The sequence below is a fragment of the Pinus tabuliformis genome, chromosome 6 (assembly GCF_031772625.1).
Source record: "Pinus tabuliformis cultivar Carrire ecotype Pingquan chromosome 6, CPIR1, whole genome shotgun sequence".
In the NCBI taxonomy this organism is placed as follows: domain Eukaryota; kingdom Viridiplantae; phylum Streptophyta; class Pinopsida; order Pinales; family Pinaceae; genus Pinus; species Pinus tabuliformis.
Window position 1 is genome coordinate 1,052,848,891 of NC_142292.1, and position 576,716 is coordinate 1,053,425,606.

Sequence of the window (576,716 nt, forward strand, 5' to 3'; positions counted from 1 at the left end):
ACATCAAGAATTTCTGCATTAACCAATCACCTTCTCACCAATCAAAAACTGAATCAGAATAAACACTTCTCTGACAACTGTACCCAGATCACAGTAACAGTAACCACACACCAAATCTGAACCCAGAACACTACAGCAATAAACAGAAGCAGCAAGATCACAACTCAAAATATATACGCTACTTTAATAGCCTGAAACCTGCGTGTATACGCTTCTGAATATGAAACAACCTGCGTATACGCTGTTTTCCTTCACTGAACCTGCGTATATACGCGCCTTAGCTGAACTGAACCTGCGTACAGATCTACAAAAGATAATTCACTCTTTCAAATATTCAGGCACTGATTAACCCAGATTATCAGATTTATAGATCACGCATGCGCCATATATAACAGATCAAAATCATGCAAAGATATTATCATTCAAGCCAAGAGATTATGACCCATCAATAGAACTTATCCTTCTTTGCGCTAAGGTTCCTCCTTCATTCAGATCCAGATCTGCTCCACAACGCTAATCACCAATATTTCAGATCTCACACTTTATCAGATATTCAATAATAATTCAGATGATCTTTTGCCACATGATCTCCTTCCTCTTTTATAGTTTTAGGCCTTCCACAATACCACGGTCCAAAACCATAATAAACCAATACCACGGACCCAATACCTGGGATCAACACTTCTGACGAGGTACCATGGTCCAAAACCATAGGTTCAAATACCAAGGACTAACTACCACGGACCAAAGGTAAGTTCTCCAACATATACGCGCTTTTCCTTGCATGAAAGTGCGTGTATACGCATACGCGCCTTTGAAACGTCTAACCCGCGTGTATACGCATCTTCGTCTAGATGAACCTGCGTATATGTCTTTTCCTTCATTCTGAAAGCCTGAACTGAGATCTGTTACCAAAGAGAGTTACCATCAAGGACAACACCTATGCCATAGCTCCAATCCTGTGCGATAATGCCAACATACATCCTGAGATCTTTCTTACTTCTTGAGCCATTTTCCTTTAGTCTTCTCATTACCTCTCCAATCACGCTTGAACTCAAACTTGCACTTTGATTTCTCATAACAATGCCTCATTTTTCTGATGGCTTCTTTCAATGTCTGAGGCTCATCAAACTCAATCTGATCTTTGAATACTAATGACATCCCACTGATGAACCTGTGGATCTTTGATTTCTGATCCTTCAGATATGGTACATATCTCAACATATCCAAAAACATGTTTGTGTACTCTTCTTTTGTCATGGAACCCATCCTGAGCTTATAGAAGTCCTTGGCCTTTTTGTCATAATACCTCTCAAACAAGTACTTTCTTCTAAAGATTCTTTCAAACTCATCCTAAATCAGCTCCACTTTCATGATGCCTCTGACATGCCTAACATCCTCCCACTAGATATTTTATTTTCCCTCGAGACTGAAGGTAGCTATCTTGGCTTTCATGTTCTCTGATTTATCATGCAATCAAGAGAACTTCTTCATCCCAAGCAACCATGTTTCCACATCTTTAGATTTATTCATCTCTTTGACAAAAGTACAAGGCTTAGCTTTCTTGAACTCTTCTTGAAAATACCCCCTCTTACTTCTCCTATAAGGATGTTGGCAATGATATTGATGATGTCTCTCATAACCGAAGCTACAATAAAATTTGTGAGTGATATCCCTCCTATCAAGTGTATCAAAGGATTTGCCACTCTTCACTGTATCATCTCTATCCATCATGTACCCTTTCGGAGACCTCCTTCCATCTAGACCATTAGTCTTTTCTTCTTGTCCATGACTAATCCCCAGTTGTCCCTACTTTTGCAAATCTGAAAGGCTCTGAAGAATCATTGATTAACCTCAACATGCTTTTCCTGAGCTCCGGCAAGCCTTTTTTGTGCCTCAATCAACTGCAGATTGTTTGCCTTGCAACTCACAATTTATGCCTTTAAACTTCTCAACATATCTATCAAACCAAGAGAATATCCCTCTCCCTGCTGCTCAATTGATCTATCCCATCCTACTAGTGTCTCTTTGGTTCTGCATGGAGAGTCATGTGAACTGTAATCCACCACTCTACTCTTCACCTCTTGACCTTCTATTTCTTGCAACCATACCATGTTAGATAAACCAAATAGAAGACAATCAAAATCACAACTCAAGGTATCTCAAGGGAAGCTATTGCATCTGTGCAAGCCAATCCAAATTAGCACAATACAACATCATAAGTATACCATCTTATACATGGATATCACAACCATAACAGTGAATAACCAACATGCATGCATGATAAACATAAACAACTGACATGCATGCATAAAAATTTGCATTTACCTTGAGCTCCAATGTTGCAACCTCGCTCTGATACCACCCTATGACCACCCCATCCCACATTTACCCATTTTTACAAGCTCTACAGGTAAACATGAGCTGAGAGTTACTATGGCATGACCCAACATCCAAGTTTCAGTTATGGAAATGGGGTCTACTAACCATAAACTTATTGAAACCTATCATGGACACCAAATCACCTAAGTGCCACACCACAAACCTTGGTGATCAGATCCCGAGCTGGAACTTTTTTTAATTGAGCTCACAACCCAACCACATGCATAGGCTGCCATGAGTGTGGCTGGAAATCTCTAGTCGCACGCACAGGCCTTCGTCCATGCGGTTGCAACCGAAATATCCTAGTTCCATTCCTGCAATTACGGAATCAGTGCCACATTTTAAAGGCTAGCCTATAGGCCACTGCCCAGAATAGCACAAAACTTTCCAAAATCAATTCTAAGTTGAAGACAAGTCTATATGATAAGTAATAAGACTAGATCTTGTTTAGAAGTTTCCAAACACATGAGAACATTTCGTCAAACACATGGTAAACATGATAATCTACAGGTCATGAATGCATATATGTTCGATGTCTTGATAACTTCATCAGAGAATCATCAAGAAGACTCAATGTCCTCTCAACCAGCTGTGATAACCCTTGTTAGTCCATGCATTCACATAACCATTAAATAACTTATCAAATCATGAATATGATCCATAACAATAGCAAATCTTTTAACCATGCCTATAACCAACATTTAACTAGAATGAATCCATGACAAACTAGTCATAAAATCAACACATTAACTAATACATGTGCTCAATGACCACAATAAGAAAATGACTCATATTAGCATATGCAAATACGAACCAAGTTAGGGACTTCCACGTATCACTCAGCCATAGATTGGGCTAAACCAAATCTCACTTTCATCCAATCACCCCCGTGCTATATTCCAAGCATGATTGTGGCATCATATGGGTTAAACAAAAATAGAATCAAGCAAGGCTTCCAGAGGCCAAACTACCACAACCCTCAACCATAGTGATTTCACCTAAGTCGGTCCAGAAATCACTATCACCAAACAAGCTTGGATGCCTCCAACTTTATTCACCATATCCAGAGGAATTTTCCTTTCACCACCCATCCATTAAGATTTCCAGGAGAAAGACCATCTCTAGCCTTGACCCTTGATAATTTCCTAAGACCACCTCACTAAGATCCAAAGTTTGACGGCCATCCAAAACTTAAACCAAAACAAAGAACCCACAACAACATGGATATCATAAAAATGGAAAGGCAAGGCTAAAAACCACTGCCAATCTAGGCAAATCCCATGCCAATGACAACATAGCAACCAAACAACCAAATGCATGTACCATGCATCCAAATCTCAACAATGAAATCACACATGAAACTTGTTACCTGCAATGTCCTCCTATTGTAGTTGTTATTATATAATTTCCTTGTGTTCCCTTGCTATCATTTGCTTGCTTGCTTGCTTGTCCAAGTGCTTCCTCTCTCTTCTCTTAGAGCTCTATTTTTTAAAGTGATCAAAAGCTAGAACTGACAAAATTTGTGAATTGTTTCTCTGATGCCTTTTTATCATTGATGTCTAGTCTCTTCCTTTCTTTTTTCCTTTTTCCTTTTTCTTTCATTTTCCTCAAATTTCTCTCTAACTTCCCTTACATGCATAATTGTGTCTCTTCATCTCCCTTTTCATCTATTTTCCATTATTTCTCATATTAATTGTCATTTATTACCTTTTTGCTTTTGCCAATTTCCATCGTCGTTAATTAACCACAAGTGATACCCAATATAGTTTTTTTTTCCCTCCATTCAACTTGGAATATGTGTCCCATGACTTTGGTCTTATTTTATTTACATATAAAATCAACCTGAGGATGTTACAGACGACATCCCTCTGAACAATGAACTACACCAGGCTTGAGAAATACTACAAGCGAGGTTCCCACCAAATTGGCTAGGAGCAACAAATGATCCCCCCCGACATATTTCCTAAGGTTAGCATACCTATGTTAGGAATAAGGAAGAAAGGTTGATAAAAACTAGGAGTAAAGATTCTCGATCCTATAGGCTGGCTAGGGTTCATACCCATGGCTGAAATAGATGCAGGAATGGGCACAGGGACATTAGGGAAATTTGTGGGAGTCATAGAAGAGATAGGTGGTATGCCCAAGAGGACATGAGAGGTGTAGAAGAAGGTGTAGTGTTAAATTGGAAACTAGGGCCAAACTCCATGTGGATCAGCTTATTTATGGCAGCAGATATTTTTATTGGATCCCTCTGGTCGAGAGGTGTAGGATTGATCCAAAGATCATATGATTCCGATATGTATTTATGGAGATATGAATTTATTTAGATTATGGTTTTATTATCTAGCCGACCAACTCTTATGTAGGCTCAAGAAGCCCAAACGTCATGTCCATTCAACCTTACGCTTTTAGTATAAATAAGAGAGGATTTGGAGTCATTACACACATACTCTTCATGTGATCTCTTCTCCACGTCTGGGTTTTGGAGAAAGAGAAAATGCTAAGAGTATTTGCTATGATGCCCTAGCTGCAGTAGCATTAAGATCTAGATCTAATCTCTGCTATGGTAGAAACCCTAGAAGCTGTCACTCAATACGCAGCAACAGGAAGGCTCAAGATCTCATAACACAGTTCAAGAAGAGACCTACGTTGCCTTACTGATCTGCTAGCATAGAGCAACAGGCAGTGCGTAATCTGGGCAGCCATGGCATTATGATGAAGTGCAGTTATGGTGAACGCTGTGGCATTATGGTGAAACGCAGACCTGGCAATGTCTAGATTGAAGCAGCAATCAACGTGATGAAAATGTCGCAGTTCGCATGGGCCTGTTCATGGTGAGATATGTATACAAACGTTGTTCATATATTAGACGATGTTCATATAGCAAACGTTGTTCATGTATCAAACGTTGTTCATATATTAAACGATGTTCATGAGGCTGTTCATGGTGAGATATGTATACAAACGTTGTTCATATATCAAATGTTGTTCATATATTAAACATTGTTCATGTTATATATCAAATGTTGTTAATGTCATGTGAATATGGAACCATGTTAACGCAATATGCAGTTCGTACATCGCATCATGTATATACGCTGGAAATATATACATTGAATATATATGCTGGGCATTCATATAATACACCACGCAGTCATACACAATCATGAGGATATCCACGTTGCTAATGAGGATGATCCATGCAAGTATATCCACACAGGGTTAGCAGGCACACAGGCCTTAATCTCGGAGTTAGTGAAGACTCCATCAACAAAACTCCTACAACGCTGTAAATGGACACATCTAAGCACAGCTATGAGATCTGTTCTCGCTGTCAAAAGGAGATACAAAACTTCACATTTGGGCACATGTATATGCTATATCGAGAGGAATAGAACTCAGGTTTCATCTCTGTAACCTCCTTGGTGATATTCACCTCCATGAATGGGATCAATGAAACCCTACAACAATACTAACTCCACAGCCATACTAAAGGAGTATATTACAATGAAAAAACCGGATCTATCTTTCTCAGCATACTTGTTGATTTGGGGTAGGAATGAGATGCTGTATAACAAGAGTAGCATAACAGTCATTGAGTACACATCATATAGGTGCAATGTGATGATGTTAAGAACAACTCAGTGATACTTGGATGCAGCACTACATAATGAATGGGCAGCATGATGTATGAGGTCATGGACAACATGATGTGTGGGCAGCACAATGATCATGAGCAGCATGATGATACAACATGATGGTGCTACACAGTCAGGTGCAGCAAATGGGCGAGATGCAAAACGATGATAAGTGAAGGAGTAACCTTGGAGAATCATTTGAAGAAAAATGTCTTCAACTGATCTCATCGTTATAAGAAATGATCTATGCTAGATCTAGATAAATCAAAGTGTTGACTTCTGTTGTAAACATACTATCTCTCTCTCTCTTTCTTGTAGAAATTTTGAATAATTTAACACATATTCAATGGAGATTATTCTGATCATGTACTATTGCGGAAAACATACACAATACATAAGCTCCTCTACGTTGATCATCAATATAGCAGCATCAATAACAATAAAACATCAAGAGCATTCACACATTAACACAATATGTATCCCGGGGAAAGCATATCACTAAAAACCCCAACTATCTGTATATTAATGATTGAGTCATGTAACATTACACAACATAATACTTCTCACAAGTATCTCCACCTCTATTACACACAATACAGCTCAGATCTGATCTCCAAATCTCTTCCACTGCTTGCCTGCCTCCACTGCTCAATACCTGCTCAAGAACTGATGAGAATGGCTCACCAAACTCGTTTTTCACCTGCAAAATAGTCACTCACTCTTTGTTGGACGTGAGCACAAACTATAATGTGGGCAAATACGTGAGCAAACTCATTGGCATACTCAATCCCTTGATTGTGCAAGATCTGGTGCACAACTATAGTCACAACTGATAGCAATCTGATTCTCTACCACCTGTCCCTGTTGAACTGAACATGCACTGACATGCAACTGAGTTAACTGATGTATTCATTAGTTGTATTATGAGTTAATAACTTGTGAATTAATTAATAACTAATTCACCCAACTCATCTCTACTCTATTTTCCAGTTAGACTAAATACAACCAGTTTAACAAAGCTAAACTGAACACAACTCCATCAACTCCACAATCAACTCCACCAAACTCAACTGATTGAGTTCTAACTGAAGTCATGCATGCAACAACTCAACTGACTCATAAGAAAAGCGTATTTCCTTCTGACAGCTGCATGTGCCACCTCTGTAGCTCAAACTGAAGTGCTCCAAGAGAATAAGATTAAGTTTATAGTCCAAATATTATTGTGAGATAATAATATTTGGCTTTTCTATTTTTGACAGCCAGTCTAAAAATAGACTTTGATCACTCACACTGTGATCACTCACACTTTCATCAAAAATAGAAGTCCATCTATTTTTTCCCAACTTGATCAATCATCCATAAACAACAACCTGCAATCCATAGACATGATCCATATGTCTAAAAATAGACATAGTCTAAAAATAGACTTGCGCCAAAAATAGCCTGCGGGCCCACTTAGTGAAGGCGACTCTTTTCACTAAGCTCCATCATCTTGTTGCAATCTCAACACTCCCTCTCGACAAGATATGGATTATCAGCAACCCCTATCCTGCCTCGGTGGTACTCGAATTTGCTCCTGGTGAGAGCCTTCGTCAGAATATCAGCATCCTGATCCTCCGTTGGAATGTACGAAAGTAACATGATCCTCCGCTGCACACAATCTCTGATATGATGGTACCTAATGTCAATATGTTTAGATCTATCATGAAATACAGGATTAACCGAGAGTTTAATGCAACTCTGGTTATCACAGTAAATCACAGTAGGATCCAAATGAGAACCGAACAAACCAACTAGGATCTTCCTCATCCATATAGCCTCGCATGCAGCCAAACTTGCTGCCATATACTCGACCTCCGTTGAAATGAGTGCCACGGATCTCTGTTTCCTGCTGTACCAAGAAACTGCTGTCGATCCAATACTGAAGACCCCTCCTGATGTGCTCTTTCTGTCTGTTGGGCTCCCTGCCCAATCTGCATCCGTGAAGCCACATAGCTTCACCTCATCCTCCTGTCTGTACCACAAACCATATCCCGATGTGCCTCTCAAGTAGCACAATACATGCTTGCCCGCCTTCCAGAAGAGCTTGGTAGGCTTAACCATAACTTGTGAAAGCTGGTTAACTGCATAGCATATATCAGGTCGTGTATTGACCAAATACATCAACGACCTCACCAACTGTCGATAAACAGTGGCATCCACTTCTTCTCCCGAAGTGGCATCCTCCTTCCTCCAACCTCCAGGAAGAGGAGTATCAACAGGCTTGCAGCCATGCATGTTGAACTTCTCCAGTATCTCCCGAGCATACTTGCCCTGAGAAACAAACAGTCCACCACTGCGCTGCCATATTTCCAATCCCAGGAAATAGTGAAGGAGGCCCAAATCCTTCATCTCAAACTCTGTAGCAAGATCCTTCTTGCATGACAGTATCAACAGCTCATCACTCGTTAGAATCAAATCATCAACATACAGTACAATGATAAGCAACTTACCCTCCACCACAATCTGGTATAGGTTCGGATCCGCCTCGCTCTTAGAGAATCCAAGTCCTGTGAAATAGCTGTCTATCCGTGTGTACCAAGCACGTGGTGCTTGCTTCAACCCATACAACGCTCTCTTGAGCCTGCAAACATGCGACTCGCTGCTGAAGACTTCAAAGCCTTCGGGTTGCTCAATGTACACCTCCTCCTCAATGACTCCGTTGAGGAACGCAGTCTTCACATCCATCTGATGAATGTGCCATCCCATCTGCGCTGAGAGAGCAAGAATCGTCCGTATGGAAGAATACCTTGCGACAGGTGCAAAGGTCTCCTCATAATCGATCCCCTCAATCTGTGAAAAGCCTCGGGCAACAAATCTTGCCTTGTACTTCTCCACACTCCCGTCAGCTTCCTGCTTAACTTTGTAGATCCATCTCGAACCCACCACTGATTTCCCTTCCGGTCTAGGAACAATCTCCCATGCACTATTTCTGACAATAGAATCATACTCTTCCACCATGGCGTCTACCCATGCGGGATCCTCCACAGCTTCCTCGAAAGAGGATGGCTTAGTCACAACACACTTGCTCATCAGAGCCATGTATCCAGTGTACCGATCAGGTGACTGTCTCTGCCTGCGTTGGGCTGTAGGTGGTCCTACAACTTTCTCTGCATCTTGAGCCAGTCGCTCAGCTTCTGTCAAGTGCTTTCGCCCTCTGATGGTTGGCGCTGCATGAGTGGTCTCTTCCACTCCATGAACCTCGTCCTGTGGCTGATCCACGTCCTGAAGCTCATCCTTAGGAACTAATAGCTCCTCATCTGCATGCAAGTGTAGCTCCCTCTCAAGCGAACACTTCATGGCTTTCTCCTCCTGAAATTTTATATCCCGTCGCACAACAGTTTTACCACTGTCTGGCAAATACACACGATAGTTGTGGGGCGTATCAGTGTACCCCACAAATATCCCAACCTCTGTGGTCGGCTCCAACTTCTTCCTGGCATCCTTCGTTACATGCATGTAAACGTTAGCACCAAAAATCCTCAAATGAGAAAGATCAGGCTTCTTACCAGAATAAGTCTCCTCAGGTGTACTCATGCCAAGTATCCTATGAGGACAACGGTTCTGCACATAAACTGCTGTATTGCATTCTTCCACCCACAAGTGAAGGGGTAGGCCCTGATCATGCAACATTGCCCGTGCAGCACCCACGATCGTTATGTTCTTCCGCTCAGCTACCCCATTCTGTTGTGGGTTATGGGGAGCTATGAGCTCTCTACGAATCCCTTCTGCCTTGCAGAAATCCTTGAACTCGTCCGAGATGTATTCACCACCATTATCGCTCCTAAGAGCCTTCACCTTCTTCCCCGACTCCTTCTCGACTAGTGCTTTGAATTCACAGAACTTTGAATATGTCTCACTCTTCTTCTGCATGAAGAAGATCCAGCACTTACGAGAGAAATCATCAACAAAAATCACATAATACCTGTGTTTTGCTGTCGAAGCAACTGAGAAAGGTCCACACACGTCTGTGTGAATTCTCTCAAGGATCGTCGTGGCGCGACTATCCTTCTCGTGAAAGGTGGCTTTCACAAACTTCCCCAAAGTACACCCCTTGCACTGATCTGACTGCGCACGTGTGCCTTTAGGAAGCCCTGTAGTGATCTGCTGCAGTATCTTCAAGGCTCCATGGTGAAGGTGACCCAATCTCCTGTGCCACAACTCGCCATCATCTCGGCTCACCAATCCTTCTGCCTTGCCTGCCATTGTTGCGCATCCATCTACATGCAACTGATAAAGGTTCCTCACTCGAACCCCTATCTTCCGGGTCTCACCAGTTGTCTTGCTGCGCAGGAAGGCCTTTCCCTCGCTGAAAACAACATCATACCCCTTGTCTTCTAACATCGCCACTGAGATGAGATTCTTCTCCAATCCTGGAACATGCATGACTTCCTTCAATACAAAGGGTTTACCAGACTCCCTCTCAAAGGAAATGGTACCGATACCGGTCGCACTGTATCTACCATCATCGCCCATCTCGATGTGCACTCCAAGATCTTTGTCCTCCAGATCAGAGAACAAATCTCTATCTCCCGTCATGTGAAAAGACGCACCACTGTCCAAGAACCACACTGATCCCATCACACTTGAAACCAAGCATGCGATCAATGAAAAATCAAGCTCAAACTGAGAAGCTAAGGCCTCTCCCCCTGCAGATCCAGCAGCTTGCTTGTTCTTCTTCTTCTGCGGACAATTTGTGGCATAGTGTCCGTGCTGGTGACAGTGAAAACACTTCACCTTGGACATATCCTGCTTCTTGCCTTTCGCACCAAACTGAGAAGCTTTCTTGCTCTTCCCTTTCTTTGCTTTGGCAGCCAAAGCGCAATTCTCTTCATCAGATACCTTTGATGAAGATCCATTCTCACCTTTATTGTTACTGAGTTTATCCTTGAGCGCCAGGTCGCTCTTGCTTTGGAATAACATTTGCAATCCGTTGAAAGACATTTCAACAACACTGCTACAAATTCGATTTTCCACCAGCTCCAAACTTAACTGCTTCCGATCTAAGATTCGTGAGAACACAATATTTCTCGTACAGAGATTGACTGTATGGGCATTCACCGGATATCTCACCTTCCAAAGGAAGGATGAATCCAGAGGCTACCTGGCCCGATTACAGACTCTGCCTGAAGAAATAGAATGTAAACACTTCCTGAATAGTAGATCTGATGATCAATCCTCGCTTGATATCTTGTAAAAATCTCTTCTACAAATCAAGTAGCTCTGATACCATGTAGAAATTTTGAATAATTTAACACATATTCAATGGAGATTATCCTGATCATGTACTATTGCGGAAAACATACACAATACATAAGCTCCTCTACGTTGATCATCAATATAGCAGCATCAATAACAATAAAACATCAAGAGCATTCACACATTAACACAGTATGTATCCCGGGGAAAGCATCTCGCTAAAAACCCCAACTATCTGTATATTAATGATTAAGTCATGTAACATTACACAGCATAATACTTCTCACAAGTATCTCCACCTCTATTACACACAATACAGCTCAGATCTGATCTCCAAATCTCTTCCACTGCTTGCCTGCCTCCACTGCTTAATACCTGCTCAAGAACTGATGAGAATGGCTCACCAAACTCGTTTTTCACCTGCAAAATAGTCACTCACTCTTTGTTGGACGTGAGCACAAGCTATAATGTGGGCAAATACGTGAGCAAACTCATTGGCATACTCAATCCCTTGATTGTGCAAGATCTGGTGCACAACTATAGTCACAACTGATAGCAATCTGATTCTCTACCACCTGTCCCTGTTGAACTGAACATGCACTGACATGCAACTGAGTTAACTGATGTATTCATTAGTTGTATTATGAGTTAATAACTTGTGAATTAATTAATAACTAATTCACCCAACTCATCTCTAGTCTATTTGCCAGTTAGACTAAATACAACCAGTTTAACAAAGCTAAACTGAACACAACTCCATCAACTCCACAATCAACTCCACCAAACTCAACTGATTGAGTTCTAACTGAAGTCATGCATGCAACAACTCAACTGACTCATAAGAAAAGTGTATTTCCTTCTGACAGCTGCATGTGCCACCTCTGTAGCTCAAACTGAAGTGCTCCAAGAGAATAAGATTAAGTTTATAGTCCAAATATTATTGTGAGATAATAATATTTGACTTTTCTATTTTTGACAGCCAGTCTAAAAATAGACTTTGATCACTCACACTGTGATCACTCACACTTTCATCAAAAATAGAAGTCCATCTATTTTTCCCAACTTGATCAATCATCCATAAACAACAACCTGCAATCCATAGACATGATCCATATGTCTAAAAATAGACTTGCGCCAAAAATAGCCTGCGGGCCCACTTAGTGAAGGCGACTCTTTTCACTAAGCTCCATCATCTTGTTGCAATCTCAACATTTCTGTGCTGAACTTTGAAGAACATAAAAGAATAATTGATCAAGGGTTTCCCCACACATTGTGGGGTTTTTCCCTGGCTTGCGCCACATCTTGTGTCCTCTTGTCTTCTAAGATTTATATTTATGTTCTATCTGTAGTTTAATTTATGTTGATGTGATTGCTAATATGGAAAAGAAATTAAATAAATTGCTCCAGCATAGAACATACCTAAAATTAACATGGTATCAGAGGTGAGGTGAAGACAATGCCCAGGCAAGAGTGAAAGAGCAATCACCAAAGACAGTTGGGACAAGACAAAAGGATTAATGGGTTCCTCACAATTCACTTAGGGTGAAGTCGAAGCAAAGCATATTATCAGAATGGTGTAGCAAAATGTCTGATGGCATACCTAAATATCACTTCTTTGGGAAGTTTAAGGGTGGATGGAAAGGTAGATGTCTTGGTTATGAGTTTGGCCCTTATGCGAAGGAGTGTCCAAATGATAGAGATGCAGGTCATCAAAGACACGGCCGACTCTTCAAGGAAGCAAGGAACCTCAGGTAAGAAGAATCAAATATTATTTTTGATAAAGAAGTGTTATCTTGTATTGGCCCTCTCCTTTAGATTCTTTGGGAATCTGGCATGTTCACTGTAGTGCTTCAAGGCACTTCATCGGATAGAAGGGTGCACTCTCTAATTTGATAGAGATGGAAACAATCGTGGGATTACACTTGGAGCCGATGCCACCTGTCCTGAAAAGGGAATGGAAGTCAAAGGTTTTATCGTGGCATTTCTCAATGCAAAGATACGTGTTTGAAAATTGAATTTTCAAAGATGTTTTTTTTTTTGTTCAAGGTTGTATCAAGTTGCAGGAAGTCCACTGGGGACCATGTCCATTGACACAACACCAGAGGTCTGTGAGTCAAACGATGATAGAGATGCTTGAATTCAAAAAGAGCATGAAGGTACATCTTTGAGATGTACCAAAGGAAAGTCTTACAAGGGGACCATTCCCCCTCATGTAGCAGGTCCGCAGGTTTGGAACAACCCGTGGAGTTTGAGATTGATGAATAGGAATCTCACGTATGCTGGTGGAAGAAAGCCCTCTATGGCTTGAAGCAAGACACCCCGATCATAGTATGAGAGGATCAACAGCTGTCTGATGAAGCTGAGATTCACTAGGAGTGAAATCTATCCAAACCATCCGAAGGTTGTGGATGACAAACCTCTCATACCGACACCCATGTCTCATAGGTGCAAACCCTCTCATTTGTAGAAGACAGAGGGAGTTGGATTCTAAATGTGGAAAGATAAACTGCTAGCCTGTGACTACCTCGAAGATCTTAACTTTCAAAGGTTATATGGTAGTGATGTTGGACTTGATTTAGGAATGCACCTGAGTTTCATCAACTCATTCGCATTGATGTTCTTGGTGAACCTCCGTCCGGACATATGTTTTGCAGTTAGCATGGTGAGCTCATATTTGGTTGAGCCTCACTAGATTGGTGCCAAGAATCCTATGAGATATCTTCAGGGCACAATCTCTCATGGATTGAGATACACTACCGGAAAGATGAAATTGCATTATTATTTGCTGAATGGGCAGGCAGTGTGGAGGATCACTAGAGCACTTTTCAGTGTTGGTTCTCTTTGGATTTTGCTTCGATGCAGGGAGTAGAAGTCTGTCGCTATAAGCACCGCCAAGACCGAACACATGGCTACAAGTATGATCTCGTATGAAGCTGTATGGTTGCAGAAGCTCTTAAGTGAGTTGTTTTTCTCTGTGACAACCAGAGGTGAGATTTGATTATTGAGGAATCTCGTATTCAACAATTGCTCCAGCAGACAAACATCAAATACTGCCTTATCTGGGATATGGAAAGTTAATGAGCAAGGAAGCTCCATCGCACTGAGATGATGTACAGGTCGCTAAAGCCCCGGGGGGAAAGATCAAATTTGTGATTTTCCTGAACGACTTGGAGTCGTCGAGAGACATTTGTAAAAGGGTCCTGCATGTTGCATACATTAAGCTCTGGGAGCTCTGGGGGCTTGCGGTTCTTATTGGAGCAACATATGACCACAGGGTGACTCACCCTCCCCTGGTGGTGCGCACTGTGGACAAGATGATTCACTCTCTTTTGGGACAAGATGAGTCACTCTCCTGTGTAGCAGGATGATTAATTGTCCTGTAAGGCCTGGATTAATGTGTTCTCCATGGCGACTGTGGCAGGATGGATGTGTTCTCTTGTGAGGCCTGGATTGATGTGTTCTCCATGGCGGCTTGGATTGATGTGTTCTTCATGGAAATTGTAGCAGGATTGATGTGTTCTCCTGTGAGGACAGGATTGAGTAGTTCTCCTGTCGAGGCATCCTACCCATGCAGTGTGGGACTCATGGGAAGTACCTCTCATCTGATCAATGAACAGGGAAATGAAGTTAGGGACCATAGTAGAATCGATGGACGCATCGTTGTATCTACCGTACTCCCTACGTTAGGATGACCTCCATTGATCTGGGATCAATGATACTGGTCTGGGACCAGTGGTAGGAGTTGTACCATACTATGATGCTGACTTCGGGTCGGTTGAGACTGGTTTGGGACCAGTGGTACATACTCTGACGCTAACTTCGTGTCAGTGAAGGACTCGTCTGGGACCAGTGAGAGTGGTGCATACTATGACGTTGACTTCGGGTCGATTGAGACTGGTCTGGGACCAGTGGTACATACTCTGAGACTGACTTCGTGTTAGTGCAGGACTGGTCTGGGACCAGTGAGAGTGGTACATACTATGATGCTGACTTTGGGTCGGTTGAGACTGATCTAGGACCAGTGGTATGCACTCTGAGACTGACTTCGGGTCAGTGGAGAATGTTATGAGACATTCTCGATCAATTCTTCTTCTTCCTGGTTCAACAGGGCTAAGAAGAGCAGAGCAGAGCTAGCAGAGCCAGCTATGTTGAGCAGAGCTGAGTTGAGCAGAGCAAAGCTAGCAGAGCCAACAAAGCTGAGCTGAGCAGAGCAGAGCCAGCAGAGCTGAGTTGAGCAAAGTAGAGCAGAGCCAACAGAGCTGAGCTGAGTTGAGCAGAGCAGAGCAGAGCAAGCAGAGTTGAGCAGAGCATAGCAGAGTTGAGACGAGTTGGCAGAGCAGTGTAGGGCACTGATGGCAGAGATAGTACAGTCGGAATTATGGATTACCGGATGGAGTTCTCCCTAGTTGAGAGGGACTGTTAAATTGGAAACTAGGGCCAAACTCCATGTGGGTCAGCTTATATGTGGCAGCGGATATTTTTGCTGGATCCCTCTCGTTGAGAGGTGTAGGATTGATCCAAATATCATCCGATTATGATATGTATTTATGGAGATATGAATTTATTTAGATTACGGTTTTATTATCTAGCCGACCAACTCTTACTTAGGCTCAAGAAGCCCAAACGTCATGTCCATTCAACCTTACGCTTTTAGTATAAATAAGAGAGGATTTGGAGTCATTAGACACATACTCTTCATGTGATCTCTTCTCCACATATGGGTTTTGGAGAAAGAGAAAATGCTAAGAGTATTTGCTATGATGCCCTAGCCACAATAGCATTAAGATCTAGATCTAATCTTTGCTATGGTAGAAACCCTAGAAGCTGTCACTCAATACGCAGCAACAGGAAGGCTCAAGATCTCATAATGCAGTTCAAGAAGAAACCTACATTGCCTTACTGATCTGGTAGCATAGAACAACAGGCAGCGCGTAATCTGGGCATCCATGGCATTATGATGAAGTGCAGTTATGGTGAACGTTGTGGCATTATGGTGAAACGCAGACCTAACAATGTCTAGATTGAAGCAGCAATCAACGTGATGAAAATGTCGTAGTTAGCGTGGGCCTGTTCATGGTGAGATATGTATACAAACGTTGTTCATATATTAGACAATGTTCATATAGCAAACACTTTTCATATATTAGACGTTGTTCATGTCATATGAATATGGAACCACGTTAACGCAATATGGAGTCCATACATCGCATCATGTATATACACTAGAAATATATACATCGAATATATATGCTGGGCATTCATATAATACACCATGCAGTCATACACAGTGATGAGGATATCCACGCTGCTGATGAGGATGATCCACGCAAGTATATCCACACAGGCTTAGCAGGCACGCAGGCCCTAATCTCGCAGTTAGTGAAGACTCCATCAACGAAACTTATACAGCGCTGTAAATGGAGACATCTAAGCACAACGATAAGATATGTTCTCGTTGTCAAAAGGAGATATAGAACTTCGCGTTTGGGCACATGTATACGCTACATCGAGAGGAACAGAACTCGGGTTTCATCTTTGTAACCTCCTTGGTGATATTCACCTCCATGAATGGGATCAATGAAACCCTACAACAGTACTAACTCCACAGCCATACTAAAGGAGTATATTACAATGAAAAAACTGGATCTGTCTTTCTCAACGTACTTGTTGATTTGGAGTAGCAATGTGATGCTGTATAATAAGCGCAGCATAACAGTCATTGAGTACACATCATATAGGTGCAATGTGATGATGTTAAGAACAACTCAGTGATACTTGAATGCAGCACTACATAATGAATGCGCAGCATCACGAAACAACACAACACATGGGCAGCATGATGTATGAGGTCATGGACAACATGATGTGTGGGCAGCACAATGATCATGAGCACCATGATGATACAGCATGAAGGTGCTACACAGTCAGGTGCAGCAAATGGACGAGATGCATAATGATGATAGGTGAAGGAGTCAGCTTGGAGAATTAGTTGAAGCAGAATGTCTTCAACTGATCTCATTGTTACAAGAAATGATCTATACTAGATCTAGATAAGTCAAAGTGTTGACTTCTGTTGTAAACATACTATCTCTCTCTCTCTTTCTTTGTTGAACTTTGAAGAACATAAAAGAAGAATTGATCAAGGGTTCCCCACACATTGTGGGGTTTGTCCCTGGCTTGCGCCACATCTTGTGTCCTCTTGTCTTGGCTTGTCTTCTACAATTTATATTTATGTTCCATTTGCAGTTTACTTTATGCTGATGTGATTGCTTATATGGAAAAGAAATTAAATAAATTGCTCTAGCATAGAACATACCTAAAATTAACATGTAGGTCCTGCCACGTTCTGTGGTGGTAATGATGTCATAGTAGTGAAAACTACAAATGAAAAAGGAAAGGAAGAGCTAACCTCCTCCATTGGAAATGAAAGAGAAGGAACGTACATGTAGGTAGGTGTAGAACCATTAGGGTTCAACCACAATAACTCTAGTCCTGATAGGTTGGTCAAAGGCAGATTAACATGAGAAGCAAAATCATCCACAAGTGTCTTGATAGATATCAAGTCACTACCATGAGGACCAAGAATATATTCCTCAACTTGAGGTCGGTTTGGGTCTTGAGCATTGACAAGAACTCTATGAGCAAGAGTCAATAATGCACCTCTCTTAGTAGGTAAGCCTAAGATTCAAAGTAACTGACAACGACTGGGTTCATCTAGGGTGAATAAAGGTATTTAAGCCAAATCAAGTTAGTGCAGACACTCATAAGGCTAAACTATTGACTCAGACCAAACAACAGACACTAGAAAATCCCTAGAAGGTAGTCACACACAAACCAATCCTAGTACTATGTTTTAGATGGCCTTCCAAAAGACTTCTTACTTGTGGGATCTCAACTCTGCAAATAGAGCTATCTAGGGGAAGGTAAGGTAGAGGGATGGTTGTTGCCCACAACCACCACTTACAGGGTAGTTTTCCTAGGAATGACCACTAAGGTACCTCTATCCCATAGGGGCACACAAATCTTGGGCTTCTTAGTAGTCAGCCAATGGTATGTGATTCCTTGCCACAAGTTGGGTAGCCTAGAGGAGAATCGTTCGCATCGTGACCTAATCATAATCCCCCCTCAAACGAGTTTCTGGAAGCACCATTTTTGTTATGGCAATTTTCACATAGCCACAAGGAACTATTGCTCCATAGTCTTATGTCCCTGATCAAGACTACCAGATTGAAAAACAAATGACCAAAATCAATCAAATAAATGAATCCCAAACCATGTGATCAACAACGAATTATGCATACAATCCCTAAACTAGGGTTTGAGGTTGGGAATCTTGTTTTCCTAAGGCTCCAACCTTCCAACCAATCCACCTTGAAGCAGAAGGGAGTTAAGAAGCTCAAGCCACAACTTTATGGGCTTTATAGGGTGACTAGGCGAGTTGGAGAGGTAGTGTATGAGCTGGAACTCCCACTAGGGAGTGGAGTGCACAACATGTTACATGTCTCATCCCTGAAAAAGGCCTTGGGGCAATAGGTGACAACTTCCATGGAGTTGCCAACCTTAGATGATGAGGGGCATTTGGTTTTGGTACTGGAGGTCATCCTGGAGGTGAGGGAGAGGAAGCTTCAAAACAAGACTACTTGGGAGGTTTTGTTGAAGTGGAAGGACCTACCTAAGGAGGATGCCACTTGGGAATAACATGTACTTAAACATCCATCACTTTAGTTTCTTGAGGAAAAGCAACATCTGGGTGAGGAAGACAGTAATGTTCCTACTTAGCAAGTTTTGCTAAGCAATACATTTTTGTACAATTTTGATATTTTTGGCATGTTGTTGACTAAGGGAAAGTGGTATAGGAGGACCCCACTTGACATTTTATATGAGAGAGGCTCCAAACATAGGAAGAGGAAGCAAAAATTAAAAGGTAAATGGAATGTGGGGGCCACCCAAGAGGGAATTCACACCCTTAGAAGAATTCGTAATGTGGGAAGGATGAGAGGGAAAAGAGATTGATTTGTGAAGCCCATTTGGAGATAGGAATCCAGCAAGTATAAATAGAGGTGGAGGGCTTTATTTTGGGACTTTTGCCAATTTGAGAATTGAACCCTTGTATGCTTGAGCTACTGAGCCAAATTTTCACAGTTTTGTTAAGCACAAGAGGTTTCTGGGTGGAAATATTACCTCCATCTTCAGTGGACTTCAAGTGCCATTCTGTGAAAATTCCGAAAAAACGGAATCCTATTGCAACAACTAGTATTATTTCTCCTAATTGTTAATTAATTTAACAATTTATCTGCTACGATAAATAACGAAATAAACACACTGCAACCTTCACAAATAAAATACTATGGTAAAAATAACTTGTTGGAAACTGAGAAATGTTAGCACACACATAAAATATGAGAATTATTTTTGGACAAGTATCCCCAGAAAAACCTAATGCGGGAAAATCAGTTTAGCAGCTGGGGGCTTTATTATTCTGCAACAGTGAGAAATTTTGAGTACAACTGGATGCCGAAATCTGGCAATCCTACAGAGAAAAATACTGGCATAAATCTAGTGAGCAATTTTCCTCACCCCACACGCAAACTCCCGTCATGACAGGCCTTCATAACTGTGACCCTCTAGCCCTCTACATCAGCGTTTGTGCTGCTCTGCTCAGCATGTTGGACGTCAATCCTCTGATTAGTTTTTGATGAAGTTGTTCTGCCTTCTACTGGTTGGAAAGATGCTTCTTCGTCACTCTGGGACTCCTTCCCGACCTCTAGAACTGAAGACATCTCTCCCTCTCACCAAATCGATCTTGCCTCTAGAGGCTGTTGCACTGCCCCGACGTCAATCTCTTTGTGGCTCTTCTGCCTCTCTACAAATGCGCTCGTTGGATCTGGAATGCCTCCTCCAACCTCACTGTCTTTGCCCCTCTCACTACTTCAATCTTTGGCTCTCTCTCTGACAATGGATTGTTACTACTTAGGAAATCGATCTGCCAAAGAAATCGAACTACTCAAGTGTCTTCTCCGTCGTCACATCGACCTCCTCTTATAATCCTCTGTTGAAGCACCAACGACCAAGATTAAAACATAATCGATGGCCAACATCATCTCTGGATCGATTTGTGTGAGTTTCTAGATGATTCTTGTCTTGACTTAATTAGTACTAATTAATTAACCATATTCCCTAAGTTTAGACTTAGGAAATATTTAAAAACTGGTTAATAATCTAATTAAGTCATTTCTAGGCTGAATTTCTAGAAACAATTTATGGATTTTGGAGATCTCATGTATTCTAGCCTCTCCACAAAATTTCAAGGCTAGAAAACATTTGATGCTACAAAAACTAACACTCCCTCTTAGCACGGAATGTGTTCTAACGTTGCACTCCCTGCAACAACACCCTGTCTCTTCATCATCTCCTGTCACGTTGTTGAATTCTGGCTACTGCCTCCCACCAACCACTGCGCAACTCTGATATATGTTTCATTTGTGTTGCTATTGACACTGCCATACTACTACCAAAACTGCATCTGCACTGCAACTCCCTCTCATCTGTTGATGCTGCAACTACAACATCTGACATCCAAAACACTGAATCAATTGTGATCAGTATGATGCAACTATCTCCAGAGTCTCTGACTGCTACTAGCTTTTGCACTGTCACTAAAGGATCTACGTTGTTGTTGACTCTATTCTGTGCCAACTGCACTGCTGCCAACTCTACACTACATTCCCTAGCATCTGACTTCTACTACTCTTTGCAACTGTCACTTGGCCTTTGACTGTATCAACTGCCACTGATCCATCCTACTACTGAATATTGTGGGCCCCCGTAGCAAGGTATTGATCCATGAGGTGGACTCCTCAAGGATCCTGCCCATCTATAGCGTTCTAGGGCTATCGCACCAATTCACCCCACCTCACTCCTAGAGAAATATAAGCAAACATCGCGAAGTCTTCCTCCAGCATGGAGGAAAGTCTATCAATCTTTGCAAACGTTGCATGCTGGTCCTGCTTCTCCTCCTTGTCCCTTTTCCTGAGAGGACATTGGGTACTGTAGTGACCGAGCTCACCACACCTGAATCACTTGACCTTTTACAGGTCCTTCTTCTTCTTTCTCTGCTCCCCCTGTCCCTGACTAGGACCCTTAGATGTGAGGGCCACATTCTCCTCCTCTTTCAGCTCCTTTTGTCCACTGCTACTCCCACTGATGGAGCTCTTTAAAAGAGCTCACCTCAATTCCTCCTACTGCAAGTCAACCCACATTTTGTCCCACTCTAGTAACTTGTCTCTGCCCAATATGCTTTGGATAAAGACCTGTCAGTTCTTGGAGACATTATTGAGTGCCAATCTCACTAGCTTTGTGGGTTGAGGCACTACCCCAACAGTGAACAACTGGTCCCAGACCCCTGAATCCTAGTGAGGAAGGGGTCTATGCCTTCCCCTTTCTGCATTCGGATGAGCCTCAACTTCTCCTCAAGGTACATCTTCCGCTACTCGGAAGTACCCTGATATAATGTGGCGAGAGCATCCCACATCTGTTTGGCAATATCTTTGCTAGCTATATGCGAGACTATATGATCCCGGATTTCGTCTAGGATCAACCGCTTCGCCCGCATCATCTCCTTCATGTACTCTCTCCGCTGATCTGCATCCTGAGGAACTACCACCACTGCATCAATCTAATCTTTCAAGCCATATTCATCTAAAAGGAAGGACATCCCTGTCTTCGATATGATGTAGTTGGACGCTCCATCCAACTTGCCCTGATCACGAAGCCCGACAGTGGCCATCTCAACGATCTGTCGAAAACTTCGTCTCCCTTTTGCTCAGTTGTTGCTCTGCTATTCGCACTCCCTTCTGGAGTGAGAAGATCTGTGCACAATGACTATCAATCTACAAGGAAAAATCAAACTTCTTGAGACTAGAAGTTCCCTGAGGAAAATTTTCCCTTTGTGTGTACTATTCTCTCTTCGACCCTGACACTAGCTCTACTTCGCAAATTGTTGTGAAAACCATTGTATTCAACTAGAGATCTGCGCAATGAAAACTCTGAGTTGCTCCCTATGCCTCTGGAATCACTCGATCTAGAAAGATCAAATTTTTTTGCCCCACTTAGAAAAAATCGAACCTCCATAAGTAACTCGGCCTCCTGGAAAAATGGCTGCGTTGCCCTTGGGAATTTCGGCCCTCTACCCACACTAAGTAGTGAAATTCCTTCTTTTCACCTTTTAGCTCTCTAATTGATCAACTGTGCTCTCATACCATGTGAAAATTCTGAAAAACCAAAATCCTATTGCAACAATTGGTATTATTTCTCCTAATTGTTCATTAATTTAACAATTTATCTGCTACGACAAATATCGAAATAAACACACCGCAACCTTCACAAATAAAATACCACGGAAAAAATAATGCGCTGGAAACTAAGAAATGCTAGCACATACATAAAATATGAGACAATCATTTTTGGACAAATGTCCCCAGAAAAACCCAAAGCGGGAAAACTGGTGCAGCAATTGAGGGTTTTATTATTATGCAGCAATGAGAAATTGAGTACAACTAGATACCGAAATCTAGCAATCCTACAGAGAAAAATACTGGCAAAAATCTAGTGAGGAATTTTCCTCACCCCACAGAGAAACTCCCGACACGACTAGCCTTTAGAAATTTAGACCTCTGACCCTCTGCGTTAGCCTCTGTGCAGCCTACTAGATGTCAAGCCTCTGACTGGTTTCTAATGAAGTCGTTCTGCCTTCTGCTCGCTAGAAAGATGCTTTTCCGACACTTTAGGCCTCCTTCCCTGCGCTTGGAACTAAGGACATCTCTCCCTCTCAACAAATCAATCTTGCCTCTAGAGGCTATTGCGCTGCCCCAGCATCAGTCTCTTTGTGGTTCTTCGCCTCTCTACAAATACACATTGGATCTGGAATGCCTCATCCAGCCTCACTGTCTCTGCCCCTCTCTCACTCCTTTGATCTTTGGCTCTCTCTCCGGTAACTAACTGCTACTACTCTAGAAATAGATTTGCCAAGGAAATTGAACTACTCAAGTGTCTTCTTGATCACCACATTGACCTCCTCTTATAATCCTTTGTTGGAACACCAATGACCAAGATTAAAAAATAATCGATAGCCAATACCATGTCTAGATCAATCCATGTGAGTTTTTAGATGATTTTCGCCTTGACTTAATTAATACTGATTAATTAATCAAATTCCTTAAGTTTAGACTTACGAAATATTTAAAAACTTATTAATAATCTAATTAAGTCGTTTCGAGGCCAAATGTCCAAAAAAGATTTCTGGGTTTTGGAGATCTCATGTATTCTAGCCTCTACAAAATTTCAAGGTTAGAACACATCTTATGCTACAAAAACTAACTCACTCTAGGGGAGTCTATCCACATAATTCCAATGTTGTTCCGGAGGTGATGGCTGGGAAATTCGTCCCATTTTCTGAGCAGATTGGGCATAAGAGAGAATTTCACACTCCTTTGGAGAAGGGGTTACAAAGCAGGGACTGTCTTGGAAATTTGAGGAATTTCTCATGGAATTTTGTTGGAGGTTTATGGGAATTTGCAAGCTAGAGCTGGAGAGAATTCTGAGGGCGTAATTGTGCATTTATGGGTCTGCACAACGCTGAAGACACAGTAAATTCGTGGGAGCTTTGGGGCGCTGGTAAAGCTTGCATTTTCCTTTGGGAAATTCATCTATCAACAGGGGCTACTCACTTGTAATTTCTCAGCTATTGGTTGGAGGTTTTCAGCTCAATTTTAGCAGTGGTTCTCTTGTGGGACGCAAAGCCAGTGAACCAGGGAATTCACACTTTTTAGGGCCTGCTGGGCTAGTTGGAATTGGGCAGTGAGCTTTTGGGTTTTGATGGAGTTGGCATGGGGAGATCCTAGCTAAAATTTCAAAATTTTTGGAGCCGAATAGAGGGCAGAAAGAGCAATTCACCTACAATAGCAACAGTAAGAAATTATGGGTCAGCGCAGTCTTTGGAGAGGAGCTCACACAACCAATGTTGCACGAAGTGAGGGTGTTTTTTGGAAGCAGGGACGCGGAAGCGTCATTTCCCAAAAATCTAGGAAGCGTCTACTATATATATATATATATATATATATATATATATATATATATATATATATATATATATATATATATATACTTTTTTTTTTCATTTTTTTGCATTTATATTAAAAAAAACATTCAAAATGCCAAATTAGTTGTAGAAGACATGAAAACATGCATATTTTTACATAAATCAAGATAGATATGGCATCCATTGTACATCAATGATTAATTATTCCAGCATTAACCATCTAGAATCTAGATTCCTCTTCTCTTGTCTAACGTTTGCCTCTACTTCAATTCTCTAGGGATATTAGTCAACATTGCCCAATTTTGATCAAACAATGTAATCCAAGCCTTATAATATGGTAGAGAAAGCTTAACATGCTTAATCAATGATTTTGACTTGAGCGAAGGGTACATTTTTGCTAAGGCCATGACAAAAGAGTTCAACAATCAATAACACCAACACTAGGGTACATATAGGGCTCAGTGCTCTTGATTAAATGTCAATCACATGCCCTCATACATGATATAATCCAATGAAACGCCACAATCCCATTGATCCTGAAAATTGTTAAGTCTACTAAATTTTGAATGGGATATGAAATCAACAACACCAACACTAGGGTACATATAGGGCTCAGTGCTCTTGATTAAATGTCAATCACATGCCCTCATACATGATATAATCCAATGAAACGCCACAATCCCATTGATCCTAAAAATTGTTTAAGTCTACTAAATTTTGAATGGGATATGAAATTTTATTTTCTCCATATGAACTCTGATGAGGTTGGAATCACTCTCAAAGCTAAATTTTGAATGGGATATGAAAATTTATTTTCTCCATATGAAGTCTGATGAGGTTGGAATCACTCTCAAACATCCTGAGTCATTTCATGGTAATGTTAAAAATTTAACATTAGAATCAGGGAGCATCTAGGAAGCGTCCAGGGAGCATCAAGGGGCAGCTTAGGAATATTTAAAAAGTGTAGTTCCTCACATAACAGTTTGAAATTTCCAAAAAAAAAACAAAAAAGCCTCGCAGCACTGTGTGAACTGTCCACCTTCTCTCGGATCCGCTCGTGATCCGCGGTGGATACACGTCCGAACCTCCATGGATCTGCACCCAATCCTTTCTCGATCCGCGGATCGGGCAACCGGAACCGCAGATCGGGCCCCCGTGGATCCGATTTTCCAGGAATCGCCAAAAAAAGGCAGCACGATTCTGCCTCTAGATCCTGGGGGACACTGATCCTGCAACACTGCACTCAGCACTTGGGCATCACTATTTTCCTCTAATCTACTTGTTTGTACTCCATTCTGCATCAATAATAAAATGGCTCAGCTTTTGGTGATTATTTGGGTGTAAACTGATGTTTCTGCATGTGTGCTTATTTATGGTTGCATGTTCATGATTTTGCTTTGATTATCACTTAATATTTCCACTAGGAATATTACAGACAAGTTGTTGTGAACCCTGTACAGCAACATCTACAACAAGCTTACCATATATGAATATAAAGTCAAAACTACAAACATCCTACGGTATATAAATAGTCTTCTCAGGTTTACACTGTTTTCTGTTTTTTATGCATAATATCTCAGAGACCTAAACAGTATTTATTGCACTGTCCAATCTATCCTATAAGCACTGGAATCTTGGCTGATCAACTTCCACGTAGTGATACAAATGTAACCCAAGGAACTAGTTGGATCAAAACTAAAACAGGCAACATTAATAACATAGAATTTTCATTTGACTTATTCATAATATCCACTTCCTTTATTCATAAATCCTACATAGTTATCAACTTGAATGTAGTGATATAAAAATAACCCAAGGAAATAGTTGTATCAAAACAAACACAGGCCAAATTAATATCATAGAATTTTCATTTGTCTTGTTCATAAATATGCACTTCCTTTATTCATAATTCCTACACGGTTATTTTTCTTCAAGTATGCCCCATAAGATAAAATACCATAACATGGTTTTTATTAAAAATAATATAAAAATACATTCCCTGATATGTTGTATCTTTCTTGCAAGGGATTTGAAGTTGTTCCATGCAGAAAATATAATACGGTCGTACAAGAACTACTTCAAGACAATCCTATATACTATTTAGTATTCAGTGATTTAGTTCTAGAATATAGTTACCATCCCTGCATTATGAACTGCTTGTTTCAATTTATAATTCAGCATCTCTTGAGACTATTTCGATTTGTTTGATTGCTAGTGGCGTGTAACCACAATCATATCATGGACTAGTACACCTTGTACTGCAAACTCAGAGACGGTGGCCTTTGGCTGGGCTCTAAAATTGTATATTTGGAACAATAAAAACGCTAGCTACAACAAGAAATGAGGAATTTTCATCTAAAGAATTACTTGGCCACTCGTAGATTTATTTTCTGAAATATTATATATATCTGAATCACATAAAAAGCCAGCGCTCCTCTCTTTTTCAGTTAGATGGTTCGCTGGGATGGTTTGAAGCTAATCAGCATCCCTTGTTACAATGTAGCCATTAGTTTCAAGCTATTGGTTCCATTTATTGAACCAAAATGGTACCTTAAATAATGCATGCTTTTCCCTTGAAATTCCAAGAGATTCTTTATTCAGGGAATTTGTAGCTCCCTCCAGCTGGTGGACTAAACTGTTGGGAATAACATGATCCAGGACCTATGGGTGGACCCCTACCATCCCGAAACAAAAGCGCGGCATTTTTTGCTCCCTCCAGCTGGTGGACTAAACTATTGTGAATAACATGATCCAGGACCGATAGGTGGGCCCCTACCATCCTGAAACAATGGCGCGGCAGAAACTCCTCTCTGATTGAGTAGACATCTGAAGTTTGCCAATCTGTAAACAACTTCATTTGGGTCTTTCGCAATTTTATCATAGGGAGTCCATAGGCGCTCTTCCAATTTTTCATACAAAAGATGAAATATTTGGTCAGTCCCATGCCATCCAGACAAAATGAAAATTCAAAGATCCAAATCATTATTTATTTACCATTTTCCTTTTATAGATAAATGAACAAAAAATACAAAACATAAACAATTATGTCACAAAAGAAACAAACAGATGAACTGATCACAATAAACAAATGAATCCTGTATAGAATAGTAAGATACCTGCAGCTGCAGCAGCACGAGGCCAAATAGTTTGTTCAATGTCGGAGGCATCTACTGTCTCTCCCCACATACAAACCTCTCCACCAAGCAACAACTTTTGTTGCTGGGGGTTAGTGATATTTGTTAATGGTTCATTCAAGTAGAACTGCTCCCATGTTGTTTGTAGGTGATCTAAGTACCAACTGTCTTGGTTACTTACAATGCACCTTAATCCTCTTTCAACAACCTTTGGTGCAACTCCAACACCAAGCCTAGATGCATTAAAAAACAACTAAATTCTCATTAAGACAGTTGACCTAAACATTGAATAAAAGGAAGATATGTCATCCACTAGTAATTTTGAAAAATGTGTATAATGTTCATCAATTTTATAATTTGTGATTGTCTTTAAGTTATAAAGTCATCATTTTATTTTCGATGCATAAAATAGGATAGGCCTTCATGCTCCTTGCATTCTGCACCAAGCATGTGTTTCAGAAAAGAGGAATATATGTCAAAATTCAGTGACCTAGTTGGTATCGTCACAGCAACAAGATTTGAAATTGATTTGCAGACATGGTACTCACTTTTTTATTTTTTTATCACACTTGTCTTTTTTATTTTCCATCCACTATCAGAATAACTTACCAGTAATGAACATATGAAGATAAACTGATTTCATTTGAACTTCTGTGAGATCCTATAACATTAAGTGAATCTTTCCTGTCCCAGTTTGAGTTGACTAGGAAATAGCCCAGTGTTTGTTCAATTCAAACTAGGACATTCCAACACGCACAGCATGAATGATATTATGTTCCTTGGAAAAAAGGTTTTTGGGAAATTTATGAGCAATACTACTTTCAGTGTAAGTGAGAAAATTGAGATTTACCAGTTGTGGACAACTGTCTTAGGATTCAAATCTCCCCCGAAGTCATTAAATGTCTCCTCCCTGCATTCAGCATGTTTTGGTGGGCAAATAATCTTCATGACATCTATGACTATACTTCAAGAATAATTCCAGATTTTGTGAAATTCTTACCAATTAATGGGTTCATAACCATGGGATAAGGCAATTTTCTGGGCACGAAGTACAAAGTATTTGTAAGCTTCAGATGTACTCAATCCCATTTTAGCTAACCTGCAAATTGAAAAGAGCTAATTAATATATAAACTCCAAATTGTTTCATATATAGTGTTTTACAACAATTATGATTATTCATATTTTGAATTTTTTCATATAAATTAGCAGTTTTCAATTATACTTTCCAATATTGGATGAAAGGTTTGTTGATAAATGTCAGAAAATGGAGATTCAAAATTTACTTCACTTTAAACCACGGTAATAAATCTATTGTGTAGACAGGAAACCCAATCCTAAAAGATTTTAATAAACATGGAAAATTACAACAAAGCACAAAATTTACTTCACTTTAAACCAGGGTCATAAATCTATTGTGTAGACAGGAAACCCAATTGTAAAAGATTTTAATAAACATGGAAAATTACAACAAAGCATATTACTCAGAGGCACTTGCCAAACTAGCATAGATCCATCTTAAATCCAGATCTATCAACTGAAAAAAGATAGAAAAACTGAAGGTGCAAATATTGACATTTTTTAATCCCTCCCCATGTTTAAGATCTATCTAAGTGTAATACCCCCAATTTTGCGAGCATGGGAATTTTTCCTAATTTTGGTAATACTAATTAAAAGGGGCAACTAGTATTTTGGAGAAAGGTGGCAAAATTATTTTATTACAGATTGACAGCAAATTATTATTTTATTAAAATGGTGGAAAAAGTAACAAAGTGGAAAATGGCCCCCACCAATAAAATAATACTAAAAGGAATCTAGAAGGATGGAGTGAAAATATAAGAGGGACTCATTTTGTGGATCATCTTTTGATTATTACACTTAACACTTCATCGTGTTGTTTAGCACAGGAATTCCAAGCGGGATTCCACCCCATCTTCGAAGAACTTCGAGTGCCTCCCTAGTTGGGAATTCAAAGAATCCATTGCTGGGCTTTCATAGAGCTTCATTGACAACAGTATTTCTAGCTCTGCGTATTTCCTGGGCATAGAGGCAATTCGAGTTATTCATTGTGGTCCAACATACAACGAGTCGGAATCTAAGTTATTTGCAGGAGGATTTTCATAGTTGGAGCTGGTAATTTTGTGGTGATTTTGCAGGGATAGAGAGCAACAAATTGGGGAGATGAAATTCTCTTCATTTGGAAGTGCGTAGGAGTTTTTGGCTTAGCCTGCGAAGGGAAGTGGAACGAACAAAGTTCGTTCTCCAAGCTAAATACTCCAGAAGACTTGGAATATGTAGATCCCCACTGAGATACAGGAATATATATTAAAAAGTATGAATAAGAATGATGTTATAAATGAGAGTGAGGGCCTTCTTATATACCCTAGGCAGGTACCTCTTCATGGAAGGTCATGTCCCATTTAGACATGCCTCTTCAATACTAATTACTAATTAACTAATCATTATTACAATTATCATCATTATTTATATTTATATTATTTATATATATTTTATTCATAACATTGCCTTCCTCCTCAAAAGCTTTGTCCTCAAAGCTTAGTGATGAAAAGGTTTGATCTCTTTTTCTGTTTCGAATGTCTTCTCGTCTCGGAACTGTCATCTTCGTTGAAACAAGACGATATGATCCTCTAAGTGATAAACAAAATTATCGCACTGAGAATGGATCTGACCATCCTAAATTAATCTTCTGTGGAATGTTGTGGTTACTAGATACTTCGTGTAAATTGTTATCACAAGACTGAATTGTACTGACATTAGTAGTCTTCAGAACATAATTTTCTTATTTATGTTTAGAGTGATACGGATTCGTAAATTGATTGAGATGTTTGTTCTTGCGATTCGGATGTAGATGAGGAGTTTTTTTGGTTTGTCTTTCCCCTATCATGTGTGTGGCAATATTCTGATTTAATTTAGGTGACGATGTTGTTGAGTTGGTTATAGAACCTTCACTTGGGATGTTTATCATCTAAATTGCAACATCTAAGTGTGTCTTTTCTTCAACCGGTTTTCCTTCTTCTTGAGTTATGATATTCACTGGATCAATATTTATTCCTTTCTCTTCAACTTGGACTTCTACATTCGATGCTTCCTTCTCGATAAGTTGTTGTACCTTGTTTTCCAATGACTTCTTGTCCTTTAAGCTTCTTAATTTGCGTTAGTAGTTTTTCACTATGGTCTTTAAGCCGAGAAACTTCTTCATTTTTTTCAGCGGTGATCTTGTCAACTTCTCTTTGCATATTTTGTAGTACTTTTTTACCTTCTTGAAAAATTACTTTTGAGATATCTAATATGTCTTTTGGTATTACTGAATTTGGCTTCATTGTAACATCTTGTAGCGTTATTTTTTCCTTTCTATAATAAAATGTCAAAAACTTCTTCATATTTAGGATGAAGGAACCTAGGTTTCCCATCTAGGGTGAACCTAAAACAATATCACCTTGATCACTCCATAAGGTTTGAACTGAGAATTGTGATACGAACGTATAATCTCCAATGTTTAATTGTAAATTGGTTATGTCATAGTTTTTGTTGTCATAACAATCTGATTTTTCGATTACATTTGACTCGGGAATCACTAATTGATTTGTGATTTTAGGTTTTATATAACTTTTATCTTCGGTTGGCGAGATAGCGATAGTAACATCTTTTCTCGCAATAGACCCTTTGTTAAATTTGGCAACTAGGGCCAAACTCCATGTGGGTCATCTTATTAATGGGAGTTGATATTTTTCTTGGATCCCTCTCATCGAGAGGTGTAGGATTGATCTAAAGATCATCCGATTCCGATAAGTATTCAAGGAGATATGAATTTATTTGTGTTATGGGACAATTTGTCAAGGTCAGCGAGCAACTAAACTGCCCCCACTTGTGCTCCACGTTTTGGTATAAATACAAGTGCCTTGCAAGTCATTTGTACACACACAACTATCTTGAGATTTCTTCTTCTCCACTTGTTTTGGGTTTTAGTGGAAAGAAGAATCTCTAAGGGAAAAACACAATCCTAGAAGATGATGCCCTAAACGCAGTCCTAGAGGATGATGCCCTAGCCGCAAAAGGTGGTCTAGCCGCAGTCCAAGAAGGGAGATCTAGCACGGTGAAGGAGGCCTAACAGTTGACCCTAATGTAGTCCTATCATGCCCTAGCCGCAGGTGTTATCATGCCCTAACTGAACATAGCCATGCCATAATCCTATACGTTGTTTTGAAAGGGTTTGAGACAGCCCTTGGACGAAGCAAAAAGGGATGCCCTAACTGCAGTCAAAAGAGGCTCCTAGTCGCAGCAAAAGACAGATCATTGAAGGGAGATCTATCCACGTTTAGAGGAGCTTATATACGCAGCCTAAAGAGGCTCCTATACGTTGCCCAAACCTGCCCTAATCTGTTGCCTAAAGAAAGCCCTATTCGCAGTCTAGAGAGACCTAATCCAAGGTCATCCATCCACAGTCCAAAGACCATATTTCGTTGTCCAAAAGGAAGCCCTAGCTGCAGCAAGGAAAGGACTGGACAGCGTGGACATTTGAGGGCTATTTCAGGGGTCTGTTTAGAGGACAGTATCACTGATTGGAGGAGACCGAGACAAGGAGGGTTTGCTGAGTGAGGAGACCGAGACAAGGAGGGTTTGCTGGAAGGTACAACTACTATTTCAGGGTGACAAGTCCATACATTAGGCCTGAATCTGCCCTAAAGGAACAGTGTGACAACAACAACTAGGAGTATTTAGCGTAGAGAAATAACGCTAGTTTGAAGCTATTTCAGGAAGACAGTGAGGCTATTTAGGAGGGCAGAATTAGGGGAGCTTAGGATCAAATCTGTTGAGGTATCATTAGAGGATCAAGGATCATATTTCTGCTGCCTAGAAGATACAGGAAGACTGTGTGTCAGGCAACAGGCCATGGCACCATAGTCAAGGATTTGATGACCGTTAGATAGGACTATCTTGACATAATGAAGGCTTCCCTATCTGTTGTTAATGCTGTAGGAATTTACAGGGTAAGTTCCTCAGAAAGAACACCAAAAGGACACCGCTCACAACCAGATCACAGATCAATACACCAGTATTTTTGACGTGGTTAAAACCCTCAAAGAGGGAAACAGTCCACGGCCTGCGCCAACGTGGCTACTACAGGCAATTTATTAATCAAAGAATAAAAATTTACATAAGCTTCTCTCATGCACGGATTACCCGAACAATGACCCTCCATGCGCTTTAAATAGAACTCATGGACCAATCGGGTGTCAAGCCACAGATCAAGTGTCGGTAATACCGAGGAGAGAGTGAACCGTCGGATCACTACATATCGTGACCGTCGGATTGTAAGTTACAAAATGTACAACGGTAAAGAAACACACTTTACCTAACTCTATACCTAACTCTATACTAGACCAAGTTGAACTTAACTATTTCCTATGTGTTGGAATATCCTAACAAATGCAGCAAATAGATAATGATGGGCATCATGATGAAGTGTAGTGCAACATTGATAAATAAATGCTACAATGAGATGCAGCATGATGGGCACAGTGAGATTTAGTATGAGGCAGCATTGGTGGGTGCAGTATGATGATAAGGTACAGCTTGATGATGCAGCAGTATGATGTGCGCAACATGGTAATGAGGTCCAGCATGATGATTCAGTGCAGCACAGTGAGGTGCAACACAGTGAGGAGCAGCATGGTGATCGAGTCACCTTGGATTAGTGGAAGCAGTATGCCTTCTACTCAGCTTAGATCAGCTACCTCATATGCTATCTTCGTAGAGAAGATCTCTGCTCTTATTTAGATAAGTCAATATGTTGACTTCTGATGTATATGTACTATCTCTCTCTCTGCTGAACTATTGAAGAACATATAAGAAGAATTGATCAAGGGTTTCCCCACATTGGGGTTTGTCCCTGGCTAGCGCCACATCTTGTGTCCTCTTGTCGTAGCTTGTCTTTTGCGAATTATATTTATGTTCTATCTACAGTTTACTTTAATGTTGATGTGATTGCTAATCTAGAAAAGATAATGAGCTAACTGTGAAAATTGAAATAAATTGCTCTAGCATAGAACATACCTAAATTTAACATGGTATCAGAACTAAGGTGAAGACAATGCCCAAAGCAAGAGTGAAAGAGCAATCACCGAAGACAATTGGGAGAGGACAAAAGGATCAATGGGTTCCTCATCCCTCTTCAAATTCACCGAGGGTGAAGTCAAAGCAGAGAATATTACTAGACTGGCGCAGCGAAATATGGCCTACCTACAGATCACTTCATTGGGAAGACCGGATCTCAGGGTGGAAGGAAAGGCAGATAACTAGTTCGGCCATTATGCGAAGGAGTGTCTAAATGGCAGGGACACGTCACTTGATGATGATAACAATCATTCCAGGGACATCTTCAATGGTCAGAGGAATGACAGGTAATGCAAGTCATCAAGGAAACAACCGACTCTTCAGAGAAAGCAAGGAACCCCAGGTATGAAGAATCAAATGTTGTTTCTGATAAGATAAAGAAGTGCTATCTTGTATTGGCCCTCTCCTTCAGATTCTTTGGGAATCTGGCTTATCGATTATAGTGCTTCAAGGCACTTCATCAGATAGAAGGGTGCTCTCTCTAATTTGGTAGAGATGGAAACAATCGTGGGATTATACTTGGAGCCGATGCCACCTATCCCAGAAAGGGTGTAGGGAATGTTACCCCTCAATTGAATGAGGGTAACTTGATTCATTTACAGAATCTCTTTTATGTACCTGATCACAAGAAGAACCTGGTGTCCATTTCGGCAATGGAAGTCAAAGGTTACAGGGTGGCATTCATCGATGGAAAGGTATGTGTTTGAAAATGAAATTTTCAAAGATGCTTTTACTGATGGGTTCAGGGTTGGCAATTTGTGTCAAGTTGTAGGATGGTCCATTGGGGATCATGACATATCTCATCTATAACACCTGAGATCTACTTTATGAGGCCCTAACCGATGTGAGTCAGATGGTGACTTGGATACCTGAATTCAAGAAGAGCATGAAGGTACATGTCTGAGATGTACCGAAGGAAAATCTTACAATGGGACCATTCCCCTCATGTAGCAGGTCCATAGGTTTGGAACAACGCGAGGGGTTTGAGATTCATGATTCGGAATCTCATGTATACAAGTGGAAGAAAGCCCTCTATGGCTTGAATTAAAACACCCCGGGCCTAATATGAGAGGATTGATAGCTATCTGATGAAGCTAAGATTCACTAAAAGTGAAGCCGATCCAAACCATTGTTTGAAGGTTGTGGATGATAGACCTCTCATACCGACACCTTCTGAGAAACGACCTATTTCAGACAGATGTAGACCCTCTCACTTGCAGATGTAAGAGGGAGTCGGATTCCAGATATGGAATGGTAAACTGCAAGCCCGTGACTACCTCAAGGATCTTAACTTCCAGAAGTTATATGGTGGTGATGCCGAACCAGATTTGGGAAATGCCTCTGAGTTTCATAAACTCATATGCATTGATGTTCCTGGTGAACTTCCGTCCGTATATATGATTTGCAGTTAGCATGGTGAGCTCATATGTGGTTGAGCCTCATTAGATTAGTGCCAAGAATCTTCTAAGATATCTTCTGGGCACAATCTCTCATGAATTGAGATACACTGCTGGAAATATGAAGCTGCATGATTATTTGAATGCTGACTAGGCAAGCAGTGTGGAGGATTGCTAGAGCACTTCTTAGTGTTGGTTCTCTCTGGATTATGCTTCGATATTATGGATGAGCAGGAAACAGAAGTCGGTTGATATAAGCATCACCGAGACCGAATACATAGCTACGAGTATGATCCCGTGTAAAGTTGATGATCAGGTACATAAAAGAGATTCTGTAAATGATGATAAGGTACAGCTTGATGATCCAGCAGTATGATGTGTGCAACATGGTAATGAGGTCCAGCATGATGATAAGGTACAGCACAGTGAGGAGCAGCATGGTGATGGAGTCACCTTGGATCAGTGGAAGCAGTATGCCTTCTACTTAGCTCAGATCAGCTACCTCATATGCTATCTTCGTAGAGAAGATCTCTGCTCTTATTTAGATAAGTCAATATGTTGACTTCTGATGTATATTTACTATCTCTCTCTTTGACGAAATATTGAAGAACATATAAGAAGAAAATATTGAAGAACATATAAGAAGAATTGATCAAGGGTTTCCCCACATTGGGGTTTGTCCCTGGCTAGCGCCACATCTTGTGTCCTCTTGTCTTGGCTTGTCTTCTGCGATTTATATTTATGTTATATCTGCAGCTTACTTTAATGATGATGTGATTTCTAATCTGCAAAAGATATTGAGCTAATTGTGAAAATTGAAATAAATTTCTCTAGCATAGAACATACCTAAACTTAACACCCTTTAATTCTAAATAGCACTGAGGCATAGTTAAATTTAGTTTATGGGAATCTTCCGGCCTTCATTTCAGATCTAGGCTCCATTTTTCTCGACCTTAGGGTTTTAAAGATACCCCTTCTTCTTCTTCTTCTTTTTAAATTAAGTTAATTTAATTAATTATATAATTAATTTATATAATTAATTTATATAATTTTAAATATATATATATATATATATATATATATATATATATATATATAATTGATTTATTTTTATTTAATAAAAAATTCCTATGATACTAAGGGTCGCGATTTAATAAAAGGGGGCTAGAAAAAACATGACTGGTTAGGAACAACGTGGCGTTTGACCCTATACAACAGCAGCTGCAGAAAACGTTGTTGGGAGGTTGACTCAAGTGGGTGGACATGACCACAGTTTGACAGGAGAATACAGTGCGACAGTTTTCGCAGAGGGTGTGGTGATAGAGGAAACAACACAGGCGGCTGTTGAACAAAATCGATAGTCAACAGCGGTGGCTAGAATGCCATGATGGCGGAGGATCACATCGATGGTTTTCAATTACAGTAGCACTATGGTTGGGGTTTCTCACTACCGATGGTGGAGTGCTGTCTCTTTCACGACGCAGGTTATGGTGACTCAGCCTCACGATGGTAGCAGTTCACGGCAGTGCATTGAGCGTTGGTTGCGTCAGCTAGTAGGTCCGCGTCAGCATTAGTGTTTCTCTAGTCATTGATGTTAGGACTAGAAAAAGGCCGTTGCAAGTGGGGACAGTCGATGGTTGCAGACGGGACTACTCTGATGGTCTCCTTTTTTTCGAATATATATATATTTAAATCTTTTTTTTGTTTTTTTTTAACTCTATATAATTTTTTTTTCTTTTTCCTTGTATATATATATATATCTATATATATATATATATATATCCTCCCAGAAATTGTGTGGCGAAACTCTTTGATTACAACGACAACAAAGTTGATGAATTTCAATGGTCAAAGACCTGGATTGGAGAACGAAACTCTTATGCAACGATTGAGCGGCCAGAGGATTGAACGACTCTAATACCAAATGTAACGAACAAGGTTCGTTCTTCAAGTTAAATACCCCAAAAGACTAGGAATATATAGATCTCCATTGAGATACAAGAATATACATTAAAAAGTATGAATAAGAATGATGTTATAAATGAGAGTGAGGGTCTACTTATATACCCTAGGCAGGTACCTCTTCATGGAAGGTCATGTCCCATTTAGACATGCCTCTTCAGTATTAATTACTAATTAACTAATCATTATTACAATTATCATCATTATTTATATTTATATTATTTATATATTTTTTATTCATAACAGAAAGAAGGGAGAAGAATTGTGGACAGATAAGGGCTGGAGATTGGAGGTAAACCTCAAGGGAGAATTTAGCTAGTGGTAGATTTGGGCATAATTCCGTAATATCAAACCGTGGGGCAGTTTTTGGCCAGTTTGGACGATTTTCACTTGTTGGGGGTCATTGGGGGTCGGTGGATTTAGCCCAAACCCTTTTTGGGTTTTCTTGGGTTTGGTGAAAGGAGTCTGTTGTTAATTTTGTAGAATTTTCTGGGAAGTATTTCTAGCATAAATCAGTGTTCTAGTCAGCGTCTAGCAAAAGAATTATTAGAGAAGGACGCGGTTCACTCTGGGACTATTTCCACCACTTGGGTCCGTGAGATTTTTCTAGGTTATTTTGGGTTTCCTATGAGGAGGCTCCAGTTAATTTCTTGGAATTTTCTGAGCAATTTAGAGACCCGAAACACCAATTCCATTCCAGCCAGTAGTAGTAAAATTTACTAGGCCAGTGCAGAGACTTGTGGAGAGCAGTTTCCAGCACTGGACAACTCAATTTTCACCTGAGACTTGACTAACTTGTTGTAGCAAGCCCAGGTCCCTCTTCTTCATTTATATGTACCTTGCTTTCTTAGTTAATAAAATGGCTCAGCTCTTGATACAATTTTTGGTGCAATATGTCATTATGCTAGTGTGTTAGTTGTTGATTTGGGGTAGCATCGGATGTGCTCTAGCCATGAAAATTGGTGGAGAAGCTAAGGCACATGATATCTCCAATACCTAGAAAGAGTTTGGGCAGATTCTAAACAAGTTGGGAAATATTAAAATAATTAATATTTTGAATGGAGTCCCTAAGTCTAAACTTAAGGAAAATAAAATATTAATGTGAATTAATATAAAATTGTGTTACAATGGTCCAAAAGTCATGTATCAAGTCAGATCTAATCTTAGCCGTTGATTAGGGACTTAATCTCGGCCGTTGATTTGTCAACGAGAAAAGTTTAAGAGGAGGCTTGATTGAGGGTCACTTGGAGAACACACCAAGAGATCAAGATTTCGACTTTCTGGGGCTGGGTTTGCTGAGAAAGTTGAGAGAGTGATCAGAGTTGCAGCTGAGGGGCAGTGAATACAGAAGCAGAGAGGTAGAGATAGCACCGGGAGGAGTAGCGCAGTAGTCGGAGAGAGGGACACAGAAGCAGCCAAGGGTTCACGCAGAGGCAGCCAGGTGCTGCGCAGTGCCTCAAAGGGCCAACGTGGGTGATGCAGAGGGCCAGAGGACTGATGCAGTGCCTCTAGAGGCTGACGCTGGGCTAATGCTGGGCCAGAGAGAGGCTGATGCAGTGCCTAGAGGCTGATATTGGTGTTTCGTGGGGCAAATTGGAGTTGTGAAGTTGCCAGAGTGTTTATCCGAGGTTTCAGCCAGAATATCTGCTTCCAAGTAGAGAGGTACTACTGCCGAGATTTTTCTATGTTGGATGAGCCGGATTTGGCACTCATATTGTATTCTGAAACTGCTTAATAAATCAAACCCTCATATAGCTGCACCGGTTTTCCCGCATTGGGTTTTTCTAGGGACATTAGTCCAAAAACAACAGTGTCACTTGTGTGCTTGTTTCTATTTCCTTCAGTTGATGATCTATAATGTGTTGAGCATATACTTGTATTTATTTCCAGTATTTACATAGTAAATAACTTGTTAATTAACAGAACAAGTAGGTAGGAATAAATCAGTGAAGTGCATGAAGGGTTTCTAACGTGTCAGACTTAGAAATTCCAACATTAGTTTTATGGTTACATGTTTATGCTTTATTTGTTGTTATCATTTAATATTTCCTATTAGGAATATTACACTAAGCTAGTTTAAATAAAATGTTGAGCTTTATGGTAATTAATAAAAATAAGATGTTGGCTTTGTTTGCATATTTTTAGCATGACACATACGGACACAAGAAATAACAAAATCTAGCCCAAAGAGTTAGCACGATGGGTAGATGCTCGTGTAAGATCATGGAGGTCTCCAGATCAAATTCCATTCAGTCCATTGGGATTAAAGACAAGTATTTCAACAGGCAGTTACCACCACCCTCCTTTCTGAAAACCATGAAAGTGGAGGAAATCTGTGAGTAGCTGGCATGGTACTAGCTTCCTCACTTGGAACATTTAATACATGAGAGAGTGAGGGACTATATTTATACAGGAAAAGATAAGTACATAATCACATAGTAGATAAAAACTGTCCACTTCCATTAGCTTTATTCTACATTTGACAGTACTCGTAGTAGACGTTAGAAAAGCAGAGCAGAGATTTGCGGACAAAATACATATGAAATAAACCAGAAGCCATGAGTTAACCAATAAAAGGAACCATGAATTCATATAACACATATCTGGGGAGAAAAGACAAGACATTTAGTTAAAAATAGTCCTCCCTACAATAGGTATAAAGAATAAACAGTACAGAAGGGGCATCCTATGTCAATACATCTACCATAGGACACAATCCATCTACCTTCCATATATACACTCTCCAAGTTGATCTAATGGATCAAACCTGTGCATTAACTGGCACTATGAGGTCACCCATTCCATTACATTACAAGAAAGTTTCCAATTCCATTATAACTATCCACATCCCAACATATTTAATGGTATTTATATTTTCAATTTTTTTAATTACAATATCTTGAGTGACTCTCTGACATCCTCCCTCGGCAAGATATTGTAAAAAACTCCACTATCTTGGGTGTTACAATCAACTTACTTCCCCAGCTGAGACCTCCTCTATGCTCCATCAAGTTTTTCCATCTCTTTTCTGCACGAGGAAGTGGAGTATTCCCCCTTGGAAATACCTTAAATTTCCCAATAAATTTCCAAGTTTTTATTGAAGTCTTCAGTGAGAGGTTTGTTCAAACAGCTTGTAAATACACTGCTGTAGGTGCACTTTTCACAATTTAATTCAAATAATATATACAGTGATAATTACATTGCATGAAAATACTTCAAAACAACCTTGGCTGATTTATATTGAACCCAGAAATATTATTTAATGCTGATACAAGTGAAAAAGACAATAAATCTAAGCATAGACAGCCTTATCATTAACTTTGCATAAGCATACACAGTGAATAACAAGAGTAGGAGAGCCTGGTGTGTTTTTCCCAGCAAGATAACCCTCTAAATATCAGTCCTCCTCAAGGTGGCTACAGTAATATATATCAGTCCTCTTCAGTCAGCTCCAGCAGTATCTATTCCAGTGGTTCGAACCAGCTACAAGTGGGAACTCATCCTCTTCTCAGAACCAGACTTAGTCTCAGTAGTGGGTTCAGACATTAGAAAAATTCGACCCCTCTCCCAAGCATGTGCACAGCAGACAGAATGAGGAGATAATTGGTGTATTTCAGCATACAAACTCGGCCTCTATTAGTGAAGGAAACTCGGTCTCTACAGACCCAAATGATGAGTACTCAGTCTGCAGACCAAAGAAGACTCGGCCTTTCTAGACAGTGAATCTTCGCTTCTTTTCCAGTAGTGAACTCAGCCTTTGACACAGGTATACTCGTCCTCTTACCTGATGAACTCAGCCTCTTCTTTCCTCCAGCAGAACTCGTGCCCTCTAAGATGCTGGACTTGACTATTTTTAGAAGCAGGACTCAGCACTCTTTCCACCCAGAATATTCAGCCACCAGCAAAGAAATATTTGGCCCAGAGAATGGATGAACTCAGCCTCAAGAGGTACTCTTAAACACAGCAACTTGACCCAGAATTGTTAGTTTTTTATGGATATGGTAGCATCAGACAAGTGTTCTAGTCTCTAAGGTGTTAGACAGGCTAAGGAACACGAGATCTACAAAACCCAGAAAAGGTTTCAAGAGAAAACACTCAGAAACCTCTCCATTAAATTAATTGATCAATAATTAAAAAGTTTCTAGGTCAACTTAGGAAGATTGATTAATTAATGAGTATTAATTGAGGTAATCGATTTTGTTCTAGAGACTTCTGGATAAGTGACTTGACAGAGTATAAGATGATCTGAGCCATCAATCACATGATTAGATCTTGGCCGTTGATGCTCCAACGAGAAATTATAAGAGCAGTTCGAAGGGATTGGAGAAGACACATCGAGTGAGCAAGGCAGTTCAAATTCCCCAATTCGCAATATTCAGTGAGGGTGCAGTTTGAACCAAGAAAGAGTATAAGCGAGAGGAAGCAACAGAGATTTGGGAGCAAAAATCTAGAGCTGATTTTCCTCAATTCTCCAATGCCCAGGGGGCAGGAAAAGAGGCTGAATTGTCTGCAGAGGAGGTCGATTTGTGCAGTGTGTGTTAGCCAGAAACCCCAGTGCATGTAGTTGGAAGAGGTTCGTTTCAGTTGTTGAAGGTCAAATCAGTGTCCCTAAGGCAGAGCAAGTCACTTCCAGAGGCAGAGGGAGGCAGTGTGGCTCACTTGGAAGGGTTCCAGGAGTTGTGCAAGTTCATCTAGAACCACCAGTGTGAATTCTGGGCAGAGGTGCGAATAGCCTAGAGGAGGTACCAGTGGTTGGAGAGAGGCCAGTGTGATTGCAAAGAGAGACAAAGTGTCTCCTACATGTTTTGCCAGTATATTGCTAGAGGTTTGTCAGTTGGGCAACCAATTGTAATTAATTTCTCAAATTGCTGCATAATAATAAAACTCTCATCTGCTGCACCGATTTTCCCTTTCGGCTTTTTCCAAGGACAATTGTCCAGAAATAACGCTGTCATTTTATTGTGTGTGCACATCTATTTCTCAATTCTGTAATTTTGTTTCCACTGCATAATTTTATTTTGAAGAATTGCAATGTGAATTATTTACTATTTGTCGTAATAATAATTACAAAAGACAAATAAATTGTTAAAATTAGGAGAATAATATCCAGTTCTTGCAGTTCAAGGAATTTTCACAAGAATCATTTAGAAACTGAGTATCTTCATGGGTATTCTCAGCTTGTAAAATGAGATAGAAATTCCACATTAGAAGATAAAATCAACTGATAATGTTGTCACCTCCATTATCTTCTTCAAATCTTTTTCTCCGCTAAAGCACAATGGCGAAATACGAGTGATCTCACTCTCCAAACTAGGTAGGGTGTATGGTCTCAACACCGAAACTAGCAGTTTGCAAGTAGGGTTTCCAAAATCCTAGACACTTCTCCAAGAGCTCTCCAAAATTTATTTTTCTCGAATGGAAAAAAGCTAGAATGAGGAGAGTCTCCTAATTTTCCCTCTTTTATAACTCATTCACCACTTTTGCCACCATTTTAACCTTTTATTTTTATAAAGTCACATTAGTGGGTTTTCTCACTTTATATTTTTAAAGTGACTTTTCATTAGCCTAGGACCCTTGTCCCCTCTTCACCACTTTAGCTTTTTTTTTCTACTAGGCGAATCATGTTCCCTTGATTAATTTTTATTCCCACCTTAGCCTACGGGAACTTTATTAGGCTAGCGGACCCCTTTCCATATGATTCCTAAGAGGATGGTGACATTACAAAAGGTAAAATCCACCACTTGTCCAAGGCTATTGATCTATCTAAGCAAGTTGCATTGAGGAACCCTCTTATTCTTCAATTTATGGAGGCAAACAAAAGATTGTTCTTTGATTACTTTTCAAAATCATGCTCCTTAGACCCATCTTCCATTGTTGTTTAAAACATCAATAACCACTCAAAAAACAAAACTCATTATGGATCACACATGCCTATTGTTACCTCACAAACTAGCACTATCAGGGCTTCACGTTTGAGCACCCACAAGCACCACCAGTTGGGAAAGTTGAGTCGCAAGACAAGACGAGCATTGCACGATTTGTGATGATTTGTGCAGCTTTTTGGGGTTTCTTCACTGAGCAAGTTGAGACGGTCAAGATGAGTATGCCTAAATGGAGACAAGATGAGCACACCTGAGTGGGGACAAGACGAGCACACCTGAGTGGAGACAAGACGAGCACGCCTGAGTTGAGACAGTTGAGACAAGCGTTCCTAAGTTGAGACGGGACGAGCATACCCAAGTTGAGAAGGGACGAGTATGCCAAGTTTAGACAAGACGAGTGCACCCTAGTTATAGCAGTTTAGATGAGTTGGCCCATGAGAAGAGTGCTCGCAACCAACCAAAATTTGGGGTTCGTTGCAACAAGTTGCGACGTACGAGCCTGTGAGTGAGTCGGTTAGGAGTGCTCGCCTCAACCCATGCCAAATCGGCTTGACTATAAGCGCTTGGAGACAAAGGTTGACTACGCTAGCTGAAGCATTGGCTCCATCGAAAAGATGCATCGGTTCATGTAACACGTCCCTTCATCTCACCTATGGTTATGTATATATTTTCGAGTGGGGAAACGAGTTGGAGCATGGAGCAATAAAATGGGAAACCAAGAATTCACAAAATTTTGAAGAAAATGACAAAGCCAAAAACCCAGCGAGTTCTTATTAAAAATACTGAGGAAGATTTTACATTAATTTATTTCGCCAAAACCTGGTAGATTGGTCATTGGAAAATAATTCAGCCCACTACAAAAAGATGTTTTGGCTTGAAATCTCCGCTGCAATTACACTGGCAATCTCAGCTGGCTCCAACTCAACTTTCTCATATCATTGCTTGAATTCCTAGGTGCAATTTTTGGTCTCCACCATTTATGTGCACCTTTGGCTGAGAAAAACCTGATACAACCAATTTGGCTTCTTTATTTCAACTTCCTCAAGCCCAACATAATTTGTCCCTCTTTCAATGATGTAAATCAGCCCTCGAAATGCCACCACAATTCAGCCTTTGTTTAATGTAATTCAACCCTCCAGACACTGTTGCAATTCATCCTTCCTTTAATGGTAATTCAACCCTTTAGATTAAATAGAATTACGCCTGCCTTTAGAAGTGATTTCGGCCCAACTTCAAGATGGGCTTTGGCTGTAGAATTCAACTACTTCCTAGTGATGCGGTTTGCTACAATTTTTCCTCTCCGGACTCCTATAAATTGTTGCTATTTGATCCTCCTTTCTCTGCCAAGTGCTAATAGAGAACGTCAAATGATTCTCCCTCCAGACTAACTAGGATGGATATTTCACCACTAAAACTAATTGCCACCAACTAAGGTGGATAGTTCCACCACCAAAATTGGGTTCTACATGTTAGAACTCCGTAAATTTCCCTAGGCTGGGGAGAGAAATTTCAGAGGTAACCACAAACCTCTTTTAGGCTAAGGTCCATCCCCCGTAGCCTTGGAGAGGGCTCTCTTGCTATGTTCTGCTATCAATCAACTAGATTACTGATAAGATCTAGCTTTTAGGTTGGTTACATTGATCAAAGGGCATATTTAAGTTTGATTTATTGAAGGTGGGTGCAAAGGGCAGGACTACTTAAGATCAGAGCATTATTACAGATCCAAATGAATAAGGGATATGATGGAGTTTGAACAGGAGAAAGATAGGCGTATAAAATCAAATTTTGTTGTAGTAAATGGGTGGGTGCAACATGAGAAAAGCTGACAAATAGAGCATCAAAAAAATGATGAGTTCATATTGCCATAGAGAAGAAAAGTAACGCATACAATCAGTTGAATAAAATCAGAGCACTAGATGAATTCTGAAATAACTCCTTTCAAACTGAGCATGAAGAATGTTTACACCACGAAAATATATATTAAAAACAGATCAGAAGGTAACATATAAACCAGATCACAAGGAAACCCACATACCAATAAATTCTGACACAAGAATCCTTGTCAAAGATGCATCTATTTTCTTCTATTCACTTGGGAGAAATGATACAAAAAATTGCAGAAAATGTAAACTAGCTTACTTCCACTCCAACCCAACGAACCATTTTCCATGTCTTTACATCATTATATACAATTAGGAATTCGAATTAGCACTCTAGGAGGTCAAATTCACTCCATAGAAGTCAAATGGGCTAGATACAATGCATATTTACTTGCTATGCAAAAAAGTAGGAACTGTTATACCAAGACCGATACAATTTGGAAACATCAACCAAGTTGGAATATTTGTTTAACAACTCAAACTACAGGACATTAAGCTTATCGACACTTTATCCAACAACCAAAATTACTACTAGAAATTCCAAAATTCGAAAAATTCAAAATTAAAATTAATTGATATGTTTGCGCAGCATAAGGCATAAGTCTTTAAATTGGTATGGTTGCAGGTGGTTTTTGTGTAAAACTGAGTATGTAGATGTGCCTAAGATGACCTGGTGTTGATGTAGAACCCACTGTGTGCTTCCTTCCATGCTTACAAGCCTTCAAAATGATTTTTTCAGGTTGTGTAGCCAATACGTAGCAAGTCTACTACGAAACAAGGATTGAATTTCTGGAAAAATAGGGGTTCAAAATTAGCTCATATATCCTGAATCCTGACATTTGCTAGAAAACTAAGGTAGTTTTTTGTAGATGAGAGTGTCCTTGAGAGAAACCTCTCTCAGTTTCTAAAAATTCCTCTCCATCTCCTCACAATCGGCACCCAAACAACATAACTAAAACAGGAAATGCCAAACCCTGAAACATAAACTATAAAGATGCATTTGACTCTTCCAATATATGACCACCTATGCAGAAACTGAAGGAGGTGTGCTTGACAAAAACCTGTTTTGGATTTCCAAAATTCAGCTCCATTTGGTCGGAAACATATTTTGAAAATGATGACAAAAACAGTGAATTTCGCAAGCAAATTCGTAGCAAAGTGTAGCAGACCTCCATGGGAAAAACAAAGAAAATGGGTATGTTTGGAATGTCGATTTGATGGTGTAGAACCCCTAAAGTAGTTTCTCCAATGCCTGCAGACCTTCAAGATAGCTGACTCCAACTTGCGCAATGCCCTCTTTCACCTGAGCTTTAAACACCTCCCTTCGACCTCTGCAACCTTCCTTGAAACCTCAGACTAGTTCAGAGCTCGAATTTCACATTGGGTGAAGGAGAAATGAGGGATGGCTTGAAGAATTTTTGAATTTTACGCCACCACAAGCCCCCTCATGTCATGATGATAAAATTTGAAATCATGGAGGTATGAGAAGTATTAACCACCAACAGAGCCATGACATGACCCCTTCAACTCTAATAATGACCCCTCGTGGACTATTAGACCTTTACAAATTCGAATTAGGGCTAAAAGATCCCTTTATGACATGAAGATTTACAATGATCTTAACTCATATGACTCTTTTTACATACAAAACTTTAGACTATGACACATAGTGACTCAGGCTAAAATTAATAAACAAACCTCCAAAATGAAATAGTAAGATAGACAAACACTTTGATTCCTAGACTATAGGACCCTAATATTGGCTCCAATGGGGATGCCAACCTCTCTGTGAGGTGCCAACAACACTGCAAACTAATAACCTAACCATTGGGCAATGCAGTCAAACACAAAAAGACTAAAACTCAACTAACTAACTGATTACAAAGCTGAAAATTTAAAGGAAATAAGAAATTTGACAACACATCACCAAAGTCTTAGGGCCTTCTCCTCGGGCTTCAAACATTGATGATAGTTGTCCACACCTGCTGAAGACATATATACACTCATGTGAAATGATCCCTCCAATATAGCCAATCAAGCAAATGGCTACTTGACAGAAGTTGGCATTTAGCTTCTCCATGCAGAAAGAAAAATTGGGAAAATGAGTCAAATTTCCACTTAAAATCTTTTCATGATCCATAAATTCCACAGTGTTCTTTTGTTCGGCCGACTGCAACAAATTGGTAAAAGGGTCTTCAATAATTTGAATCATTACCCTGTCTTGAAAGTCAACAAAAAGACAAACACTCCCTTCGTTTTCAGCCGCTAGTTGTTCTACATTGTCCAATGCAAGATCTTCATGAAAATGAAATAAAACAACTTGTTTATCAGGCTTATCATTTGCATCAGGGAAAAGAATAGTGTGTTCATGAAAATATTCAGTTGAGGCAACCACATTATCAACAGCAAAAATGTCCACATCCACGAGGTCTACAACAACTTGCTCTTCTTCATAATTTTCCTGCAATTTTGGGTAGTTGTCAATGTCAATGATTTCACTGCCTAAAATCTTTATGCGTGCAATTTTACAGATCTTCTTTCATGATTTTCTTCATGGACTGTAAATGGAGACAAGGAATGGCCTTAAGAATAGATCAATCTACTATCCTGATCCCTTTTTTGGTTATTTGAAAACCGTTGAATATATTCATCAAGCTCAGAAGAACAAACCTACTGTACATTATTATTAAAATTAGTGGATGAATTATGACTGTCTTCATCAAGATCTTGATATACTTTGTTTTCAGCCTTTGGAGAAACTATTTCGTCCACCTGAACATTATAGCAACTATCCTCTACCATTTCCTGCAAATTATCATCAAACACATAGGATGGAACATGACTGTCATTATCGAGATCCTGCTCAATTTCATTTTCATCTAAGAGAGAAGCCATCATTTCTTCTTGGTAATGGAAAGGATTCTCCCACAAAGCCTCCAGGGTTTCTTCATCTGTGAAATCTTCATCGCCATAGAAAATTTCTAGATTTTGAATGAAATTCTCAACATGCTCGCAGCAACTCTCAACCAATGACAAAAAAGGATGAGATTCCTTGTATTTCTCAAAAAATACTAAATGAGAATCCTTAAGTGAATACAAACTACCAGGTAGCAAACCTTCATACCAAGATCTCACTTTTCCTTCTAGAGTAGCCATGAACACCTTCATGAGACAATCTTTAGGAAATTGAACCCTCAGCTTGCATACATGTATGTGAAATTTAACCAGATACAGAGCAACATCATCTCCATTTTTATCTTTGAATATTGGGAGATAGGTTAACTAAACAACACGAGGCATAGGATTTGGAAAGCCAGGAATATGAGACCTATCCATAGGAGCATACCTGCCATTTGTTCTTGTAATTAAACCCATCCTGAAAACATTTAAATCACCAAGACTTCTTGAAACTACTGAACTTTGAATAGTGGAGTCGCCATGAAAGTTTGATCTTTTGGATCATTTCAAATTGGAGTCGCCAGGTGAAAGATGTACACTCGGGGAAAATGTGACCTTTCTCTCCCTGACAACGACACCAATATGTTAGCACTTCATAAATTTCCCTAGGCCGAGGAAAGAAATTTCAGAGGTAGCCACAAACCTCTTTTAGGCTAAGGTCCAGCCCCCTAGCCTTGGAGAGGTCTCTCTCGCTACGTTTTGCTATCAATCAACTAGATGACTAATAGGATCTAGCTTTTAGGTTGGTTATATTGATCAAAGGGTAGCTTTAGGTTTGATTTATTGAAGGTGTGTGCAGAGGGCAGGACTACTTAAGATCAAAGCACTATTACAGATCCAAATGAATAAGGGATATGATGGAGTTTGAACAAGGGCAAGATAGGCAAATTTATTGGTATCAAATCAAATTTTGTTGTAGTAAATGGGTGAGTGCGGCATGAGAAAAGATGACAAATAGAGCATCAAAACAATGATGAGTTCATATTTCCATAGAGAAGAAAAGTAACACATATGATCAGTTGAATAAAATCAGAGCACTAGATGAATTCTGAAATATCTCCTTTCAAACTGAGCATGAAGAATGTTTACACCATGAAAATATATATTAAAAATAGATCAGAAGGTAACATATAAACCAGATCACAAGGAAACCCACATACCAATAAATACTGACACAAGAATCCTTGTCAACACTGCATCTGTTTTCTTCTATTCACTTGGGAGAAATGATACAAAAAATTGCAGAAAATGTAGACTAGCTTCCTTTCACCCCAACCCAGTGAACCATTTTCCATGTCTTTACATCATTATATACAATGAAGAATTCGAATTAACACTCTAGGTGGTCGAATTCACTCAATAGAAGACAAATGGGCTAGATACAATGCATATTTACTTGCTATGCAAAAAAATAGGAACTGTTATACCAAGACCAATACAATTTGAAAGCATCAACCAAGTTGGAATATGTTTTTAACAACTCAAACTACATGACTTTAAGCTTATCGACACTTACCCAGCAACCAAAATTACTTCTATAAGTTCCAAAATTCGAAATTTTCCAAAATAAAATTGACTGATATGTTTGAAAAGCATAAGGCATAAGTCTTCAAATTGGTATGGTTGCAAGTGGTTTCTGTGCAAAACTAAGTATGTAGATATACCTGAGATGACCTGGTGTTGATGTAGAACCCACTGTGTCTTTCCTTCCATCCTTACATGCCTTCAAAATGACCTTTTTCAGTTTGTGCAGCAAATGTGTAGCAAGTCTACTATGAAATAGGGACTGAATTTCTGGAAAAATAGGGGTCCAAAACTAGCTCATATATCCTAAATCCTGACAGTTGTTACAAAACTGATGGAGGTTTTTGTAGATGGGAGCGTCGTTGAGAGAAACCTCTCCTAGTTTTCAAATATTCCTCTCCATCTGACAATCGGCACCCAAACACCATAACTAAAACAGGAAATGACAAAACCTAAAATATAGACTGTAAAGATGCATTTGACTCTTCCAATATATGACACCTGTGTAGAAAATGGAGGTGTGCTTGACAAAAAACTCTTTTGGTTTTCCAAAATTTAGCTCTAATTGGTCGGAAACATATTTTGAAAATGATGACAAAAACAGTGAATTTCACAGCAAATTCGTAAAAAAGTATAGCAGACCTCCATGGTTGATATGGTTGAAGAACTTTCCTGCCAATCACAAAGAAAATGGGTATGTTTGGAATGGCAGTTGATGGTGTATAACCCCTAAAGTAGTTTTTCCAATGCCTGCAGACCTTCATGATAGCTGACTCCAACTTGCGCAGCACCCTCTTTAACCTGAGCTTCAAACACCTCCCTTTGACCTCTGCAACCTTCTTTGAAACCTCAGACTAGTTCAGAGCTCGAATTTCACTTTGGATGAAGGAGAAATGAGGGATGGCTTGAAGAATTTTTGAATTTTATGCCACCACAAGCCCTCTCATGTCATGATGATGAAATTTGAAATCATGGAGGTATGAGAAGTATAAACCACTAACAGACCCATGACATGACCCCTTCAACTCTAATAATGACCCCCATGGACTATTAGACCTTTACAAATTTGAATTAGGGCTAAAAGACCCCTTTATGACATGAAGATTTACAATGAGCTTAACGCATATGACTCCTTTTACATACAAAACTTTAGACTATGACACATAGTGACTCATAGGCTAAAATTGACAAACAGACCTCCAAAATGAAATAATAAGATAGACAAACACTTTGATTCCTAGACTACAGGACTATAACATTGGCTCCAATGGGGATGGTAGCCTCCTCGTGAGGTGCCAAGAACACTGCAGACTAGTAGCCTAACCATTAGGCAATGGACTCAAACATAAAAACACTAAAAATCAACTGACTCGCTGATTACAAAGCTGAAAAATTTAAAGGAAATAAGAAATTTGGCAACACATTGTGAGAATTCGAGAAGCCCTGAATCACTACTGCAGCGACTGCTTATATTTCTCCTACTGAATCAAACCATTTACAGTATTATATGGTAAACGTTGAAATAAATACAACTACAGCCTTCACTACTTAAAATAATATGCAGAAACAAGAATCTGAGCAAAAAGGAAATAACACACAAGTGACACTGTTGTTTTTGGACCAATGTCCCCCGAAAAACCCAATGTGGGAAAACCGATGCAGCATCTGAGGGTTTATATTATTAAGTAGTAATTTCTTAATACAATTCTTCAGATGCCCAAATTGGCAATCCTATATAGAGATCTAACTGGACAAAAAGATAGTGAGATGATCTCACCCTGTCATTAGAAAACTCGACATTGATCTGCACTGGAGGTGAGCCTCTACGCAGTACTACGTCACACCCACGCAGTCACAGCATCACTGCTATTGGGACTGCACTGCACCTCCTCTGATCCTCTATTGGATGGAAATTTTGGCCTTTTGTCCTCTCGATCTCACACCCCAACTCCAGCACTTGATCCCGACTATTCCTCAATAGAATTTTAGACTTCCACTGAAGCTCTACGCTACCACATCGTAGCTCTGCATGGCCCTGCGTCAGCCTCTCTAGACGTCTTTCTACCCTCTCTGCCTTGTACTCTCTGGATTAGGACAACTTCCTCCGGAAACTATCCCTGCTCCTCACTGCGGGAAATCACTTTGATCACTTCTCCTACAACTACTGCACTGCTCTCTTTAGAAATCGATCTCTTGATCTTACTCGATGTGTCATCCAAATGCCCATCAAGCCTCTTCTTATGATGTTCTCGTTGAGTAACCATCAGCCCAGATTAGATTCTAATCAATGGCTCATATCATTTTGGCTTGATCCTCGTCTTCTTCTAGAAGTTTCACCCCTAGTTTAATTAATACCCTTTAATTATTTTAATTTCCTATGTTTAGACTTAGGCATCCATTAAAAATAATTAATTATTTTAATAAAACCTTCTCCTGGGGAATTTCCCAAAACGATTTCTAGGTATTCTAGAAGACATGTGTCCTAGCCTCCCTGCAAATTTTGAGGCTTAGAGCACATCCGATGCTACCAAAAATCAACACTCCCTCTTAGCGAGGAATGTGCTATAGTAATGCACGCTGTTGAAGCATCATCCTTCTTTGTAACATCTTTCTTTGCGCTGTTGATGTCTGACATCACTGCCCACAAAGCTATTGCCCAAATGTTGCATCTGTTGTTGTTGTCCTTGCCACTGCCAACATTGCATCTGCACTGCAACCCTCTCCAACTGTTGTTGTTGTTGCAACAACAGCAACAACAACGGAAAAGCATCCAAAATACTGAACCAAAGGTGTTCAGCTTGATTCATCTGCTGTTGGAGTTCTGGCTGCTGCTAGTCTCTACGCTGTCACTGAAGCCAGTACGTTGTTGTTGACCCTGCTCTGTGCCAACTGCACTGCTGCCAACACTGGCTCTGCATTGCTCAGACTCTGACGCTCCTAGCCACTGCAATTGTCACTTCGACACTCCTCTGCACCCACTGGCCCTGGTCCATCCTACTACTTCTGATATGGGCTCCCGTAGCAAGGTATTGATCCAAGATGTGGACTCCTCAAGGATCTTGCCCATCTGCAGTTCTTTCGAACTACAGTACTACATCACCCCACCTCTCCCCCGGAGGTATCTGAGTAATTATGGCGAACTCTTCCTCGATCTTTGCGGTTGCAGCCTGCGGATCATGTTTCTCATCCTTGTCATTCTTCTTGAGAGGACACTGCGTAGCGTAGTGACCAAATTCACCACATCGGAAACATTTGATCTTTGAGACATCTTTCTTCTTCTTTCGTTGCTCCTGTTGCCCCTTCGATGCAAGGGTTGCAGTCTCTTCCTCCTCCTTGGGCTTTGTCCCATTGTTCCTGCTACCACAAGTTTGCACTTGACTAAGTCTCGCCTCATCTCTTCCTGTTGAAGAGTGGCCCACATTCCTTCCCAATCCAACAATCTCTCTATACCCAAGATACTCTGGACAAATACTTGCCATTCTTCTGAGACTGAATTCAGGGCCAACCTCACCATCTCTTGTTGAAAATAGCAACAAGAAATGCTAAAAATAGAAATGCTATAAATAGCATTTCAGGTACCAGTGCTGAAAATAGCAACAAGGAATGCTAAAAATAGCATTGCTATAGATAGCATTTCAGGAAATATTCCAATTTTAATTTGTCCTTGAATTAAAATTGAGAATTAAAATTCGAATTTAGTCTCACTAGTTGTTTGAAAAATAATTAATTAATTCATCTTGAGTTAATTAGTTGGTGAAAATCAAACATGAAGTCTTTGTGAAGACATGCAACAGTTATCCCTTTGATTGAGGAAGTTATCCCTTAATTAAGGAGATAAGGAGGAGTTGTATTTGAGTTGTAATTAGTTAGCTCAATTAACTGAGTTAAGTCCAGTTAAATTAGTTCCCAACAGTTTGTGGAACTAATTGTGAGTTTAGTCAGTTAATGCATCCATGCATGCAACTAGTGTTCTCCAGATAACTAAATATTCTCTCATAAATAACTCATGCATGTCAGTTCAGACAAAGACCTAGTTGAGATTAAAGGCAGGGACAATGTACCATCAGTTGCTAAGATGTTCCTATAAGAAAATCTCTTGAATGCAGAAGGAATTCATTCCTTCAGGATTGCGTAGTTATTTCAAAGGTTAGAGCAGTTTGTGAGGGAGAATCACACAGGTGGCAGCTGGAGGACCCAGAGGGTGTTTCTAGCCCAACAGGGAGGTCAGAGGGTGTTTCTAGACCAACAGGGCGGTCAATTGGGAGATCAGGTACTCACTTCTCAGTCACTGAGTTGCAGTGCAGCATCGGGCAGCGCGATGCAACATGATGAGAGGAGGTGCAGTGCAGATGCAGTGCTGGGAGATAGGACCAACAGCAACACGAATGTAGCGGGAGAAATCATTGGGATTGATGCAGTCAGAGATCCAAGTGATAGAGGCTAGAGCAGTCAGATACTGAAGAGTATAGAGGTGCAGAGTTTTCAGTCGACAGAGGCAATAGTAGTCGGAGACTTTGATGACAGATGCATCATATTGATTCAGGTTGTATATTTTTTTTGTTTCTGGAGTTGCTGGAGCAACAACACTTGAGAGAAGTGTTGCATGCAGAACATTCCAAAGGTTTAGGATTGAGTTCAAGTTGAACGCCTTTCTTGTTGAGAGGGAGTGTTGAAAATAGCGACAAGAAATACTAAAAATAGAAATGCTACAAATAGCATTGCTATAGATAGCATTTCAAGTACCAGTGTTGAAAATAGCAACAAGGAATGCTAAAAATAGCATTGCTATAGATAGCATTTTAGGATATATTCCAATTTTAATTTGTCCTTGAATTAAAATTGAGAATCAAAATTCGAATTTAGTCTCACTAGCTGTTTGAAAAATAATTAATTAATTCATCTTAAGTTAACTAGTTGGTGAAAATCAAACATGAAGTCTTTGTGAAGACATGCAACAGTTATCCCTTTGATTGAGGAAGTTATCCCTTAATTAAGGAGATAAGGATTGTAGGAATTTACAGGATAAGTTCCTCAGACAGAACACCGAAGGACACCGCTCACAAACAGATCACAGATCAATACACCAATATTCTTGACGTGGTTAAAATCCTCAAAGAGGGAAACAGTCCATGGCCTGAGCCAATGCGGCCACTTCAGGCAATTTATTAATAAAAGAATGAAAATTTACATAAGCTTCTCTCATGAACGGTTACCCTGCAAATGACCCTCCATGCTATTTAAATAGAGATCATGGACCAATCGAGTGTTAAGCCACGGATCAAGTGTCGGTAATACCGAGGAGATAATGAACTGTCGGATCACTACATATCGTGACCGTTGGATTGTAAGTTACAAAAGTACAGTAAAAAAACACACTTTACCTAACTCTACACTAGACCAAGTTATACTTAACTATTTCCTATGTGTCAGAATATCCTAACATCCCCCCTTAAGAACAACTTGGGATAGGATTGAAGGATGTACAAATATGACACAATAGGAGAAGGAAGGAGGCATTAGAGCCTAACCCCCCTTAGTGACAACTTCCTGAACTCCAACCATAAATCGACGTTTAGTAAACTTCGTCTTTGTGAGAGCCTTTGTAAAGATGTTTGTAACTTGATCATCTGTTGAACAATATTGCACTTCAAGAACATGGTCGTGAATGAGCTTTCTGATGAAGTGCATGTGCAGTTCAATGTGTTTGCTGCACTGATGTTGGACTGGATCTTTGCATAGTTGAATGGCACTTTGATTATCACACCAAAGTGTAGTCGGATGCTGCTGCTGAAAGCCAAACTTTGACAAGATATGACGAAGCCACAGGGCTTCCCTACTAGCTTCTACGGCACCACGATATTCTACTTCTGTTGAAGAAAAAGAAATGGCACTTTGTTTCTTGCAAACCCATGTAATAGGTCCTGAACCAAGAGTGAACACATAACCTGCAGTAGACTTCCGATCATCAGGGTCACCAGCCCAATCAGAATCAGTGAAACCAACCAATAGAGGAGATGCTCCTGCACTGTAATGAATCCCAAACTGAATTGTACCTCGAACATAACGAAGTATTCTTTTAGCTGCTTTCCAATGACTTTCATGTGGGTTTTGCATAAACCAAGCAGTAAGGCCAACAGCAAAGGAAGGTCAGGACGAGTATGGGTCAGTTACAGAAGTTTTCCTACAAGTTGATGGTATAAGGTAGCATCAACTTCAGGGGAAGTACAAGTGACTGAAAGTTTGGCTCCAGACTGAAAGGGAGAAGGGGTTGGCTTACAGTCTTCCATGTGAAAATGGCATAGAAGATCACATGCATACTTGGACAAGGAAAGGGAAATACCTTCGTTGGATTGCAAGACTTGAAGACCAAGAAAATAATGCAAGTGTCCTAAGTCTGTCATTTCAAACTTATTTTTAAGGCTGGACTGCACATGGTTTATAAGGTTGGGATCACTACCAGTGAGGATAAGATCATCAACATAAAGAACAAGAATGATAAGAGACTTGCCCACTTTCTTGGTGTAGACAGTATTGTCAAAATGACACCTAGAAAATCTAGTTTCTAAAAGAAAGCTATCCATTTTGGCATACCAAGCCCGAGGGGCTTGCTTGAGACCATAAAGGGATTTCTTAAGCCGACATACAAGGCTGGAGTCTGTATGTATAAAGCTAGTAGGTTGTTCCATATAGATTTCTTCATGCAAGTCCCCATGTAAGAAGGTAGATTTAACATCCATCTGATGGACTTCCCATTTGAAAGAGGTGGCAAGGGAAAGAACAAGGCGGATAGAGTTCATTTTGGCAACAGGGGAGAAGGTTTCAATATAGTCAATGCCTTCAACTTGTGAAAAACCCTTAGCAACAAGACGAGCTTTATGTTTATCAACTTTTCCATCTGGACCATACTTGGTTCTGTAAACCCATTTGCATCTAACAAGTTTTCGTCCCTTTAGAAGGGGAACAAGATCCCATGTATCATTTGCCAATAATGAACGATATTCTTCATTCATAGCTGTGTCCCAATCTGGATGGCCTAAAGCTTCTGCAAAGGTGTCAGGATCATAATTAGTTGAAGCTTGAGCCAGTAAAGAAGAGGCTCTATCGAACTGAGAACATGTACGTCGCTTATCTGTAGGATCACCAGCAAGAGCACCTGTTGCATCCCGAGTAGCACGGACCCATTTTGGAAGCTGAGGAGCTGAAGGAGGATCCTGAGAAGGTGGGGGAGGATTGTCATCCTCGCTGTCATCATCTAAAGAAGAAATATTTTCAAAAGTAGAAGGGTAGAGAGAGGTGGCACATCCACCGAACTAGGCTCATAGGCCGATATATTTTCAGCAAACTTTACATCTCTCCTAATGATAACATTTTTGGACTTCAGTGGAATAACTCTATATCCTTTGACATCTTCAAAATATCCAACAAAAATACATTTTTCACTCTTAGGTTCTAAAGCTTTATGTTTCTCATCTAGAATATGGGCCCATGCTTCACTTCCAAAAACACAACAGTGACTTACATCTGGTTTAATTGAGCTCCATGCTTCTTCTGGAGTGATATTCTTTAAAACCTTAGTAGGAGTGCGATTTATTATGTAATTTGCACAGTTAATTGCTTCTACCCAAAAATTAAGATTAAGTCCTTTAGATTGAAGCATACAATTAGTTGTTTTCTTTAAGGTGCGACTCTTCCTTTCAGCTACACCATTTTGTTGTGGAGTATATGGAACAGTGTGTTGCATTTGAATTCCATTCTCAGTGCACAAGTTGATGAATTTGTTGTTAACATATTCTCTACCATTATCAGATCTTAGCTTAAGAATTTGATGTCCAGATTGTTTTTCAACAAAGGCCTTAAATGCCAAGAACATGTTAAATACTTCACTCTTGAGTTTTAAGCAGTATACCCAAGTGCGTCTGGAGAAATCATCAATCAAAGTTAAGATATACTTGTAGCCAGAGAATGAAACAAGTGGAAGTGGACCACATTAATCACTATGCAAAAGCTATAAAGGGGCTGAGGCGTGCCAAGAGGCATCTTTTTCAAAACTATCCCGACGATGTTTTCCGAGTACACATCCGGAACAAACACCATCTCTGCAAGATACCATTGGAAGACCTGTCACCATATTTTCTTTACATAGATTCTAAAGGGAGCGATAGTTTAAGTGACCAAATCACTCTGCCAAAGTTTGCTCACTTCATCATTATGAGCAACAAATACCGAGGGAAGATTTGACGACCCAAAGTTGTTAAACTTATACAACCTTGTAGAATCATCCACAATGCCAATAGCTAAAATCTGTCTAGGATCTCTTAGGTCCTTAATTACAACATCGTGAATTGAAAATTCAACGATTTTACCTTCACCTGAATGAGTTATCTGATATATGGATAGAAGGTTGCAGGATAAGGTTGGAACACATAATACATCATTAAATTGACCATTGTCTATATGAATAGTTCCAGTCCCTACAACACTAAGAGATCTATCATCATCAACATGTATATGTTTGGTGTTACAATCATTTAAAGAAGAAAACATGGCTTTGTTTTTGGCCATGTGATAAGAAGCTCCAGAATCAATGAGCCACTCATGAGAATTAGAAGAAGAAGATACAGTTAGTGCATATCCAGACCGAGATGTTTGACAACCACATGCAGAAAGTGTTATTCCTGAAGATGAAGTTGAAGAGTGCTCCAAATGGATGTTATGCTTCTTCATTGCTGCTTCCAAGGCTTCCATCTTCTTAAAGCATTTGGATTCTAAGTGGCCATCTCGATTACAAAAGTGGCAATGTCTATGAGTCTTCTTCCCTTTGTTTTTATTTGCCTTATCATTTTGTTGAAATGATTTTTCATTTTGAGACTAAAATTGCTTAGGACCCTTGTTTGGTTTAGGACCATTCTTTTTAGGATACAGTTTCTTAGGATACTTTGAATTTGGTTGCTGTTGGGCAGCTAAGGCTTTCTTAGAAAAGTTTTCAAGATTAAGAAGACCAAGGTGTAAGAGTTTTTCTTGTTCTCTTATTAAAGAATCACAAAAGGCATCAAAGGAAGGGGACTTGTACTCTATCCTTGAGAAATGAAGGCTTCTCTTGTAGAATGGAAGGTGGAAACAAACACAGAGTAGGTTGGTCCCAACTTAGTAAGAATGGAATAGATAAGGTTACCATTTTCTTTCTTAACCTTAACACCTTCCAAGAGAAGTCTAAGGGTCTTGAACTTGGACAAAAAAATCTTCAATGGAAGAAAATTTATTTGGGTCCAATGCAAGCAACTCATTTTCGAGTTGATGGGCTCTAAGTTCATTTTTAATTCCAAAAACTTAAGTGATCTGTTTCATTGCTTCATTAGGAGTATCAAGTTCTGCAATATGGAATCTAAGGTCTGGAGAAATAGACATCCCTCTCAATCTACGTGCTTGATCTTGCTTATTTTCCCATTTGGTTGCCTTATCTTCATCTTTCAGTTTGGTTTCTTGGCCTGAGGCTATTCTATAAAGACCTTTACTTCTAAGTAAATCCACAATGTAGGACCACCATTGGAAGTAGTTGGTACTGTCAAGAATAACTTAGCATGGACTTTCCATTTTAACAGAAACTGAAGCTATATATGCTGAAACTAAGTGTTCCAATGGAAAGATCTCGAAAAATTAGGCTGATTAAAAAAACGGCTCTGAAAACGGCTTCCGGATGAAGAAGTTATGGCTTTTTGAAGAAAAGTTGTTGAAGATGTCGACGAAGTGCGGGAATGTGCAGAAATAAATGATAATGTTATATTTAAAAAAAAACCGCCCCCTTTCCAAACTTAACCTAATTAGCTCACTTTTAAAAAGAAAAAATTATGACTCACTTTTATAAATAAGTGAAAATCACTTTTACAATAGTACTTTATGAGCTACCCACTAAATTGTAACTTAAATAAAAGATAAAGAGACTTTAGAATTATAAGTGACTCACTTTTTATAATGGGTGAGAACACTTTTACATAAAGTAATTTTAAAACATAAGTTACATGTGCTTTTTGAAAAAGTAACTCAACAAAAAGAAAGATTTGAACTCAAGACCTCTATTCTCATAAAATAACTTTGGACCAAGTGAGCTAGTTTAAAAGGTTATTAACTTTTGGAAAAGAGGAAGGGGTTTTTTTCTTTTTCTTTTTTTAGTCACCGAAGCTTTGGGGTGCGTGCTTACTTGAAAAAGCTCTTTTTTGCCTACAAAACAAAAACCACAAAACCCAAAGCAGAAACACAAAAAAAACAAACCTTATGGCTTGAAGTTAGCTTTACCCAGAAACTAACAATTTTCCTCAATGTTTCTAGTTTTCCGAGATCACACAAGGCGCGGCAGAAAAGAGCATACACATGAGAAAAAAACTTCCTTTATGTTTCTAATTTGCCCAGATCACACAGAGTCGTGAGGCAAAAAGCATATGCAGAAATGAAAGGTGTAGATCTGGTAATAAAAAACAAAGAGATAAATAAACCAAAATAAAGAGAGAGAAAATAACTAGAAATTGCAAATAAACACTGTATACTTCCAGATCTTAAAAATGACGTAGCTAGGCTACCGGAAACCTTTTCGCGTAATCAAAAGGGGTTCCTCACTGGAACAGATGCTCCTAACACAATAGAGCAGTCCTCTTGGCCCGAAAGTAGTCAGAAACAGTAGATCTAGAAAACAACAGTCGGATGCAGTTCTACCGGCTTCATATTTGGATCACCAACGGATGTGGCTCTCAACTTGGCTCTGATACCATGTAGGAATTTACAAGGTAAGTTCCTCAAACAGAACACCAAAGGACACCAATCACAAACAGATCATAGATCAATACACCAGTATCCTTGACATGGTTAAAACCATCAAAGAGGGAAACAGTCCACGGCCTAAGCCAACACAGCGACTTCAGGCAATTTATTAATGAAAGAACGAAAATTTACATAAGCTTCTCTCATAAATGGTTACCCTACAAATGACCCTCCACGCTCTTTAAATAGAGATTATGAACCAATCGGGTGTTAAGCCACAGATCAAGTGTCGGTAATACCGAGGAGAGAATGAACCGTCAAATCACTACATATCGTGACCGTCGGATTGTAAGTTACAAAAGTACATAGTAAAGAAACACATTTTACCTAACTCTACATTAGACCAAGTTATACTTAACTATTTCCTATGTTTCGGAATATCCTAACATTCCGAGTTGTAATTAGTTAGCTCAGTTAATTAAGTTAAGTCCAGTTAAATTAGTTCCAAACAGTTTGTGGAACTAATTGTGAGTTTAGTTAGTTAATGCATGCATGCATGCAACTAGTGTTCTCCAGATAACTAAATATTCTCTCATAAATAACTCATGCATGTCAGTTCAAACAAAGACCCTGTTGAGATTAAAGGCGGGGATAGTGTACTATCAGTTGCTAGGATTTTCCTCTAAGAAAATCTCTTGCATGAAGAAGGAATTCATTCCTTCAGGATTGTGCAGTTATTTCAGAGGTTAGAGCAGTGTGTGAGGGAGAATCACAGAGGTGGCAGCTGGAGGACCCAGGAGAAACTGCGCAAGGAAATAGGAGGCTTAGAGGATTGAAGGAAGGCATATGTGTTGTCTATTCTGTCTATGAGAAGCAGTGAGGGATTGTACTTAGAGCTGGATAGCTTGAGAGCTAAAGCTTTGTATAATCCTGAAATATTTTCACTTGTATGATAATACAGATAGCGGGGTTTTTAACTGAGGCTTTCCCCAGAGTATTCTTCTGTGTTTCATGTGTGATTGAATCTTCTTCTCTGTTATATGTGTTCTATTTGATCTTGCTCAAAATCGATTAAGCTTCCGCAAGTTTGATTGTCGAAGTAGATTAAGTATTTTCTTTAGTACATTGTATAATCAGTTTAATCTACAGTGAGAATTTTTACATCTCTATAGGCTGAGGTGTTGATCCTACAGCTACCAACTGATCTCGAACTTCTTGAAGCTTTGATAGGAATGGATCAATGTGTTCCCCTTTCTCCATCCTTGTTGATCTTAGCTTCTCCTCCAAGTACATCTTCCGCTACTCGAAAGATCTTTAATATAGCGTAGCCAAGGCATCCCACATCTCTTTGGTCGTCCCTTTGCCAGCAATGAGACATACAACGTGAACCCTCACTTCATCGACAATCAACCGCTTGGCCTTTGCCATCTCAGCCTTGTACTTCTTGAGTGGATCTGCATCACTGGGTACAGATACCAGACTATCGACATACATTTTGAGATCATGCTCATCTAGAAGGCATGAGATACTAGCCTTCCAGATCACATAGTTCAATGCTCCATCCAATCGATCTTGATCTCTCAGCGCGCTAGTTGCCATCTCTACCAACAAAATGTTGAATTGCCTCCTCTCTCATCTGCGCTGCTGCTAGGCTGGCCTATGCACTGCCTGTTGGAGTTAGTAGATCTGCTCCTCTCTACTGCTGCTCAACAATTGAGAAATTGAATTCCCTGGCTAGGAATTCTCTGAGGAGAAAATTCTCTCAAGTAGTGTTTCCTTCCCTCTTCTGACGTTATTTTTCTGTCCTAGCAACTGTTGCAGAAAACTGCATCTCACCAGAAAATTGCTCTGCATTGAATTTGCTGCTACGCTACTCCCTTTGCTGCTGACAAATCTCGATCTGGAAATCTTACCTCTCTGTCAACTCACTCACAGAGAGATTTTCCTTGAGAATCTTGCCCTGGCTTGGACTACACAATCCCTCTGGGGATTGGATTTGTTGCTTACACAACACTTCGATCTTCCTCCTTCTCTTCAACGTTGGGCTCTTCTGTCTGCTCTCTTCACCTACGCTTTGATACCATGTGAAAATTCGAGAAGCCCCAAATCACTACTACGATAACTGATTATATTTCCCCTACTGGATCAAGTTATTTACAGTATTATACAGTAAACATCGAAATAAATACAACTGCAGCCTTCACTACTTAAAATAATATGCGGAAACAAGAATCTGAGTAAGGAAATAACACACACAAGTGAGATTGTTGTTTTTGGACCAATGTCCCTGGAAAAACCCAAAGTGGGAAAACCGGTGCAACAGTTGAGGGTTTGTATTATTAAGTAGTAATTTCTGAGTACAATTCTTCGAATGCCCAAACTAGCAATCCTATACAGAGATCTAACTGGACAAAAGTATAGTGAGATGATCTCACCCTGTCATTGAAAACCTAGAACTGATCTGCACTGGAGGTGAGCCTCTGCACAGTACTGCATCACACCCACGCAGTCATTGCATCACTGTTGTTGGGACTGCATTGCACCTCCTCTGATTCTCTGCTAGCTGGAAACTTCGACATTTTGTCCTCCCGGTCTCACACCCTGGCTCCAACACTTGATCCCAACTGTTCCTCAGCCAAATTTCAGACTCCCTCTAAAGCTCTGCACTACCACAACATTGCTCTGTGTGGCCCTGCGTCAGCCTCTCTAAACGTCTTTCTGCCCTCTCTGCCTTGTACTCTCCGGATCAAAAAAACTTCCTCCAGAAAATATCCCTGCCCCTCACTGCAAGAAATAACCTCAATCACTTCTTCGGCCACTGTTGTGTTGCTCTCTTCAGAAATCGATCTCTTGATCTCTTGTTCGATGTGTCATCCAAATGCCCATCAAGCCTCTTCTTATAATCTTCTCGTTGAGTAACCAATAGACCAAATTAGATTCTAATCAATGGCTCAGAACATTTTGGCTTGATCCTCATCTTCTTCTAGAAGTTTCACCCCCAGTTAATTAATACCCTTTAATTATTTTAATTTCCTAAGTTTAGACTTAGGCAGCCATTATAAATAGTTAATTATTTTAATAAAACCTTCTCCAAGTGGAATTTCCCAAAACGATATCTGGGTATTCTGGAATACATGTGTCCTAGCCTCCCTGCGAATTTTGAGGCTTAGGCAATGTTGCATTAATCATTATCGGGATAATATCGGCGCGAGGAAAAAATATGAAAAAATCGTAATTATCGGGAAATAATCAGAAATAATCGGGAAATAATCGTTTGGTACAAAAATATTCATTTTCTTCAATTTTTTTAATATCTAAACCATCTACAACATAAAATAAATACATTGACACATAAATATGATAAAAGAACTAATATATAAGATGTTTAAGATCATTTCTAGTTCCTGGATAGTAAGTCCTAACTCCTGAGTCCCAACTCAGCCTCAAAGTATCAACAAAAAATATAATAATGTATCTCATCATGTCATAATGTCATATACAATAAAATGAAGAAAATAAATAAAGTCTAATCCTACTGATTTCCTCTACGCCTCTTGCGAGAAAATACCACAGCTTTCCCTTTCCCTCTAGATGTAGACGCTGGTGCCCGTGCTGGTGGAGATGGAAGTGGAGTCTGATGTGCTGTAGAAGCTAAAGAACTAGAAGTAGGAGCTATAGGAGGTAGACCACGTCCTCTACTGGTGACAGGGGTAGCCCGGGCAACTGGTGTCACCTTCTCCTCATGTTCCTCCTCCTCCTCCTCCCCCTCCACTACATCCTTCACTAACCAATCATCAGCAAACTCCATGAGAGGTCTCTCGGCCTCAACCCTCCATGCAGCAGTGGTGTCAATCCCATCCAATGAAATGGCCTCCACATCAGGTGTCCTCTCAAGTTGCCTCACCCACAATCGAAGATTGTAGTAGACGTAGACCATGTCATTAAGTCGCTAGGACTCCAACCTGTACAAAGATCATGAAATAATAATTAATAATTATAAAAAAAATATTGTTTAATGAATTCAAAAATTTATTTGGAAATGTGCAATATTTTAAATGTTTAAGTGTTAACCTATTGTGCTTCTTGTTGTGTATTTTTTCAAATACACTCCAGTTGCGCTCACATCCTGAGGAGCTACATGTTTGGCTGAGGATGCGAATGGCAAGCTTTTGCAGAAGGGGTACCCTGCCACCATACATTCTCCACCATGCATCTACAACAAAATTACAAATAAAATTTTAAATAAACATAAGAAAAAAATGGAATTTGAAGAGACAATGAAATTTGAAACAAAGTTACAAACTAAAAAATACCTGGCATTTTAATCGTCCTATCAATGACAGCCATCTCAAAGCCAAATGTGCCACCTGCCATCCTATATGTCTCAATTTCTTTAGAGATCTCTATACGTTGTTCTGGAGATCGCACCATCTTCTGGACACAGGATAAGAATCTATCCATGAGCTCAGCATCAAATACAAACCCACATGCGTAAGAAAATGCGGGGTTCAAGAAAAGCCCAGCAGCATGAATGGGACGATGGAGTGTGTTGTTCCATCACTCATCAATCACTCCCCATAGGAGGCGTTGTCTCTGAAACCCATCATCTCCCTTATCATCATAGTAGACCCGAATGGCCTCTTTGGCCCTGTCCATGGCCTCATACAAATAGCCCATTGCGGGCTTCTCACCATCAACCAACCAAAGAACCTTTACCAAAGGTTCAGTAACGGCGCACACCTCCTACACTCCCGCCCAGAAGTCTTCCTGGTATGAAACTAGTCTACATAAGGCCTCTCCCTCTGGTTTGCGGCTCATTGGCAAAGCACGCCACTCCTCTGAAAGAAACATTCTCTTCACATCTCACATAGCATTCAAGAGGGATTGAAGAGATATGAAACTGGTGGCAAACCGTGTAATGGCGGGGCGCACCAACTCTTTGTTGATGGTAAATCTTCTCATCAAGCTAAGCACAGATGTATGGGTATATATAAATTTTGTAACACTTTTGGATGAATCAACAATATCTTTGACAAAGGGAATTTTCCCTATGTCCTCCAACATCAAATCAATACAGTGTGCAGCACAAGGTGTCCAAAATAAAGTAGAATGTCTGTCCATAAGCATCCTGCCAGCAGCAACATAATTTGCAACATTGTCTGTTATGACTTGGACAACATTTTCTGCACCCACCTCCAAAATAAACACATCTAGCAAATCACATAAGTTCTTGCATCTTTGATTTGTGCAGATGCATCAACAGATTTGATAAACATAGTCCCCTTGGGACAACTAGCCAAGAAGTTTATAAGGATTCTCCCCTTTTGGTCAGTCCAAACATCTGAAATAACAGTGCACCCTGTTTGTGCCCATGATGCCCTAAAATCCTCCAATCTTTGGGTGCAGTCAAGCTTTTCATTTTGAAGAATCCGGCCTCTGAAATCATGATAAGAAGGGATTTTGTACCCTAGGCCAACACTTGCAATAGCATCAACAGCAGGTTGGAAAAATGGATTATTCCTTACAATGCTGAAAGGAATATCACTCCAGAGGAGAAATTTTGCCAGCAACTTATCAGCTTGTTCTTTCTTAGTTCTTTTTAGCATTGAACTGATAGATGGCTGTGAACTAGGTGTGGTTCGAGGAACAAAAAATGATGTGGCAGCTACCGGATTGGTTGATGTTGCCAGTGCCGCTTGCTTCAGCTGACTTTTTTAGTTGCCTTTTCATTTGTTCTTTGGCCTCTCTATTTTGGTCTAAAACTTCCAATGCTTTCATGTCTCTTTGGATGAGTTCAGGATTTGTATTTGAACAAGGCCCCACATCAAATCCAGGGATTTGTGCAAAGGTGATACTTCAATTTGTACAACCCCCCGGACATAGGGTGGCCACACAACTTGCAAGTGAAGTTTAGTCTATCATTCGGAGCTTTTGGTTCACCATATTCCCAGAAAGGATCCAATTTCCTTGGCATGTTTGTTTTTGAACTTTGAAGTTGAAAACTTGAATGGTGTTTCGGTGAAGTTGTGAACCTATGGGAAAATAAGGATTACAATTTAGTATTTACAAGTTACAAATTTACAATTTAGTATTTTAATTTTTACATTGTACAAAAACTAAAAAAAATTAAATACATTTTAAGAAACCCCATTCCAAAATCCAAACCCAAGCAAAAAAAACTAAAAAAAGTAAAACAATACATCAAAAACCCCATTCCAGAATCCAAACCCAACCAAAAAAACAAAAAAAAAATTACATTGGGCAAATTTCATAAACCCCATTCCAAACCCAAGTTACCCAACCATAAACAATGAAAAAAAAACAAAAACAATGAAGAAAAAAAAATAAAAAAAAAATTGGTGCCCATACCAAGTTACCCAACCAAAAACAATGAAAACAAAAAAAAATTGGTCCCCATACCATTTCTATGGAGATAATCGGTCTCCTCCTCTTGATTTTCTCCTCTAAGCACTTGAAAAATCTTCAAACCCTCTCCAAGCAATGTCTCCTAGCTCTCTCCAACGCTCCTCTGCCCTCTGCGTGCCTGACTGTGCAAATGAATTGACAAAAAAACCAAAAATTCATTATAAAACCTCGTTGCCCTGATTGCCCGCAATAAAATCGGAAATTATAGAGATTTTTTGGAAAAAATCGCGATTATTTCAAAAAAATCTGGTAAAAAAAATACTGGCAATAATATCGAATAAAACTCGCAATAATATCGGCGTAGGGAAATTATCGCAATAAAACGATAATATCGCGATATTAACAACACTGGCTTAGAGCACCTCCGATGCTACCAAAAATCAACACACATCACCAAAGTCTTAGGGCCTTCTCCTCGGGCTTCAAACGTTGATGATAGTTGTCCACACCTGCTAAAGGTATATACACACTCATGTGAAATGATCCCTCCAATGTAGCCAATCAAGGAAAGGGCTACTTGACGGACGCTGGCAATTGGTTTCTCCATGCAGAAAGAAAAATTGGGAAAATGGCGACTCAAAATTTCCACTTAAAATCTTTTCATGATCCATAAATTCCACAGCATTGTTCTGTTCGGTCAGCTGCAACAAGTTGGTAAAAGGGTCTTCAATAATTTGAATCATTACCCTGTCTTGAAAGTCAAGAAAAAGACAAGCACTCCCTTCACTTTCAACCGCTAACTGTTCTACATTGTCCAATGCAAGATCTTCATGAAAATGAAATAAAACAACTTGTTTATCAGGCTTATCATTTGCATCAGGAAAAAGAATAGCGTGTTCATGAAAATATTCAGTTGAGGCAGCCACATTATCAATAGCAAAAATGTCCACATCCACCAGATCTACAACATCCTGCTCTTCTTCATAATTTTCCTACAATTCTGCGTAGTTATCACTGTGAATGATTTCACTGCCTAAAATCTTTATGCATGCAATTTCATGGATCTTCTTTTCATGATTTTCTTCATGGGTTGTAAATTGAGACAAGGAATGGCATGAAGAATAAATTGATCTACTATCCTGATCCCTTTCTTGGTTATTTGAAAACCATTGAATATATTCATCAAGCTCAAAAGAACAAACGTGCTGCACATTATTATTAAAATTAGTGGATGAATTATGATTGTCTTCATCAGGATTTTGATATACTTCGTTTTCAGCCTTTGGAGAAACTATTTCCTCCACCTGAACATTATAGCAACTATCCTCTACCATTTCCTCCTGATGTTGAAAAGGATTCTCATACTCTTGATCGCGAAAAGGTGGACAAGACTACTGCAAATTATCATCAAACACAGAGGATGGAACATGACTATCATTATCGAGATCCTGCTCGATTTTGTTTTCATCCAAGAGAGAAGCCACCATTTCTTCTTGGTAATGGAAATGTTTCTCGCACAAAGCCCCCAGGATTTCTTCATCAGTGAACTCTTCATCGCCATAAAAAAAATCCAAATTTTGAATGAAATTCTCAACATGGTCGCAACAATTCTCAACCAGCGACAAAAAACGATGAGATTCTTTGTATTTCTCAAAAAATACTAAATGAAAATGCTTAAGTGAATACAAACAACCAGGTAGCAAACATTCATACCATGATCTCACTTTTCCTTCCAAAGTAGCCATGAACATCTTCATTAGACAATCTTCAGGAAATTGAACCCTCAGCTTGCGTACATGTATGTGAAATTTAACCAAATGTAGAGCAGCAGCATCTCCGTTTTTATCTTTGAATATTGGGGTTCAGTTAACCAATCAACACGAGGCATTGGATTTGGAAAGCCAAGAATATGAGAGCTATCCATAGGAGCATCCTTGGCATTTGTTCTTGCAATTGAACCCATCCTGAAAACATTTAAATCAACAGAACTTCTTGAAACTACTGACCTTTGAATAGTGGAGTCGCCATGAAAGTTTGATCTTCTGGAACCTTTGAAATTGTAGTCACCAAGTGAAAGATGTACAGCCTCTTGATGTCCAACTGTTGTTCACCATCAGCAATTATATTTGATCCTTGTCGTTCACACCCGGGGAAAATGTGACCTTTTGTTCCCCGGCAACGACGCCAATATGTTAGCACTCTGTAAATTTCCCTATGCTGAGGAAAGAAATTTCAGAGGTAGCCACAAACCTCTTTTAGGCTAAGGTCCAGCCTCCCTAGCCTTGGAGAGGGCTCTCTTGCTATGTTCTGCTATCAATCAACTAGATCACTGATAGGATCTAGGTTTTAGGCTAGATATACTTATCAAAGGGTACATTTAAGTTTGATTTATAGAAGATGGGTGCAAAGGACAGGAGTACTTAATATCAGGGCACTATTATAGCTCCAAATTAATAAGGGATATGATGGAGTTTGAACAGGGGAAAGATAGGTAGATTTATTGGTATCAAACCAAATTTTGTTGTAGTAAATGGGTGAGTGCAACATGAGAAAAGATGACAAATAGAGCATCAAAGCAATGATGAGTTCATATTGCCATAGAGAAGAAAAGTAACACATACAATCCACTGAATAAAATCAGAGCACTAGATGAATTCTGAAATAACTCCTTTCAAACTGAGCATGAAGATATGTTTACACAATGAAAATATATATTAAAAACAGATCAGAAGGTAACATATAAACCAGATCACAAGGAAACCCACATACCAAAAAATACTGACACAAGAATCCTTGTCAAAGCTGCATTTGTTTTCTTCTATTCACTTAGGACAAATGATACCAAAAATTGCAAAAAATGTAGACTAGCTTCCTTTCACTCCAACCCAGCGAACCATTTTCCATGCATTTACATCATTATATAAAATGAGGAATTCGAATTACCACTCTAGGTGGTCGAATTCACTCAATAGAAATCAAATGAGCTAGATACAACTGTCATGTCCCCATTTTTATTCTTCTTCATAGTACAACCAAGGTGGATTTCCAGGGCAGGAGATGTCCTGGTCAGTGGAGTAGGTTTATGTCATCAAGAGTCCCGATGGAGTTTTGTTGAGTTTTTATGCAATTTGATGGCACTCGCTTGGCATATTCCATCATCCGCACAGTTTTCCTTTCATTCCATTCTAACAACTTTCAGAAATCAGCGTTATTATTGGGCATAACTTAATTAATTATGCTCGAGGTGGCATTCCAGGGAGATTAATTGACGGAACACCTCAATGTAATAGCTTGTTGGAACCGACGCGAAAAGATATACAAGATGGGACGCTAAGAAGAGACTTCTAGTGGCCGAAGAGAGTATGGTGGGTGATTTGACATTTTCCTTAGTTAAAAATGACTTTGATTAGTCATTTAATTAAGGAAAAATAATTAATTGGAGAAAAAGGACCAAAAGTGACTTAAGTGAAATAAATTAAAATTAAAGGTCATTTAAGATAAAGTCAAGGGAGGGGCTTCTAGAATAATAATAAAATAATAAAATAAGATGTTTCTAGAGGCATGGAGATCTATCCATCAGATCTATAAAAGGGACGGAGGAGATCATTTGGGAACATCTTGGTTTTGATATTGTTTCTTGTATGTGAGATTGACAACATGGTTCTCTACTGCATTGGTAGCCCAGGACGAAAACCCTGAGGTGATTTAGAGAGATTGGGCAAGCACCCATCTCCCCTTTGTGGATTCATTCAGAATCCACAGGTGTAGAGATTGTTTTTATGCTTCAGTTTGGAGAGCGGAAGGTCATTCCCAACTATTGTATTGGCATCTATCTATATATAATAAAGTTTGATTTTGGTTGTTGCACTTCTCATTGTTTCTCATGTTGTGATATTTTAATGAGATTTTGTGCAATTTATAGATTTATTGTTCTGGTTTTACATGGCAATCTTCAAGAAAATGCATGATAGTTTAATATGAAGTGTCTGTTCCAAAATTAATTGATTTGGGACATTGCAGTGGTATCAGAGCCTTAGTCTTGGCTTAACTAGCGGGTTTTAGTGTTTAGTTGCAGCGATTAATGGAGGCATGTGTTGGGGAAGTTGAAAAACCTATTTTTGCAGTAGAATCAAAAATTTATTTAAAAAAGGAGCCATTGCATTATTATATTTTGTTCAAGTCCGAGGGACGAGGTTCAATTCGAATTCGTCTACTCATTTCTAGGAGTGTTTTCTGTTGTGGGGGTCATAAACTCATTCGAGGAGATGACATCGGTATCAAATGCCAAATTTCATTGGATCGTCTTGCTACCGCGAGGAATGTTGGCGTTCATGATTATTGAGGAGAGGTCGATTACTAATTAAACGGAGCTTGAATTACCACTCTAGGAGCCATCCAATTATTTATTAAAACAAAAAACAGGGCCCGATAATTTTAAAAGAGATGTTTTTTTGGCCGTGAGAGATTATTTGAAAAAGGGTCAAAATTAAGCTCAATAAAAAGGCAAAGAGCCAAACATTAAATCGGGCAAATTATTTACTTGGAACCATCAATGAAGGGATCGAGTTCATGCCAGGGCCGAGAAATCGAAGGCTGTCAAAATTCTAGGGCATTGTTCTTTGGTTCAAGCAAATAAAATTTTCAAAGACGAGTGTAACCTTTCGAAAGTGAAATCCAAAGTTTGAAGGACCCACGCGTTTGCTAAAAGGAAGACGAGCTCCAGACTTCTTTGTGGGAGGAATCACATCACTAGCACCTGGATTTTTCATCACCTATAAGCCGAGTTTTCAATCACTTTGAGGGACGAATTATATCGAGTCTGAGCAAGATTGAAGATTCGGGCCACCTATAGTTGTGTGTGTGACCGACGTCCATCGCACTAGGGATTGACAACAAAAGAATACAAGGGCCAAACTGGGTGCCAAAGAGGGAGCACGATTTGTATCTGTTCGACTCAATCAGAATGTGGAAAAATTCTAAAGCATAGAGAAATTATAGAAAGGGAACCGCCATTTCAAATCAACTAAACAAATGCCAGATTTCCTAGAGTAGGGGAACTAAAGAGAGGGGGTTAAAAATTTTCTTCTATCAACCTGATTTGATGAACGCAAAGTTTGTGGCCTAAGGGCCAAGTGCCATTTTTTTTTGTAGCTAAAGGAAGTGAAGTTTGGTTGTATTTATTTGTTAGAGGTCAACTCAAACTTTTGTAAGTCCGTGGGCTCCATCAAATTTCCATTGAGAGACGACCAAATTATATTCCGACAGCAGCTAACTACCATCCCTGCACAAGTCTGATACAAGCTTGATGGTGTTTTTAACTGGGCAAATTGTGGCATTATAATGCTCCATTGCCAGCCGCAGTCAATTCATTCAAGTCGCCATCCCAGTAGTTGAGTTGGAGACTGCGCTAAGACATTCGCTGGGTGGAATAGTCAAACTCCTTGTTCGTTGTCGCATTAAGGTTGAAGAGAAGTCAAAGTCAAGACCAGCATGCACTGATGGAATAGAACCAGATCACATACTGGACGAAATTCAATTTCGTTCTTCAGCAAAAGCCGCATTTTGAAGGCAGGATTCATTTGAAATTCTTTGTATGTTTGGGCCGAGAATTTGATCCCTGTAGCAAAACGTGGTTTTGACAATGGTGGATTGGTTAATGGTACATCATGTAGCTCTGGTTCATTACAGAGAGCATTTGCAGTCATATAGAGGTATACGTGAACAGGGCATGGAGCCATGTATTTCCATTTATTGCACCATTTCAAGGGTTAGTGTGATGAAAATATAACATGGATTGAGTTGCTTGTACGTAAGGGTCGAGACAGTGGTCAAGTTATATGACTGAGGCAGCTTTCCAACATTAACGCATGAATTTCGGGGTGCAAAGACCACAAGCCTTGTCAATTATCTGAAGCTGCCTATTCATCGTCACATTCAATGAGAATCAGATCCTAGCAAGCCAAGTCTAAGTGCTGGGGAGCAAAGGATACTACAAATTGGAGGGACAATCATGCTCAGGTGCATGCTTAATTTATTTGGTAGCATTTTAAATGTTGTGAAATCAGTGTTCAATTTGTTCCATAAAAAGGAAACAAAACTGTTGTAATCTTGCATCGAGTCAAAACTAGTATATTACCATTGGCAGAATTTATGTATACAGGGGGTTAGGTTGAGTTTGATGCTAAGGTCTAAGTCTTGATCTTATTAATGGTTGTGTACATTGCTATAGTAGTTGTAGCAGCCCTATATTGCACCATGTAGCAGCCTTATATTGCACCATATGGCCATAGAGTCTTTTGTTTTCCTTACATATGGCCTGATATAATTGTCCAACCATTTTTGAGTTGAGTGAAAGGTCTATGTATTATGTCAGCTAATCATTATTATATGCTTCTGTTATACAGTCAGTCCTAGTCATATAAAAGTAGCTTGATGTACCTGTTATTATTAAGGTAAACATGGGTCAAACCTTTATAAACTCCCTTAATAAACCAACGGCATCAAACAGGAAACCCTTCTCAAAGGGTGTTTATCCCATTCTTCAAAGAGAACACCAAAGGATGTGCATAGGGGGCAGGAAATAGGACACAAAATCTTTGCACTTGGGACAACTTTGAAGCACATGATGGTTACATGGGAAGCTCTCTTCAAACTTGATGAACTAGATGCCCTCCTTTCCAAAGGGAGTCAGTTAGAAGGAAAGAAATTAATTTGGGCTCTAAAACTAGCGATGCTTGCTCTCATACAACACAGGTTCTTGGAGGAACCTTGTGAAGGGGTTAGACTCCCATTTGCATCTTGTCTCAGTCACAGCATGAGACTAACCGCCCCTAGAGCTCCTTACAATGATGATGTTATGAGGAGAGTTTTCAAGTTGATAGTGGGTACTTTTCAAGACTTAGACAACAATGCGGGTCCTACATTTGGGAAGAAGCTCGAGATTTTAGAAGTTATGGTTGTGACTAGGACTTATGAAGTCATGTTTGATCTAGAGTGTGACGGTTTGATCTTACAGATGTTCCAATGCTACTTTACCATTAGGAAACATCATCCTGACAGAGTCATAGCACACATGCAGTCCATCTTGTCCTCATGTACGAGAGGTCGTGATGCCATCTGTCGGGAGTTGCAATCTAGATTGTTGTCTGTTTGGAGGAGAGAGCAGTTGGTCTCACCTGCTACTTATGATCTAGCTGAGAGGTTGGTTGAGCAGAACATTGGGTTGTTTACGAGACAATTGACCAAGGAGGAGCAGCTCAAGTTTGGGGGCTCATGCAGTAAGAATGAGATGAGGAGGAAGGGACTTTGCTTCATCTGCAAAGGACCTTGGGGACCTAGCCACTCATGCTTGAGTGACGCTGAGGAGATGAAAACGGTAGAGCAAGGAGATATTCTTTATGTATGTCAGGATGAGGACTCTTCCTGGGACGAGTCCATGGGCTCATTCGATGATACCTCTGCGGAGCACGAGCAATCATCTGGAGTTGATGTCAGTAGCCCAGATGTGCATCCATGTGTGGTAGAGGAGTATGACGAGTAGCTGATTGTTCCCACGAGGGAAGGAGATCCGGGCGCAGATGAGCGACTAATGATTCGACATAGGGAACACATAGAGGAGCATGAGACAGATGACACACACAGTGTGCGGGATGGGACAGTATTGGAGAGTCAGCTAGTGGCTCATGTTGAGCCCATGATGGAGGATGAGCAGACACCCTTGGGGCCAACCATTGGAGTGGAGCAGACATATGTGCAGGCAGCCTCCAGGGAGGTCGTATTCGCAGACATGTCTTTAGGAGACACTGGAGTATGATAGGACAATTTTGCAAGAGATTGGTGGACTGGAGGAGTATGGAGCTTCCTATCAGTCGAGGGAGGTGGCAGTGCATCCATCTTTGGGTTTACCCATTGATGAGGTGCAAACTGATGTAGTGGCAGTCAGACGAGCTACAACATTTTCAGGCAGCACCCTTCTCAAGCAATACATAGACGGGCTTGCAGCATAGTTTGCCCACTTCTTCCCATTAGAGGGAGAGAGGCAGGATTTGTTGGACATGTTTTGATTGTTCAGGTAGAGCATCAGGAGTTGACCATGGACCACTTTCAGCATAGCAGACGTATCCCTTGCACAGGTGTCCATGCATTTGATTGGCGAGAGATCATGAGCTGGTATCCTTTAATGGAGTATCATTTTTAGTCAGCATCATTGTATTGCATGAGCCCTCAGAGGTGAGGGATATCACATACTTCATTTGGCAATAGGATGTGAGCTGGCCAGTCATCAGTATTTCAGTGCGGCATCAGCATGATGGGATTGACCTAGGTCTATGCCAAGGGTTGAATTGGAGAGAGGTGATGAGTTGGTATGCAGTGGATGGAGCAACATGCACAGCCGGAGTCATAGCATAGCAGGATTCGTGGAGCATTGATGCTCCTTCTTGGTGGCATTGGGATCCAGGGGGATTTGTTGATGACAGGTTCCGTAGGAGATTTGTCTTGGATATGGGCACCGAGGAGTCCGTTCATGGTGGGTTGACACAAGAGCAGAGCATCACCCAGTGGTTCGTATGGGATCCTGGCATTAGGTCTCAGTTGCGTCGGGCCACCAGATTGGTCCACAGATTTGGATTGCTTGGGGGCAAGCAATCTTGGGGCAGGATGACTATCATGTTCCCATTTTTATTCTTCTTCATAGTACAGCCATAATGGATTTACAGGGCACGAGATGGCCAAGTCAGTGGAGCAGGTTTATGTCATCGGGAGTCCCGATGGAGTTTTGATGAGTTTTTATGGGATTTGATGGCATTCGCTTGGCATATTCCATCATCCACACAGTTTGCCTTTCATTTCGTCGCAGTTTGACAACTTTCATAAATCAGTGTTATTATTGGGCATAACTTAATTAATTATGCTTGAGGTGGCATTTCGGGGAGATTAATTGATGGAACACCTTAGTGTAATAGCTCGTTGGAATCGGAGCGAGAAGATCTACAAGATGGGATGTTGAGAAGAGAATTCCAGTGGCCAAAGAGAGTATGGTGGGTGATTTTCCATTTTCCTAAGTTAAAAATGACTTTAATTAGTCATTTAATTAAGGAAGAATAATTCATTGGAGAAAAAGGGCCAAAAGTGACTTAAGTGAAATAAAATAAAATCAAAGGTCACTTATGATAAAGTCAATGGAGGGGCTTCTAGACTAATAATAAAATAATAAAATAAGATATTTCTAGAGGCTTGGAGATCTATCCATGAGATATATAAAAGGGGCGAAGGAATCATTTGGGAACATCTTGGTTTTGATATTGTTTCTTGTATGTGAGGTTGACAACATGGTTCTCTACTCCATTGGTAGCCCCAGGACAAAAACCCTCGAGTGATTTAGAGAGATTGGGCGAGCACCCATCTCCCCTTGGTGGATTCATTCAGAATCCATAGGTGTAGAGATTGTTTTTCTATTTCAGTTTGGGGAGTGGAGGGTCATTCCCAGCTATTGTATTGGCATCTATCTATATATAATAAAGCTGGATTTTGGTTGCTGCACTTCTCATTGTTTCTCATGTTGTGATCTTTTAATGAGATTTTGTGCAATTTATAGATTTATGGTTCTGGTTATACATGGAAATTTTCTGGAAAATGTATGATAGTTTAATATGAAGTGTCTGTTCCAAAATTAATTGATTTGGGACATTACAGCAATGCATATTTACTTGTTATGCAGAAAAATAGGAACTGCTATACCAAGACAAATACAATTTGGAAGCATCAACCAAGTTGGAATATTTGTTTAACAACTCAAACTACATGTTAACCTTATCAACACTTATCCAATAACCAAAACTACTTCTAGAAGTTCCAAAATTTGAAATTTTCCAAAATAAAATTGACTAATATGTTTGTGCAGCATAAGGCATAAGTCTTCAAAATGGTATGGTTGCAGGTTGTTTCTGTGCAAAACTGAGTATGTAGATGTGCCTGAGATGACATGGTGTGAACCCACTGCATGCTTCCCTCCATGCTTACAGGCCTTCAAAATGACTATTTTCAATTTGTGCAGCAAATGCGTGGCAAGTCTACTACGAAACAAGGACTGAATTTCTGGAAAAATAGGGGTCCAAAACTAGCTCATATATCCTTAATCCTGACAGTTGTTACAAAACCAAGGTAGGTTTCTGTAGATGAGAGTGTCCTTGAGAGAAACCTCTCTCAGTGTCCAAAAATTCCTCTCTAGCTCCTCACAATTGGCACCCAAACATCATAACTAAAACAGAAAATGCCAAATCCTAAAACATAGACTGTAAAGATGCATTTGACTCTTCCAATATATGACACCTGTGGAGAAACTGAAGGAGTTTTTTGTTCTTTGGTTCGTTCTTAACAAAAACCCCTTTTGATTTTCCAAAATTCAGCTCCATTTGGTCAGCAGCATATTTTGAAAATGATGACAAAAACAGTCAATTTCGCAGCAAATTCTTAGCAAAGTGTAGCAAACCTCCATGGTTGATATGGTTGCAGGACTTTCCTAGCAAAACAAAGAACATGGGTAGGTTTGGAATGCCAATTTGATGGTGTAAAACCCCTAAAGTAGTTTTTCCAATTCCTATAGACCTTCAAGATAGCTAACTCCAACCCTCTTTTCCTTGAGCTTCAAACACCTACCTGCGACCTCTGCAACCTTCTTTGAAAGCTCAGACTAGTTCAAAGCTCTAAATTCACTTTGGATTAAGGAGAAATGAGGGATGGCTTGAAGAATTTTTGAATTTTATGCCACCACAAGCCCTCTCATGTCATGATGATGAAATTTGAAATCATGGAGGTATGAGAAGTGTAAACCACTAACAAACCCATGACATGACCCCTTCAACTCTAATAATGACCCCTCGTGGACTATTAGACCTTTACAAATTCAAATTAGGGCTAAAAGACCCTTTTATGACATGAAGATTTGCAATAAGCTTAACTCATATGACTCTTTTTACATACAAATTTCAAAACTTTAGACAATGACACATAGTGACTCATAGGCTAAAATTGACAAACATACCTCTGAAATGAAATAGTAAGATAGACAAACACTTTGATTCCTAGACTATAGGACCTTAACACTACACAATAGTTTTCCCTCACACAATAAGCTACTCAAGCTCCAAGTTCAATTCTCAAATCATCAACTCATGTTTTCCTTGAGCTCCCTTCTTTCTTTTTATAATCATTTCCTCCTCTCGGAATACCATGGGTGGCTGGAAATACCATGGGTCACTTTATTTTTACCATCCTCCTATTTAATTATTTAATATTATTAAAATGTTTCCTTTTAATTATAATGTCATCAATAAATTAAACCACATGATCCATTTTTTCTCCGACTATAGCCTACGAGAACCAGGATAGGCTACTAAGTCAATCCCTTCTGCTATTATGGTTTGGAAAGGGCCATTACATCACCCCTCCAAAAGTTAGCTCTTCTAAAACCATGAGCCCTCAAGAAAGCCCCTCCAAGATCCTCCAATCCTCTCAAAGACGAAAAGTACAAAGATGAACTCAAAGGGACCGCCATGTCCTAACCAAACATAAGGTTTAGGACACCTAATACAAAACATTACATGGTTGTTACACATCTTTACCTTGCGACCTCGAGTTTACAATGGACTGAAAAATACTGCAATATATATATATATATATATATATATATACACCCCCCACTGGCATAAGGGGTAATAGGTCTTTAGACTCTAGATATGAAAGCCTCCAACACAAATGAATTGAGTTGATAGGTTTGTGTACAATAACAAATAAGGAAGCCTTTTCTCCTAAATGTTACATGTATTTATACAATTTATGAGAGACACTTGGTGCCTAACCTTTTTCATTCCAGTGACGAGAATGAATAGAGAACACCAACTATCATCTTGTTAGTTGTCATCTTGAAGAAGAGACATGTATGGGTACATCAGCAGTGTTCTCCTAGGGCTTTCTTAACTATTCAAGCTGTCATCCAACATGTATATTAAATCATCATGTGTCATCTATAACATATAGGATGATCAATCATTATGACATGAAGCATAATTCCACTAAGTCGAGGTCAACTAAGGTTCGACTGGACAACTCACCATAGTCTATGAGGGAGCTAACTAATGACTATGCAAGTCGACTTGATGATAGTGGATGCATGGGATAGTATCAAGGAAAAACACATGTAATGAAAAGGGCTTCACTACCTGTGCAACCATGCCTTCACATTGCAAAAGAAAGGTCCTTCACCCACAAGCTGAAAGAAAAAGATGACTCCAAGACAAAGAAAGATTCTAACCTACATTGCAAGGGATCTGGCCACATAAATTTGCAACATGTGTACAATCCAACAAATATGAAGTTGCCACGTCACATTCATGCTAACATAAGTAAAGATAAAAGGAAGAATTGTTGTACTAAAAACATTGTTACATGGAGTGGTTATGTTGCAAGGATTTGCTGGCAGCATTTGGGGCTTCTGCAGGGAGGTAGTTGGTAATGAAATCATGGAGACTCCTGGCCTTCCACAAGGAAGACGAACCATGGGGAGAAATGTAATAAAGAGGATAAAGCAAAAGAAGAAAATGGAGAATTTCTAGTGAGTTGGAAATTGAAAGCTTGGGATGCTAATGACACAAGCAAATAGACTGAACATTGAGAACATCAAGCCTAAGAACAAAGGGTTTATCAGTATGTCCACAAGAAATGAAGATGATCTTAGAGCCAAACTGCAATCTATAAAACGTAGGAAAGGAATAAGAATACACAAAATCTGTGTCTAAGAGCATATAGATCCTATTTGTAATAATTCTTGAGCATAAAAAGAGGAAAACAAAGGCCATTTCGTGTTGGTTTTTGTAATGAACCAACACTAAAATAGAGCAATTTCTTTTCTCCAAATTTCAAATTTCCTGTAGCAAACTTCTAACAAACAATTTGTATGCTAATTCTGAAATAAACACAACATTTGCTACAACAAGAAATATTCAAAAATTTCTAAGACAGTTAGTGGGCAGACTGGAAACAATGCTACAGCCAATAAACATACTCAGAAAATACCATTCCAACAATAGAGATTTCATTCATCACAGAGAATTCCACCCAGAATACATCAGACGTTTCTATTAGCTGGAAATATAATTTCCTTTACAAGTTTGGAGTGAAGGGAACCTGGAAATTAATTTTTGAGGTTGCCACTGTCAAGTTTGCCCTCCTGGAAGTGAACATGTCCCTCTCACATGAACAATTCGGCTCAATCCAGCTTTGTATCATTCTGCCCACAAGTGGTAGGAATCAGCCCCTTTAGCACATGATGAAGTTGGCCCACTTTCAGCACTCCAGCAAGGCCCACAGCCCACAATAAAAATGAGTAGGCCCTCTTATGAAGAACTCAGACCTCCCACAAAATGTGACTCCTGGAACACCCAACTCAGCCCAATGAAAACTTGACCCCCTTGGAACTCGGCCTTGAAGGGTAAAGGCAGAATTCGGCCAGCTGATAAGAACTTGGCCCTCTCAAAAGCCAGTCAACTCGGCCCTAGAAAATCGCTGGTAAATCTGGCCCTGGGTTGGCATATTTCATTCATCAAATGGGTGGGTTGGCACAACAAATTTTATGGTGTTTCAGCCTGTTCTTACCACAATAATTCAACCCTTTAGCTGTCCACTTCAGCCTCTCCACAGAATTTTGGCCTCTTTAGTCAGACCACACAGCACACAGTGAATTTCGGCCCCTTTACCACAGAAATTCGGCCTCACTTAGAAAATTCGTCCTCTTAGGAGATGGGTCACTCTCTGCAATTGAAATTTGTCCTTGAAACTCCTGCAGAAGTAGCAAAACTCCTGGCAAGTGAGAATCCAACTAGAGTAGCAAATACTTCCACTGAAATTGGGTGTCCAGCTAGGGTATCAATTGGATTGTACCAAAACTGGTTGGAGAATTTCCCTTGAAACCCTCCAGCCTCCAGGTGAACTCTCTTGAGCTCTTGAGTAGCTGCAATAAGAAAATGATCAATTTGGTAACCTTCAAAATGAGCTCTCTCTCCCTTTTTATAATTTCCTTTGTGTGGGTCCTTTTTCTCTTTTCTAATTTAAAAGTGAGTTGACCTGTTTGCCATCTTTTGACCAGCAAATAGAATGCCAGAATTACCCTTTTGCCACCCTTTTTCAAAATGGGTCAAAATTGTCAAAAACGGATGAAATGTGCTATTGTTTAAGATGATGGGGACATTGTAGTCCTCCCCACCAAAAATTGCTTCTCCTCAAGCAATTTATCTCTGAGTCCTAGATGTTGTAAAATCTACTCCCCCTCCCAATTAGCATCCTCTAGGGTTAAATCCTTCCACCGCATAAGGTATTCCTTGATAACTTTGTTCCTCGACCTTCTCTCCCATACCTCTAGTGTCTCCTCAAGAATTAACAGTAGATGCCCCTCTTCATCCAAGGGATGCAACTCAGATGAAGTAGTAATATGTTGCTCCACTGCCTTCTTCAAGCAAGATACATGGAAGACATTGTGTAATCAATGAATGTATTGAATTGATTTACAATGAGCAGTAAAGCCCAATAAATAATACAACTGTATTTACAGAAACAACGAGTTTCTACTAAGAAAGTAAAAACAACAAGTTTCTACTAAGAATATAGAAACAGCAAGTTTCTAACAAGAAACTGCTAATTACAATCATAGATGAGCATTAAACACTAAAATAGCATTATGCTAATACCCTCCCTTAATGCTGAATCTATTTACAACACCTATAGACCCTCTGAATTTTACAAACATATCAGGACCAAGAGGCTTGGTGAAAATCTCTGCTGGCTGCTCCGTTGTGGAAACATACAGCAACTGAATGGATCCGTCTTCAACAAGTTGGCGAATGTAGTGACAATGAGTTTCCACATACTTTGTCCGTTCATGGAAGACTGGATTCTTGGCAAGTTTGAGCACTCCCTGATTATCACAGAACAAGGGAGTAGGACCTTCCTGGGAAACATGCATATCCACAAGCATACGTCGAAGCCACACTGCCTCGCAAGATGCCTTAATTGCTCCCCGATACTCTGCTTCTGTCGAGGAGAGAGCCACTGCCTGCTCCTTCTTACTAGCCCATGTGACAGCACCAGATCCCAGACTAAACACATACCCAGCTGTAGATTTACGGTCATCAACCGAACCAGCCCAGCCTGAATCTGTGTAACCACTGAGTGTAGGATCTGAACTCCGAGTGTACAGAAGTCCATAATCAGGAGTGCCTCTTACATAACGCAGCACACGCTTTTGCTGCTATCTAATGATCAGCCTTAGGCGTTGACATGATGCGTGAAATGTAGCTCACTGCAAAACTAATATCAGGTCGAGTGGTAGTAAGGTAGATGAGGCTGCCCACTAACTACCTGAATAAAGTTTCATCCACAAGTGGTAAGGATGACTGAGCTGAAATTTTGAGCCCTGGTTCCATAGGAGTCGTGGTAGGTTTGCAATCCTGCATTCTGAACCTGTCCACAAGATTTCTGGCATACTTGGACTGAGAGAGAAAGATATTGTTCTCAGTCTGCCAGACTTCCACCCCTAAACAGTGATGAAGTCCCAAATCTGTCATATCAAAAGTGTTTCACAAATCCTATTTGATCCCATGGATCAAATGTGCTAAACTGCCAGTAATGATAAGATCATCCACATAGACAACCACAAACAGAATATCATCACCAGTATGTTTGATATATAGGTTTGCATCAGATGAACTTCGCTGAAAACCATGATCTATTAGGTACTTATCAATTTTCATGTACCAAGTCCGAGGGGCTTGTTTCAAACCATAGAGTGTTTTGACTAATCTACAAACTTTCTGTTCTTGACCGGCAACCTTGAATCCTGAAGGCTGCGTCATGTAGACTTCTCCCTGTAAGTCACCATTCAGAAAAGCACTCTTTACATCCATCTAATGGACTTTCCAACTGAACTGAGCTGCTAAGGCAAGGACAAGTCGTATGGTACTCATCTTGGCTGTAGGAGAAAAGGTCTCCTCATAGTCTATGCCTTCCTTCTATGAGAATCCTCGAGCAACAAGGCGAGCCTTATACTTGTCGAGGGTCCCGTCAGCTTTGTATTTCACTTTATACACCCATTTGTAGCTAATGGGCTTCTTCATTGTAGGAAGATTAGAAAGGGTCCAAGTGTGATTCTTCTTAAGACTTTGGAATTTTGCTTCCATAGCCTGTTCCCACTCAGGTATACCCTTAGCCTCTAAATATGCCACTTCTCCTACCCTTCTGACAATCTTGTAAAGCCCATAAAACTGGGGCTTGAGTTTCTCTGCTCCCTTCTGCTTTAGGGAAGACTGTCTATATGTTGCAAGCATAAGTAAACCAAGTCTCCCACCTTGAAACTCCTCTCTACCCGGTGTCGATCTGCATAAAATTTCTGCCTGTTCTAAGCTATGCACAACTTGTCCTTGAGTGCTTTGAGGATATCCTGGCACTCCTGGACCCAATCTTTGGCCATGGGGGCCCAACTGTCACCAAATGCCACATTTGCAAAGGATAATGCATCGTAGCCATATAATGCTCTGAATGGCGACATCCCAATCGACATGTGGTACAAAGTGTTGTAACAATACTCGCCCAAGTACAACCACTTCACTAACGCTCTTTGTTGGCCTGCTACATAGTTCCTCAAGTACCCCTCAAAACACTTGTTTAAGATCTTCGTCAGTCCATCTGTCTGCGGGTGATAATTCATACTAGGGGTGAGCTTTGTCCCTACCAATGTTACCAGACTCGGAATCGGCAATAAATCGGCAAGGCAAAAGAGCGAAGAGTTTTAATCAAATCGGCAAAAAATCGTTGAATTCATTAAATAAAAATATACACATATATTGAATTAAAAAAAAAAAAAACATTTTTCATTAATATTCGGTAAAGGCATGTCCAAACAATGCATAATATCAATAGATGTCCAAAATATCATGAATGAATAAGTATCTCATATATGTTATGAGTCCAAACATGATCCAAAGTACTGAGTCTTGACTCCTGAGTCCTAACCAGTGACTACATAGAACCAGAAGCATATGCTTCTAAAAGTTTACAAAAAATTGCATACTAATCAGAAAAAAAATCAGTAACTAAGAGTCTAAGACTCTTAAGAGTGAGAACTAGAAGCGATTCCTCCCACTCCTTCGCTTGCTTGACTCTCAAAGTTCTCCAAGTCATGAAGGCTTAAAAGAGGAGCCTCCTCTAATTGGACCCAGTCTGCCGCATTTGTAGTTTGCAAATCTATCTCTTCAAGGTCGATTGGTGAATGATCCAAACCTGTCATTATCATGAGACATTGAAATGTGAATTAAAGTTTCACTTTGAACTTTGAAGTTTGAACTTTGAACTTTAAAGTACGAACTAGATTATGAAACCTTCAAATTCAAGCTCTCGAGTCTCACCTAGTATTTGTTTGTTGCGAAGTCGTAGATTGTAATGGACAAATACAAGGTCATTCAAGCGTTTTTGTGTCAATCGGTTGCGCTTCTTAGAATGTATTTTCTCAAACATGCTCCAGTTGCGTTCACAACCTGAAGCACTGCATGCTTGGTTTAAGATTCGAATGGCAAATCTCTTCAAATCTGGCATATCACTACCAAAGTTTTGCCACCAAAGACCTAGCAAGTGGCAAGGGTTTGTGAGTAGAAGCACTAAATAGTAAAAACTTAGAAAGACAAGAAAATTTAATAAAACATTTAACATACAAAATAAACTTTAAACAAATTTAATGAATTGATGAAGCCTTCAAGCTGGGTACCTGGTATAGGCAAAAAATTTAGATGGCGCCCTATAATCTTGTAGTTGGGAAAAGACACGACTTTGATATTCTAGATCAGGGAAGCACCTTTCAATGCATGTCATAAGTCCTCTGCCAACCTCCCCATCCTCATTAAATTTTCTCTTATCATAAAAATATTGTGGGTTTAAGAAGTACCCAACAGCATGTAAGGGGGAATGCAATTGCCTATCCCAACGTGCATCTATAATGTCCCAAAGAGGCATATACTTTGTCTCATCATCCCCATATCTTCTTTTGATGGCCTCCTTTGCAAGATCCATCACCTCATAAATGTAACCCATAGCGAGTTTGTCACCATCAACCATCATGAAAGTTCAAGCATTCAAATTTAAAGAAATATGAAACATTGTAAATAAAAAGCATCTTGAAATGAAATTTAAAAAATGAAAAAGTTAAAAGACTTGAAGTACCTGAGAACTCTAACAAGGGACTCCATCACAGCAATAATCTCTTCAGCATCTTTCTAGAAACCATCATTAAACACAAGTGCGACAATTTCGATGCCTTCAAGGGTCTTGGAATGTTTAGATTCCATCCACTCAGGTCCCAAGAACATCCTCTTCAGATTTATCTTTTGCTCAACCACAGATTGCAAAGATATGAAATTTGTTGCAAATCTAGTCACTTCAGGTCGAACAATTTCTTTACCTTCAGTGTATTTTCTCATCGTGTTTAGGACAATAGTGTGGTTGTATAGGTATTTGGTTATGGATTTTGCCCTCTCCACAACCTCATGTATCCAATGAAGCTTACCAATGTCCTCAAGCATTAAATCTATGCAATGGGCAGCACAAGAGGTCCAAAAAATAGTGGGGTGCCTAATCTCAAAAAGTCTACCAGCAGCCATATAATTCGCTGCATTATCGGTGACAATTTGTACAACATGTTCTTCTCCCACTTCTTGAACGACTTCCTCCATCATTTCACAGATAAGTTGGGCAGTCTTAACCTTGTCTGAAGCATCCACTGATTTGAGAAACATTGTCCTTGCGGGACAAGATACAAGGAAATTTATTAAAGTTTTATTCATCTGATCTGTCCATCCATCACTCATGATGGTGCACCCTATTTCTACTCATGATGAACGAAACTCAGCTAGCACAAGCATGACATCTTCAACACTCTCTAACAACAAATATGTCCTAAGGCTCTCTGATGTAGGGGCTTTGAACCCTGGACCTGCAACAGCAACTGTATCAATCATAGCTTGCCAATAAGGACTTCTGGCACAGTGGAAAGGTATGTTAGAATAGTACCAAAAGTTAGCAATGGCCTCCTTGCCTGACTATGGATATTTTTTTCCAACCAGTGGCATCGAAGGTAGGTTGCGAACTGGGTTTTGTGCGGGAAGCAAAAAAGGTGTTTATGTTTCCACCTCTAGTGTTGAAGGAAGGACTAATTTGGCCTTGAGCTTGACTTGGACTTGGAGGCATGTGTGGGAAACTTAGGAATGGCATTGAGGATTCAACAGAGAGAGGTGACAAGGGGGTAGCAGAAGAAAAACCGTCAACTCCAAGAGTTCCTATTTCACTATTTTGCTTTGCTTTCTTGGCATTATGCTGACGCAACATATCAATGGCCAAGGTTGCTTGGTGTTTGACATTATCGTCAACCTTGTTGCAAAGACCTATATCATGGCCAAGCATTTGTGCAAGGTGGAACTTGAATCTATAAATGCCTCCACTACATTTCGCTTTGCAAAATTTACAAAGGAGCTTGGGGTCTCTGGGAATCTTGTCACAATAAGCCCAAGCAAAGTCCTTCTCCCTCGGCATTGTTGTTGTTTTGGACTTATGTTTAATTTCTGGCTTCTATTAAGATTTGGAGTCGTGGCTTCTATTTAATTTCTGGCTCCTGTGAAAGACAATAAAAAATTAAATTTAAAAATGATCCAAAAATTTAAAATATGCTAGAAATCTAAAAAATTAAATGAAATCCCTTTTTGCTTAGCTATAAGAGGGTGCTCTGTCTATATTAAAAACCAATGAGGCATTTTAATTGTTTCCTTTGTCTACTTTACATAATACTAGAGACCCTCTCTGAGAACATTTGCAGTCTACTCTAGGTTTTATTGAGGTGTGTTCGAGGTCACAATGCCATGTTATCTGAAGGTATTTCAGGCTCTTTGTGAACACATTTAAGGACACTCGGAAGGCACTCTTTTATGATAAGTTCCCAACTTTACTTAGTAACTCGACTAGGAAGGGGTAGATCCCCCAACAGGATGAAAACAAAGAAGCTACCCACAGAACCTATAGACCTATATCCCACTTTGAAATAGAAGTTACCTAGATAGAGCTGACGAAGGATTTTCCGCGACTTCCTGGACCGCTCAGGAAATTTCCATTTTGAAGCCCACTCCTTCGCCTAGAACCTATGTGGTGCTGCGTGCATGCTTCAGATAAGTTGACTGTTGTTTGCTCACGAAGATGGAGGATTACTAGACTAGGGCTATCCCACAGTTCACAGTGGAAATTGGAAAACTCGTCTGTCAGCAAACTTGCAAAGTGAACTGCAACTTGACTCTTCTTTGCCCGTCTGTTTGGAATGCGGCTTCTCTGCAGCGTCGTGGACGATGGAATGCGGCTTCTTTGCGGTGTCGTGGACAATGGAATGTGGCTTCTCTGCGACGTCGTGGACAGTGGAATGCGGCTTCTCTGCGGCGTCTGTCTCAGCAGCGTCGTGGAATGAGGTTTCTCTGCGGCAGCGAAGTGAACAAGCAAACTGGCGGCAGCATAGTGAACAATGAAAACCAGATAAAGCGACAATCCAAAACTGGCGGGACTCGAGAAAAAAACGCCAAAATCGGCCCAATCACAGACTTGCGAGTCAAACTCGCGTTGACCACGAGTCAAACTCGATCAATGCGATTTGACTTGCAGAGTTTTGACTTTGCACGTTTCACTGGCGATCCGATTTTAACTCGTGAGTACTCGCCGATTCCTGTTACACTGGTCCCTACCAAACGAAATAGCTCTTGCCAAAATCCACCCATGAACTTGCTACCTCAATCACTGACTATTGTCTTCGGCAAACCATGCAACCTAAGAATCTCCTTAAAAACCAACTCCGCCACTTGAGACGCTAAACACCTGGAAGAAATAACAAAGAAGTGGGCATACTTAGTCAGCGAGTCTACCACTACACACACTGTCTTTGCCTAGTATTGAAGGCAACCCCATGATGAAGTCCATAGAAATACTCTCCCACTTCGGCTCAGGGATAGGGGATGGCTGCAACAGTGCCGCTGGGTCTATGTGTTCATCCTTGTTTTGTTGACAAATGCAACACTCACTTAGATACCTCATAACATCCTTCTTGAGGCCCTTCCAAGAGAACCTCTCCCTAACTAACCTGTAAGTTTTTAGATAACCTGGATGGCCTACAAGTGGGGAATCATGTACTGCCTTCATCACCTTGTTCTTCAGCTGTGATTCTGGCACCAAGTAGACCCTGCCCTTTTAATAAATAATGTCCTACACTACTCTATACCTGTTGTCTAGTATCTACCCATCCAAAATCTCACACGCCATCCTTTTCTTAGAATACTCTACCAGGAGTTGGGACTTCTAGTCCAAGGTAGTATCCATGAAAGAGTATGTCGCAAGCCTCCTAGAAAGTGCATCAACCACCACATTGTTTTTGCCTTTGACATACTCAATCTCAAAGTCATAAGCCTATACCTTGCTCACCCATTTTTGTTATCAGCCATTCAAATCCTTCTCATCTAAGAAGAATCGGTGGTTGTTGCGGTCAGTTTAAAATTTGATCCTATTAGCCACCAAATATGGTGTGATATTCCTGCTTAGTGTTTCACTAAGGGAATATTGAAATTTTGGTCAATTTTGGCACTCACATTATCTCACTTAAAGAAAAAGGGGGCATAGGGGACCCATATGTGATTTTTGGCCTAAAAGAGGCACTCCAACTATAGGCTCAGTGAAAAATTGTGGCTTTGGTGGAACGTGGGGGCCACCACAAAGGCATTTTCAGCCCACAAGAAGAACACGAATTCATTGGCTCGAAGAAGGTGGGTGGAAGTCAATGTGGGCCCACATGTGCAACCTTGGAGGAAATTCGATAAAAGAGGGAGGAGCTCTCATTTTTGGTTATCATTCATCATTTACGAATTTGTCTTTGATAAAAGCACGCTTGAGCAGTGAGCCAAGTCTGCATGTATTGCTCAGCATATCAGGGGTTTCCGAGCGGAAATCCCAACCCTTGCTTCGGTCGAATTCGAGTGCCAGCCCACGGAGGGACTTCTTCTTCAGCATAATCCACACCAACAATAGGAGTTTGATTTGCAGAAACAGAGAGAGCCACAGCAGCGCAGGGACTGCGCAGTGATTGATAGAGGCATTCTGGGAGTGTGGGGAGATAAGGGAATTTGAGGTGGAGAATTGGTGGGAAGGCTTGGGAAGCCTTCTAACAGGGTTTGTAGGTATTTTGGAGGCATTTTAACAACAGATCATGCAGGAGACTGAGTTTCCCAGCAGGAGAGCTAGTCAAGGTCACGGGGGTCGAAATTCCAAGGTCAAGCTTTGGCCAAACCCTTCGTGGGTTATTCTGGGTTTCTTGAGTAGAGGCCAAGATTAAATTCCCAGAATTTTCTAAGCAGTAGAGAGGGCTCTAGCAGCTCTTCATTTCAGGCAGCACCACTATTTTCTGGGTTTTACAGTGCAGCGGTTAGGTTGAATTAACAGGGCTTGAAGGAGGGTGATTCAAAGATCATTGAGGACTTTGCTAGCCTCCTAAAAGCAAGCCCAGGTGCACACATTCCAGCACCTTGATTGTACACCTTTCCATTTAATAAAATGAATAGACAGCACAGTCGCGGAAGCATTTTTATGGTCTGATTGTATGTTTCGATTTTTGTGATGTGTTGTCTATTTTGCTTTGATTATTTACTGTTAATTTTCCCTTATGGATATTACATATGGTCTGAACTTAGCCAATGTGTGCATAATGGCAAGCATCTCTTTGTCATAGATAGAATAGTGACACGCATAGTCACAGAGCTTCTTGCTCTCAAAAGCTATAGGTTGGTCATTTTGCAATAGTTAATAATGTGTTTTGGACCCTCAAAACCCACATTTCCTAAGTTTAGTGGAAATTGTGGCATTTAATTAGGCTAGAATTAAATAAAATAGAGAGAAATAAATTATTCCATGTGATAGAATCACTTGGAAATTATCATAAGTGAAAAAGTTGAGTCAACAGACATGTGGAAGATGACTAGGCACACTGCATCATAAATACACCATTATCTCATAAAATCGAATTTCCTAGAGATAAAGCAGCAGTTGCACATGTGGAAAATCGAATTTATTTGAGGAATTCATGCACTGAAGGAATATTCCATGGTATATTTGATTGAAGATTAGGTGGGGCCTCATCTCACAGTGATCTCAGGTTCTTCTACTCACGCTTGAGGACTATAAGTTGTTCTTGAAAGAATCACGCAGTTCTTGAAGGAATCATGCAATTCATGGAGGAATCACACAGAGCTATCTGGGAATCATCTACATATGTGGCACCACTTAGTTCGAGTTTGCATTTGTTGACTGGAGTTATCACGGTACTTGGATTCACTCATGGATGAGTTTATTATGCCATAGATGGAAATCGATTTCCCTTTATGTGCACGTATGGAATTTGATTTGGCTCTGATGTCTCTATCTTCTCCACATCGAACTTGACTTATCTTTCCTTGGGATTTGCTCCAAGTTCAGTTCTCACAAGCATTCTTCCTTGGGATTTGCTCCCAACTCTCTATATAATGAGGCTATATGCTCTCATATTGTATGATGTAATATGACTTATTGTGCTTGAGGAGACTATGCGGGATTGTATTCACTACTTGCAATATAATACAACAGTCTTTGGGGTAAAGCGTGATGGTGTTCTTCTCTTTGAATGTGTGGTAAATTTTTGACTACTTGTTATGCTTCTATTTATTTCCTCATGTCATTGTTTCTTTCATCCTTGTTTCGAGTTATGTTAGTATGCAGCTATCTCATATTAGCATAAGAATTAATTATTTGCTTTAGTAAAAGAAATCTTCTAGTGGATAATAGATGTATCTCTAGGAATTCTTTCCACTGCACTTATTTAATCTCATGTCGATTTAATGATTTGGGGTGAAGTTTTGCAGATGAATCATTATTTGGTCAAGCTTTTCAAGCGTGAGGGGAAATTCTCGAAGGAATCAACCCATTCTTGAAAAATATTCAAGGAAAACCCACATGTTTTGAATTCCAAAGTCTCATCTATATCTTATTTGTGTCTGTCAGGAATTCTTTCAAGTTTCTCAAAGCTTTTATTTCTTGCATCAAAATATCAAACTTGGAAAAAATTATTTTTTACGTATTGTACTTCATTTATCAATATCTGGCTATTTCAAAGAGCTAAGTCATGGCTAGTCAAAGAGGAGAGCTTGCTCATACTCTTTGGCCTAGCCTCTTGTAGATTATTTTTGTCACATACTTTGTAGTCATATTGAGCTAACATTTGTTGTTGTAATTTTTTTTTAACCTGTTTTCTTGTAGCTATTTGCAGGATTCATCATAGAAAAATTACTTACAAGTTCGCATGCAAGACCTTGGGGCTTAGATTTAGTGATTACTTCCCACCTTTAGGCCAAATTCATCTTGGATAAAACCGTGTTCTTCTTGAGAAAGGCCGAGTTCATTTTGGCCATCTCTTGCTCTCTCTTGGCCGTGGCCATAAAGGAGGCTTATCTTCTCTTCTTCTTCTTTGGAAAATCTGCATTTTGTTGAGCCTTTGTGGGCCTCAAATTATAGAAATCTTCAGCGAAGAAAAGCCTATGGTTTGATTCCAATTTGTTAAGACTTTCCTTGGATTTAAGAGAAAATTTCATTGCCTCTTCCTTCTTGTAACAACTAATAAATTTTCTGATTTTGGGAATGTGGGTTTTACCCATTGGTATCCCTATCTCTCCACCTTTGGGAAAGGCTTGGCGGTTTGACTTTGTTGATTTATCTCATTTTGCATGCATATCATCTAATTGAAAAATAAACACAACATGCATCACACTCATTTTGCATGCACTTTATTTTAACTTACTACATGTTTTAAATCCATAACAAGTTCAAATATTTTGCATCCAGACACTGTTTACTTGATCTTATTTGGCTTGAACATAGTTCCCAGTTTACTTATGCTTCACCATTAAACACATTTTACATGCATAAAGTATTTGGACAAATTTTCTCCATAAAGTAACATTTTATTTCATGTCAAGCAAGTACATTTCAAGTAGAAGTTAATTCTCATTGTTTGGTTAATTTATTTACATGCCCCAAGCATCACTAAAACTTACCTCTAACTTAGGTTGATTGAATAGACTTTTAGGAACCCTGTACCTCTATTGACTCCTCATTGTGAGATCCAAATATTTGGGCAAGGATGAGATCTGAGGACTAGAGTTCAATTGTAACTTTGTCTTAGCATTAAATTAATAAAATAAACCAAGAACAACTTTCCATCACATTTGCTTTGTTTGCAAAGTTCTTAAATTTCTTGCTATGCTAATGGTTTTAAGTCTCAAATTCAAATCTTATTTCAAGAAGCACTTTGGATGCAAGCATTGTAATCCCTTTAAATTTTGCAATGAGTTTTACTTTCTTGTACTTGGAAATTGGCTAATCTTTGGGTTTAATTGCATATTGTCATGAATGGTTGATTTCACTTTCAAGTAATATTATTTTGGCTTGCAAACTTAATTGCATGTTGTCATCTTGGTCTAACATTTGAGTTATTTTTATATCCTTTTGAGAAAGATAGTTTCTATGCTTTGATTTGAAGACTTATTCATCTTAAAAGCATTTATAATATCTTGTGCGAACAATTTATTGTTTCACTTTTCAGGGTTACTTTAGCTTTCCATTTGAAAGCATTTCACTTCATTTTAAGCAAATACAAATTTCATTTCTTAAAGAGCTATACTTTGAAGGCACTAGTTGTTTATGTATTTCATCTTTATCTTATGTATTTACGGTTATTGCTCATATTAGTTTTTTGCTTATAAATCTTAAAGAAATAATCTATTTAACTCTAACAATTCTCCGAGAAACTCACATCTTTTTAACTTAACTTTTCATTAGGGACCACCCCCCTTAGATAACCTAGGAGATAGCTCAAGCAGAGAGAGTCGGGATAAGTTTGACAGCCCCTTCTTTGAGTTCCCTGCCACCAACCACACCTTGTGGGGTTGAAGGCTTTTTCTCACTAACTTGTAGGTAGGTGTAGGAGGCAGGGTCAACAAGACCCATCTTTATTCTTAACCAACACCATTGATGAGGAAAATCGGCTAGAGTTGGGGCAGATGTGGGTTAGTGCGAATAGCTCCTGTATGGCCTTCTCTATCTCATCCTTGTACGCCCTTGGGGTACCTATAGGGACTAGTAATGACTACTTGAACTCCTTCCTCCAACTTGATGACGAGCTCAAAATACCTGTAAGGTGGTCTCCTTGGTGGAATGTCCCCAAACACCTTCTGGTACTTCTGTAGTAGAGCTACTATGTCTATTGGGTATTGCTACTTTTCTACCCTCTTCTCTGATACTCTGCACTAAATTTCCCACTCAATGTCCCCATGTCGGAAAATGGCCTCCATTCTGTTGGATGTGACTGTTTTGGGTGGGTAAGTGTGCATACCCCTCAACACTACCTTCTTACCATCCTGCATGAACTCCATCTCCATCTGCTGATAATCTGTGGTATATCGCCCAATAGAGATGAGCCACTGAACCCCCAACACAATGTTGTTATCATGAACGTTGGTCACAAAGAAATCATATGTGACAGAATAGTTCCCCATCATCAAATTCAACTTGGGGATCATCCTATTACACAGCATGAATCTGTTCCCCGGTATGGCAACTAGGGCCAAACTCCATGTGGGTGATCTTATTAATGGCAGCTAATATTTTTCCTGGATCCCTCTCATCGAGAAGTGTAGGGTTGATCTAAAGATCATCCGATTCCGATAAGTATTCATGGAGATATGAATTTATTTGTGTTGTGGGACAATTCATCAAGGTCGACCAGCAACCAAATAAACCCCACATATGCTCAATGTTTTAGTATAAATAGAGGTGCCTTGAAAGTCATTTGAGAACACACAACTCTCATGATCTCCCTCTCTCCACTTGTTTGGGTTTGTCTTCTCTCAAGGAAGACACAGTGGAAAGGGTCATCTAAGAGAGCCCTAGATGCATCCATCAAAGGTGCCCTAGCCGCAGTTGAAGGGAGAGCCCTAGCCACAGACTTGAAGGAGATTTGGCCACAGATCTAAGAAGCCCTAGCCGCAGTCAACATGAGTTCTAATGCGCAGTAAGAAGAGGCCCTTATCCACATCTAGAAGAGCCCTAATCCGCAGCAGAAGGAAGGCCCTAATCCGCAACTAGAGGAGGCCCTAATCCGCAGTTAAGAGAAGCCCTCATCCGCTATCAAGAGGAGCCCTAAGCCGCAGTCAAGAGGAGCCTTAGCCGCAGCAAAACAAGGATTTCATCCGCAGCAGAAGGGACCTTACCATAGCGTGAAGGAATCTAGACAACGTGGGTATTGACAGCATTGAATAAGGTTGTTCTTGTGCATGAACCAAAGTCTGGTTTAGGTGTATATGCTAGATAGGGAAGCCGCAGTCATAAGGAGTAGAAATTCAGGGTTGTATATGTATGCATTTGAGTGCAGGGAAGTGTCATCAACTTGGTCAAGTTCATGAGGAAGGCAAGGCTGCTGTTTGAGACTGTTTGGGTATCATTTGGGAAAGCCAAAAGCTACAGCTAGTTGTTGTGCTAGGCTGCAAGCCTTACCACACAGCTGAGGTTGTGTTAAGGACTATCAAGGGTGGACAACACCTTCAAAGGGTAGCGTGGCATGAGAGAAAGCTCTCCAAGGTAAACTGCAGTCCTAAAAGGACTTATCTCCTGACTGTGTGGTAGACTACAAGTCATGCTCTAACCTAAACATAGTCATAACAGCAATGCAAATTGGTGTAGCAGTTGTATATAGGAGCAGCAATACATAGCACAATGTATAGTGCAGCATAGTGCACATAATAATAGTGATGGTGAAACATGGTGACACATGGGACAACTGCAAGCATGAAGAATCATGGATAGCAGCAGCATGGTAAAGCATGGACAATAGCAGGTACAATGCTGCAAGTACATTGGGACAATCGTAAGCATGGTGCAGCAGTGGCACTATGTACAGCAGTGTTAGACACTGTGACAACAGCAGCATGAGGTCCAGCATTGTGATGATGAGTGCAGCATTGAGTGCAGATCCGTGATGAGAGCAGCTCAGTGATTGGAGCAGCACAATGATAGGAGCAGCAGCATGAAGTGCATAGCATGGTCATTAGGTCCAGCGCTGTGATGATGAGTGCAGCACGGTGAGGTGCAACATGTAGACAAGATGCAGAACTGTGATGATGAGTGCAACATGGTGCAACACGATGAGGTGCAACATGTGGACAAGATGCAGCACAATGATAGGTGAAGGAGTCACCTTGGAGAATCAGTTGAAGCAGCATGTCTTCAATTGATCTCATGTAGAGATGATCTATTCTCTTATCTAGAAAGTCGAAGTGTTGACTTCTGTTGTAAATGTACTATCTGTATCTCTCTCTCTCTCTATTGAACTATTGAAGAACATATAAGAAGAATTGACGAAGGGTTTCCCCACATTGGGGTTTGTCCTTGGCTAGCACCATATCTTGTGTCCTCTTCTCTTGGCTTGTTTTTCGTGATTTATATTTATGTTCTATCTGTAGTTTACTTTAATGTTGATGTGATTGCTAATCTGGAAAAGATATTGAGCTAACTGTGAAAATTGAAATAAATTGCTCTAGCATAGAACATACCTAAAATTAACATGGTATCAGAGTTGAGGTGAAGACAAATCCCAAGCAAGAGTGAAAGAGCAATCACTGAAGATAGTTGGGAAGGACAAAAGGATCAATGGATTCCTCATCCCTCGTCTAATTCACCAAGGTTGAAGCCGAAGCAGAGAATATTATCAGAATGGCACAGCAGAAGTTTCTGATGGCCTACCTGAATATCACTTCTATGGGAAAATCTGGTTCTAAGGGTGGAAGGAAAGGCAGATGCCTTGGTTCAAATAAGTTCGGCCATTATACGAAGGAGTGTCTGACTGGAAGGGACACATCACTTGATGATGATAACAATAATTCCAGGGACATCTTCAATGATCAAAGGAATGACAGTGTAGGTCATCAAGGAAATGGCCGTCTCTTCGAGAAAGAAAGGAACCCCGAGTATGAAGAATCAAATGTTGTTTCTGATAAGATAAAGAAGCATTATCTTGTATTCGCCCTCTCCTTAAGATTCTTTGGGAAATTGGCTTATTGATTGCAGTGCTTCAAGGCACTCCTTCGGATAGAAGGGTGCTAGAAGGGTGCTCTCTCTAATTTGGTAGAGATGGAAACAATCGTGGGATTATACTTGGAGAAGATGCCACCTATCCCGGAAAGGGTGTAGGGAATGTTACCCCTCAATTGAATGAGGGTAACTCGATTCATTTACAGAATCTCTTTCATGTACCTGATTACAAGAAGAGCCTGGTGGCAATGGAAGTGAAAGGTTACAAGGTGGCATTCATCGATGGAAAGGTACGTGTTTAAAAATAAAATTTTCTAAGATGCTTTTGAGTTAGGTTGGCAATTTGTATCAAGTTGCAAGATGGTCCACTGGGGACCATATCAGTTAACACATCTCATCTATAGCACCGGAGGTCTACTTATGGGGCCCTACCCGATGTGACTCAAATGGTGACTCAGATGTCTGAATTCAAAAGGAGCATGAAGGTACATGTCTAAGATGTACCGAAGGAAAATCATACAAGCGGACCATTCCCCTCGTGTAGCAGGTTCACAGGCTTGGAACAACCCGAGCAGTTTGAGATTCATCGGGAATCTCATGTATGCAGGTGGAAGAAAGCCCTCTATGGCTTGAAGCAAATCACCCCAGGTTTGATATGAGAGGATTGATAGCTGTCAGATGAAGCTGAGATTCACTAAGACTAAAGCCGATCCAAACCTTTGTTTGAAGGTTGTGGATGATAGACCTCTCATACCGACACCTTCTAAGAATGACCTATTTCTGATAGGTGAATACCCTCTCACTTGCAGAAGTAAGAGGGAGTTGGATTCCAGATGTGGAATGGTAAACTGCAAGCCCGTGACTACCTCGAGGATATTAACTTTCAGAAGTAATATGGTCATGATGCTGAACTAGATTTGGGAAATTCCTCCAAGTTTCATAAACTCATCTGCAATGATGTTCTTGGTGAACCTCCATCCGGATATATGTTTTGCAATTAGCATGGTGAGCTCATATTTTTTTGAGCCTCACTGGATTGGTGCCAAGAATCTTTTGAGATATCTTCGGGGCACAATCTCTCATGGATTGAGATACACTGCCGGAAATATGAAGCTGCATGATTATTCGAATGCTGACTGGGCAAGCAATGTGGAGGATCATTAGAGCACTTCTCAGTGCTGGTTCTCTTTGGATTCTGCTTCGATATGATGGATGAGCAGGAAGCAGAAGTCGGTTGCTATAAGCACCGCCGAAACCGAATACATAGCTACGAGTATGATCTCGTCTGAAGCTGCCTGGTTGTAGGAGCTCTTCAGTGAGTTGTTTGTACACATGATGAATACCACTGTGATTCTCTGTGACAACCAGGGGGGGATTCAATTGTTGAGGAATCCCGTATTCGATGATTGCTCCAGTAGATAGACATCAGATACTACCTTATCTGGGATATGGTAAATCTATGAGCGAGCAGGCTCCATCGCATTGAGACTGATGTACAGGTCGCAAACACTTTGTCAAAGCCCCGGGGAAAGGTCAAACCTGTGACTTTCCCGAACGACTTGGAGTCGTTGAGAGACCTTCTTATAAGGGTCCTGCATGTTGCATGCAATGAGCTCTGGGAGCTTTGGGGGGCTTGGGGTACTTACTGGAGCAACACACGACCATAGGGCGACTCACCCTCCCCTAATGGTGTGCTATGTATACGGTGAATGGCTCAGCGTTCCCCTGTGATACCCCGAGGTGACTTTGGGACAGGATGATTCGTTCTCCTGTGAGCCAAGATAATTGGTTCTCCCGTGGCAACTGTGAGCCAAGATGATGAGTTCTCCTATGGGACAGGATGATTAGTTCTCTTGTCGAGGCATCCTACCCATGCAGTCTAGGACTCATGGGAAGTACCTCTCATCTGATCAATGAGCAGGGAAATGGGGTTAGGAACCATAGTAGTACTATCGATGGACGCATAGTTGTATCTACTGTACTCCCTATGCTAGGATGACCTCCACCTGATCTCGGATCAGTATGAGTGGTTTGACACACTCTCTTGTGATATTGATCTGGGATCAATAAAACTGACTTTGGGTCAGTAAGAGTGATATGACACACTCTCCTCAGATAAAACTGACGTCGGGTCAATAGAGAATGGTATGAGACATTCTCGATCAATTCTTCTTCTTCATGGTTCAGCAGAGCAAAGCAGTGCAGGGCACTGGTGGTAGAGATAGTACAATCGGACATATGGATCAGCAGATGGAGTTTTCCCTAGTTGAGAGGGAGTGTTAAAATTGGCAACTATGGCCAAACTCCATGTGGGTCATCTTATTAATGGTAGCTGATATTTTTCTTGGATCCCTCTCATCGAGAGGTGTAGGATTGACCTAAAGATCATTTGATTCCGATAAGTATTCATGGAGATATGAATTTATTTGTGTTATGGGACAATTCGTCAAGGTCGACTAGCGACCAGATAAACCCCACATGTGCTCAACATTTTAGTATAAATAGAGGTGCCTTGAAAGTCATTTGAGAACACACAACTCTCATGATCTCCCTCTCTCCACTTGTTTGGGTTTGTCTTCTCTCAAGGAAGACACAGTAGAAAGGGTCATCTAAGAGAGCCCTAAATGCAGTCATAAAAGGTGCCCTAGCCGCAGTTGAAGGGAGAGCCCTAGCCGCAATCTTGAAGGAGATCTTGCCGCAGATCTAAGAAGCCCTAGCCACAGTCAACAAGAGTTCTAATGCGCAGTAAGAAGAGGCCCTTATCCGCAGCTAGAAGAGCCCTAATCCGCGGCAGAAGGAAGGCCCTAATCCGCTACTAGAGGAGGCCCTAATCCGCAGTCAAGAGAAGCCCTTATCCGCTGTCAAGAGGAGCCCTAAGCCGTAGTCAAGAGGAGCCTTAGCCGCAACAAAACAAGGACTTCATCCGCAGTATAAGGGACCTTATCATAGCATGAAGGAGTCTAGACACCGTGGGTATTGACAGCATTGAATAAGGTTGTTCTTGTGCATGAACCAAAGTTTGGTTTAGGTGTATATGCTAGACAGGGAAGCCGCAGTCACAAGGAGGAGAAATTCAGGGTTGTATATGTATGTGTTTGAGTGCAGGAAAGTGTTGTCAGCTTGGCCGAGTTGATGAGGAAGGCAACGTTGCTGTTTGAGACTGTTTGGGTATCATTTGGGAAGGTCGAAAGCTACAACTAGCTGTTGTGCTAGGCTGCAAGACATAGCACACAGTTGAGGTTGTGTTATGGACTGTCAAGGGTGGACAGCACCTTCAAAGGGTAGCATGGCATGGGAGAAAGCTCTCCAAGGTAAACTGCAGTCCTAAAAGGACTTATCTCCTGACTGTGTGGTAGACTACAAGTCATGCCCTAACCTGAACATAGTCATAACAACAATGGAAATTAGTGTAACAGTTGTACATAGGAGCAACAATACATAGCACAATGTACAGTGCAGCATAGTGCACATAATTACAGTGATGGTGAAGCATGGTGACAAATGGGACAGCTGCAAGCATGAAGAATCATGGACAGCAACAGCATGGTAAAGCATGGAGAACAAGAAGTACAGTGCTGCAAGTACATTGGGATAGTTGTAAGCATGGTGCAACAGTGGCACTATGTACAACAGTGCTAGACACTGTGACAGCAGCAGCATGAGGTCCAACACTGTGATGATGAATGCAGCATTGAGTACAGATCCATGATGAGAGCAGCATAGTGACTGGAGCAGCCCAGTGACTGGAGCAGCAGCATGAAGTGCATAGCATGGTCATTAGGTCCAGCACTATGATGATAAGTGCAGCATGGTGCAGCACGGTGAGGAGCAATATGTGGATGAGATGCAGCACAATGATAGGTGAAGGAGTCACCTTGGAGAATCAGTTGAAGCAGCATGTCTTCAACTGATCTCATGTAGAGATGATCTATTCTCTTATCTAGAAAGTCAAAGTGTTGACTTTTGTTGTAAATGTACTATCTCTATCTCTATCTCTCTCTCTCTCTCTATTGAACTATTGAAGTACATATAAGAAGAATTGACGAAGCGTTTCCCCACATTGGGGTTTGTCCCTGGCTAGCGCCATATCTTGTGTACTCTTGTCTTGGCTTGTCTTCTGCGATTTATATTTATGTTCTATCTGCAGTTTACTTTAATGCTGATGTGATTGCTAATCTGGAAAAGATATTGAACTAACTATGAAAATTGAAATAAATTGTTCTAGAATAGAAAATTACCAGCAAACAGAATACTAGAATTACCCATTTGCCACCCTTTTTCAAAATTGTCAAAAATGGATGAAATGTGTTATTGTTTAAGATGATGGGACATTACAGTTTTCCTAAAATGTGTTTGCAAGGTAAAGTTTTTGTATTATTACTATGTTTATGACTGGTTTCTTCAGCATTTTTTCTACATTCAATTACAATCTGCAAGTATTACAGAATTAGAATTAATACATAGTCCAATAGAAAACTAAGATAAAACAATTTAATTCAAAAATTAAATAAGTTCCATGCTAGGGGATCAACTCAACCACCCACTGGATGGTTATGGATCAACAATAGTGAAGTTTCCTTATCAAGTCATTGAGACTTTTAAGAAATTGCTTAAAATAGACAATCCATTTAAAGGACACTCGAATAAATGTGAAATCATTACACTATCATTTTACAATATCAATTAGAGTTTAAGAACATACCACTTTCTTATATGACCAGTGTTTGACCAACAACCTGTATCAAGCATAAATAATTAATGTACTCAAAACCTTTTCGAACATAATGCTTCTAGTAATGAATGAGTACTGTAAAAGAGTAGGAAATGTATTTGAAACAAAATTGCAAATCACATGAATCATAAGGGTAACTTCAAACATCCGCATCGATTTTTTTCCAAACAAAATGCCAAATGTAACATAGTTAAGACGGATGAGATTTCACTCAATAGAAAAAGGATTTTAATCGAATGGCAAACAGACGCAACAATAATTTGCCATCTATTTTTTATCATCCATTAGAAGAGAATAGGAATAAGAATATGAACTGACTTGTATTAACTTCATCTCCACCCAAATGGATGAACTTGAACTTAAAGACCTTCGAGAAATCTGAAATAAGGAAATGACGTTAGGAAACTCATATTCAATCTAGGTTTTACTGGTTATCTTACTTTTAATAAAATGACATGACAAGTTGAAGCACTAAAGAAAAGCATTTGAATATTTCAATTAAAAAAAATAACTGCAATAAAACATAATGCTACTAAAGCCCATAATAAATGGTATCTATTGAATTATCTATCGAGCTAACATTTTCAATGAAAGATGGAGAATAAATGTCTATCCATATACGTACTAGATTATTTTCAAACATAGGGGCAAATGTCTACCGGAAAACATACATTTCGTCGACAAATTTCACTACCCTTTGTACAAACAGTTTATCGTTGTTTCTTAAGAAAACAAACCCAATGAAACAAGCAATCAACATAAAACAAAATGAAGCTAATAATTAATATTCTACACAAATACAAGAGGCGTAGCTTAAAAGAAACCAATTTGTGATACTTTTACCTTTTTAAATTTTAAACCAGGTTTTTGTTAATCATCAAATACATGTGGACAGTTCGACAATTTCCTCATGACCTTAGTATATTTTCCTTCTAGTTTCCTTTCTTGTGTGTTAGTATAAAAGCTCAGATGAAAAATGATTCCATTATGGTGCTTTCAGAATCTACCACAGGGAAATTCTCACCTTATTTTGACCACTCATTTGAGGAACACCCCCACCTTTTTTGCCTGAGCATTTTGGTTATTTGTGAAGATCATTGATATCTGCCCATAGTGATGAGTGTCCAAGCTCTTGAGGCCACATGGTCCATGTTTTATGTAGCTACTTCAGAACAATATCCTTTTAGAAGCTTCTTGATGAGATGTCCCACCCAATGAATCACAAATACCACTTTATGAGGTTTGTTACTTGGTCCTTGCATAATTTGAGGAGAATCTTTCACCTTGGAGAGCTACACATCCACCTTGGACAAGATCTAGGAGGCTTTTATTGCCTATATTAAGGATTAGTTATGGATCTATTCACTTAGAAGCTGTGTTGCACGGGTACCCGCACCCGGGGGTGGGGTTCTCGAACCCGTCCCGGGTTCCCACACCCAAGTCCCGGATTCGGGTACGAGTTCTTCTCAGACGCACCCAGAAGAACCGGGTTCTTCTGTGAAGAACCGGGTTCTTCAAAAAAAAAAATTGGGTTCTTAGCCTTTGACGGGTTCTTGGGTTCTTGGGTTCTTCGGGTGCTTGGGTTCTTGGGTTCTTCTGGTTCTTCAAGTTGGGTTCTTCGGGGTTCTTTGGGTTCTTCATTAAAAAACTAATGGGTTCTTCAATAAAAAAAATAATTTTTTTTTATTGAAACAATGAAATTTAAAAAATAAGTTAAAACACCCTAAATCTTAAAGGCAAATATCATATATGAAATATCAAATATCTGATAGACTTAGTCAGATACCGTGATACGCTATACTCATTGTTCTTGGCGGCAGAGCACCGCGACATACCAGTTTCGCAGCAGTGGGCAGCTTCAGCGTGGACCGTGGGCAGCTTCCGGCAGCAGTGGGCAGTGGACCGTGCAGCTTCAACGGCAGTGGACGGTATTTACAAGTTCTTTGTAGAGTCTAGGCCCGTGTTCTCTGTTTTCAGTATAGGGTTTTCTAAAACATGCAAACAGACTCTTTTTCTATGGTAGAATCTTTGAAAGGCAGATGATATATTTTTTATAACGTATTTGATTTGTTTTAATCGAGAGGGGAAATAGAAGTAGAACTTCCAAATTCTGCGGTAAAACATTTTACACAACTATATAAAATTATTCAATAGATCAAATTTACAACATAAATCGCCAGATTTGCTCTGCGGCTAAGCCCATAAGGAAATTTTCAGGCTTAATATCTCGATGAAGGAAACTCTTTGAATGCACATATTCAATCCTATTAATCTGCAAATCGAAGTAGTAAAGAAGATAGTTTCAATTCATTTCATGAAATATTTCCATGGCCTCCTATATTTTACTGATACTTCTCTTGGTGAACACCTGACTCAATGGCTACTGGTTTACTGTAAAAAAACTGAACTAAGGAGAGATCCCAAATTAACCAGGAATACCAGGACTGAATAGAGATATCTAAGTGGCTGATGCACACCCTTCAAGTCACATTATTTGCAGCCTTATATGTTTCAGTTTTGGGCTGTAGATAGTTTATTAGACAACATCTACCAATGCCACAGATCACAGTATTTGCAAATGTTCCCAGGCAAACGTATTCAATAAAGTTTGATTTCATAAATGGATTTAATAATAAATACAGCAAACAAAATCACAACTTAAATTTAGGAAGAATAAGCATCATGCAAGAATATACGTGGATCTATATCTAATTTTTTAGAATGTGGGAAATCGCTACTTGAAAGTGGAGAAAGTGAAGCACCAAACAATCACTGAGTTATCAAAACAAAACTATAAAATGAATGATTTGTTCAAAGCAATAAAGCTTTAGGATTAGACGCCCATCAGTTGATCAACAAGCATCAAAACAGTCTTCAATGAGAATTCCCTACTGCAGTAATTAAATAAATCCTCGAGACTTGGTCCAAGTATATCTAGGACCATGACATTAAAATCACCTTCAACACTACACAGTAAAATCGAAATCCGTGATTACAACCCACCAGTATAATCGTAATAACAGATCTGAGATTATATTAGAATTTAGAAGGAATTGGGTTCTGGTTAGAAGTTAGAACAGCTAGTTGTATTGTATCTTCTTTGTAGAGAAAAGGGTATGCCTTCTACAGCCATCTCTCAGTTCTGTTTCTGGCATTCTGCCATATATTACCATCCCACAGTGAAGTAATTCACCCACAAGACTGTGGGAGTGATTAGTTGCCGTTGGAGTGATTACTATTTAATAATTTATTATTTAAATTAATAAGGTGATGACCATACCAGAAGTATTAACATAACTTTTACTTTCAATTTTGTTAAACAGATTCAAATTGTCTTCCAAAATTTGCAAAATAAAAAATGTCTCCAGCAAGTCCACAATATCCACTTTGGAAATATGTGGATAGGCAAAAACCTCCAAAAGGTGCTGGGGGGATAGCAACAATAAAATGCACTTTATGTCAGCTTGAATGGAAAGGGAGCTATACCAGAGTTAAATCTCATTTTATGCAGATACCAAGGAAGGGTGTTGATGCTTGCACTGGAGACCCAAATGATCCCACTAGACTCCCTAGTGCACAAAGAGAGCAACAAAAGGCTGATGGTAAGGCAAGCAAAGAGATCTCTAGGCCATCTCACAATGTGAGTGAAAATGATGATTCAAATGAAGAAGAATTACCATTTGATGATGAAGATGAAACTGGTGATGAGTATGTGTCAGTGTCATCTAGAGCATCAAAAATCACTACCAATCAAACACGCAAGAAGCCTAAACTTGGTGGCCTTTATGACATGTTTGATGTGAAAGGTAGGGATGGTGTTGATCTTGCAATAGCAAGATTTTTTCTTGCATGTGGCATTCCCTTTAATGCAGCTCGTTCCCCCTATTTTGAGCAAATGGTTCGTGCTATCAATGATGGACCTCAAGGGTATAAAGCTCCTGGTTATGAAAAGCTTCGAACTGTATTGGTGGACAAGGAGAAAGCCCGTCTTGAGAAGGCAATGGCACCCTTGAAGGCATCTTGGAGTGTAGATGGATGCTCCATTGTCATGGATGGATGGACTGATTGTAGGAATCGTCCATTAATAAACATCATTGTCTCTTCCATGTCTGGGCCTTATTTTCTCAGGGCCATTGATTGTTCTGGTCAAGAAAAGAACACTATGTTCTTAAAAGACCAATTATGTGATGCCATTGCAGAGGTGGGGCCATCCAATGTTGTTCAAGTTATTACTGATGCAGCTCCAGTGTGCAAAGCAGCAGGAGCAATGGTTCAGAAGGAGTACAAGTAAGTGACAAGTTTCAACTTTCAAGTTTGACTTATCTTATATTTAAATTACATAAATGATAAATTACATTTTTAAATTTTTTAACTTTAGTCCTTGATTTATTAATATTTTAATTTTGTCCTTGATGTACCCAGGCATATTTTTTGGACACCATGTGCTGTGCATGCTATGAATAATGCATTGAAGGACATTGGCAAAATTGAATGGATTCAAGCATTAATTGAAAATGGCCGCAAAATTCAAATGTTTATATGCAACCATCATCAGTCACAAGCCATTTACCGCAAGCATGCAAAAATGGAGCTTCTTAAACCAGCAGATACCAGATTCGCAACTTACTACATTTTACTTAGGCGGCTTGTGGAGATGAAGGAGGCTTTATCTGCCACAGTCGTTAGTGACATGTGGGAACAGTGGAGGTTATCTACCTCAGATGCAGCTTTGGAGGTGAAGAGGTTGATTTTGAATGATAATTTTTGGGTTGATGCCAAATTTGTTGTGGAAATTATAGAACCAATTTGTGATATGATCCACTATGCAGACACAGATGGTCCATGTTTAGGTGAGATTTATGAGAACATGGACTCCATGTGTGAGCGGATCCAAACCATCACAGATAGGAAGGATCCTACTTTATGGCCACAACTGAAAGAGTTTATACATGGGCGTTGGAATAAACTGAACACCCCTCTTCATATGGAAGCTTATGCAGTTAATCCAAAATGGTATGATCCCACAACAGGAAGGAGGCCTCCATCCCAAGATAGAGAGGTGTTCAAAGGATTCTTGAACGCTGTCAAGAAAATTTATGGTAATACAGAAGAAGCCTCTGACATACGATCTCAGTTTGCCCAATTTTCACGTGGCCGAGGTGTCTTTGGTTCACATGCATCTTTGGCAGATAGACGCAAGAAGAAGGATCCAATTGATTGGTGGTGGCTTCATGGTGTTGATGCTCCTGAGTTGCAGCAATTTGCCATACGGTTACTTGGACAGGTAGCTAATTTGGATTCCCTCATCTTACTCAAAATTTGAAAAATTCTCAATTAAATATAGGAAATTAATTTTAATTTTTAAATTTTAAATTTTCATTTTAGTCTTAGTTTTTATTTTTAAAATTATATTATTATAACTAATTTAATGGGCTCCCCCTAATATTTCAGGTAGCTAGTTCTTCATCTTGTGAGAGGAATTGGAGCACGTATGCCTTTATTCATTCAGTAAAGAGAAATAGGTTGGGCTCAAAGAAGGCAGAAAACTTAGTGTACATTCATAGCACACTTCGTCTCATATCTCGAAAAGACCCTGGGTACAAGGAGGGTGCTTTCAAGAGATGGGACCAACACATAGATGATGCTTCGTGTGTGGACGAGGAGATACAACTAGATGGCCTTATTGAGCTACCTCCAATTGCTATGGATGAGCGAGAGACTGTTGATGAGAGTGATTCCTACCTGGAGAACATGCTAGCTGAAGATCTAAGTGATGTTGATGACATGGATGTTGAAGACATGGCTTGAGGAAGCCATTGTTCCTTAGGCTTTAGCTATTTAGTATTTTTATTTTAGTATTTTAAAATTTCGTAGTTCATGGTTGAAGATGCTTTAAGGCAAATTTTGAATGTAGTATGACAATGGACATATATCATGATTCATGTTAATATGTAAACAATGAACAGTTTTTGGGTGATAACTGATAAATTTTGAAATTTCAATGTCAATGTTGAATGTTCAATGATGTGCAATGTTTAAATGATTATCATTAAAGTTTTCTTGTTTAAAGTTGAAAAAATATACAAATTGTCAAATTCAAATTTCACATATATTATTAATTATAAATTATAAATTTATAAAATATAATTATTAAAATTTAATATTATTATATTACCCGACGAACCCACGCACCCTGTTTCCAAAAATGTCGTCCCCGTCCCCGTCCCCGTCCCTGTCCCCGTCCCCGCACCCACGTTTCCTGGCAACATAGCTTAGAAGTCTTTGGAGACTAGATGTTGCACCTTTGACTCATCTCATGCCTTCTTTTATAAAGGTGACCCATTATCTTGGGCTTTTTGTTGAAGACTTGTCCATGTGGCCTTGACCACTTCATTATTTTATTTATTGGTGATTAATTAATTTTAAGAAATATTTTCTCTTTCCTAGGTTAGATCTAAGGCTTTCACTTGAGATATTATTATTTTACTGTAAAGGAAGTTGAGTTAGGCTAAAGTATCCCTTCCTCATTTATACTCATGGTTAGAATTTTGGAGCTTCCCTTCCTTGCAGTTTAATGGACATATCTTTCTTAGAGCATATGCAATGTATACGGGCTCTTTCTTTGTTTAACAAATCATATTTTGCTACTTAATGCTTGAAGTAGTGTAGTTTCTTCAACATAAGACTAGCAACTTGATCCATTTGAAGGGTGAAATCTACCACTTGGAAGGAAATTTGCACTTGAGGTAACTCCTACCCATTTCTCCTTTATTATGTTAGTTATTGTTAATTGATAGCTTACTTATGTATCCTCTAGGAATTCTAGCAAGTTCATTGATTTCAATCACTAGGGTAAATTTGAGTTGTGTTGTTGAAGGTAGATCCTTTGGGACTTCTTCCTTACAAAATTTCTGCATTAAATTCCAGCAAGCTTAATATGGAGATTATTGAGTCCTTGGTCATCCTTCCATTGCTAAAACATAAGAAAATAAACCCTATTAGATACCCCCTTGACTCTTGTTACCAACTAAAATGGGTAAACCCTACAGGAGAAAAAAATTCTCCCATTCTTTACATCCAGCGAACTAGCCATGCAGCCCCTGAGAGCCACCACTTGCTAACGATGTGACATTATATATCTACCACTTGCATCAGTGATAGGCGTCTCTTGGCATGTATATTTCCACAGTCAGTAACATAATGTTCTTGAAAACTTCTAGTAACCTGCGTATTTTGTTTAATGAGCATAACGTTTCGGGTGAACACGTCACCCATCTTCAAGAACATGGGGCTCATCAAACAAAATACATAGGTTACCAGAATTTTTCAGCAACATATGTGTCTCTCATCTAGCAAGAGCACATGCACAAAGTTGGGCTTCTGATCAGAAGGTACTTTACTCATTTTGCAATCGAGTGCTTATGTGTAATATCCACATTTTCAGTTTCCTCTATAGTACAACCAGGATGGATTTCCAGGGTATGTGATGCCCAGGCCACAAGAGCGAGATTACATCATTAGGCGTCCCAGACGGGTTTTGAGGAGTCTTATGGAATCCGACAACATTCGCTTGGTGTATTCCATCTTTAGGGTCAGATCCGCACAACTTGCTTTTGGTTCTGTTGCATTCTAATTATTCTTGTAAAACGGGGTTATTATTGAGTCTAACTTAATTAATTACACTTCAGGAGGTATTCCAAGAGGAATATTTGATGGAACACCTTAGTGTAATAACTCGTTGAAACAGAAATGAGAAGATCTATAGGATGGGATAATGCAAAGTGACTTAAAGCGGTCAAATAAAGTATAAAGAGCGATTTACCATTTTCCTAGAGTAAAAGTGACTTTAATTAGTCACTTAATTGAACAAAAGAAGGGAAAATTGATTAATTGAAGGAAAAAGGCCAAAAGTGACTTAAATAAAACAAAATAAAATTAAAAGTCACTTAGATAAAGTAAGGGGGAGCTTCTAGAATAATATTAACATAATCAAAATAAAATACTTCTACAAGATTAGAGATCTACCTATCAAATCTTTAAAAGCAAGAGGAGGAGATCATTTGGGACAACATGGTTTGGTTGTTCATTTGTTAGAATGAAGTTTGGAGAACGGAGTTCACAGCTTCAGCAAAGGCTGGAATGAAAACCCTTAGGTTTCAATTGTGTGTTGGACGAAACCCCAACACCCCTTGAAGTGACTTCATCCAGAAGTTTCACAAAGCTTCATCGATATTGCAGTAATGAGCATTCAGATGCTCAACTGGTACTTCATTTCTTCTTGTTCTATCTCAGCTATTTCTGTTGTGATTGCATAGAGCATATAAATTAAGCTGAGTTTCCAGTATTTGTTGTCTTTTCTCCAAATTTACACTATTTCTTATTCCGATTATTTCTGCAATTTTGTGAAAATTGTAGCTGTTGAAAGTTTTCATAATTCAAGGAACTAAAATAAACGGAACATTTTATATGCCTGTTTGGGATGTTAGATGTTACAGGTATCAGAGCTGATTTTCTTGCTCATCGAAAGGTTGTTTCTTAGTTGCAGAGCATAAAAGAATTATTTTTTTGGAAGTGCCAAAGAGAGAAATTAATTACGATGATTCTCCAAAATCACCCTGACTAAAATCTCATCAATTTTGGTGGTTACTTATAGCCACCCTAGTTGGCCCTATATTACACGCTTCTTCAGCACAATATGTCATTTGCAGGAGGCGAAATTCATTTCAATGTCAAGGGGTTGAGTTTGTCCTATGGAAGGGCCGAGTTTCTTCAAAGATCTGGAGCTAAGAAAGAGGGACGAGCTTATTCTTCTGCAGGTCGAATTACATTGTTCCCCAAGATCCAAAAGGGGCCGAATTATTTCTTGTTGCAGAGGCCGAGAATCCTCATTACTGGCTAGGGTTGAGGGTATTTCTCAAGCCAAAAGTATTCTATTTATAACCTATCTGAGTTTCCTTGGATTGGAGAGGACCAAATTTATGGATATTTTGCAGAATTATTGAGCCAAGTTCTAAACCTCCATTTGAATGAAATTCATTGAGGACAAATCACTGAAGAAGTGGTTGAGATAATCTGTGGCTTTCTTCTCCTGAAATAGAGGTCGAATTACTGGGAAAACGCCAAGGGCTGAGCTGGGTTTTTCCTGTACAAATACGCTCAGATCATTAGTGCCATTCCAAAATTTCTTTGCCAAAAGAAGAGGGACGATTTCCCTCAGTATTTTGCTAACTTCTATGGCCAAGATTTACCAATAAAAAGAGGGCCGAGTTTATATCTAGGAGGCCGAGTTACCTTCTCTATTTGTTGGAGGTTTATTTGTTAAAGTGGGCCAAGTTCCTCCATTTTGAAGTTGGTCAAGTTCCTTGTTTAAACTGGGCCGAGTTTCCCTTACCTTTCAGCTGAGCATGGCTTCCTTCTGTTGGTCGTGGAATTCCTCTTCAAGCTGGACGAGTTCAGTATTAAGTGGCAACGTATTTACTTGCAAAGATTAATTCCCTGAGGTACATGCAGAAGGGACACTTATTATCTGCTCAAGGCAGCGTTCAGTGAGCTATTACAGACATTAAAAAAAAGGGCTGAGTCATCATTAAATTCGTGGGCTATCTATTCCCTGTACGTGGAAGGAGTCTGTTTGTTGAGGTTGCTTGCTATCTGAAAGTTGAACCCTTCCCTTGTTGGCTAGACGAGTAGTTATTCTCACTGCTCATTCCTAGTCGAGTTTCTTGTTGTGGGTACCACAGTTGTGTACATGTTGGTGATTGAATAAATTACAGAGCATGAGCTGGGAATTCAAGGGCATACTGCAGAAGTTATCTCTGTCATAGAAGGTTGATCTCACTGTGAAGAAATCGATACCAGGTTCCCTAATTCCTTATCATTGTAATCTCTATTGCCTCCTGTAACAACCCATCTCAAATCACAAACAACATAGCAATATTAGCATGCATGTGAGGCATACATATGATAGCTACATATGCATGCATCATATACATTGCACTAGTATATATCATAGTTTTAAAAACCGGCCACAAAAACCGGTAACCGGTCTAACCGGCCGGTTGGAGGCCTGGCCGGTCCGAACCGGCCTATCAAACCCGGTTTATACCCTTGTGTGCCCAAAAAACGGCCCTAACCGGTAAAAACCGGCCGGTTTAGGGCGGAACCGGCCAGTTTATAGCAAACCGGCCGGTTCCGTCCTAAACCGGCCGGTTTATGGACAGCCCCTTCTCAGCCTCAATTTTCATGCCTCTAGACTATTGTATGGAGTCTGGACTGCCTTTTCTCTGTTATAGGGTCCACAATTAGTTCTCACACTGCCTTTTTTGTTAGATTACAGCAAGATTAGTTTGCTGTAATTTTGTTTTTTAGCAGAATAATTGAGAGAAATTTCAGCATTTGTTAGTCTAGAATTTCAGTGGCTTGGATGTGAAACATTTAGATAAAATTGTGCATTGTTTTCCATGCATTTGAAAAAGTTATTAGGTCATTTTCTGCTTGCTGTTTTTTCATTATTATTAGCAAAATTATCCAGGACAGCAAGATTTTATTTCTGTTTGAGTGTTAATAATCACTTTTTAATTGTTAGTTGACTCCTAAAGACACCTAGGGATTCCCCTCTGTTGTTAGCAAATCACTAACCTTAAATGCACAGAAATAGGATGTGGTGACGATGTACTGTTTTGAGTTACCTTGGAATCTTCCTGTTACAAATGCTAACCGTATCCACACACCTTTCCTTTTGCTCCCTTCAATTAGCCATCTTGTGCTAGTCTTTACAACAATTGAATAGGATCATAATAGCAATATCTGAATTTGATTGTGAATTGGCGTTTTTAAACAAATGTGTCCTGTACAATTACTAACAGAAGAGTCAAGACCTGACTCTTGCTTATCTGCAGCTAGCTTTTTCCCTTAACCAATCCAGAGAATCTTGACTAAGTAACTGATATGAAGTCTCTGCATCGAAGATTGCATGTTATTACTTTGTGTCATGGCTTTGATGCATTTTATTGGTAGATGTTTGACTTCTTTGCAGGGTTTGCAGTGGGAAATCTATGATTCTTATTAGAGCCTCATTTCTTATGTATTTTGCCAGTGTATAGGCCATTTAGAGCCTCATTTCTTATGTATTTTGCTATTTTGTCGATGATATGTATTGCACTCGGTGCCATTTTGATATATTCACCTTTGCATGGTATATAAATGAGAAAACTTTGCATATTTTGTCTCTATTGGCTTGGAATCATGGTTTTACATCTTAAAAATAGTTTTGTTTCATTAAAAATTAATTATTTAATGTATTTTTTAAAAACCGGTTCGTTTAGACCAAACCAGTCCCGATTAGACCGGTTCCGGTCGGTAAACCGGTTCATTAGGTGGACCGGTCCGGTCACCGGTTCCGGTTTTAAAAACACTGGTATATATATATAAATATAAATTATATATATAATATATATATATATATATCGACTATATATCGACTAATCATGGAGAATGTCTAAATATAAGATACTTAGATAAATGAATTAATTATCAAAGGTGTTAATTAAATACCTAATTCACGTAAAAAGAAGAAATATACACTCAGTAAGAAATATAGTTGAGTCTATTCATATGTTTACATATAACCCAAAATGTATACTAATAAAACTAAACCCATAAACCTTATGATTAAACTTGATATTTTATAAAACATAAAATAATATGTAATATTTAAAATCATCATGGTCTTATACTATTTAATAAATTAAAGTACCTACTGTCATAATTAAAGTGACACCATTCGATGTTGTGAGGATCTGATTCACTTAAAGGCAAAAATCATGACAAAGCAGTCACCGCCTAACAAAAATCTTATCCTTTCATAAAGGCGGTGAACAGATGCGTAGGGAGGGAGGGACCTCTGCTATTTAAAGGGAGGAAGGAGGATTTCAAAGGGGGGGTGTTCTTTGCCTGTGGATGGGGAAGGTTGTATTTGCTGTAAGTGGAAAAACTGAACCGGGTGTTGTTGAAGGAAGAAGGAGAGGAAATTTATCCATACTGCTTATAATTCGGAACTATTGAGCCTTACTTGTTTTGAAGTCTCTGGGCACGGGGGAACGGTATGCATCGGTTGAGAAGCATACTGGATTGAGTATCTAGGTATACTCGGTTTGGCTGGGTGGTTTTGGTCATTCGGTAACGAGAGCGCTGGAGAAGTTCTGCAGCATCCTCATCGCAACAGCCGTAGCAGACCAGGTAAGTACTTCGTCAAATCTATTAATACCATTTCAGACAGTTTCAGCAATCTTTACAGTTTCACAGTTCAATAATGGCTCTTAATTTAGTACGGCCACTACATATGGTATCAGAGCGTCGTTCAAACCCTGCGACCTCACAGGCCTTACCACCGAATTCTGCGGAATTTTCTTTTTTTCTCTTCCAATTCGGTGCCAAATAACCGTGATACCTGTTGTTGTTGTTGTTTCGGTGCCGGGAAAATTTCGAACACATCGTTGTGTGCTGAATTAATGCCGCTGCTCTTATTCCATTGCCACCGCTGAGGAAAAGCCAAAGTCGAATTTGGGGGCCGAATTCTTGGCGGAACCAGCTTCAGGCATGGGCGATGGGCGATGAGGACCGTAATGGCGGAATGTTATGAAGGTCTCGCTGAATCTCCACGGTCGTGTTGTAGATTGAGCCAGGAGAATATCTGGGAATTCGGCCGATGTTACAGGAGAAACGTAATTCGTCACCGCTTAGCAAATCTGTTCTTCTTTAGCTCCGTGGATCGGATTAAAACCTGTCGTTCATTCCCGTCTCGGTTGTTGCAGAGCGAAGCAAGCAGTCAGATCGATTTTTGTTTTCATTTTGTTCAATTCTTCGTAGATCTGCTGTATCTGCGTCTTACATCGTTGCATCTAAGGTTGTTTTAGGGCTTAGATCCGACTTTGTCGGGTATTTTTCTACATTTGGGGATTTTTGGGCTCAAATTTGGTTGTTTAGAACCTGATTTGGAAATCTCAAGTTTGTGTGGAAAGCATGTGGTCTGGCTCTCTCTGCTGAAGGTTTGAGTGTGTTTTAGGCAAGGCCGCTCAGAATTCTTGAGGAGTTTTTTTTGTTATGATAGAACCTTGGCTTCGGCGGGGTTTTCGTCGGTGTGCGGCGTTATTTATGGTTTCGGTATTTTCGAGTCACTGCAAGTCTAAAAGAACTTGAAGCCCTGGTTCTTTGGTATTGAGGCGTGGGTTTTTCGATTCCCTCAGGGTTGTCGTCTAAATCATATGCCGCTTAAATGGTTGGAGACGCAAAGCATCTTTCTTTAGCAGAATCGCTTCAATCTGGCGAAGCATAAGTCTACCATGAAGAAAAAAAAAAACTCGATACTCGATTTCCTGCGTCTCGGATTAAAAAGATAATGCAAGCTGATGAGGACATTGGCAAGATTGCACAGGCAGTGCCTCTCTTAGTATGTGAGTACGAGATATAATATGTGTTTATTTATGAGATACTTCCGACCACATTTAGTTGTTTAAGCCGATTTACTAGAGATTTATAAGATTATTTTGTGGCATTCAAAGGATTTGGTAATCTGTTTAGATTCTAGAACATGTTTATAGACAATTTTGAGAACCCAGAATTTCAACTAAAGCTGTTCAAATTTTGTAAATTCCCTTTCCAGTCAATTGTCAATTGCAACCAACCAAAGGTATGATCAGAAGGTGAAATGCATTTTCTTTCAAAATGTATTCCAAGAGTGTGTGTGTGTGTATATTGCATGAAGAATTAAGTTCAAGTTGATTTCATGTTGCAAGTTCAGTTTATAGATAATTAGAACTGATTAGCTAGAGAAGGCATCTGAGGTTATACTTAGGGAAGTTCAGTGTCTCGTAAAAGTTTTATTGCTTCGAAAATTCAACCCTAATTGAAATATATCGAAAGCATAATTGAAGTGTTTTGTATTACCTATGATGAAGTTTAGAAGGTAACCTAGACATGTTGAGACAACATAACACTTTAATAGAAAAATGGATCTAAAATCAAATGGGAGAGCAATTTTCATGGAAGTTCAACAACACCAAATTATGATATTTAAGGTCTGATGGTTCTTAGGAGTTTTGTGAAGGGTTGAGCTTGTTTCACAATGTTTTCTTTGGCTCCAAAAAGAATGATTTATCTTTAAATCTATGTTGGACTGGGCCTGGTCTCCGTCTTGGAGTGGCCTTTCTTCAGTGTAGGGGATGGGGGGAGAGTAGGGGATGTCCCCTGATTGGCCAAACATTCCCTGGAAAAAGGGATGTTTGGGGTATCCCTCCAATATCACCTGATATGGCCAGCTAGAGAGGACAGACATCTTTCCATCGCCTTAGCGATGTCTAGGCTTATCCTCTCTCTAAATCAGTGCATCTTAGGTGCCTGCCTCATTAAAAAAAATAAAAAAATACAGTCCCTTATATGCTGGAAGCCCATGCTGAGCTTGTTTAATTAAAATTTCTGCACCTATATGTAAAGTATGTTTCTATTATCAAAAGAGGTTTAACTATTTATGGAAGAATGGTCAAAAGGAACAAAAGAGAGGGATAATATAGAGATTGAAGGAGATTCATGTTTTTTTTGACTAGAACATTGATAAAGAAACTTGAATTAAAAGAACATCTTATTTTACTTGAACACATTCTTAAACCTATAAAAAGGAATCACTATATGACACATCCTTGATAAAGTAACCAAAAAGGTGAATATTTGAATGGACTGGGTCTAACTGATCATTTTTGTGTGTAGCTAATTACTAGTGTACTGATCAATCATTGTTTACTACCACTGCACAGAACTTCAGCATGCCTTATTTACTTTGTCTTTTCATCAATGCCATGGTTTTAGTTTCTCACATTTAATAACCATATAATAAGATACTGATTATTTACTATAACTGTATGGAGTTTCATGCCTCGTTTACTGTCTATCCAACATTTTCATTGTTCTATGCTTATACCTATTTACCTATGTTGCATGAGTTTCCGGTATGGCTAGAACCCTTGCCCAAATTTACAGGAAACGTCAAGTTGGGAGCGGCAATAATGAATAATATAATATATTAAAAATCAAAATTTAATATAATTAAAATTCGTAGAAAAGCTTAATACCTAGGTTCGAATTTGATAAGAGTAATTGAAGAAGGAAAGTCAGCGCCACATGCAAAAGTATTTATACATTCACTCAGCCCATAAAAATACTATATTGCAAAATGAAAAAGAAAAACTAATTTCAGTTCAGAGAATATTATTTTAACCATATATGTTTATACATTATTTTATATACAATAGTTGTAGTATTAGAATGATCCATCCTTTGTTCCCAGGTTATAAAGCGGCGCTGATTGGTATTATTGTATTGAAGACTGTTGAACCCAGGTTTGCCTACTAGAGTTGAGTTGCTTGTTGAAGACTTGAGTGGTGAATGCATAGTATAAAAGTTATTGCAAGGGTTTAGCAGAATAATGAGTTGCTGAGTATGATATTTATGTAGTCTGAGAGGACACCAAGATATGCTATAGTTTGTCTATTGTAATCGTGTTATTGTCACCATGGGCCTTGTAGTATCCTGAGCTTGATGTTGATGTATCTAAGCTGAGTTGTATGATGAGCAGAGAATGCTACTGATTGGAGTATTGACAGGTTATTGATTGGGTCTAAACTACACTTCTATTGAAGAGGCTCTCAGGGATACCGTTGAAAGCTTGAAGGAAAAGAAGTTGCTCAACTTAGATAGCAATCTGTGATTTGCTTATACCTGGAATCCTTTTGCTTTTAAATATGTGGTTATGCCACTTAGCTTTTATCTAAAATTCTGTTGAAAATTAGATTCATCTTCTATCAAACACAGAAATGTCCTTGAAAATTAGACATGTTCTTTACCTATTTTATTTTGGATCATTTTTGAAAACATTTAGGGTGAATGTAACTTCATTATTTTTTTTGCTATTAACCAAAAAAAAAAACTCAGGCCTGACTTCAGAGATCACAATGTTTTAAAATAGAGGACAACCTTTAAATCTTTGCTTAATAGAGGAAGAACCTAGGACAAGACCTAATTGCCTAGTCTGAAACCTCTATTCTGAGCTTGATCAGACCTGTGGAAGCTGAGATTTATTACTTGTCCAGTAGTCATTACTGTCAGTCCTCTGATGTGAAGACCGAGCATGGGTGAAGGACTAAGGCATGCTCATCTGAGTTTATAATACAAAGTAAGTGAAGTTTTGATGATGACAAAGGAACTAAGGTCACTTTATTTCTGTATATCATCATATGAAGAAGAAGGCATACCATTTGAGGCTTGTATTTCCAGTGTTGGCCTTGCCTCCATATCTCTGTGACATTGATGAGAAGATGGAAACTTGTTTCCATACAAGGAAACTGAGGATTGGAGCCGTTAGGAATGAGACTTACTATTCAAATTTCTCTGAAGTTCAAAAATTGCCTTCATATCTATGTTATGAAGTCAAGATATGAGCCATCTCTGAGCTATATTCTCATGATCGAGACTCAGTAAAGAACCTAATCATTCTTTGAGAACTTTGAGAGATATTATGTCATGGACTGATATATCTACTAAATCTTTTGGATGCACTACAAGGAGCTGACCAAAGGAATGAGGAAGAGGCTTATGTTTCAAGCTGTAAAGATATTTGAAGAACTATGGACGGGCAATACTAAGATTGAACCAAATATGGGAACTGAATTCTCTCAAAAGTATATCTGATGTCAAGACTCTATGGTGGAGGAAGGATTGGTCCAAAGATTTGATGAACATTGAGGTTCCACAGATTTGATAAAATTGAGGTTGTATTAACCCTTGATAATCTTAGATCTTAATGAAAGACTTCTATATGTTATTGTAGACATAAATATGAATAATCCTCAAGGTTGAGATGTAAGTAAATAATAAATGACCTATTCGGAAAGAAGAACATCACTGGCAAGAGTCTCGACTTCAATGAAGAGAAAGGCCAAGTCCCTGGGTTATTTCTATGGAAGGACAAAAGTTGCAAGATATTTAAGTCTGCCTCAGTAAGCTAGCTACAAGTCTGAGACGCATAATCTTAAAGTCTTTAAAAGACATTGAAAAGTGGTCAAAGTTGGAAGTTTGGTATATATCTTAAAATGAGAAGCCTTCACATAGGTGTGTTAAGCTAAATGTTGAAACTATCATCTGTTTTCGTGGAATTAGATGAAGTCATGCCTTCTAGCAACAGCAGAGAAAAAAAAATAAAAAAAAATAAAAAAAAATGATCCCTATAACTGTTGGATGCAAGAAATCTAAAGATAAGTATCTTGTATTTTTGAATGATGTGGACAAGGTCGATAATGATATGGACTCCTTGATGCTGTGAATTCCTTGATGATATGGACTTCCTGATGATGATAATATGGACGAGATTAACTCCTTGAAGAGTTGAACGAAAAGGAGTTGACGTATTCTCTAGAGATAAGTACTTTCTTGAATATTTTGATATTATGCTTTTAATTATTATTAGTCTCTTGTAATTGTAAATTTTGCTTGGATGGATTCGTTTTTATTATTATTTATGCTCCAATAACAAACAATTGGTAATGATGTTTATATTCTTACAAAATTCTAGATATTCATTTTTGTTTAGTCATCCTCCTTTATAATTACTAGGGGACTCACTCCTCTGTACCTGTCAACCACGTAGATATTCCTCTTTGATAATTGAGTTTGTATAAAGTTCTTCTATGAGACCTTTCTTCAAGTTTGTATGAAAACTTCTGTAGGTGTTTTCTTAATAGTTTTTACTTCACAAAATATATATATTCAGTGGACAAATAAACCTCTAAAGAGTCACATATAATATCTTCCTTACTCAAAATTACCCCAGCTGTTATACATAATTTAGCCATATTATTATCACAGTACCACAGTAAAAGATGTAGGATTCCCTCCTGTATATTCTCTTAATTCCTGATAAATTTCTGAGTTTTGTGTGAAGGTTACAGTGATCCCTTTTTGCACATCAGTTGTTATCTGTTAGCTGTAGGTAAACAGTTTTCCACTATACTTCCAGTTAAATGATAACAGAACCAGCCAATTGAGCTCAAGCGGTTATATATACCATTCACAATTATTCAACAAGGAATACACTGCTATTAAACACCATGTGATGAGGAACTAACTCAGAATTGCAAACAGCCATTAACTCATTCATATAGAGGCATAAAAATAACTGGTATAATGCATAGAACTTAAGTTCGGACCCTGGAATGTGCGCTGGCAAAAGATCTGGAAACAGTAGTTCACTTGGCATGAATATCAACTCCTTGGTAGTGAAACAGTCAATAGGAGCGGATACTACGCAACATTCAGACCTAATTTAGCAATAAGATAAGTGATGAATACAACCTGAGCAAAGGTTCCATGAGCATAAATTCAACCCATAGGGCCAAGGTATTGAAAGAGTACTACCATTTAAACATAGAGCAATGTTCGGTGTATTATTGTTAAAGGAAATGTTGAGTTCAAAATATGTTCCCCAAATGTGTTGCATACCATACTTTGAGCTAGGTATTTCAAACAATTTATATATAAAAGAACACAACAAATAACAGTATTGTTAAAAAGAAGGAATTGAGATTTGTCTTTGCTAATGACTGTCCATATGATGCATTTTGTTACCAAGTAAGACAATAACCCAGTTAGTTGTTACTGGAGCAAACACATACAGATCAATGAATGTTTGGAACATAACGATATGTGCTCGTAAGATCAAATATCAAGTGTCAGTTAGCAATCTAAAGTCATGAGTTTTATGCACAAACAATACACGAAAGAATGATTATATTGTAATATGAAAGCTAATGACATGAATAGATTATGGCAAGGTATGTTATACTTTAGATGACATGTATGAAATATACATAAGCTATGTGTTTTTGCAAATATTAATGCACATGTTATAAAGGCATGGACAAGTGTTTATGATTGCAGATAAAATCCGTTACCAAAATGACCACGTGATGATAGAAACTTCAGAACAATTAAGGCTCAAAGAGATTCCATGATAGGGTATTAACCCTGATTCTACTGGGAGGGGTGGAGGTGTTGCCCACCGTTTATCCTCTAAAACCTGGGGTCATGGGAGGATTGTGCGAGTCACGCTCCCCTAGACGTGTGATGATGATTGCCGGATGCCTACTGGGAAATCAGGTCGATATAGTCGACGCTGCCATCCTTAGAGTTTATGCATGGTTAGGTCAGTATAGCTGACGCCATGGCATACTCCAGTAGAGGACGGATAGGATGGGAGCGGAAGAGATTAGGAAGGATAGGATGATTTTAGAATAGCTTGGGAACCTGGTTTGGGCAAGGCATGACCATTAAAATTAGAAATCTATCAGCGTTCAAAATCACAAATTTTAAAGTGTCCTCACGATCATAAATGAAAATTCAATCACATAATACAATCCTTACATACCCTAAAGGAATTATCAATATACTTTATAAACCCTTAACTTCGGGACGAAGTTCTTTTGAAGGAGGGGTGTATGTAACAACCCATCTCAAATCACGAACAACATAGCAATATTAGCATGCATGTGAGGCATACATATGATAGCTACATATGCATGCATCATATACATTGCACTAGTATATATATATATATATATATATATATCGACTATATATCGACTATTCATGGAGAATGTCTAAATATAAGATAAATGAATTAATTATCAAAGGTGTTAATTAAATACCTAATTCACGTAAAAAGAAGAAATATACACTCAGTAAGAAATATAGTTGAGTTTATTCATATGTTTACATATAACCCAAAATGTATACTAATAAAACTAAACCCATAAACCTTATGATTAAACTTGATATTTTATAAAACATAAAATAATATGTAATATTTAAAATCATCATGGTCTTATACTATTTAATAAATTAAAGTACCAACTGTCATAATTAAAGTGACACCATTCGATGTTGTGAGGATCTGATTCAATTAAAGGCAAAAATCATGACAAAGCAATCACCGCCTAACAAAAATCTTATCCTTTCATAAAGGCGGTGAACAGATGCGTAGGGAGGGAGGGACCTCTGCTATTTAAAGGGAGGAAGGAGGATTTCAAAGGGGGGGGTGTTCTTTGCCTGTGGATGGGGAAGGTTGTATTTGCTGTAAGTGGAAAAACTGAACCGGGTGCTGTTGAAGGAAGAAGGAGAGGAAATTTATCCATACTGCTTATAATTCGGAACTATTGAGCCTTACTTGTTTTAAAGTCTCTGGGCACGGGGGAACGGTATGCATCGGTTGAGAAGCATACTGGATTGAGTATCTAGGTATACTCGGTTTGGCTGGGTGGTTTTGGTCATTCGGTAACGAGAGCGCTGGAGAAGTTCTGCAGCATCCTCATCGCAACAGCCGTAGCAGACCAGGTAAGTACTTCGTCAAATCTATTAATACCATTTCAGACAGTTTCAGCAATCTTTACAGTTTCACAGTTCAGTAATGGCTCTTAATTTAGTACGGCCACTACACCTCCGTATATTTCTGAGTATGCATTTCAGCGAGGAATGAAAGTTAGATGGCTGTCACTATTATTGTCCATTGAGTTCATGCTTGCTATAGTATTGTTTGGTAGTCTTTTATGGGCCTACTCTTTGGCATTATATGTGTATCAAAAATCAAAAACAAGAAAAATCACCGACAACATCTCATGCACCAACTGTTTGACAAATTGTCTCACTGAGAAAACTCCATAAATTCAGAAAAGCACGTTGGTATTCTTGGGTTATTTCTAGGCCGGAATTTTACAGTTGGTGAGTGACTGGAGACATAAGTAGCTCGAACAAGCCTCTACAGAAATGCACATATCCCACCAATTACAATGAAACGAATTACTTCAGCATCTCAGTGAGCAATCCTTGGCAAATTCAGTGATTGTATTGAAGAAGTTCTTGAGGGTTTCCAGCACATTCTTGTATTTATTGGGGACTGAGAAGCCGAGATCGAGCTCATTAGGTAGGAGGCCAAATTGTTTGGAGCAAAGCCTCAATTGGGATGAAGATTCATCAGCATTCCTGAAGGTCGAACTTAGTTTATCAGTAGGCTGATTTTCCGAGATTAGTATAGGAGATTGTTCGTCATATCAGTCATTATTGGTGGGTTGAATTCACTAGTCTCAGAGAGCAAATTCAGCATGTTGTAGCAGAGGTCGAGTATCTTCATTCTCAGGCAGATTTATTTTGCCAAATGAGGATGAAATACACCATCTATTGTAAGGAAAATCCATTTCATCATTGCAGACCAAGCTATTGAGAGGCCAAGACTATAGTCCGTGGACCAAATTAATGAGAGAAATTCTGAGGCCAATTTTGACCATTGGCAAAGTTATCTGGGGTAATTACTATCCAAGGTTTCCATCAAGCGAGCCTAAATTTCATATTCATTTTTTATCTAAATTCGTGAGGCAGAGGTTGACATAATCTGCATATCCAGTGAAGCTGGAGTGTGTTCCCAGGTATTCTCTATCATTCTCTTACTTTGCCTGACATATGCTTGTTGAAATCCCTGATTAATCATTGCTGGAGATTGGCAAGAAAAGTGTTTGAATAAATTTGTCAAGAGAATTTGGGTTGGGATTCCTCAGTGCATTGAAATGCATGAAGCCCTGCAATGTATGATTTGAACAATATCTTGAAACGAAGAGGGTCCGTATTTAAGCCAGCTAAGCAAAAGATTATTGTTGAGCTTGTATACTGCTAAGGTGTCAAGTAGTTTTGCTTGGTCACTGTATTATTGAGAGGCTGAGAGTTGTCTGATGCCATATCAGTGCATGAAGAGAGTCCAACAGAGAGATGTCAAGCTAAGCATTGTAACATTGTCATGTACTTTGTTTAGTTGAATCCTGCTATAGAACCGTGTGATGTAAAGGCTGTTTGTCTTTAAGTTCTGGATAATTTATTACTGCCAGTCACATGTTCATTGGGTTGTATGCTATTGTCCTAAGTTACCAGGATTCGGATTCGGATACGGATCCGGATCCGGATCCGCTAGTTTTTTTGAAAATCCAAGATCCGAATACGGCAAGGATACGTCACGTACAAAAAAATAAAATATAATAATATTTTAAAAATTTTTAAAAACACTTTAGAGTTCAAAACTCAAATACTCCATTGAACCATCAAACACTTTTAGAACCGAAACCATTAGATATATTATCAATATGAACACTGAAAATGATGCATCATCTGTCATACAAAGTAACAAAAAGGATCATGATATCATAAATGATAATAGTAAATACATTTACATATCTTCATCTGTCATACAAAGTAACAAAAAGGATCATGATATCATAAATGATAATAGTAAATACATTTACATATCTTCAAATGGATCTCTATCTTCTGCATATTCCAACTCTGCATCATGAATATATATAGTGCTGCAACGCTAAAATATATATGAAATTTTAATATTCATGTGAAAGCTACGTATATATATTATTATTATTATAATATATTATATTATGTATATATCAAATTGAAATATCAATACATAAAAAGTTTTCTTTTCTTTAAAATATATATGATTTGAATTTCTTTTCAATGTTCATTTGAAAGGTCCATTTATATATATATAATTTATATATATATTTCAAATTATCAATACATTAAAAAAAGGTGGAATAAACATAATGGCACAGAATGGGTAAACCGTAAACGCTGATAATAACCGGTTTTCAAAACAGGTTGCTAGTTCAAAACAGGTTTTCAAAAAAATTAACCGGTTATCGTTTCTAAATAATGCGGCTGTCATTATAAATTATAAATGCGGCTGTGGTTATCGTTTGCCGCTGTGGTTATAACTTATCGTTTCTACATTATAAATTATAAAACGCTGCTGTGGTTATCGTTTATAAATAGTGCGGTTGTAGTTATATAAAAAAATGCGGCCGTGGGAAAGATTTCAGGCTTCAGCGCTTGAAATGGCGGTAATATAAAAAAATTAAAATACCTTGCGCGGTACACTCCAACGCATACACCCATTTTAATTTTTAACTTTTTCGGGGTTCAGAATTTGGGCAATAGTTATGCGGGTTCCGGCTTTATAATAGAAATACGTTTCTGGCGAGGAGGAGCCGTTTCCAAAAAAGCACATCTGCCACCTGTCGTATTTGAGCCGTATTCTTGCATATCTGTATCCGGATCCGGATCAGATCCGAGGATACGGAGATCTTTACACCTATGCTGCCGGATCCAGTAACGTAGCTATTGTCGCTTGAATGGTGTCAGATCATTGCCATGAGTCTTGATGCCATAACGGAGATCAAATTGATTGTATGTTAAGTGAAAGGTTTGTATGTTTGTTGTTGTTAAGTATGAGCAAAGAGAGAGAGGGTCGACGGTGCCTAGCTGAGCATGACATAAAGATTGTTGCTTATTGTGTGGAGCAGAGGATTTGTCATCAAGTACACATGTCGAGTTGTATGCTGCCGAGGTTTTGACACTTCTTTATGCTAGCTAGCCTTGGAATGTTGCTGCTGTAAGGTGGAGTATGAGTTATTGGGCAAGCTTGTTGCTAGTATAATAGAGGAATTTGCAGCTCATGAAGACACCACTGAAGCAATTCATAGCCCATTGTGTTGAACCTCGCATCAAAGGAAATTTTAGGAGGAGAATTTTTGAAGGGCTCCAATCAAGGGAAGATGAGGAGCCAAAGCGAAAGCAGTCTCCAGAATTCCCAAAGAAGAGCAAAAACCAGATGAGAAGAGAGAAAATATGTTTCACAAGTCATGAAGCATGCATGCCAGATCACAGATGTAAAGGAGATGGGACTGCAAAAATTGAAAAAAAACAAGAAATGACAAGGAACTCAAGTCCGCTAATTGTGGAAAGGGTTGAAGGGTCCATCGTTGGACAAGAATCGCATGTAGAACACTCTAACTTGCATGATCACGAAGAGAGGCATGACTCAGAAATGCTTGTAGCACATCACGAGCCTACTCTTTTGGAGAGCCCATTGAAGGCACAAACAATAGCGATGGATGAGTACATTGGTTTTCATGAAGACACTCTTGGAAGGCATCAACAATCATATGGAGAGGTTGAAAATCGCCCGAATGTGCATCCGTGTTTAAGGGATGAACGTGATGAACTACCAGTGATGATCCAATAGGGAAAGCACATAAAGGAGCATGTGTCAAATGAGGACGATGATAGGCATAGTGTACATGATGAGCCATTTTTGGAGAGCCAGTTGAAGGCTCAAGTTGGAGACGTGGTAGAGGTGGTTGAGCATCCATCTTTGGGCCCACCCATCAATGAATTGTAAGTAGATGCAGAGACAACTAGCAAGGTTGCAACACTCTCAGACAGTAGCCGCCAAGAGAAATTTGAACATTTCAGGGCAGATCTTATGGCGTTGAAGTGCAGGATCCAGATAATCCGAAGCACCATCTTGCAACAGAATAGGAACATCGAGGAGCTAAGAATGAAGTTTGTCGAGTCAGCAGACACGTTGTCTAGTGTTGAGGAGTGATTGAGGGTCCTAGCGAGGAAACAAGAGTACACTTGGGAGATACAGATCATCCCTCTTCAAGAGTACATCAAAAGGGTTTGAAAGGGTTCCAGGCTCAACCCAAGGTGTGGACAAGGCGAGGGGGAGGCTAACTCCTCGTGGACCCAATGGAAAAATGTGGACCTAGATGGGAAATATGGTGAATGGGGCTATAATGAGCATAGAGGAGTGATATATATGGTGTCGGGAGCGGGACCACGCAACCAAAATCGAGGTTTCCCTTGTAGTGCCACCCCTAAAGCTAGTAGCCAATAAAGGAGATCCCACGAGACTAGGATATAATGTTAACCATCAAATTGGACAAAGGAGACAAGAATACAAACCAAGCGCACTCTTTCCGCTGAATCCCCCCACTAATCCATGTCCAAAAGTGTTCATGACAAGTAAACAAAAATACCCAACTTCACAATGGAAAGCGATACCTTCGAGGTTGGAAGGCCCACCTTCAAACATACGATCATTACAGATGAGCGAGGGAGCAGCCAAGGGAATACAGCCATTGGACAGACATCACCACGTTGGTGTCTGGCACATCGACCACAAAGAAGAAGTCCGTCATCGAGTAGTTCCCCATAACTACTATTAAGGAGGGCACATATCTGGTGCACTGGATGGTACGATCACCTGGCACTAGGAATGAGAAACCCTCAAACTTGGTTGTGGTGAGGCCCCTCCTCTAGACCAATGTTGCACGAAGCGGGAGCGAAGCGGAAGCGCGGAAAGCGGAAGCGTGGAAGCGTCATTTTCCAAAAATCTAGGAAGCGAAGCGTCCGCGGAAGCGTCTGCTATATATATATATTTTTTTATATTTTTTTGCATTTATACTCAAAACAAACATTCCAAATACCAAATTAATTGTAGAAGACATGAAAACATGCATATTTTTGCATAAATCAAGATAGATATAACATCCATTGTACATTAATGATCTAGAAACTAGATTCTTCTCCTCTTGTCTAGCCTTTGCCTCTACCTCGATTGTCTAGGGATATTAGTCAACATTGCCCAATTTTGATCAAACTACCTAATTCAAGACTTAAAATATGGTAGAAAAAGCTTAACATGTTTGATCGATGATTTTGACTTGATTGAAAGGTAATTTTTTGCTAAGGGTGTGCCGCGTGACAAAGGAGTTCAACAATTAACACCACCAACACCAGGGTACATATAGGGCTTGGTGCTCTTGATTAAATGCTAATCGCATACCTTCATACTTGATATAATCTAATGAAATGCCACAATCCCATTGATCCTGAATACCTGAAAACTGTTAAGTCTGCTGAATTTTGAATAGTATATGAAATTCTATTTTCTCCATATGAAGTCCAATGAGGCTGGAACCACTCTCAAACATTCTGAGTCATTTCATGGTAATGTTAAAAATTTAAGTAAAAGGATGAAAATGAAAAATAAAGGAGAATGTCACTTTTACTTTAAGAATTTAACATTACCATGAGGGAGCATCTGCTATATTTATATTTTTTTTTGCTTTCATTTGTCACCCTAACCCAAGGTGGACCCACCCCCAACAAGCAAACTCACCTAAATTTAAAAAAAAAAATTGAAAAAAAAACGATTTTCTAAATGCTTTTCCGGAAGCTTTTCTGGAAGCGTCCTGGAAGCGCCTGGGAAGCGTCTGGGAAGCGTCTAGGAAGCGTCGTACGAAGCGCGCTTCGGCGCTTCGGAAGCGCCAAAGCTTCCAAATTTCCAGGAAGCGTCTAAAAATTTCGGAAGCGCGCTTCCGGCCAAGCTTCCTAGGCGCTTCCGTACGGGACGCGCTTCGGGGCTTGGAACCGGGGGGGGGGGGGGCGCTTCGTGCAACACTGCTCTAGATCAACTGTGCATCTATGAAATTGTGGGTAGCCCCACTGTCTACCAGCACTGACACCCTCTATCCCTGTATAGTGCCTCTAATCCTCAGTGTCAAAAACTTATGAATCCCGCATAAAGAAGCAAAGACTCCTCCTGTTTGGGCAAGAGATGCCCCTCCCTGTGGAGGTGGTGGTGGTAGTGGCCCTCTGTCTGTTGGACTCTCTCCATTTGTCCCACCACAATCCTCCTCCACCTCATCCTCCTGGTCACTATCAGAAAATACCTCGATGTATTGTGCTCTACCTGCAATGCACCTATGGCCAGGTGCCCAAGGCTCTCTGCATGTGAAGCACAGCTTCCTCCTCCGGAGGTCCTTCCGTGTCTCCTCATCCAACTGCCCCTTCCCCTTTGTAGTCCTTGGCGGTGGGGGTCTAGTCTCATGCCCCTTCTATGGGAAAGTGGGTCCGTGCAGGAAATGGTGCTCTAGTCTTGGGGATGGCCCCTTGTAGATCCCTGGCACACAAGACTGCTTCCTGCAACGTGGAGGGTATGCGTGACTTCACCAACCCACGCAGGGGCTCAAGCGAGCCCTCAATGAAGGTATATACCCTCCTTGACTCGGATAGATCTGACACCATCACTGACACATGCAGAAAATCTGAGAAGTACTGCTCTAGGTTGCTTGTTTGGTGCAGTTGTGTCAATTCCCTGAAAGAAGCTTCTTGATCCCTCTGATCAAATTGCTCCACCACCCTTCGAGTGAAGTCCTCATAGGAAACTATCTGGGCATGCCCCAAGGTGGTCAAGCCATGAAACCACCAATCATGGGCTTGCCCCTCCAGGTGCAACGTTGCCATCTTAACGGCTTCCTGCTCTGTCATTCGGTTGAGTTGAAAGTATGTGTCCATCTTTTCGACCCAAGCCCTGGCCGTGCACTTGTCAATGCCATTAAAGGTAGGGAAATACATCCTCTCTATGGTTCTCTGCAACTTATAGTCCCTTGTCCTTCATACCCCTTGTTCTTCTCACTCTGCGTGAGCTTGTAGTAATCCCTGAAGGAGGGGTTCTTTGAAGTCTTCATCCATAGTTTGCCACTCTCTGAGGTAATCCCCCATCTGAGGAGTGTCTCTGAAAGTTTCTCCACATAAAAACTCTCTAGGTGTGGTCCTTTCTCTGTTTCGTGACTTGATCTCCTCCAGCATGTCTTCCTGTCCCTTGGCCAAGTCACTCAAGGCCCTCAGGAAGCTATCAAAAGTCGTCTCCTCCCTGCTCTTGGGTTCTGTCATTTCCTCCTCTCCAACCATTACTTTCCTTCTGTCCTCCGCGTCTGGAGTAATTTCTAACTCCCTTTCTCTGCTCCTAAACCTCTACCTACGAGAGGTGATGTTCTATTGGTCTCCTTCTCTCATAGGAAACAATCCCCACAGCCGAGCCAAGAACTAGGCTCTGATACCACTGTAATGTTCCTAAGTAGGAATGTAAGTGATATTAAGCAAATAAACTGTGCAGCAGCATATAAAAATAAAACACACATCAAACATCCATGAAAACACTGCCAATAAGGAACTGTTGAGCCATATTATTAAAAATCTGCAGGCTAGATACAATATGAAATGGAATGGTGCACCTGGACTTGTCCCAATGAACAAGCAAGACCAACCCTAGGTGGGAAAATAGCTGAGTTAAAGGCTTTCCAGCTGTTGCACTACTCTGCATTGCGCTGCCCCAGTAAACTTCAACTCAAAACCTACCCAGAAAATTGTGTGCTTTTAACCTCGACTCCTTGGACAAAACCCAGAAGGGAATTTAGTTGGTTTTGACTTTGGATTTTTGACCCCCTTGGAGCCTCTCCCTAGCCTCCACTACCAATTTCGACTTGCAGGAAACAACCTGCAAATCCCTCTGCAAACTCCTCCAAAATGTTGGTTTTCCCTGTGCTATCCAACTCCTAGCTCTTGGTCAAGATCAACTACTGCCCAAGTCCCCACGAATTGTTGTTAGATGGCCTCTGCACAGTCCCTATGTCCAGAAATTCGACTGACTGATGCGCTAGTCTAGCTGGCTGCAAACTCTAGCAAAAATGCCTTCACTATGCAGCGTCCTCAGTGCTCGGATCTCCCAACAATCAATGAATCTCCTTGCTGACCTCCAACTCCTCCTATGTGTTTTCTGGCTGCCCAGGAATATGTAGTTCCCTCTCTGCATTGATGTTGAAGTGTGTTGTTGTCCCTGACTCCCTGAAACTCCTGTAGAACAACCTCCCTAGGGCGGGCACGGATGGTCCCCCAAAGTAGAGGTTGAATCTCCCACGTGAGAGATTCGTGGCTAAACAGCCAATAGACTTGCTAAGCAGCAAAGCATACAAGTGAGTGTTTGTTTGCAAATGTAGAAGATCGTCGAAAATGAGAGTTGATCCTCCTTTTATTACCTTGGGCCTCCTTAGCCTCATGTGGGCCCCTCCATCCACCCATTCGATTTCCCTCCAAGCACATCGAATGGCCAAGTTCAAATTCCCCATGTGGGTGGCCCCCACATTCCACTAGCTGCTAAATAAAGTCAAAATTGCCCCATAGTTCCTAAGTCTAAGTGTGGGGTCCTCCTCCTAAGTCAAAATTGTGCCAAAAATGTGTAGTTGCACCCTATGACTAATGTTTTTTAGAAGGGACATGACATGTTGATTCAATTAGCAGGGCTGCTAATTTGGTAACCTCATCGGATTGGCACACGCAGGGCGAGGACCCACTGTCACCTTGGCCCTTGCCCTCACTCCTTAATCCAACACCTCCTAAATAGCCAAGGGAGGTTTCCCCGAATATTCCCCATTGCTTCAGATGTATGACCAGTGCCTTGAATGGAGTCCAATGGGTGAAGGTGTTCTTTGCTTGTTTGTTGTCCCTACTAATAAAACAATGACAATAGTGTGCAAATTTCTAACAACAAATGTTAATAGTCAAAATCATTCAAAATATAGCTTATGACCTATGGATTTTGATCTACAGGGACAATCCTAACCATTTCTATGATTACTCAATTGTTTGGTTACACGGTTGAAGATTTATGAGTGAATTTAGTTTGCTGTTCTATATGACAGACTGCTAAGTTTGCGTGAAAATGCAAGGGCAGCAAGCTATTTTATGTGTTTTGGCCCACTTATGGTGTAAATACACCTCTAAGGAGTTACCGAAGAGTACAAGGGGAGAAAAAGGGTATTTGTAGAGGTTCTAGGGAACCTCCCCTCCAGCTTGTATGACTGAAAATGTAATTTCTAGGTGGTTGAATATTACTTTTCAAAATTACTGAGTTATGTAATGAACTCAGGAATATCCAGATTAAATATTTGCCAATAAAAAGGCTACAAAATATACTAAAGCCGTTCTAAAAATGATAATATTGCAAGTGGACACTATAGAGCTATTATAACCAAATATCAATAGAAATACTTGTAAACGCCTAAGACTTGGATCAAAAGTGGTTGGAAATGCAACTCCAGTTGACCAAAGCACTCCATAGCTACAAAACCTGCAATGTTTGGCTAGATACAAGTGTTAAATGTGTACTATAAAAACTTGTATTTAAAATGGGGTTTGTGATATGATAATTATCCCCAAATGACTTGTTGTAAAGTAATAAAACAATAAAAACCATCAATCTTAACGTAGTCTAAATGCGGAAATTAAAATATATTTTGAGATTTTTAAAGATTTTGAATTGTTGGAATAATACTTGTGTCAATGGAGACTCACTTTAGAGTCAGAGTGTGAAGTCAATGTCCTTCAAGTTGCCATTCCCATTATGATGTGATCCAACTTGCAAGTTTTCAACATCCCCTTGGGGGCAACCCTCTCTCAGAGCGTCCCCAACCTTTACTCTTTATGCCCAACAAAATATAAAATCTCTGCAGCAACAAAGCTTCCTCTTGGAATGGTTTGATACCTTGAGATCAACTCTACATGCAACACAACAAACAAGTGGAAATCCTAGTTGTTTGCGACCACATAGCTAGATAGCTCTTAAATGGTAGAGAATATTTGTTTTAAAATAATATTTACTAATCATGAAAAATGGAAAATGATTTATAATGTCAAATAATAATACAATAGTAAGAGAAAAACACCAACAAAAGCCCGTCCACAATGTAGAACAAAGTTTGCGATAAGATGAGTTATTTTCATTAGATAGCACTAATCTCTTGAACAACAACAACCACCTTTCAATGAGAGAGAGTTATCCTTATATAGAAAACATTGTAATGGCTAATTAATGGCTAGTTAACGGCTAGTTGGACCCTCTCATTATTTTAATGCTAGTCTTCCACATTCCAGGACTTAGCATTTTTTAATAAAAATATTACAATAAAATTCATTTAATCCCTCAAGGGGGTTGATTTAGGCAATTTTCCCAAGGAAATTAATGGCTATCCCTTTAAAAGTGTCCTATTGTGGTCTGCGGTCAAATGATTTCCTAAACAGCATTCCCCTTGGAACATCCTCCAACAATTCGACTTGCACATTTTTTAATGCCATTTGTCCCTTGCAATTCAACTTGCATAATTTTTTGGCATTTAATTCTCTTCAACAGATATTTTTCCCACGAAATTTAGTCCATGAAACTCCAACCTTCCCCTATTGACTTGACTTTCTCTAATGGCTAGTTTGCAACAGCAAGTTTTTGTTGACTTTTTAACTTTTCCGGCAAATAGTAATGCAATTCGGTGCTGTTTTTTCTAGCCTAGGTATTGCCTCCTTTTCCCAAGCATTCTACACTATTTTGCTCGTCATGCCACATAATAACACCTCAAAATTTTTCCCACTAAAAAAAGTTTGGTTTTGTGCCACCATCCCTGTAATATTCCTAATTGGAAAATAATAGTAAATATCAAAAACATGAACTAGGAACAACAATTCAAATTAAAGTCCAAGCACCCAAATTAGAACACCATAGACAATAAGCAGAATAACTGAATCATTTTATTAATCAATGGGAATCTGAGTACATAATGAGTAAGAACAATGGAACCTGGGCTTGCTATGCAAGCTATGCAAACCCCAGGTGAAATATCACTGACACAACAACTGAGAAAGCTCCAAACTGATAATGCACACTACCCAGAAAATCTACTATAGGTTGTCAAATAGAACTGGAAGTTCTACTCAAAATAAACCCTGGAATGCTCTGAAATTGAAGCCACTAGCTCCTCTCCTCAAACCCGAAAATACCCAGAAAAGGTTTGGCCTATCTCCAAGCCAAAATCGAACCCACAAAGTGATGCAAATTCCCCAGCTAACTAGCAATTCGCCCTGCTATAAGAATGAAGATTTCAAGCCCGAATATCGCCTGACCAATTTTGTAAAATTAGCTACAGACTCCTCTCAATAAACCCACAAAAAATCAAAAAGGTTTTGGGCTAAATCCATGACCCCTGGTGACCCCCAACAAGTGCAAATTGCCCAATTTGGCCAAAAAACGCCTCACAATCTTGATATTGTTGAATTAAGCCCAAATACACCATTGGAAATCTCTCCCAACTCTAGCTAAATTCTCCCTTGAGGTATATCTCTAATCTCCAACTCTTATCTATCCTCAACCTCTATTCCTCCAGCCCCTACGCAAGCCTGCCTGGAGATCCTTGTGCACTTCCAAAAATGTAGAATTTCGGCCCCAAGAATTCCCTTAAACCCAACTCTACTAATCACCATAAAATCTCCAGATACAATAATGGAAAAAACCTGCAAATCCTCTGATGTTCTGCTCCTTCGTAACTGATCTCCCCACAAGTAATTCAAACAACTTAGGGGCCCTAGAAGTAACACACACTAGTTGTAATAACCCGCAAATATGCCTAATGGAAACTCTGAATTGAGCTCCTCAAATTTGCCTCACTAGGGAGACACTCGAAATTCTCCGAAATGAAGGTGGAATTCTGCTTGGAACTCCTGTGCTAAAGAAGACTTCCTTCTTGTGCTAAACAGCTCCAAGAGAAGATGTAATGTGAAGTGTAATAGTCAAAAAGATGATCAACAAATGAGTCCCTCCTCCTTTTATAATTTCTCCCCAAGCTTCTAGACTCCCCTTTTAATTATTATTTTATTGGTGGGAGGCCATTTTCTACTAAGTGAATTTTTCTTCATTTTAATAAATTAATAATTTGCCGCCAATCTCCAATAAAATAATACTTGTCACCTTTCTCCAAAATAATATTTGCCCCTTTTAATTAATATTACCAAAATTGGGCAAAATTCCCAAGTTCACAAAATTGGGGATATTACAAACTCAATCAAAGTTTCAAAACCCCTAAAATACGGTCAAAATTGCCAATCTCCAAAACCACACAAGATAAAAAAAAAAAATTATGAAACGTGGGTTTTGTTCCTCTTGCTGAGGAGATCACTTTGGATGTTATGCATGTCCAAAATAGTGGAACGCCCTAAAAGTTATGCCCAGAAAACCCATGCACACCCCTAATGACCTTCTTTGATCAACCATAACTTTACAACCGTTGCCTGGATCTTAAAACTGCTACATGGCATGTCTTTGACTTTTTGAGCTCTTCCATCTGAGACTACGCTGACTTTTTGACGAGTGGAACCACTTTGCATTTGGAATCATGAATTGCCTCAAGAAACGTGAAAATTGTTTAAGAGATTGTTATGATTTGAGAGTTGTATTGATAAATATTGCACCAAAGCCAAGGTTACCTATAGAATCGATATGCTAACCATGTGGAAATGACATAGCCGCACCTTGATGCAGGCTAGACTAGCCCATACAACGGTGATCACCCCTACAAATGTAGGCTATCCCAAAGAACCATGGGTTCACATGACAAGTCAACCACAGTCCTCCAACCCGTTTAGGGGCGAGATCACCTCGAGAAAACTTGCAAGGGACAAAGCATGGCTTGCCCAAATCAAAAAGATACAGACACAATGATAGGACACAAGTCTAGGACGCCTAATACAAAATCTCAAATGGTTGTTACATGGCTTTGACTTGTCACCTTGGGCTTACAATGGTGGTGGATGCTACATTGTAAAAAAAAATTTGTACCCCTCCCAACAGAAGCGTAACAGGCCACATTGACCCAAGATGGATCTCATGAATGTCTTTTCAAAAGGCAGTGATAAGTTATAACAATCTCTAAAGAAGTGGCATCCTCAAAGAGTGTGTCAAGGAATTAGATTAATGTGTACAACCATCCATAGCTCTTCCAAATAAGGAAACAAAATGGATTTCCCTCAAAGATAATTAAAAACATGTGCCACAACATGAAAGCACGTGCAAAACCGTTAAACTCCCTTAACACCATGGGCCAAAAGCGTAGAGAACTCCTCCAATAGAATCAAATACCACGTGCCAATAGCATGGGACATCATACAATATCGTAAAACAACATCAATACCATATATAGGAAGACAATGCTCTAGGGTTTTGTGCTACAACAGTGAATGTGTGTAAACCATGAAGCAATGCACCAAACCACCTTGGAATCCCTTAGTTTATTGGTATTTCAATCTAAAGGTATGTTATGGCACGTGTGAATGCATAAAAGTGTCAAATGAACTATCAATTGTCTAAGCATTCATTCAAATGCTAACATATTGTTGTCAAAAGAGGGTCATCTACTCCAATGCTTTACAAAACCAACTCGTTAACCCATATGGTGTGGCAATGTGAGATCAATTGTGGTCCAAGCATACAGGGTACTCCTCTAACTCTAAATGTTCATGATGTGGCATGCCTCACATATGTTCCTATTTAGTATTCCTAAAAAACTATGAAATGTCACCTCAAGTGAAAAACTTGCATAAAATTCTAGAGTTAAGGCTCCAACGGAGTGACAACAAGCCACTTATGCTATCATGCCTCTAATTTTATGATGATTCCTCAAAAGGTGATTCTCTATTGAAAAATTTAATCAAAGCTAGAACAAATAGCCATCAATCCACCAATCATCCAAACACAACCTATCAAACATACAAGGTGCTCCTCTAACTCTAAATCTTGATGATGTGGCATGCCTCACATATGTTCCTATTCCTAAAAAACTATGTAATGTCACCTCAAGTGACAAACATGCATAGAATTCCACAGTTAAAGGCTCCAAAGGAGTGACAGCGAGCCACTTATGCTATCATGCCTCTAATTCTATGATGATTTCTCAAAAGGTGGTGCTCTATCAAAAAATTTAATCAAAGCTAGAACAAATAGCTATCAATCCACCAATCCTCCAAACATAGCCTATCAAAACAAGGTCTTCAACACTAGATCAAGTCCTCATTCTATATGAGGGGTTTTTAATCTTGATGATGTGGCATGCCTCACATATGTTCCTATTCCTAAAAAACTATGTAATGTCTCAAGTGACAAACATGCATAAAATTCCACAGTTAAAGGCTCCAAAGGAGTGACAGCAAGCCACTCATGCTATCATGCCTCTAATTCTATGATGATTCCTCAAAAGGTGATGCTCTATCAAAAAATTTAATCAAAGCTAGAACAAATAGCTATCAATCCACCAATCCTCCAAACATAGCCTATCAAAACCAGGTCTTCAACACTAGATCAAGTCCTCATTCTATATGAGGGGTTTTTAATCTTGATGATGTGGCATGCCTCACATATGTTCCTATTCCTAAAAAACTATGTAATGTCACCTCAAGTGACAAACATGCATAAAATTCCACAGTTAAAGGCTCCAAAGGAGTGACAGCAAGCCACTTATGCTATCATGCCTCTAATTCCATGATGATTCCTCAAAAGGTGGTGCTCTACCAAAAAATTTAATCAAAGCTAGAACAAATAGCTATCAATCCACCAATCCTCCAAACATAGCCTATCAAAACAAGGTCTTCAACACTAGATCAAGTCCTCATTCTATATGAGGGGTAACAAAAACCATTAGAATATTTTCAACCATGGGACCCAAACAAACATGGAGGACCGATTCAATTCTACAATGCGTAGTAATCATGCCAAAATCAAAGACCCATGCCATCATCAAAAGAATTGAGAGATCCTTTGTTTCAATAAATAACTTTATTGTCCCATATGTAATAATCCAAGGTGTTAGCTAAACTATTTGTCACTAATTTTGCTGGGCATTTGGCTAGTTCCATGCCAACAAGTGCTCAATTCAAATCCCCTTGGGTGAGGCACACTAGTGTATACCAACGATTTACTAGGGACGAATTTGGGGAAGCATCCCTTGAATTTTCCCATGAGGATTTCCTCAAAAACAAAGTTAGTGATAGCTACATGCAAATTAGAATCCAATATATCTTAAAGGCTCCATAAGTTGTTTAATAGAAATACAACAATAGCTAATCAAGACTTTATAGCGTTCTATACATGCCAACGAAAATTCACATGCACCACAAATTAACCACAAATCCATAACCTAGCAACTATATATTTTCCTTTTGTAGAGATCTTATATATTAAAACTACTAATGCTAAAGTATAGATTAGTTCGTCATACCTAATGTTTATATATTCAATAAGATGCTTTCAATATCTGTTAATGCAGATATTGCCTACTGATGTAAAATTGTTTCAATTCAAAAATGGAAGAAAAAAATTGTAATGAAAAATCTGCAAATGGTGCTTCTACAGGCAGGAAATAACTCTATGTATAAGCAAATTCTTAGGTTGTAATAGTAATAACTTTCACCAAATTGACCACAATCTCTTGTCAAAAGATTAGAGTATGATTCTACATTGCAAAGGTATGATAATGAGACTTAATAAGCATATCAACGAAACTTGTTCCTTAGGAGCATTTGAATGCATTCCACCACTTTGACAAGAGATTTGACTACAAAGAAACAAATGATAATTAGATGCATGATACGTAAAATGAATATTGATAGAGGAAAAGAGTACCTGAGAGAATAGTATCAATCACTTTGAATGTAAACTCTTTACTCACGTCAAGTGGTTGTTGGCAATTATAAGAAGGCCACAAGCGTGGATATCCAATGCCCCTGAAGAAAAGCCAAGCCAATACTACTTTAGTATGTTACCTTAATTTCATATTTCTTTTTTCTTTAACTTTTTATAAAAATAATGGCATTTGTAGCAACAAAAATTGTAGTCAATAAAATGATACCAATAACAAATAGATTACAATCAAATTTCCACAAAGGATACGTTACAATTGAGGATGTATACCACTCAATAATTAACAAGTTGCATTAAGACCACCGTAAATGGAAGGTACAGGCAAAAAGAGATGAGCAAACAATTAGAGTTGGTTGTCAATAGTGATTTGTACTAGGGATGCATAAAATTATGTTGACAGAGTTAAATAAGTGGTTATGATTTTCAATAAATAGATATAAAAAGAAAGACTACGACAAACGAGATGTGAAACAGTGTTTTACTCATTCATAATTTTTCCTCATGTCACGACATAGACCTTTAAATACTAAAGAAGATTGATCTACATTTATTATGGTATGTGTTTGTTGTGATTATATGTTGTTGATATTATAGTTAGTTTCTTTGTCAGATAGCATGAGTGTTAAATTTGGCAACTAGGGCCAAACTTCACCTTGGACAGTTCATATGATGCAGCTGCTATTTTTATTGGATTCCTCTCTCCGAGAGGTGTAGGATTGATCTAAGGAGCATCACATTCTGACATGTAAAAATGGAATTATGAATTTATTTTGATTATGGACAAATTGTCAAGGTCAACCAGCCATCTAATTTGCACTCTCAAGCCTTCAGTGTTGCATATAAATACAAGGAGCTTCCTCCTCATTTTGTCATGTCATCTCACACTCATTCTTCTCTCTCCTTCATTGATTGGGTACGAATTTCAAAGGCAGCTCCCCACATGTGCGAAGAAGAAAAGGGTTTTTTGTCCCTGCATTGGCCAACGTTGACCGAAGTTGCAGGACGATTGTTTTGACTTGCGTTGACTAGCGTTGACTTGTTTTGACTGCGGTTTTGTGTGGGGGATCTCTATCTGGGTAGGCCGCATTTATGGGCACAGAAATCGAGCTTGTTTGACCAATGTTTGACCAGTGTTCACTGTAGAAGGGTTTTTGCAACATTGACTTTCGCTGACCAAATTTGGCTAGACTTTTTCTAACTGTTTTGGGCTGATTTGACTAGCTATTGGTGGTTGAGTTGACCGAGTTGTTTTGGAGGTCAAAATCTGCCCTATTGACCAGCGTTGACTTTCTGGTTAGGGCTTTATGTTACCGTTGTTTGACTAGTCAAATTTCACTTTGATTGGGCAAGTGAAAATTGTATATTTTACTCTCTCTCTCTGCTGAACTTTTGAAGAATTATAAGAAGAATTGATCAAAGGTTTCCCCACATTGGGGTTTGTCCCTGGCCAGTGCCATATCTTGTGTCATCTTGTCTTGGCTTGTCTTCTATTGTTATTGTTTATGTTCTATCTGCATTTTACTATCATGTTGATGTGATTGCTAAACTGGATATTGATATTGGGCTAATAAGAAAATTGAAGTAAAATTCCTCTTAAGCATAGATGTTAATTTTAGGTATGTTCTATGCTTAGAGAAATTTATTTCAATTTTCACAATTAGCTCAATATCTTTTCCAGATTAGCAATCACATCAACATTAAAGTAAACTGCAAATAGAACATAAACATAAATCGCAGAAGACAAGCCAAGACAAGAGGACACAAGATGTTGCGCTAGCCAGGGACAAACCCCAATGTGGGGAAACCTTTGATCAATTCTTCTTATATGTTCTTCAATAGTTCAGCACAGAGAAAGAGATAGTACGTTTATAACAGAAGTCAACACTTTGACTTATTTAGATAGGAGCATAGATCATCTCTAAGAAGATGATACATGAGATCAGTTGAAGACACGCTGCTTCAACTGATTCTCCAAGGTGACTCCTTCACCTATCGTTGTGCTGCATTTTGTCATCGTGCTACACCTCACCGTGCTGCACCATGTTGCACCCATCACCACTATGCTGCATCTCATTACGCTTCATTAATCATGATTGTACCCATCATTGTATTGCATTATGTGCCATTGCTGCACCATGTTTCCATACTGACCTATGTGTTGGTTGCATCTTGCTTGCTTGTTGTCCCTAGCTTGCTTGTTGTCCCTAGCAGGCTTGTTCTTGCATGCTAGTTGTCCCTTGCATGCTAGCTGTAACATTGCATGCTTGGTGTATTCGCTGCTAAGTACCATACAATTGTCCCAATGTTTGTTAGTTGTCCCTTGCATGCTTCTCTCCTTCGGAGACAGATGCTTTGGCAGTTCTGGCTGTTCTCGGCAATTCCAGCTGTTCCCGGTAATTCCAGCTATTCCGACAATTCCGGTTGTTCCCAGCAGTTCCGACTTCTGCCCTCTGCATCAGCTTTCCTGCCTGTTCCGGCAGTTCCGGCTGTTCCCGGCAGTTCCGGCAATTCCAGCGATTCCCAGCAGTTCTAGCAATTCCGGCAGTTCCAGCTTTTCCTGGCAGTTCCGGCAGTTCTGACAATTTCGACTGTTCCCGACAGTTCCAGCTCCTGCCCTCTGCGTTAGGGCAGCGTTATCCCTTAGGATCTCTCCTCCTACTAAAACCCAAAAACAAGTAGAGAGGAAGAGATCCCAAGTGTGTTGAAATGACTTGAAGGCCACCTCTATTTATACTAAAACGTTGAGCACAAGTGGGGTTTATTTGGTTGCTGGCCGACCTTGACGAATTGTCCCATAACACAAATAAATTCATATCTCCATGAATACTTATCGAAATCAAATGATCTTTAGATCAATCCCACACCTCTCGATGAGAGGGATCCAAGAAAAATTTTAGCTTCCATTAATAAGATGACCCACATGGAGTTTGGCCCTAGTTGCCAATTTTAACACTCCCTCTCAATTAGAGAGAACTCCATCCGCCGATCCATACGTCCGACTGTACTATCTCTGCCATCAATGCCCTGCACTGCTCTTCTCTACTCTACTGAACCATGAAGAAGAAGAATTGATCGAGAATGTCTCATACCATTCTCTAGTGACTCAAACCACTCATACTAATCCCAGATCAATTTCATTGATCCCATATCAATGGAGGTCATCTTAGCATAGGGAGTACGGTAAAACATCGATGCGTCCATCGATAGTACTACTATGGTCCCTAACCCCATTTCCTTTCTCATTGATCAGATGAGAGGTACTTCCCATGAGTCCCAGATTGCATGGGTAGGATGCCTCGACAGGAGAACTAATCATCATGTCCACAGGAGAACAAATCATCCTGCCCCACAGTCGCCACGGGAGAACTAATCATCTCGGCCCACAGGAGAACTAATCATCCTGTTTCACAGTTGCCACGGGAAACAAGACTAAATTTCGACAATAAACAATTTTCTTTCTTTGACAAACTGAGCCCTAAAAAGGGTCTCTTACATAATAACTTTGACTTTGACTCAACAAAAATCCTAGAGCACTCAATGGATGCTTTGACCTATTAACCATTGACCCAAGCATGAAACCCATGTTTTAATAAGTCAATTACTTTGACAATAAAAAATTACTTTTCTTTCTTTTGACAAATACATTATATCATGACTCAAGTACAATTATAAAGACCGGCACTAGTTACATTCTTCAACAAAAGGGGATTGTAAAGACCAAGCTTTGTGAGGGTTGTGTGAAGGCAAAAATGAACCTTTGCTAGGGTTGATCTCATCAAGATGAGAGGTTTGTTTTAGGGCTATAGTAATTCTTAGTTTTTGTAGCATCGGACAAGTGTTCTAGTCTTGACTTTGGTCAGAGAGGTAAGAAACATAGGATCTTCAAAACACATAAAAAGTTTAAGGAGAAAACACCTAGAGATAGCTCAATTAAGTTAATTGATCAATATTTAAATATTTCCTAAGCCTATCTTAGGAAAAATGATTAATTAAAAATAATTAATTGAGACAGGTGAGAATTCTCTAGAAACTCACACGGATCAAGTTTGAGATGATCTTAGTCGTTGATGAGGATCTAATCATGGTCGTTGGTTCACCAACGAGAGATTATAATAGTAACTCGATGGGTAGCTGAAGAACACACTTGACGGTCAAGTTCCTTGGCAAATCGAGCTATCGAGCAGTAGTTGAACAAAGAAGAAGAGTTCGAGCCAAAAAGGACACAGAGGCTGAGAGAGAGCAACAGAAGTGATTCTGGAGGAAGTTTCTAGTTCCAGGGATGGAGCAGCGAGAGGCAGAGTTATTCCATAAAGATGTTACGCAGGGACTGCGCGGGCAACTTCAATGAGTAGTTCGATTTAGATGAGGAGGATGATTCAGGTTCCAGAGGCCGGGATAATTTTCCAGAGGATCTGAGATTTACTTCCAACAGCAGCAGCAAGCAGGACAACTTAATCAAAGGTAGTTTTGAGCCACACGTGTGAGGGTCTGCGTAAGCATTACAAAGAGGGCCTGCACAAGGGTTTGGACGGCCAGTTTTTCTGAGGCAGGTTGTGCCAGAATTGCAAGTGGAGAGAGAGAAAATTTTCTCTAATCATTTTTGTCAGATTATCTTGCTAAGGATTGCCAAGTTTGGCATATAAATTGTACTCATAAATTTCACTGTTGCATAATAATAATAAAACCCTCATCTGTTACACCGGTTTTCCTGCACTGGTTTTTTTATGGGGACATTTGTTGAAAAATAACTATGTCAACTTTATTGTGTGCGCTCTATATTTCTCAGTTCCAACATTTTATTTTCTGTAGCATTTTTGTTTGTGAAGAATTTCAGTGTGATTTATTTGTTGTTTGCAGTAGCAAATAAACTGCATAATTAATCAGTTAGAACTTAGAAGAATAAATATCCAGTGGTTGCAATTTAATGAAATTTTCACAATAAGCCCATGCTTTTTCTATTGAGAAGTGTTAAGGGTAGCCACAGTGGTAGGCCAAGTAGCCTGAGCATAACATGCCACAGTTGTTGAGCCATGTTTAGGCATGTTTGGGCATATCAAGGCTTGATCTAGATTCTAACAATGTGTTGAAGGGCAATTTCAGCCATTAAATTTCACTGAGTAAGCCACATTCAAGGATTTGAATAAGACCTATTTTAAGACCTTTTCAAGCAGCTATTAAAGTGCAGATTAATGTCTGGTCAATTCTCTATCCAAAGGCTAAGTTAAAAGGAGTTTGAAGGACCTGGCTAGGCCATATTCTAAAGGCAAAATTAATGAGCAAAAGTTAGTTTTTGTGCAATTGTAAGCCTACCTATAAGACAAAGTGCTACAAAGGACATAATTACCTAGACTTGGTTTTGTGTTACTAACATTGTTATTATTGCACGGGACAATACTTTTGGAGTTGTTGTTGTAGTCTTGTATGCTATTGTAGCCTTCATGTTTTCACAGGGAAGAAGTTGGAAGTCAGTCATCTCAGAATATTCAGAAGTGTGGCATATGTCACATTCCAGACAAAAAGCGTAGTAAACTGGATCAGACTGCAGAAAAGGGGTACCTCGTAGGATATAGTGAGACCTCAAAGGCATATAGAATCTACATTCCTAGTAGCAAGAAAATTGTAGTAAGACTGGATGTGAAGTTCATGGAGGATAGAGCTTTCAGGAAATTCCGAGAGATGCCAATAGAAGATCAGTCAGTAGATATTCCTTTAGTCCAGCAGCAACAGGGGTAGCAAGGAGGACAAGCAAGAGGACAGACACCTGGAACTAGCACAGTGACCAGTACCAGTATTTCCTCAGAAGAAGGAAATCCAAGTAGTTCTCAGCAGGTGGAACGATAGGAACAGGAGGGGGATTTGATTGAGCCTCCCACCACCAGTGGCAGAACTAGTAGAGAAGTACGACAGACATTGAGGGACGCAAAGGAGTTTGTCAGAGCTCCTAGAACCGAGAAGAGACAGCGTTGATAGCCTGACAAGTACCAAGCCTTGGTAGCACAAGTTGAAGAACCTTCTAATTTTCAAGAAGTCGTACAACACCAAGTATGGTGCCATGGTAGAAGAGTATAGTTCTATCATGACGAATGATGTCTAGGAATTGGTACCTAGGCTAGAGGATAGATCAGTTGTAGGATCAAGATAGATCTACAAGATCAAGTATGTTGCAGATGGCAGTATAGAGAAGTACAAGGCTAGGTTTGCAGCGAAGGGGTACACATAAAAAAAGGAATAGACTATGAAGAGACCTTCGCCACAGTAGCTAGATATACCTCTATCAAACCTGTATATCCCTAGCAGCTCAAATGGGATGGGAAATTCACCAGATGGATGTCAAGACAGCATTCTTGAACGGGGTGATAGAAGAAGAGGTGTATATAGAACAACCCAAAGGCTTCGAAACTCATGAGAAGAGAACTCATGTATGTAGGTTAAAGAAAGCCGTGTATGGGCTCAAGCAGGCATCCAGAGCATGGTATGGTCGAATTGATAATTACTTGCAGCAGTTGGGATTCGTCAAGAGTGATGTTGATCCTAATCTCTACTATCTAATGGTGGAGAATGAGCCACTTATTCTGGTATTATATGTGGATGACTTGTTTTTAACAGGGTCATCTAAGCTCATAAAACACTGCAAGAAGAATTTTGAAGCAGAATTCGACATGAAGGATATGGGGTTGTTGCATTATTTTCTAGGGTTGGAAGTATGGCAGAAGAATGGGGAGATCTTCATTGGACAAAGAAGATATGCTACAGAGGTTTTGAAGAGATTCAGAATGCAGGATTGTCGACCCATGGCTACGCCCATGATCACCAACTAGAAGAAAATAGATGCATCATGAGACAAGGAGGTGGACTCCACCTTGTACAGACAACTCATTGGGTCGCTCATGTATCTGGTCAACACTAGGCCAGACATTTGCTTTGTTGTCAACACCCTTAGTCAGTTCATGGTGGAACCAAAAAAGGTGCATTGGGCAGCAGCTAGCCACATTCTTAGATATGTGTGTGGAACAGTCGGATATGGGTTGAAATATGCCTAAGAAGATGACGTCAGATTGAATGGATTCACAGATGCAGATTGGGCAAGTAGTTCAGTAGACTGGAAAAGTACCTTTGGGTATTGTTTCAGTGTTGGACCAGGAATGATCTCTTAGTGCAACAAGAAGCAAAAGTCGGTAGCTCTAAGCTCAACAGAAGCAGAATATATGGCAGTCAGCACAGCTACGTGTGAAGCTATATGGCTTAGAAAACTGTTTGTGAGTCTGTTCAGGAAAAAGATGGAGGCGACCGGTATTTTCTGTGATAATCAGAGTTGTATTAAACTCTCTAAAAATCCAGTATTTCATGATCGGTTGAAACACATTGATATCATATGTCACTTTATCAGAGACTGTATTCAGCGTGAGGTAGTACAGTTGCAGATGTACTCACAAAAGCTCTAGGAAGAGCTAAGTTCATCTAGTTCAAGGAGCATATGGGTATGGTAGAGAATTCGTTTCAGTCGCAGAAACAAATGGTTTCTCAGTTGCAGTAGAAGAAAGTTGCAGTACAAATGCAACGTTCGCAATGGCAGAGTCAGCAGCAGTATGGATGCACCATTTGCGTAGTAGTTGGTGGGTAGTGATGTCAGACATCAGCGGCGCAGAGGGAGATGTTATAGAACAGGGTGATGCTTTAGCAGGTTGCATTACTAGACACATTCCTCGCTAAGAGGGAGTGTTGATTTCTGGTAGCATCAAATATGCTCTAAGCCTCAAAATTTGCAGGGAGGCTTGGACACATGTATTCCACAATACCTAGAAATCGTTTTGGGGAATTCCACCCAGAGACAGTTTTATTAAAATTATTATTTCTTTTTTAATGGAGGCCTAAGTCTAAACTTAGGGAATTAAAATAATTGAAGTGTATTAATCTAAACTGTGGGTTGAACTTCTAGAAGAAGACAGAGATCGAGTCCAAATGATTTGAGTCATTGATTAGAATCTAATCTGGGCTGTTGGTTCTCAACTAGAGGATTATAAGGACTTCAATGGCCATTTGGAAAACACACCAAGCAGATACTCAATTACCCGAGTTAAATCGATTTTCTCACTGGTTGAAGTTTGGCAAGAGGAAATTGATTCAGAGGGAGAGTTGCGAGTGAGGAGAGAAAGGGTAGCAGCATCAGTGGGGAGTGCAAGAGCAGAAGACAAAGAGCAAAGAAGGGACAATGCAAAAACTGTGACACAAAGGGACAACACAGAGGCTGACGCTGGAACTGCGCAGTCCTCGGGCAGAAGCTAACACAGTGAGAAGCAGAGGTGGCAGCAGGTCCTCTCCTGGATCAGAATCTCGTCGGGAAGTGTGAGAGAACTGTCAGTAAATTTCTCAAAAAGCTTTCTCTTCTATTCTGTTGGTTATATCTTGTACATGAGATTTTTGCTGAGGATTAATAAATAAAGCCTCATTTGCTGCACCAGTTTTCCCGCATTGAGTTTTTTCGGGGACAATTGTCCAGAAATAATTGTCCCTGTGATTGTACTTGTGCTAGTATTTTTCCTTGCATTTATTTTACATAGTATTTTAATTGTGAAGGCTTCAATAGAATTTATTTCAATATTTACCATAGAAACACTGTGAATAACTTATTTCTGAATTAATATGTAGAATAAATAATACCAATCACTGCGGTTGGATTTTTATCTAGAAATTTTCACAGGTTAGCCCCAGCCCCTGGTCACATGGCCCATGTGGCCATAGTTTCCACACTTACGGGTTATTAGACGAATTAATGATCCAACAAAATGCACCTTTGGCAAGCGAATTTGTTGCCTCCGCAACAGAAAACAAGGCGAAATTGTGGCCATGTTAGCCTATTTATCCATTTTGTAGGACGGGTAATAGAGAGGGAGTAGACAGAGCTTGTTGGAGCCATAACTTGGAGAGTTTTTGGCCTTTTGGAGCTCAAGAAGAGTCTATCTAGGGGTTTTTGGACATTTTGGATCCAATGGTGACCTCTATTTGCTGATTAGAGCACATCTGAAGAGACTTTTTGCAGGTTCAAGTCCATGGATGTATGGATCAATCAGTGTTTTGGAGCAGTTCTTGAAGGTGTTTGAGCATGGAGAAGGCCTTGTAGGGGTTTTCTTACCTTCATATGTTTACTGTAGCAATTGTTACTTGCAAGGTTCAGCTCATTTATTCTTTTCTCACTATGTCTTGTTGAGGAAAGCTTTCTTTTTTATTTCAATGTGGAATTGAAGTACTTGTATGCTCATGTATGCTCATTTTCAGATGGAGTACTGGGTTTTTGTAGGAGACAACTTTTATTGCTGATGGTTTCATGACTCACTATAGGATCTCATGATGTTTATAGTGAGAGTTTTTTTTGCAGGAGAACGCTTTCTTAAAGGAGAAACTAGCCACTTGTTTTATCAACAAACTTTTATGTACTCTTTTTCATTGAATATATGGAGCAAACTAGCCATGTTGGCAGGCTCAGAGATGTAGCCCAGGAGGGGTGAACTCTGTCACCAAATTCTTTGTTGTTTCTCTTCATGAATGTCTGTATGAGTTAAATGATGAGATGTTGCTTGTTTTAAGTTTACATGAAAAAGTAACTCATAGTCCTTGAAGAGACCTTTGAAACTCTGTTTTGTCTTAAGACCCATTTTTCCTTGCAAAGCGTCAAGATAATGATCACTTTTTAGGAAGGAGAAGTTCTCCAATTTCAGATCACCACTCTTTTTATGAAAATGGGTCATAGTGAAAACGTCAGAGATAAATCGTAAATTCTTCTCTAATTCATTTGCTTAGATCTAGTCTTGCTTTTTTTAAATAACGTATGAAGAATATCATTAGGATCTTTTTTGATATTTTACCTTTTGATTTAAGCAAACTATCTTCATTTTTATTTTCCTATTACTAGCTTTAACTCTCTTTTTTTGGAATAAGTGTGTTGGTAGGTGATTTCAAGATTGCTATTCCCACTCTATCCATAAGTGAACATGGATTGCAACACTATTCTTTCAACAAATCATACAAAAAACTCCTTCTTTTTTTTTTGGAATAACTGTGTTTGTAGGTGATTTCAAGATTGCTATTCCCACTCTATCCGTAAGTGAACATGGATCGCAACACTATTCTTTCAACAAATCATACAAGAAAAAAGGATGAGTCTGGGACTTGATTTTAGAAGGGTCAACTTAGCATCTCCAATAGAAAACTATTTCCACATCATTTAACTTTTTACTTTATGATAATTTCTTGCTCTGAGGAACTTTTTTATTTAGAATTTTATTAAATTTTCATTTTTTTGCTATATAGGTAAAATTTGAGATTATAGATTTGAATTTTTTCTATTTTTATTTTTAATTTGCAATTTTTTTATTGTTTTATAATAATATTAAATAAAGTTTCTTTGTTTAGGTGAACACGGGAGATTTGGACCATTCACATTTCGTGGAGAGCAAAAATTCTTATTGCTCAATTAAATGTTAAACAGAATGGTGGAAAAGACTTTAAAAAGCTTGGGAAGAACGTGTGTGTATTTTTTGCACTTCTCGGACAGTGGAATCGAAAAAACATTCATTAGGGACACTTATGGCAATATTTTAGCGTCAATTCCTTGGAATTGTCTTTTCAGCGAGGGGATTGTTAGAAAAATGAGCCAGGACGTTAAAATATCATACATTTACAAAGAGTGTTTTTACACTGCAACCATTCACCATCAATCCAAAGCCTTATTCTTTAAATGAATTTTCTTTTTATTTTATATTTTAATTAATTATTTATAATTTAAATGTTTCATTTTTTTAAGTTAATTTAAAAATGTTTAACAAATTATATATATATTTTAATTTATAAACAAAATCCACATCATTTTTTTTTGTTACTTAAAATACATTTTTGAATGCACAAATAGATTCAACACTTTCAAAAACTTCTAAGACATTAGACTTAAACTCAAGTTTTTAAAAATCTCTTCGAGATTTTGGTTAAAAAATTAATCGGGAAATATAACGTGAAAAAATATTCTTTTGTCTATAAGTTAGAACTACGCCTCTATATAATAATAAGGGCCAGAATCTTTAAAAGGACTTGAATAATAATAATAAGGGTCGGAATCTACTCATTTTTTTCCAGGGACTTAGTTCAGAAATTTTATTAAAAATTTAAAAAATGAGTAGATTTGTATCCCAATAAAAGTGACCCGCGGCACATTCCATACGCAAACATTCTCTTAACCTACCGCATACAGTAAGCCAATCCTCGCTACGACACCATCTCTCGACAGAGACCCGCTGGTATGTCCTGTGGTCATCAAAATTGTTTTTTGGCAATTCTCGTCTCCACTCCAACCAATTGGCATTAAGAAACTCGACCCACGAATTTAAACTCCTCGACTACGAATCTCACATAGCATAATTCATTCACTCTTCTGAATGTATTTTCATCTCGCACATCTGGTTCAAGGTCGAGTGAATTCCACGTGACAGGTCCAAAACAGATGTGGTTTCTCCACCTGTTGTCCAGATCACAAACCTGGCCGATAATCACCACGAAAAATTAACCCAGCGCTAGAAAATGCAACTGGGCTCAAGATCCAAACAAATGAAGTAACTGAGGTAGAACCATCCTTTGAAAAAACGATTATTTTTATTTATGATAATGATAATACGTATATTAACTTCAATTTAGGGTGCAATCGTCATTTTACACTAATTCAAAAAGTGACAAAATATTTTGGTTTATACTTAAATACCAGAACAAAGTAATCCTATTTTCTAAGCACAACAATATAATTTCAGAATTTTGATTTAACTGTGAGGAATCATTGGTATGCCAATTCTGTAATATCAACAGTTTCCAAGTACTTTCTGAAACCAAAACTTTATGATTATTTTGGTTTATACTTTAATACCAGAACAAATTAATCCTATTTTCTAAGCACAACAATATAATTTCAGAATTTTAACTTAACTGTGAGGAATCATTGGTATGCCAATTCTATAATATCAACAATTTCCAAGTACTTTCTGAAACCAAAACTTTATGATTCTGGTTGACTTTTTTCTCGATACTTGGTGTACAGCATTACTTGTATTTCATTTAATTGATGAAGTATTTTGACTAATTAACATTTCAATTCATAATCTAAAGAATGGCATTATTGTTTATTTTTACTTGCATTTGGATGTGTGAATATTGGATATCATGGTTGAACATTACTTAATTTTAACTAAGTTTTCTCCAACTTCTTCTATCTTGCTCAATGATTCTCTGGTATAAGAGTGAGTCATGCTGGAATCAAACTGCAAATTATTTAAGCAACTATTTACACTATTCAATGAAGACTGTACAACATCTATCTGCTTTTTTACATCTTCTGTTTTTGCTACATTCATTTCCAAGCCTTTGATAGCAGTATTGGTCCAATTTAATTGTTCACTGGCTTTTTGGATTCTCCCATCAATGCCTAAGGCTTTGTCATCCTTTTGGACCAGGGGAATGGCTCTGGCTGCATTTGTGCTTTCTCCTAAAATAATTCCTTTATAAGGAGGAAATGTAGTAGGAGTTTCTACCTTTGATCCATCAAGTGCAGTCCATCCATGTTTATCAATTGAAGTGCCAGAAGTAGTTCCGGTGAAAACATTTATAGGAGCAATTTTATCCTTCCATGAATAGAAAGATATCCAGGTGTTATTTGCTTCCATATAATGTTTCCAATCAGTTGCCAACTGTCTTTTTTGTTCAGGGGTGCATGCTTGGTCAAACTCTTCTGCCTGAGGATTTGTATACAAATCCCAATTCAGCATATCTTTCATCCATTTGGCACTAATTTCTGACTTCAAGCATCCATCCATAAGCGCAAAGAACTTATGCATTTCCATAACTGCTGGCTTTTTACAATCAGAAGGAATTCGTTTAAATCTGCATTCTAGAATTAACTGTGATTGCTCAAGTTTTCCTAGTCCATATCTTGGTTTTGATGGTCTCATTAAGCAAGTCATCTCAGTGAGCCTAAGATCTTCTTCTTCAACTGTTATCATGAGGACATGGTCTGAATCTGGCTCTGGCTCATGTGGGAAGGGAATATCAGAGCATTTAGGATTCGGACATGAATTGATAGAAGTAGAAGGTGGAGCAATACCAGTTCTTGGATTATGATGCAGATGAACCTTTTGTTCAGCTAATATAAGTAGATTTATGTTTTCTTCACAGTCTGGACATTTTACTTGTAAGGAAGAAAAATTTACAAGTTGAGCTAATTCATACAACTGCTTATGTCTACAGAAAGACGAAGATGAGCAGGCGGTATCCACAGTGGAAGGATCTCTGTAGTATTTGGAAGATTTACAAGCAGCATCAATTCTTCGACGATCAATGGTTGATCTTCGGGGAAAAGAAATGATTGCACTGGAAGCATTTTCAGAAATATTTGCAGAGGTGATATTTCTTGGTACATGAGGTCTAGAATGGTTTACAACCCAATGTTCTGGAAACTGCAAGTCTTCCCATTTGATTAACAGATGTTCAACCTTTTGGTTTTTGGGATCTGTTTTGACGACAACACTGGACTTGGAGTCTCTACTGGGTGTATGACGGATAGCAGGCCACAGAGTATTTGTATGTCTAAAACAGACTTTAGTCTGTATGGCTATATTATTCCTCTTTTTCTTCATATCAAATCCCATCATTTGGATCTGCAGCTGCAGGATCTCTTTAATGGTTTCATCATAGACATACACAGAGAAGTTTGGAAAGCAGTCGAAATAGACTGGACCATCAAACAAAGGGGCCACAATACCCAATGTTCCACCAAGACTCCGGTGCGGGGAGACGCAGGTGCGGGGAGACGCACAGGGGGGACGTGTGGGAGTACCCTCAAATTTTAGGGAAATTTCGGGGGTGCGGGGAGACGCACAGGGGGGACGTGTGGGAGTACCCTCAAATTTTAGGGAAATTTCAGGGTGCGGGGAGTCGTTGAGGTATATATATATATATTTATATAATTCAAGTTCATATTCATTGTTCACTGTTCAATAATGAAAGCATAAAAATATTACATAGACAATTGAAATTTGAATCATTGATCCATCCTCATCATTCATTTTGATACATACATCATTCATATGACATACTCAAGTGACAAGTCTCATTATTGAATTAATTATTATTCATACATACCATGAGATTCAAAAAACAAAAATAAAAAGCAATAATAAAATATTCAAATACATTGATCGATATCATTCATCATTCAATGGTTCATCATTCTACAATCTACATTGATTTAAAAACTAAATACATCATTCATCATTCTAGAATCTAAATTGAAAGCAAAACATACTAGTATATTTTCAAAGTTTGAACACTAAATTTATATAACTCAAAGTTTCAAAGTTCAAACTCAAAAATAGTTAAGAGTGAAATGGAAATGACTTTGGGTTGAAATGAAATGAGCTTTTAACTTTAAGGTTTAGGCTTTTAAGTTTTAGTTATTTAGTTTTAATTTTAATTTTTTTTTAGACTTTTAAGTTTTAGTTATTTAGTTTTAATTTTAGTTTAAAAAAAAATAAATTTAATGGTTTTGATTTTTGAATTTTTAATTTTTAAGTCTTATTAGACAAATTTAAAGGGGGACGCCTAGGCGCACCCTTTTTGGGGAGTCTAGACTCCCACACTGAAGGGGGACGCCCAGAAGCACCCTTTTTGGGGAGTCTTGGGGAGTCTAGACTCCCACACTGGGGAAACGCACCCCCTTGCGTCTCCCCGAGACTCCCCAAAAAGGTGCGTGGGGAAACGCACCTCCCGGGTGCGTGGGGTGCGAGGGGTGCGCGCACCCGACCCTGGGGGACGCGTCCCCCAGGAACACTGACAATACCTCCAATAATGGAATCTGTATACTTATTGTGCGTCATGTCTCTTACAGTAGCTAGCACAAAAGTGTGTAATCCTTTATGGATTAAAGGATTGATTCCAACCCGAATACATCCTAGGTGCAAATAATTTGTTTTTAGCTTCTTTGCTTCTGCTTGCAAGGCTTTAGGATTGAGCAGAGATATAGTCTGGATACTATCGGAGTTTTCTTGAACTTGACTGACAGATTCTTTAATACTTATCCTAGAAGCAGCAATTAAATGAAAAGGAGCTAAGTCACTGTAAACTTCTGAGGGGGTTATTGCGGGCAATTCCCATCGGGCAGAGGGCTGAGTTTCTTCATAGGTAAGTTCAGCAGAGTTAAGAGTTCTACTTGAACTACTAGCAAACATATCCCTAAGGGGATTTTCCTCAGCTTGAGAATCTCTCTCTTCAAGTTCTCGGAAAGAAACAGACTTCCTGAACGATTCCATTTCTGAATAAGAGTACTTTAGTTTTTAGAGTACCAACCTCAAGAACCAGACGTTACTGGCTCTGATACCAATTTTTTGCAGGGGCTCCTGTCACGAGCTTGCAACTTGTTGTGCCTCTTCGTTAGTGTTGATAGCCAACTCCTGGTGAACCAGTGGTGAACCTACTCAGATCTTTCACACGCTTTCGGCTTACACAACGGCTTCCACGCCTTACAACAGCCTTGGTGTCCCTTCGATCCTTTGGCGAACTTCCTGCGAACTTCGGACGAAAGCTCAACAGAACTACTATCACAGCAGACTTTTAAAATCACAGAGATACTCGATTGCAGAAATATGGTGTACTCATTTTATTGCAGAAACTCAAAGTATTACAGAGAGAGAATTTCTTTACAGAGATTGACTGTCGTCGCTTTTACCGGACTTTCTACCGTTCAAAAAGAACAAGTATTACCGGAGGCTACCTGGCGATAGACAGACTCTGCCTCAGAAATCTTTAACAGACATTTACAAACTGAAAGACTCTTCTAATGGTTCAGCCACTTTAGGTTCTCACCAGTGCCGAGCACACTGATGCGCAGGCTTCCAAACCACCTAAGGACTTGAGTGAATCTTTCGTGGTGCAAGCAGATCAGACCCTTAGGTCCGCAGATGCAGAGCAGGAAATACACTCGACTCTGAAAACTCACAAAACTCACACAAGACTCTTGGACTCTCTAAACTCCGATGCCTAACAAATGAGCCTTACCCTCTATATAGGAAGCGAGGGAGGACAAACATTACTGTTGGTCGAAACAAAGAAAAGACTTAAAGCTAAAAGAATCATTGCTTTTCAGCCTTTATCAGAGCGACGTCCGCACAAATATTCGGGTCATTCGAATGTGCTGAAATTTGGTACCGGAGGACAGGTGGTTCCCTTAGGATTTGATCTTTGGCCTAGGGAAAAGTGTCCAAAAGAATTTAATTTTTCTCCTAAAGTAACTTTATGATTTTTATAAAGTTAAATCTAATTTAAAAGTGACTTTAAGTGATAAAGTTACTAAGTCTAATTTTAAAGTGACTTTTATAAAATCAATGAAAAATTAAAAAGGAAAAGTGACTTTGGAAATAAATGACTAAGTGGGTCTTTATTAAAGTGGGGTGAATTAAAAAATAAAAAGCGAGATTTAAATGAGCATTTAATCTCAGCCTTAGATCTCAATCTATTTCAGCCATTGGATTTAGGGATCACCCAAAAGTCACTTGGATCACCCAAAAGTCACTTGGGGTTAGATTAAAGGAGGAAAAGGAGGAAAAGGTCATTCATTCTTTCATGAGCAGATTGGGAGAAGGAGAGCAAGAGAGCAAGAGAGATTTCTGAGCAGGGAGGAGAAGGAGACAGCAGCTTGGCACACATTCCAAGGCAGCAGTTGAGCAGATTTGTACAGCTGGTTCAGCACACAGTGAAAGGCAGATTTTGGCACGATTTTCGAGGAGTGGTTTGCACAAAAATCAAGGAGCAATTTGCTGATTTTTCTGCACGCAAAACGAGGGCCGTACAGTGCATTTATTGCAGTTCGTACAATGCATTTAATGATGGTCGTACAGCAGCATTTAATGCTGAAAGTGGGCACGAAAATCGAGGAGGCCGTACAGCATTTATTGCTGTCCTGTTTGTTGTAATTTCTAGTTTGCTGTGAGGCATGGGAAAAAAGATAAGTTGTAAATTTGCTTGCTGATTTTTTGCTGAATATTTCTCACTGTGAAAAAGGCAATTTTCAGAAATAAAGAAGAGCTCTCAAACTGGTTTTCCCCAAGAGTTGTAGGGGGTTTTTCCAGGGTCAAGTTGACCAAAAATCTCAGTGTTTAAATGTGTTTTAATGGCTGTTTATTACTGCTGATTTTTATTTCTGCAATTTCCAGCATTCTGTAAAATTTCCAGAATTTGTGTTTTCAACAATATTTATTTTTTTCAGCTTGTTAAATGTATGGCTATGGGAAAGGGCATTTAACTATATGGGAGAAATAAGGAGAAACTGAAAACCGAGGTGGGAAAACAGAAATTTCTACATGGTATCAGAGCTTGAGTGCTGAAGGGCAGTTTGGGACAGCAAAAGGGAAAAATTACAACTGCTGATTTTTCACTCAGAAAATTCCAGCAAGCTGATTTTTTCATAAACAACAGTTTTATCTTTACTATAGCAGTGCTATTTTTCAGTTTTAGGACAGCAGGATGTCATTGGGATTGAGGGTGGAGGATAGGTTGGATTGGCATATAAATTACAGCGTTTGGAAGGAGAGAATGCAGAGTATCTTTGAGGAGGCAGAAGTCTGAGATATCATGGTGCATACCACACAGAACCCTGTTGTTGTGCCTACTGATGCTACTCAGTTGGCTACTTATAATAAAAAGAACAACAAGGGTAAGAGGTTGATTCTAGACGGAATAAAAAACCATTGCATTCTTCATGTGAGAGGAAAGAGCAATGCCCATGAGATGTGGACAGCATTGTCCAATCTCTACCAGAGTACCAATGAGAACCGGAAGATGGTCCTGAAGGAGAAGCTGAAGAACATTAAGATGGGTAATGATAGTGCCTGGATATCTCACAAAGATTACTAATGTGAGAGATGAGTTGGCAGTGATTGGAGAGGCCACTCCACCCACTGAGTTGGTGCGGATTGCAGTGAATGGCCTCCTCCGTTCATGGTTGAACTTTGCTGATGGGGTTTGTGCACGTGAGACCCTTCCCACATGGGAGAGGTTTTGGGATGATTGCATTCAGACAGAGATCAGGAAAGGTTAGCTTGGGGCAACCAAGCCAGTTGAGCAGGGTGAGGATGTAGCACTGGTGGCAGAACGCAAGAAAGGCAAAGGGAAGAAGCAGGCTTCCACAAGCAGTGGTGGGGGCCAAGGCAATGGTAAAAGTAAATAGGCTAACACACAGAAGGACTATTCCAAGGTGAAGTGTTGGAATTGTCAAAAGATGAGACACTATGCAGTTGTGTGTCCGGAGAAGAAGAAGAAAAAGGGGAAGAACCAGGACGTGGCAGCTTCAACAGAGATTGAGGACTTTGCAGGTCGTTTTGACCGGGAGTTTGCGTTCACTACGTGTGAGTCCTCTAGTGCAGGATCACCTGCCACACAGGTTCAGAGGGAGCATGCTTTTCCCTCGATTAGCGGAGCATCTTCAGGTATCTGGTATGTGGACAGTGGGGCTTCACGTCACATGACAGGAGTCCGTGAGTACTTCTCAGAGCTTTCAGATAGTGGCACTGATATAAAGGTAGTACTCGGTGATGACAGAGTTGTTAGAGCAGTCGGGGTGGGGACATTGACATTTCAGAGGGAGTCCAAACCTCCCTTGAAAGTGTCAGATGTTCTTTATGTGCTAGGGATGAGGAAGAACCTCATATCCGTCTCAGCTTTGGAGGACAGAGGATATGAGGTACTGTTCAGGGGAGGACAGGTGTTGATGTATCCCAGGGGCACTCCAGCTGATTCAGCTAGAGTGATAGGTGTACGCCATGCAAAGGTGTACAAGTTTGCATTCTAGCCCCTTTTGGCATTGAGCAGTAGTACCGACAGCAGAGCTAGCAGTTCTGAGTTGTGTGAGATTTGGCACCGCAGGATGGGACATATGTATCATGGAGCCTTGAGGACATTGCGGGAGATCACTACAAGTATGCCAGATTTCAGTACTGATCACTTTGATACTTGCAGAGGTTGTGGGATGGGCAAGTTTGCCAAATCCCCTTTTCCCAGCAGTGACAGCAGAGCGACTGGGATACTTGATTTGATTCATTCCGATGTGAGCGGTCGGATGTCTCATGTTTTCTTGAGTGGATATGAGTACTATGTTTTATTCATTGATGATAACTTCAAGAGGACCTGGATTTATTTTTTGAAGACCAAGAGTGAGGTCTTCAAGCGATTTCAGGAGTTTAGAGCTCTTGTGGAGACACAGACAGGTCGAAAGATCAAGTCCCTGAGGTCGGACAATGGAGGAGAGTACACCCTTGGAGAGTTTGTTGACTATTGTGCGGAGGCAGGCATTAGGAGGGAGTTCACTGTTCCTTACAACCCCCAGCAGAACGGGGTTGCGGAGAGGAAGAACAGATCCATCATAGCGGCTGCCAAAGCCATGTTACATGATCAGGGGTTGCCATTGTTCTTGTGGGTAGAGGCCTGCAACACAGCTGTTTACTTGCAGAACAGGAGTCTGCATCGTGCCTTGGGGCACATGACTCCGGAGGAGGCTTTCTCTGGGAAGAAGCCTGATATTGGTCATCTTCATATCTTTGGATGCATTACATACTCCTATATACCCAAGGAGAAGAGGACCAAACTAGAGCCCACCGCAGAGAAGGGTATCTTTGTGGGCTACAGTGAGACCTCAAAGGCCTTTCGGATTTACATTCCTGCATAGAGGAGAGTTGTCAGACGGGATGTGAAGTTCGAGGAGGACAGGGCCTTTAGGAGGTCACGGGAGTTAGAGTATCTGGATCAGTGAGACCCTCAGCAGCAGTTGAGTCAGTCGCAGGGATCCAGTGGGCAGGGATCAGGAGAATCAGGAAGCACATCTATGAGGATGTCAGGTCCGTCAGTGAGCAGTGGCTCACCGAGCCAGAGGGGTGGTGCTCCGGGCAGCATGCAGAGCAGTTCACTAGGGAGTCCACTGATGGACAGTTCACATGGTACCTCAGTTTCTGCAGGTTCAAATGGAGGCAGGAGGACAGCAGACAGACAGTCAGGAGTTCAGGCTCCTGATGATGATGAGGAGGAGGAGTTTCATTCTCCGGTGGGAGAAGTGCGCTCAGGGAAGAGGAAGCCCAAGTGGCTTCAGGACACCTTGAGAGATGCCACATCTGTTGCTGAGCCGAAGAGGCCGGTCAGAGAGAGTAGACCACCTGAGAGGTTTTGTAGCTATATGGCGATGGTTACCAGCATCCTTGACTCTGAGCCTTCTAGCTATGAGGAGGCAGCTAGCCAGCATGTCTGGAGAGAGGCCATGCAGGAGGAGTATTCTTCTATCATGAAGAATGATGTTTGGGAGGTGGTGCCAAGGCCTGAGGGCAAATCCGTGGTTACTTCCAGATGGCTTTACAAGGTAAAGCATGCTGCAGATAGCAGCATTGAGAAATTCAAAGCAAGGTTTGTGGCTAGAGGGTTCTCCCAGGTAGAGGGAGTTGATTATGAGGAGACCTTTGCTCCCGTGGCTCGATATACTTCGATCCGCTCCATTATATCGATAGCAGCAGAGATGGGTTGGAAGATCCACCAGATGGATGTGAAGACTGCATTTCTCAATGGCTTCATACAGGAGGAGGTGTACATTGAGCAGCCACAGGGCTTTGAGGTGCATGGGAAGGAGTCCCATGTGTGCAGACTGAAGAAGGCCCTTTATGGCCTGAAGCAAGCTCCCAGAGCTTGGTACTCCAGGATAGATGCATATTTGCAGGGGATGGGTTTCACAAAGCGTGAGGCAGATCCGAACCTTTACTTTATTGTGATTGGTGAGGAGCCTCTCATTCTGGTGCTATATGTGGATGACTTGGTCATTACAGGTGCAGAGAGACTCATAGAGCACTGCAAGAGAAATCTTGCGACGGAGTTTGAGATGAAGAACATCGGCTTGATGCATTACTTTTTGGGCTTGGAGGTGTGGCAGGAGGAGGGGCATTTCTTCCTGGGGCAGGGGAAGTATATTGTGGACATCCTTAGCAGATTCCACATGGAGGATTGTAGACCCATGTCGACACCGATGGTCACCAACTGGAAGAAGCTTCATGGTTCGGATTCCGAGTTGGTGGATCCCACATTGTACAGGCAGCTGATTGGTTCCTTGATGTATTTGGTCAACACGAGACCAGATATCTGTTTTGCAGTCAACACGATGAGTCAGTTTATGTGTGAGCCTAGGAAGGTTCACTGGGTGGCTGCAAAACACATTTTCAGTACTTGCAGGGGACAGTGGATTATGGTCTGGACTTCAGGCAGGGAGATGGAGTGAGTTTGGCAGGATACACTGATTCTGATTGGGCAGGTTGTGCTTCTGATAGGGAGAGCACTTCAGGGTGTTGTTTTGGGTTGGGTTCAGCAGTAGTGTCATGGTTCAGCCGGAAGCAGCAGTCAGTAGCACTGAGTTCAGCGGAAGCAGAGTATATGGCAGCCAGTCTAGCTAGTTGTGAGGCTATCTGGCTTCGCAAGATGTTGTTTGGTTTATTTGGTCAGCCGTTGAGACCTTCAGTGATTTACTGTAATAATCAGAGTTGCATTAAACTCACGGAGAATTCAGTATTTCGTGACAGGTCAAAGCATATCGGGATCAGATATCATTTCATCAGAGACTATGTTCAGAAGGGAGTTGTGAAGCTTGAGTATATTTCCACTGATGAGCAGGTTGCAGATATTCTTACCAAAGCCTTACCACAGGGCAAGCATGTCTACTTCAGAGACAAGATGGGTGTGGTGAGGAACACCTTCCTCGGTAAGAGGGTGTTGAAATTTGGTACCGGAGGACAAGTGGTTCCCTTAGGATTTGATCTTTGGCCTAGAGAAAAGTGTCCAAAAGAATTTAATTTTTCTCCTAAAGTAACTTTATAGTTTTTATAAAGTTAAATCTAATTTAAAAGTGACTTTAAGTGATAAAGTTACTAAGTCTAATTGTAAAGTGACTTTTATAAAGTCAATGAAAAATTAGAAAGGAAAAGTGACTTTGGAAATAAATGACTAAGTGGGGTGAATTAAAAAATAAAAAGTGAGATATAAATGAGCATTTAATCTCAGCCTTAGATCTCAATCTATTTCAGCCATTGGATTTAGGGATCACCCAAAAGTCACTTGAATCACACAAAAGTCACTTGGGGTTAAATTAAAGGAGGAAAAGGTCATTCATTCTTTCATGAGCAGATTGGGAGAAGGAGAGCAAGAGAGCAAGAGAGATTTCTGAGCAGGGAGGAGAAGGAAACAGCAGCTTGGCACACATTCCAAGGAAGCAGTTGAGCAGATTTGTACAACTGGTTCAGCACACAGTGAAAGGCAGATTTTGGCACGATTTTCGAGGAGTGGTTTGCAAAAAAATCGAGGAGCAGTTTGTTGATTTTTCTGCACACAAAGCGAGGGCCATACAGCGCATTTATTGCAGTCCATACAGCGCATTTAATGATGGTCGTACAGCAGCATTTAATGCTGAAAGTGGGCACGAAAATCGAGGAGGCCGTACAACATTTATTGCTGTCCTGTTTGCTGTAATTTCCAGTTTGCTGTGAGGCATGGGAAAAGAGATAAGTTGTAAATTTGCTTGCTGATTTTTTGCTGAATATTTCTCACTGTGAAAAAGGCAATTTTCAGAAATAAAGAAGAGCTCTCAAACTGGTTTTCCCCAAGAGTTGTAGGGGGTTTTTCCAGGGTCAAGTTGACCAAAAATCTCAGTGTTTAAATGTGTTTTAATGGCTGTTTATTACTGCTGATTTTTATTTCTGCAATTTCCAGCATTCTGTAAAATTTCCAGAATTTGTGTTTTCAGCAATATTTATTTTTTTCAGCTTGTTAAATGTATGGTTATGAGAAAAGGCATTTAACTATATGGGAGAAATAAGGAGAAACTGAAAACCGGGGTGGGAAAACAGAAATTTCTACAGAATGGACCGAATAATTGCTTTCGGGTAACGCTAAGATATTGTCTGTAAAGTAAATTCTTGTACCTAAAGCAAATTTGACAAACATCATGACTCTCTACACAGTGGATGCTTTTTGTACTAAAAGCCCACGGGAAAAGACTAATTACATAGTGAATGCTTTGGAACAACAAAGCTCACGAGAAACTAGCCACAATTAAGCCCTTGTGACTGGTACGAATCAAAATACAGTCAGATCAGGGAATCTGCCTCTTTTGTAAAGTATATCATCACATGCTTTGGTGTAGATCCGGCGAACTATCATTGGTTTCCCAAGGATAATTTGATGCTGAACTTTGGTTAGGATATACCATTCTAAATGTTCTCTCATATACTCTTGGAGTGAATAATTTATTCTATGAAATGGATCCCACTCCTTGACTGTCATTTCTTTGACCGTCTTATAGATGCTATGAAAACATTCCCCAATATTATTTTCAAAACATTTATCACAGTATTTTCTTTCGTAATTTTCATGATATATTGGGTCCATAGCGGTCCTGCTTACTCCATAATCTGTCCACCAATTCTGAAACCACTGACATTGTTGATTTCGTTGGGATGCTGCCAGCGTACTAAATTTCAGCTTTGTATAATGGGTCTCCTCTTTATCATCAACATTTAGGAAGTCCCACCATAACTTCTTGTAGTCTGCAAAATCATAAATGGTGTCAGGAAAAATTACCCTAGGATCATTTCTGGGCCACCTGGCACATGGTTGGACAGGGAATTGCCCTGGTTCATTCCACAAATCTCTTGTCCGGTAGATACAATAGTAGCTTTCATAAACTCCTGTACTGCGGCCTCCATGGTACCAAATGCCGGCAATATCATGAAAATTTTGTTCTAGGACCCGACGAGCAGTCCCGGCGTCTACTTTTGCTTTGTCATATATCATATCATGGATCCATTTTCTGCCCTTAGGGTAGACTTTTCTTTCAGGTACATAGTGCTGAAGGTCGGTGTGAGGCTGCAAATTTGCATCAAGGACTTTTGTATTCCTTAGTTGCCATGTGGGTCTCTAGTTATTTTTGTATGTTTCCCAGTCTTGATCATCTGGGATGGTTCTCAAGACTTCTTGCTTTTGCTACTGGTCCCATTCAGTAATAATCATCATAACATGTGCTTCCTTTTGATCAATGTATTCTCGGCTAAGAAAGTCAGGAAGACTGTTATCTTTACCTTTGATATGTTCCACTGAAAAATCAAAATTTGCAAAGAGTGCTTGCCATCTAGCAAACTTTGCTTCTCCAGCTTTTTTGATATCTTTGGATAAGACTTTCTGCAGTGCTGAAGCATCTGTTCTAAGAAGAAAAGGCTTGTTTATCAGATAAACTTCGAATTTGCTTATACAATTCCATGCTGCCTTTACTTCTCTTTCAATGACAGAATAGTTTTGTTCTGCTGAATTCCAAACCCCTGAAGCAAATTGCACGACTTGTTCTTCTTTGCCAATTCTTTGTTTCAGGATTCCTCCCCACCCAATATTACTAGCATCAGATTGAACTATCTTAAAAGCCTGGTCATCAGCTACATACAATATAGGTAAAGATTTTACCTTGGCTTTAATTTCTTGGACTGCCCTGGTGTGGAGGTCTGACCATTCAGGGGGATTTTTACCAAGCCTTTTGTTGAGCACCTTCCTGTCGCTGGCACAATCCTAGTAGAAATTGCTGACATAATTTAGGCATCCCAGAAACCTTTGCAACTGTGTCTTATCTTTAAGCACATCTAGGAATTTGTCTGCAAATTCAATGGCATGTTGTTGCAGAGAAATTTGCCCGTTACAAATTGTGTGTCCCAACAATTTTATAGAAGTCTGGAACACTTTTATTTTCTTCTTGCTCAGTACAAGTCCATTTCTCTGAACTAATTTCATAAAAGTATTTACATGTTTAAAATGGTCATCAATGTTTTTGGAAAAAATTAAAACATCATCAATATAAACAATCAGCCAGTCAAAATATGGCTTGAAGATATCATCCATGACTTTCTGAAACTTTGAGGGAGCATTTTTGAGACCGAATGGCATGACATTCCACTCATAATGCCCTGCTGGAATGCTAAAAGCAGTCTTAAATTTATCAGCTTCATCAATGGCAACCTGCCAAAATCCTGCTTTTAAATCAAACTTTGAAAATATCTTGGCACCTGCAATTCTCCTTATCAAATCTCCCTTGTGTGGAATTAGGTAGGTGTCATCTGCCAGAACTGAATTTAGAGGCTTATAATTTATTACAAGTCTAGGAATACCTCTAATCTGTTCAGCTCTTTTATTCACATAGAATCCATAGCAATTCCAGGGGCTATTGGATTCTCTGATTAATTTTCTATTAAGCAATTGTTGGATTTCTTCTTGGCAAAGTTCTCTATATTCTTTGCTCATTGGGATGGCTCTGCTCTTACAGGGTTTTCCAGTATACCCTTCTTTGTAAGGCAATTTGATAGTATGTTGTTTTCTGTGCCAAAAAGCATTTGGTTCTTCTGAACAGCATGTTTCTTCCAATTTTTCTTTCAGGTCCTGGATTTTTCTTTTGACTTGTGGCAGTTTTAGCTGTTCTTCAATCCTCAGTGTGCCTTTCAGATCCTTGAGATCTGACAATAGAGATTTTGCTCTATCCAATTTTTGCATAGCTTGGACCATTGTTGAAATCCTTGGACTTGAAACATAAGGAAGTTCAATTCTTTTTCTTTTGCCTTTTGATGTGGGCACTGAAATGAAATAGCCAGCTCTTCTTCCTTTCAGCATGGCTGAGCCATGGGGTTCTACTGCAGCTAAAAAGACATTTCCTAATATACAATTGACAGGGATGTCTGCAATGGCAAGCTTCATATATACACAGTGAGTATCAAAACATAATGACGCTCTAGGAATTTCATACATGAGTTTTTTGTTTCCTAGTCCTACAACTTCCCTTTCAGCTGAAACCCAATATTTGGCTAGAACATTCTTAATGTTAAGAATGTTAATATCTGCACCAGAATCTAATAATGCAGTCATGTGAAAGATTTGTCCTTGGATACAGATTTTTACCTTGACATGGTGTTGCTGGTAGGTGACGGTGAACAACCTCATATCTTTGAAACCAAAATTTGGGTCTTGCATTCCTTCAGCAATTTGCATTTCTTGATGATATGCTGTAGGATTCCAGGAATATTCTTCTTTTTCTTCTGCATTTCTATTTCCTTTTTGTATTTCTGTAATCTGAGCTTTAATTGCAGAGGTTTCTGCTTTAAGATGGTGAATTTCACCACTTACTTCTCCAAGAGTAAGTGACCTTACTCTCCCTGGTTTTTGATGATGCATTTGAAATGATTTAGTATTTCTTTCGTAAGATGCATCAATAAACAAAGGCTTCTTACCTGTTTCTTTGGAGGCTTTGGTTTTGAGCTGGTCAGTGAAAGCTTCAATTAGGCGATTCTTCATGTTTCCATCCTCCATTGCCCTGATCTGAGACAAAATCTTCAATTCTGCTTCTTCTTCAGTAGATGCCATGAGAACTTTTTCTTTCAGAGGCTTAGGCTTTTCTTCTTCACTGGAGTTGGTGTAATATTCTGAATCATTTTCATATATGGCATGGCAAACGCACTCATCTGAATCTGAGCATGAACACTCTGATGAATCTGATTCATAACACTGGCCAATATTTGCCTGCAACTCTTCTTCTGATGTAGAACTAAAAGAATCAAGAGAAGACTCTTCTAGTTGATGTTGTTGGGTTGTGTCTCTAATGGAAAGATTTGGGCATCTTTCTGTAACATGTGTCTTGGATTTGCATCTAAGACAAAAATTAGGTCCTAAATGTTCTTGCTTGACTTGTTTGGACTTCTGAGCATATACAGCTGTTTTCTTTCCTTTATTTAGCTTTGATTCTTCTCCTTGAGGACATCTGGAAGCTGTATGCCCATTGTGGCCACACAACAAACAAGTGATTTTATTCCACTTTTCTTGTTTTTGGAAGTGCAAATGAATATCTGAGGGGTTGTAGTAGTGAGTCTTCGGAACATATCTGTAATAACCCTTCTTTTTGTTCCTCTGATTTTTATCCTTTGCAGGATATCTCCTTCTGTCCTTTGGATAATTTCTTTTATTCTTGTAGAAAGTCTCTTTAAATTCTCTTTTGGCTCTCTTTCTGGACTTTCTTTTTCTCACCAAAGGATCATCTACTGTGAGTCCATACTTGCTGCAGATGGACTTTCTGTCTGGTAGTCTTGACAATTTTTCCAGTGACTTGTTCACCTTTGAACTGGTACAAAGACTCACCAATGTCTTTGTAATATGGGAATATATCTCACCCCATGTGTAAGATTCAAAAGGTAACTGGAAAATCTCTTGCATTCTAATATAATCAACAAATCTAGAAGGTAGAGCAGCAAGGTATACCTGTTTCCATCACAGGTTCTTGGAGTCTTTGACTTCATAGATCGGCTGCATCCAGTCTCTATGGAAATCATCAAACTGTGACATCTTATGGCACTTGAGGTTCATCAGGATAACCTCATGTTTATTTGCTATCTCTGTCTCACTGCCGCACCAATGCTCCAGAATCATTGATGTCAGTGCGCCAATCATATTACTGATGACAGTGCCATCTGGATTGTGAATAACATCTCCTTTCTCATCCTTGAGAACTTCTGCTTCCATGGTTTCAATGAGTTTAGGAGAAGATTCAATCTCCCACCACCTGAGGAGAGTACCTGTAAAACATTGAATGATAGTTCTACAAGCATCTATTTCAGATTTGCCTCTGAGACACATGAAATTATATTCTGTATACATCAAATCTATCATTTGGCGGACTTGGCCAATGCTCATGTTATCAATGTTCCATTCTCTGTGAGAGTCAGGAAAGAAAGTATGGGCTTCAGGCATTTTTCCTTTTCCTTCAATATCAGGAGCAGAATATCTGGAAAATCTATGTTCTAGAGGTTCATAGATTGGAAGAATCTGTGTCTCTTGTGATTTCTGCTCTGGTTTTGTTTCTGTTTCCTTAAACAAAGAAGCAATATTAATATGTTCTGATTCATCAGCTTCTGAGGAAATCTCTTTAGGAAACAACAGAGGGAATTTCTGGACATTTCTCGCAGGATTTTCAATTTTTATATTTCTCTTTACCAGGAAAGAATTTGGAACTGGCTTTTCAAACTTTGTCAACTGTATCCTTTCAATCGTGGTTGAACATTAGTTAATTCTAACTTTGGGAGATTTGAAACAGTAAAATTATCTTTATGACCTCTCACTGTCACTTGATTCACTTTCCTATTGTTTCTCATGATATCTTCATTGGCAACATGCTGGAATGGTCATGAAATGTTGATTTTTTTTGGGTATAAAAAGCAAATTTTTAATTACTTGTTGGACAAATAAAATTTAAGTGGTCAACAAGATTGCCATATAATGGTTCACAATGATTTTTTCCATACAATGGTCCACAATGATTTTTGATCAATATGATTTAATTTAGAACTAGTCTAGATTCATTTTAATTCTTGGTCTATTATTTTTTATCAATATGATTTAATTTAAGATTAGTCTAGATTCATTTTAATTCTGGATCTATTAAGGGCTAAGAGAGATCACATTTTTTTCACTCTAAAATAAGTATGCATCTAAAGGGATTTGACCCTTTTTGGCACTTGATAGATCAGAAATTAAGATGGATCTAAGTTGGATAATCATTAAATATAAATATAATTATAATTATTAATTTTATGTTTTTTTATTTTATTTTTATTTTTATTGATAATTATAATTATTAATTTATTTTATTTTATTTTGTTTTGTTTTGTTTTGTTTTGTTTTTACTGTGCCAAAATGTTTACCAAGCATTACAACATCTCTGCCATATTAAATTAGCACAATTACTTTTAATCTTTTATTATTTTTTAATTGAGCCCACAAGTAAATCTTCACAAACATCTCCCCATACCTTATTGCTTTTAGATTTAATTTAAAAAAATGTTATAAAGTAAAATTAAAATAAAATATTTTGATGTTGAAATGATTTATGATTTTTGGACATTTGGTATTCATAAACCATTGTATTTGCTCATAGTATTGTAACAAAATCTAATTACAAGTTAATAATATACATAATAAAATGGGAGTGAATATTCATGGCTAAACATTTTGTTATATGGTAAGTTTATTGTAAGTATTAAGGTTTTATGTTTTTATTAGTTAAATTTAAATATGGTTATAGAATCGTTATTTTAATTCATATTTTGTTATATGGTAAGTTTATTGTAAGTATTTAGTTTTTATGTTTATATTAATTAAATTTAAATATGGTTATAGAGTAGTTATTTTAATTCATATGTAAAATGTATCTTAATTTATAACTATTATTTATATGTTATATATTTTAATTTGATATGTATATTATGATTTTTTTATCTAAAAAATAGTTAGTAATTTTATTAATAAAAATAAAATTACAATATAACAAATTGAAATTTATTATTTTTATTACTTTTAACTTTTTATTATTAATTGAGCCAACATTTAAATGTTTACACTCATTTACGAACACTACAACATCTCCCCCACACTACCTTATATATTACTCTCAACCTTTTATAATTTTTTTAATAGGACCCACATGTAAATATTTACAAACATTTACACCACTACAACATCTACCCTTACATTTTTGCTTTTAGATTTAATTTTAAATGTTATAAAATAAAATTAATATAAAATATTTTGATTTTGAAATGAGCTTGGTTTTTGGGCATGTGGTATTGATAAGCCATGGTATCCACACATGGTATTGCAACAAAGTCTACTTAAAACTTAATAATATCTATGGTAAAGTGAGAGTAACTATTAAGAATCTTGTTATATTGTAAGTTTATTGTAATTATTAAGTTTTTATGTGCATATTAAATAAATTTAAATATGGTTATGAAATTATTATTTTAATTTATAGAGTAAAATGGATCTTAATTTATAACTATTATTTATATGTTATATATTTTAATGTGATATGTATATTATGATTTTCTTTAATCTAAAAAAGGGTTTGTAATTTTAGTAATAAAAACAAAATTACAAATTAATTAAAAAATAAATAAATAAAAATTGAATTGAAAATAGTCTAACCCTCACACGTTTCCCCTATACTAGGTTGTAGAGTGTCTCTCAACACAATGGCATATGGTATCTTATGATTGAATGGTTCTCCTCGATTAGTGGATGAGTCTCTACTAGCATTTCAAGAGAAATATAAATTGATGTTGGTGACATAATATAGGGTATTCATTATATTTTAAAGCACCATTTTGTTCAAATGTTGAATTAATGTTGCCATTATTTGATATAACTTTACAACCACACCATTTGGGCATTAAAACATAATTAATTCTGAGCAAGAAACTACCCCAAAGATTTAGGCTAGAGACATGTTCTTGCATCTATAAATAATAATAGGATTTTTCATTAGGCAAGTAAAATTGTGGCTTGGAAATCATACATGCAACAAAACCAAGAGACTTCAGGAAGCAACTCATTGAGCTTAAGGCTCATCTTGTTGGAGGTCTAAGTCACTTCTATTGGTACCCATTTGAGTAGTATTGCATTAGATAGGATTGAACACAAACATTACTCTCACGTACCTTGAGTATATCGGAAATCCTCCAAGGTCTCTTGAAACCATCCATTCACTCGCCTAATTGTTATAATGCATCGAAAAACAACAATTGAGAATATTACTCTCTTGTATTGGCCCTATGTTGGATATTTGAGGGCTATGACACATGGCATACTCATTCTACAGGGAATTTGTTGCTCATAAATCGTTAATTATAAGTGTGTTATTTGATTAGCATTTATAGTCTATTTGTGGGATTAAATCAAAGGTTCATTAATGCATCTTTTAGTTTTTGTTACAAGTGCATTGATAAAATTATATGGTTACCATGCTTCAGACACTTCGTTGATTACATTAACAATTGAACAAATAATCAAAAGTGCACCAAGTCCTTTCAAACAAGTCAACATCTAATCCATGTTGTACTCTCATTCATACTAGATGACAAGTTTAGAATTAGAAGTAGGGAATTCCCCCTTAGGATAGGAAATCGTACCAAAATCTAAAAGTCGGAGGCAAGGCTAGCAAGGTGACAATGGGTGGTTTGCCTAATAGTTTCTTTAGGTTGTCCCCGTTGGGAAGTTTTCTCTAGGGAGAATTTGAGCAATGACAAGCACCTATGCAAAGGGTGCCCTTGCATCCTACTTGACTTATCCTTTCCTAGGCATTGCTTTTTCCACCCCTAGACTCTTTCTTTGCTTTCATTTGGCTTGCTTAGCAAGCTTTCATTGATTTAATTTGAGATCCCTTTTAGGATGAGGTGGTTTATTACTCATCGAGATTGAGATATTTTCATAAGTCCTTTTTACTTTGATAGGTGTGATAAACATGTGAATAGAGTGACCGCCTCAAATGAGGGGTAGAGCTCAAGAAAAAGTGGCTTTTAACAATCATCCCTTGCCATTATTTTGCATTTTGAAATTTTGGCATATGTTTTATCTTTCTCTCTTTTCTGCAATTGCATCAACCTTTAGGAAATTTCCAAGCCCCTCTTCTCATTGAATGAGGCAAATATGAAACCAGTATGAGCAACTAACAACAACGAAACAAAAGATGGAAGAACAAATCAAGGACAAATGATAAGTGTCAATTATGAACGGTGAAATAAGGCATCAAGTACAACTTCTAAGCATCATGATCCATTTTTTTTTCAACCCATGATCCACACTTAGATGCACTAAAACATGAAATGTATGCATGTTCAAATTGACCACATGGTTTGGACAGTAAGGTGGGCTTGGACTTGAGAAGAATATATTGCCCCCACCTATGTCTAAAACTCTCCACAACGTTCCAAATACAACTAGGAGCGGCCTCTAGCGAAACATCTCCAAATTTGCGTTGACTATGTGATGGAAAGATCATCACTGGTTGAAGTTATCCCCTACAAGGGTCGATCCAACCTCTAGTTTTAATTTGCCTCACCTACAACAAGAGTGATGAATGTTGAATAATGTAACTAGTGTCGGTCTTCATAATTGTACTTGAGTCATGACGTAATGAATTTGTCAAAAGAAAGAAAAGGGAATTTTATTATAAAATAAATTGACTTATTAAAGCATGGGTTTCATGCTTGGGTCAATTGTTTTTGTGTCAAAGCTTTCATTGTAGGCTTCTAGTGTTTATATCAAGTGTCATTGTCCATGTCATATTGTAACAAACCCTTCTTGGGCTTTATTTGTCAAGAAAGAAAGAAATTTTAATGTAAAATAGGTCAATTAGGCCTCCTCCACCAAGTCAGCCTAACTAAGGGGCAAAAACTCCTATATAAAGGTAGCAACTTGACCTCATTTGGAGCACTCACTTGTCAATTTCGATAATAATAAAATTGGGGCTAGTAAAATGTGAAATTCAAGAAGGAAGAAGGTCAAGGCTAGCAAACAAGGAGGGCATTATATATCCAAGAAAGTCAAAATTTTCTCTCTTATCTCACACGTGTGAAGGAATTGAAGCTACTAGAGGGTTGAATCTACAGTTTTGTTGTTGGGCCGAAATTCTGTAACTAGGAAGTCAAATTTCTGAATTGTTGTTGGGTTGAAACTAATGGATAAGAAGAGGCTGCTAAAGTGTGTTGAATCATATTAGAAGGTTGACTTAGTGGAGGAGGAAGGATTGTTGGCCTAGGGCCTTGGTCTATCTCATCTTGATTTTGAATCTCCTAAAGGAAGAGTTTTGACTGGGTTTTCCCCTCTAAGGGGTTTTAGCCCTAGCTGAGTGCCTACTTCTGGTGTCCCTTATCTTCATGTTTTTACTTTGATGATTGCTTGGTGAAAAGATAAAAGAATAACATAATAAAGAACATAACAATATCACAAGTAATTATCAATATAAGAAAATCTTTCTGCCTTTCCGATTTTCTAACATGGTATCAAAGCTAAGGTGAAGAAGAAGGAAAAACGCAAGCTGAAGATCTATTGAAAAGAGAGATATAAGAAAAAGGGTTTCAAGGTAGGTCACAAGGAGTAGAAGATAGTAATATGACAAACTCAATGAAGGGAGAAAACAAACTAGAAGAAGCCTCCAACTATAGGGCATGGAAAAAAAGGATTGATCGCATCCTCGAAAAGAACAAAGTTTTGGATCTTGTTCAAGGAAAAGTGAAGAAGCCTACAGATGAAGCAGAGAAAGTAAGGTTCAGAGAAATTGAAATCTTGGCCATGAATCTAATAGTGGATGGAGTAAAAGACAACCTAATACCATATATATCCAACATAGATTCCGCTCAAGAAATGTGTGAGGCTCTTTCAAAAAAATTCACCATCAAGGACATTGGTCAAATAGCAAGCCTCAAGAATGAATTAAGAACTATTAAGATGACAAAAGACGATATTGTATCATCCTACTTTATAAGGATATCTAGAATCATATATGAACTTCAAGCAATAGGTGAGGTTGTCCAGAAAAAGAGCTCGTAATCACTGCTCTTCTAGGACTTCCAAAATCTTGGAGTGCTTTGCATCAGGACTTAACAGTCGGAAGGATACTCCAACATTTGAAAAAATGTGGAATGCATGTAGTCAAGAAGCTCGAATATCATTAATAATCAACAAGGAGGATGAAGACGAAAACACCTTTAATGCTTATTCTTCTCATCACAAGAAAAAAGGAACCTTCGATTAGTTTAAAGGACCAAAGAAGAAAGTGGACCTATCAAAGATTGAATGTTATAACTGTCATAAGATGGGTCATTACAAAAATCAATGTCAAGAGAATCCAAGGAATAAGAAGAGAGATAGGGATCAAGGAAATGTTACCGGTGAAGCTCCACCTAAGAAGAACAAGACTTAAGAATCAAAAGTCAAGGACTTATACTACTAAGTACTCTTTCTCACATATCCCTCTTAGTCTTCTATTTCAAGTCTTGAATTGTTTTCCTTTATGTTTTTATTCGTAGAATTTGCAAATCTAACATGTCTTGTTGGAACATTTTTTAATTATTTTGATAAGTTGTAGGAGTCCCTCAAAAAGATTGAATTAAGAGGGATCCTCCACCATTTTACCAAAAGATAAGTATTATGTTCTTTGATTTTTATCTTTTCATGTTTGGTTTCCTTCTTACATTAAGATTTGTTTGTGTTGTATGCTAATAACCTTTTCTTTATATATATTTCCTTGGGTAGGAAAGCTTGCAGGATACACAAATGTTATGGAGGAGACTTGAAGCATTGGAGAAGTTTTGTTGCAAATGAATTCCTTCAAGAATTGATGTCTTACAAGGTTTGTTAAAGAACAATTCAAGGTATGTCTTAAACTACAAATTTGTTACAAAGCTCTCCTTATAGAAAAGGTATGTTCATTCACTTTTGAAATTTGCTTTACATCACTGACATCATTATGTCTAGGGTTTTGAATCTTAAGATTCTTGTTAAGGGTGAGTAATCATTAGATTGAATCTACCCTCATCATATCATTTTTGTGAAACCCTAACCCTTAGGGTTCACTTAAAACCCTAGCCTTTTAATGCTAAGGGTATGTTAATAATGAAACCCTAGTCCTCTTAGGGTTGTTAATTAAGTCTATAACCTATGAAGAATTTCTATGTTTAGGGTTTTGGTATTATTATGATAAATACCCTAGTCCTTTAGGGTTTGTTGTTAAATGTAGTGTTGTGAAAATCGCGATTTTTCCGATAAAACAATTTTATCGTGATTTTTATACGAATTTATCGCGGGTAATTTTTTTTTGCACCATTTTTATGAAATTATCGCGATAAATTTGAATTTATCGCGATAACAATCGAAATTATCATGGGGGTCTCCGGCAACGAGGTTTTATAATGTTTTTTTTTTGTTTTTTTTGAAATCATTTGCACAGTTGGAGCAGCGAGGTTTTATAAGGGATGCTAAATGTGTTCGAAATGCAATTTTTTTTTAAAGAAACAAATAATTTTTGAGTGGGGCAGCTTAATGATCAAGTCTAGGCCCTAGTATTGATATGGTATTCATGGTAATGTTAAATTCTTAAAGTAAAAGTGACATTCTCCTTAATCTTCATTTTCATCCTTTTACTTAAATTTTTAACATTACCATGAAATGACTCAGGATGTCTGAGAGTGGTTCCGGCCTCATTGGATTTCATATGGAAAAAGTAGAATTTTAGATTTCATTCAAAATGTAGCAGACTTATCAGTTTTTCAGGATTTCAGGATTGGGAGATTGTAAAGTTTCCAGGTGACACCACCTGCCCGGGCTACCCCTGCCACCAGTAGAGGATGTGGTCTACCTCCTATAGCTCCTACTTCTAGTTCTTCAGCTTCTAGAGCATAGCAGACTCCACTGCCAACTCCACCAGCACCAGCATCTACATCTAGAGGGAAAGGGAAAGTTGTGGCATTTTCTCACAAGAGGGGCAGAGGAAATCAATAGGATTAGACTTTAGTTATTTTCTTCATTTTATTGTATATGACATTATGACATGATGAGATACATTACTATACTTTTTCTTGATATTTTGAGGCTAAGTTGGGACTCAGGAGTCGGGACTTACTATTCAGGACATGATTCAATGTTATGTGTGATTTTAGCACTAGAAATGATATTAAACATCTTATATATTAGTTCTTTTATCATATTTATGCGTCAATGTATTTATTTTATGTTGTAGATGGTTTAGATATTAAAAAAAATGAAAAAAAAAATAATATTTTTGTACCAAACGATTTTTTCCCAATTATTTCCGATTATTTCTCGATAATTACTATTTTTTTTTATTTTTTCCTCGCGCCGATATTATCCCGATAACGATTAATGCAACATTGGTTAAATGTCTAATTGAAACCCTAGATCTTTAAGGTTTGGTAAATTAGGGTTTATAACCAAACCCCTTGTAACAGTTATAGTAAGATCCTAGGAATGGAAACCCTAGGTGTATATTCGTATGTTTGATCAAAACCTTACTCTAGTCAAAATTGTTGTATATCTAAATTAATGTTTGTGTATTGAGTTTACCTGTTGAATATTGTTGTGAGATGCTAGTGCATGGTCATGTATATGTGAGTGTGCTAATGTTGGGTCCCTATAATACTAGTGATTACCCCATTACTATTGTAGTTATACCCCTTATTTATATTGTTGTGCCCCTATTACCCACATATTGTTATTTCTGTGCCCCTTAGAATCCCTCTATTGTTATTTTTGTGGCTTTATATTATTATTGTAAGGTCGGCTGGATTATATTGTGACTCCTTAGACTCCTATATATAGAAAGGAGGTTTTGTCATTTGTATCATCCAAGAATTGTTCATTTATGTAATGTAAAGGAGGTTGCCCCCTCGAAGAGGCTGAATTCTAAGGCGTGGAATTATCTTTTCTATCTTTTCTTGAGCTGGTTTCATAACATTTGGTATCAGAGCTTTGGATTCTAGGGTTTCGCTACTCCAAACAGGTCATCGTGGCATTTTCGCTATAACTTTTTTTCTGTGACGTTTCAGAAGTCGCAAAAAAAAACCCATTTGAGAAGAATTGGCGTTGAACCTTGGGTCCGAATTTCAGAGCTTTTCGCGCGATATTTTCAGAGATATGATCTGAGGAATTTGGCCTTTTTGCAGACTCCTGAATTACATTCAAAACAGGTGACCTGGGGAAAATCGTCATAACTCTCTCTCTGAGGATCGGATTGAAATTTCGTAAAAAGGTACAGAAAGAGGACGGACTGTAATTTCTTGTATGTGTGTTTCAGATTCAAAGGTTGAAACAGTGACTCGCGGCACGTCGTACAAGTTCGCCCTACTGAACCAGTCTAAAAGCAAGTCACTGTGGGAGATTTCACATAACTCTTCCTTGGAGAATCCAATTTGGCTCAGACTTGTGGCATTGGAAAGAGGACGTAGAAGGCTACTGCAGGTAGCAATTTCAGAACTGGATGATTCGAAATTACAGAGATACATCAGATTCAATATCAGGCTTCTATAAAGTGAAAAAAGGTGTGTAGTTTTTTTTAAATTTTTGTGTAAGCTTGGTTTAACGGAATTCAAAGGACATAGTAAAGCATTATTATCGGTAACTGATGCCCCGAGGAAAGAAAATGCAAACACCTAGTAAGGAACCTGAAAGCTCTAGCATGACTCATGAAGAAGAAGAAGAAATGCTACATGATATATCAAAATTACAAGAACAAGTGCAACAAATGTCACGCTCACAAAAGCTAACAGAAGCTAAGATAAGTGGCGTGGAATCTAAGATAAAGGGCATGGAAGCTAAGATGGATGATTCGAAAACAGATTTGAAGAGAGACATGGCAGATTTGAAGATAGATTTGAAGACAGATATGGAAGAATTGAAGAAGTTGCTACAAGAAAGTGTCACTAATGGTGAAAAGGTAGTAAAGGAAACTCATGATGAGAACAAAAGAAATGTTAATCATGATACCATAGACGCTAATGTTGGATCGAAGACTCACCATGTTCCAAAAATCGATATTAGGAAGTTTGATGGCAAGGATCCCGCCACATGGATATTACAGATGGAGCAATTCTTCGATCTCAATAATGTGCAAAACACACAAAAGGTACGTATGGCAACTTTATATTTGGAACCAAATCAGTTTGTATGGTATCAATGGCTTTGTTCTCGTAAACAATTTATCACTTGGGCAATTTTTACGGAAGAATTGATAGCACATTATGAGGATACAAAAAGCAACACTTTTTTTAGCCAATTGATAAGTCTCAAACAAAAGGGTTCAATAATGGAGCACATTGAGGAGTTCCAAAAATTGAACATAAGGGTAAAAGATATTCCAGAGGAGCATAGGATTGATGTGTTCATAGGGTCTTTAAAGGATAATATCCAACATGATGTGCGCCTTTGGGAACCTGATTCATTAGAGAAGGCATTCAGGTTAGCAAGAAAAATGGAAAGCAAAATTATGGCAACTAGGAAGCATACCATTCACAACTATAAAGACGGAAGTGTTGTTGCCCATAGTCTTCCACAACCTACAAGGTTGACACCGCAACAATTGGAAGAAAAAAGAGCGAAAGGGCTTTGTTACAATTGTGATAGCAAATACACAAAAGGTCATAAGTGTGCCGAAAAGAAATTATTCTACATAGATTGTGAAGAGGAAGAAGAAAAGGAGCAAGAAAGGTCAAAAGAAGAGGATATATTCCAGGAACAAAGCCTATATGAAGAACAAATAAATCCGACCATATCTTGTAATGCATTGGCGGGAATTACCACTCCTCAAACCATCAAGATAGAAGGACAAATCAAGAAGAAAAAGGTAATAGTGTTGATTGATTCAGGAAGCACCCACAATTTTATTCATTGTAGGGTAGCAAAAGAATTGAATTGCTTCCTATATCCAGCACCAGAGTGTCAAGTGATGATTGCAAATGGAGGAACAATAAATTGTTCTGGAAAGTGCCATAATATCAAGCTATCCATGGGAGAATATGTATTGACTAGCCCAATGCTTTCCATTCCAATGGGAGGTGCTGATGTTGTACTAGGAGTCCAATGGCTACAATCCTTGGGTACAATAGCTTTTAATTTTCAAGAACTTTTCATGAAATTTTCTGTGGAAGGAAAGGAAGTTGAATTAAGGGGTATTGCAGGGAAACCAAGAAAGATAATCAGCTCTAATGGCATGACAAAGCTTCTAAAAAAGGAGCAAAGAGGTGTAATTGCACAATTATGTTCGCTAGATGTTTCCACATTGGAATCATCTATTTCTCCATATCTCCAAAAAGTCCTGGACAATCATTCCAAGGTATTTGAGACTCCCAAAGGTCTCCCACCTATGCGTGATCATGATCATGCTATTCATCTGATTCCAGGAAGTGTTCCTCCAAACATCAGGCCGTACAGATATCCATATGTCCAAAAAAGTGAAATTGAACGTATGGTTGCAGAAATGCTAGAGGCTGGTATAATTCAACCGAGTCAAAGTTCTTTCTCAGCTTCAGTAGTATTGGTGCACAAGAAGGATGGATCATGGCGCATGTGTCGAGATTATAGGGAGCTCAACAAGCTCACTATTAAAGATAAGTTCCCCATTCCTGTCATTGATGAATTACTGGATGAATTGCATGGATCAATTTACTTCACCAAGTTGGATCTTCGTTCGGGATATCATCAAATCAGAATGAAGATTGAAGACATTCCGAAAACGGCATTTAGAACTCATGAGGGTCATTATGAATTTTTGGTCATGCCTTTTGGCCTTACCAATGCACCTTCAACATTTCAAGGTTTGATGAATTCAATTTTCAAACCATTCCTTAGAAAATTTGTGTTAGTATTTTTTGATGATATACTAATCTACAGCAAGTCTTGGAAGGATCATGTTGAACATGTTGACAAGGTGCTACAACTATTGGAGGAGAAACAATTATATGCAAAAAGATCCAAATGTTTCTTTGGAGTCCAGGAGGTGGAATATTTGGGTCATATTGTATCTCATGAAGGAGTTAAGGTAGACCCTAGCAAAATTAAAGCCATTAAGGAATGGAAAATTCCCACATCCATAAAGCATCTGCGAGGATTTCTTGGGTTGACAGGGTATTATCGCAAGTTCGTTAAGAATTATGGGAGAATAGCAGCACCTCTAACAACATTATTGAAGAAAGATTCATTTTCATGGACTCCGGAAGCAACAAAGGCCTTTAAACATCTTAAAGAGGCAATGTGCCAAGCACCGGTCTTAGCTACACCGGACTTCACAAAAACCTTTATTGTGGAATGTGATGCTTCACGAAATGGAATTGGTGTTGTTTTAATGCAAGATGAAAGACCCATTGCTTTTGAAAGTCGTCCAATCAAGGGAAAGTTTTTAAGCAAAGCTATTTATGAGAAGGAAATGTTGGCAATACTCCATGCACTTAAGAAATGGCGACCCTACCTAATGGGAAGACACTTCAAGGTAAAAACGGATCATGATAGCCTTAAATACTTTTTAGAACAAAGATTATCCTCTGAAGAGCAACAAAAGTGGGTCACAAAGATGTTGGGTTATGACTTTGAAATCATCTACAAAAAAGGGAAGCAAAATGTGGTGGCAGATGCACTCTCAAGAAAGGATGAGGATATGGAAGCATTGTTGTGTGCCATTTCTATTATCCAACCAGATTGGATAAACGAAGCAAAGGAGGAATGAAAGAATGACGAAGAAGTGTGGGCACTTATTCGAAAGCTACAACAAGATTCCAGTACTTCTGATACATTTAGCTGGCAAAATGATTCGTTATGGTACAAAGATCGCTTATACCTCTGTAAGAATTCCCAGCTAAAACAAAAGATTCTTATGGAATTGCACACTTCTCCCTTAGGAGGGCACTCGGGATTTTTAAAAACTTACCACAGGGTTAAGAAGGAATTTTTTTGGGATGGCCTTAAATCAGATATTCAAAAGTTTGTGGCGGAATGTTTGGTTTGCCAACAAAATAAAGTTGAAACAATTAAGACACCGGGTCTATTACAACCTTTATCCATTCCAAGCCAACGTTGGGAGGAGGTTTCAATGGATTTTATCACAGGTTTACCCAAGTCTGAGGGAAGGAGTGTCATCATGGTGGTAGTTGACAGACTTACCAAGTATGCACACTTTTGTGCATTATCACATCCATTTAAAGCCAGTACAGTTTCTACTGCATTTATGGAAACAGTTCAAAAGCTACATGGAAACCCAAAGATTATTGTAAGTGACAGAGATCCCATTTTCACTGGAAATTTTTGGACAGAATTATTTTCTTGTCTTGGTACTCAGTTAGCTCATAGCTCATCTTATCATCCTCAATCTGATGGGCAAACTGAGATAGTAAACAAATGTTTGGAAGGATATCTTCGTTGCTTTGTATCTGATAAACAGACACAATGGGTCAAATGGTTGCCTCTGGCTAAATGGTGGTATAACACTTCCTTCCATACAGCAACAAAAATGACCCCATTTATGGCACTTTATGGGTACCAACCACCATCAATCACATCATATTTAAGAGAAAATTCTAAGGTTCAGGCAGTGGAACACCACATCGAACATCAACAACAAGTCCAACTCTTAAAGGATAACCTCGTGTTGGCACAAAATAGAATGAAACAACAGGCAGATCAACATCGCAGTGAAAGAAGTTTTGATGTAGGTGATTGGGTATTCCTACGGCTACAACCATATAAGCAAATGTCCCTAAAGCAAGCTAAGAAGGATAATAAATTATCACCAAAGTATTATGGTCCGTACAAGGTGTTGGAAAGGATTGGTACTATGGCATACAAATTGGAGCTTCCTGCAACTTCTCGATTGCACCCAGTTTTCCATGTTTCATGTTTAAAGAAGGTTATAGGCGACAATCTCCCAGTTCAAACAATATTGCCAGAACTTGACGAGGAAGGAAAAATTATATTGGAACCGGAAGCAGTCACAGAAACAAGAACTCGACAACTACGAAATCGATCAATTTCAGAGTATCTTATCAAGTGGAAGAACTTATCCGCTGAAGATTCCACATGGGAGGATGAGAATTTTATGCAGAAATATCCAGAACTGCTCAAGCGTTGAGGACAACACTTTTTTGAAGGAGAGGGGCATGTTGGGTCCCTATAATACTAGTGATTACCCCATTACTATTGTAGTTATACCCCTTATTTATAGTGTTGTGCCCCTATTACCCCCATATTGTTATTTCTGTGCCCCTTAGAATCCCTCTATTGTTATTTTTGTGGCTTTATATTATTATTGTTAGGTCGGCTGGATTATATTGTGACTCCTTAGACTCCTATATATAGAAAGGAGGTTTTGTCATTTGTATCATCCAAGAATTGTTCATTTATGTAATGTAAAGGAGGTTGCCCCCTCGAAGAGGCTGAATTCTAAGGCGTGGAATTATCTTTTCTATCTTTTCTTGAGCTGGTTTCATAACAGCTAACCTAATTGTTGATACTCATGTTTTAGTTTGTGAATTCTAGGATTTGTAACAAAGCCCTTGTAGAAATTGATATTCAAGGACGATGATATTATTGATGTGGTTTTGATAATGAAAAATCTAGGGTTTGCAACAAACCCTAGTAGAGTCTATCATTGAGTATATTGTTGAAACCTTAGATCTATCATAGAATTGTTATTTGATTGAATTGCTAAGGCTTTGTGTCTCGAAGATAGAGTCTAGGGTTCATAACAAAACCCTAGCAAGAAGTTGAAGTCTATAAAAGTTGTAACCATTGTTGATTATGAACCTAACTAGGTTTAGGTATTTGATGTCTAAAGTTTGAATGCTTTGATGCTTCCATTGTAATGATATGATTGACTTCATGCTTCTATATGTTTGTATTTGGTTGCACTTGCTATTAAAGTTTGGCATGTACATAATCTTCAAGATGATGAAGATGTTCATGTAATAATAATAAGCATGATAAAGGAAGCTATATGAATGATGATGATCAAGATGACCTTGATGTCGTAAGAAAGAATGAAGTCGTGAAAGGTTCTTCGATGTTATAAAATAAGGAATTGGTTGATCTCCCTAAGTTGAGAGAGAGCTTGGATAGAAGAAAGGGTATATCTCCTCAGTTGAGAGGGAGGGCATAATGAACACCTTGAAGAAATAATGAAATCAGAGAATGAATGAAAGTACCACAAATAAATTTGTAATGTACTAAGGATGTATTTGATGTTGTTGAAGAAATGAAAGAAGAAAAGCTTCCGATATGAATAACTTGATATAAGTGGCATCAAGATGATTAAGTGTAATATCCCTAAGGAAAATTGATAGTGATAAACAAAGCATTCATAGCACATGCAACACAAAAATTCACACATAAAATTAAGTACTCAGAAATACTCCAACAATTGCACAGAACTGAGTCATTTTCGTTATAATTCAAAGGGGATACAATATAAGCTTGGAATGTATGCATCTGGGCTTTCCCAAGGCAAGCTAACAAGACCCGGGTGATGAAAACAATTGCTTGGCTGCTAGGAAGATGTTCCCCTCAATGCTCTGCACCGGCCCTAGAAAAACTGCATTGCCAACTAGAAAAATCTGTTGTTTGGCGCACCTCTAGGGAAATTAACCCTGGTTTCGCCACAAATAACCCACCAAAACCCAAGAAGGGTTTGGCCTAGTTCTGACCTCCAAAATTTGCCCCAATTTCAACATGTTTCTCCAACTATTGGACAAATTGACCCACCTAGAAATGACACTACTTGAAGGCCCCAAAATGTCAACAAAGACTAGTAAAATTCCCCTCCGGAAGCCTTCACAAGTCTCAACTTGCCTCAGCCCTCCATTGTCCTCCTCCCACACGTGGCACAAAGACACCACTGTGTAGGCCTACACAATCCCTGATGATGAACCAAAGGCACATCAAAACTCCCCCAAGATTGTGCCCAGCTAGCACTCCAAATCTCCAGTAATGGTGGCCCAAATCTCTCCTGGAAGGCCCAATGATTTCGTTGCTCCACAATCAACTTCCCCAAGAAATGCGTATTCCCTCTACTTAAACCTAGTCTGTTGTAAAGTCCCACGAATTTCCTGAGCAAGCACCTGGATTGATTCCCAACGTGATGTAAATCACCTCCTTGGGCTGGCACTCGAAGTCCACCGAAAGTAGGGTGAGATTCTCGCCTGAAAATCTCGTGTCTTGAACAACACTTGCAAACTTGGCTCCACAGCTCAAGCATGTTAGGTGAGTGTAAAATTCAAAGGTTCAAAAGCCCCAAAAGTACGAATGCATCTACTATTTATCCTTGAGCCTCCATTTCCCCTTGTGGGTCCCATACATCGACCTTCCTTTCCTTTTTCCCTCCATGAGTGCATATTACCAAGGGGTGTGTATTCCCCTTTGCGTGTGGCCTCGACCAACCTCTAGCAATTCGATTTCCCCTTTTTCCTTATGTTGAAATCTTCTTTTAGCCCAAAATCACAAGTGGGGCCCCATGACCCACTTTGCAACCCAAAAATGACAAAATTGAACAAAATTGATATTTCACTTAGCAACATTTCTAAGTGGAATATCACATTGAGGACCCTGAAGGTTTGTGTTTACTTGTATGTATAATTGAAAGTTTACTATTGATCAGAGTTGTGTTTGTACAGGTAAATCTCTCCATAAGAAGGTTGAACAATTTGGAAGCATGCTTGGACAAATGTATAAATCCGATCTAGTTTATTAGGGAGAGATGAAGCATCTAAAGGCAAGATACTTGGGAGGACATCTGGCCGAGCTATGTGTTGATGTCTAGATCCCAAAGCGGGAGGGTGGCGTTGGTCATGGAGCTCCGACCTTGGATACGCATCTAGATCCCTAGGTTGGTCGTAGAGCTTAAAAGTCTGATGGTACCTAGAGTTGGCTAAAGCTTGAGTCCCCTTAGTCCCACCTAGATAGAATACCCTGGTTAGGTATCTAATCTGCAACACTGAGTGTGCTAGAACGCTTTGTAGTTCATATCATTTTGAGATCTTCCATATACTTGTATATGTATGTAAGTATGAATACCTCCCTAGTTAAGAGGGAGTGTTGAAGAATGTAACGAGTGTCGGTCTTCATAATTGTACTTGAGTCATGATGTAATGAATTTGTCAAGAGAAAGAAAAAATAATTTTATTATAAAAGAAATTGACTTATTAAGGCATGGGTTTCATGTTTGGATCAATCGTTTATAGGTCAAAGCCTCCATTGTAGGCTTCTAGGGTTTATATCAAGTGTCCTTGTCCATGTCATATTGTAACAAACCCTTCTTGGGCCTTATTTGTCAAGAAAGAAAATTATTTTAGTATAAAATAGGTCAATTAGGCCTCCTCCACCAAGTCAGCCTCAACCTAGACAAGTCGGCATCACTAACGAGAAAAAAAATCCTATTTAAAGGCAGCAATGTGACCTCATTTGGAGCACTCACTCATCAAGTTTGATCAAAATCTTCTGGAGCCAGAAAAAGTGTGAAATTCAAGAAGGAAGAAGGGCAAGGCTAGCAAAGGAGAAGGAGGGCATTATCTATCCAAGAAAGTCGAAATTTTCTCTCTCTTATCTCACGCGTGTGAAGGAATTGAAGTTGTTGGAGGTATGAATCTACAATTCTGTTGCTGGGTTGAAATTTTGTAGTAGGGTTCAAAGTTTTGTAGCTAGGAAGTCGAAGTTTTGAATTGTTGCTAGGTTGAAACTATTGGATAAGAAGTGGCTACTGAAGTGCGTTGAATCATATTGGAAGGTTGACTTAGTGGAGGATGAATGTTTGTTTGTCTAGGGTCTTGGTCTATCTCATCTTGATTTTGAATCAACTGAAGGAAGAGTTATGACTGGGTTTTCCCCTATAAGCGATTTTAGCCTTGGCTGAGTGCCTAATTTTGGTGTCCCTAATCTTCATGTTTTTACTTTGATGATTGCTTGTTGTAAAGATAAAAGAAGAACATAAGAATATCACAAGTAATTATCAATATAAGAAAATCTTTCTACCTTTCGATTTTCTAACAATGAAGATGACTAATGTCCTGTTCACCCCCTATGTGTTGCCATGTAGCCCCTCAACAAATCGTCCCTCCAAAACTTTTGTAATCCTTACTACATTTGAGAAATTTTGAGGTCCGAAATGGGCATCCTAAGGAATATTATAAAATAATAATGGAACTAATAAAATAAGATTAGATTACCCCATCAAGTTTAGGAGGGAAAAAAAAAAAAAACTAATTTTTCATCTAGTATTTTCAACTTATCTCCCTACGATTTTACTCAAATTTCGAGCCGGAGCACTCTTTGGATGCAGGATTTAGTTTTGCATCCAAGGAGTACCCGTGTTGCATACTTTCGATGGACCCTAGTACACAAAAAATGTGAAAAACATGAAAAAACATGATTGCAATCACGTTTTTCATGTATTTCACATTTATCATGTAGTAGGGTCCATCGAAAGTATGAAACATGGGCACTCCTTATGCAAAATTAAATTATGGATCCAACGAGTGCTCCTACTCGAAATTTGAGTGAAATCATAGGGAGAGAAGCTGAAAATATTAGTTGAAAAAGTGATTTTTTTATTTTTTTATCTTTTCACCTTTTTACTCCAAAAATGGTGAATCATCCCCCATGGTTGACATTATCATATAGAATCATATTGGTACTTATAAAGTTGATTTTTGTTGTACAGTTTTGTTTTGAGGCCCATTTTATACCTCAAAATTTCTCTAATGTTATGAATTTTCTTAGTAATAACCCAATTACAATGAAGATTATTAATCCCATGTTCACCCTCTCTGTGTTGCCATGTAGCCCCTCAACATGTCGTCCCTCAAAAACTTTTGTAATCCTTACTAATTATGAATTTTTTTAGTTATAACTCGATTACACCATTAATTAAGTAAACATGAAATAGAAAGAACCAACCCACACAATAGAGACAAAGTGTTTGCATCTGACTTTGGATATGTCCTTTTTCTTTCTCCTCTGCTTCCCTTGTTGTCCCGTTGATGCGAGATTCACATCCTCCTCTAACTCCTTCATGACTCTAATCCCTTTGTTGCTGCTTCCCGCCTTGGTCAACCATCTGATCTCTTCCTATCGAAGAGTTGCCCACATCTCCTCCCAACTAGGAAGAGAAGCCCTGCCCAAGGTGCTTTGGACAAAGGTTTTCCAATCTTCAGTGACTGCATTCAAGGCAGTCCTGACTATAAATTCAGGATCTGGTGCAGACCCTACGGAAGTTAGCTGGTCATAGATTCTTTGCATCCTGAGAAGGAAGGGATCGATTTCTTCTCCCTTCTACATATGAAATTGTCTCAGCTAACTCTCAAGAGACATCTTCCACTGAATGGAAGTTCCCTCGTACAATGTGGTCAAGGCCTCCCACATTTCCCTTGTTGTTTCCCTCTAAACAATATGTGGGATCACATGATCCTTGACCTCGTCCAAGACCATGCACTTTGCTTTTGCCTAAGCCTCCTCGTGCTTCTTGAGAGGTTCAGCATCAACCGGAATAGCAACCATCCTCAAGGCATAATCGTTGATGTGACTTTTATCCAAAACTGCTAGGATCCTGGCCTTCCAAATGACGAAGTTGGATGCTCCATCCAACCTATCCTGATCCCTCAGTCCGTTAACGGCCATCTCTGCTCAAACGAATGTCGAACTGGTTCTCTTATGCCTCTTTCGCTGCTGCCCCAGCAAAACTCTGATCTGGATTTTTTTGGCGCTAGAAATCCTCTAGGGAACAAGCTCCCTCTGAATTTCGATTTACTTCATAGATATCCTTCTTCCAATCACTGTCAAACCAACTCTCTGATCTCTCTTTGTTGCTCAGCACTGGATCTAGATTTCTTGACAAGAAATCTTCTGAGAAACTAATTCCCTCTACTTTGTTTCTGCCCCACTAGGCACTTTTCTGCACCAACAAGATCAGCACCCCACCAGCAACTCTAGATGAAATCTGCGATGCACCTTTAGCCACGACAACTGGAAAAACGAGACTCAATAGTCTCTACACTGGCCCAGTAACCACTATGTTGCCCTCTGCAACAACAACGTCACCCAATCATGTTGACGCAGCCTCTGCATGAGCCTCCCTTGGAGACTGTGTCGCCCCTCCTCTGCTCTCTCGACCAGACACTGTGCTATCTCTCGGGACAACTGCCTTCACACAGATTTTCCTCTGTCCTTTCGTCGATGGCTTCAATGCTCCTTGATCTGCAATTCCTCTGATACCATGTGAAAATTCTGAATCTAACAAACCAAAAATCCTACTGCAGTAAACTAATTTGTATTACCTACTTGTGTTCTTTATTTTAACAAGTTATTTTCAAAAATATTCAGAAAATATTAATGCAAATACACTGCAGCCTACACCACTATACAAATCAAGCACTGAAAAATAAATGAGACAACCACACAAAGGACACACTTATTTTTGGACTAAACGTCCTTGGAAAAACCCAGTGTGGGAAAACTGGAGCAGTAGTTATGAGGGTTTTATTATTAGGTAGATTTCTGAATACAACTAGGGTGCCAAATCCGGCTCACACAACAGAAAATAACCTGGCAAAAGTACCTCTATCCGGAGATAGATATTTTGGCGAATCTAACAACTGGGTGAACAAACCCCACAAGTGATTGTGTTGTCCCGAGCATTGTGCAGCAATGGCTGCTCCAAGCTCTGTGCTGGAACTGTGTCACCTCCTCTAGGAGCTGCATCATGCTCCCAGTGAGCCTTCCTGGCTCAGAAATCAATTTGCTAAACTGCTGCCCAATCTGTCTCACAGAAACCGTAGCGTTGCCTCTAAGTGACTGCGTCAACCCTCCAACCTCTGCGTCACCCTTTCTGGAGCTGCGTTATCTCTCCCTGGTGCTGCTCTACCTCTCTGCTATGTATTCTCAACCTTGGACTGAAGTCCCTCTGCCAAACTGCCCCTCTCTACACTAAAAAATTACTCCGAAATTCTCAGCAAACCATGCCCCAGAATTTCAAACTAGCTCAAGAGTTGCTCTCTCTATGTGTGTTCTCCAACTAACCCCAAGCCCTCCTTTATACTTTTCCTATTGAGAAATAAACGGTCGTGATCTAATCTCTAATCAATGGCTAAGATTAAATTAGACTTGATCCTCATCACTTAGAAGCTTCTCTCCCATATTTACAATAAACTTTAATTATTTTAATTTCCTAAGTTTTAACTTAGGCACCATTAGAAACAATTTATTATTTGAAACATGCACTTCGGGTGGAATTGCTCCAAATGATTTCTGGGTCTTGGAGATCTCATGTGTTCTAGCGGCTAGCCCCTCCACAAAATTTCGGAGCTAGAGCACATCCAATGCTACCCAAAAATCAACAACAACTAGGTCATCAAAATTTATGGAGAATCCACCGTGGGAATTCCACCAAAATTTGAGGTCCTTTAGAGGAGACACAAACGAAGATTTTTATCCAAACAAATTTCAAAATTTCCTCGTCAAAGAGATTTCGCACCAAGCCCTAGATGAGACTCCTTATCCTTTAAGGGACAAATTTTAGAAGAGAATGGAGGGAAAATTTGTGGATTAAATTTAAGTTTGACTACCAAGGGACTTGACTAGTGTCGAGACCATTGGGAGTATGGAGTCATGGGTGCTTATAATTGATTGAATTGTCCTTCAAGGAGGCTAAAAGAGGAGCCCTAGTTATCTCTTTCAATAATTACCCTCTTTAGCATTAGTTAATGGAGTTTCATGGATTAAATGCAATTATTATCCACGAGGAACATTCTTTCCACATCATCAACGAGTAACACATGCAAAACTTCCCAAGATTATAATTTTAAAAGATTTTCAATAAAACAAAGTGTGAATTCTTATCATGAGAACAAATTTCATGCATTAGAAATTATTTGCAAGATAATTTCACCATATAAAAACTCTTACAAGACAATGTTATCCATCCATTAACAATACATTGGAGGCTCCAAAAAGATAGCAATAAAAATTCAAACATCAAAGCTCATCCCAAGAACATCCAAAAATCTCCTTAAATTGCAGGTTTGAATTCTCTAATGAGGCATGCAAAAATCCTAAGTGTGATGATTTGAGATGAGAGCAAGTATCATCTATTTATACAAGTGCTAACAAATCGATTTCCTAATGACAAGACCCTAAACATGCCTATGATGCTCAATAACCCACCCATGGTTACAAGCCAACCATGGTAGCTTTTAAAAAATAATTTGTCTCTCTCTAGCCTACGCAACGCTGACGTCATGCATGCAAAGGCTTTAAGAGGCAGCGTTGAGGTCTCTTGTACTAGAACTCTGGTAGAGGGCCTCAAAAATCATGATGAAGACGGTGTTATCCTCCTTATGCTGCAAAACATCTCTGGGACCCCTATTTTGGATTTGGGGCTCCAAATGGGTCTCATGGATCTCCAACTGGCTCAAAATCATGTCCATGCTCCATCAATGAGGGCTCAAAGGATGACACATGCCCTCCCATGTCTCCCTAGGAAAGACACAACATCCTCTGGGCCTTGGATCACCTGCCAAGTGCCGGGTGCAATGTGTAGCCGACTGCAGCATCGCGATCTAAGTGCATCATCTCTCGAATAACTGGGGCGACGAACAAGCTAACAATGGTGCTAAAGAAGCCCATGGTGTGGTAATCAATGCTCTACATGAATGGAGGCCCATGGCTCTCAACGCTCACCCTACAAATGCCATCATGATCCTCTAGAGGGTTTGCATCTTGTATAGGGAGGCCAAGTCCAAGACGAAACCCACCTGCAATCTTGTATAAGATCCGATGTGTCTCGTCACCTTCAGATACAATAATTCACTAGTGCAATTGAGTGAATAAGCTTGTTAATCAAGGGAAGAAATGAGACTTCATAGCAGGTTTCCCTTCCAAAATTATGGCTTTGAACATGTAACAGTGTTACCTCCCTGGGTAGGAGTGGTTAATGAAGGACCCTATTAGGTGGTTTCAACCTCTAAGGGAATGACATGTCCAAGGTACACCCTTCAAATGGCAGGTGTCATGTGAAATAGTGATGAGACGGAGTGGGGAAAAAGGGAAGGCTCCAAGCCACATGCCATGGTACAAGGGTAGCTATGATAAGGGAAGCCCACAACCTGGGTATATAAATTCAAGGAGGGAGCATATGTGGATGCATGAGTTACCCCGGCCTTTGTTTTTCCACCCCTCTTATGCATTTTTCTTTTCACTTATTTTTCTTTTGTATTACTGCTTGTAGCACCCAAGATAAGTGCATGCTTTGTATGATGTGGCAGCATTTATTACCCCCTTAGGTGGGGTAGTTCATCGCCCAATAGGGGTTGGGACATGCAAGGATTCCTCTCCATAATGTGGTAGGGTACAATTGGCCCCAGGAATCGAGTGATGGCCATAGGTGAAGGGGTAAGTTCATGCTTGGCTTTTGCCCAAGTGGCTTTTGTGTGTGCCAACCATCTTTTGCATTTTATGATTTTCTTTACTTATTGGTTCTTGCTTGTGGCCATTTTGGCTTTTAATCTTTTTTTTATTGCATCAACCTCCCGAGGCATCATTTCCAGGCCTGACCCAAGGTGTGGACAAGGGAGAGGGGATGCTAACACCTTGTGGACACAATGGACAAATGTGGACCCAAATAGGAAAATGTGAAAAGGGCTTGTAATGACTGGAGGGGAGTGAAATATATCATATCGAAAAGCAGGACCACACAACCAAAATCATGGTTTCCCATCTAGTGCCCTTCCTAAAGCTAATAGCCAATAAAAGGGATCCCAAGGGACTAGGATTCAAGATTAAACCCCCAATTAAGGCAACGGAACAAAACCATAGTCAAATCCCTTCCTCCTTCCAAGTTACCCAGTAATCCACACCCAAGTGTGCCCAAGAAAAACAAGCATAAGCACCCAATTACATAATGAAAAATCATACCTTCAGGATTAGATGGCCCACCTTCAAACATATGATCAAGACAAATGAACGAGGAGACATGATGGTTGGCTCAGGTGGTGGAGATAAAATAACACAACAAAACTAACAAGTGGTTGTCAGGGGTTGTTCTTGTCGACTGAAGGAAGATACATCAGAAAGGAAAGCTCTCCAAAGGAGTACCCCTCTTTTAGTGGGCTACACAACCAACCTTTTAGCTCTTGCGGAATAAAATTTAATCACTATTGTTAACCCCTAAATTTGTCATTTACAAATTTTGTGGGTTAAAATCTAGTGTCATGTTCCCTTCTTCTGGTTTCCCTTATGGCGTGGTCAGGATGGACTTCCATGGTTGAAGGCAGCTAGGTCACAGGAGCAGGTTTCCTCTGTCAGCAGGCCCAATAGCTTCTGGAGGGGCATTATGGGGTTTTGAGGAGTTTCTTTGGGATCCGATGGCATTCGCTTGGCATATTCCATCATCCACACAAGTTGCCTTTCGTTCCGTTGCATTCTGACAACTTTCAAAAATTAGCATTATTATGGAGCCTAACTTAATTAATTATGCTCGAGGTGGCACTTCGGGAAGATAAATTGATGGAACACCTTAGTGTAATAGCTCGTTGGAACCAGAACGAGAAAATCTACAAGATGGGATGCTGAGAAGTGACTTCCGGTGGTTAGAGAGAGTATGGTGGCCAATTTACTATTTTCCCACATTAAAAGATATTTTAATTGAGGGAAATATGCTCAATGATTAAAATAATAATAAAATAGGAGCTTCCAGAGGGGTCCATCCAATCTATAAAATGGGGAAGGGGAGGCCATTAGAGGACATCTTGGATTGTTGCTATTTTCTATTGATGAGGTTCGGAGAACTTAGTTCCCAACTTCTAAGCCCCAGGACGAAAACCCAATACTCTTGAGGAGATTTCACTCAAAATTCTAATAGTGCTTCAATGGAGTTTGGACAGAGCAGTTTTTCCATAGTCAGTTTGAAACAGTCTTCTCATCGAGCCATCTACATCATTGCCAGAGTCATTCATTAGTTGGGTCAGAGATCTTTTTCTGGGTTTTGCTCCGCTTGCTTAGCAAGCTCAGGTTCCACTATTCCTTCATGTTGATGTACTCTTTTCAGTGGATTAATAAAATGGCTCAGTGATTTTATCGACATCTATTAGTGTATTATTTGCTAGTTGTGTGTCTATTTACGTTTAATTTGTTGTTCAAGTTTATTTCCGGTATCTACTATTCAAATTCCCATTTGAAACATTACATCCAACGCATTTCATTAGGATGGTGGTCTAAAGGCAAATGCAAATATACGTTGGGGGTTGGTTCCTAGGGAGACTAGTTGCAGTGATGATTTAGTGATGATTCAAACACGTTTTGCATTGATTGGAAACAACCGCTATTGTTAACAGGTTCCCTACTTTGTAGGAGATGGAGTTTCGGGGATGATACAATAGTATTTGTCACTTACCCGAAGACGTTATCAACTCGGGACTCCAACAAGGCTTTTCCAATTGACATGCATAACACTTCCTATTTTTAGCAAGTTGGGTCCAGAGACTTGCATGTCAAAAATAATGGCATATTTAGAATCCTTGCAAGATTCTGAGTCCAATGAACTACTTACGGGTGACATGTGAGCACTTTCTATTTTTAGCAGTGATTGCATGTCTTTTTTATCATGAATTTGGATTTCTTACCGAAAGACAAATCCAATGAGTACAATTTCATGAGATTCCAAGGACTTTCTATTTTTAGTAGTGGTTGCATGCTAAGTTTGATTACACATCCATGTTCCCCACTACATTTTGATCCAATGGTGGTGCTTTTAGTCAAATCTGAGATAGATATATTTTTAGCAATTGGTGCATGGTAGCAATGATTACATATTCAGAATTCCCATTGAATTTCAAGTCAAATGGTGGTGGTTTTATCAGAATCTAAGAACTTTCTATTTTTAGTAATCATTGCTGGAAGCATTGACAGCATATTTTGGTGCTCCATTAGATTTTGAGTCTAATGAGTATAATATTGTGGGCATGTGGAAATATTTATATTTTTCACAGTGCCTATTTCTAGGCATGCTATATATGGCAGGGCCGCCCTATCTATTCCATACATTCGATACCCTTTCCTATTTTTTAGGGGGATTATTGTTTTTGGTCTATCTATTTTTAGCAGCATGAGGTGGCAACAAATGGGATGATGAGTCATTAGTGAGTTGGCAAAGGATGAGTTGAGATGGAAATTAAGCAACTTTATTTTTCCCTATCCTATATTTTCTCTCTCCTTGTGCATTTTCCTTTCCTAATTCCTCCCCTATTTTCCTTCCTCTTCATTTGTTATTTTCTACCCTATTTTTCCTCCCATCCATCCTTCCATTCATCCCCCAAAATGTCTCCCATTTTCTCTCACTTTTTTCCCTATTCTTCCTCCTACTTTTCCTTCCATTTTTACCTCCATGAAAAGGAAACTAATTCTCTCACTTTTTTCCCTATTCTTCCTCCTACTTTTCCTCCCATTTTTCCCTCCATGAAAAGGAAACTAATTGGACCCCTAAATTTATCCTAAGTTGAAGAGTTCAAAAGGAGAAAAGGAAAATTAGGTCAAGTCAAAGTGACTAAATAAATCTCTGACTTATTTTTGTCTCATACCAACTTCCGTTCAACACAAGCAAGGGCCACTTAAATCAGTTTCTTCTCCAATTAAAGCTTGGTTAATTCAACAAAGTGCAATAATAGCCAATAATGGAGAATCCAACCTCTCCTCTTGGGCATGAATTGACAAGGGAAAAAACTAGATATGCGGATGGAAGGCCAACCTTCCAACTCAAACTTATCTTGAGCAAGATCAAGTAACCATACTTTGTTCTCTCCATTATTCTTTTCTCTCTCTTCTAGCTCTCACTACTTTGTGTATGGAGATCACTGTATTCAAGTTCTATGACAGTCATCTTGATGCAACCAACCTTTTGGCTCCCACCTATCATTCATCAATGTTGCATTGAGTACAAAAGCATCCCAACTATCACTTTCAGGCTTCTTGAAAGGACTCGAATAATGCAATAAAGTTAGTTTCAGATTCAATGTAGAGTATAAACTAAGATGTATTGCAATGAGGCATAATCTAGAATTTTAGGATTGGAGAAGCACGCTTAGAGATGAGTAATTTAATATGCTGTTACTATTTGGAATTAAGAGTTAGATGTCTTGAATAACATAGGAATGTTGGAATAAATCATGTCTGAGTAGCCAACAAGTACACGAAATATTGAATAAAGATATTGTTTCTTACATGAGTCATAGTTAAAAATCATTATATTTATGTGACGTATCAGATTATTTTGCCCCAGTTTCACATATATCTTCAGGCTATTGGTATTATGAAAGAAAAATGTCATTGTTGCATAGAATGCCCATCACCTTGAAAATAACCAAATCTCAAAACTTAAAATCAAGTGTATTTTAATTATAAATCCAAAGTTAATGCTCAAACGAAACCTTCATTTGGTTATCATTTAATATGGTGTTGGTATAAAATTTGACTTACAATGCTTTCACTTGAGAACATATTAAATATCACTAGAACATACTTTGTTACTCTCACATGTTTGTTGTGCCCATTATTTGGAGACAATGCCGTAATATGATTTTGGGTCTTTAAATGTCACTATGCGCATATGTAGATTGCCTTTTCTAGTTCATATGCAAGCTTCCTTTAACCAATATGCCAATGATCTTAATTAGTTCCAAGGAATGAAATATTGTTTTATGATAGGATATAATCCCAAGGCTAACTACTATCATAATAAATTCAAGCATCTATGATCTACATCTTCGTTTATGCTTTGAGAAAATCATAATTGCGTGATTTGGAACTTTAGTGGAAGGAAAGAAGAACATTTATTACATAAAACATACCATGAGCCAGCATGTCCAGGAACATCAATCTCCGCTAGAACATTGATGCCTCGCATTCGAGCATATCTAGGAAATATGTAAAGACAATTTAGCCTTAAAGAGTATTGTCACTTCAAAAAAAACATCAAAGTTGAATTTCAAGGATCTACCAGAAAATGGAACTTTTATCTCTTACTCTACAATCTCATGTGCATCTTTCATTGTGTAACGCTCTGAAGGGCTATAAGCACCATTCCATAGTTTTGGAAGAGATGGAATCTCTAAAGGAAATGATTGTGTGTCTACAACATGCCAATGTAGAACATTCTGGATACAAGACATCAAAATTGGAAATCATATATAAAATCAATAAAATTAAATTAAAGAAATGAAAGACAATAGTAATAAAGAAACTATTATAAAATATCTAGCATATTAACAAGGCAAATTTATTTCTCTTTTCTTTAAAATTGAACATAGATAAATGCATATGTGACTTGCAAGCATAGCTATAGATATGTTGTTGGGTACCATATCAATGGAAAGATCACGCTGTAAACCCAACAGGTTCGAGAGTGTAAAATGGAGGTGCACAAACTATATCAAAGTAAAATACTTCATTGGAATTCACAATGCCAGACAATCAAGAATCTGTTGATGGGGCCCTTGAAAGTCTAGATGTGTTTTTCTCATTGGCATGAGCGATTGTCAAAGATCATATATCAAACTTATGGTTGATCAGAATACAGAAAGCACCAATTTGGATGGTTTGACCATGGCAATAAATGAAGAATGGAGATATTGTGAGACATGTCAAGGTCCCGTTACCCCTCTTTCAATAGGAGTACATATGCATAGATTCACTTTTAGTAGCACCATTGTAAGACCAAGGAATGCAATTCTAAAGCTCTGTAAAATCCTTGCGGGATAATCTTTATGTGAGAGTGTGTCCTAGATGGAATCTCTAAAGGAAATAATTGTGTGTCTACAACATGCCAATGTAGAACATTCTGGATACAAGACATCAAAATTGGAAATCATATATAAAATCAATAAAATTAAATTAAAGAAATGAAAGACAATAGTAATAAAGAAGTTATTATAAAATATCTAGCATATTAATAAGGCAAATTTATTTCTCTTTTCTTTAAAATTGAACATAGATAAATGCATATGTGACTTGCAAGCATAGCTATAGATATGTTGTTGGGTATCATATCAATGGAAAGATCACGCTGTAGACCCAACAGGTTTGAGAGTGTAAAATGGAGGTGCACAAACCATATCAAAGTGAAATACTTCATTGGAATTCACAATGTCAGACAATCAAGAATCTGTTGATGGGGCCCTTGAAAGTCTAGATGTGTTTTTCTCATTGGCACGAGTGATTGTAACGGAGGTGCACAAACCATATCAAAGTGAAGTACTTCATTGGAATTCACAATGTCAGACAATCAAGAATCTGTTGATGGGGCCCTTGAAAGTCTAGATGTGTTTTTCTCATTGGCACGAGTGATTGTCAAAGATCATATATCAAACTTATGGTTGATCAGAATACAGAAAGCACCTATTTGGATGGTTTGACCATGGCAGTAAATGAAGAATGGAGATATTGTGAGACATGTCAAGGTCCCATTACCCCTCTTTCAATAGGAGTACATATGCATAGATTCACTTTTGGTAGCACCATTGTAAGACCAAGGAATGCAATTCTAAAGCTCTGTAAAAGTCTTGCGGGATAATCTTTATGTGAGAGTGTGTCCTAGATCCCCAGTGTGTGGACAGTCATAGCCAATCTTCTTAGCTTGATTTCAATGATGCTTGGTTTTATAGCATTGCTGACATCCATGTGATGGGCGGTAACTCCCTACCTTGTTAGGCATCCTTATGCCTTGGGATGGCATGCAGGCATCCTAGAGGTAGATGTATTAGGGCTCATGATTTACAGAACCACTCAATGTCTAGCCTCGCAAAGGTGATTGTCTTTGTACTTTTCCCTTTCATTATCCTTTTGATCATGACATACAAAATTAAGACTCATGATTTACGGGACCACTCAATGTCTAGCCTTGGAAAGATGATTGTTTATTGTACTTTTGGCTTTCATTATCCTTTTGATCATGGCACACCTATTTGTTACCCAATTTGGTGTCATATTGAGTCTCTACGTATTCCTTGGCCTTTTTGTTTTCATCATGTCACACTTCTTCATTATGGCATTCTCATATTTTCCAAAATTTTGTTGTTCCCGAGGCAGTTTGTGGATCCCAATGCACAGGCTTCCAAGGGATCATTAATCAAACTCCAAAGTACTCAAATGAAGCAACAAAATTTCTACCCCTCATATCCCTTGGGATTTTTTAGAAATGGTGATTGAAGAGGAATATATGCTCAATCAAAGGGCGTTGTACTACATTTGTGGCACATGTGAGTTTCCAAATGCATTTTGAAGGCCATTCCTTGGTCAGGTGGGGCAAGAAAGCAGACAATGGGCATATACAATTTTGTGCTACAAAATTCGGGTTCCAAATTTTTCATGCAATCAATGGCATTGGAGATCTACACAGGAGGTTGGCCACATATCTGAAGCTTGTGTTTAAGTTTCATAGTCTAACAGTTAGAAACCCTCCATGTACTTTTGATTTATTCCTTCCTACTTGTTCTAATTAATTAACAAGTTATTTACCATGTAAATACTGAAAATAAACACAAGTACATGCTCAACACATTACAGATCATCAACTGAAGGAAACAGAAACAAGCACACAAATGACACCGTTATTTTTCACCTAATGTCCCTGGAAAAACCCAATGCGGGAAAACTGGTGCAACTATTTGAGGGTTTGATTTATTAAGCAGTTTCAGAATACAATCTGGGTGCCAAATCCGGCTCACCCAACAGAGAAAAATCTCGGCAGTAGTACCTCTCCTTTGGAGACAGATGCTCCAGCTTAAACCCCGGATAAACACTTCGGCAGCTCGTCAGCTCCAATCTTCCCCACGAAAAACCCCAGCATCAACCTCTTCTGCGCTCTGCATCAACTTTCCCGGCTTCTGCCCTCTGCGTCAGCTTTCCCAACTGCTGCTCTGATCCTCCTAGCACTATCTCTGCCTCTTTGCTTCTGTATTCACTGCCCCTTAGCTGCAACTCCAGATCACTCTCTCATCTTTCTTAGCAAACCCAGCCCCAGAAAGTCGAAATCTTGATCTCTTGGTGTGTTCTCCAAGTGACCCTCAAGCCTTCTCTTATACTTTTCTCGTTGATAAATCAACAGCCGAGATTAAGAACCTAATCAACGGCTAAGATTAGATCTTGCTTGATCCATGACTTTTGGACCATTCTAACACAATTTTATATTAATTCACATTAATATTCTATTTTCCCTAAGTATAGACTTAGGGACTCCATTAAAAATATTAATTATTTTAATATCTCCCACACTGTTTAGAATCTGCACAAACGCTTTCTGGGTATTGGAGATCTCATGTGCCTTAGCCTCTCCACCAATTTTCGTGGCTAGAGCACATCCGATGCTACCCCATATCAACAACTTGGAGAGCCCTCCAACTCATTCAAGGGAACTTTTGGATAAAGGAAAATTAAAAAGTAGAGGAAGGACAAGTCATAAAGCAAAGAGAAAGGAAATTTGGCAAAGAAAAAGGAAACGACATCTATTTCAAAGGCAAAGGCGTATACTTCTAAAATTGGTTCAAATATTTTTTTCGACATTAAATTTAATTATTCACATGACATATCTAATATCATTTGGTGTAATAATTTGTTGTTTTCAATTTTTTGCTACATACTTACATAGAGAAATCAACAAGATAACCCTCATAATTATCCTCTCCACCTCTTCTTGACCCCATTTAAGGTACTCGTCTTACCTGGATTTGTTTGAGGTATTGAGTGGGAATCCTCCCTTGGAATTTCAAGAGAAAGTTGGGCCTAAAGAGTGAGGGGTTTGGGTTGAGGTGACAATGGGCCCTTACCCGATGTGTTCCCATCTTAGCACAATGCACAGACCTTTACAACCTCGCTAATTGCATCTCACGTCCCTTCCTAAAATAATTTACCTGAAGTTTATTTCCACAATTTTGGCATTTTTGGTGAGAATAGGACCCACAAATTTTTGGAGGAAGACTTAGGAAAAAGGGGGGGATGAAATTTTTTGCTAGTGGAGCGTGGGGGCCACACTCATGGGTAAAACACACTTGCCTAGGAGGGAATTCGAATCGCCAAGGAAGGGGGGTCGAAACACTTGTTGGAGGGACCCACATGGGAAAGGAAACTCACAAATTATAAATAGAAGAAGCTCAGCCACTTTAGGGGTCTTTTGTCAATCGAACTTTCTATTGTTGCTCCGGCTGCTTAACCGGGTCACATTGTTGTTCAGCACCAAGTTTTCCAAAGGGGAGAGCTCACCCTTCTTTCGGTGGACTACGAGTGCCACCCCAGGGAGGTCAAATTGTACCAAGTTGGAGGAGAGTTTGGAGGGATTCAGAGCTATACACTCAGCCTTTCTCTCAACTAGTGCATTTTCCAGGAGGACGCAGGGGCGATCACGCTTTGCTCATTTTAGCTATCTTCTGGGTGGTGTTTGCCAGGAGAAATTTGGCATAGAAGCTTCAGGGGAAGATCAGGGTAATTGATGAGTTTTGGGGCAGGAGGTTGTTGATTGAAGGCAATACGAATTTGTATATCCGGGGCCTACGCAGTGGCGATTTTCTAGGCACATGTGGGAGTTTGAGGCAAGTGTTTTGGAGTTGGGTTTTGCCGGGAGAAATAAGGAGACTTTTGGGGTAGTGAGACTTAGCGTTTTGGGAGTGATTGGAGGGATTTTGCAAGGAGTTTGCTGATAGGTTGTATTTTCCAGCCATTGGAGGAGGACGTGGTAATTGGGGCCGAATTTCAGGGGTCAGAACCAAACCAAACCCTTTCTGGGTTTCGGTGGGTTATTTGAGAGGATCTTGGGACAAATTTTACATAATTTTTTGAGCACCAGACGTGGGGTTTCCAGCAGTATCTTTCTAGCAAACAGTGCAGTTTTCTACAACAGCATAGGACATCATTAGAGCAACTCATTCTCTCATCTGCTTCCTATTTTATCACCTGGGTCTTGTCAAGCTTGCCATTGAGGCAAGCCCAGGTGCACTCCTTCCACCATTGTACTCTTGCTCCAATTATTTAATAAAATGGCTCAGTTGGATGACATTTCTGGAGTTTTTATGGGTGTTCATTGAAATTTTTGAATTTTGTGTTGCATGTACTGTTTTGCTTTGCATATCATTGTTTTTCCTAATTAGGAACATTGCAGTGGTATCAAAGCTTCGATCATGGCTCATCTGTGGGGGAACTTTCCTATGAACAAGGAGGATAGGCAGAACGTTACTTACCGAAGGCAAAGATACTGGAGCAAGGAAAGCGAGTTGGAGATTACACCTGATACTGAGGCACGTGGAAGTAGTAGTAGTAGCAAATGTGGGGGAGCCAAAGAGTAAGGAGAAAGTGGCATTTGATAGCCTCTTGAAGGCCCTAAATGATTTAGCCAAAGGACAGAAGGAGATGTTGGAGGAGATCAAACAACAGAATAAGGACAAGAGCATCCATCGTGAGTTCCTATCTAGAGAGACTTCAGGGACCTCGTAGCAGTACGACTGTAATGTCCCTGTTTTTATTTTCCTCCATAGTACAGCCAGGGTGGATTTTCAGGGCAAGTGATGGCCAGGTCAATGGAGCAGGTTTATGTCATCAGTGGTTCTGATGGAGTTTTGAGGAGATTTTATGGGATTTGATGACATTCGCTTGGCATATTCCATCATCTGCACAGTTTGCCTTTCATTCCATCGCCTTCCAACAACTTTCAAAAAATAGCATTATTATGGGACTTAATTAATTATGCTCGAGGTGGCATTCGGGGAGATTTATTGATGGAACACCTTAGTGTAATAGCTCGTTGGAACCAAAATGAGAAGATCTACAGGATGGAATGCTAAGAAGTGACTTCTAGTGGTCGGAGAGAGTATGGTGGGCGATTTACCATTTTCCTTAATTAAAAATGATTTTAATTAGTCATTTAATTAAGGAAAAATAATTAATTAGAGAAAATGGGCCAAAAGTGACTTAAGTAAAATAAAATAGAATTAAAGGTCACTTAAGATAAATTCAATGCTGGAGCTTCTAGAATAATAATAATATAATAAAATAAGATGCTTTTAGAGGCTTGGAGATCTATCCATCAGATCTATAAAAGAGGAGGAGGAGGTCATTTGGAGACATCTTGGATTTGTGTATTGTCTTTGTGGTGAGGTTTGGAGAACCTGGTTCTCTACTTCAGCAGTAGCCCTAGGACGGAAACCCTCGGGTGATTCAGTGAGAGTGGGTGAGCACCCATCTCTTCCCTTGGTGGATCCATTCAGGGTTCACAAGTTGCAGTTTATTGATTTTCAATTTGTTTTGGAGGCCGATTTGTGGCATTATTGTAGATCTATTTGAGGCCAGTCTTTCATCTCAGTTATATGGGTTGTATGTGTATGTAAAACCCTAGCTTATTTAATATAATAAAGCTGAGAATTTTCTTGTTCAATGTGTTATGGATCGCAGTGCTCTATTTGTCTTTAATTTTACATAACAATCTTCTGTTAAATGCATGATAAATTTTATGTGAAAGAGCTTGTTCCAAATTTATTTCATTTGGGATATTACAGTGGTCTCAGAGCTTCAAACTTGGCTACGTCTGCGGGTTCGGGTTTTCAATTTTAAGTATTCGAGGGTTTATTTTGGAGGTGCCAAAGTCATCCTTTGATGCAGAATTTTATTTTTGTGCCAAGATTGTTGTTGTCGGTGATTTTCTGTATCAAAGAGAATATATTTTGTTAGAAGATATTTGATGCACGCGACATTTCCATAGGGGTTGTCTCTAGTTCTGTTGAGTACGGGACCAATCAAAGTTGTTCACGTCAGCTTTGTTTTGTCAGTTGGGTGGATGCGTTGACCCATTACCATAGTAAGACTGAGCCGACTCTAGCTCGATAGGGCCAAAACGTGGTTTTTGGTCTGCGCATGGTGTATTCAGCCATGGTGAGTTGGGATCGATGTTGGAGGAACGTTGAACTGTTGAAGACATGTATCATGGTTACGCAAGAAGAAATTACAGTGAGCATGTCGGATCAGCATAATTAACGTGTCGTTGGAACTGAAGGCAATGCATTGAATCTGCATGAGTGCTAGTGCGGTTGGATTTTGTATTTGGCCCAGAGCACGTGACTATGCACAAGAGAGTGTGTTCGAGCCGTCACTCAAGGAGTAGAATGTCATGTCCCTTCTCAAATACATTTGTAACAAGGTGCTGCTACACAATTTTGCACAATTTTGGCTAAGCAAGAGAACCCCTCATTTTCGACTTAGGGACTTAGGAGGCAATTCGACTTTATTTGGTTGTTAGTGGAATGTGGGGGCCACCCACATGAGAGTTCAAATTGGCCCATTCGAATAGGTTGGAGGGAAATTCGAATAGGTGGATGGAGGGGCCCACATGAGGCTAGGGAGGCCCAAGGAGTTATAAGGAGGGAGCAACTCTCATTTTGGGGTTCATTCTTACATCTTGCAAAGAAAACTTTGTTGTTTAGCTGAGTCAACTGGCTATTTAGCCACGAATCTCTCAAGCGGGAGATTCAACCTCTACTTCAGGGGACCAACCGTGCCCGCCCTAGAGAGGCAGTTCCACAAGCTTTTCAGGAGTTCCGAGGTTGTCAAACAACACCATCATTAAGCGCAGAGGAGGGAGTGCGTACTTTTGGGTAGCTAGAGAATACGCAGAGGGAGATAGGAGCCATCAGAGATCAGGTGTTTGTCAAGAGAGTTAGAGGGTTGAGAGAGCAGCAACAGGCCAGCATTCTTGCTGAGTTTTACAGCCAGGAGAACCAGTATTCCTGCAATTCGAATTGTTGGGCTAGGGGACAACACAAAGGCCATTCCAACAGTTTTCGTGGAGCTTGGGAGCAGGTGCCATAGACCGGAAGCCCATCTGAGAAGTCAGGGATTTGATAGCAGGGGTCAGCCCAACACTTTGGGACCATTTCTGGGAGGATTTACAGGCAATTTCCAGCAGGCCGAGTTTTGCAGTTGCAGTTGAAGTTGGGCTCCAAGGGGGTCGAATTTCAGAAGTCTAAACTAGCCAAATCCTTCGTGGGTTTTTCTGGGTTTAGGTCAAGGAGTCCGAGGTTAAAAGCACATAATTTTCTCGGTAGTAGAAGTGCACCTTCCAGCCATTTAAACTTCAGCAAAAAGGCAGTTTTCTAGGGCAGCGCAGTGCAGATTGGTGCAGCAGTTGGAAAGCCTTCAGTTCAGCCATTTTCTCACCTGGGTTTGGTCATGCTTGTCCATTGAGACAAGCCCAGGTGCACCATCTTGTTATCCATTGTATTTAGCCTTCAGAAAAGTAATAAAATGGCTCAATAGTTCCATATTTGCAGCTTTTTTATGGATGTTTAATGTGTATTTCGTTTTTATAATTTGCTGCATAGATTATTTGCTTTATAGCACTTGTATTCCTATTTAGGATCATTACAGTGGTATCAAGGCCTAGTTCTTGGCTCTGCTGTGGGGATCGTCTCCTATGAGAGAAGGCGACCAGCAGAACATCACCTACCGAAGGCAGAGGTACCGAAGCAGAGAAAGAGAGCTGGAGATTACTCCAGACATGGAGGACAGAGGGAAAGCAGTGGTAGAGGAGGAGGACATGGTGGAACCCAAGAGCAGGGAAGAGATGGCTTTCAACAACCTCTTGAGGGCCCTGAATGACTTAGCCAAGGGTCAGAAAGATGTGTTGGAAGAGATCAAGTCACAGAACAGGGAGATGACCACTCCTAGAGGGTTTCTATTTGGGGAAACTTCTTGGGCCTCTCAACCATTCGATCATCCCTCACCAGCAGCACAACACCCGTCAGCCAGTGGGCCAACTCGTGTTACACTGCCTTCTTTCGTGCCAATGGCGCAAATCGAACCTGCAAGGGGGGAAGACCCCCCTCAAATGGTAAACTATTTCAGAGAGTGGCAGTCTATGGATGAAGACTTTAAGGAAGCCCTCTCTTTCAGAGATTGATGCAAGCTCAAGCAGAGTGAGAAAAACAACGGTTATGGAGGACATGGGACCCAGAACTACGAGTTGCATAGGACCATAGGGAGGATGTATTTCCCTACTTTTGATAACACTGCCAAGTGCATAGCTAGGGCTTGGGTTGACAAGATGGACACCTATTTCCAACTCAACTGGATAAAGCAAGAAGCCATCAAGATGGTCGCACTGCACATGGAGGGGGAAGCCCATGATTGGTGGTTTCATGGCTTGACAACCCTAGGGCATGCCCACGTGGCTTCTTATGAGGACTTCACCAGGACGGCTGTGTAGCGATTTGACCGAAGAGATCCAAAGGCCCATTTCAGAGCGCTGACCCAATTGCGTCAAACAGGCAACCCTAAGCAGTACATCTCAGAGTTTCTGCGAGTATCAGTGATGGTTCCGGATCTATCTGAGGCTAGGAGGGTGTATACCTTTATTGAGGGCTTGCTTGAGCCCCTGCATGGACTTGTGAAGTCACGCAGACCCTCCACGTTGTAGGAGGCAGTCTTGTGCACCAAAGATCTATAGGGGCCCATCCCCAAGACTAGAGCACCTTTTCCTACACGGACCCCTCTTCCACAAAAGGAGCATGAGACTAGACCTCCACCTCAGAGGACCACACAGGGGAGGGGGTTGTTAGATGATGAGACATGTAAGGACCTCAAGAGGAGGACGTTGTGCTTCACATGTAGGGAGCCCTGGGCACTAGGCCATCGATTCACTATCGATAGAGCACACTATATTGAGGTTTTTCTGACAGTGACCAGGAGGACGAGGTGGAGCAGGATTGTGGTGTGGCAGATGGTGAGAGTCTGGCAAATAGAGGGCCACCACCACCACCTCCACAGGGCGGGGCATCCCTTGCCCTAGCCAAGGGAGTCCTTGCTTCCTTATGCGGGATTCCCAATTTTTTTACACTAAGGATTAGAGGCACTATAGAGGGAAAGATGGTGTCAGTTCTAGTTGACAGTGGGGCTACCCACAATTTCATAGATGCCCAGTTGGTTCAGAGGAGGGGCCTCATCACAGCTGAGTTCGAGGGCTTTTTAGTCCTATTACCAGGTGACCATACCATACAATGCACTAGATATGTGCCTTCGTTGACGGTAGTTATGGGGAACTACTCGATGACCGACCATTTCGTTGTGGTCCACGTGCCAGACACCAACATGGTGATGGGTGTCGAGTGGTTGTATTCCCTTGGGCAAGTCACGACAGATTGCAGGAAGCTAGAGATGGAGTTCATTGGGCTGGATGGCAAACAGGTAGTTTTGAGAGGCATGTAGTCTTATCCACCTCCAGTTTTCGCCTATAGGATGGAGGCAGACCTACGACATGGGGACATTGCATGGGCAATTGAGCTGAGGATCTCAAAGGCTGGTGGACCGGCTCAACCACCACCACCAGACATACAAGCTTTGTTGGACGAGTACGCAGTGGTGTTTGGGGACATTCCACCAAGGCAGCCACCAAACAGGGGATTTGAGCACACTATTGAGTTGGAGTCGGGTGTGCAGGCAGTGATCACCACCCCTTATAGGCATCCCAAGGCCTATAAGGATGAGATAGAGAAGGCCATCCAGGAGCTGCTAGCATTGGGCCATATCAGGCCAAGTTCCAGTCCCTTCGCTTCTTCAATGGTACTAGTGAAGAAGAAGGATGGAACCCTTCGGATGTGCATTGACTACCGGGCCCTCAACCGGAAGACATTGAAGAACCAATGCTCCATTCCCCGCATAGATGAGTTGATGGACGAGCTTAGAGGAGCCAAGTACTTCTCTAAGATCAATTTGCATTCAGGGTACCACCAGATCGGGGTGAGGGATCAGGATATCCCTAAGACAGCTTTTCGGTGCCACTATGGGCACTTCGAGTTCCTGGTCATGACATTTGGGCTGACCAACACTCCAGCCACCTTCCAGTCATGCATGAACCATGTCTCCCGGGGAAAGTTGAGGAGGTTTGTGCTAGTTTTCTTTGATCACATCCTGATTTACAGTCGAACATGGGAGGAGCACCTCCAACACTTGGAGGAGGTACTGCGCATTCTGGAGGATCAACAGTTTTATGCCAAGCTCTCCAAGTGTGAGTTTGGTTTGACAGAGATGCTCTACCTAAGGCATATCATTGGTGCTGATGGGGTGAAGGTCCATGAGGAGAAGCTTCGGGCCATCCGGAATTGGCCAGTAGCCCAAGATGTGACTACATTGAGGGGCTTCTTAGGCATTTTCAGCTACTACAGGAAGTTTGTCAAGGGGTTCTCACAGCTGGTAGCACCCTTGACCGACTTGACCAAGAGAGGGGCTTTCGCATGGACTGATGGAGCACAGGTTTCTTTCTACCACCTCAAGGAGGTGATGAACAGTTGCCTAGTCTTGGCACTTCTGAATTTTTCCCAACCATTCACCGTGGAGTGTGATGCATCCGGGGTAGGATTTGGAGCAGTATTGTCACAGGAGGAGCATCCCATTGCTTTCAAGAGTTAGAAGCTCCTACCACACTAGCTGTCATATTCCATATATGACAAAGAGATGTTGACCATCATGCATGCATTGGCCAAATTCCGTCAGTACTTGGTGGGCAATAGGTTTTGAGTGAAGACTGATCACAACAGTCTTTGTCACTTCATGGGGCAACAGGGCCTCAATGACAGGTAGCAAAGATGGGTCAGCAAGGTGCAGGCCTATGACTTCAATATAGAGTATGTGCGAGGAAAACAAAATGTGGTAGTCAATGCTCTATCTCGAAGGCCAACTGGGTTATCCCTCATGAGCGTCTACCATGATTGGAAGCCTCAGCTGTTGGTGGAGTACTCCAAGGACAGGAGGGCATGCGAGGTATTGGAGGGTACCCATGCAGATGACCGTTACCGAGTGATGGATGAGATCATCTATTACAAGGGGTGCATTTTCTTAGTACCCAACTCGCAGTTGAGGGAGGGGGTGTTGCAGGCAACACATGATTCACCATTATTAGTCACCCAAGGGTTCTGAAAAACTTATATGGCAATCAGGGAGAGATTCACGTGGAAGGGCCTCAAGGGGGACATGTTGCAGCACGTACGAGAGTGTGAGGCATGTCAGAGGAACAAGGGGGAACTGATCCACCCCGCCAGATTTCTACAGCAGCTTCCCATCACTGAGGGGAAATGGGAAAGTATTTCGATGTATTTCATCACAAGGCTCCCCACAGTGCAGCGGAAGGACTGCATCTACGTAGTGGTCAATAGGTTGACCCAATTTCCCCACTTTTTCGCCATCCCCACCAGATACACGGCTGCACAAGTTGCAGAACTGTTCTTCCAGGAGATTTTCAAGTTGCACAAGCTCCCCAAGAACATAGTGAGCGACAAGGACAGCAAGTTCATGGGAGGCTTTTGGTAGGATCTCTTCAGATTAGTAGGGATTGAGCTCACTCCTAGCACTAGCTACCATCCTTAGACAAATGGCCAGACTGAGAGGGTTAATCAATGGTTGGAGGGGTACCTGAGGAACTACGTGACCGGTCAGTAGAGGGCTTGGATTCGGAGGTTGCATCTGGGCAAGTACTGCTACAACACCACGCACCACATGTCCATTGGTATGACTCCTTTCCATGCTCTATATGGATATGATGCATTATCTTTTATTGACATTATCTTTGGAGACAGTCGGGCCCTAAAGGCCAAAGACTGGGTCCAAAAGGGCCAAGATATCCTCAAGGCTCTCAAGGATAATTTGGTGACAGCCCAAAATCAGCAGAAAGAATGCGCAGACCGGCACAGGACAGAGAGGCATTTCGAAGAGGGGGACTTAGTATACCTTCAGTTGTAGCCTTACATGCAATCCACACTGAAGCAAAAGGGGGTCGATAAGCTACAACCATGCTTCTATGGGCCCTACCGGGTCATTAGACGATTTGGACAGGTGGCCTATGAGTTAAAGTTGCCTCATGGGAGCAAGATCCACAATGTTTTTCATGTCTCATGCCTTAAAAAGGTGTTGGGACAACAGGTGAAAGCAGCAGCTAATCTACCCCCACTGGATGATGAGGACCACTTTGTTTTGAAAATGGAGGCCATTTTGGAGAGAAGGGAAAGGAAACTGAGGAACAAGAACATCAGGAAGTTCTTGGTGCGTTGGAAGAACTTGTTGGATGAGGATGCCACCTGGGAGGGTGAGCACATATTGGGCACCCAGCTTTGAGGTTGCTTGAGGCCAAGTAACATTTGGGAGGGGAGGACTGTCATGTCCCTTCTCAAATACATTTGTAACAGGGAATTGCTGCACAATTTTCACAATTTTGGCTAAGGAAGAGAACCACTCATTTTCGACTTAGGGACATAGGAGACAATTTAACTTTATTTGGTTGCTAGTGGAATGTGGGGGCCACCCACATGAGAGTTCAAATTGGCCCATTCGAATAGGTTGGAGGGAAAGTCAAATAGGTGGATAGAGGGGCCCACATGAGGCTAGGGAGGCCCAAGGAGTTATAAGGAGAGAGCAGCTCTCATTTTGGGGTTCATTCTTACATCTTGCAAACAAAACTACTTGATTGTTCGCTCTACTGTTTAGTTGAGTCAACTGGCTGTTTAGCCACGAATCTCTCAAGCAGGAGATTCAACATCTACTTTAGGGTACCATCCGTGCCTGCCCTAGAGAGGCAGGTCCACAAGATTTTTAGGAGTTCCGGGGTTGTGAGACAACACCATCATTCAGTGCAGAGCAGGGAGTGTGTATTTCTAGGCAGCTAGAGAATACGCAGTGGGAGCTAAGAGCCATGAGAGATTAGTTGTTTGTCGGGAGAGTTAGAGGGCTGAGAGAGCAACAACAAACCAGCATTCTTGCTGAGTTTTATAGCCAGCAGAGCCAGCATTTGAGTAGTTCGAATTGTTGGGCTAGGGGACAGTGCAGAGGCCATTCCAACAGTTCTCATGGAGCTTGGGAGCTGGTGCCATAGACTGTAAGCTCATCTAGGAATAGCAGGGGTCAGCCCAACACTTTGGGACCATTTTTGGGAGGATTTACAAGCAATTTCCAGCAGGCCGAATTTTGCAGTTGCAGCTAAAGTTGGGCTCCAAGGGGTTCGAATTTTAGAAGTCTAAACCAACCAAAATCCTTCATGTGTTTTTCTAGGTTTAGGCCAAGGAGTCCGGGGACGAAAGCACATAATTTTATGGGCAGTAGAAGTGCACCTTCCAGCCTTTCGAATTTCAGCAGAAAGGCAGTTTTCTAGGGCAGCACAATGCAAATTGGTGCAGCAGTTGGACATCTTTCAGTTCAGCCATTTTCTCACCTGGGTTTGGTCATGCTTGTCCATTGGGACAAGCCCAGGTGCAACATCATGTTATCCATTGTATTTAGCCTTCAGAAAAGTAATAAAATGGCTCAGCAGTTCCATATTTTCAGCTTTTATGTCAATGTTTGATGTGTATTTCGTTTTATAATTTGCTACACAGATTATTTGCTTTATATCACTTGTATTCCTATTTATGATCATTACAGAACAATGAAGTGGACGTGCATGCATGGGATTGTGAGGCTTCGCGTGGAAGTCTATCCGGATTGCACGAAGAAAAGCAGTGGGGACTCCTTGTGACAGGGGTCGAGAGTTGAGTCCTTCATCGGCCTAGGGAAGCATATCATTTCATAGTTGTTGAGTCGAGTTAGCGATGGACTTGGAAACGAATTGCATTGCTACACCTTGTTGTGGGCGTTAAGGACCAATTGGATTCATATGCGAGCTGACTCAATCGCTTGTTGCGTGGGTTCCAATTGAGTGGCCACTTGTTTCGTGGCTGCAAAATGCTCAATGGGAGCCGACTAAAGTATGAAACCCGTGAAAGCCGCAAGCCGCTGTCAGGATGGAGCTCGACTAATTCCGGCTAATTCCCAAAGGCGTCGATTATGGTGTGGGCAAGTTTTAATCATCAATCAAAAACCATCCATATTATTATAGACGGACCGATTATTGCAGAGAGACGCTATCTCTGAAGGAGACCGGCGGACAGCCCAGGGTCGCGTTCACTGAGTTCTTGTTCGTGGGCGGTGAAGTGCGTGATTCAACCAAATGAGAGTGTGGTAGTGTTGGGCATACGAAATTTTGAACGGAGCATTGAATGCAGAGATCAATTGAGACAAATGATTGAGCCGTCATTTTAGTGGGAAGATCGTGGTAGAAATACTGAATGTTCTGCACTATTGTGCGAATTTTACAGAGGACCTATAGCTATGTGTGGTCCGAGCCTTATCACCAGAGGAAATAATTGCGTACGTGGGTCTCACTATTCTTGGATTGTGGTCGCAAGGAGAATGTGAAAGGCTATGATCAGGCTCAGAAAAGTCAACAAAGCGCCACCTGTAGCTCAGGAGGTCTGCGCAGAAGTTAAACAGGAATTCGAGCAAGGAGAAGTTGACAAGTTTTTGTGATTAGAACGGGTCCACTTCAAAAAGCGGTTGTACAGGAAGGAAGCGTCTGGACTGTCGATGACAAGTTGACGACTGAGGATGTTGACAGTGCTTTAGAGAGAGTATCATCCTCAATTTTGAAATGGCCCATGTATGCTAAAAACGCTGACATAAACTTCATTGCGTTGAAGACAAAGAGAGTTAATCTTGATCAAACAGAGTCTAGAATTAACTTCTGGATTGTTTGCTGGGAGTTGACGTTTTCCACCAAGAAAATTATAGAGAATAGATTCGCTCGTGGGAGCAGTTACCAAGTTCATTCATTCTTATTTTCTCTCTATACACTCAGATTTCAAGAAAGAAAGGGTCATCTGTGTTAAAACTATAATTATTTCTATATTATCAGTGGTTTACTCATTTCTGGGTTTGATGCAAGTAGCATAAATTTATGGTAGAGTCTGTTCAACACACCTACAACAGTTTACTGTTAAAATCCTTCACTAAGAAAACTCCACAAACTATATGAAAACATAGTGGCTTACAATGAGCTTTTGAATGCCAAATCCTCCAACCATCAAAGAACGAGTTTTATGATGTGAATCATATGTACACTAGCATGATATCTTGTTGGGCTTTGTATGTAGACTAAGTAATGGTTGAGTAGAGTATGGTACAACCTTACATTCTTCTATGTATTTGTGAATACTAGTTGTTAGCTACTGTGAATAACATTGTTGAGTGTTGGGTTGTATTGGGAAGTTTGTTAGTCAGAGTCGTGCATAAAACAACTTGATGTACTTGCCATTCTTCTTCAGCTAAAGACATAGATAAAACATTCATAAACTCTCTCAAGAAACCAGTAGCAGCAAACAACAAACCCTTCTCAAAAGGGGGTCTATGCCATTCTTCAAAGAGAACAGCCAAAGGATGTGCAGAAGGGGCAAGAGATAGGACACAAAATATTTGCACTTGGGGTAGTTTTGAAATACATGAAAGTCACATGGAAAGTCCTTTTCAAACTGGATGAACTAAATGCACTCCTTTCCGAAGTGAACCAGTTAGAAGGGAGGAAACTCATTTGGGCTCTAAGAGTAGTTATGCTTTCTCTCATACAACACAAGTTCTTGGAGGAACCTTGTGAAGGGGTTAGACTTCCAGTTGTATCTTGTCTCAGTAACATTATGAGACTAACTACCCCTATAGCTCCTTACAATGATGATGTTATGAGGAGAGTTTTGAAGCTGATAGTGGATACTTTTCAGGACTTAGACAACAGTGCAGGTCTTATATTTGGGAAGAAGCTTGAGATTTTAGAAGTTATGGCTATGACTAGGACTTATGAAATCACGTTTGATCTAGAGTGTGATGGGTTGATCTTACAGATGTTCCAATGCTTCTTCAGAATTAGGAAACATCATATTGACACAGTCATAGGACACATGCAGTCCATCTTGTCATCATATATGAGAGGTCGTGATGTCATTTGTCGGGAGTTGCAGTCTCGATTGTTGTCCATTTGGAGGAGAGAACAGTTGGTCTCGACTACTGCTTATGAACTAGCCGAGAGGTTGGTTCAGTAGAACATTGGGTCATTCAGGAGAGAGTTGACCACGGAGGCGCTGCTCAGGTTTGGGGATCATGCAGCAAGAATGAGATGACGAGGAAGGGACTTTGCTTTGTCTACAAGGGACCGTGGGGATCTGATCACTCATGTTTGGGTGACGCTGATGAGGCGACAGAGGTAGACCAAGAGGAGATTCCTTCTGACTTTCAAGGTGAGGATTCTTCTCTGGACAAGTCCATGGGTTCATACGATGATACCTCTGAGGAGCACAAACAATCATGTGGAGTTGATGGCAGTAGCCCAAATGTGCATCCATGTGTGGTAAAGGAGTATGGCGAGCAGTTGATTGTTCCCATGAGGGAAGTAGCTCCAAGAGCAGATGAGCGACTGATGATTCAGCGTAGAGAGCACAAAGAGGAGCATGAGACAAATGACACACACAATGTGCGGGATGGGTCAGTGTTGGAAAGTCAGCGAGTTGCTCATGTTGAGCCCATGATGGAGGATGAGCAGACACCCTTGGGGCCAACCATTGGAGTGGAGCAGATATATGTGCAAGCAGTCTCCTGGGAGGCAATATTTGCAGACACTTGTCCTCAGGGGGTGTTGGAGATTGACAGGTTAGTTTTGCAGGAGGCTAGTAGACGACAGGAGCTATTGGAGATGGTGGTGCATCCATATTTGGGCTGACCCATTGATGAGGTGCGGGTAGATGCACAGGCAACCGGCAAAGATGCAGGACTTTCAGGGAACAACCCTCTCCCGAAGTACATAGATAGGGCTTGTAGCACATCTTGCCCACTTTTGCCTATTATAGTGAGAGGGGCAGGTTTCCTTAGACAGATCTGGTTGATTGACTGGATAGAGCATCATCCGTTGAGCAAGGACCCATATCAGCCCAGTAGACTTGTTCCTTGCATAGGTGTCCATGCATTGGATTGGTGAGAGATCATCAGCTGGTACCCTATTGATGGAGTATCATTTCTAGTCAGGAGCAGTGTACTGCAGGATCCCTTAGAGGTGAGAAATATTACATGCTTCAGTTCGCAGTAGGATGTAGATTGGCCACTCATCAGTGTTTCAACACATCATCAATATGATGAGATTGACCTTGGTTTATGTCGAGGATTGGATTGGAGAGAGGTGATGAGTTGGTACGCAGTGGATGGAACAACATTCACAGTTGGAGTTATAACACAGCAGGAGATTTGGAGCCTTCATACTCGTTGGCATTGGGATCTAGGAGGATTTGTTGATGACAGGTCCAGTCAGAGATTGGTCTGGGATCCAGGCATTGAGGGGTCCGTTCATGGTGGGTTGACACACGAGCAGAGCATCACCTAGTGGTTCGTATGGGATCCGGGCATTGGGTCTCAGTTGCGTTGGGCCACCGATTAGTCCACAGATTTGGATTGCTTGAAGGCAAGCAATCTTGGGGTGGAAGGACTGTAATGTCCCCGTTTTTATTTTCCTCCATAATACAGCGAGGGTGGATTTCCAAGGCAGGTGATGGCCAGGTCAGTGGAGCAGGTTTATGTCATCAGTGGTTCCGATGGAGTTTTGAGGAGATTTTATGGGATTTGATGGCATTCACTTGGCATATTCCATCATCTGCACAGTTTGCCTTTTGTTTCGTCGCCTTCTGACAACTTTCAAAAATTAGCATTATTATGGGACTTAATTAATAATGCTTGAGGTGCCATTCCGAGGAGATTAATTGATGGAACACCTCAGTGTAATAGCTCGTTGGAACCGGAACGAGAAGATCTACAGGATGGGATGCTGAGAAGTGACTTCCAGTGGTTGGAGAGAGTATGGTGGGCGATTTACCATTTTCCTTGACGAAAAAAGACTTTAATTAGTCATTTAATTAAGGAAAAATAATTAATTAGAGGAAATGGGCCAAAAGTGACTTAAGTAAAACAAAATAGAATTAAAGGTCACTTAAGATAAAGTCAATGGAGGAGCTTCTAGAATAATAATAAAATAAGATTCTTCTAGAGGCTTGGAGATCTATCTATCAGCTCTATAAAAGAGGAGGAGGAGCTCATTTGGAGACATCTTGGATTTGTGTATTGTCTTTGTGGTGAGGTTTGGAGAACCCGGTTCTCTACTTCAGCAGTAGCCCCAGGATGGAAACCCTCGATTGATTCAGTGAGAGTGGGCGAGCACCCATCTCTTCCCTTGATGGATCCATTCAGGGTTCACAGGTCGCAGTTTATTAATTTTCAGTTTGTTTTGGACGCTGATTTGCAGCATTATTGTAGATCTATTTGAGCCCAACTTTTCATCTCAACTATATGGGTTGTATGTGCATGTAAAACCCCAGCTTATCTAATATAATAAAGTTGAGAATTTTCTTGTTCAGTGTGTTATGGATTGCAGTGCTCTATTTGTCTTTAATTTTACATGGAAATCTCTATTAAATGCATGGTAAATTTTATGTGAAAGAGCTTGTTCCAAATTTATTTCATTTGGGACATTACAACGACCACCCATCGCCAACCACTCACCCACCAGCTTTCAGTGGGCCAACCAGGACCACGCTGCCTACTTTTCTACCATCAAGGACCTAGTGAGCAAGGCGGGCCAAATGATTAGATGCCCATGGGAAATTATTTCAGGGAGTGGAAATCCATGGGGGAGGATTTCAAGGCAGCCTTGTCCTTTAGAGATTATTGTCACCTCAACCAGAATGAGAAGGGCATATACAGTGGGGGACCAAGCACACAAAGTTCAGAGTTGCAACTTACTATTGGGATGATGTATTTTCCCACGTATGATGGATATGCCAAGTGCACGACTCGAGCTTGGGTGGAGAAGTTGGATACTTACTTCCGGCGTAATCGGATAACAGAGGTGGAAGCCATCAAAATGGCTACCTTGCACTTGGAGGGGGAGGCACACAACCGGTGGTTTCATGGCTTGTCCACACTCGGGCATGCCAGCGTGGCCTCTTATGAGGACTTCACACAAAGAGTGGTGGAGTGTTTTGATAGGAGGGACCCAGAGGCTCACTTCAAGGAGCTGACCCAGATTAGGCAGATTAGCCACCCAAAGCAGTACATATCGGAATTTTCGAGGGTCTTAGTCATGGTGCCAGATTTGTCTGATCCCAGAAGGGTTACACATTTATAGAGGGGTTGCTTGAGCCATTGCATGGACTGGTGAAGTCCAACAGACCCACTACTTTGCAGGTGGTTGTGACTTGTGCCAGGGATTTGCTGAGGGAAATCCCCAAGACTAGAGCACTATGAAAATTTCTAAACTGAAATTCTACTGCAGCAACTAATTTGTTTCACCTACTTATTATTCACAATAAGTTATTTACAAAATCCCTTCAGTAAATATTAAAATAAATTCTACTGCAGTTATCACACAATTACCCAGAGAAAAATGCATGCACAAGAACCAATCACATCAACACAATTGTTTTTGGACAATTGTCCCCAGAAAAACCCAATGCGGGAAAACCGGTGCAGCAGATGAGGCCTTTATTAATCTTCAGCAGCAATTGATTTTACAAGGAATGATTTTACAGAGAAACTAAAAGAAAACACTTGAGACTTTCCCTTTGAGACTTTCTGACACTTTGGAGACCCTGCTCCCACATCTATGTCACCTCTACGTCACTCTGTGTGGCTCAGCATGGCTCTGAGTGGCTCTACGTCAACCTGCGTGTGGGATGCGTCTCTCCTCTAGACTGAGTCTCTCTTTGCACTATCTCCCACTGTCCCTGCGTCACCTCCTCCTCTGTCACTGCCTATTGTTGATGCCCTCCTCTTCCTCCACCCTACAACTCTCCCCCTGAAATCGATCTCCTTCTCTTGAGAATCGATTTTCCTTGAGATATTGAGTATCTGCTGATGTGTCTCCAAATGATCCTCAAGTCTCCTCTTATACTTTTCTTGTTAATGTATCAACAGCCGAGATTAAGTCTCTAATCAACGGCTAAGATTAAAATAAACTTGATCCTCATCTCTTAGAAGCTTCTCACCCTTATCTTTATTAATATCCATTAATATTTTTATTTTCCTAAGTTTAGACTTAGGAACCCATTAAAAATATTAATTATTTTAATAACTCCTCATCCGGGTGAGATTTCTCAAAACGATTTCTAGGTCTTGGAGATCTCATGTGCCTTAGCCTTTCCTCCAAATTTCAAGGCTAGATCACATCCGATGCTACCAAAAATCAACAAGCACCCATATCATCATGAGCTCCCTACCCACAAAAGGGGAATGACACGAGGCCTCCACCACAACAAGCAGCCCAGGGGTGTGGGCAGTTAGATGAGGAGATTAGAAGAGACCTTCGAAGGAGGAAACTATGTTTTACTTGTCAAGAGTTGTGAGCACCAGGTCATAGATGCACAGCACGCAAGGCCCACTACATTGAGGTCTTCTTGGATAGCGACCAGTAGGATGATGTAATGTTCCTAACTAGGAAATTCAGCGATACACAAAGCAAATAAACAAACCAACATCCAGAAATGAGATACCATCAACAAATGCCCATGAAACCACTGGAAATAGAGAACATCTAAGACATTTTATTACATCTTTTAGGAGCAAATACAATAGTGATGGAATGGTGCACCTAGTCTTGTCTCCAAGAACAAGCGTGACAAAACCCAGGTGAGAAAATGATGATCCCAGAGCTGCCCAACTATTGCTCCAGAGGTAATCTGTGTTGCCCAGAAAACTGCGATGCCCAGAAAACTGTGTTGCCTGCTGGAAAAGATGTGTTGGAAACCCTACTTCCTATGCTCAGAAAATTTTGCAACTTTAGCTCTCGGCTCCTCAACAAAAACCCACCAAAACCCAGGAAGGGTTTGGCCTAGTTTAGACCCTCGAAAATTGACCTCTCAGGACCACGTCCTCCTCCTCACACTAACAAACTTGGCCAATCTGGAATTAGCTGGGAAAGCCCTCCAAATCCACCCCAAACACTGAGATGATGTCCCCTATGACTTTCCTCCCTTCTCACAATTGATCCCAGCTCCGTAACTCTCTCCACCAACTCCCACGTGAGCCCCAGAAAGGCCCTCTACACAGTTCTCCAAGGCTGTAAATCGAGTTGCCCAATTGCAGCAACCTCCTGCTCCTAAACTCCTCCCAAAGGTTGACTCTCTATTGCACTCCAACTCCCCAAACTTTCCTGGCAAGTGTTGCCCAGATGATCTCCCAATCACCTCCGCGTGTTCCAGGAATACGCTCTGCTAGTTCGAAGGCTAAGTGGTATGGCCACGAATCTCCTTCGGTTCTCCTCAAGGTAGTGTGAAATATCTTCCTAGGGTGGCACTTGAAGTCCCTCGAAGGAAAGGTTGAGTCTCCTGCCTGAGAAACTCGATGCTAAACAACCAGTTAACTCGGCTAAGCAGCTCGAGCAAACACAAGTAAGTTCAATGTGCAAGAATGAATGCCTCAATTGAGGAGCTCTTCCTCCTTATATCTTCGTGGGCCTTCCTTCCCTCATGTGGGCCCCTCTCCAAGCCATTTGATTCCCCTCCAACGCAATTCAAATTGCCCAAGTGCATTTTTACACGTGGGTGGCCCCCACCTTCCACTAGCAATCTAATCCAGCCTTCTTTTCTCCTAAGTTCCTAAGTTAAAATTGTTGGGTTCTTTTACTTATCAAAATTTATGCAAAATTGTGGAGAGACCAAAACCTGTTACAAATGTATTTGGGAAGGGACATGATAGATGATGTGGAGTTGGAGAGAGGAGAGGGAGACAGCGAGACTCAAGCAGAGAGGGGACCACCACCACCACCACCACCTGGGGGAGCACCTTTCGCACCATCTGGGTGAGTCCTCGCTTCTTTGCGTGGAATTCCCAAATTTTTGACCCTGAGGATCAGAGGCACAGTGCAAGGACAGCGTGTCTCAGTATTTGTAGACATTAGGGCCACCCACAATTTTATTGATGCCCAGATGGTTCAAAGGCAAGGTATCACTACGAAGGAATTCGAGCGGTTCTCAGTTCTGGTGTCGGGGGACAGGACTATGCAATGTACCCGATATCTCCCCGTTTTGAAAATGACCATGGGGAACTACTCGGTGATAAATCATTTCTTTGTTGTGGATGTGTTGAACACCAACGTGGTGATGGGTGTCCAATGGCTCTACTCCCTTGGTCGGGTCATCACTAATTGGAGGAAACTGGAGATGGAGTTCACCGGGCCAAATGGCAAGCTGGTGCTTCTTCGGGGTATTCATTTGTATCCTCCATAAACGGTTTCAGCACATAGGATGGAGGCTAACTTGAGGCAGGGGACATAGCATGGGCAATGGAGCTAAGGATTTTGGAGGTTGGCGGACAGTTGAAGCCACCACACCCCAACATACAAGCCATCTTGGATAGGTACCTGGTAGTGTTTGGGGACATACCACTAGGGCAGCCACCTGACAGAGGATTTGAGCACACGATTGAGCTAGAGTCGGGGGTACAGGCAGTTATCACCACTCCTTATAGGCATCCCAAGGCTTACAAGGATGAGATTGAACGTGCCATTAAGGAGTTGTTGGCATTGGGGCACATCAGGCCAAGCTCTAGTCCCTTCTCTTCATCAATTGTTCTAGTGAAGAAGAAGGATGGGGCTTTGCACATGTGCATTGATTATAGAGCACTCAACAAGAAGACTTTGAAGAACTGCTACCCCATTCCATGCATTGATGAGTTGATGGATGAGCTTAGAGGAGCCAAGTACTTCTCTAAGATAGACTTGCACTTGGGGTACCACCAAATCAAGGTGATGGATCGGGACATCCCCAAGACGGCTTTCAAGTACCACTATGGGCATTTCGAGTTTTTGGTCATGCCCTTTGGCCTGACCAACGCACCTGCCACTTTTCAGTCATGCATGAATCATGTATTCTGTGGGCAATTGCAGAAGTTTGTACTAGTGTTCTTCAATGACATTTTGATTTACAACCAGATGTGGGAGGAGCATTTGCAGCACCTGGAGGTGGTGTTGCGCATTTTAGAGGAGCAGCAGTTTACGCTATGTTGTCCAAGTGTGAGTTTGGGTTGAGAGAGATGCTCTACTTGGGGCACATCACTGGCACAGATGGAGTGAGGGTTCATGAGGAGAAGATCATGGCCATCCGAGAATGGCCAGTACCCCAGGATGTGACTGAGTTGAGGGGATTTGTAGGCATATGCATCTATTATAGGAAGTTCGTAAAGGGATTCTCATAGTTAGCATCTCCCCTCACAGATCTGATGAAGAAGAGGGCTTTTGCAAGGACAGATAGAGCGCAATCGACATTTGATCACCTCAAGGAGGAGATGAATAGTTGCCCAATTTTGGCACTTTCAGATTTCACTCAGTCGTTCACCTTGGAGTGCGATGCGTCAGGTGAGGGGGTTGTCGTAATTTTATCTCAGGAGGGACACCCCATCGCTTTTGAGCGCCAGAAGCTCCTTTCGCATGAGAGGTCATATTCTATTTACGACAACGAGATGTTGGCCATCATGCATCCGTTGGTCAAATTCTGACAGTGTCTGGTGGGCAACATATTTTGGGTGAAGAAGGATCACAATAGTCTTCGCCATTTTATGGGGCAGCAGGGCCTCAGTGACAGGCAGCAGAGGTGGGTCAACAATGTGCAAGCCTATGACTTTGATATTGAGTATGTCAAGGGAAAACACATTGTGGTAGCCGATGCATTATCTAGGAGGCTCACAACGCTTTCAGTCATGAGCATTTGCCATGATTGGAAGGCGCAGTTGTTGGTGGAGTACTCCAAAGATTGGCAGGCATGTGAGATTTTGTAGGGTACTCACACTGATGAGCATTACAAGGTGATGGCTGACATTATATACTACAAAGGGTGCATATTTTTTGGTCTTGGGTTCACAGTTGAGGGAGACAATTCTCCATGCAGCTCATGACTCTCCATTATCAGGGCACCAAGGGTTCTGGAAGACATATATGATAGTTAGAGAGTGTTTCACATGGAAAGGCCTCAAGGGGGATGTATTGAGATATGTGTAGGAGTGTGAGGTTTGCCAGAGGAATAAGGGGGAGTTGACCCATCCAGTTGGGTTGTTGCGGCCACTTCCCATCTCTGATGGGAAGTGGGAGAGTATCTACATGGATTTTATCACAGGGCTCCCTGCATTTATGTAGTGGTGGATCGGTTGACCAAATATGCTCATTTCTTCGCCACTCAACACAATATTCAGCATCACAGGTGACCGAGTTATTCTTCAGGGAGGTCTTTCGCTTGCATGGACTCCCTAAAACTATAGTCAATGATAGAGATAGTCGGTTCATGGGAGCATTCTCACAGGAGCTTTTCATATTAGTGGGCACAGAGCTCAACCCCAACGCTAGCTAGTAGCTACAACCTGAGACGAACGGTCAAACTGAGAGGGTCAACAAATGGTTGGAGGGTTATCTACAAAACTATGTGACCGAGCAGCAGAGAGCACGGATTGGTGGTTGCATTTGGGTGAATACCGCTACAACACACCCCACCACATGTCCATTGGTATGTCACCTTTTTGTGCCTTGTATGGTTATGATACTTTATCTTTTGCTGACGTTGTTTTTGGAGACAGCCGAGCCCCAAAGGCCAAAGATTGGATCCAAGAATCAGCATAATATGCATGCGGATAGGCACGGGATTGAGAGATAGTTTGAGGAGGGGGACATGGTCTTCTTGTGGCTACAGCGATATCGTCAGTCTACATTGAAACAGAAGGGGCCGAGAAGCTACAACCATGATTTTATGGGACGTACTGGGTGACTAGGAGAGTTGGGGAGGTGACCTATGAGTTGGAGCTTCCATCAGGGAGCAAGATTCACAACGCCTTTCATGTCTGATGCCTCAAGAAGGTGTTGGGGTAGCAGGGGACAGCAACTACGAAGTTGCCTCCACTCGATGATGAGGGGCATCTAGTTTTGGAACCGGAAGCCATTTTGGAGATTAGGGAGAGGAGGCTGAGGAGCAGAACCATCAAGGAGTACTTAGTACGCTGGAGGAGCTTGTCGGATGAGGATGCCACTTGGGAGGGTGAGCACATACTTGAACATCCAGCACTGAAGTTCCTTGGGGACAAGCAACATTTGGGAGGGGAGGACTGTAATGTCCCTTCCTAAAATAATTTACCTTGAGTTTATTTCCATAATTTTGCCATTTTTGGTGACTATGGAACCCACAAATTTTTGGAGGAAGACTTAGGAAAAGGGGGGGCCGAAATCTTTTTTCTAGCGGAGCATGGGGGCCATACGCAAGGGTAAAACACACTTGCATAGGAGGGCATTCAGATTGCCAAGGAAGGGGAGTCGAAAAGCTTGTTGGAGGGACCCACATGGGAAAGGCAACTCACAAATTATAAATAGAAGAAGCTTAGCCACTTTTGGGGTCATTTGTCAATCGAACGCTTTATTGTTGCTCAAGCTCCTTAGTCGGGTTACACTATTGTTCAACACCCAAGTTTTCCAAGGGTAGAGCTCACCCTTCTTTCGGTGGACTACGAGTGCCACCATAGGGAGGTCAAATTGCACCAATTTGGAGGAGAGTTTAGAGGGATTCAGAGCTATACACTTAGCCTTTCTCTTAGCCAATGCGTTTTCCAGGAGGACACAGGAGGGGATCATGCTTTGCTCATTTCAGCTATCTTTCGGGTGGTGTTTGCCGAGAGAAATTTGGCATAGCAGCTTCAGGGGAAAATCAAGCTAATTGATGAGTTTTGGGGTAGGAGGTTGCTGATTGAAGGCAATACAAATATGTACATCCAGGGCCTGCATAATAGCCATTTTCTGGGCACATGTGGGAGTTCAAGGGAAGTGTTTTGGAGCAGGGTTTTGCCAGGAGAAATAAGGAGACCTTTCGGGTAGTGAAACTCAGCATTTTGGGAGTGATTAGAGGGCTTTTGCAGGGAGTTTGCAGACAAGCCGTATTTTCCAGCCATTGGAGGAGGACGTGGTAATTGGGGGCGAATTTCAGGGGTTAGAACCAAACCAAACCCTTTCTAGGTTTTGGTGGGTTATTTGAGAGGAGCTTAAGGGCTAAATTTACAGAATTTTCTGAGCACCGGAGGTGGGGTTTCCAGCAAAAAGTGCAGTTTTTTGCGGCAGCACAGGACATCATTGGAGCAGCTCATTCTCTCATCTGAGCTTCCTATTTTATCACCTAGGTCTTGTCAAGATTTCCATTGAGGCAAGCCTAGGCACACTCCTTCCATACCATTGTACTCTTTCTCCAATTATTTAATAAAATGGCTCTACTGGATGACATTTCTAGAGATTTTATGGGAGTTCACTGAATTCTCTGAATTTTGTGTTGCATGTATTGTTTTGCTTTGCATATCATTGCTTTTCCTAATTAGGAACATTACAAATCACTAGTAAAATTTCTCATGCTAGTCATGATTAATATACTCCTTGTTGCTATTTCTCATTGACACAATTTGTCTACTTGGAGAAAATTTGGAGGGGGGGGGGCTTTGTGATCTATGTTTGGTGCAATAGATCCCCTCCTATGGTTCCTTGGGAGTATTTGTACCTTGTCCAAACAAGATGGAGGATTGGGCCTAATCCATATCAATTTATAAGATACTATCTTGTCAACCATATTTATTACACATTGTATTTTTTATATATGTTTGGTGCAATAGGTCCCGTCCTATGGTTCCTTGGGAGTATTTGTACCTTGTCCAAACAAGATGGAGAACTAGGCCTAATCCATATCAATTTAGTGTACTATCTTGTCAACCATATTTATTGCACATTGTACTTTTGGCAATGAACTATGGAAAGTGTTGATCAGACATAGAATCCTCCATAAGGGATATAAAGTTGGGATTTGAGGGCAAATTCTAGATTGGTGATGTGATTTCTTCACCAAATTAATTTAAGATGGATGGTGATCACATCTTTGAAAGGATCTAAGAAGCTTGGAAAAAAAAATTGTCCCATGTCTGCCCTAGAAATGGTATAAGATATCAACATTGCTAGTAATTTGATCTATATGTGGAGGGCTCAAACCCTATTCTTTCTCACTTTGAGAGTTTTCTTCCCAAGAAATTGTCTAGGAAGGTCACATTGCTTGTTACCCCTCATGTTGCATAGGAGGGTTGACCCCTGGTGAGTTTATCACACATCTTAGAAATTTCCAAGGTGACAAATTCATGAGGATTTGGCTTATTTGGATATGGCACTAGCATTTGGTTGGTTGATTGCTTTGATTGGAAGAGACTCATTTCTCCTTTGCGATGGATTGTCCTGGTTCCTCTATTGTTTCTCTCTTCAAGCTTGCATAATTTTGGTTGATGGATCAACATGCTAACAAATAGTTGATGATGATGCTTGCTACTTCTGTCATGTCCCTTCCTAAATTATTGTGGAACAAGATTATTTTTTGTATTATGGAGCTAATTTTGGAGTTAGTGGACCCCATTTGATTTTATTAGGAGATTAGACTTAGGAGAAGTTGCTTGTTTTGTAGTTAAATTACACATGGGGGCCACCCTCACTAGGGAATCAACACTCCCTAGTTTGATTTGCATGGAGGGGGTTAACTTTTGCATGATGGTGGTCAAGTGAGGGCCCACGATGGAGGACGAAATGGAGGGAAAAGTGCTCCATGAAATCTATATAAGGAAGGCAGCTCTCCTCTTCTCATTCATCATTGGAGTATATCGATTTCTCTTTGGTTGCTCGAGTTGCTTAGCTGAGTCACTGGCTATTTAGCATGAGTTCTTCAGGCGGAGAGCTCATCCTTTCTTCGGGAGACTTCGAGTGCCACCCTAGGAACGTTTTCTTCATTTCTTCAGGAGGAGGATCACATTGTGATTTCCAACAATAGCATTCACTTCTAGGTGGTGCGTATTTCTGGAACAAGCAGTAGAGAGGAGGCCAAGTTTGTTGGTGATGCTTAGCAATGGAGTTTGGATGTGAGATTTTCCGAAGAGGAGGCTAGGGAGGATTGTCAACATTTGGGAGAGTTTGGTAGCTAATCGAGCTTCTTGCTTGGCAGTGTGACTTTTGCACTACCTGGGCCAGCATAGACGCAGTATTTGGGAGCTCACTTGGTGGGTAGAGTATAAATCCTTGAGGCTAAGTTTTGTTGTAGAGGTTGGAGGAGATATTTGGAGTGGTGTTTGCTTCCCTTTCATAGCTGGGAAGAGGGCTTTGTGGCCATTCCTTGCAGGCCGTATTTCTGGAGTTTTTTGGAGAGCATGAGCCATAGAGGAGGTCGAATTTGGGAGGTTCGATTCAAGCCAAACCCTTTCTGGGTTTTTGTGGGTTTTGGCCAAGAATATTGTGGCTGAATTTTCATCATTTTTTTAGCGCCAGAGGCGGGGTTTCTTGCAGTTCCTTTCGAGCCAGCGGTTGTAGAGCATTAATGGAGCAGTTACTTTCCAGCATTGAGATTAATGTTTGACACCTAGGTTCTATCAAGCTTGCCCTTGAAGCAAGCCCAAGTGCATTTTCCACACTATTGTACTTGCTCCATTCCATTAATAAAAATGGCTCAGCTGCTTCTGATTTCTTATGTGTATTGAGTATTTGTTGATCATATAATTTTTCTGTTTATGAATCGTATTTGCTTTTGTATATCACTGTTTTTTTAACTTTGGAACATTAAAGTGATATCAAAGCTTAGATTCTGGCTCAACCGTGGGGAAACTTTTCTATGAGTGAGGAGGACTGGCAAAATATTACTTATAAAAGATAGAGGTACCAGAGCAGGGAACAAGAGTTGGAGATTACTCCGGACAAGGAGGATCGTGGGAAGACTGCAGTAGCAGAAGATATGGGTGAGCCCAAGAGCAGGGAAGAGATGGCCTTTGATAGCCTCTTGAAGGCTTTGAGTGATTTGGCGAAGGGGCAAAAGGAGATGCTGGACGAGATCAAAATGCAGAACCAGGAGTGAAGAACTCACCGAGAGTTCGTAGTTGGAGAGACTTCAGGGGCCTCTCAACAATTAGATCACCTTTCACCCACTACGCAGAGGCCATCCTCGAGTGAGCTAACTCGAGCTACTTTACCCTCTTTTATACCTTTGGCGCAGGGAGAGACTAGTGGAGGTGAGGATCCATTGTTGATGGGGGAGCATTTCTGGGAGTGGCATTCCATGGGGGTAGATTTCAGAGAGGCACTAACCTTCAGAGACTTTTGCAAGCTCAAGCAGAACGAGAAGGGAAAAGGTTATGGAATGCAAAACTATGAGCTACATCGTTCTATTGAGAAAATGTATTTCCCTACATATGATGGCACTTCCAAGTGCATAGCACATGCTTGGGTAGAGAAGTTGGACACATACTTCCAACTGAATCGGATGACAGAGGTAGAGGCCATCAAGATGGCCACATTGCACTGGAGGCGTAGGCACACGATTTGTGGTTTCATGGTTTGTCCACTCTGGGGCATGCTAGCATGACCTCCTATGAGGAATTCACACAGAGAGTAGTGGAGCGCTTTGATCAAAAGGATCCAGAGGCTCACTTCAGGGAGTTGACCCAACTCCGACAAACAGGGCATCCGAAGCATTATATCTTGGAGTTTTTGAGGGTCTCGGTCATGGTACTTGATTTGTCAGATGCGAGGAGAGTATACACATTTATAGAGGGATTGAGAGAGCCACTGTGGGGACTGGTGAAGTCTCGAAAACCATTTACTCTTCTGGAGGCAGTATCCTGCACTCAAGATTTGCAGGGGGTCATCCCCAAGGCCTGAGCTCCATTTCCTGCATGCACTCGCTACCCTTAGAAGGGAAGTGACACTAGAGAACCCACAACGCAGAGAGCAGCTCAAGGGCATGGTCAATTGGATGACGAGACCAGGAGAGACCTCAAGAGGAGGAAGTTATGTTTTACATGCCAAGAGCCTTGGGCACCTGGTCATCGGTGCACAGCAGGCAAGGCCCATTATATCGAGGTCTTCTCAGACAATGATCAGGAGGATGATGGGGAGTTGGAGTTTGGTGGCAAAGACAGCGAGGATCCACCACCACCACCACCTCAAGGAGGAGCATATTTCGCACCAGCAGGGGAAGTCCTAACTTCTTTGTGCGGGATTCCCAAATTTTTGACTATGAGGACCAGAGGTATGGTGCAGGGGCAGCGTGTCTCAGTCTTGTAGACAATGGGGCCACCCACAATTTTATTGATGCTCAAATGGTCCAAAGGAGGGGCATCACCACTACAGATTTTGAGGGGTTTTCAGTCCTAATACCAGGAGACAGGACTACGCAGTGCACTCGATATGTTCCCGCTCTAATGGTGACTATGGGGAACTATTCGATGACAGACCACTTTTTCGTGGTGGATGTACCGGACACCAATGTAGTGCTAGGTGTTCAATGGTTGTATTCCCTTGGTCGAGTTACCATCGATTGGAAACAATTGCTGATGGAGTTTGTTGGACTAGATGGCAAGTCGGTGGTTCTTAGGGGCATCCATTCGTACCCCCCTCAGACAATTTCGGCCCACCGAATGGAGGTTGATTTGAGGCATGGAGACATAGCATGGGCAGTAGAGTTGAGGATTTCAGAAGCTGGGGGGAAGACTACACCACCACATCCATACATACAGACAGTACTAGATAGATATCCGGTAGTTTTTGGAGATATACCGTCGAGGCAATCACCTGACAGGGGATTCGAGCACACTATAGAGTTGGAGCTTGGTGTGCAGGCAGTCATAACTACACCCTATAGGCATCCCAAGGCCTATAAGGACGAGATTGAGAGAGCCATCAGTGAGTTGTTGGCATTGGGAGGGAGTTGTTGGCGTTGGGTCACATCAGACCGAGTTCTAGTCCATTTGCTTCTTCGGTTGTGTTGGTGAAGAAGAAGGACTGACTACAAGGCCCTCAACAAGAAGACGCTGAAGAACAAGTATCCCATTTCGTGCATTGATGAGTTGATGGATGAGCTTAGAGGAACCAAGTACTTCTCTAAGATAGATTTGCGATCAGGGTATCATCAGATCTAGGTGAGAGAGCAGGACATTCCGAAGATAGCCTTAAGGTGTCATTACGGGCATTTCGAGTTCCTAGTCATGCCTTTTGGGTTGACCAATGCACCGGCTACTTTCTAGTCATGCATGAACCATGTGTTCCGAGGCCACCTGAGGAGGTTTGTACTGGTATTCTTTGATGACATCTTGATTTACATGAGGACATGGGAGGAGGACCTGCAGCACTTAGAGACAGTCTTGCGTATATTGGAGGAGCAACACTTCTACGTTAAGATGTCCAAGTGCGAGTTGCTTTACTTGGGACACATCAAAGGTGCAAAAGGCGTCAAGGTGCATGAGGAGAAGATTCGAGCCATTCGAGATTGGCCAGAACCCCGAGATGTGACAGCGTTGAGAGGATTTCTGGGCATCTGTACCAATTATCAAAAGTTCGTGAAGGGCTTCTCACAGTTGGCAGCACCCCTTACTGATCTGACTAAGAAAGGGGCCTTTGCGTGGACAGAGGGAGCTCAGGCAACATTTGATCACCTCAAGGAGGTGATGAGTTGTTTTCCAATATTCGCAATCCCAGATTTTACTCAACCTTTTACATTGGTGTGTGATGCATCAAGTGTAGGGATTGGGGCAGTCTTGTCCCAAGGAGGGCACCCCATTGCTTTCGAGAGCCGGAAGCTTCTACCTCATGAGCTGTCGTATTCCATTTACGACAAGAAGATGTTGGCCATAATGCATGCATTGGCCAAATTTAGACAGTATTTGGTAGGGAATCAATTTCAGATGAAGACGGATCACAACAATCTTCGCCATTTCATGGGCAGCAGGGCTTCAATGACAGACAGCAGAGATGGGTCAGCAAAGTCCAAGCCGACAATTTTGATATTGAGTACGTGCGGGGGAAGCACAACGTAGTGGCGGATGCACTATCCAGTAGACCAATCGTTCTTTTACTCATGAGCATTTATCATCACTGGAAGGCTCACTTATTAGTGGAGTACTCCAAGGATCGTCAGGTGTGCGAGATCATGGAGGGAAACTATGCAGATGAGCGCTACAGGGTGATGGATGAGGTTATTTATTATAAGGGGTGCATATTTTTGGTTTTAGGATCACAATTGAGAGAGTGCGTCCTTTGAGCAGCTCATGATTCTCCTTTGTCCGAGCACCAGGGGTTTAGGAAGACCTATATGGCAGTGAGAGAGCGCTTCACTTGGAAGGGCCTCAAGGGAGATATGTTTAGGCATGTACAAGAGTGCGAAGCTTGCCAGAGGAACAAAGGAGAGTTGACCCATTTAGTAGGATTGTTGCAACCTCTTCCCATCCCTGAGGGGAAATGGGAGAGCATCTCTATGGACTTCATTACTAGACTTCCCTTGGTGCAAGGGAAGGATTGTATTTTTGTAGTGGTCGACCGACTGACCAAGTTTGCACATTTCTTTACCATACCAACATGATATTCAGCCTCACAAGTGGCAGAGTTGTTCTTCAGGGAAGTCTTTCGTCTGGTCGGACTCCCTAAGACCATAGTTAGTGACAAGGATAGTCAATTCATGGGAGGATTTTGGTAGGAGCTCTTCAGACTAGTCGTCACTGAGCTCACTCCGAGCACCAGCTATCATTCGCAGACCGATGGTCAAACAGAGAGGGTGAACCAGTGGTTAGAAGGCTATCTCAGGAATTATGTGACAGGGCAACAAAGGGCTTGGATTCAACAGTTGCACCTGGGAGAGTATTGTTACAACACCACCCATCATATGTCCACTGGTATGACTCCTTTTTGTGCTTTATATGGTTATGATGCTTTGTCTTTTGCTGATATTGTTTTTGGAGACAGCAAGGCCCCAAAGGCGAAGGATTAGATCCTAGAGAGCCAAGATATCCTCAAGGCTCTTAAGGATAGCTTACAGACAACCCAGAACCAGCAGAAGATGTATGTTGATCAGCATCAAGTAGAGAGACATTTTGAAGAGGGGGACTTGGTCTACCTTCGATTGCAGTCGTACCGACAGTCCACACTAAAGCAGAAGGGGGCTGAAAAGCTGCAGCCGAGATTCTTTGGGTTGTACAAAGTGAACATGAGGATTGGAGAGATGGCTTACAAGTTAAGAGCTACCAACAAGGAGCGGGATTCATAACATATTTCATGTGTCATGCCTCAAGAGGGTGTTGGGGCAGCAGGTTACAACAGTCATGGAGTTGCCTCCGCTTGATGATGAGGGGCATTTGATCCTAGAGCCAGAGGCCATCTTGGAGACCAGGGAGAGGAAGCTCAAAAGTAGGATCATCAAAGAGTATTTGGTGCGTTGGAAAAATTTACCGAATGAGGATGCCACTTGGGAGGGAAAGCACATTCTTGAGCATCTGACATTGAAGTTGCTTGGGCACAAGCAACATTTGGGAGAGGAGGACTGTCATGTCCCTTCCTAAATTATTTTGGAACAAGATTAATTTTTGTATTATGGGGCCAATTTTGGAGTTAGTGGACCCCATTCGATTTTATTAGGAGATTAGACTTAGGAGAAGTTGTTTGTTTTGTAGTTAAGTTACACATGGGAGCCACCTTCATTAGGGAATTACACAATCCCTAGTTCGATTTGCATGGAGGGGATTAACTTTTGCATGATGGTGGTCAAGTGAGGGCCCACAATGGAGGACGAAATAGAGGTAAAAGTGCTCCACGAAATCTATATAAGGAAGGCATCTCTCCTCTTCTTATTCATCATTGGAGTATATCGATTTCTCTTTGGTTGTTCGAGCTGCTTAGCCGAGTCACTAGCTGTTTAGCAAGAGTTCTTCATGCAAAGAGCTCATCCTTTCTTCGGGGGACTTCGAGTGCCACCCTAGGAAATTTTTCTTCATTTCTTTGGGAGGAGGATCATATTATGATTTCCAGCAATAGCATTCACTTCTAGGTGGTGCGTATTTCTGGAAGACGTAGTGGAGAGGAGGCTGAGTTTGTTGGTGATGCTTAGCAATGGAGTTTGGATGTGAGATTTTCTGAAGAGGAGGCTAGGGAGGATTGTCAGCATTTGGGAGAGTTTGGGAGCTGATCGAGCTTCTTGCTTAGTAGTGTGACTTTCGCACTACTTGGGCCAACGCAGAGGCAGTATTTGGGAGCTCACTTGGTGGGTAGAGTATCAGTCCTTGAGGCTGAGCTTTGCTGTGGAGGTTGGAGGAGATATTTGGAGTGGTGTTTGCTTCCCTTTCAGAGCTTGGAGGAGGACTTTGTGGCCATTCCTTGCAGGTCGTATTTCTGGAGCTGTTTGGAGGGCGTGGGCCATAGAGGAGGTCAAATTTGGGAGGTTGGATTCAGGCCAAACCCTTTCTGGGTTTTTGTGGGTTTTGGCCAAGGAGATTGTGGCTGAAGTTTCATCATTTTCTAAGCATCAGAGGCAGGGTTTCTTGCAGTTCGTTTCCAGCCAGCAGTTGTAGTTACTGGGAGACAGCATAGAGCATTAGAGGAGCAGTTACTTTCCAGCATTGAGATTACTGTTTGACACCTGGGTTCTGTCAAGCTTGCCCTTGAGGCAAACCCAAGTGCATTTTCCACACTATTGTACTTACTCCATTCCATTAATAAAAATGGCTCAGTTGGTTCTTATTTCTAATGTGTATTGAGTATTTGCTGATCGTTTAAATTTTTTGTGTATGAATGGTATTTTCTTTTGTATATCACTGTTTGTTTAAGTTTGGAACATTACAACTTCAAATGACTTATTATAGCATCATGGTATTATTCCTTGAACATATCCATGACAGTTCTAGCCCCTTGTTACCCCTCGTATTAGCATAAGTGGTAAATGGTGATTCTCATCACATGACAGGTTTTGCAGGGATATTTTGTAGGGACGATGATGAGCTTGAGATGCATACCACATTATTTCCTCTTGATGTTAGTGCATCTTGATTGTGACGATTGTGCATCCTCCATGATGTTGCTTGAGGATGGTTAGTTGGATTATGTGGTTGATGTTCTTGGTCCATGTTTCTTCATAGCAACGTATTCTTTGGTTGAATGACGGTGATGATATGCTTTGTTGAAAATGATAGCGAGAAAGGGTTCCTTGATTTGTGCCTTAATTCAAGGAGCCACAACGAGTTTCTCCTTAGCATGCTCAACTTCCCTATAAGTTAGGACAAATTCCTATAATTTAGGATTTGTTCCTAAAAGTTAGGATGAGTTATGAGGCAGTTAACTAATAGGCTGAAGTGGAAGGCTCAGTTTCATGCCTTCTAGTGTGAGATCGCTGTGGAAGCCAACATGCATGAGTTCCAAGTCTAAATTTGGGCAGATCAAGTTATACGAGTGTTCATCTCCAGGACGCCGATTTTGGGTGTGTCACCTACAGCAAGAAGTGCCAAGGTTCCTTCACTCAAATATGTCATTACAATTTCCAGCTGCTTGAATAATAAGAATACTATTATGGAGTGGAATTTATGAACATATGTTTGATTGTTACAAATGTGCCAGATTGTATGCCAAATGTTTGTGAAAATGCCTGAACATGTTTTGCTGTGGCAAATTTGTGTTTGGAACAGAATTAGTTTGCAAAAATGTTTGTTAAAAGTTGCTACAGGAAAAATTCAAATTTGAAGAAATTTTTGGGAAACTTTAGTCTTGTGAAACTGAAGTATATCCAAGGTCTTACATTTTGTATTGTTAATCGTCTCGCAATTAACCACCATTTACAGTTAATAAAAAACTATATTTAAAAGGTTATATAATTGCATTCAAACACTATTAATCCAACATACAACTTTGCATTTCCAAAACATGCGCATCTCAACTATTCACGAATATTACAAACAAAAACATTATTGTTTCCAATATTTCCTCTTTCTTGAAGGGATTCCAAATGAAACAAATAAAGTTCTTTGTTCATTAAATCTAAGCATTCCAATGATTAAACTTGTTATAAATCTCAATATTTTAAATCAACTCCATATAAAACATTAACCAAATACAAGGTTGAGAACCTACCAACTTTGAGTAGGCCATAGCATCAATTACTTTTTTGATCATCTCCAATGGTTGAAAATGTCGTGCAGTATCTACATTAGCATTACAAGGGGAATATGGCTTGATGATAAATCATTCAAATATCCTTTGCTCATGCATAATTCTATAGTTATTGAAAAAATTTACATTTTTGGCACCACTAATCATTGCCAATGCGCTTTTTGTTCCATGTAATGACAAAGCAACAAACATTTATTAAGTTAAATTGACAAAGTCAAACGAATGTTTATAGCAAAAAAATATGATGAAGTTAGGGCCATTGTGCAATGATGAAAATATAACTTATATATGGGATCGTGTTGGTTTCTATACACATGGTTCTACAAATGAATTACACATGCTAGTTGATAAGGAAGTAATATGATAACTCCATATTAAGCATAGGATTTAAAAATTGCAAAAAGGTCAAAACATACTCGAAAGGTCCATACACACTTGGAAGATGCCTTCTTATTGTGGAAAATCTAAGGGATAAACTACCATGGCTTATTGATTGATCCTAGGCAACATTCATTGGACAGTGTTCTACTAAACATTTTTAGCTATTGACACCATGAGATCCACCTTACACACAATTTTGTCCAACACAAAATCAGATAATATATAAAAGGGTCATGTAGAAGGTCCAAGCATTTATTCACACATCCACTTAAGGACTTGTTCTTTCTTATGGTCATTGTTCTTGGTATTTTACATTTGGTTAATTGGTTCACTAAAACATACATTTCAATCACACCATTAATCACTCTAAAGGATTGTGATCTAAAGTGGGTTGTAATTTTAGTATAATTTTTTGTTTCATTGGAATTGTTACCCACCAAAAAGTAGGTAACCCATAGGAGAAAAATTCTCTTCTCCTTAGATAGCAAGCTAGCCAACACCCCTATATGATCAGCGCGTAACATGATGCAGGGATCCTCTACTTGCTCCAATCATATTTTTATCTCCCATTCAAAATTCCTTTTTGAAGGAAGGTGGGTCATCCATTGACAAGTACTTTAACCATTTTGCAATCATGTGCTTTCACTTAATGTTATGGGGCCTGGGCATACTAATATGGATCAAGAGACAAATTGAATGATTGACTAATATTTGAATGTATTCTTGTTCCCTCACTTCACCTAGTAGGTTAGTCTTTGACTCTAGTCCATTGGAACCTCCTCTGAGGCCTTAGGTTTTTAGGAAGGGAACTACAAAGGAGGCTTTGATTGAAGTAGTGTGTCAAAGATATTCCATACCTACCACTTTCCATCTTTCCCATTATTTCATCTCCATTCTTCAGGGTCATGGGGATTGACACCCTTTATCCTCATCCTTGAGTCTGGACCGGAAAATTTTGCCCTGGAGGTTGATGCAGCGAAAAGAAAAATATAACCATAAGAAATCCACAATGAAAGAAAAGGGTAAAATGCAAAAGATGATTCGCAACTTAGATTAGCGAATGGGCAAATGTAATGTCCTCATCTGATTAGGAGACATAAGGGAGGGGATCTGCTAGCCTAATAAGGTTCTCATATGCTAGGGCAAGAAAAATTAATCAAGGAAACATGATTTTCCTAGTAGAAAACATTGCAAAAGCTAAGGTGGTGAAAAGGGGGAAATGGGTCCTAGGCTAATGAAAAGTCACTTTAAAATTATAAAGTGAGAAAACCCACAAAAATTACTTTATTAAAATAAAAGAGTAAAAACTTGGCGAAAGTGGCAAATGAGTTATAAAAGTGGAAAAATGAGGAGTCTCTCCTCATTCTTGCATTTGCTCACTTGAGAAAAACATAAATTTGGAGAGCTCTTGAAGAAGATTCTAGGCTTTTTGGAAACCCTCTTTGCTAGTTGCTAGTTTCAATGTTGAAACTATACATCCTAGCTAATGTGGAAACGGGATCACTCAGACGTTGCCATTGTGCTTCAATGGAGAAGAAGATATTAGCAGAAGAAGTATATCAGTGGTGTTATTCTATATTTCTTATATAGTGCAATGTCCCCGTCTGCTTAAAAGTCATAAGGAAGGGGGCGTGCTACCCTAATAAGGTTCCCATAGGCTAGGGAGGGGGCCTGCAAATGCACTCACCGGAACTGGAATCCTTCCTCCAGCTTCACTGTCCCTATCGCTCTCTCACTGCTTCGATTTCTCTGGCTCTCTCTGGCAACTGAATGCTACTACTTAGGAAATCGATCTGCTCATGAAATCGAACTCTCCAAGTGATTTCTCCAAGCCTCATCGACTCCTTATAATCTTCTGTTGAGACTTCAACAGCCAAGATTAGATCTTAATCGATGGCTAGGATTAACTTGAAGTCAATCTGTGTGAGATTCTAGAACAATCACACCTTCACTTAATTAATTCTAATTAATTAGTCACATTCCCTAAGTTTAGACTTAGGAAATATCTAAAAACTAACTAATAATCTAATTAAGTCACCTCTAGGCGGAATTTCCAGAAACGATTTCTGGGTTTTGGAGATCTCATGCATTCTAACTACTCCACCAAATTTCAAGGCTAAAACACATCCCATGCTACAAAAGCTAACACTCCCTCTTAGCAAGGAATGTGTTCTAGAGTTGTTGCCTCCTATATCAACACCCTGTCTCTGCATCATCTCCTATCATGCTATTGATGTTTGGTTGTTGTTGCCCACCAACCACTGCGCAAATGTGATATGTGATGCATCTGTGTTGTTGTTGGCTCTGCTGAACTGCTGCAAACACTTCATTTGCACTGCAACTCCCTCTTCATCTGTTGTTGCTGCAACTGAAAAGCATTCTAAATACTGAATCATTTGTGATTAGTATGATGCATTTGTCTCCCGAGTCTCTGACAGCTGCTAGTATCTACAATGTCATTGAGGCATCTGCACTGCTGCTGACTCTGCACTGCGCTCCCCGTATAAGACTACAACTAGACTCTGCATCTGTCACTCTGACATCTAACTACATCTATTGCCACTGATCCATCCTACTACTGAAATATTGTGGGCTCCCGTAGCAAGGTACTGATTCAAGAGGTGGACCTCCTCAAGAACCCTACCTATCTGTAGCACTCTGGGCCTACAGCACCAAGTCACCCCACTTCACTCCTGGGGGTATTTCAGCAAACATGGCGAAGTCTTCCTCCAACCTGGAGGGCAACCCATTGATCTTTGTTGATGCTACCTGTTGATCCTACTTCTCCTCCTTGTCCTTCTTCCTAAGAGGACATTGGGTACTGTAGTGACCGAGCTCACCACATCTGAAACACTTGACCTTTGACAAGTCCTTCTTCTTCTTTCACTGCTCCCCCTATCCCTGACTAGGACCCTTTGATGCGAGGGCCACATTCTCCTTCTCCTTCACCTGCTTCGATCTGTTGCTGCTGCCACTGATGTAGTTCTTCACAAGGTCTCGTCTCAACTCCTCCTGCTGCAAATCGGCCCACATCTTGTCCCACATTGGCAAGGTTTCTCTGCCCAAGATACTTTGGACAAATACCTGCCACTCCTTTGAGACATTGTTGAGTGTCAATCGCACTAGCTCTGTGGGTTGAGGCACTGCCCCAACAACTGACAACTGGTCTCGAATCTCCTGAATCCTAGTGAGGAAGGGGTCTATGTGTTCCCCTTTCTGCATCCTGGTGCATCTCAGCTTCTCCTCTAAGTACATCTTTTGTTGCTCGGAAGTGCCCTGGTACAGCGTGGAAAGTGTATCCCACATCTCTTTGGTCGTTCCCTTGGCCGCTACGTGTGATACAACATGATCTCGGACACCATCCAGGATTAATCTCTTTGCCCACGCCATCTCCTTTTTGTACTACTTCAGCTGATCTGCATCCGTGGGGACAGCTACCACTGCATCTATGAATGGTTTCAGGCCATATTCGTCCAAAAGGAAGGACATCTTTTCCTTCCAGATGACATAGTTAGAAGCACCATCCAACCTATCCTGATCTCATAGTCTAGCAGTGGCCATCTCAGATAATGTCGAAAATCTCCTTTTTCCTTTTGTTCGGTTGTTGTTAGGCTATTCGCACTCCCTTCTGGAGTGAGAAAATATGCTCACAACAATTACTGATCTGCAAGGGAAATCGAACTTCTTGAGACTAGAAGTTCCTTGAGGAAAATTTTCCCTCAGTGTGTGCTCTTCTTCCACTCGACATTAGTTCTGCTCTAGCAAGTTACTGCAAAACTACTACGTCCAGCTAGAGATCTGCTCTGAGAAAATATTGGGCTACTCCCTCTGCCTCTAGAATCACTTGATTTGGAGAGATCGAATTTTTCTGTTCCCCACTCAAAAAAATCAAATATCCTCGAGAAACTCGGCCTCTCGGCAAAGTGACTTCGTTGCCTCTAGGGTTTCGATCTACTACCCACATTGAACAACGAAACTCCTTATGTCTTCGCTACTGAGCTCTCCGACTGATCATTTGTGCTCTGATACCATGTGAAAATTCCACAACCGAAATCATATTGCAACAACTAGAAATAATTCTCCTAATTGTTAAATTAATTTTAACAATTTATTTATTGTTTGCTAGAGCAAATACTGAACCCATCACACTGCAAACTACACAAATAAATTGCAGAAAAAATAAATGTTGGTAGAAATAATAGCACACACACATAAAATGACATAGTTATTTTTGGACCAATGTCCTCGGAAAAACCCAACTCGGGAAAACCGGTGCAGCAACCGAGGGTTTTATTATTATGCAGCAGTGAAATAATTTGAGTACAACTGGATGTTGAAACTGGCAATCCTACAGAGAAAAACTGGCAAGAAAAATCTAGTGAGGAATTTCCTCACTCCACAAGCAAATTCGGGCTCTGACCTTAGCTCAAATTGAGTCGTCCAAACTAGCTTTGCACAGTCACTGTGTCACCCTAGCGCAGTTGCTCCTACACTTAGCTCGAAACAACTTCTCCTAAAGCCGTTTGATCAGCTGTTGTCTGGGAAAATGTCTCTCCTAGCCTTTGGAACCTCTACCTAGCTTCTGCCACTGAAATTCTGCTTCTCCCCAACAAAACTGAAATTGCCTCTAGAGGCTATTGCGCTTCTCTGCGTCAACCTCACTGTCCCAACGCATCTACACCAAGCACCTCCATGATGTCACCTCCTACCCATCCAACACTCATCCTCATCCATAGTGACAAAGAGGAAAACCAACCTTGCCATACGATCAAGGCCTCAACGCTCCCCCACATGTCAAACCAAGGGCGAGTTGGGTCATCCCCTGTCCTAATCCTACTCACCACAAAGCAGAGTATCCAAACGACCAACCAAACCCCTAAATTCCACAGCCAGAAAGACTGGCATAGTCCTAACAGCTGATGGAACCAACCTTTACCACGTTTCAGGTCCCTGCGTACAATCAATATATGAAATCCCCAATAATGCCCAGAGTCTAAACATTCGCCTGTAACCAAGGTCTACAAACCGCTATAGATGCTCCAAAGACATATCGGAATGTCTCACCAAAAGGGGATCATGTATCACCCTGAGTGTGGGCTCAAGGGTAGTGCAAGTGCTACCTTTGCAGGAGATTGGACTACCCCCAAGCCTGCATCCACCAACTCGCATCCTGACCATGTGCCACAAATGGAAAGCCTCTCTCCCAATGCACTATGTCCTATCCAAATTTCTCAGATGAACCTCATGGGTCTTAATGATCGTGATGAGAGCATCAAGAGATGATATCCAAGTCCCCTATGTCGGTGTGCAATGTTGGAGATTGATAAATGGAAGTTCACAATTGGCCCTGTGATCAACTCGCTTTCCAAATCCAAGTGTGCCAAACCCAATGGTGTGTCTGATGCCCTCGTCAGGATATCTCTCTGGCGGTAATGCTATGACAACCTGTTGTGCATCATCTTGCTCAGCTACACATAAGTACGTACCCATATACTCCTCTGCACAAGTCTTAGACTACTGCATCTGTCTCTCCAACCAACCCACTACATCATCTGACACTAAGTCCATCTCGCTACTGCTGAATCTTGGGCTCTCGTAGCAAGGAATTGATCCAAGAGGTGGGTTCCTCAAGGATCATGTCCACATGTAGTCCTCCCGACTACAGTTCTATATCGCCCCATTTCCCTCCTGGAGATGTGTGGGCACTCATGGCAAACTCATCTTCGTCAATTTTTGCTGAAGCAGCCTTAGGATCATGTTTTTCATCCTTATCCTTTTGCTTCAAAGGACACTGGGATGCAAAGTGGCCCATCTCGCCACATCTGAAACATTTCACCTTCAAAATGTCCTTCTTCCGCTTCTGCTTCTGTTGTCCCTTTGATGCTAGAGCTGCGTTCTCCTCCTCCTCCTTGGTCTTCGTGCTACTTCCACTGTTGCCAATGAGGTTGACCTTAACCAGATCTCTCCTTAATTCTTCTTGCTAAAGGGATGCCCACATCTCCTCCCATGATGGTAGTCTTTCCCTGCCCAATATACTTTGGATGAAGACTTGCCATTCATCTGAGACTCCATTCAGGGTCGTCCTTACCATCAGAATAGACTGAGTAGACCCCACTACAGCTAGCTGGTCTCTAGTGTCCTGAAGACGTTGAAGATAGGAGTTAACCCCTTCTCCTTTCTACATCAATGTTCATTGCAGCTTTTTTTCTAAAAACATCTTCCGTTGTTCGAAAGAACCTTCATACAGTGAAGACAAAGCTTACAACATTTCTGGGGTTTTATCTTTGCCCTGCAAGTGTGAGACCACATGACCTCGAACTCCATCAAGTATGTACCTCATCGCCTTTGCCTGCTCAACCTTGTACTCCTTCTTCTAATCATTGTCTACGGGAACAGCCACAACACTCTTGACGTAAGCTTCGAGATCGTATTCCTCCAGAACAACTAAGATTCTAGTCTTCCATATGACATAGTTGGAAGCTCCTTCCAACCTGTCCTGATCTCTGAGCCCATGTGATGCCATCTCACCCAAACTGTCAAATTGATTCCTCTAGTCACTGCGCAGCACTAGTCTGCAACCCGGCAAGTGAAAAATTCAAACTTTTGGCGAAAAAGTCCTCTAAGGAGAAAATTCCCCTTCTATGTGTCTTCGCTCTTTTCCAACAAATTTTTGCCCTGGCAAAAACTGTGCCCTTCAAGCACTGCACTGAGGCTTTATGTCAATCCCTCTGCCTCTGCAAGCTCACGAACCGGAAATCATACCTCTTTGTCAACTCTCTCAGAGAGAGATTTCCTCAGAATCCCTACTTTCCCGGCAAGGACTGCGCAATCCCTTCAAGGGGATTTGAATTGTTGCCAAATGCAGATATTGGCCTCTCTACTCAACACTGAAGTTGCTCTTCTTGTTTCAAAATCAATGTTATGATACCATGTGAAAATTCCTATACTCAAAGAACCCCTACTGTAGCAAAACTGAATTTACTTCTCCTACTTGATTTTAATATACAATATCAAGTTATTTTCTGAAAAATACTGAAGAAAATTACTTCTACAACGTACACCAATTTAATTTGATTACATGAAACAAGAAACTAAACAAAGAACAAGATACACAGGACAATGTTATTTTTGGACAAAATAGTCCCCGGAAAAACCCAATGCGGGAAAACAAGGCATCAACTCTGAGGTTTTATATTATTAAGTAGCAGTTCCGAATACAATGATGGATGCCCTCCCCGCAATCCAGTTACAGAGAAAAATATAATGGCGGAAAACTGAGCGAGATTACCTTACCTCACCCAATAGTTTCCGGCTGATCCGACAGCAGAACTGGCAAACCCCCCGCTATCTCTGTGCTGGCCCTGTGTAGCCCTTGTGTTGTCTCTTTTGCCTCTTGGAGCATCTGTGCCAACCTCTCCCGGTTGTTCTCGCAGCTCCTCAGCAGTTCCGGATTTCTGCGTGAAGGCAGCTTCCCTTCTGCGCTGCCCTTCTGGCTCCATGTCAAGCCTATGTGGGCATAGACTCGTCGAGCGTCAGTCCCACTAGGTGTTGCGTTGTCTCCACTAGTGGCTCTCCGCCTCTCTGCCCAATATTCCCGAACTATCCCTACCCCTCTAACTGCAAAATGATCACTTAGTTCGAATTTCTCAGCTTCCAAGCCCCACAAATTTCGAACTCTAGATCAATTCGTTCTCTTGATGTATTCCTGAATGAACCCCAAGCCTCCTTATACTTTTCTCGTTGAAACTTCAACAGCCGAGATTAAGTCTCTAATAAACGACTAAGATTAAAAACTTGACTTCATCCGCTTTTTAGAACATTCTCACCCATATTTTGATTAATACCCATTAATACTTTAATTTTCCTAAGTTTAGACTTAGAAATCCCATTAAAAATATTAATTATTTTAATAAAATACAACACTGGTAGAATTTCACCAAACAGTTTCTGGGTTCTTTAGAACTCATGTGCCTTAGCCTCTCCACCAATTTTCATGGCTAGAGCACATTCGATGCTACCAAAAACTAACAGCCCCCATGTACCATAGGGAATCGTATGCAACCACCACGCTGCTAGTACATCTGCCACTAAGTGATCTACACCTCCTCATTTGCCCTAGTAATCCTGAGTGACCTAACTCCACACTTGCTAGAGGGGATATCTTTGTTATGTCAATCCTCGGTGACTTCTGTTCCCAATATCCCAATGGGAGAACATCGTCTCCATACCAGGCCCGGTCCGATGGCCTACCCATGCCACCTCCTCCTACCAGCTCCTACCTAATTTGAAAAATAACATGGTATCTATTTCTGCGATGGAAGATAAAGGCTTCAAGGTAACATTCATTGATGGGAAGGTACATGTTTGATGCTAACGATCTTGTGACTCCATGTGCAACCAAGATGCCAATACAATCCATGGAGCCTACTCACAAACCACATGTCCGCTAACGCTGACTGGAATTCCCCTAGGGAATGTATGTGCTCAGTCACTAGGTCGACAACCTCATCAATGCCATAGCCATCCCGCATGTCTGTTATCAGATAGGGAGCTCCACCTGGATCCCAATGCCAACCTAGGCCTCTAGTGCCCTTGGTGTCTAAGAGCTCCCACTGAGCTTTACTCCAAACTATAACCATCTCCATGAGTCTAGTCCACTCCACCAAGTACCAACTCAGAATCTCTCACCATCCAACCCCAAGAGAGGGATCAAATGCACAAATTCTCGCACATAGAACAACCCCAACATGCGGATGTTGCACCTTGTGGAACTTCGATTGTCTCATCCCGCTATCCAAGTCAACCCATGAGATCTAACTAGGTAGCTCCATCTCCCTCTCTCCAATGGGAAAAGGTGACCCAATAGTGTTGCTAACCTGGTCATCCCCTCTAGTATGTCTAGACAAGTCCGCCTCTCTCAATCCAATGAGTAGCGGTGGGTTGATAACGCTATAGATCATGTCAATGTGCCTCTGAAGCAAACTGTGTTGGAATCCCAACGTGGGGTCTCTATGTTGCCCCTCATCAATGGCTAGCGCAAAGGAGGGTTGCACATCCTCCTCCATCATGGGCTCAACATGAGCCTCCAACTGCTCCTCCATAGACAACCCAACATGCAAGACATGCTCATCAATCAACTATAGGTGGTTGCCATTCTGAAGCTTTGTCATAGACCAAGATGCCTCATCAATGGATGTGTGCTCAATTGCCTCCTCCAATCTATCTACTGGGGCGACCAAAAGAAACTCCAACAGAGGTGACTCCTGCATCACACTAGGTGTATCCTCGTGCTCCTCCCGCATGCCATTAGCCTCATGCTCAACCAGTTGCAATGTATCTCGATGAACCCAATCCTCCAAGGGTATGTTCTCTCTCATCTTGTCACTACCTCTCTCTCCCATCTTCGTCTCTATAGTATTGCTACTAGCATTTCATTCAACAATCATGCTCCTCTTATTTCCTTCATCTGCGGGTCAGCAAGCAATTTTCTGCTACCCTTGCTGACAACCACTCTTCGAGAAGCCCCGCCAGCCTCTCGATGCTCCTAGTAACATTTTCAAATTTCTCCTGCTGAGACATTTTTGGGCATAAGTTCAATCTGGAGAATAATGTGGGACTAGTGTTTTAGCCTCTGGAATTCTAGTACACAATAGTACTTGAGCATTTGTGTGATTTAAACCCACAGCTGGCCAAAATCATGCTCTAATACCACTACAGTATTCCTAATGGAAATATACAATGTTAAACAAAGCAAATGTAGCAGAAACACATACAAAAATTTACAGCACATTTAACAACTAGAAATCTCCATGAACTTCGCTGACTTCGCCATTTTATTAATAAATAAGAGGGTACAATGTGGTGTTGAAAAGAGTGCACCGAGGCTTTCTCAAGGCAATCTAGCTAAGCCCAAATGAACAATAAGAAATCCCTCTCAAATCTATTGTTGCTCTCTCTTGGCTCTGCGCTGAAACTACCCTGTTGGCTACAAGGAACTATTGTTAGGGCTTCCTTGGATGCTCAAAAAATTTTGGGAAATTTACACTAGGCTCTCCACCAATAACCCACAAAAACCCACGAAGGAAATGGCCAAATGTTGACCTTTGAATTTCCACCCAATTTTCCCCTAGCTCCTCTAACTACTAGCTGAGTTGGGGCCCCTGTTTGACCCCTCAAATCTGACCAGAAAATTCCACCATTTTAATCTTGGCCTCTCCTCAATAAACCCAGAAAAACCCAAAAAGGGTTTGTCCTAGTTTTGACGCTCCAAAATTGACCCCCAAATGCTTGGCCCTCCCCCACAAGCAGAATATGTAACCTGAAGCAAATGTTGTGTTTTTTGCTTCACCAAACTGCTGAAAAGCCCCCATAACACTTCCCTGAACTCCACCTCAAGTTTCAGCCCCTAACTCCCTTCACTCCACAAACTCCAAGAGTTGTGCAGTCCTTGTACTGTCGCTGCCAATCCTCTCCACAAACTCGCACCCCCTGCTGCTGGTATGAACTGGTATAGGTAGGACTCCCTCCTTGGCCTGACACTTGAAGTCCACCGAAGTAAGGGTTGAGATCTCTCCTCGGAGACACTCATGTGCTAAACAACGCTGCAGACTTGGCTTCTACTCAAACTTGCTATGTCAAAGACACAATTTATGAATAGATGAATGAATGACCAAAATAAGTGCATCTTGCTCTATTTATCAAAGAGCCTCCAAGATGCCCATGTGGGCCTAGCTTGACTTTCCCCACCAACTTCGCTCCAATGAGAGTGTCTTCCACATGTAGGTCAATAATTCTCCATGGGGTGGCCCCCACACTCCACTAGAGCAGAAATATTTCCTTTCCTTTCTAATGTTTGGGCCTCCAATTAATCCCAAAATTCGTGTGGGACCTCTGAACCGACATTTTCTAAGTGCAAACATGAAATAAGACAAAATTGGGCAAGATTGATATTTCCCTTGGCAATATTGCTAAGTGGGAATATCACATCCATATAGGTTAGTCTATCATCTAAGCAGCGGTTGTCCATCTGGTTACTTGGTCTTGATTTGTAATAAGCAATAATTGTGACTCCATAAGGCACTGGTCTCATTTCTAGATCTAATTAAATCCTGAAGTCTTGTTAAATTTAACCAAATAGCTAGGCCATTCATCTGTGTCTCCCAAACAAGTTGATTATCAACTTGTCTTTCATCATCTCATTTTCATAGGGACTACCCCCCATAGCCTGTTGTTGGGAGATAGCTAGAACGAAATGGGCAGGGATCGGAGTGACAGCCACCACCCTGAGAGGTTGTCACGGTGCCTGTATAATCTGAGCGACAACACAACCAATAGTACACAAATTGTTTGACGAAATAACAATGATAAACTCAAACAAAACTCAGATCTTTCAATAAAATTCTAAGGTATTCCTAAGGGGCTATCTTACAGTGGTATCAGAGCATGGTCTTAGTAGTTTCGCAGTTGATGAGTTTTGAAGACCACCCGTACGTCACTTATAAAAGACACTACAAGGTTAGAGAATCCACTCCAATTTCAAAGGAAGAATAAATTCCCGAAGTATAAGAAGAGGAAGAAGTATCGTTTGAGAAGGGTATGATAGTCATGGGAGACAAGGAGAATCAAGAGTTTAATAATTTGCTTAATGTCCTAAATGATTTGGCTAAGGGCCAAAGGAGATGGTGGAGCTGATGAGAAACTTAGGTAACAAGGGGGGTTCCACTGGGATTCCAATGTGGAGCAACATACTAAGGATCTCATTAATGGTGAGGGATCTAATAGTGGAGAAGCCAGTTATGCACGCAAAACCATACACAACCACCCCCATATATATAGCCAATCATCTAGACCCACTATGCCATAATTTCTTAATGAGGTAACAGGTTGCCAAGTGGAGCAGAATGAACAAGATATACCTTTTGGGGAGTATTTGGATGAGTATAGGAGGTTGGCATGAGACTTCCAAGCTGCCATGAGGTCACAGATTTGTGCAACCTTTAGATGAAAAACAAGCGTAAAGGTGTTCAAAAGGCTATGAGGCGAAACAATGAGCTTCAGAAAACACTGGGGAAAGTGTTTATCCCATGTTTTGATGGGTCATCAAAATGCTCACCTAGATCATGGGTTCAAAAGTTGGACACATACTTCCAACTACATCAGATGACAGAGGTCGATGCCATTAAGCTGGCTACATTACATCTGGATGGAGAGGCCCATGAGTGGTGTTACCATGAGTTGGTGACCTTGAGTCATGCCAGCATAACCTCATATTCCAAGTTTACCCAGAGACTCAGAGCACTTTGATAGGAAGGATCCGAAGATTCATTTCAAAGAGCTGGCACAACTCAAGCAAACTGGAAGACCCGAGGCATATATCTTAGAGTTTCATAGGTTGGCAGTTATGGTCACCGACATATCTGAGGCGCGGTTGGTGATGTTATTTGTTGAGGGGCTATCTGAGCCTCTACGTGGTTGGGTTAAGGGTTATCAACCCACCACTCTACGAGATGCAGTTAGTAGAACCAGAGACATGCAAGATGTTGTTCCTAAGAGCAGATTTCCTACTAAACCATCCTTCCCTCAAAAGGGTAAAGAGGCTAAACCCTTTCAAAGGGAGTGCACCGGGAAATGAAGCTGGATGAGGAGACCCGGAAAGAGCTAAGGAAGAAGAAGCTTTGCTTTAGCTATTAGGAGCCTTAAGTGTTTGGGACAGTGATAGTGATGAGGAGGATGAGGGGTCAAGGCAGGGATAGATACAGCAACAGGGACATCTGGCAGTAGGTGAGGAGTCATCACAGGCTGGGGATAAAGGCCCTATTATTGCATCCATGTCAAGACTTCCCAGGTACCATGTATTCAAAGTCAAGGGGGTCATGTTGGGGCAGAAGATGACAGTGTTGATTGATGAAGGGGCATCCCACAGCTTTATAGATGCTACGATGGTGGGTCAGAGGGAGATTTTAACGGGCGATTTTGATGGATTCACAGTGGTCATACTGGGTGGTCATCAAATGGAGTGCACTAGATGGGTTCCCAAACTAAAAATAACCATGGGGAACTACACATTGACGGATGACTTCTTTGTGGTGGATGTACCAGATACCAATGTGGTACTCGGTGTTCAATGGCTTTAATCCATCAGGATGTACACTACTAATCAGAGGATGATGGAGATAGAGTTCACATTTCATGGCGATCGGAAGGTAATTTCGTGGGCCATGCATCAATATACACCCTGTTACCTACCATTTTGTGGGTGATATCCCTAGGAGAAAAAAAAATCTCCAATATGGTCCTGAGCTAGCAGCCAGCAGCCACCAACTAACTCGTTGTGCAACTTCTCTGCCACCTGAGCTAGCCATGTGGTCCCTCACCCATCTATCATGATTGTATGTTTGAAGGTGGCCTCACCCTAAAAGTATGCCTTGTCATTTGGTAATTAAGTCTTGTATTATGCTTATCATGGACACTTCTGGGCATGGATTAATGGGAGGAATTCGACAGAACACTTATGGGCATGGATTAATGGGGGGATTCGACAGAAAGAATGGGCTAGGTCTGTGCTCTTGTCCCCTATACCCCTTTTTGGATATTAACCTTAGATTCTAATCTCGTGGGATCTCTTTTAGTAACCATTTGGCTTTAGGGATGGTATTTCATGGGAAACCCTGATTTTGGTTGCGTGGTCCCGCTCCCCCATCCGCATATATTACCCCCTTTCCACTCATTATTACTCCATTCATCATTTCTCCCACCTGGGTCCACATTCCTCCACTGGGTCCACATAGGGATAGCTCTCCCCTTCCCCTTGCCCACACCTTGGGTCAGGCTTGGAATGATGCCCCGGAGGTTGATGCAACTAAAAATAAAAGCAAAAGCAAAATTGGCCATATTCAATAGGAAAACGTACCACAAAATGAAAAACATGGTCAGGACAAACACATTTAGCACGTGGGCAAAATCCAACACATGAGCTCTACCCCATCATCATGGCCATCACCCTGGTTCCTACAGGTTCTGTGACACTCCTTCATCATATAGGAACCCATCACTGTCCCAAACCCTGGTGGGCAATGAACTGCCCTACTTTAAAAGGGGGTATCTACCAGTGTTGTTAAAATCGCGATAAAATCGCGATTTTTTCACCTTGCCGATCAAATCGCGATTTTTATACGAAAAAATCGCCTACTTTTTTTTTTGCCGATTTTTATTGAAAAAATCGCGCTTTTTTCAAAAAATCGCGATTTTTTTCGAAAAAAGCGCGATTTTTAACGAAAAAATCGTGGGGGCTCAGGACAACATAGTTTTATAACTTTTTTTGGGTTTTTTCATGCAATGTTTTTTGAAAGAAACAAATAATTTTTGAGTGGGGTAGCTTAATGATCAAGTCTAGGCCCTAGTATGGATATGCTATTCATGGTAATGTTAAATTCTTAAAGTAAAAGTGACATTCTCCTTAATCTTCATTTTCATCCTTTTACTTAAATTTTTAACATTACCATGAAATGACTCAGGATGTTTGAGAGTGGTTCCAGCCTCATTGGATTTCATATGGAGAAAGTAGAATTTTAGATTTCATTTAAAATTCAGCAGACTTATCAGTTTTTCAGGATTTCAGGATTGGGAGATTGTAATGTTTCCAGGTGACACCACCTGCCCGGGCTACCCCTGCCACCAGTAGAGGACGTGGTCTACCTCCTATAGCTCCTACTTCTAGTTCTTCAACGTCTAGAGCACATCAGACTCCACTGCCATTTCCACCTGCACGGGCACCAGCATCTACATCTAGAGGGAAAGGGAAAGCTGTGGCATTTTCTCGCAAGAGGGGCAGAGGAAATCAATAGGATTAGACTTTCATTTTATTGTATATGACATTATGACATGATGAGATACATTATCATATTTTTTGTTGATATTTTGAGGCTGAGTTGGGACTCAGGAGTCAGGACTTACTATTCAGGACATGATTCAATGTTATGTGTGATTTTAGCGCTAGAAATGATATTAAACATCTTATATATTAGTTTTTTTTATCATATTTATGTGTCAATGTATTTATTTTATGTTGTAGATGGTTTAGATATTAAAAAAATTGAAAAAAAATGAATATTTTTGTACCAAACGATTTTTTCCCGCTTTTTTCCGATTTTTTCCCGATTTTTCCGATTTTTTCCGATTCGTTCCCCGCGCCGATTTAATCCCGATCGCGCTTTTAACAACATTGGTATCTACTGCTATATCTCACACATCGTGTTCTTACCCCTTGAGCCTCGAGCAGTTAATTAAAGAAAAATCATAAAAGGAAAAAGGCATATAAAGAAGTGTGGAAAAATCAAGGTCGGGGCACCTCATGTACCACGACTGCTCCCTCCTATACATTATATACCCAAGTGTGGGCTTCCCTTTTAGTAGCTACCCTTGTACCCCAGCATATGGCCTAGGGTTGCACCTTATCATCCCCTACTCCATTCACCTCTTTATCACATACCACCACCTTTTAAAGAATGTACCTTGAACATATTATCCCCTTTAGAAGTAAAAACCACCTAATAGGATACTTGGCTAACCCCATTTGGAGCTTGGAAACATTAGCACATCCAAGTCCCATTATGACATCCCCACCTGTGGTCCATGGTTTATAAGTTCTTTTACTCGATTTCTCTAATGACTTGTTGTACTGGAAGGCTAGGGGATGCATTGGGTCTTATGCAGGATTGCAATGGTCTCCATCTTGGGTTTAGTCTCCCTATACAGGGTCCTAACCCTCCAGAGAGCTACATTTGCACATGTAGGGTGTGCGTTGAGAGCCATGGGCCTCCACAGCAGTAGACATCACTCCATGGATCCTCGAGGATGTTCCAAGATTGCTCGAGATTCACCTATTGGACGACGAAGATGCACCTAGTTCATCTTTGCCAAATGGGTCCCACAAATGTACCATGCATTTGGTAGATGACCCAGGAATTGTAGTTTGATGTGGCATCACATACACCATTATCAAAGCCCTTACAAATGATCTATAGGCATCTTCAACTCCTTTGGAGACCCATGAGGTTATTATTGTACCCCCACACACATTGGGAGCACCACAGGTTTATTGTTTGGAGAATAAGGGGTCAACTCCTTGTCCATCACTTTTGAGGGTCCTATTCTTTATTATAGCACCTATGGACCTCATCAGGCCTCTTGGAGGGCCCTACGATATGTATTGTTTATCATTTGACCTCTTAGGAGGCTCTTTACTTCATTTATGAGCTAGTTTGGTGGGCCTGTCACCAAAAGTTAGGTTATTAGCACATTATTTTATTTTAGGGGCTTATGTAGGCCTAGGACACTAATTCGAACTCCTCATTAGTGTATAAATACAAATGAGATGAGTTCATTTGCTCATCATCACTTTGGATTGGATCTCTCTTCTCTTTAGATAATTTCACACTTTTTCTGAGATGAAGAATTGGAGCATGGATGAATTTTGATGTTTGGATTGGAGTATTTTTATCTTGGAGCTTCTTTATTGTCCAATGTTGATGGTTGGATATCTTTTATTACATGCAAGTACACACTTTTAATGTTATCCTTGTTTTACTTTTGTCATATGCATTGAATGGGATTTTCACTATAATAGGGCTAATTGTTGCATTGCATAATTGCAAATTTGTGGAATTATTGTTTCTATATAGCATCTATCAATGTTTGGGCCATGTATGTGAACGAAATCTCTTAGGGATAATTTCGTCGGGGAATTAATCTTGATAAGCCATCTCCTTTGCCAAGAAAAGTATACAAGTTTTGAGGTCTCTTCCTCTTGCCCTAAAGGTTGAGCGAAGAAGTCCTTAAGGCCTCCTTGACCAAAATACAAGATCTTTTCTCATCATTATCCTAGACTCCATTCTCCCCAAGGATTAAGGCATTGATCCTCCAATAGGTGGTCACTTAACGAATACTTTTCTTCACCTTTCCCTCTCTCTTCTAGGTCTAGCCAAGTTGGGTCACTTAGGGCATCATTTTCTCGACAAAATAGCCCAAGAAAAAGTTCAATCTGCGTTGGTGTTGGTGTGTCGTCAAGGCCTCGTCCAATTTTGAAGCAATTCCGACAATGGAGTTGTGAGATAACCCAAGCCCTAGCTCCGAGATCAAACTTTGCCCTAGTGTTCCCAAGGCTAGTGCCTCATAGGATCAATTTGACACCTTTAAGTGAAAATTCTTGCTTTGATCCTTTCCCCCTCCTTGTCTGGGTTAAGAACATCATTGGTTGCTAGATTCTTCCCCCTTAACCTAGGTTGGGTCCACTTGGTCCCGTGTGGTCCCACACTTTTGAAAAGTCAAATCTTCAAGAACCATTCAGGAAGTCAAGTCCAATAAGGATTTTAGGATTGGGAAACCCCTTCATAAGGCATATTCCTCTAACCTAACCCTCAAACCCTCACCTCCTTATCCTAGAAATCTGTATACCTTGGTTAACAAGCAAGAAAGCTCTATCCTTAAACCCCTTCTAGGAAAAGGATTATAAAGGTCACTCTACATCCATTGGTTGATTCATCCTTCACAAGTGACTTTCTATATACCGGATCTCCTCCCATCAGTGAAAGTCCATAAAGAGTAGGGAGCCTTAATTAACGTGACAGTGGTCTAAGCCTCCATCGTTGCCCTTTGATCTAGCAGTTTCCCTTTAGGAGTCCCTTTTATGCCCCCTGCTAGTTTGAGCAGTAACACACCCAAGATAGTATCATGTCAAAGTATGGAGGCAGTGTTGTGGCATGGAGACATAGAGTAGATAGAGGATTTGAGCATGTGATAGAGTTGGAAGAGGGGGTGCAAGTTGTTATAACCAACCCTTATCATCATCCCAAGGTCTATAAGGACAAAATTGAGAAGGCTATCAAGGAGCTGCTAAGATTGGGCCACATTCATCCTAGTTCTAGCTCCTTTGCTTCTTCGATGGTGATGGCTAAGAAGAAGGATGGCACCTTGAGGATGTGCATTGATTACTGGGCACTTAATAAAAGAACAATAAAAAACCGATACCCCATTCCAAGGATTGATGAGTTGATGGATGAACTGAAGGGGGAAAAGTATTTTTCGAAGATAGATCTTCACTTAGGCTAACCATTAGATCTGAGTTCGGGAGCAGGATATCCCGAGGGCTGCTTTTAGGTCCCACTATGGGCACTATGAATTTTTGGTTATGCAATTTTTGCTAACCAATGAACCTACAACGTTTCAATCTTGCATGAACCACATGTCCATAAAACAATTGCAGAAGTATTTGTTGGTTTTCTTTGACGACATTCTCATCTACGGTAAAACTTGGGAGGATCACCTTAGGCATTTGGATGAAGTATTGGGAATTTCGGAGCAGGAATTCTATGCAAAGTAGACCAAGTGCAATTTTGGTATGACTGAGATGCTCTATTTGGGGCATGTGATCAGGGAAAACAGGGTTCAGGTGCACCAGGAGAAGATTAGGGCACTCATTGAGTGGCCTATTGCCAAAAATGTGACTAAACTAGAAAGCTTCTTGGGTCGTTGCACTATTACAAGAAGTTTGTTAAGGGGTTCTCACAACTAACAACAACTCTTATAGACCTTGTCAGACCAGGAGGTAACTCCTCAAAATGTAATCATATTATTCATTTAGGTTGTTTATCATTATATAAAAGAGGGAGTGACTGTTCAATTCATCTCCTGATGACTCTCCATTTTCTCTATTATTGATTTACACTAATTACAGTTGTTCACCCAATCCCTATGATTTGGTGTCAACATTCCCCGCCTTAATCTGAAGGGATGTTGGTGAGTCCAAGCATCGTTCTAAATATTTCAAACTTTTCTCTTCCAAGCGCTTTGGTGAAGCTGTCTGCAATCTGCTCATTAGTGGAACAATGGCGAAGATGGATTGTTTTGGCCTCAACATGATGTCAAATGAGATGATATTTTGTATTGATGTGCTTCATTCGATCATGAAACTTTGGATTCTTGGCCAACTTTATTGCCGGGGTATTGTCAATCATGAGTGAAGTCGATTGTACTTGTTTTACCTGCAAATCTTCCAAAATTTTCCTGAGCCACACAATTTCTTTTGTTGCCTCTGTTGTGGAATCTGCTAGAATTGATTGTTTGCGTGATCTCCAGGAGACAGCTCTTGATCCAAGACTCATAGCATAACCCGAAGTAGATACCCCAATTTCTTTGTCTCCATCGAAGTCTGAATCAGAGTATCCAATCAAGGTGAAGTCGCCCACCTGTGTATACTTGATTCCAAAGTCTTGAGTTCCTTTCAAGTACTTTAGAACTCTTTTTGCAGCAGACCAATGTACCTCACAAAGCTTTTGCATAAACCTGGAGAGGATTCCAACAACAACCGAAATGTCTGGTCTGGTAGTAATTAGGTAGTCGAGACTTCCTGCAAGTTGTCTATACTTTGTTGCATCCTCAAATTCTTTTCCTTCAATGGATGTGAGCTTTAAGTCTTGTTCCATTGGAGTAGTCAGAGGATTGCATTCAGTCATGCCAAACCTATTCAACAGATCTCCAATGTACTTCTTTTGAGAAAGGAATATGGACTTCGGAAGTTGAGTTACTTCAATACCAAGATAGTAATGAACATAGCCCAAATCAGTCATTTCAAAACTTTTCCTCAATTCCTTCTTTATGGATGCAATGTAGCTCTCATTATTCCCTGTCATCAAAAGATCATCTACATATACCACAAGATATACAACTGTTTTGTCAACCTTCTTAACAAACAAAGTTGCATCATCAAGATCATAATGTTTGAAATTGAGTTTCAAAAGATGCTCAGTGAGTTTTTCATACCAGCTCACGATGCTTGTTTGAGGCCATACAAGGATTTCACAAGTTTGCATACTTTATGTTCATGTCCTTTTACAGTGAATCCTTCAGGCTGGGACATCACAACATTCTCTTTTAGATCTCCATTCAAGAAAGCAGTTTTTACATCCATTTGATGGACTTTCCAACCGTTCTAAGCTACTAGGGCAAAGAATGTCTGGATGGTAGCCCATTTTGTTGTGGGGGAAAAGTCTCCTCATAATCGACCCCTTCCTTCTGTACAAAACCTTTTGCCACAAGCCTGGCTTTGTGCTTGTCAAGTGAACCATCAGCGTTATACTTGTTCTTGTAGACCCACTTGCAGCCAATTGTTTTGGTTCCCAATGGAGGATCAACCAGCTTCCAAGTGCCATTTTTTATCAAGGCATCATACTCCTTTTGCATTGCTACTTTCCATTCATTATGAAAAGCAACTTCTTTGAAGGAAGTTGGTTCAAAATCTGTACACAAATTCAATTCACAATCATAAGAAACATCCATATCAACAGGTGAATTAGAGTCATCTACATCACCTCCATTTTGTCGGGTTGAATTTCTAGTTCCTATTTTTCCAACCTCATCAGGATGAACACTTTCAAGTGTCTTTGACAACCATTTTGGGGGACTTTCTGAGATGGTCCAAGCTGCTCCGTTGATTGAGTTGGGACTGAATCAAGATTGAGTCTCCCAATTCTATCAATCACATCACTCAAAGTATCATCCGTTGTTGGAGTTTCATGTGAGGGAGAGAGTGCTTCAGAAGAAGATTCCACAGGTTGATCTAGTATAGGAATCCCCCCTTCAAGATGTGGAATCTGATTATCAAATTCTTGAAATGATTTTGCATTTGCGAATCTATCCAAGCGATCAATTTGTCGCTCAACAACATTGTCAGTTTTGGATGATTCATGAAAGATTACATCTCTAGATACAACAAACTTTTTATTGACTTCATCATAGAGACAATATGCTTTGGAGGTGTTTGAATACCCCAGGAAGATACACTTACGATTTCTTGCACCAAGTTTGTTTCTATGTACCTTTGGTATCAAGGCATAACATGTGGAACCAAAGACCCTGAGATGCTTTACCGAAGGAATGTGTCCATACCACATTTCAAAAGGAGTCTTGTTTCTAATAGCATTAGATGGACATCTATTCCTTACATATAGAGCACATAGAATTGCATCAGCCCAAAACATCATTTTTACATTTTTGAAAAACATCATGGAGCGCACCATATTTAAGATTGTCCTATTCATTCTTTCAGCTACTCTGTTCTTTTGGGAATTATAAGGTACAATTGTTTTATGTTTGATCCCATATTGGCGAAAATAGTTTTCAAATTCATTTGAAGTGTATTCTTTTCTATTATCAGTGCGAATAGAGCCAATATGAGATTGTGCATCATTTTCAATCCATGTATGAAAGTTCTTGAATGTTTGAAAAGCATCAGATTTGTTCTTCAATAAATAAACCCAACACATTCTGGTGTAGTCATCAATAAATGTCATCATATATTTATTTCCATTTGCAGAAGGAATAGGCATTGGACCTGTTAGCGCTTGAAATTTCACCTCAGGCTAAGAAAGGTAAACTTCAAGGCAACATCAAACCACTTAGCCTCATAGCTAGCCCTACGGGGCAGGAGAGGGCTCTCTCCGGTCTATCTCAGTAAAGATCTTCAATGGGCGAGATGACCAATAGGAAAACACTGATTTTAGGCTAGTAAATTGATCAAGAGGTTTTAATTTGGGATTTTTAAAGTTTTGGTGAAAAATTGGGGAATGGCAATTTCGGGTGCGGGGATTGGACACAGTTTTCGCAGGGGGTTCTTTGGGGCGAGGTAGGAAACAGTATTGATGCCTTTGATAGAGATGGATGGATGAGAATGACTGGTGAGGAGTTAAGGAGAGCAAGCAATAACCTTGAATTCCCCTTAAACAGTTGAAAACATTGATATTAAGCAAACTTAAAAGCAGAGCATGACAGTCATGAATTCTACTTTAACACTTCATTTGCCTAATTTGCAGAAGGAAAAGTAAGGAAATGATTCACATAACACACTTACAAGTACAAAGAGAAACACACCATCAATACATGTGACCACAAGAATCCCAAAAAGAACTGCAAAACCCTGGTCTTCCTTTGCCAAAAATTGCAGAGATACAGTGAATAATACAATAAGAGTTTCTCCCTCAAGAGTCCAACCATGAAAATGAGCAAGAGAGTACATAATATAGATCATCTAACATCTTTTCCTGCCTCTAGGGGTCGAGCTAACTATCCTAGGAGCTGTTTCAACCAATTCTAAACTAAGCACTGAAAACTAGGCAGTCAAAACAACTTGCCTCGATAAACTAGGAAACCAATTCATTCATTTAATTTTCACCTATCTCATGAATGAATCTTCCAGAAGAGATACATAAGTGTAAAAGTGTCATAAATTTACATCATTTACAACAAGAAGGATAAAAATCAACTCCAAAAAGTCAAACACAGTCAAAACTGCGTTTTGCTGAGCTGTAGGCTGAAATCCTGAGCAATTTGCATGACGGGTCGCGTGCCAAATCCTGACGGGTCGCGCGCCTTTGAGAGCACTTTTGGGGCACTTTCAGGTGTCCAAATGAGGCAAGAGTAGGCTTGTTGGAAAGGTCTGTGAGTCTACTTTCCAACCCAACTGGAATTTCTGAATTTGGTTATCATTTGCCCCTCCAAAATTGCAATCTCCCAAGGCTGCTTTTTGTGTGTCAAAAATGTGGCAGAAAGTCATTTTTTGCTTGTTTTTTGACTTTCAGGAGGCCCAAAACTTCATAAAATCTCTTGGCAATCGGTGAGCATGTGTAACTTTTCACGCCAAATCCAGAAATGCTGAGTTTTCCGGGAAAGGAGTAGACAAATGAAAGGGTCGCGCGCGGGGTGAGACCCGTTGAGGGGACAAAACCTGTTTTTTGCCTGAAAAAACCAAAAATGACCCAAAATGCTCAAAATTTCTTGGAATTTGTGCTGGGGCTGAGCTATTTAGTGCCATGCTCCTTCAAGGAAGCCTCGGCCAAGATGTGGAGGGGGTCGGACCTTTTTCTTCGTTTTTGTGCTTTGGCCAACCGCCTTTGGAGCACTTTCATCTTCGCCTTGCACACGTGCATCCGTGCCCAATAATGATTCTTCATGTTCCGGAGCAGGCTCAACTTCTGGTGTTAACTCACAGTCATCACTTTGCTCATAGTCGGTTTCGGTTTCTGACATGGTTTCAGGGGCAAAGTGGCTGAAATGTACTGCTGCTTCTGCTTTGAAATCTGTTGTTTTAACTGTTTTGAAATGTTGTTTCAAGGGGACAAGTGGCACAAGGGAAATGTTAGGGAAGGGAGACTTGGAAGGGAAATTGGGAAAAATATATGAAACAGGGGTTAAAGAGAGGAATCATGACATCAACATCATCATACAATTTCATTTGCAAGGATGTTATTGAAGGTAGGGTTTAGGGTTTGATTTTTGATTTCTTAATATTTTTGGTAGGGAAATTAAATAACAGTGATAAGGGAGTAAGAAACGGGAGGTGGGAAAATGTAGGAACAATAGGAATGAAAAGGAATACCTTAAAACAGCAAAACAAACCCTAGCAACTTTGATATTTTGAAGCAAAAGCACATGGAGTCTTTACTTGCAAATGAAGGCTTTTAAAATATTATCATGATCTTCTCAAGCTTTAGCAAACCATAATTTATATGATTGAAGGCCTATCGGACAAGCTTGAACAATTTGTGGTCGCTTGGCAGCTTGCTAGTAATTTTCTGTGGAGGAAACCCTGATGGGTCGCGCGCACTGCCCAACGGGTCGCGCGCCCTCAACGGGTCGCGCCTATGTAATTTTTACACTGCTGGAGGTGCCCTGACGGGTCGCGTGCCTTCAACGGGTCGCGCGCCAGTCTCAACGGGTCGCGCGCCTCCCAAACTCACCGAATTCACTCAAACGCTCTTGCAACTGATTTCTCTATCACTTGGATGCACAATGGAGCTTGATGGAGGGAAATAGAGCCTTTATAGCCTGGCTTTGAATAAATTTCATGTCACAACCCACTTTCTAATGTTTTTCCATGACACTTTTTAAACTTTGAATGCTGTTGTCTTTTTGGTTTCCTTTTGTCCTGAAATTGATTGATTTGATGTTTTTCCTTGATAATTTTTGCAGGGATAGCTTCTGAGGGGTCTTGGCAAGGGAGCCAGGGTTGTATGTTGTCCTTTGAATCATTTTGAATTTTTACAATTTCTACAAAATTTTGAGAAATAACCTTGGCTTTAAAAACAGGGTTTTTAAATCCAAGGTGAAAATTAACTGTACAAGATGAAATTTTTCGAAGAAACACTTTGAAAATCATCCCTCTGGCTTGCTGGGCACTTATTGACCTTCAGAGACATGACCTTGAAAACAAACTGGACCTAAACCCTAGACCTAAGACTTTGACCTCAAGACAAGACAAACAACTTTGAAAAAGTTTAATGACTAAAACAACCTAATCCAACAGTGCCAAGAGGGGGACAAAGACACCAGCTCCTCCATCATGGTTATGGCATGCCTAACGGAATGCAAAGAATGACACTGATGAGACACCTACTTATGCAAATGCAAAGAGCTTTGATCGCTGATGGAGGGCTACTAGACCGACTCTAACATTGGCTCCAATGGGGATGGTAGCTCCTTGGAGGTGCCAAGAACCTTAGACCTCTGGGAGAGCAGACCAGTGCTTTATAATCATTGGGCAATGGAGTCAAAAACTCAAGCTGAAAGGCATGACTGAAAACTGATGACTTGACAACACAAATTGACTCTCACTCAACTAAAAACTGACTCAATACTTAGACAAAACCGAAAAACTGGAAAAGATGCTCAAAGGGGAGCTTATTCATCACAACCTACTCTAACAGTTTCATTCATCACCTGATCAAGTGAAATGAAACAACCAATGCAACCAAGTAAGTATTCCGTCTGCTGTTTGAAATCTCCGCAAGTGCTCACTTATGAACAACAAGAGAGAACTACTGAACGACAACTCCCATGATAACTTAGAAACAGATCCGTTGAATGATATGAATTCTCTATCCACCTCCAAAAACACTGCATAAGGATCTTGAAATTCAAGCACACTGGAACTTAGCTCATCTAATGGATTACTTCTCGTTTCCTCATACCATGAATGCAACCTTTGATCTGAGCCTTGTGACGAGACCTCTGCTGAAAATGACAAAGAAATCGGCTGCCGGATCAAATTTGTATCAATACACGTTTCAAGCTCACCTGTAATCAATGGAAATAGACTTTGACTGCAAACCTCATCCAAAACATCAGCTATTGGATCATGAAAAACTTGAAAAGACTGTTGTAATGTATCCTTTGAAAATGTATGACATCCTTCTAGCTGTTCATCTTTTTCTTGAGAGATTTTACGAAGATTCTGCCTTATAAACTGAAATGCTTCGAAACAAAAGGGCATAGAATCTTTCTGCATCATCAAATCATGTATTTCGGCTGCCATACCTTCATCTGTAATCTGCCCTTCAAGTTCATTTGGTGGCTGCAAATATGATGCTACAGGCTGCTCAAGCATTTTGTTATCTGTCTCATCCTCAACATTAACACTGAGAGATTGCGGATTTGTTATAGGCTGTTCATTTGAAGATCTACTATGCAATCTACCCTTCAAAAACTGAAATGATTCAAAACAGAATGGTACGGAGTCACCTTGAATCATTAAATCATGTGTGTGCACTTCCAACTCTTCAACCGCAACTTGACAATCAATGGCTTTCGGGGGTTTCAAATCTGAATATGAGAAGTCTTGAACAAAATTTCATTTGCTCTCAAGATGATTCAAATCAAGACTTGTTGACATTTGATTTCTGATTGCATGGTAGTTATCTCTGATGAACTGAAACGAATCAAAACAAAAAGGCAAAGATCCTTCACTTACTTCAAACTTTGATGCGCTTTCCTCGTCAATGTCATAGCTGATATGTGATGGCTGAACATTGTATTCAAGCTGCTGAAAATGAACTTTTTCCTCCCACAAACTAGCTGCTGATTTGTCTGCAAGATTAGCTTTTGTTTGGAGAACATAATCATCATCATACTGATCAAAATGAGGCAAATCATCGGTATAAAACATATCATCAAGCATGCAGGTCATATCAACAGTGCTTTCTTCTCCAAGGTGATCTACAAAACAATCATTATCAGATCTATGACAACTAGGATAAGAAACAAAATGTTTTGGATCAGCAACTTGTTCTTCTTCAATCAGCGCGCAATGAGCTTGAACATCATAATCATTTCTCACGTTGATCTTGTCAATCATCTTTTCCACTGCACTTACCAAAATATCAAGCTTCACTTCTAGAGATGTCGATTCGGCCGGATCTATGTTTTTCATCTCTTCTTCCTTCAACCTTGCCCTTCGGATCAGCAGATGAGCCTCTACATTTACTGCACTGTTTTGCATCTCGTGAAGTGTTGCAATATCCCTTTCTCTCAGCTGAAACTCCATCTCCGGATCAAAGGCACCCGAATAGTGCAAGAGAGCAGATCTAGGAATAGGCCTTATATCAACTGGCATCGAATAGTAAACTTGGTTAAATCTGGCAGAAAATTGTTGTACTGTCTCTCCTGGTAATCTTTTCAGCTGGTTATACTCTTCTACAATCAAGAAAAGGTTTTGTCCGATCATCCACCTGTCAAGAAATACTTTGACGAACTGCTGGAAATCTGAGATGCTTGCATCAGGCAGGGCTTTGAACCAACTCTTCACTTTGGCTTGCAAAGAAAAAGCAAAAAGCCTTATACTAACATCTTCATCATCAACTTCAAAAAGATCTAGAAAATTCTCAAAATTCTGCACATGTTGCTCGGCATTGACATTCTTACATTCACCGTCAAACCTCGGCAAGTATAGATCATAGTTTTTGGGGAAAGCATGGAGAACAGAAGGTAAAACAAGAGGTTTATACCGATCTAGGATTTTACAAGGTGTAGGGGTATGTACAGCAGGTATAGAATTAGTCTTGGTCTCTTGGGGTTCATCAATTTGAAGATGGTCATCACGAAATTCGGAAAAAGGATCTTGATCAAGCTCAAAGGTATGCAAATCTTTGGTATTCACAATCTTCAAAGGGAAAGAATCAACTGCAGGCCGAGGATCTTTTCTCAAGCATAGTATACTTTGCAAAGCCTTCTTGACATTCTTGGGAAAAGAGAAGAAATAATTTATGACAAAGAACAAAATGTCTTGGATGAAATTCCAACTTGAATACCTGATATGTCCATGTTGTCCTTTCATGTTTTTGCTGCTCGGGATCATCCTCCAGTGGAGTCTTTGGATCTGATCTCGAAAATGATTTAGAGTCGTCGGGTGAATGATTTCAGCCTTGCCAGTGTCTGATCATTGTCCACCATCAACAATCAGATCTGAACTTGATACATGTACTGGGGTAATTAACAAGTTAGATGTCACGTTTACAAGCTAGGCCGGAGATTGACTGAAGCAGCGTTTATCTACTTCCGCTAATGCAAAGCAAAAGCGTTTCGAAGGCTACCTGGCATAACTTCAGGCTCCGTCTGTAGCTTATAAAACAAAGGACATCAACAAGCAAACCATTTGTTCTCCCCAGTATGGTCGCCAATATGTTAGCGCTTGAAATTTCACCTCAGGCTGAGAAAGGTAAACTTCAAGGCAACATCAAACCACTTAGCCTCGTAGCTAGCCCTACGGGGCAGGAGAGGGCTCTCTCCGGTCTATCTCAGTAAAGATCTTCAATGGGCGAGATGACCAATAGGAAAACACTGATTTTAGGCTAGTAAACTGATCAAGAGGTTTAAATTTGGGATTTTTAAAGTTTTGGTGGAAAATTGGGGAATGGCAATTTCGGGTGTGGGGATTGGACACAGTTTTCGCAGGGGGTTCTTTGGGGCGAGGTAGGAAACAGTATTGATGTCTTTGATAGAGATGGATGGATGAGAATGACTGGTGAGGAGTTAAGGAGAGCAAGCAATAACCTTGAATTCCCCTTAAACAGTTGAAAACATTGATATTAAGCAAACTTAAAAGCAGAGCATGACAGTCATGAATTCTACTTTAACACTTCATTTGCCTAATTTGCAGAAGGAAAAGTAAGGAAATGATTCACATAACACACTTACAAGTACAAAGAGAAACACACCATCAATACATGTGACCACAAGAATCCCAAAAATGACTGCAAAACCCTGGTTTTCCTTTGCCAAAAATTGCAGAGATACAGTGAATAATACAATAAGAGCTTCTCCCTCAAGAGTCCAACCATGAAAATGAGCAAGAGAGTACATAATATAGATCATCTAACATCTTTCCCTGCCTCTAGGGGTCGAGCTCACTATCCTAGGAGCTGTTTCAACCAATTCTAAACTAAGCACTGAAAACTAGGCAGTCAAAACAACTTGCCTCGATAAACTAGGAAACCAATTCATTCATTTAATTTTCACCTATCTCATGAATGAATCTTCTAGAAGAGATACATAAGTGTAAAAGTGTCATAAATTTACATCATTTACAACAAGAAGGATAAAAATCAACTCCAAAATGTCAAACACAGTCAAAACTGCGTTTTGCTGAGCTGTAGGCTGAAATCCTGAGCAATTTGCCTGACGGGTCGCGCGCCAAATCCTGACGGGTGTCGCGCCTTTGAGAGCACTTTTGGGGCACTTTCAGGTGTCCAAATGAGGCAAGAGTAGGCTTGTTGGAAAGGTCTGTGAGTCTACTTTCCAACCCAACTGGAATTTCTGAATTTGGTTATCATTTGCCCCTCCAAAATTGCAATCTCCCAAGACTGCTTTCTGTGTGTCAAAAATGTGGCAGAAAGTCATTTTTTGCTTGTTTTTTGACTTTCAGGAGGCCCAAAACTTCATAAAATCTCTTGGCAATGGGTGAGCATGTGTAACTTTTCACGCCAAATCCAAAAGGTTGAGTTTTCCCGGAACGGAGTAGCCAAATGAAAGGGTCGCGCGGGGGGTGAGACCCGTTGAGGGAACAAAACTTGTTTTTTGCCTGAAAAAACCAAAAATGACCCAAAATGCTCAAAATTTCTTGGAATTTGTGCTGGGGCTGAGCTATTTAGTGCCATGCTCCTTCAAGGAAGCCTCGGCCAAGATGTGGAGGGGGTCGGACCTTTTTCTTCGTTTTTGTGCTTTGGCCAACTGCCTTTGGAGCACTTTCATCTTCGCCTTGCACACGTGCATCCGTGCCCAATAATGATTCTTCATGTTCCGGAGCAGGCTCAACTTCTGGTGTTAACTCACAGTCATCACTTTGCTCATAGTCGGTTTCGATTTCTGACATGGTTTCAGGGGCAAAGTGGCTGAAATGTACTGTTGCTTCTGCTTTGAAATCTGTTGTTTTAACTGTTTTGAAATGATGTTTCAAGGGGACAAGTGGCACAAGGGAAATGTTAGGGAAGGGAGACTTGGAAGGGAAATTGGGAAAAATATATGAAACAGGGGTTAAAGAGAGGAATCATGACATCAACATCATCATACAATTTCATTTGCAAGGATGTTATTGAAGGTAGGGTTTAGGGTTTGATTTTTGATTTCTTAATATTTTTGGTAGGGAAATTAAATAACATTGATAAGGGAGTAAGAAATGGGAGGTGGGAAAATGTAGGAACAATAGGAATGAAAAAGAATACCTTAAAACAGCAAAACAAACCCTAGCAACTTTGATATTTTGAAGCAAAAGCACATGGAGTCTTTACTTGCAAATGAAGGCTTTTAAAATATTATCATGATCTTCTCAAGCTTCAGCAAACCATAATTTATATGATTGAAGGCCTACCGGACAAGCTTGAACAATTTGTGGTCGCTTGGCAGCTTGCTGGTAATTTTCTGTGGAGGAAACCCTGATGGTTCGCGCGCACTGCCCAACGGGTCGCGCGCCCTCAACGGGTCGCGCCTGTGTAATTTTTACACTGCTGGAGGTGCCCTGACGGGTCGCGCGCCTCCAACGGGTCGCGCGCCAGTCTCGACGGGTCGCGCGCCTCCCAAACTCACCGAATTCACTCAAACGCTCTTGCAACTGATTTCTCTATCACTTGGATGTACAATGGAGCTTGATGGAGGGAAATAGAGCCTTTATAGCCTGGTTTTGAATAAATTTCATGTCACAACCCACTTTCTAATGTTTTTCCATGACACTTTTTAAACTTTGAATGTTGTTGTCTTTTTGGTTTCCTTTTGTCCTGAAATTGATTGATTTGATGTTTTTCCTTGATAATTTTTGCAAGGATAGCTTCTGAGGGGTCTTGGCAAGGGAGCCAGGTTGTATGCTGTCCTTTGAATCATTTTGAATTTTTACAATTTCTACAAAATTTTGAGAAATAACTTTGGCTTTAAAAACAGGGTTTTTAAATCCAAGGTGAAAATTAATTGTACAAGATGAAATTTTTCGAAGAAACACTTTGAAAAGCATCCCTCTGGCTTGCTGGGCACTTATTGACCTTCAGAGACATGACCTTGAAAACAAACTGGACCTAAACCCTAGACCTAAGACTTTGACCTCAAGACAAGACAAACAACTTTGAAAAAGTTTAATGACTAAAACAACCTAATCCAACAGTGCCAAGAGGGGGACAAAGACACCAGCTCCTCCATCATGGTTATGGCATGCCTAACGGAATGCAAAGAATGACACTGATGAGACACCTACTTATGCAAATGCAAAGAGCTTTGATCGCTGATGGAGGGCTACTAGACCGACTCTAACAGGACCACATAAATCTGAATGAATGAGTTCAAGTTTTCTATGTGCTTTGGAATGTGAATCATGAAAAGACTGTTTGCTATGCTTTCCTAGAATTCAAGCATCATATTGCTTAAGTTTCCTAGGAAGTGTAGGCAAACCAGTAACACCATTTTTCTTCAACAAGCAGAGGTTGTCATAGTTCAAGTGTCCAAATCTAGCATGCCATAATAAACTGGATGGAAATGTACCTTCTTCATAATGAGAATTGTATGAGAAATTTTGTGCACGAGTAGAGGTACCCTGCAGCTTGACAAGCCTTTCTTCTTCTATCCCGGTCATGACAAGTGAGTGGTCTGATGCTTTTCTCACCTCAAGCTTGCCATCAAACATATGAATGGAGTGTCCTTGCTGGTGGATGTGGACCAAGGACAGCAATTTTCTCCTCAGTGGTGGGAGATATAAAACATGATGCAGAAGAAAGTCTAGAAGACCAAGCAATTTAAGCCTGATTATACCAAGCCCTGATGGTTTGAGTTTTGATTTGTCTGCAAAGTATACTGCTCCATCAACATTGTCAGTAAATTCTTCAAAAAAATCTCTTCTAAAAGTCATATGGCAAGTTGCTCCTGAATCAAGCAACGAATCATTTTTCCAGGAAGAAAGTGAAGCATTAAATAAGTCTTCATTTACTCCAATATTACAGTGTGCCACAACATAGTGAGCGGATTCAGGTGCTATATCTTTCTCTTTGTCATTAGTTTTAACTTTGGGTTGGTTTCTTTCATGCTCAATTCTGTGCCAAGGCAACTTGCATGTGGATGCATCATGTGATCCATCTCTCTTGAAGCGTATGAAGTGCAAATCTGACTTTTCTCCTTGAGAGTGTCTGCCCCCCCTGCCTCTGAAAATTCTTCCTCTTCCTCTTCGACCACCTCTTCCTCTCGAAGAATTTTGAGCAAGATTCTTCTCTCTATGTGCAAGGCACATAGCCTATTCAAAAGACTGAGGAGTTGTCTTCTTCCCAAAAGCTTTCTCTCTTTCAGCAAATTTTTTCACAAGGGAGTCAAAGGTAATATCTTTGAGGTTTCCATTTGCTTGCAATGACTCAAGATAATTTGAGTAAGTGGGATAAAATGCGTTGAAAAAAGCTATCAAAGGAATGTCTAGTTCAACATTAGTGACTTTGATATCATGCATAATAGATTTTACTTCTGATGCAAGTGCAGAGTGTGAGTCATAGAGTTCCTTCAGTTTTTGTAAGGCTTCAAAAGCATTTGAAAATGGCGAAATATGGCGACTCACCTCTTCATTTACTGATGCTGCAATCAATGCATAAGTCTTGCTATTCTTATTTTCCCAAATGGCGAATTCCTTGTCTGAGGTAGGTTGTTCTGGCTCTTTGTCTTCGTTTCCAACAGACTCCTTTCCACAACTCTTTAAAAATGAGAGTGTGTTGGATTTTCCGAGACCACTCAGGATAGTTCTCCTTCAAATTGAGAACCACTCCCACAACAGTATCAATGAATGCATTTTAAAAATATGTACTATGTGAAAAAAAAACCTCTTATGTTGGTAAAAAAATGACGCAGGAGGTTGACGAAAATGAGGTGGTAGTCTGTAATTCGACTACTGGTTAACTTTGTAACCTCATCAGCAAAGCTGCATCTTTACACAATTCGCAGACCTGTGGGTTATGGACCCACAACATTTTATTAATTTATTTATCACAGCCGGAATGAACACGATTTCTTTAACGTTTATGACCGGAACCCAAATAAATTTAATCTCCTTTATGATCATTTCGCATCCGCCAGAAATGTTAACCTATACGCATGTTGTGATGTGATTATCGTCCGATCAATCAACCAACGAATCGGTCGTGATGGCCGGAACTCAACGAGGTTTTAATCTCGTTGTATAAAAACTTATCGCGTTCGAAATTTAAATTAACTCACATGCATCTTCCAACACGATATGCATCCGATTACCCATTAAACAGACAGTCCGATCACTCTAAACCTTAAACTCTTTTTAATGATTTTATCGGGTCTGCTAGCTGAGGTAACTTGCTTGCAAGTTCCCGCGCGATCACCGTGGATCTTCTTAAATCCGATTTTGTACGTGGATTTTCCCCCTGAGAGTCCCGCTTATCTGACCAATCACTGTCGGTCCCTCATTGACTTCTCCTTTTATCAAGCGCTTCAATCCGCGTTGTTGATCTCACTTATCCAGATCCAACGGATATCGCGTCGTCCGTTCACCAACTAACCCGGACGATCTCCACCATCGATGTGACCCGTCCAATCCAACGGCTGTCACGCAACCTCACGTGAAATCTTGCACGACCGATGTCAGGTCGAGAGCGCGCGAGAAAAGTGATTTTCCCATGTTACGTGTCACCCACTAAGGTAAATCGCATGAATTTTAGGAATACCGTTTACAACCTTTAGGGCACACGAGATACCACTTCCCACTTCTCAATACCACCCATGTGCTTAATTCATACCTTTAATAAAAGCACTTAAGGAAAGGTTTAGCGCTTAAACTCAATATTAACACTCAACACTAATTGATTGTGATTTATAAATAAAATGTATGAACAGAGAAAAATACCTCGCATAACCAGCCGAACGTCTGCAGCAGTTGCCAGAGAGGGGCAGCAGTTGCGAGAGAGGGGAAAACTTGCAAAATGGTTATCAAATTCTTGAGAGAGGCACACCTGTGGAGTGGTTGCAAGAGGTCAGTTCTGCAAAATAGGCAGAACATAGGCAGAAGGGAGTTACAGAGCAGAGAGGGAAGCCAAAAATGGCACTGGCTCTGATACCATGTCAGACCAGGAGGTAACTCCTCAAAATGTAATTGTATTATTCATTTAGGTTGTTTATTATTATATACAAGAGGGAGTGATTGTTCATTTCATCTCCCGATGACTCTCCATTTTCTCTATTATTTATTTACACTAATTACAGTTGTTCACCCAATCCCTATGATTAGGTGTCAACAGACCTCATGAAGAGGGGAGCTTTCAGTTGGCCTACTCAAGCACAGGCAACCTTCAAGAGGATGAAGCAAGTAACGAGTTCATGCCCTGTGCTAGCACTACTAGGTTTCACTCAACCATTCGTGCTACCCCATTGCATTTGAGAGCTGCAAATTCAAATATTACAAGTAGCATTATTCTATATATGATAAAGAGATGTTGGCCATTATGCATGCATTGGCCAAGTTTAGACAATACCAGGTGGGGAACAGATTTAAAGTGAAGATTGATCATAACAGCTTGAGGTTCCTCATGGAGCGAAAGGATTTGAGCGAGAGGCAACAGAAGTGAATCAGCAAACTACACGCTTACGATTTTGAAATTGAGTATGTGAAGGGTAGAAACAATGTGGTAGCAGATGCCCTTTCCAAAATTCCATCCACCCTCTCTCTCATGGAGATTACAGATGATGGGAAATCTCTCCTACTGGTGGAGTACTCCAAAAACAAATAACTTGTGAGATCCTCGATGAGCTAGTCTAGGATGACCGATATCATGTCGTTGATGACATTATTTACTACAAAGAGCGGACATACCTGGTGCGGATGTCTCAACTCAAGGAAATGATCATGCATGTAACACACAACTCGCCCCTAGCAGGACACCCGAGGTACTTGAAGACCTATCGACAGATCAGGGAGAGTTTCGAATAGAAAGGCCTCAAGACAAATGAGTCGAGGTTTGTGAGAGAATGTAACGTCTGCCAACAAAACAAAGCAAAGCATACTCATCCAGTAGGGTTGCTTCAGACGCTTCCCATGTCATGTCTCTTCTTAAACACATTTGTAACAGGGTGTTGCTACACAATTTTGGCTAAGGAAGAGAACCCATCATTTTCGACTTAGGGACTTAAGAGGCAATTCGACTTAATTTGGTTGCTAGTGGAGTGTGGGAGCCACCCACATGGGAATTCGAATTGGCCCATTAGAATAGCTTGGAGGGAAAGTCGAATAGGTGGATGGAGGAGCCCACATGAGGCAAGGGAGGCCCAAGGAGTTATAAGGAGGGAGCAGCTCTCATTTTGGGATTCATTCATACATCTTGCAAACAAAATCACTTGATTGTTCACTCTGTTGTTTCGCTGAGTCAACCGGCTATTTAGCTACGAAACTCTCTAGCGAGAGATTCAACCTCTACTTCAGGGGACCATCCGTGCCCGCCCTAGAGAGGTAGTTCTACAAGGATTTCAGGAGTTTCGGGGCAGTGACATAGCACCACCAACCAACGTAGAGCAGGGAGTGCGTATTTCTAGGCAGTCAGAGAATACACAGAGGGAGATAGAGGCCAGTAGAGATCAAATTATTTGCCAGAGAGTTAGGGAGTTGAGATAGCAGCAATAAACTAGCATTCTTGCTGAGTTTTACAGCCAGCAGAGCCAGTGTTCCAGCAGTTCGAATTGTTGGGCTAGGGGACAGCGCAGAGGCCACTCAACAGTTTTTCGTGGAGCTTAGGAGTAGGTGTCTTAGGCCAAGAGCTCACCCAAGAAGTCAAGGATTGGATAGCAAGGGTCAGCCCAGCACTTTGGGGGCATTTCCAGGAGGATTTACAGGCAGTTTCCAGCAGGCCGAGTTTTGCAGTTGCAACTGAGGTTGGGCTCCAAGGGGGTCGAATTTCAAAAGTCTAAACCAGCCAAAATCCTTTCTAGGTTTTTCTGGGTTTTGACAAGGATCCCAAATATAAAGTTTCATAATTTTCTGAGCACCGGAGGTGGGGTTTTAAGCTGTATCTTTGCAGCAGACAGTGTAGAATTGTTGGGGATTGAATAGTGCCTTTGGGGGTCGATTTTGGGAAGTCCAAATCGGGCCAAACTATTCTGGGTTTTTGTGGGTTTTGGCCAAGGAGTTTGTGGCTGAAGTTTCATCATTTTTTGAGCACTAGATGAGTTTCTCGCAATCCCTTTCCAGGCAGTAGTGAAGTTTTCTAGGCAGCGTAGAGCATTAGAGGAGTAGTGATTTCGAGCATTTGAGATCATTGTATTATCACCTGGGTTGTGTCACACTTGCCATTGAGGCAAGCCCAAGTGCATTCCTCCATACTATTGTACTTGATCCATTGATTAATAAAATGGCTCAGTTGGTTCTTAATTCCAGAGTTTCTATGAGCATTTGTTGATAGTTTAAAAAATTTGTGTTGTAAATCGTTTTTCTTTGCATATCACTATTTATTTAAGTTTGGAACATTACAGTGGTATCAGAGCATGATCTTGGCCCAACTGTGGGAAATTAGCCAGAAGATCATGGAAGCTTTGGGTATGAGTGCACAGTGACGGGTGAAATCGGAGACAAACCCATGGCTCAAGGGAAATCCAGTATGCAGAAATTTTGGGGTAGAATTCATTGGGACGATGAGAGGTTGGCCCAGTTGAGGAGGGTGACAAACCAAACCCATCCTCACCCTTACAACAAAGACGTTAGAGGTGAGCAGGCCATGGGGTGCAACCATCTATATCGTGTGGGGAAAGTCAACCAGATCAGGGCACCAGATCTTCTGAAAAGGAGCAGACAGGACAAAGATGGTTAGAGGGTCAGACCAGGGGGCACTTTTGCTGGTGGAGACCTGGCTTTAGATATCAAGAGCCTGAGGAGGAGGTTGAGCATGATGCTGAGATCCCACAGGATGGTGAGGAGCACATCGATATACCTGGTGTGGCGCAAGAGTCACCTTTATTAGAGACCTCTTTGATAGCCCCAATTGACACCTTGGTGGAGAGGATAGAGCCGACTCGCTTAGAGCCATTTGTTGAGGGGGTGCCATCCTTGGACAAGATGCCAACAGTTGTTGAGGTATCTGGATCCATGACCGAGTTTACAGGTGATAGATGCCCACGACAGTTCTATCAGTTTCGGGCCGACCTTCTAGCATTAAAAAGGAAGGTCACGTTAGTGCGAGAGGCGATTCTACAACAGAAAGAGGAGCTAGAGGGCATGAGAGTGATTTGTGTCGAGTCCACAGCCAAAATGAGTCACGTTGGAGAGCAATTGGATTCCCTACTGGTGCAGCTACAGTGCATGATGGAGCGTGAGAGTAGCCCTCTTCGGGCATACATAGACGGGGCTGGCAACACTGTTAGCTTACCTTGGCCCATCGAACAGAGGGAGACAAAGCTACCTAGTCAAATCTTATGTATTGACCAGGATAGCGAGATGAGACGACCTGAGTTGCACAGGGTGCAACACCGGCATGTTGGGGTTGTTCTATGTGCAGGAGTTCGTGCATTCGATCCCTCTCTTGGGGTTGCATGGCGAGAGATTTTGAGTTGATACCCGGTGGAGTGGAATATGGAGATAGTAGTGGACCCAGGTGGAGCTCAACAAGAGTTTCCAGGCACTGGGGATGCTAGAAGCCCCGACTGGCATCGGGATCCAGGAGGGACTACCTATCATTTCCCATGTATGCGGGTTGACTACAACCAGGATGGTGCAGTCGACCTAGCATTTGAACATGCACATTCGTAGGGGGGTCTCGGTCAGCACCAGTGGTCGACCAGTTTATGGACAGACTCTTTTGGTTTTCTTGGTTCGGCATTTGTACACAGGATCACTGGGTGATCAACATACTCTGGCAGGAGTTTGTGGGAGGAGGTGGTATTGGCAGGCCATCAGATGGTGTCTTGCATTGAGTTAGGGGCTCTTCACTTTTGTACGGGGCACAGAGGACGCAGAGGAGTGGAGCAGTGATGGCATCACTGCTGACACATAAGGAGAGTCACTTCTCGGATCCCTTAGGGGGGATTTGGAGGGAAGATCCATTCATCGGTGGCAATAATGATGCGATGGTGGAGGTGATGATACTGATCGGGTGTGGCCTGACATGTAGAGACATAACTCTAGGCCATCACATCTAGGGATGTGTGGGAGCATCTGGCGTTGAGTAGTGGTCTACAGGTGGGCATGGATGATCCAAAATGGATTCAGTTTTACCTCTAGATCAAAAGTCTTCAAATGCAGGTGAAAGTAGGCTCACGTTTAAGTGCTAGTTAATACGAAACCAATGGTGCAAACAGCGTGTAAATCTGAGTCCGGATGAAGAAATTAGAGCCAATCAAAGATTTAGGTCAAAAAGTCAATGCCTACATCAACAGGACACATGGCAACCCGGGAATGAGTCACAGGTTCTGGATGATGTCAGCAAAGAAGGAATGGTGTGTGTGTGATTGGTTCACACCACAGTCGTTGGATCATCCAATCAAAGGAAATCGACGCATATCACGTCGAGACATGCAAGTAGGTTATCTTTGAAAATGGACGCGCAGACATTATTCAAAAAAGTTAAACTTCTTTGAGTTCTGGCAGGGAAGCGGTAAATGGTTTCTCGCGTGCCTCAAAGGCTAGAAGTGGTTTTTCAGAAATGTACGCAATTCCACTCAACGGTCGACACATAGCATCCCGAAACAGCTTTTCTCACGTGCTTTCGAAGAATTAACCGACGTGCTAGTTGGAACGCGGATTGCGCGACAACCGTCGGAAAAAGTAGGACAGATCGACGGTGCAGATCGTCCAGATTAGTTGACAAGCGAGACATGATAACCATTGGATCACTTGGTATCGGGATCTACGCCAAGGAAAAGGCCAGACCGTCGGGGTCAACTCCACACCTGCGGATTCTTTAGTTTATCCTCTGTTTTTAGTGTAATCGTATTATTTCGTGTTTATTGCAGTTTGTAACTAAACATGGTATATTAATACCATATCACCAAAAAAGTTGACAGAGGGTGTTTTTGAACCATTCCAGGGGGCCTGGAGATCATAGTGGCCAAGTATGGTCGAGTCTATACTCGTTTTGACTCGAAAACTCGAGCTGAACACAGAGGTGAGATCCATTTGTGTGTTTGAGACTCTGTTTCTGAGCTCACCCCTGTAACAGCAATTTGAAGACATAATAAAGAGGTCAACACTGGAAGCGAAAGGACCAGGAGATGTAGCCAGGAAGTCTGGTGAACTCCTTTATTAAATTTGGTTGTGTTGATGGTTTGAATGTGTTTTCTAATTGTTTAAGTGTTTATGTTATTCGCAATCTTTTCGATCCATTGCACTAAGTAACATAGGCAACTTCACACATAGTCTATAATACCTATTTCAAAATCGGATCAAGTGGTATCAAAGCAATAAGGTTTTTAAAGGTTTGACAAGTTTGTGTGGAGATTTGAATGCTTACTAGGTTGAGGCTCGGACGAGGTGAAGGTGAACTTGTTGAGGCGAATCCAGAGATTGGAAGGGTCTTTTCACGAAGAAGGATGGCAGATGAAACTCCACTTGGGTCAGAATCCCAATTCTTGGATAGTTTCATGACGATACGTGCAATGGTGGAAGAGATGTATAATGAGTTTAAAAAGGGCAAAGGTGAAGGCACTTCATCACCTAAACCAAACAAAGGAGTAGAGGAACCTTTTCTTTTTGTCCCTCCAGATAAAGAAGATAAAGGAAAAGGAGAAAAGCCTCCTCCACCATCTCCTCCATCATCACCATCATCGTCATCATCATCGTCTTCTTCTCATAAAACTAGTTCTTCTAAGAAGAAGAAAAAGAAAGCCTCTTTGATCAAATTAGATGTAAAATTTGATTTGCCAATTTATGATGGAGAACTTAACGTTGAAAAGCTTGATAATTGGATAAGACAAATTGATGTATATTGCAGGGTGCAGAAAGTTGATTCAGAAAGGAAGAAGATCCAGCTTGCTAGCCTTCGACTTGGAGGAACCGCACTTGTATGGTGGGAAGGCAAGACACAAGCAGATCTCCAAAAACATGGTAAAATCATTTCAACTTGGAATGAATTTGTTTATGCCATTAAAAAGCAATTTTATCCTTTGGCTTATATGCAACAAGCAATGATGAGTTGGTAAACACTACGTCAATTAAAAGGTCAAAGTGTTCAAAGTTATACTCCGTAAGAGAGCTTTAACATTAGGCATATCATTGGACTCACCAGAGACATTGTTAAAATACATAGGTGGTCTTCATAGTTATTTGAGGCATACTATACTTATGTTTAATCCAACTAGCCTAGATGATGTATCAGTTCAAGCAACTCATCAAGAAGCTAGAGGTAAAAATGTAACTCCAGATGTTGGGAAATCATCCAAACCTATTGAAAGCAAGAAGAAACTGAAATGGAAGGAGAGGAAAACAAACACTGTGAAGAAGGATAAAACTTCATGCACTCATTGTAAGAAGGACACGATGAGGCACGTTGCTAGTCTTTGCATCTAGAATTGAAGCCTAAGAAGTTCGAGAGTAAAAAGCGAAAGAATGTTGTTACTGTTCAAAAGGAGTTGGGATCAGGCTCAGCGGACAAGACAACAGTTACAGCTACAGGTATAAAAGGTAAAGATTCTAAAGCATCGACAAGTACTTCTTCGCATTATGTTGATAATGATAATGATGAGAAGGAAAAGGAATGAGCTATTTCATATTAGAGTCATTTCCAAGCATACTAAAATTGATATTTTATTTGATAGTGGGTCACAAGTTATTTTGATTTCTGAAGCAATTGTAAAGAAGTTGGGTCTAGAAACAAAACCTCATAAAAAGCCATATCCATTAGGTTGGGTGTGTGATAAAACTAAGCTACAAGTTATGAAACAATGTAAACTCTGTTTTGCTATTGGGTCAAAGTTTGTAGATGAGGTTGAGTTAAACATAGTCCCATTGGACATATGTGGAATTGTATTAGGAAGTCCATACTTGTACGATAGAAATGCTATCTTCTATCGAACTGAAAATAAGTATCAACTCACTAAGGATGGAACTGAATATATTGTAAGGGCTCATAAACTCAAAGATAATTTATATCTCATAAATTCAGGACAGATGAAAATAATCGTAAATTCAAGTAAGCAATTTTTACTTATGATTGTAAAAGCAAAGGATATTGATAAATCCGATGCATTCCAAGGCTATAATCCTAAACAGAAAGCAGATCTAGTTAAATTTGTTTCTAATTATGATATTCTGTTTCAAGAGCCTAAAGGGCTTCCACCCAAGCGAGAGATAGAACATGAGATTTATTTGCAGCAAGATGCTCCACTACCTAACATTGGAATGTACAGGTTATCAGCTCTAGAGAATGCAGAGATAAAGAAGCAGGTACAGGAGTTGCTCGATCAAGGGTTTATTCGACCAAGCACATCACTGTGCGGATCACCTATTGTGTTAGTGCGAAAGAAAGACAGCTCGTGGAGAATGTGCATTGATTTTAGAGCATTAAATAAAATCACGATAAAGAATCGCTATCCTCTTCCTCATATTGATGATTTGTTAGATCAGTTAAAAGATGCAGTTTACTTCTCTAAACTAGACTTGCGAAGCGGCTACCATTAGATCAGAGTTGCAAAACCGTATGTATGGAAGACTACTTTCAAAACGAAGCAAGGACTCTATGAATGGATGGTTATGCCTTTTGGCTTAACTAATGCTCCAGATACGTTTATGCGAGTCATGAATGATGTATTTAGACCATTTATTAATGATTTTGTAATAGTCTATTTAGATGATATTCTTGTTTTTAGTAGAACATGGGATGAACATGTAAAGCAGATTTTAGATGTATTGAAAAGAGAAAATCTCTATGTAAAACTATCAATATGTGAATTTGGCAGAACATCTTTGTTTAATTTGGGTTATATTGTAGGGGGTGGTGAATTGAAGATAGATCCCTCTAAGGTCGAAGTTATTGTAAATTGGCCTAAACCCAATACTGCGACAGAAGTTAGAAGTTTCTTAGGGGCAGCGCAATATTGGAGAAAGTTTATTGCTAACTTTTCTTTGATTGCAGCTCCTTTACATGCTTTGACAAGTGTGAAACAGGTGTTTCAGTGGGGAGGCAAACAACAGAAAGCCTTCGACACATTGAAAGAAAGGATCAGTGCAGCGCCAGTACTAGCACTGCCAGATCTTCAGCATCCATTTGAGATCGAGACAGATGGAAGTGAATATGCCATGGGGGCAGTGTTGATGCAGCGCAGAAAGCCCATATGCCTTCATTTTGAGACATTTACATCAACAGTGGTTAATTATCCTACATATGATAAAGAATTGTATGCATTAGTTCAGAGTGTTAAAAAGTGGAAACATTATATAATGGGTAAAGAAACAATCATACATACAGATCATCAACCACTTCAATATTTACACTCATAAACTAAATTGCAACAATCAAGACATTACAGGTGGATGGGTTTAATATAACAATTTCATCTTGTTATCAGATATAAGAAGGGCATACATAATAAGGTTGCAGACATGTTATCAAGACCAATTATAAATGCATCCACAATACTTAAGCATAATTAAGTAATTCATGAAAGTTACATTGAACAATATGCTCAAGACACAGATTTTAAGGATGTAAATGCAACTTTAATTCATGGCAAGCAGGTAGAAGAATTGGATTATTATATAAAGGACAAACTCTTATACCATTTGGGAAAGTTATGCATTCCACAAACTGAAAGAGTTAATATAATTCGAGAAGCACATACTTCTCTCATATCAGGTCATTTTTGTGTAAGTAAAACAGTTGCACAATTACAAAGATTCTGCTATTGGCCACGAATGAATGAGATAGTTTCTAGATATATTAAAGGATGTACTATGTGTGCTACAAGCAAGCCAAGTAATAGAAAATTAGGCTTGTATACTCCACTTCCAATTCCTTCTCGTCCTTGGGAAAGTGTTTCCATGGATTTTGTTGGGGGATTGCCAAAGTCTAGAAAGGGTCATGATTATTTGTATGTAGTTGTGGATAGGTTCAGTAAAATGTGTATTTTGACACCATGTAATAAACAGGTCACAGCTAAACAAACTGCAAAGTTGTTCTTTCAAAATGTATGGGTTCATTTTGGGTTACCCACTTCTATTGTATCTAATCGAGATTCTCGATTTGTTGGGAAATTTTGGTCAAGTCTATGGGAGTTAATGGACACAAAGTTAAAGAAAAGCACGGCATTTCATCCACAAACAGATGGTCAGACAGAAGTGGTCAACATGACAATGATACAGTTGCTTTGAGGATATTGCAGCAAGCATCCCAAACTTTGGGATGAGCATTTGTGTTATGTGCAGCATGCTTACAACCATGCAAAACATTCTTCTACTAAGAGATCTCCTTTTGAGACTTGTTTTGGTTTTATACCAAAGTCTCCCTTGGATTTTGTCTTTGGTAAAGACATAGCGATTGATGGACACAGTGATGTGGACAAAGCAACCAAGTTCATTGAACAAATCCAAGAAATTCACCAGGCAGTACAGGAACAGCTAGAAAGAAGCCAAGCAAAGTATAAGGCGCGACATGACAAGCATCGAGTTGAGCATAGTTTTCAAGTTGGTGATCAAGTCTGGTTGTATATCAGCAAAGAAAGACAGCAAGGGGAAGGTAAAAAGTTGAAACCAATTAGATATGGTCTTTTCAAAATACTTGATAAAATTGGTGAAAATGCTTTTCGCCTAGATCTACCAGGCTACATGCAAATCTACTCTGTTGTAAATGTTAAAAACTTGCGATTATATCAACCTTCATTGGTTGAAGATCCCACAGAGCAAGGTCAGCTACCTTCCATTGAAGATCTTTTGCCCGAGTATCTCAATGAGTTATAGGACACAGTTCTAGACAAGAGGATAAGAACTTCGCGACGAGGAAATGTTGAGTATATTCGAGTTGGACTCAAAGGTACAAATCCAAGTAAGGCACGATGGATAGAGATTAGAAAAGTGAAGGAACTTTATCCTCACTTACTCGATAACTAAAACCAACTTTTGGTGAACAAAAAGCTCCCAGTGGGGAGGAGTGATCCAAAATGGATTCAGTTTTACCTCGACATCAAAAGTCTTCAAATGCGGTTGAAAGTAGGCTCATGTTGAAGTGCTCGTTAATACGGAACCAATGGTGCAAACAACGTGTAAATCCGAGTCCGCATGAAGAAATTAGAGCCGATCAAAGATTTAGGTCAAAAAATCAATGCCTACATCAGCAGGACACGTGGCAACCCGGGAATGAGTCACAGGTTCTGGATGATGTCAGCAAAGAAGGAATGGCATATGTGTGATTGGTTCACACCATAGTCGTTGGATCATCCGATCAAAGGAAATCGACGCATATCGCATCGAGACATGCAAGCAGGTTATCTTTGAAAACGGACGCGATGAGGTTATTCAAAAGAAGTTAAACTTCTTTGAGTTCCGGCAAGGAAGCGGTAAATGGTTTCTCGCGTGCCTCAGGCTAGAAGTGGTTTTTCAGAAATGTACGCAATTCCACTCAGTGGTCGATACGTAGCATCCCGAAACAGCTTTTCTTGCGTGCTTTCAGAGAATTAACCGACATGCTAGTTGGAGCACGAGATTGCACGACAACCATCAGAAAAAGTAGGACAGATCGACGGTGCAGATCGTCCGGATTAGTTGACGAGCAGGACACGATAACCGTTGGATCACTTGGTATCGGGATTTGCACCAGGGAAAAGGCCAGACGGTCGGGGTCAACTCCACGCCTGCGGATTCTTTGGTTTATCCTCTGTTTTTAGTGTAATCGTATTATTCCGCGTTTATTGTAGTTTGTAACTAAACATGGTATATTAATACCATATCACCAAAAAAGTTGACAAATGGTGTTTTTGAACCATTCCAGGGGGTCTGGAGGTCATAGTGGCCAAGTACAGTCGAGTGTATACTCATTTTGACTCGAAAACTGGAGCTGAACACAGAGGTGAGATCCATTTGCGTGTTTGAGACTGTGTTTCTGAGCTCACACCTGTAACAGCAATTTGAAGACATAATAGAGAGGTCAGCACTAGAAGCGAAAGGACCAGGAGACGTAGCCAGGAATTCTGGTGAACTCCTTTATTAAATTTGGTTGTGTTGATGGCTTGAATGTGTTTTCTAATTGTTTAAGTGTTTATGTCATTCGCAATCTTTTCGATCCGTTGCACTAAGTAACATAGGCAACTTCACACATAGTCTATAATACCTATTTCAATATCGGATCAATGGAGATGCATGGTGGTGTGTTGTAGTGTGTTGGACTGCGTTGCGAAGTGGGAGTGCCTCACATCACAATGAGTACAAGTGGGGAGTGGCAAGTGCAGTGACACAGGTAGGAAGCAAGACGGTACAGGATAGCATAGCTGCAATCGAGGGTATCCAATAGTGTACAGGTGTAGGCCGCGATGTACAGTGGCATGTCCAGGAGTACTGGGATGATCGGTGGTATGCAGAGGCGTATGGTGCTGCACAACGAGGTCTTGGAGTGTTGCCTCCAAGGACACCCATCGACGAAGATATCGGGCATACCTTTGTGTGTAGCTCACCCAGGATCGATTGGGACACAGATGAGCGATACTTGAAGGTATCCGCCGGGACTCACACTCCTGACCCTCTTCTACGTCTTTTACAAGAACAAGCAATCTGGTTGTTGTCCTTTGACACTTTGGGCATGAGCAGCAGGGGACAGGGAGCTCACCCAAGATATTTGGATTACACATGGTGCGATAGAGGGGAGACTTCTCAGCATGGGCATCGAGTTGGTGCGCGAGTTGATAGTCATAGGTTGAGGGATGAGGTGATCACCGACAGGGATGGCATATCATTCGTCACTGATCCTATCCCTAGGGAGCTGGTCACAGGGGAGACATGTTTCACTCTTTCCACAGGGCATGTCGGGATCATGCATGAGCAGAGGATATCGTGTACGGCTGAGATAGTTGTCCAGTATGTATCTGGGTTCCCAACATTGTATCGACACATTCTCCAGGGGGCAGGTAGTTGAACCAATGGTGATGGTTGGCAAGAACAAGATGGATCCGCATGCACTGAGTCGATTGCGCGTATCAGATACCCATCTATTGGTTGCATTCAAGGGGTAGTTATTTAGCACATGTGGTTTCTAGTGGTCATCAGTGCTACACAGTGGCAGGCAGCGGACAGTTTAGCATGCCTCAAATTAGTTCATGATGTATGGAGCCTATATATGGGTGGCATGCAAGGACTAGAGATGAGGGCCAAAGGGATTCCATCGGTTGTCAAGGTTATGCCGCAGCAGGTCTACCTATGGGATGCAAGGATTCAATAGATCGATAGATCACTCGTGATGAGCGGAGTCGTTGCAGAGAGTGATATAGTTCTCTCTTGCCATGAGACATGGGGGTTCACAAAGGGTTTCATCATATTGGGAGGCAGACATTCTCTATTGTTGCACAGGTTCAGAGTTAGATTTGGATGGTTAGGCCTTGATGCCATGGAGATGCCCAGGCAGGATGTTTCTCGCCCCTTTCAGTATTCCACCATTGAGTTCCAGGAGAGGAGGATATTGTTGGCACACGATGGGGAGTATGACATAGTCAGAGTAGCGCAGTGTCAGCATGGTGGAACCACTCTGGGACTAGCAGGGAACTAGGGTGTCACAACTCTTCACAGCTCAATAACCTTTAGGGATGCACCAGCTACTACAGGGGAAGATCATACATATCTTCCATTTGGCTTTAGCGAGTCACTGATGGAGCAAGGGAATTCTGGTATTTGCACCAGGCAGGACAGTGTGTGGAGCAAGGGGAGCTTCGTGTTGGACAGGATGGCTTGGGATCCTGGTATTGAAGGATTCTTTCATATCAGGACAGTGTTGAGGTCAAGGACGATTCAATGGCACATCTAGGACCCTGGCACATGTAGCAGTGACAGTTGGGAGAAACAGTTAGAGAGGATGCTCGTTCAGGCATTGCTTAAGGACAAGCGATTTTTGGAGGGTTGAAAGAACTTGCAAGATGAGGATGCCACCTGGGAGGGTGAGCACATATTGGAGCACCCAACTTTGAGGTTGCTTGAGAACAAGCAACATTTGGGAGGGGAGGACTATCATGTCCCTTCTCAAACACATCTGTAATAGGGTGCTGCTACACAATTTTGCACAATTTTGGCAAAGGAAGAGAACCCATGATTTTCGACTTAGGGTCTTAAGAGGCAATTCGACTTAATTTGGTTACTAGTACAATGTGGGGGGCCACCCACATGGGAATTCGAATTGGCCCATTCGAATAGCTTGGAGGGAAAGTCGAATAGGTGGATGGAGGAGCCCACATGAGGCAAGGGAGGCCCAAGGAGTTATAAGGAGGGAGCAGCTCTCATTTTGGGATTCATTCATACATCTTGCAAACAAAATCACTTGACTGTTCACTCTGCTGTTTAGCTAAGTCAACCGGTTGTTTAGCCACGAATCTCTCAAGCGGGAGATTCAACCTCTACTTTGAGGACCATTCGTGCCCGCCCTAGAGAGGCAGTTCTACAAGGATTTCAGGAGTTCCGGGGCAATGACATAGCACCACCAACTAGCGCAAAGCAGGGAGTGCGTATTTCTGGGCAGCTAGAGAATACGCAGAGGGAGATAGAGGCCAGCAGAGATCAAATTGTTTGTTGGAGAGTTAGGGAGCTGAGATCAGTGTGGAAAAAGTCTGGAAAAAATCCCGATTTAATCCTAAAAACGCGATTTTTTGAACTAAATGATTTAATCCCCCGACTTTTTGGCGACTTTTTCACAAAGGAAAAAATCCCGATATTTTCCTTATACTCCCGATTTAATCGGGAGTCGACCCAAAAAGTCTTCCTCCCTTCCCAGGTCGCGGATAAAGAGGCCGCAAAGGTGAAAAAACTGTAAATTGAAGCTTCCATCTATGCATTTTCAAGTTATTGCGTTGTATTGTTTGTCATACTTCTTGCGAGCATAGCAGTCTCATTTGTAATCTGTTAGTTTTGAGGTTAAGATATGTTTTTGTTTTCCAAGGAAAAACAAATCTTTATACTTCATATTTCTAGTTAGAAAGCAAAGTATACATTGGCTAAGCCTCCAGGCTTTCAGTGATCCAGACTCTAACAGCCACTGCCCCTTCAAAAGATTACAAAAGTACCAAAAGGACAGGCATAGAACAGTCTTCCGTAGAAAGAACCCCACACCATCAAAAACATTGTTACAGTTGTTGAATGCTTCCAGAAGAAACAACAAAGAGGAGGTCATGAAGATCAAATAGCAACAGCCTGTCCAGTGCTCAAAAAAGAACCCATTTTCAGACAGGAACAAAGTACCTGTGAAATCTTGTGACAACAAAGATCCTTCCTGCAATGAGAGCATGTTTTGAAAGGGAATCTTCTTTAGTGGTGAACTCCCTGTAAATGTGGGCAAAGGTTATGTATTAGAAGTGGATTTTACCTCCAAGAGTTTTTGAATAATAGATGCTAAGGCTAGGTTAGTAATCTGACATCTACTGTTTTCTCAGAAAATAAGCAGCTTGGAGTCAACAAGCGTTAATTTTCACATCTACTGTGACACTCACTGTTAATTTTCATTGGACCTACCACCTGACACCTTATTACCCAAGCAGATTACAATCTACTGAATAAATGCATGACTTTTTTCTTAATACAATTAGCGGAAACAAAAATTAAAAGGGGAAGAGGATCTCAGTGACAGATTACTTGATGACTTTTAGATGACTCATGATATACATTTGTTATATTTTTTGTTGAGATTTTGACTCTTGAGAGTTGAGACTCAGACAGGACCCAAAATTCAGGAGTTGATTCACTATTTTGATATGTGATGTAGCATTAGACTTCATATACATATTATATATTAGCTTTCTTTACATGTTTATGTGGAAATGCATTTATTTGATGTTGTGGATACTCTAGATGTTCCGACTTTTTGCCGACTTTTTCAAAAAACTCCCGACTTTGACGAGTTTTTCAACTTTTGGACCCTTGCCGAATTAATCCCGACTTCGACTTTTTCCACATTGGCTGAGATAGCAGGAATAGACCAGCATTCTTGCTGAGTTTTATAGCCAGCATTCCAGCAGTTCGAATTGTTGGGCTAGAGGAAAGCGCAGAGGCCACTCAGCAGTTTTTCGTGGAACTTAGGAGCAGGTGTCGTAGGCCAAGGGCTCACCCGGGAAGTCAGGGATTGGATAGCAAGGGTCATCCCAACACTTTGGGAGCATTTCCAAGAGGATTTACAGGCAGTTTCCAGTAGGCCAAGTTTTGTAGTTGCAGCTGAGGTTGGGCTTCAAGGGGATCGAATTTCAAAAGTCTAAACCAGCTAAAATCCTTTCTGGGTTTTACTGGGTTTTTTACAAGGATCCCAAATATAAAGTTTCATAATTTTCTGAGCACTGAAGGTGGGGTTTTAAGCCGTATATTTGCAGCAGACAGTGTAGAATTGTTGGGGATTGAATAGTGCCTTTCGGGGTCGATTTTGGGAAGTCCAAATCGGGCCAAACCATTTCTGGGTTTTGTGCGTTTTGGCCAAAAAGTGTGTGGCTGAAGTTTCATCATTTTCTGAGCACCGGAGGAGTTTCTTGCAGTCCCTTTCCAGGCAGCAGTGAAGTTTTCTGGGCAGCACAGAGCATCACAGGAGCAGTGATTTCGAGCATTTGAGATCATTGTATTATCACCTGGGTTGTGTCACGCTTGCCATTGAGGCAAGCCTAGGTGCATTCCTACATACTATTGTACTTGCTCCATTGATTAATAAAATGGCTCAACTCGTTCTTAATTCTAGAGTTTCTATGAGCATTTGCTGATTGTTTAAAATTTTTGTGTTGCAAATCATTTTTGCTTTACATATCACTATTTATTTAAGTTTGGAACATTACATCCCATCCTGGAGCAAAAATGGGAAAGCATTTCCATGGATTTCATCACAAGATTGCCCCGAGTGGAGGGAAAGGATTGTATTTATGTGGTGGTGGATAGGCTCACGAAGTTTGCACACTTCTTCGCCATACCTTCCAAATATTCAGTAGCACAAGTGGCAGAGTTGTTCTTCAAAGAGGTATTCAGATTGCATGGGTTGTCGAAGACCATTGTGAGTGACAGGGATAGCAGGTTCATGGGAGGATTCTGGCAAGAGTTGTTCAAACTGGTTCAGATAGAGCTAACGCCTAATACTAGCTACCATTCGCAGACTAACGGACAAACCGAGATAGTCAACAAATGGCTAGAGGGCTATCTCAAAAACTATGTATTTGGCCAGCGGAAAGCATGGGTAAAGTGGTTACACCTAGGAGAGCATTGTTATAACACCACTTACCACATGTCAATTGGAATGACACCCTTCAAGGCCCTATATGGATATGAAGCTCCAAAATTTGTGGATCAGGTATTTGCGATAGCCAAGCTCCTCTGGCTAAGGATTGGATTTCGGAGAGCTAGGGCATACTACAGGTCCTCAAAAACAATTTGCAAATGGCTTAGAACCAACAAAAGGTCTATGCAAACAAGCATTGGGTAGAGTGTAGCTTTGAGGTTGGGGACCTGGTGTATCTTCATTTGCAGTCGTATAGCCAGTTATCGCTCAAAATGAAAGGGCCCGAGACACTGAAACCCAGATACTATGGGCCCTATAGGATTGTGAGGCGTGTAGGGGAGGTGGCCTCTGAGCTAGAGCTTCCATAGAGGTGTAAGAATCACAATGTTTTCCATGTCTCTTGCCTCAAGAAGGCCCTGGGATAGCATGTAGTCACTTCTACTGAGCTTCCACCACTAGATGAGGAAGGGGAGTTGATTTTAGTTCTGGAGGAAATTCTAGAGGTAAGGGAGCAGAAGTTGAGGAACAGGACTATAAAGGAGTACTTGGTGAAATGGAAAGATTTGCCAGTTGAAGATGCCACATGGGAAGAGGAACGGGTGCTCCAACATCCGAGACTAATGTTGCTTGAGGACAAAAAATGTTGGACAGAGAGGACTATAATGTCCCCATCCGCTTAGGAGACATAAGGGAGGGGATCTGCTAGCCTAATAAGGTTCCCGTAGGCTAAGGTAGGAAAAATTAATCAAGAGAACACGATTCACCTAGGAGAAAACATTGCAACAGCTAAAGTGGTGAAAAGGGGAATATGGGTCCTAGGCCAATGAAAAGTCACTTTAAAACTATATAGTGAGAAAACCCACAAAAGTGACTTTATTAAAAAAAAAATGGTAAAAAAGTGGCAAAAGTGGCGAATGAGTTACAAAAGAGGGAGAATGAGGAGTCCCTTCTCATTCTTGCATTTGTTCACTTGAGAAAAAGAAATTTTGGGAGCCCTTGAAGAAGAGTCTAGGATTTCTAGAAGCCCTCTTTGCTAGTTGCTAGTTTCGATGTTGAAACTATACACCCTAGCTAGTTTGGGAGCAAGATCACTCAAATTTCGCCATAGTGCTTAAACAGAGGAGAAGATATTAGCAGAAGAAGTTAGTGGTGTTATCAGTTGATTTTAAGAACTGACTTGTGTTATTCTATCTGTCTTATATAGGTTGAGGATACCCATTAAGCAAATGAATTCTTCGGCCCATTTGGAGGGTCAAATCACTAATATTGGGTGCTTCAATTGAGGTCGGGTTCAAGCTATTTGTTGGCTAAGTTTCATGTGGGTTGAGGGGTTGAGTTTCCACTGCAAAAAGGGGTTGAGCTTGTCCCCAAAGGGAGGCCATAATATATTCGTCAAAGCACCATTCATTTAGCAAAAAACCCAGCATATCATTCTAAGACAAAGCACATTGATGTTCAATATCATTGGATTCGTCAAGTGTTAGATGATGGGCTGCTACAGTTGGAGAAAATACACACTAAAGACAATCCAGCTGATATGTTAACAAAGATTTTGCCAAGGGATAAGCAAGAGCTTTGTAAAACCTTGGCTGGAGTAATGCAAACGTGATGAAAGGAATCTTGGGAAAGGATTAGTAGCAAGGAGAGAGAAACAATGTCAAAAATATTCACTCAAGCTTCTATTTGGTCTCAAGTAGGAGATTGTTAGGTGTGAGACCAAATCAAAGTAAAATAAAATATACAATATTTTGACCTTTTCATGCTTCTGGAATATTACGGAAGGAGTCAAGTGTGTTGTCTACACCCATGTTATTGGTAACCCATGGTATTGGGCCCATGGTATTGTAATAAAGTTTATTTTTACGAGTACAAAATAGGGGTGCGAGTAAGAAGCAAGTAAAATGTAATGGATCCATTGTTATTTTAATAAAAGCTCTAATCCTTTCTCTGTGTTTTTCCTCGAATGGGTTTTCCACCTAAATTATGTCTCTAGTAGAGTAATTTTATGAGTTAAATTGTTTTATTTGTATTCAGTTTATTTTTCTCTGCTGTCTTTTTTATTAACATATTGTTAGATACTTTATTGCAGGATCTAATGACAGATCTTGAAACTTCAAGTGAAGCGCCAGCCAACAGAAAAGACGTGTCAATTAGCATCATTAGTTTGATGGAATCATGGAAGTATTTGATTACCACTAACAAATATAGCTAAACTATAAAAAGAATATAAAATACCTATGAATGGTCATTCCAACAGAGATTGACAGTGACGAAATTCAATTATTTAGTAAGATACCTTTTTATATATCTCCTTTTATTTTTTCTTTAGTGAATGCACCTATATATTCTTCTGATCATAATGCATACAGTTTAGTTTCATTGCTAGTAAGACTATGCTTACCAATTAAGAGTCCCCTGTAGGAGAACCTGGGCTGATCAATTATTGTCCATGGAGCCATTGGAACTATGACTTTTCTACTTGTAAAGTTGAGAAAACATAGCTGGCTTAGCGTCTGCAAGATGCATATTGTAATAAATCCGTATAAATTTGAGAATCAAACTCACAACTTTGTGAATGCCAAATATTGCACAAAAATTTAGACCTAGGAAACATCGAGATTAAAAGAAACTTAACATTTGCAATTTGCAGTCTTTCATGCTTGATGGCTCTCAATGTCGATTAGAGTTTAGGACTTATTAATTAAAATATTTGCTAGAAGAAAAATATCTCTATTTCGGGACATACATAACTATTTTGTGTAGCTCATCATCTTACAATTTTCACTTTGAGCATAAATAGAATGTCAAAAAGCACATGGCTAAAAGATTACCTCGAGTCCATAAAGAGCACCATAAACATTTTTTGCCTGCACAAGTTATTCACTTAGATTGAGAATAAAGCCACAAGAATATATCCATGCATGCATGCAAATTAATCAAATAGGTCATGAGTTATCTCAGAATGAAACAAACATCTTGAGAGGAATTTGAATAGTTTGTATGTTCTCCCCTTTCCTACATGGTTCTGTCATATGTGGCATCTGAGAAGACGAGAAAAAATTTCTCACAGACAATTATATAGATACAAACGTAATGAGAACATGACCATAAGAAAAGGACATTATATGCCTTTTATACAGTAAGTTTCTTAAACATTTCTTTCTACTTGAATAGTTCTTCAATCTAAGAAATTTTCACTTGCATTCCCCCATTATTGCTTTGATTATGCTAGCTTTAACCATACCCTTCAAAATAATCCAAGCTATACAGGAGATGCTGATGGATTAATGAAAAAACTAATGAATGTGTTATGTGGCTTTGCAGAAACTTTAAGAACAAGTGTAATCACCTGCTTACTAAAATAAGACCAACTTTAGTTCAAAATATAATCTACATCTTGTGCTGATACTATTTGACTGTGTGAACAAGATGCCTCACATTTTAGACTCTTAGCGTATAATAAGCGTTGATTTTTGGGTAGCATCGGATGTGCTCTAGCTCCAAAATTTTATGGAGGGGCTAGAACACATGAGATCTCCAAGACCCAGAAATCGTTTGGTGAAATTCCATCTGAATTGTATTTTATTAAAATAATTAATATTTTTAATGGGGTTCCAAGTCTAAACTTAGGAAAATTAAAATATTAATGGGTATTAATGAAAATATGGGTGAGAAGCTTCTAAGAGATGAGGATCAAGTCTAATTTAATCTTAGCTGTTGATTAGAGATTAGATTACGGTCGTTGATTTCTCAACAGGAAAGGTATAAAAGGAGGCTTGGGGTCAGTTGGAGAATATACACACACAGAGCAGCGTTGAGCTACTTCGAAATTCTAGGACATGGTTTGCTGAGAATTTCGGAGTAAGTTTCTAGTGCAGAGAGGTGCAGTTCGGCAAACGGCCTTCAGTCCGAGGCCAAGAATACATAGCAAAGAGGCAGCACAGCACCAGCAAAAGACAGCGCAGCTCCAGAAGGGTGACACAGAGGCTAGAGGAGCTGACGCAGTGACTTAGTGGCAGCGCTGGGGTTTCTGTGAGGCAGATCGAGCAGCAATTCAGCAAATCGATTTCTAGGCTGGGAAGGCTCACTGGGAGGGTGATGCAGCTCCCAAAGGAGGTGACACAGTTCCAGCACAGAGCTTGGAGTAGCCATCGCTGCACAGCATTGGGGACAGCGCAATCACCTGTGGGGTTTGTTCATCCAGTGGCTGGATCTGCAAAAATATGTGTCTCCGGATAGAGGTACTTCTACCGGGTTTATTCTCTGTTGGGTGAGCCGGATTTGGCACCCTAGTTGTATTCAAAAATCTACTTAATAATAAAACCCTCATAGCTGGTGCACCGGTTTTCCCACACTCGGTTTTTCCGAGGACGTTTAGTCCAAAATAAGTGTGTCCTTTGTGTGGTTATCTCATTTATTTTTCAGTACTTGATCTGTATATTTGTGTAGGCTACAGTGTATTTGCATTAATATTTTCTGAATATTTCTGAAAATAACTTGTTAAATGAAGAACACAAGTAGGTAATGCAAATCAGTTTACTGCAGTATGATTTCTGACTTGTTCGATTTAGCAACTTTCACATGGTATTGAAGCGATTGCAGATCAAGGACGACTGAAGCCATCAGCGAAAGGATAGAGGAAAATCTGTGTGAAGACAGTTGTCCCGAGAGACAGCGCAGTTTTTGGCCAAGAGAGCAGAGGAGGGGTGACGCAGTCACCAATGGAGGCTCACGCAGAGCATGTCTCAGCCCGTTTGGGTGATGTTGTTGTTGCAGAGGGCAGCATAGTGGTTATTGGACCAACGCAGAGACTGTTGAATCTTGTTTCCGGTTGTCGTGGCTAGAGCTGCAACGCAGATTTCATCAGGAGTTGCTAGTGGGGTACTGATTCTGTTGGTGCAGAACAGTACCTAGTGGGGCAGAAGCAAAGTAGAGGGAATTAGTTCCTTAGAAGATTTCTTGCCAAGAAATCTAGATCCAATGTTGAACAGCAGCAAAGGGAGATCAAAGGGGTGGTTCGACAATGGTTGGCAGAAGGATTTTTGTAAAGGAAATCAAAATTCAGAGGGAGCTTGTTCCTTAGAGGATTTCTAGTGCCAAAGAAATCTAGAACCGGGTTTTGCTAGGGCAGCAGCGAAAGAGGGAGAAGAGAACCAGTTCGACATTCATTTGAGCAGAGATGGTCGTTAACAGACTGAGGGATCAGGACAGGTTGGATGGAGCATCCAACTTAGTCATCTGGAAGGCCAGGATCCTGGCAGTTTTGGATAAACATTGTATCAAGGATTATGCCTTCAAGACGGTTATTGTTCCGGTTGATGTTGATACTCTTAAGAAGTACAAGGAGGCTCAGGCAAAAGCAAAGTGCATGATCATGGATGGGGTCAAGGATCATGTGATCCCACATATTGCTGAGAAAGACACAGCACAGGAAATGTGGGAGGCCTTAACCACATTTTACGTGGGAACTTCCCTTCAATGGAAGATGTTGCTTGAGAGTCAGTTGAGACAGTTTCAGATTCAGATGGGAGAAGAAATTGATCCCTTCCTTCTCAGGTTGCAAAGGATCCGTGACCAGCTAACTTCCATAGGGTCTACACCAGATGCTGAATTTATGGTCAGGACTGCCCTGAATGCAGTCATTGATGACTGGAAAACCTTTGTCCAAAGCATCTTGGGCAGGGCTTCTCTTCCTAGTTGGGAGGAGATGCGGGCAGCTCTTCGACAGGAAGAGATCAGACGATTGACCAAGGCGGGAAGCAGCAGCAAAAGTGTCAAATCAAGAAGGAGGAAGAGGAGGATGTGACTCTCGCATCAGCAGGACAGCAAGGGCAGCAAAAACGAAAGAGGAAGGACATATCCAAAGTCATGTGCTTCAGATGTGGAGAAATGGGTCATTTCGCCACGCAGTGCCCTCAGAAGAAGCGCAAAGAAGAGAATTCTGACTCAAAAGTTGCACCAGCGCAAGCTGACAAAGAGGACGATGAGGATTGCGCCTGAGTGCTCATGCACCTCTAGAGAAGAGGTGGGGTGATATTGAGTTGTAGTCGGGAGGACTACATGGGGGGCAAGATCCTTGAGGTGCCCAAACTCTTGGATCAGATACGGCTACGGGAGCCCTTAATGGCAGTAGCAGAATGATGGGAGTCAGTTGGTGTGAAGGATGATGGAGCAACAGTGGCAGAGCTAGAGTGTCGAAGTCTGAAGCAGCACAGTGGAATGTTGCAGTAGTGCGGGAGGCACAGAGCAGATACAACAACAGTGCAATAGCATCAGAGGGTCAGCATAGATTAGCAGCAGAGGTAGCTTCAGTGTCTAGGGATATCCAGACTGACCAGCATGTCTGCTTTTGGGTGGATTTTTTCAGTTGCTTACTTCTCAACAATTGAGTTGCAGTGCAACAGTTAGCAGTGGCAGTGTTATGGGCAGCGTGATGCAGCATATTGAGAGGGAGTTGCAGTACAAATGCAGCAGTGGCAGTGTCATGGGCCGCAGTACAGAGTGCAGCAATGCAGTGGATGAAAGGCAACAAGTCAAGTATCAGCAGCGCAGAGGACCGATGTCATGGATCAATGTGATACTTCTGCTAGGAAGTATTGCTAAAGCACATTCCTCGTTGAGAGAGTGTTGATTTTTGGGTATCATTGGATGTGCTCTAGCTCCGAAATTTTGTGGAGGGGCTAGAACACATGAGATCTCCAAGACCAGAAATCATTTGGTGAAATTCCACCCAGATTGTATTTTATTAAAATAATTAATATTTTTAATGGATTTCCTAAGTCTAAACTTAGGAAAATTAAAATATTAATGGAAAGACCCAGAAATCGTTTGGTCAAATTCCACCCAAATTGTATTTTATTAAAATAATTAATATTTTTAATGGATTTCCTAAGTCTAAACTTAGGAAAATTAAAATATTAATGGAAATATGGATGACAAGCTTCTAAGAGATGAGGATCAAGTCTAATTCAATCTTAGCTGTTGATTAGAGATTAGATTATATCTGTTGATTTCTCAACAAGAAAAGATTAAAAGGAAGCTTGGGGTCAGTTGGAGAATACATGCAGAAAGAGCAACGCTTGAGCTAGTTAGAAATTATGGGGCGTGGTTCGCTGAGAATTTCGGAGTAAGTTTCTAGTGCAGAGAAGGGCAGTTCGGCAGACAGACTTCAGTCCAAGGCCGATAATACATAGCAAAGAGGCAACACAACACCAAGGAGAGATAGCGTAGCTCCAGAAGGGTGACGCAGAGGCTAGAGGAGCTAACGCATTCACTTAGTGGCAGCACTGGGGTTTTTGTGAGGCAGATCGAGCAGCAATTTAGCAAATCGATTTCTAAGCCAGAAAGGCTCACTGAGAGGGTGACACAACTCCTAGAGGAGGTGACGCAGTTCCAGCACAAAGCTTGGAGTAGCCATCGTTGCGCTGCACAACGCTGGGGACAACGCAGTCACCTGTGGGGTTTGTTCATCTAGTTATTGGATCCGCCAAAATATCTGTCTTCGGATAGAGGTACTTCTACTGAGTTTATTCTCTGTTGGGTGAGCCGAATTTGGCACCCTAGTTGTATTCAAAAACCTGCTTAATAATAAAACCCTCATATCTACTACACTGGTTTTCCCACACTGGGTTTATTCAGGGACGTTTAGTCCAAAAAAAGTGTCCTTTGTGTGGTTGTCTCATTTATTTTTCAGTACTTGATTTGTATATTGGTGTAGGTTGCAGTGTATTTGCATTAGTATTTTCTGAATATTTCTGAAAATAACTCGTTAAATGAAGAACACAAGTAGGTAATGCAAATCAGATTACTGCAGTAGAATTTTTGACTTGTTTGATTCAGAAATTTTCACAATAAGATCCTCATGCAAAAGTAAGAATAAATGGAGTAAAGACAGAATGGCCCAAGCAAGAGTTGTATTCTCTGTTTTAGAATGGCATAGCTATATTTTAATCATTACATGAACACAACAACAATTATGCAAAGATTATTACATAAAAGTAAACAAACACGAGAGCAAGTATTGAATTTTTATTGCATGTTTATGATTTCACTATTGTTGTCACTTAATATTTCCATTAGGAATATTACAACAATATCAGAGCATGATCTTGGCCAAGCTGTGGACCTTAAGCCAAATAATGACAAGACCAAAATAAAAAGCTAAGAAATTGTGAGATCCAAAGAAAAGTTAAAATCAAACAACATGGCAGTAACCTTGAATGAGGTGATTAGGATGCAATAAATGATGATTGATGTGGGGGGGCAGCTGATTCATACCACAATTCGGAATCAGGACCATTTTCAATTATACAATAAATCCATTATGCCCAAAATTATGGATAATGCATCAAGATGGCAAGACATGATTGCAACTGATGTGGAGTTATTGGCAGCAAATTGGAGGGCATACCAATCATTGGGACATGACATTCAGGCATCCCTCCTTTTGGCAATTCTATGAACTAAGAGACATGCACAAATCAATGAGAATTTAGTGGAATTATGCAAGGATGATGAGGAAGATCATGCCAAAAGATGAAAAAGTAGTTGAAGGGGCCACGATTGGCAAGGATACAGTTGAGCATACACCCGTTGATGAGATGTCGATAGTTGATGAGGTACCCAATGTAGCAAGTCCAAGTTCTTTTGTTCCTACTCATTGTACTCCATTTGATTAATTTAATAAAAAGGCTCAACGTTTTGGGTGTTATTTCTGGGGTAATATGGTCTTTTTGCATGTGTACAATTTTTATTGCATGTTTATGATTTCACTACTGTTATCACTTAAGATTTTCATTAGGAATATTACACATCCATGTTCGATGAGTCACAGTGGAGCACAGTATGTGTGATGAGCCATTTTCGGAGAGTCAGCCAGCTGCTCATGTTGAGCCCATGGTAGAGGAGGATGAGCAGGGCTAGTCATTGATGAGGGGCATATAGATATGCAGGATGCTTGTAGGGAGGTGATATTTGCAGACATTAGTCATCAAGAGGCACTGCGAAATGACAGGACAGTTTTGCAGGTGACAAATGAACTGGTGGAGCATGGAGTTTCCGGTCAGATGAGGGAGGCTCTTTTGGAGACGGTGGTGCATCCATCTTTGGGCCAACCCACTGATGAGGCATAGATAGATGCATAGGCAGCGGGCAAAGCTACAGTACTTCCAGGGAGTAGCCTTCTCCAGGAGTACATAGACAGGTCATGCAAAACAGTTTGGCCACTTGTACCCATTATAGGGAGAGAGGCAGGATTTTCTCGATGGATATTGTTGATTGTATAGATAAAGTCGTGTGAGATGGGCATGGTGCAGCTTAGGGGACTTGTTCCATGTACACCTGCCTACACATTCGGGATAGATTAGCGGGAGATCATGAGTTGGTATCCTATTGATGGAGCGTTTATTCAGAGACATAGTACATCAGGAGCCCTTAGATGTAAGGGATATTGCATGTTTCAGTTGGCAGAGGGATGTAGGCCAACAGTTCATCAGCGTACCATTTGCACTAGGCTTGCATCAGCATAGTCGAGTTGACCTTGGTCTATACCAAGGGTTGGACTGGCGAGAGATGATGAGTTGGTATTCTATTGGTGGAACAACGTTTATGGCTAGAACGGCGGTGAATTAGGGCCATGGGATATAGACAAAGATGATTGGTCAGAGTGGCATTGGGATCCAAGAGGATCTATTTATAGTAGGATGAGCGAGAGATTTGTTTGGGATCCAGGCATTTGGGGATCCGTTCATGATTGGTTAGCATGGAGGCATCGTATAGCACAATGGTTCATATGGGATCCTGGTATTAGTTTGCAGATGCCTCTACAGTGGACAGATTTGGATTGCTTTAGGGCAAGCAATATTAGAGCTAGAGGATTTGTCATGTATCCATTTTTATCTTCCTCTATAGTACAACCAGGGTGGATTTCCAGGGTATGTGATGACCAGGTCGCCGGAGCAGGATTACATCACCAGGGGTCCTGGGGGAGTTTTGAGGAGTTTCTATGAGGTCTGATGGCATTTGCTTGGTATATTCCATCATCCGCACAGTTTGCCTTTCATTCCGGTTCATTCCGACAACTTTCAAAAAACAAAGTTATTAATGGACTTGACTTAATTAAGTACGCTTAAGGTGGCATTCTACGAGGAATACTTGACAGAACACCTTAGTGTAATAGTTCGTTGGAACCGGAACGAGAAGATCTACAGGATGGGATAGTTAGAAGTGAGTTTGAATGGCCTGAGGAGGCATGGTGGCCAATTCACCATCTGCCCACATTAAAAAGATATTTTAATTCAATTAAAAAGAGGGAAACATGCTCAATGATTAAAATAATAATAAAATAGGAGGTTCTAGACGGTCCAAATCTATAAAAAGAGGAGGATATTGGATTGTTGACATTTTCTATTGATGAGGTTTGCAAAACCTAGTTCCCTACTGCCCTAGCGCCAGGACAGAAACCCTCGGGTACGTTGTTGAGTGTTGGACGAAAACCCAACTCTCCTTGAGGAGACTTCATCTAGGAGTTTCATCAATCTTCAGGGATATTGGAGTGAGAATCACTCAAGTCCTCAATTGGTGCTTCATCGTCTTTCAATTGATTCAGTGTAATGTTCCTTTTCTTGGTGTTCCTCACGACATGGTTAGGATGGACTTTCAGGGCTGGGGCAGACAGGTCACAGGTACAAGTTCACTTCATCAGCGGGCCCAGGCGCTTCTGGAGGTATTTCATGGGGTTTTGGGGAGTTTTTATGAGGTCCAATGGCATTCGCTTGGTATATTCCATGATCTGCATAGTTTACCTTTCGCTCTGTTGCATTCTGACAACTTTCAAAAAATTGAGTTATTAATGGGCCTGACTCAATTAAATACGCTTAAGGTGGCATTCCTGGAGGAATACTTGGCAAAACACCTTAGTGTAATAGCTCGTTGGAACCGGAACGAGATCTATAGGATGGGATGGATAGGAGTGATTTTCTGAGGCTTGAGGAAGCATGGTGGCCAATTTACCATTTTCCCACATTAAAAAGAATATTTTAATTAAGGGAAATGTGCTCAATGATTAAAATAATAATAAAATAGGAGCTTCTAGAGAGGTCCATCAGATCTATAAAAAGAGGAGGCGGAGGAGGCCATTAGAGGACATCTTGGATTTGATATTTCTTCTTGTATGAGAGGTTGAGAACCCAGTTCTCTACTCCAGCAGTAGCCCCAGGACGGAAACCCTTGGGTGATTCAGTGAGATTGGGCGAGTACCCATCTCCCCTTGGTGAATTCATCCAGAATTCGCAGGAGAGCTCAGCAGTGATATTTCAGTTCAGTTTTGGAGGGCCAGCACAGTATGGGAGCAGATTCTTGAGGCCAGTTTCCCATCTCAGCTATTTTATTGTATCAGCGTGTAAACCCCAGTTTATATTATAATAAAGCTGAGATTATTTTCTGCCTATCGTTTTATGGAATTGCATGCACTTTATCTATTATATTTTACATGGCAATCTTCTGTTAAATGAATGATAATTTAATAGTGAAATTTGGGTTGAGTTCAATTTCTACAAATTTAGAAAAATATCCAGTTTGGGACATTACAGTGGTATCATAGTTGGTTTTCCTGCCAGTTTGAGGGTTTATTACAGATCAAACCATGTGTGCCTAAGGTCAAATAGACTATCTTGGGGTGGGTTACTGAAGTGCCACTACAGGGATAAACACACATCACACGTGAAATAAAAGACGGTGAATTGAAGAAGAATTATTGTTCAAAGGGGTTGTAGTATCATTTTGATAGGCCAAATCATTATTCAAAGGTCGAATTTATCTCTCTACGTAGCAAAGCAAAAGTCGATTCCTTTTTTCGTTGTCGTATTAAGGCCAAGTAATCTAACCCAAGGAGTCGAGTTATGTCTTGCCGAAGCAGAATTCATGAGGGCTGAAATCAGAAATCCCCGGTGCAATTGAGTCAAGTCATCATCCACGCAGATATTGGTCGGCTAACTATTTGTCAAGTCAAACAAGGGTGGGATTGTCGTGGGTCATTAATCTGGTCAATGTTTATAAACAACCGATACACAGGTGTTTGATTCCTTGTTGTATGCGTCCACTGGTGTGATTGGAACCTGCAGTTGCTTGTTGTTAAGGGGATTCATGAACAAGTTCGATCTGGGGATAGATCATTGGTAATTCATGGGAGCTTGTGTGACATGTATGCAAGGTGTTGACATTGGTCGTAGTGCTTAAGGTGCATAAGGAATGTCAATGCGATGACCAAATAAGCTAGAACGTATGAGTACCTAAGGATAATGCGCATTTGTTCGTTGACAGAGATCATGCAACATTTGAATTTTTAGTTCGGGCAATGTGCAAGACGCTCGTGGCAGTTGTGTGCGTACTGGGGAGTCGAGCTGCCTACGTGGAATGGTCGTGCGCTCAGAGGGCCGAATCTTTTAACGCATTGAATCGCTCGTGAGTGTGATACTTTGCGTTGGATGAAAGGTAGAACGATTTTCTTGTAAATAAAACCACCTGTAGCGAAACTTGGGAAGCATTGGTCGACTTATGTAACAAAGGTGTGATGACATACAAGCTCGATTGCGATGAAATGTTGTGTATAAGAGATGTCAATAAAATGGTGTGATGAGTTAGTGCAAGCAAAGACCAAGGAATGAGCTGGGCTTCCTTTTGTGAGTCGAGTTCCTCATCCTGTTGGAGGTGTTTCACTGAAGAACCAAAATGCAGTGTGAGCCAATTTGTTGCTATAACAACATTTGAGGAATATAGAACAGGTGACAGAGCCATGAGTTTAACTCCAGCTGAAGGCATAGTTGAAGTAGTGTTTCAAAAGTGATTCGAGCTGATAAAAAAAATTGTTGGTTAGAAATTTTGAAGTGATAGGTCCTGACCGTCCAGCTATTATTGACCCTGAATCTGCTTTGGAGCAATTTCACGATGTGCAAGCCTCGTCTCTGTCAAGGATGACAAGCTTATTGTTTCTAAAGATTCACGTGAATTCCTTGGAAATTTCCAGGAGTTTAATATCATTATTAGTAGAGATCGACTTCCTAATTTCCAGAGATCAATTTTTGGAAGTAAGTCTCATATTGACTAGAGAGGTTCACGTCTAGAACGCATACTCCAGTCAAATAAGAGTACTCAACTTAGATTTGGAAGGAAATTCGACTGTGACAATTATTGGACAGAGGCGCAGATACCAGTGCGATGCTTGTGTGCAATGTGACGAGTGTATTGAGACTGTATAGCGAATTTATTCATCTGGGACTAGAATCAACACGGGAAGGGTTATATCAACAATCTCAGAAGAAGATGAATTGCCTATCAGACGAGGTCATTCTGGAGGGTGTCATCCATGCAAAAAGGGACAAATTGGTTGTCCTCAACGAAGAAATGATTCCAGGTTCATTCCTTAAAACTTGCAAGCTTAATATTTCACTGATTTTGTATTTCTGGGCATGCAATAAACAATTAACATTGACTATACATATCCTTTGAAATAAACTCGGAAGAAAACACCTACATTAGAAAACTACACAGTGAAAAAAACCATATTGAACTTAAACATGGATCAAACCCTTATAAGTCCTCTTAATAAACTAGCAGCAACCATCAACCGATCTCTTTCCAAAGGGATACTTTGCTTTAGCAAGAACAACCACAGAAAAAACATGAGTTGGGATACAAAATTTATGCACTTGGAACAGATTTGAGATATGCATGGGGGTTGCAACAAAGGCCATACTCAAATTTGAAGAACTTGCTTCACTTCTCTCCAAGGTGCATCAACCAGATGGGAAGAGCTTGGTTTGGGCTCTAAAATTAGCCATGCTTGCTCTCATACAACAAAAAAAAATTGGAGAATCCTTGTGTTGGGGTCAAACTTCTAATTGCTTCTTGTCTTAGTAGTATCATGATGTTGACCGCACCTATACCTCCTTACAGTGATGGCCTTATGAGGAGAGTCTTCAAACTAATAGTGGAGACCTTTCAGGATTTGGATAATAATGAGGGCCATACTTTTGAGAAGAGGCTAGAGATTCTAGAAGTCATGGCCTTGGTTAGATCTTATGACCTCATGTTTGAGCTGGTGTGTGACATTTTGATCATACAGATGTTCCAATGCTTCTTCAGCATTAGGAAACATCATCCTAATACAGTCATAACACACATGCAGTCCATTTTGTCCTCATGTATGGGAGGCCATGAGGCAATTTGCAAGAGGTTGCAGTCTAAGTTGTTGTCCATTTGGAGGGAGGAACAGTTGGTTTCACATGCTGCTTATGAACTAACCGAAAGATTAGTTGAGTAAAACATTGGACTATTCAGGAAACGGTTGACCCAGGAGGAGTTACAGTGGATTTATGGTGACCAACCATGTAGCAGGAATGAGTTGAGGAGGAAGGGTCTTTGCTTCATCTGCAAGGAACCTTGGGGACCTGACCACTCATGCTTGGGAGATGCAGAGGAGATGGCAGAGGTAGAGAAGAAGGATATTCCCTCTGTATTTCGAGATGAGGACTCTTCTTTGGATGATTCCATAGGGTCACATGAGGATGCCTCTGGGGAGCATAACCAGTCATATGGAGTAGCTGACAGGAAGCCAGATTTCTATTCCAATATGCATGATGAGCCTTTTGGGGAGAGCCAGTTGGAGGTTCATGTTGAGCCCATGGTGGAGGAGGATGAACAACCATCCTTGGGGCCAGCCACTAACGAGGTGCAAACAGAGGTAGTGGCAGCCAGCTAAGCTGCAAAATTTTCAGGCAGCGACCCTCTCCAGGAGTACATAGACAGAGCTTTCAGCACATCTTGCCCGCTTTTTCCCATTAGTGGGAGAGAGACAAGATTTCTTGGACACGTCTTGATTGACCGAGTAGAGCATCAGGAGTTGAGCACGGACCAGTATCAGCCTAGTATACATATTCCTTGCACAAGTGTCCATACATTAGATTGGCGGGAGATCATGAGTTGGTATCCTATTGATGGAGTATCATTCTTAGTTCGGGGCACAGTACAACAGGAACCCTTAGACGAGAGGGTTATTGCATGTTCCAGCGGGCAGTGGGTTGTGGATCGATAGTTCATCAGTATTTCAGTAGCACTAGCCCAACATCAATAAAGTAGGGTTGACCTCGATCTATGCCAAAGGTTGGATTAGAGAGAGGTAATGAGTTGGTACGCAGTCGATGGGGCAACATTCACAATCGGAGCTATAGCCCAACAGGAGCCATGGAGCATTGATGCTTGGTGGCATTGGGATCCAAGAGGGTTTATTGATGACAGGTTCAGTCAGAGATTGGTCTGGGATCCGGGCATTGAGGGATCCGTTCTTGGTGGGTCGACACAGAGGCATAGCCTCACCCAACGATTTGTATGGGATCCGGGCATTGGGTCTCAGCTGCATTGGGCCACCAGACTAGTCCACAAGTTTGGATTGCTTGAGGGCAAGCAATCTTGGGGTGGGAGGACTTGTAATGTTCCTTTTTTTGGTGTTCCTCACGACATGGTTAGGATGGACTTTCAAGGCTAGGGCAGACAGGTCACAGGTACAAGTTCACTTCATCAGCGGGCCCAGGGGCTTCTAGAGGTGTTTCATGGGGTTTTGGGGAGCTTTTATGAGGTCCGATGGCATTCGCTTGGTATATTCCATCATCCGCATAGTTTGTCTTTCGTTCCGTTGCATTCCGACAACTTTCAAAAAATTGAGTTATTAATGGGCCTGACTCAATTAATTACGCTTAAGGTGGCATTTCGGGAGGAATACTTGGTAGAACACCTTAGTGTAATAGCTCGTTGGAACCGGAACGAGAAGATCTACAAGATGGGATGGATAGAAGTGATTTTCGGAGGCTTGAGGAGGATGGTGGCCAATTTACCATTTTCCCACATTAAAAAGAATATTTTAATTAAGGGAAATGTGCTCAATGTTAAAATAATAATAAAACAGGAGCTTCTAGAGGAGTCCATCAGATCTATAAAAAGAGGAGGAGGAGGCCATCAGAGAATATCTTGGACTTGATATTCCTTCTTGTATGAGAGGTTGAGAACCCGGTTCTCTACTCAAGCAATAGCCCCAGGACGAAAACCCTCGAGTGATTCAATGAGATTGGGCGAGTACCATCTCCCCTTGATGAATTCATCCAGAATTCACTTCGCAGGAGAGCTCAACAGTGATATTTCAGTTCAGCTTTGGAGGGCTAGCACAGTATGGGAGCAGATTCTTGAGGCCAGTTTCCCATCTCATTTTTTTTATTGTATCAACATGTAAACCCCAGTTTATAGTATAATAAAGCTAAGATTATTTTATGCTTATCGTTTTATGAAATTGCATGCACTTTATCTATTATATTTTACATGGCAATCTTTTGTTAAATGAATGATAATTTAATGGTGAAATTTGGGTTGAGTTCAATTTCTGCAAATTTAGAAAAATATCCCGTTTGGGACATTACATTCAGTGGCAGCTGTTGTTGGAGGGACAGCGCAGTCGTTGTGGAGTTTTGAGAGATCTGGATTAACATAATAGCAGAATATTTGGAGGTCCACTCAGCTATCATCTTTTCTATTTTGTATCAAACATTTCCAGTTGTACTCTGCATGCTATATTATAATAAATAAAGCTGAGTCATTCCTTGTGCTGCATTTTTTTACTTTTGCAAATTGTCAATGTATTTGTCATGCTTGTATAACTTTTGGGTTCCTGTTTACTATTTACTAGTGTTTTTTGGTGTAATTTCATGGGTTTTTGGCAAAAATGCCAACATAAAATTTTCTAAAGAAAATTCTCAGAAAAATACCACAAAATTCCCAAAAGGGAAATTACATACTCTGCTTTCTAGAGCTTAATTCATCTCTATGTTTCAAGAAACATTGGCCTGGAGTGAATTTCAACCGAGAAACAAAAATGGAACGCGGAAACGCGTTTGGTACGGGCCTGAAATGCGTTTCAGGTCATACGGGCAAATTTCGCAAGGCTGAAATGTGGCTAGTATGGCCTGAAGCACATTCTAGGCTCGTACGACCACGTTTCTAGCAAAAAAAGACAATTATTTTTTTTTTCCTTTTTTCGTTTTAACTTTTTTATTTGGCAATTAAAATAATGTGTGTATTTTTGTGATGTTTCTTTTTCTAGTGTTCCTTATGGCATGGTTAGCATGCACTTTCAGGGTTGGAGGCAAACAGGTCACAGGTGCAGGTTTACGTCATCAGCGAGCCTAGGCACTTTTGGAGATGTTTCATGGGGTTTTGAAGAGTTTCTATGGGATCTGATGGCATTCGCTTGGCGTGTTCCATCATCTGCATAGCTTGTATTTCGTTCCGTTACATTCCGACAACTTTCGAGATATGGTTATTATTGGGCCTAACTCAATTAATTACGCTTAAGGTGGCATTCCGAGAGGAATACTTGACGAAACACCTTAGCGTAATAGCTCATTGGAACCAAAATGAGAAGATCTACAGGATGAGATGGTTAGAAGTGATTTTCAGTGACCTAAGGAGGCATGGTGGCCAATTTACCCTTTTGCCACATTAAAAAGAATATTTTAATTGAAATAAAAAGAGGGAAAAGTGCTCCATGATTAAAATAATAATAAAATAGGAGGTTCTAGAGGGGTCCATCAGATTTATAAAAAGAGAAGGAGGAGGCCATTGGAGGACATCTTGGATTTGATCTTTCTTCTTGTATGAGAGGTTGAGAACCCGGTTCTCTACTTCATTGGTAGCCCCAGGATGGAAACCCTCGAGTGATTTAGTGAGATTGGGCGAATACCCATCTCCCCTTGGTGAATTCATCCAAAATTCACAAGAGAGCTTAGCAATGGCATTTCAATTCAGTTTTGGGGGGCCAACACAACATTGGAGCATATTTCTTGAGGCCAGTTTCCCATCTCAACTATTTTGTTGTATCAGCATATAAACCCAAATTTTCCATTATAATAAAAGCTGAGATTATTTTTGCTCATCATATTATTGAATTGCATTCACTCTATTTGTTATATTTTACATGGCAATCTTCTATAAATTGAATGGTAATTTTATGGAGAAATTTTGGTTGAATTAGATTTCTGCAAAATTAGCCAACTATCCCATTTGGGATATTACAATGGTATTAGAGTTAGCTTTCCTACCAGCATGAGGGTTTGCTTGCCACAATTGTCGGAGACATATTAGATCTTCATGCATCAAGAATATATTTATGAGGGTTTGATTATCTACCAAGTTACTTCAAATTCTTCATTTTGGAGGGACCGCTACAAAAATCGTTAATATCCGATCAATCGCTAGCAAGTGTGCAAATCTGGCTGGATACCAATCTACGTAGGAGGAGGCATCACCCAGCAGCAATTGGACCAGCATAGCAATACATTCCTCTAGGCAGATTTGTTGCCTAACAAGAGTTCGAATCATTGTGAATTTGTCAATGAGACAGTGTCGCTTGGTCAAGCTTGCGTAGGGATTACATATAAAGGTGGGCCGATTTCAAATTTAATGTCCAATATCAAGATACCACAACGCTGTCTATTTGGGTAGCCGAATTTTTTTTCCAAATTGTGTCCATCCTGGCAACGACATCATTATATGAAGACGAATTGTAATATCTCCTCAGACGTCTAGTGTTGTGGTTCATGGTGCAGACCACAAGGGGGCAACTTTGATAGGGCGTTCAGCTAAGTGGAGTAGTCGAAGCCACCCATGCAATGTGATCTGTAATAGCAACATCAGAGTCGAATCTAGTTTTCCAGGGGCGCATTTGAAGTTTTTTTGGTTAATCAATGAAATCTGGTCGTGATGGTTGGATCTACTCAGTCATAGTTAGCGATTGATCTACTTTGTGACTCGACTTGGTGTCTACTGAGGCCATGGATTTTAAGCTGCAATTGAAATCTATCAACAAGTCGTTGTGCGTCTACTTAAAGAACACAATCTGATATATCTGCGTGCACGTGGATCTAATGATGGTTTTATTGTTGTGTGATTTTGAGTATACAATTTTCACCAATCACGCATTAGTTGAAGTCCCTTGTGCATAGAATGAGATTCAAATACCGAAAGCGCTCGAATGCCGCTGTGCGTTGTTCCTTTCAATGAGCGTATGGCAATCTGAAGTAGTAGGCATCGAAAATTTATGCGTAGTTTTGGGATAGAATGCCAGTGTATGCGAATGTTGGGTGTGGTATTCATATCATTTGTACCATTATGCCCTCGTTTATCAGTTGGATCACAAGAATACCATGGTGATCAAAAGAATACCAGGGTCCATCGAGAGTATGCAACATGGGTATATAGACAAGGCATGCAGCACAGTTTGGCCACTTGTACCCATTACAGGGAGAGAGGCAGGGTTTTCTCAATGGATATTGTTGATTGACCAGACAGAGTTGCGTGAGTTGGGCATGGTGCAACATAGGAGACTTATCGCAGATAATGGTGCTTATGCATTCGATCCCTCCCACTGGATGGATTGGCAAGAGCTCATGAGTTGGTACCCTATTGATGGAGTATCATTTGTAGTCAGGAGCCCTTAGATGTGGAGCATGGACTTTTCGTTTAGATGAGGGAGGCTCTTTTGGAGATAGTGGTGCATCCATCTTTGGGTGTACCCATTGACGAGGTGCAAGTAGATGCAGTGGTAGCTAGCAAAGTTGTAGTATTCCCAGGCAGTAGCCCTCTCCAAGAGTACATAGACAAGGCATGCAGCACAATTTGGCCACTTGTACCCATTACAGGGAGAGAGGCAGGGTTTTCTTGATGGATATTTTTGATTGACCAGAAAAAGTTGCGTGAGTTGGGCAAGGTGCATCATAGGAGACTTATTACAGATAATGGTGCCCATGCATCGGATCCCTCCCACAAGATGGATTGGCGAGAGCTCATGAGTTGGTACCCTATTGATGGAGTATCATTTGTAGTCAGGAGCATTGTACAGCAGGAGCCCTTAGATGTGAGGGATACTACATGCTCCAGTTGGCAGCAGGATGTAGGCTGGCCACTCATCAGTATTTCGGCATAGCATCAACATGGTGAGATCTACCTTGATCTATGCCAAGGGTTGGATTGGAGAGAGGTGATGAGTTGGTAGGCGGGGGATGGAGCAACACTCATGGTTAGATTTATAACACAGCAGGAGCCATGGAGCATTGATACTTGTTCTTAGTGGTATTGGGATCCAGGAAGATTAGTTAAGGACACGTTTAGTCAAATATTGGTCTGGGATCCAGACATTGAGGGGTCCATTCATGGTGGGTTGACACAAAGGCATACCATCACCCAGTGGTTTGTATGGTATCCAGGCATTGGGCCTCAGTTACATTGGGCCACCAAACTGGTCCACAAGTTTGGATTGCTTGAGGGAAAGCAATCTTGGGGCGGGAGGATTTTTGATGTTCCTTTTTCTGGTGTTCCTTATGGCATGGTTAGGATGGACTTTCAAGGTTGGCGGCAGACAGGTGCAGGTTTACATCATTAGCAGGCCCGGGGGATTTTGGAGATGTTTCACAGGGTTTTGAGGAATTTCTATGGGATTCGATGGCATTCGCTTGGCGTGGTCCATCATCTGCACAACTTGTCTTTCGTTCTGTTACGTTCCGACAACTTTCAAAAAACAGGGTTATTATTAGGCCTAACTCAATTAATTATGCTTAACGTGGCGTTCTAAGAGGAATGCTTGACAGAACATCTTCATGTAATAGCTCATTGGAATCGGAATGAGAAGATCTATAGGATGGGATGGTTAGAAGTGATTCTTACTGACCTAAGGAGGCATGGTGGCCAAATTACCCTTTTCGCACATTAAAAAGAATATTCTAATTAAAAAGAGGGAAAAGTGCTCCATGATTAAAATAATAATAAAATAGGAGTTTCTAGAGGGGTCCATTAGATTTATAAAAAGAGGAGGAGGAGAACATTGGAGGGCATATTGGATTTGATCTTTCTTTTTGTATGAGAGGTTGAGAACCCAGTTCTCTACTTCATTAGTAGCCCCGAGACGGAAACCCTCAGGTGATTTAGTGAGATTGGGCGAGTACCCATCTCCCCTTGGTGAATTCATCCATAATTCACAGTAGAGCTTAGCAGTGGCATTTCAATTCAGTTTTGGAGCGCCAACACTGTTGAGAAATCTATGGCATGAAACAAAAGATGATTTCTCTAGGAATGATAACTGCTTATGAATACATTTTACTTCTTTAGATTAGGTTCTTCTTTTGAATTATTATAGTGTTATTCTTCATCAAACAACTACCAAACAATATACGATAATGAGACAAGAGACACAAGATGTAGGCGATTAGTGAGGTCCAAAACCTCTCCAGCTTGAGCGGAAAACCCAAACGAATTCTCCTTCTTATAGAAACTTCAAGTGACCAATTCCAAGACCAAGACCCTTGACTTATCAACCATTCCAAGACCAAGTCACAAGACCCTTCTTCATTGCTTCTTCTTCTTGCCCAAGTCAACAATAGTCTAACTAACTTTTAGCACTGCAAATTTTGGCTACTCTGGCTTATTATCAGCTGCCTGAAACTTCTGCAAGATCACACGTGTAGGCTAAATTATGGATCTTGATGATGGTTTCCTTCTTCGCTTGACTTGAGGGCTTCTCCTTGTAACCTCAGCAAGCAAGATTGTTATAGTGACCTTCTACTTGGCATCTACAAAGGCTAGTGTAACCCTACTGCAGAAGCCCTAGTTTATGTCACACATGTGAGGAGGATTACCCAAAAATAGTCCCAAATTTCTTCGCTCTGCTTCCCTTTCTTCTCGCTGGTTATGAGGCTATTCTCCTTGTGATTCTCACACTTCTTATTTCAGATCCTTGGTCGAATAGTGCCATGAGAGAGGCCGAGATCTTTCAATATATAGTGATCTGCCCATAGAAAATAAGCCGACATGTGCCATGGGGTAGGTCGGATTGCCATTTTAGAATCATCTTCATCCCCTTTTTATGACCGACTAGATGAGGTACTTGTGACAAGGTCCTGGAGGGTTTGTGACACAAATAACTTCTCTTTTTACAACGTATAACATGCCCAATTGGCTCTTCAATACTTGACATTGACTCAATAGACTTTATTACTTGATGACCAATCCCAAAAGCTCTCAATGGGAGCTTTATCTATAAAAATAAAATTCCTTGAGCATGAAACCCACGACTCAAGCATAACAAAATAATTTTATTTTTCTTCTTTATATCAATTACATAAAATCATGATTACACATGTGATTATGAAGACCAAACCTAGTTATATATTTCAACACTCCCTCTTAACTAGGGAGGTATTCATAATCTAAACAAGGTACTTAGATATTCTCATTCTGAAGAATTCTCATAAGAAGAGTCGGATTTGTAACCCATCTATTTAGCATCATATCCTCCAACATTGTCACATAGCAAGGCCTTGATTAACAGCTCTATCTCTCCACAAGATCAGAGCACAATGCTGGCGAGACCAATGATTTATAGACACCCTCATCGTTGTCTCTCTCGGAACACACCCTACCCGGGTTCTCTCAAAATATGTTCCACCAAGACTATTCTTATCTTGGATTCCCAGTCCTCAAAGAATATCAGTCCTCTACGACTACTCTTATCTTGGATGCCCTACCACAATTGTCAAAGAGTATCGGATGCCAGATGTTTACCCAATCCTCCATTCTATCTTCACAAGTGAAGACAAGAATGATGTGTCTATCTCTCCCTCTCAACTTATGGAGGACAACATTCCACTGAAGGAAAGTACCCATTCCTATCAAAAGAATGTACCCAAGCTCCCTCTTGACCAAGGACTTGCTTCTAGTAGCTCTCTTGGTGGAGATCATGGGATAAACAACTGCTTGTAGAACTCCTTTCTTTGATGTCATGAATTTCTTCTTTGTCAAAGTCTACATCTTGTGGGATTTCTTCCTAGAGCATAGACCATCCATCACTTTCATCCATGAGCCATGTCAGTCATGTCATCATTCCTTTCATTGGAAAGTGATTCATTAGCCCATATTTGGCCTTCCTTCATGCCTTGCTACCATCTTCATGTCATGTTTCCTTAAGGACCTTTCATCCTTTGTGATGGTCTTTCATCATGACATCTTCATGTTTGCATCAGCATCCTGCATACATATTGACACATCTCCAAAAGATATATACTGTCAAGGGTCTCTTTCTTTTTCAGACTTCATTAGGGTCTTCATATCTTTCATGGAGATATCATATTCAAATATTTCAATCCTTGGATGTTGATTGCCTTTTCCATAGTTGCATATTTCATGATTTTCAAGGAACTTCCAGTCAGAGCTCCTCCAATTTTTTCAACCACCTCATCTTTTATGTGAAGACATGTGTAATGTTCCTAAATAAAGATACAAGTGATATAAAGCAAATAAACTGTGCAGCAAAATATAAAAACGAAATACACATTAAACACCCATGGAAATGTTGCAAATAAGAATTGTTGAACCATATTATTAGAATTCTGCAAGCTAAATACAATATATATTGGAATGGTGCACCTGGGATTGTCCCAATGGACAAGCAAGACCAACCCCCGGTGGGAAAATGGCTGAGCTGAAGGCTGCCCAGCTAGTGCACCAATCTGCACTGCGCTACCCCAGAAAACTGTTGAACTTTGACTAGTTGTAAAGTACATTAAAACCGCCCAAAAATTTTTGTGCTTTTAACCCTAGACTCCTTGGACAAAACACAGAGAAACCCAGAAGGGAATTTGGCTGGGTTTGACTTCTAGTTTTCGACCCCCATGGAGCCTCTCCCCAACTATGGCTGCCAAATTCGACCTGCTAGAAACTCCCTGCAAATCCCTCTACAAACTCCTCCAAAATGTTGGATTTACCCCTGCTATCCAACTCCTAACTATCTGGATGGCTCTTGGCCAAGATCAGCTGCTCCCCAAGTCATCACGAATTTCTGTTGGGTGGCCTCTGCGCTGTCCCTCTACTCAGAAATGTGAATTGTTGGTATGTTGGTTCAGCTAGTTGCAAACTCCAGCGAAAATGCCTGCACTATGATGCTTCCTTAGTTCCTGGATCCCCCAACAAGCAATGAATCCCTTGCTGGTCTTCAACTCCTTCTGCGTGTTTTATGGCTGCCCAGAAATACGCACTTCCCTCTCTGCGCTAACGACTGAAGTGTGTTGCTGCCCCTGACTCTCTGAAACTCCTGTAGAATAGCCTCCCCAGGGTGGGCATAGATGGTCCCCCGAAGTAGAGGTTGAATCTCCTGCGTGAGAGATTCGTGGCTAAACAGCTGGTAGACTTGCTAAACAGTGAAGCGTACAAGTGAGTGTTTGTTTGCAAATGTAGAAGATGATCCAAAATGAGAGTTGATCCCTCCTTATATTCGCTTGGGCCTCCTTAGCCTCAAGTGGGCCCCTCCATGCACCCATTAGATTTCCCTCCAAGCATATCGAATAGCCAAGTTCGAATTCCCCCATGTGGGTGGCCCCACATCTCACTAGCTGCTAAATAAAGTCGAATTTTCCCCAAAGTTCCTAAGTCAAAGTGTAGGGTCCTCTTCCTAAGTAAAAAATGTGCCAAAATTGTGTAGCTGCACCATGTGACTAATGTTTGTGAGAAGGGACATGACAATCCTCCCCTCCCAAATGTTGCTTGCCCTCAAGCAACCTCAAAATTGGGTGCTCCAATATATGCTCAATTTCCCAGGTGGCATCCTCATCCGGCAAGTTCTTCCAGTGCACCAAGGACTCCCTCATGGTCCTGCTCCTCAATCTCCTTTCCTTGCTCTCCAAAATGGCCTCTGGTTCCAACACCAAGTGGCCCTCATCATCCAATGGGGGTAGATTAGTTGTTGTTGTCACCTGTTGTCCCAACACCTTCTTAAGGCGTGAGACATGAAAAGCATTGTGGATCCTACTCCCTTGAGGCAGGTCTAGCTCATAAGCCACCTCCCCAACTCATTTAGTCACCCGATAGGGCCCATAGAAGCGTGGTTGTAGCTTCTTGGCCCCCTCCTGTTACAATGTAGACTGCTTGTAAGGCTGCAACCAGAGGTATACCAAGTCCCCCTCCTCAAAGTGTCTCTCTGTCCTATGCCAGTCTACTTAATGTTTTTGCTGATTTTGGGTTATCACCAAATTATCCTTGAGAGCCTTGAGGATATCTTGGCTCTCTTGGACCCAGTCTTTGGCCTTTGGGGCCAGGCTATCTCCATAAACAATATCAACAAAAGTTAGTGCATCATATCCATAAAGGGCACGGAAACGAGTCATACAGATGGACATGTGGTGCGTGGTGTTGTAGCAGTACTCGCCCAGATGCAAACTGTAGAAATTTCTCATTTCCCACCCCGGTTTTCAGTTTCTCCTTATTTCTCCCATATAGTTAAATGCCCTTTCCCATAACCATACATTTAACAAGCTGGAAAAAATAAATTTGCTGAAAACACAAATTCTGTTAATTTTACAGAATGCTGGAAATTGCAGAAACAAAAATTAGCAGTAATAAACAGCTATTAAAACACATTTAAACACTGAGATTTTTGGTCAATGTGACCCTGTAAAAACCCCCTACAACTCTTGGGGAAACCCAGTTCGAGAGCTCTTCTTTATTTCTGAAAATGCCTTTTTCACAGCGAGAAATATTCAGCAAAAAAAATCAGCGAGCAAATTTACAACTTATCTCTTTTCCCATTCCTCACAGCAAACTGGAAATTACAGCAAACAGGACAGCAATAAATGTTGTACGGCCTCCTCGATTTTCGTGCCCACTTTCAGCATTAAATGTTGTTGTACGACCAGCATTAAATGCGTTGTACGGACTGCAATAAATGCGCTGTACGGCCCTCGTTTTGCGTGCAAAAAAATCAGCAAACTGCTCCTCGATTTTTGTGCAAACCACTCGAAAATCTTGCCAAAATCTGCCTTTCACTGTGTGCTGAACCAGCTGTACAAATCTGCTCAACTGCTGCCTTGGAATGTGTGCCAAGCTGTTGTCTCCTTCTCCTCCCTGTTCAAAAATTTCTCTTGCTCTCTTGCTCTCCTTCTCTCAATCTGTTCATGAAAGAATGAATGACCTTTTCTCATTTTCCTCCTTTAATCTAACCCCAAGTGACTTTTGGGTGATCCCTAAATCCAATGGCTGAAATAGATTGAGATCTAAGGCTGAGATTAAATGCTCATTTAAATCTCACTTTTTATTTTTTAATTCACCCCACTTTAATAAAGACCCACTTAGTCATTTATTTCCAAAGTCACTTTTCCTTTCTAATTTTTCATTGACTTTATAAAAGTCACTTTAAAATTAGACTTAGTAACTTTATCACTTAAAGTCACTTTTAAATTAGATTTAACTTTATAAAATTATAAAGTCACTTTAGGAGAAAAATTAAATTCTTTTGGACACTTTTCCTTAGGCCAAAGATCAAAGCCTAAGGGAACCACCTGTCCTCCGGTACCAAATTTCAACACTCCCTCTTACCGAGGAAGGTGTTCCTCACCACACCCATCTTGTCTCTGAAGTAGACATGCTTGCCCCGTGGTAAGGCTTTGGTAAGAATATCTGCAACCTGCTCATCAGTGGAAATATACTCAAGCTTCACAACTCCCTTCTGAACATAGTCTCTGATGAAATGATATCTGATCCCGATATGCTTTGACCTGTCATGAAATACTAGATTCTCCGTGAGTTTAATGCAACTCTGATTATCACAGTAAATCACTGAAGGTCTCAATGGCTGACCAAATAAGCCAAACAACATCTTGCGAAGCCAGATGGCCTCACAACTAGCTAGACTGGCTGCCATATACTCTGCTTCCGCTGAACTCAGTGCTACTGACTGCTGCTTCCGGCTGAACCATGACACTACTGCTGAACCCAACCCAAAACAGCACCCTGAAGTGCTCTTCCTATCAGAAGCACAACCTGCCCAATCAGAATCAGTGTATCATGCCAATCTCACTCCATCTCCCTGCCTGTAGTCCAGACCATAATCCACTGTCCCCTGCAAGTACCGCAAAATGTGTTTTGCAGCCACCCAGTGAACCTTCCTAGGCTCACACATAAACTAACTCATCGTGTTGACTGCAAAACAGATATCTGGTCTAGTGTTGACCAAATACATCAAGGAACCAATCAGCTGCCTGTACAATGTGGGATCCACCAACTCGGAATCCGAAGCATGAAGCTTCTTCCAGTTGGTGATCATCGGTGTCGACATGGGTCTACAATCCTCCATGTGGAATCTGCTAAGGATGTCCACAATATACTTCCCCTGCCCCAGGAAGAAATGCCCCTCCTCCTGCCACACCTCCAAGCCCAAAAAGTAATGCATCAAGCCGATGTCCATCTCAAACTCTGTCGCAAGATCTCTCTTGCAGTGCTCTATGAGTCTCTCTGCACCTGTAATGACCAAGTCATCCACATACAGCACCAGAATGAGAGGCTCCTCACCAATCACAATAAAGTAAAGGTCCGGATTTACCTCACTCTTTGTGAAACCCATCCCCTACAAATATGTATCTATCCTGGAGTACCAAGCTCTGGGAGCTTGCTTCAGGCCATAAAGGGCCTTCTTCAGTCTGCACACATGGGACTCCTTCCCATGCACCTCAAAGCCCTGTGGCTGCTCAATGTACACCTCCTCCTGTATGAAACCATTGAGAAATGCAGTCTTCACATCCATCTGGTGGATCTTCCAACCCATCTCTGCTGCTATCGATATAATGGAGCGGATCAAAGTATATCGAGCCACGGGAGCGAAGGTCTCCTCATAATCAACTCCCTCTACCTGGGAGAACCCTCTAGCCATAAACCTTGCTTTGAATTTCTCAATGCTGCCATCTGCAGCATGCTTTACCTTGTAAAGCCATCTGGAAGTAACCACGGATTTGCCCTCAGGCCTCGGCACCACCTCCCAAACATCATTCTTCATGATAGAAGAATACTCCTCCTGCATGGCCTCTCTCCAGACCTGCTGGCTAGCTGCCTCCTCTTAGCTAGAAAGCTCAGAGTCAAGGATGCTGGTAACCATCGCCATATAGCTACAAAACCTCTCAGGTGGTCTACTCTCTCTGACCGGCCTCTTCGGCTCAGCAACAGATGAGGCATCTCTCAAGGTGTCCTGAAGCCACTTGGGCTTCCTCTTCCCTGAGCATGCTTCTCCCATAGGAGAATGAAACTCCTCCTCCTCATCACCATCAGTAGCCTGAACTCCTGACTATCTGTCTGTTGTCCTCCTGCCTGCACCTGAACCTGTAGAAGTTGAGGTACCGTGTGAACTGTCCATCAGTGGACTCCCTAGTGAACTGCTCTGTGAACTGCTCTGCATGCTGCCCGGAGCACCACCCCTCTGGCTCGGTGAGCCACTGCTCACTGACGGACCTGACATCCTCATAGATGTACCTCCTGATCCTCTTGATCCCTGCCCACTGGATCCCTGCGACTGACTCAACTGCTGCTGAGGGTCTGGCTGATCCGGATACTCTAACTCCCGTGACCTCCTAAAGGCCCTGTCCTCCTCGAACTTCACATCCCGTCTGACAACAACTCTCCTCTGTGCAGGAATGTAAATCCGAAAGGCCTTTGAGGTCTCACTGTAGCCCACAAAGATACCCTTCTCTGCGGTGGGCTCTAGTTTGGTCCTCTTCTCCTTGGGTATATAGGAGTATGTAATGCATCCAAAGATATGAAGATGACCAATATCAGGCTTCTTCCCAGAGAAAGCCTCCTCCGGAGTCATGTGCCCCAAGGCACGATGCGGACTCCTATTCTGCAAGTAAACAGCTGTGTTGCAGGCCTCTGCCCACAAGAACAACAGCAACCCCTGATCATGTAACATGGCTTTGGCAGCCCCTATGATGGATCTGTTCTTCCTCTCTGCAACCCCGTTCTGATGGGGGTTGTAAGGAACAGTGAACTCCCTCCTAATGCCTGCCTCCGCACAATAGTCAACAAACTCTCCAAGGGTGTACTCTCCTCCATTGTCCGACCTCTGGGACTTGATCTTTCGACCTGTCTGTGTCTCCACAAGAGCTCTGAACTCCTGAAACCGCTTGAAGACCTCACTCTTGGTCTTCAAAAAATAAATCCAGGTCCTCCTGGAGTGATCATCAATGAATAAAACATAGTACTCATATCCACTCAAGGAAACATGAGACATCCGACCGCTCACATCGGAATGAATCAAATCAAGTATCCCAGTCGCTCTGCTGTCACTGCTGGGAAAAGGGGATTTGGCAAACTTGCCCATCGCACAACCTCTGCAAGTATCAAAGTGATCAGTACTGAAATCTAGCACACCTGTAGTGATCTCCCGCAATGTCCTCAAGGCTCCATGATACATATGTCCCATCCTGCGGTGCCAAATCTCACACAGCTCAGAACTGCTAGCTCTGCTGTCGGTACTACTGCTCAATGCCAAAAGGGGCTGGAATGCAAACTTGTACACCTTTGCATGGCGTACACCTATCACTCTAGCTGAATCAGCTGGAGTGCCCCTGGGATAAATCAACACCTGTCCTCCCCTGAACAATACCTCATATCCTCTGTCCTCCAAAGCTGAGACGGATATGAGGTTCTTCCTCATCCCTGGCACATAAAGAACATCTGACACTTTCAAGGGAGGTTTGGACTCCCTCTGAAATGTCAGTGTCCCCACCCCGACTGCTCTAACAACTCTGTCATCACCGAGTACTACCTCTATATCAGTGCCACTCTCTGAAAGCTCTGAGAAGTACTCACGGACTCCTGTCATGTGACGTGAAGCCCCACTGTCCACATACCAGATACCTGAAGATGCTCCGCTAATCGAGGGAAAAGCATGCTCCCTCTGAACCTGTGTGGCAGGTGATCCTGCACTAGAGGACTCACACGTAGTGAACGCAAACTCCCGGTCAAAACAACCTGCAAAGTCCTCAATCTCTGCTGAAGCTGCCACATCCTGGTTCTTCCCCTTCTTCTTCTTCTTCTCCGGACACACAACTGCATAGTGTCCCATCTTTTGACAATTCCAACACTTCACCTTGGAATAGTCCTTCTGTGTGTTCCCCTGTTTACCTTTACCTTTGCCTTTGCCCCCACAACTGCTTGTGGAAGCCTGCTTCTTCCCTTTGCCTTTCTTGCCTCCTGCCACCGGTGCTACATCCTCATCCTGCTCAACTGGCTTGGCTGCCCCAAGCTGACCTTTCCTGATCTCTGTCTGAATGCAATCATCCCAAAACCTCTCCCATGTGGGAAGGGTCTCACGTGCACAAACCCCATCAGCAATGTTCAACCATGAACGGGGGAGGCCATTCACTGCAATCTGCACCAACTCAGTGGGTGGAATGGCCTCTCCAATCGCTGCCAGCTCATCTCTCACATTAGTAATCTTTGTGAGATATCCAGCTGCACTATCATTAGCCATCTTAATGTTCTTCAGCTTCTCCTTCAGGACCATCTTCCGGTTCTCATTGGTACTCTGGTAGAGATTGGACAATGTTGTCCACATCTCATGGGCATTGCTCTTTCCTCTCACATGAGGAATGCAATGGTCTTTGATTCCGTCTAGAATCAGCTTCTTACCCTTGTTGTTCTTTTTATTATAAGCTGTCAACTGAGTAGCATCAGTAGGCACAACAACAGGGTTCTGTGTGGTATGCACCATGATATCCCAGACTTTTGCCTCCTCAAAGATACTCTGCATTCTCTCCTTCCAAACGCTGTAATTTATATGCCCATCCAGCCTATCCTCCACCCTCAATCCCAATGACATCCTGCTGTCCTAACACTGAAAAATGGCACTGCTGTAGTAAAGATAAAACTGTTGTTTATGAAAAAATCAGCTTGCTGGAATTTTCTAAGTGAAAAATCAGCAGCTGTAATTTTTCCTTTTGCTGTCCCAAACTGCCCTTCAACACTCAAGCTCTGATACCATGTAGAAATTTCTCATTTCCCACCCCGGTTTTCAGTTTCTCCTTATTTCTCCCATATAGTTAAATGCCCTTTCCCATAACCATACATTTAACAAGCTAGAAAAAATAAATTTGCTGAAAACACAAATTCTGGAAATTTTACAGAATGCTGGAAATTGCAGAAATAAAAATCAGCAATAATAAACAGCCATTAAAACACATTTAAACACTGAGATTTTTTGTCAATGTGACCCTGGAAAAACCCCCTACAACTCTTGGGGAAAACCAGTTCGAGAGCTCTTCTTTATTTCTGAAAATGCATTTCTCACAGTGAGAAATATTCAGCAAAAAAATCAGCAAGCAAATTTACAACTTATCTCTTTTCCCATGCCTCACAGCAAATTGGAAATTGCAGCAAACAGGACAGCAATAAATGTTGTACGGCCTACTCGATTTTCATGCCCACTTTCAGCATTAAATGTTGTTGTACAACCAACATTAAATGCGCTGTACGGACTGCAATAAATGCGTTGTACGGCCCTCGTTTTGCGTGCAGAAAAATCAGCAAACTGCTCCTCGATTTTTGTGCAAACCACTCCTCGAAAATCGTGCCAAAATCTGCCTTTCACTGTGTGTTGAACCAGCTGTACAAATCTGCTCAACTGCTGCTTTGGAATGTGTGCCAAGCTGCTGTCTCCTTCTCCTCCCTGCTCAGAAATCTCTCTTGCTCTCTTGCTCTCCTCCCAATCTGCTCATGAAAGAATGAATGACCTTTTCCTCCTTTAATCTAACCCCAAGTGACTTTTGGGTGATCCAAATGACTTTTGGGTGATCCCTAAATCCAATGGTTGAAATAGATTGAGATTTAAGGCTGAGATTAAATGCTCATTTAAATCTCACTTTTTATTTTTTAATTCACCCCACTTTAATAAAAACCCACTTAGTCATTTATTTCCAAAGTCACTTTTCCTTTCTAATTTTTCATTGACTTTATAAGTCACTTTAAAATTAGACTTAGTAACTTTATCACTTAACGTCACTTTTAAATTAGATTTAACTTTATAAAATTATAAAGTCACTTTAGGAGAAAAATTAAATTCTTTTGGACACTTTTCCCTAGGCCAAAGATCAAAGCCTAAGAGAACCACCTGTCCTCCGGTACCAAATTTCAACACAACCACCAAATCCACGTCCTCTGCTAACCTGTCACATAGTTGCTCAAGTACCCCTCCAACCACTTATTAACTCTCTCTGTCTGGCCATCTGTCTAAGGGTGATAACTGGTGCTAAGAGTGAGCTCTGTCCCAACCAACCTGAAGAGTTCCTACCAAAAGCCACCCATGAATCTGCTCTCTGTCGCTCACTCTGTTCTTGGGGAGCCCATGCACTCTGAAAACCTCCTAGAAGAACAGCTCGGCAACCTGTGCAGCCGTGTAACTAGTGGGGATGGCAAAGAAATGGGCAAATTTGGTCAACCTGTCGACCACTACGTATATGCAATCCTTCCCCTGTACTGTGGGGAGCTCAGTGATGAAATCCATCGAAATACTTTCCCATTTCCCCTTCGGGATGGGAAGTGGTTGTAGCAATCCTGCAAGGTGGGTCAGCCCCCCTTGTTCCACTGACAGGTCTCACACTATCATACGTGTTGCAGCACGTCCTCCATAAGGCCCTTCCACGTGAATCTCTCCTGAACAGCCATATAAGTCTTTTGGAACCCTTGGTGCCCGGATAATGGTGAATCATGAGCTGCTTGGAATACCCTCTCCCTCAACTACGAGTTGGGCACTACGTAAATGCGCCCCTTGTAATAGATGACCTCATCCATCACACAGTGATGCTTATCTGCATGTGTCCCCTCCAATACCTCGCATGCCCTCCTATCCTTGGAGTACTCCACCAACAACTGAGCCTTCCAATCATGGCACATGCTCATGAGAGATAACCCAGATAAAGCATCAGCCACCACATTGTGCTTCCCCCGCACATACTCTATGTCGAAATCATAGGCCTCCACCTTGATGACCCATCTTTGTTGCCTGTCATTGAGGCCCTGCTACCCCATGAAATGTCGAAGACTGTTGTGATCAGTCTTCACTCGGAACCGGTTGCCCACCAAGTACTGGCAAAACTTGGCCAATGCATGCATAATGGCCAGCATCTCCTTGTCATATATGGAATATGACAGCTCATGCAGTAAGAGCTTTCAACTCTCGAAAGTTATGGGATGCCCCTCCTGTAATAATGTTGCTCCAACTCCTACCCCAGATGCATCACACTCCACCGTGAATGGTTGGGAAAATTCCGGAAGTGCCAAAACAAGGCAACTACTCATCACCTCCTTAAGGCGATCAAAAGCGACCTACGCTCCATCAGTGCATGCGAAGGCCCCCTTCTTGGTCAAGTTGGTCAAAGGCGCTGCCAGCTGCAAGAACCCTTTGACAAACTTCCTGTAGTAGGTGCAAATGCCCAAGAAGCCCCTCAGTGTAGTCATGTCTCGGGGTACTAGCCAATCCCAGATGGCCCGAATCTTTTCCTCGTGGACTTTCACCCCATCTGCTCCAATGATATGCCCTAGGTAGAGCATCTTTGTCAACCCAAACTCGCACTTGGAGAGCTTGGCATAAAACTGTTGCTCCTCCAGAATGCGCAATACCTCCTCTAAGTGTTGGAGGTGCTCCTCCCATGTCTGGCTGTAGATCAGAATGTCAATGAAGAACACTAGCACGAACCTCCTCAACTATCCCCGGAAGACATGCTTCATGCATGACTAGAATGTGGCCGGAGTGTTGGTCAACCCAAATCGCATGATCAGAAACTCAAAGTGCCCATAGTGGCACTGAAAAGTTGTCTTAGGGATATCCTGATCCCTCACCCAGATCTGGTGGTACACTAAACGCAGATCAATCTTAGAGAAGTACTTGGCTCCTCTACGCTCATCCATCAGCTTGTCAATGCAGGGAATAGGGTACCAGTTCTTTAGAGTCTTTCGATTGAGGACCCGTAGTCAATGCACATCCGAAAGGTTCCATCCTTCTTCTTCACCAGCTCCACTGAAGAAGCGAAAGCACTGGAACTTGGCCTGATATGGCCCAATGCAAGCAGCTCCTGGATGACCTTCTCTATCTCGTCCTTATAGGCTTTGGGATGCATCTAGGAGTAGTGATCACTGCCTGTACACCTGCTCCAACTCAATGATGTGCTCAAATCCTCTATCTGTTGGCTGCCCTGGTGGAATGTCCCCAAACACTACTACATACCTGTCCAACTGTGATGTTCCAAGCTTAAATAAATAGTGATATGCAAACCAAAAACGATTTACAGCACAAAAATTTTAAACAATCAGCAAATGCTCATAGAAACTCTGGAATTAAGAACCAGTTGAGCCATTTTATTAAACAATGGAGCGAGTACAATAGTATGGAGGAATGCACCTAGGCTTGCCTCAATGGCAAGCGTGACAGAACCCAGGTGATAATACAATGATCTCAAATGTTGGAAATGACTGCTCCTCTAATGCTCTGTGCTACCCAAAAAACTTCATTGTTGGCTGGAAAGGGACTGCAAGAAACTCCTCCTCTGGTGCTCAGAAAATGATGAAACTTCAGCCACAAACTCCTTGGCCAAGACCCACAAAAGCCAAGAAATGGTTTGGCCCGATTTGGACTTCCCAAAATCGACCCCCAAAGGCACTATTCAATCCCCAACAATTCTACACTGTCTGCTACAAAGATACGGCTTAAAACCCCACATCCAGTGCTCAAAAAATTATGAAACTTTATATTTGGGATCCTTGTCAAAAACCCAGAAAGGATTTTGGCGGGTGTAGACTTCTGAGATTCGACCCCCTTGGAGCCCAACCTCAACAACAACTACAAAACTCATCCTGCTGGAAACTGCCTGTAAATCGTCCCCGAAATGCCCCCAAAGTGTTGGGTTGACCCTTTCTATCCAATCCCTGACTTCCCGGATGAGCTCTTGGCCTAAGACCCCTGCTCCTAAGCTCCACAAAAAAATGTTGAGTTGCCTCTATGTTGTCCCCTAGCCCAGCGATTCGAACTGCTGGAGTGTTGGCTCTGCTGGCTGTAACACTCAGCAAGAATGTTGGTCTATTGCTGCTATCTCAGCTCTCTAATTCTCTAGCAAACAATTTGATCTTTGTTGGCCTCTATCTCCCTCTATGTATTCTCTGGTTGCCCAGAAATACGCACTCCCTACTCTGTGTTGGTTGGTGGTGCTATGTCACTGCCTCGGAACTCCTGAAATCCTTGTAGAACTACCTCTCCAGGGCGAGCACGGATGGTCCCCTGAAGTAGAGGTTGAATCTCCTGCTTGAGAGATTCGTGGCTAAACAGCCAGTTGACTCAGCTAAACAACAGAGTGAACAGTCAAGTGATTTTGTTTGCAAGATGTATGAATGAATCCCAAAATGAGAGTTGTTCCTTCCTTATAACTCCTGGGCCTCCCTTGCCTCATGTGGGCCCCTCCATCCACCTATTCGACTTTCCCTCCAAGCTATTCAAATGGGCCAATTCGAATTCCCATGTGGGTAGCCCCCACATTCCACGAGCAACCAAATTAAGTCGAATTGCCTCATAAGTCCCTAAGTTGAAAATTATGGGTTCTCTACCTTAGCCAAAATTGCGCAAAATTGTGTAGCAGCACCCTGTTACAAAAGTGTTTGAGAAGGGACATGATAGTCCTCCCCTCCCAAATGTTGTTTGCCCTCAAGCAACCTCAAAGTTGGGTGCTCCAATATGTGCTCACCCTCCCAGGTGGCATCCTCATCCGGAAAGTTCTTCCAATGCTCCAAAAATCGCTTGTCCTCAAGCAATACCTGAACGAGCATCCTCTCTAATTGTTGCTCCCCACTGCCACTGCTACATGTGCCAAGGTCCCAGATGTGCCACTACATCGTCCTTGACCTCAGCACTGTCCTAATATGAATGAATCCTTCAATACCAGGATCCCAAGCCATCCTATCCAACATGAATCTCCCCTCACTCCACTCACTATCCTACCCGGTGCAAGTACCAGAAATCCCTTGCTCCATCAGTGACTCGCTAAAGCCCAATAGAAGATCTGTATGGTCTACCCCTACAGTAGTCGACGCATCCCTAAAGGTTATTGAGCTGTGAAGAGTTGTGACGCCCCAGTTCCCTGCTAGTCCCAGAGTGGTGCCACCATGTTGATGTTGCGCTACTCTGACTATGTCATACTCCCCATCGTGCGCAAACAGTATCCTCCTCTCCTGGAACTCGATGGTGGAATACTGAAAGAGGCGAGACACATCCTACCTGGGCATCTCCATGGCACCAAGGCCTACCCATCCAAATCTAACTCCGAACCTGTGCAGCAATAGAGAATGTCTGCCTCCCCATATGATGAAACCCTTTGTGAACCCCCATGTGTCATCCCAAGAGTGAACTATATCACTCTCTGCCACAACTTTGCTCATCACGAGTGATCTATCAATCAACTGAATCCCTGCATCCCATAGGCAGACCTGCTACGGCATAGCCCTGACAACCGATGGAATCCCTTTGGCCCTCATCTCTAGTCCCTGCATGCCACCCATATATAGGCTCCATACATCATGAACTAATCTGAGGCATGCTAAATTGTCCGGTGCCTGCCATTGTGTAGTACTGATGATCACTGGAAACCACGTGTGCCAAATAGCTACCCCTAAATGCAACCAATAGATGGGTATCTGATACGCACAATCGACTCAGTGTATGCGGATCCATCCTACTCCTGCCAACCATCGCCACTGGTTCGGCTACCCGTCCCCTGGAGAATGTGTCGATACAATGTCAGGAATCCAGATACATACTGGACAATTATCTCAGCCGTACATGGTATCCTCTGCTCATGCATGATCCAAACATGCCCTGTGGAATGAGTGAAACATGTCTCCCCTATGACCATCTCCCCAGGCATAGGATCAGTGATGAATGATATGTCATCACTATCTGTGATCACCTCATCCCTCGACCTGTGGTTGTCAATTCACACACCAACTCGATGCCCCCGCTGAGAAGTCTCCCCTCTATCGCACCAAGTGTCATCCAAATATCTTGGGTGAGCTCCCCGTCCCCTATTGCTCGTGCCTAGAGTGTCAAAGGACAACAACCAAATCGCCTGTTCCTGTAAGCATAGAAGAGGGTCAGGAGTGTGAGTCCCCGCAGATACCATCAAGTATCGCTCTTCTATGTCCCCATCGATCCTGAGTGAACTGCACCCAAAGGTATGCCTGGTATGTCCGTCCATGGGTGTCCCTGGAGGCAACACTCCAAGACCTTGTTGTGCAACACCATATGCCTTGGCATACCACTGATCATCCCAGTACTCCTGGACATGCCACTGTACATTGCGGCCTACCCCTGTACACTACTGGATACCCTCGGCTGCAGCTATGCCATCCTGTACCGTCCTGCTTCCTACCTATGTCACTGCACCTGTCACTCCCCGCATGTACTCACTGCAATGTGAGGCACTCCCACTCCGCAACGCAGTCCAACACACTACAACACACCACCATGCATCTCCATGCCCACCTGTAGACCACTGCTCAATGCTAGATGCTCCCACACATCCCTGGATATGATGGCCTAGAGTTATGTCTCTACGTGTCAGGCCACACCCGATCAGTATCATCACCTCCACCATCGCATCATTATCCCCGCCGATGAATGGATCTTCCCTCCAAATCCCCCCTGAGGGATCCGAGAAGTGACTCTCCCTATGTGTCAGCAGTGATGCCACCACTGCTCTGCTCCTCTGTGTCCTTTGTGCCCCACACAAAAGTGAAGAGCCCCCAGCTCCATGCAAGGCATCGTCTGGTGGCTTGCCAATGCCACCTCCTCCGACAAACTCCTTCCAGAGTATGCTAATCACCCAGTGATCTCGTGTACAAATGCCATACCTAGAAAACCAAAAGAGTTTGTCCATAAACTAGTCGGCCACTGGCGCTAACCGAGACTCCCCTAGCGAATATACATGCTCAACCGCTAGGTCAACTACACCATCCCAGTTGTAGTCAACCGGCATACATGGGAAATGATAGGTAGTCCCTCCCGAATTCTAATGCCAGTCGGGGCTTCCAGCATCCCCAGTGCCTGGAAACTCCTGTTGAGCTCCACCTGGGTCCATTACCATCTCCATAGTCCACTCCACCGGGTACCAACTCAGAATCTCTCGCCACCCAACCCCAAGAGAGGGATCAAATGCACGAACTCCCGCACATAGAACAACCCCAACATGAGGGTGTTGCACCCTGTGCAACTCAGGTTGTCTCATCTCACTATCCTAGTCAATACATACAATCTGACTAGGTAGCTCTATCTCCCTCTGTCCAATGGGCCAAGGTAACGCCCCGTCTATGCATGCTCAAAGAGGGTTGCTCTCATGCTCCAACGTGCACTCTAGTTGCACCAGTAGGGAATCCAACTGCTCCCCAACGTGAGTCAATTTGGTCGTGGACTCGGCACAAACCGCTCTAATGCCCTCTAGCTCCTCGTTCTGTTGCAGAATCGCCTCTCGCACTAATGCAACCTTCCTTTTTAATGCTAGAAGGTCAACCTGAAATTGATGGAACTATCGTGGGCGTCTATCACCTGTAAACTCTATCACAACTCCAGATACCTCAACAAATGTTGGCATCTCATCTAGGGATGGCAACCCCTCAACAAATGGCTCTATGCGAGTAGGCTCTATTGACCCTGTCGCCTAGACCTAGCTACAAGTTAGTAAGAAAAGCCTTCAACCCCACAATGTGTGGTTGGTAGCAGGGAACTCAAAGAAGGGGCTATCACACTAATCCCAACTCTCTCCATTTGAATTATCTCCTAAGTTAACTAAGGGGGGTGGTCCCTAATGAAAAGTTAAGTTAAAAGATGTGAGTTTCTAAGAGAGTGTTATAGTGAAAATGGATTATTTTTAAGAATTTATGAGCAAATATGAAGTGAGTAACTTGAAATAACAATGTCAATCATTAATATGATTAAAAACCATAAAACCAGTGCATTATAAGATTTGCTCAACAATTTAAAGATATATTTGTTCAAAGTAAAATGCAATGCTCTCAAAAGAGAAAGCAAAGTAACCCTGAAATGTAAATAAGAATTGTTAGCACAAGATATGTAAGATACAAAATGCTTTTGAGATAATCAACTTTATAAATCAAAACATGTGAAACATATCTTGCCAAAACCCAAAAATTAGTAATTAACTTGGAAATGTAAAAAGAAAAGAAGTGTTAAACCAAGACATCAATATGCAATTAGACTTGAAGCATGAAAAGAAAGCACTTGTTTGAAATGATTACAATACTTGCTTTTGGAATAGACTTTGCATATGAAAACTCAAACCATCAAAAGACAAGTAAAGTAAATGTAATGAAAAGTACTCTTGCTTAACTTTATTAATTATCTCTACAACAAGATTACAATTTAACTCTTCAATCCTCAGACCTCACCGTCGCCCAATGATATGGACCTCACAGTGGGGAGTCAATAGAGGAGTAGAAGATCCCTAAAATGTCTACTTCAACCAACTTATGTTGGAGGTAAAATTTTAATGAGGCTTGGGGCCTTCCTACACTAAAATGCCTAAATGAAATGCAAATTGTGTTAATTCTCCAAATTAAACTAATGCTTCATGCAAATGCATCGAAAAGAAATAGTTTGCAAAACTTGAAAGTGTATGCATGTGGGAATTTAAATACAAGATTAGTAAAATTTGCATGTGGAGTGAAATATGTTGATTTTAAGCATGCACAATATGAAATTAAAACCTAGAAAGCTAAAAAAAACTAAAAGCAAGATTAAGCCACCCACAAGAATCCCTCCACTAAATGAGGAAGGGGGATGTCATGGGAAAAATATCAAACTCCCTCCAACAAATTTTTTATTTTTTATTAGCGCCTAAAGCGAGTAAAAATGTCTCTAAGAGTGCAGCCCACAATACGAGAGAGATCTTTACAAAGATGGGACTCTAACAAAGCTAGACTCTCTCCCCAAAAATATAACAACAACAAACTTGAAGATGGAAAAAAACTCTCCAAAAGAGAATCACAAGGCTCAAAAGGCCCACGGCCTAGATGAGTTTACAACTCTCTCCCAAGTGCTTATGGTCTCCCTAGAAATCAATGTTTGGACAGCATGAGGGGGTACTGCATAAACACAAGTGAGTAGTTTTCCAAAGCTTCTCCTCAAGCTCCTTGTTGCCCAATGCTCAAGGGTATGGGTTGCAAAACACAAAAAAAAAATACCAATTGTCAGTGTGAAATTAGGAAAAATAAACCAAAACTAAACTTATTATTTAATTTACAAAGTAACTAGTTCAAATAATGGGAGAGAACCCCCATACTTTTCTAGCTTTAGAAATGACTCTTGAATAGGAGATATAACTTTGAAAGAACTAGAACCAAAGAAGTATTTTGAATTTTAAATGGATAATCAAGTAGCTATAGACTAAGAAAACTCTCTTTTTCTCTTCGTTGGATGGAAAACTTGGAGCGAAAAAATGGTTGAGTCTTGGATTGTTGTAACTTTAGGAGTGAATTGATTTAATTGAGATATCTCCCACTTCCAGATGGATTCCTACACACAATACAAAAGATCTTTTCTATACACTTGAACACGTATTAATTTGCACAAGATTAGAGCAATATAATGAATAACATAAACCAAGCATTCCTCCTAAAATGAATTAGCAAGCTTATCCCTATAATACTACTATAAATCAATGATATGTGCAAGATAGCTTACACACATCAATCCAAACAAGATGGCAAGCATAAACTAATATTAATTCAACATGCGTAAGAAATTAAACACAATAGCAGTAGTATGAAAGGACATCACTTCATAACGCCAAGAGAACACCAGCCAAATAGTCCCAAAGTCTTGATTATATTAAGAAAGTATGCAAGTACAAAATGACAGAGTTTCCTCAAGCCCAATAGATTATTATATGATATAATATGAGAGCCCATGGCTCTATTGTATAGAGAGTTGGGAGAAAATCCCAATGAAGAATGACAATGACAAATGGAATTGGAGCCAATCCCAATGTAGAAGTGATTAAACAAGCGACATGAGGTGACAATCCCAAAGAGAAATTCAAATTTGTTGAATGGAGCTCCAATGCCAAGTGTAAAAATCGAATTCTGGCAAGTGGACATCATTTTCTTCTTCCCTTATGTGCCAAATTCGAATTTTATGATAGAATGACAAGTGTATATGGGTGGTAACCCATGTGGAGACAATTTCCCACAAATATCTCCACCAAATATTCTCCCAAATCCTCCAAATGTGCATTAACTTCACAAATTCCAATTTCCAAGTAAGCAATTTTCTCCTTTAATGCCAGAAATTCGATTTTATTTGAGCACATGTCATTTCCTTGATTTTAGGAGTCCACATCACCTTGGGACTTCACTTTAACTCCCCCATAATTTTCCACCTCATTTCCACAACATTTAGCATGTGTGGATATTTATTTTTCTCTATTTATTTAATTTCTGACTTAATTAATTGCGAGATTTCCCACTAAACCTAGGAAAAGTGAGTTTTGAGGGTTCAAAACACACTTTTAACCCATCAAAGTGTGTGATAGTAGAAAGTTGAATGTGAGAGGTGCAAATTTCATTACTCATACCCCATACAACTTCTCTAGACATCACCTATTACATTACAAATACAAGTTTATTAGCAATTTCCGCAGTGTGGAAAATCTAAAAAATTAAAAAATGACTACCTAGACCTAACCAAATTCCACGAAAAAAATTTGTGATCTAGTATGGTAATATACATCGACTCTAGACACTAAGATGTGTTAGGGGCTCAACCTTCAAACCGCAACTCCGGCTTTGGGGTAAAATGTGAATGAAAAAAACCCAGCAAATTATCCGTCTCTGAAAAATAAAAGATAATTAGCCAGAGAAAAAAAACACTCCAAGGTGTACTCGTTTGCGGATCGAGTCTCAACATCCTAGGCCTATTACAGACACAAAACTCATCATTACTAGTATCACTTATTACAATTCCCCGCAGGATGTGGAATCTAAGTACAAGAAAGATGATGAGAAAATAGAAGTAGAGTTTAAAAAACTCTGTTGACTAATGATATTTGATGGTACAAGTGTCCTCTGCATCATCCTTGGGCATGGAGTCTTTCATATAATCATCAGGTGCCACTCCAATGGTCAACAGGCTCTATTCTCTCCACCATGGTGTCAACTGGGGCTATCACAGAGGTCTCTAATATAGGTGACTCCTGCACTACACCGGGTATATCGATGTGCTCCTCACCATCATGTGGGCTCTCAGCGTCATGCTTAACCTCCTCCTCAGACTCCTAATATCTAAAGTCAGGTCTCCACCAGCAAAAGCGCCCCCTAGTCTCAACCTCTAACCATCTTTGTCCTGTCTGCTCCTTTTCAGGAGATCTAGTGCCCTGATCTAGTTGACTTTCCCCACACGATGTAAATGGTTGCACCCCCACGGCCTGCTCACCTCTAACGTCTTTGTTGTAAGGGTAAGGATGGGTTTGGTCTGTCACCCTCCACAACTGGGCCAACCTCTCATTGTCCCAATGAATTCTACCCCAGAATTTCTGCATACTGGATTTCCCTTGAGCCATGGGTTTGTCTCCGATTTCACTTGTCACTGTACACTCATACCCAAAGCTTCCATGATCTTCTGGCTAATTTCCCACAACTGGGCCAAGATCATGCTCTGATACCACTGTAATGTTCCAAACTTAAATAAATAGTGATATGCAAAGCAAAAACGATTTACAACACAAAATTTTTAAACAATCAACAAATGCTCATAAAAACTCTGGAATTAAGAACCAGTTGAGCCATTTTATTAATCAATGGAGCAAGTACAATAGTATGGAGGAATGCACCTGGGCTTGCCTCAATGGCAAGCGTGACAGAACCCAGGTGATAATACAATGATCTCAAATGTTGGAAATGACTGCTCCTCTAATGCTCTGTGCTACCCAGAAAACTTCACTATTACCTAGAAAGGGACTGCAAGAAACTCCTCCTCTGGTGCTCAAAAAATGATGAAACTTCAGCCACAAACTCCTTGGCCAAAACCCACAAAAACCCATAAATGGTTTGGCCCGATTTGGACTTCCCAAAATCGACCCCCAAAGGCACTATTCAATCCTCAGCAATTCTACACTGTCTGCTGCAAAAATACAACTTAAAACTCCACTTCCAGTGCTCAGAAAATTATGAAACTTTATATTTGGGATCCTTGTCAAAAACCCAGAAAGAATTTTGGCAGGATCAGACTTCTGAGATTCGACCCCCTTGGAGCCCAACCTCAACTACAACTACAAAACTCGGCCTGCTGGAATCTACCTATAAATCCTCTCGGAAATGCCCCCAAAGTGCTGGGATGGCCCTTTCTATCCAATCCCTGACTTCCCGATGAGCTCTTGGCCTATGACACCTGCTCCTAAGCTCCACGAAAAACTGTTGAGTGGCCTCTACGCTGTCCCCTAATCCAACGATTCAATCTGCTGGAGTGTTGGCCCTACTGGCTGTAAAACTCAGTAGGAATGTTGGTCTATTGTTGCTATCTCAGCTCTCTAACTCTCTGGAAAACAATCTGATCTCTGCTGGCCTCTATCTCCCTCTGCGTATTCTCTGGTTGCCTAGAAATATGCACTCCCTGCTCTACGTTGGTTGGTGGTGCTATGTCATTGCCCCGGAACTCCTGAAATCCTTGTAGAACTGCCTCTCTAGGGCGGGCACGGATGGTCCCCCGAAGTAGAGGTTGAATCTCCCGCTTGAGAGATTCATGGCTAAACAGCTGGTTGACTCAACTAAATAGGAGAGTGAACAGTCAGATGATTTTGTTTGCAAGATGTATGAATGAATCCCAAAATGAGAGTTGCTCCTTCCTTATAACTCCTTGGACCTCCTTTGCCTCATGAAGGCCCCTCCATCCACCTATTCGACTTTCCTTCCAAGCTATTCGAATAGGCCAATTCGAATCCCCATTTGGGTGGCCCCCACATTCCACTAGCAACCAAATTAAGTCGAATTGCCTCCTAAGTCCCTAAGTCAAAAATTATGGGTTCTCTTCCTTAGCCAAAATTGTGCAAAATTGTGTAGCAGCACCCTATTACAAATGTGTTTGAGAAGGGACATGACACCAACAAAGCCTGTATATTTGTTGGTGGTGGATGTGCCTGTCCCCCAGCCTCTAAGATCCTCAACTCAACTGCGCATGCAATTTCTCCATGTCGTAAGTCTGCCTCCATCCTGTGAGCCGAAACTGTCTGAGGTGGGTAAGACTGCATGCCTCTAAAGACTACTAGTTTGCCATCTGGCCCAATGAACTCCATCTCTGGTTTCCTCCAATCCATCGTGACTCAGCCAAGGGAATACAGCCACTGGACACCCATCACCACGTTGGTGTCTAGCACATCGACCATAAAGAAGTGGTCCGCCATCGAGTAGTTCCCCATAACTACTGTAGGAGGGCACATATCTAGTGCACTGGATTGTACACCTGGCACTAGGACTGAGAAGCCCTCGAACTCTTTGTGGTGAGGCCCCTCCAATGGACCAACTGGGCATCTATGAAATTTTGGGTAGCGCCGCTGTCCACCAACATTGACACCCTTTGTCCCTGTACAGTGCCTCTGATCCTCAGTGTCAAAAATTTAGGAATCCCACATAAAGAAGCAAGAACTCCTCCTGCTGGGGCAAGAGATGCCCCTCCCTGTGGAGGTGGTGGTGGTGGCCCTCTGTTTGTCAGACTCTCTCCATCTGTCCCACCGCAATCCTACTCCACCTCATCCTCCTGGTCACTGTCAGAAAAGACCTCAATGTAGTGTGCTCTACCTACAGTGCACCGATGGCCAGGTGCCCAGGGCTCTTTGCATGTGAAGCACAGCTTCCTCCTCCGGAGGTCCTTCCGTGTCTCCTCATCTAACTGCCCCCTCCCTTGTGTGGTCCTCTGCGGTGGGGGTCTAGTCTCATGCCCCTTCTGTGGGAAAGGGGTTCGTGCAGGAAATGGTGCTCTAGTCTTGGGGATGGCCCCCTGTAGATCTCTGGCACACAAGACTGCTTCCCGCAACATGGAGGGTCTACGTGACTTCACCAGTCCATGCAAGGGCTCAAGCAAGCCCTCAATGAAGGTATACACCCTCCTTGCCTCGGATAGATCCGAGACCATCACTGACACCCGCGGGAAATCTAAATAGTACTGCTCTAGGTTGCCTATTTAGCGCAGTTGGGTCAGCTCTCTGAAATAAGCCTCTGGATCCCTCTGATCAAATCGCTCCACCACCCTCCGAGTGAAGTCCTCATAAGAAACTATTTGGGCATGCCCTAGGGTGGTCAAGCCATGAAACCACCAATCATGGGCTTCCCCCTCCATGTGCAGCATGGCCATCTTAATGGCTTCCTGCTATGTCATCCGGTTGAATTGAAAGTATGTGTCCATCTTTTCTACCCAAGCCCTGGCTGTGCACTTGGTAGAGCCATCAAAAGTAGGGAAATACATCTTCCCTATGGTTCTCTGCAGCTCATAGTTTTAGGTTCCTTACCCCCATGTTGACCACTGGAGTGGCATCTGATGATTAAATTGATGACTCCATGCCCAAGGATGATCCATAGGACACTTGTACCATCAGATATCATTAGTCAACAACATTTTTTAACTCTACTTCTATCTTCTCATCATTTTTCTTGTATCCAGATTCCACACCCTGCAGGGAATTGTAATAAGTGATACTAGTAATGATGAGTTTTTGAGTCTGTAACATGCCTAGGATGTTGGGACTCGATCAACAAACGAGTACACCTTAGAGTGTTTTTTATCTAGTTAATTATCCCTTCTTTTTCAAAGGCGGATAATTTTCTTGGTTTTTTCACTCACTTTTTACCCCAAAGTCAGGGTGAAGGTTTGAAGATTGAGCCCCTAACACATCTTAGTGTCTAGAGTCGACGTATATTACCATACTAGATCACACAAAAAATTTCGTGGAATTTGGTTAGGTCTAAGTAGTCATTTTTTAGATTTTTAGATTTTCCACATTACGGAAATTGCTAAAAAAATTGTATTTGTAATGTAATAAGTGATGTCTAGAGAAGTTGTATGGTGTATGAGTAATGAAATTTGCACCTCTCACCCTCAACTTTTTATTATGACACACTTTGACAGGTTAAAAATGTGTTTTGAACCCCCAAAACCCAATTTTCCTAAGTTTAGTGGGAAATCTAGCAATTAATTAAGTCAAAAATTAAATAAATGGAGAAAAATCAATATCCACACATGCTAAATGTTGTGAAAATGAGGTGGAAAATTATGGGGGAGTTAAAGTGAATTCTCAAGGTGATGTGGACTCCTTAAATCAAGAAAAGGACATGTGCTCAAATAAAATCGAATTTCTGGCATTAAATGAGAAAGTTGGTTACTTGGAAATTCGAATTTGTGAAGTTAATGCACATCTGGGAGGATTTGGGAGAATATTTGGTGGAGATATTTGTGGGAAATTGTCCCCACATGGGTTACCACCCATATACACTTGTCATTCCATCATAAAATTCGAATTTGGCGCATAAGGGTAGAAGAAAATGATGTCCACTTGCCAGAATTCGATTTTTACACTTGGCATTGGAGCTCCATTCAACAAATTTGAATTTCTCTTTAGGATTGTCACCTCATGCCACTTGTTTAATCACTTCTACATTGGGATTGGCTCCCATAATTCTATATAATAGAGCCTTGAGCTCTCATTTGTATCATGTAATACGAGCTATTGTACTTGAGGAGACTCTGCGGGATTGTATTTACTACTTGCAATATAATACAACAGTGTTTGGGGTAAAGCGTGATGGTGTTCTTCTCCTTGTATGTGTGGTAAATTCTTGACTTGTTGTTATGCTTCTATTTATTTCCTCATGTCATTATTTCTTTCATGCTTGTTTCAAGTTATGTTAGTATGCAGCTATCTCATATTAGCATAAGAATTAATTATTTGCTTTAGGAAAATAATTCTTCTAGAGGATAATAGATGTATCTCTAGGAATTCTTTCCACTGCACTTATTTAATTTCATGTCGATTTAATGATTTGTGGTGAAGTTTTGTAGAAGAATCATTATTTGGTCAAGCTTTTCAAGCTTGAGGGGAAATTCTCGGAGGAATCAACCTATTCTTGAAAAATATTCAAGGAGAACCCGCATGTTTTGAATTCTAAAGTCTCATCTATATCTTATTTGTGTCTTGCAAGGATTCTTTCAAGTTTCTTAAAGCTTTTATTTCTTGCATCAAAATATCAAACTTGAAAAAAATTATTTTTTACGTATTGTACTTATTTATCAATCTCTGGCTATTTCAAAGAGCTAAGTCATGGCTATTCAAAAATGAGAGCTTGCTCATACTCTTTGGCCTAGCCTCTTGTAGATTGTTTTTGTAACATACTTTGTTGTCATCTTAGTCTAACATTTGAGTTATTTTTGTATCCTTTTGAGCAAGATAGTTTCCATGCTTTGATTTGTAGACTTATTCATCTTGAAAGCATTTATAATATCTTGTGCTAACAATTTAGTGTTTCACTTTTCAGGGTTATTTTGGCTTTCCATTTGAAAGCATTTTATTTCATTTTAAGCAAAATACAATTTCATTTCTTAAAGAGCAAATACTTGGAAGGCACTAGTTGTTTATGTATTTCATGTTTATCTTATGATGGTTATTGCTCATATCAATTTTTTGCTTATAAATCTTAAAGAGATAATCTATTTAACTCTAACAATTCTCCTAGAAACTCACATCCTTTTTAAATTAACTTTCATTCGAGACCACCCCCCTTAGCTAACCTAGGAGATAGCTCAAACGGAGAGAGTCGGGATTAGTTTGACAACCCCTTCTCTTAGTTCCCTGCCACCAACCACACCTTGTGGGGTTGAGGGCTTTTCTCACTGACTTGTAGGTAGGTGTAGGCGGCAGGGTCAACACCCCGTACCCCTTGTTCTTCTCACTCTGCTTGAGCTTGCAGTAATCTCTGAAGGAGAGGGCTTCTTTGAAGTCTTCATCCATAGACTGCCACTCTCGGAAGTAATCCACCATCTGAGGAGGGTCTTCCTCCCTTGCAGGCTCGATTTGTGCCACTCGCATGAAGGAGGGTTGTGTAGCCCGAGTCAGCACACTGACTGAAGGGTGTTGCGCTGTTGGTGCGGGGTGATTGAATGGTTGAGAGGCCCCAGAAGTTCCCCCACATAGAAACCCTCTAGGCGTAGTCCTCTCTGTGTTCTGTGACTTGATCTCCTCCAGCATGTCTTTCTGCCACTTGGCCAAGTCACTCAAGGCCCTCAGGTGGCTGTCGAAAGCCATCTCCTCCTTGCTTTTGGGCTCAATCATTTCCTCCTCTTCGGCTATTGCTTTCCCCCTGTCCTCCATGTCTGGAGTAATCTCTAACTCCCTTTCTCTGCTCATGTACCTCTATCTGCGGTAGGTGATGTTCTGCTGGTCCCCTTCTCTCATAGGAGATAATCCCCACAACTGAGCCAAGAACTAGGCTCTGATACCACTGTAATGTTCCTAAATAAGAATACAAGTGATATAAAGAAAATAAACTGTGCAACATAATATAAAAACGAAATACACATTAAACATCCATGGAAATGCTGCAAATAAGGAACTGTTGAGCCATATTATTAGAATTCTGCAAGCTAAACACAATATATATTGGAATGGTGCACCTGGGCTTGTCCTAATGGACAAGCAAGGCCAATCCCAGGTGGGAAAATGGCTAAGCTGAAGGCTTCCCAGCTACTGCACCAATCTGCACTGCACTACCCCAGAAAACTGTTGCACTATTAAACTTCGACTGGTTGTAAAGTACACTAAAACCGCCCAAAAATTTGTGTGCTTTTAACCCCAGACTCCTTGGACAAAACACAGAAAAACCTAGAAGGGAATTTGGCTAGGTTTGACTTCTGTTTTTCGACCCCCTTGGTGCCTCTCCCCAGCTATGGCTGCCAAATTCGACCTGCTAGAAACTGCCTGCAAATCCCTCTGCAAACTCCTCCAAAAATCTAGATTTAGCCCTGCTATCCAACTCCTAACTACCTAGATGGCTCTTGGCCAAGATCATCTGCTCCCCAAGTCACCACAAATTTCTGTTGGGTGGCCTCTGCATTGTCCCTCTGCTCAGAAATTCAAATTGCTGGTATGTTGGTTCAACTAGCTGCAAACTCCAGCGAAAATGCTTGCACTATGTTGCTTCCTTAGTTCCTGGATCCCCCAACAAGCAATGAATCCCCTGCTGGTCTTCACTCCCTCTGCATGTTTTTTCGCTGCCCAGAAATATGCACTTCCCTCTCTACGTTGATGACTGAAATGTGTTGCTGCCTCTGACTCCCTGAAACTCCTGTAGAACAACCTCCCTAGGGCGGGCACGGATGGTCCCCTGAAGTAGAGGTTGAATCTCTCGCGTGAGAGATTCGTGGCTAAACAGCCGGTAGACTTGCTAAACAGCAAAGCATACAAGTGAGTGTTTGTTTGCAAATGTCAAAGATGATCCAAAATGAGAGTTGATCCCTCCTTATATTCCCTTGGGCCTCCTTAGCCTCATGTGGGCCCCTCCATCCACCCATTCGATTTCCCTCCAAGCATATCGAATGACCAAGTTCAAATTCCCCCATGTGGGTGGCCCCCACATCCCACTAGTTGCTAAATAAAGTCGAATTTGCCCCAAAGTTCCTAAGTCGAAATGTGGGGTCCTCTTCCTAAGTCAAAAATGTGCCAAAATTGTGTAGTTGCACCCTATGACTAATGTTTGTGAGAAGGGACATGACAACATGTTTTGTTGATTTCATCTAGTCAATATGTGAACGATGCCTTCCTGCATCCTTCCTAAAGAGGAGATCCTTCCTTTTGAACATGCTTTCAAGGTAGAGATTTCTTTCATAATATCTGCAACCATATGACATGACTTAATTTTATCAAATACAAGCATACATACCTCATTTTCCTTTAGGTCATCTAGACTTCCTTCAACAACTTCCTTGATTGAAGGAACTTCAATCCCTTGACCTACTTTACTTCTTTTGTCATCATACCATCATCCCATGAATTCCTACAAGTTGGAATTCTTGATGAAACACTTGCTTCCTTTTAATCGGTGAATCTTTCAATGAAGACTCCAACAGAGGATCTTTAGTATCCTCATCCAGCAAATGTTTTCTTTTGACTGATGTATGATGAGCTTTGTACTAGATGACTTTTTCTTCTTCTCATAAGTACCACTTATGCTTCTAATGAGGTTACCAAGAGCTATATCCTTTTGTAGGTGACTTCCATAGACTTTTGTTCCAGCTATCTTTCATCCTTCTCTATGATGATGTCACGAGATCTTGCTTTCAATGCTTCTATGATGCCATGATGCATCATATCATGCTCCTTAGTGACTCATCCTAGCCATATCTTAAAACAAAAACTTGAAAAGAACTAGGTGAGGAAGACTATCTCAATCATAGTAGAGATCTTTTACTTCCTCTTTCTTGGATTTCTTATTTTCAGCTTCCTCTACTTCTTCGATGATACAAGCTTCTTCTCTTCGCCTTTTGATATTGTCCTTCTTAAGCTTAGGACAATCTCTCTTGTAAAACCCATATTCTTGACATCCATAACATTGAACTTTAGCCATATTCTTCTTCTTCTTCTGAGGACCAAATTTTCCTTTTCTTTTTTGTCATTGTGGCATATGCTTGATTTTGCTCATTTGATCCTACATAAGTTTTTGCCTTCAACCTGGTTTCTTCAATCTTGCATAGTGACCATAGATCCTTGAATGGAGTAGCTTCCTTTTTCCCATAAATGCTTGATGTAAAGTTACCCCATTCCTCTGGTAGTGCATTTAATACTACGGTAGTCATCTCCTTGTCAGACATTATTTCTCCTAGATCTTGAAGTTGGTCCCTTATTTCAGATATCCTCATAAAGTATGAGGCTATTCCTTCTTCTTTTAATATCCTTAGCTTGTAGAGTTCTTGTCTTAATGAGATTACTTCACTTGTAGTGCTTACGAAAAACAACTCTACCAGTTTGTCATATATTTATTTTAAACTTTCAAAATTAGATACATAGGAAATGAGGGGATCCTTGATGGATTCTATGAGAACCCTTTGAGCCCTTACTTCCCCTTTCAAATATCTTGCAAGTGCTTCAACATCTTCTTTTGAAGGTTTGGTGATTGAGCCCTTAACATGTTCCATAACCTTATTTTCTATGAGATTCAGATTTTTCATTTTCTTCCATGAAAGAAAATTTGAAGCCCCAGCCAACTTCTTGTTTTCCTTGCAAAAAGACATTTTGATAGGTTCAAATGTAGACATAGATATACTTAGATGTAGACATAAATATACTTACTTTTGAAGATGCTTCTTCAACTTGCTGCCTCCTTGAATTTGATGATGATATGGATTATAGAAAACTTCTCCTTGACGAAGATAGTTTTCTTCAAGTGTGATCCTTGGCTCCAACAAGAGGGAGATCACCTTAGAAACTTTTATGATGATGACAACGTCCTTGTCAATGATGATGACAATTTCCTTGATCTTGCTTCTCTTGGATGAGTAGACTTCAAGTTACTTTGATTTGTAGATCTCTTCAACTTGAGTAGAGGTAGGGTCTTTGTGGTCTCTTTCCATGATAATGGCTTGAGCAAGGATCCCAAGACTTCTTCTTAGATCGTTCTAGGGTTTTGACACTTCCTTTAAGCAGGTAATGTAGATCTTGACTTCAAAATGCTTGAGTGTCCCTTCTTGAACATCCCTTCCTTGATTGTCACCTTAGCTCTGATACCATATTGAGAAATCTATGGCATGAAACAAAAGGTGATTTCTCTAGCAATGGTAACTGCATGTGAATACTTTTTACTTCTTTAGATTAGGTTCTTCTTTTGAACTATTATAGTGCTCTTCTTCATCAAACAACTACCAAACAATAAACAATAATGAGACAAGAGGCACAAGATGTAGGCGATCAGCAGGGGCCAAAACCTTTCCAACTTGGGAGGAAAACCCAAACAAATTCTTCTTCTTATAGAAACTTCAAGTGATCAATTCCAAGACCAAGACCCTTGACTTATCAACCTTTCCAAGATCAAGTCACTATACCCTTTTTCATTGCTTCTTCTTCTTGCCCAAGTCAACAATAGTCAAACTGACTTTTAGCACTACAAATTTCGACTACTCTGGTATTTCAGCCTTCTTCCACAGCCCTGCAATTCTCGGCTGCCTGAAACTTCTGCAAGATCACACGTGTGGGCTGAATTATGGATCTTGATGATGGTTTCCTTCTTCGTTTGACTTGAGGGCTTCTCCTTGTAACGTCAACAAGCAAGACTGTTGGTGTAGTGACCTTCCACTTGGCGTCTACAAAGACTAGTGTAACCCTACTGCAGAAACCCTAGTTTTTGTCACACGTGTGAGGAGGATGACCCAAAATAGTACCAAATTTCTTCACTTTTCTTCCCTTTCTTCTTGTTGGTTATGAGGCTATTCTCCTTGTGATTCTCACACTTCTTATTTCAGATCCTTGGTCGAATAGTGCCATGAGAGAGGTCGAGATCTTTCAATATGTAGTGATCTACCCATAGAAAATAAGCCGACTTGTGCCATGGGGTAGGCCAAATTGCCATTCTAGATCATTTTCATCCCCCTTTAAGGCCGACTTGATGAGGTACTTATGACAAGGTCTTGGAGGATTTGTGACACAAATAACTTCTCTTTTTACAATGTATAACATGCCCAATTGGGTCTTCAATACTTGACATTGACTCAATAGACTTTATGACTTGATGACCAATCCTAATAGCTCTCAATGGGAGCTTTATCTATAAAAATAAAATTCCTTGAGCATGAAACCCATGATTCAAGCATAACAAAATAATTTTATTTTTCTTCTTTAGATCAATTACATAAAATCATGATCACATGTCATTATAAAGACCGAACCTAGTTACATATTTCAACAAACACAACATTGGAGAAGATTTCTTGAGGCCAGTTTCCCATCTCAGCCATTTTTTTTGTAACAGCATGTAAACCCCAATTTTCCATTATAATAAAAGTTGAGATTTTTTCTACTCATCATATTGCATGCACTTTATTTGTTATATTTTACATGGCAATCTTCTGTAAATCTAAGTTACCAGAAAACGGATACGGGAACGGATACGGGTACGGGGTTTGAAACGGATACGGCAAATTTTCAAAAAATCTGGATACGATACGGCAGGAAAAGGCACGTAATAAATATACATATATATATATATATTAAACCTATGGGTCTACAGTGTGTCGTCTCATTAAAACCTTGCAACCTTGCATCTCTCAGTTTTTTTCAGCACTCATATTTTGATCATCAATTAAGCTGCCCCATATATATATATATATATATATAAACCAGCTAAATTACATAATTTTTTATAATAAATTTTATATTTATTTTATTTATATATATAAAATATCATATAAATTTATATTGATATATGAAATTGAAAGTAATAATAATAAATATTAGGTTTATATAATGCTAATTAACATAGCCGAGTATTTAGTTGATTATGGTTAAAGTAATGTGTTGGCAATATCGACAAGTTACACGAACTCAGTTACCTTCTGTTGTGGGGGCAACCCGTAGTTCGTAAGATAGAACAATGAAGGATTGTGTGAATGCATAACGACGTCACTGTCATTTTCGCATAGGGGGTCGAACAACAAAGGTCGTTATACTTGAACACTATATGGGCGTACAACAGACAATGGAGGCGTCGGACTAGCCCATTTTGGCATGGATGCACAGAGTCTGTTTTCAGAGGATCCATAGAATGTTTACAAGCTGATCCAGAGGCTTCAGAATAATGTTGGCCCATCCTCTATTCCCTCGTAACCCTTGTGCCTCCTGCGCTGAAAATGAACCCTAGCTAAGTGTTTGATTTGCAGATTTATGCCGGAATTCAAAGTCATCGTTAAATGTGCCTTGGAATTTACCGAATTAAGACGAATTTGTTTGGCCTGGTTTGAAGTTTGACAAATTTCGAATTCCAACATTGGAAATTCCACTAGCCTATAGATGATTCCACTCACCGGATTCGACGAACTTTTCACCAAAAATGTTTCACGATTTTTGAAAAACCTTTTAAATTTTCTAAATAATTTTCAAAATTTCCTGAAAACGTTTTCATTTTTTTTAAACTGCAAGTTTTTTTGACAAAAACGCCTTAAAAACGGCTGCGAAAAAAAATTCCCGTTTCCAGAAAAAAAAAACGGCACAAAAACGTTTTTCCGGCGTTTCGTACGCGGATCCGGATCCGAAACGGGAAAACGCCGTTTTGGGGTTGGAGGTAGCCGTTTCCGGCAACTTAGCTGTAAATTGAATGGTAATTTTATGGAGAAATTTTGGTTGAATTAGATTATTGCAAAATTAGCCAAATATCCCATTTGGGATATTACATGTTTCTAGATGTCTCTCACAAGTTATAAAAAGACTCTCGCCTCATTCTCTCATCACACGAATTGAGCAAGTCGTTTCACCTGGAAAGGGGTGATTTTAGAAAGGAAAAAAGAGGAAGAGTGTTGTGGTTTATCAAGGCTATTTTTAGATATTACTACTTTCATTATGTGATCATTCATGAGTAAATGTGATGTTAGTATGTTTCATCATCATGTATAATTGATAGACTTATAGTTAATGCAATGACATTGGACAATGTAATCATAATGTAATAGTGTATCATGTATGACTATGATTTATGATTGCACATAACATTTCTTAAATGTCCTAACATACAGATATATATATATATATATATCGCATTTCCCTGTTTCCAAAATTTGTGGATCACGTTTCGTACCCGTACCCATTTTGGAAACTTGTACCTGTTTCCCCGTATCATGCAACTTAGATTCAGCCCTATTCTGCACATAACATTTCTTAAATGTCCTAACATATATATATATATATCATGTTTCCCTGTTTCCAAAATTTGGGGGGGGTCACATTTCGTACCCATACCTGTTTCGGAAACTCGTACTTGATTCCCCATATCGTGCAACTTAGATTCAGCCCTATTCTATGATATCAATTATTCAGGAATATTTCATCTCAGCCAAGCTACCAATTGATCCAACTTCAAGTGGCACGAGCATGGTCTAGACTTCTTGGCATATCTTAGATGATTGCTCGATCTTGGGAGAGACCTTTGAGATGCCCTTTAAATCTCCTAGGTTAATTTCATATCAACACTAGTGGATCTATGTCATTATTCACCCCAAACATATTATTTAACCATTTACTCATTGGTGCTATGAGGTTAAATCTCTCCTCATATTAAAATTTGTATTTTACTCAATTAGAATTAGGCTATAATCCACCCACATAGTGTTTGACTTTGTTAAATTGTTCCTTCATAATTTATGTAATTCTTTGCATAAATTTAGGAGAAGTAAAAAGTAAATATGCAGTATATTCTTTATATTACAATAATTAAACAAATTTACCAAGAATTATTGCCCACCATAATTTATGGAATTCTTTGCATAAATTTAGGTTGGAGTAAAAAGTAAATATGTTGTTACATAAATATTGTAACAACCCAAAAATTTAACACGTATCTTCCCTTGCAAAATCATATTGCTCTGATACCATATTGATTTTCCAGTGCTAATTAGACAAACACGAATTTCTGCATCTGGTAATTACTTCCAATGATATATGAACATCATTAAGTAATTACACACAGAAAATTCAACTTCTTAGAAACTTCAACCTCTTCCTTAGATTACTTCCTACATGTGTGAGAGAGAGAAATATGTGCGTAATGAGTGTGTGATGGGCGTAGGATGAGTGTAAATGAGAAGTTCGGGTGACTTTCTATAGTGATATTAGGTTACCCCAATTCAGGGGACTTTTTATAGTGATATTAGGTTGCCCCAAATAGGCATGTCTCTTTGTAAATTAAATTTAAAATTAAATATAATTTTCTTTCTTTTAATTTTAACTTAAATTTAATTTAATTTTCTTTCTTTTGATTTTAACTTGTGTAGCTGGGGAATACCTCCCACAGCTACCCAAAAATCAACACCAAGCCCTTTGCTCCTTACGTATCCAACTATATTTTGGGTTTATTTTACCTTAGGGATTTCCCCCTTGCACCGGAGCAAAGCTAGCCCAAAGAAAGAAAGATAAGGCTACCGAGGTGACAGTTGGTAGTCTATCCAAGTCACCCTTGGGGTTTCACAATTGTGCTTCAGAAATTTTACACCAATTGAGAAACCAAGAGGTAACGATCAACATCACATCCCTCTACCTTAACAAGTAGAACTACTTGCAGACAACATCTTTGGAATCATCCAAAGTGCCAATTGGAGGTTGGCTGCTGAGGTGACTGTTGGTAGTTTATCTAAGTCATCCTTGGGGATTTGTGATTGTGCTTCAGGACTTTTACACCAAATGAGAAACCAAGAGGTAATGGTTAGCATCACATCCTTGTACCTTAACAAGTAGAACCACTTGCAGACAACATCTTTGGAATCATCGCAAGTTCTAACTGGAGGTTGGCTGTAGGTCGCGAGCCACTAGCTCTTCCGTGTGGACCTCAACTACAAGGGTCTTTTAAGTTTTAACAGTCTGTCATAGTAGGCTTCCAAACTGTGAATCCTATGAAGTCAAACCTATCCCCAATTAAGTCTCTATCAAATTTAGCAATGGAAAGCTTTGTGTCCACATTGAAAAGCGCTGGGCACTGCGGATACCTTTGGCAATGTCTGTTGGAGGGCCTGATGCTAAGTGGTCATATATTACTGGAACATACTCATCATATCTTGCATCACTTTACTCTGAAAAGCCTGTTGTTTTTTGTTGAGTAACAAGAATTTCTACCAAAAGACATTCTTGCATGTGTTCAACCAAGATTTGGGCAAGGTTGGAGTCCTGGGAATCCCTAAACTCGCTACAGGTTTAATGGGGAGCCATGACAAAACACTATGATAGAAATTATGCAAATGTGGCACTCAAAACCAGATCTAATGCTGAAATTGAAGATCTCATGAAGGAAAGCACAAATTTGATGTTGAAAATCACAAATCTGATATCAAAAATTGCAGCTCTGATGCTAGAAATTGCAAATCCAATGCCAGAAATTACAGATCTTATGGCAGGAATTGTCGATCTGACGTTGGAAATTGCAAATCTGATGCCATGGATTGCAGATATGATGTCAGGAATAGCAGATGTGATGCCAGACAATGCAAAATGAAATGGGAATTGTAGATACGATGTTGGAAATGCCTCTGAAATGGAAAAAATGAACCCACCATTTCAGGTAGTAGCACAGCCCATATTAAAAAAATGGGACAAATCTACACAAAATAACAAAGGTAGCATAAAGATATCTCCAATATTAAGGGAGAAGATCTCTTTTGAGTTCACACTGGTTCAGATCTGGAAGATGAGAGGAAGAGCGGTTGTTGGTTCACAAAATGCTAAAATGGTTTAGGCCACCTGAAAGAGACCAAGTTTAGATGCCTAGTAGCTGGAAATTTACATAATTGATAATTGACTGCAGAGTAATATAAAAATTACAAACTCCAGAAAACTTTCTACATTATGATTTATATTTTGGCCTGCCCTTTTGACATTCTCAATGGAAAACAACCTAAAGTTGGCATGCCCAAAGAGGTGATTTTTAACAGTTATGTTGTTGGAGATTTCTGGAAGTGAACTGTGTAATGTTTTTGCAGCAATTGCAATACGGTGAAGTTGCTCTGTGTCTCCTGGCTTGCCGTTAATGCTATAGATTGCTGATTTCTTAATGTAATATAAGCCTGTTACAACTAGTCTCTACTTTCAACTGTACAAATAACCCATAATCTTTTATGACAGTTCAGGATCCCATATTTAGTTTTTGTTCCATCTTGATTAACGAAATTTTATGTGAGTATGAACAGAGTTATTTAGGGTAGACTGTAAAAAATATGCAATACCGGCAGAAGGTCGACATATCAAGGCTGCGAACAACAAAATTGGACAAGAAAAAACAGCTCTTGCAAAAGTAGCCTGAGGAGCAATTCCACCAATATATTTAACCTTTTCATTAATCAAATTTCTGAACTTGAGAGTCCATCTGAGAAATTTGTGTTATGATGATGATGGAACATGCCTGGAGTTTAAGGTATAAGAATGTCTTGTTAAAATTTAAATGTTAAACATCTCATAGTAGAATATTTCTAAACTCAAATGATCAAGGTTCAGTTATAGGTACTCTTACCAGCAATGTCTAAATGGTTCATGGTAAGGAGCTCCTTCTGTTGTGTACGAGAAAACCCTAAACTTACTAGTCAAGATGTCACTCTGAGTACAGGAACTGATGGATGGCCCCTTTACAGGGTAGGAAGAGTGAACAATTGCCCATTTGAGACCTTGGAACATAGCACCAAGAGTCTGGACCTTTGATTTACTAGAATTTGACCACTACTCCTGGCAAGGCCATGGTTTTAAATGTGCTTTCTATTAGTCCTTCTGATAAGCATCTTTGTTATGTTATTGACTGGCACAGATTTATTGCACTACAGGAATTTTGACTGCTTTGATGCTCTTACACATAGGTTTGACGGGTCAGCTAGTGGAATGCCAGAGGCAGTAGCCATGTTTTCAGATAAGCAAGGCACCTCTTGGGGACCATCCAAATTATAAGCCCTAACAAATGAGACTGACCTTAGTCCTTTTTCCTCCTACCATGCGTCAAATCTCAGGACAAAAATTTTCACCTTGCACACAACAAATGTCTGCCACAAACTAGTTTCGTTGTCCAGGAACTGATGATGCTGGTTGCAAGTATCAACCTAAGAACCAGTAAACCAAAGGAGAGAATTAAAACATACAAGGGCACTCTGACATTGAGGGCTATAAAATATAAGGGCACTCTGTGACATTCAACTTTTCAAGGTCCTCAGCTTGCATTGTCTTTTTTGGCCATTGTATCAATCAGGACATCTGGGCTTTGCAAAGAATATCAGTCTTTAGAACTTAAATTTATAGTGCCCTTCATACTGTAGCATTTTTTTCCTTAGCATGGTTGTGTACATTGGCTACTTTTCTTCTTGTTTATTTAAAAGGGTGATATTTTGTGATCAAGTTACAAGGCAGAAAAATATTGTGCCGTTGAAATCTAAAGAACTAGAACCAAAATTTGGTGACACGTACCTTCAGATATGCATGGTTTGGAGAGTCTGGATCTGGTACTTTGAGTTCATAGGATTCATCTATACCAAACTGTAACTGTCAAAACAGAATAAAAAAGAGTTAATTTGAATAGGGCAGTTCATCATTTTTTATCTAATTTTGAATTTTATTGAAAAGTGTTTCTTAAAAAGACAAGAGAATATTTTAATAACCAGACGATACCTAGAAATGGATTTTAAAAGTCCATATAATGAGCGATTAACATCACCCAGAAGAAAAATTCAATTGTCTCTGTGTTAATAGCTATCTGAATGAGTTTGGCTGTGTAATAGCTTCAATTTGATGTGATTTCTTACTAGATAAAACTACTTCGGACAGTGCTTTTGCATTCAATTACCTACAGCCATATATTCTCCTAACACCCACAGCATTGGATTCCCTGTCCAGGATTCTCTTGTTAGTTAATTCGATGCAATGCTGAATCACGGCGTTATCTAAGATCTTCAATTCGTAATATCGCTAGGGTTAAGTGAATGCACAACCAGCCTCGTTATTTGACTGGGCATTCTATTTATTAATTCGTTAATTGCTGAGAGTCAACTAACCCTCAAATTGTTGGCGTATTTATGTGGAAACTTCAGACCATTTCCATTAGCAACAGTCATCCACGTTGGGCTTTAACTCATTGTTATATTGCTTGGTTCAATGCCATCACACTCCCAGTGTTTCATCCATTCGTGGTATGCTGGTTATGGTATATTCCTCTGAGTAATAGTTGTAAACCATACTACAGCACTGAAAGCTTTTGGTTGGTTAGCTGACTAGTACATGCATCATTTCAGCGATCTCATACCTATAAATTTGCTGGAAAATTATACCTACAGTTCATATATATTCTTGTGGGATATGCTGGTGTGGGAAAAGCTTGTGCTCTGTTTCCAAGCTAATGACCAGCACACCATTACCATTGGTTATGTGAGCTGTCACAACAGATTTTGGGAGCTCCAAATTGGTAAACAGAGGCCTGTTTATCTAGTTGGCATTGTAAGCAATCACATCTTGAACCCAAATTTGAAGGCAGAGTTCTTAGCTAGTTTTCATTTAGCATTATAGTGCACTGGCATGGGCGGTTTGCATTGGTCTTGGCTATCCACAGTAAGCAGACCCAGCCTTGAAGACATCAGAAGACTTTCTTTATGAGAGGTATTGCACTTGAAATTTCACCAAGAATAGAATAGAGAATTATTAAATTTTCAAAAAAGGTTTAAACCATTTCTTTATGGATTAATGATTTTATTTACTATAAAATCTTTATTTACTAATCAATGAATTATCTACTATAGATCCCTTATTTACCAATTTATGAGTTAAGTTATTTATATCAATTTGTATAACCTAATTTCCTCACATTTTATATTAATGAAACTAGTAAACTATAAATCCTTTGTTTTACGAATCAATAAGTGGGTTATTTATATCAGTATGTAGAACTTTATTTTCGAAACTAGTGAACTCTTAATCCTTCATTTTTTCTTTCAATCAGATGCTGCCTAGTCATGCCCTTCCCCCATCTAGAAGTATAATGTATTAGAATGAAATGTAACCAGATTACAATGAAAAGATTCCCTCGGGAGTTAGATTTCCAAATTTACTGCATATGCATTATTTATATGAACGTCAATCTATTTTTCTTTCACATTTTTTTTAAATTATCTTCTGTTTCCAGCTTTGGCAGTTTCCAAATACAAGATGGCCAAGGAGCCGCGAAACATTTCTCTGGTAAACTTATTCCAGGCAAAATTTTAGAATTGCTATACGAACAGTTTCATATGTTTTGTGCAACGGTCAAAAATTACTTCGAAATTGTTTTCTGTTTCTAGCTTCTGCAATATGGCATCTTGTTGGGTTGATTTCCGAATTAAGGTTGAAAATTTGCTTTCACATTATTTTAGTGTTCACAGCGTCTGCAGCATAGCATTTTGTTGGAGTTGATTTTGGGGTTCACAGTATGTGAATTATTTATGTCAACTTTCAGAATCTATTTTTCTTTCAGATTGTGGAGCATCACGATAAATGAATTGCACTCGGCTTACAAGCGAAAGATCCCTTCAAGATCAATCCAGGATTCGACTTTTCTTTTAGAGTTAATTTTATTTATTTTAACATTGAGATCTATTTTTACTTCAATTTTTTTCTTTTTTGGACTACCAGGCTGATGTCAGGCAGGAACTAAGCTTCTCAACGGGCGTCAGCCGCCCTTGGAAGTTTGAAGTTTGATAATAAAGTGATTTATATCCTTAACTTAAAGTGATTTCTATCATCAACCTTTCCTTCTGCAATTTTGGACTTGTGACTTGGCCGGGACTAAACACCACTTAAACCAACTAAACCAGCTAATACGCCTCATAAAAAAATTTGTTTATTCATGTTAATTTTGTTTATTCATGTTAATGTTGAGAATCTATTTATATGAAATTATTTTTTTGTTTACAACTTCTACAGTTTCCAGAGACCAAATTGCCTAAGGCAGAGTAACACATGTCTTTGGAAGATTTGAACGTTCAGGAAAAATCACTAATCACACTGGAGCATTGAAACAATACCCGTTGTTAGATTTTTAATTCACAATATGTCTTCGGTTCTCAATCCAATTAATTTTAAAAATTACTAAATCTATAACTCAGTATCGTATTCATGTAATAAATATTTACCAATTATATATATATATATATATATATTCTATGAATATATATCACATGATAAGAAAGCGAAATGTTGGTACCTGGTCATCCCAAGACTCGACATTGATGCGCAGACCTCGAAGAGAAGAAAGCGTCCCTGCCGCCTTGTCAGTCAACCCATCCTCCTCCACCATCTCGATCTGATCGTGAAGAAGATGAATAGTATTGAGGAATCTGGAAATCCCTCTTTGCAAAACGGGAGCAGAGCTAGGATAGTGCCCTATTATTGCCACAGAGAAGTTCTTTTTGACAGCCAAAATGTAGTTCGCATTCATGCCATATTCTACATTTGCAGGCATTGGCCATATGGGAATCTTTTCTATATTTATATTATGTTCGCTACTCGACCATGCTAGAGACGCCGACCTCCACATTGTCATAACAGCCAACCAAAGCCAGGCTCCCCTAACAACACAGGTCCTTACAGCCATTGTGGAGGTCTATTGCAACTGTACGCTGCCCTCGTCTTGAACAGGGTAGGGAATAAAATGGTCTTGAACAGGGTAGGGAATAAAATGGCCTTCAAACCCAATCCCTGTTTTACGAATCTTATTTCAATCCAATTTCCAACACAAACGGAGAAACAAAATGGGAAAAAACTAACTTTCCTTTATTGAAATACGGGCCAGCCGATTTCAACGCTCTTAACGACACGGAGGTTCATTGAAAGATACTGTGATAATGTATGCCTTCAAAGTTGGACACGGAAGATAATAGAAAGATACAGTGATACTGTATGTCTTCAAAACTTGGGTTTGCCTGAGGGAAGAGCATGATTAATCTATTTTAGATAAGGCATTCTCTTTGTTTGTCGCTTACAAGAAAATGTGATCTCATTTTTTCCGCAACCTGTGGAAGATCTTGGGAATCGTTTTCCCTACTGTCTGCACTCCTTTCTCTCTGGTACCTCACACTCCCGTGTGATACCTCGCACTCTACTTTGTTTATATCCAAAAATAAACATAGAAACTACCAGAGACACCAACGCTGCATGTGCAATATCTAAATAAACAGATTATTATATTTATGTCAACTATTGACCACAAAGTAGTTGGATTAAATAGGGAAATATATAAGAACTTAGTGATGTGAGATACAGGAAAAGAGAAAATATATTATTTTTACGGTGAAAAACTTAAGATAGAAAAGAGAAAATATATTCTCTTTACGTGAAAAACTTACGATAGAAAAGAATAAATATATTCTTTTTACAGTAAAAAAAACTTGGGATAGAAAAGAGAAAATATATATATATATATATATATATTTTTTTTTAAAGTGAAAAATTTACGACGGAAGTTGCAAATTATTGAAAAATTATTATTAATATAAATTAAAATTACTCATTTGACTTAATCAAAATAGTTTATAGGCTTTGTTACAAAATTGATTTTGTTAAATTTCTTTTCTAAGATATAATGAAATAGGTTAATAGTTTAAGATGTAGAAATTTGTTTTTTAAAACTTAATAAAAAATAAGTTAATGATGCAAAATATAAAGACCTTCAAAAACAAAATAATAGTCTAAAATTTATAATCATGTGATAAGAGAAAATACATGTTCCTTTATAATGAATCAACTTGCATGTGCAAATGCTAACCAATAATAATGAATTATTCCACTTAATATAATAATAAAATTATTATTAATATAAATTAATTTACATTTTATTTAAAATTCCATCATTTAAAATCACTCCCCTAAAATTATATTACCTAAAATTTACTTAGCATCATAATAATAATAAAAATATACTTACACTCTGGTCAAATTATATTACCTAAAATTTACTTATTTATCATCATGGATAAGCAATGATCATAATAATAAAAAAATATACTTACACTCTGGTCAAATTATATTACCTAAAATTTACTTATCATCATGGATAAGCAATGATCATAATAATAAAAAAATATACTTACACTCTGTCAAATTCCGTTGTTTTTTAAAATAAATAAATATATTTTTATATTCACATATATACCGAAAAGAACAAAATATTCATATTAAAAAGTCCTGTCAACCTTTACTTTTTAAAATCAATAAATAATTTTGTATATTCACATATACATGCAAATAACATAAATTTTTATTTTTAAAAAGTCTCCTAAAAGTAGCTAATCACATTAGAGGTATCAATAAATAATTTTCCCACACACTAACGCTGATAATATATATTATTTTTACAATAAATATATAAATAAAAATAATAAATAAGGATACAAAGTCACGTGAATGTTGTATGGAACATCACAGTTAATGCATACGTTAAAATACATATATAAAACAGTGTTCATGTGCAATTTGTTGGCAAGTGGTTACAACTATACAGCATAGGTAATGTGGTTACATGCATTTCTAGTCTGGGAACCCACTTGCCCCACCCAACCTGCCATTGGCCCGAGACGGTTTGGTGAGGTGGGTAAACCACTCAAAAGTGAGAAGCATAGTTTATTGTTTATTGTTGACCTTGAGGAATATGTTTGTAGCGGACTTCCATGTGCACCACGGGGAGTCTGTCTCACACACATTTTAACTCGCTGTGCAATATGGACGGGGAGAGAGAATAAATCTTATGTACGGGGATTGGCCATCCTCATGTTTTAGTGACATGATTAATATAAAATGCTTTAAGACGATGATTAATATAATAATTAATGTAGTTATTATTAAAATAATATATATCTATATTTATTTTTTTATAATTTTAATCAATTAATTTAAATTGGTAGATATGATATAACGCACTTTATTTTTTATTTAGATATCTTGGGGTTGAGAGGTGATTTTATTTAGATATTTTGGGTTGAGAGGTGGTTTATTTTTTATTTAGATATTTTGGTTTGAGAGGTGGTTTTATTTAGATATCTTGGCTTGAGAGGTGGTTTTATTTAGATATCTTGGGTTGAGAGGTGGTGTAGAGTGAAGAGATTTCACATAATGTTATATTTAAAAATAATAAAATAATATTTATAATAACAAATTAAAAATAGTAATAACAAAAAATATTGTCTGGGTCATAAAGAAATATTTTAATTTACACTTTAATTTTACATCCACTTTGTATAGAAATAAAATAATTGAGAGTAAAAATAAATAAATATTTTTGAGTCTCTGACTGAGAATGGGAGATGTCACATAATGTTATATTTAAAAATAATAAAATAATATTTATAATAACAAATTAAAAAATAGTAATAACAAAAAAATCATCTAGGCCATAAATAAATACTTTAATTTACACCTTAATTTTACATCCACTTTATATAGAAATAAAATAATTGAGAGTAAAGAAAATAAATATTTTTGTGCCTCTAACCGAGAATGGTAGCCATGTTGTAATGTAATAAAATAATTGAGAGTAAAGAAAATAAATATTTTTGGGCCTCTAACCCAAAATTGTAGCGATGTTGTAATGTAACGTTTAACATTTTGACTAAATCAAATTACATAATAATAATAATAAATCAAATTAAATAAAAAAAAAATAATGGAATGTAAGCATTTTAATGTGTCAAAATAAAATAAATAAATAAATAACCCTATAAAAAAATAATAAGAAAAAGAAAAATGGCCCATCGTATTGAGAATCCATGGTATTGATCCATGATATTCATGTGGAATGTATCCTATTTAAAGGGAGAAATTAAACTAGCCTAGATCCATCTTAACTCCGGATCTACCAAGGGTTGAGAGAGATCAAATATTTTGATATGCAAACCTCTTTTAGAGTAAAAAGGGAAAGAAAGAAAGAAAATTATGTTAACATTCATGAGGCTAACTAAGCCTATGGGACAGATTTTTCTAACATCCATGAAGCTAAAGATAGCCTATGGGACAGATTGTTTCTTCATCTGGTTGATGTATTCGACCCTTTCCTGTGAAACCTCACAATAAACACTCTCAACCTCTCGACAAACCCTTCGCTAAATAGATTATCCCAAGAGCTAGCTGTTAGAATATCTGCATAACTTTCCATGTTGTCTTTGAAGGCCTCACATTCTAAAATGAAGTGTTTTTCTGTTTCCACTTTTTAGGAAGAACAAAAAATACATACTCTTTAATTCCACACTTCTTTTGGCCTTTTCCAGTGCCCTGTTTCACAACGGAGTTGATGAGAATTAGTCCTTAACTAAGCAATAAGAATTTTGGCTCTCCAAGAAATATTGGCCCTTATGTACGCTTTTTGTTATGATTATGAGTGGAACAAAAGTTTTTATCTCTTTACTGCTTATGGGACACGTGTTCAAGCAAATACCCCATTTACTAAATCATTTGTTATTTTGTTGCATCCAAGTCTTCTTTCTTTTGCACAATATGTCATTACAGACAACCTTAGGCCATCTGCCCTCTTCGATTTGCTCAAAAAAAAAATTAAATACATTATGACTCGCACCATAGCAATTGCTTCAATAGAAACAACCCATGTTTCACTTAACAATATAGCATAAGGAATTGCATTTTTAATTTTGAATTTGTTTGTAATCGAATGCTTCTGAATTTTCTCAATTTGTTTCCACTGCATGTCGGATGTACTGTTGGCCCACAGTTGACAACCATAGAGAATCATTGGAATCACTAGAAGCTCAAAAAGAGTTTGAGTGGTTTTCCAATCTCATAACTCTGCCTCTCTACACCTATTTTTAAAAGCATAAACTGTTTTCCAACCCCCCAAAGTTCTTTTCTTTCTACAGCCATCCCAACTTAGATTTTTGTTGAAGTCAATTCCGAGGTATTTGTAATCCACGACTTCTTCCAAAATGTTGTCTTCAAAGTAGAACTTACGTTGGTTATGTTTTCCTTTTTTACAGAAAACCACTACTTTCATTTTGTTAATATTAACTTGCATCCCCACCCTTCTACAAAAATGCTCAAGGGATAGTAAGTGCTCTTGCAAACCAAGAGTAGATTTAGCAATCAGAATAAGGTCATCTACATACAAAAGAAGCCTTATAACAAACTTGCCCAAATGGATATCATCACCCCCTTGCAAATTTAACCACTCCTCAAGCTTGTCAATATATAAACCAAAAAGGGTAGGAGACAATGGGCAACCTTGCTTGACCCTGATATCACTTCTAAAACTTTCAGAAATTTTCCTGAAGTTCTAATTTTGACTTTCACCTTTTCATACAACTTATGCACAACTGCTCTCAAATATTTAGGAACCTCAAGTTCCTCCATTCTTTGTTAAAGCTTATCCCTAGGAACCATGTCAAATGATTTTCTAAAATCAACAAAGCAACAAAAAACTTCTTCCTTTTTCTCCCAAACTTTTTCAATGATGTGCCTTAAAGTTACACAATGATCAACTGTGGAATGTTTAGGTCTAAAACCTGATTTCCCTTTAGCACTCTTATCTCTTTCTTCTACCCACTTGTTGATTTTATTTTCTACCATGCTTCCAAATAACTTTGCAAATAAGGGGTTTATCATTATGACCCTATAATTGGAGGGATTATTGACATCACCACTCTTGAAAAGAGGTATTGCCAGACTAGTTGTCCAATCTATGGGGAACCCCTATTGTATGATGTTATTGAAAATTTCTGTAATGTGAGGTACAAGAAACTTTGAGCCCCACTTTATATACTATGCTTGGAGTTCAGCTAAGTCTTTTGCTTTTCCAACACCCAACTTCTTGATACCCATCTCTACCTCTTGCATCGTGAAGAGTTTAGTATTAGTGTTGACCAAGGGGGTAGGGCCAACCTTGGGATCCTTCTCATAGAGTTGTCTTGCATAGTCAAACCACTTAGAAGTTGTAATATTATTTTCAGTTTGCATCTTTCTCAGTTGGAGCTCCTTCCAAAATAATTTGGGATTATTTTTCCCAAGGAAGATTAGTTCTTCCCTCCTTGAAACCATGAAATCGACCTTTTTCTTTCTTAAGATCTGCTTGTAAGCTTTGAGTTTTATGTTATCCTTGTTTGACTCTTTCCACATTCTCCTTGCCTTTTTGCATTCCTTGTCAAACCAAGCATTAACCGGAAAGCAATTTGTTTCAGACTTCTTAATTTTGCTCTTTTGCACTCTGCAAGTGCGCTTTGAATTAAATGTGTTAATTCGTGGCTATGAAGGTCGTGAATTGGGATTTTCTCCTTCTCGAAGATCCTCTCTAGCGTCATTTTGAAGGTATTGCAATTTTCTGGAGTCAAAAGAATTTTTCCCTTTGGGAGATTTTGTTGAACACACTTTGTTTTTTACTCTAATTGCTTCTTTCCAGTCCAAGAGAAACTTAAATAAATTGGCTTGTGATCTAATTTTAAATCCCAAAGTTGATCTCCAATCAAAACTTCCTCCATTTTCTCACACAAACCATGTGAGCACATTACATAATCTACTACACTTGCTCCATTGTAAGTATTGCAAGTGAAATTACAGACTTTGCTCATCTAGTCAAGCCATTACAAATGACTAAATCAAAGGCCCCACATAAAGTAAGCAATTTTTCACCAAAGAGATTGCAACCTTTGTCCTCTGAAATTCTTTCCCACTAATGATTACTCTCTTTTGTAAGCCAAATAGGGTCGTAATCTTCTTTACAACAAATAATGCTAGCTTTCTCACTTGCAGTCCTCACATTGAAATCACTCACTATAAGCACTTCACCTAGCTGAGAATATGTTGCAATATCTGCTTTTAAGGCTGCAAAGGGATCTTTGTGGTCAAGCCCTCTACTTTTGTAGATTTTTGAAACTTGCAGTGCAAAATAGCATGTTGCAATTATGATGTGATTTCCATTTTTTTGATATTTTAAACCAAGTGAATTGTTTATTTGAGTCTTCTTTTTCTAAATGAATGAGACAACCTTCTTTTTCCCCCACTAATACCATGATACTCCCGTGTCCTTTTTTATTCCCCGTTGTCTTGTTCCACACTACCATCTTCTAGTATCCTTCAAACAAAGGTGTCTTACACCCTTCATGCTCATGTGTTTCTATGAGGCAAATTATGTCTCTATCTTCCGCAATAGGCCCTAACCCAGGTCCTCGTCTCCATGGGTAACCTCTGCAGTTCCAACAAACTAATCTCAAGGAAACCTGGATATGAATTTATTGCTATTTATTTTGACATGCAAGACTCATACTTGAGTCTTTGTCCCTGCTTTCCCATACTGACCTTACTTCCTGATTTCTTGTTGAAGAGTTTGTTGCTTCTTCTCTATTACCATCTTGTTGCTCTATTTTGGAAGGAGTTCCAAATCGCACTATCACAACTTTACCTTTATAAATCCATGCTCACTTGCCTTCATCTCTTGCTATCCTAACCTTTGACATTTCCTCCCTCCTTTCCTCCTGTTGTCTTACAGTTAAATCTTCTTCTAGAAAAAAGTGAGAACCCCTCAAGAGATGTTTCTTGCTTAGAATGTTGTATTTATCACGCAAGCTAGGCATGATGACTTTTATGGGCCTTGCTTTCTCAACGTTCAACTTACCCACCCTCCATGCTTGGCATATTTGTCCTTGCCATATCAACTTGTCTTTCAAATAAAATAGCAACATATCGTTGCCATCCACTTTATATAGAAATAAAATAAGCTAAAGTAAAGAAATAAAATATTTTTTAATATTAAAAAGATATGTAAAAATAATATAATTAATATTACATAATATGTAACTCATTTTATATTTAGTTTTGCATGTAATAGTTAAAATAAAAATATACTAATAACAAAACATATTTTACTATTAGCCATAAATAAAATAGTTTTATATCAATTTTATATAAAGAAAAAAATATATTTAAAATTAAGTTTAATACAGATTATATATATAGAATTCTTATTATATTGCATATTTTTTCTTTTGATAGGGTATTATTTGTTTTTGACCATAGTTAAACATTATGGATTTAATTTTATTATTTTTTATTAATATTTATAAAATTTATCTACGATATGATTGGTTCAGGTCTTTTTCTATGATGATTGTTATTATAGTCTTTGCACAACACGATGTCATGTGGATCACTAACTCAATTTTTTTTGTCATACACAATGCCATGTGGATCACTGCCTCAAATTTTTCTATCATTATTTTTCGATGCAATTGCTATATTTATGCCATGATTTTGAGATTCTTTTAGATTTTCCATTGTTAAACTTCATAACAAACCACTAAAAATTAAAAGCCTTGAAAATAGTGCATACTCACATAAATAACATATTCCTGATGGGGGTGTCAAATGATGAGGCATTAGAAGTGTGAGGAGGGATCTTCACCATATGCCCCCTTCGTGACCTGAGTTACGTGATTGCTTATAAGGTGGATTACATGCGGGAAGTCTTGAAAATTCATTTCGGTTTGTAATGTGGATTAATGGCATTAACAACCTCAACGATTATGCTTCGGAAATGTGGTTGGAGGCTCAAGCAATGGCAGTTGGGTACTTTGTGGCATTCAAGTGTTATGATTGTAGTTGAGATTATTTTGGATTTCACCTCAGAGCGACTCTCCTTGTTGCTGAGCTTGAGTTTGAGGAAGGTAGACAAGTAGGGATTTTATGCGGCGACGAGTTGTGAGGATGTTCGTAAACCAGAGAAGTTGTGTGGTGGTCACAACAGGGTGGTGAGGGACAGTGATAACCTTGGTGCATGGGCATCGTTCATGGCAGTCTTGTTGGTAATTCATACTCAACTTAAACTATTTGGCTCTAATTACTTCTTTTCTCTGGTCGTTTGGATGTTGTGGTGCGTCGGGATAGAGAGGTGTGGGGTTTAATTTTTGAGGATTGTAGGGGGTATCGTAACGTGGTCTTATTACCGAATTCGAGGAATTGTTGTTGTTGTGTGTGGTTAAGGCTGCTTTTTAGATTGGCTTTGTGGCAAGAGGTTGCTTATTTTAGAATATATCGGGACTTACCTGCCTAGACTCCTTTCTTCTCTTGTGGGAGGCTCAGCGGAGGTATCCTATTGGCGGTGTATGAAGCAGAACAAGGTTATAATGTCTCGTATTTGAATCCTAGCCTAGACTCCCCAATGGAGTTTTATCGAATCCTAGTCAGCCTACATAGTTTGGGGTGGGAGCAATGGAATTTCATTCACGCTCCGTCTAGTGGACTAATCTTTGACCACCTAATTAGGGTATTGTTGGTGTTGCCGGAAGGTTTCCTAGGGCGCTTGAATACCATGGTGTGAAATATAGTGGGAAGTTGTTTCTCTACAAGAAGGTTGGCGAGATGAACATGCATAGAGTACATCGTTGCCAAATGTCTCAGGAGCAGGGACTTGGCGAGACAGTGGATCCTCCACTACCATACTATATTCCTCTGGATGGAACCCCCTTCTTCGGATGATATGGTTCACATTCTTCAACAATTACGTAATTCAATTGTCTAGCTTGACTGAGCATGTTAGGATGACCACAATGATATTTTGGGCTTCATGGAACACCGACAGCGGCATCTATGACAAACGCATGACAAATTGGTGGACCTTTGGTGAGGATAAAGGCGATTTCAAGAAAATTTGGACCAGTTTGAATCCTCGATTGCTCACATGGAGAGACGCGTCCATTGCGAGTTCAAACCCCTGTGTCCTCCGGGTTCAACTCTAGAACATATAGTACTATTAAACTCATTTGATAATTAATATGTTTCAATTGTTTACTTGTATTGTTTGTTCTTTGGCAATGGGCATTGGTTAGTGTTAGTAGATCACTGTCTCTTTGTAGTACATTTTGTACTTGAGCATGCCCCTTGTTGGGCAATAAATCTAGTAAGAGTGAGGCCAACAAGATTTTGGAAAAATATCTGAAATGATGTAATATTCTGAATTAATGGAAATCCTTGATTTACAAAAAAAAACATATTTAATATCAATTACCACCCTTCATAATTTAAGAAAGTATTTGCATAAAAAATGGATAGGAACAAGATGTAAATAAATATACTTACCAAGGGTTGTTAGTGCCACTATTATTTATGTTTTCTTCACCAATTTAATATGTAGGAGTAAAAATGTAAATTTGCAAACTTAATAAGTAGGAGTAAAAATGTAAATGTGTAGACTTTTTAGTAGTTACTACCCACCAAAATTTATGCAAGCCTTTGACCCTTAGTAGGACATTGATTTTTCAATTTCATATATCAATTTGCAATTTTTTTTGAAATCTTATTAACCATTAATTAATTAAAATGTAACTTAATTATTTTATAATATTTAAATTACTTTTATAATAAATATTATTAATTACCCCCGATGGGGGTGTGCATGCCAACGTACAAGTGGTGTGTGAAAGGCCATCCGGGCCTGCTCCTCCTCCACACGGGTATTAACTTCCCAACCATGAATCATTTCAGAATGTACTCTTGTGCGACGATCTCCCTCACAAACTTTGTAGATAAATCCAAAGCTTGGCAAGTGATTTTCTTTAGTGTGGCAGTTTGGGCAATGAATTTGGGTTGTAATGAGATTGAAAGTGTCCGGGTATGGGTCTATGGAACCTCACTAGGGTTTCGACCTTGGGTGAGGAGTGCAGAAGACATTTGTAGTTTCCTGGTGTGGATTGGGATATGTCTCTTGGTCTGCCCTTAGGATCCAGGCACCCGGACAGTCATGGTTTGGTGCTTCTCCCTCGCCTCCACTGGATATAAGCCTTCTTCGCTCCTGTGGAAGCTTCTGGCTCCACTCCCACTTGCAAGGACTCTTGTTGGTCTTCACAGGTGCATGGGTTTTCATCCGGTTTTTGGTAATTTGTGTTCTGGGTTTGGGTCCCTCTTTTGGCCTGAAGGTAAACATAGCCCCTCTGTTAGAACTTGATGTTGTGTGTTCTGGTTGCATGAAGATTCAAGGTTGTCTATGGGAATTACTCCGCTCTGTTACCTAGTCTAGGTAAACATGTGCCAGTCTCGCCCCTCTATAAGTGGTGTGGATCTGTTGTTTCATCCATGGTCAGGTCAGTGGGTTCGTGGGTTTGGACCAATTTGTATTCGATGCAAGTTTTCTCAAAATATCTTTGTGAGCTCCCCCTATTGCGAGTCGTTAAACACCATGACCTCCAGGATGCCAAGACAATGGGGTCGACCTCGTCACTGGAGGGGGAAACATGCCCAGCTAGGTGTCCCTAGCCAGATCACCATTCGTCCTCTATTAACTCGACCAGCCAGGAAATAGAGGACACAGAAGCAATTTCTTTATCCAATTCGCCAGGTCGCCTAGTGGCTCCCGCCTCCATGGAATCTATCACCGAGTAGTTGCAGCACATACAAATTGACATTGACATTCTAAGGGATCACATGTATGAAACCTCAATGAGATTGTAGCATATCTTAATGATATTCAATACAGTGAGAATGCCATTTTGGAACATTTGGACAACCTCCGGCGCAGGCAACGACGCAAAAATGACCACCTCCATAGGTTGGAAGAACGGGCGGAACATATTGACTTCCACATTCATGATTGTGTTGGTTACTTTGCAACTCCCCCTGTAATGCCCCTGTTGTCACTCACTACTAAATGTGTTTTTAGTTGTGAAAAGAGTGCAAATAAGGCAGTGAAGTTTGAAGCCATTTCCCAAGCCACGTAAGCTATCAAAGCTTAATCGAACCCTATCTGTTGGATAGTGCTCAGAACAAGCTTTCCAAAGGTAGGTGGAAGTCCAAGAATGGACCCTTGGATTAGAAATTAGAGCATATTGAAGCTTCCCTTTGAAAGCTAGAAAACAAAGAGAAAAGACCAAGGTTTAGGCTTATCGTAATCGCAGGGCCCCGGGCATAGTCTATCGGCTTATCAGCGATGGGCAGGTCCTGCATAACGGGCATCCTACAGTCCCGCATCATTGAAGTCCTACATATCACAATCCCACAATCCCGCGATATCGCAATCCTGCAATCCCGCAATATCGCAATCCTGTAGTCCCACATCATCGCAGTATTGTCATATCGCAATCCTGCATCTCGCAGTCTCGCATCATCGTAATCCCGCATATCGCAATCTCGCAGTCCCACATCATCGCAATCCCGCAATATCACAATCCCGCATCATCGTAGTCCTGCAATCCCACGATATTGGCAAATCGGTGATCGACAGGGTCAATGTAACATGCTTTAAGGAATTGTGGGGGGAAATATGCTGATAGCGAAAAATCGCCGAAAAATGGGCTTTAGTGTTAAAGCGTTGCGAGGGGCCGATTTTATTTAACAAAGGAATTCAAGGAAAAACCAAGGGCGGATGGGCCCTTTTCTCTCTCCTCCAGGGGGGCCACATGGTAGAATCCTATTGGTCCTAAGAATCCACAGGGTCGCTGACATTAACATGACGTGGTAGTACAAAGGACAAGTGGCATGTTGATTCGACTTTTTCAGGGGTCCTATGGGGGAATTTCTGGGTGACACGTGTCACCACTCAAGAGGTGCCACATGGCACTGATAACATCATCAATCTTGCAATCGGCAATCGCTCAAAGCAAAGCTTCCTCTTCCTTTGAAGACTCTCCCAGCTTGCGATTACAATATGTGAAGACCCTCCCGATGTGATATAGTATGCGTTATACCTTATGATTGTTTTGCGTTCGGACAATCGGCCAATGCTATGAAAGGAGGTAAAGAGACTTCCCCTCCTGTGTTGCGATTGTGATACCCTGGGTGGGCCCAATCCTGCAGATCGACAATCACAAGGGTCAAGGAGAGATACCAAAGGTGAGCATTATGAACCGTCAATATGCAGGATATTATGCAACAAAGGAAAAAGGCCCCCAGACAAGAGTCTAAAGGCTCTAGCGCCTTAGGGTTAAGCCCAAGGTCACAACCCTCGGTCCTATTATGCAGAAATACAAAAGGGGGCTAAGTCATAGGGGGCCAAAGGTGATTGGGACCCATTGTTCTATGACATATTTTAGAGTAAAGGTCCCTATGTAATAATGCTCTGATAGCAATTGTGCAGAGCCTTAAAGGGCAAATGGGTTGGAAGCTGAAGTAGTGAATGAAGTATGGTGCAACAGTAAATCGGTATGGGGGGACTCAGGAATAGTAATGGCTTAGCATGGAGCCTCGCTCAATCATAAATACAAAGTATTGCCTGGGAAAACTCTGTTGTTACTCTGTAACAAGCAAACTCAATTGCCCACTCCCAACTCCGAAGAAAAAGCAAGTGAAACAATTAAGACCAAAAGCGACGGGTGGACTGGCTGGCACATCATGGCAAAGACGTGGCCTGATCAGGGTCCTTCACAGGAAGTGCAGGACGATAACTTCCTCCATCATCTTTTTTTTATCCTCTTTCTTTTCATTATTCTGTAATTTTCATGTATTTCCAAGAAGGGATCAAATACCGATTGTAATCATTTTGGGCAGAAGAGCCTTGCACGCTAAGACAACTAGTCTAGAAGATAGCTGGATACTCTGGCGAATATATTTTGTAACTATAATCCAAGCTCCCCCCTCTTCTTATAAATATGGGGAAGAAACACTTAGAGAAGGTTCCAGAATTATGCACCTACGGGTCAGGATTTCTGTGATTCCACTTTGGTTCTACTTGCTTATCCATGAGGGACTATAGTGATATCCAGAAGAATGTAAATGGATTGGTATGTTGGACTCATATTGGATTAATGAAACTCCTCGGTGATTCCAAGCAAATCAATGCACAGTATGTTTTCCCTTCTGTAATCTCATTTCATATATGTTTTTCCTTCTCTAAAATAGTGTGATGAATCTATCAGTTTCCCTCTGATTCATGGATTTATCTAGGATACTAAATAAGAGAAAAATACCTATGCATAAGACATATTTACTTGTGTTATTTGATTAACCTACAATACCTGTGTGAGCCCATATTTACTTTTGTTGTGTAGCACTAATGGTACCCATGTTATATCTAGTATGGAACCTCAGTAAGTAATCCACTCTTTCATCTCTCCTCTCTTCCATATTTTTGCTGGAACATCGTTGCTTAGGATTTTGTCATGTTTACAATCCTCCACATCGAATTCTCTCCTTCCTTTCCTCCTCTTCACTTTACTACAACTTCAATATAAAGCTGCATGTTGTTGCATGTCAACCACCAGAACTAGACATTTCTCTTTGAGGTTTGACCGATATCCCCCCTGAATGTTTGGATCCATGCATCGGCTTGATTTTACCTAGATGACAAACTATTGAATCAAACCCCCTTTATAATCTTTTTAACTATGTGACAATTGGAGTGCAACAGAAACCCCACTCATAATCTTCCATGCATTCCTCTATTTAAGATTTCCTAGGCACTGGTCTACAATCAACCTAGAGGCTATCTCTAGGAGGCTTTTTATGTCCCCTGAAGCACTCGTGCTGCAGGTTTCGTCTAAAGCTACAACATATTTTTGGCACCGTTTCCGAGGAACATATTAGAATATTTTTCCCTGGGTACGAATTTTTTTTTACATTTCCTTTGTTAGGTGAGCAAGGGAAGTACGGGTTGAAGATCTCTCACCTTGGCGATTCGACTGTCTCAATATTATGGTAAACATCCTGGTGACTCCATTGTCCATATCTTTGTTTGATCATCCTGGCTTTCAATCTGCCTCATACTCGCTCTGATGTTAAAGCAGTCGGAAGCTTTCCCTACCTTTGAACCTGCAATCACTCATCTAGGGAGGTTTTTGAGATGGCCATTCCTGCATTCTTGGCCAACCAATTTGCACCACTGGATTTTTCTTCTATTGTTGGCTATCCAAATCAGGTCCCTTCATTTCATGAATGGATTACCTATTTTCCTAGATTCAGTGGGAACACAGAGAAAAGGCCTGACCAACACCTCAAATATTTTCATGAATGCATGGAACAACAGGGTATTTTTCTTGAAGATGTACAAATGAAATTGTTCAAGTATTCTTTAGACGAGGATGCTAGAGTTTGGTACAAAACAATACCTCGTGGCAACATATCTTCCTTAAGAAGTTTTCATATAGCATTCAATCACTATTGCAAAAGACTATATCCACCGAATGCTCTATTTGAAGATTTTTGTGCACATTTTAATGATGAAGACATTCCCGAGGTCGATGACCCTGCTGAAGATGTTTATGGAGCTCCACTCCAAGAAAACATCTACTCACATCAAGAAGCATCACCCAATGAGCAAGAAAGAGAAGAAGGAAACATCATCGAGCTGCAAATAAACTCTCAGAGATCTTATTCAGTTGAGTCTGATGTTCCTCCTTCTTATGATGTATATGACTCTGATGGAGAGTCAAGTGATGTAGAGCCACCACAATCCCAGTCATGGGAAGATGCACAAGAAGAGGAGGCCTACCAGGAGGTTAATAAAGAGGCTCCAGTCTACAATGCACACCCTTCAGCTGGAGAACAAGATCAAGATCCTCCTCCAATTTATGATTCATATTATTCAGAGGAGGATGAGATGGTCGTAGAAGTTCAGAAGGAATTGTTTACCAACAAGTGGGGAGAAAGCTCCCAACAACAAGTTTTTCAAGAAGATCCCAAAGTTGAAAGACCATGCAGAGTCTGTTACAACTTATTGCAGAAGGATTCCTGCGAGGAACTCTCGTAGATTCTCTAATATATGACTCTTACAGTTTTGATAATGAAGAACCTATTGTAGATTTCCAAGAGGGTTGGCCCTTTGAAGAATGGGTAGTAAAAGGTGAGCAAGAAGTTTTTCTTGAAAAATCTAAGGTTAAGGAGCTAAATAGTGTGTGTGGTTGCCCTGATGAAGAAGACATTGATCAGTAGACTATTTGTGAAAAAGAGGCAGCTGCAAACATTCCTTGTCAATTCCATGACCCTGTAGTTGAGTACATGAGCATATTCTTTGGCCAACATCAAAGGTTGTTTCTGGAGTATGCATCAAAGCTTCTTATTTGCAAAATTTTCATGGTGCATGCTTGTTTTGTTTTTAAATTTCAGCAACATGAAGGCATTAGGCCCAACACCCAAATGCTAGCTTGCCTCCATTGGAGGGTTGAACTCAATTAGGTGAATTGAGCCTTGTGCATAAGTAGGAATGTACATAAATAAGCTCACTAGCTAAGCATTCACTTTCCAGTTGTTAGAATTTTTATTTCTGCATTTTAGTTTGATGAGGAAAGCACCCCCCAACAAATAAAGTCCCATGGAGATTTTCTGGTTATATTGATTCATTATATTTTTGACTCCATGCCCAATGGTGAAGGATACTAGTCTGCAGGTTCTCAGCACCTTGCCAGCAAGGCACTGTCCCCAGTAGGAGCCAATTTTGTCACTCACTTCTAAATGTATTTTTAGCTGTGAAAAGAGTGAAAATAAGGCAATGAAGTTTGAAGCCATTTCCCAAGCCACATAAGCTCTCAAATCTTAATCAGACCCTCTCCGTTGGATAGTTCTCGGAACAAGCTTTCCAAATGGACTCCTGGATCAAAAATTAGAGCAAATTGAAGTTGCCCTTTGAAAGCCAAAAAACAAAAAGAAAATACCAAGGGTTAGGCTTATCGTAATCGTAATCGCAATCACAATCACAGGGCCCCGAGCACAGTCTATCGGTAGTGGGCAGGTCTCGCACATCGGGCATCTCGCAGTCTCGCATATCACAATCTCGCAGTTCTGCGATATCACAATCCCCAGTCCTGTTGGAAATAATACTGGGGGGGTGAATCAGTATTAGCAAATCAATAATTTTTCATTTCCATAATCAGATTCATATACGTTACTTCAATTAAGGGAACCTGCGTGTACACACAACTGTGTTTAATGCAACTAGCATATATCCAGTAAACTTATGATTCAGTTAATTCATCATATGTTGATCTTTAATCAATGCATCAGAACTTCATTAACCATATAAACAGTAACCAGGTGCAGTAAAACAGAACATATCATCACACATAAGAGACACACATGAACACCATGATATAAGGTGGAAACCCAATGCGGGACAAAAACCACCTGTTGTTGTCTTCCTTTTAATATAAGAAAAACCTGTTTACAATCTTATACAGGTGCAGACTCATACCAGTATGCAGGCACCCACCTGTAGAAAGCTACAACCTTCTCTCGTTTTCCAGCTACTATTGGAAGGGAGCTACAACCCCTTGGCTCTTGAACTGGCCGATATATTTACTAGTACGTAGGCGCCGACCTACTGAAGCCTACGACCTTCACTCGTTTTCCAGCTGCTACTAAAAGGGAGCTCCAACCCCCTGGCTCTTGTATTGGACGATATTTTTACTAGTACATAGGCGTCGGCGTACAGAAGGCTACGACCTTCACTCGTTTTCCAGCTGCTACTAGAAGGGAGCTCCAACCCCCTGGCTTTTGTACTGGCCGATATGTTTACTAGTACGTAGGCGCCGGCCTACAAAAGGCTACGACCTTCTCTATTCCTCCAGGGACCACGTTTCATAAATTTTCAGACTGGATACTCTTGGATCACAACACCATAATCTGAAGGCCATGTTTCATCCAATTTTCATACTGGACCCATCAACAACATTGAAGCACAAATCAATCACCACTACAATACAACCATCAACCATATCAATCTCTGAATCACCCACAACTGAATCAACCAATCAGATTACTGTCATCATAACACAGTCACCAGAACACAGAGCAGAACCCAGAACTCTGCAACAACAACCAGATCCAACTGCAACTTCAAATATCATACTTTATACTATATACGTGACTCTGATGATCCGAACCAGCGTGTATACACGCTTTTACCAAAGCGAACCCTCGTACAAATCTACAAATATTTATTCATAACTTTGCAGCTATGCCAGACATCAGTCATACTCAAATCATAACATTTATACAATAAAATATGCATCAATAATTTAGATCTAGACTATCCATGATCAAACCACATAATACATTCCAAGCCTTAAGATCCCAATCCATTGTCCATCATCATCCACAAAGGTGCATCCTTAGTTCAGATCAAGCAAAGCATTTTCACACTTCATCAGATATTCAATACTTGCACACCTTGGCCTAATGATCTTCTCCTCCTTTTATAGTCTTAGGCCTTACTCAATACCATGGACCAAAACCACTTTAGGACCAATACCTTGGACCAAATACCTAGGGTTAATACCTTGGACCAAATACCTTGGACTAATACCATGGATCAAAATACCATGGACCAAATACCACGGACCAAAACTTAGTTTTCCAACATGTATGTGCCTTTCCTTCTATGAAAGTGCGTGTGTATGTTATACGCTCCTTTTGGTCTGCTAACCTGCGTGTATACGCTCCTTTGTCATGGTGAACCTGCATATACCTCTCTCTGATCATTAATTCTTTGCTATTGACCTGCTGCACTATGATCTGTCATCTGAGTGAGTTGCCATCAAGGACAACACTTGTATCATACCTGTATCATAATGCCAACAATCTCCCCCTTTGGACTTGATGGCAACAACAAAACCAAGTCACTCTCCCCCTTTGACATCAAGGGCAAAGGGCGGACCAAGATATTCTCTCCCTTGATATACATTCTACTATCCATACTCCCATTGAATACATGCTGAAATCTCTGATTGAGCTCTCCCTTTATACATGCTGAGATGTACCAATCCGTCCATGCTCCCCCTGAGCACATGCAGAGTCTGCAAAAATATCTTTCAAAAGAATAACATGACTCTACAACTCAACTAAGTGAGTATGACCTTCCTATCACCAATGACTCATACATCAATCTCCCAACCAAGTGGGGATACACCATTTTGACTCATCCACCCAACCAAGTGGGGATATACCAAATGTTTATACATGACTAAAAATAGAAATTATTACATCATCCTTCCCATGCATAGTGGGGGTACAAATTAGGTCTTTGCATGACCTTTACACCAAATGATATTCATGACTTTTATAACAAAGACCAGCAATCTAAACAAGACCATGATAGTCATCAGCAACTATCATACACCATATATGATCTGCACCATAAGCATCTGTCAATAGCATTCGGACCTGTAACCTGCAATACCATTCTCTTGACCAACCAAAAATAAGTAGAAAGATGTATCATTTAGCCACATAAGCATCATCACCAAAGAATTCTAACCATAATGCCAACAATGCATTATTCGAAGCATATGCTCCCTCCTGAACCTGTTCCATTTGTTCACTGTTAGATCTGATCATGCATATATAAGCAAGAAGTATCAAGGCATCATCATCATCAAGTTAGGATCAAAAGCACTTCTAAACAACATCTTATGAGTACCAACACATTTCCACACATCATCAACAGATTATAACCATCATCAAACAGTGCAAATAATTGACTAAACCATATCAGACCCTTTTTCTTGAGTCTGTCCCACAACTTTTCCTCAAACTAACATATACGCGACTGTGCAACTTCGAACTCGCGTATATACGCGACTTGTCTTCATGAAACCTGCATATGAGATTTAGAACACTAAAATTTCACACTTTCAACTCCCTCTGAGTCTGTCGTGTCTGTATACTCTGCTATACCACATCTTTCTGACTGTACTCCCTTCTTCTTCCATATCTTCGACTGTGATGATGTTTTCTCCTTTTGGTATGGTGCCCAAAATATTCTCCTGAATTCCTTTGCTATATGTCCAAGATTGTTACATGCGTAACACCTCATATGTTTCATATTCCTTCTATAGCAGTCAATGGCTTTGTGACCAAACATATTGCAAGCAAAACAATATCCCTTAAAGTACTTGGAATGTGATGATATTTCTGTGTGATGGTCTTGAACCATTCTACTTTTGTATCTGGCTACAACATGTCCAAAATTATGACATACCTAACACTCAACATTATTCATCTAAGAAAATAACCGGCTATCACTTCCATAGTTTGGAGTAAAAGATTTTCTTTGAAGGATTACTTTCCTTGGTTGTTGATGAGGTTGACCTCTTATCTCCTTATTGAGCATTTCAGGTTTTGTATTAGAATTCCTTGCCTCACCCTATGAGCTAGATTCACCTTCAATAGATTCATAAAAACCAAGACCAGTTTTGATAGCAGGAGACCTTTGACTACTAAGAATATTATCCAAAATCTTAGTACTGTCTTGAAATTGTAACAGTTTATCCTTTTCTTCTAATTTACCTTTTAAGATATTTACCTCAACCTGATATTGCTCTTCTTTTTCCAAATGTTGGTTCTTCAAGATTTCTGTGGCCTTTCTTCCTTCTTCCACTTGTTGCCTTAATTTGAGAATCTCATTTTCTTGTTCTTTATCTGCTTCATTCTGCTTATTTTTTAATGATATCACTTCATCCTACAACATTTGACATACTTTGAAGGCACACTCCAGTTGAGCTTTTAATCTGGCAACTTCTTCTTGGAGGGCACACTCCCTTTTGTTAAATAGATCTTTTTGATCTATGATTTTATCTGATGCTTCATTTGCTTATTCATCTTCAATCTGAGGTGATTCATAATCTGAATACTTGCTTCCACCTAACGACAGGCTGTCACTGTTCCTTTGAGCTGTCTTCTTCTTCTGATGCGCTATCTTTCCCATTGTTCTATGGATCTACTTCAAGCGATCAAGCTTCTACCAAAGGACCTGCTCTGATTCCAATTGTTGGAAATAATACTAAGGGGAGGGGGTGAATCAATATTAGCAAATCAATATTTTTTCATTTCCATAATCAGATTCATATACGCTACTTCAGTTAAGGGAACCCGTGTGTACACACTGTTTAGTCAATTTAGTGTTCCTAAATTGATGTCATTAATTGTCAACCCGGGGCTCGTAAGCTGATGAAGTGAAGGTGTACTATATGTACTTAAGCAACTTTCTTAGAGCTTTTGTCGTTTGGGGTGTTGTTTATGGTTAACTTATCTTCCTAAGATGGAGTGATGATTATAGACAGATGAGTGCAAGTGTGTGAAAAGTGAGTTCTAGATGAGTGAAAGTGTGTGAATGGTGATTTCTAATTACTTGCTGAATTTGTAAAGGAAAAGAACTTGAAAGAAGTAAATAGCTTGAAATGACTTGAAAGCAAATGACCACGTTCTAATGGCATTAGTCTCTATCCATATTGCTGCAAATAAAAGAAACAAGAAAATCACTTCAAGGATTGATGATAATGGTTATCTCTTCCTAACTCCCTGCTTCTACCACATAGTACTGCGTAAAACACGATTAGGAAGTAGCTGAAGACAAATCCAAGAATTGATAAAAACTCTAAGTGACAAATTATAGCACTACTAAGCCTTTTCCATCATACTGCTTCCTACATGTGTGATTATGTGTAACAAGTGGAAAAAGTATTAGTGCCACAAGCCAAGACTACTTAAAAACAAGCTGCAATTAATTAGTGTTCTGTTCTCTGAAAGATAAACCATTCATGATAAAGAGAACATAAATTAGTTAGCATCCAACTTGTAAAACTAAGCTAAAAACTAGTCTAGAAAACAGAGTAAAAAGGGCAGCGTTATGAATAAGACAACTGCAACTACCATTAGATATTAAAGCAAATACAATACACTTAATCCCGGGTCAAAACCTGCAAAGAGACAAAGCTGATCAATGAAAATAAAGGCTGCAGCAATGAAAAGAAAGTAAGCTGTACATAACTTCAAGAAAAGGAAATGCTGTAAGTAAAATAAAGAAATTGCAGAAGTATGAACATGAAATACTTATACACGGGCAGTCATGGACAGGGGCCCTCCATCCAAACAACCCACAGAAAACTCAGATGATGTAGAACTTCAAAACAGCACTGTTTCCATTACTTTATATGCAGAAATACATAGTCAAAGGGCTGGAACAGCACTATAAAACAGAGTTTTAAAAGTGTGCTAAAATTCTCACAAAGTCATAAACTACAACAGCTAAAAAGTTAACATAAGCGTACGCAGACGCAAGTATTTATAGGCGTCTGCAAGATAGCCTAATGCGTAAAGCATAAAACAGAAAATCAACAGAATGTCATGCGTAATTAAGTGCAGTCAACACGTCATATGCCTCATGGTCGAGCTGGAGGTCCTGGTCGTTATGGGCAATGAATCCAATGTTGGATCATGTTCCCCACGGCTTGCAAAACACGGACAAGTCACCTTTTCCACCGACGTAACCTAACAGCTTACGCATCAACGTTAAGCTGCCTTTATTTGACCGAAACTTGACCCCCTTTGACCGGAGGTACAGGTGACGTGGCTGGCTGAACTGATGGCACAGGAACCTCGAGCACATATATTCCAACATGCCCATGTGGCTCGTTCTGCAAAATGGCACGTGGAACCTTGAGATCAACAAAATGGCTGCGGGATCATCAGATGGCTGCGGAATCAGCAGATGGCTGCGGAATCAGCAGATGGCTGCGGAATGCCTGTAAGTATGTCAAAAACTAAACAAAACAATCACCCATTAGCAAAGCTCACTTGATCATGTTTAATGACAACTAATGTAATGATCTGGGTGGAAAATGAGGCAAAAGAGAGAGGAAAGTGATGAAAACAGTAGGTAATGATGGATGATAAGGTGTAAAGTAGAGACTCTACATACCCCCACTACGAGGGCATTGCATGTCCTCATGCAAAAACACTAATCAATCAACCTGTTGTGATGCCTCTGCCAAGACATCCAATCTCCTCTTCTTTCTCTGTGTAGACACATTGACCCTTGGCTTCTTTACTAAGCATCTGAACTTTAGGTTGATCAAGGCTCTGTCTAGCCTTTTGCATTTCTTCCTTAACTTTTTGTTACTTCTTTGCCACAGGCCCAAATGTAACATGGTGTTATCATGAATCATCTTATCCAATTTGGCTTGCTCTTTCAACTTTTCATTTTCTTGCATGATATGTCGATTTAGAACCTCAATCTCAAAAATTTCCTGTTTTAAGGAGTGGATTTGTTGTTCTAAAGGTTGAACATTGCTTGGGCCAGCGGCTGCTTGCTCCAATGTTTCCAGATAATTATACACTTTTTGCTGCTCCGGGTCAACCTCAGGTGACTTTTTGGGACTTGGTTCATAATCAAATTCAGATCCATGTTCATGCTCAAGTTCATGTTCAAACGGACTTTCCTCACATGGAGGACTAGTCTCAATATGCTCAGCGTGTGAAGGACTTTTCTCTAAGTCAGGACTTGTAGCACCTTTTTGAGGTGAGCTTAAGTCAATGAAGAATGACTGTTTACCCTTTGTGGCCCCTACTTTTCTGTTTTGTAATCTGCTGCTCCTTCTTACAGAGGTGGTACTCTGTTTTTCTTTTGGTACTTTTTGCTTCTGTTTTTCCACCTTTTTAGAGAGGGCAGTTTTATGAAGTTTGGCCATTCTTTGAGCTAAGGGCTGAGTGTCTTCCTCACTAGTATTCTCAGGAGTGAGGTGAGTTTCTTGGACTACAGATTTACCTTTATCTTGCTTTCGCTTCTTCCTCCCTTCTTTTCTTTTCTGAGCAAGTTCTGAAAGAGTTTCAGTGATAATTCCTTGGGCTGCTTGGCTATCATCTTCAGTAAATCCAGGATCAATTTCCTGTTCAGGACGTTGTATATCAGTTTCCTCATCAAACTGTTCTTGAACAGTTTCCTCTTGGGCAGTTGTTTCAGGAAGAGTGGTATCAGGAACAATAGTTTCTGTTTGGGCAGTAGTTTCTTGGTTAACCCCCTCTCCTCTTTTTCTTCTACTTCTTTTTGGTACTTGAGGGGACCCTCCAGAAGTTTCTCCTAATTCTTGAAAATGATTTCTTATGAGAAACCTCTCCCATGTGTCTCTTTTTGATTTCAATTGTTCCTCCACTAGCAATTTCACAAGACCGTGATGATATAAATGTGCTTCAATATTTCTGGGGTTCCTTTGGACCATTGCACACATTTTCTTAAGACTTGAAAATAGAAAGTATGGGAGGTTAATATCATCTCCTAGAAAATGCATCATAACCTTTGCATGATAAACATATAAGACCCCATATCTTCCCTCACAAGTGAAAAATTTTTGCACTAACAAGAGTAAAGTGGTCCACTCCTCCTTAACATAAGAAACAGGAATCCCTTTGGTAAAGATACTGGTGTCCATACCTGGGTTTTTTAAAATTTGTTTCCACTGCTGATCTTGAACTGACCGGTTCTTAAACCACCTTTCTCCAGTCTGTGGAAGTGAGGTAGCTTGTGCTATGCTGCTTTCATTGACTGTGAATTGTAAGTCCCCTATCTCCACGTGATTATCCTTTTCTCTGAAGGACCTTGCAAAGGCCTTGGTAACCTCCTTATGGTAGCCTCTGAACTTCTGTATACATTGTAACCAGTTTGCCTTTTGTAATGCCTCTTTGACCTGAGGATAACCCTCCAAAAACTTTGAACCTTCCGGTTCTGCCCTTAAGAGCTTTCCCATTGGCTCTTATGGCTCTGTTCTATTTAAAACACGGCTTCAAAACGGCCTTACACAGTAAATTCACGGCTCTGTTTTGGAACACGGCTTCAACAAGGGTCTTACACAGTGAATTCACGGCTCTGTTTTGGAACTCGGCTTTAAAATGGCCTTGACTTGGTGGATTTACGGCCTCAACACAGTGGATTATGGCTTTAGCTCTGGATACGGCCGTAACAGACCTCCACTGGTGATTAGAATTTAGCGGAGAGGGAAAACAGAGTATAGTGAATGGTGGCAGCGTAATGAGCACAGCGTAAATGGAATGAAACAATGTGAGTGGAAATGAAGCAGCGAAAGTGAAATGATATGAGCGTAAGAGGGTAGAAGGGTTATGGAATGATGAATGGAACGGCTATGTCCTTAGATTTCGGTTTCGGAGTTACACTTGGCTGCGTGAGTTAATGTCATAGAGACGTAGTACATTAGGTTACGTCACCTAAGTACGAGATCTTAATGGAAGAAGCAGCCGCAAGTGAAATTCAAAATCGTGGTAATCAAGGACTGATAGACTTGGGAGATACGTGGGTATATGGTCGCATGACTGGTAATCATTACACTTAGTGGCAAGAAACATAACCTAGAAAACTTTGCATAATGAAATAACTGTAAGTTTAGGATTTAACCCATACCTCAGATTCCCGCTTAGATTTGCCTTTGATGACTTGCCACTAACCCTTCGCTGATTTATGGCTGTTGCATGACCATTTTTCATTTATTATTGATGACTACTGAGCTGCGAAGAAATTTCAAACAGACTGTGTTTTTTTTTTTTATGCAGGTACAGAGAGCTGCGGAATCATTAGATGGCTGCTGAATCTTCAGATAGCTGCGAAATCTGCAGTAGTAGCCTCCGACTGCACAAAAACAACTTTTAACTATCTAAAAATGACTTTATTGATGGAGTGGAATGTAGTGAGTGGATGGATGAATGGAAAAATGAAGTGGAGTGAAAATGAATGAAATGGTGGTGATGATGAAATGAGATGAAATAAGGGAAGAAAGAGAGATTTTTTTTTTTTTTGGAAAACATGAGGTGTCAGGTGACCCTGATTTTCACCTCAGGTTTTCTGTATGAGACTGCCAATCAGAGATTGGTTTTCAGGCTCATACATTTATTCTTTTTTTTTTTTTTTTTCAAAAACCAAAGATTAGGCTGATGGAGGAGAAGAATCCTTCTCCACCAACCTGATTGCAGAATCTTCTTTGAACAATTTGACAAACTCTTCTTTTGAGAATGGCTTCTGGTAGATTTTCAAGCGGTGGCCATTCACAATAAGAGGAGTATGAAATTCATCAATAGTTTTTACTCGAACTGCTCCATTGCTAAAGACTTCATCAATCTCATATGGCCCAAGCCAATGAGTTTGAAACTTTCCTTTGAAGTCTTTGAATTTTGAATCAAACAATAGAGCCCAATCTCCTTTTTGAAACTTTCTTTCCTTGATATGACGATCATGCCATTTAGATCTTTGGTGCTGAACTAGATCGGTCCTTAGAATTGCATCTTGTCTTATTTCATCTAGCTCATTTAGCTGGTCCATTCTGTGTTTTTGAGCTTCTGAGAGGCTCATTCCCAATTGGACTGCCATCTTGAAGGTCTTGATTTGGAACTCAATAGGAAGCAGGACTTCCTTCCCATAAACAAGTTCATAGGGAGAATGTCCTGTTGTGTTCTTCCATGTAGTCCTATAGGCCCATAAGGCTTCAGGGAGCCTTTCCGCCCAATCTCTCCTATGAAGATGAACAATCTTGGTGATAATGCCTTCAAGAACTTTATTGGTAGATTCCACTTGACCATTGGATTGCGGATGGTAGGGAGTAGATGTTCTGTGCTTGATCTTATATTCCTCCATCAGCTTCTCCATCAATTTAGATGTAAACTGGCTGCCTTGATTTGTCACAATTTCCCTTGGGACACCAAAACGAGTGAAAATATCCTCAAAAATAAATTGAACAACTGAATTTTCAGTGGCAGAAGGTAATGCTTTTGCTTCTACCCACTTAGTAACATAATCAGTACAAACCAGTATATACTTCTTTTGCTTTGATGGTGGATTAATTGGTCCAACGAAATCTAGAGCCCATTTCTCAAAGGGTTCGATGCATACCTGAGGCTGTAGAGGCATTTCATTTGAAGGAGTTGGTTTCCCAACTCTTTGGCAGTTGTCGCACCTTCTAACATACTGCTTTGCATCTTTAAAGAGAGAAGGCCAATAATATCCTAGAGAAAGGATTTTATAGGCTGTCCTCTTGTCAGCAAAGTGCCCGCCGCATGGTTCATCATGACATGCCTTAAGGATGTCAGGCATTTCATCTTCCCGAACACACCTTCTGATTATACAATCTGGCCCTGTTTTGAACAATTCATTAGAAATCCAAGAATAATGTGAACTCTCCCGAATGATTTTCCTTTTCTCATTAGGAAATAAGTGTAGAGGAAGCTTCCCTGTAACAAGATAATTAGCCATATCTGCATACCAAGGAGTCTTGGTAGTAACTGCAAACAAGTATTCATCTGGAAACTTATCTTCTACTGGAGAATCTTCATTAGTGTTTTGGATTCTAGACAAGAAATCAGCTACTGTGTTTTGCTTTCCAGGTCTATCTAACACAGTAATGTTAAATTCTTGCAAAAGTAAAAGCCATCTTGTAACTCTACCATTAGTGACAGGTTTGTTCATTAAGTATCTTATGGCAGAGTGATCAGTATGGACAAAGGTTTCATAGCCGGTTATGTAGTGTCTAAACTTGTTGATTGCATGTACCACAGCTAAGAACTCTTTTTCTGTAACAGTATAATTTAACTCAGTAGGAGTCAAATTCTTACTTGTGTAATAAATGGCATAAGGGATCAAATCCTTTTGTCCCAAAACAGCTCCTAGAGCTGTATCTGAAGCATCAGTAGAGATGTGGAAAGGGAGTTTCCAATTTGGCCCCCTTAAGATGGGTGCTTCAGATATTCTAGACTTTAAAGCTTCAAAGGCAGATTGACACTCAGGATCCCATTTAAACTCACAGTCTTTGGTAAGCAATTTGAAAAGAGGAGATGCTATCCTAGTGAAGTTTTCAATAAATCTTCTGTAATACCCAGTAAACGCAAGAAAACTTCTAACATCCTTCTGGCAATTTGGAACAGGTAACTTAGAGATGACTTCCACTTTGGATTTATCAACCTTGATCCCATCTCCTGAAATATGATGTCCTAAAACAATCCCTTCAGTAAACATCATAAAACACTTTTCATGACTTAAAGAAAGATTTGTTTCCTTACATCTTACCAGTACTTTTTCCAAATTTTCCAAAGCTTCTTCAAATGTATTACCATAAACTGTGAAATCGTCCATGTATACCTCTACACAATCATGAATCAGATCTGAAAAGATTCCTAATACAGCCCTTTGAAATGTAGCAGGTGCATTGCACAATCCAAAAGGGAGTACTCGGTAGGCAAAAGTTCCCCAAGGACAAGTAAATGTGGTTTTGTCTTGATCTTCAGGTGCTACCTGAATTTGATTGTACCCACTAAAACCATCCAAGAATGAGAAATACTTTTTACCTGCTAAGGTGTCTAGTACCTGATCAATAAAAGGTAAAGGAAAATGATCCTTTAAGGTTGCCTTGTTCAATTCTCGATAATCAATGCAAACTCTCCATTTACCATTCCTTTTGGGCACTATAACCAAGGGAGAAACCCATTGGCTATCTGAGATGGGGTAAATGAAGTTTACCTTGAGCAATTTCTGGAGTTCTTCTTTCACGATTTCCCTAAAGTTTGGATTCATCCTCCTTTGTGGTTGCCTAATAGGTCTACTATTCTCTTCAATGTAGATGTGATGAATACAAGTCTTAGGATCGATTCCTTTCATGTCAGTGTATTCCCATGCAAAGGCAGTGGAATGTTTTTGCAACAGTTTAGTTAATTCTTCTTGTTGTGGTCTTCCCAAGTTTTTGTTAATGTTTTTCCTGGGAGGATTTCAGCTGTAGAACTACCAAACTCTTCCATTGAGAAGAGAGACATTTGTCTAGAGGAGAGATATTCAATGTCTGCATCTATCTGAAAATGTTCAGAGTCATATTCTAAAGATACTTCAAAATTTTCTAATGTATTTAGAATTTGACTATCCTCACTGATCTCAGAGATGGTTAGAACTGGTTGTATAGTATCTTCATCCTCTACCCATTCATCTTCTCCTATTTCTGTTATAGCTTTTGCTGGGGGATACAAGTTGAACTTCTTGGTGGAATTACCATCTGATATATACATGTCTCCAGACCTACAGCTTATGAAAGCATCAGCTGTGGCCAGCCAAGGTCTTCCTAAAATAAGAGGATGTCCTCCTAGATTGTTCTTGGGAGTTAAAATCATAAAATCAACTGGATACTCCCAAGAATCTAGAGAGACTGGAATATCTTCCAATACACCATCAGGTTTAATGATTGATCTATCTGCAAGCTGCAGCAAAGTAGGTGTAAAGAGAAGATTAGGAAGCTTTAACTGATCCATGGTCTGTCTACTCATGATGTTGATCGCGGCCCCTAAGTCAATCAGAGTATTTGGGATTTCAACCCCATTAATATGAGTTTTGACAATAGGACTACCGGGATCTACATACTTTTGCATGGTAATCTTACCCATCATTATGTCTGCAATTTTTCCAACTAGATGTATCCTTTTAGTATCTCTGGTTCTTTTTACTGTTTTCTTCAAACTCAACTCCTTTATTGTCTTCGCTAGAATGGGAATTTCCTTAATGGCTTGTAACAAGGGGATCTTGATACATACATTTTTCAATTCATCTAGGAAGTTATAGTCAGGCACCCATATCTGCTTTTCCACCCCTTTATCAATTTGCAATCTTTCAGGAAAGGGAGGTGTAGCTGTAGGTGTAGGTTGCTCAACTAGGGGAGTTGTAGAGATTGATTCTTTTTCTTTTTCTTTTTGGATATTTTGGTTTTGAAGTGATACTCCAGAACCTTTATTGACTTTGAGAGATTCCTCCTCATAAATGCTTGGTTGTTGAACACTTGTGGAAGGTTGATCTAGGATTCTACCTGATCTAAGTTGTACTTCATTAAGAGGAACAACCATGTAGGTAGGGAATGGTTGACCTTCCATCATGTAAGCATTTTGAGGGTTCCTATTATTTGGATTTGGTAATGGCTGAGAGGGAAGTTGATTAGATTTCTGCTGGGATTGAAGTGCTAATTGAGAATTTTGATTTTGTGGAGGAGGTTGTTGTTGTTGAGGGTATGGCAATGATAGTTGTTGACCTTGGTTTGGAAGTTGTGGAGCTTGTTGATTCTGAAATGATGGAGGATATTGATAGAATTGTGCAAATCTCCCATAAGGATTTTGCATGCTTTGCATCCATGCTTGGAAAGCATTTTGAGGTTGAGGCCAAGGTTGTTGCCAAGGATTCCAACTTGGTTGGGTTTGAGAATTCATAGAGTTGTTAAACCCTTGATTCTGTTGTCCTTGCCAAGGTCTCCTTGCAATAAAACAGAGAGATTCAAGTGTATCTGGATCCTCTTGAAAGACTGCTTTGAGGCCAGGAATTGAGGGACAATCCTTGGTCTCATGAGTTTCTGAGCAAATTACACATGTTTCTACAACGTGTGCATCTAAGGGACATTCCCTTAAAGCATGTTTCTTTCTACATTTCGGGCAAAAGATAGCCAAAGCCTCGGCTTCTGCTTTTTGTTTATTGTGAATCTTAAGGGTATCAAGTTGTTCACTAAGACTCCCTAAGATGTCAATTTTAAATTCATCAAGCATACTGCCGATTTCAGCCCTACTCACTGATCCTGTTGCAGATTTATTCGCCCTAAGGAGAGAAGGATCTCTAGGCCCTTTTTGAGTTTTTGATTTGCCCTTTGAGAGATGGATACAAAGTTCTGCTATGTCATTGAGAGAAAGTTGAGAAATATCCCCTTTCCCCATCATGTTTAAGATGTCTATCCATTCATCCCTAATGGCTTTCAATAAGAGGGCTTTTAAGGTCTCTTCATCCAAGGTATTCATTTTTGCTCTTTTCAAGTTATATTGAAATCTTTCAAGTAAATCTTCTAGACTCTCATCTTCTTTTTGTACCATTTTAAAAACCTCGTCCTTGTGATTAGTAGGCATGCAATAGTCTAAATACCTATCCAAAAATGTCTATTTCATTTCATCCCAAGTCCTAATGGATTGAGTGAGTAACCCCATGAACCATTTCAAGGCTTGATCCTTCAGTGTTGAAGGGAACAACTTGAGTTTCTGAGAGTCATCCAAGTAGTCATAAGTTCGACACACCACTTCAAACTCAAATAAGAATGTTTCAGGGTCCTCAGTCCTTAACCCATGGAAGTTAGGGAGGACAGATGGTGATATGTTTTTCATAGTGGCTCGGGAATCCTCATTAACAATGGGAAACCCAAATGAATTATCCCCATTTCTATTTCCTCCTCCAATGGGACCTCTACCTCCATTATTGTTATTGTTATTTCCTCCTCCTCCTCTACCTCTACCTCTACCTCCTCCTTCTTCCTCTGCCATGATGATTCTCCTAGGGATTTCAAAATCTTCTGGTTCCTCTACAAAAGGTGAATGAGAAGAGATTTCTCCTTCTTCTTCAGATGATTCCAATTCCTCAATTACAATTGGTCTTCCTGTAGGAGAAAGAGAAGAGTCTCTTCCTGGTTCAAACTCAATAGAAGGTGTAGGAGAGTCAACTCTTGGCTCTTGAATTCCAGGAATTCCAGGACTAGGAGTTTCGGTTGGAGATAAGGGGGGTGTCTCTTGTCTATCCCTTGAAGCAGATGGACTTGTAAAAATTGAACTTCGAGCTCTAGCTAAAAACCGTCCTCTAGAATCTCTAGCTCTATGCATGTCATTTTTTTACTTTTTCTTCAAGTCAAGTTAATAGTTCTTTTTCTGATCTTCCAGTTCACTCTAGGTGCAAGAAGAGAGCATACTCAAGAAACTACTAAATCAATAACTTTCTCCTTTCTGATCCTCCAGATCACTTTGAAGTGCAAGAGGAGAGCATACTTGGATAGGTTATTAACTTCTTTCCTTGAAATTTTTATGTTTTTTTTTTTATCTAAGTATGGCTACTTAATTTCACTTCCCCGGCAACGGCGCCAAAATGTTTAGTCAATTTAGTGTTCCTAAATTGATGTCATTAATTGTCAACCCGGGGCTCGTAAGCTGATGAAGTGAAGGTGTACTATATGTACTTAAGCAACTTTCTTAGAGCTTTTGTCGTTTGGGGTGTTGTTTATGGTTAACTTATCTTCCTAAGATGGAGTGATGATTATAGACAGATGAGTGCAAGCGTGTGAAAAGTGAGTTCTAGATGAGTGAAAGTGTGTGAATGGTGATTTCTAATTACTTGCTGAATTTGTAAAGGAAAAGAACTTGAAAGAAGTAAATAGATTGAAATGACTTGAAAGCAAATGACCACGTTCTAATGGCATTAGTCTCTATCCATATTGCTGCAAATAAAAGAAACAAGAAAATCACTTCAAGGATTGATGATAATGGTTATCTCTTCCTAACTCCCTGCTTCTACCACATAGTACTGCGTAAAACACGATTAGGAAGTAGCTGAAGACAAATCCAAGAATTGATAAAAACTCTAAGTGACAAATTATAGCACTACTAAGCCTTTTCCATCATACTGCTTCCTACATGTGTGATTATGTGTAACAAGTGGAAAAAGTATTAGTGCCACAAGCCAAGACTACTTAAAAACAAGCTGCAATTAATTAGTGTTCTGTTCTCTGAAAGATAAACCATTCATGATAAAGAGAACATAAATTAGTTAGCATCCAACTTGTAAAACTAAGCTAAAAACTAGTCTAGAAAACAGAGTAAAAAGGGCAGCGTTATGAATAAGACAACTGCAACTACCATTAGATATTAAAGCAAATACAATACACTTAATCCCAGGTCAAAACCTGCAAAGAGACAAAGCTGATCAGTGAAAATAAAGGCTGCAGCAATGAAAAGAAAGTAAGCTATACATAACTTCAAGAAAAGGAAATGCTTTAAGTAAAATAAAGAAATTGCAGAAGTATGAACATGAAATACTTATACACGGGCAGTCATGGACAGGGGCCCTCCATCCAAACAACCCACAGAAAACTCAGATGATGTAGAACTTCAAAACAACACTGTTTCCATTACTTTATATGCAGAAATACATAGTCAAAGGGCTGGAATAGCACTATAAAACAGAGTTTTAAAAGTGTGCTAAAATTCTCACAAAGTCATAAACTACAACAGCTAAAAAGTTAACATAAGCGTACGCAGACACAAGTATTTATAGGCGTCTGCAAGATAGCCTAATGCGTAAAGCATAAAACAGAAAATCAACAGAATGTCATGCGTAATTAAGTGCAGTCAACACGTCATATGCCTCATGGTCGAGCTGGAGGTCCTGGTCGTTATGGGCAATGAATCCAACGTTGGATCATGTTCCCCATGGCTTGCAAAACACGGACAAGTCACCTTTTCCACCGACGTAACCTAACAGCTTACGCATCAACGTTAAGCTGCCTTTATTTGACCGAAACTTGACCCCCTTTGACCGGAGGTACAGGTGACGTGGCTGGCTGAACTGATGGCACAGGAACCTCGAGCACATATATTCCAACATGCCCATGTGGCTCGTTCTGCAAAATGGCACGTGGAACCTTGAGATCAACAAAATGGCTGTGGGATCATCAGATGGCTGCGGAATCAACAGATGGCTGCGGAATGCCTGTAAGTATGTCAAAAACTAAACAAAACAATCACCCATTAGCAAATCTCACTTGATCATGTTTAATGACAACTAATGTAATGATCTGGGTGGAAAATGAGGCAAAAGAGAGAGGAAAGTGATGAAAACAGTAGGTAATGATGGATGATAAGGTGTAAAGTAGAGACTCTACACACACAACTGTGTTTAATGCAACTAGCGTATATCCAGTGAACTTATGATTCAGTTAATTCATCATATGTTGATCTTTAATCAGTGCATCAGAACTTCATTAACCATATAAACAGTAACCAGGTGTAGTAAAACAGAGCATATCATCACACATAAGAGACACACATGATCACCATAATATAAGGTGGAAACCCAATGTGGGACAAAAACCACCTGATGTTTTCTTCCTTTTAATATAAGAAAAACATGTTTACAACATTGTACTAGTGCAGACTCATACCAGTACACAAGCACCCACCTGCAGAAGGCTACAACCTTCTCTCGTTCTCCAGCTACTACTGGAAGGGAGCTACAACCCCCTAGCTCTTGAACTAGCCAATATATTTACCAGTATGTAGGCGCCGGCCTACTGAAGGCTACGACCTTCACTCGTTTTCCAGCTGCTACTGGAAGGGAGATCCAACCCCATGGCTCTTGTATTGGCCGATATGTTTACCGGTACATAGGCGCTAGCCTACAAAAGGCTATGACCTTCACTCATTTTCCAGCTGCTACTAGAAGGGAGCTCCAACCCCCTGTCTCTTGTACTGGCTGATATATTTACCAGTACGTAGGCACCGGCCTACAGAAGGCTACGACCTTCTCTCTTCCTCTAGGGACCACGTTTCATAAATTTTCAGACTGGATACTCTTGGATCACAACACCATAATTTGAAGGCCACGTTTCATCCAATTTTCATACTGGACCCATCAACACCATTGAAGCACAAATCAATCACCATTGTAATGCAACCATCAACCATATCAATCTCTGAATCACCCACAACTGAATCAACCAATTAGAATACTATCATCATAACACATTCACTAGAACACAGAGCAGAACCCAGAACTCTGCAACAACAACCAGATCCAACTGCAACTTCAAATATCGTACTTCATACTGTATACGCGACTATGATGAGCTAAACCACCGTGTATACACGCTTTTACCAAAGCGAACCTGCGTATAGATCTGCAAATATTTATTCATAACTTTGCAGTTGTGCCAGACATCAGTCATACTCAGATCATAACATTTATACAATAAAATAGCGTCAGTAATTCAAATCTAGACTATCCATGATCAAACCACATAATACATTCCAAGCCTTAAGATCCCGATCCATTGTCCATCATCATCCACAAAGGTGCATCCTTAGTTCAGATCAAGCAAAGCATCACAAACCCATAACCTGCATACTAGATCTGACACTTCATCAGATATTCAATACTTGCACACCTTGGCATAATGATCTTCTCCTCCTTTTATAGTCTTAGGCCTTACTCAATACTATGGACCAAAACCACTTTAGGACCAATACCTTGGACCAAATACCTAGGGTCAATACCTCGGACCAAATACCTTGGACCAATACCATGGATCAAAATACCATGGACCAAATACCATGGACCAAAACTTAGTTTTCCAACATGTACGTGCCTTTCCTTCTGTGAAAGTGCGTATGTATGTTATACGCTACTTTTGGTCTGCTAACCCACGTGTATACGCTCCTTTGTCATAGTGAACCTGCATATACCTCTCTCTAATAATTAATTCTTTGCTATTGACCCGCTGCACTATGATTTGTCATTTGAGTGAGTTGCCATCAAGGACAACAATTGTATCATACCTGTATCATAATGCCAACAAGTCCTGCATCATCGCAGTCTTGCGATATCGCAATCCCGTAGTCCCGCATACAGTCCCACATCATCGCAATCCTGCAATATCGCAATCCCACAATCTCGCATCATCGCAGTCTTGCAGTGTCGCAATATCAACAAATCGGCGATCGACAAACCCAATGGAACATTCTTGAGGAATTGCGAGGGAAAATATGTCGATAGCGCAAAATTGACGAAAAATGGGATTTAGTGTTAAAGTGTTGGGAGGGGCCGATTTTATTTAATAGAGGAATTCAAGGAAAAACCAAGGTCGGATGGGCCCTTTTCTCTCTCCTCCAGGGGGGCCACATGGTAGAATCCTATTGGTCCTAGGAATTTACAGGGTCGTTGATGTAAGCATGACGTGACAGTATGGAGGACACGTGGCACGCTGATTCGGCTTTTTCAGGAGTCCTATGGGGGCATTTCTACGTGACATGTGTCACCACTTAGGAGGTTCCACGTGGCACTAATGATGTCATCAATCCCGTAATCAGCGATCGCTCAAAGCAAAGTTTCCTCCTCCAAAGTCTCTCTCGGTTTGTGATTGCGATATGCAAAGACCCTCCCAGATGCGATATATTATGTGTTATACCTTATGAGGATTTCATATCCAGACAATTGGTCAGCGCTATGAAAGGAGGTAAAGAAGCTTCCTCTCCTGTGTTGTGATTGCAATACCCCGGGTGGGCCCAATCAAGCAGATTGGTGATCGCAAGGGTCAAGGAGAGATACCAAAGGCAAGCATTATGAACCGCCGATATGCAGGATATTATGCAACAAAGGAAAAAGGCCCTCGGACAAGAGTCTAAAGGCTCTAGCACCTTAGGGCTAAGCCCCAGGTCACAACCCTCGGTCCTATTATGCAGAAACACAAAAGGGGGCTAAGTCACAAGGGGCCAAAGGCGATCGGGACCCGTTGTTCTATGACGTCTTTTAGAGTAAAGGTCCTGATGCAGTAATGCTTCAATAACAATTGTGTTGATCCTTAAAGGGCAGATGGGTCGGTAGATGAAGCAGTGAATGAAGTATGGTGCAACAGTAAATCAGTATGGGGGGACTCAGGAAGATTAATGGCTCAACATGGAGCCTTGCTTAGTCATAAATACAAAGGACTGCCTGGGCAAACTCTGTTGTTGCTCTGTAACAAGCAAACTTAGTTGCCCACTCCCAACTCCAAAGAACGAGCAAGCCAAACAATTAAGACTGAAAGAGACGTGGCCTGATCATGGGCCTTCATAGGAAGCGCGGGACGATAACTTCCTCCATCATCTTTCTGTTTTCCTCTTTCTTTTCATTATTCTGTAATTTTTATGTATTTCCAAGAAGGGATCAAATCCCGATTGTAATCATTTTGGGCAGCAGAGCCTTGCACACCAAGACAGCTAGTCTAGCAGACAACTGGATACTCTGGTGAAGATATTTTGTAACTGTAACCCAAGCTCCCCCCTCTTCTTATAAATAGGGGGAAGAAACACTTAGAGAAGGTTCCGAAATTCTACACCTATGGGTCAGGATTTCTGCGATTCCACTTTGGTTCTACTTGCCATGAGGGGCTGGACTGGTATCGACAGAATGCAAATGGACTGGTATGTTGGACTCATATTGGATTAATGAAACTCCCTGGTGATTCCAAGCAAATTAATGTGTAGTATGTTTTCCCTTTTGTAATTTCATTTCATATATGTTTTTCCTTCTCTAAAATAGTATGATGAATCTGTTGGTTTCCCTCTGATTCATGGATTTATCTAGGCTACTAAATAAACTAGCAATACCTGTGCATAAGACAAATTTACTTGTGTTAGCCTATAACCTCTATTACTTGTGTACAAGATAGATTTACTTGTGTTATTTGATTAATCTGCAGTACTTATGTGAGCCCAGATTTACTTTTGCTGCTTAGCACTAATGGTACCCATGTTATATCTGGTATGGAACCTCAGTAAGTACTCTGCTCTTTCATCTCCCCTCTCTTCCATATTTTTGTTGGAACATTGTTGCTTAGGATTTTGTCTTGTCTACAGCCCTCTGCATCAAATTCCCTCCTTCATTTCCTCCTCTTCACTTTATTATAAATTCAATATAAAGTTGTATGTTCTTGTGTGTCGGCCACCAGAACCAGACATTTCTCTTTGAGGTTAGCCTGATATACTCCCTGAGCGTTTGGATCCATGTATCGGCTTGAGTTTACCTGGATGACAGACTATTGAACCAAACCCCCTTTATAATCCTTTTAACTACGTGACAATTGGAGTGCAACAGAAACCCCACTCATAATCTTCCATGCACTCCTCTCTTTAAGATGTCTTAGGAACTATTCTATAATCAACTCAGAGGCTGTCTCTAGGAGGCTTTCTATGTCCCTTGAAGCACTCGTGCTGCAAGTGCCGTCTAAAGCTATAACAACCCCCTCATACCCCTCCTTGATATGTTGCTATTAGTTTAGGTCTCTTTTTGTGTCACTTATAGTATGCTAAGGCCACAGGGCCCTTCGGAAATAATGTATGGAAACTGTCTATCCTGGTATTCTTCAGCCCCCAATCTCAAAATGTTTGGTTGGAATGAGAGAGTAAGAGTTGTTGAGAGCATTTTTGTACACTATGGTATTTTGAAAATCTAATGAAAGTCATTTTGAACGACAAAAAATAAATAAATATTATTAATTAACAAGTTAGAAAATAATAGATTTGTCAATTATGAGGTTTAAAATTTTATTAGTCAAATTAAATAACTTTATTTAAAAACAAATACAATAGGATAAACTCATTAATAATTAAGTTAAAATTGATTCACCTTAATTTTTTTATTTAATATATATTAAAAATAGCTAAACACTTAAAAAAATTAATATAGATTCATTTAATTATTATATAATTATTTTAAAAATAAAAATCATGTATTTATAATATTTAGGTATTTATTGTTTATTACATAATTTGGTTCAAGCACAAACTGAAATGAATTTTAACAAATAAATTAAATTATAGTAAAAAAATATATATATATATATATAATTTTGCTTAGTATCAATAAAAAATTATTAATAAAAAATTAAAATGATTATCAATTCAAACAACAAATAACTAAATAGATAAAACAACTTCATTTTTAATATTTATATTTTTTTTAAGAAATATATTCAACTTATTTTCCACAGAGGCGAGAACAACTATCCTTTAAAATATATCTATATATATTTCACATAGAAAATGTGAAACCTTAAATACAACATTCTCAACAAAAACATTATCAGTGCAATAAGACATTATTATTGTCACTGGGTGGGATTGGATTCTCCACTGCCACAATCCATATTTACAATTAACAAATACCTCAATTTACCAACCAATAAAAGATAAAGTGATTGGAGTCTAGACCTTAACACTAACTTTAATTCAGTGTTTTTACTTTAATTTAGCTATTTAGCTATATTTAAAAGCTACGGGTACTAGCTACTATGTAGCACTTGTTTTTCCAAAGAGATTTGTAATTCAATCATATTTTAATATGGAATTGACATGTCACATTTTAAATAGTAATAACACAAAAATAATATGTAAGATAATAAACTATCAAATGACCCCTGTAACCTCAAAATGAAACTCTAGCCAAAAAACCCCGAAAAAATATGAAAAAACAACTCAAAAATAAAAAGTGTATATGCTAAAACAATGTTTTTTTAAGGGTAGATTTTCAACAATATTTAAAAACAATAGTGAAAACCAAATTTTTTGTGCAAAAAACAACTTGAAAACGAGAAGTGTTGAGGTTGAGTGTTTTTTTTAATGGTCAATTGGGTTAAATTTTCAACATTTTTTAAAAATGGCAACGAAAACCATTTTTTTGGTGCAAAAAACACTCTAAAAATGAGAGTGTTGATGTTGGAATACTGTATTTCTTTTTCGGGGTAAATTTTCAACATTTTTAGCAATGATGTTAAAAATAAAATATCATGACTCTAAAAAACCTTAAAATTCCAATGATTTTCAGACATGGCATTAAATATAAAATATCACATCTCTAAAAAACTTTAAAATTTCAACAAATTTCAGCCATGGTGTTAAAGATAAAATACTTATAATTGTTTTCAACCATAGCATTAAAGATAAAATGCCATGACTCAAAGAAACCTTAAAATTTTGACAAATTTTCAACCATGGAATGAAAACCAAATATCATGACTACAGAAAACCTTAAGTTTTCAACATATTTCAACCATAGCATTATGGAAAATTTATATAACTATTTTTTTTTATTTTTTTAATGAAGTAATTTTTTGTTTAAATGTTAAAAACATAGCTATTTTAAAATCTTAGCATAAGACAACTTGACACATTGTAAAAAAAAAATTAAAAATCGACATGCAGTCTAGGCGAACTCGACCCATTCTAATGAAAACTTAGAAATCAACCATGAAATTAACACATTGTGAGGGTGGACTTGACCCATTATAACGAAAACTTTAAAATCAATTCTCAAATTGACATGTAATGGGGTTGGACATTGAAAAATAAAAATAAAATAAGGGCTACATAGGTGCTACTACCTGCAACTTAGTATAACTCAATTAAACTAAAAAAATAAAAACAAAGATTTCATCACAAAAATAAAACAACTGATAAAATATTATATTATTAAATGTCATCACAAAAAATTAAGAAATATGGTAAATTAAAAAATATGATTAACTAATATTGTTTATATTAACACACACACATATATTACAAATTGAAAATATTGACAAAAAAATTACAATTGATGAAAATGAAAATAATAAAAAAAGGAAAAAACAAATCAAAAATTAAATAAATAAAACTAAAAAAAAATAAAAAAATTAACTAATAAAAATGGAATTTACTAAACAACCCATAATAGGACATCAATCAACCAAATTACAAATAAATAAAACTAAATAATAATAATAATAAATAAAACTATGATAAGCACTAAATTTTTTGGTACAAACTAATATACATAATAAAATATGACCAAAAAATCAAATATAAAAAAATAACAAAAGAATCTTTAAAAAAACAAAACAAAATTAACGCATGAATATACAAAAATAAAAAATAAAAAATATAAAAATTAAGAAATATAAAAAATTAAATGAAAAAATGAAAAAATATTAAAAAAAAACCATAATTTAAGGAAAAAATTAAAAGATTAACACAAAAAAAACATAGATAGTTAAAAACTAAACCTCACAAGACAAAAGAAAACATTAAAAAAAGTTATGAAAAAAATATATTAAAAAAATTAAAAAAATATAAATCGATTAAAAAAAAACTTCAAAATAAAATCATTAAAGTGAAAAAAATTACACAGAATAATAAAAAAAATCAGCATAATAAATATATATTTGTTTTCTTGAATAAATACAAATATCAAAAGCACATTAATGAAGATCGAACCCAGTTACACTTTCTTCAACACCCCATCTTAATTAGGGAGGTATTCATAAATCATTACAAGGTGTTTGGCTATTTTTCAATCTTGAATAATTCACATATAAAAATAATGAAAATGGCTACATAGTATAAAATTATATATATATAGCAAGCATTTTAATATATATTTTTATTTTCTGTGTCGGTTATTTTTTATAACTAAATTTATTAAAATATATTTTTAATATAATAATAAGTCATCCTAAATTCAAAATATGGAGAAAAACTATAATTAAAAAAATGGAAACAATAGAAAAAAGAAAAAAGAAATGAAAAGGAAATAAAACTAGAAACAAAAAATTAGTAACTTATAGAAATGGAAGTTACTAAACAACCTATAATAAGACCTCAACTAATCACCTTACAAATAATAAATTTAAATAAAAAAAAATTGAATTTTCAATGTTAAACTATGGATAAGCAACAATTTTTTTTGGTCAAATACAAACTAATAGGTCAAAGGCAAAACTGAATGTGTAATACCTTGTCTGCCACATGTATAATAAATAAACACAAAAATTAAAAGAAGACAATAAAAAAATTAAAAAAAATTAATATTAAAAAAATTAACATATATATATATATATATATATATCCTAACCTCAAAATATTAATTTTATTATTATTTTTAAACTTTGCAAAAAAAATTACAAATTTCAATATAAAAAACATTTAAAGAAAAACAAAAAACACAAGTGGAAAACCCTTAAAAAATAAACATCTTACGACAAAAACTAGAAGATGAATAAGACAACTTGAAAAATGGTTAAATAATCAACATTTAAAAAAAAATTATGCATACTTAAGACATAAGAAAATTTAAATGCCTAAAAAAAAGGCTAACGTTTTTCAAAATCTGCATGAAAATCACCAACATTTAAAAAAAATTATCCACACTTAATACATGAATTTCAAGTGTTAAAAGTGAGCCCCAAAAGAAAAAGGGGTTGATGATGTATCAATGCTTTTCGAAATCAACATGAAAATCATTAACATTTAATAAAAAATGTTTATACTTGGTACATAAAAAAATTTAAAATGTCAAAAATATGCTTCTAAAAAAGTGTATTATGAATCAACATTTTTAAAAAACGGATGATTGTTTGCTACCTCTAAAAAGTGAGAACTCAGTACAAATCTTGTTCGATAGGCAACTTTGTTAGAGAGAGAGAGAAAGAGTGATGTAGATATGTGCTTTTTACTTCCAAATATGATTGGGGCATGTATTAACATTTTAATGTGTGGAATATGAATCATAAATAAAATATTCCAATTTCAACTATGTATATACTATATAAAACAAAAGATAAATTGGAATATTTTATTTATGATTCATATTCCACACATTAAAATGTTAATACATTCCCCAATCATATTTGGAATTAAAACACACACACACACACATATACTATTTTATTACACCAAATATGGGTGCTCAAATGACGACGAAAGGTATGATTATTCTCATGACAGCGTGCTCTTGTGAATTTAAGGCGAGGGAATGGTGGTGTTTCCAACCTGCCATCTTCACCGGCCCCATTAATTGCATGGGGTTGGGGTGGATGGATATCGGGGAATTTGCATTCAATAAATACTTGGGATGTGGAGCTTGGATTGATTCCACAGGTGGTTTATTCTAGCCTTTGTAGTGTTGAGAAAGACATGGAGTTTGGAGGTGACGGAAGGCGAAATTCTCACTCGACAACCATGGTTAATGAGTGTGTTCACTCTAAGAAAGGAGGGAGAGGAAGGGGACGTTTTCCTCCTCCTCCATGGCATGGTCCAAAAGCATACCAGATCAATGAGGACCTTCCACGTCATATTAGGTGAATGGTAATGACAATGGAAGCGGAGGAGATAGGAAATACAGGGGATGGTCACTGGGCATTGAGGAATTTTCTTGAACAACACTTGAAGGACCAGTGAGAAGTTGCGTGTATGGTGGAAGGCTGAATCACAAATTTGGATTTCCATCTTGTTCAAGCTCAGTTGGCTCCACGTGTTAGGGTCCCACCTTAACCCCCTTATTTAGGTATTGGGATCGAGTCATAGTCAAGAGTCAATAAAGCTCACATTAATAATTGTAAGTGGTTAACCCGCAATTAATGACGGGACCACAGTTAGTTGCAAATGGGCCGTAGTATTAGATAGATGGTAATAATAAAACCCATGGTATTGATCCTTGGTATTGCATGTATGAGTCATATATAAAGGATAGAGACTCCCTGCGAGGAGCATCATGTCTTATTTTTGTATCGAGCTCTGCTCTATTGGAGGTTGCCCCCTCGAAGAGGCCAGTGAACATTGCTTTCTCAATAATAAAGTATTTGCTGTTGTCTCTCACTGTTCTATGTTCTGGGTATCTTTCTTCGCATATTCTGTATTTGGGTATCTTTTGCAGGTTAAGAGCATAACAAGTGGTATCAGAGCACTTTCCAGGGACGGTGGGATCTCCATTTCGTAGATTTTTTTTTTTGGCTAGAGACGTGTTCCGGCGTCTTTAAACCACGGGATCTATCGTTGAGCGCATAAACCTACGGATTTGGGGAGGCATGCACGCAGGAAATACAAGAGGTGGTCACGCTTGTTGGACTCCCTTGTAACCCCTGTGGGTACCCCTTCGAGTAGTAGCGCATTAGACAAAACCGCGTACAGACTATCTTCCAAGTAACTTGACACCTTTCACTTGGGGCACAGAAATAATAGATTTTTTTATTTAGCCAACTTGATGAATTTGAGCATTTCTCTTAGAGGTTGTGCCAGCCGGTAAGCCAATAGGTCATTGCAGTTCAATCTTACTTTCTTTTTATTTATCATAATGGGATGGGACACAACTGGGAAGTCTTTAGTGCGAGTACTACGTGGAACTACAAGCTAGTCTTTATGGCGTAGTTATGGCTTGAACTCTGGCAGGCTTGAACTCTGCTATGGCTTAATAAAGACCTTAAGGCAAGTGACTAAGGCTAAAGCTTACACTCTCTATGGAAGGCAAGTATAGGGCTTACTCTATGGAGCTTACTCTAAGGCTTGAACTTTCAGGAGGCAAGTGGCTTTCACTCTTAAGACACCTTAGGGCATTGGACTAAGACTAAGAAAGAAAGATAGATTTTTGAATTGGGAATAAGTCATTTCTTGCTTGACCCTCCGGGGGCAAGGACAGACATGGGAAAGCCTAATCTCATATATAATAGTAGAGTCAATTTAGGGAGATCTCCAGGAAAGAAGGGCCTACTCCACCCATCCAGCCTTATGAATAGCATAACCTATACCATATAAGTGCAACCATCCTATAGACCATAAGACAATCTGGATGCGGTTATAGTTAGCCGAGGTCTTATCCATCAAAGGACCTTACAGACCTAGGCTGAGGAATAATACTGTGCGAACCAAACTTTAGGACTGGATAAGCTGCTGCTGTTGGATTGACTGCTGGATCAACAGAATCTGGATATGGATCATCAATAGAAACTGGGTCTTGATCTCGACAAACAACAGGTGCACAATATGGCAAACCTACAGGCTAAGCTAGAACAGTTACAGGAGCGTTTAAACCTTCGGCCGTCTTGCTGCTACAGTACACCGAGAACAGCACTCGGAGAGATTACTCGCCCATACGATAGGGTAGTCGGGTTGTACGACTAAGGGTACAGTTGATCCTCCTTAGTTACAGTCCTGAAACATTGGGCCGAGTACTACTGTTAGACCCTTATGTATATTGCGATCTGTAGCACCTGACACTCCTCGAGACCATAGTTCCCTTTCCTATCTGGGGATCACGCATCATATCTGCCAGATCAGCGCGCAAAGAGGTGCAGCAGCAGTAGACATCAGTCCTGCAGTTCTAAGTTAGCAGACCAACCACTCCGATCTATTAGATCCATCAGATCCGCAGCAGCAGTATGTTCCGCCGCCCAGAGCTATCCAATCCGCCATTCAGATCTCTCAGATCCACCAGATCTGAGTCGTTGTGAAGGGTTCCTATACCGAGGTATAATTTTCGCAGGACTTTTGGCCACATTGACATTTTGAGGATTTGGCGACTGCAGTATTGATAAGGAAGGAGTAAAACTCCGTTAGGAGTTTTCAAAAAAAAAAAAAAGGTCTGAGATCTCCCGGGGCGCTTATTGGTGATCTAGCCCATCAAAATTAGGACGACGAGCTGAGCACGGTGGTACCATTCAATTCTTAGTGAAAATTTTTTTAGGTGGTCCCAATTTTAAAAAAACATCAGGTCGGTGCATGGTAGAAACTAGAGCTCAAGCGATGGCCAATGAAAGGATGGACAAACTTGAAGAATCCGTGCAAACCCTCCACATTCAGCTTAATCGACTAACTAGCCTGGTCGAGAGCATAATCCCGAAGGGCAAGGAGCAAACCCACGAGGAGGCGTATAATGGAAATGGACACAGTGAGGGTGAGTCTAGCTACTCTTCTCACGTCTGGCACACCCACCAACAACCCTGTCAGTGACCTCCCATGTTGGATATGCATAAATTTGATGGTTCTCACCCGTCAGCATGGATAACACAAATGGAGCAGTATTTCAATATAAATAACATCTTAGATGATGCGACTCAGCTTATGGTGGGGAGCATGTACTTGGACAATGAAAGGTGGCAATGGTGGGAATGGCATCAACGTTACAATGTACCTTTTTTGACTTGGACCAAATTCAAAAAAGCTCTTCAAGACCGCTTTGACCAGGAATCTTCTTTTTTGGGTCGTCTTACTAAGCTCCGACAGACTGGTACAGTGGATGAATATATTACAGCTTTTGAAGCCTTAGCCTTCCGCACTTGGGGTCTCTCAGATGTGCTCTACACGGAATGTTTTATCAGCGGTCTTAAAGAAGCCATCAAAGCCCAAGTCCTACTGCACCACCCTACCACATGGACGGAGGCTTGCAAGGTAGCTCGTAACGTGGAACGTGCATTAGTAGCCTAGTACAGTCGCCCAAATTTCTCCGCTAAAGGTCGCCCCCCACAGGCTCACAACACGACTCAAACACTTAGGTCCAAGAGGTGTCACCTGCGGAAATGGCCGAAAGAAGAAAGCAAGGACTATGTTACTACTGTGATGAAAAATACTCCCCAGGTCATAAATGCAAGGAGCCCAAATTTTTTCAAATTGATGCCACTGACTACAGCTCAACAGAGGAAGATCCACCACTTGAGGAACATGAGGCACTAGAAGAAGACAACCAAAAGGACAATGTCTCTGACGAACCAGTTATTTCGCTGCATGCTTTGGCAGGGATTTCTTCACCTCAAACTCTCAAAATCAGAGGTTTTATTAAACATCGCCGAGTAGTAGTCTTGATTGATAGTGGAAGTACACATAATTTCATCCATAAAAAAGTCGCAGAAGCAGTGCATTGTTTTGTACAAGCAGTTTCTAACTTCCAAGTCCAAATTGCGGATGGGGGCACAATGAAATGTGAAGGCCGTTGTGAAAATGTCAAACTTCAAATGGGGGATTATCAGTTGAAAACCCACATGTTTGCCATACACATGGGAGGTTGCGACATTGTCCTTGGCGCTGAATGGCTCCACACTCTTGGGCCAATCACAATGGATTTCCAGGAGTTATATATGAGTTTTAAGCAGAACAACTACACACATACCCTCCGTGGACTCCAGGTGGGAGCCCCCTCTATCATCAGCTCGCATAGGATGGAAAAATTGTTAAAAAAGGGCAATCATGGAGTTATAGCTCAATTTAATGCCATCCAGGCAGTCGAAACCAAGTCTCTGCCAATTCATCCTGAGATGCAACAGATTTTAAATAACCATCTGCGGTCTTTGACAAGCCACATGAGCTTCCACCCTCACGAGGGGAACATGATCATAGCATCACCTTGGTTCCAGGGGCCCAACCCCCAAATGTGTGCCCATACAGATATCCGTTCACCCAAAATAATGAAATAGAAAAAATAATCAAGGAACTTTTGGAAGCAGGTGTCATTCGTCCCAGCATTAGTCCTTATTCATCCCCAGTGGTCATGGTGCTCAAGAAAGATGGGGAGTGGCGGATGTGTCCCGACTTCAGGGCCCTCAATAAGTTGACAGTCAAATATAAATTTCCCATTCCGGTAGTTGACGATTTGCTGGATGAACTCAATGGGGCTCAATTCTTCACTAAGTTGGATCTTCGCTCAGGCTACCACCAAATTTGCATGAAGGAAGTCGACATTCCAAAGACTACTTTCAGAACTCATGAAGGCCATTATGAGTTCTTGGTCATGCCATTTGGTCTTTGTAATGTCCCCTCTACTTTTCAGAGCCTTATGAACCACATTCTCAAACCATATCTCAGGAAATTTGTCCTTGTCTTCTTCGATGACATCCTCATTTATAGTTGCACTTGGGCCGCACATCTTCAGCATGTAGATCTACTCTTGCAACTGCTCGGCAAGCATAAATTATTTGTCAAGATTTCCAAGTGTTCGTTTGGCATGGAAGAAGTTGAGTATTTGGGCCACATTGTGGGGCGTGAAGGTGTCAAGGTGGACTCCAAAAAGATCCAGGCAATGCAGGATTGGCCTCAACCTAAGACCTTGAAGAGCTTGAGAGGATTTTTGGGTCTCACAGGCTATTATCGTAAATTTGTCCGCAACTATGGTCGCATAGCGAAGCCCCTCACTCAACTCCTAAAGAAAAAATCATTCTTCTGGAATGAGGAAGCACAACAGGCATTTACCGCTCTAAAAAATGCCATGTGTTCCACTCCAGTCTTAGCACTACCTGACTTCACCAAATCTTTTGTCATTGAATGTGATGCTTCGGGTACAGGTATTGGGGTGGTCTTAATGCAGGAAGGGCAACCTTTGGCCTTCACAAGCCAACAGCTAAGTGGGAGGAATCTGGGTCAATCTACCTACGAGAAGGAAATGATGGCCATCTTACATGCAGTAGAGACCTGGCGACCTTACTTATTGGGGTGACGTTTCCAAATCCGCACAGATCATCACAGTCTTAAATATTTTTTGGAGCAACGCCTATCCTCCCCACAACAAAATAAATGGCTCGCCAAAATGCTGGGATATGATTATGAGATCATTTACAAGAAAGGGAAAGACAATAGTGTAGCAGATGCATTATCTCGCCATTTTGAGGAGGAAAGTACTATGCTAGCAATTTCCCTCCCCATTCCAGAATGGATTGAAGAAGCTCGCAGGGAATGTTTTTCACATCCCGGGCTCTCCCAACTCATTTCTCAATTGCAGGTAGATCCAAATTCCACTAAGGGCTACTCATGGCAGGATGATATTCTTCGCTACAGGGACAGAGTCGTAATATCACCAACATCCACCCTCAAAAGTCACATTTTGGCAGAATTGCACTCATCTCCCATTGCAGGACATTCAGGCTTTCAGAAGATGTATGCTCGCACCAGAAGATCATTTTTTTGGACAGGCATGAAAAGGGACATCCTTACTTTCGTAGCAGAATGCGATGTCTGTCAACGCTACAAAGGGGAAACCGTCAACACACCAGGCACATTACAACCATTGCCCATCCCGACATCAATTTGGACGAAGGTTTCTATGGATTTCATTACAGGTCTTCCAAAGTCAGGAAACAAGTCAGTCATCATGGTGGTTGTGGACAGACTCTCGAAGTATGCTCATTTTTGCGCCCTACCCTACCCGTTTACACCAACTTTGGTCGCTCAATCTTTCATGGATCAGATCTTCAAATTGCATGGCATGCCCACTTCTATTGTGTCCAATCACGACCCGATCTTCACCAGTAATTTTTGGTAGGAACTCTTCAGGATACAAGGCACTCAACTAAAACTCAGTACTTCCGCTGAAGTCGTCAACAAATGTCTGGAAACCTACCTTAGGTGTTTCACTTCAGAAAAGCAACATCTTTGGGTACAGTGGTTACCTCTAGCTGAATGGTGGTATAACACCAACTATCATGCCACCACCAAAATGACTCCCTATGAAGCAGTATATGGTCAACTCCCTCCTTCCCCTACTTCTTATCTCAAGGGGTGCTCAAAAGTACAAGCAGTGGATCAACTCCTACAACACCGTGCAACCATGCTCGCCCATCTTAGAGAGAATCTTCATCAAGCTCAGAACCGCATGAAGCAACAGGTAGACCAGCATCGCTCAGAGCGCCAATTTCAAGAAGGGGATCGGGTCTTTTTGAGGCTGCAACCATATAAGCAAACATCACTCAAAGACAAGGGTTTTTAGAAACTATCTCCAAAATTCTACAGACCATACCAAGTACTTCAGCGCATTGGAGAAGTGGCTTCCAAGTTGGCTTTGCCACCTACTGCAAAAATCCATCCAGTTTTCCATGTCTCGTGCCTCAAGAAAGTGATTGGGAACAATTGCAGAATTCAAACCAGTCTACCTGAATTGGACGAAGAAGGTTCAATCTGGCTCCAACCTGAATAAGTACTAGACACACGAGACAGGCATTTGCGGGGCTGCATCATTAGGGAAGTCCTCGTCAGGTGGAAAGACACCTCTCCGGAAGATGCAACTTGGGAACCAGCCACTATTCTTCAGCAGTTTCCGCAGTTTCAGCCTTGAGGACAAGGCTAGTCTTAAGGGGGAGGGCATGTTAGGGTCCCACCCTAACCCCCTTATTTAGGTATTGGGATTGAGTCATAGTCAAGAGTCAATAAAGCCCACATTAATAATTGTAAGTGGTTAACCCGCAATTAATGACGGGACCACAGTTAGTTGTAAATGGGCCGTAGTATTAGATAGATGGTAATAATCAAACCCATGGTATTGATCCTTGGTATTGCATGTATGAGTCATATATAAAGGATAGAGACTCCCCGCGAGGAGCATCGTGTATTATTTTTGTATCAAGCTTGCTCTATTGGAGGTTGCCCCCTCGAAGAGGCCAGTGAACATTGCTTTCTCAATAATAAAGTATTTGCTGTTGTCTCTCACTATTCTATGTTCTGGGTATCTTTCTTCGCATATTTTGTATTTGGGTATCTTTTGCAGGTTAAGAGCATAACACCACGTGTTTAGGTTGGTGCTCTAGTAATTCAGTTCTCTCCACCACCCCACCTCCCACTCCCTCCAATTCCTGAGACAACTTGGACCCCTCTTCTTTGATTCCCCCAAATTCGATATCCCAAGGAGTAAATTCACCCAATACTGGAAAGTTGGGGTCTTCACAAAGAGAGAAAAGAAATCCTAAAAACCAAACTCGTCCAGCAATGAGGTGGAGTCAACCATTGACAACAAGGTAGCACCAACAAACAATTTGATGGAAGAGACACCACATGAGGACGCAAACATCAACACTGGAGGGATGTTCATTGAATAGGAAAGACCATCATGGCTACTGAAAGTTCAGGACTATCCCTTCAAGTAATTCTCGGCATGGCTTGGATCACTATTAATCACCATGAAAGGTCTTCTCAATCTCTATTGTTCTATTGTCTTTTATGCATGCCCCTAAAAACTAGTCTTATGACACTTAGGGAGACCATCTTGTTTCCCACCTAAGGGTAAATGATCATCTCCAAGCTAGCTCCCTATTAGACAGACTTTATTGTTTCCTTGACACACTCAATTCATACACGATCCATCAACGTTTATACATGCTTGTACTCTATGTAAATTCTCTGTAATCTAATGAAATCTTGCTTACTATATATATATATATATATATATATATATATATATATACATATATATATTGGGGATGGTTGTTTCCAAACAACCATTTTTGAATGCACCTTTTGTGCTTATACAAAATGTAATTTTCAATACTACTAATGAAAATTACGATTTTTCTTCAACTATATATATATATATATATATATATATATATATATATATATAGAGAGAGAGAGAGAGAGAGAGAGAGAGAGAGAGAGAGAGAGAGAGAGTTTATTCTATTTATAGTTTCTCGCATATTTGTAATTCATTCATTTTTTAATATGAAATTTACATGCAACATTCAAATTTTTTTTTTTATATAACCAATATATATATATATATATATATGAGTCCTATGAACATATGTTTTCTGCTTCTAAATATGAGTAGGTTATCTTTTGTTTTATATAGTATATACATAGTTTACATTGAAATATTTTATTTATGAATCATATTTTACACATTAAAATGTAAATACGCACCCTACTCATATTTAGAAGCAGAAAACATATATTCATAAGACTCTATATATATAAGAGTCCTATGAATATATGCTTTATGCTTCTAAATAATAGGACTCTCATATATATAGGACTCTTTTATTATATATAAAAAGGTCTTATCTATATTAGAGTCCTATTATTTAGAAGTAGAAAACAATGTCAATACTATATAAAACCATATATATATATATATATATATATATATATATGGATTTTATATAGAGATAGAGGATTCTTATTCCATTAATAGATTTTTTTTAAGGGAGATTCGTAATTCATTTGGTTTTTAATACGGAGTTGACACGTAACATTTAAAAAATATTTATAACAAAAATAATTATAAAGAGAGAGTGTGTCCTATATATAAATGTTTTCTACTAACCACTATATATATATATATATATATATATATATATGAGTCCTATGAATATATGTTTTCTATTTCTAAATATGAGTAGGTTATCTTTTGTTTTATATAGTATATACATAGTTGACATTGAAATATTTTATTTATGAATCACATTTTACACATTAAAATGTAAATACGCGGCCTACTCATATTTAGAAGCAGAAAACATATATTCATAGGACACTATATATATAAGAGTCTTATGAATATATGTTTTCTACTTCTAAATAATAGGGAGTCCTATTATTTAGAAGCAAAAAACATATATTCATAGGACTCTTATATATATAGTGTCCTATGAATATATGTTTTCTGCTTCTAAATATGAGTAGGCCGCGTATTTACATTTTAATGTGTAAAATGTGATTCAAAAATAAAATATTTCAATGCCAATACTATATAAAACCATAATATAAATAATGTGGATTTTATATATAGAGAGAGGATTCTTATTCCATTAATAGATTTTTTAAGGAATATTTGTAATTCATTTGTTTTTTAATACAGAGTTGATAGGTCACATTTAAAAAAATATTTATAACAAAAATAACTATTAAAAGAGAGTGTGTGTCCTCTAGTTATATGTTTTCTACTTCCAAATATGATTGGAGCATGTATAACATTTTAATGCTTCAATGCCCACTAAGTGTATATATATATATATATAAGTTAGATAAGTTTAATATGGATTTTATATATATAAAGAGATAATTCTTTTTTTTTATAAAGCAAGTAGAGAACTTAATATTACAAAAAATTATTTAAATAGAGTACAAGTTGAGGTAAATTGTAGAAGCTTGTGATCAAACTAAGAGATGTTTACAAAGTGCCTGTTTTGGTCTGAAATGCACTAGAGAGGGACCATCATCCCTTAGAAGGGAAACTAGATGATCCCTTGGAGAATGCATGAGAAAACTTGAGATAGATTAGAACATATACAATACAAAAATAATGTTGTCTAGATTATCTATAAAAACTAACATAACTATGCAAACTGAGAAATGATGGAGGCATGTATAGCCTAATGAGGGACATGGTCATGCTAATTGCTTGGCACTAGAATTTCACGAGGTTGGCTCTACTTGGATTTTACCTTTTTTCCTACTCCAGCATGTCCAGGTAGGAAAATGGATCATCGCATCCTTTTGGAAGCTAGGGAGGATGCTCCCGTTCAATTACATAGCCATGTGAACTTGTGTCGAGCTGAGAGGATTCTCCTTTGGTGGATTGAGTGGCGCTGGTGGGATTTTGGGGTTGGTTGTCAAAATTTGGCTTGGGATTCTTGTTCGATGGGGAACTACCACATTCCACAGGGCCTTTATCTTTTTCCTACGCCATTGGAGGGCCAAGGTTAGGACGAGTGGCCCACTAGATAGGAGAGTCTATTACAGTCGAAGTCTCCTTTGAACTGGTAGACGTTGTAGTTTGAGGGATGAGAGGAAGCTTGGTGCCAATTTTTCTTGAGAGATTTCACAAAGAGAGACAAGTGTTGTTGATATTGGTGCTAACCTCCTCCATTCTACGAATGACTCCTTCCATAGCTTCCTCCATGGTCCAAAGGTGGCATGCTAATAGATTTCTCACTGCTCGATGCCCATCTCCCAAATTTCGACCCTCCTCCTCCTCCATTATTACAACCAGACAACAAATGTGGGGAAAAATATCTTGGTCAAGATCTCCTCCTCTTGGCCATGCTAGGGAGGGAGGAGTGGTTGCCCTCGCCCTCTACCTATATGTCTTGATCTGCCTCGTTCGCAAACCATGCCTACTTGTCTGGTCCAATGTTTCCTAGTAAAATAGAATATGGTGGATCTATGCACAATTGTGTTACTTCCCTTGTCTAAGCTTGTTGTTTGCATGAAGGAATTATGGAGAGAATGAATGTACAGGTGAATAATGTGAAATTGAAGACAAAGCTTGTGCCAGAATTGGAGGGAATGTTCTAGACACTCTTGAATAATAGTGACTGACCTCCATTTAATGTGTTATGTGATACATGCTTTCCACCCAAACTTAACCTTAATTGTTGGGTTGGGGTCTTGTTGATGGTGTTGGATGCTGACAATAGGGAGGGGGTCTCCTCAATATGAAGTCCCAATTAGACCTCACACTATTTGGAGTAGGAGCCCTATCCGGGAAATAGACCCAACCACGTTAGTTACAAAATAAGGGATGTGCCTTGGATGCAATATACAACATAAGAGTGCATGCACATAATTTTGAGGAAATAAAGTCAGTAAAATTTGTGAAATATCAATTGTAATGCATAAGAGGTCTTTCACATAAGGAGGAAAGAGAGTGAGCCTCTAGAAGAAAAGTAGTAGTATTATCCTAAAAGAGACACACACATATGAAAGAATCGTTAGTTAACCTACAAAATAGTTCACAAGATAACAACGATCATGAAAGCAAATACAACACACATTCAATAATATATATGTTAAAGATAATGAAATAGTTCATTGACCTTAGCATGAATGAAACAACATATACCACAAACATTAAATAATAGTCTTACAATATCCACGATACATGCATGAAAGTGTGTTGGCTTTGAGAGCTTTTGATAATTAAGTGAAAGTTCCAAGTACACAATACAATGATATGACACTAGCTCCAATAGTGGAACATGAAGTTACCACTTGCTTCTCCAAAAGCTAGAAAATACAAGACTCTCAATTCTAAGTTCTAATCCCTTTACTTGAGTTATAAGGGTTTATTTATAACAAATGAGGTGACCTTTCACCTCCTCTTGTGACCTTTGAGCTCCCTCATGACTCTTGAGCTTCTTTTGTCCTTGCGATTCTTGGAATTCCACTTGCATTTACATTTCTTATTATTTTGAAAATATAAAATTGCATAAGACAAAAATGTGGCTAGAGCCTAATAAGACAAAAATAACACATTGTTAGCCTCCTGCTGCAGCAGGTTAATCATCTTTCATGATCGACAGTTTCACATGCCAAATATGTCGTACTATGCATGCTGCAATGCTCCATATTTTCTATAGATGGCCAACGAAGTGTCCATAAGAGTGTGCTAGTCTAAGTGCCACTGCTGTGTTCCAATTTTGATAAGCAATCCATTTTTCGGTTTAAGGCAGTTCTTCAGTTGGAGGTACTCAGGCTGGAATTCACTAACCTCCCCCTTTTTCTCATCACCCTTATTATATAACTCCCTGACAATTTTCCCCTTTCCCATATTTAAAACATGTATATAAATCCCCTTATGTAAATATTCCCCCCTGGCAATATAGCCATATTTTTACTAAGTCAGGGAAATCACAGTCCATCTGCGACTGTTTTTAGCCCATCCGTGTCCAGGGATTACTCTGACATCTGGTCAGAATAATAACCTCTTCCCTAAACCAAAAAAACCGAAAAAAACCCCCTAAAAAACCCATATTCCGCCCCTAACCCAAAATCTCTATGCATAAGTATTGAGCCCGCGCCTATAAAACCCACATAAACCCGTTTCCCTAATTTTTTAACCCATCCGCTGCGCGTATCAAATCTGGAATATTCCTCCGAATATTCCCACCCGCTAACCCGCCGTCCCTTCGCGTCCGCCGCCAGCCGTCCGATCCACAGCCCCGCAGATCGACGCTGGGCAGGCCGCCCCATCCTCCAACCGCCCGGCCTTTAACGTCTGGGAGATGGGCGGTTTTGCCGCCGTACTCCTGCCACGCGTCAGGCGCTGGGCTGTGGCGGAGCCCTTCCCTCCGAAACCGCTCTCCCCGAAAAGCGGTGCGCCACATACCACTTACCGCCTCTGGCCTAGGTGACGTCATCGCCTATGTCACCCCCTGCACAGTCACCGCCTACGTCACCCCTTGTCCAGTCACTCGATGAGTCACCTGCCTGCGTGGCCTCCTGCCACGTCACTGCCACATGTCCCCGCCACAGTACCTGCCACATCATCGACCGTACGTGATGACGTCATGCTGACGTCATCCCGCCACGTCGCCCTGCTGACGTCACCCGCCGTACAATGCTGACGTCATCAACACTTTTTTGGGTGCAGAGGCGCAAAAGTCGCACTTCGGAGCCCCAGAATCGAATTCTGAGGCAGTTTTTGATGAGCGATTTCGCAGGATTTTTTAGGCCGAAATGGAGAATCTTCAGGGAATCTTTAAGGAATCTTCTCACCATGCGGCCCCAGGAAGCCCGAAAAGGCGCAAAAATGATCCGTTTTCTTCACAGAACATACCAAAAGGATCAGAAGACAATTCCAGATGATACAGAGGCCGAACAACGACCATTTATTGGTGATTAGACCCGCAGCACATCAGATTAGCTGTCCAGATTTTGTCAGAGCGTATCAGTGGGCTAGGGGCTCGAGGCACCTGAAAAATTGATGAAGCCCCCAGAAAGTCAAATCGATAAGCGTCAGCCCATCCTTGCCTTCAAATCACCATCAAGGCATTCAAAGCTCCAGGACAGCAAGGAAACAGTAACCCATACTCATTTATTGCAGAAAACACTGCAGCAAGCCACCAAGGACAGCATCATTTATTCAGTTTTGATACATCGGCCCTGAGCACGGCCCGAGATATTTTTTGCATTTATTTCTGGATAGGATTAGGTCAAGTAGTCATTTTTATGACCTAATTAGGTCAAGTTGTAATAAAGGAACTCTGCAGAGAGTTTTTTCCCTATATATACCACCCTCTGTATAGTTTTTAAGGGTTGGTTAATTGACATTTTTCACTAGAGACTCGCTGTGTATACCTGAATTTTTCTGTAATCAAAGATTGCTTAAAGCTTGGATAGCGAACTGTCCAGTGTTGATGAATGTTTGAAGAGTTGAAGATGGAATTCCTGCGCTGCGGCCTGAAGCAATAAGTGCCTCTTATCTCTGTTTATTTGTTAGCCATTATCTAAATAGCAGAAAAAAGGAATAGCCTAGAATTAGTTCAAATACTCTCTATGCTCAATTTCTGCTGTTTCTTAATGTTTTCCTCTAAAAGAATTGGTTGTGAACATTGAATTCCTCCTGGCTCATGTTTACCCCGATTCACCTGTGTCGGCCAATTATCTAGGGATTCTTAACTGCCCCTAGGTAGCGCCCTGTGATTTTCTCTGCTAATCTGTTGGAGAGATTCTTAACTGCCTCTCTTTCTTTAGCATCCTGTCCGTCCCTTAAACCTGAAAATTGCTTCAACCTCAGCTATCTTGCTCCATGTTCCCTCACTGCTATTAAGAAAACGCACCGGCAGTCCCTTCCTCGACTCCACGCACAATGGCTTGAAAGATTCAGACTAAACTCTGCCTCTCTACCTGAAAGTATCAGTTTTCCCACCAAAACTCAATCATAACCCCTATGCATCATATCTAGCCTAAAATCACCCCTTTCAAACAAAGCTAAATCATAAAGAGAGAGCCCTCTCTGACTGCAGGTAGGCTAGGGCCTGCAGTCCAAAGTTGGTTTGTGGTTACCTCGTCCGTATCCCTTTAGGAGTCAAAAGGGACAACCTGAGTGATAACATAATGGCAACTCCACTGGGGAACGTGAATCATGTGTTTATTAGTGTAAATCCTTAATTTTGACCAGTTCGCCTCGTTTTCTGGAGAAAGTGTTCCTTTTCTTCGGGGTTTTTCATGTTCAGCTCTGATCTGTGACGGTGGACAGAGATCAGGCACTTCAAGGTTGATTCATCCACCTGGCGACTCCACATCATCCTCATAATAAAGACTCCGTTGGAGAAATGAACCCGAAGGAATTATATAAGCAGATCAGGTTCTTGACTTGGACTATCATCCAAGAGATCATGTTCTTTCTCTTGCACCAGATTTTGCTGTGCATATTGTACTTTAAAAGCGATTTTATGTCAGATTTTGATGTTTTTTCTTTGGAAAAGGTCGTTGAAAAGCCTCCTTGCACATTGGAGCAGCAGCTTTCAAATGCTGTTGAAAATCATCATACAATCAAGGAGGAACCAAAAATAGAGTCCAGTCTCCTAGTTCCTATACATACTCCCGTGCCTCGTAAAGTTCTTGAAAGATATAAGCCGCTCATTTTGCCTCCTGTGATTGGTCCTCTGCCGGCTAATCATCCTGAAAATCTCCCTAGATTTGATGGAGAGAATGGTATTACTGCCCAGAAACATATCCAGGCTTTTGAAGACTATCTTAATACATTTGAAGTGGAAGATGAAGATGTCAGTCTTAGACTGTTTGCCCTTTCTTTACAAAGCGAAGCTAGGACTTGGTTTAAAGCGTTGCCTGAGGCGAGCATCTCTAATTTTCAGCAGTGTGCCAAGCTTTTCCTTGATAGATGGATGATCAGAGGTAATCTCTTCATGCTCATCGAAGAGTACAATCATTTAGAAAGGCATCCAGATGAATCTGTTCAGCAGTTTTCAGACAGATTCAATCAAGTGTATCAGTCCATGCCTTTAAACATAAGACCTCCCCTTGATCTAGCTCTATTGCAATATCCTAGAGCATTTGACACAGAGATGGAATTCTGTTTGAGGGAAAGATGCCCGTCCACTTTGAAACAGATGCAGGACATAGCTGTGGACGTAGAGGCAAATCTAAGAAGGAGGGAAGAACAACGCAAAGCAGAGCAAGAAGAAAGATTTCATAGTGTGTTACAAAGGACAGAGGAAATGATGCAGCTAATCACAATGAAAGTGGAATGTTCAGAGCACCATAACAGATCTGTTTCACAACAGGAAAGTAGTGACATTCACGAACAAACCTGCCACAAAACAGATGACATATTTATCCAGTCATACATGATGGAGTAGTCTCCTGATATACTGTGTGAATATAATAGCTTCTCGTCTTTCAACTGTCTGCCCAAATATGATCTGTATGATGATGATTATGAGCCTAATGACCAAATCGGCCTTGCAGAGGAATCAAATCCTATTTTGGCAGGAAGCAGTGTTCAGATTCAGCAATCTGAACCCAATGATCAGCATGCCCATCTCAGCTATGAAGAAAAGGAAGAAAACGCAGAGTGTGTTGATTTCAGTGAAGGAACTTTACCCTCTTGTTTTGAATCTTTTCAATTTATCAAGGATAACTATCATGCTGTATATGATCAAGTGTCACCACGTGTTGCTATTGACCGTCTGGAGGTTAATCAAAATATTGTTCCAAAGGTATCTCCTCTAGTTTTGCAGCCCCAAAGATCCATTGAATATCAGATTGAGGTGGATCCAGAAGCAGCAATATATGACCAGATAATCCAAGTGGATCCCCTGCCTCTTTTTTTTTTAGCTATCTGAGTTGTTCAAAGAAAAAGAAGACCTACAGTCTGCACAGATCAGTCAAATCCTATTCGAGCCAGATTGTAATATATTACAAGCACCTCTGCAAGTTCTCAATGACCTATCCGCTGGCAGGCAGGATGATGACAGAGATCAGTGCTCTTCTCCATTAGCAGGCTGCAAGGCTCAGTATCAAGTTGTCAATGATCCCCCGACTCCAAGGCATGGTAGCGATCCTCAACCTTTGTACAATTCTTTAATTCAGCCTAAAAGTTGTATATATATGTTGTATAACAGTTTTGTACAGTATTTAAACACCGCAAAGAAGGTCAGTAGCTTCCTGATCTTCTCAAAGATTGACAAAGCCATAACAAATTGCAAAAACTCAGTGGGTCTCACCAGCAAGCACAAGCAGCAAAGCCCACTCATGTTATTATTGCTTAAGTGGCTGCATTGGCTATTTCACTTCACCTAACAACAAAGTAAGTACTGGTTAGGGTAGGTAGGTAGGATCAATAAGGCAGCCAACCAAGGGAAATTTGCAGAACACAACAACAATTGAACACAAGGCAATCTGACCTGCTGTTATTGACTTTTCACAAGGAAACGCCATCCCCAAGTGGAGCCACTGTTAGCCTCCTGTTGCAGTAGGTTAATCATCTTTCATGATCGACAGTTTCATATGCCAAATATGTCGTACTATGCATGCTGCAATGCTCCATATTTGCTACAGATGGCCAACGAAGTGTCCATAAGAGTGTGCTAGTCTAAGTGCCACTGCTGTGTTCCAATTTTGATAAGCAATCCATTTTTCGGTTTAAGGCAGTTCTTCAGTTGGAGGTACTCAGGCTGGAATTCACTAACCTCCCCCTTTTTCTCATCACCCTTATTATATAACTCCCTGACAATTTTCCCCTTTCCCCTATTTAAAACATGTATATAAATCCCCTTATGTAAATATTCCCCCCTGGCAATATAGCCATATTTTTACTAAGTCAGGGAAATCACAGTCCATCTGGGACTGTTTTTAGCCCATCCGTGTCCAGGGATTACTCTGACATCTGGTCAGAATAATAACCTCTTCCCTAAACCAAAAAAACCGAAAAAACCCCCCCTAAAAAACCCATATTCCGCCCCTAACCCAAAGTCTCTATGCATAAGTATTGAGCGCGCGCCTATAAAACCCACATAAACCCGTTTCCCTAAGTTTTTAACCCATCCGCCGCGCGTATCAAATATGGAATATTCCTGCAAATATTCCCACCCTCTAACCCGCCGTCCCTTCGCGTCCGCCGCCATCTGTTCGATCCACAGCCCCGCAGATCGACGCTGGGCGGGCCGCCCCATCCTCCAACCGCCCGACCTTTAACGTCCGGGAGATGGGCGGTTTTGCCGTCGTACTCCCGCCACGCGTCAGGCGCTGGGCTGTGGTGGAGCCCTTCCCTCCGAAACCGCTCTCCCAGAAAAGCGGTGCGCCACATACCACTTACCACCTCTGGCCTAGGTGACGTCATCGCCTACGTCACCCCCTACACAGTCACCGCCTACGTCACCCCTTGTCCAGTCACCCGATGAGTCACCTGCCTGCGTGGCCTCCTGCCACGTGTCCCCGCCACAGTACCTGCCACGTCATTGACCGTACGTGATGACGTCATCCCGCCACGTCGCCCTGTTGACGTCACCCGCCGTACAATGCTGATGTCATGCTGACGTCATCAGCACTTTTTTGGGCGCAAAGGCGCAAAAGTCGCACTTTGGAGCCCCGGAATCAAATTCTGAGGCAATTTTTGATGAGCGTTTGGCGCAAATCGCTCATCGCAGGATTTTTTAGGCTGAAATGGAGAATCTTCAGGGAATCTTTAAGGAATCTTCTCACCATGCGGCCCCAAGAAGCCTGAAAAGGCGCAAAAATGATCCGTTTTCTTCACAGAACATACCAAAAGGATCAGAAGACAATTCCAGATGATACAGAGGCCGAACAATGGCCATTTACTGGTGATTAGACCCGCAGCACATCAGATCAGCAGTCCGGATTTTGTCAGAGAGTATCAGTGGAAGAAAAGACGATAGAGAGAATCATTCATGATTTTTTAGGGGCTCGAGGCACCTGAAAAATTGATGAGCCCCCAGAAAGTCAAATCGATAAGCGTCAGCCCATCCTTGCCTTCAAATCACCATCAAGGCATTCAAAGCTCCAGGACAGCAAGGAAACAGTAACCCATACTCATTTATTGCAGAAAACACTGCAGCAAGCCACCAAGGACAACATCATTTATTCAGTTTTGATACATCGGCCCTGAGCACGGCCCGAGATATTTTTTGCATTTATTTCTGGATAGGATTAGGTTGAGTAGTCATTTTTATGGCCTAATTAGGTCAAGTTGTAATAAAGGAACTCTGCAGAGAGTTTTTGCCCTATATATACACCCTCTGTATAGTTTTTAAGGGTTGGTTAATTGACATTTTTCACTAGAGACTCGCTGTGTATACCTGAATTTTTCTGTAATCAAAGATTGCTTAAAGCTTGGATAGCGAACTGTCCGGTGTTGATGAATGTTTGAAGAGTTGAAGATGGAATTCCTGCGCTGCGGCCTGAAGCAATAAGTGCCTCTTATCTCTGTTTATGTGTTAGCCATTATCTAAATAGCAGAAAAAAGGAATAGCCTAGAATTAGTTCAAATACTCTCTATGCTCAATTTCTGTTGTTTCTTAATGTTTTCCTCTAAAAGAATTGGTTATGAACATTGAATTCCTCCTGGCTCATGTTTACCCCGATTCACCTGTGTCGGCCAATTATCTAGGGATTCTTAACTGCCCCTAGGTAGCGCCCTGTGATTTTCTCTGCTAATCTGTTGGAGAGATTCTTAACTGCCTCTCTTTCTTTAGCATCCTGTCCATCCCTTAAACCTGAAAATTGCTTCAACCTCAGCTATCTTGCTCCATGTTCCCTCACTGCTATTAAGAAAACGCACCGACAGTCCCTTCCTCGACTCCATGCCCAATGGCTTGAAAGATTCAGACTAAACTCTGCCTCTCTACCTGAAAGTATCAGTTTTCCCACCAAAACTCAATCATAACCCCTGTGCATCATATCTAGCCTAAAATCACCCCTTTCAAACAAAGCTAAATCATAAAGAGAGAGCCCTCTCTGACTGCAGGTAGGCTAGGGCCTGCAGTCCAAAGTTGGTTTGTGGTTACCTCGGCCGTATCCCTTTAGGAGTCAAAAGGGACAACCTGAGTGATAACACACATCATGCTTAAAATTAAGGAAACTATAGCTCGACAACCTCTACATGTAGTTCTAATGTGACATATTGGTACCAAGCCTTGTATTGTGTTGCTATGTTCTAAAACTTTGATGTAAGATTTGGATTATGTCTAAATCTTCCCTACATTTCACCTGGATAAATGGTTTTAGAATCGGTGTGAATGTTGTTGCAAAATAAGAATAGCTTCATATTCAAGTTGGAAGGTCCAACTGAAAATTATAGAACATTCTATTTTGTAATTTCTAAATCTTCCTTAGTGGTCACATGTCTTAGGTTGCTCAAGAATTCTTCTATCTCTTTCCTGAAAACATTTTTTCCCTTTGTTTCTGTAAATGCTCCAACGGAAGGTATCTTGTGCACTCTTACCAAGGAGTCCAACCCATGATACAATCGCGAGTAGGCAGATATGGTGTTATCCACATAAGTGTTGAGCTGTTTATTCCATTGTATACTCATCATGACCTCGACTCTATCCAACTCAACATCATGCCTTATATTCCTGACAAAATATGATGGTGCATTCCTATAATTAGTGTCCCATTCTTAGATCACATCAATGACTGCATAAAATATCTTTAAAACTTTTACATTCTCTTGTGGTCATTTTTGTATTGTGTGTAAGGGCACTGCCGCCTTATGAAGGGTGACCATTTCCTCATATATTCGTTGCATAGTGTTTTCCAACAACTGAATCTTCTCAAATATTGCTTCTTGTAGATCCATTCAGTTAGAACTAGCAGATTACAACATTTGATTCTAAACAAGGAGATGATCGATATGTTGCCTTGTAGAAGCCAACTCCTTTGCTAATTGCTCATTTTATTTCATCAAGATATCAGTGTTGACTTTGGTAGCTTCTGCAATCACTACATTTTTTGCTACAACTGTTATCATATTCTTCCTGGTGTTTGGCACAATTACCCTCTCTATGTGGATAGAAACAGGATGAACAAGGTCATTTGGAAAGTACCTTTGCCTCTCCTGCATTATTATTCTCTTCAACTGATCGAAGGTAAGATTGGAAATATCCATGACCAAGTCATCTTGTGGAGGAGATATTCCCATATCACTGAATGGGATGTGGCCACCAGTAAGAGGAGGTGGAGGTTGGTAGCTGGTATGTTCTGCAATAGAAAAATGTCTACCTCTTAATCATCCTCCTCCTTTTCAACTACTTATATCATCCTTCTTCTTCTTCCAATTACTTTTGTCATTCCTCTTCTTCCAAATGCTTCTGCCACATTTCATCCTATTGTTTCTTTCTAGTTTCTTCTTCTTCCTTCTTTCTTAGCTCTTCCTGTATTTTATGCATGTCTTTTCTTTCCTTATTTTCCTGCTCTTCCTTCCACTTCCATTCTTCTTCCTATTTCCACTCCTCTTATTGTTTCTACTCCTTCTCTCTCCTCTTTTCATCTTCAATGGCCCCTTTAGTAGTAATAGGATATGCTTTAAACTTTTGGCTCCTCTCTACCTCAAGATCATGCACAACTTTTGTCTTAGGCTTGACAAAGCTAACTGGAGTGGGCACCTCCTGTTGATTTCATTCTTGGACAACATACTACTCGTGGGCCATGTTAGAAGGGCCTACCTCATCACCTAGCACATGTGCTTGAGAAGCATTGTACCAATTATTTATATTTTCTTCTTCTTCCTGGTGATCAGACTTATATGGCTAGGAAAAATGAAACTTGGCACAATGTTGTTTACACACTCCCCTTGGATCATATATGTGAAAACCCATCTCACCAAAATTAAGGGAGATAAGTTCCTCAACCTCTGTTTCTGCAACCTTCAAGATTTTTATCTCATAAGATCCCACTTGCAAAGGAAAGGGAGGCTAAGGTGCCTTATTTTTCTTCTGCAACAACTGAGATAAACTTGTGCTAAGTTGGTATCTGAACTCCTGCATGACCACTTTGTTAGTCACATACCTTGGCATGATATATGGAGGCCTCTGAGAACTGAACACTCTAAGGTATTTGCCTTGAGGTGAGGCAAACCAAGCTACTATCTTTGCAACTACTTTTATGGCCTCATGAGACAAGCAAGGGGGCTTCTACTTCAAAGATCATATGATATAATGCAATGAACAAGTGCTCAACAAGCTTATCATAAACACCTCTGTAGCTATATGTTGACAATAACCTGCAATGAATATTGCTAGGGAGTTCTCTTGGAGTCCACTTCTAGTCTAGACTTGGGAACACATGGTGGGTACAAATTCCATCTAGTAAGTAGGTAGGAATATAGAATTGTGGTTTCTTGCCCTATGGTGGTTCTTTTGCCTTGATCACATAAATCTTCAGCTATCGGGCTAATAAATTTTCCCAATTGAATATTTTTCCTTCTATGATAAGTGGATAAATCATGAAGATCCATCCTCATCGTAAAACTCAATATTCTTCTACCCATATATCCTGCAACACATAGCCATCATGTACTGGTAAATTTTCCTAAGAGACTTAGTCCTGTAAATACCATTTGGCTTTTGGAAAAAATTAGTTGGTTCTAGCCACCATGACTTAATCACTTCTCTGGTATCCAAATAACTCCAAGCTGCATAAAACTAGGAATTCAAATGTTCTTCAGGTTTAGGCAACTTGTAGTACAAGTATAAGTCATGCAGCTGGTAAGAGGCAAGTTGTTGCCTACTAACATTGTTAAGCACCATATTCTTAGTTTCTAGACCTTGCAATATCCATCTAGTTTCATTAGCACATGGTGGAACCCTGTTTTCTTAATATTCTCATAAACTTCCCTATCTTTTAGATCCTCGGGGAACTCCTTATAGTTGAAGGCATCTTTGATGGTTAACCATGTAACAATAGAAGATTTATCAATAAAACATTGAGTGTGTGATAAGATGGGCACTCCTGTCAAATTATTGTCCATGAAATCCTCAATACTTCTATTTGTAACCTCCTTTGATGGTCATTTTTTAGTAGTTGGAGGCATGATGCTGGAAGATGATGAAAGAATGATATGATGTATGCCTACAGTACCTGGTGAAATAGATGCACTCATGGAAACAATAAGTCAATTCCATAAAAGATCAACTAATATATAAATCAATCACAATAAGAAGATAACCACTCAGAGGGGTGATTATGCAATGCTTGAGCATATGGGAGGCAAAGTGACACACTGGTCACTAGAAATGCACATTGTGTAGTGAGTGAAGGAGGATTGCATAGGCTGAGTGAATAAGAGAGAGGGACTATGGCCTGTGATTGAGCAATATGTAGTTGTTGATGGAGAGAGGATTCCCTACTATGCATTTCGCAATGATAGTGGAGAAGAGGGACCTCACTACTAGCTAAGAATGCACAATGCGCAAATGGGGCCCAAAATTGCATAGTGCATAATCACAGTGGGTAAGACAAGCCCATCTGTTGACTGGGATTGTGCAATGCGCAGTTGGAAAGAGAGGGAGGCTTTGGGAATTGTGTCTCTTATGACCGAAGATAAGGCTTGTGATATGAAAAATGAAGGGAACAAGGTGGAGCAATTATGTGGGTCAACTTGAGATTCAACCAAGTATGCATTCACATTAAGAAGAACAATGAAAGTAAGAATAGAAACATGCATTAATATACTCAACAATAATGATTATTGGCATGTGAAAAGACATGGAATGTGAAGCGACACTAGAAAAGAAGCATGAAAAGGTAAATTGACACATGCAGAAGTTAATAATATAAAAAATGACACTTGTTATGTGAAAATTAGGAAAAAATGACACAAAAGAAAAAACTACAAAAGTAAAAGCAAAAGCAACAAAAAGTGACAGTTAAGAAACTTACTCGGAAAAGCGGCGCAAATGAAACCAAAAGCTCCTTGTGCTCACGAGAATAGTCAGATATCCAAATATGAGTGTGAGAATGAGCTCTAGGATGGCTTGTTATATAGATGAGTACTCATAGAGTTAGGGTTATGGTTTCGAGCGTGCATGCCTAAAATCAAGGAGCTAAACTTAGTCAATTGACACATGTAAAGATAACAACTTGAAAAGGCATGCCACATTTCCATCTAGAAGTGCGCATGGTATATCATCAAGAAGTGCACACTTCCTATTTTCAAGGGATGTGCAATTATCTATCTCCAGGAACTGTGCAATTGATTCTCAGTGAAGTGCGCAGTTTACTACTGCCACAAAGGAGTGCACAAGTTGCTTCCACAATTGATTGTGCAACTGCCTGTCACAAAGGGTTGCGTAGTTCACTTTGACAAGGAGTTAAGAAGTTGACTTCCATAAGGAACTGCACAATCCCTTAGATCAAGACATCCAATCAATGTCATCAAGGCATGCCTAACTTTGTCTTCACAAAATGTGGATAGTCTATCTTTAGAAATTGCATAGTTATTGTCCATAAGAACTAATTGTCATCATGATGTGCCCAATATTTGTTTAAGGAAATACACAATTAAGATATCACAAGCTAGGCATGAAGGACTGAGAGGTTGCGACACTTAGTACTTAGAGAATAAAACTTGACACTTAGAAAAATAAGACCAGGGGTGGTCTTAGTATTCTAAAACGATAGTTCTCATGACCAAAGGGAGGATTGAAAATCAAAGCATGGGAAAAAGGTTGGAGGGGGGTTATAGAAGCTACAACAGGTGTGTCATGTTATCTCCGACAAGGTCCAACGTTCGATGGTACACTCAGATTTGAGGGTAAAGAGAGAGAATTCTTATTTCATTACTAGGTTTTTTTTAATATGGAGTTGACATGTAACATTTTATATATTAAAAAAAACATCATATATATATATATATATATATATATATATATATATATATATATATATATATATATATTGCAATGTCAACTATGTATATACTATATAAAACATTTATTAGTGTGTTGCTCAAAATCAACATAGATCCATCTTAACTTTGAATCTATCAAGAGCCAAGAGGAATCAAATATTTCAACGTGCAAACCTTTCCTTAAATTTTTCATTCAAAAAAAGGTTTGCATCTTGAGAGATTTGACCCCTCTTGATGCTTGGTAGATCCAGAGTTAAGATGGATATATGTTGGTATATAACATATATTAATAAAATATGTTAATATTATTTTTGCAATTGTATACTATAGAATAAATAAATAATTATTATAAATGATTTTAAGGGCGGCATGAGGGAGAATAAACTAGTTGGTTTGTGTGGGGTTTAGTCCCCACTAGGCCTTAGGTACAAATCTCATGGGAAGGAATTGAGGATGGAAGACACTTTTGGGGGAATTAAACTATCCCAAGTGGCGTTCAAGCTCAACATAGCTTTGCAAAATCTTGGTGATCGCATCCCACTAGTGGGTAGCTCATTTTTTCATTCAATAGATGGGTTGGCCCAACCTACGCTCAACCTAGTTACTAAAAAAATTAGAATGTAGAATGGAAAATTAGGAATTACCACCAATAATAAAGTAAATACCATGGAACAATTAACAAAGTTACTATCTTAATGATAATTGTAACTTCAAAACGATAACTTCAACCCAAAAAACCCTATTTTTGCAAAAAAAAAAATGAAAAAAATGCCTCGAAATAAAAAAAAAGTGGTGATACTTCATCACCCTTTTGTTAAGAGTTAAAATCCCATCATTTGTTAGATATAGCATTAAAAACCAAAATCATAATTACAAAAAATCATCAAATTCCAACAATTTTCAATCATGGCATTAAAGATCAAATAACATGACTCAAACAAACCTTAAAATTCAACATTTTCCAACCATGGAATTAAAACGAAATATTATGAGTACCAAAGACCTTAAAATTTCAACATTTTAAAACCATGTTATTATAAACCAAATATCATGACTAATAAGAACCTTAAAAATCAACACCTAAATCAAACTGTCATTATCAAGAGCAATTTTTTTAAGGCTAAAAGTATATCTCCTTTGAAATCTTAGCCTAATACAACTTTTTTTTTTAGAAGAAAAAGACTCAACTTTCTATCATAATAAAAAGTTATTACATACAGATGTTCATATATTCCCCATATATATATATATATATCTGCTAACATGACCACCACAAAAAATGTTCCCCCCATTCCTATGCATGTACACATATTGTGTAGATGTACCAAAAATATCCTGTCCTATGTCCATATCCCAACATGCCAAATAAAAACACAATATAGAAAGGAACATGTCCATGTATAGTTCCCATTTAGATATTAAATCAATGCTACCTCACATCGCATTTACATACAAAATTGATACTATAATCAAAGGTGAGAAAGTTTTTTACAAAAAAAATAAAGAAGGCCAATTACAGTAGAACAAGAAAACCTATGTAATGTGGATACTCCCCGCTAAATGGAACATGTCATTGCAGAAAATTTTGCAACAGATCATCCCTGAGTGAATGTCGACCCTCTTTGGATAGTGCATTAGACACACCATTCTGAACGTTATATATATGTGTATAGGTAATCCCTTGAAATACTTCTACCAATATCCAGATTCTATTCATCCAATTTATGTGTAATGGAGGTTCAAATGATTTCTGCATCTAAATTCAATCAATGACAACTTTGGAGTCACTGAAAACGTCCATACTCTTTATAGAGAGCCACTTTTCATAGAATAAAACTCCTCAGAGGGAAATCAAATCTGCACAAATGTTAGAACCATATCTACCATTCTAAGAAAATAGATAATATGTGCCCGACTTAAAACAATATAAACCCCACATCCACAACGTTCCTTGCAAGCTGCTCCATCAAAAAAACTGATAGGGAACTACCACCAGATGTTTGTGAGTTATGTCCTCCTCAAATTACTATGATACTTATCCAACCCACTTTCGTTGTAATAAGAAACGATCTTTATAGATGTCCTCATGGTATCCAATGGGGATTCCTCGAAGATATGTGCATTCCTATAGTGCCAAATGCCCCATATAATGAAAAATGGAAGAGTACACATAGTCTTATAATCCACAAACCATTCACGTAAACATGTCTTCAATGATCTTGTATTCCAATCCGCAAAGAACCCAAGTATATTCAATATGCCATGCCAGATAGAACATGCAACTGGACACAAAAAAATAAGAGAGTAACATCCTCATTTGAAAACTCACATAATGCACACCTACTCGGTCCCTTGAAACGCCTTTTACATAGGTTCCCCCACATCAATATCTTATCTTTCTAGACCATCCATTCGAAACACTTCAACTTTAATGGAAAGTTCTACTTCCAAATCTGTTGAAAGCATTTGAAATTCTCAATGAAATGATGTGCAGGGGAGATATAATTATATTCTTCCTTTACCATAATTTTCCCCTTTTTTATTTTTCCATCCCATGTAAATGTGTCCTCCTTCGTGCTTAGTAATATACCAGCCATATGTAAATCATAAATATAATTTTCTGTTATATTATCTAAGTCCCTAGTTATGCCAAGGTCCCATGAACTCACCCATGATGGAAATAATGCATATGGGTCGGCATCATCTCGAATTTAGTTCAAATAATATAAACTCCAAGTGTGTAAAATACGAATGAGTTGTGCAGGTAGTGTGTTGTTGACGGTGATGGATACCTCCAACATATAGGGGATCTCCCCTATATAAGGTCCCAATTAGACCTCACAACGTTTGGTGTAGGAGTCCCATCCGGAATACGACCCGACCACTATCCACTTAAATATATTCCTTGGATTTAGCTATCAGCACAAGAGAGAAGCGCAATTATCCTTTCGAATGAGCAAGCTACTATGCCTTGTGAGTGTTTGATTACCGATGTATCAAGGTTCCTCTACTGCAGGGGAAAATTAAGTGAGCCTCTAAGAGAGAACTAATAGTACTACCCTAATGGAGACACACGTGGAAGAGAAAGGTTTGTCTAACACCAAGCGAAATAATTCACAAGGATGTGACGATCATTATAAACATAAAAATAGGTTTTCAACAAGGAGCATTAGAGTAACCGAAATAGTTCAACTAATCCAATACTAATGAAAGCACACATGAACCATAAACATTCAAAGAATAGTCTTAGAAACATTCATATTCCATGTGTGAAAACGTGCTGGCTTGGAAGGTTTCATTATTAAGCAAAAGTCCCAAGATACATAAATGTAATGAACATCACTAGCTCCAATAGTGGAGCATTAGAGCCACTACTTTCTCCCCAAAAGTACTAACTCTGTCTCTTTAATGCCTTGTGGGAGAAGTCAAGGTTAAAATTCCTTTACATGAGAAATTAGGATCTATTTATAGCTTGAGGAATGACCTTTCACATCCTCATGACTCTTGACTTTCTAACTTTGTGTGACCTTTGGAATTTTACAACCTTTGGGATTCCAAATGACTTTTGGAATTACATATGACTTTTGATATTACATGTCTTTTGGACTTCCATTACTCTTTAGTTCATACATGACTCTCGAAATTCCGCTTATTTGTCTTTTACAATGATTGAAATAATATATCATCATGTGATGAGACTTGACATGTCACTGTTTTGATGATTGGGACTAATAATGATTGATGACATGGACTTTCTTCAATGGTGACATGGACACTAGTTGTATCTTCATTCTTTATGGATCTTCTAATCATGGCGATTTCATCCTCCAAAGGGTCTTCAATATTGGAGTCTTTAGGGTGCTTCAGTCAACAAGATTTAAGTATGTTCTTCGTTCTTTCCATGCTTCCTTTTCTTATTTTCTTTGCCCAATCTTCCTCGTGTGTGCTTTCCATGAGGGTCCTGGAATACCTGTTTCTTCCATCACTCATGATGAGAAACTATCAACCTAGAAATATTCTATTCTACCATGATTTAATCAAATATGTTCATGCCTTTTCATTGCGCTTAAAAGGGTCAAATGAGATACAAGACAGAAGGGCGCACTTTGAAAGGCTAAAGGGCTGAAGAGGAGAGGCTTTGGGGCTTCTACATGCACTCATGTGCCCAAGAGAAAGAGGCAACCAGGGTAGGGCGCATGTCACAAGTCCGAAGGATGAAGGGGAATGCTTCGGGATTACCGAGTGCGTTGTGTGCTCAAGGGAGAGAGGGAGGCCACAGGGCGCACTCCCGAAGGTTGAAGGCTGCATCTTCATGCCTTCAGGGTGCACTCATATGCTCAAGAGGCCTAATGGAGGGCGCACTCTTGAAGGTTGAAGGTTGAGGCTTCGTGCCTTTGGAGTGCACTTATGCGCTCAAGGAATCTAGGAGTGCGCATGGCACATAGCGGAAGGTTGAAGGATTGAGCTTTAGGTCTTCAAGGTGTGCTAGTGTGCTTAAAGAGGGCGCTTCTTCGAGTAGAAGGAGTGCACTCAAGGAAGACTTAGTCATTTTAGAGGGTGTAGTTCAGAACAAGGAAGAGAAATGAGGCTTGGGGAGTGCTCTCTGAGCCCTTAGAGGGCGCACTTCCAAACAAAGAAGGGTTTCCCATCAAGGCTTCAAGGTGAGATATTGCGCTTTCGGCCTTAATTGGTTCAATTTAAAATCGAAATTGGTCTAAGTCGAGATGATAGGGCAAGGGGTGAACATGATGCATTCTAGACATAAAACCATGTGAAACGCATATCAAATCATAGAGAAAACTTAGAAAATATTGATCAACAATGAATACACATCAAAACACCACTTTATACACATTCCCCAAGTATAACGAGTGAAGTGTGTGCGACTGTGACCCAAAAGTATCGTTTTAGAACAACGGATATGTTATGACCATGGAAAGCACCTAGAGTTTTTCTAATCAATGTGATGACACTTGAGAGCATTCAATAACACTTAAAACATATAGAGAAACATGAAAAGACACTTGATGATCAACAGACACTTGATATGATAATGAAGTAGGCTCCAAAATTTAAATGTAGTAAAATTTTGGAGTGTGTTGTAGCAACGACAACACTTGGCAACACACTGGGCGAATTTCAGCTTCTTTGTCCAGGAATGACTTTAGGTTGAGGTTCAAACCTTTAGGAAGTATTTATTTCCTTGATTTCCCCCTTTTGACCCGATTTTATACATAGCATATTCACTTTTCTCTACTTGGTTGAACACATAGAAAGATACATCATATCACATTTGTTTCAATGTGGGAAAGGGTAATGTGCGCAACAAGTTTATGATATTCAAACTATTAGGTTTTCATCTATGGTGTTGATCTGCTATCAATAGGCCCGGGAAGTACCCCAATGGAGTCACTTTAAGAGCAAAAACGTTACTTCACTGTCAACAAACCTAGACAGTACCCCGGTGAAGTTACTTTCTTCACCTCCCTGTACATGAAGCCTTTATCTTCTTTCACCCTTTATTTATTTATTTTAGTAGAAATGTGAATCAACACTTATTATTTTCAATAGGTGGAAGAGGGATCTTGACTTATTGAGAGTAGAGGAGGTTTCCCCTTCAAAGAAGTAATTTATACCTCTAATGTAGGCTTCCATAAAAAAGTATTCCATTGTAGCTGTCATATGAAGATTTTCATCTTGTTTATGACAACCATCAGTTTGAGATGCATAGAAGAAAATATGTAGTCGAAGGGATTACACATCAAAGTGATAGTCTTTTACATTGTTGTGAGATTAGTTTGCAGGCATTTGAGGATCATTTTATAGTATTTTTAGAGTCAGTAAGCAGGCCCAAGTTTTCAGATTTTATCAATAATGATTTTTTTTCAAATTTTTAAATAGGTCGCAAGAATGCAATAAAGAAAAGAGTGATGGATTTATGCCTGCTAAAGCTAAGATTAAGAAAGGACTATCTACTGATGTGGAGAAAGGAAAATAGCACAATAAAGGAGCTACATTATTTCAGCACTTGATTGGCTTTAATGACATTTTTGTATCACGTGATTTCTACAATTTTCCAACATGTTAGAGTAGAAAATGGTGTGAAATAAGCTTGATGGGGAAAGCATGAATTTTAGTTTGGTTTTTTAGTAGTGAGTTTTTAAGTTTAAGTTTTTAGTTTGCAGTAAGAAGTGTGTGGTTTTCAGAAGAAAAATTAATTGGTTGCAAGTCAGGTTGTCAGTTTTAGGGAAAAAGTTGAGAGCATCATATGGAATATTCTTATGGCTTATGGGGTTCTTGTTTCCATCTATGATCGACATCATCCCTGTCGAGCCAACTATTATCACAATTTCAGTCAATAATTTTTAAAGCGCTGACAATTCAGGAGTGTCAACGTTATTTTATGTTTCAAAGTTAAAAATGCACTGACATTCAGCGTATTGGCGCGAAATGAAAAATTCAAATTTTTACATGTCCAAAGGAATGTGTCGATTAAGTAGATGGTGACATGTCATTTAATGATTGCACATGGGATTTTTTTCATTGTCGGAGGGTAATCGTCATGGTAAAGAGTGATGTAAATAATCATTTTATTGTTTGATTGATTGATTGTCATGATTTAATATCATGTGTTTTGGATGGTGGAAGTAATTTTATTGTGAAAACAGTCCAAAAACAGAGATTTTGCAGCGAAAGTGCTGGAACAGGGCTTCGTTGCAAAAATGTCACTACAAAATTTATTTTCGCCATATCTCTCAAATTGTGTGCCCGCTTGCCACGAAATTTTGAGGGGAGATGCATCAGGGTAGAATAAACAAGCCTGTTTAATTTTAGGTCAAAATAGTTCATGGTTTTCGAGAAACAAGTCACCATCATCTACAACCATTTTTGGATTTTCTCGAAATCCGTGAGCCAGATTTTTCCCAAATTTTGTGTGAAGAAACATTGTAATGATATTAACTTGCTGACAAAAAATAAGCTCAATCTAGTTCACCATTTAGGAGATAATTGAAAAATATCAACAAATAGGTGTCAAAGCCTAAATTTCAAGGAGGAGAATCAGATATCAAGGAGGTATTTCCAAATTTGATGAAAGAGTTGATTTCGAGACTGAGAAAATTTATAATACCAGTATTAGTAGTTGAATATTTCTAGGCAGAGTATCAGTCAACGGTTTTGACCCCAGTTTTCCAACCAGTTTTGTAGTATGTTGTTACGATTTAGATACAGATAGGATTGGAAAAGTTTTATATGCATGTATTTGATACGTACGTTGTTATTTTTAGACTTTGTAATTAAGAATATGAGAGAAACATTTTTTAAGTTGTAGTATTTTCTATAAAGGAAAGTTCTAAAGAATGAAAAAGTGATCCAAACCTAAACAGGAACACAAAAAATTACACATATAACCATAAATACAGAAATGCAGTAGAAATAACACTTCATTTCATTAATATCAGAACACTGAAATGTGCTTACAAACAGAATGGAAAGAAACTAGCTTGGGCGATGGTAGCTTATCTCTGAGAAGAGATGTGGCAGCTACATGCCTATGAATGGTCTTACAATGAGGCTCAAAGGCCTATTTATTATTGAGAAACAATGGAAAACCCTAAACACCCAAAAACCTAACCCTAGGAGATGAAGCCTCAAAATTTTTGGCCCCGTTTGGGTAAATTGGTACATAAAATTCCTGGGGTCATAACTTTTCCGTACGATCTCTCTTTGGCTATTCTAATACCTAATTTCGAAGATCCCAAAGAGGGGGTCAAAAACAAATATGAAATCTAGTTTGGGAAATTTTCAGTCTCTTCGTTTTCCCTAAAAATTTCATTTAGGGCCCAAAAATAGATCCAGAAGTTCAAGACCCAAAAAAATGAAAGAGACAGTGTTGGGGGTCCAAGTGGAATAGGCAAGTGGCCACCAATATCCACCTGGATCATTCCTCCCCCCTTAGGAAGCAATGGTCCCCATTGCGTTGAGTGCCTCCATGAGATGGGGAAACTTTTGCTAAACTTGGTCCCTGGTGTGGATCTTCTACTAGTGAGTGTTCTTGATCTGCGTGTCCATGATCTAATTAGTTATGGCCTGTTCCATGCAGTCTGGGTTTAGCTCTGTTAGTGTGAGTTGTTCTACAATGTTGGATGTGTCCAACAATGGTGGAAAGTATGGCCGAAGGCAGTCTACATTGAACACTGGGTGCAGACCAAGGAATGGTGGAATGCTAAGATCGAAGGAATTATCCCCTATAGCCTTGGTGATGGCGTGCGACCCATATCAGAGTGGGCGAAACTTGCGGTGGGATCCATCAAGGGGCTCCTTCTGCAAATGTAGCCAAAATTTTTTGCCAACCTGGAACTTGTACAGAATCCGATGTTGATCATGGCACTGCTTGTACTTTCCATTGGCTATGTCCAATATATCATGGACCTGCTGGTGGATGTGTTGAATGTGATCAATGAATTTGTTAGCCCTGCTGGCTTCAAACTGGACATGATCTGAATCTGCCTGAGTACTTGCAAATGGTATGGACACATCAATAGGACATAATGGCTGAAATCCCAGCCCTAACTGAAAGGGATTGTGGCCCGTTGAGCTATGGAGAGCTCTGTTGTAGTTGTATGGGACATAGGGGAGGCTTTCATCCCATGTGCATGGATGCTTCGAGTTGTACATGCGTAGAATGTGTATGATCATCCTATTAACAACTTTTGTTTGGTCATCAATTTGGGGATGGAAAGTCATGGGCTTAGTGAGTTTGGTATCCAACATCAACCAGAGACTTGACCAAAATGCACTTAGGAATTTGTTGTCCCAGTTAGAGATAATGGACTATGGGATCCCAAATTGTACCACACTCACTCAAAGAAGAGCTTAGCAGTGGCCTCTGCTGTGATACTCTTCTTGCAGACCGCCATAATGGCCATCTTAGAGAAACTGTGGATGACCACGAAAACACAGTCATTGTCGTGCTTATTAGAAGGAAGGACCGAGATGTAATCCATGGAGATAGACTCCCAAGGTTGACTAGGAGTAGGCAGAGGAGTATATAGGCCTTGCTTCTTGCTGGTTGGTTTGGAAATGGCGTAGGAAGTGTAGGATTTAATGTACCTCCCAACATCTTGACGAAGGTTTGGCCAATAAAAATACTTCTGCAGTATTGCCACTATTTTCTCTACTCCGAAATGTCTAGCGACCCAACTGTAGTGCACCTCCCAAATCGTCTTGGCATGCTCGCTTGAAGGAACACAAATGTGTCCCAAGTTGCATAACAATGCATCCATGAGGTGAAAATTTTAAACTTTCTTATCATCCAGGAGTGTTTGGTATGTGTTGCCGAATTTTGGATCACTCTCGCAAAGATGCGGCCACCCCAAAGTCTCGTGTCCACAAGAGTCGAGAACAGTGATTAGCGCCATGACTGGTGGTCGGTCGAGGCAGTTTGCAACATTATTGGTGCTTCCCTTCTTGTATTTAATGTTCAAATGGAATTTTTGCAGGAGTGTGGATCATTTCTGATGGCGATCATTCTGCAATTTCCCTTGTGCCTTTATGAACTGCAGAGGTCGGTGGTTTGTGTGGATGATTGTTTCCTTCCCCAGAATGTAATGCTTCCATTGATGTTAGGCCTGCACAATGGAATACATTTATTTGTTGTAAGTGGGATACTTTCAGACTATGTCTAAAAGTGTCTCACTATGGTAAGCCATTGGATGCCCTTACTGAGTAAGAATTGCACCAATAGCATAGTCAGAGGCATTATCTCAATCTCTATCTCAAATGGTTGCTACATGTCTGGCAATCTGAGCATTGGTGTAGAGTAGAGGTGATGCTTCAACTCAAAAAATGCCTTCTGTTGGGTTTCAGACCAAATTTTTTTTACTTTTTCTCCGCCCTTGGTGACTTGAAATAAAGGTCGTGATATGAGAGAACCCCAGCAAGAACCTGCGGTAGAAATTGGCAAGGCAGAGAAAGCTACGGAGGTCTATTAGAGTGGTTGGGGCTGGCCAATCCTGAATGACTTGTATCTTGGTTGGGTCCACATGCACACCCTGCTCATCAATGATGTGCCCCAGATATTGAACCTGGGTCATGCCAAAAGTGTATTTTTCCAAATTGGCACACAACTTGTGTTGTCGCAGGGTTTGAAGGACCTTTCGAATATGGTGGAGGTGCTATTCTCAACTCTTGCTAAAGATCAAGGTGTCATCTAAATACACGGCCACGGATTTATTGGTGAAGGGTCGCAAGATGTCGTCCATTTTTCTCATGAAGGTTGTGGGGGCATTCATCAACCCAAAAGGCATGAACAACCATTCGAAAAGGACCTATTTGGATTTAAAGGTAGTCTTCCACACATCAGAGCGTTCGATAGGCACCTAGTGATAACCAGACTTCAAGTCAATCTTGCTGAAATATTTGGCTCCCTTGAGCTCGTCCAGAAGGTCATCAATCCATGGGATTGGGTACCTATTCCGGACAGTGATCTTGTTCAACGCCCGATAGTCAATATAGAGTCTCTAGGTCCCGTCCTTCTTCTATGCCGATACAATCGAGCTCCCACAGGGTGATGAGATTGGCCTAATGTGACCTTTCTGTGAAAATTCCTGAATCTGCCTCTTGATCTCATCGTGCTCCAGAACAGACGATAGATCGGTCCATTGGGTAGCAATGTGCCTGGGGTCAGATCGATGGAGTGCTTGACCTGACAGTGTAGAGGTACCCCTTTGGGTGAGTCGAAAATGTCCCTATGCTCCTTGAAGACCTTTTGCATCTACTTCTGATGTGTGGAGGAGCCTTGTCTAGAAGTCGTGGCCACAACCTTCTTCTTGCCCTGTGGGCGAATCGTAAGGAAAACAAATTTCCTTGTATGGGAAATGATCTTACTGCATTGCTTTGTAGTGATCAAAGAGATGGAAATATTTGGGGCTATCTCCGGTATCTTGTACAACTATTTCCCAAAGTAATAATCATAGAGCGAGGTTTAGACTCATATACAACATGTCGCTTCCACAAGTATGGTTTTCCTAATAATACATCAGAAACTTCAAGAGGAGAAACATCACACAATACCTCATACATGAAGGGCTTGATGTTGTAGGGAAGGCGGCACTGCTAGCTGACACAGAGATCTCATCTTTAGTGAAGCCACTCGATGGTGTATGGTTGCGGATGTGCTGTCGTTGGTAGGCCCAACCGCTTCATGACCTCTATTGAAATGAGGTTCTTTTGGCTCCTATTGTCGACAATAAATTACAGCAGAGAACCTTTTACCCACATCTGTGAGTGGAAGAGGTGTTCCCCCTCCTATGGATCTTAAAGCTCATTCTTCTGGATCTTAGTGGTGGCCACGATGGCACTGGGCTCCACATCAATGATTTGCTTCCCTTTTTCATTTCCCTTGTTGGGTTCTGACTCAGAGTTGGAACATGCATCTGATTCGGAAGCCTTCATATTGGCCACCATTGAATGCTTGGACCAACACTCACTTGTGTTGTGAGTGGAGCTCTTATGGAACTCACACCATTTTCCCATGTCCTTTTTGGTCTTCATGGTGTTTTTTTTTGCTTGCAGCTTCGGCGGTGTTTTTGGGTCACCTTGCCTTGGCTTTGGACTTTTCTCTGTGGTTTGGGGGCACCTTTTCCTTGCTTTGGATTCACTGATCCAAAGTCTCACTTATTCTGTTTAAACTATTACTCAATCTTGATAACATATCGGTATGCCGTGCCAAGAGGGGAGATGTCCAAGAACTCCATCTCATCTTGGATGTACTTGTGTTGATAGTTGCGGTACTTGAGTACCATGCCACTCAAAATCCTTGATACTGAACTTTGTGCGGAGGGTATGGAAAACATTTGTGAACTCTGACACATCTTGGTCCCTTCCCTGCCGTAGTGTGGTCCACTTTATGTAATTACCTTCATAGCTCCCAGCAGGGTAATATTGTTCCTTCATGGCGTATCGGAAATAATCCCAAGTGGGTGCATTGAAAATAGTGAGGATTCCCTCTTTTCCTTTTATTCATAGTAGCTTTCCCACCAGTCCTTGACGTGTGGGGCGACTTTGAGGAGTGAAAAAGTAATATTTTCTCGATTGGAAAATTCATGAACTGAAAAATATCCTTCCAACAGATTCAACCATTTATCTACGACATTTTCATCTATGTGGCCCTCAAATACGGGAATATCGAAGTTAACTTGTACCTTAAAAGGAGTGGCACCTTCAAAGAGGCTGTTGAATGAAGATGTGTTGCCTGTGGGTAATTGTCGAAGGATGTGGCCCTCAAATACCGGAATATTGAAGTTAACTTGTACCTTAAAAGGAGTGGCACCTTCAGAGAGGCTGCTGAATGAAGATGTGTTGCCTGTGGGTAATTGTTGAAGGATCTGGGCAAAGTTAGCCATCATTGCGGTCATCTTTCACTTGAGGGCTTCCTCGAGCAATATTTCAAAAGGATCTCCTGCTCCTCGTCTTTATTTTCTTCCGCCATGGGAGGCCGTTAGGATTTGTGAGGCTAGTCTTGCAAAGGTTCAACCAAATCGAGCCCTAACTCCTTATACCCTGACCTCGTTGGGAACATGCAAAGAAAAACAGAGAAAGAGTAGACCACTCTAATACCACTGATTCGAACTTAAACAAGAACAAAAAAAATTACACATATAACCATAAATACATAAATGCAGTAGAAATTACACTTAATTTCATTAAAATCAGAATACTGAAATATTCTTACAAACATAATGGAAATAAACTGGCTTGGGTGATGGTAGCTTATCTCTGAGAAGAGATGTGGCGGCTACATGCCTCTGAATGGTGTTACAATGAGGCTTAAAGGCCTATTTATTATTGAGAAACAATGGAAAACCCTAAACATCCAAAAACCTAACCCTAGGAGATGAAGCACGAAAACTATGGGCCCCGCTTGGGTAAATAGGTACATCAACTTCCCGAGGTTGTAACTTTGGCTTACGATCTTCGTTTGGCTAACATAATACCTCGTTTCAAAGATCTTGAAGGGGATGTTAAAAACAAATAGGCAAGCCAATTTGGGACATTTTTAATCTCTATGTTTTCCCTAAAAATATCGCTTATGGCCTCAAAATGGCTCTAGAAGTTTAGGACTTGAAAAACTACCAAAAATAGTAAATTGTACTACAATTAAGGAAACCGAAAAACAATGGAGCTATGTTTAAATGTACATCTCGATATACATCCACAGTAACATTGATTCTAAAAGACCCAAGTACTGACATAGTCTCAGTTTCTAATCATAAAGCACTAAGGCACTCAGAGAATCAACAGGTTACAAAAATCAATATATACATAAATAACTACAATGTAATGTCTAATTTTGACATGCATATGACATTTCAGAAATGGTCACAAAACATTCAGACTCTTAATCGAAATTGACTCAACAAGTGCAGATTTCAATGAATTGAATCTTCATCAACGCTATATAGATAGAGAAGTTAACAAACAAAAAGGCATATAAACATGTTTTTTTTTTTACAGAAACAGTTATGGGATTTCATTAGATTTTTGGCATAAAGCCACAATTCAGGTTACAAATAATGGAGCTGGTTTCTGAGCGCCTCTCCAACAAGAGGATCAAAGCACATACGCTTATGAATCGCCTCTTCTTACATTTTACAATGAGATCTATTTCTGATATTTTCCCGAGCTTATGAATACATACAAATTGCTTCAATAAAATGCAGTAAAACATGGAAGATTAAGGAATTGGATCCCATGAAGTTTCTTTGTCTCTGAGAATAGTCCCAGCAGATAACTGGACTGCCTTGTTTGCCTCAATGTCTGCCTCTTTGTTGTTTATTCTCAGCACATGGAAGAATTTCAATTTCAAGGGCTTTGCCATATCTTTGATTCTTGTAATCGTCCTTGCAAGACGCAAATCTGCTGGGTTAGAGTTTGTCGCCATTGTTTTGATGATGACCTGCGAATCGCCAAAAACATTTGCCTCCTTGAGTCCCAACTCTTTGAGTAGTTTGATCCCTTGAAGAAGGGCCAACGCTTCAGCTTGCATGCTAGAGGAGTGACCCAGTCCCCAAGCATATCTGTGAGTAGGAGTTTCTTCTATGTTTATTATGAGCCCTCTTATGCTAGTAATTCCTGGATTTCCCTTGGTTTCCCTATCAAAGAAGAGAGAAGGAAGTGTTTGCTTGGAAATCTAGGATTGAAATTCTTCTTCATTTTTTCTGATTTTCCATTCTTTGGGAGAAATGGGGATGGTGGTTGATTTTTGGAATTGGAGATTGAGTGCAACACCCAACTCAATATCTTGCTGGCATAGATTTGTATCATCCATTTTGTCTCTCAGACATTCATTTAGCTGACATTTTACTGTGTTTGCAACAAGTCTGAAATCCTACTCTTTATTCCTGAATATCCTTCTGTTCCTCTCTAACCAAATTTTCCAACTGATGAATTTGGGAAGAGCAGTCCAAGCTGCTATGATTATTTTGTTTTTTGGGTTTGGACCTGGGTATCTGGCCAGCCATCCAGCAAACAGGTCCGGGATGGAACAGGGGAAGATGAAGTTAAGTTTCCAAGCTCCAAGGAGCTCTTTCCAGATAAGGCCTGCAAATTTGCACTCCAGCATGAGATGAAGGGCGGTTTCAGGCTTTTCTTTGCATAACATGCACCTTGAAGGACCAAGAAAACCCCTCTTCTGCAACCTGTCATCTGTAAGAATTTTTTTGTGGCAGAGCAGCCAACAGAAATGGTCAATTTTTGGGATGGAGGGGAATTTCCATATCCCAATCCAAGGAGCAGGGTCTGGCTGGACGTAAGGCCTTTCCACGCACTTAGAGTACCCCAATGCCACCGTGTAACCTTCACGATGCGGACCCCAACCTCAGACATCTTTCCTCCAAGCGTGGATGGGAGCCAGCCCATGCAGGAGGTTAAGGAGAGCTGCGCAATCATTTTGTAGAGCAGGAGGGACCGGGAGCTGCTTCCAACCTGACCAGCAACCACCGCTCCAGCACGATATATCCCACAATGAGTTGATGTGGGCATCCGACATCCATTTCCTCAACGCGTGCAAGGGGTTCGATTCAGCCAGCGGGAGCCTGTTCATGATGCAATCTTCCCACAGGTTGATATGTTGGCCATTCCCAGGTATCCAGAAGGCCTGCGCATTCACCAGAGGAGCTGCTTTGTTGCTAAGCATGCTGAAGGGGGATCTGAGATGGGATTTGGGCTTATCCAAGCAGCGAAGCCGCCGTCCTCTGTAGTATTTTTTCCATAATGCTAGATGTGCCCAGCCAGGATTGGGAGCTATAATTCTCCAAATCAGCTTCGCTCCCATGGCTAAGTTTTGAGCACAGAGATTTTTGAAATTCAGTCCTCCCTCCTGGAGTGGCTTGGTAACAATTTCCCAGTTGACAAGAGGGATTTTCTTTTCATTTTGCTTGCCTCCCTTCCAGAAAATTTTTCTAATTAGATCCTCCATCTTCTTGAGAATACCCACAGGTGCTAAGAGGACAGAAAATTGGAATAGAGGAAGGCTACTGAGTACTGCTTTGATGAGAACTGCTTTGCCAACAATATTGAGCCAGGAGGATCCCCAGGCCTGCATTTTTTATTTGAATTTCTCAAGCTGAGGGTTCCAATCTTTGCTCAAGGCCCTCTTGAGGAAGATGGGAAGGCCAAGATATTTGAAAGAGGTCCAATTTGAAGAGGCTGCAAAGCCTAGACATCTGGCAATGGAGTTTGCGGACGAGGGAGAGATATTAGTGCTTTGGCCAACCTCCATATCCTCACTATACAGCTTCTTAAAATGTTCGGACGCTGCCTTTTTGATGTTGGTGAAATCATTTAATGTGCAGTTTTCTTCTTTGATTTCAGAGATGGAATTACAACATTTCCTCACTTGAGCTTGCTTATGAAAAAAGGAGGAACTTCTATTACCAGCTTTGAGCCAAGGCTCCTGGATTTGAGCCTCTATAATTCTTCCTCGGCCAAGCAATACTTGTGTAATTTCTGCTAAAGTTGCGTCTCCTTGTCCAATTCTTCTTTTGTGATTTTAGTTGCTTATAGGTGAAGATGGTGCATTTCTAAGGAGCTTTGAATTTTTTTCCTTTTAGTTGCAGGATTGGGCAAGGTCTTGGCCCAGCTTTTCAGCATTGTTTTTACTCTTCTAAGTTTTTCCTCCCAAACAAAAAAAGGGGAACCCTTGACTGTGTCTTTCCAACATTCTCTAACCTTTTGCATGAAGTCTGCCTCTTTGGTCCATAGAGAACTGAATATGAAAGGGATAGGGCCCAGGTCCTTGGGAGCCGGTAGCTCAAGTCTTACGGGCTTGTGATCCGAAACACTGCTATGAAGGATGTGCATTATAGCCTCTAGCCCGAGAAGAAGAAAGGAGCTTTGAACAAAAAATCTATCAAGTCTTGCAGCTATATGACCAGGACCGACTCTCTTATTTGACCAAGTAAACTTACCAGTAACAGGCGCTATGTCTAGTAGGTCCCAATCCTGCATGAGATCCTTTGCCCATTCCCTTGCCAGATCCCTTACAATGCTACCTCCTCTTTTTTCTGATGAGAGGAGGGTTAGATTGAGATCTCCAGCTATGATGATATTTTCCAGGTTCTCTAGATTTGCCATACTTTTTATGGAATCCCAACAACTCTTTTTCTCACCTGCATTATTAGGAACATACACATTGAATAGACAAATGATCTCCTTGGTTACTAGATGCTGCATTTTTAAGAAAATCCAATGAGTATTCAAAGTCTCAGAGATTATTGAGAACTTGTTAGGGTTCCAGAGCGATCCAAGCCCTCCCAAGGCTCCACGAGCAGAGATAGCTTGCGCTCTGCTTTTATTCCAAAAAATTTTACTTGCTTGGAGGAAAGCTGTGTCCTCCATTTTGGTCTCCTAGATGAGGAGGATATCCGGAGCTTCCAATCTTGTTAAACTTTTCACTGCTTCTTCCTTGGCTCTAGTGCCCATACCCCTACAATTCCAAGAGACTATCTTCATCATTTATTTTTGTTGTGATGGGCTCCTTTGGAGCCTTGGGGTTGATTCCTCGTTGTTTTTGGGATTTTTGCCAATAACTTCTCTAGTGTTGGCTGGCTTCCCTGAAGCTTGTCCTTGTAGGTTTCTTGTTCTCTTTTTTCCCTTGCAGACTTGCATCCTCTTGTGGATCTTCTGGGAGAGGATTGAGAGTCTCCTATTTCTCCTTCTTCTTCTGATTCCTTAGATTCTTGGATTTCCTCCTCCTCTTCTGAGAGCTTCCCTTTGGATCTCTCTGTTGCACTTCCACCTTTGATGGAGGGGGAAGCTTTGGCGGGAGAAATTTCCTTTGGGATCTCGACCTCTTGGGAGGTCATGATTTCAGATCTTAGGAGCTCGAATTTGTTCCCTTGTCCTTCCATGGTTGGTTTCTGAGCAGGACCCGTCTGCGGGGCTTTAACATTTGCATTTGCAGTCTTCTTGTGAGAAGTCTTGGTGCGCTTGACCTGGTTCCAGCCTTCTTCTTTCCCTTTTTCTTCCGCCCCATTGGACGGACAACCTCTGGCAAAGTGACCATAGACGTGGCATTTCCGGCATTTGAAGGGCAGCTGCTCATAGTCGAGTTTCTGCACATGAGTCCAGGGACCTACGATAATTTTGATGGCTTCCGGTAGCCCGACCTCTAGATCTACCTCCACGCAGATTCTGGCGCAGTCATACTGGTCTTTGTTGTTAGCCCGGTCTATAAATTTGCCTAGGGTGTTGCCTATGTGCTTCAGGGAATCCCAATTCCAACAGTGCACTGGTAGGTTGGGGAGTCTCACCCACACCGGGACCGCTGTGGGCACATCCACTGCCGGATCGAAATCTGGCATCCATTTATTCAAATACAATCCTTGAGGGCCCATGAAGTAAGGTCCATTTCAGAAAATCAGATCCTTGTCCTCTTTTGCAGTGAACTCAAACAGAAAGTAGCCTCTCCCGAGAAAGTATGAGGTTACTTTGTCTTTTATCAAGGGTGCCCAGTTCTTGGCGACCCAGTTCTCTGTGGATTTTGGGGAAGGCCAGAGCCCTGTGAACTAGCCGACGAGGGCCCGATCTGCTAGAGACAAAGCGACTTGGATCGGCCCTTCTGGCGGGAGAGAAATCTCGGGAATGTCATCCAGTTTCTTCACAAACTTTGCAGCTTCGACTTTCTTCTTCTTAGGCAAGGAAGCCAACAGAGATTTGAATGCATCAGAGGCAGAGGGCAGAGGAGGAGAGATGGGTGGCCCCTGAGGAGTACCCATCGCCTCCATGAAGGCGGGTGACCTTGGAAGGCCCAGCCAAGTTGAAGACGGCCGCGGCCTGCAACGCAAACCAGAACTCCTTGGTGGGATCATGCGTGCAGTTGTAGAGAAATGGGGGTGAATCATTCCATATAAACATGTTACTCATTAATCAAATTCAAATATACATTAAACCTGTCCAGATATATAACGTGGGCATATGTAGCCCAAACCTCTTTCGACCTCTATCTCTTCTGCTCACTCTAGAGCTTCTCCTCTCTTCCTCCTCTATTCCACTCTTCTTCTCAAACACTTTTTTCTTTAAAAAGAAAGCTAACTTGGGACAACCAAGAGTTACAAGAGATGAATTGTTTCCTCTTTTCCACAAAACAAGGGAAACTGAAACTATATTTATATTAGGAAATAATTCCTTCAACTTATTCTAAAAAAAAAACTCACTTCCTATTGTAAAAACTTACAATTACTTACAAAACATTTAAAATTTCTTCCAATATCACCATGTGACCATCCCATCACATTGGCAAGATTTTGTCCAGTCTTCATTGATTTTTTTGCTCCATCTATGCACCTACATAAGACTCCCAAGGTATAAAAACTTATGACTTCGTGGTCATATGGATTTGGTATTCTTGTAACAAATTCAACTCATGAGATGGAACACGCCTCTACAGTAACAAGTCTCCACCTTTCTATATGATACCTCACCAAACTTTTTGCTGATTTTGGGATTTTGACATCTTGTTCTCTTCCCTAGAACCCTTTGAACACTCCTTGCTCTAGGATGCTACAAATACCCCCACCTTCCTCTATTGTCACCTTCATACTAAAACTTAAAATATAACCAGATCTTTAATTAACTTGTACCTTCTTTGGCTGCTTCTGTTGCTAACTCTAAACTTTACTTGCTGCTGAATTGTTCAAACTTGCCAATACGTTGCTCGAAAATTTCCTTAGAATCATAGGTTGTCCCTTCATGCAACCAACTATGCCTTCCTACTTCCCTTTTGTCAATTACATCTTCTAATTTAGTCCTTGTGTGAAATTTGTTGTCTTCAAGATACTACATACCTTCTCTTGTCACAAAATTTAAACAATCTTCATTTAATCATGGTTTATTTATTTCCTTTAAAACCTGTTGGTTGCAATTGTCTTAGTGCTATCATCCCTTTGTTGTTGCATACCTTCATGTTCTTAAAATCAAAACCATTCTTCCTCTTTATTACTTCCTAAGTCAATCTGTCCTACTTCAAGGTAGACATTATCCACTATGTCTACACTGCACCTCAAAATCAACAAACCTCAATTCATTTTAATTTGAAAATAAAAATTTACCTCAACCTACTGCAAAATTTGCTTCCACCAAGAGCTTCATGTATCTTTTTCTAAGAGTTGTAAAGCTAAAATATTTTTGTGGCTCTGATACCACTTGATGCGATACCGGGTTACCCCAACTGCCAATAACCTAGGCTAACTCCACACACAACTCTGTTTTATCCAATTCAACAATATTTCATAAACCCTTTAACATATGTAGTTCATATAAGAATAGGAGTTTGTCTTGATAAGTCCCATGAGATGTTTTGTCTCACCTTCCAATATCTTTCCTCCCCTCATCCAGTTACATAGGATTCCATTTAACAAATGGTGCAACGGGCACTTAAAATAGGTAATTAAAAACTAAACGTGTTGTCCTGAAAATAGTTTCCTATAGGCACTATGAAATAATTTCGTATCACCAAAAAAAAACCTATAGGCACTACAAAATAATTTCGTAGTGCTCTTTAAACTCGTTTTTTCAAATTGGAGGTGAAACAACTCAAGCCTTTGCAAATTTGATTCTCCATAGTCTAGAATCGTCTCCCAAGTCAGAGAATTTTCTCCCTCGCCTCTCGTCATCAAGGATTCACTCTCACTCAAAGTTAATGGACTGAATTTCAATCGAAAGTATGTGAAAAAATTAGGAACAATTGTTCTTCGTTTTAATGCACAACTCAATATACATCCACAATAAAGTTGATTCTGAAATCCCCAAGTACTGAAAAAGTTCCAGTTTCTAAGCTTAAAGCATTAATGCACTCAAAGAATCAACATAAATATGCAACAAGAAATTCTCAATTTGATTTTGCCTTGATTAAATTGAGAAAATTTAAATTTCCACATCAACATACAACTTGGATGATGTTAGCTTATGTGAAATGGCTTGTGTCACCCAATTTAATCAGTAAATTTGAGTTTGAGGAGTTAGAGTTCATTTCAACATGTGCGATTTCTAATTTGTAGCAATTAAGGTTAGTTATCTCAGGTTATTTTCAGTTAAACTAGTTCCAATTTTTGGAGGAACTAATGGAAGGTCAGTTAAGCAGTGGGAATTTAGTCAAACTCAGTGATCATCCACTTAACTGATCAATCAACCCAAAATAGTTAGTACATGCAGAGAATTTGATATACCTAATTGAGGTGGAGATTCCAAGGCAGTCTAACATCAATTGTAAACTAGTCTTGAGTGTACAAGTGTTGCACGCAGTCATATGACCAACCTAAAGAATTGTGGAATTCAATTAGAGGAATTTCCTAAATAATAGGGGCCCAATTCCTTAATCAATAACACAAGTAAATAGGGCTCAAGATGAGGCAAAAATTGACTAAATCTGGTCCAAAGGCCTTTAGTGAGTAGAGAGATAGGTTATGCACTTGTACGGTGTGCTCAGTTGAGAAAAGAATTTGTAATACATCTCTATTCATTTTATTAATGCAAGCAGACATTAGGGTCTTTGGTAGATTTATTTTCTCGTATAAAAATACTTGTTGCATGTGTGTTATTTCTTCTTGCATGTCTGATATTTTTGTTCTAAATTGCAAATTAATGTCCACAAAGCAGTAGAGTAGGTTTGTGCCTTATGATTTTGATTAAAAGTTCATGAGAAGTTGCAAATATACAACCTAATTTCTACATGGTATTAGAGTTGGATTAACATTAGAGCAGGAAATTCAAATTTGTTTCTCATAGGTTTGAATTTGAAGATCACTGTAGCTTCAGAGCTGAGAATATGTCCTTCAATGGACTAAGGCTATAATATGCCTTGGAAGGAACCTAAAGTTTTGTTGCATGGAAGGACCGCATGGAGGTAGTATTGGATGAAAATGGATTGCTTGAACATGTCAAGATGGATATTCCAAGACCACCAACAACTAATGTCTAGGACCTTGCAGTGGAAGAAAGATGTAGCCAAGGCGAGGGGAATAATCTTGGAGGGAGTACGTGATCATATTGTCTCGAATCTCCATGGAAAAGAAACTTGATTCATGATGTGGAAAGCACTGAAATAATTGTTCGAGAATAGTAGTGACCATAGGAAGCTGGTGCTCAAGGATGAATTTCAAAGTATTAAGATGCAGAAGAATGACACTATACCCCAATATCTGAGTAGGTTCACACAATGTCATGATGAACTAGGTGGGGTTGGTGTTACTTTCCCTGAAGATGAATTGGTAAGCCTAGCCCTTCCGGGCCTTCCCAAAATATGGCATAACTCTCAATTTTCGGTGAATGGGAGGGAGAAAATACTGAATTGGGAGCACTTATGGTATGATTTGGTACAAGAGGAAATAAGGTGGAATACCAAAGATATGAATTCATCCAAGGGCGAGGATGAAGAAAAAATCTCATTTGATGGAAAGGAAAAGAATGCAAAAGGGAAGAAATCCTAATCCAAACTAGAATCCAGTCAAGGCCCGGGAAAGAAGAAAGATTTGTTAAAAATTAAATGCTTCCATTGTCATGAATTCGGGCACTATGCCACAAAGTGTCCACACAAGAAGATAAGTAAGAATACCTCAGGAGGAGCAGTAGGTGAAGCTTTAGCTTCATAGTTCGATCTTGACTTTACCCTCATTGCATGCATGTCCAACACAATGATGGGGAGTGTGTGGTACTTGGACTCAGGTGTGTTGTTCCACATGACATGGTCTATAGATTTTTTCATTGACCTGGAGGAGAAATATTTGTAGATGCACATCGAGATGGGGGATGGCGAACAATATAGTGTGACCTGGATTGGTACAATCACCTTTAAGAGGGATTCAAGCTCCCCCCTCAGACTCAAGGATGTCATGTTCGTTACGGGCCTAAAGAAAAATCCCATCTTTGTTACAATTTTGGAAGACTGTGGTTATGATGTGATATTTAGCAAAGGAATGGAATTCCTGAGACACATAGCCATGGTACAGGTGAAGCAGATTGGGTTTCATTTGAAGAACATGTACAAGCTAGATGTGGAGGCTTGTGTTGCATTGAGAACAAAGGAAAATAAGGTGCAATGCCACGATGTCGATGAACTTTGGCATAAAAGACTTGGCTATTTGCATCATGGTGCTTTGAAGATCATGCAACAGATAACCACAAGCCTCCCTAAAGGATCACTTGAGCAGTAATATGTATGCAAAGGATGTACATTTGGGAAGTACACAAAATACACATTCCATGATCGGGACAAAAAAGCACATGCAGTCCTTGAAAGGATCCACTCTAATGTATGTGGACCTTTCTCGACAACATCCATTGCCAGGCACAAATAGTTTTTCTTTTTTATTGATGACTTATCATGGAAATGTTGGATATTCTTCATGCATAAGAAAGATGAGACATTCTCTAAGTTATATAATTCAAGGCACTAGTTGAGAATGAAACATGCAAGAAGGTGAAGGCTCTCAGGAGAGATAATGGAGGTGAGTACGTGTCGAATGAATTTAAAAATTTATGTGCAAAAGAAGGCATTGAACGAGAGTTGAAAACACCCCACAACCCACAACAAAATAGGGTCGCTAAGAGAAAGAACTGTAGCATTGTGGGAGAAACAAGGCAATGTTACATGATAATGGCCTACCTCTGAATTTGTGGGTCGAGGCATGAAACACAACAGTCTATTTGTAGAACCAGAGTCCTCATCAAATTCTAGGCATGTTTACACCACGGGAGGCTTTCTCGGGGAGAAAGCCAGTTGTGTCACACTTCAGGATTTTTGGAGCCTCTGTTTACTGCCATGTCTCAAAATAATCAAGGAAGAAGCTAGAGCCAACAATAGAATTAGGGGTATTTCTGGGTTACATAAAAACTCCCCACAACTACCCTGTGTACTCGCCATCCCTCAGAAGGATAATTGTGCAAAGGGATGTAAAATTTGACGAAGATAAATCCATGTGGTTCTCTATTGAGAGGGAGCTTCAGATCCCAGCGGAAGAGGATATTTTAGCTCCAAATGAGAAACCTCAAGAAGTTGTGAAGCAACCACAAGTTGAGGAGGAGAGAGTGGAAGCAACCACTCAAGCATAACCATCTAGAGAAGACAGAAAAAGGACCAGGGAAGATAAGAGGCTTGTACAAGATGTGAGGGAGAATGTGGGTGCTCCTTCAAATCAACACAAGAAGAGAAGGTGACCAGATCATTACATTGGCTACATGGCTCTAATGACTGAGCTTGTAGATACTGAGCCATCCTCTTTCGAGGAAGCAATAGAGAAACATGCATGAGTTGATGCAATGGTGGAAGAATACTAATCCATTGTAAAGAACAATGTTTGGGAAGTGGTCCAAGACCAATAGACAAATCAATTGTGTGTTCGAGATGGATCTTCAAGGTAAAGCATGCAAAAACATAATCATAGAAAAGTACAAGGCCATATTTGTGGCTAAGGGGTACTCTCAAGTTGAGGGGATTAACTATGAGGAGACCTTTTCTCTTGTAGCAAGGTACTCATCCATTATAAAGAACAATTTTTGGAAAGTGGTCCCAAGACCAATAGACAATTCAATTTGGGTTCGAGATGGATCTTCGAGGTAAAGCATGCAACAAACATAAGCATATAAAAGTACAAGGCGATATTTGTGGCCAAGGGGTACTCTCAAGTTGAGGGGATTGACTATGAGGAGAGCTTTGCTCTTGTTGCAATGTACTCATCCATTAGATCAATTCTTTCTCTGGTTGTACAGATGGGGTGGAAGATCCACTAGATGGATGTAAAAACAATATTCCTCAATGGAGTTATTGAGGAGGAGGTGTATATCGAGCAACCAAAAGGCTTTGATACTTTTGATCAGGAGTCTCATGTGTGTAGACTCAAGTGAGCATTGTACGGTCTCAAGCAAGCACCTTGTGCTTGGTACACCAGGATCAATAGCTATCTCACCGGTTTGGGCTTCACCAAAAGTGAAGCAGGTGCAAACCTCTATCATATCTTCGTAGAAGGTAAATTGATGATTATTGTCTTATATGTTGATGATTTTATTTTAACTGGTTATGAGTAACTAATCAAATATTACAAGGAGGACCTTGCAAGAGAGTTTGAAATGAAGGACATGGGTTTGATGCACTACTTCCTTGGATTTGAAGCATGGCAAGGAAATTGGGAACTGTTTGGCTCTCACGGAAAATATGCCAACAATATACTTTAGAGATTCTGCATGGGCACTTGCAAACCCATGGAGACACCTTTAGCGACCACCTAGAGGAAAGAGGATGCCACTCCAGGTGAGGAAGTAAATGCTACTATTTACTAATAGTTGGTGTGTTCACTAATATATCTTATGAACACACGATATTTTTTTTTTCTATGTAGTCAACAAACTTACCAAGCTATGGTTAGGCTAACCAAATGCTTTTGGAAGGCAACTAAGCATGTTCTACGGTACCTCAGAGGCACTACCTAGTTTGGACTATGGTACTGATGGAAAGAGACAGTGAAGCTTTGTGGCTTCACAGATGCAGATTGGTTCGGGAGTCCGATAGACTGAAATAGTAAATTAGGTTGAAATTTTAGTGTTGGGTCTATAGTGGTTTCTTGGTATAGCAAGAAGCAAAGATCTAAGTCACTTAGCTTGACAGAAGCAGAATACATGGTTGTCAGTCAATCAACATGTGAGGCAATCTGGATGAGAAATATACTTGTTGGATTGTTTTGTTAGAGGATGGATCCAACTGTGATCTAATGTAATAGTTAGAGTTGCATCAAGCTATATGAAAATACTATTTTTCACAATCGATCCAAGCATATAGATATTTGGTATCACCATTTGTGGGCTTGTGTGCAGAGGTGGATAATATTGTTGTAATACATTCTGACAGAGAAAAAGATGTTGATATTTTGAAAAAGGCCTTGTCAAGAGGGAAGTTTGAGTTCCACAGGTGTATGATAGGGGTGGTTGACAATCCCTTTATTGCTGAGAGGAAGTGTTGAAAAATGCAGCAAAAAATTCTCAATTTGATTTTGCCTTGATTAAATTGAGAAAATTCGAATTTCTACATCAACAGACAACTTGGATGATGTTAATTTCTGTGACATGGCTTGTGTCACCCAATTTCTCATTAAATTTGATTTGGAGGAGTTAGAGTTCAGTTCAACATGTGTGATTGCTAATTTGTAGCAATCAAGGTCAATTTCTCAGGTTGTTTTCGGTTAAACTAGTTCCAACTTTAGAGGAACTAGTGGAAGGTTAGTTAAGCAGTGGGACTTTAGTCAAACTCAATGATCATCTAGTTAACTAATCAATCAAACCAAAATATCTAGTGCATGCAGAGAATTCGAGTTACTCAATTGAGGTGGAGATTCCAAGGAAGTGTAACAATAGTTGTAGACTAGTCTTGAGTGTACATGTGTTGCATGAGTGAGATGATTAGCCTAAGGAATTGTGCAATTCAATTAGAGGAATTTATTAAATAATAGGGGCCCAATTACTTAAGGAACAACGCAAGGAAATAGGGCTCAAGCAGAGGCATAAATTGACTAAGTCTAGGTCAGAAGCCTTCAGTGAGCAGAGATACATGTTATGCACTTGTAGGGTGTGCTCAGTTGAGCAAAGCAACTGTAATACATCTTTATTCATTTGATTAATGCAAGCATGCATTGGAGTTTTTAGTAGATTACTTTCCCTAGATAAAAATACTTGTTGCATGTGTGTTATTTCTTCTTGCATATCTAATATTTTTGTTCTAAATTATGAATTAATGTCCATAGAGAAATAGAGTAGGTTTGTGTCTTGTGATTTTGATTAAAACTTCATGAGCAGTTGCAAATCTACAACCTAATTTCTACATGACATACACATAATTAACTGCAACGTAATGTCTAATTTTGACAGGCATATGACATTTTTGAAATGGTCACAACACATTCAAAATCTTAATATAAATCAACTTAACAATTGTAGACTTCAATGAATCAAATCTTCATCAACACTATACAAAAAAAGAATTTAACAAACACAGAGGCATATAAACATGTTACTCATTAATCAAATTCAAATATACATTAAACCTGGCTAGATATACAATGTGGGCATATGCATCCCAGGCCTCTTTTGACCTTTGTCTCTTCTCCTCACTCTAGATCTTCTCCTCTCTTCCACTCTCTTCTCAAACACTCTTTTCTTTAAAAAGAAAGCTAACATGGGACAACCAAGAGTCACAAGAGATGAATCGTTTCCTCTTCTCCACAAAATAAGGGAAACTGAAACTATATTTACATTAGGAAATAATTCCTCCAACTTATTCTAAAAACAAAACTCACTTCCTAATGTAAATATTTACAATTTATTATAAAACATTTAGATTTTCTCCTAGCATCACCATGTGACTATCCCATCACATTGGCAAGCTTTTGTCCAGTCTTCATTGAATTGTGTGTTCCATCTATGCATGTGCATCATATTTGAATATGTATATTATAGTTCTATGCACATAGTGTAGGTGCATTGGTACTACATTGAAAATTATACAAGGATATAATGTGCACTCAATTCTTGATAACGATGGTGTTTTGTATCTTTCTATAAAACCATTAGATTTGTGTTAACATTTCATGTGCATTCATATATTGTATCAGAAGTGGAAATTCTATGAGATCAGTTCGATTCCATTTGATGATATCGTAACTTATAGTAGATTGGGAATTTTGTAATTTTTTTCTTGCAGGGATATATCCACAGACCTTTTGGGTGGATCTGAATCTCTCACTGAACAAGTGTGTTGTAAAATATCTAGAGGGCATATACTTATTGAAACAATTGTTGCAAAGATATATCGATACTGGTTATGCACGTATATTATTTAGTGCGTTGAAGATCTTGTAGTTGTATGCAATTTGGCTTGAGTGTAGGTGATAGGGAAATCGATCTATGCATTTGTCTTGGTCTTTCGCTCTGTAATTCATTAAAGAACAATGCACATAGTCTTCATTGGTCCCATATATATTTAAATCAATTTTATATGATTGTTTGAGTTATTGACTATTAGTTATGGCAGAGTCTTGATTACATGACAATTTTTCTTTATAAACCCAATGGTGCTGATGTTTTGCGAGCATGATAGCTCTTGTTTGGTCACAAAAAACTAATAAAAACTCTTGTGGTCTTTCATTGAAATTGGTATTGAAAATACATAGAAAGTCATTGAATTAATAATAAAGGTTGAATTCTCAATGCAGAGAATCTATTTGGCTTGGATTGAGTGAATTTGATGGCTTTGTGACTGGTTATGTCGAAAGAACCTTTATGAGGACCCTAGTCTTGTTTGGCTTGTAGTAAGGTCTGGTTGTTTGATAGACGCTTTATGAATTTGTTGCTTACCTCAACGTAGTGATGATTTGAATATTGTTGTTTCTATTGTCTAAAATCCTACTAGTCCTTTTTTATAACTAGAGATCATTATTTGCATGGTGTTCTGACTTGATAGTCTGCAGAGAGATGTTTGAGGCAGGGTATTGACAAGATTCCTGTTACACCAGTTTTCTTCTTTTAACAGTAGTGTTATTCCTATGAAAAAGTTGTGTGACTTTATTTGTGACTAGTATGCAAAAAAAATAGTATGTATTAAGAGATGTTTGAGATCCTAATAAGATCTATGAAAGAATTTTGGTAGTATGTGCAGAGATCAATGAATTTGTATGTGGGTAAGAGACTTATGTTGTTTCTTATCTTTTATGTGTTTCTTCTTGAGTTTGATACTATTGAAGAATACCTTAACAATGATACTGCCTTGAAATAATATGGTTATAGGTGCATAGATGTGTTTGGATTGGCATTGATTGAATATACATTGAGTTGATAGCTGGATCTTGTTGCACATTTAGAGATAGTATTTGATGATGAGAATACTTGACATTATTGAGGGTTTATAACAGGTCTCCTTGATATAATGAAGTGATGGATAATTCATTCAATATTTGTGTTGTAGCACTCAATGTGTATAAAGTTTTTATGTGAGTCATCTAACCATAACCAATAACCCTTTTCCAAAGTAGCTTTGACTTATTGGAGATCGCGCGCTCGTGAGCCTGCGCCTGCTTCCCTGACCTAGCCTGCCGCCCCTGCCTCCCTCTGCGCGCCTGCGCCTGGCAGCCTGGCTGCTGGGCCGCCTCCCCCTCTGCTCGCTCCCCTTACCACCCTGGGGTCTCCTGCCCGCGTATCAGGGGCCTGCGGCCCTCTCCCTCTTCCCCAGCTGGAGAACTGCGGTCCAGCAGTTCTCAGACGCGATGGATCCGCCAATCAATGAGAAGGGAGATCTGGAATCTATGTTTGCATCTTTAACCAAAGAGTCCTCTTCAGAAAAAATTCGCCCTACAGCCTCAAAGTTCATCAAGAAGCTTGCTGAAATACCTGAAGTCCCGCTCCCTCCCGGCCTTCCGAGGAGAGCTGCAGTAGCCTTAGCAGATCGAGGCTTGGTGGGTCAGTTCACCGGGCTATGGCCGTCACCTCGCACTGTCCAACGCTGGGTGGAAAGAAACTGGAACTCAATGGTCCAAGGGAAGATAGCAATAAGGTTTTGCGGAAGGGGCTTCTTCACCTTCCTCTTCGAAACTGTGGAAGATCGTAACCTTATATTCAGAAATGGCCCATATTTCATGGACACAAGAGGACTATATCTGAACAGGTGGACCCCTGACTTCGATCCGGAATTGGATGTTCCAAGCGCTGTCCCAGTCTGGGTCCGTCTCCCCCACCTGCCTCTTCATTGCTGGGGAGATGAATCGGTCAGAGCTATAGGAAACGCTGTGGGGAAATATATTGATAGATCAGAGCCAAAGGAGAATATGCATGCATGCGCTCGGATATGTGTAGAAGTGGATCTTGGGAAAGGACTACCGGAAGCAATCAAGCTCAGAGTGGATCAGTGGACGCACATCCAGCAAGTGGACTACGAACAGCTGCCGTTTAAATGTAAGGTATGTCATGAATACGGCCATTTTGCTAATAGATGCAGTAAAAATAAACCAATAGAGTCTGAAAATGCTGAAACAACGGAAGAACCATGGGAACAAGTCAAGAGAAAGAAGCCAACCCCAACCCCGGGAAACCCCTCCAACCCCCCCCTTGAAACCCCTGCCTCTCCTCCCCATCCCTCAGGAACGGGTCCAACCATTCCCACCTCCTCTAACCCTTTCGAATCCCTCTCAGCCGAGGACCCCCCATCCCCCCCCTCTCCGCCAAATGGTCCTTCAATCCCCCCTCCCTCCCCTCCCCCATCTTCCCCTCCCCCAACGGTTGAAAGAATTCTAACCAGGAACAAGACAAAGGAATCTATCCCGTCCACCGATCCACCCAGGAAAGTAGGAAGAAAGTCAAACAAAGAGATAAGAGATGAGAACGCAGCAAAAGAAATGGCTACAGGGACCCAACAGCCAATGGATACCTTTCTAGATAAGACCAAAGGAAGCGGGGAGAAGATGAAGGAGAAAAGTGGACCACACAACAAACACTGTAAATGATGAAGCTGGTCTCTTGGAATTGTAGGGGGATGGGCTCCTCCCTAAAAATCAATGCAGTCCGAGATCTAATCAAATCGGAACACCCAGATTTCCTACTTCTTCAGGAGACCAAAATTAGTGAACAGGACTTCCAAAACATTGTAAAGAGAAACAGAAACTTAGAAGGCAAAGGCCTGAGTGCGGTAGGTGCCTCAGGGGGTCTAGGAACCATATGGGACAAAAATCAATGGAAGCTTAAGGACAGTAAGCAAAATAAATGGTGGATAAGGACAGACATGCAACACATTCTCAATAAAGAAGAATTCACAATTTACAATATCTATGCTCCTCCCCATTACAGAGACAAAGCCTCTTGCTGGGATTCAATCACCATGGACTTAATGAGTGCACAAGAAAGAAACATCTTCCTGGGTGGAGACTTGAATTTAATAAGAAACATAGATGAGAAGATGGGGGGAAATTTTTACGCAGATCCCTCTAGGGAAGCTTTGGAGAATATTATCCAAACACACAGCATGGTTGATGTTCCTCCACAGAATGGGCGATTTACATGGTCGAACAAAAGAGCAGGCAGAAACAACATTAAAGAAAGGTTGGACCGCATACTGGTTCAAGAGAGCATCGCTGCCAACTTCTCAAGGATCCAGAGCATGATAATTCAGGGTTATTTCTCAGATCATAAACCTGTTGCTTTGCACCTAGTTAAAGGAGAAACCATGGGACCATTACCTTTCAAATACAACAGAGAATGGGAAAAAAATGAAGATTTCATGAAACTGGTCAAAGAGAATTGGGCAACAGAAATTATCGGTTCCCCGCACTACATTTGGGAAACGAAAATCAAAGTTCTTCGGGCAGCTATTAAACAATGGGTAAGAAACTATGCAACAGAAAGGGAGAAAAGGAAAATAGAGCTTCAAGAGAAGCTGACAGACTGGAACAAAGAAAAAGAGAAGAGTCAAGATACAGCTGATGACTTAAAGGCGGAAACCAAATTATACATGGAGTTGTATAATCAGAACCGCGCAGAGGAGGAAGAGCTGAGACAAAAATCGCGTTGCCTTTGGCTCAACTCAGGAGACAAGAATACTTCATTCTTCCACAACAGCATCAAGCTTCGGAGAGCAGGAAACAACATTGGTAAGATCACTAAGGAAGGCAGAGTCTTAACAGAACAATGGGAAATTAAAAACGCAGCTACCAGTCATTTTCAAAGTCTCCTTTCTGCAGACCCCCAGTACACAGAAAATCCGGACTTTCTAAATATAATAGAGAGTAAAATCACAGAAGAACAGAATGGAGATCTAGACAAGGAGGTCACGCAGGAAGAAATAGAAAGCACAATCCTAAGTATGCCCTTGGATAAGGCGCCTGGGCCTGATGGGCTCACTGTGGCCTTCTACAAAGCACATTGGGAAACAATAAGGAAGGATTACATAAGAATGGTCAAAAACTTCTTCAAAAAATGCAAGATGGGCAGCAGTGTAAAGGCCTCACACCTAGCACTCATCCCTAAGGAATCGAATCCCCAATCCTTTGATCGATTCCGCCCAATCTCCTTATGTAATGTATCTTACAAAATAATCACAAAAATCCTGGCGGAGAGGTTAAAAAAGGTTCTTCCCTCTCTCATATCGGAAAATCAAGGGGGTTTTGTCCCCAACCGACACATAACGGACAATGTTATCCTCATTCAAGAAGCAATTCACAGCAGTATGACTAGGCAGGAGAGGGGTATGATCATCAAGTTGGACATGGCGAATGCCTTTGACAGGGTAAATCACTCCTTTATCAGGGCAGTGCTCATAAAATTTGGCATCTCAGATTTCTTCACAAGTAGGGTGATGGAATGCATTTCTCAAAACTGGACAGCTCCTCTCATCAATGGCAGGCCCTGCTCAGCCTTCAAGAGCTCAAGAGGATTGAGGCAGGGCTGCCCCCTTTCGCCCTTCCTTTACATCATAGTGGCTGAAACCCTCAGCTTGCATCTTGAGAACAAGCGCAAATTAAAAGAAATTACAGGGGTGGAAATTACCAGAGGGACCAAAGGAATAAACCATTCCCTTTTTGCTGATGACACTCTTCTAATAGGGGGAGCCTCTAGCCTTATGGCACGAAGATTCAAAAGAATCCTGGACCTTTTCCTTCAAGCTTCAGGAGGAAAGTTAAACAACAGAAAGTGTATGATATACACCTGGAATGTGCCAAGGAATATAATTCAAAGAATATCCACCATAATGGACATCCCTGCTCAGGGAAATTGGTCCCACTTCACATACTTAGGGCTCCCCTTAGCCAAAGAAACAGTAAAAGCTGAGATTTGGGCAAAAATTATTGAGAAGATGAGAGGGAAACTCCAGAATTGGGGAGTGCACTGGCTAAATTTGGCTGGTAGAACCATCCTAGTCAAAGCCATCCTCTCAGCCCTCCCAATCTATCAATTTGCCTCCACCCTAGCCCCGGCAAGCACCCACAAACATATGGAGCAGATCATTAGAAATTTCCTATGGCAAGGTGGCAAGCAAGAAACAAAAAAGTTCAGTCTGGTGAGCTGGGACAAGGTCACCCTCCCTTTAGAAAAAGGAGGGCTTGGAATCAAAATACCAAGGATTGCAAATATGGCTCTGGGGGGCAAGCTGGTCTGGAGAATCCTCAACGAGAAAGGAACTTGGTGGACAGAGGTAATAAGGAAAAAATATGTTAGTGGAAGCAAAAGCAATATCCTGGCAGGAAATATCATAGAAAGACAATGCACCCCTGTCTGGAAGTTGATCAAAAAGACACTCCCCTTCTTCACTTCAAGCATCTCAAAAGCCCCGGGGAATGGTAAGGATACCAACATATGGGAGGATAAGATAATGGGCTCGGAACCAAGGGCAGCACACTCAGACTTCAGACCTCTTCAACGATGGATGACAGAGGCAAAAATCAAAACACTGTATGACATCTCTCTCTGGGATCAAGACCTTTGGTCTGGTTGGAGACCTCTCCCCCTCCCGGATAACCTGAAGCCCCTCTGGGACGAACTCAAGATGTCTTTGGCTGGCTCAGCCCCCACTAACAGGATGGAGGAAGATAACTTTGTATGGAACCCTAGTGGTAGCAAATATACAGTAAGAGAAGGATATAAAACTCTACAAAACGCATCAACAATTAATGACTGGCCTCTCCATAGGGCAGTCTGGAAAACCGAGTGTATTCCAAAGGTCAGGTATTTTAATTGGACCCTTCTTCATTATAAAATTCTCACAGCTGAAAACCTTAGGAAGAAAGGCATCCAAGGCCCTTCAATGTGCTACATGTGTAAGAATGCAGAAGAGAGCATAAATCACCTCTTCATTGAGTGTCCCTTTGCTAAGGCTTGCTGGAAAACTTGCACAGAACCTTTGAGCACCACTGCCCTTCCCAATCAGATCACTATTCTTCAGAAGCAATGGGGAAACAATCTCCCGGGCCCTGGCAATTACAAAGGTCTAATTAAAAGGATATGGAGAAGCATCCCAGCCAACCTCTGCTGGCAAATCTGGCTGGCCAGAAACAAATATATCTTCAAGGGCAAACAACCAAGCATATCCAATGTTCTTGCCAAAACAATAGCTCTAATCACCGAGACCATTGAGGCAAATGGTTATAACAGGGATGAAGGAAAACAATTGGATGTAAACGCCAAAGAATGGATCAGCAAGTTCAAACTGAGGGAAGGACACCAGAAGAGGAGAAACACAGTGAGGGAAAGCATGGACTGGAAATTAAGGGGAACCAAGGAAGAAGTCAGAAGCTGGATTCATTGTCAAAATCGACCCACTCTACATTTCGATGGGGCCTCCAAGAACAACCCTGGTCAAGCGGGAGCAGGGGGAGTACTTAAAGACTGTCAGGGGAGGACCTTAGTCACCTTCGAGTGGGGGTTGGGCAACATGACAAATAACAGGGCGGAAGCTTATGGCCTTCTTCTTGGGACCTCCATAGCCAAGAACTATGGTTTGAGAAATCTTCTAATTCTAGGAGACTCGGCAATTATCATTGCAGCCCTGACCACAGGGAAGGATTTCAGACAAACAGCGTTAAACAACATTAAAGCAAGGATCATGGGAAATATCAGGTCCCTGGGCAATGTCACATTCAAGCACGTTCTCAGAATAAACAATAAGGAAGCAGACAACCATGCAAATAAGGCTTCAAACAGGCAAAAACGCGAAGTCAAGGAGAATGATAGAATATATAAAAAGGATATTCCTTGAGCAGGTCTCCCCCGCCCCCCCATCCAACAATCAAAGCCACCTCAGGCATACTCCCACCCGATCCAGGCCCATCATCCCCTCCAGTACCATCAGCTGCTCTCGAAATCCAATATGTCCTCATAATCCGAATTCCATCACTGTTCCATATCCCCTCGGGATTTCCCATCTGAACAGCGCAGTCAATTTCAGGAGCGGGAAGCGTGACTCACCTCTCCACACAAGCCAACCCTGCAGCCACATCAAATCGGTTGACTGCCCTCCTCCCAACAACAGAGCCCATTGGCGCGGTTTCAAGCATACGAGGCTCCTTCAGTTCGCTATATATGACAGTAGAGCCACAAGCAAATTCGCAGATCAGTTTACTTGTTCGCAGCTCGATCTCAGCAAAAGAAGGCGTATCGTGGGAATTTTCATCCCTCTCCAGGAGGAAGCGACTCATAAGGCGTCCGTGGTAAACTCAGTTGCTCACTCATCTGGCTTTCTCTCGCTAATTTCTCTGTTTTTGCAGTGCTGCAGGGACTCTGTGGAAATTTTGAAGAACTCCCGTGGCCCTCCAAGACTTCCGCTCCCTTCCACTCACTCTCAGCTGTCCATCGTTCTCCCCCTCATCTCATCTAAATCCTGCGCATTTCTCTACAGCAATTTCCCCTGTGCCCTCTTCTCATCCCCGTTCACAAGCCCTCTCTGTCCCGTCCCTCTGTGTAGTGAAATGGCAGATCAACACCGCCCTGCTGAGACAGGCCAACCCAGCAAACTCTTGGACAATCTCTTCAACAAAGAATGCACAATGTGTAAAGCTCATACTATAATGATCAACAGCCTGACCAAACAGCTGAAAGAGCTCCAGGATGATTATCATTCTGATAGAAATTCTAAGAGGAAGAAACTGGACAAAAGAAAGAACGAGATTGAAACATTGCAGGACCGTTGCAGTCATCTGGAGGCAGCTATGGAACACATACGCTCTCTCACACAAAGCTACCAAGCGGAAACATCAACCAAAGCAAGTGCTCGGAATCCGGAGGACTCAGTCACCCAGCACTTCCCTTAAGGAATGCACTGCAAATACTGCTGGATAGGAGGCTCGTTTGTTAGACAATATAGTCGTATCTGTTTTAGTTTTTGCTTAAATCAAAGAAGTAGGGAGGAATTCGGGTCTGCGTACCCACTTTTGATCCTCACCCTTCAGATAAACTCTCCGGATGTATTGGAACTCTGTAATGCTGTCTTTTTATAATATAAAAGTATCCGATTTGGTTAAAAAAAAATGAAGTGATGGATAATTAATGATGATGTATTGTTACTGCTTTGTATAGATAGTGTTGATGAGCTAAGGATTTGACTTGGAACTTGATAGGATTTGGCTTGGTATGGTTTGACAATGTTATGGGTTGGTTGACTTGGTACTTGATAGGGTTTGTCTTGGTATTTGATATTGTTATGGCTTGAAAGAGATGTTGATATTTGGCTTGGTTAATTAGTGATTGATTTCAAAGAGGATATTGGTTTATTGGTATTCAATTATTTAGATTGAGCATATTGTTGGGTGTGGGTCCAGTTTTAAAATTGGATGAAACATGGCCTACAAGTTTTGATGGTTGATTGATATAGGTGGATCTAGTATGAAAATTTTGAAATGTGGTCCAAAAAGGTGTTGAGGATTGGAGACTTCAGTGAGGGAGTAGGAGCTTCCTTCCAGTAGGAGTCGGTAAACTTAATCAGGGAGTAGTAGCTTCCTTCTAGTCAAAGTTGGAGAATTTGTTGAGGTTGTAGCCTCTTGCAATTAGGATATTTCATATAAGTAAGAGTCTACACCAGTAAAAGATGTAAAAATATTTCTTCGTAATAAGAAAGAATACATAGATGACTACATTGGTGGTTTTATTCCACATTGGGTTTCCACTTAAAAATCCATTGTCCCTATGTGTTGATGTGTTTTGCATTCTTATGGTTTACATTATGTTATACTTAATGTTTCTCATGGTTTACTAAAAAAGATATGATTTATAACATAATGTTCTTCTAATGAAATAATGGTTCAATATAACTTTTGAAATGAAAGCATACATAGAGTAAATTTGAATTGGGAATGAAATACTGATTCAACCCACCCCCCAATATTTCTAACAATTGGTATTAGAGCATGTCTCTCCAGTAAATCTTAACCATTTGAGAGTAGATAAGGGACAATGGGAAGGAAGCATAAGAAGAAGGCAACACAAAGGAAGAGGTAAAGTCGGGAAAGTTGTGATAGTGATGTAGTTGATGTTGTGGCAATATAAAAAATCATAGGTCAAGGATAGGAAGTAGCGGAATAAACCAAGTCAGAAAGTATGGATAATAAAGCTACGCTCGTACTTGATGATGCTAATTATCATGATTGGAAAGAAAATATGAAGTCTAGGCTAATGTTTCTCAGATATGATGTTTGGCATTTAGTTTGTAATGGTTATACTAAAACTCCACCATCAAGGCAAAAAATCTAGAACAACAGTGAGGCATTAAATGAAATCTTTTGTAACATACCTGATTCAGTATTAGAGAAAGTTATGCATTATGAAACCACAAAGTCGGTATGGGATAATCTGTAGGCCATCCATGGAGGAGAAAGAAAACAAGTAAAAAGGGAATTTTGTTCATCAGGTAAACCGATAGGTAATCTTGTTTCTGACACATTAAATTAACCTAAAGGAAATTGTCGTCTATCAGAATATGAGAGTAATCATGAAACAATGTTTATTATACTAGATGGAGTTATTAATTTAGAAGAAGACAAGTTAAAGGAAGTATTTAAACTTAGAAGAAAACTTGTTTGTGCTTTGAAAAATATTAACAGGCTTGAGAATAAGTTGCAATTATATGTAAATAGGGACCATGATGAATCAATAAATATTGCAGTAGTAACAAAACAACTTAACAAAAGGAAACAATATTGTGAAGGACTTGAAGTTGAGATCATTTCTCTAAGATAAGATCTTGAAAAGTCAAACAAATGAAATGATGAGCTACTTCAAGTATTTGAAGAAGAAGAGAATGAGCTTAAAGACTAAATTATCGAGTTAAGAGAAGAAGTAGAAGAAGGAAAAAAATTGAAGAAGGAATGAGGAAGCAATATAAGGAATGGGAAGATCAGTTTCAAAGACTGGAGGCTGAGGTAAGCATTCTAAAAGGTAAATTAGCAGAAAAAGACAAACATTTGAAATTCACGATAGTACTAAGATATTGGACAATCTTATTAACAATCAAAGATCCCCCTCCATTAAACGAGGCATTGGATTTCATGAAACTGTTAAGGGAGAATCTAGCTCACACGCTTTTGTAGGCAACTTTGAGGATAACAAAGAAAATTATGAAAATCCAGGTCAATTAAACTAGAAACCAAGGAAAGTGAAATTTCAAAGGAAATCATGCGCTCCCAATAATAAAAATAACAATCCATTCTCTCCTTTTATCAATGATATTTATTTTTATGTGTCATAACTATGGACACATTGCAACAAATTATAGAAGCAGATTATTCAAACCTCAAGTAAATAGTTTCTCCATAGGAAGATCATCGGTTCCCAGGTACACATGTTTCTTGAAGGGGTATTATTTTACATGAAATGTATTTGGTCACAAATCTATTGATTACAATAAGATAAATATGAAGCAAAAATATTATGATTATCTTGCCCCCATCTCTAGTTATTTAAGGTGTTATACATGTAATAAGTTTTGATATGTAGCAAACAAATGCAAGAACAAGACAATGAATTCATACAAACAACAAGTAGATTATCTCCAAAGCAAGCAACCAAACAAGAATATTGTTATCAAGAGAACTTAAAAAGATGGATCCACTAACAATCCTCATATTAAGCATAAGAGAGAGGAACAAGTGAGGTGTGGCATTTCTCTGTTTGCATTTAAAGAATAAGACCAATGATACATAGATAGTGGATGCTCTCATCACATGTCAACAAATAAGAGAAAATTTATATCTCTTTAAAACAAGAGTGGTAAGGTTATTCTTGGAAATAGTTCACCTGCAAAGGTGCTAGGAAAAGGTAGTGTTGATCTTGATGTTAACAATACGTAAGCAACTAATGTATTACTAGTTGAAGGGATAAAGAAGAACATTCTAAATATAGGTCAAATAGCTATTAAAAGGAATGTAATTGTATTTACATCAACCGGATGCAAATTTATAGAATAAGACAATGGAAAAGTTATAGAAAAAGGATTCAAAATGCAAATATATTATATGTTCTAAAATAAAATCTAGGCAAAAAAAAGAAATCAAGTTCCTCCTCTTCATATTTAGAGAAAGGTAAGATAGTTCTCACTACATATTTCTAAAAGGAACTGCAGGAGTGCATGAGGAGAAGATGATAGGTTGATGACAATCAAGTTCATAGGATCAATGATGCATGATCTTAGGGGGAGCTATGCATGTGTGCTATTTCACTAGTTCATCCTTGATGATGATTCCATATGTTGACATATTATTCTTTGGTGATGATTTATGCTACTAATGATGCATATGCTTATGTTTTTGTGTTCAGGAAAATATACAACATGCTCAAGGGGAGATTCTCATATGCTACCAAGAACTCATTGTTGGCATTATGGTTTTGACATTGGTTTATTGCAGACTGTTGATCTGATGTTTGGGTGTGTTGATATATGATTTGTGATGCATTTATTCTAATCAGGATTGGTGATGAAGTATTGGCACAGGTTCAAGGGGAGCATCCCCTATGCTTCCAATGGTTCATTATTGAAATTATGATTTATTATTAGCATGGGCACTACTAATATGATATGGTATATGATTATCACTGTTGTCATCTGTCTTCTTACATTGGTTCTTCGATACATTGCTTAATATTGGAAGATAAATATTGTTGTCACTATGTCATGGTTGATGTTTGTTGATATATATGTTGTTGACTGGTCCTATTCTACTTAATGGCTTGTGATGTTGTAGTTATTCTTTGAATTCACGTATGATGATTTATAAATGTGATAGCATAATTATGTCAAGTATTAATCATGCATGTGTATCATTATTGTCCAATATTTTGGTGTATTGGTCCAGAAGTGACCCATGATGTAACCATTGTAAAATTCAATCATGTATGGACCTTTGGTCATGTCATATATATAACTTGTTTGCTTTGAGTGATTGATGTTAACATGGGATCATAGAGTTAGTGGTTGTCTTAGTCCTGCTTAAGGGAAGGATGTACTTGGAGGTCCAGTATATGCTTAGGGGGAGCATGGTGTTGGGATGGGGTCCCCAGGGTCAAATTTTGTCAATGAAGTCACTTTTTGTAATAATTTTTGTGAAAGAATGCAAAGTCTCTGTGAAATGTGGAAGCAGAGCGTGAAGCTAAGTAAGAGTCAAAGGGGCATTAGCCCCTTGTATGAGTAGGTGATAAGAGGGTTTTGAGACTCACCCATGGTCCGCGGGCCATGGTATTGTAATGAAAAGGATATATATAGTTGAGTCATAGCGAGTCTAAGAGATAACTTTTGGTGAAGAATCATTGTAAGGGCAAGGTGCTAAGGTAGGAAGGCTCTTGCAGTTGAGTGCGCAAAGACCTTGGTAAGTCCACAACTGAGTGTGCGAGCCCCTGTAGCTGAGTTTGTAGGGATAAGAAGTCTATATCTGAACATTTACATCTTAATAAAGACTCGTTTTGAGCAATTTTGTGCATCGGTGCCTTGTTTATTTACTAATGTTTAAGTTTATGTATCTTTGCTCTGTGATACTAGTTTATATGAATTAATGCTTAATTTCTGCACGAAACAGATAGATCTGTAATATTTATGCATAATAAGTATAATTAACTAGCTTTCTGGAGATCAGGAAGTTGTTAGATAGATCTGTTGTGGTTAACTATTCGGAAAGGGTAGATTTGCGCAACGATAGATCTAGGTCATAAGGGCTTCATATATATAGTTTATTGCACGAAAGTAGTGAATTTGTCTCTTTTATGCATGTTAAGTACAAGTAAATACCTTCGTGAAGATCTGAAGGTTAGTCCGATAAAGTTGCAGTAGTTGATAGTTGGAAAGGATAGATCTGCGCGAAGGCAAATCTAAGCTATAAGAACCAAGGAAGACCATCACACAACCCTCTAGATGCAGAAACTTGGTTCTCGCATCCCCAATACTGCTTTGGGTGAGACTGTAGCCTGCGCTATGCAGGTTGTTGCTGAAAGGGCCATCAATTATGGATTTGTTGGTTGGCGTGAATAACTCTAAACCTAGGTCAGGCCCCCTTAAGCCAACAAATGGTTCCATTGCCGGGACTGGGATCAATCTGAGGAATGTGTGATGTCGAATAAGTGGCTTCCTACTAAGAAAGAAATTGAGAAGTGGCTTGATTGAAAGGAACACGTGTTTGTAGCTCAGGAGAATAGAAATCTGCGATTATCCAAGGAGCAGTGGCTGAGTAGATACCTATACTTAGATGAAACTGAGAAATTTTTTTGTTTCTTCCCTTGCGAATCGTACGAGTGACTGTCTAGGTTGGCAGATAGTTAGGGTACATGGAGACTTGATGACCCTATTGTGTGGACTCAAGAGATGGTGAGGTGCTTGGAAGATTCAGAAAAAAACATCACATAGGCTGTTGATCACTGGATTGATCGAACAATTGGAGGATTTGTGACTAAGTTTGCGATCGATACAACTGTTAGTTACAGTGAAGCAAAGCGCATGCTCTTCAAGGGACCACAAGGTAAGTATTTAAAATCTTTGAAAACTTGGATTAAGATGTTGTTGTGTGAAAAAAAGGTTATGCCATTACCTTGATGTTTGGGACTACGCGAAGTGGAAAACATTTAAGAAGGAATGGAGAATCAGGCTCTGAATATAGTCTGCTATTGGGATCCTCATCAAGTGACGACGAGGGAACTATTTTGAATACACCGTGAAGTGCGCTGTAGTTGGTAAGTCAGGGTATCCCGCGGATACCTCATCCATCCACTCCACCTCCACCTCCACCTCCATCACATACACCTACACCTTCATCTCCACCTCCACCTCCACCTCCACCTCCACCTCCACCTCCACCTCCACCTCCACCTCCACCATTCAACATGGCAAACAAAATGAAGATGCCGATATTCAAAGGGGTAGGGAGCGAAGATCCCGAACAATTATGGTTTGTTTCAAATGTTGTGTGGATAATGCAATAGATCACTAATGAGAATCTAAAGAAAGCACAACTGGTCACAATGTTGCAGGATAGAGCGCTAACTTGAGGATATGAAGTACTATCATGATCACGTTGTCGCAACGTTGGCAGAGATTGAGCAGGCATTGATCAACGAATTTAAGAAGCCTAAATCTCAGGTGCAGTCGGTTAAAAATTTTAAGGAGATAAAGCAAGTGGTGAATGAATCCTCATGGGATTTCACTCATAGGCTAAAATTCCTGATTTGGTAGGCTAACATGAACATCATGGATGACCAACACAGATATTTGTACACTGCTTTGATGTTTCCCCATCTAAGGTTACCATTATCACAGCAGAAGATAGTAACACAAGCAAAAGTTGTGGAGATCGCGATGAGGCTGGAAACCTCGCCAATACAAGATACAGATATTGGAGTGCAACATATCTACTCGAAGTTGGAAAGTCTGCACCTAGAGTTGTAGAGCCTGAAGTGCGTGCAAAAGTTTGGTGCTTGAAATGCAAGGGCCATGGTCACAATAAGGACCACTATCCGGTTTATTAAAATTATGTTACTTGCGCGGGGGGGGTTTGTCCCCCTGAAGCCAGAAAACACTGCTGGGCCAAGCGTAGGAGTCGCGCCATGGTGCGCTATTTGTTAGATTATAGGATATCATGCGACAAACAATTGTCATTTACTACAGAAGTTTGTATAGACCCCCGAGCAATTGTTTTTCAATTTCTTCAAGTCTGTAGGTCATGATGAGCGCCATTGTCAAAGTTATGGACTAATGATGGATATGACCCCTGACTACCACATGCAGACAGAAAACTGGCCTTAGGATCAAGGTGTAGGTGTAGCGCGTGGAGGATTCCAAGGTCGTGGAAGAGGAAGAGGAGGAGGGGCTGGCAGAGGTCGCAGACAAGTTATTTGTTATAATTGTGGCGAGGTTGGACATTTTGCGCCCGAATGTTAGAACCCAACGCATCCGTGTTGTCAATATTGCAGACAGTCCGACCATGTGATAGAAGATTGCCCCGTAATTATAGCAAAGATGCATGAGAAGAATACGCAAACCCAACAACCTATGCAGAATATCGAGATGATGAGGGAAGAGCCTCGCGAAGAAGATCATAGCATCAATATCGTAATGCACAGTGGTATGGCCACAAGTGAAGATAAGGGAAAGCAACCAGAGACCGAAGGATGGGTGCGCAAAGCTGTTGAAAAGGAAGTCGGGTTTGACCTCAACTGGGCTAAGGAAACTTTTATGGAGGCTAAAAATAATTTTGCTGAAGCTAATATGTTTGGGAGTCAAGAGAAATCAGTTTGGAGTAGTGAAGTGCAAGATGTGAATCCTTCGTTGTTAGCCACTTTCCTGAAGACCTGCATGAAGTTATTGCGCAATAAGAAGGCAGTAGAAGGGCTCTAAGAGCTTATAGACAATTTTGCAGATAATATTAAAGTTCCTTTTGAACAATGCACGATAAGGAAACTAGGTAAGCATAAGAAGCAGACTGGGCATGATATGAGGCTGACCGCGGAGATAGGAGAATATGAAATTGATCAAGTCATCTTGGATTTGGGGTCTGATGTGAACGTGTTGCCTAAGAAGGCATGGGAAAGGATGGGTAGATCTGTGTTACAATGGTCTCCCATACAGATATGCATGGCCAATCAACAAAATATTATTCTGATGGGGCGCTTATATGGTGTGACCGTAGACATTGAGGGTGCAAGCGTGCTCGCTAATTTTTAAGTGATAGAAATAGTAGATGACAACAATATGTATCCTGTGCTTTTAGGAATTGATTGGGCCTTTGATATGGATGCGGTGATTAATCTGAAGAAGCAGAAAATGACATTTGAAAGGAATGCAATATAGGTTATTGTGCCACTGGACCCTGCTGAAGGAGCACGCTATACTGAACCTGTTCGCGACTTTGTGGAGGATGATGATGATCTAGACTAGATATACAATATCGCGACACAAGATGAAGGTTGGATCAATCCAACTGTAGATGGATGGATTGCATGGGATAGAGACAACTCTTGTACCTCAGATTCAGATGAAGAACTCGAGCATCGGCAGAATTGGTTGCATGAGGTATCTACGCTGCATTGCAATATGATGACAAAATTGTTGCGGTGCGTATATATAGAGGTAAGAAAGCTTCCACATTATCATGGTTTGAATGATTTTAATCTATTTTTGGAGGAATTTGAAAGGGAGGTGCCAGAGGAACATCGTTTCCAGGCCCTTGAATTGGCACTGCGTGTTATGCCTTCCCGTTGGTGTGGTACGCATAAGGAAAGCTCCACTAATTGGGAGGAATACGAGTGGATGATGAAGCTAAGGTTTGGGTATGCTAATACCGGATCACTGAGAATTATAGAGGGAAGGATGATCCACGTGAACACTTGGTGCGATGGACTAAATCTTGGTGTGAAGAACCTCAACCAGAGTGGTTACATGTTTTCTGCCATACCTTAGACACTATCCCTATGAATTGGTACCTAGAGATAGAGATGCGACACATAACGACTGAGTGGGATATTCTGAGGGAGATTTTATTATTAACTTTCCGCTTTGAGGATGGATTTGAATGCATTGATGAAGCACTCCAAGAGATTAAGGCCATTATCTTTAGAATGTCTGAAGAAACAGTGAAATGGACTCAACCAGACTGGAGTACACAACTGCACCACGTGCTGGAATTCTACAATGTGATGGATGAAGAAGAAGAAGATGATCCAAGAAAAATCAATATTCCATAAATTGAAGGTCAACACAAGGTTTAAGGACCTCAGACAGAGAACCTTGATGTAACAGAACCGTTGAAAACACAACAAATAATTATTGGATCTAATGCGGAGCCTAAGTTCGCAAAGATAGGAGACTATTGGGACAAATATATGGTTGATAAGGTAGCCGAACTACTGCGCGGATATCAAGATCTATTCCCAACGAAGTTCTCGGATCTGAAGGGTATTATAGGAGATTTAGGCATGATGAAAATTACTTTAGAACCTCACGGGAAGCCCGTAAAGCAGAGACCTTATCAACTCAATCCGAAGTATAAGGAAAATCAACACAAAGAGCTTGATAAGATGCTGGAGGCCAGAATTATTGAACCAGTTGAAGAATCTGATTGGGTGAGCCCTATGGTGGTTCAAGAAAAGAAGAAACAAGGTGAAATTAGAATATGCGTAGATTTGAGAAAGCTGAACGATGCATGCGTGCATGATTCATTCCAAACACCATTTATAGATGTAGTGTTAGAAAATGTTGGAGGACAAGAGTCTTATTCATTCACTAACGGGTTCTCAGGATACTATCAGATTAATATCGCGCTGGAGGATCGGAACAAGACAACCTTTGCGACAGAGTGGGGTTGCTTTCAGTATACAGTAATTCCATTCGGGCTGAAGAATGCACCCGCGATCTTCTCCAGGGTAGTAATCACGGTGTTTAAGGGGTTTATTCATAAATTCTTGGACGTATATTTTGATGACTGGACTGTGTTCGGGTTGGTGAAGCACCATGTTGAAAGTCTATGCCTCATGATGGATACATGTTGCAGATACCAGATCACGTTGAACTTGAAGAAATGTATATTTTATGTGCCTTTTGGAATTTTGCTAGGCCATGTACTATGTAAGCATGGATTGATGGTGGACCTTGCGAAGATAACAATGATTGTGAATTTAGAAGCTCCCAAGAATGTTAAGTAGCCGCGCGCAACACTGGGCCACAGATGTTACTGTAAGAAGTTTATCAAGTCTTATGCCCAGATAACCGCGCCGATGGAGAAACTATTAAAGAAGGATGCAACTTTTTATTGGGATGAGGAGTGTCAACAAAGTCTTGATGTGTTAAAGGACAAGATGGTGACTGTGCCCATCTTATTCTTTCAGGATTGGAAGAAAAAGTTCCAAGTCCATGTAGATGCCTCATGTATTGTGCTGGGTGCGGTATTGACCCAGCTTAGTGTTATCTCTCTATGATTTTGAAGATTGGCAAGATGAAATCATAAAGGATACATCAAACCACTTAGGAATCTAGGATCTAGCCCTCCTAGACTCAGAGAGGGCTCTCTCTGTATATTTAAGATTTTAACTTTAGTTCTAGTGTTTCAAAGTGTTAGGCTAGATATAATAGTGAAAGAGGTTTATTACTTGATTTCTTGGTTGTTTGTTTGGTTGGGGTAGGTCATTTTTAAATCCTTTCCATTGGGCTATGGAGTCAAGGATGGGTGGTAACATCAATTTTTCCAGAGCATTTGCAAGGCAAGCTAACTATCTTTACTGGATCTTAAAGTAGAATGAAAAATGAGATGACAGAACAGTGAAATCAGTAATGATTAAAAATAAATTAAGTATTTCTTAACCATACATTAGAGGAAAACATTTAGATTGTAAACACAGATAGAAGTAAGGTGCTCCAACAACATATCTTAATCTAGAATTTCTGTTTTACAATAAGATTTAATGATGCATAATGAATAAAATAGGAATATATTTGACACAGAAAGAAGACATCACCAGGTTAAAAACAACTCAAGTATCTTGCAAACAATATTTTATTATTGATGCTCCAGCTCAAAAATTACAGTGCTCCAAAAGAAAGATTGTTCAAATAACTCGGGTCCAACCCCTAATACTTCCAATGCATGAAGTATTTAACAAAAACCTACAACGATTGCCTTGTACACTTGGCAATTTGTTATTAATTACAATGAAAGAAAATTTGACTAGTGTAACCACGATGAGATAACTTGGACATCTGGTCCCCTTTTTTCGGGATGTTGTTGCTGAGTAATTAATTTTGCTGTAGTGGCTCTGCTGACTTGGCTGGGTGCTGACTCAGCTCTACATTGTTCCTTCAATCCTCTTTGTCCTGTTCCTCTTGGTAATCACACAAGTCACTCCATGCTTCTTCATCTGGAATCTTGACCTTGATTAACCTATGGTATATTTCATCAGCTTCAGTGTACCGTGCAAAAGTGGGTTTGACTGTAAAAACGTGCTTCAGTTCATGCTCGATATAGATTGGATTGCTGATAGCTTCCAACAATTCTTTTCCTGTAATGTTTCCTTTAATGTTGGAGAGATTCACAACATCTTGGGCTATGCCTTGGAGCCTCTTGACATAATCTTCTCTGGCCATGAGTTTGTCATTAATGACAAACAGAGAAGGGAGACCTTTCTGTGTTAAAGGCTCAATTCTGTTGAAAAACCTGTTCACTATAAGCTCCAAATTTTGGCATTTTTCAAGCTATACATTCAGGTTCTTCTTAGTCAATACCTTTTTCACCTGTAGAATAGTTTCTATCCTATCTGCTACTCCCAACTCTTCTAGCTCATACCTATTCCTTGAATTGAGAAATTTAATAATTCTGTTGACTGGTCCTGGCATGTCTCCTAGCTCTAGATTAGTATATGAAATAGCTTCTTTAGCTTTTTCCACTAACTCCTTCTGTTCAAATATAATTTGGATGCTGGGCCAGATTTCATTCATGCCATTGATGATGTTGTGCCAGATGATCTCTTTCACCCTTCCTAGAGTGTTACCAATGGATGATTCCTTTTCAGATTTTTGCAACTTTTCGATTAAGGTCTGTGCCCTCTACATCTCCACTGAATGTGTACTTTTAGCTCTTTTGATTTGGTCCTGTAGAACATTGACTTGGGTTTCTAGTCTCTTGATCTCCTCAATCTGAAGATTCATGCTTTCCATGGACCTGGCTAGTTGTTCTGTACTACTTCCTATCCCTGTAGCAGCTGTTGCTGGAGTGGCTGTAGGAATAGTTGCAAGAGGAAGAGCCTCCATAGTGGTGCTGGCTAACTTTGCTGCCTTTTCCTTCTCTTGTACCATCTTCTCCATCTCTGCTTCCATTTGTTTTATTTGGAGTGACTGCTCCATTATTAATTTCATCATTTCGGCCTTCTAACTTTCTGTTTCCTCTATCTCTTTGGTCAAGGGATCATGTGTTGCAGGTATTTTGAGCTACTTCTTCAAAGCTGCTATATCCATCTCCTTTTTCTTAATTATTTCTTCTGTTGCTTTTACATCTGAGGGATCATATCCAATTCTCACTACTAAGTCTTCCAAAGACTTAATTCTGTTGTCCTTTGATTGGGATGAAATATTTTCCATCTTTAGCTGAGATTGGGCATTTGACAAGGCCACCTGCATTTTAAACAAATTCATGGAGGTACTGGTTAGAGTAGAGGAGATCATTTCACCTGTTTGCTTGTGCATTTCTAGTTGATCAATAGGATGAACGTTCTTGGCATCAAACTCAAAAGAGGTATGTTTGTAATCAGCTGGAGTTTTAGGCTCTACTATCTGTGCTTCCAAGAATGCCATATGCATTTTTCCTTTTTCTGAATCAAACACTGAGAGGAGTCTGCCTTGAGAAGTTTCACTTTTCTTCCAGAATTGAGCATAAGTACTCTTTTTCAACATCTCATTTCTGATCTTAATTTCCCTGAAAGTGTCAAAGATGGTCTCCTCCTTTTCTCCAGTTACATTGGTAGATGTGGAAACTTGAAGAGACTGTTGCCTTTCTGAGATTGGAGTGGCAGGAAGAGATTGACCTCCAGTTGGGGATGAATAAGGAATATCACTGAGATTAATGACTATTTGCTGCGGTGATTCCTTGCCTATGTCCATGTGCACCCTGACTCTTTTTCTAAATTTGATTTTGATTTCTCTCATAGAAGTATCAATCCCTGGTGACTGATCTTCTCTTGGCCTTTTCCTAGTTGCTCCTTTTTCTTGTTCCTTGCCCTTGTCTGATGTGTCTTCTGTACTTTGTCTTTCCTGTTGCCTAGGAGTCTGTGCACTTGAAGAAGAAATTACTTGTTCCTCAGCCTCTTGCAGTGTGTCAGGCATCCACTCAATCTGGTTCATAAATTTCTCTATTTCAGGCCTTTGAGTGTGAATGTAGGGTGTTGATTTTTTCTCTACCCTTTTCTTGGAGATGATGCCCCATGGGTCATAGGACCATGTAAAACTGTGAGTGAACTTCATTTCCTTCAATTTCTTGTCTGCCTCTTCACCTGTTGCCCTGCTGTTGCAAATGAAAGGACCAATCTGGGATTTGATCCTAAATTGTGACTTTTTCTTTGCTGCTACAAAATGTATTTCATCTGCATTGATCATCTGCCTGATATATTCAAGTGCAAAGATCCTCATGGGGAGGAACTTTGGCAACTTGTAAGGAGCCAACTCACATCCATATACTCTTAATTCTGTGTAATTTTGGTACAAGTACCAATCTCCTGTTCTTGCTTGGTCTGTCAACTGCATGATCCTTTTAATTTCTTCACTGATTCTGGGTTCTGTAGTCCCACTAAGGAGGCTCATAGCTGGGTGAACAAACATTTCTACAAATGTTTTGTAGGTGAAGTCCTTTTGATCCTTCATCACTAAGGTTGTCCAGAAAATAACAGATTGGGGTTCACCTTCTTCATTTAACTTGCTCATTGTAAACTGAAATCTGTCTGCCTGAAAATAAACAAACATATATACAAGTACTGAAGAGTACTGAAAAACTTCCTTTGTGAGGAAATTTACAAATTTCTCATGGATGGCATCTGCCAGGAATTGAATGAAATTGAATAGGATAGAGGGCTTTGATTCTGCTGATAATATGGATAGGAAACCTATAATAGCCTCATCAAGCCACTGATCTGAATAATAGCCTAGAAAATATGAAAGTACAGTGATTATATGTCTGGTCCTATCAGGGAAAGCAGAGGAGGAATAAGGAGGATTCTTGCTAGGCAGTGGGGTTTTCTCAGTCATGAAGAGTTCTAAGGTTTTAGCTCTTTTGGTGAAGTCTAGCCTCTGATACATTTCATTGAGGATCTCATGGGAAAAGGGAGTGGTTCCTTCAATGATAGGAGCCTGCATCATCTGCATTATAGATTTGGCATCAATGGTAAACAATATGTCTCCTGCTGGGGCTATCACTGCCCTTTGCTGTGGGTTATAGCATGAGTGGAATTTTCTGATTAGTTCTGGGCAGCTATGGGTTTTTGGAAAGATATAGAAAGGCAAATTGGTGTCCCAGAGCCCTATGTCATCCACTTCATCAACAAATTTGTCCTCCCACCAGTAGTAGATGTCAAATAGATCAAATTCTGAGAGTGTCTCATGTATTTTGAAGTCTCTGTCTGCTAGTGGAATGTGGTCCAAGTCCACTGGTGGGTGCACCATTGGATTGAACACCTCTTGTTCTTTCTTCTTTGGTGGCATGGCTGTCTTCTGCAAATTTTAAACCTGAATTGTGTTGAATTTGTAGTTGAACTGCAATAGAAAGGGATGAGAAGAAACGGGAACTCAGAGAGGGAAAAAGAAAGGGAATGAATAGGAAGTGGGATTCAAGAAGGGGAATGTTTGATCAATGCAGAAAAATGGAGCCTTCTGCAACTGTGTTGTTTTTTCAGTGTGCTCGCTGCTTTCTCTGTGTATGCCTGAATGAATCTTGACTTGCACCTGTAAGTAGAGAGAGCATGTTAAAATTTGTAAATGGGTGGGAAATGGTGCATTTGTAGCTTTAGGAGTATTTCCGTTGGATTGGCCTGAAGTGGCGCGGGTCTGTTGGCTAATGGTCCAGCCAATTGAATGCGCAACGACATAGCGCAGGAATGGAGGTGATAGGCGGATGGGACAAAGTAGCGTCGCGGGGTGGCGGGCTTGGTGAACGGTCATAATGGAGGAAGGTGGTTTGATGAAATGCGGAAACCACTTTTCGGGGGGCCCTTGGAGTGGTAAGCAGAATGAGCGGGGGGGGGGGGGGTGCAAAATCCCGAGAGTGTGACACATAAGTGGTCCGAAACCACTGATTTCAGACCCCCCCGCATTAACCTTCAGAGGGTGAGGGGCCGCTAGAAAGTCATGTGGGTTGTTGGATCGTATGATGGGTGTGGAGATTAGATGAGAGGTGAGGGGTGGGTAACATTTGATGTGACAGGTAGGTGAGTGGTGGGGTAGGAAAATTAATAGGGGAGCGGGGTATAGGAGTATAGGATAAAGTTAGGAATAATGATATGAGACCCCTTTCCCTTTTTAATTTCTTTTTCCAACATTAGGAAAAAACATGAGCTATGTCATAAAACTTTAAAGAGCTTTTCATGTCTTTTTCCTTTGTAATTATTTTCAACCTACCTACCCTTTATTTTTCTAATCTAACATTTTTTTTCCTTTTTGCATTGGCAGGGTGCATTTGGACTTGCAGACCCTTTTCACTTTCTCTTTTTATTTCTAACCTACTCTATCACTTATCTCTTCCATTGGTCCAGATTGAACAGTTGAACCAATTTAATTTCTACCTAGCTACTGATTTGTCAAGCTTAAACTGTTTCGCAGATCTTTATTTTCTACCCTATCAACAGAAATTGATTTTTTTTGAATCATGCTTAGACTGTCTGAATACAACATTTGGGGTTTTCTTTTCTTCTCATTTTTTCTTCTTTTGTTCATTTCTTTTTTTTATACCCTCTTTTCATTTCTTTTCTTTTCTCTCTTTTTTTTTTTGAAATCAATTGAATATTGAAATATATGATCAATTTGAAATCTGCATACTGTGAAATACTAAATCACCTTGAGATCCTATAAATTATAGGACCCTAACACCTGGCAAAGGTGATATTGATCATCCAATAGAATTTGCAAGTAGGAAATTGTCAAAATCCAAAAAGAACTATTCCACTACAGAGCGTGAAGGACTAGTGATGGTCTATGCGTTGCAAAAGTTTCGACATTATTTGTTGGGCGCACATTTCAAAATGTACACAGATCACTCGCTCTCAAGTACCTGGTCAACAAGCCTGTGTTTGGGGGGAATATTTGTAGGTGGTTTTTGTTGTTTCAGGAGTATGACTTTGAAGTGATAGTGGATGGTTGAACGCAGGACTGGATCACCTAAGCTAGATTGAGATAGGCGAAGAGCCAACGAATTTGGAAGAAGGACTATCAGATGCACAACTCTTTGCTGTGCACGTTGTGGATGATCATTTTGCAGATATAATTCAGTTTCTAACTACTGGAATAACTCTAGAAGGATATTCTACTCAACATAAGAAGGAATTGGTGGTTCGTGCTACTGATTTTTTTGTTATAATAGTGTGATGTAGGAAATGTTCCCTTTGCGGACAGAGGCAACCCCTCTAGCCCTAGAGTGGGTCTAGTCATAACAAGACAAAACAACAATCAATTTCCTTAAACAATCATTGTTGAAAGAGCCTACCTCAAACCGGTGTTCGATGAACCTTTGGTTGTGCCACTCCAACTATCGTTTCATTCTCCTCAATGAGAAATCAACCTGAAACAACACAAGAGAACAACATAACACGTAACCGAGAACAACAATGATCTATTTACTTATAGAGTCAAGGAACCATAAGCTATCAAGTATATTTTACACAAGACATAGGAAACCATCATTGATTGTATTAAAATGAATCAAAAGCAAAGCTTACAACCAAGCCTTGACGTCGCAAGCCTTCTCAAAGGGTCCAGTCGGTATGTTTCTTCAAGAATTCACTCTCAAAAGGGTCTCCCAATGGATGATAACTCTCTCTCTCACTCACAAGCTCTAGTACAAAGCTAAGGCAATCCACAACCAATTGCTAAACTATTAGCAATTCACACTGCAAACTCACACCAAAGCTAGCTAATTTGCTCAAATCCAAAAACCAAGAACTAGCTGATCATAGCAATGGGGAGTGCTTTTATAGGAGGAGAAGCCTCCATGAAATGAGGGAGAGGGAGATTATCCTCAAGGGAGGTTTCTCAAAAGGTGGAACTACCATCCCAAAGGAGGAAAGGCAAACTCCTTTGACCCAAAAACCAGCTCTAGAATCACCCAGAAGCATTCTGTTTGAACTAATTCGCCATATCTGGATCGTCGCAAGTCATACACTAGGGCTCAGTGACGACGTCACAAGGAAGCAGTGTATCTAGACAAATCGTTGCAAGAAGAATCTTGAGGACTTGCGCTAAGCCCTAAAATATGACCGTTGCAGGAAACTGATGTACCCCTGTGACGATGGCGCAACCTTATAGTTCAACACAGAGAATTGTCACAAGAATAATGATGCTTACTTGTGACGATGCAGAAACATAGGTAAAAGGGTTAATCTTCAGGATTAGAGAGCACTTTCTTGATCTTCTTAAATGAGTGGGAAGATATGGACATGTTTATGTGATGTATGACACAGTGGAGACGTCGCTCGAGGACTGACATGAGGTCAGTGACAAATTATTGTGTAACAGATGCCCCCTAAAGCATGAAGCCCAAGAGAGTGGGAGGGGTGAAATGATTTACGAAATCATAACCGAACTAGAACACCATCGTGAAAAACCTGCAGGCGCAAGTACAACTGATATCTCTCATAGTGAAATACATGTAGTCTAGGCATGGGTGTAACCATCCAAAGGACATAGGAAGCTTGGTCTGTGGTATGGACGCATCCACCCAGTTGAGAAGACCATATAAAGATAGAGGTATGGCAGCCATCCAGAAAGACTCAGGTATGGTCACAGCCATCCAATCAAAGAGTCATGTATGCAATCACGAACCAATCCACGCAACCTGAACATATGTAATCTTAGTCTGGGGTCTTGAATCCCAACTAATCATAGTACAATTTCTAACATGCGAATAGATGTGCTAAAGTCGAGCCTCGTAGAAAGTCACTTGATTACCAGTCGATGATGAAACCATTAACAAGTGCGAGAGAGACCACCAGTGATGTCAATGGTTCTCAATGTACTGCTAGTACAATCCCCAAAGTGTGAATAATGAGCTAGAGTTGAACACTCGTGGAATCACTTGATCGAGGACCAATGATGTAAGCCTATTATCGAGTGCGAAGAACTTGCCATTGAGGCATGCAAGCTCCAAGGTACCAAAAGGAATCTCTAGATTGACTTCCTGGATAATGTGCTGGTGTCGACAGGAAGCGACCCGTCGCAAGAGGGCCATAGTGTTTCCCCCATCAATGGAATGAGACAAGGAACAAGAGGAAGATGGTGAAACAGAGAATCAGAGGAGGAGGTAAGGGTGAAAACTGTAGAAGGATTATACTCTTGAACATATCAATGACACGACTCCTGAATGTGGTAGCATTTTGACATCAAGGGATCGGAGGTCTAATGGAGACAACAAGGATCAAATGGAAAGAGGCAAAATGCCAATCCAAACCCCGGAAGGCCAATGACGATGTAAGGATATCCCAAACCCGGCAAGAAGCAAAAAGTGTCGATGTTCAAGAATGACTAGCTGCTGTAGGTAACTAATGACGATTTCCGAATTTTTCCCCCACCATTGCCGGCGAGTACCCCAATTATTTTTGAAAAACAAGCTTGAAGGGGATAGCATATGCTTGTGATATAAGTTCGTCCTTTAGACAAATCTAACCTAGTAAAATTTTAACGAGCCCTAGGGAGGAGAGGCTTGAGTCTCACCATGGCGACGAGTCCAATGTCATCAATGTTTAACGAGTCTGACATATGTAAAACTCGGAGTCTTTTTCATGTTTAGAGAGTTTGAAAAACACACAGAAAAGAAAACTCCAGGGTGGTCCTTTTTCGTAAATTTGTGTCCCTCGAGCCCAAAAAACTAGAAAACAATACTCGAGAGAACCACTTGACCATTTCGATCAAGGAGTACTTTTCGTAATTAGTGTTCCTGATCCAAAAAAGTAAAAAAGCGATCAGAGACACGATGTTTCATAACCAAAAACGAGCTTGAAACGACAAAAGCCCGGCCATCTTTTCGCGTTTATACGGTCGGAAAAGAGCTGAAAGTGGACCGCCTTTTCATTGCGTTTAATGAGTCAAAAGGGAAAAAATCGGCAACCTTTTCGTCTTTAATAAGTCGAAAAGAGCTTAAAGAAGAAATTTTGCAATATGGACCAAGCATGTATTAACCGTTAAATGTATCTATCGCCCCTGTTCCTGCGCAGAAAAATGAAATATAAGATCCATTCGACAAAAATATGCATCGTAATATTGAAAAACTAGGTCAAAAACCTAAAACCATAGGTAGAAATCAAAACATGTTGTAAAACCCAAGTCCTATAGTTTAAAAAACCCTAAATTTGCAAAAAATATCTATATAAGACCCATGGTAAATCATTTTTTACATTGTGTTTTGAGTTTTAACCTTTGGTAATATTTCAACTATGTACCTGTGCGATCTTTGGAGCTCAATTCCATCACCTGTGATCAACCATTTCGCGCGAGACTTTCACCAAGTAAGTACATCAATCTTATCCCTGCATTTTGATTGTTTTTAAGTTGAATTTTATGCATTTTGGGTGGTTTTGGTGGATTTTTTGTTTCACAACCGCGCCCCAGTTGTCGCGGAAGTCCCTCACAAGTTCATGACGATCGAGGATTTTACACACACCACAATCGGCATCGTCATAGGAAACATGTGTACCCCTGCGATGATTCGGCAAAAAATGAACTATGAAATTGGGTCGTCGTAGTTGTTTTAAAAAAAGCTACGACGACGCAGCAAACACAAAATTTTCATTTTTAACAGCATTTTAAATCAAGAAAATGACTCAAAACAATTCTAATTAATTGCTATTTGCTTATGCAGGGTGCAAAAATGGTGTATGCGTGGCAGGAGCGAACGCATGACATTGATGATGAAAGAGGACTTAATGACCCACAATGCAGAAGAGCCCTGCGGAACTGCGGGTTACTAAAATTTTTCCTCACACCTCTTCTTCGGGCACAACTAGACTTGCTCGAGTTCTTGATTCGCTTGTGGAACCCGACGGAGGGCAAGTTTATCATTCGGGGTCAGGAGATTGAGTTCGATGCGACCGAAATATATTTCCTGATAGGCTTATCTTGTCGAGGCGAGAGACCCCGCATGGAGGGCATGTGGGTTGCCGGAGAGACTCTCGACATGTTAATTGCACGAGCGTGCCCGGGGGCACGCAAGTCACCCACCAGTGGGAAACTACAGATCCCAACCATGGAGGACTTGACACTGCATGTCTTACTATTTACGATCATGAGAGTAGCAGGCTCTCAGGCACAACATGAGGCGACTAAGACCCAACTACGGTTGGCTCTAGATTGCCTTAACCTGACCATGTATGACTGGGCCGAGGCAGTGTCTCTAAACATAAAGAGACAACTGACCAAGTGCCAACGTGGAGAGACCAAACAGTTTGGATATGGGTCCATCCTGGTACCGCTCATGCTAGAGCAGGTACCACTACTTCAGCTGCAGGACATGGATGTTTCATTGCCAGGACTATGAGAGACCTGTATCACCAGATGGGCACATGTGATGCCACGAGGGGGTGGCAGTTGGCCAGTCTCATGGGGAGCACTCTTCATGGAGTGCCTGGATCGACAACAGGTTTTCATTGAGGATTGGCCCTATGCAAGCACAGACTTCCGAGGAGATCCTGACATGCTGCTCCCGCTCGGCGAGCAATGGGACGAGAGAGGTAACACACTTGGTTAACCACCACATTATTTATATGTTTTTTGTTTTTATAATGTTTTTGGATTTTTAAATGTATATGTCTTAATAATTGTATTCATTTTGCAGATGTGGGACCTGAGAGACCTGTGGGTCTTGCTCCTACAACACGGAGGGAGGAGAACAGAGAGCTGGCCCTGCCACCCCTAGGTGGTAATGTAGAGGAGGAGATAGCCCAGAACCTCGAGGGTTTGACGGAGGGGATCCCAGACTACAGGGGGTTCGAGGAGGTCCCACGAGAGTACCAGAGACATACTGCTGGTGTATCGCCCAGGGTCCACAGACTACTCAGACGAGTAGTGTGGGCAGTGGTCTGCTACAGGGAGCAGAACCCACCACAGTAGATGCCTAGGTTTCTTTTTCTGCTATTTTGAGAGACATGTGTCTCAGATGTATCATGAACATATACCCTATTTTTTGACATACACATTATTTTTTGAGCGCCTCGGTGCGCCACATGATATATATATTGATTTATGTTTCATGGATCTTGTTTGTTATGTATGAAAGCTTGTCCATGATTTATGATTGTGCAAATGTCCACCAATATATAATTTCAATATATTAGTTAATATTCATAACACTTGCATCAAAGACAAAGAACACAATAAACAAGAAAACATTTGACGCACCAAACCATAAGAGGTACCATAGTGCAAGGGTTCATTTTACACAAGCTTGAACCATGGAGAACTATGCTTGAATAAAATTAACATGCCCCCGACAGATAATCTGATCGAGGTACATGCCCCCAAGCTTTATTTCATTCAATAATATGGATGTAATGAAGCTTGAAAAGACGAGATCCAAAAAGACTCGAGTAACAAGAGGGAAAACTGTTTCGTTGTTTTAACGAGGTTGACACAAGGGAAGAACTATCCTCAAACAACTTGTTTCATTGTTTAACGAGGTTGAGACAAGAACAAACCATCCTCATACATCTTGTTTCATTTTTGAAACAGGTTGACACAAGATAGGAACCATCCTCGAACATCTTGTTTCATTTTTGAAACGAGGTCGACACAAGATAGGAACCATCCTCGGACATCTTGTTCATGGGCCATATGAGAACATGGCTCCCAAGAGGTCTTCACTGAATGGAAGAAACACACTCTGGGAGGAATACATGTCATGAGGCACAAAGGACAGATCAGGCTCCAATGCCCCCAGTACATGATGTACAAGACCATCTACATGATCATCAGCAGATGCAGAGACAGCACAGGTGGCCACATAATTGACTTGTGGTTGGGAAGGTACTGCTTGCGAGCAAGAACCAATAGGGGACGATGGCGGCACAGGAGGCATCGGGTGACTGAAGAACGACAGTTGATCTATGGTCACCATTCTTCCGTCGTGCGGAAAATAAACCACACAGAAAAGTGAGGAGACAAGAGACCCCATGGCATAAATATAGTCACGACCAAGGAGAAGACTGAAATCTAAAGCAGCTTGGACAACCATCATGTCTATATAGACGATTTTGCCTCCCAAAGTGACAGGGAACTTTGGAAGGATCCCAAAAGGTTGACGAGTTCCTCTGTCAAACACTAACTCTATTTTGTGTAACAGGCACAAGCTGTGGGGAGCCCAAAGCTTGCAAAGTAGTGGAAGGCATAAGACTAACAGATGCGCCCTTGTCCAAGAGAGTGCCCGGTACTGCCTTGTCATAGGCAAGTATGGTAATCTAGAAAGGCACATAGGACGGAAGGCGAAATGCAGTCAAATGGCTCCAGTCAAAAGAGACCGAACTACTAGGTGGGGGTATCATATGATTGCCCCCCCGCTCCACAGGAATTGAAGAAGGAATTTCTTGATCAGATGGGACAGGGTCTTTCTCGGACTTAGAAGAATCTGATGAAATGAGAAGAATGTGAGTAGTGTGATCATGATGCTCTTCTGGAGTAGAGTGAACAACGGGTGGTGAACCCAAGTCGACACTCTTTCCGACCAATGGTTGGTTAGGAACAGGCATGGCACAGCCAGGCTCTGGAAAAGGAGGACGGACATGAGAAGAATTCATATCTATCTCTTGGTCAACAGGGAGAGGGTCTCAAGATAGCCTCTGATAACCAACTGGAAGCGGAGGGGAAGAAGCTGTAAGACCTTCCAAAACGGCGGAAGCTTTATCCAGGAGTGGACAAAGGTGAAGGAGATGGTTACCTTCACAGAGCCTACAGGGGAATCAAATCTTCCCTGTCTTCTTACCGCTGCCAGTTGAGAGGGTAGCATCGTCATGAGCTTCAGAGGACGACGAGGGATGAGCCAGATCATGAGACCAAACTTCTAAGATCCTAGGAATACCAGGACAATCACGAAGAAGATGGTCGCCCTTGCACAATTTACAAGGAAACTTAACCTTCCGCGGAGGAGCAGAAGGTGTCCTGACCTGAGATGTACTTGGAACATGAGCTGGATGGGCGGTCGGACGCTTATCCAACTTCTTCTTCTTCTTCGTCTTCCTCTTCTTCTTCTTAGCCTCCTAGTTATTGGATGTAGAACTTTCACCAGGTGAAGGAGGAGAGGAGGATGAAGAGACAGGGGAAGAGGGTGTAGGCTCAACCTTGGAATCATCGTGTTGTGATTCAAACGAAGGAGACAGTGGAACAAGGGTCATGACGCTCGGGACTGCTGAGGTTGAAAACAACCAAACAGGCAAACCGATGGTTAATCCAGGCAAGGACAATGTTGCCATATACGGAGCACTGACATTTCCAAAAGGCAGAAACGGACCAGGATTTCCATCGAAGGGAAGACCTTGGCCGGTAGACTCGGGGAATGTTGCCATCAGGAACGATCCTGAAAAACACTCGTACTACAACCAAGAACTCTAACTGTTACCAGGAATATTTCGTGGGCAGTAAATTTTCTGACACAGGAACAAAACTTGACCTTTTCATGTTTAAAGAGTTGAGAAAAAGGACAAAAGATAACTCTAGTCGCCTTCGAATTTTTAATGAGCCTGAAAGGAAAAGTGCTCAGATGATCCTTTTCTTTTAAGGAGTCGAAAAGGAACGAAAGTGACTACTTTGGAAAACTAGATAAGAGGTTTACCAGATAAACCGCAAAACTGCATATACACCTTGGTGATCAAATGAAAGAAAAAATGACCAAGGACTTTCGTACGACAATCAGTCTTCTCGAATGCTGTGTTCGGTGCGTTACGGTTCGTAAGGCGGTAAACTAACCTTCCTATGGATGTAGGATGATAACCTAGTGGGGTCTCCTGATATAACTCAACGGTACGGGGAGCACAGGTCCGTACTAGCAGCTATTGAGTCACAGAAGGAGGAATCACCCAACCTTAAGTGAAAACAATAGTGACTAGGTTTAACGACGCCGGAGCACGTCTCTAGCCTAGACCTCTAGATAATGTGCATTAAGTTCCAATGCATTGTTAGGTTCATTCAATTGATTTTAGAGTTGATCTTGAATTAAGTTTCGGTTTTTAGGCCCTACCGAATGTATTTCAACAATTCCTAGGATGCAGCTACAATGAGTAAAACATCAATCATTTCGATGAACATCTACTTAAGGAAAGGTAATGAGTTCATTTCCAAGTGAACACAAACCAAGACAAGCAAATGCAAGCACTAAGAAACACGATGCATTGATACACTAATCTCACAATGCATCGATACTACTAATGAAAGATTTAAAGTTCGCTTTCCAATTTCTCAATCATGAAAATTTGTAATGCAAATGTACTTTCACTTTCGTATACTAAATGAATGCAATATTTTGATTTTTTGGAATTTAAATGACAAACAAGCAAGTGTAAACTTGACTGATCCAAACAATTGTGATCTATGTTTGATAGTGAGGAAATCGAATCAATGTGAAGAACCAGTTCAATAACCAACACTAAAAATCAATCAGCAAGAAAACAAGCAGCAAAAAAGCCTCAAGCAAATCAATAAGACGGTTGCGGATGAACCTTGGATAGACAAGTGACCCAAGCAAACGACTTCTCGATGAAACCTTTAACAGAGCTAGGTCACAAGGTCTAAAAACACAAGACTCACTCAATGAAACCAAAGAGAAACAAGCCTTAACCAAAAGCAATCAAAACAAGTCGATGAGAGACAAGAAGCAGCAGGGGATAAGCAGGACTGATGGATTTAGGAGGCAAAGTTGTAAAAACAACTTGTATAGGAATTGTCGCAGGTCTATAACCAGCAACTTGGGACAAAAATCCAATCGTCGCAAGCCTAGAGTTAGCAACTGGGCAACGTCATCGAAAGTGTACACTTTTCTTCTGGGACGGTCCAATTTCAAGAATCGTCACAACTGTACGAATGGTTATCTGCGATGCACAGGTTTACTAAAGAGGACAGGCGCGACGTTGTCGCAGCTATTAAGCTATCTACAACAACGATCTCAATTAAGAGAACAGACAAAGTAAAAACACCTGAAGGACACCAGACTAATTTCTCAGATAGTAAGAGGGACCCCCAGATTGACCCAGGTAACCCAAAATACTGATGGCTCAACCCCAAAATCAAGAGACACTATATCAAAAACAAAAGCAAGAGCAAACAAGAGAAAACATACAAAGGACTCCCCAGTGGAGTCGCCAACTTGTGATGTAGGAAATGTTCCCTCTACGGACAAAGGCAACCCCTCTAGCCCTAGAGTGGGTCTAGTCACAGCAAGACAAAACAACAATCAATTTCCTTAAACAATCATTGTTGAAAGAGCCTACCTCAAACCGGTGTTCGATGAAGCTTTTGTTGCGCCGCTCCAGCTATCATTTCCTTCTCCTCAATGAGCAATCAACCTGAAACAACACAAGAGAACAACAGAACACGTAACTAAGAACAACAATGATCTATTTACTTACAGAGTCAAGGAACCATAAGCTATCAAGTACATTTTATACAAGACATAGGAAACCATCATTGATTGTATTAAAATGAATCAAAAGCAAAGCTTACAACGAAGCCTTGACGTCGCAAGCCTTGTTGAAGGGTCTAGTCAGTATGTTTCTTCAAGCATTCACTCTAAAAAGGGTCTCCCAATGGACGATAACTCTCTCTATCACTCACAAGCTCTAGTACAAAGCTAAGGCAATCCACAACCAATTGATAAACTATCAACAATTCACACTGCAAACTCACACTACAGCTAGCTAATTTGCTCAAATCCAGAAACCAAGAACTAGTTGATCATAACAATGGGGAGTGCTTTTATAGGAGGAGAAACCTCCATGAAATGTGGGATAGGGAGCTTATCTTCAAGGGAGGTTTCTCAAAAGGTGGAACTACCATCCCAGAGGAGGAAAGGCGAACTCCTTTGACCCAACAACTAGCTCTAGAATCACCCAGAAGCATTCTATTTGAACTATTTCGCCATATCTGGATCGTTGCAAGTCATACACTAGGGCTTAGCGACGATGTTGCAAGGAAGCAGTGTATCCAGGCAAATCGTCGCAAGAAGAACCTTGAGGACTTGTGTTGAGCCCTAAAATCCGACCGTCGCAGGAAACTGATGTACCCCTACGACGACGGCACGACCTTATAGTTCAACACAAAGAATCATCGCCAAAATAATGATGCTTAGTTGCGACGATGCAGAAACATAGGTAAAAGGGTCAATCTTCAAGATTAGAGAGCACTATCTTGATCTTGTTAAATGAGTGGGAAGATATGAACATGTTTATGTGATGTATGACACAGTGGAGATGTCGCTCGTGGACTAACATGAGGTCGGTGACAAATTACTGTGTAACAAGTGGGGCATTTGTATAATATGGGAACAAATGAAATATTGCACCGATACGTTCTAGAGTTTGAGCGGGCTAGTATCCTCGTCAAGGCACATGGAGGAGTGGTGGGAGGACACTATGCAAGTAGAGCGACCACACAGAATATTCTGAATGCAAGGTTATGGTGGCCGACAATGCATAAAGATTCTAAGGAATTTTGTAAAGCATGTGATGCTTATCAAAGGATGGGAAAGCCTTCATGAATAGATGAATTGCCCCTAAACCCTTAGGTCTCGCTACAAGTATTTAACAAATGGGAAATTGAATTTATAGGTATGATACAACCACCAGGAAGGAATACAGGCGCACGGTACATCATTACTGCGGTGGAGTACTTAACCAGATGGGCAGAAGCACAGCTAGTGAAAGATTGTACTACTGCTACAACTATGAAGTTCCTGTTTGAATACGTCTTAACACGGTTTGGGTGCCCTAAAGTATTGATGAGTAATAGGGGTACACATTTCCTGAATGAAACAATCAACGCGATGCTCGAAGAATGTCAAGTTTACCATCAAAAGAGTACACCCTATCATCTTCAAGCCAATGGTACAGTGGAGGCGTTCAATAAGATTCTAGAGAATGCGTTGACAAAGGTTTGTAACGTGAAGAAAAATGATTGGGATGTATGTATCCCGGCGGTTCTATGGGCATATAGGACGACGTGCAAGAAGTTGACAGGCCAAACTCTGTTTAGGTTGGTCTATGGGATCGAGGCGGTGATGCCCATGGAATATATTTTTCCAAGCCTGCGCATTTCGGCTTTGACAGAGATGATGGATCGCGAGACCTTGGAGGAATGGATCGTGTAGTTGATGGAGTTGGAAGAAGACCGATTTCTTGCAGGATTTCACCAGCAAGTGCAAAAGGAACGTGAGAAGGCCTGGCATGATAGGCATATTAAGCTGCACACTTTTAAGGTGAATGATTTGGTTTTTCTCTATGATAGTAAGTTCACAAAATTTTCGGGAAAGTTCCAAATGCAATGGTTAGGCCCGTATGTTGTTAAGGAAATCACAGATGGTGGCGCAGTTCAGTGCGCAAAGCTGAATGGCGAATTGTTCTCTAGAAGGTTAAATGGAAGTCAATTGAAGTTATATATAGGGTATCATGCCCCTATGCAATGACTACATGGTAGTAGGAGAGTCTTAGCGCTCCAGGTAGTTGAAAGGGAGAGCAGGACTATAAACTACACTGCTCGAATAAGAGGAAAACACAGTAAGGGGGCTACGCGAGGAAAGCAAGCAGCGCGCCAGGAGGAGGTGTGCCAGGAGGGCTGCACCATGGAGGATGATGCCATGTAGATGGGTCTAAAAGTAGCCATTGAAGTCATTTTTCATGATTGGATGGCGAAAATCCCGTTAGGAGGAGCGGGTAGGTGACATTTATGTCGAAAATATTTGGAGATATGTCGCCTAAGATGCATTTATGATTAGAAAATGGAGGGAAAGGTCGGATTTGAATTTGAAATCGCTTATAAATCTGGCATGTTGGTTTGCTGAAGAACACTTTTATTTCTAAAAATTGTGTATTAGCTCTCTTGTTTTCGCTCTATGAATCGGCAGATTTGGGAGGATTTAGTTTCAAGACCAACATTTGCGAGACTACCTGAGTGGAACTAGAAGATTATCCTTGATCAGATGTCTGAGCCTGTAGGTTCTGAAGCTGTTGTATCTCAAGCGATAGCCCCTGAAATTACATCAATTGAAGCTACACTGTCTGTGCCAACGGCCCCACGGTCGCCTAGGCTAAAGCAATCGGATGCTAAGGAGAAGCAGAAGAGACTACAACCTGTACCGGTGAGACAATCACTGAGGAAGAACCCCGCGAAGGTTCGATAGAAAGGGAGTATGGATAAGGCAAAACAACCATATGAACTTGTAGATTTAGAAGAAGAAGAACTCTGCGATGGGGTTGAAGAAATGGATGTTGAGGAGGGAGAGCCTATCACTAGGATCCTAGCATATATCCCTCTGTGAAAAGGGAAAGAAAAGGTACCTAAGGACCTAGATTCAGGCAAGTTCACGATCTCTACGCTGCTATTGTCAGAAGAATTGGTATTTGAAGGTGCACTCTTAGCGCGTATTCTTGTATTAAAACTGGATGATTGGTATCTAGCCGATCATGAGAAATTTCCGCATTTGGCCACCAATAAGTACATGACCAATATTTATTATGAAGAGACTGGGGTTACAAAGCTTGAACCAATGAAATGGGTATAAGGGGTCGAACAGGCCAGGTTGCTACATATGCTGTGTGTGCCACATTTTCATAGATCAATTATCAATACGGTATGTGCGTGCCAATTGCTCGCGCAGGTGCACGATGGGTGTTTGTGGTTAGGCAAACCCATCCCCATAACATATATGTTTATCCATCAAATTATGAAGTTTCCTTATAGAGGGGTGGACCTAGCCAAGGAGTTTGGAGGCAAGAGAAAAGAGAAGGAGCTTGCAGATAGAATGAAAATTGAGTTTGGGCTGGTCAAGAAGTCACGCGGGTACTCTATCCACTCTATTACAGACCAAGTGGTGTAGTTTTAAGCTCAAATTTTGGTTAAGAAGGTCATGAGAAAATGTCACACGGACGAGGTTTCGGTGCCAGTGATTTCATTAGCTGCACAATGCACAAAAGGGGTGTAGTACCTCTGGAAGGAATTCTTAGCAAGGCATTTCACTATGCCTGGCTCCTACTGATGATTGTACTGGTTGCATGGCGACTTTCAGAGGATAGTCAGTTCCCTCTGCATGATGAGGATTTACTAGAGGTAGCGAAGTTCGCTTCGCTGTGGGCGACGAAGGACCCAGAGAGGGTCATGGAATCAAAAGTCTTCTGGATATTGGTCGAGATGGACCTCCACACAGTGATTAGTCTAAGGCCAAGGTTGTCTCCAACCTTGTTTCAATAGTTGTGGGCCTACATAGAATTTAAGGCTGATTTTTATAATGTATCTATCTGCACGAGGCGAGACCCTAAGAAGATATGGCACAAGTTTCCATACCTAGTTACGGAGATCGATGTACAGGATATTGTGGAAAAATGGCCAGGAGAGTGGCGAAAACCCACAGATCTTGGCGCCTGTACCAGAAAATGTCAAGAAAGCTCTTCCGTGTAGACGACAGTTATGCAGAAACATAAAGAAGCAACACAGGCAGCAACGCGAGAGTTGGCCGGTTAGAAAAAGAAAGAAGCAGCTGCTTTAGGCAACTACCGATAAAGAGTGCACTACAAAAGAGGCCACAATAGAAGTCAAAGCATCAAATTCCCAACATACTAAAGAGCAGGAATAGTCCGAGCAGGAAGGAGGCGGGGATGACGAGAAGAGAACTCCCTTCAAATTGCAGAAGTGGACCAAGGAGATGACTTCAGGACCCAGGAAGAAGCAAAATCGGGCAAGCAGGCACACATGGATCCAATGGTTCTCACTGAAGGGGACTTGGATGAGATCGGGGACAAGGTTCATGATACGACAACGAAACTGTGGAAACAGTTCCAACAATCACTTGTAAGTGTGTAGAAAGATCTGCACGAGCTGCAGATACAAACAGGTCGGTTGCAGCGAGCGTGGGCCAAGTGAGCTGGGTTCAAGTGACGCTGTAACAAGCGAGCGTGGGCCAAGTGACCCGGGTTCAAGCGAGCCTACAGCAAGCAAGCGCGAGTGTAATAGAAACAAAACAGACTCTGGATCTCAGAGTCATTCCCTTGCTAAAAGGAACATTACACGCAAAGTCAGAAGAAGATAATACTCATCCTGGAAAGATGAAAGGTGTGGGTATAAATTTAGCCGCGCTGCCACTTTAGACCCTCCATGTGCTTCATCAGGGGGTCTCAAATAAGATTCAAATTAGAGAACAACGTGCACTATTGGTGATTAGTGAAATGAAAATGAACAATGAGTAGATCTTCACTAAAAAGGCTCAAACTCTTAAGGAGAAAGAAGAGCTAGCAGCGCGAAGCCAGAGCCTCAAAGCATCAATTACATAAGCATGTAATTCAATACCAGAACTACACATACCCAAGGATGCAACAACTTCAGCAAAGGTTCAGAAATTGGATGTTGTAGTCCGACAGTCTAAGGATGAGGCAGGCCGAGTTACTTTTGACTTTCAGATGAAGATCTCAGAGCTGCAATTTAAATTACAATCGACTACTCCACCAGAGGTCAGGGAGCAGTGTGGTGCAACCATCAGAGAACACATGTCTACCTTGGATAATGCAGTAATGAGTTGCAATTGTCTCTTTGAAAATGAAATGGAGCTATGGACCATTTTGTAGGAGGACTCAAACCTGCAGAGATCCGAGAGGAACAATAGAAAGTTGATGAGATTAGGGCAAATTTGTGCACTTTGGTGCCAGTCCATCACTTCGTGCGCTTATAAGAAATGAAGGTGCTGTAGGCATAGGTTGAGGAGCTGCAGTGCAAAGAACAAGTTTTGAAGGCTCAGATTCAACCATGGACAGAGGAAGTGAGCCAGATTACTCTGGCTATCCAAGAGAAGCTGAAGACTTTCCAGCAAACACAGAGGACCATGCGCCTCACGATGGAGGGGCCAACTATAGAGAAGCTGGTCGAAGAAGTGCAATAGGCCACCGTACAAAGCACAACAGACCTTGGAGTATTGAAGATGGAGTTTAGTGAACTCCACAATAAAGTGAAGAAACCATATGAGTGACTCAAGTGTGAGTCAACATATTTGTGTTGGGGGCCTGTTGGGATGGGGTCCCTAGGGTCAAATTTTGTCAGTTAAGTCACTTTTTGTAATAGTTTTTGTGAAAGAATGTAAAGTTTCTGCAAAATGTGGAAGTGGAGCGCAAAGCTAAGTAAGAGTTAAAGGGGCATTATCCCCTTGTATGGGTAGGTGATAGGATGGTTTTGAGACTCACCCATGGTCCGCTGGGCCATGGTATTGTAATGAAAAGACCATATATAGTTGAGTCATAACGAGTCTAAGAGATAACTTTTGGTGAAAAATCATTATAAGGGAAAGGTGCTAAGGTAGGAAAAGTATGTTTCCTGTACTTAGGCGAAAAGGGAAGGCTCCTGCAACTGAGTGTGCAGAGACCTTGGTAAGTCCGCAGCTGAGTGCGCCGACCCCTGTAGCTGAGTGCATAGGGATAAGAAGTCTGTATCTGAACGTTTACATCTTAATAAACACTGGTTTTGAGCAATTCTGTGCATCTGTGCCTTGTTTACTTATGTTTAAGTTTATGTATCTTTGCTCTATGATACTGTTTTATATTAATTACTGCTTAATTTCTACACTAAACGGATAGATCTGTAATATTATGCATAATAAGTATAATTAACTAGCTTCACGAAGATCGGGAAGTCGTTAGATTTCAGTAATGATAGATCTGCGTGACGACAGATCTAGGTCATAAGGGCTTCATAATATATAGTTTATTGCATGAAAGTAGTGAATTTGTCTCTTTTATACATGTTAAGTACAAGTAAATACCGTCGTGAAGACCTGAAGGTCAGTTTGATAGAGTTGTGGTAGTTCACAGTTAGAAGGGATAGATCTACGCAAAGGCAGATCTAAATTATAAGAACCTTAGGAAGACCATCACACATGCCTTTTGATACAAAAGCTTAATTCTCGCATCCCCTAATACTGCTTCAGGTGAGACTGCAGTCTGCGCTACACAGATTGTTGCTGAAAGGGCCAACAATTAGGAATTTGTTGGTTGGCGCGAATAACTCTGAACCTGGGTCAGGCCCCTTTAAGCCAACACATGATCAATATGAAAGGTTATTTGAACCATATCTTGCAATAGAATTTCTTGTTTCACATCAACATATCATATTTATAGTGTCCAACATTGCAAGAGCACTTCTCTCAACTTGGTTTCACCCTTTTCCCTTGATGTCAACGGGGGAGAGAAGAATTGGTGTTGTTTTGCAGAAGGTTGACATAAATTCCAAAGGGGGATATTGTTGGAACTATGTCTATATATTTTCCTTGATGTTAACCTAGATAGGTTTATTCATAGGAACACTACAGTGTTCACATGAATAGTACAGGTGCAGATCTTTATGGAATGTGGCATTGCAATTATTCATTTGGTTAATGTTGATTGGTAATTTATTATGGAGATCATGGTCAATTAAGTGGTCCGATATTTTATTTACATTGGTTATGTTAAATTATTCATTATTGGACCAAATCTCATTCATAAAAAATATTTTATTATGAGATTGTGGTTGTAGAGATGGTTTGTGAATCAAAGGTTGAAGTAAAAATATTTCTAAGATTGGTAAATTATAAAATCAAAAACAAAATTCTTGGAGTCGGTTATGAATGGAGAAAATTATTTTTGGACCAAATAAATATTTAACCTTCGGCCATGGTCAAATACCATCAATCTTCTAGTTGTTTGAGCTCGTGGTTTTTCTTGTTCAACACTGCCCTCCAAAACTATAAATTTGGCATTTTAAGAAGCATTGAGTGCGGACTTGTGAGATTGATCCAACTAATGTTCGGCATTTCATTTTCTTTTCTCTCTATGGTTTAACACAGGTTGAGCGAGATGTTAAGGATAATGGATCTAAGGCTTCATATTTCCTTCGTTTTTGGACAGATCGTGTGTGGTAAGTCATTGTGCGAATGGAGGACTGGAGTGGGTACTCTGTAGTCGTTATATTAAAAATTATGAGCACATCTTTTGTGTGATCGATCTAAATATGGGCATAAAATAATTGGTGGCAGATCTAAATATGTATGTTGCAGTGCTATGTGCATAGCGTAGGGGCATTGGTAATACATAACAAAATATACAAGGATATAATTCACACTCCATTCTTTCTAACAATGGTGTTTGGTATCTTTCGATAAATTCATTAGATTTGTGTTAGCGTTTTGTGAAAATTCATATATTTTATGCACAGATCAAAAGTGGAAATTGTGTGAGATTCATTTTATGATATGGTAATTTATAGTAGATTGGGAATTTTGTAATATTTTTCTTGCAGGGATATATGCACAAAGCTTTTGGGCAGATCTGAATCTCTCACTAAACAAGTGTGCTATAAAATATCCAGAGGGAAGTTACTTGATGAAACGATCATTGCAGAGATATATCGATACTGTTTATGCACATTTATTACAGTGTGTTTGAATATATAGAAATAGTATGCAATTTGGCTTGAGCGTAGGTGATAAGGAAATTGATATGTGCATTTGTCCTGGTCTTTCGCTTTGTCATTCATCAAAGAACAATGCGCTTAGTCTTCATTGGTACCATACATATTTAAATAAGTTTTATATGATTGTTAGAGCTGTTGACTATTAGTTATGGCAAAGTCTTGATTACATGACAAAGTTTCTTTATAAATCAAATAGTGTTGATGTTTTGCAAGCATGATACCTCTTGTTTGGTCACACAAAACTGATAAAAATTCTTGTGGTCTTTCATTGCATTAGGTATGAAAAATTACCATAGGAAGTCATTGAACTAATAATGGACGTTGAATGCTTAAGGAAGAGAAGTTTTTGGCTTATATCAAGTGAATTTGATGCTTTTGTGACTGGTTATGCAAAAATAATCTTTATGAAGAACCTAATCTTGTGTTGGCTTGCAATAAGGTCTAGTTTTTTGATAGACACGTTATGAAGTTGTTTCTTACCTCATTGCAATTATGGTTTGAATATTGTTGTTTCTCTTGTCTAAAATTATATGAGTCATTTTTTGTAAGTGAATATCATTGTTTGCATGGTTTTCTGAATTGATAGTCCGTGGAGAGATGTGAGGCAAGGTATTGACAGGATTCCTGTTACACTAATGTTCTTCCTGTGACAATAGGGTTATTCATGTCACAACAATGGTATTCCCGTGACAGAGTTGTGTAACTTGCTTTGTGATTGGTATGCGCAGAGTTTAGTATGTATTTAGACATGGTTGAGATCTTAATGAGATCTATGACAAAATTTTGATAATATGTGCAAAGATAAGTGACTTTCCATGCAGGTCAAAAAGGACAAAGACTTATGTTGTTTCTTGTCTTTTATGTGTTGCTTGTTGAGTTTTCTACTATTGAAGAAGGCCTTAATAGTGATATTGCATTGAAATAATATTGCTATAGTTGCATATATATGTTTGGCTTGGCATTGATTGAATATACATTGAGTTGATAACTGGATCTTGTTGCACATTTAGAGATAGTATTTGATGTAGAGAAGGCTTGGCATTATTAGGGGTTTATGGATGGTCTCCTTGATATAATGAAGAATGGATCATTAATGATGATGTATTTTCTACCACTTAGTATTGAAAATGTTTATGAGCTAACAATTGACTTGGCACTTGACAAGATTTAGCTTGGTATGGTTTGACAATGTTATGGGTTGGTTGACTTGGTATTTGATAGTGTTAGGGCTTGAAAGTGATGCGGAGATTTGGATTGGTTGATTAGTGATTGATTTCAGAGAGGATATTGGTTTATAGGTATTTAGTTATTTAGATTGAGCATATTGTTGGATGTGGGTCTAGTTTGAAAATTGGATGAAACATGGGATATAAGTTTTGATGGTTGATTGAGACATGTGGATCTAGTATGAAAATTTTGAAATGTGGTTCAGGTAGGTGCTGAGGGTTGGAGCCTCCAGTGAATGAGTGGGATATTCATTTCAGTAGGAGCAGGTAAAATTGATCAGGGAGTAGTAGCTTCCTTCCAGTCAAAGCTATAGAATTTGTGGAGGTTGTAGTCTCTTGCGGGTAGGAACCTACGTACTGGTGACAATCTACACCAGTACAAGATGTAAAAAAATAAAATCTTTGTAATAAGAAATAAGACAAAGATGACAATAACAATGGTTTTCTCCCATATTGAGTTTCCATCTAAAAATACAGTGTCCCTATGTGTTCATGTGTTTTGCATTCTTATGGTTTACATGCTTTTGTACTTAATGCAACTCATGGTTTATTAATAAGCTATGATTTATAACACAATGTCTAGCTAATGAAATAATGGTTCAAGATAACTTTGGCAATGAAAGCATAAATTAAATAAATTTGATCTAGGAATGAAATTATGATTCACCCCTCCACCCCCCCACACAATATTTCTAACAATAGTGATTCTGGAGGTTGAATATGTGCCTTTCTGAGTAGGGCTGACTTGACTAGGAGGAGGGTTGAATTGGATTTTTTGGAGCCATAAATTCAAATATTAAAATTGAAAATTATTACTTTTGAAAAATCTATGAAGAAAGTTCCTTATATTTTCTTTCTTGACAATAGCATGAAGAACATGCTTTATATTAATCATTACACATACATCAAGAGCTAAAATATTAGTTATGAAGGCCGACCATTGATACAAAAATTGAACACTCCTTCTTAGCTAGGGGGGTATTCATAATTACTATATAGATGTTCTCATGTTGAAAAAATTCAGTAAGAAAGGTTATAACATTTCATCATCAACATCAACATCAACATCATGTAATTACCATAATATTTTTTAGCAACTCTGGCTCATGGTAAATCAACAACATAAACAAGTTACAATAATTCTGGTTGGTTCCTATGATTTATGGTGTATCCTCACCATAATCCTGGTCGGTACTCCTGACACATGATACATCATTAGCATCAACTAGTCACCATCATTTTGGTCCACGCCTTTAACCCATGGTATAGTGACTAGTCCTGGTTGACCATCATCCTAGTCAATCTCTTTGACTCATTGTGAAAACCTATGGACTCACTAAATGCATTTGAGAAATATGTTCCCAAATCCAAAGGCCTCACTCTAGGCCATGATTCTAAGTAAGATTAATCCACATATATAGAGAGTAATTTGAGCTTGATTCCGAAAGGAAACCACTCAACTGAGTGATATTGGGCCTCTAGGACCATTCTTCGTAATTCTGGTCAATATACTTGACATAGGAAGAATGATTGTCCTATGTTGGACCATTCTCCCTAATTTTAGTCATACTTGACATAGAGAGAATGTATGTCCCTAATGTTATCACTCCGTACCATTTTCCTTGATCATGGTCAACATGACCTAGGGAGAATGACTATTTTAGATGCTACAATTTCATCACTCCCTCTTGTTGAGAGAGACATGCTCAATCACTCCAATCGTGTCCTTTAAGTATACATACTTCATCGTGGGACATAGGCTTTTTTAGAAATCTACTTGACTATAGAATAATATTGAAGCCATATTGCTTCCTTCTATACCATGTCTTGGTACCATATTTCACAGTGCTTCAACCTGTCATCATGGTCTTCACCTACATCTGATCAAGACAATTATGAAAATAGCTTCTGAAGTCATACTTCTTCACAACTTGTTAATCGAAGATGCAATATAATTGGTTTTTACCATACTCAGTGTAACATGAGCACTATTACTTTCTCAAAAAGATTTAATTAGTGAAGTTCTATTCTACTTGCAAAAAAACAACTTGAACACACTTTTAATACTAAAACAAACAATAAAACTAAAAGAAATATGCATGAAATTTAGGCCTACCTATCTAGCCTTTATCTTCAGACCTCCTGGCTTGAATCAGAGTAATATCTTTTGCTACCTTCAAACAAATGTTCGAGTAATCAATTCAGGTTAGATCCTAATGACAAAGAGTTCTAGTTCTAGTCCCAAGTCCTCAGAGAACCAATGATGGAATGAAAAGACAAAGCATATGAATGAAATGCTAAAAGGAAAATATTGTGTAAACTACTATATGATAACCAAGTGCTAATTCTAGTTCACTGGTGACTAAGTAATGATTTTCTAGTTGCTAGGTTGCTAAGTGCTTGAGAAAGAAACTAGCCTAACTCTAAACATTTCTTTCAATCCAAGACTTATATAATCTTTACATATATGTAACCAAATATGATTCACACCAATCATTGAAATCACAATGCTTCAAACAAATGACTGCATACCCATAACACTCAAGGTATCACTTTGCATTCATATCAATCATCACACTTGCTATAGTAGCTTATTGTGCATTCATAACACTCTATTATAATGGATCAATATAAATCCATTCAACGAGTCACTATGAATTCATATCAAATATCAAAGATCACACAGTAACACACGACTTATAATAGCATTCCATTAACCATATAAAAAATATCGAAGCATTAGTCTAATACAAAGACATCTTATGAATAAGTTTCAAGCACACATTATGTATATCTATATACTCGGTTGTAAATAGAGATATGTTAACGCATGTATGTATTTTCAAAGTTCGAATGAAGGTTTAAATGTAGGTCTTGATAAACTTCCAACAAAAGGCAATACGATTCTTGTATGGATCATGAGAAAACCATATTATACTTGAGGTAAAAATAACAAAGTATGGAAGAGTATAGCAAGATAATTTGTCTCAAAGCTTACCCTGTATTGAACCTGAAGTTAGAGTATTTAAAATGCTTGCAAATCAAGAACCAAGATTGCAAATAGTGACATGGTTTAGTAAAACAACCTGATTAAATAAAAATTCAAATCACAATATTAATCTTAGGGTTATTAGATATATATACAAATAGATCTCTATATGTCAAATATGTATCATTGAAATCTCTGGTAACACCCTTCCACCACATAGAACCTAATAAGGGTAAAAGAAGGTGTTACTATCATAGAACCAACCTCCAAAGTCCTATTATGGAAATGGGGTCTTAAAATATTTGTCATTTTTCGAACTCCTTAAAACTAAAACCTATTGCCACCTTTATATCTGAACAAAACCTTTCTGGTGATATAAAATTTATCGAAAACAGACTCCTGGATCAAAAGATACGGTCATTTAAAGTTGGTCCATTAAACTCGTGCCATGTCAAGATTGTGTTGCCTCGTGGCACACATGTGGACCATATGGTGCCCACATGGAAACTTTCCAATCATCATTGGGGGTTCACATCATCATTCCTTTCCCATGTGCACCACCATGGCTCATGCCACATAACCCTTGACTAAGGCCCATGGGAACGACGCATATCAGATATGCGACCCTCTTCATGTTATAATATTTATTGGCGCATATTAGGCTGACCAATGTTGCAACACAAAAATTCTCTAGGGAGAGACAAAACCATTCTCATGTGAACATATGAGAATATCTCCATCTTAGACTTTTTCATATCTCAGTGCACACACAACCATTCCCCAAGTTCCTGAGGTCTTCGCGTTAGATGTCAGAGAATTCTGTCTTGATATAGCGATCTTGCCCTATTTTACATTGCACACCACTCGTTCCCCACCGAGGTCCCGAGACAAACTTGTTTTCATCATTCACCAAGAAAATTCCTATAAACCTTACACCACTACAACAAGTTGTGTACACCTTTGTGTTTTTCCGAGGTCCTGAGATAGACTTTATTCCATCATTTGCCCAAAAAGTTCTTGTCTACCTCGTCCATCAACCTCACCCCACCGCACCAAGCTGTCTACACCTCCAGGGTTTTCCAAGGTCTTGATGCATTAATTCCCTGTGGCGTCAAATAGTGGGAATACTTCTCCTTCTAGCCCCCATTCCTTCTTTGACACTTATTTTGTAATGTCCCTGATTATTTGAGCATGGATTCACCATTCTTGCTTACTTAAATGTCTCCTTTAGGCTAGCAAGAGGGGAAATTATCAAGAAGACTAAGGGAGTTTTGCCCAAATCACCTTGATTTTATTATTATAAATGAAAGGGGAACAATTATTATTAATAAAAAAAGGGAAAAAGTCACTTTAAGGGAATAAGTGACTTCATCAATAAAATATTAAAAAAGGAGAGTTCTAAAAGATTAGAGAAGATTCAGAAAGTCTTTTAAAAAGGGGAAAGAAGGACATTCCTAATCATTCTATTTTGGTGATTATCTCTTGTGATTGGTTTTTGGTTCAAGAAAGTTTATCTTGAGGGTTTTAGGAAAAATTCTCAAACTAGTTTTGACGGACATCAATTTCCACCTTATTTGGTACTTAACCAATTTTGGTGGACATCGATTTCCACCGTAGTTGGTATTGAGGGGAAATCATTCAGATTCCCATTTTTGCTTCAATTATAGATTATGTTGAGGACATTCCTTCAGTAAGACAAATTGATTATCATTGAAGGAGTGATTTATCTTTGAAGTCTAAGTTGCTACCTAAGTTACCAACTTTCTCAAGGCTGAATCCATACTCATCTTCCAGAAAATTATTGCCAAATTTATCTTCATCAAGAGGGAAGAAATATATTTGCAAGAGGAGGGTCGATTTTATCAATAGTGGGAGATCAAATTCTTATTCATCCTTGGAGGTTGGACTGGTGCTTATCTGGGATCATTTGAAGGGTTTGAAATTATTGTTTGGCAGGAAAAATTTGTTAATCTTGGAGGCTGAGTTTTTCCCTATCCTTGGAGGCCGAGACCTATTCCCTTTAGCAGATCAAATTCGTTTATTTCAAGGTTGAGTTTAAATTTATTTTAGGAGGTCAGGACTATTTTATTATGGAGGCCAATTTCATTCTTGGGGGGTCGAATTATTGCAAATATTTCAGGTGGTTTAATTCACCATTGGAGGGTCGATTTACTTATCTTGGGAGATTAATTTCTGGGTATTTCATCCACCATTTTGCAGGCATATTGACCTAGTATTAAAAGGAAATTTCAAATGGAAAAATTCTTTGTCTAGGGTTTGAGTGTTTCTTTGCATGCCCCCTTAGTATTTCCATCTCCAAGAACATAATTTCCTTATTTTCTCAAGGTCGAATTGCATCAGACTTAAGGTTTGAAATTCTATAGAGGTCATGTTCATTCTCAAGAGATTTATGTTGGTATTTTAGAAGGAAAAATTTCTAGGATGAGTACTACTAATTATTGGAGGTCGAATTATGGATTTGTTGAAGGGGCCAATATATTCTTCTTTTCCAAGCCGAGTTTTCCTTGTGGGCCGAGGTCATTCCTTGGAGGTTATATCATCATTTCAGAGGGATAAGTTGGTTCAATATTTTTGTTGGAGCTAAATCCCATGTTTCTAATTATTTTCCTCATATAATCCTTCAGATCAAGCTAACACAAATTATTAATTTCCTCATATATCTTCTCGATGGAACCGTTCTTTACTTTGTCTTCCAGGTGTTTGACGAAATATTTGTGCACTAAGTATTTGAAGAAATTCATCAAAGAAAAATTTTCATATTTTTTTAGTTATGTTAAAATTTATAGCTTTGGTACATTACAGTGGTATAAGAGCATGTTCTTAGCTAGTTGTGGAAGCAATGCATATGACCCCTGAAGATAAACAAAACATGACATATAGAAGGCAAAGATATAGAAGAAAGGAAAAGGAATTGCAGATTGATATGGAACTAGAATCTCCTAGGAATATAGAAGTAGATATTAATACCAAAGACACAGGGGAACAAGATAGAGGGGAGAAACAATTCCAGAGTCTTATAAATGCTATGAATTATTTGTAAAAGGGCCAAAGGGATATAGTAGAATAGATGAGGCAACAAAATCGCAATAGAGGTAGTAATGGAGAGTCAAATGCTAGTGAAAGGGTAGGAACATACCATAATATTTCTATGACTAATCCTCATAGTCATCCTCATATTTATAGTGGGATAACTCAATCTTTTATACTCAAATTTAAGCTTGCTAGTATAGTGGGACCACTAGACCAAGATGATATGCCATTAGGGGGGCTATTTTAAGGTGTATCAGTTAATGGGGGATGATTTCTAGGATGCAATAACTTTCAAAGATTTTTGTCATTTGAAGAGTGGAAACAAAAAAAGGGTTTTAGCAGAGCACCCACACAAAGCATGAAGTTGTAGCAAACCCTTGGGAAGTTGACTCTTCCAAATTTCGATGGCTCTACTAGATGAAAAACGAGAGCATGGGTACAATACCTGGACACTTATTTTTAGTTGAACCAAATGAAAGTGGTGGATGCTTTTATATTAGCCACTCTACACCTATAAGGAGAAGCACATGATTAGTGGTACCATGGGTTACCTACCTTGCAGCATGTGAACGTGACCTCTTATGAGGACTTCATATAGAGGGTGATACCTCACTTTGACCGGAAGGATCTCAAGATATATTTTAGAGAATTGACACAAATCAGACAAATATGCAATCTAGAGAATTACATATCAGATTTCTACCTGATCTATCGGATGCTAGATGAATCATTTTGTTTATTAAGGGACTAGCTGAGCCTTTATGGGGGTTGGTGAAGTCTTACAATCCTGCTTCTCTGTAGAATACAGTCAGTAGGGCACAAGACTTACATGATGTTTTCCCTAAGACCATGATTCGTACTAATCCAAACTTTCCACTGAAGGGTAAAGATATCAAAAATCCTCAAAGCGAGTTGATAGGGCTAAACCAGTTGGATGAAGAAACCAGGAGAGATCATAGGAGGAAAAATATGTGCTTCTCTTGTCAGGAGTCGTGGGCACGAGGACATGTTGTTAAGGAAAATAGAAGGCTCATTACATCAAGTTTTCCTTGGAGAGTTAGGACGAGGATAATGAACATGAACACTCATGAGAGGATGAGCAGTGCCAAAATGGAGCTAGTGCCAAAATTATTACTTCACCCATAGGTATTTTGTAATTCCACGCACTTAGGATTAGAGGAACCATATAAGGTTAAAGGGTAACAATGTTCATTAATGATCCATATTGGATCATTATATTGTTTATCATCCATATTGATGCATTTAGAATGGAAAAAGTGGAGGAATAAGCTCACGGGACCTTTTTTACTAGCAGGACCCAATTTGGCAAAATGAGGTCTGAAAACTTCCAGAGAATTTTGAGGCATCAAATGACATTTTTGGGGGCATTTATTTTTCCTTAGAGCAGAACCATTTATTTCTATTCTACACACATATATCTTTCCAACGGTGCGATAATTGTGTCAATCAAATTCAGTATGCAAAAGTTATGCCACTTAGAAGTTGATGTCGCGTCAGCCCCCCATTATTCGTGGAAAATTTGCTAGCCACGTGACTATGATGTAAAAGTCTCTAGAAGAGTATATATTATAACTCTATTTAAGAGTTGATGTAGTCAAAATTAACCACTAGTAGGCTATCAGGTTGTGTTATAACCAGGCCACTAGGAGGAAGAGGCATTCCATTCTTTCGAGAGAATTTTGTTCCATAGTTGAGGAAAAATAGCCAGGACAGGTAGGAGGAAGAACACATAGAGAGGATGTTTGCATTGTATAATCCTATGGGCCAGAAGAATTACTTCTTTGTACATTCAACCATATTTCGAGATAGAGAAAGAGAGCGGAGCGACCTCACCTTCCAGCTAGGTTTTCTCCCAAAAGGGTTTCCCAGAGCATATCTTATGTATTATGTGTGTGTGTGAGCTCTACTTTGTATTTCTCTATTTTTATGCATAATTTATATTCACATGCATGCACTAATTACAATGAAATCTACAGAACTAGGAATTAAATAAAATTGTCATAGTGTAGAATCTCAGATTTTAAATATAATATTATCTGATTTGTTGTGACGAACTGTCCAATAGAATATCCACAATATTTTATGGATCATTTGGTATAAGAGCAAGTTTATTTAGGTATTTTATGGAGATTGCAGGGTTCTAGATTAGCGGGGTCGAAAATCATAAAACCTTAATCATGGATGACGAATCTGTAAATGAACCTCATGATCCTGCAGAGGTGAGGTCTTCGTGGCTCGAACAACAAGTCACAGATATAATCCACAATGTAAACCTCCTCAAGGAAGCCCTAAGAAATAAGCTGGGGATATTTGGAGAAGATGGAGGTTCAAATGCAGAGGACAAATCAGAAGGGGGATCAAGAGATCAGGAGATCAGGAAGACACGAAGAACGAGCCGAAGAAAGAACCTAGAAAAGATCAACCCAGTTTGAGTGTCATGAATCAATACCTGTTTAAAATGGAAGAAAAATATGATATTAAGCCATACCATGAAGACATTGCCGATCTAAATTTGAACCAATGGTTGTACCAACTAGAAGTTTATTTCAGCATCCATCAAATTGAGGAAGGGAAAAAGATCTTATTCACATGCCTATAATTAGAGGGCCATGCACTAACTTGGTGGGAGAGACACACATAAAACCTGAGGTTTGAGGGAGAACATCCAGTGACTAAATGGGAGTATTTCAAAACCCTCATTAATTCACTGTTTTATCCCATTGGGTATGTGGAGGAACAATGGATCCAGTGGCATTACTTTAGGCAAAAGTCGGGCTAAAGTGTGCACGGGTACACCACATAATTCAAAAAGATGGCTATAATGTTGGGTATCTCTCCAAAGAACCCAGATGTACTCAAGTATTTGGGGGGTCTGCACTGCCATCTGTGTGAGTAAGTGATATTGTTCAAGCCAAAATTGGTGGACGATGCTTGTGTACAAGCATAGTACCTGGAGAACATAGGATTAAAAAGAGCGCAATCATAGTACCTGGAGAACATAGGCTTAAAAAGAGCGAATCAGGTGGATATTAGTAGAAGGAGCAACATGAAGCTTCTAAGGAGGGGAAGAAGAAGAAAAAAGGGGGAAAAGATAAAAAGATGACAACCACAACACACTAGTGCAAAGATCCTAGTAACCACTACAACCACTGCAACATTGATGGCCATATAGAGGAGAAGTGTTAGATGTTGCATCAAGAGCTAAACCCAAAGAATAAGAAGAAGAATCTCATGGCCATAGATTCAAGCAACCAAGTTGAAAGAAGCTTAGACATGGATGAGAAGATCATTTGTACATCAATGCAAAAGGAGGTGAATCTGAGTAACCTTCAACAACAAGAAGAGAAAGAAATGACAAAACTCTTCCATATAAAGATATAGGTCAAGAAGACAAAAAATGATACTCTGTTTGACTCAAGATCACATGTGAATCTCATTAAAGCAGAGTTGGTCAAGAAGTTTGGGCTAGAAGTTCGTGATCATCCAAACCCATATCCACTGGGATGGGTAAATAAAGATGCAGAGTTGAAGGTAACAAAACAATGTAAAATTAGATTTGCTATTAGTGTTGATTTTATTAATGAAGTAGATCTAGATGTGGTTCCCCTTGATGTATGTGGAGTCATGTTTGGGAGTCCATACATGTACATGTGAGATTGAATATTCATGAGGAGAGTCAACTAGTACCGGCTCGTCAAGGATGGAAATTATTCATCATCAACATGCATAAAGGAAAGTCAAAATTTTCACTGGTAAGTGCCAACCAAGCTAAGAAATTGATCAATTCTAGCAAGAAGTATGTTTTATTATTTTTAAGAGAAATTTAGTCTTAAGAGGAGTCAATAAGAGGCAAGACATCCATGGAGGGGTGTACTGAGAAACAAAAAAAATAATTGGAGGAGTTGTTACAAGCATAAAGGGATGTTTTTCAAGAGCCTAAAGGGTTACCACATAAGAGAGAAATGGAGCACAAGGTCTAGTTATTGCCAGAATCCCCATTTCCAAATATTGGGTTGTACAAGTAGTTTGTTATATAAGCAAGTGAGGTGAAGAAACAATTGCAATAGCTGCTGGAATAGGGTGTTATATGACTAAGTAAATCACCATGTGGGTCACCAATCATCATTGTGCCAAAGAAGGATGGGATTTGGCGAATGTGCATAGATTACAAGGCATTGAATAAAATCATGCTCAAGAACAGATACTCCCTGCCCAGGATAGATGATCTGCTAGATCAGTTGCAGTGAGATAAATACTTCACCAAATTGGACTTGAAGTCCGGATATCACCCTGTTCAAGTCAAATAAGAAGATACCTAGATAACCGCCTTAAAAACTAGGAAAGGTTTGTATGAGTGGTTAGTCATGGCATTTGGCCTATGTAATGAACCAACTACTTTTATGAGATTAATGAATGATGTACTACACCCTTTTATAGATTAATTTATTATTGTGTATTTGGATGATATATTGGTATAGAGTGCTACCTGGGAGGAGCATATTTCACATTTGATGCAGGTGCTGGAAACATTAAAGAAGCGCCAACTACTAGCAAATTTCAAGAAGTGTGAGTTTGCGCAACAGTGTTTGGTGTATTTTGGGTATGTGATCAGTGGAGGAGAACTGAAGATAGATCCTTCCGAGATGGAGGCCATCATGAAATGGCTGGTGCCTGCCAATGTTTTTGAGGTTAAGAGTTTCATTGGGGAAGCACAATACCTGAGGAAATTCATAGCCTCATTTTCAGCGGTGCAACACTGCTCTATGCCATAACAAGTCACAAGAGTTTCCAGTGGGGAAAAGGTCAACAAAAGGTTTTCAAGGAGCTAAAGAATAAAATCAGTCAAGCACCAATTCTGGCATTACCAAACTTACAGTGGCCCTTTGAAGTGGAGAAAAATGTGAGTGGGTATGTTATGGGAGTTTTCTTGACGCAAGGAGGAAGGCCTGTTTGCTACAATTATGAAGTATTTCATGGGGCAGATCTTAACTACCCTAACAATGACAAAGAGCTCTATGCCATGGTGTAAGTTATGAATAAGTGGAAACAATATCTAATGGGAAAGGAGACAATAATCCACATAGATCACTAGCCTTTACAGTACTTGCAGGCCCAGTGTACACTACAACAGACCAAGCATTACAAGTGGAAGAGGTTTTTACAACAATTTCATTTAGTGATCAAGTATAAGAAGGGAAACACAAAAAAGTTAGCTGACATGCTGACAAGGCCACCCACATCAAAGATCACATATTTGGGGACTCTTATGCACATGGAGCCATTCACCCATGATGCATACAAAGAGGCTTATTCAAAAGATGAGGACTTCAAGGAGGTATATCAATATTTGTAGAGGCAGAGTCATGTGCACGATGGCGACAACACCGTTGAATACCATCTCTAGGATGGGTTACTCTACAGTATGGATAAGCTATGTGTTCCTAAAGGTGGCTGATTACAACTTATTAGAGTGGCTCACACCTCTAAGGTTGCATGGCATTTTGGCATAGGGAAGACCATGGCTAACTTGCAGAGGTATGTGTATTAGCCCAAGATGCAAGAGAAGGTAGCTAGGTTCATAAGAGAATGCATGATTTGTTGTACCAACAAGCCTAGCAATAGGAAATAGGGTATATATCATCCCTTACCTATACTTACGCATCCTTGGGAAGGCATTTCCATGGACTTTGTGGGAGGTTTACCAACAACTAGGAAGGGACATGACTACCTATTCATGGTAGTTGACAGGTTCAACAAGATGTGTGTTCTGATGCCCTGTAAAAATACCATCAACAGGAAATAAGCAACAAACTTGTTCTTTGGACAAGTCTGGGTGCACTTTGGGATACCAAGGAGCATTATTTCAGACATGGATACAAAATTTATCAGTGCATTCTAGAATACATTGTGGGAGAAGATGGACACAAAGTTTAATAGATCTACAACATTCCATCCATAGGAAGATGGGCAGACAAAAGTAGTCAACAATACTTTGATGTAGATTTTAAGGGGATACAACCAGAAGCATCCAAGGACCTGGGATGAAAATATTGTTTATATACAACACCCTTATAGAGTAGTCCACACTTCTACAAGAAAGTCTCGATTTGAGACTTGATTTGGATATTTTCCACCTTCACCTTTGTATATTGCATATGGGTGGAAAGGAGGAGTGAGGGAAGATCTTACAGGAGATGCTTTGAGGGCTAAAAATTTTATAGAGAAGATCAAGAAGATCCATCTATAGGTACAAGAAAAACTGCAGAAGTCACAAGAGAAGTATAAGGCTAGGCAAGATCAACAAAAAATAGAGAAATCATTCAAGGTGGGAGACAAAGTATGGCTACAGTTGAACAACGAGAGGCTGTAAGGGTTTGGTAAGAAAATCAAGGTTCCAAGGTATGGTCCCTTTGAGATATTGGAAAAGGTGGGTGATAATTCCTATCGACTTATTTTACCACCATATATGCACATTTACTCAGTTGTGAATGTAGAGAATTTGAAATTCTATGAGCCTTCCATGCTAGATCAGGAAGAGGAACAAGTCCTACCTTCTATGGAGGATTTGGAACCAAATGATCAAGAAGAGTTTACGGAAGATAGAGTTTTGTAGAAGAGGACTAGAACTACAAGACAAGGGCAACATGACCTTTGGCAGATTGGGTTGAAGGGACAACTTCCAGGAAAATATAAATGGTACACTAGAGAGAAGGTGGAGGAAAAATTTCCTCATCTCATTCAGTAAAATATTTTGGGGACTAAAATCCTCCCAAAATAGGGAGGTGTGATTTGCATTGGATCATTATATTTTTTTTCATCCATCTTGATGCATTTGGAGTGGAAAAAGTGGAGGAATCAACACATGGGACCATTTTTACCAGCGGGACTGAGTTTGGAAAAACGAGGTATGAAACCTTCGAGGAGAGTTTTGAGGCATCAAATGAATTTTTTTGGGGGTAAAAATTTGTTGCTTAAAAGAGACATCATTTCATGCTATTCTACACACATATTTATTTCCAATGATGCAAGAAGTGCATCAATCGAAGTCCATATGCAAAATTTATGCCACTCAGAAGTTGACCTTCTTGTTTTCACACCTATAATTTGGGAGGATGTGGTGTCAACCCCCATTATTTGTGGAAAATGGCCTAGAAACATGATTATGATGTAAAATACTCTAGAAGATTCTATATTGTAACTCTAGTTAAGAGTTTATGTAATCAAAATTAATCACTAATAGGCTATGAGGATGTGTTATAACCGGGCCACTAGGAGGAAGGGGCATTCCATTCTTTTGAGAGAATTTTGTTCCATATTTGAGAAAAGATATCCAGGAGAGATAGGAGGTAGAGAACATAGAGAGGATATGCACATTGTAGAAGCCTATAGGCCACATGCATTAATTCTTTTTACCTGTAGCCATATTTCCAGATAGAGAAAGAGAGCGGAGCAACCTCACCTTCCAGCTGGGTTTTCTCCCAAAAGGGTTTCCCAGAGCATATCTTGAGTCTTATGTGTGTGTGTGAGCTATGTTTTGTCGTTCTATAATTTTCTGCATAATTTATATTCCCATTCATGCACTAATTACAGTAAAATATACATATCTAGAAATTAAATAAAACTGTAATAATGTAGAATCTCAGATTTTAAATATAATATTATAAGATTTGTTGTGATGAAATGTCAAGTGGAATAACCAGAGAAGTTTATGGATCAGTTGATGTTGGGGCAACCCAAAATTTTATAGATGTTCGCTATGTGGCCAGGAGAGGGCCAACTTCCAAGAAGTTCAAGGGGTTTACCATGGACATTCTAGGAAACAAGTATGAAGTGCACCATAATGATCTCGAAGATGAGCTTAGCGATGGGGAATTACATCATCATAAATGAATTCTTTGTAGTGAATGTCTCCAACACTAATGTAGTGCTAAGAATTTAGTGGCTCTATTCTATAAGGTGTTACACCAAATATTACAAAGCAATGGAGATGGAGTTGAGAGGACTGGATGGCAAGAAAGTGGTATTGAGTGGCATGCACACATGCCCACCATAAGCAATACATTTTAATAGGATGGAGGTGTATTTGAGGCATGGTGACTTTATATGGGTAGTAAAGTGTCAAATATTAATTAAAAATATAGTAAATCAACTATGATAGTATCTGACAAACATTATGGTTGTGTTATAGAGGCATAAAAAGGTTTTTGGAGATATTTCCCAAGGAAAACCACCTGACAAAGGGTGTGAGCACATTACTAAGATGCAGCATGGGGTCTAGCTAGTCATCACCACTCCATACAGGCATCCCAAGGCTTACAAGGACATGATTAAGAGAGGTATCCAGGAGCTGCTTGCACTAGGACATATTTGGCATAGTTCAAGCCCATTTTCCTCTTTAGTGGTTTTGGCATAGAAGAAGGATGGGACCTTGCCGATGTGCATTGATTATAGGGTTCTAAACATGAAAACCATTAAAAATAGGTACCAAATCCCAAGGATCGATGATTTAATGGATGGGCTCAAAGGGGGCCAAGTATTTCTCAAAGAGAAATCTTCACTCTGGGTACCAATAGATCTAAGTTAGAGAGTAGGATATTCCAAAGACTGCTCTCAAATGCCACTATGAACATTATGAGTTTTTGGTTATGTCCTTTGGGCTAACCAATGCACCGACTAACTTTCATTCTTGTATGAATCATTCTCTTAATAAGCAACTGCACAAATTTGTTTTGGTCTTCTTTGATGATATTTTGGTGTATAGCAGGACTTGGGAGGAGCATTTGCAACATATAGAGGAGATGTTGATTATTCTAGAGGAGCAACAATTTTATGAAAATATGTCCAAGTGTGAGTTCATATTGACATAAATTCTCTATTTAGGGCATGCGGTTGGAGGGGAATGGGTACTAGTACATCAAGAGAATATTTAAGCAATCATAAAGTGGCCAAATCATAAGAACATAACAATGTTGAAGGGATTCTTGGGCATTTTCACATACTATAGGTGATTCGTTAAGGGATTCTTTCAGCTGGTAGCACCAATCATAGATCTGACTAAGAAAGAAGCATTTGTTTGGACAAAAACAACACAAGGATCCTTTGAGTGGCTCAAGGAGGTGATGATTCCATGCCATGTATTAACATTGCCAGATTTTACACAACCATTTGTTCTAGAATGTGATTCCTTAGGAGAAATATTGATGAAAAATGGTCATCCCATTGCATATGAGAGCGAGAAAATCAAGAATTGTGAGCATCATTACACCATATATGATAAGGAGATGCTTTCTATTATGCATTCCTTGGCCAAGTTTAGGCCTAGGCTTGGTGGGATACAAATTTGAGGTCAAAATAGATCATAACAACCTAAAAATTTTCCTGAACCAGAAGGAGTTGAATGATAGGCATCAAAAGTGTGTTAGCAATATATCACCCTATGATTTTGATATTGAGTATGTCAAGGGGAAGAATATGTGGTCGCAAATGCTCTATCTAGGAGGCGAATGGAATTTTTCTTCATGAGTACGTTGATAGATTATAGATCTGATCTTTTAGTGGAGTATATGGAGAACAAGTTGGATTGCAAGATCTTGGATGGTCAACTGCAATATGACATGTATAGGGTTGTTAATGATATCATCTACTATAAGGACATGATTTATTTGGTGTTAGATTTGTTGCCGAAGAAGAGGATCATATAAGCTGCACATGATTCTCTATTAGTAGGAAATCTAGGCTTCCTTAAAACATATAGAGCTATTCGAAAGAGATTCTCATGGAAGGGTCTAAAGGAAGACACTTTGAATTATGTCTAGAGTGAAACATATGCCAACAAAATAAAGAGGATCATACACATCCCGTAGGACTAATACAACCACTTCCTATTCTAGCGCAAAAGTGGGAGAGTATCTCCATGGACTTGATCACTGGATTGCCATTAGTACAAGAAAGGGACTGTATTTATGTTGTGGTGGATCCACTGACCAAGTATGACCATTTCTTTGGAATTCATTCTAGGAGTTCAACATATAAGGTAGTAGAGATATTTTTCTAAGAGATTTTTAGGTTACACTGTCTGCCCAAGACCATTCTCAGCGATATGGATAGCTAGTTTATGGGAGAATTTTGGCAGGAGGTGTTTAGATTGGTGGTTATATATCCCACTCCTAGCATGAGTTATGATCCTCAGATATATGGACAAATGGAGATAGTAAACAAGTGGTTAGAAGGATACCTCATAAACTATATATCAGGGTAGCAAAGGGCTTGGGTAAAATTGTTGCACTTGGGATAATACTACTACAACACCACATATCATATGTCAATTGGGATGTCACCATTTAGACCATTATATGGTTATGTTACTCTATCATTTATAGACATGGAATTTGGAGATATTCAGGCCGACCCCATTGGTCAAATATTGGATCCAAGAGTGCCAAGATATCCTCAAGGTTCTCAAGGATAATCTACACATGACCCAAAATCAACAGAAGTTGTATGCTAATCGACACTAGATCGAGAGGAGTTTTGAGGTAAGATATATGGTGTATCTGCATTTACAACCATACAAATATTCTACCCTTAAGCAAAAAGGCACCAATAATTTGAAGATATAATTCTATGGACCTTAAAGGATCATTAGGAGAGTGGGAGAAGTGGATTATGAGTTGGAGCTTCCGGAAGGGAGCAAGATAAATCATTTCTTTAATGTGTCTTTCTTGAAGAAAGTGATAGGGAAGTAGGTTGTTTCTTCATCTAAGTTGCCTCCATTTGATGAGGAAGGGAATTTAGTGTTGATTCTTGAAGAGATATTGGAGGTGAGAGAGAGGAGGCTGAGGAGCAGGACTATCAGGGAGTGTATTGTGTGGATGAAGGATCTACCTTCGTAGGAGAAAATGTGGGAAAGAGAACATATATTATAGCATCCAGGGTTAAAATTTCTTAGGGACAATAAATTTTGGTGGGGAGGACTGTAATGTCACCATTTACTTGAGCACAAAGTCATCATTCTTGCTTGCCTAAATGTCTCATTTAGGCTAACAAGAGGGGAAAATTGTCAAGGAGACTAAGGGAGTTTTTCCCAAGTCACCTTATTTTATTATTATAAATAAAAATGGGAAACAATATAATTAATAAAAGTGGAAAAAGTCACTTGGCGGAAAAAAGTGACTTCATCAATAAATTATTAGAAAAGGAGAGTTCTAGAATATTAGAGAAGATACGACAAGTATTTTAAAGAGGGGAAAGAAGGCCATTTCTAAATAATTCTATTTTGGTGATTATCTCTTGTGATTGGTTTTGGGCTCAAGCAAGTCTAGCTTGAGGGTTTCAAGAAAAAATCTCAAATTTATTTTGGTGGAGATCAGTTGCCACCCTAGTTGATACTTTATCAATTTCGGTGGACATCAATTTCTAACCTAGTTGGTATTGAGGGGAAATCATTCAAATTCCCATTTGTGCTTCAATTACAGGTTGTGTTGAGGACATTCCTTTAGTAAGAAAACATAATCATCATTGTAGGAGTGATTTCTCTTTGAAGGATGATTTTCTACTTGAGCTGCCATCTTTCTTGTTAATTTTCCTTAGGGCTAGATTGTTCTTTACTTTAGATAATTGATTTACAAAATTTTCATTACATTTACCCCATAATATCATAACATCATTAGTAATTATTTAGAAAGAACAATAAATTCATCAATGCAACATAATAGAAAGGAACAATAGAAGAAAAACATGCATAATAGATACGTCGTGATTTGGTCAGAGACCAAGGCAAAAACCCACAAGGGGGAAGGCCCATAATTCAATTAATCTTCTTTTATTAGGTATTCATCAATTGTTCAATTGAGATACAAAGTACATCTAATAATGAGATACACCAGGCCTAAGAGAGTTGCTATCATATCACAATATTACATATGTCATAGAGTAATTGCGAGATGTTGTTACATCTGGCATCCATCAAGTCTTCACTGTCATCAAGAATAAAAGTCATAGTCACAACCATTCTATAAATTTATGTACATGAACACAATAGCTAAGTCACAACCATCAAGTTTGGTTGTCATAATCATCAAGGCAAGACCATTTTCATATGTATAGAAGATAACTATCACAATTGTCATAAGAGGAACACTTTCACTGTTATCAAGAGAAAGGTCACTGTCATAGAGTAAGGTCATTGAGCCTGAAAAAATACTATCATCATGGAACAAAGTCACTATATCACAAGAGCCATATTTATGTCATCATTAAGTCACTATATCATCAATGTCTCTTCATGCTTCCCATATGTAGGTTACAATCTCATGTTACTTATCTCTCTTTATGTAATCTCACGTCTCACTATCATACTGATATGAATTTGAAAGAGTGTCATAAGAAATATAGGAACCAGAGCATTGTTGTATGTGACAAAGGGAGCCACTGCCATGTATGTCATATTTCATCATAAGAGAAAATATTATAATCATCATGGTTATATTGGAATTAAGAAGAATCACATAAATCATGTTGAGAAATCTAGGGTAGTAGAATAAGGATGATTTCTCTTATAATGATAACTGCTTTTGAAGACTTTTCATTTTTCTTAATTAGTTTATTCTTTAGCTTGATTAATATTGTGCTCTCTTCATCAAATAAATACCAAAACATAAATAACAATGATACAAAGGACACAAGGTATAGGTGATCAGCCAGGGCTAAAACCTCTCTAATCTTGAGAGGAAAACCCACTAAATTCTTCTTCTTATAAAATATTTAATTGAAGAATTTCAAGACCTAGACCCTTGACCAATAACCCCTCCAAAACCAAGTCAATGCTTCTTCTGGATGAACTTCTACTTTTCTAAGTCAATGCTATTCAAACTTGAACCACAACTTCAGATTTCAGCCCTAACTCGGAATTTCAGCTAGATGTTGCAAACTTGCAATTTCAGCTTCTTCTGCAAAAACCTAGGTCACACATGTTACAGAAAAAGGGATAGATTGGATTCATTTTGACTTTTCTTGGCCTGATTTCCTTTATTTGTCAATTAGGCTTGCTTAATAGACCTTCTTTGACCCCAACTTTGGCTGCCTTGTGTGACTACAATTTTTTATTTTCGTTGCTTCAGGATGGTGCCCTAATATTCACATGCGTGGAGGTATCTTAGCCCAAAATAGATAAAAAAATGCTTCACTCTTATTTCTTCTTCCTTCATTTGGTATTAGGCTCCTTTCTTCTCCTTTATCGAGTTCTTCTTGATGAGTGAATGAGTGATCCTTTAGTTAGGTTGAGTTTCTCTTTATATATCCCTTCACGAACCCTTAAAATAGGCTAAATTCATCTTCTAGAGAGTTTGACTTGCTCCTTTATCGTCTCACTTGTTTATTAGCACTTAAAAAGGTCTTTTAGGGTTATTTTACTTGACTTTGTCTCAAATAATTTATTTTTACAATATGTAACATGCCCAAAAGGGTCATTCATACATGAAAATGACTCATAAGCCCTAGAAGCTCTCAGTGGGATCTTGAACTATAAAATAAATTCCTCTTGAGCATGAAACCCATACCTCAAGAAAACAATAACAAATTTATTTTTATCATTACATCAAATACATAAAATCATTATTACATATGTCACTATGAAGATTGAACCTAGATACATATTTCAACACTCCCTATTAACTAGGGAGATATTCATAATCCATACAAGGTAGTTGGACATTCTCAATCTAAAGAATTATCATAAGAAGATTTGGATTGGTAACCCATCTGTATAACATCATATAATCCAACATTGTGATATAGCAATGCCTTGAATAACAACTCTATCTCTTCCCAAGATCAGAGTACAATTTTGGCAAGACTAATGATTTATAGACACCATCATCATTGTCTCTCAAGGAACATACCCCACCTAGGTGTTCACAGGGTATGTCCCTCCAAGACCATTCTTATCTTGGATTCCCAGTCCTCAAAGAATATTAGTCCTCTATGACTATTATATTGGATTCCCTGCCACATCCTCAAAGAGTATTAGATGCCAAATGCTTACCCAATCCTCCATTATTTCTTCCTATGTGAAGACAAGAATGATGTGTCTATATATCCCTCTTAACTAGGGAGGATATAACCATTCCAATGAAAGAATGTATTCCTATAAAAAGGAATGTACTCAAGAACCCTCTTAATTATGGACTTGTCTGAGCTCCCTCTTAGCTTAGGGACTTGCTTCCAAGTTTCTTTTAAATCAGAAACTTGCTTCTAGGTTCCCTCTTAACTAGGGACCTATTTCCAACAACAACTCTGTATTCATTAGTGAAGATTATGGGACCTTCAGCTGCTTGTAGCACTCCTCCATTCGATGTCATGAATTTCATTTTTAAAATTATGGAGCCTTCATATTTGGGATTTATTCGTAGGGAATCGAACATCCATCACCTTCCTTCTCAAATCAGGGTAGTCATGTAATCCTTCCTTTCATCGGAGAGTGATCCATTAGATCAAATTTGGCTTTTCCTCATACAACTATTTTTTTCCATTTCATGTCTCCTTTAGGATCTTCCATCCCACCACATAATAATGATTGTGGGTAACTTCGACAAATCTCTTTTGGTAGCCCTATATCAACCTATCCAGATAAAGATAAAAATGAACATCAAATAAAAATTACCTTTTGTGATGGCCCTTCATCATTACATCTTCTTGTTGTAACATCAACATCCTGCACATCTATATTGACACATCTCTAGGATATTCATTTGTCAAGGGTCTTCTTTCTTTCCAGAATTTTTCCAAGGTCTTTCATATCTTTCCCATGGAGATATCATAGTAAATTCTTCTAGTCATTATATGTTGATTTCCTTCTCCATAATTACATCTTTCACGATCTCTTCTTTTATTTATTCACATATTACTTCTCAGGAACTTCTAATAATAGTTCCTTCATCTTTGTCAACTACCTCAATTACCATATGAGGACATATTGTGTTGATTTCATCTAGTCATTTCTGAATTACACCTTCATGCATTCTTCCAATGGAAGATATTACTTTCCTTCAATTATAATCATGAGGTAGAGTATTCGTTCATGCTATCTGCAACTCTATGATGACATGACTTGATTCATTAACCATGTGCATACATACCTATTTTTCTTATTTTGGTCATCTAGGCTTCCTTTAGTAACTTCCTTTCCCTTTATTGAAATTCTTTTGACCATGTTGACATGTTGGATTTCTTTGTATCATACCATCATTCTTTCAAACAATGAATCCCATGCAATGTGGAATTCTCAGCGAGACATTTGCTTCTTCCAAGAGATGAACCTTCTAATGAATATTCCAATAGAGGATCATGATTAAACTCATATTGCAAATGTTCTTTCCCAATGATGTATGATGAACTTCATAATATTTGATTCTCTTCTACCTATAAGTATTATTTATACTTCCAGTGAGGTTATGAAGAGCTACTTCCTTCTAATATAGACTTCCACTTCATCTATCTTCCAAGATTCTTATGATGATGTCTTGAGCTCTTGCTTTAGTCGTATGCTCTTATGATGCCATCTACTAAAATTTTTCACCCTATCATGCTTCTCATGCTTCCTACCATGATATATATACTTTACAAAAACTAAAAAGAACTAGGTGGAGAATAATTATCTCAACCATAGTAGAGATATTTTACTTCTTCGTACTTGGATTTCTTCGCACTGCATGTGCTATTGCAAACCAACCATCAAGAAGAAAGGCCTCTATACTTTGTTGCCGACCTCTAGTAGACCTTGGGAATCCATCTCCATGGATTACATGCTGGGCCTTCCTTCTACTAAGCATGGAAATGACTATGTTTTTGCGGTCGTCGACAGATTCTCGAAGATGACCATCATGGTGGCCTGTAAAAAGAATATCACAGCGGAAGCCATTGCTAAACTCTTCTTTGAACGAGTCTGGGTGCACTTTGGGATCCCACAATCTACCATCTCAGATCGGGACAGCAGATTCCTCAATACATTTTGGTCCAGTCTCTGGTCGATGCTCGACACCAATTCACTAAGTCCACATATTTCCATCCCCAAACTGATGGTCAAATAGAGGTTGTCAACAGGATGATCATACACATTCTGCTCATGTACAACTCAAAGCATCCACGCACATGGAATGAGAGCCTCCCTTATGTGTAGCACAGTTATAACCGGGCTCTCCATAGCTCGACTGGCCACAACCCTTTTCAGGTGGGCTTGGGATTCTAGCCACTATGTCCCATTGATGTGGCCATGCCATTTGCAGCTACTCAGGTAGATTCAGCTCATGTCCAGTCCGAAACCAATAAGGCAAACAACTTCATTGAGCACATCCAACATATCTGCCAACAGGTCCATGACATTATGGACAAATCAAATGCCAAGTACAAGCAGCGACATGATCAACATCGGGTGCCACACAAGTTTCAGGTGGGTGACAAAGTCTGGTTGCATTTGCCAAAGGAACACCTTACCAAAGCTTATTGGAAACTCAAACCACTATGATATGGTCCTTACACCATTATCAACGTTGTGGGAGACAATGCATTTGAGCTCAACATTCCCCCATTCCTTGGCCTGCACCCAGTGTTCAATGTGGACTGCATTCGACCATACTTCCTACCATTGCTAGAAACATCAGACATTGCAGAACAACTTACACCCACAGAGTCAAATCCAGATTGCATGGAACAAGACACAACTGATCGGTTCATGGACACATAGATCAAGAACACTAAACAACGAAGGATCCAACTATATCGAGTTGTCAAAGCAGGCCAATTCCTTCACTAGGGAAAGTGGCTCACTAGGGACCAAGTTCAGCAGAAGTTTCCCCATCTCATGGAGGCACTCAACGCAATGGGGACCATTTCTTCCTAAGGGGGGAGGAATGATCCAGGTGGATATTGGTGGCCACCTGCATATTCCACTTGGACCCGCGACACTGTCTCTTTTAGTTTTTCGGTTTCCTTAATTGTAGCATAGTTTACTATTTTTGGCAGTTTTTCGGGTCCTGAACTTCCAGAGCCATTTTGAGGCCCTAAACAACCATTTTAGGGAAAACGGAGAGACCAAAAACGTCTTATCTTAACATAATTATTTGTTTTTGGCCGTTTCTTCGAGATCTTCGAAATGAGGTATTATGATAGCCAAACGGAGATCGTATGCCAAAGTAATGACCCCAGGAAATTGTTGTAGCAATTTACCCAAACGGGGCCCATAGTTTTGGCGCTTCATCTCCTAGGGTTAGGTTTTTGGTTGTTTAGGATTTTCTATTGTTTCTCAATAATAAATAGGCCTTTCAGCCTCATTTTTTTTTTTCCGTGGAAAATAGAGTTCGTAATTTCTATTAAGAAGATGTTAATAGTAATTACATGTTGTAGATGCCGAGGCATATGCTGTAGGGTGGCATGAGCCACGTTACAATGTAGTAAACTGGATATATCATCCAAAAGTGTCGGGGAAATGCTTAAGTAGAATTTCCCTATACAAAGTCCCCAATATACAAAATATAATATAGTATGTCCAAGTCCATATAGTATATACAACTATATGTCCATACAATAAAAACCAAAAATACATATTCTGCTATACAAAAAGTAGCTCCCAAGAAGATAAGGGAACTAGTGAGGGGGAAAACCCCCTATCCAGAGACCGTCAATGTAGGGATGATGATAGAACCTGTGAACCCCCTCTGCTGTATGTTCATCAATCTGCCAGTCACCTATAGGCCGATCCGCCGCCTCTTTCGAAAGCTGGTCAGCAGTCGCATTTCTTTCCCTGTAGATATGAGAAACAGTGATCTGGTCAAAATGTGTTTTTAGAAAAACAATTTCTTCCAAGATATGTTCCAAAGTATATGCATGACAGATAGTTTTATTGTTTATCCAATCAATCACTATCTTAGAATCCCCAAAAATTTGAATTTGTCTGCAGTGTTTAGAAAGGGCAAAATATAGGAGGTGTCTCAAAGTGATAAGCTCCGCAAAATTATTCGATCCCGGTCCCAGACCCAGTCTCAAATGAAAATAATGTGTCCCAGTAAGATAAAAAACAATCCCTCCTCCACACCCATGTGGCGGCGCTGCCCCGTCAAAATATGCCCAAGGCATATCCATATTAATGATTTCAGGCTGAATAATTCTAGTACGGATGGGTGAGCTTTCAAATGGAATTTCGTTATATGCAGCACATATAGAAGTCGAGAGAAATTGAAGGTCGACTCTACGGTTCTCAAATATACAGACATTCCTGCTCTGCCAGATGAAACTTGATATCACAGCTGGGAGATTTTGGGCCTTTTCAGAGGCAAACGCAGCCCACCAATTTGCCCAAGCAGACTGAGTGTCCTCGCCATGCCATATCATTCTTATGTTCAGAATCTGTGTGACTTGTTGCCAGATACCTTTAGTAGTCTCACAGTGTAAGAAGAGATGGTTCGAGGATTCTTCATTGGAGTGACAGAGTATGCACCATGAAGGTCCTGCAATGGCCCGTTTCTTGAGGGTATCCCCTGTAGGCAGTTTGTTTGCTAGTATGTTCCATAAGAGAAGTCTGTTCCTGGGCATCGCCTGTAGCGACCACACGATTTTCCACCAGCCAAGCAAGTTAGCAGGTTTTCTGGCTTCCATTAGACAGATATATCCCAGCTTGGGAGAGTATATCCCTGATTTGGCAGGGGCCCAAATAAGTTGATCATCCGTCTCCCGCAGTTTGATGTGGGATTCAATTAGCGCACGAATATATCCATTCCACTGATCCGTCCATTCCACCGGGATCAGACCAAACCCGTCATTAATCCAAGCTTGGGACAAAATGGTGGAGCGCTCACGATCTCCAATCTGAGCTAAGAATTTGATGCCTCTGTTATTTAGGTGTTGAATCAACTCTCTGGGTAATATGTGTGCATTGCCTGAGCCAGGCCAGGGGTCGAGTCCAATACGTACCTGTGCTCCATCTCCCACCCTCCAGAGTAGATTATCTCGAATGAGGGGCATCGCCTTGAGGGTGGCACGCCAGACCACAGATATGCCCTGTTGATTCCAAGTAGGTCTGCGGAGCCATTCCGAGAAGCAGGAAGGCCAAATGTATTTGTGATGGATAACTTTAGCCCAAAGACTATCCATCTTGGTGAGTGACCAGCCCTGTTTGGCTGTAAGGGCAAGTGCAAATTCCTGTAGAGATTTTAATCCCCAGCCGCCCCATTGCTTTGGCAATGCCACAGTGGTCCATTTGGTCCAGGCAAATACCCTTCCTTTTTTGTTTCCATTCCAGAGAAAACGGGTACAAATTTGTTGAATCCTGTTCATAATGCCTTTAGGGATCCAGGTCAGAGACATCCAATAAACAGGGGTGGCCTCGAGGACCGTCTTGATCAGAAGAAGTCTGCCAGCTTTTGACAATAGACGGTGTTGCCAGCCCATTATCCTTCTTTCAATTTTATTAATGAGCCATAACCAGTGAGAATTTTTGTATCCATCCGGCTTCAATCTAAATCCCAGATATTTAAAGCCATCTATCATCTGGCATTCTGAGAATGGGAAGAATTGGCCAGCAAGTAAGGCTTCCTGCTGTGAGCAGTTCATCATGGACCTGGTGGATTTCAGTTCGTTAATTTCCATACCCGTAGCTTTACAAAAGAGAAGTAGGATATCATTGAGGGCAGTGCTGTCCCTGATACTACCATTCAGAAAAATTAAGATGTCATCCACGAACAATAGGTGAGTGAGGGCAAACTGCTCTGTGATTTTAAGGCCACTTATGTCTCCTGTTCTTTTGGCTTCCGCAATGAGCCTGCTCAGCCCTTCCATTACAATGAGGAAAAGTAATGGTGAGAGCGGACATCCTTGTCTGATCCCCCTGGAAGTGTGAAAGCGTGCTGTGGCCGCACCATTGATAAGTATAGCAAAGGATACTGAAGTAACGCAGCCCATGATCCAATTAATGAGATTATGAGGAAACCCTAAGTGAGTGAGTAACATCTTCAAGTATAGCCAGTTAACTTTGTCAAAGGCCTTGGCAAGGTCAATTTTCAATGAGATGCCTTTCAGGTTCTTGTGCTTGATGGAGTGTAAGGCTTCTTGAGCGGTGCCAATGGCCTCATATATATGGCGGTTCTTAAGGAATGCAAATTGTTCAGCAGATATATGTGTGGATAGGATTGGCTTAATTCGATTGGCGATGATTTTGGCTATAATTTTATAGAGACAGTTACAGAGGGAAATAGGCCGGAAGTCATTGAAAGAGGAAGGCTCGTCTGATTTGGGGATCAAGGCTATGAAGGTCTGGTTTAGGGGTGGATGTATATGGCCCGAGATTCTGCTTTCCTCCACCACTGCCAATAGGTCGGCCTTCATCATTTCATAGAAAGCCAGATAGAATTCCACTGGCCATCCGTCTGGTCCTGGGCTCTTGTCCTTTTTAAACCACTTAAGCGTGCTTTCAAGCTCTTGTTCGCTGACCGGTTGACAAAGATCCTCTGCATCCTCCTGTGACACAAATCTTGGAAAGTTGCCAGCGAGTCTGATGATCTCTGGGAGATTTACTGTATTTGGTGCCGAGAAGAGACCTTTAAAGTGAGCGATTCCCAGCCTGGCCAATTGTTGATGGGTGGTTGCCCAACCTTCAGGCTCCATTGGAAGTTGCCAGATAGTGTTGGCTGCCTTTCTGCCGTTGGCAAGATTGTGAAAAAATTTGGTGTTGTTGTCCCCTGCTGAGAGCCATATGGCGCGACTCTTTAGACGCCAGAGTTCTTCTCTTTCCTTAAGGATTTTCGATTTTTCCTCAATCAGATGACAGAGTTCTGCTTTAGATCCATCCGATTGATAACCTATTCCCCTTTCATCAGTTAATAGACCTATTCTGTCTTCCAGATCCTTCAGGTTCTGTTCCTCTCTATTCCGCTTCTGTTTAGCCCAGGTATCAGACAATTTGTTGAGCTTCTTAAGTCTGTCACAGAAGTCCGAAGCTTTCCTCCCTTCCCTCAACTGTGACTGAGTAGTCCAGAAATCCGTAGCCATCTTGATGTATGCAGGGTCCTGTAGATGACCGGCAAAAAATTTGTAGGGGGATCGCGGTTTCGGTATGTTGCCACTGATTTGTAGGAGGATGGGGTGATGGTCGGACAAGCCCCCATTGCTAACCCACTGTCTGTATAAGGGGAATTTCTGGATGAGCGCCTCGTGCATCATGTATCTGTCCAGCCTCCTACCTAAAGCTGCCTCTCCAGTCCGCTGGTTGTGCCAAGTAGGTAGTTTTTTATTCATAGGAATGTCCACAAGCTGATGACCTTCAAGTAGCATAGTCATTTGATCCGCGATAGGATCCCCAAGAGATGATGGCCCCCAGGTCTCCCCAGCACCCAAGGAGAAATTAAAATCACCCCCAATAATAGTGTTCTGAGTAATATGTCCAGCGGCGAGGAGCTTTTGCCAAAATTCAATCCTGTTCTGATTGGGTCCATAGATGTTGAGGATTCTGATGGGAAGGCCTAATTCACCCATAGTGATGTCCATGTCGAGGAATCCTCTTCCTCCCCAAACCGAGAGGGGTCTGTGCATTTTAGGATTAATACCAATGAGAAGTCCACCAGATCGACCACAGGCGTCCATCCCATGTAGGAGCCATCCAGGGAGATAGGAGAGAAGACATCTGATCGCATAATCGGAGGGACAGAGGGTCTCTTGAAGAAAAATTATATCACATTTAGACCCAAGGATCAGTCTCTTGAGAGCCAGACGTTTTTTAGGGCTGGCAAGTCCCCGACAGTTAAAAGAGAGACAAATCATGGTATCACTCTGAAACGGGGCTCATTCGCTCTAAGTGCCCGCTCAATAGTTTTCTGTCGACCCGATGCCACATCTGCCACCGCAGATAGTTTCGCAGAAGAGATTTGGGAAGGCCGGCCTCTCTTATGTTTACGATGCCGACCTGGGGAGGAGCCCAGCCCAAGTATTTTAGGCTTGGTTCTGGACCTCAAGAGGTAATGGTGTCCTCCAGATGCCTTCAAGGAGGTCGGGGTAGCCGGATCTCCACTCTCCGGGATAAAGGATGGGGGGGTAGTGGAGAAAGAGTGGAGGGGAGGTTCAATGGGACAATGGATGGAGGGTAAGGAAACACAATCAGAGAGGGAGGTTCTGAGAGCCGAATGCATGTTGGAATGCAAATCATTCAAATAAGAAGAATGACAAAGAGGAGAGGAGTTAGCACCTGAATGTGATGATGCCGGCTCCATCGTCTTTGCTGCGGCTTCAGCTGTCCTGGATCTAGTACGCGGCGGTTCAGTAGCAGGCACCGCAAATTTCCTGGATGATCTCTTTTTCCCACCGTCGCCCTGTCCCTTAGAATGCTGATCCTTTTGCACCGGGTCGTTCTCCATTGCATTGGCATCTACCTTTGGGATGGCAGAAGATTGATTCCTGGGACCATGCGAACTCTCCTTACCCCCTCCTGTGTTCAAAGGGCAATCCTTATAGAGATGTCCAGTCTTGTGACATCTGTGGCATCGAAAGGGGACTCCTTCGTAGTCCAATAACTGCTTCCTGGTGACATGATTATGATAGATTTCGATAACCTCCTCCAGACCCGGCCTGGTGTCCATGTGAACCAAAATACGAGCCATGGAGCGCTTACCCGATTTCTCATATGTGCGGTCATGTTCCAGGTAAGTGCCCAGGGTGTCACCGATCCTTTTAAAGACATAGGGGCTCCAAAATTGCCAAGGCAAACCTGGTAAGCGTACCCAGACAGGTCCAGCTCCAAGTTGTTCGCGATCAGGGTCGAATAAGGGGTCCCATCGTTTCAGAAGAACAGGCATAAGCTCAATGTGCCAGTATTTGCCCAGAATCCATTCGGCGAATTGTTGGTGGCAGAAATGTAATGCAAACCAACCTTTTGACAGGACCATCACCTCCGGTAATTCTTTAAGCAGCGGACCCCAAATCTCCTCCACCCACGATTTTAGCCTCTCTGCCGTGTAGTTACGACCACGTACACGTCCCACAAGTACCTTTCGCGCAGCATCCATAATGTCCGGGAGCGGAGCTTCAGGTCCCAGGTTTACCTTAAAACCAGAATTATTAGCTTTGAGGCATCTTCCTTTGGTAAACTTCTCTGAACGTTTTCCTGCAAGAGTCTCTCGAAGTAACCTGCGGCATGGGTCCGAGGTACTTTGTTGGGCGGAGTGAATCGATTGTGCAGGGGTGGGCGTAGTGAAGCAACCAGAGCGTATAGGGGATCGAGGAGCCGAGGTGCCAATACCCAGAGGATTCGGGCCAGAAGAAGTAGGCAAACGCTGATTCAGCGGCATAAAAGAAACCGATAGGGAGTGGGAGCTGGATGGAGGAGGGGGGGTCAGGGGAGAAGGGAGGGGAGGTTGAATGGGATGATGAAGAGGAGCATCGAGGGATGGCGAAGCGAGGAAATGAGGACCCAAAAGCTGTAGCGTCGCCGGCGAAAGAGGAGGGCAGTCGAGAGCGCCTTCCAGAGGGGGATAAACCGTTTCCTTGTTTATTCCAGTAGGCGCCTGATGCTGAGGTCGAGTTGAAGTGCTAGCCGTTGCCCCAAGTGCCACACTTCGCGGGAGCATCAACGGTCTAGAGGTGTGAGCCCATATTTCTTGGTTGGGCATGGGGTCCTCCCCATAGTCTAACAGGTCCTCTTCTAGCATCTTGTCTGTCGGTGGGAGCTTTTGAGGACCCGTGGTCGAGACCGGCAGATGCGGAAAACGGAAGACGGCAGATGGTGAGCGTTAACGGGTTGGCAGCAACCGAATGGATGGCGACCGCAGGGGTAAAAACAAAGCATAGAGGGAAAACCCCAGGTGAGAAAGTAGCAGCCCCAAAACCGTCGCCGCGAACCCCGAGCTCAACGTGTAGTGTAAAGCCTGACAGTCGGCCCTGCCCTATGGCAGTGGCCCCATCTATGTAACCCAGGAGGGCCCCCAGTGTCGGATCCGGTGTCGGTTAGCGCGTCATCGTCACAGGAGTTGCAGGTCCCGAGCTAGGGTTTCGGTTCCGCCATCGCCTGAGGTGCTCCCAATTGTTGTAACAGATTATTCATTTGATCCATATACTTAGGCTACGTTTGACATATCCTTTCAGCCTCATTATAACAAAGTTCAGAGGCATTTAGCCGCCACATCTCTTCTCAGATATAAGCTACCATCGCCCTAGCTAGCTTATTTCCATTTCCGTTTGTAATCATATTTCAGTATTTGATATAAATGGAATGAAGTATTATTTCTATTGCATCTTTGTATTTATGGTTATCTCCATAATTTGTTGCGTTCCCGTTTAAATTTGGCTCAATGGTATCAGAGCAGTCTGCTCTTTCTCTGTTTTTCTTTGCATGTCCCTAACGAGGTCGTGATATAAGGAGTTAGGAATTGAACTGGTTGAGCCTTTGAAAGAGCAGCCTTGCAAATCCCGACAGCCTCCCATGGCGGATGAAAAGAAAGGCAAGGGGGCAGGAGATCCTATCAAAATATTGCTCGAAGAAGCCCTCGAGCGACAAAGGAATGCGACGATGGACAATTTTGCCCAAATCCTTCAGCGGCTACCTAGGGGCGATGCATCTACTTCCGGCAGCTACTCTGGAAGCGCCACACCCTTTAAGGTACAAGTTAACTTTGACATTCCAATTTTTGAGAGATAGATGCAGATGCTGTAGATAAATGGTTAAATATGTTGGAAGGATATGTTTCCGTTCATGATTTTTACAGGTGGGAAAATATCACTTTTGCACTTCTCAAAGTAGCCCCCCACGTCAAGGACTGGTGGGAAACCTATTGTGAGCAGAAGGATGAAAGTACGAACTCACTGTTTTCAGCCGCACCCACTTGGAACTTGTTCCGTGATGCCATTAAGGAGCAGTACTACCATGTCAGGAGCTATGAGGATAAATACATAAAGTGGACAACGCTGCGACAAGGAAGGGACCAAGATATGCCGGAGTTTACCAATGTTTTTCATACCCTTAGCACGAAGTTGGGTATCAAGGATTTAGAGAAGAATTTGGTTCTCAAGTACCGTGGCTACCTACACAGGTACATCCAGGACGAGATGGAGTTCCCGGACATCTCCTCGCTCGACACGACATACCAATATGCCATCAAGATCGAGCAAAAGTTTAAACAAAAGAAGCGAGACTATGGATCTGCGAATTTGAAGCAAGGGAAAGGTGCCCCGAAACTACATAACAAAGGACAAAGCCAAGGCGGGGTAGCCCAGGACAACCCGCCAAAGCCGCAAGCAAAGAAAAACACCATGAAGCGGAAGAAGGACATGGGAAAGTGGTGTGAGTTCCATAAGAGATCCACTCACAGCACAAGTGAGTGTCGGGCCAAGCAGTCACTGGTGGCCGAACTGAAGGCTTCAGAATCAGATGCATGTTTTGACTCTGATTCAAAACCTGGCAAGGGGAATGAAAAAGCAAAACAAATTATCAATGCAGAACCCAACACCACCATTGCCACCACGAAGATCCAGAAGGAGGAACCTGAAGATCCAGAGGAGGAGGAGTGCCTCTTCCACTCCCAGGTGTGTGTAAGGGATTCACCGCTACAATTCATTGTCAACAGCGGGAGCCAAAAGAACCTCATTTCGACAGAGGTCGTGAAGCGGCTGGGCTTACCAGCCACAGCACATACACAACCGTACACCATCGGGTGTCTTCACCAAGGACGGGATCTTCGCGTGAGCCAGCAATGTCACCTCCCATACAACATCAAGCCCTTCATAGATGAGGTATTATGTAACGTTGCTCCACTTGATGTTTATGATGTATTATTAGGCCAACCCTACTTATGGAAGCGACATGCTGTGTATGAGTCAAGGCCTCGTGATGTTATTGTTACTTTGGGAAATAAGTTGTACAGGATACCGGAGGTAGCACCACCTACCACCATCTCTTTGGCTATTGCAAAACAATGCAGTAAGCTCATTTCCAAAACCACGAAATTTTTTTTCTTGATGATACACCCTCAGGGAAAGAAGAAGTTGGTGGCCACGAACTCCAGACGGGGCCCCTCTGCACGACAACAACAGATTGACAAGGTTGTGTAGGAGTACGAGGACATCTTCACCTCCCCCGCAGGGGTGCCTCTGCACTGTCAGGTCAAGCACTCCATCGATCTGACCCTAGGTGCGTCGCTGCCCAATGGACCAATCTATCGGCACTACGTCCTAGAGAACTACGAAATCAAGAGGCAGATTAAGGAGTTGTTGTAGAAAGGTCACATCCGGCGGAGTTCATCGCCCTATGGGAGCCCGGTCGTGTTGGTACAGAAGAAGAATGGGACTTGGAGACTCTGTATTGACTATCGGGCGCTAAACAAGATCACTATTCAGAATAGGTATTTGATCCCATGGATTGATGACCTTCTAGACCAGCTGAAGGGGGGGGAATATTTTGGCAAGATCGACTTGAAATTAGGATATCACCAGCTACCAATCGAACCCTCCGATGTGTGGAAGACTGCCTTCAAAGCCAAGGAGGGCCTTTTCGAATGGTTGGTTATGCCTTTCGGGTTGACGAATGCTCCCGCAACCTTCATGATGCTGATGGATGACATCTTATGACCCTTCACCAACTCATTTGTAGTTGTATACTTGGATGACATCCTGATCTTCAGCTAGAGTTGGGAAGAGAACCTCCACCACATCCGACAAGTTCTCCAAACACTGTGGCAACACAAGCTATGTGCCAATTTGGAGAAATGCACTTTTGGCATGACCCAAGTTCAGTATCTGGGATACATTATTGATGAACGAGGGGTGAATGTGGATCCATCCAAGATCCAAGTCATTCGAGATTGGCCAACTCAAACCACTCTAACAGATCTCCACAGCTTTTTAGGTCTTGCGAAGTTCTACCGTAGGCTCACGTTGGGATTCTCTCATATCACTTGGCCCTTGAGTGAAGTCACCAAGGGAGGAGCAAAAGAAAAATTCTTTTGGTCTGAATATCAACAGAAGGCATTCACAAAGTTGAAACATCGCCTCTGCTCTGCCCCAATGCTCACATTACCAGACTTGCAACAACCATTTGAGATCGATACAGATGCCTCTAACTATGCTATTGGGGCAGTCCTTACTCAACAGGGGAATCCAATGGCATATCACAGTGAGACACTTTTAGACACAATCCGAAAGTATCCCACTTATGAAAAAGAGATGTATTCCATTGTGTAGGTCTGTCGATAATGGAAGCATTACATTTTGGGGAAGGAAACGGTCATCCACACAGACCACCGGTCCCTTCAGTTCATACAGACATAAGGGAAGTTGCAGAATGATCGCCATCAAAAGTGGTCCACATACCTACAACAGTTCCATTTGAATATCAAGTATAAGAAGGGCAACACCAATAATGTTGTAGATTTACTCAGCCGACCACCGATCATGGCATTAACCACTATGCTCAACTCTTGTGGGCACGAGACTTCTGATTGGCCACTTCTCTACAAAAGCGACCCAGAATTCAGCCACATATACCAGACGCTCTTGGAGGGTCAGTAAGTTCTAGATTTTCACCTCCAGGATGCCCTATTATGCCACCTGGGACACCTTTGTGTTCCTTCAAGCGAGCGTGCCAAGATGATTTGGGAATCACACTACAGTTGGGCTGTTGGGCACTTCGGGGTCGAGAAAATGGTGGTAGTACTGCAAAAGTATTTCTATTGGCCAAATCTTCGACATGATTTCATGAATTACATCAGATCCTGCACTGCCTATGCTATTTCCAACCCGACCATCAAGAAGCAAGGCCTCTATACTCCGTTGTCGACCCCTAGTCGACCTTGAGAATCCATCTCCATGGATTACATGTCGGGCCTTCCTACTACTAAGCATGGCAACAACTGTGTTTTTGTGGTCGTCGATAGATTCTCGAAGATGGCCATTATGGTGGCCTGCAAGAAGAATATCACAACAGAATCCACTGCTAAACTCTTCTTTGAACGAGTGTGGGTACAATTTGGGATCCCACAGTCTATCATCTCAGATCGGGACAACAAGTTCCTCAGTACATTTTGGTCTAGTCTCTGGTCGATGTTGGACACCAAGCTCACTAAGTCCACAACTTTCCATCCCCAAACTGATGATCAGACAGAGGTCGTCAATAGGATGATCGTACACATTCTGCATATGTACAACTCAAAGCATCCACCCACATGGGATGAGAGCCTCCCCTATGTCCAACACAGTTATAACTGGGCTCTCCATAGCTCGACTAGCCACATCCCTTTTTAGGTGGGCTTGGGATTCCAACAACTATGTCCCATTGATGTGGCCATGCCATTTGCAGCTACTCAGGCAGATTCAGTTCATGTGCAGTCCTAAACCGATAAGGCAAACAACTTCATTGAGCACATCCAACATATCTACCAACATGTCCATGAAATTCTGGAGAAATCAAATGCTAAGTACAAGCAGCGACATGATCAATATTGGGTGCCACACAAGTTTCAGGTGGGCAACAAAGTCTAGTTGCATTTGCAAAAGGAACGCCTTACTGGAGCTTATCGAAAACTTAGACCACTCCGATATGATCCTTGCACGATTACCAAGGCTATGGGAGACAATGCATTTGAGTTCAGCATTCCCCCATTCCTTGGCCTACACCCACTATTCAGTGTGGATCGCCTTCGACCATACTTCCCACCATTGCTAAACACATCAGACATTGCAAAACAACTCACACCTACAGATTTAAATCCAGATTGCATGGAACAAGCCACAAATGATCGGATCATGGACGCACAGATCAATAACACCCGAAAACAAAGGATCCAACTATATCGAGTTGTCAAAGCAAGCCAAATCCTTCACCAGGGACCAAGTTCAATAGAATTTTCCCCATCTCATGTAGGCACTCAATGCAATGGGGACCATTTATTCCTAAGGGGGGAGGAATGATCCAGGTGGATATTGGTGGCCACCTGCCTATTCCACTTGGACCCCCAACACTATCTCTTTCAGTTTTTCGATTTCCTTAATTGTAGCACAGTTTACTATTTTTGGCAGTTTTTCAAGTCCTGAACTTCCGGAGCCGTTTTGAGGCCCTAAACAAACTTTTTAGGGAAAATGGAGAAACCAAAACTAACCCAAATTGGCTTGCTTGCCTTGTTTTTTTAATATGCTCTTTGAGATCTTCGAAACGAGGTATTATGATAGCCAAACGAAGATCGTATGCCAAAGTTACGACCCTGGGAAGTTGATGTACCAATTTAACCAAACGGGGCCCACAGTTTTGGCGCTTCATCTCCTAGGGTTAGGTTTTTGGATGTTTAGGATTTTCCATTGTTTCTCAATAATAAATAGGCCTTTGAGCCTCATTGTAACACAGTTCATAGGCATTTAGCCACCACATCTCTTCTCAGAGATGAGCTACCATCGCCCTAGCTAGTTTATTTCCATTTCCGTTTGTAAGCATATTTCAGTATTTGATATTAATGGAATGAAGTATTATTTCTATTGCATCTTTGTATTTATGGTTATATCTGTAATTTATTGCATTCCTGTTTAAATCCGGATCACTTGGTGATTTTCACATAGAGACATAGCTAGGCTTCATTGTTTGTTTGAAATGTATAGTCTAGAGAAGATTTAAGGATATTTGTGGCAACAAAAAGAATTTTAGAGGTTGTTATAGTATCATTGCTACAATATTGTCGCTATAGTGATCTTACAAATTTTATTTGAAAATCAAACTTATTCATTTCCAAATTTAATGGGTATGCTTGAATTGTGTTTTTAAAGCATTTTGGTTGGTTGGGGATTGTTCATTTTGATTATACATTGTAATTCCAACTCTAAAAACAAATATGAATTATATTAGTTTGTGGATTTTCCTAAATATTGTTATTTTTCAAGTTATTTCATTGCTGTTAGAAATTTTAGTTATATTAGTTTGTGAGCTTTCCTAAATATTGTTTTTTTCATGAGTTACTTCATTGTTTCCAATACTATCATTATCAAAAAAAAGTGGTGTGGGGGGTTTATGTTATATGATGGAAAGTCACACAAAATTTGTATAACAACATATGTATATGTGATCATTTGAAATTTACTCTCTTTTTTCATTTAAAAATATAAGGAGTACTATTAAAAAGGATCAAAGTCAATATATCTTCTTCAAAATATATATATATATTTTGTAATCGATATATATACATACATATATGTGTGTGTTAGTTACAAATTGCATGTATATATATAGTCTCCATATTAAAAATTGAAATTTACTTACTTTTCTTAGTTGACTAAAATTATATACAATATTATTGAGTTTATCTTATTCAATTTTCAGAATAATGGCACAATTTATAGATGATCAAAATCATGTATAAGTTTGAGATGAATTTAATCATTTAAACTTACTCAAATTCCTTGCTTTGTTGGATGATAAAGAGTATTATGTAGAGTTATACTAATCTAATAATCTAATCTAACCTTTTAAAATTAATCTAATTATTTGAAATTTATTTACTTCCCTTAGTTGACTAAACTTATAGAGTATTATCAAGTCACATGTTCTTCAATTTTTAGTATAATGACCCATTTTGTAGATGATCAAAATTATGTATATGTATATGTTTAAGATGAATCCAATCATTTTGTATTTACTTAGTTTCCTCATCTTGATAAAATAAAATAGAGTATTATTTAGAATTATACTTCAAGAATTATGTGGAAAATAAGTTGAATAAAAATAAAGAAATAATGTTGAATGATGATAAATGTATACAAAATAAATGTGTTTTTTTGTAAGACCATGGTATTTATATTACTTTCAAAAGCATAAAAATACATCGATATTTATCGCTATTGATTTACCAATTGGGAAATTAGACCAGTAGCATAAGCACAAAATTTTCTAATATTAATACTATTCTCTAATTAAGTGTCTAATAACCAAAAATCTTAACTTTGTATTACATAGAAAACTATAGATAGATTATATAACATAAAAGTACAATAGTGCGATGGGATAGCTCAATTGGTTGAGTTCTCATTGCTAAGTACCTTTCTATTGAGTTACGAAATGGGTATGTATTTACTATTAATGTCATCATCATTTTCCTTGATTCTTATCCTTTTCATAACTTAATGCGCTAATATATTGAGGAATTATGGTAAGAAATGAAGGAATTATTTGTAGTTACGATTTAGCTAACTTTTACCCTTATTCATGCAGGAAAGCGACAAAAGGAACGATTGTTGTTCCCTAACATTGGAACAGCAAAATCCGACAAATAAAGGAAGAAATGAGTCGGTTGCGGACAAGGCTGAGAGCGAATCAGAGGGATCAACGCGAAATAGGAAAGATGTCTGAAGTTAGCAATCGGTTGCGAATCAATCTGGGCCTCCCCGTTTTCCATAAGAGACTCACAACCAAAGAATGGCTCCCTCAGCTTGAAAAATTCAAGTCCAGGATCCAAACCTAGGGCTATCGCTGGCTCAATGCTGATGGCAAGTCTGTCCTCATAAAAGCAGTGCTCTCCAGCCTCCCCTTATTCCACTTTGCTGGACTTCTCACCCCAGTAACCATTCTAAACAAAATGGATGAGTTCATGCACAAGTTCTTCTGGAAGGACGGAAAACAGAATGAAAAGAAAATTCCTCTCATCAGCTGGGAAACTATCTCAAAGCCACTATGGGAAGGTGGATTGAACTTTAAAAATATATGTCAGCAGAATGTGGCTATGGCAGCAAAGACTATCCGGAGGATCATTGTGCCCAAGCCGGGATGGGCCTAGCTGGCTCTATGGAAAAAATATTTCAGAGGACCTCGTTTAAACTGTTTAGAGAATGTGATCCAATTGCAGAACTCGCCTTTTCTCAAGCTGTATGCAAAAGCAGCCCCATTAATCAAAACGCACTCCTACTAGATCCCTGGAAACGGCAGAAAGATCAACATATGGACTGATAAAATATTGAATAAGGATCCAATCGAAGAAAGAACATCCATCAGAGAACTGCGTTACTGGATGGACAAAGAAGGGTTGTGCACACTGTGGGATATCTCCCTATGGTGCGATTCGGTATGGGCAGGCTGGAAACACATTGAAGTGCCAAACCACCTGCGCAGAGATTGGTCCACGCTGCTAGAACATCTCCACGGCCTGGCACCCACGCAAATGAGGAAAAAGGACTCGAAAGGTTGGGGATCGAGCGTCAGAGGATACACTGTTTCCATGGGTTATATTAAGCTAAACGAGAAGCCTTACGCCCCCCCTGACCCAGCACCTTGGCAAGGAGTCTGGCGCATTCCTTCATGGCCCAAGATCGACTTCTTTGCTTGGCAACTCTGTCATGGACGAATTCTAACGCATGATATTTTGCAAAGGAAAGGATTTTACGGGCCATCCATATGTTCGTTGTGCAAAGAAAATGCAGAAACAGTTGTCCACTTAATTCTTGAATGCAAGTTCTCCAAGCAAATCTGGCTCTCCTTCACTCAAGATCTGGATCCCAACTTCCTGATGCCTTGTTCTACTGCTGAGCTGTTCTCTAATTGGGCAGGCAGATACCCCGGTCCATCTCCTAAAAACCAGGTAATTAAAAAAGCATGGGCCATTCTTCCAAAGATTATTTGTTGGCAGATCTGGCTTGAACGCAATAGAAGAATCTTCAGAAGCATTAATCAGAACAACAAGGCCTTAGAAATCAAAATAAAATGCCATATAAAGGAGTGCTTGACTGATATTAAAGACGATACTAATCTCAGCCATCAGGACATCACTTGGGGTTCACTCCTAGACTTGCAATTCCAACCAGCAGTCAGAAACGCCCTCCCTATTAAAGACTGGCAAATAAGAAAATCTGAAGCTGACTTTCAAAACTGGCTCAAATCGCATTCAAGGCACTCCCTTTTCTTTGATGGGGCAGCAAAGGGAAATCCGGGCAAAGCTGGTGCAGGAGGTGTTATTGTAAACCCATATGGGGAAAAACCCATTCCTTCGCTTGGGGGCTTGGACATGCATCCAGCATTCAAGCTGAGGCTCTGGCCCTCTTTCAAGGCCTCAAGTTCCTCAAAGATTTAAATATTGATGAAGCTAATGTAATCGGTGACTCCCAGATCATTATAAATGCAATGATATCTAATTCCACAGTGATGGACCTCAAGCTAGCAAGGCTGATATCTAGAATCAAGGGCCTTGGAAAAGACTTTCAGAAGCTAAACTACTTCCATGTATTGAGAGTTCACAATAAAGAGGCGGACATTGAAGCCAACAAGGCTGCCCTCCTCTCAGCAGGGGTCAAGCAGAAAGACGAAGAAGAATCATGGGATCCCATCCCTTAATCTGATTACTGCCATGTTTTACTGTTTGCTCTTAAAGAAATTTGTTTGTATCTCCAAGTGGGGGAAATTTCAGAAACCGAAAACATAGACCCTATATCAAAGAAGAAGTCTACAAGATTCAGAGGCATGCTCACTCATAGAAGTGAGAAGCACCAGGACACAGAAGTACTCCATGTAATCAGTTTTTCGGCATTTAGGCCAAAAGGAATATAAATACCCCATAATCGTTTCTGTCAAAAAAAATAATAATTAATTTGAATTAAATCACATAATGATATGATTATGTTATATTATCAATGTGTAATAATATAATTATGTATGTTGGATTCTAATAATTAATACAACTTATTATATGCACGTGTGATATTATACACCATTAAATTTTATTTAAAATTGATATTCATATATAGAAGATTATGTATAATATATAATATATTCATTTTATTTATTCATTCTTTTTCAGAGCTTTAATGAATGGTCTAATAACCCCAAATAGTTGGTTGGGTCCTTTGCCTCTCGTTCGTGTGAAGTATGTAGGTGTTATCTCCACCCTTCCCTTTCGTCGTCATTTCGTCCTACATGGATTTCCCTCCTATGCGGTTTAATGCTCCCATGTTCTATGGCATATGGATAGTGATTTGGTAGAATTGGTTGACTATAAGGATTAACCTATCCGAAATCACATTTTTTGGAGGAAAAATGAATACCCTTCCGTCATTGCTCTAGGATTAGACCCATCCAGGATGGTTTTTCAATCGCACAAACTAATCCTTGGCATGTGGCTTGGTGCATGCAAGGGATTAGGGATTTTATGCCACTTGTCCAAAGCCATTGATCATGCTTATTCAATCTTTCCTTTCTCCCCCTTATTTCATCTTCTTCTCTACTCCCTTTTGTTTCGTCCTCTAGTGGTCCTTCCCTCCCTCACAATCCCACGCTCCCCTTTGTACCAACCTATCCTGCGACGACACACAAAATGGGATGGTGCATATAGAAGAAGAAGGATGTTGTGTGCCTCATTGTGGGAAAGGATATTGAAGTGGCATATATTATGGACTTTAAGGGTAAGAAATTGGTCAATAGATTTGGGTTTAAGATTGTTTTTGAGGCCTTGTTGACAAGATGTGTTGTTTCATCTTGGTAGCAGATTATGGCTTACGTCCCCACTTCTCATGTTTTGGAACGTGGTTGGGTTGATTTTGTTTTTTAGTTAGGGGATGACTGTGATCATATATTTTCTCAAAATTGTTATTGTGCGTGAGATAAGCTTATGCTTAAACATTGGTCCATTTTTTTAACTCGATTCAGGAGCTTGTGGAAGAACTCAAGGTTTGAGTAATTTTGCATAGATTACCTCTTCATTTCTAAAGCTTGGAATTCTTTAAAGCGATAGGGAATAAAATAGGATATCTTGTGAATGTTGAAGAAACTTGGTCTGCAAAAGTGAATTGTTGCTTGTCTTCGCTTCAAGTGCATGTCAATCTCAAAGGGATTTTGGTTGCATAGGTGGAAATTGTCATGGAAGATATGGTGTGGGTCTAGAAAGTGGATTATTGGAATATCCATTTCATATTCCACTATTGGCATGATGTAGGGAATTTACAAAAAAAAAATCCCTAGATGTGGCCCCCTTAAATTAGCCAAGATCCCTCTCCAGCAATAAAAGGAATTTTTTTGCATCCCTTCTTTAGATATTGGCTCGAAGGCACAAAGAATGGCTTCAGATTCACAAGTCTCTTCCGGTAAAATGGAAAAAAAGGTGCAACCCTCTCTGTGGTAAGGATCCTTCCCCCTCCCCCTTTACTTAGGGTGTCTCTTTCTCTCTCTCTCCTTGGAGATCTATCCCTTGTCATTTGTTGTTCCCCACTTCATGCCCCCTATTGTGCCTTCCTTGCCTCTCATAGGATATGCTTCAGTCTATATGGCCCCTTTCTCTCCCCCTACCCCTTCCTATCCTCTTTTGATTTCTCTCTCCCATCCCCTTAAGTTCTCTCAAGATGAGAATAGAATTTATGCCCTTCATCCTTGGAGGAATCTCAAAGAGGTCCCCCCATCATGTGGAGGTCTCAAGTTGAACCCACCAAAAATTAATCCAGTGGGAAGGAAGGGTTCAAGAGAAATCTAATATTGAAATCAGTAAAGGCCACCAAGACTCCTTAACCAAGGCCATTAGAGCATCCACTACCCTCTGCATTAGGACTTCATGGTTTTATTTCTTTCGGAATTTGGGGAGATCACAAAAAAAATGCCTTTAAATGATTGTTGAATTCAAAAAATCCCGACATTATAATGATTTAGGAAACCATGTGCTTTGGTCTCAAAGCATGGACTATTTTTGCGAGTATGTAAAAAAACTAGTCTTTCTACCATATTGAATCTAATGGGTTCTTTGGGGGTGTGATCACATGATGGAGCCTTGAATGCAAGGCTTTATCCTTCTCCTCATTTACATCTTCTCTTTTTGGTTAGATTTTCTTTTAAAGATCTATATTTTCTTGTTTCTCTATTAAATATATATGGGCCTTATTCTGATTGGGAATCATATTGGGAGGACTTAGCAAAATTAGGTGTTTTCGATGATCTTAACACAATTGTTGGAGGAGACTTGAACTTCATGTTGGGATTTGGGAATTTTTGGGGGGATATCTCATCCAGACCCTCTCCATCATTTTTTTAAGGATTTTGTGGTCAAGTCCCATCTTATGCATTTGAAACGTATTAATGTTTCTCCTATGTGGACAAATGGTCAACTAGGTGGGAGTGAGTATCTAAATGACTGGATAGATTTATTGTATCTGCTTCACTTATGATCACATACTATTCTTTTAAATCCCCTATGGAATTTAGTGGGGCCTTTGATCATATGCCCATTTTGCTGCAATTATCTTTCATTGATGGGCCAAAGGTGATCCCCTTCCAGTTCAATCCTCTATGGATGAATTTGGTGTAATATCACACTCTATTTACAAGCATCTAGAGACATTTAGGCTATGATGCACTTATATGGAGAAATTTGCAAAAAACTTGACAATAATTAAACAAGCTTTGAGATCCTGGGTAAAGAATTATCTCAACATCTGGACCTAAATGTTATCTCAACAGAGGAAGAATTCTCTTCTTATCAAATAGGAAGAATGTTGGTGTCTAAAAACAAGGGAAATTTGGCTTGGTTTGGGTGCAACTCTAAGTATTTTCATCAATATGCGAATGGGAGAAAGTAGATAAATTCGATATGGAGCATATCTAGCCCCAGTGGTCTTCCTCTATATTCATTTGCAGAAACATAAAAGGAAGGTGTCCATTTTTTCCAAAATATATTCACATCTCCACATGGTTTTTCCATTTAGGACATTTTGCAGGTTGTGACAAAATTCCCAAAGGTCATCTCTGATGAGATGAATGCTTTCATAAGAGATATTAGAACAGGAAATCATGTTGGCTCTACACTCTATGAAAAAATAAAATAGCCTTGGTCCTAATGGATTCTTGGTCAAATTTTAATTGGTTTTTTTTTATCTCATCAAAGATGATCTACTGAAATCTATCAAAGAATCTGAATATATTGGCAAGATCTTGGGCTCCTTTAACTCAACCTTCTCATGTCTTGTTCCAAAAACACATGAGGGTTCCTTTTTATGGACTCATTATCACTCTGTAATTTTCTTGGCCATAGAGGAGAATTACTAATGTAACTTCAAACCAGACTTTAAGGTTGGAGGCCAACCCTTCCAATCCATAGAGGGATCTCTCTTTGACTCAATTACTCAGGTTCACCTAGTAATAGGTCATTTGTGTGCTTAGTGGTCAAATCTAATGTAAGAATTCAAACAAACTTGGTTGGGGATTAAGGAAAAGGACCATTGGGGATTGAATCACAGGTTAATCTGAATGAGAACTTCCAAGAATGGGTGGTAAAATAGGTAGAGAGCAGAGGCATAAAGATAATATTGACTTAGACCTTGTTATCCAGCTAGTTGATAAAAAGAGATAACAAACCATTACACAAAGCATATAGTGAATTCTGTGAAAATTTAGAAGATAAAATGAAAATATTTGAAACTCATAATGGTAGAGCATCTGAATGCAAATGAATTCTACAAAATTATTTAAAATTGTTCACATATGAAGACCTAACATTCATGAAATTCATAAAAGAACACAACAAAACTTAGAAATTGACTAGCAAACATCATAAGAGGAATCTCTCATATGAAACCTTAACATACTTTTGTCCTCGAAACTTCATTAATCTCAAAAGTAAATCATACACAATATAAGTTTGCTTTATAGAAAAGATAAAGCCTTGGTTCTTGGTTTTACATAGTTTTATATAAGTTTACAAAAATGAAATCCATAACTTGTGGAAACATTTAGCTACAAAATATTAAATATATATTCATATCCTTAATCATTTAAACTAAAACTGAAACATATATCTAAAAGGAAACAATTGATGTGTTGAAAATTTCGAAACATAATTCATGGTAGAAAAAAATGGGCCTCTAGATGAAAATATAATGAAGATGTGGATCATAACAGGTACTGATAATCTGTAACAAAATATGGAAAATCCCTTGTTTCTTGCCTCAAAATCCTGCTTTATTGTTGACTGATCTGCTCAAAATAGCAATTTCCCTTCGATCATTGTTCTAATTTTATCATGATAATACTTGTTGTGCAAAAGATACTTTCCAAAAAGATTTGACAACATCCATATCCTTATCACTTTGAAATATGTGTTGTCAGGGAGTATGATTTAGGTGTTGACAAAATATTTGGGCATATGCATTTTCAAAATCAAAACAATGAAAGTGTTTCCAAAACATTTAGCAGCGCTTATCAAAACATATCAAAGGTCTATGTTGCCCAAACATTTCACAGTGCCATCAAAAACAAATCAAATATCAGCGTTGTCAAAACATTTGATAGTGTTGTCTTTGCAACGCTCATTAAATTGCTTCTGTTGTGTCTAATAAAGTGTGTGCTTTTATTGTGTCTAATAAAAGGTTCATGTTGCTACTCGATTGAACGTGTTTTTCCTTTTTGCCTTTCTTGGCCTTGGGGCCCTACTTTTCTTTTCTACCCTGTCTTTGTATTTTCTTCTTTCTAGAGGTATTTGTTGGGGAAACCTCCTCTTTATTGATCATAAAATCCTTCAAAGGTATATCATCAAGATGAATAACTTGATTTTTCAAAGTTGGGTTCTACTACAATTTAGAGTTGAGCCTAAGCTTGTTTGTGGGCCTTGTATGGGGTTTTTTCATCCCATACATCTCAGCTAGGGTAACCTCTTGTGAATATTTGGATTATTAAGTTTGATTTTCTAAGTCCCCTTAGCCCATTTCTTATTTATCATTTCTAGGATTATTATTATGGTAATCTTTTGGCACCTCTGGAAACTATTCTTGGGGAGATGAAGTCTTTTTCTCAAGAACCCTCATACTTATTCTTACATACACTCTTTCCGCCATAGGAAATGAAATAGGATCTTCCATGTGTTCATACAGCGAAGTCCTTTTCCTGCTTTTGGTAAGGATAGAGGAAATTGTTTGCTTTGGAGCTTCAGGAGTTTGAATAGAGTTCTTGGCCTTTCTCTATTTCTTACGCTTGACGGATTTAGGTTTGGAAGAAATTGATTCAACAAACCCTCCCTAAAATAAGAAATGATCCCAAGTTCCACCTATCTTGCTCAGATGATTAACAACTAATATTTTAATCAAACCCTTATGAAAAATACAATGGGGAGAAGACTTGGGTTTTTCTCTAATTTTCGCACACATTTTCATAAGACTCTTTAATAAGAAATATTGCATGTTCATTCTTAATTGTCTAGCTAAATGTGCCAAAAACTTGAAATGGTACATGGAAACCCTATCGAACCTGCCCTCACATGTAAAATATATATGCATGAACTTCAAGGTGTCATTCTAGGTGGGTTTGAACCACGTCCTCTGCACATTCATCCTCCAATTTTCATTTTGGTTTTCTTCCTTCAGGAAAATAATGATTTCAATACCCGGAAGGTTTTGTTTTTTAAACCATCTATCTCCATCAAAGGGATACCCTATCGTTTCAATAATTAACTCCATTGTAACTAGGAATTAGATCTCAGCAAGAGTAACCGCCTTCCCATCAAACCCCTTTGCAAAGGCCCTTGTAACATCATAATTGAACCCTAGGAGCCTATGACAATACTCCACCCAACCCACTTGCACAAATCATTCATACTATTTTGGATAGGATTCTACAAAGTATGCTCCCTTCGGCTCATCTCTCCATAGCCTTCTATTGTTTCCCATCTCTGCGAAAACACAAAACTGTTGAGCAAAATCGGCAATTCACTAAGCATTATTTTCGGAACAAAAGTCGATAGCTACCTTCCACGGAAACCAAGAATGAGAAGCACGAAACAATTATGACCTTAGCCATAAAAATATGGAACTTAAACTAACAGGTGAACATGAAATGACTAGACCCCTCACACATCCATCATACCCACTTCACTTTGGTCATCAATATTTTTTGTTGACATATTTGATTTGACCGGTAAAAATGATTATAATGCGTGAATTTGGTAGTGCCACCTGTCGGATGACATATCTTACATCATATAGTGTCTGTTGATTTGGTGGCATCTCCATTATCAACGTGTATACCTTTTGCTACCATTTAATTTGGCAGTGCCATATTATATATCGTTAGAATTGGCGTTACCAAAATAAATGGCATTGCTCATAAGAATTTAGTGGAACTTATAGCTTAGGGCCCAATTATGTTGACCTCAAGACTTTAAATGTGATGTGATAATAGGATTGTAGTCCCTTAACATGTTGAAATATCATTTACAAAGTGATTTCAAAGATTATTTCATCGAGACTAAATCCTTCTCTCAGTTCTTACATATCAGTAGAACCATTAGAGGAAATTTTAGCCTAAAAGTGCCCATGAAATTTTCATATAATCTTCATGTCATAATATGTAAACCAATCAAAATATTTTAAATTTAAAAAGAGGTACATGTTAATATTTTGGAGGGGCAAGAAGAAAAACTACTTTTTTTTTAATTGTATTTTTGGCTTATCTCCTTTTAGGTTTACTCAAATTTCAAGTGTAGACACTCGTTAGATGCAGAATTAAATTCCACATCCAACAAGTACCCATTATGCATACTTTTGAGAAGACCCAAATTGATAAAAAAAAAGGAAGATACATTAAAAAAGTGTGTTCATCACATTTTTTTAATGTATCTTCATTTTTTATCAATGTGGGTCTTCTAAAAAGTATGCATAATGGTACTCATTGGATGTGGATTTTAATTCTACATCTAACGAGTGTTTATATTTGAAATTTGAGTAAACCTATAAGGAGATAAGCCAAAAATACAATTAAAAAACATAAAGTACTTTCTTATTTTCCCTCCAAAACTCATGACTCTTATTTTATTATTTTAACTATTATTTTATTATTTTTCCATAGGAGGCCACTTTTACGCTGAAATTTCCTCTAATGAATTTGGCTTCTTGCATCATTAGAATATCCATGATGCAATGGTAGTTGCACAGGAGGTTCTTCATTATGTAAAGATATCCTACCTCAAAGCAACTATCATAAAGCTAGATCTCTCGAAGGTGTATGATAGGGTGGATTGGACGTTCTTATGTCTTGTGCTTATTCAAATGGGGTTTGCATTACAATTTGTAAATTGGATTATGCGGTGTGTTCAAAATGAATCCTTCATGGTATTAATTAATGGAGCTCCTTTAAACATTTTTTATGCCTCCTATGGGCTGTGCCAAGGTTGTCCCCTTTCTCCTATCCTTTTCCTAATTGTAGATGATGTTTTTAGTAGGTTGGTAAATTATTTCGCTCTCCTTCATGGAGTGCATCTCTTGAAGGATGTATCAATGATGCTCATTTGTTCATTGATGTCTTTCTTGCATTTTAGGGGACCTGAGATACCTATCTTCCCTCCAGCAAGCACTGGACTTTCTCTATCAGGTTACAGGAATGGAGTCAATGGTTAAAAACCATTTATATTATTTAATGGTTGTGGGGGTGGTTTCATTGCTCAGGTAAGCATTCTCTTTCCCTACCCTATAAATATTTTGGAAAAAGAGTTAAAATACTTGAGCTCTTATATAAAGTCATATAATTATCAAAAATTGGATTGGATGTGTTTGGTGTGAATGGTGAAGGTCTGCATTTCTCATTGGTCAACTTGTTTTCTCTCATGGGGGATGAATTTGGTTCTTGTCAAGTATGCTCTCGAAAGCAACCCAATTTGTTGGAATTCTATTACTGTGGTGCCCAAAGGAATCCTAAATATGATCAAGAATATTAACTTTCATTTTCTATGGTCAGGATTTAGTGAGCATAAAGGCATCCCTCTTGTTACTTGGTCCTGCCTCGTAGCCCTAAAGTCCCTTGTAGGGTGGGGGTTAAAAGAGGTCTAACCTTTTACAAAAGCTCTGGCTGCAAAAAAAGTTTGGAAACTTACATAGGAATATTCATTGTTGTTCAGAGTGATGCAATTTAAATATTTTCCTAGGTCTTCATTGTGGACTAGTTCAAAGAACCAAATAAATTGTCAAAAGGATCGATCGTATGGAAAGCTTTGGTAACAACCCTTTTTCTTGTTGGAAAATGGACGACATTATGAGTTGGGGATGGATGTTAGATTAAAATAGCTCATGACCCTTTGTATGGTTCAGGAAATGAGTATCACTTCTTTGAATCTCTTCTGAATGTCCTCACCAAACTAAACAACATTTTTTTAATTAATGCATATGCACAAATCCCAAAATCCATAGGGTATCTAGGTTGGAGGTCAGCTAGAGATCTGGGGCTGGATGGTGAGAATGTAGTCGAATGGGAAAGATGCATCAACCCGTTAATTGAAAATCATGTCTATCTCAAGCAAAATATCCTAGACTCTCTTGTATGGTCAAAAAATCCCCATTCTAGTGCCTTTACATCCAAGCTTGTTGATAATGTTTGTTTTGAAAATTGTTTCTCTTATTAAAGATTTTGGTGGTGGAATTTTATTTGTAGAGTAAATTCCCCCTTAATGAAAAAGTATTGAGATGGTCGGCTCTTATTGATAGGCTACTCTCTTGGGATATTAAATTTCAAATATGTGGATGGAGTGGTCCAAATCGATTCCCTTTGTGAAAATCCCATGAGGAATCACACTCTCACCTCTTTATTAAATACAATTATATTTCTTAGGCCTATGATATCCTCTAGAGATAAATCAATCCAAAATATCAATGGCTTGGGACATTCCTCTCAAATGTGTTTCAAATTTGGTGGTCAAACAAAGTTGTTTCCTCATACAGAGGCATGCCTTGTAATTTAATTTCTTGCGTGTGGCATTCTTGGAATTTGGTAGTTTTTTAGGGTAAATATATTCCCTCGGTCACTTGTGCTACAAAGGTGGCACCTCTTGCACAAGAATTCTAGTCAAATTGCCCCCCCAAAAGCATTAGGTTTTGGTTATTCCTGAAATTGACTTCAATTCTCCTTGGGGGTTCTTTGATGGTGTGTGTGAGGGTCATCCTCCCTAATGTGGTGTCGAGGTTGCGTTGTATCTCAAACATTTTCACTTTATATATATTTGTTAAGCTATTAGTAGAGGATCGAACAATAAGGTGGAGTTTGCAACCTTGTGGATTCTGCTAGAATTGTCCCATAACAAAGATGTGTCAATTCTCTAGGTGATGCATGACTCCAAACTAGTCATTGATTAGGAAAACAAAAGGGTTGGACTAAAACTAGTCGGTATGGATACCTTCCTCTCAAATATTAGGTTGCTCAAAGCTCCTTCGAGCACATAAGTTTCTACCATATCTTACATGAGTTAAATGCTAAAGTTTATGGTCTCTCCAAGGAGGCTCTCCAACTCCCCTCAAGCTTGATTGGTCACTATGAATTTGTTGATGTTGAGGAGATTGGATCGATGGAGACCAATCTCAATTTTGCTTCTTTGTAAACTTTTGTTGGCAAATGGGAAACTGTGAATACAAGTGTCCAGACTCCTGAAGTTTTATGAATGTATAGTATTTTTGAAATGGTTGGGATCATTCAATGTATCCGAATTCAAGCTTTTGTGATACATATCTTGAATAAAAGAAATATATCAATAAAAATCACATCATAAATATTTTTTCGACGTATTTTAAACCATCTAGTGTGGTTCATCATCAAGACAATATGGAGAATTATATCTTAGCATCAGATTAAATAAAGATAGCGCCATGTAGAGATAATTAATTCTAACGATTAGAATATAATGATTAATTTTGAAATAAAAAATAATATTTATTAAAAATGAATATTTTAGAATAATATATTAAAAAATGAATTAAAATATTCAAAGAAAAGTTATAAATAAATTAAATTAGAGAGAACTAGGAGCAACCTATTATAGGTCAAAATTAAACAATAAGGAATCAACGGAATAAATGAAGGTCAACTAACTAATAAGAATCTGAAAAGGGTAAAAATATATTATAAACAGTAAATCAAAATCAAGATTAGTAAATAAATTAAGAAATAACCTATTCTATGTCAAAATTAAGCAATAAGGAATCAAAAGTTATAAATAAGTTAAATTTAGAGAGAACTAGGACTAACCTATTCTAGATCAAAATTAAACACTAGCGAATCAACGAATAAATTAAAGTCAACTAACAAGAATTTAAAAACGGTAAAAATATATTATAAGGAGCAAATCAAGGTCAAGATTCTTAAATAAATTAAGAAATGACAACTAATTCACATTAAATAAAAGAATACAAATAGATTTATAAATGATAAAGAAATTAAAAATAAAATATCAATTGGAAAAATCAAGATTATTTGAAAAAGGAAAAGACTAAATCAATGAGAAGATAATTATAATATGAAACCAAAACATTAAAAATATTAATAATTTAAAAAGATTAAAATAATTAAAAAAGAGAGTAAAATGAAATTTAAACATTACCAATGTTGATAATTAAAAAGGATTAAAATAATTAAAGAAAATAAAGTAATAGATTAATGGTCAAAATAAAAAATTAAGGTAAATAATAAAGAAAAAACAATTTGTATTAAAAAGACTAAACAATAAAAAATAGAGAATAAAATATTTAGATAGTTAAAAATATTTAGATACTCTTATCTCTAGTTTTAAAGATAAGATGTGGGATGCTAAGGCGCTGGAGGGTAAAAGGAAGCTAAGGTACTATAAGGAGGTGATCAACCCTACTCTTGATAACCAGAGTTATCTCTCTATGTTAACTAGCACTAAGAAGAAAATGAACATCGCTAGGATTAGAACTAACTCTCACGAGCTTTGGAGTGAGACAAGACGGTGGTCTACTCCCAAAACTCCCTGAGAAGATAGAATTTGTCAGATTTGTGATACTAAGAAGTTGGAAGATGAAAATCACTTCATTCTCTACATGGTACTATCTGATATCAAGATCTGATTCTCCGTCTTATCTTGACAATGAACACAATGCATAGTTTAAATGTGATTTTTACCCAAAATTTTCTCTTATTATTCCATATATTTAGAAAATGTTTAAAAAACAACAATTTTGAAATATTTATATATGTTTTTCTTCTCCAGCAATATATATGATTTTTGTCTTTAAAAAAAATAAAAATTTCTTTAAAAATATATATATATATATATATAAAATTATAATATTTATTTGATATATTATTATACTTTTATAAACATACTGATAATCCGGCTAAGGTAACAAATTTGAACTTAACGGATCTTATATTCCTCTTACCGAACCTGAACTACCCATACTCCTAATCCATTTCAATCTTACTCCTAAATTAGGGAATTTGGAATTGAGTTGGACCTTGTATTGAGACGAGCCAATATTTCTGACTATCTTACAAGTGAACCAATACAATACGTGAAAAAGGAATTGGAACAGTACGTGAAAAGCAATACCAATGTGTATACTTAAAAATATTCAAGTACGTAGGATTTTTTTATTTTTTATTTTTTTTTATTTTTTATTTATTTTTCCTTAGAGAGAAAATTATTATGAATTATATTAAGAGAATATAAAGTTCTGAATACATAACAATACTGTCTTATCCTGGAACAAAAATAGATAGGTCAAAAACAACAGATTATACAGATACTTCCACAAAAAATATGACTGTCCATATAGCTTACAGATATACCTTCTTTAAAAGCATTTTATAACACCATCCAAAAAGCATAGAGATAGTTTCAAAAGAGAAAACATCCACAAAAAACCGGAAAACCGATAATGGCCATATAAACAGAAACCATAGGCCGGAGATTTATCCAGCAGGGTCAAGGAATGCCGATATGTGAACCAGGATAGAGGCAAGGGGCACCCTGGAATCTTGAAAGATATGAGCATTCCTCCATTTCCACAAAAACCAGCATGTGAGGATGAATAAAGATCACCAAGATGGACGCTGTTCGCTCCACCATTTGAAGCCTTCCTGTACAGATGAGAAAAACCGGTGAGGAAAACCATGAGACAAAGACAGTTCATACCAGATTTGAGAAGTTGTGGCACATTAGCACTAAATAATGTACGGTTAGGTTAAGTTAAAGTCATCATGTATATAAATTAAATGTTGGTAGACATTAATTTTTAGTAATTATTAAGATATTTATTTCATGATATTTTACTTTATTAAAATTAAAAATATATATAAATAATAATTAAATTATAACTTTATTTTAATTATTATTATTATCATTATTTGTAAACTTGGTAAGGCTATATCATCATCATGTCCAATTTCTCACTTTGATTGGGGGATAGCACAAGATTTAAACCCAAGACTTCAAGTTCGGTGAGGCTTCATTTCCATGGCCACTGTCAATTGAACTACCCCAAACAGACTTAATTATTATTACTATTAATTATAAAAGAATTAATATATGAGTTAAGCACATATATATATTTTTAAAAACATGTAACAAGAAAAACATAGTAAAGCAACAATACATAATATGAGTTCAATACCATAAATAAAAACAAAATAGAAATGAAATCTCTTGTGGACATGGCATTTTTTTAATTAAATAGAAAAACAAAAAAGCATAACTACCTTTGAGATAAATCTCAACCCTTTATCCCTAACTATTACTAAAAATATTTTGTGGATATTTTGTGGAGGTTAAATCTTTACCGTCCACCTAATAGTGATAATTAAATTAAAATTATAGAAACCCTCTTCCCAAATACATGTGCCTATAGGTGTAATTATTGCAATTACATATCAAGATTATCATATGTTTTCAATTGGATGTAACTCAAGTGGTTGGGAAATATATTGTTATTCTCGTCACCCATGTGAACAATTCTTGCATGTGACATGTTGAGCTCATAATGAGTATATCCTTGTAGTGGCTTCAAGCCTTCTTGTTTAAGAGGTCTCCCATGGACGAAACATGTATTATTCCTCAAGATGGAATATAAAAAAAATTATATTAACAAAAATTATGGTTTTCACATTTAATAATAATAATAGAATAATTACAGTAATAATAGTATACGATCATTCATATATATATAATGATGGGGAGATTTTATTAATTAAAATATGCAGTGAGAGCATGCAGTATAGTTATATCCCTCAGAAGCTTTTAGACAAAGTTATAAGACTGCAATAAATTGATCTAAGGCCAAGCCTTCTAAAATATATAGGAGAAAAATTATATCAAAACAAGGGATTTTAACTATATTCTACCTATACAAAATATACAAAGCAAAACAAACTTTAAACTTCATACCAAATCAGGGTAGGGGATTGTATTTGATCTACCTAAGAAATTCCTCTATCTCTGGAGATTGCATTTCCATATTCAAATATGGGAGAAGAGAGACATCTAGACTGGCCAAATTCACTAAAGGAGAAGGAAACAAAGGGTCTGAGTTCTGCCATGTTGGAGTTATTCCAATTGGCCATGAACACTGTCAATTTCATCCTCTACCTTGTGGAGTTGTTGTCGATGATCAATTAGAATATCCATTGCTACTGCAATTTAAGTTGCTAGTTGAAATTGATTGATATTATCCCAAAGCTCTGCAATGTCATCTGAAGAAACCAAGGATGCCTTCTACCAATGAGAGGGAGCATGGGATTCTAGTATGAGCAAGTCGTCATGTAGTGAGCCAATAAAAGATTGAACTAGGGAATGTTGCATTGCGACAGAACTAAGCCTCCCATAAACCATAAGTAACCGTGACAACAAGTGAAGAGTTGAGTTGAAAGGGCCATAAGTTGGTTCCTTAAGTCATAATTATTCCCTAAATACAAATCCATGGTTTTTCATGTAAGGGGATGGGATGAGCCATATCTAATGATTAGAACCTCAAATAAATACAAACACCCACCTCATGGCAACTAAAGCAACCTGATGTCACCTAGTACCATCATTTGATGCAAGGGAGATTTACCATGTGTTAACATTAAAATTAACGAATGGGTTTGAAATAAGACAGAGAGTTGTTTTAAATGGTTCCTTCAAGTCTCCTAGTGGCTTGTGAGGCTAGGGAGTTAGCGGCTACGTTGTTGCTCCGGAGGACATGAAACTTAGCCACTTCATAGAAATAACTTAGCCACTTGTGAATCCCTTGAGAAATAGTTTGCATTTCAGAATCTGCATGGGATGATCCTACCTGCAAATGTCTAACTATGTTTTTGGAGTCCCCTATAATTATCTATTTGTGGAGCTATAGGATCACATCTAAGCTTATGCCTTAGAAAAATAGCATAAACTTCCACTTGATTATTAGTAACGTTACCTGAACTCCATAAATAATTAAATTTAAAATGTCCTCCCCTCCTTGTGTGTGCAACCCCTATCATACTATAAGTATATTATAATATAATTATTTTGAATATAAAATAAATTCATTCTATTATATAATATTTAATTATAATTATTAAATTTTAAATATTTAAATTAATTATATTAAATGAATCACTATAACATATATAATCATCATATATTATGGAATCAAGACATTGATCGTCTTTCCAAGGAAGGTTTGTTAATGGCAGCAAGACTTTGGGAGGTCTTGGAACAACTTGAGGTTTTGACTCACAGGCTCATTCTGGATCGTCACATAGGGGTTATACAATTCAGCTCCAAGTGTTAGTTCTATATCTATTTTGATAATTTTAACGATAGGTACAACACTTTAATTGTTTCACTCCATGTAGGGATACTCTGTTGTTTTTTTCTTATATCAGAATGTACACTTTGCATAACAATTTTGTTCTCTCTTGTCCAAGGAGGGTCACATATCCCATTTCAAGTGTCTTTATTTCATGAATGCATCTAGTTTGTGTGTGTGCTAAATGTAATTTTGTCATTATCTAATGAATAAAATTACAAATTTTTTCTTTGGGAAAAAAAATCATCATATATTTATGATTTTATATACTCAATTTAATTTAAAACTTGTTCAATAATAAAATAAAATCAATAATACAGCTTGAGTGGGCCTAATGGTTAAGAACATGTGTTTCCTCCTAAGAGGTCACAGGTTCAAAACTAGAGAGGGGGTAGAGTATGTATGCCTTCGTAGACTTAGCAGTGAAATCGCTACACGAAGGTGGGTCCCTTGTCCCACAAACAAGGGGGTCTCATACACCAATTTGGTGTCTGGCTTGGCTGTGACCTTAAAAATGGACATTATTAATTAATTAATATGATGTTAAATTCATATTATATTATGCATATATAGTATATAAAAAATGAAATAATTTAAATATTTGTATTTAAATAAATTTATATTTACAAATATAAAGAGTAATATTATATTATTATATTATCTATATATAATATAATAAAAAAATATTATATATATATATATATATATATATATATATATATATATTTAAATAAACTTATATTTACATATATAAACAGTAATGTTATATTAATTTATAAACCTAAAATATAAAATAAATTAATTTAATTTAATTTAATTTAATCATTTATTTGCTTTATTATTGTATCTATAATTATTATATCTTTAATGTTTATAGTTTACTTATATTACCTATACAATAAATACAATTACCATAAATTCACCATGTATATATACAAATGTGAGAAAACTAGCTTATTCAAGGGCAATTTTTCATATCTCAAAAATTATAATTATTATATTTAAAACTATAAATAAATATATATCTATGGGGTATAGATTAATTGGTTTGTATGGGGTTTAGTCTCCATTAAATTATTGGTTTAAATTTCATGAGAAAGAGTTGAAGATAGAAACTACCTTTGCAGGAAATTAAATTATCCCAATAAACTTCCAAACTTAACCAAACTTCCCCTAATCCTAGTAATAACATCTTAGAAAACAAAACAACTATAAATAAATATATATACACAATCTTAAACTATATATTAATCTACCTCAATAAACATATATAACTCTATCTTAAGCTACATATACATTAACCTACTTCAATAACTATCCATAAATATATATACCTAATCTTAAGCAACATATATATTAACCTCTATATATATATACCCCATCTTAGGCTACACATACATTAACCTACCTCAATAGATATCTTGTTCGATTTTAGTTAGCCCCACGTGAACAAAGGAGGGTAAAATTTGAGTAGAAATATTGCCTTCCAAAATAAAGTTATTTCATTAAAAAAAATTAATTCTATAATATTGTTTTTGAAAAATAGTTTATGGTGTGTATTTAGAGGGGATTTCATTTGCAAATGTTTAATTGTGTTTTCAGATCACTTATAATTATCAATTTGTGAGAATGTAATTTTGTAATTAAATTGATATTGGAAAAAAAGGTATAAGTTTCCATTTGATTATTGGTGGGAAGTATAGGATTAAATTTCACAAATTATTTATCACTTTTATTATATTATAAATATATTAGTAATTGTATTAGATGTTGTAAAAGAAACATTGTAAGGCAATAGTATATCGCATTAATTAATGTTTTTTTGACAACTGTTGAAAGACAAAAAAATATCAAAAAAGTCAAGGACAATGCTACCGTGAAATGCTACAAGGTAAGGGCATTTAGATACTCATTTTGGTAAAAATGACAATGCTGATATTATTAGTCGTAAAATACTATTAAGGCGGGAGGATAGGCGAAATAACATTATAGAAGAAGGAGCGTAGAAGACACAATTCATTTGGATACCTAAGCATATTAAACATGCTTCTCAAGGCAGTCGATCGATTCCAAGTTACATGATTGCTACTGAGTCGACAAAAGCAAAGCTTCGTGGTCATTCTCTAAGGTCGAGTCCAGATGTTCAGGAGAAGGGAACTCCTATAATATGGAGACATTCTCTTCCAACAACTCCTAATGGGAAACCCAATTATGTATCACCAAGGACTCAGAGATTGTTGCCACAAGTTCAATCAACTAAGGGGCACATAAAAAGTGATCGATCTCTTGGCACTAGTAGGAAGTCAATTCTCTCATAATTTGGAGATTTATCTTTGTTCATATTTCTTTGGAGCAATTTCTTTAAATGTTGACATTTTGTCTTTTTTATTTCAGAAAAGGCAATCCTTGTTTAGGTTGATTGGTGAAGGTGATCGATATTTGAGCTTCTCTTGATATTTTGTGCATTTGGAGTGTCTTCTCAGTTAGTAATGAATGTGAAGCTCTTGAGAGAACTTTTATATATTACGAGTTTAGAATAAGTGGGTTAGACTTTATATTCACTCCAAATGTCTTGTGAGCCCTAAAATGCACCAAATTATGTTGTATATACAAAGAATATACCATGTTGCATATTCATAACGTGATTGCCAACGTACATTTCTAAGGGGTTCACATGGTACAGTTGATTCATTGACTATAAGCTATCTGATTACAATTTTTTTTAGCTTCAAAATGTTTTGAGAATGGTTTGGATATCATGCATGCTTTGAGCTAATATTTGTTCGAATCTGTGATGTATACATATATGGGTTTGACTTCATAGCTAATGACTTATACTTGAGAAAGCACAACCATTTTTTTCTTGAAGGGCATCGATGGATGCCATAAAATAATTGGTACTTTCTAGTGATTAAATTCTCATGAGACCACAAGGGTCACTATATGCAATTTCAACATGCATGTTTTTTCTTCATCCAACTTTTTTTGTCAAATTTATCCCTATGTTTTTTTTTCTAAAATGAGAAATTCACAATCTCTTTCATTTTTTTACCAATCAGATAGATGAGTAGGTTATATAAATTTTAGGGCCATTATTTTAAACCCAAGGTGAGGTGTGGTCTTTTGGTGTAAAAAAACAATATTTTCATTGGGGTGCTCATGGACCACACTTGCTTGATTTTCAAGATAAAATGGTTTAAATGTTGTTGAATGATCTCTACATTATTTTAAACTGTATGACATTGGTTAGATTTTCTTAAGCAAAATATGTTGGATTAAAACAAGAACATGGCAGACACCAAGGAAACTAGTGGTAAAGAGCAAGGTGATATTTTGAATAGTTTCAAGAATCATGAATGAAATAATACAGAGGTGACTCAATAGTAAAAAGAGAAACACAAACAATTTTATCAAGAAGAGGTGTAGTAGATGTGATTCTTGGGTTCAATTTCCAGATTGAAAATATGTGCATTTTAATTCAAGGGAAGATCTTAATTAACATAGAAATTCAAAATTTATTTACAAAATTGTTATAGTCCTTTGTAGACACACATTTCAAACTATAAAAAAATGTGTTTTGTATTGATTAAGGTTCTTTATAGAAGGAAGAAGTGATCAAGAAGAAATATGGAGGAATTGTACCAAAACAACCTCTAATTTTGAAGGTAGCAAATCAAGATCTATTTCTTTATTCACGAAGCATTCATCTTGGCATAATCAGACAAGGACTTCAACTTCAACATAGGCCTCATGATCTGTAAGGCTCAAGGAGGCAGTGTTATAGTAAGATTTCATTGTATAATGGTCGATGGATGTCATAGCATGAATTGGACTTGCCAATTGCTAAATTTTCATCGAACCATAAAGATCACTATGTGCAATTTCCACATGTATGTTTTTTCTTCATCCAACTTTTTTTGTCAAATTTATCCCTATGTTTCTTGTCTAAAATGCAAAATTCACAATAACTCTTTTATGCTTTTACCAGTCAAATAGATGAGTAGGTTATGTAAATTTTGTGGCCATTATTCTAAAACCGAGGTGAGGTGTGCTCTTTTGATGTAAAAAAACAATATTTTCTTTGTGTTGCTTATGGACCAAACTTGCTTAATTTTCAAGATAAAATGGTTTAAATGTTGTTGAATGAGCTCTACATTATTTACAACTACACGACATGGGTTAGATTTACTTGAGCAGAATCTGTTGGATTAAACAAGAACATGGCAAACACCAAGGAGATTAGTGGTAAAGAGCAATGTGGTATTTTCAATAGTTTCAAGATCATGAAGGAAATAATACAGAGGTGAGTTAACATTCAAAAGAGAAACACATGCAATTTTCTCAAGAAGAGGTGTAGTTGATGCTATTCTTGGGTTCAATTTCCATATTAGAGATATGTGCATTTTTATTCAAGGGTAGATCTTAATTCACATAAAAATTCAAAATTTATTTACAAAATTATAGTCCTTTGTAGACACATGTTTCAAACTACAAAAAAATTGCTTTCTACTGATTAAGGTTGTCTATAGTAAGAGGAAGTGATAAATATGGAGTAATTATACCAAAACGACCGCTAATTTTGAAGCTAGAAAATCACGATCTATTTCTTTATTTGCGAGGCATTTATGTTGGCATAATCGAATAAGGTCTTTAACTTCAACATAGGTCTCATGATTTGTAAGGCTCAAGGAAGCAGTGTTGCATTTCATTGTAGCATGGTCCTTGCATTTTCTTGATATTTTTGTGTCTTTCAACAATTGTCAAAGAAGCATTAATTAGTGCTATATGCTATTGTCTTACAACATTTTCTTTCCAACATCTTGTGCAATTTCTAGTCTATGACACCACTACAATTATTTAAGGTAGGTGTAATTTTTTTAAAGTAACACTAACTTATATATTTATATATATAACATAAAAATTATTAGTTTTACATAATGTTAATTTATTAATTCAAATATTTCTAAAATGTAATTTCAAAATTTAAATATTTTTAAATTTTATATCAAAATTTTATATTTTTAAATTTTATGTCAAAGTTTTTTACTCGAAGTAATTGGAATGATTTATATATAAAATTGATATGAACTATCATGGTTTAATACCTGAACCTGCATATATTTACTAATGATTATGGCCTTGGAAGAAGGGTAGCTCTGAGCATGAAATATTGATCAATTATTATTGTCTTGGAAGAAGGGAAACCCTGAGCATGAAATATTGATCAATTATTATTTATTATGGTCTTGGAACAAGGCAATGACTCAATTTGGCTTGCATGAGAATCATTAATTTTGATAACATTAGCTTCCTACTCTTATGCTTTTCCAAATACCTTGACCATTAAGTGTCATTATCACAAATTTACAAGCCTCTCAACGATATTGTAATTCTCTTAAGTTAATTCAATAATATTTATTATTTCTCTTTCTTTTGGTAAAAACATTATTGATGATAATTAAGTAATTAAATAAATTCAAGGATTTTTTGACTAAATGGTGACTGGGTGTATTCTAAAGACATTTATTGATCTAAAACCCACAAATACTCTCATCTCCTAACCAACTCAAAAAAATCAAATGATTAAATAAATTCATCTGCCTCATTTGTATATATTCTTTTTATAGTTTGTCCCTGTTACATCTAGTAATATTATATTTCTTTGCCTAAATGCAATTGTCTTCTTGTTGCAAGATGGGATATATGCAATTTTCTTGTTGTTGCAATTTTAGTTCTTTATTATTTTTTACTTCAAATTAGCTATATTTAAACATGTGAGAGAAAAGTGAATAGCTAAATATATGGTAGCTTGATCTACCTTTTGAAGATGATTCAGTTCCATATATGGAGTGAGGTGGATGTTTGTTTTCTTTGTCCTAAGCATGCTAGTTGCACTTTCATTTTGTATCATATGGAGCACACACATGAGTACATTTTGTCTATAATCATGTTCATGTCTTTGTTGGAGATGAGTCATATTCATCTCCTTGTTGAAGATGATTCAGTTCCATATATGGAGTGAGGTGGATGTTTATTTTCTTTGTTGTAAGCATGCTAATTACACTTTCATAATAATGCCAACGTGGTAAATTTTGTCTATAATCATGTTCATGTCCTTGTTGAAGATGATTTGATTCATATATGGAGTGAGGTGGATGTTTATTTTCTTTGTCATAATCATGCTAGTTGCACTTTTATAGTAATGTCAACATTAGTAGCTAGTACTTACCGCTTAGTTTAAATATATGTAAATTGGAGTCTAGACTACTGAGAAACTGAATTGTAATGAAGCATAACTTTAATTAGTGATATCTTTCACTCTAGAAATCAATATTTTAGTGGCTATTATTTATATTGTAAACTTAAGAATGTAAACTTTGCAACAAGTGAGAAATATTTTGGCTTTTATACCAGAAATTTTGAGCTAAGAGCAATTTAATATATATATACACTTCTTTTTTTCAAATTTTTTAATGAGTCACAATTTTTATATACATATTTCTTGTTTGAGGAGAAATACGTAAAAATTATTACTCATTTTTATTATTACTTTTCCATCATATAAAATTAGTGGAAATAACTTGATGGAACCAGAAAAGGGAATAACTTAGCCAAAAGTCAGAATGAAAAATATTTATTTTCTCTCAATTAAATTAAAATATAAACTTCGTAACAAGATAGAAATATTTTGGTTTTTATACCAAAAGTTTTATGTTGAGAGATCGAAAAAAAAAATGTGATTTTTCAATTTTTTTAAAGAGTCACAATTTTTATATACAAATTTCTTATTTCAGGAGAAACATGTAAAAATTATTACTCATTTTTATTAATACTTTTCCATCATATGAATGGATCAATCCAAAACTTACAATGAACTATTGACCTAAGAGGCATTTGAGAAAGGTCACTAGAAATTATTAGATATTAAAATATAAATTGCAGTAACTTTCTGAGGGGACTATGAGCAACATAATTTATCTTTATCACTGGAGATCTAACTGGTAACTATGAGCTTTATTGTGATATACCAAAATTATTGAAATATATGGAGGTACATACCAAATTATATTAAAATATATGGAGGTAAATATGAAACTTAAGGAAAAAATATAGATATCTATATGAGTTAAGGACCTGGTAATTTTTTTTAAAGCATGAAATTTTTAATGCTACCTCTCACAGAAAACTAACTGAGAGCTTAAAATTTTTAAAATCATCAACAAATAAAATATTATTGAGAAATAATGAATATGGAAATGTCAAAACGTTAGCTTGAGGGGGGTTGACCTAGGTTCAGGGTTAATTAACCAAACAAATCCCTACACTACTGGCCCTTTCGGCATCAGCCCGCGGAGCGCGGACCGAAGTCTCACCCGAAGCAGTATGGGGGGATGTTGGAACCAAGTTTCCACACCCTAAGATGGTTGTGATGTCGTTTGATTCCCTCTATCCCTGCCTTCGCGCAGGTCGCTTCGCTCTAGGGCTTGCAAGACGAGCCCTTTATTTTGTCCTTCAATACCTCCGCGAAAGGGTATGATCGACCTTCGCGCAGCCCTAGCTTGCTGCTCAGGTACTTTCGCGCTGCTATGGCAGTGTGCCATGCAGATTCCCCAATTAATCTAAGTGACTTGCTTATCTTATCAAACAATTATAGTTAACACCACATAAATAGATATTCGTAAATGTGTTCAATTATTCAATGTAATTGCATTCATTCACGCATCACATAAGCATAATAAAGGAAATTCATACATAACATATCAAGATGCATCAACAGAACAAAGACACAGGAATTGCCAAATATTTCTCTTTATTGATATCTTCCAAGTGATTATAGACTCTATCCACCCTGCGCACACAACTACACGGGTTTGCGCACTCAGTTGAGGACTTCTACCCTAGGCCTCTACGCACTCAGCTGCAGATCCTATACCTACGCTACAACCCAAGACTTATACTTATTACTTCAGAGCTACGACTCTCTTACATTATGTGTCTCTAACTACTTAGAGCTTAGCTCTTTTTATGCAATCCCAGGGTCCACGGACCATGGGTAGATCTCTTACAACCGACTTTACTTTACAAAACTAAGGGAGGAATACCCTTTATGACACATGACACCTTCGGGCTCTACGACCACAAAATGCAGAGACTTTACAATTTTATTACAAAATTTGACTCAAACATGGGATTTTAGCCCCAAAACTGTCCTTGGGGATCCCGCTCCCAATAGGTCCCCAACACAAACATCATGACTCACCCTCGAGTCACGTGGTAGGCGGGGAGATCTTTGCCCGAAGCCCGTCCAGCTCGACTCGTATGACTGCAACCTCGTCCGTGCACTGAGATGTCGCTTGCTTCGCGTCTTCCACTGTCTGCTCGGTCACTACTCCTGCACTGTTAGCCTGAAGTTTTTGTTACGTCGCTTATAGAGTCGCAAGCTTGCCTTCACTATTTCCTGTGACTGTGTAAGCTTCCTCCATCCAAGGCTTTAGTCTCGCCTTCAGCACTGCTTCCTTGTGCAGTGCTGCATCCACCTGTTCCTTCAGTTGCTTGGCCTCCTACAGCTTGGCTAGCCTCTGTGTCAGTGCAACGGTTCACGTTGTGCCCTTAACCTCATCGTAGTGTTGTTGTAGCTCGCGCGCTTTCGTCTCTAGCCTTTGTATATTGGGGTCCTCCTACAAGCTTGTCAGGACCTTAAATGATTTCTCAAACAACTGTGTGCAGTCTGCTACTACACTATTGCTTCTGTGATAGCGGTTGCCCACTATTCCTTTACTTCTGGCGGTGTTGAAGGTTTGGCCCTCGACTGTAGTTCGGTAATTTGCAGGTTCAACTCCAACTGAACCTGCGCCATCTCAGTCCAAGTGTCGCGCACCCCTGTGGCCAACTTGTGGATGCCTACCTCGACTGGCTCCTACTTCAGAATAGCCAATTCTGGGACCATTCGGCACGCCTCCTCAACGACCTGCTTAATCCTCTTACTCTAGTTAGTCACCTCGGTCTCAACAGAGATGGCAGCATTTCTCTGTAGGGCCATCTGCTCATTGTTGATCCGTTGTTTGTGGATTATATGGAGGGCATGGTGCTCACGGGCCCTCAGCTTTTCAATTACTCCATCCTGCAAGAGGTGGAGTGCTTTGCGCAGAAGTGCTGCCAGGTTTAGCCCAACTCCTTTCAGGTCGCTGATACTGGGCCTATTAGCCTCATTTTCAATGGTCAGTGCTCCATCCAGCAGCACTATCGCACTGGAAGCCTTCGTGCGCAGCATATCGGCAGCCTCTGAAGTGCCGATAGCCAAGCTAGTAGACACCGTACCAACCTGCAGTGCATAGGTCTGTAACTCCTGCAACCCAGTTTGGATAGCCCCTAGGATGATCTGCTATTGTTGTTCAAATTGTTGCAAGGCCTCCGCAGTGACATCCCTAATTGTGTCACCGATATCATGTAAGTCGCCCTCTGTCAATGTGATAGGGTCTAGTGAGGTCTTGGTCACCTTTGATTTCTTCCTAGACCCTCCCTTCTCCAGCTCTCTTGGGCACTTAATGCGGGCGGACATCTCCTGAGGGTCTGCGCCATGCTGTTCTGTTTCTTCCTCTTCTGTCTCAAGCGAAGGCGACCTCGCACCTTTGTTAGAGCCACGCTCTGTTCCACCTGTCTGCTTTCCTGCTTGCTTTCCTCCCTGCTTCACCTGGGCCTTATCAGTGACCTCCTTTTTCCTTTTCTCAACTAGCTATGTCATCTTCAGCTTGGCCTCCTCCTTCTTCTTCTGTGCGGTGGACTTGCTCCCGCCGACCGCCAAGTCCATGGTAGTGCGCCACTCCATCGACCATTGGTCAAGCACCGCATCAATGATGTCATCCATGGCCAGATACGGCAAGTCGTACCACTTCTACGCAGGGTCCTTCAGCGCCCTAATGGATATTCGATGGAAATCAACTTTAAACTTGGCGTAGCCCTACAGGTTGGCATACACCGTGGGTGACAATCGTGGCTTGCGATTGATTTCCTTCCTGATGTTCATCTCCATCAAGATCGAGAAGATCTTGTTGTCTCGGACTCGCTGCGCATCCTTGGTCACCCACAATGAAGCATACTTCGCTGCTTTAGGGAGGTCTGGCATGATTGAAGGGAACTGGCTGTCCTCTGGTAGCTCCCATGCTACCAGCACAATCGACAACAAGAGCCACGCATAGTGGAACATATTGCTGAGCTCTTGTGCTTTGTGGAAGCTCGCCAGGAACTCTCCGTGAAGGTAGTCCAACCAATTAAACTGGACTCCTTTAGTGCACTACTATGCGAGCGTGACGACAGGCGCCGACACCTCATCGGCGTGACACTTCCTCATTACCTTCCCTGTGAGGATTTGTGTGGCTACCTTCACAGTGGGGTTGTAGATGCTGGAGATAGCGTACCCGCGCGGCTTCTTCACCAGCTTGAATTTTTCCTTCATTGACTCTACGAGAGCCTGCTCACCACCCTTTCCACCAAAGATCATGGTTGGATTCTCACCTGTATACGACAGGCGCGTTATTTAGTGAATCAACCTATCTGTGATGGGTATCGGCTCCTCCAGCCACAGACACCCATCATGCACCAAGCATAGCAACTGCTTGATGACCAAAACTGTCACCAGGGTGCGGTTGTAGTGCAACACCTAGAGCAAGTTGAGCAACCCTACCTTTTCTACTCCCTTGAGCCACCTCCACGGCTCCAATGCAGTCATTCTCGTATTCATATTTATGATGTGGCGCATCAGTTGCTTGGTATCTAGGTGTGGGAACTTCTCATGGTCCACCAAGTCCCAATCTTCAAGCTTCAGTAGCGGCACTCGTGCCAAGCGCGGACCATCGAAAAAAATTTCATCCAGTAGCAGAGGGGTTTGTAGGGGAGTCTTACTCTCATCAATGTCCTTTGGGACCTTGGACTTAGGCTTGCATGGAGGGACATACTCTGGCAACCGTGTAATAGGGTCTGCACCTTGGGCTTCAACCTCCTCCACTTCCGTTCCCACATCCTCATTGTCCATCAGGATGTCTTCGATATCTTCCTCCTCTGGTTCTAGGTTTATAGCCTTGCCTTTCTCTTGTGCAGTGGGCTTTGGTGGGTTTCTTCTTGGCGATGCATGCACTGGTATGGCAAGCTGCTTGCCCTTCTTGTCCTTCACAGTCTCCTTAGTTGGGGTTGGCTTTGGTCTTGGCATTCTCGGTGATTTAGGGACCTCTGCCAATACTTCGGCCACTTCCGGAGTAGCTACTTCTGCCTCTCTTTCCATTTCCTGTGCCGGCTCCTCTACTACTTGTTCGGTATTTATAATTTCTGGGGGCGTTGACATGATTTTATGCAAGAATTCCTATGTTTCTGTCAGAAAAGTATCAAATACCTTAGTAGCCATCAGAAGATCATATTGCTCGTGATTCATATGCACCTGAGAACTCAACAACTCAATTCTCAAAATGCCAAGTGTTTCTTGCTGGACAGTGACTTGTAATTTATAGGGCATTGTGAATTCAAATCCGACCGTTCCCCCCAAATTTGGTTCATTAATGCCGGATTGGGGGTAGATTTTCAAGGATTTGAGCCATAAATTTTGGCTTCAATGTCGGCCACCCGCTCCATTTGGCCTCACTTCTACCACCAAATCATGAATAGTAACTTTAACGATCACTTTCAGGTGACCTGCGCGATTTCTCCCTGGGTAGCGCAACTCCCTCCATGCTATTGCGGACCCTGTGACACTTCCTTGCTTCGCACCATCCTCCAATCGCGCAGTTCCCCAACCCAGGAAGTGTATTTTATAGTCTCACACCTCTTTCAATTACCTAGAGCACTAATACTGTGCTACCTTCATTTAGTCACATGGTTGCACCGCCGGTGGATGGCTTCAAGCTACTGCCATTCACCTTTTTTAGGAAGGGTTCTCCATTCAATTTGACCATTTGTACCGCTCCTCCATCGGTAATTTCCTTAGTGACATAGGGCCCTAACCAGTGCATTTTGAATTTCTCTGGAAATTTATCAAACTCACTATCATATAGCAAAACCAATTCATTTACCTTAAATGAGCGCAGTTTAATGTGTCGATCTGCCATGCCTTTTCGCGCTGCTTTTTGACCTACTGGCAAAATCCAGCCAAAAATCTCTCTTCCTCGAGCTCATCTAGCTGTGTGAGCCTCTCCTCCAGAGCTCTGTGATCCGTCATACCTGTGAGTGATGCTATGCATAGGCTAGGCACAATATATTCCATAGGCATTACCGCTTCAACAACATAGACAAGCCTAAAGGGGGTTTGTCCAGTCAACTTCTTGCATGTCATTCGATAAGCCCATAGTACTACATGTATGCGTGGGTCCCAATCACTTCGTTGAGCATTTCAAACCTTGGTCAGTGCATTTTTGAGCACCTTGTTGAACGCCTCCACTGTCCCGTTAGCCTGCGAGTGATAAGGTGTGCTTTTCTGGTGGTATACCTGAAATTCTTCTATCAGCACGATGATCATCTCATTCAGGAAGTGTGTACCATGATCACTCATCAAGATCTTTGGACAGCCAAATCATGTCAATATGTGCTCAAAGAGAAATTTTGCAGTGATCATGCCTATGCAATCCTTCACAGGTTGTGCCTCCTCCTAATGAGTCAAATACTTCGTCGCGGTGATAATGTACCTTGCTCCCATCTTTCCTTGGGAATAAATGGGTCCCACAAAATCTATCGCCCACTTCTCAAAGGGTTGCAACGTCATATGTGGATTCAAAGGCATCTCATCCCTCCGCGATGGCCTACCAATCCTTTGACACACATCACACGCCTTGCAATACGCTTTTGAGTCCTGATGGAGGGTTGGCCACCACAACCCTGCGCATAGAATCTTCTGCGTGGTTTCTCTTCCTACATAATGTCCTCCTGCAGTGCCCCCATAAGCGTCTGCGAGGATGTTGCTTCTTTCGAACTTAGGTACATACCGTCGCAATATCTCATCAGTCCCCATCTTGTACAGATTCCCAGCAATGACAGAGAAATCTGTCGCGTGCACCACTAATTCCTTCTTCTGTTGGACAGTGTATCCTTCCGGTGCAGTACCTGTCATTAGGAAATGTATTATATCCTCAAAATGACTATTTGTGATGCACACTGCAAATAGCTGCGCGTTAGGCAATCCCTCCTCCAAATTAGTGGGCTCTTCCCCTGTTTTGATGCACGACAGATGGTCTGGTCCCGCGTTCAGTTGTCCAGGATTTACAATAACTTCAAAATCATATTCCTGGAACAATAAGAGCCACCTGCAGATTCTCCCCCCCAACACAAGCTTATTGACCAAGTACTTCAGCATGGAGTGATCCGTATACATCTTAAAATGGCCTCCCAACAAGTAGTGCCTAAACTTCTAGAGCGCATACACCATAGCTAACCCTTCGCGTTCAGTGGTGGAATATTTCTTCTTCGCTTTGGATAATCTTCAGCTTGCGAACGTGATAGGATGGTCCAAGCCTTATCCGCCAGCCTATGTCAGTATTTCTCCCAGCGATATACATCGCATGTCGACATGTACATGAAACTCTTTCTTCCAATCTGGGAAGACTAGAATCGGTGCGGTGACCATCTTTTCTTTTAATATATCCAAGCTCTTCTTACAGTCGTCGTTCCGGCAGAATGTGACATCCTTCTTCAACAATTTCTCCATAGGCGCGGTGATCTGGGCATAGCCTTTGATAAACTTCCTGTAATATCCTGTATGTCCCAGGGTAGCATGCAACTGCTTCACACTCCTCGGCACTTCCAAGTTCAATATCACCGCTATCTTTGCAGGATCTACCATCAATCCCTATCTACAAACCACATGCCCCAACAGGTTCCCAAAAGGAACACAAAACAGACACTTCTTGAGATTGAGCACGATCTAGTATCTTTGACAGGTATCCAGCATCAAGCACAAGCTTGCTACATGGTGTTTAACCAACCCAAACACAGTCCAGTCATCAAAATATACCTCCAGGAACTTATGCATAAATTCCTTGAACGCAACCATAACTACGTGCGAGAAGATCCCAAGTGCATTCTTCAATCCAAACGACATTACGGTGTACTGAAAGAAACCCCACTCAGTCGCGAATTTCATTTTTCTCCTATCCTCTAGCGCGATTTTGATTTGGTGGTACGTAAATAACCCACCAGTGAAGGAATATGCTTCCTGGCCACCTACATTGTCCAACACTTCATCAGTGAACGGAGTCGGGAAAGGATCATGTACACAAGCGTCATTCAACTTCTTGAGATCCACGCATATCCTTATTTCATCCTTTTGCTTCTTTTCCTGTACCATCATTGGGCTTACCCAGTCAGATTCCTCCACATGCTCAATGATGCCTGTTGTGAGCATCTTGTCTAGCTCTAAGCGGACCTTCTCCTTATATTTCAGATTGAGACGGTAAGGCCTTTGCGTCGGGCTTTAATGTAATCCTAATCATACCTAGGTCCCCGATTATCCCCTTCAAATCCGTAAACTTGGTAGGGAATAAATCCTGGTATTCGCTGAGTAATTCGGCGACCTTATCCACCGTCTTGTCGTCCCAGTAGTATCCAATCTTTGCGAATTTGGGTTCTGCCTCTATACTAATGTTTACTTGTTTCATTTCCAATAGCGCAGTTATATCAGGGTTCTCAATTGACGATCCTTTAACCTTGCAGTGACCCTCTGTTTCTGGAATGTTAATCTTCCGCGGATCCTCATCTTCTTCTTCAGCGGTCACGTTATAGCATTCCAACGCCTGACTTAGCTAAGTAGCCAACTCAGGCTGAGTCAGGTCTAAAGGCTCCTGTGGTATCCGAAAGATAGCTACTTTCACTTCTTGTAGCGCCTCATCAATACAGTCAAACCGGTCTTCAAAACTAAATGTCATTACAAAGCCCTCGCGCAGAATATCCCATTCACTTGTACCATGGCGGAGCTCTGTTTCTACATACCAATTCATCGGGACAACATCCAAGGTATGACAGAACAAGTGCACCCATTCAGGTTGGGGCTTTTCTCCATAAGCCTGGGCCCATTTGGCCAAATGCACATGCGGATCATCCTGCCCATCATACTTGTTTGTCATTCGCATCTTAGGATTCCCAAATCGTGTTCTCATCATCCTCCTACATTCGCGCCAATCATCAAAACTTCCCTTATGCGTACCCCACCATCTTGTGGGCGTAGCATGCAATGCCCAGTCCAACGCCTGGAAGAGCTGTTTTTCTGGTACATCCCTTTCAAATGCATCCAAAAAGATATCTAATCATTCAGACCATCATAAGTAGGCAGATTTCTTACCTCTGAGGACACATAGCGCAGCGATCGGGTCATCATGTTGCAATTCAGCTTAGTCACTTCATGTAACCGATTCTGCCAACGTTCTAACTCTTCATCAGAGTCCGAAGTGTAGGAACCCTCATGATCCCATGTAATCTTCCCATTCGTGGTGGGATTCACCCAATCTTGATCTCGCATCGTTATCTTATAGATACAGTCCAAATCATCATCACTCTCGTAATCGCAGACTGGTTCAGTGTAGCGCAGTCCCTCAGCAAGATATAGGGGTACCATTATGTGTAGCAATTTCTTCTCAAATATCATCTTCCACTTCTTTAGATTCATTACCCTGTTCATATCATTAGCCTAGTCAATTCCGAGGAGCGCGAGTTAGGGATTGTTGTCATCCACTATCTCTATTACTTCAAAGTCAGCCAGCATGCTCGCACCTTCAATATCCACATTCACCCCCTGCAGCCACCCCATGGGGATGATCTTTTGCTGCTTGGCCATCCTTATCTGAATTGGAGACCATTGCAGCGTAGGTCTCCCCATTCGTTCCCAAGTCTGCTTTGGTAGGACGTTCGCATCTTACCCTAGTTCCAAAATAACCTGACTCATTTCATACTCTCCTATTTGTGCGGCAGTCTCATCTCTCATCTTGGTCTTGTTTTATGCTTGCCAATCTTTCGTACTATGCGCGGCTCACTCGGTGCGGTTCCAACGCATCTATTGATGAGCTCTTGTAACCCTTTCACAGCCTTACTATCACACGGTAACTTCATACAGGTCTCCGGGAAAGTTGTGAGCATAGAGGGGTCCATATCCTACTCAGGATTACCCTTGCTTCCTGAGGTGGAGGCCTCATGGAATCTCTTCTTAGCTTCCATGAAGGTTTCATGTGTGTGCTCCAAATTGAACTCAACCTCCTTCGCCTGAGCTTTGCAGACCCATGTACTATCTTCTAGCTTATTCCCCTTGTCATCTCTTGTCGCGATTCCACTCCTAAACACTATATTTATGTTTGGATCCTCTTTGCGTGGCACAGACCTCATCATCTACAGGTTCTGAGTCGGCGGAGGTGGTGGAGCCCCTTTGTCACGTATCCTAACTATCAGGGTAGGACAGTCTTCCATTTTATGCTTAAACATCGTGCAATACTTTCACGACGGATGTGTTGGGTTAGTGCAATCGTGGGCATAGTGTCCTGGTCCTCCGCAATTGTAGCAGATCAACTGTCCTTAACCTCTGCTAGGTCCCCCACTGCCTCGGCCTCGTCTGCGCCCCTGAAATCCTGTCTGCACCATCCCCGCGCTCTGGTCAAGGGGTCGCGTTTCTACCTGAATCCTATAGGTGGGAGTTCTATCCATCATCAATTCATAACTCCTGCAATTACGCTCATCATGCCCTACCGACCTACAAAAGTTGCAGAACAGCTGTTGCGATGTTTGTACAAACTTCTGCAACAAATGACAGTTATTCGTGGCATGTTTTCCAGCTACCTGACAGATAGCGCATGATAATGCAAGCCCCGCACTAGGTCCTGCTTGAGCTTCTAGCCTTAAAGGCATCGGTCCTCCTCCTGCAATATAGTTCACAAAGACCGGGAAATGGTCCTTGTCATGACCTTGACTCTTGCATTTCAAGCACCATACCTCCTCGTGCACCTCTGGTCGAACTGTCCTGTCCTGCTTCAAACTTTGCATCTCAAGGCATAGGTTCTTCAGCTGCACATGGATCTGTTGAACCCCCAGGTTTGGATCTTGCATCAGAGTTTCATGTAGTCTCATGGCAATCTCCAAGGCCTCTACCTAAGTGGTTATCTTCTGCTGCGACAGCGCGACCCTTAAGTGTGGTAGTAGTGAAGCCACAAACCACTCGCGATGTTGTCCATTTGTCAAATTCATGTTGGTTTCGCGGATTGTACACTTCAACCTCTGATCTAGTTCCCAAGGCGTCTCGCCTGGTTGCATCGCGATTTCTTTGAATCGAAAAATCGACTATGCCTCAAATTTAGGCCTACTGAACTCTCTATTCAGTGTTGTCTGGATGTCTGCCACTCCAGCATTCAGGTTGTCATTAGAGTACTTGATATACCAAGTTAGTGTGCAATCTTGCAAAGCACTAACCAATGTCGCCTTCTTTATATGATCATCTGTAACACCTTGAGCTTCCCATATAGCTTTCACAACGAACCAGAATTGGTTCGGGTCCTCATTTCCCAAGCCTTTGAACAAAGGTAGCTTCACTGAATTTTCCATAATGAACTGCGGTGGAGGTGGAGGTGGTACGGGTGAAGTCGCAGGTGATGGTGGTGAAGTCGAAGGCGGTATTCATGGGAATCCTTGTCTTATTAATTGAATATCACTTCGCAAAGAAACCTTCGCTATCCCTTCCTCATCAACTCGCGGAGGTGAAATCAATGGCCTATACTCCGGACCCTTTTTTCCTTCATTCCTATAAGTTTTCCGCTTCGCATAGTTCCGAACATCAAGGTAGCTGCATAGCCCATTTTTCGCACAGTAGCATTTTAATCCAGGTATTCAAAGATTTCACATACTTACCTCGCGGTCCTTTGAAAAAGCGTCGCTCCACCTCGTTGTAGCTGACTGAGGTGTCGACCGCGAACTCAGTCACAAACCCTCCTATGACACGATCGAGCCAATGATCGACAACGCAAGAAATCTTGTCCTCAGATGCTTCCAATTTCTATATTAGCTCCGGGGTCCAAACAATAGGACCGTCAAGTTTCCACCTTCCTTGGTTGTTTGCTAGCTTCGCGATCCACTCGTATAGCTCAATTGGGAAGGAGCATAAAAAGATCTCGTGGATCTCTATATACAGGTATCTGTCCAACCACTGTTCCTTTGTCAGTCGCGGGTTTTTGTTCTCCTGTGCTGCGAATTCATGGATCTTCCTATCCAACCAATCTCTGATCTCCTTCTTAGTTGGATTCCAGTGATATGACATCACACATCTCTTATGCAGATTCCGGTCCCGGCAACAGAACCATTTGTTGGCTTGAGGGGGCTTGACCCAGGTTCAGCGTTAATTAGCCAAACAAATCCCTACTCTACTGGCCCTTTTGGCATCAGCCCACGGAGGGTGGATAGAAGTCTCACCTGAAGCAGTATGGGCGGGATGCTGGAACCAAGTTTCCGCCCCGTGAGATGGTTGTGATGTCATTTGATTCCCTCTATCCCTGCCTTCGCGCAGGTTGCTTCACTCTAGGGCTTGCAAGGCGAGCCCTTTATTCTGTCCTTCAAGACCTCCGTGAAAGGGTATGATCGACCTTTGTGCAGCCCTAGCTTGTTGTTCAGGTACTTTCGCACTACTATGGTAGTGTGTCGTGCAGATTCCCCAATTAATCTAAGTGACTTGCTTATCTTATCAAACAATTATAGTTAACACTGCGTAAACAGATATTCGTAAATGCATTCAATTATTTAATGTAATTGCATTCATTCGCGCATCACATAAGCATAATAAAGGAAATTCATACATAACATATCAAGATGCATCAATAGAACAAAGACACAGGAATTGCTGAATATTTCTCTTTATTGATATCTTCCAAGTGATTATAGACTCTATCCACCCTGCGCACACAGCTGCAGGGGTCCGCGCACTCAGCTACGAACTTCTACCCTAGGCCTCTGCGCACTTAGATGCAGAGCCTCTACCTACGCTACAACCCAAGACTTAGACTTCTTACTTCAGAGCTATGACTCTCTTACATTGTGTGTTTCTAACTACTTAGAGTTTAGCTCTTTTTATACAATCCCAGGGTCCACGGACCATGGGTATATCTCTTATAGCCAACTTTACTTTACAAAACTAAGGGCGAACTACCCTTTATGACACATGACACCTTCGCGCTCTGCAACCACAAAATGCGGAGATTTTACAATTTTATTACAAAATTTGACTCAAACATAGGATTTTAGCCCCAAAACTACTCTTTGGGGATCCTGCTCCGAACACAAAACCAATCAATTATTTACCTTTGATGTTGAGCACTTCAATAACAATGACTTGTAATTGCATGGCAATACCAGTACACATTTCTCTTTTAATATATGGAAAATTTTAACCATACAAACACAAGATTTTCATTTTAATCGTAGAAATTTTTAGGTCGCTACATAACAATTGGGATTATACCTTCACTGATAGAATATGTCTCATATTCCCTGTGTTCAACAACAATTGTAACCGTAGGTCGATTGGAGCTGAAATTGTGTCATAGCATCAAATTACACAAATTATCTGAAACCACTGTAGCAAAATATTTAGTATACCAGGAAAAATTTGAGGTATTTAGGGATAAAATCTAGGGTTGATTCATGTCGGGGTTACTAAAGAAAATATACAATATTTTCTTTTTAGGTGTTTTTATTGACGCGCAGCCCAATATAAAGGGATGTGTAAGTATGTCACGTTTCTAAAAAAAAAAAAATCTATTATAGGCCCAAAACAATTCAACTCAAAAAGATTCCAAAAACTTTTAATATTTCTTTTAATCACATATTTGTAAAATAAATCTTTAAAAGAAAAAATCATATCCTAAAATATTTTCACATCAAAGTTGTAATTTTGAAAATATTAATTAATGTAGTTTTATTATAAATTTTGTTTTCATGTTATGTTAAAAACATCATTAAATTTATTATTATTATTATTAGATTTAATAACTTTGGATTAATAATTGAGGAAAGGTCTACATCTCAAGGGATTGGATCGATTGGACCCCCTCTCAGGGCATGATAGATTCAGAGTTAGATGGATCTATACTAGTTCTACAACCGAGTGTAAAGGCGATGTGTAAGTATGTATGTCCCTCTGAAAATAGAAATATAATATTTTCTAAATAGAAAAACAATGTCAGTTGTAATAAATAAATAAACAAAATATGTTATTCATATTATAGCATATTTAATTAGTTGTCTATATGACTTAATATAATTTCATGTAAAGTAATTAAAAGTAAAAAAAAATATGTGACTAAGACGTTTAACCCTGATACTTTTCAAAAATATTTTAACACGTGATATCAACTTCATATATGTCTAATTATAAAAAATAATGTTAAAAGAAGATATTTTAATGTTGTATAATAATAATCTTTTTCTTAAAAATAATAAGGTAGTCAATCTTTCTAGTTTTTCCTTTCCCTCTTCCGTCTATAATCTTCTTGAAAAGGGACTAAATTTTGCCCTCACACCTAAAAAATCCCTGTGGAAGACATTATGTGTGACGTGGATTTCGGCATTAGGGGCTTACCTGATAATATCAAGGACACAATCAGGCAAGACTGCGTTGTCGTCCTTAGGAAGGCCAAGCCCCTTAAGCCCAATATTAGCAAGGATGAATTTGAGGCCCTCAAATCCTTGAACCTGAACAAGGACATCATTGTTCTTAAAGCCGACAAAGGTGGAGCTGTTGTTATCCTTGACAAAGAGGATTATCGCAGTAAGATGTTGGATCACCTTTGCAATAGTGGAAGCTATAAAAAGCTTAATAAGAATCCCTTGAAAAGGATCTCCAGAACAGTCGCTCTAGCTATTAAGTCTAGTAACACTGTGGGTTCCTTCTGCCACAAGCTTATTGAGAGCAGCCCCATCACTCCGAGGATCTATGGGCTTCCAAAGATCCACAAGGACGCCCCCCCCAAGACCCATTGTCAACGCCATAGGAGGACCAACTTACCTCCTAGCTAAGTACCTGGCCTTGAAGCCTAAACCCTTGTTTGGTCTTACGGATTCTTTTGTCAAAGACTCTTCTTCGTTTGTCAATGAGTTAAAGGGCATAAACTTTGACCCAAGGGACATTCTTGTTAGTTTCGATGTGGTTTCCCTTTACACTTGCATCCCTATTAAGGAAGCCATTGAGGTCATCAATCACCTCACCGACCCTGATACCGCGCGTTTATTTGAGATTTGTCTCACGCCCTTTTTTCTGCTTTGAAGGGGAATTCTATGAGCAAACCTGCGGGGTTGCCATGGGCTCCCCCTTGTCCCCGGTTGTCGCTAATATTTTTATGGAAGACTTTGAATCCAAAGCTTTGGCTTCAACCCATATCCTGCCCAAGCTTTGGAAAATATTTGTGGATGACACTGGTGTCATATGGTCCCATGGCCAAGATGAGTTAAATCAGTTTTTCCAGCATCTCAACAATCAATCTTCTTCCATAAAGTTTACTATGGAGCAAGAAGTTGATGGGTGCCTACCTTTCCTGGATGTTCTCATTTCAAAGAATGATGACGGTTCTTTCTCCCACCAGGTGTTTCGAAAGAAAACTCATACTGAGCAGTATCTTCATGCCAATTCTCACCATTTCCCTGCTCAGAAGTTGGGTGTTCTCAACACACTAGCTACTCGTGCGCTGAGAATTTCTAACGAAAAGAACCTTGATAAAGAGAAAGCTCATCTGCTTAATGTTTTTTCCAATAATGGATATAGTAGGCACTAGGGTCTAAGAGCTTTCCTTAAAGCTAGCAGAGGTCCCAAGGTTAAGAAAGACCCTAAAGATCGAATCTCTGGGGTGCATCTCCCCTTCATCCAAGGGACCACTGACAAGATTGTGAGAATCCTTAAGCAGCATAATGTTCCCTCAACCTTTAGACCCCTTAACACTATTCGTAGCTCCTTAAGATCTGTAAAAGACCCTGTTGACCCCAAGGACATGAAAGGTGTTTATGTCATCCCATGTTCTTGTGGGACCCCCTATGTTGGTGAAACTGGGCGCTCTATTTATCAGAGGATTCATGAGCACGCAGCCGACATCAAGCATGGGAGGACAAGGTCTTCAGCCTTGGCAGAGCACACTGAGAAAACTAAGCATCATATATGTATTGAGGAGGCCAAGGTTATTGCTAAGATTGCTCCCTTTCATCACCGAAAGTTTAGGGAGGCCATAGAAATTGAAAGAAGACCGAGCAATCTCAACAGGGATGATGGCTGGAAGATTAGCAGTTGTTGGATCCCTGCCCTTTCCTCTTAAAGCGCCCCCCTTTTTCCCCCTCGTCATTGTTTTCTTTTCGTATTTTTCCCTCTTCTTCTGGATTGTTTAGATTTCCCCTTTCTTTTGGATTGTTGTTTGATTCTCTTTCCTTTTATTATTCACCTATTTATTCCTAAGTTATTTAATTTTTAATTGTTATTATTAGGTTTATGGAACCTTCCTTATTATGTTCTTAATTTAATCTTTAGATTTTACTAAAAAGTATTTATTTATTTATTATTATTATTATTTTCCAAGATAACTAATTAACTGATCATTTGGTATTCATTTATGTTCAATTCATAATATAATTAGTAACATATTTAGTTGATATAAATAGTTTAAACACATTATCTGATGAATTAATTAATTAATAACACTTTAGATTTTTATCCTAATATTTCATATTTATGTGAATTTATATACAAGGATAATACTTATATATCATATTTTCATAGATATAGTAATCAAACTCATTATTTAACTTATTATCTTTTTAATTGATACTTTATAAGATTCCCTACAACATTATGGTTTTAGTTGTAGTTAGATGAAGATAAATAAGCAAGTTAACCCATTATTTCATTATTTGAACTAATATCTATATTTTTATCCTAGTAATTAGCATCAATATGAATTTATTGAGTTGAAAATATTATGCTTAATTACTTTTAAATAAAAACTTAAGAAAATAATAAATTATTTTACCTTTAATGTTCTTAGTTCATATTATTTTAATTAAATATAAATAGTTTTATTTAATTAATAACAAAAAAATCCAATTTAATGTGTGTTGCTAAAATGGCTCAATACACATATGTAATTTCTATAACATTCAAAAATACACTTTAAACAATAAAAAAATTATACATTTTTTTTGCACCTAAAAAAATTTGATCCCTCTATACTCATGTAAGATCAACTTACCTTGAAGTCAAAAAAAACACCAAAAAAAAAAAAACACGAAACCTACCTTCCTCATTCCTCAGCCCAAGCAAAACTACACCAAAAAGACATAAATGTCGACCACCACCTGCCTCCTGCAGATAATCATTCAGGATGTACGTTTATATTTATTCATGAATGATTTTTAATATTTGTTTGTATAAGAATAGAGCTGCGTAACCAAAAATGCGTTTATTTGTATAGGGCTTTTGTTACCTTTCGCAATAAAATAACAAAAGCCTCCACATCAACTCCCTACGAACAATATCATATAAACCATTACTCCGTTTTGTTATTGTGATTAGATACACACATACATAGATTGGAATTGTTGGGAAGCATAAACTGTAGCACAATCATCAATTTTAGAGCAAATGCTCAATGTCATTCTCAAAAGAATGTTCATCAGTATATAACAATGCTAATCGTTACAGTTTTCTTGTGACTCACTTCCTTTGCACAATTGTTACTCCTGCCTCTTAAAGAACCTGCCTCCTTTGCACAATTTCCCTTCCTCCGCACAATTGTTCAGCGTATCCCATCACCACCTTGCCTCATAAACGACCTATCTCTACCCTTTTTTTTACAAGAAAGCTCCACACAATTGTTGATACCTCACTTATATAAAGCATCGCATCAGTTTTGGTATTAGTGGGAATGACCACTCACAATTTTTTTATTTTTTATTTTTAAATGAATTGTTACGCACTGACAAATGCCAAAAATAAAATGTCAATTTTATTATTTTTTATTTTAAATGAATTGTCAGGGATTGACAAATACAAAAAATAAAATATCTTGAAATTATGTTCCATCAAAATTCTCTAAGCCAATTGAAAATTAGAAACAAGATTTTTAAGAAATTAGAAAATTACGGAAAATAGAAATATTCAACATTTTCATGAAACTCTAGTTAAAATTACAAAAAAATAGCGAAATAATGCATAGTCAATGCATTTTGATCATGAGACAAATGTCATAATCCTTGACAAGTACTAATAAAATTACAAATTCATGTGAATGTTGTATGGAATCACAAATAGTTAATTCATATGTTGTTTTCACATTTACAAAGAGAATAGAATTCATGTGCAATTTGTTGGTAGGTGGTTAAACTCTTTTGGGGAAGCTAATATCTTTAGAGGTTATTCCAGTCTCCAAACCCACTTGCCCCACCCAACTTGTTGTGGCTTGATGGGATGGGTAAACCACTCAAAAGAAAGATGCATAGTTTATTGTTGACCTTAAATTTGTTTCTGCTATACTTTCATGTGCAATATGTTTGATAAAATGTTGTTTAGAAGGCATTGGAGATTGTTACAGTTCTAGTTGTTAGTATGTTCTATTTGTTGGTATGTTTTAGTGGTAATGATTAATTTCTTTATTTAAACTTTAAAAAAAAATAAAAAAATATATATGTTTTTAAATTGTTTTTTCTTGGTTAAGAGCTAGTCTTTTCAGGAGGTAAGGAAACAGGTTAACAACCCAAGACCCAGAGGCATTTGGCAAGAGCAAAAGTCTGACCCACTTACAGACCACCAATGGGTAATTCCAGGTGGTGTGGTTTTCCTTGAATGATGGTGATGATTCAGCCTGCATTCGCGAATAACAACCAGTGATGGTTGTCCCCACTGTCGGTTTTGACTACTGATTTATGATAGGTTTTCCCACTACACAAAAAAGAAAATATATGCAAAAATTATGTTTATAATTTATATTATTGAATATTTTCATTTCAAGCTCCCCAAAGGAAACTCAATTGGTAAGCATCGTGAAAATGAAGTTATGTACCAAGATATTCGAGGTTCAAATCCCCAACTTACCTCTACCTATGGAAGGGGCATACATATGCACCTAGAGTGTCACACAAGTTATGAAACTTGCCCAATTGTTGATTCCTCTAGCCACAAAATAAATAAATTTGTTTCAAAGTATGGGCATGATTATAGCAATTGATCAACACTTTAAATGTTCTTTGTTTGTCTTTGATCTATAGAGTATCTAATGTTTGAATTTGAACATAAATATAAAGGTTTTTAATATAATAATAATAAAACAAAAATTCTTATTTGACAATAAATTCAGAGTTTTATTGCATCCTTCTTGAGATATAACGTTATCAATATAATGAACTCAAGGGCAAGTTCTTTGTTGTCAAAGCTATTAACAAGAAAAAGTTGGATGTGGCAATGTCTATCGCTTCATGATTCCTACCACGATCTTCCTGGATATGCCATCCATGCTAGATATGGAAGAGGAGCAAGTCTTATCTTCCATAAAGGGCTTAGCTCCAAATGCTTAGGCAGAGTTAACAGAGGATATAGTTATGTAGAAGAGGTCTAGAAATACAAGACAAAGGTAGCGTGACTTTTCATAGATTGGATTGAAAGGACAACTTCTAGGTAAGGGTAATGGTACTCCAGGGAAATGGTAGAGGAAAATTTTCCTCACCTCATTCAGTAGTTTTTAGGGACCAAAAGCCTCCCATATATGGGAGGTATGATCTAGATTGTATCATTATATTTTTTTATCCATATTGATGCTTTCAGGGTGGAAAAATAAGAGAAATCATCTTATAGGAGCAATTTTAGAAGAAGGATATACTTTGGGATCTGAAACCTATTGAGCTAGTTTAAGGCCTTAAATGAAGTTTTTTGGGGGTTAAATTTTTTTCATTAAGTGTTGAATATTGTGACATTATTCTACATAGAGATTTTTCCAATGGTGAAACAAAGATGATAGTCAAAGTTCAAATGCAAAAGTTATGCCTCCTAGAAGTTGACCTATTGTGATTAACTACCATAATTCGTGAGGATGCCACATAAACCTATGTTGCTCATATAAAAAAGGAAAACCATGTGGGGAGTATGAATAATACTATAGAAGGGTTGGAGTATGAATAATACTATAGAAGGGTTGAATTATAACCCATGTTGAGGGTTGAATGGGTCAAACTTAACCCCTAGTTAGTTATCAAGTTACGTTATAACTAGGCCACTAGGAGGTATTGTCCTTGGAAATGTTCCTCACTATCTAGGAACTATGGTAAGGCATCACAAATTGACTTTTGACCCCAAGCTAAAACTTTGGTCTTAAGGGGTTCCCTCACTAAATTTGGTTGCCTACTTTAACTTAACAACAACCAGTTTAATTAGCTCATTTTCCATATTTAGATGGAAATAAACAAGGGAAATGGGGTTGAGGATAGAGATGACAAAGGATTGGAATAAACATTGCAAATTTCTCATATCACATTCCTTTCCATTGGGCCCTGGAGTCTCAAAGAGCAGAGCAAAAACTTGATGGATGGAAGGTGGAATAATTGAGAAAAAAACATTTATCTCAAGTTAACAAGGAGTAAGGCAATCCAGGTCAAGTAGATATGAAGAAAAATGGTTTTGCTGGGAATAAAAAATGAATCTAAAAATAAAAATAATGTCATGAACTAAGAATTTAGATAATTATTCCAGTAACTTGACATTCATGGTGTAATATGTAAGTAATGTTGAATATATATATATATATATATATATATATATATATATATATATATATATATATATATATATAGACTAAACTATATTACTGCATTAGAACACAAAAGCATGCATCATGATGTTTCACAGGTCGACCAGACCAGAAGGCTGGCCATTTGCAAAAATTCTCAGTTCTAGAGGTTCTATACTATCTGACTTTAGAGGTTCTACAAGAATCGATAATAGACATAATTACAATATTATGAGCAAAAAAATCCATGTTGGTGTTTCCTAGGGTTCGATTGGGAGACTGATTGATAAAGTATTCATATGCAAACCCCTCAACGAGATCCAGATACCACAGGGTGAGCTCACATAGGGTTGTGATAACAAAATGCTTACAAACAATCTATGCATATAACTAAACATATGGCGCTAATCATCACCAATTGGGATGGGCTCAAGTGACGACCTTCTCGCCTAACTTCCTTCCTGCTTCAGGTTGCTCAGGTTGGGGAGGGAGCTGCCATCACCTCCATACTTTTTTGTTGACATTGGCTTTAAACCGCTTGTATAGAAGCGAGTCCTTGGTGGTAACTTTTTTGTGGTGGACCAATTCTACATATACTGTGAATTTTGCGCCCAACTGATCTATTTTCTCCTCTAGTTGGTCTATTTTCTCCTCCAACATCTCCAGTCCTTGATTGCTCTCTTGCGTAGCCATGCCCAAAAGAGTCTTCATATTCCATGCAAACTCAATAGTTTGGGTGTATAAGTTTTCAAGGGCCCTCGCGAAGCCAAGGTCCAGAATCTAGTTGAACTCTTCATCCACCTCCTCTGTAATGGTGTGTTGTTTGATGTCCTCCACATGGTCCTTCATCTGCTTGATATCATCTTTAATTTCCTGTGGGATCAAGTTATGAAAATTGAGAGTAGCTTGATAAGTTGCAGTCTCTACATGAGTCTTGGGGCAGATGTTCGTCTGCCTCCATCTGTCCAGGGTGTGACCTATTTTCCTACAACGCGAGGAGGAGGCCCTAGAAAAGAGGAGGATTCTAGCCATGGGTGGGATGACAGGGGAGTCAAGGACCTAGCAGTGAGGAGTTGTGGTGGGGGGGGGGGGAGAGCCTTTAGGGAATAGGAGCCAAACTGAGGGAAGAGGAGTGGTGAGAGGAGACATGGGAATGCAAGGTGAACTTTGGTGAGGAGAAAAGCTAAGCTACAAAGCGTATAAAAGGTTGATAAACATGGTGGAAACTTCAATGTTGCATTTCATCACATGTATGATTAAATATGATGCTAAATTTTGTTGGTACAAAATTTTGATGGATGGATGAGGTATGTGGCAACACCAATCATCCATTGAGACTTTAATCAAAGGCTCATTAAGAGCTTCAAGTGAAGATGAGTGTGTGAGGGATGACATTGCACCTTCTCTAAAATTCTCGTACATTTTGATCATGGAGTGATTTGGGGGTTGGAAGGAGATCTTACCTGACCATGAAAATTACAATGGCATTCCCTATCCTTTCTACTCAAATCCTCATAGTCATGATGAAGCTTTCCCTCAGGTAGGATCTACCATGCAAAAGAGCTCAGTAGTTCTGTTGGGTCCCTATAATACTAGTGATTACCCCATTACTATTGTAGTTATACCCCCTATTTATATTGTTGTGCCCCTATTACCCCCATATTGTTATTTCTGTGCCCCATAGAATCCCTCTATTTTTATTTTTGTGGCTTTATATTATTATTGTTAGGTCGGCTGGATTATATTGTGACTCCTTAGACTCTTATATATAGAAAGGAGGTTTTGTCATTTGTATCATCCAAGAATTGTTCATTTATGTAATGTAAAGGAGGTTGCCCCCTCGAAGAGGCTGAATTCTAAGGCGTGGATCTCTCTTTTCTATCTTTTTGTGAGCTGGTTTCATAACATTTGGTATCAGAGCTTTGGATTCTAGGGTTTCGCTGCTCCAAACAGGTCATCGTGGAATTTTCGCTATAACTTTTTTTCAATGACGTTTCAGAAGTCGCAAAAAAAACCCATTTGAGAAGAAATTGCACTGAACCTTGGGTCCGAATTTCAGAGCTTTTTGCGCGATATTTGCGGAGATATGATCTGAGGAAGTTGGTCTTTTTGCAGACTCCTGAATTACATTCAAAACAGGTGACCTGGGGAAAATCATCATAACTTTCTCTCTGGGGATCGGATTGAAATTTCGTAAGAAGGTACAGAAAGAGGACAGATTGTAGTTTCTTGTATGTGTGTTTCAGATTCAAAGGTTGAAACAGGGACTCGTGGCACGTCGTACAAGTTCGCTCTACTGAACCAGTCTAAAAGCAAGTCACTGTGGGATATTTCACATAACTCTTCCTTGGAGAATCCAATTTGGCTCAGACTTGTGGCATTGGAAAGAGGACGCAGAAGGCTACTACAGGTATCAATTTTAGAATTGGATGATTTGAAATTACAGAGATACATCAGATTCAATATCAGGCTTCTATAAAGTGAGAAAAGGTGTGTAGTTTTTTTTTTTTAATTTTTGTGTAAGCTTGGTTTAACGGAATTCAAAGGGCATAGTAAAGCATTATTATTGGTAACTGATGCCCCGAGGAAAGAAAATGCAAAAACCTAGTAAGGAACCTGAAAGCTCTAGCATGACTCATGAAGAAGAGGAAGAAATGCTACATGATATATCAAAATTACAAGAACAAGTGCAACAAATGTCACGCTCACAAAAGCTAACAGAAGCTAAGGTAAATGGTGTGGAATCTAAGATAAAAGGCATGGAAGCTAAGATGGAGGATTCGATGGCAAATTTGAAGATAGATTTGAAGACAGACATGGAAGAATTGAAGAAGTTGCTACAAGAAAGGGTCACTAATGGTGAAAAGGTAGTAAAGGAAACTCATGATGAGAACAAAAGAAATGTTAATCATGATTCCATAGACTCTAATGTTGGATCGAAGACTCACCATGTTCCAAAAATCGATATGAGGAAGTTTGATGGCAAGGATCCCGCCACATGGATATTACAGATGGAGCAATTCTTCGATCTCAATAATGTGCAAAACACACAAAAGGTACGTATGGCAACTTTATATTTGGAACCAAATCAGTTTGTATGGTATCAATGGCTTTGTTCTCGTAAACAATTTATCACTTGGGCAATTTTTACGGAAGAATTGATAGCACATTATGAGGATACAAAAAGCAACACTTTTTTTAGCCAATTGATAAGCCTCAAACAAAAGGGTTCAATAATGGAGCACATTGAGGAGTTCCAAAAATTGAACATAAGGGTAAAAGATATTCCAGAGGAGCATAGGATTGATGTGTTCATAGGGTCTTTAAAGGATAATATCCAACATGATGTGCGCCTTTGGGAACCTGATTCATTAGAGAAGGCATTCAGGTTAGCAAGAAAAATGGAAAGCAAAATTATGGCAAGTAGGAAGCATACCATTCACAACTATAAAGACGGAAGTGTTGTTGCCCATAGTCTTCCACAACCTACAAGGTTGACACCACAACAATTGGAAGAAAAAAGAGCAAAAGGGCTTTGTTACAATTTTGATAGAAAATACACAAAAGGTCATAAGTGTGCTGAGAAGAAATTATTCTACATAGATTGTGAAGAGGAAGAAGAAAAGGAGCAAGAAAGGTCAAAAGCAGAGGATATATTCCAGGAACAAAGCCTAGATGAAGAACAAATAAATCCGACCATATCTTGTAATGCATTGGCAGGAATTACCACTCCTCAAACCATCAAGATAGAAGGACAAATCAAGAAGAAAAAGGTAATAGTGTTGATTGATTCAGGAAGCACCCACAATTTTATTCATTGTAGGGTAGCAAAAGAATTGAATTGCTTCCTATATCCAGCACCAGAGTGTCAAGTGATGATTGCAAATGGAGGAACAATAAATTGTTCTGGAAAGTGCCATAATATCAAGCTATCCATGGGAGAATATGTATTGACTAGCCCAATGCTTTCCATTCCAATGGGAGGTGTTGATGTTGTACTAGGAGTCCAATGACTACAATCCTTGGGTACAATAGCTTTTAATTTTCAAGAACTTTTCATGAAATTTTCTATGGAAGGAAAGGAAGTTGAATTAAGGGGTATTGCAGGGAAACCAGGAAAGATAATCAGCTCTAATGGCATGACAAAGCTTCTAAAAAAGGAGCAAAGAGGTGTAATTGCACAATTATGTTCGCTAGATGTTTCCACATTGGAATCGTCTATTTCTCCAGATCTCCAAAAAGTCTTGGACAATCATTCCAAGGTATTTGAGACTCCCAAAGGTCTCCCACCTATGCGTGATCATGATCATGCTATTCATCTGATTCCAGGAAGTGTTCCTCCAAACATTAGGCCGTACAGATATCCATATGTCCAAAAAAGTGAAATTGAACGTATGGTTGCAGAAATGCTAGAGGCTGGTATAATTCAACCGAGTCAAAGTTCTTTCTCAGCTCCAGTAGTATTGGTGCACAAGAAGGATGGATCATGGCGCATGTGTCCAGATTATAGGGAGCTCAACAAGCTCACTATTAAAGATAAGTTCCCCATTCCTGTTATTGATGAATTACTGGATGAATTGCATGGATCAATTTACTTCACCAAGTTGGATCTTCGTTCGGGATATCATCAAATTAGAATGAAGATTGAAGACATTCCGAAAACGGCATTTAGAACTCATGAGGGTCATTATGAATTTTTGGTCATGCCTTTTGGCCTTACCAATGCACCTTCAACATTTCAAGGTTTGATGAATTCAATTTTCAAACCATTCCTTAGAAAATTTGTGTTAGTATTTTTTGATGATATACTAATCTACAGCAAGTCTTGGAAGGATCATGTTGAACATGTTGACAGGGTGTTACAACTATTGGAGGAGAAACAATTATATGCAAAAAGATCCAAATGTTTCTTTGGAGTCCAGGAGGTGGAATATTTGGGTCATATTGTATCTCATGAAGGAGTTAAGGTAGACCCTAGCAAAATTAAAGCCATTAAGGAATGGAAAATCCCCACATCCATAAAGCATTTGCGAGGATTTCTTGGGTTGACAGGGTATTATCGCAAGTTTGTTAAGAATTATGGGAGAATAGCAGCACCTCTAACAACATTATTGAAGAAAGATTCATTTTCATGGACTTCGGAAGCAACAAAGGCCTTTGAACATCTTAAAGAGGCAATGTGCCAAGCACCGGTCTTAGCTACGTCGGACTTCACAAAAACCTTTATTGTGGAATGTGATGCTTCAGGAAATGGAATTGGTGCTGTTCTAATGCAAGATGAAAGACCCATTGCTTTTGAAAGTCGTCCAATCAAGGGAAAGTTTTTAAGCAAAGCTATTTATGAGAAGGAAATGTTGGCAATACTCCATGCACTTAAGAAATGGAGACCCTACCTAATGGGAAGACACTTCAAGGTAAAAACGAATCATGATAGCCTTAAATACTTTTTAGAACAAAGATTATCCTCTGAAGAGCAACAAAAGTGGGTCACAAAGATGTTGGGTTATGACTTTGAAATCATCTACAAAAAAGGGAAGCAAAATGTGGTGGCAGATGCACTCTCAAGAAAGGATGAGGATGTGGAAGCATTGTTGTGTGCCATTTCTATTATCCAACCAGATTGGATAAACGAAGCAAGGGAGGAATGGAAGAACGACGAAGAAGTGTGGGCACTTATTCAAAAGCTACAACAAGATTCCAGTACTTCTGATACATTTAGCTGGCAAAATGATTTGTTATGGTACAAAGATCGCTTATACCTCTGTAAGAATTCCCAGCTAAAACAAAAGATTCTTATGGAATTGCACACTTCTCCCTTAGGAGGGCACTCAGGATTTTTAAAAACTTACCACAGGGTTAAGAAGGAATTTTTTTGGGATGGCCTTAAATCAGATATTCAAAAGTTTGTGGCGGAATGTTTGGTTTGCCAGCAAAATAAAGTTGAAACAATTAAGACACCAGGTCTATTACAACCTTTATCCATTCCAAGCCAACGTTGGGAGGAGGTTTCAATGGATTTTATCACAGGTTTACCCAAGTCTGAGGGAAAGAGTGTCATCATGGTGGTAGTTGACAGACTTACCAAGTATGCACACTTTTGTGCATTATCACATCCATTTAAAGCTAGTACAGTTTCTACTGCATTTATGGAAACAGTTCAAAAGCTACATGGAAACCCAAAGATTATTGTAAGTGACAGAGATCCCATTCTCACTGGAAATTTTTGGACAAAATTATTTTCTTGTCTTGGTACTCAGTTAGCTCATAGCTCATCTTATCATCCTCAATCTGATGGGCAAACTGAGATAGTAAACAAATGTTTGGAAGGATATCTTCGTTGCTTTGTATCTGATAAACAGACACAATGGGTCAAATGGTTGCCTCTGGCTGAATGGTGGTATAACACTTCCTTCCATACAGCAACAAAAATGACCCCATTTATGGCACTTTATGGGTATCAACCACCATCCATCACATCATATTTAAGAGAAAATTCTAAGGTTCAGGCAGTGTAACATCACATCGAACATCAACAACAAGTCCTCCAACTCTTAAAGGATAACCTCGTGTTGGCACAAAATAGAATGAAACAACAGGCAGATCAACATCACAGTGAAAGAAGTTTTGATGTAGGTGATTGGGTATTCCTACGGCTACAACCATATAAGCAAATGTCCCTAAATAAAGCTAAGAAGGATAATAAATTATCACCAAAGTATTATGGTCCGTACAAGGTATTGGAAAAGATTGGTACTATGGCATACAAATTGGAGCTTCCTGCAGCTTCTCGATTGCACCCAGTTTTCCATGTTTCATGTTTAAAGAAGGTTATAGGTGACAAGCTCCCAATTCAAACAATATTGCCAGAACTTGATGAGGAAGGAAAAATTATATTGGAACCAGAAGCAATCACAGAAACAAGAACTCGACAGCTACGAAATCGATCAATTTCAGAGTATCTTATCAAGTGGAAGAACTTATCCGCTGAAGATTCCACATGGGAGGATGAGAATTTTATGCAGAAGTATCCAAAACTGCTCAAGCATCGAGGACAACACTTTTTTGAAGGAGAAGGGCATGTTGGGTCCCTATAATACTAGTGATTACCCCATTACTATTGTAGTTATACCCCCTATTTATATTGTTGTGCCCCTATTACCCCCATATTGTTATTTCTGTGCCCCATAGAATCCCTCTATTGTTATTTTTGTGGCTTTATATTATTATTGTTAGGTCGGCTGGATTATATTGTGACTCCTTAGACTCCTATATATAGAAAGGAGGTTTTGTCATTTGTATCATCCAAGAATTTTTCATTTATGTAATGTAAAGGAGGTTGCCCCCTCGAAGAGGCTGAATTCTAAGGCGTGGATCTCTCTTTTCTATCTTTTTGTGAGCTGGTTTCATAACAAGTTCATTGCCATCTATCCCCGCATTTTCTAATTTTCAGCTAGGGAATTAGCCTTGCACTTAATGACCTAGAAGTGCACCCCACCAAAATCTATGATGTGGTTGCGTATGCACTGCAAGGGTTTGGAGAGCCTCCATTTGGCAGTAAATTTTTGACAAAGGTGCCATTTTGAATCTTTCTAGCAGTGAGAGTTGCCACCCAAGAATCCCCTTCTACCACCAAAGGAACAAAATTACAGGACTTGGCAAGCTCGAGTCCCTACTCCAGGGCTTGAAGATCAGGTGCATTGTTTGTGTTTATTCCCAGTTTTCCATACTATACCCATCGAATTTTTCCATGATGGTCTCTGAAAACACAACCAAAGCTAACTTTCCCAAGATTCCCACAAGAGGCCCCGTCATATTTTAGTTTTAAGAGATTGATGGGAGGAGGAGACCATTTCTTAGGGGCTTTAGAGTGGAAGGAGGGGTTCTTTGTGACCATAATGCGAATGTTGTCGAGCTGAAGGAGATGAAGGACATGGATGTTTGAGGGATGAAGAAGGCCTTGCTACAATGGGAGCCTGGTGATTGCAACTGATTACCATATGATATTCATTATTCTCGTAAGAAGGATGTCCCTTATAGCCTTTAGATTTTTTAAAATTCGAGTGTTCCTTTCTTTCCATATTATCTAGCATTGAGCCCCCGAAAACTACTTCCACACTCTGTTGACGATGCAGTGAGTGGAAATGTTTGATCTCCAGTCTTTGAGGGTGCTCTGAATTGAGTTCATGTTTTTATCTACGGTTCTAAAAACTTCCACTCCCCAGTCCCAAATTGCGAACACAGTTGGGCATCTATTTAGAAGGTGGTTTAGAGATTCTTGCTAGTTTTCACATAAACTAGATATGGAAGGCCCCATAAAACCATGTTTCAGAAGATTGTCCCATGTGAGAACCTTGCCATGTAAAACAAGCCCTATGAAGAGGGTAATCTTTGGCCACATTTTTTTCAACCAGAGGGAGGTCCATTTTGTGTGCTTTTCTAGTTGATTGTGGTTATCCCAATAGTTGTAAGATTCCTTCAGGATGAAGAACCCCCCAGAATTCCTGCCCCATTGAAGCTTGTCCTCATCCATGTCCAAGGGAATTTGACAGTGCTAGAGGTGTTTCCAGAAATTCTCCCAGTCAAAGTTGTTGTGGAGAGGTTTCCATTCTTGTTTGTCAATCCAAGATCTCCATTTTCCTAGTTGAGGAGTTTGTTTCCAATATTGGGATATCATAATTATGCCTTTTCCCTGCATAAGCTCCTGTAAGGGTGCATAGCTCCCTTCGTTGAGTTTTGGGAGTTTTTTACAGGTGTCCTCCAAGAAAAGTGAACTCTAGCCATTACACACTTCCCAAAAGTTGTGTTGTTGGATGATCCATTTGTTTTTCCAATCCTAATTCCAGATGGTTGATCTTGTAACATGGTCAGTCATCCATATGAGATCCCTCTGCTGCTGATTGAGGGAATATTTGGATTTCCAAATTTTTCCCCAGGGGTTGAGGGAGAGTATAACTATTTCCACCATGTCTTCATTCCTAGGGCATTGCCCACAATTTTTGGGTCTCAGGGACCCAATCCTCCAACACATTTTGGTCTGTAAATTTTATCCCATCTCACCAGAGCCCATTTCTTTTTTTCCTCAGGGTCTCACCACAGGTTGTTCCTTTGGATTTTACGAATGTTCTTAAGACTAAGTTGGGAGCAATCGGGGCTGAGAATAGATATAGAGGCATGACTTCAAGGACAAATTTTATAAGGACTAGTCTTCCCACTAGATTGAGGGATCGAAAGGTCCAATCACTGAGTTTCTTGTGAAGCTTTGGGAGGATGTCTTCCCATGTGGATTTTCTAAGGACTATCTATGAGAGGCACTCCTAGGTACTTTGAAAAAGGGGACAATTTTGAAACCCCAATATTCTAGTAATGTTCCTTTGGATAGGAAGAGGGGTGTTGAAAAAGAAGATTTTAAATTTTTGAAGATTGATAGTGTTTCCTGAGGCTTCTGTGAAAAGACTAAGGATTTTCTTGAAATACCTAGCCTCTACAACAATGGGTACTCCCATAAGAAGGGTGTCATCCACGAAATACTAATGGGTAGATGTTGAATCAGAGTCATTAAGGTTTATACCATTCTACTAGTTAATGTCATTGGCTATCGAGATAGTCCTCCCCAAGTCCTCAGCCATGAGAATGAATAAGAAGGGGGATAATGGGTCGCCTTTTCTTACTCTTCTAGAGGCAGAAAGGGTTGGTTAGGGGCTCCATTGATGAGGATGGAGAAGAAGGCTCTAGTCACAAACTCCATGATCCAATCAATCCAATCTTGATGGAAACTAAAGGCCTTGAGCACCTTTTTCATGTACTACTAATTGATCTTTTCAAATGCCTTAGATGTGTCCAGTTCATCAACATCCCAGGATGATTGGAGGATTTGAGCGAGTGAATGGTTTCATGGGATAGGATTACATTGTCAAGGATAATTTTCCTTCCTTTGACATAAATAGATTGGCTATGTGAGATGAGGAGAGGGAGGAGGGGGTTGAGTCTATTAGCAATGAATTTAGAGATGATCTTATAAATGACAATGTTGAGAGCTATAGGGTGATACTAGTCACGGGTGTCTGCTCGTTATTCCTTTAGAATCAAGGTCAATAAAGTGGCTTTAAAATCTACCATAATAGTCTTTTCTCGTCTTGAATCCTCCACTATAGTGTGCACTTCTTCTTTGATTACAGGCCAGCAATATTTGAAGACATTTGTGGTAAATCCATCTAGCCTGGGCGATTTCCTGGAGGGCATTGACATAATTGCCTCTTCCACCTTTTTCTCAGATATTTCTTTTAGAAACATTGACTTATGGTCATCATTCAGGATTATTGGAATGTGCTGAACAATTTGTCGAATTGTTGGGATCATATTTATAACTGGTTCAGTTAGGGTATTCCAAAAATATGTTTTAAGCTTGACTGATATGTCCTCGTGGGAGTTGATTTTCGAGACATCCTTTGTCTTGAGAGAGAGGATCCTATTGGTGTTTCTATTCTAGATCATGGACCTACGAAAAAATTTGGAATTACGTTTCCCACTTTTCAGCCATTGCACTCTTAACTTTTGTTGCCATAGCTTCTCCTCCTGCTTGGCTCAACTGGTTTCCCACTTTTGTTGCAAGTCTCATTCCCTCTACCTCAATTGATATGAGGTTCCATTGAGGGTGATATTTTGCTAAAGATCTTCCATTTTCTTTTCGAGAGAATTTCTTTTGCTTGAGGATATCCCTAAATATCTCCTTATTTCATTTACGAATTTGGTTCTTGATGTGCTTCATTTTTTGTTAAAAGAAAAATATGAGGGATCCTCTTAAGCGCAAGTCCTCAAGCCACCACTCTTTCATTTTTTCATGGAATTCTGGGTGGTCGAACCAAAAGGCTCCAAACCTAAAGGGTTTTTTCTTAGGAGCTCATAGAGGTGAATTTCAAGGGTAATCAGCCAATGGTATCATCCTACAAATGGGACGATTTTCCCTTTGATTTCTTGGGTGCTTAAGAGGATGGATTCTGAGATAAGGAAATGGTCCAAGCAGGAGCCAATTTGCCTCTCTCCCCCTCTTTTGTTTTTCCAGGTGCATATACCATTTTGGATCTCCATGTCTACCATTTCCATCTAATTTATTTCTTGTCTTAAAGTGTTTGCATCTCTGTCTAGTCGCCTTATTCCCCCTATTTTCTCAGATAAGTTGAGAATCATATTGAAGTCCCCACCTATGATTTGGTGAGTGTGTGGCAGGGCTTCTTGTTAATTTTAGATAACAATGGTATGTTCTATGCTTAGCACAATTTACTTCAATGTTCCTTAGGAGCCCAATAACAATAACCAGTAGCAATCACATTAACCATTAATCACATTTATAGCAAATACATATATAAAATAAAAACAAATGCAGAAGACAAGCCAAGACAAGGGGACACCAGATTTGGCTGATGTTAGGGAAAAACCCCAATTTGGGGAACCCTTTGATCAAATATTCTTGTTATTATTCAATAGTTCAGCAAAGAGAGAGAGAGAGTACAGAACTCAAATAGACTAGCGCAATAAAAATTCAAATCATCCCTGTCAAATTCTGTAATCAACTGCAGTCAACCTTCAGCCCTAACCAAAAAGTCAATGTTGGTCAAAATAGCAGCAAAACACCTCCTTTGAAGCTCAATCAAAGGAATTCCAATTCGAACTCTAGAAAAGGGTCAAAGTCAACCCAAACAGTCCCAAAAACCTTGGTCAAACTCTATTCAAACAACATTAAACCCTATCGTCAAACAACTTTGCGGTCAACATAGGTCAAACATCCCCAAACTTATCAATTTTTGTGCCAGAGAATGCGGCCTAGAGAAACAAAAATTATTCCTCCAAAAATAGAGTCAAATTAGGTCAAAACAACCTCAATCAACCCTGGTGAACACTGGTAAAATAGTCTGAAATTCGGTTTTGTTTTCACCCAGAAATTATGTCCTCCTAATCACACGTGTGAGAAAGAGAGAGAATATGCCTAAGTTGTACAAACCAATCTGATGAAGAGAGAGAAGGATGTGTGAGTGAATGATGTCCAAATGAGGTGTGAGATATATTCTATTTATACACTTTGTTATGGGTGAAGAGACACATCTATTGGGCTTCTTGAGCCTACATTAAGCTACGGCTGACCTGAACAATTTTTACATGTGAGAGAATAAATTCAAAATCACACTTTTGCTTGTCTTAATGAGATGATCTTTCTATCAATCTTAGACCTCTCAAAAAGAGGAATCCAATGCAATAATCATCTCCATTGTATGAGATGTCCCAAGGTGGAATTTGACCCTAGTTTCCAATTTTAACACTCCCTCTCAACTTGGGAGAATTCCACCTGACAATCCATCTGACACCATCATGCCATCTTGTCGTCATGTACCATCTTTGCTCTGCTCTACTCTACTCTACTTTTTTGAACCATGAAGTAATAATGAAGAAGAAGTGATTGAGAGTGAGTCACAATACCTTACCACTCTCAACTAACAAAAGTCAGTCTAGTGGTAGAACATCAAATGATCCCAGATCAAGTTTCTGAACACCATGCATCTTATTCATAGGGATTATGACAACACACGATGTGTCCATCAATAGTGCTATGGTCCCTAACCACTTTTCCCAACTCATTGGCCAAATGAGAGGTACTTCCCATGAGTCTCGGACTCCATGGGTTGGATGTATGTTGGGGCATTGGCAAGAGAAGGTGAACCACTCATCCTGCTCATATGCCAAAGGAGAAGGTGAACCAATCATCCTATGCATATTTCAATCGTAGGGGAAGGTGAACCACTCACCCTACATACATATCAACCATAATGGGATATCACAGGGGAAGGTGAACCACTCACCCTATACATAGTGCAACACTAGGGGAAGGTGAACCACTCACCCTATGGTCACTCATAGCTCCAAGAAGTACCCCAAGCCCCAGGGAACTCCCAGAGCTCAGTGTCCAAATCATGCGGGACCCTCATAGGAGGGTCTTTCCACAACTCCAAGTGTCTCTCTGAAGGTTAAAAATTTGAACTTCCCCAAAGGCTTTGTGAGGATATATGTGGCCTGCTCATTCGTCTTGATGTTTGGAGCCTTATTCCTCCTTGTTGTACCATATCCTGGATAAAGTGGTACATGATATCAATGTGCTTGGAGCGGTTGTGGAACACATGATTCTCTGGAAGGTGAATCCCACTTTAGTTGTTGCAGAAGATCACGGTGGTATCTAGCACATGCTCAAATAGCTTGTCGAAGAACTTCCTCAACCAAACAACATCACAGCAAGCCATACTAGCAGCAATGTATTTGACCTCGGCCGTGCTTAAAGCCACCGATTTATGCTTCCTGCTCATCCAAGATATTGAAACAGATCCCAATGAGAAGAAAAACCCATACGTACTCCTACAATCCACCAAACTTCCAGCCCAGTCAGAATTTGTATATCCATGTAGCCTCAACTTCCTGGCAGTGTGTTTCAAACCATAGTGGATTGTGCACCAAAGATATCTCAAGAGATTCTTAGCAGCAATCCAATGAATGTGATGAGGCTCGACCATAAATTGACTCAACGTGTTCACAAAAAAACATATGTCAAGACGGAAGTTTACCAAGAACATCAGAGCCCCCACAAGTTTTCGATACTTGGAAGGGTTCGCTAATCTAGGCACAACATCACTTCCACATAACTTCTTGAAGTTGAGTTCCATCGGAGTAGACACGAACTTGAAATCCACCATCCCACATCTCTGAAATAGCTTCACAATGTATTTTCCTTGAGAAAGGAAAATCTCACCTGGCTTTTTCCAGACTTCCAGCCCTAAGAAGTAGTGCATCAGTCCTAGGTCCTTCATCTCGAATTCGAAATCCAACTCCCTCTTGCATTGGTAAATGAGAGGGTCATCACATGTCAGAAAAAGATCATCCAAAATAAAGGACCAGAATGAGAGGCCTTTCCTTTTCAACCTTGAAGTATAGGTTTGGGTCAACTTCACTCCTTGTAAAACCTAGCTTCATAAGATAGTTATCTATCCTCTCATACCAAGCCTTGGGGGCTTGCTTCAATCCATAGAGTGCTTTCTTCAACCTCCATACATGTGTCTTTTGGTCTTGAACTTCGAACCCCTTAGGTTTCTCTACATAGACTTCCTCCTTAAGCGAGCCATGCAAGAAAACAGTTTTGACATCCATTTGGTGTAGGCTCCATCCTTGAGAGGCAGAAAGAGCTATAATAGAAAGGATAGTGGTATATCAGACAACTGGTGAAAATATCTCATCATAGTATACTCCTTCCTTTTGAGAGAAGCCATGAGCAACAAACCTAGCCTTGAACTTTTCATCACTCCCATCAGCTCCATGTTTGATTACGTAAAGCCATTTTGAGGTGACCACTAACTTGTCCTTGGGTCTAGGAACCACATACCAGACATCATTCCTGATGATCAATTCATATTCCTCATTCATTGCATCCTTCCAAACTTGGTGCTTCACAGCTTCATCGAATGTACATGGCTCATATTGAACTATGGTACTCATAGTAGCTAAGTACCCTTGGTACCTATTCGAATTCTTGCTTTCACAAAATGTCCCCCTTGGTGCAACATGTCTCTCAACATCTTCGAGAGTATCTTTGAGCCACAAAGGTATTTTTCTTGAAGTAGAGGGCTCACTAGGAGGTGGATCAATGGGATCCATCAAACCTTCAACATTGGGCATCAGATCATATGTCAGAGATTCAACCTCCTTTCCTACATCATCAACATTGTCTTTGTTATTTTATGGTATGTTCTATGCTTAGAGCAGTTTACTTATCTTTCTTATTACTATCCACAGGTTAGCAATCACATGTACATAAAGTAAAGTGTAGATAGAACAGTAAACGATCGATAGAAAACAAGCCAAGACAAGAGACACAAGATGTGGCGGCTAGCCAGGGACAAACCCCAATATGGGGAAACCCTTTGATCAAATCTTCTTTTATCTTCAATAATTCAGCAGAGAGAAATAGTACATAAATCTGATTTACATTAGCAGCAGCAAACCCTAGATTAGCCCTAAACTAGGGCAGACAATATCTTGCAAACCGACCGTCGGATCGGCTTGATTCTTTCACCAAAAAATGTGGCCTTCCACAAAGAGTCAGGTTCACCTATAGCGCAGTTCTGAGAGGGAGACTGATGGTCAACGCTGGTCAAACTTCTGATCTGCAATTGCAGCCCTAAATCTGCGTCCTTCCTTCCATACGTGTGAGAGAAGAGTCTCTTTCTGCGCAGTAGGAGAAGAGACTCTTTTTTGCGCAGGAGAGAGAGAGATATGTGATGAGATGAGTGTGTCAAAATGAGGAAAATACCTCCTATATTTATACACAAATGTTTGATGATGAACAGATGCGACTGTTGGGCTTCTGAGCCTACATGAGTCGTTGGTCGGCTTGATAATTATTCCATAATCAAAATAAATTCATATCTCCATAAATACTTATCAGAATTGGATGATCTTTAGATCAATCCTACACCTCTCGACGAGAGGAATCTAATAAAAATATTTTCAGCCATGAATAAGATGACGCACATGGAGTTTGGCCCTAGTTGCCAATTTTAACACTCCCTCTCAACTAGGGAGAACTCCATCTGCAATTCGTCTGTCGGTTGCTACTATTCATCCATCATATGCACTGCCATGTACAGCTTGACCCCTGCTCTGCTATGCTCTATTATGCCTGCTCTGCTCTGCTCTATTCTGCCTGCTCTGCTCTGTTATGTTCTGCCCTATTCTGATCTGCTCTAATCTGCTCTGTTCTGCTTTGTCCGAAATATGAAGAAGAAAAAATGATTGAGGATGTATCATACCATCCTCCACTGACTCAAATTCAGTCTCAGAGTGTGTACCATTGGTCCCAACCAATCCTCAGCCGACCCGAAGTCAGTGTCATAGTTGGTACAACTCCTACCACTGGTCCCAGACCAGTATCATTGATCCCAGATCAATGAAGGTCATCCTAGCATAGGGAGTACGGTAGATACAACGATGCATACATCGGTACTACTATGGTCCCTATCCTCATTTCCTGCTCATTGATCAGATGAGAGGTACTTCCCATGAGTCCGAGACTACATGGGTAGGATGCCTCGATAGGAGAACTAATCAATCCTGTCCACAGGAGAGCGAATCATCCTGTCCCACAAGAGAGCAAATCATCTTGTCCAGTGGATGCCACGAAGAACTAATCATCTTGGCCCATAGGAGAGTGAATCATCCCGTTCCACAATCGCCATGGAGAACACATCATCCAGGCCTCACAGGAGAACTAATCATCCTGCTACACAATCGTCATGGAGAAAACATCATCCAGACCTTATAGGAGCACTAATCATCCTGCTACACAATCCTCATGGAGAACGCATCATCCAGACCTCACAGGAGAACTAATCATCCTACTACATAGTTGCCATGGGGTGTCACAGGGAAATTTTTTATTCTTTTACCCTGTACACGTACACCACCAAGGGATGGTGAGTCACCCTGTGGTCATATGTCACTCCAGGAAGTACCCCGCGCCCCCCGAAGCTCCCAGAGCTCAATACATCGTATAGGACCCTCATCAGAGGGTCTTTGAACGACACCAAGTCGTTCTCGAAAAGTTAGGAATTTGACCTTCCCTTGGGGCTTTGTCAGAATGTCGACGACCTGTTCATCTGTACCGATATGTTGGAGCCTTATTGCTCCTCGTTGCACCATATTTCGAATATAGTGGTACCTGATATCGATATGCTTGGAGCGATCATGAAATATGGGATTCTCTGATAAACAAATCCCACTCTAGTTGTCACATAGGATCATGGTGGTATCCAATGTAAATCCAAACAGCTCACTGAAGAGCTTTTGCAACCAGACTGCTTCACAAGAGGCCATGCTAGCAACAATATACTCTGCTTCGGCAGTGCTCAAAGCCACCGACTATTGCTTCCTGCTCATTCAGGATATTGAAGCATATCCCAAGGAGAAACAGCACCCGGAAGTGCTCTTACAGTCCACCACATTTCCTGCCCAATTAGCATCAGTGTATCCAAGTAGTCTCACATCTCCGGCAGTGTATCTCAACCCATAAGTAATTGTGCCACAAAGATATCTTAAGAGATTCCCTGCACCAATCCAATGTATGTGGTGAGGTTCAACCATATGTTGACTTAATGTGTTGACTGCAAAGCATATATCTGGACGGGAGTTCACTAAGAACATTAATGCTCCAACGAGTTGTCGATATTTGGTGGCATTTCGTAAAACAGGTCCAGCATCACTACCACTTAACTTTTTGAATTCAAGCTCCATTGGGTAGTTACGGTCTTACAGTCCACCATACTGAATCTTTCCAGAATATTCACCACATATTTTCCTTGAGATAGGAAAATTTCCCCTGGCTTCTGCCAAACTTCGAGTCCTAGGAAATAGTGCATCAGTCCTAGGTCCTTCATTTCAAATTCAGAAGCCAACTCCCTCTTACATTTTTGAATGAGAGGGTCTGCACCTGTTAGGAATAGGTCATCCACATACAACACCAGTATGAGAGGTTTGTCATCTTCAACCTTAAAGTAAAGGTTAGGATTGGCTTCACTCCTAGTGAATCCCAGCTTCATCAAGTAGCTATCGATCCTCTCATACCATGCTCGAGGTGCTTGCTTCAACCCAGAAAGAGCCTTCTTCAACCTGCATACATGATATTTTTTATCATAAATCTCAAATCATTCGAGTTGCTCCACTTAGACCTCTTCTTTGATCGAACCATGCAGGAGCACGGTCTTGACATCCATCTGATGTAGGTTCCATCCTTGTGAAGCCGTAAGGGTTATGATTGAGCGAATGGTGGTATATCTGGCAACAGGTGCAAATATTTCGTCATAGTCTATACCTTCCTTCTGGTATAAGCCACGAGCGACAAAATGAGCCTTATACTTTTCCGTACTTCAATCTGCTGCATGCTTTATATTGTAAAGCCATTTGGAAGTGACAATTGTCTTGTCCTAGGGTCTGGGAACTACTTTCCAGACATCATTCTTCATAATAGACTCATATTCTTTAGTCATAGCATCCTTCCATACTTGATGCTTTACGACATCTGAGAATGATGAAGGCTCCTTTTGTATGATCGTGCTCATGATGGTGAGGTATCCCTGATACCTGTTAGGTTTCTTACTTTCACGGAAGGTTCCTCGGGGTGCAGTGTGTCCTTCAGCATCATCGAGTAGCCCCCTAAGCCAAGAGGGCCTCTTCCTGGAAGAG

At 39.9% G+C, this 576,716-nt stretch overlaps 1 protein-coding gene across 1 annotated transcript; it reads right to left on the reverse strand.

Annotated features, from left to right (window-relative positions):
• Positions 1–26,710: 26,710 nt before the first annotated feature.
• On the reverse strand, positions 26,711–341,831 carry HEXO3 (beta-hexosaminidase 3). Its single transcript, XM_089424925.1, has 14 exons — positions 340,869–341,831; positions 338,108–338,182; positions 281,825–281,860; positions 281,395–281,506; positions 228,880–228,950; positions 192,087–192,217; positions 191,912–191,977; positions 136,566–136,666; positions 100,610–100,669; positions 100,262–100,295; positions 28,489–28,587; positions 28,339–28,398; positions 27,471–27,721; positions 26,711–27,253 (listed from the first exon to the last, which is right to left on the reverse strand). Exons 1-14 carry the CDS (start codon positions 341,256–341,258, stop codon positions 27,087–27,089), a joined length of 1,653 nt encoding a protein of 550 aa, XP_089281051.1. The 5' UTR covers positions 341,259–341,831; the 3' UTR covers positions 26,711–27,086.
• Between the last annotated feature and the right edge of the window lie 234,885 nt (positions 341,832–576,716).

Excerpts from the sequence above, each read along its gene's own strand:
- HEXO3 (XM_089424925.1), bottom strand. The coding sequence starts at position 341,258 with ATGGCTGTAAGGACCTGTGTTGTTAGGGGAGCCTGGCTTTGGTTGGCT. Across the intron at positions 192,218-228,879 it reads CTATGGCCTACTCAAAGTTG|AATGTTCTACATTGGCATGT; the intron begins GTAGGTTCTCAA and ends TCTTGTATCCAG. Across the intron at positions 27,254-27,470 it reads TCGTGCTGCTGCAGCTGCAG|AGCGCCTATGGACTCCCTAT; the intron begins GTATCTTACTAT and ends AAAAATTGGAAG.